The 527,239-nt window shown below is 41.7% G+C and overlaps 5 protein-coding genes, 2 long non-coding RNA genes, 2 other non-coding genes and 1 pseudogene across 29 annotated transcripts in view; 5 read left to right on the top strand and 5 right to left on the bottom strand.

Moving 5' to 3' along the window:
* Positions 1-2,421: 2,421 nt before the first annotated feature.
* LOC109571631 (serine/arginine-rich splicing factor 9 pseudogene) lies at positions 2,422-3,384 on the bottom strand (annotated as a pseudogene).
* Positions 3,385-9,961: 6,577 nt separating this feature from the next.
* On the top strand, positions 9,962-21,676 carry LOC139177583 (uncharacterized). The gene is made up of 3 exons (XR_011562087.1): positions 9,962-10,235; positions 10,805-11,125; positions 21,539-21,676. It is a non-coding gene; the product is annotated as an uncharacterized lncRNA (long non-coding RNA).
* On the bottom strand, positions 16,798-39,205 carry GPR148 (G protein-coupled receptor 148). 2 transcript variants are annotated; one of them, XM_019978159.2, is made up of 4 exons: positions 38,889-39,205; positions 34,855-35,006; positions 31,116-31,193; positions 16,798-24,810 (listed from the first exon to the last, which is right to left on the bottom strand). In XM_019978159.2, exon 4 carries the CDS (start codon positions 24,786-24,788, stop codon positions 23,871-23,873), a length of 918 nt encoding a protein of 305 aa, XP_019833718.2. In that variant the 5' UTR covers positions 24,789-24,810; positions 31,116-31,193; positions 34,855-35,006; positions 38,889-39,205; the 3' UTR covers positions 16,798-23,870. The 2 variants fall into 2 exon arrangements, with proteins under 2 accessions (XP_019833718.2, XP_070629570.1); XM_070773469.1 differs by having other exon boundaries at positions 31,131-31,193.
* Positions 39,206-74,517: 35,312 nt separating this feature from the next.
* Positions 74,518-113,836, top strand: SLC16A14 (solute carrier family 16 member 14). Of its 4 annotated transcripts, none has more exons than XM_070773436.1 (6): positions 75,588-75,709; positions 82,852-83,123; positions 88,642-88,785; positions 94,444-95,427; positions 105,514-105,578; positions 113,485-113,836. In XM_070773436.1, exons 1-6 carry the CDS (start codon positions 75,699-75,701, stop codon positions 113,536-113,538), a joined length of 1,530 nt encoding a protein of 509 aa, XP_070629537.1. In that variant the 5' UTR covers positions 75,588-75,698; the 3' UTR covers positions 113,539-113,836. The 4 variants fall into 4 exon arrangements, with proteins under 4 accessions (XP_019833688.2, XP_070629537.1, XP_070629542.1 ...); XM_070773441.1 differs by having other exon boundaries at positions 75,589-75,709; positions 113,517-113,836; XM_019978129.2 differs by lacking the exons at positions 75,588-75,709; positions 113,485-113,836 and adding an exon at positions 74,518-75,115 and having other exon boundaries at positions 105,514-108,763.
* Positions 102,566-219,304, bottom strand: FBXO36 (F-box protein 36). Of its 2 annotated transcripts, XR_002182689.2 has the most exons (6): positions 219,003-219,304; positions 158,381-158,489; positions 135,665-135,837; positions 119,650-120,026; positions 106,218-117,380; positions 102,566-104,285 (listed from the first exon to the last, which is right to left on the bottom strand). XR_002182689.2 is itself a non-coding variant. In XM_019978142.2 (4 exons), the coding sequence occupies exons 1-4, from the start codon at positions 219,096-219,098 to the stop codon at positions 119,838-119,840; spliced, it is 567 nt and encodes a 188-aa protein (XP_019833701.1). In that variant the 5' UTR covers positions 219,099-219,304; the 3' UTR covers positions 119,515-119,837. The 2 variants fall into 2 exon arrangements, 1 of the variants encoding a protein (XP_019833701.1); XM_019978142.2 differs by lacking the exons at positions 102,566-104,285; positions 106,218-117,380 and having other exon boundaries at positions 119,515-120,026.
* On the top strand, positions 145,449-145,555 carry LOC139179313 (U6 spliceosomal RNA). The gene has a single exon (XR_011563668.1). It is a non-coding gene; the product is annotated as a U6 spliceosomal RNA (small nuclear RNA).
* On the bottom strand, positions 188,304-218,996 carry LOC139177582 (uncharacterized). Its single transcript, XR_011562086.1, has 2 exons — positions 211,912-218,996; positions 188,304-210,327 (listed from the first exon to the last, which is right to left on the bottom strand). It is a non-coding gene; the product is annotated as an uncharacterized lncRNA (long non-coding RNA).
* Positions 215,113-215,216, bottom strand: LOC139179371 (U6 spliceosomal RNA). Its single transcript, XR_011563746.1, has one exon. It is a non-coding gene; the product is annotated as a U6 spliceosomal RNA (small nuclear RNA).
* On the top strand, positions 218,767-369,931 carry TRIP12 (thyroid hormone receptor interactor 12). 16 transcript variants are annotated; one of them, XM_070773406.1, is made up of 43 exons: positions 219,657-219,815; positions 262,858-263,004; positions 277,784-277,909; positions 278,761-279,416; positions 279,504-279,563; positions 294,705-294,810; positions 297,428-297,564; positions 302,596-302,679; positions 303,962-304,057; positions 319,297-319,445; positions 322,843-322,878; positions 322,962-323,057; positions 324,149-324,241; positions 324,435-324,596; positions 325,685-325,753; positions 325,850-326,015; positions 328,754-328,871; positions 328,987-329,143; positions 330,946-331,099; positions 333,140-333,368; positions 333,697-333,815; positions 336,284-336,491; positions 338,680-338,780; positions 338,999-339,173; positions 340,525-340,666; positions 341,714-341,905; positions 343,572-343,723; positions 345,183-345,340; positions 345,812-345,885; positions 345,968-346,167; positions 346,795-346,922; positions 348,150-348,301; positions 348,981-349,123; positions 350,464-350,620; positions 354,652-354,750; positions 360,118-360,232; positions 360,524-360,678; positions 361,718-361,882; positions 365,183-365,347; positions 366,352-366,465; positions 367,837-367,931; positions 368,382-368,485; positions 369,395-369,931. In XM_070773406.1, the coding sequence occupies exons 2-43, from the start codon at positions 262,907-262,909 to the stop codon at positions 369,589-369,591; spliced, it is 6,102 nt and encodes a 2,033-aa protein (XP_070629507.1). In that variant the 5' UTR covers positions 219,657-219,815; positions 262,858-262,906; the 3' UTR covers positions 369,592-369,931. The 16 variants fall into 16 exon arrangements, with proteins under 16 accessions (XP_070629477.1, XP_070629507.1, XP_070629502.1 ...); XM_070773401.1 differs by having other exon boundaries at positions 328,987-329,146; positions 345,168-345,340; XM_070773376.1 differs by lacking the exon at positions 219,657-219,815 and adding an exon at positions 218,767-218,786 and having other exon boundaries at positions 278,761-279,563; positions 328,987-329,146; positions 345,168-345,340.
* A 36,704-nt stretch (positions 369,932-406,635) lies between these two features.
* Positions 406,636-527,239, top strand: part of DNER (delta/notch like EGF repeat containing) — a 393,179-nt gene continuing 272,575 nt past the window's right edge. The window contains exon 1 of the mRNA XM_070773355.1: positions 406,636-407,782. Within this exon, the coding sequence (XP_070629456.1) occupies positions 407,528-407,782 (255 nt within the window). The 5' untranslated portion in view covers positions 406,636-407,527. The remainder of the gene's footprint in view (positions 407,783-527,239) is intronic.

Raw genomic sequence — 527,239 nt, 5'->3', positions numbered from 1 at the left:
TTCTTGCCTGGAGAATCCCAGGGACGGGGAAGCCTGGTGGGCTGCCGTCTATGGGGTCGCACAGAGTCGGACATGACTGAAGCGACTTAGCAATGGTAATTAAGATCTTACAGCAGGTTCAGGTGTTATCAACTTGACCCATCTGTTACACATCATCCTTTCCCCTAATGATTTTAGCAGCCACTGATGCTTATTGCCTAAACCTATTTCAATAGGGTTTGCAAAATGATGATATTTAGATTCTGTTACTCCTTCTATGTGGGTTTGATCCCTGGGTCAGGAAGATCCCCAGGAGGAAGAAATGGCAACCCACTCCAGTATTCTTGCTGAAAAATCCAATGGACAATGGCAGGCTATACTCCAAAGGGTTGCAAAGAGCTGGGCATGACTGAGCACATGAGTACTCTATTCTTTCTACATTTATTAGTTAGAATTCTTCTGCAAAGAACTCGCTTCAATATTTGGCTGCCTTGAAGTACAGTTTGTATAGGAAATAAAGGATAAATTCTGGATTCTTTATTTAAAATGTTCAAGTTAGTTGTTTCCCTAATAGCCTCTAAAGATAGACATGGAGGTTTCTTTCTTTTTTTTTTTTTTCTATAAAGTATCTTGAGCTCATGGATTTAAATATTTAATGTGCTCCCAACCATTGCAGTTAATATCTTTATTGCTGCTCAGATTGCTTAGCAGTGAGTGAGAGTCTTCACGTTGGCTCCTGAGTTGTTTTGAAATGACCCCAGGACCTTTGATAGCATATTAGCTACCTACTGCTGTGTAACAAATGATCCCAAAGTTTAGTGGCTTCAAGGAGTAGTCATCTTATTGTTCACTTGTCTGTGAGCCAGAAATTTAGGAAGAGCTCCATGTGGATGCCTTATCTTTGTTCCACATGGTATTGACCAAGCCCTTTCATGCTTGTAGAGTATTACTTCTTCCACATACTGTCAGTCCAAGCAAATCACCAGACCAAATTCAAAAGGAGGGGAAATGGGCTGTACCTCTCAATAGGATGAGTGGCAAAGCCATGTTTCAAAGGGAATGTTATTTGGCAAGAAATGTTGCCACTGTCTTCAGAAACACCCTACCATAGTCTACCCTCTGACCACAGCAATTGACATCCTTCCCACATGCAAAGGACACTCACCCCCCACCCCATCCCAATAAGTCTCACTCATTGTAGGACTGGAACAAAGTCCAGGACCTCATCATCCATATCAGGTTCAATTCAGATAAGTTCCTTAGGTGTGGTTCACTGGATGCAGGCCTAGGTACAACTTCTGTGGAACCAAAGACCTGTGAACTAAAGGACAAGTTAGTCTCCCCCACTTTCCAAATATAATAATGACACAGACTGTAGACACTTGCATTCAAACAGGGGGAAATGGATAGTATATAGCAACCACTGCTACTGCTAAGTCACTTCAGTCATGTCCGACTCTGTGTGACCCCAGAGACGGCAGCCCACCAGGCTCCCCCGGTCCATAGTAATTCAGAAATCCAATCAGGTGCATGTTGGCAGGACAGAGAACGTTCCTTGATAATCCCATGACTTATAAATATTATATGCCTCTAATTCCCATCCAACACCACAGGCTTCTCCCATGTCTTCCTACAGGCAATATTTGTGCCTGTCTTCTCCCACAGTATGTTTCCTCATTTTCTCAAATCTAAACTACAACAACATTTTCAGAATTTCTACACTCATAACACTATGAAAAAAAACTAAGTGGAATTCTAAATTAGTGTGGAATTTTTGTTCCTGTTGTGTATTTAATATACCATTGCACAGGGTGTTTTTTAGGATTTTGCATTTGTATTTATAAATGAGATAGGTCTGCATGTTTTTGTATATTGCCACAGTCAGATTTATTTATTTATTTTGGGGGGGGGTTGTCTTTTTTTATAGCTCAGATACCAAGGACAAATATGAGACAAATTTAGGAGCAAAAGTGACAGAACCAAAACTTAAATGAGTTTTTTCCCCTGACCAACTTGCTAAAGTTGGTTTTGGTTAAGAATTTCCCAGTGATCTTTATGCTGGCACCCACTTTTAAAAGCCTGTTTTTAGCCTTCTCATTCCCTTCCCCTATCTGCAATGCTCCCCTTTTCATTAAAGCAGCTTAGTTTATATGGTTGGCCTTGAATTATAAGAAAACCCTGAAACTTCCCTCGGATGTGATGTTCTCAGACCATCGTCAGAGCAACTAACTTTATCCCCAAATAAGTAATCCACTCCTGCTCCTTACCAATTGGGCACAAGTTGCCACTGCAACTCAATGTTTTTTTTTTTTTTTTAAACATATGAGTGTGCCTCTTGGTGAAATCTATGAACACAATCAAAGACAACTACACCTGTCAGTTATTAAACGTTTAAAATACATTTCTAAACAGAATGGGCCGACTCAGTCACAGTAACTGCTGATCTCCATAGAAGAGCAACCCACAAGGATACAGCACTGATTTTTTTCACATCATCGGGGTGAAAAATATACAACTCGTTTCTGAACCAAAACCACAATTTCTGCAGTTAAAAATGTTTCACTGCTAATATGGCCCTGGTAGAAATTATGTAGTTTTATCTCCTTAAAAAAAAAAATTTAAAAAATCTCCTAAGCCACTAAATCATCAATCTGGAATGTAGATTCTGAGCACAAAGCAGCTCAGTTCACCTAAAAAATAAAGAAAAAATTCCCACCACCTGTCTCAGTAGGGTCTGAAAGGAGAGAAGTCGTGTGGGGAACCCCTGCTTTGGTATGGAGAGTCACGGCCCCTCGACCCAGACCGAGACCGTGAATAGCCATAGCTGGTGCTTCTCTCTGGATAAACTCGGATGTAGGATGTTTCACCCTCATGAGAGCGGAATTTGGTTTCATCCAGTTTACGCAGGGCATATTCCATGTCTTCTTTTCTGAGATACTCAACCATCCCCATTCCATCTTTCTGCACATCTGCGTAACAGACGTCCCCAGCTTCTCGCATGTGATCCTTCAGGTCCTGCCAGCTGCCTGATGGAGGAAGTCCTGAAACAAGAACTCGGAAATCAGATCTTCTTGTAGGAGGCCCACTCCTCCCACCGCGGGGCCACCCACCCCGACCTCCGTAAGTCCTGGGGAACTCCACACGAAGCCGACACTGGCCATAATCATAACCGTTCCTTCCATAAACTGCATCCTCAGCATCTCGGGGGTCCTCGAAGCGCACGAAGGCGAAGGGCACGAGGCCGTGCCGATTCTTGAGCTCGATCTCGCTGATGTGGCCGTACTTGTAGAACAGGTCCTCCAGATCCTTCTCGCGCACGTCGTTCGGAAGGTTCCCCACGTAGATGCGCCCGTCGCCCTCGCCGCCGCGCTCGTCCTCCCAGCCCGACATCCGCACCGCCCGACGCCGCGGGCCCGCCGCCGCCTCAGGCGGTGATCCCCCCACAGTGTCCCCGCGGGCTCGGAGGCGCTCAGCCGCACAGCATTGTGGGAACGAGAGCGGAAGCGGAGGGCGCCACAGTCAGGTTTAGAGTTACCCTGTTGTTCAGTCACTGAGTCGTGCCCAACTCTTTTCAACCCCATAGACCGCAGCACACCAGGCTTCCCTGTCCTTCATTGTCTCCCAGAGTTTGCTCAAACTCATGTCCATTGAGCCGGTGATTGTATCCAACCATCTCATCCTCTGTCACCCCATTCTTCCCCTGCCCTCAATCTTTCCCAGCATCAGGGTCTTTTCCAATGAGTCATCTCTTCACATCAGGTGGCCAAAGTATTGGAGCTTCAGCTTCAGCATCAGTCCTTTCAACGAATATTCAGGCTTGATTTCCTTTAGAATTAACTAATTTGATCTCCTTTCTGTCCAAAGGACTTTTAAGAGTCTTCTCCAGCATCACAATTTGAAAGCTTCAATTCTTCAGCACTCAGCCTTCTTTACGGTCCAACTCTCACATCCATACATGACTACTGGAAAAACCATAGCTTTGAGTCTATGAACCTTTGTCAGCAAAATGATGTCTCTGTATTTTAATACACTGTCTAGGTTTGCCATATTTTTTCTTCCAAGGAGCAAGTGTCTTTTAATTTCATAGCTGCAGTCACCATCTGCAGTGATTTTTGAGAACAATAGCAATGTTTTCTGTTCTTACTGTTTAAGTTTCCTATCTGGTCTTATCTTGCCATGGCATCTCCATACTTCTTTTTTGATACATCTTTCTGTTGGCTGAAGTATGTTTTTAAGTAATTTTAAAAGAAGAGCACGTGGCTGTTATGTTTTCTGTCTTGGCATATCTCAGAATGTCTTCTGTTGTTTTCATTAACTAACAACATATTGTGCTACAATACATATTTTATCACAATTTCTCACCTTCAAAATTGATTTAGACTTTGTTCCACTGTCTTTGAGCATTTTGTTCTGCAACTCTACTGTCTGATTTCAGTCAGAATTATATTTCTAGTGTATGAACACGTATGATATTCCCCCTTTATCTCTGTAATTATATGTTTAGCTATTTTTGACAGGATGGGATTCAGTGTGATATTCTTATCATTGGTCTTGCCTGGCACACTGAGCCTTTTCAGTATACACATGTGGTTCTATTTTCAGCTCCATTACATCTTTCTGATCCATTAGTTCTGGGCTTACTGTCAAGAACATCTTTTATCCTTGCTTGGTCCTCCCTATTTATCATTAAAAAAGAATTTCAAAAAACATTCTTCTTCTTAGGCGCTTAGTATGAGACTTAAATATACTAACTTAATTGCAATTCTATGGTCAATATTTTAAACTTAATGATCTTTTAGCACTTTCATTTTGCTAATTGCTATCTATTAACAAAGCCTCAAAGGATTAAAACTTTTATCACAGTGGTTTTCTTCACTCAAGACAAAAATAGGAAGTCAGTGCAAATTACTAGATTGCTCTGATCTGCTCTGCCCAAATTCTCCAGAACTGTGAGAAATGAATATCTGCAGTTTCAGCTCGGAGAAGGCAATGGCACCCCACTCCAGTGCTCTTGCCTGGAAAATCCCATGGATGGAGGAGCCTGGTAGGCTGCAGTCCATGGGGTCGCGAAGAGTCGGACACGACTGAAGCGACTTAGCAGCAACAGCAGCAGAAGTTTCAGCTACTCAGTCTGTGAGATTTTGTTAGGCAGCACAAGCTGACAAATAAAAATCAAGTAACACCATCATCAGAGTCCCCATCCCTGCTCCCATAGCAAGTTGAAAACTCTTCAACAGGATCTTGCAACTTCCCATTTAGGTACCTAGTGTCACAGACGAATAAACAGGAAATGCATAGAGATCCCTTGGTTCTGATTTCCCACTGTTTCCACAGTAGTGTGAACTGTGAAATGGACTGACTTCACCTGTCATCCAGAAAGGGGTGTAAGCAGTTTGGGCACCTAAAGAAAAGCATGTAATGAAACAGAGCTCCTTTTATAGTTGGAAAGGAAGATGACAAATACGGCCATAAGGACTTCTGGTGCCCTTCCTGGAGAGCATGATGGATTCTAGAGATAATGATGGCTTTGGATTTCCAACTCCTTCTGAGTGGAGTACTAAAGGTTTCTCTTTGCAACACAGTCTCCATGCGTTATGGTAAAAGACCCTTCTCCCCACTGGTTTGCCAGTAGGCAGGATTGCTGTGCTGTAAATTACCTTGAATCCATTTGTGACCTTCTCTTTCATTCTGGCACTGATAAACTGAATCAGGTCTCTCTCACTCTGTTCTGTCATGGCTCTGGATTGCTCTGTTATTGGGGAAAAAAAGAAAACCACTCAAGAGTCATTTCTTTCAGGTTGAAAGTTTCAGCCACTATCAGTTCAGTTGCTATGACAACCAAGACCCTTAGCCCTGGGACCATCCTTTAACTTCCTTTTGTTGCTGTTCTCTTTCCTACTTGCAAGAGTGGGGTTTGATTTATTCTGCTAGGCTTAGTGGTCCATATCTTTCCCCAGTCCTTCTGAGCTGGAGACTCAGATCCATCCTCCTTTTGTTCTGTCACTGCCCAGGCCCACCAAGTTTTGGCCCCCATCTCCTTAAACGATAAAAACTCTTAGTGTGGGGCTTCTGTGGTGGTCCAGTGGTTAAGACTGTGCTTCTACTGCAGGGGCCACAGGTTCGATTTGTCGTGCACAGGCAAATACATAAAAACTCCTAATGAAATCAGTGTCAGTGACATCCCTGCAGACAGTGTGACTTGTGTCTCCCTGGAGACCTCTTCTAGTCCTGTACCCAGGCTGTTTCTCTCTTCCTGGTCCAACATGGTCCCATTCCCTACTGGCCGGAGCTGCTGAGAATCCAGGTCACCTCAGGACTGCCCCCTCCCAAGTTGTGACATAGGAGGTGACTGTTGTTGTTGCTGCCGTTCAGTCCCTCAGTCATGTCCAACTCTTTCTGACCCCATGGACTGCAGCACACCAGGCTTTCCTGCCCTTCACTGAGTGAAAAAGTGAAAAGTGAAGTCGCTCAGTCGTGTCCGACTCTTCGTGACCCCATGAACTGTAGCCTACCAGGTTCCTCAGTCCATGGAATTTTCCAGGCAAGAGTACTGGAGTGGGTTGCCATTTCCTTCTCCAGGGGATCTTCCAGACCCAGGGATCGAACCTGGGTCTCCCACATTGCACGCAGATGCTTTACCATCTAAGCCACCAGGGAAGCCTTCACTATCTCTCGGAATTTGCTTAAACTCATGTCCATTGATTTAATGATGCCATCCAACAGCCTCATCCTCTGTCACACCCTTCTCCTCTTGTCCTCAATCTTTCCCAGCCTCAGAGTCTTTTCCAATGAGTCTTTGTATCAGGTGGCCAAAGTATTGGAGCTTCAGCATTAATCCTTCTAATGAATATTCAGGGTTGATTTCCTTTAGGATTGACTGGTTTGATCTTGCTGTTCACGGGACTCTCAAGAGTCTTCTCCAGAACCACAGTTGGAAAGCATTAATTCTTTGGTGCTCAGCCTTCTTTATGGTCCACCTTTCACATCTGTATGTGACTACTGGAAAAACCATAGCTTTGACTATATGAACCTTTGTCAACAAAGTGATGTCTCTGTATTTTAATACACTGTCTAGGTTTGTCATAGCTTTTCTACCAAAGAGCAAGCATCTTTTAATTTCACGGCTGCAGGAGGTAATAAATGACTCTTAAATGATCCTCTGAAGCTGGGAAGAGCTACAGCTTCAAAAATTGAATAAAGAAAACTTTACAGAGTGACTGGAGGAATTATATATAAAAATATAGTGTCCCCTCTAGCTGATTCCAGAAATTCAACCTTGGAAAAGTCATTCTTAGGAGCTGGGCAGGCGTGGTTTCCTGGTCAAGAATACCTGCTCTTGAGAGAGCAGACTGGGCTGAGTGCCTTTCTTAGATGCTTTCCAAACTTCTGCTGAGCCAGACCTGGCTGAGCAAGCTCACATCTCACGTGTAGCTGTGGGGCCTGCTTCCGGCTGGCCTGGTCAGTCCTGCTGGGTGCCATGGCCCCTCTTCTTCACTCCCCCAAGCCGTGAGGACCCTGACTGTTTCTCTTTCCTCCTAAAGATGCTCCCACTCCATTCCCTAGAAACTTTCTGCCTGCAATTGAGCGTGAGGGCTACAGGAATCTCAGCTCTCCCTTCTGTTATCATCCCTGGGGAAAAAAAAAATCAAAGCACACATACTATCACTTTAGCACCGTGGGGTGACACAAGATCATGAAATCCAGGAAGCCATGGTCTTACACGCTTCTGCTCTGGTCTCAAGGGGCCATTGCATTTCAAAAACCATCCAGAAAAGGGAGTACCATTCAGTGAAGCCCTGCCAGCCTGGACTCCTCAGGCTGAGTGCCAACAGGCATGCCAACTGGATAAAGCCAAAGCTAGGACACGGTTGGCACTGGAGGTACTTCTCCCCATGAGCAGCCACTGGCACCTGATTATGTACAGAGAGGTTGGGCAGACCCTGCAGGAGCTCCCTCTTCCATCATCCGGATGTTACACGGAGGCCAGTTTTCCAAAAGACTGCACGAGGCCTCAAGCAGGAACTCAGCAATGAGGACAGTGACCCAGACCTGGACACAAGACCTGAGGAGCAGCAAAAAGGGGCGGCGGCATGTCCAGAGTCTCAGCTGATACCAGAACTCATCTGCCAGGCCGCCCTAGGCAGGATCTGTTTAATGTGGAGTGACAGTTTGACAGAATAAACTCTGTAGGGGATGAATGGAGGCAGAAACATCCTTCCTTCACAAGGGCAGCATCAAGGTTTCTAGTTTCAGGCACAACAATGGTTCTCTAGGCTCCATAGCCCCAGGCAGAGCATCCAGGCTCCGCGGTTGCAACATTCAGATCCAAGGCTGTAACTGTGCCTGGCGGTCAAGATGTGGAAGGAGGGGGTGAATCAGCTGACCCTGTGACTAGGTTCTGAACTGATTCATGGGCCCACGAAAGTGCCCTGGGGAGCATGGGAGCCTGGTCTCTCTGCCCACAAGCAGGTGGGTTCTGGCGGCCAGTGAAAGGGGCTTCAAGTTCACAGGCACATGTTAGTACTTGGTTGTTGTTTTGATCCTAAGTTGTGTCTGACTCTTGTGACCCAAAGGACTGTAGCCCGCCAGGCTCCTCTGTCCATGGAATTTTCCAGGCAAGAATACCGGAGTGGGTTGCCATTTCCTTCTCCTGGGGATCTTCCTGACCCAGGGATCGAACCTGAATCTCCAGTATTGCAGCGGATTCTTTACCGCTGAGCCACCTGGGAAGCGCCACATTAGTACTTACTTGCAGGAAAAGCCAGAGGTGTTCCAGCACATCCTCACATCCTGGGGGTAGGAATATCTCAGCGTGAGAGGCCAACCCCTCAGAAGTACAACAGAGGACTGGTCTCAACACAGGGAAGTGCGACACCTACAAGTGCTGATGCCAACCTAAATTTTCCCAGCCGGAGCCTAAGGGCAGGCCTGGCTATTTCTGCATCTAGACCATGACCCTGTTTATTTGGGCAGCTGTGCCTTATATCAACACCATCTCAATTTCTAGTTCCTCAAAGAAGTTTTCCCTGGACTCCTGTAGCCCTGGTTTTGAGCTCTTGGGAGAATCCGGGCAAAGCAGAACATGTAGAGGAGGTTTTCCTATTCTCTCAGAATAGACTCAACCCAGCAGGCACTCTGGACTTCTGCAGGCGATGGTACAGTGCTGCCCCACCACCAGAGGGCAGTGTGAACCCCTTCCAGAGGTGCTAGGCAGGAACATGGTGGCGGTGGTGGTTTAGTCTCTAGGTCGTGTCCGACTCTTGCGACCCCATGGACTGTATCCCGCCAGGCTCTTCTGTCCATGGAATTTTCCAGACAAGAATACCGGAGTGGGTTGCCATTTCCTTCTCCAGGGGATCTTCCTGACCCAGAAATCGAAGCCGGGTCTCCTGCATTGCTGGTGGATTTTTTTACCGACTGAGCTACGAGGGAAGAACCCTGTAGGAACTGGGAACTAGGAGAAGTAGCGAGGGTTTTTCAGGGTCAAAGGAACTCTCAAAGGCTCTGTAGTTGAGCATCCAGGAACAGGAGAGCCAACCAAGGGCGTCCACAGATTAAGTGAATTAATTACAGATGCAGATGCAGAGAATAGACTTGTGGGCACAGCAGGGGAAGGCAAGCGCGGGACAAACTGAGAGTAGCGTTGACATTATGCGCTGGTGCTGGTGCTGCGGTGCTCAGTGGTGTCCGACTCTGACCCCACGGACTGGAGCCCACCAGGCTCCTCTGTCCATGGGATGTCCCAGGCAAGAGTACAGGAGTGGGTTGCCGTTGCCTTCTCCAGGGGATCTTCCCAACCCAGGAATAGAACCCAAGTCCCCTGCATTGGCTAGTAGGATTCTTTACCACTGAGCCACCAGGGAAGCCCATATATACAGGGGAAGCTGCTGTATAGCACAGGGAACTCCGCTCAGGGCTCCGTGATGACCTGGAGGGGTAGGATGGGGGTGGGGTGGGAGGGAAGTCCAAGAGAGAGGGGATATATGTCTACTGGTTCAGTTGTACAGCAGAAACTAACACAACATAGTAAAACAATTATCTTCCAATTAAAAAAAAAAAAGAACCCTTGACCCCTAAGTCACTTCCCATTTCCCTCTGCGACCCCAGCTCCTAGCCACCACTCAATCTATCTTCTGTCTTTATAGCTTGTAGCCGACTCTGGACAGTTCATATGAACAGAATCATATGTGGTTTTGAAAAATAAAGAATAACCAGCTGGACAGTCACGGTTAGGCACATGTTTGTGCCTCTGACATGTGAGTAAGAATTTCCTTACTGTGCTAGGAGGTCCCTTCTGTTCTTTACCACAAACTTCCAACCTCACAGCTAGCACAATGTAACAGCAGAGCTGTGATGAGAACGTGGGTGGAGAGAGGGCCGGGGGATCTTGTTTTCTCATTTGAACAAGTTGGAGTCTGGAGATAGGCCCATTCCAAAGATGGCTGGCTGAATCCTCAGGCCTGGATTCTAGACTCTTCTATTTTCAAGAACGCCTCATGAGGTCTGCTCTTCCAGGAGGCTGAAGGGTGGGGATCTGCTGAAGAAACTGCACCAGTAAAGGAGTCTTCAGTCCCAGTAAAGTGAATTTGGCCAGACGCTGTTTAAAGAGGGTCCCCTTGAGACAGTCTGACCATTTCCCATGGAGAGGGTCCATGGACCATCACTTCAGAATCACCGGGGAGCTTGTGAAGATGCAGATTGGGAGGTCCCTGGCCCTGGAGGAGAATTTCTATGATCAAGGCCTAGGAAGTGGTGTTTCTAACACCATAAATTTTCTAAGGGATCCTCATCGCCCTAAGTAAGACTGGTCTCTGTCTTTCAACAGGGGAACAGATCTGACGAATGTATCGGTGGTGCAGGCAGTAGCTGGGCAGTCCGCAATGTAATATCCAGAGTTGTGTCAGCCCTCTGTGTGTGCTTTGGTTGATTTTGTGGTTATTTTAACTTTACTGTGATGCTGGGAAGGATTGAAGGCTAAAGGAGAAGAGGGCGACAGAGGATGAGACGGCTGGATTGCATCACCAACTCAATGGACATAAATTTGAGCAAATTTCGGGAGATGGTGAAGGACGGGGAGCCTGGCATGCTGCAGTCCAAGGGGTCACAAACAGTGGGACATGACTTAGAGACTGAACTTAACTTTAATGTAAGTATAATTGATTTTCAGAAACAGTGATAAAAATGAAGCCATTTGCAGGAGGAAAAAACTGAACCAGGAAGAGAAGGCAGCTGAGAGTAAGAGGGAAGAGATGGCTAGGCGAAAATGCAGGCCAGTGGGCCAGCCTGGAGAAGGCGAGGGGCAGAAACACATGAGAGATGGGCAAGAAGGGTCATTCCTGAGCAGCTGTCAACAGGACTTCAGAGAGACGGGTCTTTAAGATGTTTTGCTGTGGGTCAGTCGCAAAAGAGTTGAAATATTTACATTCCTTATGAAGTTTTCTTTGGATGTTGGTGTCATCCTTGAATGTGAAATTACCCTGAAGTGGCTGCCAGGTACCCACATTGTACTGGGGCTATAGGCAACACAATTCTGTGTTGTGAAAAACACAGAATTCAGAATATTGACAGGTCTGGGATAGAGATGCTTCGCTGCAGTGTCTGCACAGGGAAGCAAGAAGAAAAGGCAGGAGGGGCCCAGAGACAAGGCACAGGGGCCCCAGGGAGATGCTAAAAACACCCACCGTCTAGGGACCAGGTGAGGAGCGGAGACAGGAGATGAGGGGGGGCGCTGGGGTTGCCCCTGGTATAACCACCTCTTAGTGCTGCAAAGAATCAACTTCCCACTGGTTGGGCTTTTTTGGGGGGTGAAGTGGGGTGGGGGAGAAGGAATACTGTTCCAGGAAAGGTGAGGGGGGGATGATGTACTGGGGGGAATGGGTCTACCATAGGTTGCATTTTCTATCCTAAAACACCTACACCTATAATCAAGGCACACCTTTTACCCAGAAGAGTTCATTTCTTTTTGACCCCCATTCTTGATCCCCAGGTAAAGATTCCTAGTTCTATCAGCTGGCAGAGTACGTCTACTCAGCCTTCTTCTCTGCGTGTATGCACGTTTAGTCGCTCAGTTGTGTCTGACTGCAATCCCATGGACTGTAGCCCACCCAGCTCTTCTGTGCATGAGATTTCCCCGGAAAGAATACTGGAGTGAGCTGCCATTTCCTCCTCCAGGGGATCATTTGTTGAGAACTGCTATGCCTGGCTTAAGCTATGTTCTGCTGAAAGAACACGGCCTTCAGCATGGGGTATGTCAAGTTTTCCTTCGATGACACATAATAGAGGCTGCCCAGCCCCAAATTAATCATCCCTCCTGTTTTCTCAGGAGGAAAGAAGTGTCTTTCGATTCAACCACATATGCAAAGTGCCTGGCGCACACTGGCATCTCAATAAAGCCAAGTCATTGCATCGGGAGACAGCCAGAGCTCCTTGCCCTTGACCTGTGTGGCCAGGGTGTCGCCCACCACCACTGCCCCCCATTAGTGGCCTGTGGGGCTGAAGTCCCATCATGCTCCGTGCTTCCGCCCAGGCGGAGCACAAGTGACCAGCTTCTATCATGGTAGCCGGGCTCCATGACTCCCACTGAGGTCAGACAGGGGGACCCCCAAAGAGAACAGGGACCCCCAGCCCCCGCCCAGGGGACTGGGGACTGAGGGAAGCTGTAAGACTGGAATTCTTGAGGTTGGCTGCCTCTTGTGCTTTGTTTTCCTGGATGTAGTTTATATTGTGGAAAACCTTTTTTTTTTTAAAGGATAGGATGTTTTTCTCAGAGGCATTCATGGCCTGGCGTCATCCCTGCCTCCTTCCGACCCCATTCCTCCCCCAAGTCCCCAGGGTGGAAATTCCTGATCTGTTCGAGGTCCAGCTCCATGGACATTCCAGACCAGCATCTGGAAGACGGCCGACAGCCGCAGCCCCAAAGAGCTGGCCCCTGATCTTCTGGCTCTGCCTCTAAGTGAGAGCTGCCCACAGTCCCCACCCCTCCGGACTCCACCTCTGCCTGGGTCTGCAGAGGCCTCCCTAGTCTCCCCACTTCTACCCTGCCCAACCCCCACCCTAAAGCCTGTTTTCAGCTCAGCAGCCAGATTGGGCCATCTGCTCTTCCCTACTCCCTGCCCGCCACCACCACCCAGGGTGAAATCCCAGGGTCCTCAACGGGGTTGGGGGCCTCCTCTCGTCTGCTCCCCTTGGTGGGTTTTCCTCTGGCCTCCTCACTGTGCCTGGAGTACCAGGTCACCCCTGCTCAAGGCCTTTCTGCCAGCCCGTCCCTGTGTCTGGAAGGTTCCTCCCCCTAGAAATGCTCAGGGTTCATTCTCCTGTCCTTGAGGTTTTCACTCAAATGTCACCACCTCTGGGGGAGGCCAATCCAGCAACCCTCATCTCTCTCCCACTCTCTTGTCTTGCCTGCTGGCTTGCTTTCCCTAGAGCCTCACTGAGCATGTTCTAACACTTCATGTGGTCTGTGTATTGTTTGCAGTGTCTGTCTCTCACCACTATTAAGTTCCTGGGGGACAAAATTCTCTATTTTGTTTGCCAGAATACCCCTCTAAAGCTCTTCGGCGCTTCATAAATATTTGTGGGCTGAATGCCCCATTAGTCTGGGCCAGCTGGCCTAGGGGGTCCACAGCATCTCTGAGCAAGCCTCTTGCTTCCCATGGTTCCACACCATTCGTTAGGAGGGGGTCTCACTCCCGGGCCTCCATGTGGTAAGCCAGGCTTCGGGGTTGGTCAACTGCCCCAAGACCCACTTCTGCCCATGCCTGTCTTGTCTGGGCCCAGTTCCCTCCCTGCCCAGAGCCTTGCTTCACTTGGATGGATGCATCTAACCCTCACCCTCGCCCACCTTGGGGTCCAGCTGGCCTCTGGGGGCTGTGGGAGCCTGCTACTTTACCTGTCCGTGCTGCTCACCTGAGCTCTGGCGGAGAGGTGCTCCCGCTCAGAAAAAAAAAACAAACAAACAGAGGATGGCAGTCATTAATGAAGGAAAAACAGAATTTATTCAGAAACTATTGCGACAGGGAGTTTTCCTGATGGCTCAGTGGTAAAGAACCCGCCTGCCAAGCAGAAGCTGCAGGAATCAAGCTGAGGGTGTGATCCCTGGGTCAGAAAGATCCCCTGGAGAAGGAAATGGCAACCCACTCCAGTATTCTTGCCTGGGAAATCCCATGGACAGAGGAGCCTGGTGGGCTGCAGTCCGTGGGGGTCGTGAAAGAGTCGAACATGACTTAGTGACTAAATGACCACAGCATTGCAATAGGCAGGAAGACACCTCAGTATGGAACCGAGTTCAAATCCGAATCTAACAAGAACAAGAGGGGATCTATAGCCAAGGAGTAGGTGGGGGTTCTGTGGGAGGAAAATTAATAACAAGAAATATCGAGGGTCAGGGGGTAGAGGGTGGATTCTGGTTAAAGAGCACAGGATTCTTGCTGAAGGCAAGCAGATACCAAAATGGGGGGTGGGTGTGAAGAATTTGGCCAGCTGTTGAGGATGATCACACAGCAAGGGTAATTAGGTAACAAGGATGAGGGATTCTCTCCAAGCTAACTTAGCAGGATTCTTGCTGAAACTGGGCAATACAGGCCCAACAAGGAGGGATACTAAAGTCCAAGGTCAAAGAAGGCTTAGAGGATCCTGAGTAAGGTTTAGTCAAGGCGAAAGCCTCCATCCTTACCTTGGCAAGCAGAGTCCTTTGCTGGCACCACTGGCACCTACCTCACTTGATCTCGCTCCAGGGCTGGATCCACCCTTACCACCCTGCCCTGATGAACAGACCAGTCCAGTCAAGTCAGGGCAAGAACGTCCCACGGGGGTGAAGAACTGGCTCCCACCCAGTCCTAGCTGCCCACCACCCACAGCCTCCAGATAACGCAGTGGGTGATGGGTGGGGCAATGCAGAACCCGGCTTCTGGGGATCCAGAATGCCCCCCACAGCTTCCCAAAGATCACTGAATAGCTTCTCAGAGGTCCCACAGTCCAGTGGTTAGGACTCTGCACTTCCACTGCAGGGGACACAGGTTCGATGCCTGGTAGGGGAACTAAGACCCTGAATACCACGCAGCACAGCCAGAAAGAAGACAAGCAAAAAATCACTGAAATACTTGTCAGTCCCTCATGCTTGCAGCTGAAATCTCAGGAGTCATCTCAAGTACCCCTGTGGTCACCTCCAGTTCTGACCTCGACTTGGAGACAGTTGCCTCAGGCTGTTTCGCCCAAGGATTTTGAGGAAGGAACAAGAGGCTTTAGACTCAGTAAGCTTAGCTGCTGCAACTCTCATTTTTACTCAGGAAAGAAATAGATAAAGAATTCACAACTCTTGGGACTTCCCTGGTGGTCCTGGTGGCTGAGAATCTACCTGCCAATGCCAGGGGCATGGGTTCGATCCCTGGTCTGGGAGGATGCCACACGCTGCAGGGAACTAAGCCATGTGCCACAACTACTGAGTCCTCTCTCCCTAGAGCCTGTGCTCTGCAACAAGAGAAGCCACCACAATGAGACTGCCCACTGCAATGGAGACCCAGTGCAACCAAAAATAACTAAATAATTTTAAAAATAAGAAGAAGAATTCAAGACTCTGCACCTCATCTATTGATCTGTCTCTGCCCTTTGACTTATTCTGAAGACCGGGCTGGTCTATGAGCCCAGCTGTGTATTTTCACATTAGGAGGCAGGCTCTTTAATGGGTCTCTTCTGATACCAGCACCACTGAGCGAGCCAAGTCGGGGGCATGGCCTACAAAGAGGCAACTTCCTGTTTTAAGTGGCACATGTTGTGATCTGCCTGTTTCCAAAGGTTTTTGGTTTCTGTTTGGGGTGTGCTGGGTCTTCGTTGCGGTGTGGGCTTTTCTCTAGTTGCAGTGAGTGGGAGCCACTCTCTATTTGCAGTGCTCAGGTTTCTCATTGCGGTGGTTTCTCGTGTTGCTGAGCACAGGCTCTAGGGGCCACAGGCTTCAGTAGTTGTGGCTCCCTGGCTCTAGAACACCGATTCAGTAGTTGAGGCACACAGGCTTAGTTGCTCCGCGGCATGTGGAATCTTCCCAGATCAGGGATGGAACCCATCGCCCCTGAATTAGCAGGCAGAGTTTTGACCACTGAGCCACCAGAGAAGTCCGAGCCCCCATCGTTTTAGCTGATTCCTTTTCTGTCTACCACTCAGACCCCAATCCCGTCTGGGCCTCACCCTCGCGTCCTCTACCTTTGCATAGCATCCGTCTAGAATTGACCCACTCTGACCAATCCTGCCTTGAGTTTCTGACCTGTATCCCATCAGCCCAAAGATTGCTGTCCCTCTTCAATATGCCTTCTTCTTAAATGTTCCCAAGGAAGTGCCTACCCCACCCCAAAGAAGCAAGACGGAGGAGCCAGGGGATCTTTTCATAGCTTCCTTCGACTTTAGAGCCTACCAAGCCAAGAATTCCACTGGCACAGGGAATGAGTGTGTGTGTAGAGGAGAGAAATGGTGTTCCATATGCCCCCACTCCTAAGATTCCCAGAGAAAAACATTTTTATAAGTGCCAAAAATATGGTCAGACTGCCCATGAAATCAGCTCTGATAGTTACACGACGTAAGTCATGGCTTAGTTTGTTCTGGATCTTCTTGTCCAGATCCTCACATGGAGGATGGGGCACAGATCTCACTGCAGCCTCTTTTATAAGGCTGGAGGATCCACTCACATGGCCAGCAGGTTGGTGCTGGTGCATTGGTTCCTGTCCACCTGGCCATGTGTGGGCCTCTCAAAAGGATGCCTATGTGTCCTCATGACTTAGTGGCTGGCCTTCACCAGAGTGAGCTATCTGAGAGAGAAAGAGAAAGCGTACCAGGTGAAGGTATCATTTTTATGAGCTAGTGCTATCGTCTAATTCATACCAGGTTCACATCATATCAGTTCAGTTCAGTCACTCAGCCATGTCCGACTTTTTGTGACCCCCACGGACTACAGCACGCCAGGCTTCCCTGTCCGTCACCAACTCCCGGAGCCTACTCAAACTCATGTCCATCTTGTTGGTGATTCCATCCAAGCATTTGTCATCCCCTCTCCTCCCACCTTCAATTTTTCCCAGCATCAGGGTCCTTTCAAATGAGATGGTTCTTCGTATCAGGTGGCCAAAGGATTGGAGTTTCAGCTTCAGCATCAGTCCTTCCAATGAATATTCAGGACTGATTTCCTTTAGGATGGAATGGTTGGATCTCCTTGCAGTTGAAGGGACTCTCAAGAGTCTTCTGCAACACCACAATTCAAAATCATCAATTTTTCAGTGCTCAGCTTTCTTCATAGTCCAACTCTCACATCCATACATGACTACTGGAAAAACCAAAACTTTGACTAGACAGACCTTTGTTGGCAAAGTAATGTCTCTGCTTTTTAATATGCTGTCTAGGTTGGTCATAGCTTTTCTTCCAAGGAGCAAGCATCTTTTAATTTCATGGCTGCAATTACCATCTGCAGTGACTTTGGAGCCCAGAAAAATAAACTCTGTTTCTGTTTCCATTGTTTCTCCATCTATTTGCCATGAAATGATGGGACCAGATGCCATGATCTTAGTTTTCTGAAGGTTGAGTTTTAAGCCAACTTTTTCACTCTCTTCTTTCACTTTCATCAAGAGGCTCTTTAGTTCCTCTTCACTTTCTACCATAAGGGTGGTGTCATCTGTGTATCTAAGGTTATTTGATATTTCTCCCAGCAATTTTGATTCCAGCTTGTGCTTCATCCAGCCCAGCATTTCTCATGATGTACTCTGCATAGAAGTTAAATAAGTACAGTGACAATATACAGCCTTGACATGCTCCTTTCCCAATTTGGAACCAGTCTGTTGTTCTATGTCAGGTTCTAACTGTTGCTTCTTGACCTGCATACAGATTTCTCAGAAGACTGGTCAGGTGGTCTGCTATTCCTATCTCTTTAAGAATTTTCCACAGTTTGTTGTGATGCACACGGTCAAAGGCTTTGGTGTAGTCGTTAAAGCAGAAGTAGATGTTTTTCTGGAACTCTCTTGCTTTTTCAATGATCCAGTGGATGCTGGCAATTTGATCTCTGGTTCCTCTGCCTTTTCTAAATCCATCTTGAACATCTGGAAATTCATGGTTCACATACTGTCTCCAAGCCTGGCTTGGAGAATTTTGAGTATTTGCTAGCTTGTGAAATGAGTGCAATTGTTCAGTATCATATGATATCAAACCAGTCAAACCTAGAGGAAATCAACCCTGAACATTCATTGGAAGGATTGATGCTGAAGCTTAAGCTCCTATACTTTGGCCACCTGATGTGAAGAGCCAACTTACCAGAAAAGACCCTGCCGATGGGAAAGATTAAAGGTAAAAGGAGAAGGTGGCAACAGAGGATGAGATGGTTAGATAGAATCATTGACTTAATGGACATAAATCTGAGCAAACTCCAGGAGATAGTGAAGGACAGGGAAGCCTGGTGTGCTGCAGTCCATGGGGTTGCAAAGAGTCAGACACGACTCAGCAACTGAACAGCAATTCATATGCTGAAACACTAACTTCTGATGTGATGATATTAGTAGGGGAGAGTTTGGGAGGAGCTTAAGCCATGGAATTAGGGCCTTATAAAAGAGGGACCCATTCATACCCCATCCGAAGATTCAACCTTTACCCCTCCACCTTAGATGAAAACTTGGGTGAGATCTTGGCTGTCACTCTTTTGCCTATCATTCTTTTTTATTATATGTTTATTAAAAATATAACAAAATTTACTGTCATAACCATGTTTAAGCGTACAGTTCAGTAGTGTTAAGTATATTCATGTTGTTGTGAAAGATCTCCAGAACTTTTTCATCTGAAAAAAAAGTTCATCTGAAACTCTACCCATTAAATAGTTCCCATTTCCCCCTCCTCTCAGCCCCTGGGAATCACCATTCTACTTTCTGTTCCTATGAATGTGACTACTTTGTGTATCTCCTATAAGTGGGATCAGACAACATTTGTCTCTTTGTGGTGAGGGTTTAGTAGCTAAGTCGTGTCTGACTCTTTATGACCCCATGGACTGTAGTCTGCCAGGCTCCTCTCTCCATGGGATTTTCCAGGCAAGAATATTGGAGTGGGTTGTCATTCCCTCCTCCAGAGGATCTTCCCAACCCAGGGATCTAATGTGGGTCTTCTGCGTTGCAGGCAGTTTCTTTACTGACTGAGCCACCAGGGAAGCCCACTTAGCTTAATATCCTCAAGGTTCATTCATACTGGAACATGTGACAGAATTTCCCTCCTCGTCAAAGCTGAACGATATTCCATTGTTTGGATATACCACATTTTGTTTACTTATCCATTTATGGACTTTTGGTTTGCTTCTACTTCTTGGCTTATTGTGAAGAGCATTACCATAAACATGGATGTGGAAATATTTTTTTTAGACTCTACTTTCAATTCTTTTGGATTTATACCCAATAGTGGGATTTCTGGATCATGGAATAGTCCTATTTTTAATTTTTTGGAACTCATTTTCTGTAGTGGCTGTACAGTTCCCATTTGGGAAATGGGAACATCCCACCAAGGGTGCACAAGGGTTCCAATGTTTCCATATCTTTACCAATACTTATTTTGTGCTATTTTTATAGTAGTCATCCAAATGAGAATGAGGTATTATTTTGTTGCTATTTTGATATCCACTTTGGCTAGTCATTCTTAAGTAATTCTTACGTCCTTTGGTCATTTTCAGCTACAAGGAACAATCTCATTTTATAAGTGTGATAGGCAGAGTAACATCCTTTACCCCAGCAAAGATACCCTAACCACTGGAACCCATGGATGTTTTGCTACCTTACAAGGACGAGTGAAGGTTGCAGATGAAATTAAGGTTTCTACAGCCACCCCCTCAAACCCCCAGATTGCCTATGACTTTTCCTGACCTAGAAGAGATGGGAGCTGGGAGGACATGTATGAGACAGCAAAGATTATCCTTGTCTAAGGCAGATATAGTATGACCTTTGCATCTTCTGGGTGGGATAGATTTCCAGTGACAATTCTTTCTCTTCTGTAGTACTATGTGGGGTCCTCAAAGTTATCCCCTCGGAGCCCTTGGACAATCCTTGTCTCTGGCTGACTGCTTCTCACCCCATCTTCATCTTCTGCAGCCAGTGGTAACGTTCATTCTCTTACTGATGAAAGTCCCTCCCCTTAGGCATGAAGCGTTTTAGAACAAGCCTTTCCAACAGTTTCAAGGCCAGATGCTTCCCACAGTCCTCTTGGTTCACTGGAACGTTCTGGCATGCTTTCCCCACTCCCCCTAGGGACAGATGTGCCATTTTCTCTCCACTGCAGAGATAATGTCTTCACTTGGCCACCAGGAAGGCAATTCTAGCCACAGTCTTTGACCTTTCTAGAAATAAAAAATGCTTAAAATACATTAATGCAGCTGATCTTACCTTCTTGAACTTCTTCTAAACAACGGACTGGATTCATTCTACATTTTCTTATGATGGATATTATAAACTACTTTTCTGTTCTTACTTTTTAAGATGTTGCCCAAGTTCATTTTTAGAATAAGTGTTTATAGAGCATATCTACATATAAGTCAATGTGTTTATGCAGCATATCTATAGTTAAGCCAGAAATGGTTTCATGCAGTGATAATATGGTAACAGTTGCAATAAATGAAATGTTTCCAAGAACTCGGGAATTTTGAGATAATTCACATTTTTGTTTCAGTAATTTGTTTTTTTTAGAGCTCTTTGAACATTTCCCCTAAACTCCTATCCTCCCTGACTTTAAATTCAATATAATGGCACCACGTCTATAGGGGAAAGGAGAGTTTACAGGAACTCTCAAATAATTGCAAGTAACGTCAGCCTCTCCCCTTTCCTCTGTATCTTGCCCAAGCTTAAGTTTCTCAAAGTATTTTCACATTATGGGAAGCATGATTACTGATGTCATTCATGACATAAACTATCATTCTTAATATCAGTTTAAACAACTTTCAAATGCAAGTCCAGGAAATTAAAACCCATATTATCTTACAAATGAGAAATTCTCAATAATTTCCCCTTCGTTGATCATCTTTTGAGGAAAGCTCAGAAGTGGATCAGCTGTTGACTCTTGGAAGAGAGGGAAGATATCGAAAAATAGGGAGGAGGAAGACGTGTGCTTGTGGGCTAAGTTGCATTAGTTGTGTCTGACTCCGTGTGACCCTATGGACTGTAGCTTTCCAGGCTCCTCTGTCTATTGGATTCTCCAGGCAAGAATACTGGAGTGGGTTGCCATACCCTCCTCCCGGGTCCATCTCCTGCATTTGCAGGTGGGTTCTTAACCACTATCACCACCTGGGAAGCCCAGAGAAGACTTAATTTTCACTAAATACCATTTTGAGCCTTTTGAATCTTTTACTATACCTTCCCAATTCAAAATATTTAATTTTAAAAAGCAATGATTTCCATTTGAAAGTATAAAACAACCATTGTAATGATCAGTGGTACAAGTAGAAGTTACCTTTTGATATTAGAAAACAGAGTTTTAAAAGTTCTGAGGTTAAATTAAATTGTGAGTATTACATTTAAGTCTTACAATTAAGCCTGGACAATTTTTTAGTTTTTCTTCCTCTTTCTGCTCTCAGATTGCTTAATATTTCAACAAAAACGAAGAAACAACTTGGTTTTTGTGGGGAGAGAGTTTGTACAAAGGCATGTCTTACTGACTGACAAGTCTAGCTTATCATTTGTCGAGATCTGCCCTCTGTCAGGCTCTGTACTGGATGCCGAGAGACAAGGTAAGAGACTCGCGCCTGCCCTGGAGAGAGAACTGCGCGAACAGAAGAGAAGGTGGTGCTTTGAAGTCTCAGAGCTATTCTCAGAGGAAGAAGGAAAACTTAGAATGAATACCCAGAGAGGACATAAGAAGAACTGGAAGCCAAGATGGAGTCCAGACACATGATTCAGAAACTGCTAGGACCTGAAACCAAGGGCAGCTTAAGGATGTAGAGTGTGGTCAAAGCAATCAGTAAAAAGGAGCTTTTTCCCACAAGCCAGCAGTCCACACCCAAAGCAAAGTGGAGAACCAAGGCCCCAATTTCCCAAGCAACAGGTCCAGCTCTCAACAGTGATGAAATGATCACCCTGAGTCAAGTCACGTGTATGGAAATTTAAAGGGATGGTCCAACCTCCTAAGCTCCTGTCAGACCTTTATAAGCCTCAGTTTTTCTTATTTGTAAATCAGGTATAATAATCTCTACATTATAAAATTGTTGGGAGGACTTGACATCGTGTATATAAAAGAGCTTACATAATAATATCAAGAGCATAAGAATTGCTCAATACATGGCATCTGTTGTCCTTGTTGTTGTTTTGTTACCTGAAAATATAAATATCATAATGGTGGATCCCATGATTTAGATCATTCAATCCTCATTTGTACACCTTTCAGGGTGCCTTTCTGCACTGCCAATATAAACTAGGAACTACATTTCCCAGACTCCTTTGTTCTTAGAGTCTGGGTGCCAGTTAAGTTCTACCAGTTAGAGGCAATCACATGAGATTTGGAAGATGGAAGAGGTGGAGGCCATCTTCCTGTTGCTGTTTCTCCCCCAAACAAAGTCTCACAGTCACGAGGAACATGAGGAGACAGGCCGAGGTGGGGCAGGCGGTGGAAGAAGTGCCTGCCTGACCTCCAGGTTACAGCTCATTGGTTTGCTCTTGACATCCACAAATGCTGTCCCCTGATGTCCACTCCCAAGCCCTTTCAATGACTTGTATGCATCCAATTCCTGTATTAAATCTTTATGGGGCAATATACTTATGGTAACAATTCCTGTTTCTAGGACTGAATCCTGACTGATTCAGAAATGGGTGTTTTATCTAAAGAAATATCATATGGAGACTTCTGTGAAAGAAGTTATTTCATACTATGGCCCCAAACTTACTTAGACTTAAATTATGAGTTCCCATGTTTAAACCAGTTCAGTGATCTCTTTATTGATGCCATTCTCTTTGACATAATACAATTAAAGTTTTCTGGGATCCAGAACAGATAACTCTGTATCTACGTATCATTTTAAAAGGTAGAGTATATTTTTATGATGATCATAATCTATCCATTGTCTTTATATTCTGTTTGGTCAAGAGAAAAATGGTCCCTGAAATAATTTTGTTATCCAATATCTACTCTTACTTATTTTCTTAGTATTAAGAAACCCAACTTTTAACAAAACACTGCTACACTGCTACTCTCCCTTAAAGCTAGGTCATAGTCAAATGACTAAAATTTAGCCAGTTAGATGTAAGAAAAAGTGTTTTGTAACTTCTGAAAAGTGTCTTTAGAAGGAAGGTACAGAGACTTCTTTGCCCCTTCCTCCTTCCTGTTGGCTGGAGTGTGAATGTGATGACTGGAGCACTAACAGCCATCCTGGGTCATGAGGTAGTACACTAATCATGGCAGAGTAGAAGGGGATCATCTCTGTGGCCTACAGAGTTACCACATAGGCCTGGATTGTGTAGCTCCAGATTTCTTTTACATAAGAAAAAAATCAACCTCAACTTTTTAAAGTCACTCATTTTGTTGCTGACTTGTTATCACATGTAGCCAAACCTGCCCCTACTTAATATAAGTGGAACAGCCAAACTTCTCTCCCTATCAACCATGGTCTGTTTCTTAGTTTCTAAAAACAAGTGCATTCACAAAAAAACTGCTCAACTCCTGAAACACAATGAGGCATGCTACTCAAAATGCTAATCTGGGTGTAGAACTAAAGACATAAAATGATTTCTCTGAGTCCAATTCAGTGGACACAGTAGTCAAAGTTTGTAAGTCAGATGGATAACTTTGATTTACTCATATTACTCTCAAAATCAAATCAAGGCATCAATTTTAGGTTGAGAGAACAGCAAATGCTCAACCCTAGCTCGTGGTCCATTAGGACTAGCGTTACTGATTCAAAACGGCTGAATTTTTATTTAAACTGACACTCTGCTGGTCACACCACAGTGACCACACCACAGTTGACAGCACATCCAGTGGTATAATCTGCTTTGCAACTCTCTATTCCAGAGCCCATAGATCAGGGGGTTAAAACACTGGGCAAAGGCAAAGACTCCAAAAAGCACCAGATTTAAAGCAAAGAAAAACACTCCACACATCTTTCCCAAACCAATGAATAACAGAGTTGGTATTACATGCAAGCCCAGCTGCACTAAATGAATAAGGACTGTTTTCCTTGCTTTGATATTTGACCTGTTAAAATGACCAGCCCGTTTCCCTTCTTTGTATATCAGGGAGTAACTTACAAGAATGATGGACAGAAGAAGGAAAAGGAAAACCATGCCAATGGCTCTGGCAGGAATGCCATTCAAGACCACTGGGCAAAGGGGTTCAGATTTTAAAAGAGCAATCTGAGTAGGGCCAGTGCCCTCTATGAGGAAGAGGCAAGCATTCTTCAGTATAATAATGAGCCAAGTCCCAGCCAGAATCTTATACTTGACAGAATCTACAAAGGACACAGAGGTCAGGGGCCAGCAGATCACCAGGTACGTGTGGGCAGCCATCAAGGCCAGAGTGAAGAGGATCCCTTCTCCAACACTCAGCTGTGCCCCAAATACCACCCAGCACACCAGGACGGGGCTGTTGGCCAGGAAGGCTCTCATCCCTTGGAAAACCACCCCCAGGCCACAGTAGGAGGAGATGCACAGCAGGTGGTGACAGAGGAGGATGTATCGAACCTCTTTCCTCAGTTTTGAATTCTGTAATACGATGGTGATAATGATGACCGTGATGAGCGTGGCGAAGGAGAAAGCCACCACGTACACGGAGGCCTTTACAGTTGCTTCCAGCCTCAGCCAATCTGACATGTTGCAGTGCTCAGAAGACACGTTCATGGTCTTCAGGGCAACCTGGCTCCTGCAGGAGAAAAGAATAAGAAAGAATGAACCTGTGTTAAAGTTTCTCACATGGTTTTCTGACTCTCTGACCTTGCATACAGTCCCAAGGAACAGGCTGCCCATTTTTCACTAGAGGCGATGACAACTTTCAAGAGTATTGACATGGACCAAAGAAAGGAGAGAAGTCATCTGCTGTCTCACTTCCTCCAGACCTCCCTCTCCTCCATCAAAGTTGATTGGACCAGGAGTGAGGGAGTATCTGTCTCGGGGAAAGTTGTTCTGCAGACCCTGCTGAGTCTATCAGAGTCTGTCTCTTAAAAATCCAACCCAAGGATTCTCAGAGAACGTAGTCCGAGTGTGATGTCATGTAATTGACCTGTCACTCATGTTGGAGTGTAGACAAGAGGAAGAGAGAGACAGAGAGAGGTTGGAGAGGAGCAAAGTGGAACCACAAAAGCCCTTGCAAGACAGAAAGCAACCTGGGTTTCTGAGTCCACTAAGATGCCTTGCATTTTCTGCCTTGGGTTCTAAAAATATCACACCCCCCTGGATTATTTGAGCTATCTTAAATAGGTTTCTGTTCCTTTACTTTGGCTCCTAGAGAGTAAAATATATAAAATGGACCCTGACAAGGCACAGTAAATGCTAGAGGTTTCCTAAAGGGCAAGTCACAACAGAGATAATGGCAAGTCACAGCTAGGCGAGTTCCTGAGAATTGCCAATGCCGAAGCACCTCATGAAATCCCTTACTGAAGGCATAAGTTTGTTCGTACATACTATGTTGTCATCGTTTGTGGAAAATTTGCCCTGTTCTGATGGATTTTTGTGCCATTGTCACACTGTTGAACTCCAGGCTTTTATTCTCTGGATTCTCCAGTTCTTCAGAGAGGACTAGAAATTGTAATGGTCATTGTCAGGCTTTATTTTAGCTGCAGATTTTTCCATCAAAATCTTACCCTAGAACCTGTCAATTATAAACTGGAAAATGCACACCTGCCTGCATTAAATGCCTCCTCCTTAATCCCTCGCTCCCAGAGTATACAGAGCACCACCAGAGAAATGGATAGCCCCCATAGTGACTGTGTGAAGACCCCGGAGAGGGAACACTACCCCTAGCCTGGGGGAATCACATGAACTGAGCTCAAGCCTAGATTTGCTGCCAGTGAGGAATATGACTTTGGATGCTGAACTCACGTTACTTCTCTGGTCCTGGGTTCCTTAAATCACAGCCAGGCAGCATCACCAAGCTCTGCATCCTTTCTCTCTACAGACACAGAGTCAACCTCACACACATCCTCAAGGGCCCTGGAGTATCTGGGCTTGTACCTTATTCTTGAGAACAAGACTGCCCCACCTCTACCCCTAGAACGTTCTCATCTTATTCCCCATCTCATTAACCTGAATAGAAACCCTGGCTCTCTAGGACAGGCCTGCCTTGCCTTGCCAGGCCCCCTCCCAAGACCTGAGACCCAACCTCTGATCCCTTTAGGGAGAGTGAAGGCTTGCTGAGAGGACTATGGACAGACTAAAGCCAGGACTAGATTTGAAGGGCCTTGATACCATTCTAAGAGTTCAGATTCATTTTGTAGGCAATAAGGAGGCTTGCGTGATTAAAATTAAGAGCAGCACTTTCTCCAAGTTGGAAGCTAATAAGATATGCCCACTTCTGCTTACAGAGAGGTATTTGATAGGAACTCTAAAGAGCCTCTTGATGAAAGTGAAAGAGGAGAGTGAAAAAGTTGGCTTAAAGCTCAACATTCAGAAAACGAAGATCATGGCATCTGGTCCCATCACTTCATGGAAAATAGATGGGGAAACAGTGGAAACAGTGGCTGACTTTATTTTGGGGGGCTCCAAAATCACTGCAGATGGTAACTGCAGCCATGAAATTAAAAGACGCTTACTCCTTGGAAGGAAAGTTATGACCAACCTAGATAGCATATTCAAAAGCAGAGACATTACTTTACCAACAAAGGTCCGTGTAGTCAAGGCTATGGTTTTTCCAGTAGTCATGTATGGATGTGAGAGTTGAACTATAAAGAAGGCTGAGCACAGAAGAATTGATGCTTTTGAACTGTGGTGTTGGAGAAGACTCTTGAGAGTCCCTTGGACTGCAAGGAGATCCAACCAGTCCATCCTAAAGGAGATCAGTCCTTGGGGGTTCACTGGAGGGATTGATGTTGAAGCTGAAACTCAAATACTTTGGCCACCTGATGCAAAGAAATGACTTATTTGAAAAGACCCTATCGCTGGGAAAGATTGAGGGCAGGAGAAGAAGGGGACGACAAAGGATGAGATGGTTGGATGGCATCACTGATTCAATAGACATGAGTTTGGGTAAACTCCAAGAATTGATGGACAGGGAGGCCTGGCGTGCTGCAGTTCATGGGGTCGCAAAGAGTCGGACCTGACTGAGTGACTGAAATGAACTGAACTGCTGAGCAGGGGGCTTCCCTGGTGGTTCAGACAGCAAAGAATCAGTCTGCAATGAATGAGACCTGGGTTCTATCCCTGGGTTAGGAAGATCCCCTGGAGAAGGAAATAGCAACCCACTCCAGTTCCTGCCTGGAGAATTCCCACGAACTTGGCAGTCTACAGTCCATGGAGTTGCAAAGAGTTGGGTATGACTGAGCAACTAACTCTCACTAACGCTCACTCACTCTGCAGAGCAGGCAGCTTGCAAGGCAGAAATGTGCTCAATGAAGACAGTACAACCATAGCAAAGAGCTTCAAATACTCTTTTAAACACATAAAATCTCCAGGAAAGGAATTTGTGGTGACAAAAATGGAAAAATAAATATCTTTTTTTGAGCGGGAAAAAAAAAAAATCTCTAGGAAAGCTGCAACTCTGCAAAATCAGCTAGGGCAATAATATTAGCTTTAATTTATTTATTAGACTTCAAGAAGATCAACAATTTATTCAGGATCATGCAGCCAGAAAGAATCTCCCAGTCTCCAGATTCATATTTCCTTCTCGAAGGTATATTTGCATATCAAGAACCCACAACTACAAAACCCATATAATCAGCCCTCATCTCTACATACAACCTCCACTTAATGACAGTTCTTAAAGTCTTTTCCTTTTGGAGTTTTAAAATGGGAATAACTGTTTCCTTCTAGCCCAAAATGCTACTTTGGCTTCAGTTTTGAAATAAGAGAGTTCAGCAAAGAATTATGTTATGTCCACAACAGTCCTGAAAAAAAAAAAATCAGAATCAGCTGTCACCCCTCCCTACCCAAATCCTGTAGGAAACAGATGTGTGCAAGGGCTGGAGTGGGTCCATACAGGCCCAGAGAAGCACCTGGGTCTTGTCCTAAGAGCCCTGCTTAGGACCAACCCCTGAGGGCAACATGCCACCCTCAGCAAGAGACTGAATCCACAAATGGATATAGCCAGATCATATAAAAACACAGCTCTCACCTACCACCTGCAGCACCCTGCCCAACCCAGAACCTGCACCTGGGAATTTCTGAAGGAGGAAAAGTCTCCGCTCTCTGAGAGGGAGACAGGCTTTCCTTCCTGGGTGCCCACTGTCAGTCGGGCAGCGTCTGTCAAGACTAGGGCCAGTGTCAGACTTATTGCTGGGAGATAGGCCACAAGAAGAAGGCCTCATTTAGCTGAAAACAAACTTCAGAAAAGATCTCAGCAGCTAATGGCTGCTGACAGGCCAATGAGAAAAAGTGAATGCTTCCAGAATGGCCCCCAAAACCTTCCCAAATGATGAGACCTCCTTTCCCACAATAAACCTACAACCTTCTCTTTAAACATGTCTTCCCCTTTGCTCTAATTGCAGCCTTACTTCTTTGGTGCTTTAAAAATCACTTCAGTCTGTGAAGCTTGTGTGATCGCCTCTGTTTTTCTTCTCCAAGTGGGCAGGAAGGAAGGGAGGGAGCCTGTATTTACTGAACACCGGGCACTTGACATCAAGAATAAGCACTTAGTACTAGCTGTGAGTGTTCACCATCTGGTAATGGCTCCCAGAGGTGACATGGGGAACTGCGTGAAATCACAAAGCCATGAAGGTATATCTTGTGACTTCTAAAGACAGGAGAATCACATATTTTTCTAGTGAGTGCTTTCCCACGCAGTTAACTTTTGTTAACCTGCCCCCCCCTCCCCAACTTTTTTTTTTTTTATAAAAAAGGAAATCCTCTAGCTTCCTTCCCCAATTTTTTTCTGATTAAAACTTTGATCTACAGACATTCTTCTAAGCACTGCTAAGATTCCTTAATCTAGCGACCTTGTTTTAATAGAAACATGACCTTTCCTTAATGCTCAAAAACACTTCCTAAAAAATGACATGCACCACACACCTACTGACAATTAATCTTTGACAAAGGAGGCAAGAGAAAAGACAGTTTCTTGGGCAAGTGACTTTGGGAAAGCTGAACAGCTGCATGTAAATCAATGAAAGTAGAAAACTCCTTCACACCATACATAAGGTGGCTTGCAGACTTAAATATAAGTAATGACACCATAAAACCTCTAGAAGAGTCATAGCGATACTTTCTTAGGCTGCTCTCCCAAAGCAAAAGAAATAAAAGCAAAAATAAACGAGGGAATTTCATGGGGGTCCAATGCTTAGGACTCCAAACTTCCACAGCAGAGGGCATGAGATGATCCCTGGTAAGGGAACTAAGATCCTACAAACTGCACTGCACAGCCTACCCTCCAAATTTTTTTAAAAATAATAAACTAATGACACAATCAAACTTCTATGCATTTGCCAGCAGAGAAAACCGTAAATAAAATAAAAAGACAACCTATGAACTGGGAGAAAATATTTGCAAACCATGTGACAGATAAGGGCTTAATTTCTAAAATATATAAACAGATCATACAGCTCAGTATAAAATAAACAAACAAGCCAATCAAAAATAAGCAGAAGAACTAAACAGACATTTTTTTCAAAGACGCACAGATGGTCAACAGGTATGTGAAAAGATGCTCAGTATCACTAATTATTAAAGAAATGCAAATCAAAACCATAATTATTTGCCTCACACAGGTCAGAACAGCCATCATCAAAAAGTCTACACATAACAAATGCTGGAAAGGATGTGAAGAAAAGGGCTGCAAACTGGTGCAGGCACTATGGAGAACAGTATGGTGCTGGTTTAGTCGCTAAGTCCTGTCTGACTCTTGCGATCCCCTGGACTGTAGCCCGCCAGGCTCCTCTGTCCATGGGATTCTCCAGGCAAGAATACTGGAGTGGATTGCCATTTCCTTCTCCAGGGACTCTTCCCGACCCAGTAATCAAACCTGGGTCTCCTGCGTTGCAGGCGGATTCTTTACCAACTGAGCTATGAGGGAAGCCTGGAGAACACTATGCTGTTTCTGCTGCTGCTGCTAAGTCGCTTCAGTCATGTCTGACTCTGTGCGACCCTATAGATGGCAGCCCACCAGGGTCCTCTGTCCCTGGGATTCTCCAGGCAAGAATACCGGAGTGGGTTGCCATTTCCTTCTCCAATGCATGCATGCATGCATGCTAAGTCACTTCAGTCGTGTCCGACTCTGTGCGACCCCATGGACAGCAGCTCATCAGGCTCCTCTGTCCACGGGTCTCTAGGCAAGAGTACTGGAGTGGGTTGCCATTTCCTTCTCCAGGGAGAACACTATGGAGGTCCCTTAAAAATCTAGAGTTGCCATATGATCCAGAAATCCCACTCCTGAACATATATCTGGAAAATACTTACTATAATTCAAAATAATATTAATCCATGCATCCAGTTTTCACTGAAGCACTATTTACAATAGCCTAGACATGGATGCAACCTAATGTCCAGTGACAGATGAATGGATAAAGAAGATGTGGTATATATCTACAAGGGAATATTACTCATCCATAAAAAAATAATGAAATACTGCCATTTATGGCAACATGGGTGGACCTGGAGATTATCATATTAAGTGAAGTGAGGCAGAGAAAAACAAATATCATGTGATACTCCTTCTACATAGACTCTAAAAAGAAATGATACGAACAAACTTATTTATAAAACATAAACAGATTCACAGACACAGGAAACAAACTTGTGGTTACCCAAGGGGAGAGCAAAGGAAGGAGATAAATTAGGAGTTTGGGATTAACAGATACACACTGCTATATATAAAATAGATAAGGCACAAGGACCTAGTGTATAGCACAGGGAACTATATTCAACCTCTTATAATAGACTATAATGGGAAAAAAACTTGAAAAGGTATACACACACAAACACATACACATAGACATACATGAATCACTTTGCTGGGCACCTGGAACTAACGCATCATTGTAAATCTACTGTACTTTAATAATAATAAAAAAAGTTTGCACTCACGTCTTTATTGAATACCTTGAGATTTTTGAAACACCAGGCAGCCCATTCACAAGGGCAGGTTGAAACAAATCTCCAGACCTGGAATATAGATAAATATTCAAGAAGTATTGGAAAGAAGGTTGCCATAAAAATGGTGATGAAGCTCTTTCATTTGATAACTGAGACATTGATAGATGTGTGTGATCCCACTTATTACAGTAATGATGATATCTGTTTGAAAAAAGAGGACACAAATTAATGACAGATCTCATTGTACTATGTACATCTGTGTACTAGGAAAACAGAAATAAAGCATGGGGGTCATTCCAGAATTTCAGAAAAAGATTATGCAATGCTAACTATAATGGTAGCATATGAAAATAGCATTTTCATAAATCATAGTAATGAATGTAATTATTGTATATTCATTACTTAAGTAATGAATGTATATGAAATTAAGGTACACTGGTTAAAATAAAACAGGCATTCAATTCTACTTGGATGGAGCTCTCTGCATTGACATGGGACTAGCCAAGGAACAAAACTGGTAAAGATGAACAGTTACTCAATCAGATCAGATCAGATCAGTTGCTCAGTCGTGTCCAACTCTTTGCGACCCCATGGATCACAGCACGCCAGGCCTCCCTGTCCATCACCAACTCCTGGAGTTCACTCAGACTCACGTCCATCAAGTCAGTGATGCCATCCAGCCATCTCATCCTCTGTTGTCTCCTTCTCCTCCTGCCCTCAATCCCTCCCAGCATCAAAGTCTTTTCCAATGAGTCAACTCTTCATATGAAGTGGCCAAAGTACTGGAGTTTCAGCTTCAGCATCATTCCTTCCAAAGAAATCCCAGGGCTGATCTCCTTCAGAATGGACTGGTTGGATCTCCTTGCAGTCCAAGGGACTCTCAAGAGTCTTCTCCAACACCACAGTTCAAAAGCATCAATTCTTCAGCACTCAGCCTTCTTCACAGTCCAACTCTCACATCCATACATGACCACAGGAAAAACCATAGCCTTGACTAGACGGACATTTGTTGGCAAAGTAATGTCTCTGCTTTTGAATATGCTATCTAGGTTGGTCATAACTTTCCTTCCAAGGAGTAAGCGTCTTTTAATTTCATGGCTGCAGTCACAATCTGCAGTGATTTTGGAGCCCAGAAAAATAAAGTCTGACACTGTTTCCACTGTTTCCCCATCTATTTCCCATGAAGTGGTAGGACCGGATGCCATGATCTTCGTTTTCTGAATGTTGAGTTTTAAGCCAACTTTTTCACTCTCCACTTTCACTTTCATCAAGAGGCTTTTGAGTTCCTCTTCACTTTCTGCCATAAGGGTGGTGTCATCTGCATATCTGAGGTTATTGGTATTTCTCCCGGCAATCTTGATTCCAGTTTGTGTTTCTTCCAGCCCAGCGTTTCTCATGATGTACTCTGCATAGAAGTTAAATAAGCAGGGTGACAATATACAGCCTTGACATACTCCTTTTGCTATTTGGAACCAGTCTGTTGTTTCATGTCCTGTTCTAACTGTTGCTTCCTGACCTGCATACAACTTTCTCAAGAGGCAGATCAGGTGGTCTGGCATGCCCATCTCTTTCAGAATTTTCCACAGTTTGTTGTGATCCACATAGTCAAAGGCTTTGGCATAGTCAATAAAGCAGAAATAGATGTTTTTCTGGAACTCTCTTGCTTTTTCCATGATCCAGCGGATGTTGGCAATTTGATCTCTGGTTCCTCTGCCTTTTCTAAAACCAGCTTGAACAACTGGAAGTTCACGGTTCACATATTGCTGAAGCCTGGCTTGGAGAATTTTGAGAATTACTTTACTAGCGTGTGAGATGAGTGCAATTGTGTGGTAGTTTGAACATTCTTTGGCATTGCCTTTCTTTGGGATTGGAATGAAAACTGACCTTTTCCAGTCCTGTGGCCACTGCTGAGTTTTCCAAATTTGCTGGCATATTGAGTGCAGCACTTTCACAGCATCATCTTTCAGGATTTGGAATAGCTCAACTGGAATTCCATCACTCCACTAGCTTTGTTCGTAGTGATGCTTTCTAAGGCCCACTTGACTTCACATTCCAGGATGTCTGGCTCTAGGTCAGTGATCACACCATCGTGATTATCTGGCCCTTACAAATAGCTGTGAAAAGAAGAGAAGCGAAAAGCAAAGGAGAAAAGGAAAGATATAAACATCTGAATGCAGAGTTCCAAAGAATAGCAAGAAGAGATAAGAAAGCCTTCTTCAGCGATCAATGCAAAGAAATAGAGGAAAACAACAGAATGGGAAAGACTAGGGATCTCTTCGAGAAAATCAGATACCAAAGGAACATTTCATGCAAAGATGAGCTCGATAAAGGACAGAAATGGTATGGACCTAACAGAAGCAGAAGATAATAAGAAGAGATGGCAAGAATACACAGAAGAACTGTACAAAAAAAAAAAAAAAGTTACTCAATTGGTTGGTGAATTCCAGTTGCCTATGCGCATAGATCAAGAGCTGCAGATATTCAGAAACCAACACAGGCCACGGCTCTGGGATTAGGGGGTTTACACAATCCTGAATCTTCTGGCAGGTAGTAAATAATTGGCCTTTCTCCTTTCCTGCCTGTTTCTCCGGATGCCAAAGGTCAATACGATGTCTATAAACCACAAAAAGCAAGCAGCAATCTAAATACTGCTGAGAAAATGATTCTCAATACTACTTCTCAGCATCTGAAAGGATTTTTGTCCTTGGTCTATCAGTTTCTATTAATAACAAGAGTTCACCTTGCGGCATTTACTTTTGAAATATGCTAAAGCTATCTTTTTAATTTTTTAAACTAATTTATTTACTTTAATTGGAGGCTAATTACTTTACAATATTGTGGTGATTTTATTGTTACATTGTTGCAATTATTAAGCTAGTTGCAAGTTAACTTACCTGTATATGACTTTAACATTATTAAAGCTTATAAAATAACATACAACAGCCACAATGGTGAATTTTGTGTTTGCTAGCAGGCAGTCCTCCACTCCATAGTCCATGGTTTCCTTTCTTTGCACAGTTACGATAATTGCCCCATCCTAAGCAATAAACATACTCCTTGTGTCTCAGACGACCACGCCTGGCTTTAGCAGTGAGCTGGATGTTTTATCAGTACAATCTTGGCAAAGTTGCAATCAGCAGCTTTCATGAAATGCTTTGGTTTTCTCTCTCTGATTTGGCCTTGGGGATGATCGTAAACTTTCTGTCAGATTGGATTTCATTACCCCAAATTAAAGTACAATTGAATTTTAACTAGTCTTACTAAGTTTTTTTTGTATGGTGTGATGGGTTTTATGGAAAAAGAACTCCTTAGGCTTTGAAATCTACATATAATAAACAGTGCTGTGTTAAAATAGTTCTTATTTAAAAAAAAAAAATATTTAAGGCATGTGAGATCTTACTTCCCTGATCAGGGACTGAACCCGTGCCCCCTGCAGTGGAAGCTTGGAGCCTTAACTACTGGACCAGGAGGGAAGTCCCAGTATTCTTATCTTTACCAGATATCTTTGCACCATTCATATTATACATGTCACTCAAAATCAACTCTCTAGACCTGAAAAATGTATTAACTATAAGATTTTAAACAAATCTAATAATTGAAAGTGAAAATTCATGGAATGTCTTAACTGTTTCCCTGTTCTGAGAACTTGGAATCATTTATGAGAAAGGTGGGCAAAACATGGACAAGTTTCAAATATTTTACTTTGAAGAATATATATGAAACCACAAACCTTTAAAATAAAGACAGGTGAGTTCCTTTCTCTTTTTCCCAAAAGGAGGTTCTAGAGAAGGTATTCTTTCTTCTCTTGCATGAAAAATCAGGGTGGGAGATGTTGAGATGAATCCCCGGCAGTACAGACATGAGGCTAGCAGGGAAAACCTCCTAGAAAAAGTAAGGGCATCAAACCTTTAACAACCCTGTTTGAGGAAAACAGAAACTTGTAAAGAATCCTTCAATCTGTGCATGCATGCTAAGTCGCTTCAGTCATGTCCAACTCTTTGCAAGTCTATGGATCGTACCCTGCCAGGCTCCTCTGTCCATGGAATTCTCCAGGCAACGATATTGGAGTGTGTTGCCATGCCATGCTCTCCTTCAGGGGATCTTCCCAACCCAGGGATCAAACCTCCTGCATCTCCTGCATTGGCAGGTGGGTCTTTATCACTAGCGCCACCCGGGAAGCCCAAAGAAGGCCTCTAGGAAACTACAACTGCTCAAAAAAAAAAAAAAAAAAAACAGGCTGGCACTGTGGACAGGAGGTGAGGGCAAACCTGATAAAGACAAACTTACAGATGATACAGAGGAAGAATCAGTCAGGAAAGTGCCTGGTTTAGGAAACACATGAAGGGCACAGTTAGCTAGATCTAGATACTGGCCAGCTTTAACTAAGAGGGTTTCCAAACCTTCAGGATGCAGACATGGAGAAGCTACCTCCTCAAGGAACAAGGAGCAGTCATCACAGGGATTCTCCATGTGCAACACACCTGGATGAATACAAGTGCAGGATGCAAGGCCTTCTGGCAGGTGAGATGAAAGTGTAAGTCACTCAGTTGTGTCCGACTCTTTGCAACCCCATAGATTCTATATGGGATTCTCCAGGCCAGAACACTGGAGTGGGAAGCCATTCCCTTCTCCAGGGGATCTTCCCAACCCAGGGATCAAACCCAGGTCTCCCACATTGCAGGTGGATTCTTTACCAGCTGAGCTACCAGGGAAGCCCTGGCAGGTGAGGCGGGGCGGCGGGGGTGGGGATGCCTTAAATAAGAATACAGTGGCTGAGGTGAATACATACAACTGGTTCTTCCCAATAAATGCACAGCTGTGTCACTCTGGTCTAGTCAGCCTTGCACCAGCACTCAAAGAACCTTCCAAGATAACTCTAAATTTCCAACCTTCCCTTTCCCCACCTCCTCAACCACTTAAACTATCCATATCCATGGGCTCCAGGAACCTATCCATTGGGTCCTTGTGCACGTGTGCTGCTGTAGCAAACTCTGCCAGAACATCAGGCTCCATCACCATTTCCTGGTTATTGCCAGTTTTACCCTACTTGAGTATTTACCTTGTTTCAGACTGTCAGCCTGCCCCACTCACAAATGTGTGTCTGCCACTCTGTTTAGGTCTTGACTTTCTAGATTCTTGGTCTCAGAACAATGAATATTATTTCTGGACGAAGACTGATGCCCACATGTGACCACTTGCTTTTTTTAGAGTTACCAGTGATGCCATATAAATCCCCACCTGGTCCCCAGGGAAATGTGACCTGGTCAGAAGGCAAATGTACCTACCAGAGGAAGTGCAGTCTCCAGATCAGAGGATCATAGGTGATAATAGAGATGAGCCAAAATGACTTACAAATAGATGAGAAAAGAAGAGAAGCTAAAGGCAAAGGAGAAAAGCAAAGATATACCCATTTGAATGCAGAGTTCCAAAGAATAGCAAGGAGATATAAGAAAGCCTTCCTCAGGGATCAATGCAAAGAAATAGAGGAAACCAATAGAATGGGAAAGACTAGAGATTTCTTCAAGAAAATTAGAGATACCAAGGGAAAATTTCATGCAAAGATGGGCTCAATAAAGGACAGAAATGGTAGGGACCTAACAGAAGTAGAAGATATTAAGAAGAGGTGGCAAGAATACACAGAACAACTTTACAAAAAAGATCTTCATGACCCAGATAATAACGATGGTGTGATCACTCACCTAGAACGAGACATTCTGGAATGCTAAGTCAAGTGGACCTTAGGAAGCATCACTACAAACAAAGCTAGTGGAGGTGATGGAATTCCAGTTGAGCTATTTCAAATCCTAAAAGATGATGCTGTGAAAGTGCTGTACTCAATATGCCAGCAAATTTGGAAAACTCAGCAGTGGCCACAGGACTGGAAAAGGTCAGTTTTCATTCCAATCCCAAAGAAAGGCAATGCCAAAGAATGTTCAAACTACCACACAATTGCACTCATCTCACATGCTAGCAAAGTAATGCTCAAAATTCTCCAAGCCAGGCTTCAACAGTATGTGAACTGTGAACTTCCATATGTTCAAGCTGGATTTAGAAAAGGCATGGGAACCAGAGATCAAATAGCCAACACCCATTGGATCATCAAAAAAGTGAGAGGGTTCCGGAAAAACATCTACTTCTGCTTTATTGACTATGCCAAAGCCTTTGACTGTGTGGATCACAACAAACTGAAAACTCTAAGAGACAGAGATGGCTTGCTGATAAGATTAAAGTGTCTCTTTGCATAACATTAGGAGGTGACTAATTTGATCCTGGCAACGTAAACCATGGAAACCATTCAGCGTATTTGTGGGTTCAGCAGAGGATATTGTAATAACAGCTGAAAACAGATAACGTAAACCATGGAAACCCTTCAGTGTATTACAGTATCCTCAGCAGAGCTGTAATAACAGCTGAAAATAAAAGGATTCCTGGGGCTTCCCTGGTGATCTAGTAGCTAAGACTCTGGGCTCCCAATGCAGGGTGACCAGGTTTGATTCCCAGTTGAGGAACTAGATTCCATACACCACAACTAAGAGTTGCATGCCACAGCTAAGACCTGGAATAACCAAATGAATAAAAATAAATATTTTTGAAAAAGAAGAAGAAGAAGGATATTTGTTCCCTGGGAAGCAGAAAAAAGCAAAGGCCAACACCAAAGAAGCAAAGGGGCCTTGATTACTGTAATATCCTGATCCACTCAACAAGTACGTACCACAAGCTGAGATATTCACAAGGCTGCCACAGTATTATCACTGTATTCAATGAATGTCTACCATGTGCCAGAGTACTATGTAAAATGTTTATACTTAGCTACCTGGAAAAATAAGACAAAATTGCAGGGCAATTAGGCCTTTGAGCCACAACTTCTGAGACTGTACTCTAGGGCCTGTGAGCCTCAACTACTGAAGCCCATGTGCCTAGAGCCTATGCTCTGCAAAAAAAGAAGCCACTGCAATGAGAAGTCTGTGTACCACAAGGAAAAGTAGCCCCTGCTCAGCACAACTAGAGAAAGCCCGAGTGCAGCCATAAAGACCCATTGCAACTAAAAATAGTAAATAAGTAAATAAAATTAATTTTAAAATAAAACAACATCCCACTTAAGAAAAAAGAAAAATAAGACAGAATCCCTATGTTTGTGAAGCTCACAGTCTTTTAAGGAAAACAGATATGTAAGCAAATAGTTTTAATACTATGAGTTAAGAGGTTTAATTCAAAGTGTCATGGAAATCCAGAGGACGGAGTCTAATCTTCCCAGAAGCATCAGGGAAAATTCTCATAGGCAGCGCCCCTAGAAATTAATAAGGATTCATCCATTCAACTAGCTGGACTTCCATTCATTCATCATGGATGTGTGGAGCACTTCTGATCTTTCTACTGAACAAGACAAGGTTCCTCCCTGAGTGGTACTTATTTAATCCATTCCTGTGGGAGGGAGTGGATGACATTACCAGGAGAAACACAGAATGTTCCCTTCAGACCACCCAATATCCACCCTCTGGCCTCATTTCCTCTCCCACATATATTTTCTGACTGAGACCAGAGTGCCTTGACCTCTCAAACGGGAGCATTTTAATCCTTTTGGTAAGTACAGCTCTCACCATGACACAGAATTGCCAGTTCGTTTCTTCCCATCTCAGTGAGAATAATTCTGGAAGTGCAGGATCAGATAAAATCAAGTTTCTGAAAATGCAGAGCTGAGAATCAATTTCAAGCAGAAATAGAAGTGAGTCATGGGACACCCAGGCTGCCATGAGCTTTCCTTACCTTCTTTCACCAGTGGAAGTCTTTTCTGCCAGTGGAACAAGTTCTCTTTTCTAGGATAAAGTACATGGAAGAGCAGCAGGAGTTTCTTCATGAATTGTAGGAAGAACTCCCGATACCCAGCATCTAACAGAAGTGAAGCCAGACATTTACTCCACTTTGATTTCTCCCTACACCCTGAGTCTTCAGACCTGGGGCCCCTTCTGTGGTGCCTACAGCCAGTATCGCACTGTGATTCAGGGTGCCGAGAATGCTGGGGACTCTCTAGGGTGGCCACTTCCTGAAGGAACACTCAGCACCCTCTGTCCAAGAAGGAAGTGGGGGAACAGGGCCAGCTCCTCCCCTTATGTGCACAGAGGCTCCTCTACAAAGAGACACACGTGCTCTGCACCCCATATGGTATTGGGACCCCCCTTCATAGTGCCTAAAGGTGACAAGTGAAAATGTCTCTAGAGAAAGCTAAAATATTTCTCACCCTAACATTAGGGAAAAATTCTAACCACTGGAACCAGTGGTTTCAAACCAGACTAACCTTCAAAGATCTCAGATTACGCCTTTCGAAATGACCACAATTTCATAACAGAGGCAAGAGAAAGACAGTTAGAAACTTCTGCAAAGCACAGTTGGTACCACTGTGAAAACTCATAGTTCCTGTTTGCCAACACGTCTGCTTTAAATCTCTCAAGCAATTAATTGCATTGCAAGTGTTATGTGTCAACTTTTCCTTATGTTTAGAGTTTTCATTTTTAAAATTTATTCAAATCATGCATGCATGCAGTCAAAACTGAAAAATGCAGACAGACCTAAAAAGCAAGATTTTTAATTCCTTATATTCCTGCCACTTGAAGATAACCTCTGTTGGCACTTCAGTGTATAGACATTTTTCTGTGTTTAGGTGGATCTTGGTGTAAGCCTCTCAACACACATTCCATGCCGCACCATTGTGGAACATTCACACAGTTTTGTTGGGATTTGCCCACTCTCAGCCCCCACGTAGATCCTAATTTGACTAAACGAAAGTACGATCACCTCATGCTCTTGCCACAGTGTTTTAAGGACCAGCATCTAACCCAGACCTAAGTCATCAATACAAAGCTCTTCCCTGACCACAAGGAAAGTCACGTGATCAAGATGATCCAATTAGAGGGAAGCCTAGGACTTTTGCTAAAGGGTGGGGCAGAGGTAGGGGAGACACTCACTCACTCCTCTGGGTTTGGACTCAGAGACCTGGGAGCTATTGGCAGCTCTCTTGCCTCCACCAGACAAACCAGCTCTCAGGGGAAGTAGATGCTTCAGAGGTTAAAAAAGAGAGAGAAAAAGAAATTAGGTTTTCAAAGAGCTTTCAGAGCTGCTAAGTTAAGATAACACCCAAATCTGTCTTACTTCTGGAGTCACTAGGTAGATGAACCAATAAATTTGCTTGTTGAAATCAGTTTAAATTGAATTTTCTGTGACTTGTAACTGAGTGTATCCATCTCGATATTTTTATAAAAGCGAGGCCATATTGAACATACTGCTTATAACTTCCTATTTAAAAATATGTCATAATCATCATTCATTTTCAAGATAAATATGCTTTTACAAAATTATTAATTGCTTCAGAGTAAACTGTTGTATGGGCAAATATTAAATTAAATATCTAATCCCTTATTGTGAGGTATTTATGTCATTTCTAGGTTTTTCCATGTTATATAAACAATTCTGTGTTGAGTCTCCTAAATATTAGAAAACACAGTTATTTCCCCAGGACACGTTTCTAATGTAGGATTTCTGAATCTGTCCTTTTTGACAGATTTTTGATTCATATTGCCAGATGGCTCTCCCAAAAGGTTATTTTATTTATATTTCAACCAACAGAGCATGAGAATGCCAAAAAAGCTCCCTCGCTTCTCCCAGCCCAGAACACTCAACATACATAAAGTTTCAACACAAAGACTCTGTGTGATAAATAGTAATCCATTGCTGTTTTAATTTGCATTTTTAAAAACCATATACAGAGCTTGGAGGATTTTTCCCATATATTTATTTGCTTACAGTATTTCTCCTTTTCTGAGTTGTCACTGATATCCTTTGCCCATTTCAACTAGAGCATTTCTTTAGTTCTTCCATATGTGTAGGAGCTATTAATATACTGAGATTACTAAGCATTGACCTATTATATATGTTGCAAATAGTTTTCACGGCACACCACGTGCCTTTTCACTCGCATATGGTATTTTTGATGGTTCTGAAGTTTTGAATTTTCGATTATCAATCCTTCCCTTTGCTGTTTCTGCCCTTTCTGTGTCATTCTTTAATCAGAGAACTTGCAGTCCTCCAGCCTCAGCCTCTGCTCATAAAAATGATCTGGCATGATCACGCTGATGCTCAGGGTGCCCGAGATTCTGTCCCGTTGGGAGGCAGTCGGGAAGCTGTCTGCATCCCTCCATCCCTGACTGCTTCTTCCTGCCTCCCTCGAAGACGTGGTTTGTGATTAAAGTACGGCCAACAGCGTGAGAGCTGATGAGATGCGTGCAGCTTCAAGGTTGTTCTCTTTAGAAAGGGAAATGTGTTCTCCTTAGATTTTTGCTTCTTGCTTAGGTTGGAGTGAATTACTGACAGTAATCCTACAAATGAGTACAATACCTAGGAAGTTCAGAACTACAAGCCAGGAGGCTCCAGGGTCCCCGACACTGGGGAATGTCTGTATCTCCTAGACTATTAACACTTAAAACTGGACTGTTTTGTAAATGAGAAATGAACTTTTGTTAGGTGTGAGCCACTGTATTGGGTCTTTATTAGTCAAACCCATATTCTAAATTAAATGGTAATGCGTGACCCCATTTTACACACATACATACACAGACTCAATGCACATGAATTTGAGTTAACTCCGGGAGATGGTGAAGGACAAGGAAGCCTGCAGTGCTGCAGTACATGGGGTCACAGACTCGACACAACCGAGCAACTCAACAACAATACACAATCACTCACACCAGCATAAGAGAAGATAAAGAAAATGACATATCAAACTGTTAACAGTAGTTCAGGGAATGAGACTGTTGGAATTTGCCGGTGGAGGGGGGGATTATGAATTTTTAATCCAGGTTGTTTTGACTCAATAACTTACATTACCCAAGGTGGTTAAACACTTTCTTTTAACAGCTCCTTTTCATGTAAAGTCACAGCCCTAGACAGAATGGGTGGAAGAAAAGTGTAACTGAGGAAAGGGTACAAGAATATGACAGGTGGAATAGTCTAATTCTAACAGAATTGGTTGAGTCTGGAACTATATCTTTAATAATGAATGGAGAAGGCAATGGCACCCCACTCCAGTACTCTTGCCTGGAAAATCCCATGGACGGAGGAGCCTGGTAGGCTGCGGTCCATGGGGTTGTTAAGAGTCGGACACGACTGAGCGACTTCACTTTCAGTTTTCACTTTCATGCGTTGGAGAAGGAAATGGCAACCCACTCCAGTATTCTTGCCTGGAGAATCCCAGGGACGGGGGAGCCTGGTGGGCTGCCGTCTATGGGGTTGCACAGAGTTGGACATGACTGAAGCGACTTAGCAGTAGCAGCAGTGTATTTTATAACTACTATGGACCAATATTCAATGATATCATCATGTTTCTTTTTAGATTTCCATTTTTATCTTTTTTAAAGGTTACCAGGACTTTCTACTGGATTCTAAGATATAACATATAATATGTATCTCAGCAGGGCTTCTCTGGTGACTCAGATGGTAAAGAATCTGCCTTCAGTGTAGGAGATCTGGGTTCAATCCCTGAGGTGGGAAGATCCCCTGAAGGAGGAAATGGCAACCCATTCCAGTATTTTTGCCTGGGAAATCCCATGGACAGAGGAGCCTGGCAACTTACAGTCCATGCGGTCACAAGCAGTCAGACATGACTGTGTGACTAACACTTTCACTTTCACACATGTATCTCAATGCATAATGTTCTCCTTGTAAAAGGAAAAACATTCCAAATCCTTTCAATATACATGTGACAAAAGTTCTTGTATTTTAAAAAAATTCCTTGTAAATTTTATTCATTCACCTGCACCTATAAATATTTAAATAAGCTATGTTTTTAAAATACGTATATTTGTCAATCTCTCACCCAAAGAACAGGGAAGCCTGGCGTGCTGCAATTCACGGGGTCGAAAAGAGTCTGACACGACTGAGCGACTGAACGGAACTGAACTGAACTGAACACCCATAGAAAAAAATCCAGAAGGATACACAGCAAATTGATAATAATGGTTATTCTCCAGTAAGGGTATCAGGTTACCTTTGGAGAAGGGAGAGCTAGAGGAAACTGACTTTTTTTTACTGAAGAGTAGTTGATTTACAATATTGTCTTAGTTTCTGGTATACAGCAAAGTGATTCAGTTTTGTATATATATTCTTTTTCAGATTCTTTCCTATTATAGGCTATTACAAGATATTGAATAAAGTTCCCTGTGCTACATTGTAGGATCATTGTTATCTATTTTACATATAGTAGTGCATTTCTGTCAACTCCAAACTTCTAATATATCCCTCCTCTTGCCCCTTCAGTAGCCATACATTTGTTTCCTGTGTCTATCAGCCTGTTTTGAAAATAAGTTCATTTGTATCATCGTATAATTTTTTTTAGGTTCTACACATAGTAACCTCATATGATATTTGTCTCTGTCTGACTTACTTATGATAATCTCTAAGTTCATCCATGTTGCTGCAAATAGCATCATTTCACCCTTTTTACAGATGAGTAATATTCCATTGTGTACATACACCATATCTTCTTTACCCATTTATCTGTCTGTGGACACTTATGGCGCTTCCATGTCTTGGCTATTGTAAATGGGGCTGCTATGAACATTGGGATGCATGTATCTTTTAGAATTAAAGTATTCATTTTTTCTAGATTTATACCCAGGGGTGGAATTTCTGGATTCTATAGTAGTTCTATTTTTAGTTTTTTTAAAGGAATTTCCATACTGTTTTCCACAGGGGTTGCACAAATATACATTTCCACCAACATCTGACTTTTTGTTGGTTTATATTGCTTATATTGTTTGTACTTTTATAATGAGGCTGAATTCATATTTTGAGTGCATAATGGAAAACAGTACAAAAGTTTTAAACAAAGATTAAGAAAAATAAACCAACAAATTCTTTAAATGAAGAATCTATAGCTTATAGATTTTCCAGGACTGTGTTTTAGCAGTTTGATAAGATATTAGATGATTTCCACTGCATATAACAGAAAACTCCAATGCAAACAGACTTGACTGTCCTCAAGATCTTTTTCTCACCTAACAAGGAAGCATCCTTGTTGGCTCCAAGGTTGGTTGGAGCCTGGCTCAGCGTGGTTGTCAGGATCCAGGGTCTTTCTGTCTTTGCTTCGTCATCTTCTTCGTGTTGGCAGTTTGGCCTCATTCTGGTTCCCCTCATAAGATGACCGCAGCGATTCCTGGCATCATATCTAGACATCACAACATCCGGAGAAAGAAAGGGGCCTCTCTTCCTGTGTCTTCTTAGGACAGAGATACTGTTCCCAGAACTCTCAGACCCAATTTCCCTCCAGCCTCACGGCCAGAATGGAGTCACAAACCCTTTCCTGAACCCATCTTTGCAAGAAGAGGGGAATTACCCTTTGACTGATCATCAATCATGAGAGATAAACATACCAGAACTGAAACTAGCAATGAGCCTTCCAAAGACATCTGTTCATTCCTGCAAGTCACGTGGCGTGGCCAAGCGAAAATAAAAAACGAACTATCTGTTCATGGGTATGTTCATAGATCAGAAAAGTTAATATTGTTAATTTCTCCCCAAATTTATCTATGTGGTCAATGCAATTCTGAACAAAACTTAGCAGGCTTTTTAAAAACAGAAATTCTAAAATTCTTTTTATTTTTACTTTAAATTTTTAAAAATTCTTTTTAAAAACAGGAAGTTGATTCTAAAATTTATGTGGAAAATCCAAGGACCTAGAGTACACAAAACAACTTTGGAAAAGCAAAACAAAGTTGAAGAAATAACACTACTGAATTTTTTTTAACATCATGTTATTTATACTGACTTCAGTTAGGTTGTTAGGATTTTTGTTCTAAGATTTTTTAGATGTGGATCATTTTTAGTCTTTATTGCTTGTTTTATGTTTTGGTGTTTTGGTCTCAAGGCCTCTGGGGTCTTAGTTCCCCGAACCAGGGATTGAAACTACATCCCCTGCATTCGAAGGCAAAGTCCTAACCACTGGACCACCAGGGAAGTCCCAACACTGTTGAATTTTAAGACTTACTATAGGAGCTACAATAATTAAGATAATGTGAGATGAGTGTGCCAGTAGACCTAGACATCAGTGGAACAGAGTAGAGTCCAGAAAAAGACTCATACATATGTGGCCATTGATTATTGACACAGATGTCAACATAAATCAAAAGTAAATGGAAAGTATCTTCAATAGTGCTGCAGTATTTATTTATTCATTTATAAAAATAATGAACTTTGACTTGTACCCAGAATCATAAACAAAATTCAACTTGAATGGATCATAAACCTGAATATAAAACCAACAACATTACAACTTACAGGGGGAAAAAAAGGAGACAAATCCTTGCCACCTTAGGTCAGGCAATTATTGCTTATATAGAACATGAGATGCTCAAACCATAAAATAAAAATTGCATAATTTTTTCCAGTATCTAAAACTTCTGCTCTCTGAACTCTTACAACTTAACAATAAAAAGACAAGTGTTTTTTGTTTTTTTTTTTAAGGGCACAGTACACCACCCTGATGGCAGAAAGCAAAGAGGAACTGAAGAGCCTCTTGATGAAAGTAAAAGAGGAGAGTGAAAAGCTGGCTTAAAACTCAAGATTCAAAATACTAAGATCATGGCATTGGGCCATCTCTTCATGACAAGTAGATGGGAAACAAGTTCTAACTGTTCCTTCTTGACCTGCATACAGATTTCTTGGGAGGCAGGTAAGGTGGTCTAATAGTCCCAACTCTTGAATAATTTTCCAGAGTTTGCTGTGATCCACACAGTCAAAGGCTTTGGCGTAGTCAGTAAAACAGAAGTAGATGTTTTCCTGGAACTATCTTGCTTTTTCCATGATCCAAAAGATGTTGGCAATTTGATCTCTGGTTCCTCTGCCTTTTGTAAATCCAGTTTGAACATCTGGAAGTTCAAGGTTCACATACTGTTGGAGCCTCGCTTGGAGAATTTTCAGCATTACTTTGCTAGTGTGTCAGATGAGTGCAATTGTGCAGTAGTTGAACATTCTTTGACGTTGCCTTCCTTTGAGATTGGAATGAAAACTGACCTTTCCAGTCCTGTGGCCACTACTGAGTTTTCCAAATTTGCTGGCATATTGAGTGCAGCACTTTCATAGCATCATCTTTTAGGATTTGAAATAGCTCAACAGGAATTCCATCACCTCCACTAGCTTTGTTCGTAGTGATGCTTCCTAAGACTCACTTGACTTCGCATTCCTGTTGTCTGGCTCTAGCTGAGTGATCACACCACTGTGGTTATCTGGGTCATTAAGATCTTTTTTGTATAGTTCTTCTGTGTATTCTTGCCACCTGTTCTTAATATCTTCTGCTTCTGTTTCATTCACTTCAGAATGAAAACCATAATCAAAGAAAACTAACCAAACTGATCACATGAATCACAGCCTTGTCTAACTCAATGAAACTATGAGCCATGCCATGTAGGCCACCCAAGATGGACATATCATGGTGGAGTGTTCTGATAAAACATGGTCCACTGGAGAAGGGAATGGCAAACCACTTCAGTATTCTTACCTTAAGAACCCCATGAACAATATGAAAAGGCAAAAATATATGACGCTGAAACATGAACTCCTTAAGTCGGTAGGTGCCCAATATGATACTGGAGAAGAGTGGAGAAATGACTCCAGAAAGAATGAAGAGATGGAGCCAAAACAAAACAATGCCCAGTTGTGGATGTGACTAGTGATTAGAAGTAAAGTTTGATGCTGTAAAGAACAATATTGCATAGGAATCTGGCATTTTAGGCCCATGAATCAAGGTAAATTGGAAGTGGTCAAACAGGAGATGGCAAGAGTGAACATCAACATTTTAGGAATCAGTGAAGTAAAATAGACCAGAAAGGGAGAATTAATTCAGATGACCATTGTATCTACTACTGTGGGCAAGAATCCCTTAGAAGAAATAGAGTAGCCATCGTAGTCAACAAAAGAATCCATAATGCAGTACTTGGGTGCAATCTCAAAAATGACAGAATGATCTGTTTGTTTCCAAGGCAAACAATTCAATATCACAGTAATCCAAGTCTATGCCCCAACCACTAATGCCAAAGAAGTTGAAGTTGAATGGTTCTGTGATGATCTACAAGACCTTCTAGAACTAACACACAAAAAAGATGTTCTTTTCATCATAGGGGACTGGAATGCAAAAGTAGGAAGTCAAGCCTGTTATTTATACCTGAAATGACAGGCAAATTTGGCCTTGGAGTGCAAAATGAAGCACGGCAAAGGCTACAGAGTTTTGCCAAGAGAATGCACTGGTCATAGCAAGCACCCTCTTCCAACAACACAAGAGATGACTCTACACATGGACAGCACCAGATGGTTAATATCGAAACCAGATTGATTATATTCTTTGTGGCCGAAGATGGAGAAGCTCTATACGGTCAGCAAAAACAAGACTGGGAGCTGACTGTGGCTCAGATCATGATCTCCTTATTGTCAAATTCAGACTGAAATTGAAGAAAGTAGGGAAAACCACTAGAACATTCAGGTATGACCTAAATCAAATCCCTTGCAATTATACAGTGGAAGTGACAAATAGATTCAAGGGATTAGATTTGATAGAGTACCTGAAGAACTTTAGATGGAGGTTTGTGACATTGTACAGGAGGTGGTGATCAAGACCATCTCTAAGAAAAAGAAATGCAAAAAGGCAAAATGGTTGTCTGAGGAGTCCTTACAAATAGCTGTGAAAAGAAGAGAAGCAAAAGGCAAAGGAGAAAAGCAAATATATACCCATCTGAATGCAGAGTTTCAAAGAATAGCAAGGAGAGATAAAGCCTTCCTCAACGATCAGTGCAAAGAAATAGAAGAAAACAATAGAATGGGAAAGACTTGAGATCTCTTCAAGGAAATTAGAGATACCAAGGGAACATTTCATGCAAAGATGGGCACCATAAAGGACAGAATTACCATATGATCCAGCAATTTCATTCCAAGGTATATACCCAGAAAGCATATGTCCCCCCACATAAACTTGTGCACCAATGTTCATAGCAACTTTATGTATAATAGCCAAAAAGGGAAACAACTCAAGTGTCCATCAACTGATAAACAAATGAAGTAGGTTATAACTCTACAGTGAAATGCTATTCAGCTTGTAAAAGGAATGATGCATGCTACAACATGTGTGAATCTTGAACACATTATGCGAAGTAATAGAAGCCAGAAAACAAAGGCCACATATTGTGATTCCATTTATATAAAATATCCCAAATAAGCAAATCTAAGGAGATAAAGTAGATTAGCAGTTGCCAGGATCCAGGTGGAGGAGGGGACAAGGAGTGACCGCCAGTGGGTCTGAGGTTTCTTTTTGGATTAAAATGTCCTGTAGATAGTGATGGTGGTTGTAAGATTTTGTGTATATACTAAAAACAACTGAATTGTATACTTTAAAACAGAATTTTAGCTCCATTATTAAAAAAGAAACAGATTAAAGAGAAAAAAAAAAACTTCTAAGAACAGCTGAGTCCCTTTGCTGTCCACCTAAAACTATCCAAGCGATGTTGTTAGTTGGCTAAGCTCTGATACAAAATTAAAAGTTTTAGAGAAAAACAAAACCAAAAAACTTCGGCTCTTTGAAAGACATTAAGAAAATGGTAGGACAGAGACTGAGAGAAAATATTTTCAAAGCATGCATCTGATAAAAGAAAGGTAACCAGAATATAAAAGATCTATCACAATTCAGAATTTAATAAGAGAACAATTCCATTTTTAAAATTCATTTGAATACTTTACAGAAAAGAGGAAAGGCCAATGAGGATATGAGAAGATGCTCAACACCAGTAGTCATGAAGAAAACGTAAGTTAAACTACAGTGAGACCTATTACACACCTGTTAGAATATCTAAAATTACAGAGGGGAGACTGACAGTACCAAGCACTATCAAATATGTGAAGCCACTGAAACTCTCATCCTCTGCTGGTGACCATGTGATATAGTACAATCAGCTTGTGAAACAGCTTGGTAGTTTCTTTAAAAGTTTATACAGTTACGGACTTCCCTGGTGGTGCAGTGGATAAGAACCTGCCTGCCAACGCAGGGGACATGGGTTCGATCGCTGGTCCGGGAAGATTCCACATGCCATGGGGCAAATAAGCCCATGCACCAGAGCTACTGAGCCAATGCTCTAGAGCCTACCAGCCACAGCTTCGGAGCTCAGGAGCCACAGTTACTGAAGCCTGTGTGCCTAGAGCCTGTGCTCTGCAACAAGAGAGGCCACCGCAACAAGAAACCTGAGTACCACAATGAAGAGTAGCCCCTGCTCGCCACTAGAGAAAGTCCTCCCAAAGCAAGGAAGACCAAGTACAGCCATAAATAAATTAATTATTTTTTTTTTTACAAAATCCATACAGCTACCATATGATCCAGCCATTTTACTCTAGATGGTTATCCAAGAAAAATGAAAACACGTGTTTACACAAAAAACTATACACAAATGTTCATAGCCGAATTTGCCTAATAGCTAAAAGTGGAAACAATACAAACGTCCGTTGATTGGTGAATGGATGAACAAATCTTGGTACAGAGTATAAGTCAGCATAAGAAGAAATAGTTAAGCTATATACATACCTACGCACACAATGTGAGTAAATCTCAGAAGCATTATGTCAAGTGAAAGAAACAAAACACAAAAAGCTACCAAATGCTTAATTCCATTTTTATGATATTCTGCAAAACAATACCATATGGAGATACTCCAAGACTGTAGAGACAGAAATCAGATTAGCAGTAGCCAAGAATTAGAAAAGAAAAAGGGGTAAAGAAAAAGATGCCTACAAAGGGGCAGAAGGAAAGTTTTTTATTCGGATAAAACTGTACTATTGTTTCATTGTTCTGGTGATTATACAACTGTCAACATTTGTTAAAATTCAGAGAACTGTATGTTTTAAAGGGTGACTTTTTTACTGAATGTAAATTATACTTCAATAAATCCATTTTTTAAAAAAACTAACCATATTATCTTAATCTACCTCCTCTCTCTAAAAAAACTAATGCAACTTATTATTTTTAACGTGAGGAGATTACCATAAAGAAAGAATGCCAGGTAGCTTTATTTCCTCAAAAACTTACAGTCTTCATTTTCTTTTTTTGTTAATTTTATTGGAAATCAACCCTGAGTATTCATTGGAAGAATTGTTGCTATAGCTGAAGTTCCAATACTTTGGCTACCTGATGCAAAGAATCAACTCATTGGAAAAGATCCTGATGCTGGTAAAGACTGAGGGCAGGAGGAGAAGGGGCCAACAAAGGATGAGATAGGTTAGATAGCATCACCAACTCAATGGACGTGAATTTGAGCAAACTCTGGGAGACAGTGGAAGACAGAATAGCCTTGCAATCTGCAGTCCATGCGGTCCAAAGAGTCAAATATGACTTAGTGACTAAACAACAGTTGGAGTATAGTTGTTTAGTCATGTGTATACAGCCATACGTATACATATATTTCTTCTTTTCTTGGATTTCCTTCCCATTTAGGTCACCACAGAGCACTGAGTAGAGTTCCCTGTGCTATACAGTAAATTCTCATTAGTTATCTCTTTTATACGTATTAGTGTATATATATGTCAATCCCAATCTCCCAATTCATCCCCCCTTGGTGTCCACACATTTATTCTCTTCATCTGTGTCTCTATTTTGGCTTTGCAAATAGGCTCATCTGTACCCTTTTTTTTAGATTTCACATATACAGATTAATATATCTGTTTTTTCTCTTTCTGACTTAAATCATTGTGTCTCTAGATCCATCCACATCTCTGCAAATGAACAAGATGAAAAGACAACCCTCAAAATGAGAGAAAATATTTCCAAATGAAGCAACAGACAAGGGCTTAATTTTCAAAACATACAAACGACACCTGCAGCTCAATATAAAAAAACAACAACTACCCAATCAAAAAATGAGTGGAAGATCTAAATAGACATTTCTCGAAAGAAGACGTACAGATGGCCAAGAGGCACATGAAAAGATGTTCAACATCACTAATTATTAGAGAAATGCAAATCAAAACTACAGTGAGGTATCGTCTCACACCAGTGTGTTCATCATAAAAAAATCTACAAAAAATAAATCCTGGAGAGGGTGTGGAGAAAAGGAAACCCTTTTCAGTTTCTGTATGTTAGTCACTCAGTCGTGTCTGACTGTTTGCATGGGCTGTAGCCCACCAGGCTCCTCTGTCCATGCAATTCTCCAGGCAAGAATACTGGAGTAGGTTGCCATTTCCTGCTCCAGATCTTCAGTTTCTAAGACACAGTTAAGCACCTATGAACATTCACACAACACCAACATTGTAGACATTTTTAGCAACAGACTACTTACTTTTTTTGAGAAAGAAATTAGCTTTGCTAGGACTGTCTCTCTCTCTTCCTCCAACCTGGACACACTTGTTTTAAGGCTGGCAGCCTGGCTGCTAGTTGAGAGGATGTTTTGTTTCAAGCATTTTCACTTCCTCTCAGAGGAGGTTACTGTGGGCAGTAATGGATAAAGTCAGGAGAGATGAGATTGGATCCAAGCTGTTCCTATGAGAGGTGTGGCAAGCAGAATCCATGCTCTGCCCACACTCTCTTCGATTCCTTTTTTATTTTCCCTAGTTATATGCCTTCCCTCCCAGCACCCAGCTTCTGTTTCTTTGTTGGAAGACTACCCTCAGGTTGCCCAAGTTCACCTGCCTACTGCACTTGGTAAACCAGATGCCCCCCGGGAAGAATTCACTCCTCCTGGGAGCAGTCCTGTATTGGCACTGGCAGATACAGGAACTCCTTTGTGCCTGATGAAGACAGCTCCAAGGTATATTTAATACAACTGCTTCTTACACTTTCGGGCTTGGATGAATTGGTTGGAGATTGAATCAAATGCAGATTCTAATGTAGGAAGTCTTGGGTCTTCAATTCTAATAAGCTCCCAGGTGATGCCGGGGCTGCCATTCATTCATGGATCCCACGCAGCATTGGGTCTTTTCAGAGCTCCCTACAGGATTTAGCCAAAGACGACAGGTGTCTACACTTGATCTATTTGAGCACGACAAAATACCCCAGGGACAAAATGTGGATAAGAGGGATAAGATGAGGTTCCATAGGCAGAATATAGGAGGACTCATCTCCAGAGACTTCCAAAGCACCCCAGGATTTAGGAATTCAGTGGGATTCTTTAGACAAAAGTATATTTCTGGGTTGAAAAGCATAAGCAATTTCTGCCCCCTTCCACTACTGAAAGACAAAGATCTGCTAGCTGTCTCTGAGCTGTGGGGGAGGGGCAAAGGGTGAGGGCAGTTGGAGGCTACAGACACACGTGAGATTGTGAAGGGTGCAGCTGTGTCTGACAGCAGGGAGCCAGGTGCACTTTGGACCATTTCAAAAATTTAAAAAAGGATTCTGGTGGCAACTAGCAACAGATAATTGTTAGCAGGAAGACTGGTGTGTCTTTAGGCTTTGTCAGGAGTTTACTTTGTTAGACCACGTCACAGAGCACACAGGCTGGCTATTCATCAATCTAGTCCTTATGACAGCTCCAGGAAGCAATTACCTGATAAAGCGTCTAGGCTATGAGGCTAGAAAAGCCCTCTCTCTTCTGTGCTCCCATGACACTCTTTAAAGATCCTGCTATTGCACTTATTTCTCCCCTTCATTTTCATTCCACAAATATTCCATGAGTGCCGGTATGTGCCTTCCCAGGTGGCACAGTGGCGAAGAATCCACCTGCGATGAAGATGCAAGAGACAAGGGTTCAATTCCTGGGTCAGGAAGATGCCCTGGAGTAGAAAATAGCTACCCACTCCAGTTTTCTTGTCTGGAAAATTCCATGGACAGAGGAGCCTAGTGGGCTATAGTTCATGGGATTGCAAAGAGTCGGACATGACTGAGTACGCACGCACGCAGGCACCCACGCCAGTATGTGCCCCGTGATATTTGAGGCATTGGGGATTCAAAGATAGTCAACACAGAAAAGTTTTCACAAACTTTATAGGATAAGAGGAAAAGATAAGTAATAAATGCACCAACAAATACACAAGAAACATATTAATTAACTGCTATGTAAGGAATTTAAAAAGAGTGGAGTCATAGCAAAGGACTCGGTTGCTATTTTAGAAAGAATAGTGAGAGAGAATGTCTAAGTCCATTTGAGCTGCTAAAACAAAATAACACAGTTTATAAACAGCAGAATGTGTATTTTTCACAGCTCTGGAAGCTGGGATGTCCAAGATCCAGGTTCTGGCAGATTCAGTGTGTGGGGAGAACTGGCTTCCTGGTTCACAGATGGCCATCTTCTTTCTGTGTCCTCACATGGCAGGAGATGCCTCTTCCAGCTTCTGGTGACTGCTGGCACTCCTTGGCTTGTGGCTTCATCACTACAGCCTCTGCTTCTGCCATCCCATTGCCTTCTCTTCTCCATGTGTCAAAGCTCCCTTTGCCTCCCTCTTATAAGGACACTTGTGATTGCATTTAGCTCCTACCCTGATGGTGGCTCAGATGATAAAGAATCTGCCTGCAACACAGGAGAGCAGGGTTCAGTCCTTGGGTTGAGAAGATCCCCTGGAGAAGGGAATGGCTACCCATTCCAGTATTCTTGCCTGGAGAATTCCATGGGCCAAAGAGTCTGGCAGGCTACAATCTATGGAGTCGTGAAGAGTTGGACAGGACTGAGCCACTAACACACACACACACACACACACAGTCCTACCCTGATAATTCATGATAATCTCTCAGTCTCAAGGTTGTTAACCTAATAACACCTGTGAAGACCCTTTCTCAAAAAAAGCAACATGTGAAAGACCTGATGTCTTTGGGGGACACTATTCAACTTACTACAGGGCCCCAGAGCTGAACTGGGGAGACCATTGGCAGCCATCATCCATATCCAGACAAGAAATGTCTATGTCTTGGACCTGGATGATGGTGGTGAAGAGAGAGCAGTGGACAGATTCAGGGTAAGTTTTTGAGCTCCAGCTGTTAATAGAACTGATGGGAGCAGGTATGGGAGGAGTTAAGGAAAGCAAAGAATCCCCTGGGGCCAGACCCCCTGGTACCAAGCTAACCTCTACAAACTGGGTTGTCACCTCCTTGAGGTTCCAGCACCTTTCATTATCTCATCACTTTTGGTACCCAGCCTGGGGCTTGTCCCATATGGCATCGCAGGTGGATTCTTTATGGTCTGAGCCACTAGGGAAGCCCCATTAGATCTACAAGGTTGTTTAACTACATTGGAATACGGGGTTCAAAGCATCAGTGAGCATCTTTGCCAGAGTGTAGGAATGTGCAGAAATGTCAGAAAAGCTCTGTTTGGGTTGTTCATCTTTGAATACCAGTGACTCAGTCTCTCAACAGAAACTTGTTCTCAAATTAGAGCTCCCAAATCTGCCTTCCTTCTGACTTGTATGGCTACAGTAAGGAATCCAGAGAAATCTCTGAAAAGATATTTTATAAACAAGCAAAAGCAATTTGTGTATTTTTTAAAAGCAATCTTCAGTACTGTTACCATGTTCAAATTTATCGCTCTTACTGCTTAAGACCAACATCTAATAGGCTATGAAAATCATTGATAAGCACATCATTTCCTGATGACTTTCTCTGTAGTATAAATGTGACTATGGGCCTCATTGACTTTTATACCCTGAACAAAGGAGTCTAAGACCAGAATAAAAAAAAAAATCTTTAGAGCCAGGAAAAATAGTGCTCAGTCATATTATGTGCAAGTACAAATGTCAAACATGTTTCACGCACTTTATCCTAACAGCAATGAATCAATTTATTGATAAAGAACCACAAGCTGCTCTATTAAATTTGAATTTGGGTAAAGAATGAGTAATCGTTTCATATAAGTTTGTCCCACGCAATACCTGAGGCATACTTACAGTTATTCACTCTTTATGTGAAAAACTAATTTAACTAGGAATCCCATGTTTTATTTGCTAAATCTGGCATCTTTGCACCTGGGAGAAGGGTCCTGGGATGAGCAGTGCCCTCAGCCCACCTCCCCATGCCTCACCGTGAGCCCTACAAATGAAGCTGGTAGGAAGCCCTCCTTGGAAGTCAACCCTCTCGTTTCCCCAGACTGTTTTCCTCACTTCATCCTGTTTCTCTGCGTGCTGGCTGGGTCCTCCGACATTCCTTACCTGCCCTCAATTCAGAGATCTCAGTCCTGAAACTCATTTAATTACCCACCTACTCTGGTTGGCCAGTCCTCTCAGGTCAGGGCCTCCCAGGGCCTCCCCGGGCAGACTCGGTGCACTCTTCCATGAGACCCTTGTCGGAGTTCACCTCCTAACCATTCACAGTGGGGTCTGAGGCCCAGCAGCACTGGATTGGTCCCGGGACTCGTGAGAAACGCAGAAGCACCAGCCCACCGCGGCTTCCCAGGTCGTGCTAGGGGTAAAGAACCTGCCTGCCAATGCAAGTGACCCAAGAGGCCTGGGTTTGATCCCTGGGTTGGGAAGATCCCCCGGAGGAGGGCACGGGCAACCCACTCCAGTGTTCTTGCCTGGAGAATTCCATGGACAGAGGAGCCTACAGTTCGATGGGGTGGCAAAGAGTTGGACTGACTGAAGCAACTAAGCAGGCACTCACACACCACTCCCATCCAGACCCCGTGAATCGGACTCTGCAGTTTGCCATGATCCCAGGTGATTCGCAGGCACCTGAAAGTTTCAGAGGTCACAGAGATTTTGGTGAGAATGAGCCTGATTCCCCGCTGTGAGCTCAGAAAGACAGAAGAAACTTCTCGCTCTCAGGCTGGGGAAAAAGAGCTGTACTTCCTCCCACTTCTCTAGACGTGACCTGAAATGGCTGCTTGGCTGCCCAATCATTCCAGAGGTGGCACGAGACCCTCTCAGCCAGAGAGTGGAGAGAGGAGGAAGAGAAGGGCTCCTCTGACAAACTGCTTATTTTAGCTGAATTCCACCCCTAGTCAGAGGCCCTGCAGGCTAAACAGTCAGGTTTATGCTCAGTTCAGTTCAGTTCAGTCGCTCAGTCGTGTCCAACTCTTTGAGACCCCATGGACTGCAGCACACCATGCCTCCCTGTCCATCACCAACTCCCAGAGTTTACTTAAACTCATGTCCATTGAGTCGGTGATGCCATCCAACCATCTCATCCTCCTTCATCCCCTTCTCTTCCCACCTTCAATCTTTCCCAGCACCAGGGTCTTTTCAAATGAGTCAGTTTTTCACATCAGGTGGCCAAAGTATTGGAGTTTCACCTTCAACATCAGTCCTTCAAATGAATATTCAGGACTCTCAACTACATGGCAAATAAATGGGGAAAAAATGGAAACAATGACAGACTTTATTTTCTTGGTCTCCAAAATTATTGCGGACAGAGGCCGCAGCCACGAAATTAAAAGACACTTTATCCTTGGAAGAAAAGCTATGACAAACCTAGACAGTGTATTCAGAAACAGAGACATCACTTTTCTGACAAAGGTCCGTATAGTTAAAACTATGGTTTTTCCAGTAGTCATGTATGGATGTGAGAGTTGGACCATAAAGAAGACTGAGTGCTGAAGAACTGATATTTTCAAATTATGGTGCTGGAAAAGAGAGAGTCCCTTAGACAGCAAGGAGATCAAACCAGTCAATCCTAAAAGAACTGAACCCTGAATACCCATTGGAAGGACCGATGCTGAAACTGAAGCTCCAATGCTTTGGTCACCTGTTGTGAAGAGCTGACTCACTGGAAAAGACTCCAGTGTTGACAAGACTGAAGGCAAAAGGAGACAGGGGCAGCAGAGGATGAGATGGTTAGCATCACCAATTCAATGAACATGAGTTTGAGCAAACTCCAGGAGACGGTGAAGGACAGGGAAGCCTGGCATGCTATAGTCCAAGGGACTGCAAAAAGTCGGACATGACTGAGCAAATGAACAGCAACAGCAGCATGAAGGCAGAGGATTTATATCTTTGCCCCTTGGGTCTTTCTATCATTATCTATTTATCTGTCTTTAAAACACTCAGGACATAGTTCAGCAGAAAGTAGCACCTCACCTGAGGGTCAGTGCAGCAAAAGGTACAGAAGCTGAGATGGGCAAAATCCTTAGCAAAGTGCAGTTTGCAGGTGATGGCAAACGATTCCTTGCCCCACCCAAGACCTACAACATAGGTCCTCTTCAGGGATGGAGCTCAGGAAGCTGTGTTTTCACAAACACCTGCAGTGATTTTAATGCAAATAAAGTTAGGTGCCTTGGTAGTGTAAGAAAATGTCTCCAACTCCAGGAATGGAAAAATGAGATCTTGGGCATGACAGGTCCCTAGCTACATCTTCCACCTACTGCCCAGATTTTCTGAAGGACAGGGACTGGCCGGGATTGGCCAGGACTAGCACACAGCTGCGATGGAATGTGCACCAGTGGGTAAAAACCAAATAGAGGCGGGCTCGGTGACATCACAGCATCAGTGATAACTCACAGTGGGTTCCCCACAGCGAGGGGAGTAGAAACTATTCAGTTTACAAATTATATAAACAGGGTGGAAGAGTGAGGAGGCATGTTCAAGAGGGAGGGGATACATGTATATATATGGCTGATTCACTTTGTTGTGTGGCAGAAATGCAACATTGTAAAGGAATTATACTCCAAAACAAATAAATAATACATATTAAAAAAAGAAAAATAGAAAAAATTTAAAAATAAACTATACACACATATTTGCCTAATATCTTTGTTAAAGACCACAAGTTTTATTTCTTTCTGATAAGCTCTACTTTTGATGTATGCTTAGTTGCTCAGTCATGTCTGACTCTTGTGACCCCATAGACTGTAGCCTGCCAGGCTCCTCTGTTCATGAGATTCTCCAGACAAGAATACTGGAGTGGGTTGCCATTTCCTTCTCCTCCCTTTGATATAGACTCGAATTATATCAAGTTACAAAATGGCTCAGTCATACACAAATGATAAATAAGACAGTTAACAGTAAATAACACACTTTTTCTCCTACAAGCTCTTTCCTTCTTCTCCTATACCTAGCGCTCAAACTGCTGGTACTGGTTAGGAATATTTTAAAGTGTTGATTCCAATGTTCATATAATAAGTTTTCTTCCCAAAGCAACTATTCAAAAACTCTCAGAAACAGTAGGATAATTGTTGGCCAGGGAAAAGTGAGAGAGAGGAGGAAAGACAGATGTGGGTCTCGTAACCCGTCATCAGGGGCCCTGCAGAGCAAGAGGCCATGGCCGAACTCCCCAGATTCCCAGGGTCAGATGGCCTTCCTGAAGCAGACAGACAATTTCCTCCAGAAGGTAGTGGGGAAAGAGGTGGAAAATGAATCCTCTCACCCTGCTGGAAATTTTCCAAAAGACCTTCCTGAAAATGATCAAATGGCCTCTCTTGTGTTCTAACCCCGCTCTAAAATCAAGAAGGCAAAGCTGTTAAGCATCATGCAATAGAGAAAATGATTGTGCAAAGCCATAAATTTAGGGTTTTGTTGTTGTTCTTTTAATGGATAAATGATGCATGTTTGCATGCTAAGTTTTGCTTCAGTGCTATCGGACTCATTGTGACCTTATGGACTGTAGCCTAGATAGCATATTAAAATGCAGAGACATTACTTTATGGACCAAGGTCCATATAGTCAAAGCTATGGTTTCTCCAGTAGTCATGTATGGATGTGAGAGTTGAACCATAAAGAAAACTGAGTGCCAAAGAATTGATGCTTTTGAATTGTAGTGTTGGAGAAGACTCTTGAGAGTCCCTTGGACTGCAAGGAGATCCAACCAGTCCATCCTAGAGGAAACCAGTCCTGAAAATTCACTGGAAGAACTGATGCTGAAGCTGCAATACTTTGGCCATCTGAAGAGAAGAACTGACTCGTTGGAAAAGGCCCTGATGCTGGGAAAGATTGAAGGCAGGAGGAGAAGGGGATGACAGAGGATGAGATGGTTGGATGGCATCACCTACTCAATGGACATGGGTTTGGGTGGACTCTGGGAGTTGGTGATGGACAGGGAATTCTGGCGTGCTGCAGTCCATGGGGTCACAAAGAGTTGGACACGACTGAACAACTGAACGGAACTGGACTGTAGCCCACTGGACTCCTCTATGGGATTCTCTATACAAGAATACTGAAGTGAGTTGCCATTCCCTTCTCCAGGGGATCTTTCCAACCCAGGGATAGAACCCACGTCTCTTAGGTCTCCTTCTCCTGTATTGGAAGAAGGGTTCTTTACCACTAGCGCCACCTGTGCAAAACCATATATTGACTATCAAAGCACAGAGAAACCAAATGACACAGCCGCCGAAGTCCAAACTGAAACCAGTCTAGGGTTTGCCAGGTAGTTCATGGGACCATTGCTGTGCAGAGGCCAGAAAGCAACTGAGAGGGGGCAGGGCTAAGGACAGTGGAGAAAATCTCCTTTTTTCTTTTAAATTTATTTATTTTTAATTGAGGAAAATTGCTTTACAGAATTTTTTGGGTTTCTGCCAAATGTCAGCATCTTAAAACTCCTCTCCTAGCTGGGTCATCTTTTGGAGGTGGTTCTGAAAAAGCAGGGGATAGAATTTAGGACAATACCCCTGGCAGATGACATTTTTTCAGAGATGATTACAGCAAAATCTTCCACTCTTCCTGCTCCTCCACAATGTGACATTGCCACCCCTGCCCTTGAGAGGTGGGTGACCCTGCCCCGGAATCAGGGTGGGCTGTGACTGCTTCAACTGCTAGAGAACTTTCTGAGCGTTCTGGAGCACTCATCCTCGGAGCTGGAGCTGCCATATACATCATCCAGTTAAGGCGAGGCTGCCATGCTGGAGTGGCCACGTAGCATCCCATGCTCTTGAAACTTTCGACCTATATAAAAACCCTACCTTGTGTCTCATCCCATCAGTTCTCTGCTCTCCTAAGAAACTGAGGAATCATCTGTGTTTAACTGCTCCCAGTCAGAAGAGTGCGCTCTCCCAGTGAAATCTATGAGTAAGAACTGCCGTGAATGGCTCTCTAAAGGTAAGTTTACAAGGGTCTATGTGTGTTCTCTGCGCGCTCAGTCTCTCAGTCATGTCTGACACTTTGTGACACCATGGACTGTAGCCCACCAGGCTCCTCTGTCCAGGGAATTTTCCAGACAAGCATACTGGGGCAGGTTGCCATTTCCTATTCGAGGGGATCTTCCTGACCCAGCCATTGAACCTGTATCTCTGGCCTCTCCTGCACCAGCAGGCAGATTCTTTACCTAGAATCAGTGAGAATAATAGAGCCCTCAGGGAGTTACAATATATCTCATTGTTTATTCCTCTATTCATCTTCCCCAAATGCTTTTGAGCTTGGGAATATGCAAGATATCTGTAATGTGTATCATATAAGAACGATCAAGAAAACATTTCATAGCCTTCAAGTTCCTCTCCCTATCTTCCATTTATCACTTCTCTGCCTTTATCTCTATCTGGTTAAGTCATCTATTTGTTTACTTATCTACTCGTGAACATGAGTTTAGGCAAACTCAGGGAGATAGTGAAGGACAGGGAAGCCTGGTGTGCAGCAGTCCATGTGATCGCAAAGAGACGGACATGACTGAGCAATTGAACAACAGGCCAAGGAAGGAAAAAGCACATGGAAACAGAGGCATAAACTCAGGAAAATCCACTTTGCCTGGATCACCTATGTCAGAGATATAGAGGAGATGACATCAGAAAATGAGCTGCGCTCGGATGGAGATCTTTAAGCAGTTGGTTAGGGAAACTGGTATGCCTGTTGTTCAAGGCAACTGTAACCTGCAGAAACCAGGGAGTGCGCTCCTGCCTTTTTTGTGGGATTTTTTTTTTTTTTTTTTGTCTAGAAATACTTACTCAGCAGGAGAACATGGGATGCAGTGGTGGGATGAAGTGCAGGGACTCTGAAGCCAAACTGCCCTGATTCAAATCTCAGCTGTGTGGACCTGGCAAGTTCCTTAACCTGTCTGTGCGCCTGCTTACTCACCTGTATTTGGGGGAATAAGAGCGTCTCCCTCGCGGAGGAGTTGTGAGGATTGCGTCACACAGCGCATAGCGCTGTGAGCGCTCTTCTGAGCGAGCACACACCAGGGGCCCGCCAGCTGAGTGGCATCACCTACCGGCCACACCCCCGTGTGACCTACTTTATTCCTGACAGGGCCAGCCCTCTGGTTCCACTGCTGTAACCAGCTTCTTCAAACTCAATTAATTTAGCATGTGTCCATCTGGACTTCCTTCCCATATCCCTTTGTTGGAAAGCTGCCTAGAAGCTCTGTGTTCAAGGGCTGAAAGCTGTGCTTTACTGGTTATGATTGGGAAGAAAGTCAACTTCTTCACCAAGTACCCCCAAAACATCATTATTTGCAAATTATTCTTCCTGGGCCCATTCAATTACAACAAAAGGGAGATTCATCCTGTCTCAAGTTGGAAATATGATCCAGACCTCTGGCATCTGGGGAGCAGGGCAGGTGAAAGATGCTGGGGAAAGGTGGAGGGATCCCACTGTTCAGGAAGCAGACTGTACTGCACCCCCTTCTCCAGCTCTCTGCCTGAAATTGAAATTCAGTTTCTTCAGAAGACAACCCCACTGCGGGTTGGGAGATGGGCATTGCTTGGCTAATCGTCTGAAATGATTAGTCTGGAGTGTGGATTGACCATCTGGAAGTTTTTTAAAACTCACCTCGGGATTTTTAACAGTCAGCCAATGCTTCAGAACATTACCTTAAAGTAAACATACCAAATGTCAGTTATTTGACTACCATCTTGCTGAACTGCTATCTACTTACAAATCTCTTTGAAGCTGGCTTTTAACTTACGTTTTATATTAAAAGGAAGTGTCGTATCATTAGTGTAAATAGAAGACATGCCTACTCTTTGCCAAACCTACCTAAACACATAAAAGAACAAAGAGAACCCTCTCCTTGTTCCCCTCAGCCTCCTTTGTTTTACTTTTCTGAAAGATTTGTTTTGACGTGTACCATTTTTAAAGTCTTTATAGAATGTGTTGGGAGAAGGCAATGGCACCCCACTCCAGTACTGTTGCCTGGAAAATCCCATGGATGGAGAAACCTGGTAGGCTGCAGTCCATGGGGTCGCTAAGAGTCAGACATGACTGAGCAACTTCACTTTCACTTTCCACTTTCATGCATTGGAGAAGGAAATGGCAACCCATTCCAGTGTTCTTGCCTGGAGAATACCATGGACGGAGAAGCCTGGTAGGCTGCAGTCCATGGGGTCGCACAGAGCCGGACACGACTGAAGCGACTTAGCAGCAGCAGCATAGAATGTGTTACAATATCGTTTCTGATTTATGTTTTGGTTTTTTGACCCCAAAGCATGTGGGATCTTAGCTCCCCAATCAGGGATCGAACCTGAACCCTCTGCATTGGGAGGCGAAGTCTTAACCACTGGATCACCAGGGAAGTCCTTGTTTTACTCTACAGCACTTAACACACCTGGTTCAAATGGTAAAGAATCTGCCTGCAGTGCAGGAGCCTCAGGAGATGCGGGTTTGACCCCTAGGTCTGGAAGATCCCCTGGAGAAGAGAATGGCTACCCACTCCAGTATTCTTGCGTGGAGAATTCCATGGACAGAGGAGCCTGGCAGGCTATAGTCCATGGGGTCTCAAAGAGTTGGACACAACTGAGCAGCTGACACTCACACACATCACCTGAAATATTGCACATTTTATTCTCCCCTAGAATACAGGCTCCATGAGTGCAGAGGCTCGGGCCATCTTTGCCCAGGGTAGCATTCTACATCATGGAAACTAACGTGGCACATGATAAGCTCTTAATAACTAATACCTATTGTTAAATAAGTGAATAATTAACACAAAGGTAGGAAGGTACTTGTGCTCAGTTGTGTCCAACTATTTGCAACCCTTTAGACTATATAGCCTCCAGGCTCCTCTGTCCATGGGATTTTTCAGGCAATACTACTGAAGTGGGCTGCCATTTCCTTCTCCAGGAGATCTTCCCACCCCAGGGATGGAACTCACATCTCCTGTGGCTCCTGCATTGCAGGCAGATTCTTTACTCACTGAGCCATCAGGGAAGCTGAATAAATGTGAAAGTGAAAGTCATTCAGTTGTGTCCAACTCTTTGTGACCCCAAGAACTATACATTCCATGGAATTCTCCAGGCCAGAATATTGGAGTGGGTAGCCTTTCCCTTCTCCAGGGGATCTTGCCAACCCAGGGATTGAATCCAGGTCTCCCGCATTGCAGGCAGATTCTTTACCAGCTGAACCACAAGGGAAGCCCTGAATAAATAAAGGAAGCCATAAATAAATAAATTAAAACAAACAAGTTGGTTAAATTTCAGCTAATAGGGCTACTGTGAGATGACTATTAAGCCTGAAGCCTGTTCTTGCCCTTAACCAGAGAGAAGTGTTAAAGCCTTTCAATTCCTGAGACTTTCTTCTTCTCTATTCAAAGGACTAAAAAGGAATTGGACATGCATGTGTTTATTACTGACTTGTCAGCATCTAGAAACAGTGTCCAGTACCTCATAGGAGCTCAATAATATTTTGCAATGCATGAGAGAGACTCAGTGTTAGCCATTGCTAGGCATTGCACAATTGAAAATCACCAGTGTTCCCATCTCCCTCTCCGGAAGATATTGTCTCAAGTCATTCTGACAGCAGTCCTGATGCCCAAGAAGCACCTCCTCCTGATGTTGCAACGCAACCTCAAGGAACAACGTCACCCTCACTCCTCTTAGGTATACCCAAATTGAAGTGGGCCAGACCATGTTTCTCATCCTTCCCATTGACACACTTCTCTCCATGGAGGTTTAAAGCCACATGAAGCACATTTGATTATCAGTAGGTTTCTGGTTTTTTTTTTTAACCCCATGTATCCTAAAGACCCCACTGTGGTTCAAGTAGGTGAGATCTCAGGCTAGTTACCCATCTGTGCACAATGCTCACTTCCACTACACTGAAGCCCAGTCAACCATGCTTTGTGTAGGAGCAGCTAAGTAGCCAAAGGAATCCCCATCATTAGTCTATTCACCCCGAGGTAAAAGTCACTGAGGGCTGGGTTCAAGATTGAAACATCCATTCATGACAAAAGTTTTGAAAGACAACTCCCATGTCTGGCCACCTTGGTCCCTGTGGAGCTATTCACACCATCAGTTGGGAACCAGCACATGACTTAGAGGTCAACATCTTTATTTAAACATCCTCCCCCATCTTCCACCTGATTATCTCATCCCACAAAGAATCTGCCTGCAAAGCAACTCCATGGACAGAGGAACCTGGCTGTCTACAGTCCACGGAGTCACAAAGAGCTGGACGTGGTTGAGTGACTAACGCACTTTCATCTCATCCCACAAGGGGAGAGGGGACCACAGTAAAGTACTTAGAGAACATTTCTCTAAGTACTTAAGGGGGACACTCTTTCCTGCAAACCTTCACTCTTCAGCTGAGCAGCCCTCTCAGTGCCCAGCAGCAAATTGCTCCACCGGGGTCGACATGTCTGATTCACTCTATCTCGCTCCAGGGGTCACAGGTGGGCTCAGCTTCCACAATCTGAATGCACAAGGAGCCTCACAAAAGAGTCATGAGAGCGGTGGAGGGCACAGGAGGAACCCAGAGGAACTAAGAGATACTACTTGTCTGAGCAAAGGAAACTCCTTGTAACTTTCTGATATATTTCCCAGGTCTGCAGAAGATCTGAAACCAAAGGCTGGGAAACAGGAAAAGCAAAAGCAGTGCAACATTGTTAACAAAGGTCATATGAACACTCTTTGATACTATATGGAATTCAGCATTGAAAAATTCAGTTAGAAAGGAACAGAGAACACTCCTGTCCCGCTACCTGCCAGGCATTGTTCTAAGGACTTTACATACTTTCTAAGTTCTTCTTTGCTCCTAAATACTTTAGGGAGCATTTCCTAAAAATAAGGACACTCTTCTTACATAACTACAGTAAAGTTTTCAAAATAAAAAATTTAGTGAAGTTATAATACAGTTACCTAATCTCTGTCCCTGAGTCGGACTTGGGCCGCTGTCCCCCTCTGACTGGTAAAAGCAATCTAAGCATCGTGTGCTGTGCTAGGTTGTCATGTCTCTCTTGTCTCCTTTACCCTGGACCATTCCAGAATCTTCATTCATCTTTCATGAGGCTGACCTTGAAGAGTACAGGCCGGTTGTTTTTCAGAATGTCCCTTAATTCAGGTTTATCTGATGCATCCTCACAATTAGATGGAGGTTATGTATCCTTTTTGTCAAGAGTCTCACAGAAAAGACATTGTGTGCTTAGTGTATCATGCTCTGGGGGGACGGGGGGCACATTGATTGACTTCATACAGTTTAAGTCATTTACACCCCACCAGAGTCCAAAGGGTAAACCTTCTCCTCCTCTTCTTCCTCCCCCTTCTTCTTCTTCTACCTCCTCCTCCTCAATCCCCTTCCCTGCTTCTTCCCATTTTACAGAAGATCAGACTGAGATTTACAAATGGTAACTAACCTCATTAAAAGGTGAAAAAAGTAATGAAAGTTGGGGTCTGAATCCAGGTAAGCAGGCTTCCCAGGTGGCTCTAGTGGTAAAGAATCCTCCTGCCAATGCAGGAGACACATCTTTGGCTGAGGGTTCGATCCATGGGTCAGGAAGATTCCCCTGGAGGAGGAAATGGCAACCCACTCCAGTCTTCTTGCCTGGAGAAACCCATGGACAGAGGAGCCTGGCAGGCTACAGTTCATGCGGTTGCAAAGAATCATGATGCAAAGACACGATGGAGCACGTGTGCACATACATGCGTGCGTACACACACACACACACACACACACACACACACACACACGAATGAAGCTCCAGGGTGTATGCTCTGAACCACTCATTGTTGCTGCCTCTCCAAAGTCCTCTGCTGGAAGGCAGTTTTCTCTGAGAGGTTATAGGTTTCAGTGACACTGTTACCACAACGTTAGAAACAAGTCTCAATTACATGCCAACCATTGTGCCAACACAGCACTTTACACGTGCTATCTTCTTATTGAATACTTTCAATATCCCTTCGAAGTAGTTCTGTCATCATACTCACTCTTGGGTGAATGCCCAAGCTCCGAAGAACAGAGGGGAGGTACGGGGCTCTCCTCTTGGGTCTGACCTCACCACGTGGACCTCCAAGCACTACCTTCTCTTGGCTTCTGTGCTCATGCTCTGCTGCTTCGCAACCAGGAGAAGGACAGCTCCTAGGTTTTCATAATCACCGGTTACACATTCTTGAGAGTTTCCTCATGCCAGCCTTCGGCCTTCACAAGACACTGAAATCATCCGATCCTCCCTTGCAGGAGAGCCAGGGCAGGCCCAGCTAGGGAACTGGCCGGGGGCTGGAAGGTCCACTGGTATATCAGAGCACCGGCAGCTCAACTTGTTCTCAAGGTGAAGAGAAATCTGGGGACTTGAGACCCAAGGCCAGATCAACACAAGCAAGAGGCAGGAGGAAAGTCCAAGGTCAAGGGCAGGACAGAGCAAAGAGGTCCAAGATCATTGCTACAACAGGGCTGGACAGCTGCAACCCATTCTGATTAATCTCTGGCTAATAGATTTCCTAGATTTGTCTTTCCAGCTTACAGGTACAGAGTAGAAGTATACGAAATCCATCCCCCCCCCCCAAAAAAAATGATCATAGAAAAGAGAACCATCTTCCTCCTATGTAAGATAAAAGAACCTGTCTACTGATTCTCCCTTAAACCATCTGTACATTATTCTTCAATAGCTTATACTACTTTTACCAGATAACACATTTATCCCACAAACATGGTGCAAGTGCTTCTCCCAAACTCCTTTCCTCTTAAAGTTAGGGCATTCACATCTCATATCTTCAACTGCTTTCATCAGAACCATTTGCTTCTGCAAGTAAAGGCACACTGAAGTCATGGTTGACAGGAAAAAGCACTAGATCTTTCTCACCCAGACTTAGTCCTATTTATTGATGACCTTCTCAAAGAATATGTTCTGGAGCTGACTTTTGAATGTTAAACATGATTGTTTAATGCCAATGACCCATTTTTGAACCCACAAAATATTTTAAAAATAGTATAAGTTACGAGTGTGCCCTGTTTCATGGGGAATAAAATTTAAGCGTATACCTATTAAACATATCAGTATATGAGGATTCTTCTAGCCTCAGAAGGATTCCCTGAAATTCCATTAACGAATACCCTGACAGCAGTTAAAATATTAGTAAGATTTGATCTATGTGACAATTGTCAGGGAAATGGGTATTAAAGAAAAGAACAAAAATCTACAGCTGCAAGAAAAAGCCATAATCATTTGCTAGTATCACTGATTTCATAAAAAAAATCTGAAAACAATTTATAATGTTAGCCAACAAAACTATTATACAACCCCCTGAACCAAGCATTACTTTTTAAAGACATATGTGTGAGAAAATGTTTGATTTCCAAATTAATGGCAGAACTGGTGTTTTAGACCTTGTACATTTATGAAAGCATATGCTACTACATGAGGATATTGGTTATTTTTATCAGAAAGAAAAATGTAACAAACTTGGAAGAGGAATGTAAAGACAGGAACACGTCGCTAATCTGGCTACGCATCTCTTCACCCTTAATCTGTTCTTTGAATTTGAAGCCAAGCTAAATGTAAGCTTGTAACTATCACCAGAGGCAGGGAAAGTTTTGAAGGTGTTTTGGAATAAAGACTGGGGCAGTCCTAGACCAGGAAGAAAATCTTGAAGCACTTAGGATGTCTCTTCCATCCTGCTTGCTATAAATATCCCTTGGGAAAAGCAAATGGGCTTCTCACACGGTCTCGTGAACTGGACTTGCAGGAAACATGAGGGCTGTGTTGTAGCATGTCCATCAGATATGTATGTGCCGGCAGCGAGACAAATGGCGAGGCTGCAGGAACCAGGGAGCAGGACAGAGGTTGATGAACTTAAAAATAATTAAGCTTTGGGCTTCCCTGGAGATCAGTTCTGGGTGTTCATTGGAAGGACTGATGTTGAAGCTGAAACTCCAGTACTTTGGCCACCTGATGCGAAGAGCTGACTCATTTGAAAGGACCCTGATGCTGGGAAAGGTTGAGGGCAGGAGGAGAAAGGGACAACAGAGGATGAGATGGTTGGATGGCATCACCGACTCAGTGGACCTGGGTTTGGGTGGACTCCAGGAGTTGGTGATGGATAGGGAGGCCTGGCGTGCTGCAGTTCATGGGGTCGCAAAGAGTCGGACATGACTGAGCGACTGAACTGAATTGAACTGAACTGAGTGGCTCAGTGGTAAACAATCTGCCTGCCAACGCAGGAGACGTAAGAGATGTGGCTTCGATCCCTGGTCCAGGAAATTTTTAGATTTATGTATAAGTGATAACGTACAGCATTTGTCTTTTTCTGTCTGACTTTTTTCACTAAGGATAATACTCTCCAGCTTCACCCATGTTGTTACAAATGCAAATGAAAAACTCTAATTTATTTTTATGCCTAAGTAGTATTCCACTCTGTGTGTGTGTATGTGTGTGTGTATGTATATATATACACACCCCACATCTTCTTTATCCATTCACCTGTTGATAGACACTTAGGTTGCTTCAGTATCTTGGTTTTTTAAAGGCTGCTATGAACATTGGGGTGCATGTATCTTTTCGAATTGGTGTTTTCATTTTCTTCAGATATATACCTAGCAGTGGAATTGCTGCATCGCTTGGTAGTTCTACTTGTAATTTTTTGAGGGGCCTCCATGCTGTTTTCCACAATGGCTACACCAATTTACATCCCCACCAATAGCGTTCAAGGATTCCCGTTTCTCCACATCCTTGCCAACATCTATTATTTGTAGTCTTTATGATGACGGCCATTCGGACAGGTGTGAAGTGATAAGTCACTGTGGTTTTGATTTGAATTTCTCTAATGATTAATGACGCTGAGCATCTTTTCACATGCCTGTTGGCCATCCATTATATCTTCTTCGGAAACATGTCTGTTCATGTCTTCTGCCCATGTTTTGAGTTGCTAAGTTTTTTGATATTAAGTTGTATGAGCTGTTTATGTATTTTGGATATTAACCCCTTATCAGTCATATCATTTGCAAATATTTTCTCCATTCCGTAAGTTGTCTTTTCACTTTGTCCATGGTTTACTTTGCTGTGAAAAGGTTTTAAGTTTAATTAGGTAGAAGTTACTTACATTCCTTTCATAGACTTGCACAGCCATCACCAAAATCACTTCTGGAGCGTTTTATCGTCCTAAACAAGCCCTGTACACATTAGCAGACATTCTATTTCCTCCCCAACATTCCCAGCCTAGGTGCCCCTCATCTACTTTCTGTCTCTCTGTACCTATTCTGGACATTTTATGTAATTGAATCACACAGTACATGCTATTTTGTGACTGACCAGTTTTACTTAGCATAATGCATTCAAGACTCATCCATGTTGTAGCGTGTGTCAATACTTCATTTATTTTTATTGCTGAATAAAGTTCTAGTATATAGATATATCACATTTTATTTATCCGTGCATTAGTTGCTCGACATTTAGGTTGTTTCCATTTTTGGCTTTTATGCAGAACGCTGCTATGAACATTCATGTATAAGATTTTGAGTGGACATATGTTTTCATTAATCTTGGGCATATACCTTGGAGTGGAAATGCTGTGCCATATGGTAATTCTATGTTTAAACTTTTGAGGAATTGCCAACCTCTTTTCCAAAGCAAAGTATATGAGGGTTCCAATTTCCCCATATCCTCACCAACACATTTTGGTCAGGTTGACACATAAAATCAACCATCATAGTCTATTGCATTAAGCCTGGAAGGGTGTGGGTGGACTGCCTTCTATACTGACAGATGGGCAGAATGACGGTCTGGGATAACTATGTAGTTTCTAGGTCACCTTCATATCTGGACTGGCTATAAAAACAGTTTTGTCAAGCTGACACTTTAGGGCAGGGGTCCCCAACCTCCAGACTGCAGATAGGTACCTCATGTCAGATCAGCAGCATTAGATTAGAAATAAAGTGTGCAATTGGCACATTAATGCTAGCCTTAGGAAGATGACACCACCCTTATGGCAGAAAGTGAAAAAGAACTAAAGAGCCTCTTGATGAAAGTAAAAGAGGAGAGTGAAAAAGTTGGCTTAAAGCTCAACATTCAGTAAACAAAGATCATGGCATCTGGTCCCATCACTTCATGGCAAATAGATGGGGAAACAGTGGAAACAGTGGCAGACTATTTTTGGGGGCTCCAAAATCACTGCAGATGGTAACTGCAGCCATGAAATAAAAAGACACTCCTTGGAAGAAAAGTTATGACCAACCTAGACAGCATATTAAAAAGCAGAGGCATTACTTTGCCAACAAAGGTTCATGTAGTCAAGGCTATGGTTTTTCCACTAGTCATGCATGGATGTGAGAGTTGGACTCTAAAGAAGGCTGAGTGCAGAAGAATTGATGCTTTTGAACTGTGGTGTTGGAGAAGACTCTTGAGAGTCCCTTGGACTGCAAGGAGATCCAACCAGTCCATCCTAAAGGAGATCAGTCCTGAATATTCATTGGAAGGACTGATGTTGAAATTGAAACTCCAATACTTTGGCCAGCTGATGCAAAGAGCTGACTCATTTGAAAAGACCCTGATGCTGGGAAACATTGAAGGCAGGAGGAGAAGGGGTCCACAGAGGATGAGATGGTTGGATGGCATCACCGAACTGAAATAATTCTATGTGTATATGTGTATAAAAATTAAAAAAAATTTTTTTACACACTTTGCCCAACAGTTTTACCTTGCTAGTAATGCTTAAGTATATAAGTTTATAAATAAATAGAACATATGAATAATTTGGTAATTACAAGTTCATTCAAAATTGTTTCGAAATGGTAATTGTGTATGTTCCAGAAGAAACTACTTAATAAAGTATAGCAAAAACAAAAAACAAAAAGGAAGTGCACAATAAAAATACTGCACTTGAATTATCCCAAAACCATCCCTCCCCCTCTCTGGTCTGTAGAAAAATCGTCTTCCAGGAAACCAGTCCCTGGTGCCAAGAAAGGTTGGGAAGCACTGGTTTACGCTAAAACCTTCAATGTTCTGTGCTAGAACTTCCTCAAAAGTTGATTTGCTCCTACTTTCTGTCTAATCCATACCATCAAGGCCCCAAAATAGAAGCACAGATTGTCCACAGCCTTAGTTCCACCCCAATTTCAACAATGAGTTCTGAAAGCAGCTGAATAAATATATAATAAAAACTAAGAGGAAAGGCTTTTAGAAGCAGCACTTGAATCATTTTATCTCCTTAAAGGACAAGGTTATTACTTGATACAATGAAGTTTAAAGTAAGATTACTATTGTGAAACGATATGTGATTTGCCTAGAACTCAAGAGATAATGTCAGGGTCTTCTACCTCAGACACATGAAAAGAGTTCAGCGCTTGCCTTTAATGTTCTGATTTAGAATGGCTTTTTATTCATTTAACCCAAACACACCAATCTGTGACGCACAGATAGTAAGTGCCTTTGCTCCGGGCCTGCTCTCAACCTAGCTGTGTCAACAAAAGACTGCCAGACAGTTAAGAGCAATGACACTTGTGAAAATAAAATGATTTCTTGGAAAAGCCTTCTATGGGGAATGAAATCAGTGTCCTGAAGAGACAGCTGTAGTCTCATGCTCATTGCAGCATTATTTACAGTAGCCAAAATAGGGAGACAATCTAAGTAAGTGTCCATTGATGGAAAATGTGATATATACATGATGGAATATTATTCAGCTATTAAAAAAGAAGGAAATCCTGCCACTTGTGACAGGGTGAATCTGGAAGACACTGTGGCAAGTGTAATAAACCAGGCAGAGAAAGACAAATACTGTAGGATCTCACTCATGTGTAGAATCCAAAAAAAAAGAGTCGAACTCATGGAAGCAGAGAGCAGAACGGTGGTTGCCAGGGTCTAGTGGGTGAGAGAAATGTGGAAATGTTGGTCAAAAATCTATGGTGCAGCATGGTGACTATAGTTAACAATATGGTAATGTATGCTTAGGGCTTCCCTGGTGGCTCAGATGGTAAAGAATCTGCCTGCAATGAGGGAGACCTGGGTTCCATCTCTGGGTCAGGAAGATCCCTGGAGGAGGGAATGGAAACCCACTCCAGTATTCTTGCCTGGAGAAATTCATGGACAGAGAAGCTTGGTGGGCTACAATCCATAGGGATGTAAAGGGTCAGACATGACTGAGCAACTAACACTTTCACTAAATGTATGCATGAAATCTGCTGAGAGAGTAGACAAAGCATTCTCACCACCACCAAAAAAAAAACAACCCAGTGACACATGAAGTGATAGTTGTTTTCATTGACTTGATTATGATGTGATAGTCATTTCACAATATATATGTGTATCAAATCATCACATTGTACACTTTAAGTGTGTATAATTTATTTGTCAATTATACCTCAATAAAGCTGGAAGGGGAAAAGAGAAAAGCCTTTTGTGGGTATTCTGGATGCAAAGTACCCATGGTCCAGAGGAGAAGTTTCGCAGAGAGCAGATGAGAGTTTGCCTGGGGTTGTGGGGGGTGAGGTGGCTGGCTTTCAAAGGGCACAGAAAAATTCTGGAGTTATTTGATTGAGCTGATGGTTCCAAAGACTTATGCTAAAACTCATCAAGTTGTATATTTAAATATATACAGTTCACACTACATGAATTATACCTCAATAAATCTAAAATATTTCAGAGGGATAAAGAAAAGACTTAGTCTTACAGAGAAAAAAACTTACAGAGCTCTTTCCAAATAAGATGCATCATCTACACTTGAGGTATTTGCCAGAAACTCTATCTTGACTTACTATCAAAAGCCAGGTTGAAATGAATGGTATCTGAGAAGGTCACCCCACAAGAATACTAACCATCCATTTGCTCATGTTCTGATCAGCAAAAGGAAAACATATGAACCACATAAGCCTGGTACCTCATCAAAATGTTCTCACTTAACCACAGTTTCTTGTAATGTTCTCAATTATTTTTAATCAAGGCTTGATATAAGGAGCAATGTGAATATTTTTGTTTTGCAAAAAAAAAAAAAAAGGAACTAGGAATAAAGATGGAAATTTATGATAAGTTGAATTATAGTCCCTCAAAGATGTCCACTGGCTTACCTGGTGGCTCAGATGGTAAAAAAAAAAAAAAAAAATCCACCTGTGACACAAGAGATGTGGGTTTGATCCCTAAATTGGGAAAGTCCCCTAGAGAAGGGAATGGCAACCCACTCCAGTATTCTTGGGTGGAGAATCCCATGGACAGAGGGGCCTGGCAGGTTGCAGTTCCATAGGGTCGCAAAGGGTCAGACAAAATTGAGCGACTAACAGTTTCACTTTCAAAGATATCCACATCATAAACTCTGGACCCTGTAAATATGTTACCTTACAGAGCAAAGGGGAATTGAGGTTGCAGGTGTCATTAAGAATGTTAATCAGCTGACCTTAAAATGGGGAGATTGTTTGGATTATCCAATAACCCAGTTACCCCGGGTAGGCCCAATGTAATCCCAAGAGCCCTTAAATGTGGAAGACAGGCAGAACAGAAGAGCCTGCCGGAGCTGTGACTGTGTAGAAAGGTACAGAATGATGCAGCCATTTCTGGCTTTGAAGACAGAAGAAGTGGCCGGGATCCAGGGAATGTGGGCTGACTCCAGAAGTCTGAGTTCTCCCCTAGGCCTGCCAGGAGGAACACAAACCTGAAAACCCCTTGATTTTAGCCAAGATCCCTTTCAGACTTATGACCCCCAGCATTATGAAATAGTAAGCATCACTGACTCGATGGACATGAGTCTGAGTGAACTCCAGGAGTTGGTGATGGACAGGGAGGCCTGGTGTGCTGCGATTCATGGGGTCACGAAGAGTCGTACACGACTGAGCGACTGAACTGAGCTGAACTGAAGCTACTGCTTTCAGTCACGAAGATGGTGATACTCTATCAGAATAGCAATAGAGAACAGAGTGTGTCCAGTGAAGTAAAATAGCGCTGGTTTCATTTATTCACACATTCACTTAAATACTGAAAACTCTCCCTGGGCAAAGCATTGAGTTGGGTACCCTGTTGGGAACAAAGCAGGTACAGGTGGAAATGAAATCTATGGTGCCCATCAATGTAGGAACCAGACAATGGTCAGATACTGGAAAGAGAAAAGGAGAGGTACCACGCAGGATGAAGTGATGTGAGTGAAAGTCGCTCAGTCGCGTCCGACTCTTTGTGATCCCATGGAATGTAGCCTGCCAGGCTCCTCTGTCTATGGAATTCTCCAAGCCAGAATACTGGAATGGGTAGCCTTTTCCTTCTTCAGGGGATCTTCCCAACCCAGGGATCAAACCCAGGTTTCCCTCATTGCAGGCGGATTCTTAACCAGCTGAGCCACAAGGGAACCCACCACGCAGGCTTTGGTCGCGAACGCTGCAGGGCCTGCCCGACTCTTCCACCTACAAACTGCTATATCATGTGGCCCAGCCTTCAGTTAGGTTTGTTTTTTTTTCTTCCCCCATCACTTCTCTCCTATCTCAGAGAAATAGAAGGTCCTTCTACTCCCACCTGCATCTTAGGTTTCAGGCCCTTTCCTCCAGTTATAAACGTGCCGAGAGCATTTGAAAACCTCAGTCAAAGCTGGAAACTACAACCCGCCACAAGAGTGTGCACGCGAGGTGACTGCATTTTTTTTTTTTTTCCCTGCCAAACCAGAATTAGCCGGTATGGGAATGAACAAGCGTGGAGATTTGAAATTGCACGGATTGGAAGGAAGCTCAGGTTAGGTTCGGGCACCTCCAAACGCACCCCACCCCCCTTTTTTTAAAAGCCACATGGACTGAGGTCTCGATCTCCAAGCTCCCCAGGACGGAGCTGGCCGGGCAGCGAGAAGCAGAGGCGCCGGGAGCCCGCACCGCGCGCGGAGCCGGGCGGAGCGCCGAGCCGCGGGCTCAGGCAGCTTCGGGATGATCCGCGACATCGCCACAAATCTCTCCGCCCAACCGCTCCGGGGGCTCAGAGAAAGGCAGCGATTTCGGAGATCCGGGCCGGGAGCCGAGTGAGGCCGCCGCCCGGCGGGCTGTGGGCGGTGAGTATTCCGGGCCGCGCTGCGCCGCGGGCCCGAGGATGGAGAGACGCCGGGGGCATCTTGGACTGCGGTGGCCGCTGCTCCCCGAGACGCCCGGGAAGCGGCGGCGCGGGCCCCCGGGCCGGATCGGGGAAGGGGCTTCGGGGCGATCGAGGGCAGGGCTGCGCGGAGGCGCGGTGGTCCAGCCCAGGCCGCCCGCCTGGGGGCTCGGGAGCCGCGGGTGAGGTCACCTCGGGGCGGGCGGGCTAGCGCCGGGCTGGGGCGGAGCGTGGGGACGCGCGTCTCTCCCACCGTGTCTAGGGCCCCGCGCGCGTCGTCCAGGGCGCAGGGCTCCCCTCCTCACTCCCGCCCGGCCCCGGAGGCGCCCTTGGCCCCGCGCCCAGCCTCGCCCCCCGCATCCTCTCTCCACCCCTGTTAGGGACTCGAACTACAAATGATGGGGCGCGAGGAAGAGGGGGCGGGGAGACCCGGGTCAGAGGACTTTCGGGGTTGCTGGAGGACTCCTGGCGCAGGCTGCAGGGACTGCGATCGGCCCCGCTTCCCCGCGGAGCTGGCGGGCTCCCAGCGTGTGGGGAGACACGGGATGGAGCGGGGGTGAGGCAGTCTCGAGGTGCTGGGGAGGGGGGAGCACGGAGGGTCCCTCTCGAAGAGGGCGGCGATCGGGGGAGGCAGGCGGCGGGAAGGCCAGACCGCGGGGGTCCAGCCCCCGGCTTGAGATTCGGGTCCCTCAGTTGGCGGTTCTGATCGAGGCCCCTCATTAAGGGAAGGGGAGGCAAAAATGAGGCGAGGGGCCGGGGCCGGGGGCGGCTTTGTCGGGACCGGACGCCGCTGAGGCCTCGGACTGCGTTTTAGGAGCTCAACTCTGCTTAACAATTAAGCCGTTTTCTTTCCACGGAAAAGCTGATCTAGGCTCATTAGCAAGGATGAGTGAGGGTTATTATTGGACATTGGAAAGGTTCCTTTTCGCTTTGCCTGTGATGTGTGTATGTGTATGAGACAGTCAGTCAGTCAGTCAGTTATTCACCATTCACTAGTGATGGTGGATAAAATAGGCTTTGGAATCCCTCAGACCCGGGTCCAAATTTGGCTTACCACGCAGGTGGCGCCAGTTGTAAAGAACCCACCTGCCAATGCAGGTAGACTTAAGAGAGGTGGGTTCGATCCCTGTGTTGGGAAGATCCCCGGGAGGAGGGCATGGCAACCCATTCCAGTTTCCTTGCCTGGAGAATCCTATGGACAGAGGAATCTGGTGGGCTACCGTCCATAGGGTCGCAGAGTTGGACATGACTGAAGCAACTTAGCACGCGTGCACCTGGTAGTTTAGCCTCTCTAAGCTGCATGGCCCCCATTCTACAAGTAGCCTCGATTTCCTTATCTGTGAAATGGAACATTAGTATCAACTGGACAGAATCGTGGTGGAGAAGCCACCAAGCACAATCCCTGGCCATAGGAGGCACTCAGGTGTTCATTTCCCTCTAATTCAGCGTGAACCTGGCTAGGGTACCTGACAGTCTTTTCTACTGCGCTGTGGTCTCCGCACTAACTCAGCTGTTCCAGGCTCTTCAGCCTGTTGACCTCAAGTGCACCCTCTAAAGGCTGGATATTTCCAGTGCACACCAGGTCTAGAGTGCAAATATTGATAAAGCCAAATTACAGAGAGGCCCCTACACACCTACATCTAATGACGAACCTGCTACCAGCATAGCTGTCCACCTCTGGGGAAGACTGTATTTTATATTTTATTTTGGAGCTTTCCCTTTCACTTCTCACTTATAATGAACTCCTTATATGCTAACATAATCGACCCTGATGCTGGGAAAGATTGAGGGCAGGAGTAGAAGGGGACAACAGAGGATGAGATGGTTAGATGGCATCACTGATTCAAGGGACATGAGTTTGAGCAAACTCTGGGAGATAGTGAAAGACAGGGAAGCCTGGCATGCTGCAGTCCATGGGATCACAGAGAGTTGGACCAAACAACAGCATCACAATAGTCAAATTAAAAATCGATGACTTGCTTATAAAACTTACTGCCCTAACAGCGGTGTGGAAAGTTTAATTTCCTTTTAATCTCTGAAACACTCCCGCAGGCTCTGAATTATTTTCATTTCTGCCTGTTACCAGGTAAATATGTAGCTGATTTCCATGTCATAGCCTGCATGTGTTACTTCATTTACCCCATGAATAGTTTCTCTTTCACTGGTAATGAGCTCACTTTAGGGAAGGATGGGAAGTTGACTATTGGTCCCTAATCTTCCCATCTTCCTTCCTTCAGCTTTTTCAGTGCAAGGCCCTAATGTGACTGGCAGAGCTTCTATTGCAGGTGAGCCTAGAATGGGTTACATCTTATACTTCCCTTTCTATCATTAGGCAGACTGTCCTCTCATGGTGGGAGAAGAGAGTGTTGGGGAAGCACACACACAAGTCTACAGCCCAATGCAGACTAGTCTTCCCAAGGGAAACGGCTCTGAATTGCCACCAGTCTACTGGAGGCAAGAAGCTGAACCAGGAGATATTTAAAAGATAGAGGGAACTTTACTTTCTTATAATAAAGTTTGTTATTCAGTCACTAAGTTGTGCCCGACTTTGCCACCCCATGGACTGCAGCACACCAGACTTCCCTGTCCTTCACCATCTCCTAGAACTTGCTCAAACTCATGTCCATTGAGTCAGTGATGCCATCTAACCATCTCATCCTCTGTCGCCCCCTTCTCCTCCTGCCCTCAGTCTTTCCCAGCATCAAGGTCTTTGCTTCAGATGGCCAAAGTATTGGAGCTTCAGCATGAGTTCTTCCAATGAATATTCAAGGTTGATTTCCTTTAGGATTGACTGGTTGGATCTCCTTGATATATATTTAGAACTTTCCCCAAAAATTTAAGTAAAGAGAGAAATTACTTGAAAGACCATCATTCAAAGAATAATCTCCATCAACAGGTTTGTTTCACTCCAGTCTGTTTTTCCCCCACTATGGATAACATATTTTTAAAAACAACCAAAAAGGAGTTATTTCATGCACCCCATTTTGTGACCCCCCCAAGTATAATTCACACCTTAGTGTGACCTTTATATGTCTTCAAAGAGCCTGTGTAGTTTCATTTTTGATGGTGCACTGGCATTGCATAGCTATGGCATGAGTGACTGATTTAACACTTACTGTAATGTTGGATATTAGAGATATTTGTAAGGTCGTTTTTTTTTTTTTTTTTTTCTCTCATTCTTTCAAAATTTCACTATTAGAATTCAGTTAAACCTTGAAGGATGAGCAGAAGAGGAGCAGGAGATTTGAAGGAGAGAAGAGTGTTCCCAAAAGAAGAAAACATCATGCACAAAAACTTGCAAGGCTGTGCCAGGTTCAGGGAGCTGCAGGTGCTTTCACCAGCCTGGAAAGTAGAGGGCAAAGGTGAAGAGCAGGAGGAGGGAGCTGGCAGAGCGGCAGATAACGCTAGAGGAGAACCTGGGGGCAGACAGGGCAGTTTGAACTTGATCCTCAAGATAACCTGACAGGGTGGGGAAGTTACATGGTAAGATAGCATTTTATCGCTCCCAGCAGCCCGGGTAAACAAGAGGTGACAGGAAGAACCCAGCAGAGAGCAGCATTGTGGGCAGGAAGTGTAGTGGCTGAGAACTGCCCAGCTGTTTAAGAGATAGAATCATCTAAAAGATAAAAACAATGAGTACAAAAGAAAGAGTCAAGATGTGTTAATTGCTCGGTGGTGTCCGACTCTCGCAACACCATGGACTGTAGCCTGCCAGGCTCTCTGTCTGTGGAATTTCCCAGGCAAGAGTACTGTAGTGGGTTGCCATTTCCTTCTCCAGGGCATCGAACCCGGGTCTCCTGCTTTGCAGGTAGACGCTTTACTGTCTCAGCCACCAGGGAAGCCCAATAGATAAAAATAATGATTAGGAGAGAAGGGAAGAGTCATGATGAGCCCCAGGATAGATCCTTTAAATTGCTCCTTGATCTTTTAGTGCCTGTTTCTTCCCAACAAACTCTTAGTCTGGGGATTAGTGAACTTTACCTATAAAGGGTCAGAGAGTAAGCATTTTAAGTTCTGCAGGTCACATAGCCTTCAAAAAAGTTAAAACAATTCTTTGCTCAGGAGTGTACAGAGAGAGGCTGTGCAAACGGCACAGGGTGCCTCCCTAAAGGAGGTTGGGCTCTGGGTGCTTTACCACAGTCTGCTTCTGTCCTCTCGTCCATGTGCCAGTACTGCACAGAAAAGCCCCCCAGTTGGAGGTGTTCCTAGTGTATTTGGGACCGTTTTTTACATCACCTTCCTCCACTGCAACTAAAGGATTTTCAGTAATAATCACATGTCACGGTCAGTAATAATTGTTTTCTGATTTGCTCTTCTGTTTTAAAATAATTACCTGAAACAAAGAATGCATTTGCGTTTTAAAGACATTATTCAAACTGAGTAAAACATTTCTTGCATTGACTGCTTTCCAAACCCAAGTTTTTCACCCTGCGCTCTGGCACTCTGTTTCGCTCTTTTAAATTTTAAACAAAAATGAAGACTGCAGGTGGGCATGTGGAGGGCAAAAGTCAAGTAGCTGGCATCCTGCTCCTCATCCCCACCATCATGTGATGTCGGGGTCCATCTCGAAGGTCCTGCTAAAGGCAGTGATGTGCAACACTGCAGGCACTGCAGACTCAAACTGAGCTGAGCTGAGTGTCAGCAGTTCTAAATTCTTAGAAACTCTTACTGTCAAAACAGATATGTGCATACAGATGGTCAAAAGACACAGGAAAAGATGTTCAATGCAAATTAAAATTTCAGTGGTCAGAATAGCCACCGTCAAGAAGTCTACAAATAATAAATTCTGGGGAGGATGTGGAGAAAAAGGGAACCCTCCTACACTGTTGGTAGAAATGTAAATTTGTGCAGCCACTATAGAAAACAGTGTGGAGAGTCCTTTAAAATAGAGTTGCCATACGATCTAGCGGTTCCACTCATGGGCATGTATCTGGAGAAAACCATAATTCAAAAAGATACATGCACCCAAATTTTCACTGCAGCACTGTTGACCATCGCCAAAACACGGAAGTAGCCAAATGTCCATCAACAGAGGAATGGATAGAGAAGATGTGGTACATATATACAATAGAATAATATTCAGCCATTTAAAAAAAAAATGAAATAATGCCATTTGCAGTAACATGGGTGGATCTAGAGATCGTCATACTGAGTGAATTATGTCAGATAGGAAAACAAATATCATATGTATCACTCATGTGGAATCTCTAAAAAATGAAACAAATGAACTTATTCACAAAACAGAAACAGATTCACACCTAGAAAACAAACTTCCAGTTACCGAAGAGGAAAGGTCAGAGGGAGGGATAAATCAGGAGTTTGGGATTAACATATACACACTACTGTATATAAAATAGATAATCAATAAGGACCTATTGTATAACACAGGAAACTACATTCAATATTATATAATAACCTATAAAGGAAACTGAATTGCTGTGCTGTACTCCTGACATGCTATTGTAAATCAACTATACTTCAATAAAAAGATTTTTTAAAAAGAAAAAGACAGTAAGGAAAAAAAGCCAGATGTGTGCAGCTGGGGCCCTATATGTGTCAGTTCAGTTCAGTCGCTCAGTCCTGTCCGACTCTTTGTGACCCGATGGACTGCAGCATGCCAGGATTCCCTGTCCATCACCAACTCCCGGAGCTTGCTCAAACTCATGTCCATTGAGTCAGTCATGCCGTCCAACATCTCATCCTCTGTCATCCCCTTCTCTTCCTGCCCTCAATCCTTCCCAGCATCTGGGTCTTTTCCTGTGAGCCAGTTCTTCTCATCAGGTGGCCAAAGCCAAAATATCACCATTAGTTCTCTGAAATAACTTCCATGTAGAACACAGTGTTTAGAAAATGATGCTGATGCGATGCTTACAGACATAATATGAAAACATCACTGTTTGAAACCTTGACCAACAACAGATTTTTTCAGGGAAGAGTGTTCTGTCTGTGACATCCAGAATTACTGGCACAACAGTGATGACAAAAAAGCAGACCAACTTCTAGTCGTTGGTTCTTGCTTTTTTTGTCCTCGTTGGTGGCTTCTGGGGCCGAATGCCCCCTCCTCTCTGTCCGTGGGGCTTCACTGCCCCGCAGGGCTCAGCTGCCCAACAATCACTTTCACTTGTTGTAGACAGTAGTTTGTTTCATTATCCTGAACACTGAGGCCCCAACATAGCCACCATCCTCCTCATTCTCAACCAGTGAGCTAGCTTCCCTGGACTTCACCAAAGAAATTACACTAACAAGCATAACTTTCCATCCCATGCTTACTGTCTTATCTCTATCTGCTGCTTCCTCCAGTCTTAGAGGATTGGTCACCCTTCTTGATCAAGACTAACCCTGTCCCATGACCTCTGGGGTTAATCATTCTCTGTCTCTCTGGGCTTCCCAAGTGGCTCAGTGGATAAAGAATTTGCTTGCAGTGTAGAAGTCACAAAAGACTTGGGTTTGATTCTTGGGTTGGGAAGATCCCCTCGGGGAAGGGCATGGCAGTCCACCCCAGTATTCTTTCCTGGAGAATCCATGGACAGAGGAGCCTGGCAGACTACAGTCCATGGGGTCACAGAGAGTCAGACACGACTGAAGTGATTTAGCACGCATGCATCTATGTCTGTCTCTGTCTTTATCTCTATCTCTATTTTTTTTTCTTTATTCTCAGTTCCTATGCACATACTTCAATCTCATCCTACAAGATAAAACCAGAGACCTTCCCTGACCTGGTATCATCTCCCCTCTAGCTCCATCCAACCTCCATCCTCTTGATCGAACAACTTGAGAGATGGGTGTATACAAAGCACATATGCCATCTTATCTCATCCTTGTGCAAATGCAGCTGCCAACTGTTCATTTTGTAAAGATAAACTCTAAGATCCTTTTTTGACACATAAAGGCCTTCAAGATCTAGCCCCTGGCTTTCTGGTAACCTGAACATCACTGTAGTATCCAAATTTCTTTAGTCCGATTTCCTGTTGTCTTAGCAGTTTTCTAGCTTCCCAGGTAAATGCTCAGAATGGGGGTGGACAGAAGGGATAAAAGTAAGTCTTGTATGTCACATATAGCATCATCATTATTAGAAAACTCTATCTCCCATTGTCAGATAACAAATTAGCTTCTTCTTTACCAGTCTCCCGAGTTGGGTTCGTATGAGTCAGTCCCCCTGAGGCCAACCCCCTGTAGCTGTACTGAACAAATTGAACACTTGGACCCACAAAACTATGAACAGTAACCTCTGCCAGGAGCCTGCACAGGACCGAGCTACCCTGCCTAAGGCCAGGAGCCTTCCTTCTCTGACATCTGTGTTATCTGTCAGTTTCCATCTCAGTAAGGGACACAAGGCTTGGGCTTTGGCATCAGGAATAGCTGGGTTCAATTCCCAGGTTCCTGTCTAGCCATACTAGCTACTGGCGTTGAGAACTTAGGAAAGGTGCTTAACTTCTCTGAGTCGATTTTCATTTCTTTGAAATAACCATCATAGTATTTATATACAGGATGACTGCAAAGATGAAACAGGTTTCATAAAAGCACTTGGTCTTGTGAAAAGCAAGACGTGTTCCCAAATCTACATAATGACGAAGACTAAAGATCCAGTGTGACAGTGGGCTGACTTTGGTTTTGATGGGGAGGTAGTGCTGTCCAAAGAAGAAGGAGATATTTTTTGTTCTAATGTTCCATGAAATTATTTGTCCTTATGTATTTCAGAACATCTTGGAAAATGTATACAAGTCATGAAGACATTGGGTATGATTTCGAAGATGACCCCAAAGATAAGAAGACACTTAAACCCCACCCAGACATTGATGGCGGCTGGGCCTGGGTGATGGTCTTGTCCTCTTTCTTTGTGCACATCCTCATCATGGGCTCCCAGATGGCCCTGGGCGTCCTCAACGTGGAGTGGCTTGAAGAATTCCATCAGAGCCGAGGCCTGACGGCATGGGTCAGCTCCCTCAGCATGGGTGTCACTTTGATTGTGGGTATGTTCACGTGTGACCTGTTGTCAATTATAACTATAATATGACAGTCCCTCGATGTAAGTCATGCTTTATCTCGTTGAAGTACCAGAGATGAGATGTTGGTGGATGTTACTCTTGTTTTTATTGTGGTCAGATATACCTAACATGAAATTTAACCTTTTAACCATTTTTAGGTATACAGTTCAATACCATTGAGTACATTCATCACCACCGTCCATCTCCAGAACTGTTCTCATCTTCCTAAACTGAAATCCTACCGATTAAGCCATAACTCCCCATTGCCACCTCTCCTCTCAGCCCCCTGTCTCTGGCCACTACCATTCTGTTTAAAGTCTCTATGAATTTGTTTACTCTAAGTACCTTGAATAAGTAGAATCAGACAATATTTGTTCTTTTGTGTGATACTCCTATTTGAGTACTGTAAACATTTTGAGCATTTTAAAAAATGATCATTAAAAATGTTTGCCCATGTTTTCTTAACTATTGTAAACCATTACCTACCATTACAAATCTGTTTTTAAACACTTATCAATATTTTTAAAAGATAAAAAAAACTTAGAGAAAACACAGTAAAAGTAAATAGCCATCCTATTTCAGAGCCCTAGTGTTTTAAATTTGAAATATTGATCCCATGTGGTTGAAAAATCTATTAAGCTGTTTTTAGAAAGGTTATTGATACCGCAAACAGGAAGGAATAATAATATATTCTTGCATTTTGTTGTTTAAGCTAACCACCCAGAAATCTATGAAAGCAATTCTTATCTAATTGGAGACAGTAAACCAGAAAGCTGAAAAAAAGTGTAAGTGGTTAGTCACTCAGTCGTGTCTGACTCTTTGCAAGCTCATGGATTGTAGCCCGCCAGGCTCCTCTGGCCATGGGATTCTCCAGGCAAGAATACTGGAGAATACTGCCCTGCCCTCCTCCAGGGAAAACATAAATGGCCTCAGATATCTTCCTGGTTTTGTAAAAGGATGTGTATGTCAGGCATATTTGTGTTTGACGAGAGTCTGTGCCTTGTCAGTGTTTTCCACACTGGTAATTAATTGCTTGAATTCAATTCAGAGATTTGTGGATCTTGGCTGGTATTCAGCCAGTTTCTTTTTGGATAATACCAGTGACATTAGTAACAGTGGCAGTGCTAATGACAGAAAACAAGGACAGAGTGTTACTTCCCAAGATGTGTGCAGGGGGTATGTGTTTATCACAGGGACTGGTTACTGATCTAGTTTTAAAATTAAATAAGGGCACCATTACGTGTGTGAGTGAATTGCTGATAAATCATTTTTGCCTGTAACTGTAATGAACTGACTCCTTCAACCCTGCCGTGGCCTTGTTCATATCAGGACTGTTGTATCATATGAGAAGTGCAAGGAGGTTAATCTTAGTGCAGGGAATTTGCTAGTTTTATGTTGGATATGGGCTTCCCTAGTGGCTCAGATGGCAAAGAATCTGCCTGCAATGAAGGAGACCCTGGTGTGATCCCTGGGTTGGGAAGATCCCCTGGAAGAGGGCATGGCAACCCACTCCAGTATTCTTGCCTGGAGAATTCCATGGACAGAGGAGACTGGTGAACTACAGTCCAGGGGATTGCAAAGAGTCAGACATGACTGAGCGAATAACACTTTCATATTGGATATAATTTTACCTTTTCAATGAGTAAGTAAAGGAAAACTAGTCTTCTGAAATACTTAAATCCATTTTCTTACCTTTTTTAAAATAAATATTTAGAGGGTAGAACAAAATACTTTCAGATTTAAACTAGGAAGTGTGTGTGTACAACAAAAAAGAAAATTCAGCCAAAGGCCAGGATATTTGTCCCAATATTTTCCAAGCCATCCAGTAAGATTGTCTTTGGTATTATTTCATGTTTCACAAGTTCTATAGGCATAAACAATGGAAATCAGTCCTAAAGTTACTGGATGTGGTTCTTGGGCTTCCCTCACAGCTCAGTTGGTAAAGAATCTGCCTGTAATGAGGAGACCCTGGTTCAATTCCTGGGTCAGAAGATCCCCTGGAGAAGGGATACGCTATCTACTCCAGTATTCTTGGGCTTCCCTTGTGGCTCAGCTCATAAAGAATCTGTCCGCAATGCTGGAGATCCGGGTCCGATCCCTGGGTTGGAAAGATCCCCTGGAGAAGGGATACGCTACCCACTTCAGTATTCTGGCCTGGAGAGTTCCATGGACTGTGTAGCCCGTGGGGTCACAAAGAGTCGGACACAACTAAGCTACTTGCACTTTCACTTTCCTGAAGATGATCCCCCAAATCAGAACACCTAACTCAACAGTGGTGATGAAATGTGATTGTCACCTTTAATTGGGAGGTAACTGTGGATTCTGAATTCTGAGAGTCTCTGAATTCCAGACAGTGGAGCTTCCGACAGTAGAATAACCTTTCTTCAGGAAAGGTACCTGCCAGATAAACATCTTTTATCTTGTGCTCAGAAATTATAGCACAGCAACACTCATAGTTATATAAATGAAAGGTCTTTTATTCTGTCTATCATGACCCTAAATTGCTATTCATTATCTAAGGTGCCTGATACAGGTGGCAGCAGATATGTTGGGTGCTTTTCCAAGGCAGAAGCCAGCAAAAACAGCTCTCCTTTATTTAGCACTTATTACACACCAAGTGTGGGCTCCCCAGGTGGTGCTAGTGGTAAAGAACATGCCTGTCGATGCAGGAGATGTAAGAGAGGTGGGTTCAATCCCTGGATTGGCAAGCTCCCCTGGAGAAGGGTATGGCAACCCACTCCAGTATACTTGCCTGGAAAATTCCATGGACAGAGGAGTCTGGTGGGCCCACAGTGTTGTAAAGAGTAGGACACGACTGAAGCTACTTAGCATACATGAACTCATGCACATGCCAAGTGCATATGATGTACATGATCTCATTTGATTCTCTGGCAAGCCTGGGGGCCAGACCATCATCTTCATCTCACAGAGGAGATCATGCAACACTCAGAGACGTTACGTTACTGAAGTTAACTTGTAACCGGTAAGTGAGGGACAGGCTTCAAATGTGGTCCACTGGACTCCAAAATGGTGCCCACTCTACCACCCTGCCTGCCATGACATTGAATGAGAACCAAAAATATATTTGAAGTGAATAAGTATAAATTGTTTTCTCTTTCTCATTCTTGTAAGGACGTTGAGTTACCGCTTTTAAATTTAAAAATTCCATGAACTACGCACAGAGTTGAAAGCACTCTCTCGGGCAGTGACTCGCCCGTGGGAAACTAAATTCATTCTTTTTTTGTTCGGCTTCGTCGAGTATTAGTTGCAGCACTTGAGGCCTTCCTTGTGTCATGTGAGGTCTTTCATCTCAGCGCACAGACTCTCTAGTTGTAGCACACAAGCTCAGTATTTGCATGGGCTTCATTGCCCCACGGCATGTGAGATCTTAGTTCCCTGACCAGGGACTGAAACCACGTCCCCTGCATTGCAAGGCTAATTCTTTAACTGCTGGATCACCAGGAAGTCCCAGCTTAGTAAGTGTTTAGCCTGAGATAGTCCCACCTGAACATAGGGTTTCATAACTGCATAAAGTAATCATGATCAAAAAATGTGACATCTTTTTTATTTTTTTTTGGCGACACTGCACAACTTGAGGGATCTTACTGCAATGAGAGTGCTGAGTCCTAACCACTGACTGCCAAGGAATTCCCTAAGATGATGTTTAAAATGCATGATCTTGGACTTCCCTGGTAGACCTGTGGTAAAAACTACACCCTTCCAATGCAAGGGACTTGGGTTCCACCCCTGGTTGGGGAATTAAGATCCCACATACCACACAGCACAGTCAAAAAAAATAAATAAAATGGATGATCTTACTGAATGCTCCAATGCTTTGACCACCTGTTGTGAAGAGCCAGCTCATTGGAAAAGACCCTGATGCTGGAAAAAACGGAGGGCAAAAAGAGAAGAGGGAGCCAGAGGATGAGGTGGTTAAATAGCATCACTGACTGAGTAGATACAAATTTGAGCAAACTCCAGGAGATAGTGAAGGACAGAGGAGCCTGGTGTGCTGCAGTCCATGAGGTCGCAAAGTCAGACTCGACTTAGCGGCTGAACAACAACACTGAATGTTGAGTACAGCCTCAAATGTTTGAAGAAGGAATCACTTATCCCAAGACAAGTTGCCACAAAGGCAGGAAGAAAAGAGGGTTGATGAAAATTAAAAAAAAAAAAAAAATAGAGCAAAGTGTATTCCTGAATCTCCACACAGTGTCCTAAATGCATAGCCTGATGGGTCTCATTGGAACTGAGAGTCAGCAGAGCCTGAAGTATGTGTGAAGTCATGAGAAGTTCTTTCCGGCTTGGTTTGCATCTAGATGTCCTCATGAAAACAGGCTACAGGTGCCTCGCCTGAAGCATGGACGTCCCGAGAACCCCCTCCATACTCCCTTAAAGTCTGGAGAAAAAACTCAAATGTGTACAGAAGCCAAACAAGCCACGTACATGAAACCAGGAGGCCAAATAAGAGACTGACATGTGGGTGGGGACTTCGGCAAACCGGAGAGGGTGTGACACAGGTAAACAGGATCACCTACCGTGCACAGCCAGCTGCTTTGGGCTGTATGGGAAGATCTGTTGCCCCTGGATTTTTTTATGAATAATCCTAATTTTTAAATGTTGGCAACTGACTCAAAACATTTAAAACTTTGTTCTCGATAAACAAAATGTATATACAGGCTGTGTGGAGCCCCTAGACCTCTAGTGTAGGATCTGTTGTAGACCAGAAAATGAATCAACATGTCTATTTATTTCAGGCCTGTCTTCCCTGAAAATCTAGAACCTTGTGTTCTTCGGGGACATTTTTGAAACCTGTCTTTGCGTGCCAAAAGCTCTCTGCACATAAGGCCACGGCAGGGGGTTTGGTTTGTTTTAGTTAACAGCTCTAGTAATGTTTTGTCTTCATATAAAGATTCCCTAAGAAAATAAAATGAAAATAAAATGCCACTCAGTTCAGTTCAGTTCAGTCGCTCAATCATGTCTGACTCTTTGCGACCCCATGGACTGCAGCACGCCAGGCTTCCCTGGCCATCACCAACTCCCGAAGTTTACTCAAACTCATGTCCATTGAGTCGGTCATGCCATCCAACCATCTCATCCTCTGTCATTCCCTTCTCCTCCCACCTTCAATCTTTCCCAGCATCAGGGTCTTTTCAAATGAGTCACTTCTTCGCATCAGGTGGCCAAAGTACTGGAGTTTCAGCTTCAGCATCAGTCCTTCTAATGAACACCCAGGACTGATCTCCATTAGGATGGACTGGTTGGATCTCCTTGCAGTCCAAGAGACCCTCAAGAGTCTTCTCCAACACCACAGTTCCAAAGCATCAATTCTTTGGCGCTCAGCTTTCTTCACAGTCCAACTCTCACATCCATACATGACCACTGGAAAAACCATAGCCTTGACTAGATGGACCTTTGTTGGCAATGTCTCTGCTTTTTAACATGCTGTCTAGGTTGGTCATAACTTTCCGCTAGTCAGTTCCTTTCTCAATGTCTGTGACAGGGCCTTTCATCGGCTTGTTCATTAACACCTGTGGGTGCCGCCGGACAGCCATCATCGGAGGGCTCCTGAACTCGCTGGGCTGGGTGTTGAGTGCCTACGCCGTGAACGTGTATTATCTCTTTATTACCTTTGGACTGGCAGCTGGTAAGCATTGTGGATTTCCTTTTTTTTTTTTTGGCCACGCCACACACCGTATGGAATCTTAGTTTCCCAGCCAGGGGTGGAACCCAGACCCCTTGCTTTGGACGCACAGTCTTGACCACTGGGCCTCCAGGGAAGTCCCCATAAGTTTTCCTAAACTTGACTTTATGTGTTTCTGTTGAGCATTTGGGCAATGAGTTTCGTCGTGGAGAAAAGAGATCCATTAAATATTTAGTCCCTTTGTCTCCATCCTACCCTACCCATATCCTATCCTCCAGGTAATACTTTTAATATAAGATATTAAATATGCCTGAAGTGTGAGGAAACAACCGAACAGCTGTACTTGGCCTCCCTAATAGAATTTAATTAAATTTTCTATATCTGGTTCTAAGTGCTAGTCCTTTACTTGTAACAAAACCCACGTACTAACAACATTCTCTCATTTAAGAACTGCAGAATCCAGCGTGAATCAGAGAAAAATCACGTTCTCCTTTGGCTCTGCTCAAAATAATGAAATAGCAGCAAAACCCACACAGATTTAGAGACTGTAAGAATCAAATCCAGAGCAGAGTGGCAGTCCCCAGGAGATATATAACAATTGGCTCAGGCAGCACAGTTTGCATATCCATTTTGCAAAATGATTCCCAGCCATAATTTCTTCTATCAACAGATAGCAGAATGCACACGGATAAGTAGTGTCTTTCTCATACTATTGTATTTCAGTCAGCTGGATCCAGCCTGACCTTTTAGAATACAGAGCTATAATCGTCATAAATGGCACCTTGATGGCGGTGTTTTCATAAGAGTTCAAAGTTAGAATTGGAACCCTTGGGTTTTTTTTCCCACGTGTATGTGTGACTTTGGGAAAATTACTTAACTTGCTTATGCCTCAGTCTCTTTATCTGCAAATGGAATAATTGACTGCTTGGCCTACAGGATTATTGAAAAGGTTACATGAAATGATCTGTATGAAGCACTTAGCACAATGCTTGGCACATAATAAAGTCTTAAGCAAATGTTAGCTAATATATAATTGCTATTATATATAATACAATGTTTTTATTGTAAGCTTAAGTTTATGCTTTAAGGTAGCAGGAGAAGGTGAACATAAAAACCAATTGTCCACATAACCTGACAAGTTGGTTCTCTAGGATGTATCCACATATACATCTTTAGGTGGAAAAAGCACTTCTGTATGCTATGAAGCCTAGTTTGGAAACCATTGATCTGAAGTGAAGGACTTGACAACAGTTCTTAAAGAACAATTCAAAATGTTTTTCCTGAGGCAATTTAGAAACTTCCCCATAACAGTCCAATGAATAGAGCTGGCACAGGGATTTTACTTCTGCTAAAACTGAGGGAGTCACTCCAGGGTCTCTGGGCAGACACATGGGCGCCCCTAGGAACTTGATCCATGCTGTCTGGACATATGTACTATGAATTGATCCCCAAAACTGGTACTTGAGGGAGTTGCCTGGTGGTCCAGTGGGTTTACCAGTGTTAGAATTTTGCCCTTCACTGCCATGGCTCAGGTTCAATCCCTGGTCAGAGAACTAAGATCACACAAGCATGGTCAAAAGAAAAAACTAGGACTTGAAATTTATTCCCATCATTTAGACATGCCTGTGGGCAGACTCTTTGTTTAAATGGAATTTTATGTCTTGCAATTAGTTGCTTTGGATCCTCAAATAATGTGATCTCCATATTCATTCATTTACTTATTTATTCAACAAGTATTTATGGATCTAAGGAAGTAGGAAAAAGATCAGGAGACCAGTGAAAGGAAAGTGTTTCTTGAAACACTTTATTGTACCCACTTTTTATACAGGAAACACCTGAAGAAAGTCTCTGAAAATAAATGTATCCACTTTCTCCCCAAATATAATTATATTTAAGTGGAAAATCCAGCTAAGTCAGCTAGCTTGTATACTGTTGGGCTGTCATTAGTGAGACATTTTGAAACTGATTGACCTTATTTTATAGAAAAGAAAAAAAGTTAGATGCAAAGATCTGCAAAAAGTTAGTGACTGAAACAACAAAAACAAAACTAAATTAATTTAAAAAATTTTAAAGGCAAGTTATTGAGATACATATGTGGGTATGCATGTTTATCACAGTACAGTGATAAACATATTTGTATATCTGTATGTACATATCTCTTTATGTTTGAAAGAGACTTTGGTGACATCCTTCATTATAAGAAGCATTTGAGGCAGATTTTTTTGTATTTGTTTTTTTAACATCTAGGCAATTAAAATTGCATGGATGTCCTCCTAATGAGCAGAAAATTAACATCTGTTTGAGTGATCTTACTTACCCAGGAGAGTCTGGACAAATTTCTTCAGCTCTGCCATTTAAGGGCTCCATTTTCTTACTCGGCTCCTGGAAGAACCTTTCCCTCCAATCCGAGCTTTTTACTCAAAACCACAAGATTGATTCTCCCCTGCTCTTCTTCTTCCTGGCTTATCCGGGTACAAAGTTGAAAGTGTTAGTCGCTCAGTCTGACTCTTTGCAAAGAATCTGACTCTTTGCAACCCCATGGACTACAGCCCTCCAGGCTCCTCTGACCATGAATTCTCCAGGCAAGAATAGTGGAGTGGGTTACCATTCCCTTCTCCAGGAGAGCTTCCCCACCCAGGGATTGAACATGGGTCTCCTGAATTCCAGGCGGATTCTTTACTGGCTGAGCCACCAGGGAATCGACCTGATGTGGTGAAGAATTGTTCCAGGGCCCTGCTTGACCACTGGGCTTGGGTCTCAGTATCTCCAAGGCCTGTCCTACACACTCATAGAATAATTGTGCCAATTATGAATCACAAAGTCACATGAGGAAGGGGGATGCTGTTCAGGACAAGGAGAGGTAATAGATGCTTATAGCATCAGGCACGGATTTTTTTTTCTCCCACGTCATGGGAGTATTTATTATTTAAATGACGTTATAATTGGTGCTACTCTTATGCTTTGGTCTCTCAATTCGGTTCCTTATTAGTCATTTCATTCTGCTGCTGTTTAGTGATCCGTAACCACATTTAATTTGGGATGTTGGTTATTGTCAGTGACAAATCAGATTTTGAAAAGTAAACTTTTGTGCCTCCAGAAAAATGAAGAATGGCAAATTTCAAAGGACAAATGATCCAGTTTCCTCAACAAGTAAATTGTGAGGAAAATAGAGAACTTAAGAGACTTAAAAAAATATATATATATATATAGAGAGAGAGAGAGAGACCAACAAATAGCAATGTGTGGGCCTTACTTGATTTAAACAAATCTTTTAAAAATATGGTCATTTTTGAGACAGGGTCTTCCCCAGTGGCTCAGCAGTAAAAAAAAAAAATCCAGCTGCAAATTCAGGGGACATGGGTTCGATCCCTGGGTCGGGAAGATCCCCTGCAGAAAGAAATGGCAACCCACTCCAGTATTCTTGCCTGGAGAATCCCATGGACAGAGGAGCCTGGCAGGCTACAGTCCATAGGGTTGCAAAGAGTAGGAAATGACTGAAGCAACTGAGCAGCAGCTTAAGACAATTAGAAATTTAAATACCTTCTGGATATTTTATGATATCAAGGAATGATTCATTTTTAAGATAAGATAATGATGAGATTATCCAGTTTAAAGAATTCATCTATTTTAAAAGCTGGAGCAAAATGCTTCTGCAGCTCCATCCTGGCAGCCAGGGGATGAGCAGTTAAGGATGAGACAGAGCACGGACGATGGAAAGGGACCCAGCCCTGCAGTTGGGTCTGCCTTCCAATCCAGATTCTCCAGCTACCTGTTGCAGGGAAAGTTTCTTAATCTCCATGAGGTTCAATGCTCCCTTTAATAATTTGGGTATAACCAACAGGTAGCTTTCAGGTTATTATGAAAATTAAACCAGATAAAACCTGAAAGGCAACTGGAACATCATCGCCACTCAATTAGCGGTAACTGTTATTATTATATTTGTGTGTATGACTGCTCTGGTCTCCTTCCAAATTCAAGTAATTTTGAAACTGTTAAATGATGCTGAACTAGGGAAGCTTCTCAGCTTTGGGGCATGCTGTTGGTCACAGTCTCTTCTCTGCTATTAAGCTGCTATCCTAATATCAGGAGGTTGTAAGCATTAGAACAGAATGGGAACCCCTTGAACAACTGAAGCGGGGTTTTATGGTTTCCCTCCATCTGTACCTAGAAGTTGAGAACACAACCCTTAACCTCTTGGCCAGTGCTCTATTTGATTTCATATTTATTTTATTTTTTAATAAACTTCATTTTTAGAGCCATTTTAGGGCTTCCGAGGTGCACTGCAGTGGTAAAGAACCCACTTGCCACTACAGGAGACATAAGAGGTGTGGATTCAATCCCTGGGTCATAAAGATCTCCTGGAGAAGGAAATGGCAATCTATTCCAGTATTCTTGCCTGGAAAATTCCCATGGACAAAGGAGCCTGGTGGACTTCAGTCCATGGGGTCACAAAGAGTCAGACACAACTGAGCACAGCACCACAACTGTTAGGTTCAGCAAAACTGTGCGAAAGCACGGTGTTCCCAGTACCCCTGCCCCCAACACACACCACCTTCCCCAGCAGCATTAATTTTGCCCATGTAAACCACCAGCTGTTCCTGTTTTCTAAGAGAAATACAATTGAAAAAATCAGAGCTACAAATAAGTATTAGGTGGTTTTGATGTCTAGTAGCTATGTATACTCATGGGTACATTTTAATTCCTTTTATTCTTCTGATGAATTTGGAAACACATTGGCCCATTCCTAAGGCTTCTGCAAATTGCCTGGAATCACTTCCTCCCCTTGTCCATGAGTACTTCCTGTGTTTTAAGTGCAATTAGCACTGACAGCAGAGGGCTCAGAATGCATGCTATCTTTCAACAAATCATTAAGCACATGCTATGTATTCTGGGCAAAGCCCAGCATACCAGGGGCTAAAATACACACAGTCCTGCCCTAGTGGAGCTTATATTCTCATGTGAGAATGCAGACTTTACTTTAGTTGTTTATTTAGTATATATAATTTATCTAATATAATTTTTTATTATTATTGGTGTAACCTATGCTGAAAAGCCTGTTGGGAGAAATGATGGACTAGAAACAGGCTTCTGTGGGTGATGGTCTTGGTACTTACCTCCCAAGCTCCTTTTTTTTTAAACAAACATGATTATATCTTTGTTTAAAAGTTATACAAAAGAAGAGAAAACTCGGGGTGGGTGTAGGCCACAGCAGGAAAAGCCCACATTTTGGACGCCAAAAACACACCTGGGTTCAGAGTCTTTCTGAGTGTCAGCTTCTCCAAGTACAAAATGGGAATAATGGCATCTATTGTGTAAGATGTTACAATTTTATAGAGGGGATTACCTGTGGTAATGTCTGTAAAGCACATGGACCCCGGTGAGTGGTCAATAAGTACTGGCTATCGTTATCTGGAGAAGGAAATGGCAACCCACTCCAGTATTTGGCCTGGAACATCCCATGGACAGAGGAGCCTGGCAGGCTATATCTAGTCCGTGGGGTTGCAAGAGTGGGAGGCGACTTAGCAGCTAAACCATTGTTGTTATTCAAAAACAGTTACCGAGATGAAGATAATGAGATGCAGATGATCTCGAAGGCTGCCAGCTGGGGCTGTGGCCATTTACGTTGTGCTGTCTGCCTTTTCTCCCCTCTCGGGGCCGCAGGCTTCGGCAGCGGGATGGCCTACCTGCCGGCCGTGGTCATGGTGGGCAGGTACTTTCAGAAGAGGCGCGCGCTCGCCCAGGGTCTCAGCACCACCGGGACCGGCTTCGGCACGTTCCTCATGACGGTGTTGCTCAAGTACCTGTGCGCGGAGTACGGCTGGCGGAACGCCATGTTCATCCAGGGCGCCGTGTCCCTGAACCTGTGTGTGTGCGGGGCGCTCATGAGGCCCCTCTCGCCTGGGATGGACGGCGATGGTCCGGAAGGGAAGGCGCCGCACCACGTCCTGCCGGCTCACTCCACCGAATCCATCAGGTCCAGCGGACAACTGAGGGACGCCGAGGAGAAGCGGGGAGGCCCTGGCACCGAGGACAGCTCCCTCGGGGACGCGCCCGCCCAGGCGTGCCAGGAGAAAGCCGCGCACAGAAAGGACATGTGCGCCTTCCGGCTTCTGAAGACGGTGAGCCAGCTGACCATGAGGGTCAGGAAGGGCTTTTGGGACTGGTACTCGGGCTATTTTGGGACAGCCTCGCTCTTTACTAATCGGATGTTTGTCGCCTTTATTTTCTGGGCTCTGTTTGCCTACAGCAGCTTCGTCATCCCTTTCATTCACCTCCCAGAAATAGTCAACTTGTACAATTTATCAGAGCAAAATGATGTGTTCCCCCTGACTTCGATCATAGCCATAGTTCACATCTTCGGGAAAGTGGTCCTGGGCATTGTGGCCGACCTACCCTGCATCAGCGTGTGGAATGTCTTCCTGATGGCCAACTTCACCCTGGTCCTCAGTATTTTTATTCTGCCCTTGATGCACACCTATGCCGGCCTGGCAGTCATCTGTGCCCTGATAGGCTTTTCCAGCGGTTATTTCTCCCTGATGCCCGTGGTGACGGAAGACTTGGTAGGGATTGAGCACCTGGCCAATGCCTACGGAATCATCATCTGTGCTAACGGCATCTCTGCGTTGCTGGGACCGCCTTTTGCAGGTAAACCCTTCAAGGCATTAAGAGCTTAGAGTGCATGTAGAAAGGTCGGGTTCTCATTTAAATTAAAAATCCAGGATGAATATGAAGTAAGTTTCCATGTGTGCACACACTCCTTTCTCCCTGCCCCCATTCCTGCCCCCAATTTCTTGTGTATAAATTTTAGCAACTTGAAGGTTATTCTTTCACATAGAATGTAGATGAACTTTTGGTCCTTAACCTGTGAGATAAACAACCAGGCTGGTAAAACAGAGAGTGCCATAGTGCAGAGCCTGCACCCCATTAGAAGGAAGCAGTCTCTGCCAGTTCAAGCTGATTTCACCAAGAAATAACAGAAAATCATGACTAGCTCTCCTGTTGTTAGCACTCCCCCCACCCCCAACCAACAACCCACGAGAAGCTAGGACTCTGCACTCTCAGGTGACTTTTCCAGATTTTCAAAACACATCTGTAGATTCAACAGATCTGTGGGCTGGAGCTAGCCCTGTAGGAGTTTCTGTGTGTATGCTAAGTTGCTTCAGTCATGTCCGACTCTTTTCGATCCCATGGACTGTAGCCCACTAGGCTCCTCTGTCCATGGGATGGGATTCTCCAGGCAAGAATGCTGGAGTGGGTTGCCATGCCCTCCTCCAGGGGATCTTCCTGACCCAGGGATCGAACCCGTATCTTTTACATCTCCCGCATTGGCAGGCAGGTTCTTTACCACTAGTGCCACTTGAGAAGCCCAGGAGTTTTCTACTGGTGCTGTAATAAATCTCCACAAACTTACTGGCTTAAAACAATACAAATGTATAATCTTACAGTTCTAGAGGTCAGAAGGCTAAACTGGATCAGTTCGGTTCAGTTCAGTTGCTCAGTCATGTCCAACTCTTTGCAACCCCATGAACTGTAGCATGCCACCAACTCCTGGAGTCCACTCAAACCCATGTCCATTGAGTCAGTGATGCCATCCAACCATCTCATCCTCTGTCGTCCCCTTCTCCTCCTGCCCTCAATCTTTCCCAGCATCAGGGTCTTTTCAGATAAGTCAGCTCTTTGCATCAGGTGGCCAAAGTATTGGAGTTTGAGCTTCAGCATCAGTCCTTCCAATGAACACCCAGGGCTGATCTCCTTTAGGATGGACTGGTTGGATCTCCTTGCGGTCCAAGGGATTCTCAAGAGTCTTCTCTAACACCACAGTTCAAAAGCATCAATTCTTCAGCGCTCAGCTTTCTTTATAGTCTAACTCTCACATCCATACGTGACCACTGGAAAAACCATAGCCTTGACTAGACGGATCTTTGTTGGCAAAGTAGTGTCTCGCTGCTTTTTAATATGCTTTCTAGGTTGGTCATAACTTTCCTTCCAAGGACTGGATCACAGTGGGCCAAAACCAAGGTGTTGGTGGAACCGTATTCTTTCTGGAAGCTCTCTGGGGCAATATGTTTGCTTGCCTTTTGCAGCTTCTGGGGACCACCTGCTTTTTTGTCCCCTGACCCCTTCCTCCATCATCTATGCCAGCAGCAGAGCATCTTCTTGTTTCTCCGTGGTTCTGACTCTGACTCTGACTCTGGCTGCCTCCTCTCATTTTTAAAGATGCCTGTGGCATTGGGTCCACTGGATAATCCAGAAAAAAACCCATCTCAAGATCCTAAACTTAATTCCATCTGCAGAGTCCCTTTTGCCGCCTAAGGTAACTTCACAGGTTCCAGAGATTAACATGTGGGCATTTGGGGAGAGGTGGGACATTCTGCTTACCCAAGGCCCAGAGGCCTCCAGTTGCCAACATCTAGGGTGAGATCTCTCACATACGTTCACCTCAGTTCAGTGGAGAATTTACTACTTGCATAAGGCATGCCAGAAGCCATAGGCACCCAGGAGGAGTCCCATGCCTGGGCAGGTACATCTCTGAACCTGTCATTCTGGGCAAGTTTTAAGCTTTGTGGCAGATTGACCCAGTCCCCAAGAAGTCAGGTGCTGGGCAAAGTCACAGAGTCTCCCCACAGTCCTGAGATTGAAGGCAGGAGCCTGCAAGGCATGACAGAGGCTGGGGTCAAATGTTAACACCCAGGTGGTCTCAGGAGGTGGCTGTTGGGGGCATCCAGGCCGGGGTTGGGCAGCAGTTGTGAGAGCTACCAGAAGTTCTGGGCAGGTTTTCACCGGAGGAGCCTCACCTATTCAAATGTCCCACCCTCTCCTTTCTGGCTGCTCCTGGCCCTTTATTCTCATATCCTGTGCAGAAATACTTCTTCCCGGTAGCTGGGGAAACTCATGGATTCAGGCTGAAACCCTCCCACCTCTCTTCCCAGTCTCCCTACAGACCCACAGTCATCTCCTATCCTAGGGCCCTACTGGCAGAGGGCTTGTGCTAACTAACACACCCATCTTTATGTCCCACCCAACACGATTTGAAGCTCCAGAAATTATATATATATATATATATATTTTTTTTTTTTTTTTTATTCAACTGATGCTCAGAAAGATTGAGGGCAGGAGGAGAAGGGGGTGACAGAGAATGAGGTGGTTGGGTGGCATCACCGAATCAGTGGACATGTGTTTGAGCAAACTCCCGGAGATACTGAAGGACAGAGGAGCCTGGCAGGCTACAGTCCATGGGGTCGTAAAGAGTTGGACACAACTTAGCAACTGAACAATAACAGTTCAGCTGACAACGCTGGCAGCTGGCTATCTAAAGGTTTAAAACGCAAGACTTGTTTTAGGAAACCCAGAGGCTACATATGGGGCCCCTTCTGAGTCAGGCTGCTCCTATTTTCTGCTCATACACAGAAGTGCAAGCCAGCATTTCTAGGTGACAGTGAATATCTATAGCAATGCAGTAGACTGTTGGCAGCTGAAAAGTCAGAACTGCTCGGTGATCTCATTGTATAGAATTCTCTATCAGTTAGGGATGCATTTGGTTGTAAAATCACACCCCAACAACAATAGCTTAAATAGAGATTTAATTGCATCACATAACCAGAAATCTGGAGTTCAGAAACTAGATGATATTGAGACAATGTCTCAAGATCCTTTTGGCCTTTTACTCATGCTGGTTGCTCACAGTCACATACTGGCTCCAGTGGCTCCAGTCACTACAAACTTACTTATAACAAGAAAGAGGAAGGGATGAAAGTCCAAGCAGACTTCCACTTATATCTAATTGGCCAGAACCATGTCTCACAGTGAGTCTAAGCTTCAAGGGAAAATGAAAATTGGAGAACTTTGTGTTCTAGCCTCAGGACTAGAGGAAGGAAAGGAGAAAAGATTTGGAATGGGAATTGGATTAATCAACCAGTGGTAACTTCCAAAGAAGTTAAATATCCATTAAGGGGATGGGGACTTAATCAGTGACTCATCCACCCTCTTGTTGTAAGTCCTTCAGATATATTGTATGTGGAAATAGAATCTGCCATTGATGTTTCTTTGCATGATCAGGGGGTACTTTCTGCTTCTAATGGTCAGTCTGAAATTATTTTATACTGATCCATTAGATTGCAATGGGCTTCCCTGATAGCTCAGTTGGTAAAGAATCCACCTGCAATGTGGGAGACCCCAGTTCGATTCCTGGGTCTCGAAGATCCCTTGAAGGGCTAGGCTACCCACTCCAGTATTCTTGGACTTCCCTTGTGGCTCAGCTGGTAAAGAATCCGCCTGCAATGCAGGAGACGTGGGTTTGATCCCTGGGTTGGGAAGATCCCCTGGAGAAGGGAAAGGCTTCCCACTCCAGTATTCTGGCCTGGAGAATTCCATGGACTCTATAGTCCATGGGGTCGCAAAGAGTAGTGAAAAGAAAGTGAGCGACTTTCACTTTTACTTTTTCATTAGATTGCAGTAGCAATCTATCTATCACAAAGCAGCTATGAGGTACTGCGTAAGTAATTCATGATCAGTGTTAATTAAAGCACCAAGGTCTGACAGCATGGTTTTCTTATCCCATCCCTACGGTCATTTCCTTTTCACACATTTGAATTCTAGTGCCCTTTCTTGAGTGGAAGGGAAAGGAATTACAACTAGAAGATAGGGAGTTATACCCACCTCTCAGTCCTCAGGTCTGATCTCTGCTTCAAGGTTCCTCCCTAGAAGTGGAGTCTGTAGCTGAATTTGAGCCATGATGGATGGTAGAAAGCACTGTATTAATGGTGGATGTGTGTTAAATGCTGCCATAGTGTAGCCCCCCAGTCTCCTCTGTCCATGGGATTCTCCAGGCAGGAGTGCTGGAGTGGGTAGCCATTCCCTTCTCTAGTGGATCTTCCCAACCTAGGGATCAAACCTGGGTCTCCCACATTGCAGGCAGATTCTGTACCATCCGAGCCACCAGGGAATCCTCAAAATGCTGCCATGGAAATGTTAAAATCAATGTTCTGATGTACATCTCCAGGCCAGCAACCTAAAGGGGCCTTTCCTTCTTTTTGTTTCTTTCTTCTTCCACTGAACCTATGCGCTGAGAAATGCTGAGCATCATGATTGGCTAACTGCATTGTGTTTAATTCATTGATTTTCCAGGCCAAGGAGCCAATATTGCAATGAGACACAAGGCCAGCCTTTATGCATTATAGCAGTGGCTGGCAATATGAGTGACTAAATAACCACATTAAATTCTTGCTAGAAATTCCAGGTGGGCTAGAAATTATTACTTAGCTTGAAGTGCTATAAGGAAAATTACTGTTCACATTAGCTTTTTCTTTTTTAATGGGTTTAAAAATGAATGTGTTTTCCATTTTTCAAAGTGATTTCTACTGGCATTAAAAAAAATCTGGTACAATTTAGTAGCATGTTAGATAATCACACATATCCATTTAGCAGAAGAATATGCAATCAGAGATATTGAACAGTCACTTCAACCGTGTCATTTAGCAACACTAACTTCTTGATGTAATTCATTGTATAATGTTCTGGGCATTCAGTTTGTCTCTTTTAAAAGACGTAGTAATAGTAGATCCTTTTTTAGATGTTTCCAGGGTAAAGTATAGCAAAACTCAGCCACCAGATTTGACTGACCAAGCATCCACAATTATCTCCAGTATTCACACAAAATGTAACAGGCTAACAATAATTTGTAATTTTTTTCACCAAGATCTTGGAACACTTATTTATTAAGTAAGAAAAACAGCCATCACTCCTCATTTGATAGACTCAAATGAAAAAGGAATGCAAATTAATAAGGAACCAGGTTTTTACTTTGAAGCTGTTGATTTCAGTTGATGGTTGGATCAGGACTGCCAAGAATTCCGAGCTCCAAAACAAAGGACTGAGATCAGACCTATAGGGAGAGATGGGTGAAGGACGGGAGAGATGGGTGATGGATGAATGAGGTGGGCGTCTCCTCTGAAATGTGTCGTTGCTAACGAGTTCTGTCCCTATGTGCTGGACTGAAGCATGTGATAGAAGTGCTGTCTCCCGACCTGCTTTGCATCAGACTCAGGACTAGGTTGAGTTCAAACTAGCAGAGATGGCAGGATCTGGAATCATTTCAGAATAAATCCTAAAGGTAGATTGGAGAAAACCATGGAATTCATTTAATGTAACAGTTAGGGCCACTCCTAACAATTTGCACTGTCAAATTGTTTGGTAAAGTTGGTTGCACTTTTTGAAAAATTGAGTTACTTTTAAAGACTGGGACGTGTGAAGGTGTTTTTACAGAAGTTTATACTTGTAGAGGAAAGGTGAAAGAGTTTAAAATATAACTAATTCAGTGTGAGGCTATAACAATACCAAGTGCTGTTTTCTATAGTCTGCAGGCAACAGGGATGATGGAGTGGTGGAAGGCGATGGTAGGATGTTCTCTAAGGGTGATGGGTTTATTACTGTCCCCCCAGAAGGAGTAATAGTACATGTACAGTCAGGGTGCCAAGACAAATGTGCTTGAAACTCCAAAAAATTCAGAATGGCTTGTGCCTCTATTTGGGTTCGGGGCAGCAAGAGAGGTGCATAGGGCCATGTCCCAGAGCCCTGGAGCCTGTACTCAACCACTTCTAACAAAACAGTAAGTAAGTAAATAGTCTGAACTGAAATTTTTATTGAAAAAAATCACTGAAGTGAAGTGAAGTCGCTCAGTCATGTCCGACTCTTTGCGACCCCATGGACTGTAGCCCACCAGGCTCCTCCATCCATGAGATTCTCCAGGCAAGAATACTGGAGTGGGTTGCCATTTCCCTCTCCAGGGGATCTTCCTGACCCAGGGATTGAACCTGGGTCTCCCGCATTGGGGGCAGACGCTTTAACCTCTGAGTCACCAGGGAAGCCCAAGTACATATTAATTTTCTAATGAGGATTTTGTCCTGTCTCTGAGTTCATGTTAAGCAGTGGTGGAAAATCAACCTGTTTGAGCTGTTGGTTGTTTAGAGGCACCACTTTCTAACTCCCAATGACTTGATCATAGAAAAGTGAGGAATGAACTGTTAAACCGACAAGATCAGTGTTCATCTGGAATGAGTGGACTGTTAAAAGAACCTTGTTTATATGTATTGATTTTTTACAAATTATAACTTAAGATAGTGCTGTCTTGTACTCTGCTTGTGAAGACATACCACTCAGCATTATCTGCCAGTGAATTCTTCACTTCATCATAATTCACAGTGCTCCACAGCTGACAAATGGAGGCACTAGCAAAGCTGGGTGTATTTTAGTTCACGTGTCAGTGAACTTTTGATTCAGTGCTGAAGCTGAATCACTGTTTCTGGATTATATGCGTAATCTTATCTGTCCCTCTTGTCTCAAATTGGAGAGTAAAAAAAAGATGATAGAACATTTGCTGCTGCTGCTGCTGCTAAGTCGCTTCAGTCGTGTCCGACTCTGTGCGACCCCATAGACGGCAGCTATACCAGGCTCCTCCGTCCATGGGATTTTCCAGGCAAGAGTACTGAGTGGGGTGCCATTGCCTTCTCTGGATAGAACATTTACTAAGCCACATTTAAAGATTCTGATTTTCTCTTCTTTTATGTATCAAATAACAGACTCAAAAGCTTGGTTTCCTTTTAAAGTATATCCAGAATTCATAGCTGTTGAGGGATTTTTGAAAAGTATACATTTTTGATGCTATTAAGTGTTTGTTTTTCTTTATGATGGCCTTGACTCATTCAGGAACATTAAGCACTGGCTACAATAAGCAAGAGATACAGATATCACGCAGGAAGTCAGAGGAACTAGTTTACACATTTAGCAGTTGATTTTGTGTAGCTGTTTATTGGTGGGAGAGGGTTGTAAGTTACATTTATGCATTCATTTGCAGTATCATTAGATACTTTTTAAAAGTGGCCATGGAATACTATGTTTGGTCATTAAATCATTTATATTTTTCTTCAGTTCAGTTCAGTTCAGTCGCTCAGTCGTGTCCAACTCTTTGCGATCCCATGAATCACAGCACGCCAGGCCTCCCTGTCCATCACCAACTCCCGGAGTTCACTCAGACTCACGTCCATCGAGTCGGTGATGCCATCCAGCCATCTCGTCCTCTGTCGTCCCCTTCTCCTCCTGCTCCCAATCCCTCCCAGCATCAGAGTCTTTTCCAATGAGTAAACTCTTCGCATGAGGTGGCCAAAGTACTGGAGTTTCAGCTTTAGCAGCATTCTTTCCAAAGAAATCCCAGGGCTGATCTCCTTCAGAATGGACTGGTTGGATCTCCTTGCAGTCCAAGGGACTCTCAAGAATCTTCTCCATCACCACAGTTCAAAAGCATCAATTCTTTGGCGCTCAGCTTTCTTCACAGTCCAACTCTCACATCCATACATGACCACTGGAAAAACCATAGCCTTGACTAGATGGACCTTTGTTGGCAAAGTAATGTCTCTGCTCTTCAATATGCTGTCTAGGTTGGTCATAACTTTCCTTCCAAGGAGTAAGCGTCTTTTAATTTCATGGGTGCAATCACCATCTGCAGTGATTTTGGAGCCCCCAAAAATAAAGTCTGACACTGATCCACTGTTTCCCCATCTATTTCCCATGAAGTGATGGGACTGGATGCCATGATCTTCGTTTTCTGAATGTTGAGCCAACTTCTTCACTCTCCTCTTTCACTTTCATCAAGAGACTTTTTAGTTCCTCTTCACTTTCTGCCATAAGGGTGGTGTCATCTGCATATCTGAGGTTATTGATATTTCTCCCAGCAATTTTGACTCCAGCTTGTGCTTCTTCCAGCCCAGCGTTTCTTGTGATGTACTCTGCATATAAGTTAAATAAGTAGGGTGACAATATACAGCCTTGACGTACTCCTTTTCCTATTTGGAACCAGTCTGTTGTTCCATATCCATTCAAACTGTTGCTTCCTGACTTGCATGTAGGTTTCTCAAGAGGCAGGTGAGGTGGTCTGGTATTTCCATCTCTTTCAGAATTTTCCACAGTTTATTGTGATCCACACTGTCAAAGGCTTTGGCATAGTCAATAAAGCAGAAATAAATGTTTTTCTGGAAATCTCTTGCTTTTTCCATGATCCAACGGATGTTGGCAATTTGATCTCTGGTTCCTCTGCCTTTTCTAAAACTAGCTTGAACATCTGGAAGTTCACGGTTCACGTATTGCTGAAGCCTGGCTTGGAGAATTTTGAGCATTACTTTACTAGTGTGTGAGATGAATGCAATTGTACAGTAGTTTGAGCATTCTTTGGCATTGCCTTTCTTTGGGATTGGAATGAAAACTCACCTTTTCCAGTTCTGTGGCCACTGCTGAGTTTTCCAAATTTGCTGGCATATTGAGTGCAGCACTTTCACAGAGTCATCTTTCAGGATTTGAAATAGCTCAACTGGAATTCCATCACCTCCACTAGCTTTGTTCCTAGTGATACTTCCTAAGGCCCACTTGACTTCACATTCCAGGATGTCTGGCTCTAGGTGAGTGATCACACCATCGTGATTATCTTGGTCGTGTGCCTCTGCTAATTAATGTACTTGCTGAAATGGAAAAAGTGAATATTTACATTTTTACCATAAATAAAATTCTGCATCTAGCTTAATCCTCTCAGTTTGCATAACTGGCAATGTGGGCACCATGACATGTGACTGATCCTTAGAATTAATCACTGAAGTGAATGAAACATCATGCCTCATAGTTTCTGAAACTTTTTTTCCACATTTTAACATCTCTGAAGTCAGAATGCCTTTTACATAGTTCTAAGAAAACATCAAGTCATATTTTAATTGACAATTATTCCTTTTTTATTGATATATAAGATAATGATGCATCATGTAATTCATGGTATCTTAGAATCCATGAAGTACGGTAGAATTTTATGAAGTCCCTAGTAAGATCATTATATGAAAGTATCAGACTAATATTGTTGTTGTTTAGTTGCTAAGTCTTTCCAACTCTTTTTGTGACCCCAAGTACTATAGCCCACCAGGCTCCTCTGTCCCTGGGATTTCCCAGGCAAGAATACTAGAGTGGGTTGCCATTTCCTTCTCCAGTGAATCTTCCCAACCCAGGGATCAAACACGTGTCGACAGGTGTATTCTTTACCCCTGAGCCACTAGGGAAGCCCATCAGACTCTAACGTTAAGAGTAAAGTATTTTTTAAAAGAAGTGATAACTTACCATTTAAGGCTATGTCTTTGGCAATTTAAACTTTCATAAGTTTAAATATATATTAAGGTTTATAGTTATAAATGTGAATTTCATAAAACCTAGAAATTTTGATTCCTTCTTGAACAGATGTTTACCCTCATATACTTCAGAATGAATCAAAGTTCAAGTATCTTCTGCTCAGCCTCTTTGGATACACACTAGAAACTTCTTCAGAAATATTTTGAGGTTTTAGAAAAGATTTGTGTAAAAAAGACAATCGTTAGAGTCACTTTTCACTGTTGGCTTTGTGCCTGCTTAAAAGTTACCCCCAAGGGCTATGAGCCACATTTTCCCCGTAAGTCTGCCAGCTACTGTTTCAGTGCCTTTAAAAGCACCCCAGTGGCTTTAAAGGTAAATGTAGTCATTCCCAGGCACTGAGAATTCAGGTTCCAACAGTGCCCAGACTCAAAAATGGCTACAAGAAATGTCTGGGGCATTAAATGACATATAATACATTCTTAGAAAATTACTTATAGTAGCAATAAATGTTTGCTTTGTGTTCTTGACTTTGTTTATGTCAACTTCATTATGCTGAATATATTCTTTTCTGTTTTGTAGGGTGGATCTACGACATCACCCAAAAATATGACTTTTCCTTCTATATAAGCGGTTTACTCTACATGGTAGGAATCCTCTTTTTACTCATTCAACCGTGTATTCAAATTATAGAACAATCCAGAAAAAAATACATGGATGGTGCAAATGTGTAGTGTCCTGTGATGTTCCGTGTAAGATTCCCTTGTCATCCTCATGCATTCCTCACATGGTTCCTGTGAGGAGCCTGTGACATGTCGTGGGAAAGCGTGTTGTCCCGTAACTGGCACTGTTGTTTTAAATGCCGTTGCCATGGCTTCATGTGAGAGCAGCGCTGCCTGTCCGTGTGGGGAGAGGTGCTATGGACCACGTGCACCTTAGAGATGACAGTGTCCTGCAAAGACAGCCTGTTGAGTCACTGGTAGAAATGCCCTTCTAAAAACTATCTCATCATCCATACTCCGACTAGGGTTTTAGATATAGCTTTTAACACAGAGAATGAAAGCTTCTCAACCTAGTTACTTCTTTGTAAGGTGAAAATAAGGTGTCTAAGTGCTTCTGGAAAACTTAACAGTTACAGGTTTCCCCTGCTTTTTGAAAGTGCTTTTCACTACTTTGCTTTTACGAAAGACCTGCATTAGTTTTTGCTCACAGGAAAAAACTAGAGGAGGATTTTTGCTTTTACAAAAAAAAGGGGAACCTTGTTCAGCGTTTGTTTTGCTGCGAACCTTTGCAGAGGCAGTGCCAAGCTCCCTCCCAGGAACCACACAGGCATCTCAGCATCAAGTCACCAGGACTTTGGATGGTGTCTCTGAGCATCCATACTTGATCTCAGTTTATTTGTGCATCCATTAGCAAGATGTGTCTGGAGGTCACGGCTTCTTTGCTTTATGCCATTTCAATTAAGGTTTCATAGAATGCTCTCTGCTTTCAGATGGTGGAGGAAACCTGTAAATGAATTTTAAGCACAAGAAAATGCTAGACTTCAGCAAGTGTTACAGGGAGCAATCACGATACCAGTGTAAAACAAAGGCAGACCCTAATTTCAAAGGCAATGCATTTAGTACAATTAAAGAAACACAGTTTATATTTTTATTAAAGAATTCTGCAGCTAAGGCATACAATTTCTAAATCTTTCTCTAAAAATAGCATTTGCCATTACTCCTAATGCAGTATTATATAGTTATAAACTGAATCTGAGACAAATCTTAACAAATAAATAATATAAATAATATCCTTAGTGAAAGTCATATTTGTGCATATAACCATTGAGTCAAGGGCTAAAATTCAAGCATTTTTATTCGTTTTATTGGCCTCTTAGTTTATCAGCATGCTCTGGGGCCTATAGACATTTTTTTCTGGGTTTCTCTTACCCAGTAAATAAAGTAGAAAACTAATTGCTGATTGACATGTAAAGCTGGTTGTTTAAATCATTTGTAAAGCATGTTACTAATCCCAAATATAAGACTATCATGTTGTGAGGATAATAAGCAAAAGGCCCTTGGTCCAAACGTCTGTGCACTTGACATTGGAGTGGTGGTAACAAACAGCCCCTCTCCAGTGCCTCTTGGTGTGCTATGGACAATTCATTTGCCTGAGCTCAGCACAGTTTTTAAAATAGCTCTCTTGATTGATTTCATACAGAAGATAACTATGATTCATGACATTGAATAATGCTCTTCCTTTATCGGAGATCTCTATTTTTCTAAGCCAAACATTTTTCAGACTGCAAAATGTTCTTCCGAGAATCATTTTGAAATTTCTGGCTGCCTTACTTGTTTACACATATTTTAGAACTATTTAAATTTTCACTCACGATTTGCTTATCACACACACACAAATATTTTAATATCATTGCCGGTGTCTCAGGTCAAATTTATCTAAAGTGAGTACAGACCATTCTCAATTATCCTTGATGATTAGACAGGAATGGTACTAGTAACTGGAGTCACAGAATGTTACCCCAGTCTAATTTTAGCCAGCTGTTTCAGTCTTTTACTCCACCAAACCCTTCAGAGCTGTTAACAAGTGATTACATGCACACATTTCCTTTTTGTTTCATCGTCATTATTTCCTGCTCTAATGTCTAGTGGGAGGGGTTGTGTAATGAAAAAGACCACCAAAATAACAATAATGATAAAAGGCAGCTAATGGAAAGGAGGAACAGAAGCATGGCTAATATACCCACACAATATTACCTCCACTGATTCTAGAATTGCCTGTAAATTGTGATAGATAACAAATTGCATGTCATACTCCATTCGGTCCAACACGACCTGTTTGTAATCGTGACAGCTTCGGTTGCTATGAAAGGATCCTGCTCTCTGTTTTTGATAAAGGTAATCTTCAATGCGGACACAGTGTTTTTTCTCTCTCAATATATATTTACCATTAACTTAGGATGATTAGATTGAAAATCATGTTGTGGGTTTTAAAACTGATGACATTGCTTCCTTACTTTCATTTACTGACACGATCAAATTAACAAGTTGTTGTTAGTCGCTCAGTCATGTCTGACTCCTTGTGATCCCATGGACTGCAGCACACCAGGTTTCCCTGTCCTTCACTATCTCCCTGAGTCTGCTCAAATTCATGTCCATTGTGTCGATGATGCCATCCAACCATCTCATCCTCTGTCATCCCTTCTCCTCCTGCCCTCAGTCTTTCCCAGCATCAGGATTTTTTCCAGTGAATTGGCTCTTCACATCAGGTGGCCAAAGTATTGGAGCTTCAGCTTCAGCATCGGCCCTTCCAATAAATGTTCAGGGTTGATTTCCTTTAGGAATGACTGGTTTGATCTCCTTGCAGTCCAGGCGACTCTCAAGAGTCTTCTCCAGGCAGAGTTAAATATCTGGAATGGTGCTATACAGCCAGTGTTAATGTGTGCACTGTTAGTTGTGGATCACAAAATACAAACTTTTTATCCAATGGTCCAGCTTTAAATATCCAAGTTAGACCTGCTCATGTTCAGTCCATCCGGTTGTTTGTTGATTTACTGTATTTATGGAAGTGATGATTTCTTCCAAATCAAATCCTCATTTTACAAAAACAAAGTAAGTCTTACTTGCAATATTCATGTTGCCAACAGAAAAAAAGAGAATGCTTGTAAAGAATTACAGCGAGTACATTAATATATCCTGTTTAAAATATTATTTACAGTTCTTTGAAGATATTATAAACAGTTGATTGTAATGTTATATGCTTTATAGGTTTTCCCTCATGTATCCAAATAATTTTATTTACATATAACTAAATAAATTTTGTCCACTTTAAAGTTGGTCAGTGAGTTTCTGTACAAAATCTTTATTTTCTTGGTTTTAAGAGGAAAATTCCGAAGGGATGATTATCAGTTCGGTTCTTTCCCTGGAAAAGAGTTTTTCTCTAGGTGTGGTTACCAAACCTGCTTCCCAGGTGGCACAGTGGTAAAGAACCCACTGCCAATGCAGGAGACACAGGAGACGTGGCTTTGATCTCTGGGTGAGGAAGATCCCCTGGGGTAGGAAATGGCAACTCACTTCAGTATTCTTGCCTGAAAAATCCCATGGACAGAGGAGCCTAGTGGGGGCTACATGGAGCCACAGAGTCAGACATGACTGAGTGACTGAGCATGCATGCATGCATGCATGGTTACCAAACCACCTGGAGAAAATTACCTAACATTAACTGTTAGAAGGCCAAGTTTAGCTACAAAATTTAAAAGGTTAAAAACCTTTTAACTGAGCAACTACATTTCTAAAATTTTTTGTACATGAACAAAGACAAATGAATAAGGGTTGTTTGATTTATTGTTGGCTATATAAAAGACTGGATATAATTTAAATGTCCATCAGTGGGAACTGTTTAATAAAGTATGGTATTTATGAAAATATTACAAAAAAGAAATAGATCTATCTATAAAATTAGAAAATGGTATTCAACAAGATATATTGCTAAGAGAAAAAAATCAAGATGTGTAATGCACTCCCAATTACATTTTTACTAACTACAAAAAAGGTGATTCATGGCCTGTGTGTATGCATATATATATATATATACACACACACACATATGTATATATATATATGGAACATTTCTGGAAGGAAACACAAAAAAACATTAACAATGTTCAGCTCTGGGGAGGAAGTTTGGGTTCTGGGGTGGGACTGACATTTTCCCTTATACACAGGATGTTTTTCCAATTCAAAACTTGTGTCCAGATTTTTTTTTCGTGTTTCATCTATTTATTTATTTTTAGGCCACAAGGCATGTGGGATCTTTAGTTTCCCAACCAGGGGTCAAACCCATACTCCCTGCATTGGAAGCATGGAGTCTTAACAACTGAACGGCCAGGGAAGTCCCCCAAATTGTTTTAAATGCAGGTTCCTGGAGCTACATAAAAACCTAGTGGATTGGAATCTTGGGGGATGGGGCCAATAAATCTTCCTTGTAGATAAGCTTATCAGTTGATTCTTGTTATTGTTGACAGTTGCTTAGTTGTGTCTGACTCGTTGTGACCCCATGGACTGCAGCACTCTAAGCTTTCCTGTCCTTCACCATCTCCCAGAGCTTGTTCAAACTCATGTCCATTGAGTTGGTGATATCATCCAACCATCTCGTCCCCTGTCATCACCTTCTCCTCCTACCTTCAATCTTTCCCAGCATCAGGGTCTTTTCAAATGAGTCAGCTCTTTGCATCAGGTGACCAAAGTACTGGAGCTTCAGCTTCAGCATCAGTCCTTCCAATGAATATTCATGATTGATTTCCTTTTATAGCTTTGACTACACAGACCTTTGTGAGCAATGTAATGTCCCTGCTTTTTGATATGTTGTCGAGGTTTCTCATAGCTTTTCTTCCAAGAATCAAGAGTCTTTTCATTTCATGGCTATAGTCACCATCTACACTGATTAAGGAGCTCAAGAAAATAAAGTCTGTCACTGTTTCCATTGTTTCTCCATCTATTTGCCATGAAGTGATGGGACCAGATGCCATGGTCTTAGTTTTCTGAATGTTGAATTTTAAGCCAGCTTTTTCACTCTCTTTCACTTTCATCAAGAGGCTCTTTAGTTCCTCTTCACTTTCTGCCATTAGGGTAGAATCATCTGCATTTCTGAGGTTATTGATATTTCTCCTGGCAATCTTGATTCCAGCTTCTGCTTCATCCAGACCAGCACTTCACATGATGTACTCTGCATAGAAGTTAAATAAGCAGGGTGACAGTATACAGCCTTGACATACTCCTTTCCCAGTTTGGAACCAGTCCGTTGTTTCATGTCCTGTTCTAACTGTTGCCTCTTGACCTGCATACAGGTTTCTCAGGAGGCAGGTAACGTGTTTCCGTCTCTTTAAGAATCTTCCACAGTGTGTTGTGACCCACACAGTCAAAGGCTTTAGCATAATCAATGAAGAATAAATTGATGTTTTTCTGGAATTCTCTTGTTTTCTGTGATCCAACAAATGTTAACTATTTGATCTCTGGTTCCTTTGCTGTTTCTAAATCCAGCTTGAACATTTGGAAGTTCTTGGTTCACATACTGTTGAAGCCTAGCTGGAGAATTTTGAGCATTACTTTGCTAACATGTGAAATGAATGCGATTGTGCAATCATTTGAACATTCTTTGGCATTGCTTTTCTTTGGGATGGGAATGAAAACTGACCTTTTCCAGTCCTGTGGCCACTGCTGAGTTTTCCAGATTTTCTGGCATATTGAGTGCAGCACTTGCACAGCATCATCTTTTAGGATTTGAAATAGCTCAGTTGGAATTCCATCAGCTCCACTAGCTTTGTTTGTAATGATGCTTTTAAGGCCCACTTGACTTCGCACTCTAGGATGTCTGGCTCTAGGTGAGTGATCACACCATTGTGGTTATCTGGGTCATTCAAATCCTTTTTGTATGGTTCTGTGTATTCTTGCCACCTCTTCTTAATATCTTCTGCTTCTGTTAGGTCCATACCACTTCTGTCCTTTATTGTGCCATCTTTGAATGAAACGTTCCCTTGGTATTTCTGATTTTCTTGAAGAGATCTCTAGTCTTTCCCATTCTATTGTTTTCCTCTATTTCTTTGCACTGATCACTGAGGAAGGCTTTCTTATCTCTCCTTGCTGTTCTTTGGAATTCTGCATTCAGGTGGGTATATCTTTCATTTTCTCCTTTGCCTTTAGCTTCTCTGGGCTTCCCTCGTGGCTCAGACGGTAAAGCGTCTGCCTGCAATGCGGGAGAACTGGGTTCAATCCCTGGTCAGGAAGACCCCCTAGAGAAGGAAATGGCAACCCACTCCAGTACTCTAGCCCGAAAAATTTCATGGATTGAGGAGCCTGGTTTCAAAGAGTCCACATGGTTTCAAAGAGTTGGGCACGACTGAACAACTTCACTTTCTTTCTTTCTCTTCTTTTCTCAGCTATTTTTAAGGTCTCTTCAGACAACCATTTTGCCTTTTTGCGTTTCTTTTTCTTGATGATGGTCTTGATCACCGCTTCCTGTACAGTGTTACAAACCTCTGTCCATAGTTCTTCAGGCACTCTATCAGATCTAATCCCTTGAATCTATTTGTCACTTCCACTGTGTAATCATAGGGGATTTGATTTTGGTCATACTTGAATGGTCTAGTGGTTTTCCCTACTTTCTCCAATTTAAGTCTGAATTTTGCAGTAAGGAGTTCATGATCTGAGCCAGTCAGCTCCCAGACTTATTTTTGCTGAGTGTATAGAGCTTCTCCATCTTCAGTTGCAAAGAATATAATCAATTTGATTATGGTATTGGCCATCTGGTAATATCCATATGTAGAGTCATCTCTTGTTTTGTTGGAAGAGGGCATTTGCTATGACCAGTGGGTTCTCTTGGCAAAACTCTGTTAGCCTTTGTCCTGCTTCATTTTGTACTAAAAGGCCAAGTGAAAGAAAGTGAAAGTTGCTCAGTCGTGTCTGACTCTGTGAACCCATGGACTATAGTGTCCATGGAATTCTCCAGGCCAGAATACTGGAGTGGATAGCTGTTCCCTTCTCCAGGGGATCTTCCCAACCCAGGGATCAAACTCAGGTGTCCCACATTGCAGGTAGATTCTTTAGCAGTTGAGCCAAACTGCTCAACTTTCCTGTTGAGAAGGCCAAACGTTCCTGTTACTCCAGATATCTCTTGACTTCCTACTTTTGCATTCCAGTTCCTTTATGGTCACTGAAATTGGAGACCAGCTTTCAGTGTATTTAAGAATAACACATTCCAGGGACTTCCCTGCTGGTCCAGTGGTTAAGACTCCATGCTTTCACTTCAGGGGCTGTGGGTTTGATCCCTGGTCAGGAAACTTAAGATCCTGCATGCCCTTCAGCATGACCAAAAAATAAACCATTCTAGCCAATTTGAAAAAGCAACAGTGAGTTTATTAGCATGGTTTTTTCCTTTTGCTAAATCGCTACCAGTGTAACACTTTAATAAAGAGAAACTTGTGAGTTATTATTGTATTTTAACAAATTAAAAATAATTTTGTTTTCCTGTTAGAAAAGTATTGTTATATGTTCATTGATATACTGAATTTGATAAGCACATAAGTATGTATTAGTATACTGAAAATAGAATAAAAATAAGCAACAAGAAAAAAAATTTAAATGTAATTCCAATACTCTGATATAGACATTGCAATATCTTTTATATCTTCTTACTTTGTGTGTGTTTCACAAAAATCACTTTTATACTTTAAATTATAATGTATAATTAAATGTTATTATAAAGCAAATTATAATGTGTTCTTTGCATGAACACTGTGTCAGTGACATCTCTCTGTATCAGTTGATACGCATCTTCAGTCCAGTGGTCTCAACCAGCTTTTTCACTCCAGCACAACTGAGGGATTAACATAGTTTTGATAATGGTATTCTATTTCAACTCTTTTTTAAGGGGCAAGGAGAGGGAGAAAAAATGGTCAATTTATGTCCAAAAAAATTCCATGTGACAAATACCTATCTGCAATATCACTTTTAATGACTGTATAAATTATAATGTTTTAAAAACAAACTTCCCTGGCAGCTCAGTGGTGAAGAATCCACCTGTCAATGCAGGAGACACAGATTTGATCCCTGATCCAGGAGGATCCCACATGCCACGGAGCAAATAAGCCCATGTGCCACAACTACTGAGCTTGCACTGTAGAGCCCACGAGCACAGCTACTGAAGCCCATGCTAGAGGCTATACTCTGCCCAAGAGAAGCCGCTACACTGAGAAGCCTGTGCACTGCAGCTAGGGAGGAAGCCCCTGCTCACCACAACTCGGGAAAAATCCAAGCAAAGCAACGAAGTCCCAGCCAATGAAGAATAACCAAAAATAAATAAATCTTTTTAAAAAAAAAATAAAAACAAACTCCTGATTGTTGGCCACTTAGGTTGTTTCTGATTTTTAACCATAATGTGTAATGTTGTGATAAATACTTCTCTCAACCTCCAATTGGTTTCAAGTGCTCACCCTGACTCCCTTGCTTTGATTATTTCCTTTTTTCAGGATGAAATTCTGGTCGATCACTACCTATAGAGCATTCCTAGTACACAGTATTTTTATTCCACTGTGTCCCTCCATAGTTTCTTTCCACTCAACAGATGTAAACTGGGCTCCTAATAGAACAAGGCCAGCTCATGCAAAGCGCTTGCCTGCATGCAAAGGAAGCTACTGTTGCTAAAAGTGACAATTTGATTAGGAAGCTAAGGGAAATTAGACCTGTGACCTGCTTAAATGAAATTGTAATTAATAATGTAAAATACATAGAGGCTCAAGAAGACAATTGAAGAACCATCCCTAGGTACGTCTGCTTGTCAAATGAAAGACACCGACTACAAATCCTAGACTTAGAGTTCTCAGACTCTTGGGTCTCAGGTCCCCAATGAAGTCCCAAAGATCTTCTGTTTTTATAGGCTATATCTTGTTGCTATTTACCATATTAGGAAACAAATCTAAGAAAATTAAAAACATATTTATGTTATTACTTCATTCTAAAATAACAATGAACTCACACTCGTATAAAACATTTTTTGAAAAGTAACCACATTTCCCCCAAAAAATTTTAGTAAGAGTAGTGACATTGTTTTACATTTTTGCAAGTTTCTTTAATATTTGGATTAACAGAAGACAGTTGGGGTTCTCATGTTTGAGAACAGATAGGGTTCTCATGTTTGTTTCTGCATGCAATCTGTTACCTCACACTTTTTTTAAAAACCTCCCCAGAAGGCTAGAAGAATTTGGGTCTTTTAAGCATGAGCTGCCTGTATTCCTTGCACCCTGCAATAAATACTGTATTTTCCTTCACCACAACCAGGTATCAGTAGATTGGCTTTGCTGCTCTATCAGACTCAAATTTGATTTGGTAACAATTTTGTCACACAGGATATTCAAAAAGATGTGAAATCAAGAGTAAAGATTTCATAAAAGTGATCATTTTTACTGTTTCATCAAGGATGTCCTTAAGTGAATCTGGCCCTTATTTGACTACAAGCATGCCAATGAAAAATACAGTGACTTCTGGTACATTTGAGTGGCCCTGCTCTGACTGGTGCCAAGGCACTAACAGCAGCCACCATTGCCCTGCATCATCAGTACAAACCTCAACACAGTGACCCCAGGATCAACCATGAGACTGAATGAAGTTATTCAGTATTTTGAACATCTCAGCACCCCTTGTGTTTGCTTCTAAGCATTCACATAAAAGATCTTTGTCTAGTTGGTGTAACACTGGATGAACACAAGCAAGATGGCGAGTCTGGACACATCCGTTGATTTGCCTGTTTGTGAGACAGAAGTACCATTCTGCAGAGAAGGTATTGACTTAGCCTTCCTGTTTGCAGCTTAGTCTTTGCTTTCACCAGCTCCTGTATGATTATAAAGTGGTGCCACTGTGACGTCTTCTTCTGACTCTCTGGCCAGCCAGCAGTCGGCAGTGTCAACTCGAAGGCTCACATGCCTTTCTGCCAGAGGAACTTTCTGTGATGGCACACACTGCACAAGTTGCCTACCTGCAGGGACTCCAGTGGCTTTGCCTTCCTGGGTTGAAAAGCTATAATGAACAATTTTTGGCATTTAATGAATTCATCACATCTGCATTTGAAATATTCAATTCCTTTTTCTTTAGACTCTGAATGATTTCTCTTAACATGATGCCACAACTTATGAGGTAACACAAGGTAAAATTTTAACATTGTAAAGCCAAGGAATAGGTAGCTTTTAAGTCATATTTTGTTTCAAATCTATACTTTTTTTCAGTAGATTTTAGATTCATCTTTTTCAGCATCTTTGCAATTAGATGGTACAGCTGTGAACCAAGGAAACAAGATTTCTAATCTCCCTGAAAGTTAATGATCCATGCTTAAATATAACAATAAATGGAGTGTGACTTAAACGTAACACTGAATGGAGGGTTGTAAAGCCAAAATGTTGGGGGAACAGTGGTGGGGGAGAAAAGGCTGATGTTGAATTGCAAAGATGGAAGCAGCAGCATTTGGCATCAGGAAAGGAAAACTGAGTCAGGGCAGAGAGCAGATCACTGGCAATACATTAAAGATGCCATAAATGAATTGTGTGGACCTCCAGCAGTCAAAGCAGGATTGGGCTGAGGGTCTCAAACTGGCACTGGGGAGCCTCTTTCAATGTCAGGTAAAGTGGGAAGAGGTGCGAGTTCTTGGGAAGGCCTGGTCTTTGGTGGAGGAAAGTAGCAGGAAGAAGAGAGGACTGAATTTGGGAAGGTGCCAGTGAGACATGGTCCACTCCGTAACTCAATCCTTTACCTGGCTTGCTCTTAGAGCATGTGAGGGCCTTGAAGAAGAATATGCTTATTATTATTTATTAAATGTATAGTAGTATGCTTGCTTCCCAGGTGGCGCAGTGGTAAAGAATCTGCCTGCCAATACAGGAGACACAGGAGACATGGGTTTAATCCCTGGGTTGGGAAGATCCCTTGGAGGGGAAAATGGCAAGCCACTCCAGTATTCTTGCCTGGGAAATCCCATGGACAGAGGAGCCTGGTGGGGTACAGTCTGTGGACACGACTGAGCGACTGAGCACGCACACATGCACATATAATAGTATGCTTATGGAAAAGTGGGCAATAATCCAGTTCGTCAAAGGCTTGGAACAGGGACTTCCCTGGTGGCACAGTGGATAAGAAATGCATCTGCCAGTGCAGGGGACATGGGTTCCATCCCTGGTCCAGGAAGATTCCACATGCTACGGAGCAGCTAAGCCTGTCCGCCACAATTACTGGAGCCTGCTCACTCTAGGGCCCGCGAACCAAAGTCCTGAGCCTGTGTGCCTAGAGCCTGTGCGCCCCAACAACAGAAGCCCTTGAACAGAAGCTCCACAATGAGAAGCCCGTGCACTGCAATTAGACAGTAGCACCCGCTCACCTGGAGAAAAGCCTGTGCAGTAACCAAGATCCAGCAAAGCCAAAAATAAATAAAATTATTTTTTTTTAAATTGCAGATTCCATATAATCAAAGTTTAATGCTTGTAATATACTAACCTCTTCAAGAATAAAAAGCAGTAATAGAAGTTGACATGGAGTAAAATATACATATTTCTTTAGTTTATAAATTAAATATTCACATATGCGACTGTTAATAAATTATTTTTATAACACTAAACATATGAGTCATTGGAGAATATCAGCATTTTACTTTTACAGTTACAATGGTGAGTGATAGCCGGGTAGAAGCACTTTTGAGTGAAAAGACAAAAAGAGACAAAAGTATAAACTGCTGTGGCATTTCACTCTGAAACGATGTGTCATGAACGAAGCAGATTTATCTGTCCACATAAAAACTGTCAGCAGAGGCGGAGAGGCAAAACCACCATCGCCTCCCCATGGAGGCGGGAGAGAGAGGCAGAATGATCGACCACTGAGGTTGCTGATGTCTTACAGCATTTTAGGTTGATGATACTGCTCCTATTTTGGTAAAAATAATTTCAATTAGGTAATAAGGCAGTGAAATTATGAGGGCAAATAATTATTAAAATCAGCTAATAACCTATGTTGTTTAACTATTAATAATAGCCAACATACAGTAATTCATTTTTAATTATTTCATTTTTAGCATCTTTTTATCTTATAACCTTTGATATAGATAGCAAGTTTTTAAACAGCCATATTTGTGTTCTTATTAATGCAGGTTGAATCTAGCTTATTATGCATGCCCATAAGCTTTCAGAACTCAGTTGATAAAACATTACACATGAAATTTTTAAGCTGTTGACATTTTGCATCAAGGTCACAAATGGGTTGTAATTTGATATTTACACAGTTATGTTGACTTGCCACAGTGTACATGCACACAGTTGCTGTCCACACGTGGTATTAACCTGTCACTGAAAACCTGGCCGGGAGTGAAGTCTGGAACTTCCAAGTGAAGCAAAGCAGCAGGAGCCACACAGAGGCATGAGCCCTCTGCCTGCGTGCCAGCCACCCTGCCTCGTTCCTGGGCAGGACCGGAGGCCTGGGTCTCTCGCCAGTGAAATCTTTGCTCTGTGCTTGGACTAAATCCAGACGCCACTTTGACAGACACTTCATCTGCCAGGAAGCAGACTGCATTTGATTTCACAGACATCCCTGGAAACCCAAGACTGAGTGTTAAGGGCGCGGGGATGAGGGTTAAAATCTGATCTGGTAGGAATCCAGGTTTAGTAAAACAGGAAACAAGAATCTGTCACTAAGCCATGGCTAGAGAGCTGTTCCTGAGGAGTGAGGTGTCGAGAAAAGCCAGAGCCCACCTCTGGCTCCCATTTAGGATGTCCCGGGGCATCACAGGAAGGTCCTCTGGCCTGGGGAGGGGGCTGTATTTTTTCTAGGTAGCAAAGTGGAGATTGCAGGCAAGAAGCGCTGATAAGGTTGATAAGGTGATGGGAGGCTGAGAACTACTTTGTTCTGTACCCTGAAAGGAGTCATGAGACTATTCACTGTATGGGTACTTAATTGGTATGAGCTCTCAGGAAGAAAACAATTGTTAAAGTAACTCATCTCAGGGAGGTAGAATTTTCCTCCCTGCAAACTGTACTGCTTTTGCCCCTCTGCCAACTTAACAGAATACAAACTGTGCTGGGGTTTTCAACCTCCATTACCACAGCCTGTGTGTGTGTGTGTGTTTTCTTTAAATACTTATTTCTTCACGTCTCCGTTGTGTCCTAAGGGATCTTTCTTTGTGGCTAACTCGCTGGCATGTGGGATCTTAGTTCCCCAACCAGGGATCAAACTCATGTCCTCTGCACTGTGGGATGGATTCTTAACCACCGGACCACCAGGGAAGTCCCAACCTGTGTTCCTAAAATTCCCTGTTATACTCACATGTGGAATCTAAAAAACACAACTGGTGAATATTACCAAAAGAAGCAGCAGACTCACAGGTCTAGAGAAGAAACTAGTGGTCACCAGTGGGAGGCAGGAAGGGGAGGGGCAATGTAGCTGTGGGAGAGTGGACAGTGCTAACTGCTGGGAAAAGATAAGCTCAAGGATGTATTGTACAACATGGGGAATACAGCCAATACTTGGCAATAACTATAAGTGGAAAGTAACCTTTAAAAATCTGTATAAAATGTTTTAATAAAAATAAAGATCAAATACCCTCCCCGCAAAAAAAAAAAAAATATCCCTGTTATGAAAGTGATGATACTCCAGATTCCTTGCGGGGAGCAGCATCTCTCTAAGAAATGTTTACAGGTTTATTTGACAACATAAAGTCCTGAGACGTTAAACTCTGCACCCAGTCTACAAGCAGAATGTCTAGGCTTCTCTCCAGCCACGTCCCAGGGGGCCAGGTCAGAGGCTGTCCACCTGGGGGACACACGCCTGGCATCCCTGGTCCACAGGGTGGGGGCCCTTAATACCAGCTTCGAGGAGCAGAGTTGGGGAGGCAGCTGCCCTCACGGGAGCACTCCCCCCAACTCTGTGGCCCCTGTCCCCTCACAGCTCCCTGTGGGCACACTGAACCACCTACTCGTGGGTGGACTCAGATGACACAACACCAGGAAAAACTCCAGAAGCCCACTTCCCCCTTTCCAATGCCTAGATAAAATACATCTGGAATAAAAACCTGCCAATAATCATTTATTATTTCCATACAGCAGAAGCCTCTTTTCTAATGGGGTGGCAGGACATGGGGGCCTCCTTCCTGCAGCCCCCCACCCCTCAGTGGTGCTGGGGTCACGATCTGACCCTCCCTGACCTGTAGCCGAGACTGTGGTTCAGGCAAAAGACCTGGCAGAGGCAGGCAGGGTGCTGCGTGCGTGTGCAAGTACTCTATGACACCTTGAATCGGCAGCGGTTCCCTTAAGGGAAGGCAGCGGAAGAGGTCTGACACAGAAGGAAAACACAGCCGTGCCTCCTACTCCCCGGCGGCGGGAACTTGTGCATCTAGAGCTGACTGCTTCGCTGGCTTCCCTGCCGCTGCTTCCTCTTGCGGAGGTGCCGCTGGAGCTGCAGCTTGTTGGTGAAGTACATCTGTCTCCAACCCATGTCCTGGGCCAAGGCTCGCATGTCGGGGGTGATGTGGTCACAGGAGCTCCGGACGATCTGCTCCCACAGTTCGTCCGACATGCACAACTGTGGGTGGAAGAAGTCAGAGGGTGGTGACATCACACACGGGTTAAGGGAAAGTCATTCACTCACTCACTCAGCATCGCTGTCCAACTCCTGCTGCCCATGAGACCTGGGAGGAAACACCGCGGGTTAATGGAGAGATGCAAGCCATGGTTCCAGTTCCTGAAATTTCCTCTGTGGGGAGAGAGGCAAGCACCCAAGTATCTAAAGGACTGAGCAATACTCGATTAAGAGAGTGAACCGAGTCCTGATCTCATTTGAGGTGCAAAATGCCAGCTAGTTATAAATAGTGCCCATACAACATAACATAGTTAGTTTATGCAGATAGGCTGGTAGGGTGAATTTTTTTTAGCCACATAGCAGAGGCTGACAATGTGTGGTTGACCCATCTTCACCCAGGGCTGCAGAAGCATTGCTAACTGCTGCTCAGGTGCCTTCATGTTAAACCCTGGCTTAAGTCACCTCTGGCTTCCCAGGTGGCTCAGCGGTCAAGAATCTGCCTGCCATACAGGAGACGTGGGTTCGATCCCTGGGTCGGGAAGATCCCCTGGAGTAGGAAATGGCAACCCACTCCAGTATTCTTTCCTGGGAAATCCCATGGATGGAAAAGCCTGGAGGGTTACAGTCCATAGGGTCACAAAAGAGGTGCACAGGACTTAGTGACTAAACAACAACAGATAACAACTCTCCCCTGGGGTTGTTCAGTGGACACCTTAGCTCACTGCGGGCTGCTCAGTAGTGAACCACATCGAAACAGACAAGCAGCCCTTGGAGACTGCCAATCGGCACACTAAAATTTACACACTCCTGGGCCCAGCGTCCTGTCCACAAGTTTCTCTCCAAGTCCTTTGCATGCTTGACATCACACCGTGCAGCAGAGTGGCCTGGAAAATTTGGTCTGCTCCCTGAGCCTGTAGGCACAGGGCAAAGAGAGCTGTTCTATGGAATACCGTCCCCTGGATATCCCTCTGCTCTCTGGTCCTTTACCTGAGGGCCAGGAGGTTAAGGACAGACAAGACCCCTCCAGCCCAGTATCTTCACAAGACCATTTTGCCCTCCCGCAAGCTTAAAGCTGCTACAGTTCAGCTTCCACTAACCAAAGATTTCCCACCAGGACTTTTCCAATTGCTACCATCATTTATGACAATGCTGTTCATCAGCCTCCTGCTACTAAACATTCTTACCATGGAGATTTCCTGATCCCTTGCTACCATTCCCCCAAATCCTTCTTAAAGCTTCCGTTACATTTATTATCTCTGACCTTAGCGATGGCCATGGTTTGTTTTTTGGTGTGTGTATGCAAGACCAGGAGCATTGAAAGATGCTTGGATTTTTGACGTAGCACAGTGATAACCCCAGCAACTCAAAATGTGCTTGAAGAAGGGTCCCATGTGGGCCCCAGGACACTTCCTGGTTCCACTATTCCTGTGCCAACTGGGCACTCAGGGGAGTTTGTCGCCAACCTGATTCCCCCTTTCATGGGTTCCATCCAGTGGTCATCACATGTGAAAATCTAGCAGTGGAAAGAAGAGCAGGAGTTCCCTAGTCATCCAGTACTTAACAATGTGTTTTCCAATGCTGGGGACTTGGGTTTGATACCTGGTTGGGGACCTAAGATCCCACATGCCGAGGGGCAACTGAGCCCATGCACCATGACCACTGACCCTGTACGTGCTCCTCAGTCTGACCTCTAGGCTCTTCTCCACACACACCCTTCTTCTCACATTTAAACGTCCAAACAACAGTGGCAGCACACCACACTCCACCTCGTCCTCCCACAGCTGAAAATGTGTCTAGTCTTTGCTTTCCACTCTTGCCACCCCACTCCTGCCAAATCCCAACAGTCACTGCAGACCTCTGGATGAGGCTTGTTCCTTCTAGTTAATCCCAGTTCATCTTTGTATCCTAGAATTATAGTCAATGGGTACCAACTTGCCCTACTTAAAATACTAGGCAAAAGGGAAAGAGGAAATATTGGTTTACATACAAATGCATATATCACTGGGTGAGGAAGAAAATACAGGGAGCTGCTACAGTCCTGGATTCTGAAACTGGTCGCCAGCAGGAGCTGTGTTTGTGATTTTCTCATTATACTCCCTGTTCCATCTTCCTTTTGTCCTCAGCCAGCACCTGAACTGGTCAAGATTCTATACCTACTGATGTGATCCAACCCTTCTCCAATTCCTGCCAGGTGCAAGCACTTCTTGATCTTATCGGTAGAGGATATTTTAGTTTTCTTAATTAGGTTTTGCCATTGAATGTGCCAGTATTAGAAGGCATTTGCCAGAGGAAATCCCTGGTGGTCCAGTGGTTAGGACTCTGTACTTTCACTGCAGGGGCCACGGGTTCAATCCCTGGTGGAGGAACTAAGATCCTCGAAAACCATGTGGTGCAGCCCAATTAAAAAAACAAAAAACAGAAACAAAAAAACTCAGCTCATGTGCATAGATGGTCTGAGTCCTAGAAATACTTCTCTGTAATTCTCTTGAGAACCAGCAAGTCTATTTTTCTCTGGTAAATAGGATTAATCACCTGAGTCAATATAGTAATGCTCATTTGGGTAGTTTTTTCTTTTTCTTTTTTCTTTTTGCCTGTTTGTCCAGTGGCATTAGGAGCCCCAGATAGACTGGGAACACTTTTAATTTCTAGTTTGGTGGAATCATTCTTGTTCTTTACGTGAATGTATTGCTTCTTTGACGATCAACATTTCTAGCCTAGTAGCAGCCAAAGCTGTGAAGAAGAAAGCAACATTTTTTTTCACATTGGTGATTAGGTGTGACTCCAGGAGAGGGTTCTCCCACGTCCATCCTTCGGTTGTAGCTACAGAAGAAAGAGGACCACATTCCACTCAGTGACTGGGAGCGTGTATTACATCCTGTCAGACTGCACTCCGACCTTCCAAAGTGTTGTCTGTTAGCTGATGAGATGAGGGAGTAAGTGCTTCTAAAAAGCCATTCCCTCATTCGCTGAAAACAACTATTTCTAGATAGTGGAGTATATGCTAAGAGTGGGAAATTTTGTACTCATTATCTTATGTATTTATGTCTATTTATTTAATAAGTGAATTTATTTATTTCAGAAAAAAATCATCTAAAGCAATCTTGTGTGGGCTACCATAATGGAAAAATAAGGCATTGGGTCAGTTTATACACAATGTTGCTGAAGGAGCATGGTGTGCCAGGAAAGCAGACCCGGACCCAGATTAGGAACCTCAGCCTGGAAAGACACGTCGCTGCTTCCTCCAGGTGGAGAGGGTCCAGTGTAACTGACCTGGTGGTGGTGTTTAGTCGTCAAGTCACATCCAACTCTTATGTGACCCTGTGGATTATAGCCCACCAGCCTCCTCTGTCCATGGGATTTCCCAGGCAAGAATACTGGAATGGGTTTTCATTTGCTTCTCCAGGGGATATTCCTGATCCAGGGATTGAACCTGCATTCCTTGCTTCTCTTGCATTGGCAGGCAGATTCTTTACCACTGGTGCCACCTGGAAGCCTGTGTAACCCACCAAGCACTTTGTTAATGACAGGACCCCACCTTAGAGTACCTTCCTGGGGGCTCAGCATTGCCCCTCCTGTGATGGTGGCCAGATTAATCTTGAAAAAAGGAGACTCATGTGGTTGAGTCTATGTACAACTTCCATCCTTGCCACCTGGGCACTTGGTTTATGAACCCAGCTGGGGATAGGAGCTAACTAACGTCCACAGAACAGACCACCTCATCCATCTCATTACTGAAGATGTCCTCGGCACTGAGTGCTCTTTGGTGAACAGTCCATGGGACACAAATATCCTGATTCTTTGGATTATTCTGAAAAGTCAATCCAAATACCTCTTTCCCCAAATTCCACATTAATCTCCAAATCTGGTTCAAGACCATCTATGCAAAACATCAGCCTTTGCCCCACAGGAATTCAAGAGCTGTTTCTCAGTAGCAGAACAGTTATCTGCAAAAGCATCCATGCCTTTGCTCTAAAACCTGAGAGATATGAGCTGTAATTTTCCTGATGATGCAAGGATCAAGATAGACCATAGCCATACAGGCCACAGACACTCTAAGTACCAATCTGCAAGATCGTAAGGAACAAGTGATTCATCTGTTTACCCTGCATTCTGGCCCAGCTGCTGGGTCCCACTTAAATCTGGCAGCTTTATGGGCTACTTGGTAAATGAATCAGAGAAGCAAACTCAAATGTGTTGTATGTTACCTTGAAAACTAAAAAGATCCTCAAAGAGCTGTGTTGCTTTCTTAGGACGCGTCAATTCAGTCATTTCTGATTCTTTGTGACCCTATTGACTGTAGCCCACCAGGCTCCTCTGTCCATGGAATTCTCCAGGCAAGAATCAACTGGAGTGGGTTGCCATTCCCTTCTCCAGGGGATCTTCCCAATGCAGGGATAAAACCCAGGTCTCCTTCACTTCACGCAGATTCTTTACCATCTGAGTCCAGGGAAGGCCTTTTTGAGTAGCAAGTTACAATAAGGCAATGGATTCTAGATAACACATGGAGATGGCAGGTCTCTCAATTTTTGAGTTCATCTCCAACTCTTTCACATAGACATATCTTACACCAAGGCACCTAAGCTACCTGCTACCCTTGCTCAGCAGCATGATGTCATCAGTGTGGACTAGCATGTAAGACGGTATGCTGCTGCTGCTGCTACTAAGTCGCTTCAGTCGTGTCCGACTCTTTGCGACCCCATAGACGGCAGCCCACCAGGCTACCCTGTCCCTGGGATTCTCCAGGCAAGAATACTGGAGTGGGTTGCCATTTCCTTCTCCAATGCATGAAAGTGAAAAGTCAAAGTGAAGTCACTCAGTCGTGTCCGACTCTTAGTGACCGCATGGACTGCAGCCCACCAGGCTTCTCCATCCATGGGATTTTCCAGGCAAGAGTACCGGAGTGGGGTGCCATTGCCTTCTCCGGTAAGAAGGTATAGGAGTCAATATTTCTGTGATGTAAGTATGACTCACAGCTGGAGAGCTGACATAGTACTCAGGCAAAACGATGAAGTGCGCTGCTATCCTCCCCAGGTGAAAGCAAATCTACTGTGTCATTCCTTCTGGAAAATCCAGGAAGATATAAGGAGGGTGCGTAACAGGTAGTGGCAAGGTAGGAGGTGAGAAATGATTGAGAAATGATCAGACTGTAGATATATTTTGAAGGCAGGGTTCATGTGACTTGCTAGTGAATTAAATGAGAAGCAGGAGGAAAAGGAAGAATTAAAGATGAGCTCTTTGACTTGAACAGCTATGTAAAAGATGTTCAGTTACAAGACAGTGATGCCTTTTATAACCTGAATCCCTGAGGGACTTTGTGGAGCAGGGCCTCCTGTCAGCCTCCAGTGGGTATGAATCATGAGAGAAATGAACATCTATTATTGTCTCAAGCCACTGGAGTTTTAGGGTGGTTTGTGCCCCAAGTTACAATCTCTAACCTGGTCTATCCTAATATGATGAGTAGTGAAAACTTTTGAACTTTTCTAGTGTTTGATATGTAACTGCAATTTAAGGATGACTACAAGCTTTGACTCCTTCACAAGATAATGACGGGGGTCCTTCTTGTAGTGAAACTCATTGAGGATGGATCACCTTTGTGGAATCCCATCAATGAAATGAGAAACTGCTATAGACTCAAGCCATCTTCTGATTTTATCCATTCTGTCAGTACAAATGCCTGGAAAATCCCATGGACAGAGAAGCCTGGCAGGCTACAGTCCGTGGGGTAACAAGAGTTGGACACAACTTAGCAACTAAACCACCAACCAGTACAAATTCCAAGGTTGCAGACTTGGTTCAGCAGAAATGCTGTTGTTGTTGCTTAGTCACTCAGTCATGTTCAACTCTTTGTGACGCTATGGACTGTAGCCCACCAGGCTCTTCCGTCCAGGGGATTTTCCAGGCAAGAATACTAGAGTGGGTTACCATTTCCTTCTCCAGAGGATATTCCCCATGCAGGGAATGAACCCAGGGACCTCCTGAGGCTCCTGCATTGTTGGCATATTCTTTACCACTGAGCCACTGGGGAAGCCCTGTCATTAGAAATGCCTCAGAGGTAAATATTCTAAAGATGTATTAAAAAGGAATCTGAGCTATCACAAGTATACAGTAACATAGCAGGAAGGATGGGGCTTCCCTGGTAGCTCAGATAGTAAAGAATCCGCCTGCAATGCAGGAGACCCAGGTTTGATCCCTGGGTTGGGAAGACCCTTTGGAGAAGGAAATGGCAGTCCACTCCAGTATTGTTGTCTGGGAAACCCCATGGACAGAGGAGCCTTGTGGGCTACAGTCCATTGAGTCTCAAAGGGTGGGACACAACGGAGTGACGAAGCACCACACACACAGCAGTAAGGACAGTGGTACGCCCTGAGGTGTGAGGACCTTTTTTGCCTTACTGCTCATGGGTGCTCCCATGTGACCCGAGGAAAAGTCTTTCAAGGCCACGGCCTGTCACTGTGGGACCTACCTGCTGCAGCTCTTGTCCAAATGAGTGAAAAAACACATTTGCATGCTTAACTCCATCTTCTAAGAGACAGAACTTTTTCCTACATTCTTCGGGTACCAAGGTAGATAAGGTAACCAGCAAACACAGTTGATTTGAGCACTGGCCCTGACACTTAATAATTAAGTCCTCCTGGACATCCTACTTATTGCTCTAAGCCTGTCTCCACATCTGATCTTGCATTTGGTCATCTAAGGAGCAGAATAAAGTGATTTAAGCACACTGGCCACTGAGTAAGGCTGCCTGGGCACAGCACCTGACTCCATTGCTCATTACTTGTGTGCTTTATCTGAGTCTCTATTTCCTCCTTGATAATCAAGACTGGGTGGTCTCTACCCATCCATCCCACAGCTCTGCTTGAGGACTGCACTGGATTATGTACATCCAATGCTTAGCATATAGTAGATATTCAGTAAGTGGTACTTACCGTGACTACATGGAAATGATGTTAAACTTTTAGTGCTGTGAAAGTTACTGGGGGTAACACAGGTAAAGTACCTGGAAAGATGTAATTGATGGGGAGGAAGGGGAGACGGAACAGATGCTACCTCAGTCATTTCTGAGAAGACACCGGAAAGAAAGGTCCCATGGGCACCTAGCTACTGGGGGGCCAGTTCAGTCACCATGGTTGGGAGTCTGGGGAGGTCCAGCACCAGGATTGAGAGCTCCCGCCACCATGTGACAGCTGTCTGAAGGTGAACTGACTATGCACCTGACTGATGTCCCCCACCACGGACCCACCTGGTGTGTGGACCCAACTGGTCGTACCAGCTGCCACTACCCACCCATAACTTCAGGAGGCCAAGCAGTCCACTCTCACCACCCTTGGCCTGGCCTTGGTGGGGTCCTGCTTTGCTCCCATGCATTCTGCTTTCTTTCTGGAGAAGGGGAAAAGCATGTAAGCATTATCTCTGTTCATGATACTATTATACTCACTTTGGAGCAGAAAGCAGGCTATAGTCTTTACTTTCATATTTCATGCTGGTCTCAACGTATTGCAATAAAGGAAAAGAGTGAATTACAAACAGAAAGGAACAGAATAATAGGCCATCATCATTTAAGACCCTTTCTGCATAAATATTAAAGGCAAAAACTATTATATTCACATCATGAACGTTACTGTTAAACAGCAATACTGAATCTTATGATACTGACAACGTTCCAGACACTTTGATGTTAGGCAGGTCATTCATTGTTTTATCCCACCTTCAACAGTCGTTCAAGGTCCAGTTTCTTTACTCAGATTACAAAGTATTCTAAATATAAACAATAAAGGAAAACTCTTAAAAGATTTCTTAGTATTAAAAAAAAACAAACAGATCTGAACCTCCTTTTAAAAATATGAACTCTAGATGATTATATCTTTCCCAGCACAATACATTTCAGGGTGTCAGTGTATCTTATATAACAGAGATTATGGGAGAAAATGATGAGGTTTAGGGGGAAAGGAAGGAATTCTTAGAGCTGAAATTTCCACCAGTGTAACTTCATTTATGGCTCATCATATTTCATAAGGAAAATATTTAGTTTTGTTTTGCATTATAAGTTGGTGCACAAAATACCCCCAGCCAGGACTCCAAACCCTGGGGCTCTTTGGCTTGATGCATGTCAGGGTGCAAAACACAAAAGACCCATCTTGACTCTGATTCCAGCCACTTGGATCCAAAACATAGCTGATCGTGGATTTAGCTCCCCCTGGTGGTGGTGCATGAACTTAACATACATAAACTGTGCAGAAGTTGTAAGGGATGGATCCTTCAGTTCAGTCGCTCAGTCATGTCTGATTCTTTGTGACCCCATGGACTGCAGCACGCCAGACTTCCCTGTCCATCACCAACTCCCAGAGTTTATTCAAACTCATGTCCACTGAGTCAGTGATGCCATCCAACCATCTCATCCTCTGTCGTCCCCTTCTCCTCCTGCCCTCAATCTTTCCCAGCATCAGGGTCTTTTCAAATGAGTCAGTTCTTCACATCAGGGATCCTAGGACGTACCTATTAATAGCTGAAATCTTTCCTTTTACAATGTGAAAGTTAAGGCTGAGAGAGGATACGGGTGTGGCTGCCCAGGGTTCATGGTGGGGAGTCACTGAGTGAAGAATAGAACCCAGCTCTCTTGGCCTCAAGCTGATTTAAACACCCACACTCTGTGCACAGTGGAGATGTCAAAACAACCCTGTCACCCCCACCCCAGGCTTCCAGCCTTTCAGAGTCTCATGAGATATTTTATCTGTAGAGTTTTAATAGCAAGTGGTCAGATTCTTGTCCCAGATGCTTAGAATTTTGGGGTTGTAAATAAATGCACTTGCTGGGTCCACCAAGAACTACCCAATCCAACGCTTGGAGCCTGGCCTGGCTGTATCCACTGGCTCCCCAGGTGGCTTGCCTACTTGGCCAGACCTGGGACTCACAGGTCATAGAGAATTTGGGACCATGAGGAAATATCTGCTCTCCATAGGCCAAAACGTGACAGAGGAGGGACTTTCTTCCTCAGTGGGTTTCACGGGGGCCTGTCCCTGAGTTCCGGACGAGACAAATATGTCCATTTGCTAGTCACAACCGTACCTACCTCCTCCTATCTGGACCTCAGCAGCCCCCAGGAAGGTCTCACGTGGCAGCCTCACCTCAGTGCTGCTAAGTCGCTTCAGTCGTGTCTGACTCTGTGTGACCCCATAGACGGCAGCCCACCAGGCTCCCCCATCCCTGGGATTCTCCAGGCAAGAACACTAGAGTGGGTTGCCATTTCCTTCTCCAATGTAGGAAAGTGCAAAGTGAATGTGAAGTCGCTCAGTCGTGTCCGACTCTTAGCGACCCCATGGACTGCAGCCTACCAGGCTCCTCCATCCATGGGATTTTCCAGGCAAGAGTACTGGAGTGGGGTGCCATTGTGAGCCCACCACAACCCCAGGGCTGGCCCTCAGTGTGATGTTCTGGTGTCCCGTGACACAGGACCCACCTTTCAAGGGTGTGCTCATCTGAGCCAAGTTCCAGTAAAGAAGAGGGGCTTCCCTGGTGGCTCAGATGGTTAAGAATCTACCTGCTAATGCAGGAGATGCAGACTCCATTCCTGGGTCAGGAAGATCCCCTGGAGGAGGAAATGGCAACCCACTCCAGTATTCTTATCTGGAGAATCCCATGGACAGAGGAGCCTGGCAGGCTGCAGTCCACAGGGTCACAAAGAGTCGGACACGACTGAAGCGACTTAGCACACAGCACACAGAATGACTAAACAGCACCGATAGGGAGGATGCCTCTGTGTTGGTGTACCCAGAGAAATACAACCTTCCAGCTCACCAGACCTTTGGATGCTCATCCCTGGAGGCTCCATGGCTTGGTCAACGTGAAATCAGAGCAAGGCCAGGCAGCCAGATGGCCCTGATCACTGGTGGCATTAAGTGTGATAAGTGGAAACTTACAGACTTGGCTGTGGGCTAGCACCACGGGCTCTCCCAGGCTCAGACTCCCGCCCACCCAGAGTCCCCACACCCTCTGTGTCTCTCATGTGTCTTTATGCTTCCAAGGCAAACTCAGTTCTGCAGAGTCTGGTCTGGCCATAGTCTGGGGCGTTATTTATAAATAGCAGAGGGAAAACAACCTGAATGTCTATCATTAGGGATCTAGTTTTAAAAATTACAATTTGTCCACATGACAATAACTTAAATCACTTTTCTAAATTGAAGATTTATATGTAGACATGAAAGAGTATCTAAAATATGTTTTAGATAAAAACACTGACAGAGAACAATATATAAAGTGCTACCATATGCTTTTATGCTTTTTAAAAAGAATGTGTATATGTATATATGTTTATATGCTCACACATCACACACACACACACACACACACACACACACACACACTTACATGTGCATAGACTCTCTCTGGAAGGACATACAAGACACTGGTAACATGACTGTTGCTGGAGATGAGAATTAGAGGAATGAGGATCAAGAATGGGAGGGAAAATCACTTTTTACTACACATTAAAAGACATAATTTTTTTTCAATTGTCAACCTGGTTATTGTAATGTAAATCAATTTTCTTTTTCAAAAATAAAACAAAATTGACATAGCACAAAACCCAAACAAGGGAGGGGGCATTCAGGAGTTAAGAGTGGTGTGTCAGAAGGGAGGACATTCCTCCAAAAGAAAGTGTTAGTTGCTCAGTCATGGACTCTGTGACTCGTATGGACTGTAGCCCACCAGGCTCCCCTGTCCATGGGATTATCCAGGCAAGAATACTGGAGTGAGTTGGCATTCCCTTCTCCAGGGGATCTTCCCGACCCAGGGATTGAACTCTGGTCTCCTGCTTTGCAGGCAGGTTCTTTACCGTCTGAGCTGAAGGGAACAACATAAGAAAGGCCTGGGGACACAGAAAGCTGAGCACATAGGACAGCGCACCGTCTACCTTGCTGGGGCTGTGGGCGGGAACCAGGGGCTGGGACGCAGCGGCTTGAAGTGCCAGCCAAGACTTTGGATCTCATTCTGAAAAAGATGGCACATCACTAAGGGTCACTGAGCAGGGCCATGACATGACCAGCGTGTATTTTAGAAAGCCCCCTTCAGCCCGCATGAAAGGTTTAGCCAATGAATCAGCAAGCAAGCCACCAGGAAGAAACCCGCCAGAGAATCCTGGAAGCAGAGACGGGTCAGGGAGTGGGAGGCCTCATCCTTTGGATGTGACAACCGAGAGGTTACTGTGAATGAGGCCAGAGATATTAGGAGGCGTGGACAGAGGGGAGATGAGAGAGGAGGGGTGGGCAGACAGAAGAGCAGGGATTCCCAGAATTCTGGATGTTATAAGACCAGTGAAATTTTTAGAAATCAAACAAAACAACAATTAAGAACCAAAAGAAGATTGCTCACTTTGTAATTCTCCAAGTAAGGGTAATTTGCTAAAATTATCATGTTTTAATACCATTGTTTTATAAAAGAAGGGATATTTTAAATCTCCCCCCAGTAGGAAGGGCTGACCTCTGTTAAAGAATAGTCATTTATATGAAACAAATTTATATTGTTACCACCTGTGTATGTGTGTGTGCGTGCAGTCACTCAGTCATGTCTGACTCTTTGCAATGCTATGGACTGTAGCCCCTCCAGACTCCCCTGTTCATGGTATTTCCCAGACAAGAATACTGCAGTGGGTTGTCATTTCTTCTTCCAGGGGATCTTCCCGATCCAGGGATCAAATTCACATCCCTTGCATCTTCTGCACTGGAGGGCAGATTCTTTACACTGTGTCACCTGGACACACCCTTACTGTTCCCTTTTTCTCAGGGATTATAAAATCTCAGTCGGATGAATGATGCTGGTTTGCTGAGTGTGAACCGACATGTAAATCCTTTTTTTTTCCCCAAACAGGGAAGAAAAGAGATTGAATAAGAATAGAGCCAAGAGGACTTCCTTCCCATGTGGTCTAGTGGTTGGTGACTGAGAATCTGCACTTCCACTTCATGCGTGCTGAGTTGCTTCAGTTGTGTCCGACTCTGTGACCCTAAGGACTGTAGCACACCAGGCTTCTCTGTCCATGCGATTCTCCAGGCAAGAATACTGGAGTGGGTTGCCATTTCCTCCTCCAGGCGATCTTACCAACCCAGGGATCAAGGCATAAATTCAATCCATGGTTGGGGAAGTTCCATATGCTGTGCAGTGTTGGAAGCCAAAAATTTTTTTAATAAGAATATAGTCAAGAGTTTTTGTTTTGTGAAGGATGAGACTGACTTGAGAAAAATCAATATACTGAGAGGAAAAAACAATTGAAAGATTTAGAAATAAGAACTAAATGTAGGGTAGTATCCCAGATTGGATTGTGAAACACTGAAAGGACTTTGGTGGAAAAAGTGATGAAATACAAATCAAGTTTGTGGTTTCGTTAATAGATTGGAGCAACATTAACTGCCGAGTTCTGATAAATGTCCCAGGTTAGGGGAAGCTGGTTGAAGGGCATATTCAAACCTTTTGCATTATCTTTACGACACTTTTATAAATCTAAAATTTTTATAAATAAAAAGCAAAAATATACATAACAACAAGTACACAGAGGAAAAAGGGCTTCCCTGGTGGCTCAGTAGTCAAGAATCTGCCTGCCGATGCAGGAGACACGGGTTCCATCCCTGATTTGGGAAGATCTACCTGCTGCAGAGCAACTCAGCCCCTGGGCCACAACTACTAAGCCTGTGCCCTCGAGTCTGGGAGCCGCAACTACTGAGTCCACGCTCCACAACTACTGAAGCCCGTGCACCCTAGAGCCCTCACTCCGCAATGAGAGAAGCCCTCCCAGCCCAGCTAGAGAGTGGTCCCCGCTCACTGCAGCAAGAGAAAAAGGTCCAAGTGCAGAACGAAGACCCAGCATGGTCAAAAGAAATAAATAAAATCTTTTTTTTCTTTTCAAAAAAAAAAGAAAAAGCAGATAAGTGACAACCTAAAATCCCTCCAGCTAGACCTTGGCACCAGGCGGCAGATGGCACTGACCTGGAACAGGAAGGAGACATCCCTCCCTGGGACCACAGGGAAGGGCGGGACAGGGACATGAATAATTTGCCAGTAAACCTGCCCCCAGTTCAGGATGACGAGCTCCTCGGGGTCAGGGACTGATGGCTGCCCGCATATGGCTGCCCGCGACGTATAGAAGGTTTTTTCCTATGTCGTCAGTGCTCAGGAAATGTTCATTGATAATAAATCAATTCCATGACTGAAAAATGCCCCCAAAGTTTGAAATAGAAGACTTCTTAATAAAATAATGTAATAACTGATGGGACAAAAACAAAAATGAAAATAGTTTATAAATGAAGGGGAAAATAGGCAAATGACCACAATATTCAGACTAAAGACAGAAATGAAAGGTTAATATTACACAGAAAGAAAAAAAAAAAGCAGCCTTGGATCATGTTCCATCTTGGAATAATTCTGCTCCGCAAGGATTCTGAGGGCTGAAATCAGCAACCTAGAAAAGCCTTACTTTAGAGCTCTGGGTAAATTATGGAGGCTATTATCAAGATTGCGCTAAAATAATGGCAGGACACTGAGAGGGAGAGGACTAGCAAATGGAAATGAGCAAAACCCGGAGGAAAGACAGCTGCTCCACGTGAGGAATCGATTCCTCGAGCTCCTGCAGCTGCTGTTACTTTCTATCAAATCCTTCCACTGACTTTCAGGACAGACCCAGGCCCCGGCAGAAGCTTTTCATACATTCCCACTCCTATATTTTATTCACTTAAAACTCTCCTTCAGTGGTGATCATCTTGTGATATATAGAAACAGCAAGTCACCACGCTATGCACCTGGAGCTAACAGAGTGAGTCAATTGCATATCAATTAAAAAACAAAAAAACCAAACAGCAAACAAACAAGAATCCTCCTTTCTTTAAAAATATGAATAATCAGCTTCCTAGCAGCAACAAGTACAAAACTCTTAACTTTAATGCCTTTTTTTTAAGTGGAAAAAAAACATATGGTATGATGATTATTCATAATACCTGTTTCTGGTCCTCCATTTTAGGTGGGGGTGAAATCAAGTATATATGTTTTTGTACTAAAAAGGGGTATACTAAGTAATACATACTGTATAACTTAATATACAAAAATGAAGAAATTTTATTGTATAACTATGGAAAAAATGTTGACTTTTTCGATAATAAGATTATGATTTGAATCACCTTGGGAGATATTGCACACTCTCTTGTGAAAGGACGTTGCTCTGGTACATTACAGCTAAATACTGAGTTAGGGTTCTTCAGTTGCAAACAACAGACTCCAACTCTGATTAACTTAAGCCCATGATGATGATGATGAAAATCTCTCAGTTGTATCTGACTCTTTGAGACCCCATGGACTATATAGTCCATAGAATTCTCCAGGCCAGAATACTGGAGTGGGTAGCCTTTCCCTTCTCCAGGGGATCTTCCCAACCCAGAGATTGAACCCAGGTCTCTCACATTGCAGGCGGATTCTTTACCAGCTGAGCCACAAGGGAGACCCAAGAGTACTGGAGTGGGTAGCCTATCCCTTCTCTAGAGGATCTTCCCAACCAAGGAATCGAACCCGGGTCTGCTGCATTGCAGGTGGATTCTTTACCAACTGAGCTGTGATGGAAGTCCAACTTAAGCCCAAAAGCATAATAAATCATTTCAGTCATGTCTGACTCTTGGTGGCCCCATGTACTGTTGTCTGCCAGGCTCCTCTGTCCACAGGACTCTCCAGGCAAGAATACTAGAGGTGGGTTTCCATGCCTTCCTCCAGGGGATCTTCCCAACCCAGGAACTTAACCTACGTTTCCTGCAGCTCCTGCATTGTAGGCAGATTCTTTACCACTGAGCCACCAGGGAAGCCCCATAATGGAAGGATAGTATGTGTGTGTGTTTAGTACACAGCAGCACTCTAGAATGAATGGCTGAAAGGGCAGGAACCAGGATCTAGGGAGAGGAACTAATAATAGTTGCATCAAGGTCCTAATGTTGGTTGAAATCAACACTGTGTTTTCCATTCCTGTGTCCTGCTGAGGATCCAGAGTTAGTAAGAGAGCTTTGACGAGCTTGGGGCATGGGGCAAAAAACAGGCACTACAATGAGCAGTGCCTGAGAATCATCCATAGTGGGAGGACAGGTAATTCAGAAAAGGGCTCTTACTGGAAGAAATGGAAGTGGATGGGGAGTAATGACTGCTTGCCTTCTCTTATGCCACCATGCCTCTGCCCAGTTCCTGCCTGGACTTGGAATGCCCCTCTGACCTGGAATATCCCTAGCTGGCCAGACCACACGACAAACCCCTATTTTCCCCTCAAAACCCAGATAAAGTAACCCATTTCTGTGAAACCAGGCAGAGGAAATCACTTTGTACTCTTCGTGCCTTTTCACATTTCCCTTGTTGACTTGCTAACACTACACTGTAATGATTTGTACTTGTATGGCTCTCTATTAGACTGTAAGTTTCTCAAGTGCAAGAATAATGTCTTTTCAACTCTGTTGCTTCTGTGCCTAGGACAGCATCTGTCATAAATAAGAATTCAACAAATGCTAAATGCTTGCTGAAATAAATGTAAATGACAAACCACTTCTATATTTAACAATAAGAAAACCTGAAATGAAATTAAACAATTTTGAGGAAGCACAAGGACAATTCTACAGAGACACAAAATAATTTGTTACCTTTGCAAATCTGCGTGATGTTTGAGAAAGCCTGGCAATGTCTTCAAGATCCAGGTAAGAAATGATATTCAGCAGCAAACTGTCTGAGAGCCGTTCAAGGAAGTCAAATTTACCTTCACATAAATTGAAGACATAGTCTAATATTCTTGAACCAAATATTAAGGCAATTTGAACTGTAATTCAAAAAAGCCAACAAAACAACATGGTTATCATGTGCAGTCACATAAAAACTATGATCATTATCAGTAAGACAAGCTTTGAGGCATTTTGCCCCTGAGAGCAATGTTAGATTTGCTGAGTCATTCCTACTTTCACCAAGCTGTCTCTGGGACCAGTGGTATGTATTTACGAAGTATTTGTTTCCAACAGCTGCCTTTGCCCTGAGATCAAAATCTTTTAGGTCTACTCAGTGTTGAACACAGTGATGGAATGAACCAAATTCCAGTCCAGACAACTGACTTAACTACTCTTCATGTCATCCCCATCTTCATCCTCCCAGTCGCCGAGACTAGGCAGAATGCTGCTCCATGTCATTTTTTCCTACCCTTCCGCCCCCAAATTGGTGTGAAACACTTTAATAGCCCTTAATTTTGATCGATTTTTGTTCTCTTCTTGTCATACATTGTTTCTCTACCAAACTTCCTTCTTCATGTTTTTTCATTCCCTTGAAATTGTGAATTATGAGTGGTTAAATCCAGGGGGTGATTTTTTTCTCTTCCTTTTGCTTATCTGTATTTTGCAATCTTTTTTTTATCATAAACTCTGTATCACTGATGTAATTTTTTTCATAATCTAGAACGAATGGATGGGAGGAAGAAAGAAGGGAAGAAGGCTACCGCCCTTTTATGAGAAAGAAAAATGGGGTTACAACAGAGGATTTTATGCATGTGGATCACGGCGGTTCCAGCACTGGAGACTTTGTTTCTTGAAGCTCATTTTTCACTTCTGCCTCCAAAAGCACCACCATGTCTGGCCTTTTTAGAGAACTTCTCGCAGAATAGACAGAATGGATTCTGTACAGGGGACTAAGTGTCCAAGATTTGGGGACACTTCCTTCCCAACATGGAACATTCCTTCCAGGGTAAGTGGGATGAAGCTGTCAAGAATACCAGGCTCCTTGCATAAGCAGGCAGACGGGTGATCCTAGAGGTTGTTGACTCTCCAATTTCAAAATGGATGTAAGGTGAGGGCTATATTTATGTAAAAGCTCTGATTGTGCTAACCTGAAGAACCAGCCATATAAGATTTCTCTCCAAAACTGGTCAGTCCAGCTTTCTAGAGGCATTAAGGGTTTTAGTTGCTTCTAAATCGCAAGTGCTTCTAATTCAAAGCCCTTCTAAAGTCCAAGGTTTTTCTTGGGAGGAAAATAACCCCTCAAAAACTCATCCTCACAGGGAACCCCTGGCTCACCAGCAGAATAAGAAGGAAAAAGAGGCACTTACTTATTGGTAAAACAAAACCTTGAGTATAATAAATTTCTTTAAAATAACTGGAGATATTTGAACATTTTAAAATGCCAGGAAAGAACGCTCAAAGCACATGTTCAGATGTATGTTACAAAGTCTCTACCAGGACTTCCCTGGTTATCCAGTGGTTAGGAATCCTCCCTCCAATGCAAGGTCTGAGGGTTCGATCCCTGGTCAGGGAACTAAGATCCCACCCACGTGCTGTCGGACAACTAGGCCCACAAGCGTCAACTCACGAGGAGACTGCACACTGCAACAAAGACCCTGTGTGCCTCCACTGAGACCCAACACAGTCAAAATAATAAATAAGCACTTTTTAAAAACAGAAGGTCTCTAACAATAAGGTCTTTTAAGTTAAAGTTATAAAAGCTGTCAGATATAAAGTTATGACAGTTAAAAGTTAAGATAAAGTTATAAAAGGACATATAGCCCCTAAGTATGTAACGGGGTAGTTTCAAAGTATACAGGTATGGGGGCACTTAGAAAAAATTTTTTTGCATGTTTATGTTTTTTGTTTTTATAGCCAACAGGTCACCAACCTTTTAAAATAAGGAAAACAAGATTAGAACAAACTCCATTGTGAAGAGTAAAATTCCTTTGTGTAGGAGTGTGTGACAGGCAGCCTTCCAGAGAGACCCTGTGTCTCTCCTCCTGGATTCACACCCCTGTGTGTTCCCAGCCACCGTGAATGAGGGCTGGCCTGGGTAACCAAGAGGAATTGCAAAAATACACCAAGGCTGGTTCACCAAAGACATCGGGGCTTCTGTCTTGCTGTCCTGGATCACTCACTCTCGGAGAAGTCGAGGGTCATGACCTGACACTACAGCACCGTGGAGAGGTCTGTGGGGAAGGAACCTGAAAGAGCCGTGTGTGTGTGTGTGTGTCCCCATGTCAGCCATGGTGGAACTGGATCCTCCGGCGCCAACCAAGCCTTCTGATGACTGGGGTTCAGACGACATCATGCAAGATCCTGGAGCAGAATGGCTGAGCTATGCTGCTCCCAAATTCCTGACCCAACTCTCTGAGTTAATGAACGTTTATTATTTTTTAGGGCTTCCCAGGTGGTACAGTGGTAAAGAATCCAGTTGCCAGTGCAGGAGACATAAGAGGAGAGGGTTTGATCCCTAGGTGAGGAAGATCCCCTGGAGAAGGAAATGGCAATCCACTCCTGTATTCTTGCCTGGGAAATCCCATGGACGGAGGAGCCTGGTGGGCTACCATCCATGGGGTCATAAAGAGTCAACACAACTGAATGTGTGCACATACACACACACACACACACACACACATTTTTTTAAGCCATTGTGTTTGGGGGTAATTTATTACACAACCGTAGACAATAAGGTACTTGCAACTGTTGTGGAAACCTAGAATGTGGGAATGGCTTTGAAACTGGCAAGTAGCGGAAATTTGAATGAGCTTGAGGACAGTATGCTGTGAAAGTGCTGCCCTCAATATGCCAGCAAATTTGGAAAACTCAGCAGCAGCCACAGGACTGGAAAAGGTCAGTTTTCATTCCAATCCCAAAGAAAGGCAATGCCAAAGAATGCTCAAACTACCGCACAATTGCACTCATCTCACACGCTAGTAAAGTAATGCTCAAAATTCTCCAAGCCCGGCCTCAGCAGTATGTGAACCATGAACTTACAGATATTCAAGCTGGTTTTAGAAAAGGCAGAGGAACCAGAGATCAAATTGTCAACATTTGATGGATCATCGAAAAAGCAAGAGAGTTCCAGAAAACCATCTATTTCTACTTTATTGACTATGCCAAAGCCTTCGATTGTGTGGATCACAATAAACTGTGGAAAATTCTAAAAGAGATGGGAATACCAGACCCCCTGGCCTGCCTCTTGAGAAACTTGTATGCAGGTCAGGAAGCAACAGTTAGAACTGGACATGGAACAACAGACTGGTTCCAAATAGGAAAAGGAGTTCATCAAGGCTGTATATTGTCACCCTGCTTATTTAACTTATATGCAGAGTACATTATGAGAAATGCTGGGCTGGATGAAGCACAAGTGAAAGAGGAGAGTGAAAAAGTTGGCTTAAAACTCAACATTCAGAAAACTAAGATCATGGTATCCAGTTCCATTGCTTCATAGCAAATAGATGGGGAAACAGTGGAAACAATGGCTGACTTTATTTTTGGGGGCCTCCAAAATCACTGCAGATGGTGACTGCAGCCATGAAATTAAAAGATGATTGCTCCTTGGAAGAAAAGCTGTGACCAACCTAGACAGTATATTAAAAAGCAGAGACATTACTTTGCCAACAAAGGTCTGACTAGTCAAAGATATGGTTTTTCCAGTAGTCATGTATGGATGTGAGAGTTGGACTGTAGAGAAAGCTGAGCACTGAAGAATTGATGCTTTTGAACTGTGGTGTTGGAGAAGACTCTTGAGAGTCCCTTGGACTTCAAGGAGATCCAACCAGTCCATCCTAAAGGAGATCAGTAGTGAATGTTCATTGGAAGGACTGATGTTGAAGCTGAAACTCCAATACTTTGGCCAGCTGATGTGAAGAGCTGACTCATTGGAAAAGACCCTGATGATGGGAAAGATTGAGGGCAGGAGGAGAAGGGGATGACAGAGGATGAGATGGTTGGATGGCATCACCGACTCAACAGATGTGAATTTGGGTAAACTCCAGGAGCAGGTGATGGACAGGGAGGCCTGGTGTGCTGCGGTCCATTGGGTCGCAAAGAGTCGGACACGACTGAGCGACTGAACTGAACTGAACTGAGGAGAGTGTTAGTTAAAGTGTGAAAAACCTTCAGTAAATATTGTACTGTGCTCAGTCACTCAGTCGTGTCTGACTCTTTGCAACCCCATGGGCTGTAGCCTGCCAGGCTCCCCTGTCCACGGGGATTCTCCAGGCAAGAATACTGGAATGGGTCGCCACGCCCTCCTCCAGGGGATCTTCCCAACTGAGGGATCAAATCTAGGTCTCCCACATAGCAGGCGGATTCTTTACTGTCTGAGCCACCAGGGAAGCCCAAATACTATACTAAGTAAACAGAAGTCTGACAGACTCTGAGGAGGCTTTACAGGGTAGGTTTAAAGAAAAGTGAGGAAAATATTATTTAAAAAAAAAAAAGAAAACTGGAGAAAAGGAAGGAAAAAGCTGGAGGAAAGGGAATCCTTGCTATGTAGTGGCAGAAAGTTTTGCAAACTTCTGAATGTACATTTTTCTACAATTTTGACTTTGAAAGCACATGTGTGTTTTCTATAGTCAAAACTCAAAACAGAATTTCTTAAACTTTTTTTAAAGATTCTATTCTTAACTATAAAAAATTGTAAGGTGATTGGGGAGAATTTGAACAAAAGGTATATAAGACCATAATGAAGAAAATATTAAATCTAAATAAATGGAGAGAAATACCATGCTCATGTTAGGAAGAGCAAAGGATCACAGTTCTGTCAAAAACCTAAAAAGTGAATCCAAATCCAATTAGAATTTAAGCAGGGAGCTCTGCATAGATTTACCAGCCGATCTTAAAGCTCAGAGGCAGAATAAAATGTCAAGAACAGCCCATGTAAAGAATAGAATGAGGGGTTTCCCTGCTGGCTCAGTGGTAAAAGATCTGCCTGACAATGCGGGAGACATTGGTTTGAGCCCTGGTCCAGGAAGATCCAGGAAGCCCATGCACCACAACTACTGAGCTTTTGCTCTAGAGTCCCAGAGCTGCAACTACTGAGCCCACGCACTGCAACTGCTGCAGACCACGTGCCCTAGAGCCCGTGCTCCACAACAAGAGAAGCCAACACAGTGAGAAGCCCATGCATTGTAACTAGAGAGCAGCCCCTCCTCGCTGCAACTAGAGAAAGCCTGCACAATAAAGAAGACCCAGCACAGCCAAAAATAAATAATTAATTTTAAAAAGACTGGACATCTCTGAAGGCTCAGTGGATGGGAGTCTGCCTGCCAACGCAGGGGACACGGGTTTCATTCCTGATCCAGGAAGATCCCATATGTCTCAGGGCAACTAAGCCTGTGCCACAACTTCTGAGCCCGTGCTTTAGAGCCCTTGAGCCACAACTACTGAGCTGACATGCTCCAACTACTGAAGCCCATGCACCTAGAGCCTGTGCTCCACAACAAGAGAAGCCACCTCAATGAAAAGCCCATGAATGGCAATGAAGCGAAGCCTCTACTTGCCACAACTAGAGAAAGCCCACTTGCAATGATAAAGGCTCAGTACAACCAAAAAATTAAAAATAAATACACTAATTAATTTTTTAAAAAAAGAATAGAAGGAGGAAGCAGATGAATTCATCTCCACAGGTAAGAGAACTTACTGTAAAAATTGCAATGAGAGCAGTGTAGTTGGTGTAAGATGAATAATCGACCAACAGAATTAAATATCCCTGTAAATGGCAGATGTACATTGGAACTTGCAAAATGTAAGGATGGGATTATTATGTGGGATAATAAGCTATCCTTTAAATGGTGCTGGCCATATTGACAGGCCATACAGAAAAATAATAATATTTCATATCATCATAACCAAAAGCAAACTTGAAATATCTTAAAGACCAAATATGAGAAACAAGTCACAAAATATTTAGAATTAAACATAGGAGTATATCCTTATGAAATCAAGGTAGGAAAAGATTTCTTAAACAAAACACAAAAGTACAAGTCATATATGAAAAGATTGACAAATTTGAACTCCATTAAAACCATAAACTTCTTTATGAGTAAAACTCATAAACAAGGTGAAAAGATAAACCAAAGAGTTGGTGAAATATCTGTAGCACATATAGCCAAACCAAAGAATTGGTATTCAAAATATACATGAAAAAGTTTCTACAATGAATACAAAGAAGGTAAACAACCAGTCATAAAAAATAGACAAAGGAGATGAATTAGCAGCTCTCAGAAGGAAATTGGTCAATAAATATAAGAAGGGATATTCAACATCATAACTAATCAGGGAATGTGCACGCCCAGCTTGGCACAATTAACATGTATCTCTGATTACACTAAACATTGGTGAGAATGTGTGGAAATAGCATCTCTCTCATAAAATGCCAATGGAAATATATTTAAATCCTTTAAAATGATTTAACTTATTTGGAGAGCAGACTATCAATACCTAATAAAGTTGAAGAGGCACATATTTTACAACTCAACAAACACACCACGATGTGCTAGATTTAGAGAAATGTTTACACACTGCACCAGGATAAATGAAGATTTATTGTTGCAAAAAAGTGGAAACCACCTAACTATCCTCAGTAGGGGAGATGACTGAGTGAACTGTGGGTTTACAATATAAAATACCATAAGCCATTGAAATGAATGAACTTGAGAGAGAGAGAGAGAGATATTTGTCAACATGGATAAATCTCAAAAAGTGTTCAATGATAAAACAAAGTTGAAAATATAGTATATCACTTATGTAAAAATTTAAACTTACAAAGGTAGTATGTATTATTTATGTATTTGTGACTACATATAATAAAATATGCTTGGAAATGATACCAATTTCAGAACAGTTAGTAGAAGGGAATAGAGCAAAAATGGGTGAGGAGCAGAAATTTGACTGTTTGTGTAAAATTTTAAACGTTTTTGAGAGACATTAAGTAAATATGGGTGTCACTTCAATAGCATTTGTATTAAAACTGGGATAATAAAGAGAAGATTCTTAGGGCCCTAAGAAAGGATAACACAAAATTAAAACAGTTCAAAAAAATTAAAGCCACTCAGAGTAGATTTTTGGAACACATGCAATTAAGCTAGAAATCAAGAAAAAATGTAATCAAAAAATTCCTAACCATCTAGAACTTAAATAAGATGTTTCTAAATAATCTATGGATCAAAGAAGAAATCAAAATGAAATTTAGAAAATATTTTACAATGAATGAGAATAAAGATGCAACATATCAAAACTTTTCTAATACAGATACAGCAGCACTTAAGGAAAATTTAGAGGAGAAATGGCTGAAAACAATAATTTAAGCTTTCATCTCAAGCAACTAGGAAGAGAATAACAAATCAGACCTAAGAAAGGTAGCAGGAAGGAAATAATAAAAGAAAGAACAGATCAGATCAGACCAGATCAGTCGCTCAGTCGTGTCCGACTCTTCGCGACCCCATGAATCGCAGCACGCCAGGCCTCCCTCTCCATCACCAACTCCCGGAGTTCACTGAGACTCACGTCCATTGAGTCAGTGATGCCATCCAGCCATCTCATCCTCTGTCATCCCCTTCTCCTCCTGCCCCCAATCCCTCCCAGCATCAGGGTCTTTTCCAATGAGTCAACTCTTCGCATGAGGTGGCCAAAGTACTGGAGTTTCAGCTTTAGCATCATTCCTTCCAAAGAAATCCCAGGGCCGATCTCCTTCAGAATGGACTGGTTGGACCTCCTTGCAGTCCAAGGGACTCTCAAGAGTCTTCTCCAACACCACAGTTCAAAAGCATCAATTCTTTGGCGCTCAGCCTTCTTCACAGTCCAACTCTCACATCCATACATGACCACAGGAAAAACCATAGCCTTGACTAGACGGACCTTTGTTGGCAAAGTAATGTCTCTGCTTTTGAATATGCTATCTAGGTTGGTCATAACTTTCCTTCCAAGGAGTAAGCGTCTTTTAATTTCATGGCTACAGTCACCATCTGCAGTGATTTTGGAGCCCAGAAAAATAAAGTCTGACACTGTTTCCACTGTTTCCCCATCTATTTCCCATGAAGTGGTGGGACCAGATGCCATGATCTTCGTTTTCTGAATGTTGAGCTTTAAGCCAACTTTTTCACTCTCCGCTTTCACTTTGATCAAGAGGCTTTTGAGTTCCTCTTCACTTTCTGCCATAAGGGTGGTGTCATCTGCATATCTGAGGTTATTGATATTTCTCCCAGCAATCTTGATTCCAGCTTTTGCTTCTTCCAGTCCAGTGTTTCTCATGATGTACCTGCATATAAGTTAAATAAGCAGGGTGACAATGTACAACCTTGACGTACTCCTTCTCCTTTTGGAACCAGTCTGTTGTTCCATGTCCAGTTCTAACTGTTGCTTTCTGACCTGCATATAGGTTTCTCAAGAGGCAAGTCAGGTGGTCTGGTATTCCCATCTCTTTCAGAATTTTCCACAGTTTATTGTGATCCACACAGTCAAAGGCTTTGGCATAGTCAATAAAGCAGAAACAGATGCTTTTCTGGAACTCTCTTGCTTTTTCCATGATCCAGCGGATATTGGCAATTTGATCTCTGGTTCCTCTGCGTTTTCTAAAACCAGCTTGAACATCAAGAAGTTCACGGAATCAACAGTAAAAGTAAACCACAATAGAGAATATCAACGGAGATAAAAGTTAGGTCTTTGAAAAAATAAAATGAATAAACTGCTGACAAGGTTGATCAAGAAAAAAGAGAGAAAGTACAAATTACTATTATCAAGAAATGAAAAAAAGAACAGCACTACAGATGCTATAGACACTGGAAAGAACAGGATGTATGAGTAACTTTGTCACTGTTGTTCACTTGATAAGTCGTGTCCAACTCTTTGTAATCCCATGAACTGCAGCACACTATCTCCCAGAGTTTTCTCAAACTCATCTCCATTGAGTTGGTAATGCCATCCAACCAACTTATCCTCTGTCGCCCTTTTCTCCTTCTGCCCTCCATCTTTCCCAGCAGCAGGGCCTTTTCCAGTGAGTCGACTCTTACACCAACATATTTGATAAATTGAATAAAAAGAGGTAAATGTGACAAATTTGAAAATCTTTTGTTAGTAGTGTTGGGTATCTAAAATATTATCTTCTGTTCTTTTTTGTAGCTTTAAGATATTTCTGAATTTTAAAACTTTTAAAGGGAAAGGTATAGAACATAATGTACAAGATTCTTCTTTCTGTGTTAACATATTTTGTATATATGGATAGACCATTTCTTGAAGGGTATATATGAAACTGTTAGTGATGGTTGTCATGGGAACTGAGAACTTGGGGCCAGAAGAGAACTTATTTTTATCCTATACCTTTTAAAACTGATTTATCTTTTGTTTTACTACATGCATTTTATTTGTGTTTTTTTAAATATCTCGAAAGTTAGGTAATATAAAGTGGTAAAATAAGACAGCTTTACTTAGATCTGTCTCCCCTGCTCTGTAGCCCAGAGCCAGGCTCCCACGCTTCTATCTCTTGCTCCCTTCTGCCTCCCTCTTCACCCAAAGAACCCAATCCCAGTTCTGCAGAAACTCTACGGATTCAGACTGAAGACAAGGAGCAGCTGGTTAGGGAAGACAGAGAGAAGAAGAATGGACTAAGAGAATCAAATCCCAGGTCAGTGGTGGAGACATGGGCCTCAAGAAAGGACCTAAAGTGCTCGCTTCGGCAGCACATATACTAAAATTGGAACGATACAGAGAAGATTAGCATGGCCCCTGCGCAAGGATGACATGCAAATTCGTGAAGTGTTCCATATTTTTTAGATCAGTCTTACGGACTCTGTGGGAGAGGGAGAGGGTGGGGAGATTTGGGAGAATGGCATTGAAACATGTATAATATCATGTATGAAACGAGTCGCCAGTCCAGGTTCGACACATGATACTGGATGCTTGGGGCTGGTGCACTGGGACGACCCAGAGGGAGGGTATGGGGAGGGAGGAGGGAGGAGGGTTCAGGATGGGGAACACAGGTATACCTGTGGTGGATTCATTTCGATATTTGGCAAAACTAATACAATATTGTAAAGTTTAAAAATAAAATAAAATTAAAAAAAAAAGAAAGGACCTAGAGATAAGGGATCAGGGACCCATGGAATGGGGCTGGCCCAGCTTTGAGAAGAAGGTAAAGACTATGTTCTTTTCCACCTTGAGATTCAAGGGAAACCAAAATTCCTAGGATCTAGAACTCAGGCCAATATTTTAGGATATTAGTTTTTATTAGTGTTATCATTTTCCTTTATAGTTCCATTTCAGTCATTGTCCCACTCTCCCCATAAATCATCTAAATATCTAAAGAATTTCAACACTTTGACATCTAAACCCTGTCTCCCACATTTCCTTTCACATGCAATAGCAGAAAGAAAAAAAAAAAACCCTTGCCATTTGGTTCAGAAAATATGGTTATTGAGGTCATTTGGTTTTATCACAGGGATTTCTGTGGATTGGCCTAAATGCCTAACCACAACTTATAATTCACTAAAGATCTAAGCAACCAACTTAAAACTGGAGATAAGTTGGAAAACAATTTATTTTTAGGTGGGATTCAACCTCAACCCATGCATGAATCAGCACTTTCAACTGAGGTTATGTGGGCACACCTTTGCCCTAAACTAAATTTTAAAAGTATTTCTGATAGCTAATTTTCTGGTTGCTTCTATCTATTTAGCTTAGCGAGAAAAAAAAAAAAATCTATAGCTATTTCCTCAGATTTTTAGAGTCCTCAGAGGTGGGGAAAAAATCCAACTTCATAGACAATAGGCAAAAAGTACAAACAGGCAAATTACAGAAAGAATGTTGCTGCTGCTAAGTCGCTTCAGTCGTATCCGACTCCGTGCAACCCCATAGACGGCAGCCCACCAGGCTCTCCGTCCCTGGGATTCTCCAGGCAAGAACACTGGAGTGGGTTGCCATTTCCTTCTCCAATGCATGAAAGTGAAAAGTGAAAGTGAAGTCGCTCAGTCGTGTCCGACTCCTAGCAACCCCATGGACTGCAGCCTACCAGGCCCCTCTGTCCATGGGATTTTCCAGGCAAGAGTACTGGAGTGGGTTGCCATTGAAAGAATGTAAATGGCAATTAAATATGATGGGATTTTTACTAGTTATCAGGAAAATGCTAATTAAACATGCTATTTTTACCATCAGACTGGAACAGATTAAAAAGAGTAACAAATATTTAATTAGTGATGGCAAAACTATAAGAAAATTCCTATATCCTGTTGGATGGACATATTAATATTCAGTACTTTAATATTTAATACACACTTTTTGGGAAAGCAATTTGTGAGTGTAGCTGAGACTGGCATCTTATGTAAGGTGTTAATTACTGAAAATTGAAATATCATGATATCAAAATATTAATGCTGTCTCATTTCACGAATAAATTTTGAAATAACGTAAATTACTCAACTTAAAATTCTTTCAAAAATTGCATAATTGTAAAGTTGGCATAATTATAGAGGTCAAATGAGTTGCAGATGGCATTTGCGCTACCTCCTTCACACTGCTACTCAAGCTGGTTAACAGAAATATCATCTTTGTCAAGTTAACTTTGATTCACACAAGGTTTTCAAAAGTTCACCCCTGAAATAAATTATTCCATACCTATCAATGTAAATGTCTTTGGACTGAGTAATTCCATGACTAAGAATCTAGGTTAATGACATTCTCATACAACTGAGGAAAGATACATATGTCCCAGAATGTACCTAAAGGCTTTTGAAAATGCCCACTAATTGAAGATTGTGTATTTGTACACTGGAACACCATATAGTCTTAGAAAAGACCAAGGTACATCTTTATGTATGCTAACAGAAAAATGTTCACAATATATTAAGTGCAAAAACAAATTTATGAAGTACAAATTCTATTTTTGTAAACAAATACACACAAAATCCAGAGCAGAAAGAATTCAAATGTAAATAAAGCTATTATAGTAGTTATCCCTGGGAAATGGAACTTGGAGGAAGAGAGGAATTTTCACTTTTAAAATTTTAGAAACCTGTAACAGCTAGAATTTACTGAGTCTCTTCTCAGATCAGATCAGTCGCTCAGTCGTGTCCGACTCTTTGCGACCCCATGAATCGCAGCACACCAGGCCTCCCTGTCCATTACCAACTTCCAGAGTTCACTCAGACTCACGTCCATCAAGTCAGTGATGCCATCCAGCCATCTCATCCTCTGTCGTCCCCTTCTTCTCTTGCCCCCAATCCCTCCCAGCATCAGAGTCTTTTCCAATGAGTCAACTCTTCACATGAGGTGGCCAAAGTACTGGAGTTTCAGCTTTAGCATCACTCCTTCCAAAGAAATCCCAGGGCTGATCTCCTTCAGAATGGACTGGTTGGATCTCCTTGCAGTCCAAGGGACTCTCAAGAGTCTTATCCAACACCACAGTTCAAAAGCATCAATTCTTCGGTGCTCAGCCTTCTTCAGAGTCCAACTCTCACATCCATACATGACCACAGGAAAAACCATAGCCTTGACTAGACGGACCTTTGTTGGCAAAGTAATGTCTCTGCTTTTGAATATGCTATCTAGGTTGGTCATAACTTTCCTTCCAAGGAGTAAGCGTCTTTTAATTTCATGACTGCAGTCACCATCTGCAGTGATTTTGGAGCCCAGAAAAATAAAGTCTGACACTGTTTCCCCATCTATTTCCCATGAAGTGATGGGACCGGATGCCATAATCTTTGTTTTCTGAATGTTGAGCTTTAAGCCAACTTTTTCACTCTCCACTTTCACTTTGATCAAGAGGCTTTTGAGTTCCTCTTCACTTTCTGCCATAAGGGTGGTGTCATCTGCATATCTGAGGTTATTGATATTTCTCCCGGCAATCTTGATTCCAGCTTGTGTTTCTTCCAGTCCAGCGTTTCTCATGATGTACTCTGCATATAAGTTAAATAAACAGGGTGACAATATACAGCCTTGATGTACTCCTTTTCCTATTTGGAACCAGTCTGTTGTTCCATGTTCAGTTCTAACTGTTGCTTCCTGACCTGCATATAGGTTTCTCAAGAGGCAGGTCAGGTGGTCTGGTATTCCCATCTCTTTCAGAATTTTCCACAGTTTATTGTGAGAGTTCTTCTCATGTGCTAGGCAAATTCTAAGCACTTCACTCAACTAAACTTCATAAGGACCCTCTGAGGTAGATGCTATTATATTTCTGGAAACAGATACAAAGAGATTTGCCCAGGGTTATATATCTAGTGAATTTGGAGCCAGAATTTGAACAGAGGTAGTCCATGTTGGAGAAGGCAATGACACCCCACTCCAGTACTCTCGCCTGGAAAATCCCATGGACAGAGGAGCCGGGTAGGCTGCAGTCCATGGGGTCGCTAAGAGTTAGACATGACTGAGCGACTTCACTTTCACTTTTCACTTTTCACTTTCATGCATTGGAGAAGGAAATGGCAACCCACTCCAGTGTTCTTGCCTGGAGAATCCTAGGTATGGGCGAGCCTGGTGGGCTGCCGTCTATGGGGTTGCATAGAGTCGGACACAACTGAAGCGACTTAGCATAGCATAGTCCATGTTAAGCAACACTCTTAATTGCCATGCTAACAGTTTTCTATACTTTGTAGTGTATGGATGACTTTTAAAATAAAAAATATATAATTTTTGTCTTTTAAATATACAAATCTAGGGACTTCCCTGGTGTTCCAGTGGTAAAGAATCTGCCTTCCAATGCAGGGGACATGACTTCAATCCCTGGAACAGGAACTAAGAACCCACATATCACTGGACAGCTAAGCCTTTGTGTGGCAACTTCTGAGCCCAAACACAACAGGGACCCAGTAAGGCCAGAAAATAAAATTTAATTTAATTAAACATTAAAAAATTTAAATAATGATAATAATAAAGGCAACAGCACCTAGCATATGTGCGTAATAAAAGGATACTTCAAAAAAAAAATACAAATCTGGGGGAAAAAATCAGCCACGTTTTTGATTTTACAATTTAGGTTGCTGTGACACATATCATTATGGTAGGCAGAATAACAGGCTTCCCAGGTGGTGCTAGCGGTAAAGAACCCACCTGCCAATGCAGGAGACAGAAGAGACCAGGGTTCAGGCCCTGGATCAGGAAGATCCCCTGGAGGAGGGCATGGCAACCCATTCCAGTATTTTTGCCTGGAGAATCCCAAGGACAGAAGAGCTCGACGAGCTACAGTCCATGGGGTTGAAAGAGTCAGACACGATGAGTGACTTGGCAGGCACACAGGCAGAATCATGTTACCACCCTTCCCCTCCTTCAGATGTCCTATATCCTAATCTCCAGAACTTGTGGCTTTACATGGCAAAAGGAATTTCAGAGATGAGATTAAGATCTTGATAAAGGAAGATAGCCATGAAATTTAAAAATGCTTGCTTCTTGGAAGAAAAGCTATGACAAACCTAGATAGCATATTAAAAAGCAGAGACATCCTTTTGCTGGCAAGCATCCATATGGTCAAAGCTATGGTTTTTCCAGTAGTCATGTATGGATGTGAGAGTTGGACCGTAAAGAAGGCTGAATGCCAGAGAATTGATGCTTTTGGACTGTGGTGTTGGAGAAGACTCTTGAGAGTCCCTTGGACTGCAAGGAGATCCAACCAGTCCATCCTAAAGGAGATCAGTCCTGAATATTCATTGGAAGGACTGATGCTGAAGTTGAAGCTCCAGTACTTTGCCCACCTGATGTGAAGAGCTGACTCATTGGAAAAGACCCTGATGCTGGGAAAGGTTGAGGAAACTCTGGGAGATACTGAAGGAAAGGGAAGCCTGGTGTGCTGCAGTCCATGGGGCTGCAAAGAGTCAGACATGACTTAGTACCTGAACAACAAAGGGAGATAACCCTGGATGAACCAGGAGGGCCCAGTGTAATCACAGGCATTCTTAGAAGGAAACAAGGGAGGCAGGAAGTGCAGGGTCAGAGGAGGAGATGTGAACCCGGAAGCAGTGTCAGGTTAATAAAGACTGGACCAGCCACTGCTGACTTTGAAGATGAAGGAAGAGACCTTGAGCTAAGGAATGGGCAGCTCGAAAACCTGGAAATGGCAAGGAAACGAATTCTCCCTCAGACCCTCCTGCAAAAACAGTCCTATCAACACACTGATTTTAGCCCAGTGACACTTCAGCAGTCCAGAAACCTAAGAAAATACATTTTTATCATTTAAGCCACTAAATTTGTGGTAATTTGTCACACCAGAAATAGGAGACCAATATAACCATTAATTATTAACTTAATAATGATACAATCTGTAATAAAGATTACAGGACATTCTCTTCATGGAAAGTACAATCTTGAATGGGCTGAATTGTGCCCTCCTAAACTCCCCCAGTAGTGGTTTTCCCCTAGTAGGGGCAACCACTAGACCATTCAGGTATGATCTAAATCAAATCCCTTATGATTATACAGTGGAAGTGAGAAATAGATTTAAGGGCCTAGATCTGATAGATAGAGTGCCTGATGAACTATGGAATGAGGTTCATGACATTGTACAGGAGACAGGGATCAAGAACATCCCCATGGAAAAGAAATGCAAAGAAGCAAAATGGCTGTCTGGGGAGGCCTTACAAATAGCTGTGAAAAGAAGAGAAGTTAAAAGCAAAGGAGAAAAGGAAAGATATAAGCATCTGAATGCAGAGTTCCAAAGAATAGCAAGAAGAGATAAGAAAGCGTTCCTTAGCGATCACTGCAAAGAAATAGAGGAAAACAACAGAATGGGAAAGACTAGAGATCTCTTCAAGAAAATCAGAGATACCAAGGGAACATTTCATGCAAAGATGGGCTCGATAAACGACAGAAATGGTATGGACCTAACAGAAGCAGAAGATATTAAGAATGGTGGCAAGAATACACAGAAGATCTGTACAAAAAAGATCTTCATGACCAAGATAATCACGATGATGTGATCACTGACCTAGAGCCAGACATCCTGGACTGTGAAGTCAAGTGGGCCTTAGAAAGCATCACTACGAACAAAGCTAGTGGAGGTGATGGAATTCCAGTTGAGCTATTTCAAATCCTGAAATATGATTTCACTGTGAAAGTGCTGCACTCTATATGCCAGCAAATTTGGAAAACAGCAGTGGCCACAGGACTGGAAAAGGTCAGTTTTTATTCCAATCCCAAAGAAAGGCAATGCCAAAGAATGCTCAAACTACCACACAATTGCATTTATCTCACATGCTAGTAAAGTAATGCTCAAAATTCTCCAAGACAGGCTTCAGCAATACGTGAACCGTGAACTTCCTGATGTTCAAGCAGGTTTTAGAAAAGGCAGAGGAACCAGAGATCAAATTGCCAACATCCGGTGGATCATCAAAAAAGCAAGAGAGTCCCAGAAAAGCATCTGTTTCTGCTTTATTGACTATGCCAAAGCCTTTGACTGTGTGGATCACAATAAACTGTGGAAAATTCTGAAAGAGATGGGAATACCAGACCACCTGACTTGCCTCTTGAGAAACCTATATGCAGGTCAGAAAGCAACAGTTAGAACTGGACATGGAACAACAGACTGGTTCCAAAAGGAAAAGGAGTACGTCAAGGTTGTACATTGTCACCCTGCTTATTTAACTTATATGCAGGGTACATCATGAGAAACACTGGACTGGAAGAAGCAAAAGCTGGAATCAAGATTGCTGGGAGAAATATCAATAACCTCAGATATGCAGATGACACCACCCTTATGGCAGAAAGTAAAGAGGAACTCAAAAGCCTCTTGATCAAAGTGAAAGTGGAGAGTGAAAAAGTTGGCTTAAAGCTCAACATTCAGAAAACGAAGATCATGGCATCCAGTCCCATCACTTCATGGGAAATAGATGGGGAAACAGTGGAAACAGTGTCAGACTTTATTTTTCTGGGCTCCAAAATCACTGCAGATGGTGACTGCAGTCATGAAATTAAAAGACGCTTACTCCTTGGAAGGAAAGTTATGACCAACCTAGATAGCATATTCAAAAGCAGAGACATTACTTTGCCAACAAAGGTCCGTCTAGTCAAGGCTATGGTTTTTCCTGTGGTCATGTATGGATGTGAGAGTTGGACTGTGAAGAAGGCTGAGTGCTGAAGAATTGATGCTTTTGAACTGTGGTGCTGGAGAAGACTCTTGAGAGTCCCTTGGACTGCAAGGAGATCCAACCAGTCCATTCTGAAGGAGATCAGCCCTGGGATTTCTTTGGAAGGAATGATGCTAAAGCTGAAACTCCAGTACTTTGGCCACCTCATGCGAAGAGTTGACTCACTGGAAATGACTCTGATGCTGGGAGGGATTGGGGGCAGGAGTAGAAGGGGATGACAGAGGATGAGATGGCTGGATGGCATCACTGACTTGATGGACGTGAGTCTGAGTGAACTCCGGGAGTTGGTGATGGAGAGGGAGGCCTGGCGTGCTGCGATTCATGGGGTCGCAAAGAGTCAGACACAACTAAGCAACTGAACTGAAGTGAACTGAAACTCCCCCAGATCCATGTATTTAAATCCTAAACCCCAGTACCTCGAGTATGACTGTAGTGGAAGATGAACCTTTAAACAGGTGTGTGCGTGTGTGCTCAGTCATGTCCGCCTCTTTCCAACATCATGGACTACAGCCCATCAGGTTCCTCTCTCCATGGAATTTTCCAGGCAAGAATACTGGAGTGGGTTGCCATGCCCTACTCCAGGGGATCTTCCAGACCCAGGGACTGAAATGTCTCCTGCATTGGCAGGTGGATTCTTTATCAACTGCACCACTGGGAAGCCCAGTAGGTCACATGGGTGGGCTCTAATTTGATCTGACTAGGATTCTTATAAGAAGAGGAAATCTGGACACACAGAGAGGCCCCAGGGAGAGGGTATCCACACAGAGGAACAGAGTTCGGATTCTGGTTTTGTTGATGGATTAGATCAAATACGAAAGAGAAAGAAAGGAACCAAGGATAACTTTAGGACTGGGGCCACATTTTGGCAGGGGGAGGATCAGGAGGTATTTTTGGACATGTTACCTTTGAGCGCCTACTAGATAACCTTGGTAGAGATAGCAAGGGGGCACCTACATAAATATCTGAGTGTGGAGTTATGGGGAGAAGTGCAGACTTGAGGCACGAATTTGGAACTTTCCGCTTATGGGCTGCATTTAAAGCTGGAGCCACAGGAATTCTCTGGTGGTCCAGTAGTTAAGAATCCACCCTGAAATGCAGGTGACGCAGGTTTGATCCCTGATGGGAGAACTAAGATCCCACCTGGCACGGAGCAACTAAGCCAACAACTAGAGATCCCAAGGGCTGCAACTAAGACCTGATATAGTTAAATAAATAAAAATTAAAAACAGAAAACTGAGCCGATCCTCCCAGGGAATAAGTGCAGACTGACAAGCTGACAAGAGAAGAGGCTCATAAGCTGAACCCAGGGCCCCATATTTAGATTTGGAAAGATGAGAAGGACCCAGCAAGGAGACCAGGAAGATGCCAATGAAGATAGAGGAGGACCAAGACCAAGGTACTCCAGGAAGCCAGAGAAGAAAACGTCACCCAAAGCAAGAGAACACGGTTCTGGTCCTCTGTCGGGGCTGACACCAACATTGACCGCAATTTGTAGAAACTTCCCACTGGTCTTTAGGATGTTAGCAGGAGAAGACCTTTGGAAGACAAAACTTTGAGGGGATCTTGGGAATGTGATGAAGAGCTGGTGGGTAAAATAAATCCAAACATCTTGTACTTACTAAGAACAGCAAACAAAGATTAAAGAGCTGATTCTGTACCATTCTAAAAACCTTTCATATGTCAGGTCATCAAATGCTCACAGCGAACACACAGAGCAAGCATTTGACCCCCTAATATGAGGAGGAGAGTGCTTCCCAGGTGGCACTAGTGGTAAGAACCCACCTGCCACTGCAGGAGACACGAGAGACTCATGTTCGATCCCTAGGTCAGGAAGATCCCCTGGAGTAGGAAATGGCAACCCTCTCCAGTATTTTTGCCTGGAGAATCCCCATGGACCAAGGAACCCGGAGGACTACAGTCCATGGGGTTGCAAAGTGTCGGACATGACTGAAGCGACTTAGCACGCATTGAGAAGGACATGGGCTCACAGAGGGGGTTACACATCTGGGCAGAGACAGCAGAGATTCAAACCTGGCTCTGACCCCTGACCCCACTCTGTGCCACAGCATACCCCTCTTCTGCTGCCGAGGGCTTTCTGAGGGGTTCTGAGGGATTCCCTAAGAACCAAGGGGAAGGAAGAGGGGAAACAGCAGTGCTGCTCAGAGTTTTCCCCTCTGTCAAGATTCCAGTGCTATAGGAAGTTTACAAAGTGAGACATAGACGTCTTTGAACTTGCCAGGCCAATTTAATTTGCTATCTCCGTGCTGTTCCTGGCATGAGACTGCAGCTCACAAGGCTGCAATTTTAAAAGCCTGTTTGGGTGTATTCCTCAACTGAACTCCTCAACTCACCTCTCTCCAGGAGGGAGTGGAGCCAGCAGGAGGCCTCAGTCAGACTCATAAATTCCCCCTTTATTGCTTACTCTTCCAGGACCAGGAAATCCACAAGTGGTCATCCTGAAGCTGATGTTGCCCCCACTCTGGTGTTTTATGAGGGGGCAAGGGTGTTGGAGACGCCTGGGGCTGCAAGAAACAGGTAATGGTTTGGCCCTCACACCTCTACTCAAAAGACAGTCACCTCCCAGACTCTGCTGTTGGTCCAGTGGATAAGAATCCGCCAGCCAGTACAGGGTTCGATCCATGCTCTGGGTGGATTTAGAGTCCACAAGCCATGGAGCAACTGAACCCATGTGTCACAACTATTGAGTCTGTGCTCCAGAGCCTGTGCAGCTTCACTGCAACTAGAGAAGCCCAAAAGCACCCTATAGTCCGTGCTCCGAAACAAGAGAAGCCACTGCAATAAGAAGCCCGTGTATCAAAACTAGAGAAAGCCTGTGCCCAGCAACAAAAACACAGTGCAGCCATAAATAATATAAAAATAAAATAAAACAGCTAAGTTCTTAAAAAAAAAAAAAAAAGACAATCACCTCCCATCTCTCTGGCCCAAATCCCCATCTTCAGGTTTTTGTCGAGAGCTGTCAGAAAATCCCATGTCAATGGATGCTCAGCACTCCCTAGTCATATAGCTCCAGATTAGGTACTATTGTGCTTAGAAAATAAAATGGAACCTGACTCGGAAACAAAATGTGTTTTATAGACGTTTACTTTATAACTATCTTTGCAGAAACCTGTCTATTCCACAATTAAATAAGTAAGGCATGCATGGACTTATTTTTGTTCAGTGAAAAGTAGACAGTCTTCAGCATGGTTCTTTGCAGGCCTGTAATGAATTTCATAACCAAAAACTGAGGACAATCAATCCAAATGTTTAACTGTTTGAGGAAGCAAAACCCAACTAAACCTATTCACATGTTATAATGTTAAAAGAGAGAAAATCTTTCAGAATTTTGATTATCAAAGATCCACCTAGAATGTGCCTTTTTTTAATTTGCATTTTTTATTTGATAGTTCCTTTCAATCAAAGTTATGGAATAAAATCTCTTTTAAAGCTGCATGTATGAGCACAAAATAGTCATGGAGATGGTATATAAAAAGCCATGACTTTGATCATATGTCATTAATTTATTTTTTTGTTAGAATCGCTGAGAAAACAATAAAAAGCAGTCTTCCATCATTATTAAAATTGTCTATGGAAATAATAAAAGTTATTTAAAGTAAAATAATTGATGATATGCTTTAATTGGTGGTAATAATTTCTCCTAAGTAAATTACTAGACCAGAGTGTGCCTTTTAAAAATCAGATTTGGGGAGACTTCCCGGGTGGTCCAGTAGCTAAGACTTCGCACTCCAAATATGGGGGGCCTGGGTTTGATTCCTGGTGGAGGAACGAGATCCCACATGCCACAACTTAAAAAAGATCCCGCATGCTGCAACCAAAGCTACCACGTGCCACAACTAAGACCAGGCTCAGCCAAATAAATAAATAAAAATAAACAAATAATAAAACAAAGATTTTTTTTCCTACTCTCAATGCTTAGGCCTGGCAATGTCAGTAGTTAGCTATGGGATCTGGGAAAGTCACACCCATTCTGAATCTCATTTGAGAAACAGGGATAAGACTATTTCACAAGAATATTATAACAATTAAATGAGAATATGCATATAAAAGTGCTTGATGTTAATATTATTAAAATTGTTTGCTGCTGCTGCTGCTGCTAAGTCGCTTCAGTCGTGTCTGACTCTGTGCAACCCCCTAGACGGCAGCCCACCAGGCTCCCCTGTCCCTGGAATTCTCCAGGCAAGAACACTGGAGTGGGTTGCCATTTCCTTCTCCACTGCATGAAAATGAAAAGTGAAAGTGAAGTCGCTCAGTCATGTCCGACTCTTAGCGACCCCATGGACTGCAGCCTACCAGGCTCCTCCATCCATGGGATTTTCCAGGCAAGAGTACTGGAGTGGCTTGCCATTGCCTTCTCTGAACATTGCTTGCTACCTACTCCTAATAAAATGAGAATCTCTAAAATGCCTTCTAGATTTAAGATTTTATTATTAAGAACTAATTATTAAAGAGAGTCCTTTCTGAGACATATACTGAAGTAGTTTAGGATGAAATGATGTAACATCTGAGGTTTACTTCAAAGTAATCCAATGGGAACAGAAGGTTTGTGTTTTGAGTATTGTTGAATTGGGTTACGGGTGCATCTGACCTTTTTTTTTTAAACATTCTGTCTACATTTATGTCTGAAATTTTCACATTGAGAAGAAAAAAAGCAAAGGAGAAATTGAAGGGCAATTTCTATTATTTAGTCCAAGTGCTACTTAAGACTGATTTTGGGGAATTCCCTGGAGGTCCAGGATTTAGGACTCCATGCTTCCACTGCCTAGGGCCTGAGTTACATCCCTGGTCATGGAACTAATGATCCTTCAAGCCATGTGACATGGCCAAAAAAAAAAAAAGACTGCTTCTCATGAAAACCTGGCTATTAAAAGAAATGGTAGGGATTTTAAATGAATGCCAAAATGCATAAGAATTTAAGGACTTGATAATTTGATTGTTTTGGAATAATCTTTTAACTTATTTTTAACTAAAGGAAAACCATTTTAATTAAATATTAGGGAAAAAATCATATTTACTACATGATTTAAGATTATTAATGATGGGAATTCCCTGGCAGTCCAGTGGCTAGGACTCAGCATTTTCATCCATATGGCTTGCAGGCACAGGATGGATTCCTGGTCAGGGAACTAAGACACCACAAGCTGAACGGCCAAATAAAAAAAGATTATTAACGATTTTTTTGTCGGGGCCACATTTCTTGGCATGTGGAATCTTAGTTCCCCAACCAGAAATCAAATCCACACCCCTTGCAGTGGAAGTGTGGAGTCCTAATCACTGGACAGTCAGGGAAGTCCCTCAGAGATTTTTTTTTCCAAAAGAAATTTCAGGATACGTTAACCATTTTCTGTTTTTTAAGAACCCAATATTCTATCATATCTGTTATAGCCAATTAAGCACATAGCTACATATCAATATTTCAAATGGTGAGATGTTTGCTACTTCACTGACAAACTCTGTCACTAATTAAAGAGAACTTCACAGTAGCAAGTACATAATACACTCCCTTCCTTACCCTGAAGATGTGACTTCTCTAGGAAGTCTTCATGAGTTTCTTTTGTTTCTCCAGGTTTTGTTGATCGATACTCACTCCTCAGAGAGATCTTCCACCATCTAAAAATTACCTGCGATTGAACAGACTGAAGGTGAGATGAGTTAAAACCAATTGCAATGCCAACAGCCGAGTTTAGGTCTGGGGTCTTTAAAAAAAAATCACTATCTTGGAAGGCACATAAGGCTGTGTGTCCAACATCAGCCATAACTTCTAAACTGGTGTCACATCAAATTAAAAGTGAGGTCTGTGCATCAGGGAACATTTTCCTTAGAGATTAGGGGCACAAAACCAAAATGCTGGAAGGAATCTTAAAAAAATCTATCAAGTAAATTGATGCTTAAATCACCCAGAACTGAAAGGATAGGTGTTTCTGAGAACACAGATTCTTTACGTACAGGAGCCAATTCCAAAGTAAAAATTGCTTGGTTATCCTCCTCCTCCCTGTCCTGTCTACCAGGCAGACACAAGGAATGGACGTCTTTCTCATGGAGAATGACAGGTACTTGGACAGAGCCAGGGAAAACACCATCATGCCTTGACTGATGCATCAAAGTGTCGTTACCCAGGACACTTCTCGGTAATGGATCTGATAATGGTAATCTGATAATGCGTTTGACTGTTGCATTATCATGTTAATGATAATCTGATAATGCATGAGCATTTTGGTTTATCAGAAGCAACCTCTTTTCCACAGTTATGGACTGCAGTTACATTCAGTGTTGATTTCATGACAGTGAACTCTTTCTGCACCAGGGCTCCCAGGAACAGATGGGTAAGGAGATAGACAGTCCTGAGAAACTGGCTGGCTTCACAGTCCTGGGTTCTTCCCTCACTGGCATTACCATGTCAGGTTAAAAATGAGCTCAAGTTTCTACTCAAGGAGAAATAGTTAAGCAAGTGAAACTCACTAAGAGGCCTCCCTTTGTTTAGTTTCCTCTCGTCCAGCCTGTCCATTCAGCACTCCTGGTGGTCCTCACAGATCCCGGTGCACCTCCTTGGGCCACTGCCCTGGTCTCTATCCATTCTCCTCTCTTTTCTGGAGGCCCTTCCTGGTGCTGGTCTGGGAAGCCCATCCCTGTAGCCTATGAACTGCACAACTTCCGTTCTTCCTCACTCCTTTCCCCTTGCCTGTGGGTCTGGTCATCAGCCAGCTTTCCTCCCCTTCAAGAGTTGCCTCCAAATGGCCTAACATCTCCTGAGGTCCCCTCCCTCCAATCTCCCCAACCACTCTCCATTTCTGATTTCTGAAAGATGGCGCAACTCTCTCTCAGGAGCAAAGAGACCCTTCATGCCATCTTACCTAGCTCCCTGCCCAACAGAAAGTAGGTCCTCAGAAAATACTCATGGGATGAACTAGTGAAGTTGCTCAGTTGTGTCCCAACTCTTTGCGATCCCATGGACTGTAGCCTACCAGGCTCCTCCAATCATGGAATTTTCCAGGCAAGAGTACTGGAGTAGGTTGCCATTTCCTTCTCCAGGGGATCTTCCCGACCCAGGGATAAAACCCAGGTCTCCCGCATTGCAGGCAAATGCTTTACCGTCTGAGCTACCAGGGAAGCCCCATGGGATGGGATGAACTAACGAGTGCTTTTCACTTAGATTTTATTGCTAATCTCTACGGGAGCTTCCCTGGGAGTAGCCCAGTTGGTAAAGAATCTGCCTACAATGCAGGAGACCTGAGTTCCATTCCTGGGTCAGGAAGATCCCCTGGAGAAGGAAATGGCAACCCACTCCAGTGTTCTTGCCTGGAGAATCCCATGGACAAAGAGCCTGGCAAGCTAAAGTCCATGGGGTTATAAGAGTTGGACATGTCTTAGCAACTAAACCACCACCACAGGAGCTGAGGGGAAAATATGTACTTAAGTTACAGAGCTCCGTAATCTCACAAAACTGAGGTAGCTGATTCCTTTCAGAAAATCCCTTAGCCTTCCTCTTTTGTTTTTTTCCTGGCATGAGGCTCGCCAAAATCATTCTCTTAAGCATCTTTCTGCCCCATCTGCATAAAGTTAAGGGTTAATCAGTCTCCTAGGGCTACCATAGAAAAATACCACAGACTGGGTGGCATGAACAATAGAAATGTATTCCCTCACAGTTCTGGAGGCAGCAAGTCCAGGACCGAGGTGTTGGCAAGCTTGGTGTCTCCTGAGGCCACTCTCCTTGGCTTGCAGGTGACACCTCTCACTGTGTCCTCACACGGCCTTTCCTCTGAGCATGTGCAACCCTGGTATCTCTTCCTCTTTCTTTAAGGACACTGGTCCTGTAGGACTAGGGCCCCATCCTTATGACCTTATTTAACTTTATTTAGTTCCTGAAAAGTCCTATCTACAAATACAGTTTTCAACATAAGAATTTAAAAAGTGTGTTAGTCACTCAGTCACATCCAACTCTTCATGAACCCATAGACTATAGCCCTCCAGGCTCCTCTGTCCAGGGATTTCCCAGACAAGAATACTGGAGTGGGTAACCATTCCCTTCTCTAGGAGATCTTCCTGACTCAGGGTTCAAAACTGGGACTCCAGGATTGCAAGCATATTTTTACCATCTGAGCCACCAGGGACACAATTCAATCTATTAAAAAAGGATATCAGGAGTTACAGTAGAAGAGCATGAATCTTGGAGCAAAGCTAGACCTAGCCCATTCATTTAATCTCTCTGTACTTCTACTTTAATTTCCATTTCCTTCTATTAAGTATCTTTAAAATTAATGTTAAATATTATGACAAATATTTCCTTTCTATTGGATATGCAAGGTCATTTGAATCTAACGCTGGGTTCTTTATGCACATAATCTAGAACTTGTAGGACTAGCTGTGAACTCAGAAATAATTTAGTCCATTTCCTGCCACTCATCTGAATGAGGAAAACACTTCAAAGAGGTTACGTGAGAAATGATAGGTATCCCTCCTTACATTCCCAGTGAATTTACAGCTTTTGCCTGGACATGAAGGAACTCAGAGATGAAATGATAGGTGAAAACTGACTTTATTTAGAGAAAAACACACTTCACAGACAGTGTGGGCCATCTCAGAAGCTGAGGGGCCTCACAATATGGCATGGTTAGTTTTTATGGGCTGGGTAATTTTCTAATGAATGGGAGGGTTATTCCAACTATTTTGGGTGGAGGGGACAGAGATTTCCAGGAATTGGGCCACTTTTGACCTCTTATGTTTGGCCTCAGAACTGTCCCGGTACTGGTGGGTGTCATTTAGCATGCTAACGTATTACAGTGATCCTACAATGAAGCTCAAGGTCCACTGGAAGTCTACTCATCTGCCACCTTGGATCTAGCTGGTTCTAACCAGTTTGTCAAGTCCCATTCCTTTAAAGGTTGTGCTCTGACCGCTTCCCTCCTGTTTCACCTGCAGCCTATACCTACCAGATGTTATCTTACAATTGAATTCTAACAGAAGAAAGACAGACACCGCAGGAGTCCAAATCATGTTTCTGGAAGCTCAGTGGAGTGCCCCGCAGCCCCAACCCACTTTAACATTCTACAGGAAACTTCACAGCAAAGTTTCTCTCTGGGGCAAGTGCTCCTGTTATAATGATCTAATCAGCTACCCCTCTAGCCAGATCAAGCAACTATATTGTAGGTAAAATGGAAAATTTTGGAACACATGGAGTTCTAGACAGGATGCGACCCCAGAAACATTTGATTACTGAGCCTACTTATGTTGTTCAAAAAAATGCGGAAAGACACCTTACAGCCTTACTTGTAGCTTCATATCTTGCACATCAATCATTTCATCAATTAAAAATTATTTCTGACATTCCTTCTGCTAATTAATTAAACCCTCGGGGACTGATTTAGAAGGCAATATTTGAAGTGCTTGTTGTAACAGCCTCAGAAGGGAGGTTCCTCAGGGCACAGACTCAAGTTACCTTGCAACACAGACAAGCATCCTACTGGCTCCTCTGAGGTATTTAAAGTAAATGCCTGAGAATAGAACACTCGCCTAAGGAAACACAGCTGACTAGAACCAGAAGCCAGCCTCCTCACTCCTCACTCGCAAACACAGGGCTTGTTGTGAGTCACAAAGCTCTCTTTACATAAAATCTACACTGCTCTGCGTATCAGAGCAGTTCACAGAAATCTGACCCTCAGAACCATAACTTAGCCTGGTCAAGACTCTATTATGTGAGATATTAAAACTTGTTAAAAGGACTACCTGGTGGTCTAGGGATTAAGAATCCACCTTGCAATGCAGGAGACATACGTTCGATCCCTGATCAGGGAACTAAGATCCTACGTGCCACAGAGCAACTAAGCCCGTGTGTCGCAACTACTGAAGGCTATGTGCTCCAAGCCCGTTGTCGTTTGGTCTCTAAGTCATGTCTGACTCTTTGCGATCCCATGGACTGCAGCATGCCAGGCTTCTCTGTCCATCACCATCTCCCTGAGTTTGCTCAAACTCATGTCCATTGAGTCAGTGATGCCATCCAACTGTCTCATCCTCTGTCACCCCCTTCTCCTCTTGCCCTCAGTTTTTCCCAGCATCAGGGTCTTTCCCAATGAGTCAGCTCTTCGCATTAGGTGACCGAAGTACTGGATCATCAGAGCCATGCACCAAAACAAAAGATCCCTCGTGATGCAAGAAGATCCCCCATGCTGTAACTAAGACCCGATGCAGCCAAACAAATATTCTTTAAAAAACATATTAAAACAGAAAAAGATACTAAACATTGTCTCTCAAATTAGTTAAGCTTTTCTTAAATGACAAAACTCAATACTTGTGAAGACAAGGAAAAATGGGAGCCCTCAACACTCATTGAGAGGAATGTAAATTGACTTGATAATGTCTCCCCCAAACCTTGAAATCATCCATCTCCTTTGACCCAGACATTCTACTCTTAAAGAATTTATCAGAGATGTATACGACATTTTTTATATAAGAAAGTTTGTTGTAGTCTAATTATGTGTGTGTGTGTTAGTCACTCAGCTGTGACCCCATGGACTGTAGCCTGCCAGGCTCCTCTGTCCCTGGAATTCTCCAGGCAAGAATACTGGAATGGGTTGCCATTCCCTTCTCCAGGGTATCTTTCTGACCCAGGGATTGAATCTGGGTCTCTTGCATTATAGGCAGATTCTTTACCATCTGAGCCATCAGGGAAGCCCATAGGCTAATTATAATAATGAAAAATCAGTGCTGACCTAAGGGTCCAATAGTTGGGAGTAATTAAATAATCATGGCACATTTAGATGATGGAATACTCTGTCGCCAATAAAATAATTTGTGAAGAAATGACTAATAACATAGACCAGTGTTAACGATCACTGGTCAAAAGGCTTGAAAGTATATACACCACAGCTCCAAATATTTAAAGGAAAATATATGTGCAGGGAGAAGGGGCATTAGCTTGGCAGTAAATGCAACAATTTCACATGACAGATCAGCTTGAAGGAAGCCAAAGAGGATCCCCTAAGTAGTTATGAATTGGGTACCAGCTCTCATGGTATTAGCTGAAGTCAGAACACATAGAAAGTTATTCTTATATATTTATCTCTATTTTGAAAACCTTAAAATCTGTAAATACTCTTTTGAACATATTCTTATCAAATGTGAATGTTTTGGTAATGAAGAATCCTGCCTGCAAGAAAAGCCACAGAGGCGCTTCCCAGGGGTTTTGTGACTGTTTAGACCTGGCTAGCTACTCCAGTATTCTTGCTTGGAGAATTACAAGGACAGAGGAGCCTGGCAGGCTACAGTCCACGGGGTCACAAAGAGTCAGACACGACTGAATAACTAACACAACAGACCTGGCTAGAATGAAAGTTTCACCAATCTCCCAGCCACCTGTGAGCAGTGTGTGACTGTCTATTATGAAGAAGTGGATCTCAGATGAGTAAAATAACTTGCCCCGGCATCTCTTACCAGGCAGAGGCTGACCTAGAAAAAGTCTAGTTCTTTTTCACTGCCGAATACCCTCTCCAGGAGGGGCGAGCAGTCAGCCTCGTTATCATTTTGTATCTTAATAGAAATCCTGTGATCTGTGAGAATTCTTTAAAATTGTTGGTTAAATTTAGCATATATTTAGATTTCTCATGTATTTCCAGGGAATCATTTCAATAAATTTGAAAACTGAACTTACTTCCAAAAGAGAAGTCTAAGATTCCTCACTAATCCCCCAACATCTTTTCTGCACAAATTATCCAGACAATGAGGTATCTGTCATTCACCCAGTGAAGGTCCCTAGAGCTTAAGTCTTTTTCCAACAGGAGAGGGACTCACAGGCAGCCCTCCAGGGGGCATTGGGAAATGTTGTACACCACAGGCATCTCAGCATTTGGATATATTTGGACAACACACACCCCAATCCCAGTCCCCCAGATCAGAGACCATCCTACTCCCATCACGATACCTGGCTGAAAACTCCTGCTACTGGGATAACAGAAGAGACTCTGGTATTAGGAATGGTGGTGGTGGTTTAGTCGCTAAGTCGTGTCCGACTCCTGTGACCCCATGGACAGAGGAGCCTGGCAGGCTACAGTCCATGGGATTCTCCAGGCAAGAATACTGGAGTGGGTTGCCATTTCCTTCTCCTGGGTTTAAAGCCTGGTCTCTGTCATGTTTATTAGGCAAAAGTCTTAATCTCTTGGGACCTCAGCTTCTTCTTCTCCAAGATAACCCCCTATGCTCACCTCACTGAACTTCTGAGGGATGACCTGGGATAAGTGCAAAGTGCCCAGCAGGAAGCCAGGCACATGATGCCAGCACGTGAGCACTGTGGAGGGGGGTCCTTGCCTCTTTCTTTCTCCCTTTTCCTTCCTGTTCCCTTGTTGGTCAGTTCTTCGTATTTATAACACACTCAATTCCAAATACCCACAGACCAGAACCTTATCTTTGTTCTCATCAACTATCTAACAATATTCAATCATATGTCATTAAGTTCTGCTCTCTTAAAGATCTTTAGGGAATTCCCTGGCTGTCCAGTGGTTAGGACTCTGAGCTTCTACTTCGGGGGGAACGGGTTATCCCTTGTTGGGAAACTAAGATCCCAAAAGTTGCATGGCATGGACCAAAAAAAACAAAAAATCTTTATTTCATTCTGACTTGGTATTTGACTTTTCTGATCATCAATAATCATTAAGAATTGTATATCCTTTGCTCTAAGTATTTTCCCCATGGCACAATTATCTGTCTGTGAAGGATTAGGGTGACTTGCCAGATACCACAGACTAAATGAGGCATTCTGAATCTTTCGAAGCATCTGCCCAGGAAATACGATTGTAATTTAGCACACGACTATTTCTGCTTTCTCCTGCAGACTAGTGTTACTCCATGAGATCAAATTTTCCCCTGTTTTGGGAATCATATATGATTAGGGGGGTTTACAGAATGGGGTTGAGATACTGTGTCAGGGAGAGTTTATGAAATTAGATCTTCTATTTAGTAAAGAAGGATTTTGTTATCTGAACAGTCTACTGAGAAATGGAGAAGCAAAAAAATTGCAAAGGGGACACTGCGAGTAATTTTACCTTTTGATATTACTCAAAAGCTCACAAAGTACTGGCATTCCAAAACATAGAAAGACATTATTTTTAAAAATGAAGGTATTTTATTTCAATGCATATTTAAATTATAAACAATTAAGATGTGCTTTGATCCAAATTTACAACGTCAACTATGCATTCCTCTGTTTGGCTCGATTTGTTTAGACACCGCAAAACTTAAGATTTTCAGCTATTGAAATTGGAATAGTAGGAATTTTTCTATACTGGGAATAAAAGCATCATTACCAATTATGGGAAAGATGAGTCTGAGGCTGAAATGAGAATGGAATAAACTGAAATCTTTAATAAAGGAGAACTGACTGCATTGAAATTCTTTCTTCCTTTAGGAACTCAGAAATGAAGTTGTCTTTGGAAAACTAACTCCTCAACACAGCGGATGTGATTAGGAACCAGTGGCAGACATTGTCTGTCGGTTGCTACCTGGCATTCTTTTGCCCACCTGCTCTTCCTACAGGAATCCTGATTTATCCTGTGGCCTCTCTGCACTGCTAGTGCTCAGGGCACAGGCCTCACCTCTAGATCCAGCGGGTAGGATATGATTGGTCTAAGCAATTCTTTTTTTTCTTCCTTTATTTTTTCTTAGGATCTTAGTTCCCCAACCAGCTATCGAACCCAGGCTCCCTGCAGTGGGAGCATGGAGTCTTACAACTGGACCACCAGGGAAGTCCTGGTGTAAGCCATTCTTGGTAGGTTTTTCCCCCTGCCAGTGATCAGTGTGAGCGCAGGCATGTGAGACACCAGGAGAAATCTCCAGGAAGTTCTGGGATAGATTTTATCACTTATAAGGAGTGTCAACTGAAAAAAAAAATTTCACAAAATTGGAGAATTATGTTTTATTTGCAGACTTTCTGAGGACTTCAAGTCTGGGAGGCAACCTCTCAGATAGCTCTGAAGAGGTAAGGAGACAGGATATATAGTTTTGTGACAAAGATAAGGTAGTCAGAACATTAAAAGATTACCAATAATTAAAGAAAACCAGACATCTCAAGTTAATGACTAGTGCTTTTCTATGTATGGAAAGATGCAAGAATCTGGGCTTACTGTAATCATTCCTTTGATATGCACCCTAGCTATCCAGGGTTGGTATCATGTTTTTTCCCATCCTGAGTCCCCTCATGGTACACTGCTGGGGGTGGCTATAGTCACTAAGGGCTTGACAGCAGGCAATCCATTTGTCTCCATCCTGAGTTCCCAACATCCTATATATGGCAGCTGACATTTTTTATTCATGAGAAACACAGCCTCTTTGGGGACACTGGCTACTGGGCTTTGATGTGATCACTGGAGTAGCAGCAACCATTTTGTCACTATGAGGTTGAATGTCACCAGCCTGAGGTGACAACAGTGTCACCAAGAGACAGAACCAATAGATTGTTGACAGGAGATGCCAGAGCACCATCACTGTGTTGGGAATCTCTTTTCCTTTAAATGTGTTTTTATGTGAAATAATGCCATATTCCACCAGATCTAGTATACCATATACTGAATGCCACAGCATAATATATTATGTATAAAGAAAAAAGTGAAGGAAACTAAAACCAAATTGATTTTTATCACTTATTTTACATTGAAAGAGCTCTTTTATTCTTTACTAGACATGCATTTTATTATGTTATTTTCAGCAGTTATATTACAGTGGACCCTTGATCAACATGGTTTGAACTATACAAGTTCATACACAGGCAAATTTTTTTCACTAAATATTTACTGCAGTACCACATGACCGGTGGTTGATTGAATCCACAAGTATAAAATGTTCAATGAGGAGGGTGGACAGGGAAATTATAAAAGAATTTACATAGGTGACTGGTTCCCAGGAGGAAGGAGTAAAAAAAAAAAAAAAAAAAAAGAATTTACAACTGCAGGGAGGGTTGATGCCCCACCCCCCACATTGTTCAAGGGTCAACTGTACTTCATTAATTTTATGAACTACATTAATACAATATGTATATTCTATTAATTTTACTATAATAAATTTATATTACTCTCATATATACCTAAGAGTCTTCCCAGGTGGCACTAGTGGTAAAGAACCTGCCTGCCAATGCAGGATCCATAAGAGACTCGGGTTCAATCCTTGGGTCAGGAATATCCCCATATTCTTGCCTGGGAAATCCCATGGACAGAGGAGCCTGGCAGACTACAGTCCATGGGGTTGCAAAGAGTCAGACACAACTGAAGCAACTTAGCGTGCGTGCGTGCACACACACACACACACACACACACACACAATGTCAACAGATGAAGGTATTCCTAACATTTTCCCATAGTTAACATCTGAGTCTTTAACGTTTTACTCAGAATGTTATCTCTGTGACATCAAGAGCTTGGGAATCACAGCAATAAGGTGCTGGCTCTTAGGCTGGCTCTGCAGTCACTTCGACTAGCCTCCTTTTGACTTCCGCTTGGGAATGCTGTGAACACCTCAGATTCACCCCCACTCCCTCCCGTCTCAAACTGTGCTCTCCCACAGTGTCTGCATTTTCTTCCAAACTTTGCTTTTGCTTAGGTTGCTGAGTTGTTTTCAGTTTCTAGCTATTACGAATCAAAGTTCTATAAACATCTGTGTACAAGTTTTTGCCCACTTTTATCCTCTTTATGTAGTTAACCGTCTTCTGTTACTTAGCAATTCTTAATAATAAATTGTCTCTGATAAAGTAAGGATGATTTCTGCCTCCTCAATGGATCTTGTTTGAGACAGCTGTTATGAATCCTTTTTCATTCATTTTGCAGGGTACTTGGTAAGAGCTTAGTACCTGGGAATACTTCACATCTAGAAGACTTTCTTGTACACTTTCTTCTGGAATTTCTTATTTCCAGATCTGGACATCCTGGTCCAATTCTTTTATTATTTTGTTTTCCTTTCCTATTGTCTATTTCTTACTTTTGGTTCTGTTTTTCTAGGAGATTTTTTTCTATTTTATCTTCCAACTCTTCCATGGAGTTTTTCATTTTTCCTATCATATTTTTTTCTAAAATTTCTTCTTAGTTTTCCGAATGTTTCTTTTTTATTGTGTGATGCTCTTGTTTTGTGGCTATAATAACTTTCTTACCCTTCCAAGGATATCACTGAGGAGTATTTTATCTTTTCTTTGTTTACTGTAGTCATTTTTTCCAAAATTACATTTCCTGTATGTTTTTGTTGTTGACTTGTTCTGGCTTTCCTCAAAATACTGATAGGAGCTTCCCAGATGGCTCAGTGGCTCCACCAGCCAATGCTGGGGCTTCAGGAGACTTGGGTTCAATCCCTGGGTCAGGAAGATCCCCTGGAGAAGGAAATGGCAACTCACTCCAGAATTCCTGCCTGGAAAATCCCACTAGTGGGCTATACAGTCCATGGGGTCACAAAGAGTCAGACTCTACTGAGCCACTGAGCACAAACACAAAAGCCTGATAACTCTTCACTGTTCACATCTATTTAAGAGTAGAGTGCTAGGAAGCTGCGTGGAGGTTCTGGGCCTTTGAGCAGGAATTATCCAGTGAAGATCTCTGTTGGGTGATCTGCTGAAGCTCTTTGGTTGGAGGATCCTATTAACATCTTAAGATTCCTTGGCTGGTGAAACATCTTCCAGCTTTCTCCCTGGAGGGTATAAACCTCACTGCCTGAAGCTTTCCATGAGCCACTGGGAAGTCAGAATGAGTCGCGCAGTTCAGTATTTGGATTTTGATTTACTTCCTTGCCATCTTTAGCTCTGAGTTCCTTTGTCCCCAGTGACCTGGGGTCCGGAGTCCATTGAATCCTTAGTCTGCCCCTCCAGAGACCAAACTTCCAGTCCTCTCCTGAGGGGTGAGGGAAAGCTGTTGCTGGTTGTGCAGAGGAAAGGAGGTTGTGAGTAGAGGATGAAGAAGGGGGTTCTAACCACATCTTAAACGGGATATCAACCATCACTCCTGTTGACAGGTCCTTTCTCACTTTCTTCAAAGTACCTGTTTCTCCCTGTTCCTGAATTGCCCCTGCTTTGAGGTTCTGGGGTACAAATCTGATTACTTCCTGACTTCTCTACCACTAGCTTAAAATTCAGCTTTTTCAGGACTGTTAAGCCAGCTGCCGCTAAGTCATCTTTGTAGCATGCAAAATTGTTGCCTTCATCGCCATTCCCTGTCTCTCTGTCTTTGTGGGTTTATGCTTTAGAAAAACCCTGTAATTGTTATTTTAGCAGCGTTGCCAGAGGGAGGAAAGATATATGATAGGACTTTAACTAGAAGCTGTGCTTTGTGTATCCTTAAGATGTTTAAAATGCTGTCCAGAACCTGACATATTATATATATCATTTTAATTTAAATACATAGGCTAATGCAAATGATTAAGTTTGCACTAGCAAACTTAGTCAATGTTTAAACTCAGGAATATGTATTAAGTGTATAATGATTTTAAGATGTTTAAATGTTTAAAAGAGTTTGACTATCTACATTTTTAAGTTTACTTCATTATAAACATGTGGCTTCAGTTCAGTTCAGTTCAGTTCAGTCGCTCAGTCATGTTGGATTCTTTGTGACCCCATGAATCGCGGCACGCCAGGCCTCCCTGTCCATCACCAACTCCCGGAGTTCGCTCAGACTCACGTCCATCAAGTCAGTGATGCCATCCAGCCATCTCATCCTCTGTCGTCCCCTTCTCCTCCTGCCCCCAATCCCTCCCAGCATCAGAGTCTTTTCCAATGACTCAACTCTTCGCATGAGGTGGCCAAAGTGTGGCCAAACATGTGGCTTAATTTTGTTAAATTTGTAACTATCTCTTTAGATTTCAGAAGTGCTTGAGAAAACCATACTTGATATAGATTGACATTCTTAAGAGGATTTAATCAAGTTTGTCAGTGTTAGAGTAAGTCCCCTACATATGAAAGCGTTCCCTTCCAAGAGCACATTCGTAAGTCCAGTTTGTTTGTAAGTTTAGCAAAGTAAGCCTAGGTACCACCTAACACAATCAAATGTATAATACTTGTACTGTAACAGGTTTATAGTACTTTTCACACAAATAATACATAGAAAACAAACAAACACAAACAGTAAACAAAACGATTTTAATTTTACAGTACAATACTTTGAGAAGTACCGTAGGACAGTACAACAGCCAGCATACATTACCACTCTGTTATGCTTGCTTCTGGACACCCTGGACTTAAAGATACAGCACTACTGTACTCTATACAGTACTGTATTAAAGTACAAAAGACAACCACGTGTAGAGGATGAGTGCCCATGACAGTGCATATCCCAGACACATGACCTAACTTACGTGATTAGACGTAGGAAGTCCACAAATGAACTTGAAGGTTCATATGTAGGGGGCACACTGTATTTAAATTTAAGAGAATTTAACGTGTTAGATTTATAAGTTTTGTGACTTTAATTTATCATCTCTAGGTAATTTGATTAAGTTTGTAAACAGCGCTTAAATGTTTAAGGGATTCAGTCAGTTCCGTTCAGTTGCTCAGTTGTGTCGGATTCTTTGCGACCCCATGAATCGCAGCACGCCAGGCCTCCCTGTCCATCACCAACTCCCAGAGTTCACTTAGACTCATGTCCATCGAGTCAGTGATGCCATCCAGCCATCTTATCCTCTGCATCCCCTTCTCCTCCTGCCCCCAATCCCTCCCAGCATCAGGGTCTTTTCCAATGAGTCATCTCTTCCCATGAAGTGTCCAAAGTACTGGACTTTCAGCTTTAGTATCAGTCCTTCCAATGAACACCCAGGACTGATCTCCTTTAGAATGGACTGGTTGGATCTCCTTGCAGTCCAAGGGACTCTCAAGAGTCTTCTCCAACACCACAGTTCAAAAGCATCAATTCTTCGGTGCTCAGCTTTCTTCACAGTCCAACTCTCACATCCATACATGACTACTGGAAAAACCATAGCCTTGACTAGACGGACCTTTGTTGGCAAAGTAATGTCTCTGCTTTTGAATATGCTATCTAGGTTGGTCATAACTTTCCTTCCAAGGAGTAAGCGTCTTTTAATTTCATGGTGCAGGATTACAACTTGTTAAATGTATAAGCAAATTAAACATTACTCAAAGTACAATGAAAATGAGTGTTTTTAATTTTTACACAAAAGTACTTGGTTTATAACTGAATTTACTAGGTTGCAAGTGGTATTTGAGGGTTTAAAGAAAAATAGTTTTTTAACTGCTAAGTTTAATTGAATATTTGCGATAATTGAATATTGTGATAAATACATAATTATAATAAATTTAAAATGTTTTAAGTAAATTATAAATAATTACAAATAATTCTAAAATAATGTTTCTTAAATCAGATTTAAATGATTGATTTAGGAGTTTGGGAACTTTTGGGTGGCCACTTGAAAAAAGAAAATTGATTTATACGTTTGAATACATAAATACAAAAAACTTGTGCATGGCAAAGTCTCCAAAGACCTGTATGGAAATGTTTAAAGCAGCTTTGTTCATAATGCCTTCAAATTGGGAAAAACAAAATATCTATCAACTGGTAAATAGATAAATACATCAATATGATAAAAAATGTTAATCAGCAATAAACAGAACTGCTCTTACATGCAAAAATATGGTTGAATCTCAAAAGCATTATGCTAAGAGGAAGGAGCAAGATTTAAAAAAGAACTATATATATTGTATGATTCTATTTAGAGCATGTTGAAAAAGGTAAAACAGAAATCAGGTCAGTGGTACCAGGGGATGAGGGAGGGAAAGGGGACTGACTGCAAAGCGACATGGGTAAACTTTTGGGGTTGGTGAAAATATTTTATATCTTTATTATGGTGTTGGTTATACATTTATCAAATGTATGAAATCGAAAAAGGATAAATTTTATTTTACTAAAAGAATAGCAAGAAGCCTGATTCAGGGTTTCCCTGGTGGCTCAGTGGTGAGGAATCTGCCTCCCAATGAAGGAGACGTGGGTTCAGTCCCTGGTCCAGGAAGATCCCACATGCTGAGAAGCAACTAAGCCTGTGCGCCACAATCATTGAGCCTTTGCTCTAGAGCCCGGGAACCACAACTACTGAGCAGCAACTGCAGAGTAGCTGCCACCAGCCACAACTAGAGAAAAGCCTGCACAGCAAGGAAGACCTAGCACAGCCAAAAATAAGTAAAATTATTTTTTAAAAACAAACCTGATTAAAAAAAAGGGCAAACAAAGACAAAAGAAAAGTGATAAACTGGGGAAAACATTCATAATGAACATTACAACAAAGGGTTAATCTCCCTAAAGAGGTTGTAGAAATAGAGAAATGACCAACAATGACCAAAAATAATAATTTTTAAAATGAGCCAAAAAAAAAAAAGAAGGAAAACAAAGTTCACAGGAAAAAAATTCACAAGGCTTATAAACATGAAAAGATGCTCAATTTCACATAGAAGAATAGAAAAGGACACTAAAATCATGCCAAGCTATGTATTTTCTGTTCCTTATCTATCCAGACTGACAAAATCCTAAGGACTGAAAGCGCACTCTGTTAGCAAGGCTGTGTAGAAACAGGTAATCTCATAATTATGGTACAAAAGCTAGGAAGGGAAATTTGGGACCCCAGGGACTATAACCCACCAGGTTCCTTTATTGATGGGATGGATGTCCCAGGCAAGAATACTGTAATGGATTGCCATTTCCTCCTCCAGGGGATCTTCCTGACCAAAGGATTGAACCCACATCTCCTGCATTGACAGGTGGATTCAAAAATTAGAAGCAACCTGCGTTGGGCAAAAGGAGACTGGTTGTGAAAAAAGTTTTGACACAATCACACAAAAGAGTAGGTGAGGTAACACTAGTGACTCCCCACTAGAATACTAGGTCCATGAGGCTGGGAGTCTTTGTCTGTTTGGCTCATTGCTATTATCTTAAGATCTAGATGTGCGTCAGTAATACAGTAGGAAGTAAAAATGAAATTGCTGAATTAATGAATTGCCTGATCATATTGTGTTTTTACTTTCCCTCATGGCTTATCTTTTTCTTATCAATTCATAAAAGGTCTTTTTATATTCATGGTTATAATTTTTTATTTGACGAGGGTGTCAGCTGACATTGTTTATGCTGTATATACCATTTCAGAAATGTAACATTTTTTTTCTTTTTCCCCACTGTACTGTGTGGCAAGTAGGATCTTCTCTCCCCAAACAAGTATCGAACTTGTGCCCCCTGCAATGGAAGCACAAAGTCTTAACTGCTGAAACTGCCAGGAAAGCCCCCAACAATTTTGTCTAAAACTTATATCTTGAAATCTTTTCCCTTTTGGCTTTTCTGAGCTTCCCTGGTAGCTCAACTGGTAAAGAATCCGCCTGCAATACAGGAGACCCCAGTTCAATTCCTGGGTCGGGAAGATCTGCTTGAGAAGGGAGAGGTTACCCACTCCAGTATTCTTGGGCTTCCCTGGTGGCTCAGACAGTAAAGAATCTGTCTGCGATATGAGAGACCTGGGTTCGATGCCTGAGTTGGGAAGATCCCCTGGAGAAGGGAAAGGCTACTCATTCCAGTATTCTTGCCTGGACAATCCCCATGGACATCAGAGCCTGAAGGGCTACAGTCCATGGGGTCACAAAGAGTTGGACATGACTGAGCAACTAAGCACAGCACAGCTTAGTATGAAAGCCTAAGGATACTCATATATTTTCATAAACTACCATTCTAATATTTAATATCAATATAATTCATTGCAATAATAAAGAGAAAACATCCTAGGGTTAGCATAATCAATGCCCCAAATTGCTGACAAGATTCAGTGAATATAAATCCTAAGTAAAATACTGATAGAATGAAACTACCTAAATATGATAAAATTTATTTATACACACACACTTACATATACACAAACCCATAAACCTGGTCAACCTCATGGTGGTTGTTTAGTCGCTAAGTCATGTCCGACTCTTGCAACTCCATGGACTATAGCCTGCCAGGCTCTTCTGCCCCTGGGAGTCTCCAGGCAAAAATACCAGAGTGGGTTACCATTTCCTTCTCAAGGTAAACATCATATTGAATGGTAAAACATTGAAGCCCTGACATTTTTAAAATTAATGAATTTATTTATTTTTGGCTGCACAGGGTCCTTGTTGGTACACAGGGGCTTTCTCTAGAGTTGCAGCAAACGGGGGCTACCCTTCATTGAGGTCATGGGCTTCTCATTGTGGTGGCTTCTCTTGTCGTGGAGCATGGGCTGTAGCGCACACAGGCTTCAGTATTTGTGCCGAATGGATTTAACTGCTCCCTTCCATGTGGAATCTTCCTGGACCAGGGATCAAACCCATGTTCCCAGGACAGGTAGGTGGATTCTTATCCACTGTACCAACCAGGGAAATCCACTGAAGTCTTGACATTTAAATCAGGAAAAGGCCACTTTTATTCAACAATATTTTTGGTTTTCAGGACTTCCTGGTGGCACAGGGGATAAGAATCTTGCCTGCCAATGCAGGGGACACAGGCTCAATCCCTGGTCCGGGAAGATTCCCCATGCTCTGCAGTAGCGGCCAGTGTCAATTACCAAGCCTGAGAGCCTAGAGCCTGTACTCCATAACAAGAGAAGCCACGGGAATGAGAAGCCCACACACCAAAACAAAGAGTAGCCCCCGCTCACCTTAACTAGAGAAAGCCCACACAAAGCAACAAAACCCCAGCACAGCCAGGAAGACCTAGCGCAGAAAAAAAAAAACCCAAAAAACAGTACTTTTGGTTTTCTAGCTGTGCTATTCTCAGTTGCTTCAGTCGTGTCCGACTCTTTGCGACCCTATGGACTCTAGCCTGCTAGGCTCAATGTCCATGGAATTCTCCAGGCAAGAACACTGGAGTGGGTTGCCATTTCCTCCTCCAAAGGATCTTCCCGAACCAGGGATCAAACCACATCTCCTGTGTCTCCTACACTGTAGGTGGATTCTTTACAACTGAGCCACTGGGGTACAATAAAGTAAGAAAATAACTGGAAGGAAGAGAAGTTATTTTAATAGATATGAGAGCTCCTACTCTACTAGAATTCATAAGAAATATCCATATTTATTTAAAATAAATAATTGATATAACATTTATAATATAAGCTAGTTAGAAATGGATATGGAAAAAATGCACCCCACACGCAATAATTTACAACAGGAAAATACCTAAAATAACCAGCATAAAGGTTATAGAACCTAATAAAAAATGTTATTCAATTTTATTGATGGTCCTAATGCCATCATCTGAACAAACTGAAAGACATTTCATATTCTAAGATTAAAAATTTCAATATCATTAAAAAAAAAAACACACCCTTTCCAAATAAATATATAAACCCAATGCAACACAAATCAGAAATTTACTTTCCTATTTGAGTAAGATGACAAAATTTTGTAAAATTCATATTGTAAAGTAAACGTGTGAAAAAATTGCCAAGAAGATCTTGGGAAAAAAAGAATAATATCTTGCAATATGTGAGAATATATGTGTGTCTGCTCAGAGACTAAGTTGTGTCTAACTCTCTGTGACCCATGGACTGTACCCTGCCAGACTCCTCTCTTCATGGGATTCTCCACACAATACTGGAGTGGGTTGCCATTTCCTTCTCCAGGGATCGAACCTGGGTCTCCTGCATTGCGGGAAGATTCTTTACCACTGAGTCAGCTGGGAAGCCTGCTACTGCTAAGTCACTTCAGTCGTGTCCGACTCTGTGCGACCCCATAGACGGCAGCCCACCAGGCTCCCCTGTCCCTGGAATTCTCCAGGTAAGAACACTGGAGTGGGTTGCCATTTCCTTCTCCAGTGCATGAAAATGAAAAGTGAAAGTGAAGTCGCTCAGTCATGTCCGACTCTTAGCGACCCCATGGACTGCAGCCTACCAGGTTCCTCGATCCATGGGATTTTCTAGGCAAGAGTACTGGAGTGGGTTGCCATTGCCTTTTCCCGGGAAGCCTATTAGAATGTAATATTTATTTATGTGTGTGTGTGTGTGTGTGTTAGTCACTCAGTCATGTCCAACTCTTTGTGATTCCATGGAATGTAGCCTGCCAGGCTCCTCTGTCCATGGAATTCTCCAGGCAAAAACACTAGAGTGGGTTGCCATTTCCTCCTTCAGGGGATATTCCTGACCCAGGGATTGAACCCTGGTCTCCGGCATTGCAGGCAGATTCTTTATTGTCTGAGCCACCAGGGAAGCCCAGTATTTATTTATAATTGCCAGAGTATAATATAAGGCAATTATAAATAAATAGTATAGTATTTCTATGTAATAAATAAATTTACTGGTAGAATAGGATAAAGTTCAGAAGTATCATCAGATGTAAATGGGAAACTAATATATGGTGAAGGTATTATTTCAACTTGGGAAGGAAAGGCTGCTTTAGTTAATAGTGTTGATATTTTAGGGCTTCACAGTTGGCTCCGTGGTAAAGAATCCACCTGCCAAGGCAGGAAACAGGGGACACAGGTTCTATTGCTAAGTTGGGAAGATCCCATGGAGGTGGGCATGGCAACCCACTCCAGTATTCTGCCCTGAAGAATCCCACGGACAGAGGGCAACAGTCCATAGGGTCACAAAGTGTCAGACATGACTCAGCAACCGAGTACACATGCATGTTGATATGATAAGGCGTCCACCTAAAAAAAAAGTTTAAACTCCTACCTCCAAATACATTCCAAAATAAAATCTAGATGGACTATTATGATAAGTGCATTACTTTAAAAATAATAATATTATTTTTACTTTATAAAATGGCACAGGAATGAGGGATAGCACGATACTAAGAATGGAAAAAAAAAAAAAAAGAATGCTTAGACCTGCTTTAGTATCATCCTAATTCTCTGGCTGAAATCTTAGAATCAGAATTCTAGAGATGACTGACTAGAAACTATTATTTTGACTTAAAAATTCACTACAAAGGTGGTAGCTATTAGATTTGCTTCCTCTCTAGGTTCTTGAGATCGAGAAATGTAACCTGAAGCTCTTGTTGCATTGCCTGTGTGCTCAGTCATGTCCGACTCTTTGCAAACTTCTTTTTTTTTTTTTTTTCTTTGCAAACTTCTGGACTGCCTCCAGCCAGGTTCCTCTGTCCATGGGAATACTGGAGTGGGTTGCCATCTCCTTCTTCAGGGGATTTTCCCAACCCAGGGATCAAACCCACAGGTCCTGTGTCTCCGGAATTGGCAGGTGAATTCTTTACCACTGTGCACCTGAGAAGCCCGATTTAAGCAATAGTCTTTATTAAAAAACATTATACTACAATAAATCATATTGGAGGTCCTACAGAATTCATAATTACATCGTTTTCTCCTTACCATGTATCTTGACTTAGCCATTTACACCTCAGACACAATGTCATACCAGGCAGGTTTTTTCTTTTTTTATACATTTATGTATTTTTTTATTTGCTGTGTTGGGTCTTAGTTGTGGCACGTGAATCTTTTGTTGTGGCTTGAGGCGGCTTCTCTAGCTGTGGAGCACGGATTCCAGAGCACGTGGGCACAGTAGTTGCAGAACCCAGTCTTAGTTGCCCCACTCGTATGGGATCTTAGTTCCCTGACTAGGGATCGAACCCAGGTTCCCTGCATTGGAAGGCGGATTCTTAACCACTGGACCACCAGGGAAGTCCCTCAGCCGATTCCCTGAAAGCAAAACTTCTACAATATTTTGCAAAAGGAAAGAAAATAAGTAAGAAAACTACATATACTGATGATAAATTTTTTTTCCAATAGAAATCCAACATGAGTACTTATGATTCAGGGAGAGAAATAGTCATATAAGTAGTGAGAGGATAAAATATGGACATTATACCAAAGGAGATGGATGTCACTGAGTTCTTAAAGGTGAAGGCACAGATGGGGCTTCAAGCATATTGGATCAGGTGTCCTGGACTCAGGGACATTCCAGCTGAAAACTTACTAGCGGATGGCCCTGGGTGGAGCTCATAATCTCTGTTTACCTGCTCTTGTTGTTATGCCTCTGGGAAGCTTAACATGAACTGATATGCATACGTGCGCTTAGCAAAGTACCAGACACATTTTTATTTTCTTTACCTTTTGAATTATTACTGGAATCTGTTAACATGACAGGCTAAGAATACAGATGTAGTTTCCTAGGTTTAGAAAACGCATAGATCCACTCTTACAGCTCCAGTTAAAGAACTGGATGAAACCCACAATTTTCTAAGTCTGGAGATGGTGAGACCGTTCCCAAGTGTAGGAAGGCTGTGTGAGTCAAGGACACGCCAGTCAATTCTAACACACACTTTGCAGAGGCCTGACCCCAAAATACTAAGTGCGTCTGCCAGATGGGTGTGCTAGAAATCTCAAAGAACTCAAAGTGCTCTATGAACAGTAAGTTCAAACCAAGGAAAAAAAATAAAAGCTCTGAACTCAGATGCAAGTGAAGCCTTTTCTTTTCTATTTTTCCCTTTTGCATTAGTGCAATATAATCTTCTGGAACAATGCCTGGAAAAAATAATACAATCTGGAACCCCCTCGCCAAAACCTTCCTGAATACCCTGAATACGGGCAGGAAAAGTGACTAAGCAGGTAGGAAGGTCCAAGTGTCCATGGCTGTACTCACTGAGCAAATTTCAGCATGTATCTGCCCCTAAGCCTGTAAGCTGCTTCTTTATAAAATTACTATTTACAGTTGGAAGACGCCTATGGTTTCACTTTGAGTACAAAATAGTAACTACTGGTAAAAAAAAAAAAAAAGTTTTAAAAAAAGTCTTCCCCAAGTTGTTCAGGGTCTAGTTAGAAGTAGGTGTGCTCTGCACGTGCCTAATTCCCTGGCTGGGAAGGAGAGGACATCAGACTCAACTGGCCAAGAAGCTGACTGTGTATCTCTTAACTAGACAAACATTTGCCATTGGAAATGCAATTTCTCTCTCTCACACACACATTCACCATCAGAAATACAGTTTCTTGGACTTCCCTGGTGATCCAGTGGTTAAGACTCTGCACTTATGCCACACTCTGCAGGTGGCATAGGTTTGATCCCTGGTTGGGAAAGATCTCACATATCCTGTGGTGTGGCACCACCGCCCCCCGCCAAAAAAAAAAAAGAGAGAAAACAGTTTCTCAATCTCTCTCTCCCCTCTTTCTCTCCAGTGGGAGCCACTTCTTGTATTTCCTCGTTTCCTATTGCTGTTCTCTTCAAATGCATCCTTGGGTAGAGCCCTACCACTCAGTAAGAGGCCCACCTCATAGATTTATTTCTGTGTCTTCTTTTTGGTTCTCTCCATATAATATTTTCCTCTTCCTTTGGCTTCCCTTCTTCTCGTTTGTAAAATGAACACCAGCTACTGAATATACTTGTATCTATGCCCTTCTCGGTGCCTATCTACTAGTAAAATAAAACAAAAAACACTTTTGTTTCTGTGAATTAAATATTTCCTAAAGAGAAAATATTAAAAAATAAAACAAATATCAAAATTGGAAATATTTTGTTGAAAGTTCCTCACCATCTGTTATGGGTTGAAATGTGTTTCCCCCCACACCCGCCCCCCACCCCAATTTCCTATGTTGAAACCCTTAAACTCTCATTCTGACTATACTGGGGATAGGTTCCTCGAAGAGGTAAGGCTCAATGAGGTCATGAGGGTGGGGCCCTAATCCAGTAAGACTTATGTTCTCCTCAGGAGAGGAAGAGACACCAGGGAGGCACAGGTTCAGAGGAAGGGCCGTGTGAGGACACAATGGAGGGTGGCTGTCTGCAAGCCAAGGAGAGAAGCCTCAGAAGACGCCAGACTTGCCAACACCTGGATCTTGGACTTCTAGCTTCCAAAACTATGTGAAAACAAATTTCTGCTGTCAAAACCACCCAGTTTGTGGTATTTTATTATGGGCAGCGCTAGCAGACTAACACAGCTCCCAAAATGATCATGAGAAAATAGTAACAGGTCTCACTGAGGATACACTCTGCAGCACATGTAGGGTGCTGCAGGCTTTACTCCAGCCAGTCTTTACAACAACCCTAGAAGGTTAGTATCACTGTACATTTTATAGATGAATAAACTAAGACTCAAGGAAGTTTAGGAAAAACTTGCCCTAGCTCATTCAGTGGAATTTGAATCCAGGTCTATCTGACCCCAAAGCCTCTAAATCTGGTCAACCTGTTACCTGATTGAAATGATAAAAAGCCTCAACTCTTCAATGTCCATAATCACTGAGAGAAGCAGTGATATTTATAACCCTAACAGTGCTGATCCACAAATTAATATTTGCCATTAGATGGGTTGTTTTCATTTTGTTAAAATTAAAAAAATATATATTTTTATCAGAGTATAGTTGCTTTACAAAGTTATGCTTTCTGCCGTACAGCAAAGTGAATCTCCCCTCTTTCTCAGGTTTTCTTCCCGTTTGGGTCAACACAGAGCATTGGGTAGAGTTCCCTGTGTACACAGTATGTCCTCATTAGATATCTATTTTATACACAGTAGTGTATACATGTCAATCCCAGTCTCCCAGTTCATCTCACCTCCACCTTTCCTCACCTTGGGTCGATATATTTTCCTCCTATGTCTGTGTCTCTATTTCTTTGCAAACTGGTTCATGTGTACGATTTTTCTAGATTCCACATATATGCGTTAATATATGATATTTGTTTTTCTCTTACTTCATTGTGACAGTTTCTAGGTCCATCCACATCTTTACAAATGGCACAATTTCATTCCATTTTATGGTTGAGTAATATTCCATCTACTTCTGCTTGATGACTACGCTAAAGCCTTTATGTGGATCACAACACACTGTGGAAGATTCTGAAAGAGATGGGAGTACCAGACCACCTTACCTGCCTCCTGAGAAACCTGTATGCAGGTCAAGAAGCAACAGCTAGAACCAGACCTGGAACAATGGACTGGTTCCAAACTGGGGAAGGGGTAAGTCAAGGCTGTGTATTGTCACCCTGCTTATTTAACTTCTATGCATAGTACATCATGTGAAATGCCAGGCTGGATGAAGCACAAGCTGGAATCAAGATTGCCAGGAGAAATATCAATAACATCAGATGTGCAGATGACACCACCCTTATGGTAGAAAGTGAAGAGGAACTAGAGAGTGTCTTGATGAAGGTGAAAGAGAAGAGTAAAAAAGCTGGCTTAAAACTAAACATTCACAAAACAAGGATCATGGCATCTGGTCTCATCACTTCATGGCAAATAGATGGGGGAAAAGTGGAAACAGTGACAGATTTTATTTTCTTGGGCTCCAAAATCACTGTGGATGGTGACTGCAGCCATGAAATTAAAAGACGCTTGCTCCTTGAAAGAAAAGCAATGACAAACCTAGACAGTGTATATAAAAGCAGAAACATCACTTTGCTGCAAAGGTCTGTACAGTCAAACCTATGATTTTCCCAGTAGCCATGTACAGAGATGAAAGTTTGACCATAAAGAAGGTTGAGCGCTGAAGAATTAATGCTTTTGAACTGTGGTGCTGGAGAAGACTTTTGAGAGTCCCTTGGATAGCAAGATCAAACCAGTTAATCCTGAAGGAAATCAACCCTGAATACACATTGGAAGGACTGATGCTGAAGCTGAAGCTCCAATATTTTGGCCATCTGATGCGAAGAGCTGACTCCTTGGAAAAGACCCTGATACTCAGAAAGATTAAGGGCAGGAGGAGCAGGGGATGACAGAGGATGAGATGGTTGGATGGCATCACCGACTCAATGGACATGAGTTTGAGCAAAGTCTGGGAGATAGTGAAGGACAGGGAAACCTGGTGTGCTATAGTCCATGGGTTCACAAAGAGTCAGAAACGACTGATCAGCTGAACAACTTTTATCATATCGTGATAATCAGTAAAAGATCTTCTTTGTTCTCCACTCACATGACTTGCTGGATTAATCAATGTTCTCTGCTCTCTGCAAAACACTTAGCCCTTGATATATGATTAAACTTCCAGAGTGATTTGAATCAAATCTTCAAAGGGTTTGTAATGATGGTCACATATTCATTAGGTCAATATATTTATCAATCAAATAAATATTTACTGTGTCTCTGCTATTTGCAAAGCAGTGAACCAGGCAACTGTCTTATGCCTGGGAGGAGGGTAGTGTAAAAAATGAAGACAGTCTTGTTCAAGATTATAATTGTAAGGGCCAGAATATGAACACAAAGTAATATAAAACTATTATCTGTGTTGCCTTGTCAAAGATGAATATACAGCTTTCGTTACTTAGACTCAATATTTTGTTATACTAATGTAGTAAATAGGACTCTCATTTCCTTAACATTCATGGGTGAGAAATAAAACTTTTTCTGTAAGTGAACATTATTTCATATTAGAGTAGATAATAAATGCACATGGCAAAATGAACAAGGTAAACAAAGAAAGCATCTTTCCCTGTCCCAGGGCCAAGAGAATGTGTTTCCTAAACCTAATCTCTTGTCTCTGCTTGAGGCTGAGTTCAAGTTTCAGAGGAGAAGTGAGTCCTCCATGCGGCTGATTATTTACAAGCCAGCAACAGGGGAGCTATCCCCATCCCATCTATTCTTGGGTTACCATGGCAACAGGTAAGGGTAGCTTCGGTCTTCTTCCAGTCCCCTTTTGGCAACACACCCTTCCCTCATTGGTAGACGCAGAAGGAGGTGACCTCTGATCCCTGCACAGGGGCCAGGAAGCTCTGAGGTATGTCCACCATCACCTTCTCTTGCAGCAAGCTGGCAGTGGGAGACACCTGGACCTCTGAGCAGATTCTCTTATGCCTCACCTGGCAGGGCAGGGGAGGAGGAGGGTGGAGGTCAGCTCCTGGAGCCTCAATATACCTGGAGAGTCTGCTGGGTTTTTGACCTTCACCCCCAAGCCAGCTTGGAAGGAACTAGGCAAGGACTCTTCGTGTGGATCAGCAGCATCTGACTCCTCATCCCTCCTCTCTGCATCTCTACTCCCACCTACAATCTGGGAGGTTTCCTGGACTGGAGAATAGGGAGGCAGTTGCTCTGCGCATTCTAACCGATCTATTGTCTGCGCCAAAAACTTGTCTCCATTCCCCACCCAAAGTATGGGTTTTTGGAATAAACAATCTTGAATCTCAAAGCCTGGTCTTGGGGAACTCCCCGAAGGCTAGGAATGAAGCTGATTTAAGGGAGGAAAGTAGTTATTAAAGGAAAAGAAGATAAAATAATTCAAGGAAAAGTCCTCAATTAAACCTTAGGTTTTATCTGGCTTGCCTGCTGTCTGGTATGATAGCATCAACTTCCAAATATACAATTTAAAAGAAAGCAATGCCTAAATATATTTATGTGAGGTACAGAAATTAAAATAATTTATAACAAATGTTCTCTTGGGGAGAGAAAACATTTTCTCTTGAAGGGAAAAAAAAAAAAGAAACATATCGTATTCAAAGAGTTCTTTTCCCAAGTTACATCCATGACCACAATGCAAGCCTGGGCGAGAGTTTGCACGTCAAAAATGGCACCCCACTCTAGTACTCTTGCCTGGAAAATCCCATGGATGGAGGAGCCTGGTAGGCTGCAGTCCATGGGGTCGCTAAGAGTCAGACATGACTGAGCGACTTCACTTTGACTTTTCACTTTCATGCATTGGAGAAGGAAATGGCAACCCACTCCAGTGTTCTTACCTGGAGAATCCCAGGGACAGGGGAGCCTGATGGGCTGCCGTCTATGGGGTCACACAGAGTTGGACACGACTGAAGCGACTTAGCATTCTTGAGCTCAAGTTTAACAGCTGGCCAAAGCATCCCAGACTCTTTCTGTTTAAACTAAATTGGAATCAAGCAAAATCAGCTGGGGCTTCCCTGGTGGCTCAGTGGTAAAGAACCCACCTGCCAATGCAGGAGATGTGGGTTCGATCCCTAACTCAGGAAGATTCCCTGGAGAAGAAAAAGGCAACCAACTCTAGCATTCTTGCCTGGGAAATCCCATGGACAGAGGAGCCTGGTGGACTACACTCCACGGGGTCGAAAAAGAACCTGACTCTGAGCTGACCAAACAATGACAACAAAATCATCTGACAAGCTATACAATCTAGATCTTTCCTGGTTTCCAGGCTCTGACTTCTGACCTCCGGTGGAACTCACTTTACCTCCACACCCCCTATCTGTCCTTCACACGCCTGCAGACTCAACTCTACATTTTTCACTTAGGCTGTGATTTTAATACAAGACTTTGTCCAAAAGCTCCCCAGTCCTAGGGCTCACAGTGGTTCCTGGAAGCCATGTGCCAAGAGTCACTTTTCCTTAGACAAAGTAACGTAAAACTTCCTCCTGTTGGCTGCCATCCATTGTGTCACCTGTTTTTCAGAGATTTTCAAACTGTTCTCTGTGTACTGTCTCAAACTCCGCATCCCGTCTCTTTTTAACCTACAACACCTTAGCTCTGTAAGCAGATAGGGTGGCAGGGGCGTAGGGGCGTGGGGGGACAGCAGTGGGGATGGGGGGTCCCGGAGAAAGAGAACCAGGCACATTCTTTCCTTTTTCATCAGAACAAAAGCCACTGGGGCCTAAGCCATTTTGTGATCTAAGCCTGGCCAAAATGCTTGTCCTTGAACAGGGTCTTAGCAATGAATGATCTTAATCGAACAAAACAATGCAGAAACAAAGTGTTATCAGGCAAGAAAAGTAACAACAGCAAAGATAACATCTCAGTGGTAAAGACTCCCCGTTCTGTGTCAACCGTAAAGATTAGCCTGAGGCACTCAACAACCAGATCTACTGAGATGATGACGTTGACCTTTTCCAGCCCTGGTGACTTCAGTGAACTAAAGCTTAGACTCTGTCCACCGACCACCCAAGCCCCTTCATGAGTGTGCATGTACCCTTAGCTTAAAACTTAGCTTGCTTTGCTGTTCAAGGAGATGGTGCTTTGGGAAAAGTCCCCCATGTTCTCCTTACTCATTGCAAGTAATAATAAATCCTTCATTCTCCTGACCTTTGGCTTGGTTGTATATTTTGGCTCAACACCTACCAAGTGACAAACCCAGTTTTTCAGATAACAACTCCACAGTGCTTCACGGGCACAGCTACTTCTTAAGTCAACAGTGATCCCTGCAGTGGTTTAATTGGGAAATATTTATTCATTCATTCTTTCATTCAAAAAAATTTATTAAGGGAATTCTGTGGCCATCCAGGTGTTAGAAGTCCATCTGTGCTTTCACTGCTGAGGGCCCAGGTTCAATCCCTGGACAAGGAACTAAGATCTCAGAAGCCTGTGGTGTGGTCAAAAAAGAAAATTAAAACAAACAACAACAAACTTCTCCCCCACCCCAAAACTGTGTGTCAACCATGGGCCATCCCATACTTACTGTTGTAGGTGCTAGGGACACAGCAGTGTAGGAATTAATTAAAAATCCCTATATTCATGGAGTTGACACTCCAGTAGGGGCAGAGAGACTATGTAGATTTACTTATTTTTTTATTGTCCTTATTTCAGTGATATCCCCATCTCAATCCCACAAAAGCTTGGGAAAGTCTATACTTCTTCACACCAATTTGATCAGTCACTAAATATCAATTCAACTTCTCTCTCTAATCCACCTCCTCTTTGTATTCCCACTATGTGCCTTAGTGTGGTCATGATGGAAACATTTATACCACAGAAACTGGCAACTGCTACACATCAGGGCTTTCTCCCTTGGAGAACCAGTTGAAAATCATTTACCAGACTATGGCAGATGAAGGAACCCTAAGTATTTTCCTCTTGGACAGGTCCAGGTGTTTTCTATACCCACCAACCCCTATTTCACCCTCCTGGAAGTCATCCTTCATACACCTGCTGCCAGGGTGCTCCTTCTGAAACATCAATGGGATTGTGTCAACTCTCCACCTAAAAGTCTTCCAGGGTTCCCCATCCCTTTCAAGGTACTGGCATTCTTGATCTGGTCCTACTTATCCGTCCCAGCCTATGCCTTGCTGCTGCTGCTGCTGCTGCTAAGTCGCTTCAGTCGTGTCCGACTCTGTGCGACCCCATAGACGGCCTCCTACCAGGCTCCTCTGTCCCTGGGATTCTCCAGGCAAGAACACTGGAGTGGGTTGCCATTTCCTTCTCCAATGCATGAAAGTGAAAAGTCAAAGTGAAGTCGCTCAGTCGTGTCCGACTCTTAGCGACCCCATGGACTGCAGCCTACCGGGCTCCTCCGTCCATGGGATCCTCCAGGCAAGAGCACTGGAGTGGGGTGCCATTGCTCTCTCCAGCCTATGCCTTATGTATGCCTTAATCTGTCTACAAACCAGCACCTGTATTTCTCTCTTTCTCCTCTCTGCTCTGGCTATTCCTTCTGCCTGGAATACTTAGCTAATTCCTGGGCATCTCATAAGACTGTTAAGGTGTCATATTTTGAGCTCCTGTTTCAAGGCCAGGCTGGTTAGATGCCTTTCCCACGTGCCTTCCCAGGGGACCCTATGCATAACTTGTGACAGCATGTAAGCCACTGCACTGAAACTGGTTCACCTCTTGTGGGGTGTCTGGTTAACCTGCTTGGGGCTGTGACCTTGGCTCCGATCCTAGAGAAGGCTCCCTGTAGTCCTATCTGTGGCCCTTTCCTCCTCTTCGTGGGTAGACTCTACACAGTCTTCCTGGGTGATCTCTTCCATCTCGAAGATTCTTTCCTTGGCTTCTTACCATCTATGTGTCAATGATTCACACTATCTCTCCAGCCCTGACCTTGTGGCCTAAGGATCTCTACCTGGATATGCCACCAGTGCCTTCTCCTCCTGTCCCCTCTTCCTGATTCTTGCGTGGGAAATGGCATTACTAGGACTCGGCACACTCCAGCCAGCAGGCCAAATATGCCCACAGCTTGAGCTAAGAATGGTTTCTACATTTCAAAAAAGGAAAGAACAAAAAAGCATAAACACAAAGAAGAATATACAACAGGGACTGTATATGGCCAACAAAGCCTAAATATTTCCTATCTGGTACACTTTAGAGAAAAATTTTGCTGACCTTCAGGCATCACTGTTTGCCAAATGGGAATCAATATTAATAATACTACTAGCATTATTAATACTATGACTAGTATTAATAATTATGGTTAGCAAAATTGACTTAGCCCTGTTGAGACACTAAGTGCTCTACACATTTCACTTTATTCTCTCAACTATGGAAAAGGAGGAATTCCTGCCCATGTTTCTCATCTAATTAGGACACATGCCCACACCACTGTCTACTGTACAAATTTCTCTCTTACTCCAAACAATAAGCAAACTCCAAAAATCAAAATCCAAACAATAACCGGGTCTTCAAAAACTTTTTATCCTCCTAAACATCTCCCTTACATTTGCTGGTTTCTATTCTTTACAACTACATCTTCCAGTCTGTAAGATCCCAGAAAGCAAGGACAAGTGTTTTCTCTTTACTGCATGTTCAGCACCTGCCATTAAAGATAATTATATGAATGAGTGAAGAAACTTCATTCGTATGCCGGGTTTTCATGTTATAGTTGAGAAAAGTGAGATTCATGGGGTGGTTTTATTGGCTGAGGTTGCACAACAAGTTTTTTTAAAAAAAAAAAACAAGATTCTAATTCAATTCTGACACCAAAGTTCATGTTATTTTAATTATACCATTTTGTCATCTTCTCCCCTTCCATCGGCTCTTTCCTCTTAGCCTTCACATGCTCAAACCTTTCCTTTCCAATAACTACAACAATCCTTTGATCATGCTTTCCCTACCTTTATAAATAAATTTCTTGGAAAAAGCAACCATCTTCCTTGTCATTATTTCCTCATTTTTCATTCTTATGCATCATGTTACTGAATCCATCTTGCAAATACTCGAATCCTGTCAACCTCCATATCTAAGGGCACACCAATCTTCATTTTACAGCTACTCCACCCCTCCCGCCAATCTGGAAGTACCGAGTTCCTATGCAATCTTTCCTAAACTGGAATGGCATAATGTGAAGAAGCAGCAATGACTTCGGGACACACTTTGTTAATGGATGCACAAAATAAATCGAGATCAAGCACAGATGCTCACAGACACAGTTCAAAGCTATGGTGACCGCTGCTGAGATGCTGAGTGTGGTTCCAGGGGAAGGAGCTTGGCAGCACGACTCTGGCTGCTCGGGGTGTGAGCTGCATCTATAAAGGGCCACTGGAAAATGATGCCCTGCTTTATTTTTGCTTTTCGCTTTTTTTCATAAAAGTGAAAAACTTTGGATTTGTTTCAGTTAGTGAAAGCAGGTACTGATGTCTATCTTCCCGAAAAGCAAACTTTTGAAAAGCGGGGATACCTGTCCTTGCCTGGTTTCCTCCTCCTCCCAGAATAGTCCCCCTTTATCTGCTGGAGAGTTTTATTCAGGGGGCATGGAGTCCACTGAACCCTGTTTATCTTTTGTTACTACCACTAGACTACAAAGCCATCTCCAAGTCTTAGTTGTTATTATAATTTTTTTAACCTGCCAAGTGCCCGTGGTGAAAGGCACAAAGTTGAAGTTGGTCAGTGCTTATTGAATAAATTATTGAATAAATTAAAACATCAACTTATCAAGAAAGGTGAGAGATGGGACTCCTCTGGTGGTCCAGTAGCTAAAACTCTGAGCTTCACTGGTCAGGGAACTAGATCTCACATGCCACAGCTAAGACACGGTGCAGCCAAATACATAAATAAATAAAAATAAATATTAAAAAATTAAAAAAAGAAAGGTGAGAGATTTTTCCAATAGACTATATTGTTGAAAGCGACACGAAGTTTTCTAGGTATCAGAACTCATCAAATGTGTGATATAAACTACGTAAAACTATACTTTGAAAGATACAAACTTTTATTTATGTAAATAATATTGATATTTTAACTTCTATTTACAGAGTTGGATTAGTAAACATTTTAGATTTACTTTACATTAATTTACTTGTATTTAAACATATCTTTATACATATACTCATTATGCATTTATGCATTTCTTTTAAACATCAAAGAGAATGAACTAAAGATACCAAGCAATTTAATAGCTCAGAAATCCTTAGTATTATGGAATTATCACAAAAGCACTTTTCTGTGAATGAGCAGGCTATTTTCTGATAAGTAAAGCTTAGTATTTTAATCATATTTAATCACGTTGAATACATTTAAAAATTAAGACTATAATTCAGCCACATTTGATTTTACAGCAGGGCTTAAAAAGGGGCTAAATCATTGCTGCCTGCTGCTTTTCTTCTTTTTTGAAATGCTAAGTAAGGGCAGGTGCTGGGGAAATTGTGATAAAAGGGAGGGAGGAATTCTCATGCAGTGTTATTTAATAAATGGCCACAAAAGAGAAAAAGATATTAAACTTCACAAAAGGGCTGAACACTTTGCTGGCTGGGCTTCGGACTATTTCCAATCAAACTGGCAGGCAATCTCTTAAATTAAAGAAAGGAGGGTGACTTATTGCTGTAGAATTTTAGAACTGGGAAGTGCTGCCTTAAACAGGTCTACCAGGAAATAGATTACAAGTAGCCTTACTTCTTCAAAGTGCCCTACAATTTTATTTCCTTTTAACTGCTGTGAAGTGTATTAATGCATCTCATTTCTTTGTAAATACAGTAAGCTTTCTGTAAATAAAATAGGACTTCCCTGGTGGTACAGTGGATAAGAATCTGCGTGCCAATGCAGGGGACTCGGATCTGATCCCTGGTCTGGAAGGATCCCACATCCCGTGGAGCAACTAAGCCTGTGCGCCACAACTGCTGAGCCTGTGTGCTGCAGTTACTGAAGCCCGAGCGCCCTGGAGACCACGCTCTGCAAGGAGAGAAGCCACTGCAATGAGAAGCCCTCGCACCGCAACGAAGAATAGCACCCCGGCGCGCTGCAACTAGAGAAGAGCTTGCACAGCAACAAAAACCCAGCACAACCAAAATTAAATCCTAAAGGAAATCAGTCCTGAATATTCATTGGAAGGACTGATGCTGAAGCTGAAACTCCAATACTTTGGCCACCTGACGTGAAGAACTGACTCATTGGAAAAGACCCTGATACTGGGAAAGACTGAAAGCAGGAGGGGAAGGGGATGACAGAGGGTGAGATGGTTGGACGGCATCACTGACTCGATGGTCATGAGTTTGAGCAAGCTCTGGGAGTGGTGATGGACAGGGAAGCCTGGCGTGCTGCAGTCCATGGGGTCGCAGAGTCGGACACGACTGAGTGACGGAACTGAACTGAATAGAATTACTTTCTTAAAAAAAGAAATGAAATAAAACATAAAAAGCAATAAATGCCCTGAGGTTGGAATGGGGAGGAAAGCTACACAGGATTACTGTAGCGGAGGAAGCCATTTATAAAAACCCAAAGTTTCAATGACAATAAGAAGTTCTTACATTGTGATGATTCAAGTTTACTCTGACATCATCTATATACTTCCTTTCCCCATCTCAACTCCTCACATCTACAAAAGTAAAATTAAAGAATGGAAATATATGCAACATTAAGGAGATCATCTACATTCCAGTTGTTTTTTCAGTAGAAAGTTGAAAAGCCTGCCAATTAGGATGTCTCCACCTACCATGGACTACCTAAAAAAGCTGAGTCAGTTTTCCTGGAGTGTGTTCTCATTTGTTTAGCTTTGAGCAACAGTGGCCACGCCTCTTCCTGAACAGTCAGCTGGCAAAACTCCTCACACTACTTTCTTAATGGTATTTTTTAAAGAGAACATTTGAAAACACTAAAAAGGCTTTACGGTTTTTGTAAGAATGATAAAGCTCATAGTATACAGTTCAAATATTTTAAAACATGGTGAGAAAGATAAAAAAAAATTTTAATCTCATTTCCAGGCATTAAAGAGTATTCTTGAGGGCTTTTCAGATGGCATTAGTGGTAAAGAATATTCTTACAGACATTCTTCAAACATTTCTCAGACTCTATATACATCTCTAGATTGATTGTGTGTGTTGAAAAACTTCTGGTTTGCACCACCCCACCCCCATACCACCAACCAGTTTTTGCTTATTATAAAAAACATTCTGATGAATCTTCATTTTATGGATCATTTCAAATTTGTGTGATTATCTCCCGAGATTCCCTGAGGTGGGATGCCAGAGAAAAGGACATACATACAATATCTGACTAAATATTGCTAGACTGCTTTGGGGAAGCATATAGGTCAGGATTAGGTTTAGCTGAATGTGACAGAACACCCAAAGGTGGCTTACAGACAGTTTATATAAGGGAGGCGGCAGTGCATGACCCAAGGGACCAGGTATCTTCCATTTGGGGTATTCCATCACCTTACTTTGCCAACAAAGGTCCATCTAGTCAAGGCTATGGTTTTTCCAGTGGTCATGTATGGATGTGAGAGCTGGACTGTGAAGAAAGTTGAGTGCTGAAGAATTGATGCTTTTGAACTGTGATGTTGGAGAAGACTCTTGAGAGTCCCTTGGACTGCAAGGAGATCCAACCAGTCCATCCTAAAGGAGATCAGTCCAGGGTGTTCTTTGGAAGGAGTGATGCTAAAGCTGAAACTCCAATACTTTGGCCACCTCATGCGAAGAGTTGACTCATTGGAAAAGACTCTGATGCTGGGAGGGATTGGGGGCAGGAGGAGAAGGGGACAACAGAGGATGAGATGGCTGGATGGCATCACCGACTCGATGGACATGAGTTTGGGTAAACTCCGGGAGTTGGTGATGGACAGGAAGGGCTGGCATGCTGCGATTCATGGGGTCACAAAGAGTCGGACACGACTGAGTGACTGATCATCTTTAGAACCTGACTTTTCTACATGGCACAGGATGGCTGCTCAGGTCCCAGTCATTGCATCTGTATTTCAGGTAGCAGGAAGGAGGAAGGGACACAAAAGGATACAACTTCTAAGGACACTTGTGAAGTCACACCCACCACTTCTCCCAACATCCCACCAGCCAGAATTTGGTCACGTGGCTACATCTAGCTGCAGAGAAGACTGGGAAATGTAGTCTTTTTTTCTCCCTATGTTCATATGTTCAGCTAAAAATCAAGTAATTTTTTTTACTAAGAACAGGGGAAAATAGATACTGCTGCTAAGTCGCTTCAGTATGACTCTGTGCAACCCCATAGACGGCAGCCCGCCAGGCTCTGCCATCCTTGGGATTCTCCAGGCAAGAACACTGGAGTAGGTTGCCATTTCCTTCTCCAATGCATGAAAGTGAAAAGTGAAAGTGAAATCGCTCAGTCGTGTCAGACTCTTCGAGACCCCATGGACTTCAGCCCACCAGGCTCCTCCGTCCATGGGATTTTCCAGGCAAGAGAACTGGAGTGGGTTGCCATTGCCTTCTCTGGAAAATAGATACTAGGGACAATAAATGGTTTCTGCCATAGGAAGGATATACTAATTTACACTCTTGTCAACATCACCCAAGAGGAGCCATTTCCCCCGCCTTTATCAACATTGTTCTATCAGACCATTTCCACTGCAAAGGCATTTCATTACTTAAAAGGAAAATGGTTTAACCCATCCTCAAATGAACTGTGTAGTTTATGCCACTAGTATCGGTGATGTACACTTCTCCTCCCCAAAGTAAGAAGATGCAAATGTGGGGACAGGGGCATTCTTCTGCCTTGAATTGTGCTTCAGGGTTAAATCTCTGCTCTTAGCTGACTTCGCCCTTCCCTCCCTCCTAGTAATCTCATCCACAGCTGTAAATGTCCCTGACTCAAAAATTTGTATCTGCACTTCTAATCTCCAAAGTCCTTCTAAATTCACCAGTTGCTTACTGGGTAATCCAACAGCATCTTGCAATCAACTACAAAAAATTTGAATCTCATCACCTTCTCTTACAAACCTACCTATTCCCCCACTCTTATTTTGGTGGCACTAGTTGGGTCATTCTAGGCTCTTACCTCTCTGCCATCACAGAACACTGCCTCCAGGATCAAATTCTATTAATTTCAACTTCCTGAACAACCCTTGACATTCCCTTCAGCTCCACTGTGCTCTTGAGGATCAAGACAAAGTCTCTTGAGGCCTCTCTAGCTCTACCCTTAAATCAGGCTACATCCAACATGGCAGCCAAAGGCCTCTCATTGTGGTGGTTGTTGAGTTGCTAAGTGTCCGACTCTTTTGCAATGCCATGGACTATACCCCACAGGCTCCTCTATCCAGGGATTATCCAGGCAAGAATACTGCAGTGGGTGGCCATTTCCTTCTCCAGGGAAATCTTCCCAACCCAGGGATCGAACTCAAGTCTCCCACATTGGCAGACGGATTCTTAAACACTGAGCTCTCAGGGAAGCCCCCTGATCTGATTTGGCTGATCTGGCGTGGGGTCCCCTTCCTCCCTCACTGCTCCATGTGCTCGGTTGAAGAGGATGAGCATCCCTGGATCAGTCTTCAGTCATGGGTATACGAAGAATGCCAATATGCATGCGACTTTTAAATTGTGACTGAAGTCCTTGGTGTGGCATACAAGGGCTCTGAGATAGTGACCTTCAGCATCATTTCATGCTAAACCCCTGACTACACTTCACATTTCAACACATCACTTGCAGTTTCAAACTGTAGTATCACAATTCGGTGACTTTGCTAAAATGCAATCCTCCTGCCTAGAATTCTTTCCCTCGAAAAGATCTGTTCCCCTTTTTAAAAATCCAAATCCCAGAGTCACATCTTGAAGAAACCCTTCCTATGATGTGACTTCCTACCATAAGGGCCAATTCCTTTCTTTGTGCCATTTATGTGTTCTGTGCTTGTTCCTAAAATTTCTAGCAAATAGGATTAATATCTCTTAATCCAATAAATATTTACTGAATCCCCACCATGTACTCAGCATTGTGCTAAGAGCTAGATTCATGGCCATGTGTGAGCTGAATGTAGACTTAGGTTCTCACAGCCTAGAATCAATACAGCTTACGTTCATAAAGGCTAATTCCCACTTGCTGTCTCTTGTTTGTTAGAAATTTTCTTTCCACCATCAATCTCAATGAGATGCTAAGAAATGGATGTTGCCTTTTTGGTGACCAGGTCAAGAGATAGTTTCTTCAGTGTTTTATTGCTTATTCAAATGTTTATTTTTGCTTTGATGACTCCATGCTGCTCACTGCCACTATCCAGGGTCACATGGATGTTTAAAATGGAAAATTTGGGGGTAACCTATATTTGATCCATTATTTCTCAAGCTCTGTCCTCAAACTTACCCCCTGAAAAAGGCCAGGTTAAGGGGATTCTGGGCAGAGATGAAGGTAGATCTGAGAACAGGATGGATAACTAAGCAAACGTGGGGGAAAGGGTGTTCCAGGTGGAGGCGTATTATAAGCAAAGACTGAAAGACAGAGGTGACACTGGGTGAGTTAAAGAGATGTTTACCTGAGGATTTGCTGTTGCTGTTGTTCAGTTGCTAAGTCATGTCTGATTCTTTGCGACCACATGGACTGTAGCATGCCAGGCTCCTTCTATCTATGGGATTTCCCAGGCAAGTATACTGGATTGGGGTGCCATTTCCAAATCCAGGCGATCTTCCCAACCCAGGCTTCAAACCCATGTCTCCTGTTTTAGCAGGCAGATTTTTTTTTTTTTTTTTTTAACCACTGAGCCACCAGGGAAGCCCTTACCTGAGGATCAGTTCAGTTCAGTCGCTCAGTCAGGTCCGACTCTTTGCGACCCCATGGACTGCAGCATGCTAGGCTTCCCTGTCCATCACCAACTCCCAGAGCTTGTTCAAACTCATGGCCATCGAGTTTGTGATGCCATCCAACCATCTCATCCTCTGTCATCCACTTCTCCTCCTGCCTTCCATCTTTTCCAGCATCTGGGTCTTTTCCAATGAGTCAGTTCTTCGCATCAGGTGGCCAAAGTATTGGAGTTTCAGCCTCAGCATCAATCCCTTACAATGAATATTCAGGACTGATTTCCTTTAGAATTTACTGGTTGGATCTCCTTGCAGTCCAGGGGACTCTCAAGAGTCTTTTCCAACACCACAGTTCAAAAGCATTGATTCTTCGGCATTCAGCTTTCCTTACAGTTCAACTCTCACATCCATACATGACTACTGGAAAAACCATAGCTTTGACTAGACGGACCTAGGACCCCCATAAAGGTTGCAGGGGCTTAGCTCACAGACACCTTAGACAGAACAGAATGCTGACACATGACTGCACCCACCTGGCTCAGTTAAGTTCTAAGGTCCTGGTTACCTGCCTCTGCTTCTCTACTTTCCCTTAGGGGTGTGCTGCAATATTTCTATTCCTGTTTTATTTCCTTTTCATCTTCTCAATTCCCAGTTTTCTCTTTTACTGTCTATCCCAAACAACAAAAGCCTAAAAAATTTTTTTATAATTTTAAAAATTTATCTTATATTGGAGTATAGCTGATTAACAGTGTTATGATAGCTTCAGGTAAACAGCAAAGGGACTCAGCCATACATATACATGTATCCATTCTTCCTCAAACACCCCTCCCTTCCAGGCTGCCACATAGCATTGAATAGAGTTCCCTGTGCTATACAGTAGGTCTTTCCAGACAACAACAGTCTCGAGAAGATACACAGAAGGAAATCCAGGTATACTAACTTTTGCAAATAAATAAATCCAAGTTAGGGAGAAATAAATCCAAGTTAGACAGAAATGTGTGGCTTTGAGCAATGCCATTCCAAGTAGATTAGAAAGGTCTGGGTGTATTATTCACGACTGCTGGTCTTAAGAGACAGAAATTCAATCCTGAGTAGTTGAAGTAAGAAGGCAATTGCGCTGGCTTGTGTAACCTGGAAAGACAGTGGTGTTCAAAATGACAGCATCAGATCAGTGGCTCGCTCTCTCCTGTTTTCTGCTCCTCTCTGCTATTGGCTTCGTGAGTTTCCACCACAGGTGCATTTCCCTCATGCAGAGGGGAGCCTGGCAGCTAGGAAGTCCAAGCCTATGTCACCCAGTTTGAGGATTTTCAAAGCTTCCCTTGTAGCTCAGTTGGTAAAGAATCTGCCTGCCCTGCAGGAGACCCAGGTTCAATTCCTGGGTCAGGAAGATCCCCTGGAGAAGGAAATGGCAACCCACTCTAGTATTCTTGCTTGGAGAATTCCATGGATGGAGAAGACCAGCAGGCTATAGTCCACGGAGTCACAAAAGTTGGACATGACTTAGTGACTAAATTACCAAAGCAAAATAACTCTGAGGATGAAAAATCCCAGGGGATGATTGTATTTGTCTGGTTGGTGTCACTCCCCACACCCATCCTGGAGGCAGGTGGGTTAATGGTTGGCCTGGGCTAGGTCATGTGCCTGTCCTTGTGACCGAACCCCAGTAGATCCCCTCAAAGGAGATGAGGTAGAAAGAGTGGGGAGGGGCAGTGGCTGAAATGAGTTCGGAGCAGAAAAATATCTGCCAATTTTGTTGGAACAGAGACCTTGTGGCAAAGAGTATTAGGAGCCAAATTAAGAGATGGGGCCAGGGACTCCCCTGGTAGTCCAGTGGCTAAGACTCCATGGTCCCAAAGCAGGGGGCCCAGGTTTGATCCCTGGTCAGGGAACTAGATCCCACATGCCACAACTAAAAAAAGAAAGAAAAAGAAATGGGGCCAGATTGTGTAGATCAATATCTTGTAGGTGAAATGTAGGCACCACATATTCTGAAAAGCTCAGGTGTGTGTGTGTACGTGTATGCTCAGCTGGTTCTTGTCACTCAGTTATTTAGGTTCCATCAGTTCAGTTCAGTCGCTCAGTTGTGTCCGACTCTTTGTGACCCCATGAACCGCAGCACACCAGGTCTTCCTGTCCATCACCAACTCCTAGAGTTTACCCAAACTCATGTCCATTGAGTCAGTGATGCCATCCAGCCATCTCATCCTCTGTCATCCCCTTCTCCTCCTGCCCTCAATCTTTCCCAACATCAGGGTCTTTTCAAATGAGTCAGCTCTTCACATCAGGTGGCCAAAATATTGGAGTTTCAGCTTCAGTATCAGTCCTTCCAATGAACACCATTAAGTCACCTGCAACTCTGAGTGAGGGGATCCCGAATCTCTGTCCTAGAGGAATCACAGAGGCCGGCACTTAGAGCCTCTGGTTCCCTTTTTCCCTGATCAATACATAACTTTGTTTCGTGTGTGTTTTTCTTAAAGACACTTTATTTAATATATGGTGTTGGTTCATTAACCCTGGGGTTACAGCCAACTCAGGCCTGAATGGAGTTTATCTGACTCATACTTTCTCTGTGAGGCACGCCACAGTCTTCTCGTGCTTAGGAAAACCGAACAGCTCTCCAGCACTATATTTGGCCATTTTAAAGAGCAAAATCACCAAGAAGCACACAAAAGAGGAAAATATGGCACTAAATAGGCCGTGAGAAGGATGCTTGTTGACAGAATGAGCTGAAACAAGGAGGCAGAGCATCACCTTGACTAGTGTCAGCTGGGAACCCGCCAGCGGACTCGATCCAGGTGGACCTCGATATGGATCCTTGCTCTGTGTGAGCCCTGGGGGTGACTGGGAAAGTATCCGGAACATACTGACGGTGGGGGGCGGTGGTGATGGTTATTTTCCAAGGGAGCAGACACATCCACAGATGTGGAGTCTGTGAATAATGAGGATCAACGGCCTTTTCCCCTCAATATTTGAAAAATTAAGGGCAAAGTAGTCGCACCATGTGGAGGGTCTGAAAGAGCGATGGCGGGGGTGGAGAGGGAGACAGGGATGAACACCAGAGTGCAAAGGGAGGAAGGACAGGATTCCACTTCCAACTGTCCAGCTGGACATAAAGGAAGGAAGAGGGTAAATTCAAGGAGGGAGAAGCCAGACTTGAGCCTAGAAAAATGCTAAACCGTCTGGAAGGGAACCTGATTTTGAGGCACAAGGTGATGAATTCTGAAAGGAGGCTTTAGCCCTTCAGATGCCATGTGTTCCTCACTGAGATTTTTTTTTTTAAGTATACATTTAACTGACTTAAAAAGTAATGAGTGAAATCATTAAAAAAAATTGTTTGTACATAGGACTAACCTATGGTTAGTTCTTATTGATGTATCACAGAAATCAAACCAATATTGTACAGCAATCATCAGTCAAAAATAAATATTAAAAAAATTGTTTGAAAATATACTTTTTGTTGTAGACCCCCCACTGCACACACAACTATAAACACAATTTTTGTAAATCCTTTTCTAAAGCTCCTACAGCTACAGATTCTCACTGTGAACCCCCTGCTTGCTTATGCATAGTGCGTGTGCAATAGCAAACGCACAGGTTTAGTATTTTTGCCTTGGTTTCACATGTGTAATTTTCTTCTTTAAACATTGATTTATTTGGCTATGTCGGGTCTTCCTTGAGGCATGAGAGATCTTCGTTGCATTGTGCAGGGTCTTTTGTTGAGGTGCACAGATTCTTTATTTGTGGTGCGTGGGCTCAGTAGCTCTGTCGCACATGGGATCTTAGTTCCCTAATCAGGGATTGAACCTGAGTACCCTGCATTGTAAGGTGGGTTCTCAACCACTGGACCTCCAGGGAAGTCCCTGAAAGTGTAACATTTTAGTTGAGATGTTAGATGGGGGATGAGTACTGTGGATATGAATGAGGGAAGTAATTTTAATCATGTGTAATTGGTCACAGAGTCTAAGTTGCAGTAACTATTGTTGTTTTATTTAACAATGCCTCCTTGCTTTGTATGCATTAACGTTTGGGTGTATAGACTGTGCGTCTATCCAACAGGGAATCACGGTATTTAAATTGACCAACCTAAGGTTACAACTACTTATGAGCCAAATGCAAACTAAAAGCCTTAACTGAAGTGGTGCAATACTGTATAACTGAGCATCAGTAGCTCAATAAATTTAGAATTCCATGCAAGGCTTGCATTATTTATTTATTTAAAGGAATGAGTACTGTTCTACTACTAAATTTCTCCATTTCCAATCAAAAACCTCATTACTGGGACTTCCCTGGTGGTCCAGGGGTTAAGAGTCTAGATTGCCATGCAGGGGATGCAGGTTCAATCCCTGGTCAGGGAACTAAGATCCCACATGCCAAGGAGCAACTAAGCCCACGAGCCCCAACTACTGAGTCCGTGCACAGAACAAAAGATCGCATCTGACACACATAACTAAGATACAACACAGTCAAAAAAATAAATATTAAAAAAAAAACAAAACAAAAAAACCCACTGGTTACTACTACTGCTAAATACAGGCTTCCCAGGTGGTGCTAGTGGTAAAGAATCCACCCGCCAATGCAGGAGACTTGGGTTTGATCCCTGGGTTGGAAAGATCCCTTGAGTAGGAAGTGGCAACCCAGTCCATTATTCTTGCCTAGAGAATCCCCATGGACAGAGGAGCCTGGCAGGTAACAGTCCATGGGGCCTCAGAGTCAGACACAACTGAATGATTGAGCACTACTAAATATATAGCACACTTAAAATGTGCCAGGCCTTGTCCCGGGCTCTTGCAGTTGACAAGAGCTTGTTTTCTTGTTTCTTGCAGAGCTTGTTTCTCATAGCCTCTGCGATATCATTAATAGACCCATTTTTCAGTTGAACAAACTGAGGCAAAGGGTAGTAACTTGCCTGTAGCCCAATCACTAGAGAATGGTGGAGCCGGCTTACAGAATCCATATGTTTAACTACTACGTCAGACTACTAAAACTGGTTACTGTTTACAGACTCTCCTTGACCACACTGCTGTTTCCTGCCTCCCCTGGGCCCCATCTCAATAATTCCCACCATTCCCCTCCACTGGATTTACGGCTTTGCCAAAACTGTTTCTAAAAAAAACAATGATCTTTAGCTGTCTAGACCTAGTTCAAACTAGCTCATAAATCCCTAAACCTTCATAAAGTTTCTCTTCTGAATCAGTCTAACTAAGCTCGTCATTTTCTAACACTTAGATGAGTTTTGTGAGCTTTCATCAGAAATTAAGTTTTTCTTTTATATTTAAAATGGTAACAAAATCTAGGATTTTTAGGTACTAATAAAAGAATTCTATTTGTTTGCTTTAAGCAAGTCAATCGTGTTTTAAGGAGTGATTTTTCTAGTTTTTCTAGTTGGAATACTATAATAATATTTATAAAACAGCTGGAATGGAACTGTTAAATAAATGCAAGTGTTTTAATGTGAAATGTAAACTTGCCTAGAACATCTACACAATTATCTCCTTTGTTTGCTTGCTTTAATTTCAATTGAACTATGATTTCTCAAACATAGCTGATCTCTAGTGGGGAGTATCTGGGAGAGGTAGTTTTTGAGAGAGAAGGGTGGGAGGAACTTAATTCAGCAAACACACACTACTCAGCATCGGGCCCCTCTATTCAACTCATAAACTCAGGCAGTTTTTATGACCAGATCTTGGGAGCCGTCCACTAGACAGCTGGTCTAGGTTCGCGTACAGAGCCACAGTGTGCCAGCTAAGTTACCAATGGGCCAGGGCTCCTGAAGGCTTCACGTATCTGCTCACCTGCTTTTCACAGCTACTTTTTTTTTTTTTAATTTAACTTTTGTCTCACAACAATAGCCACCTGATCTTGCCTTGCAGGCTCTTATTCACACTGGAGATGCTGAACTTCAAAATGCCCATCTCACCCAGCCTCCTGTCTCCGAGGCTGTCCTTCCCCTAGGACACTTTGCTATACAGATGACGCCTGGCTGGCCATCCCAGCCACTCCCAACTGGACTGAAGGGGCCATCTGACCTGGACCAGTCAGAACGTTTTCAGTTTGAGGTGATGGAAAATCCTCTCAAACTGGTTTGAGGGAAAAAGAGAACCTCACTGGCTTATACAGCAGTGGGACCAGCAGGCTCCAGGAGCTGCAAATCCTACCACAAATACCTGCTCTGCCTTTTACCTCCTGGCTGCTTCTTCCCCCGTTGCCCTGGCTGACATCATTACAGCTCCCAGCAGAGGTGAAGGGAATGCTCCTTTCTCAACAGTCTAAGCATCTAATTGGCTGGGACTGGGTTCTCCATATCACCTGGCCATTGACAATGTGGCATCCAGCTATTCAAATCACGTGCAGTGAGGGGGAGGGAAGCGTGGTTCGGAGGAAAATCTGGGTACCGTTACTACAAGAAGGAAGACAGATGCTGGTGGCAAAAGGGTCAACTCAACACCTGACCCAAGGATGAGCAATACACAGGATTGTCTGGCCAGTGGGGAGGTCTAATGGAAAAAAGCTCCCCAACAGGGACCAGCGGCTGAAAGAAAACATGAGGTCCTCCCTCTGGAGGAAGCAAACTTGAGGCCCAGCACTGGTCACCTGGCAGGGGCAGCATCAAGCAGGACACGGAGGCCCAGGGACAGGGAGGAATTAGCAGCAGCCAAGGCCCCGTGGAGAGGAGCAGGGGAGACCAGACTGACTGCTGCTGCGGAGGGAGGCCAGCCTAGAGCTGCACACCCTCCCCTCCTGGCCTCTTGTGGGTCCTCAAGGCTCTGAAGACTGAACTGCCAAGAAGCCTGTCATTATCTCCTGAGGCTTCCTCATGATGAAGACTGAGGGCCTTCTGTGAGAGGAGGACTCCAAAGGACCTGACTGACACTTGCATGCAGAGAAGAGACACAAGAAGGAAGAGACACAAAGGGACACCATGTGGCAACGGTGGAGTGGCAGAGAGCGCTATTTCCTGTGCTCTGGGAAGCCTGGCTGCTGTGCCAGGTGAGACAGGGGCTGAGCTGACTTCCCTGTCCACCTATCCCTGGCCCTGGCTTTCATTCTCAGCAGCCATATGGAAAGGCCATGCCCTCTTCCTGCCCGACACTAAGTCCTGAATACTTAGTTTCAAGGTCATACCTAGACTCTTGAGAGTCCCTTGGACTGCAAGATCAGACCAGTCAATCCTAAAGGAAACCAACCTTGAATATTCATTGGAAGGACTGATGCTGAAGCTGAAGCTCCAATACTTTTGCCAACTGATGTGAAGAGCTGACTCACTGGAAAAGACCCTGATGGTGGGAAAGACTGACGGCGGGAAGAGAAGGGGACGACAGAAGACAAGATGGTTGGACGGCATCACCGACTCAATGGATGTGAGTTTGAGCAAGCTCTGGGAGGTGGTGAAGGATAGGGAAGCCTGGCGTGCTGCAGTCTGTGGGGTCACAAAGAGTTGGATGTGACTGAGTGACTGAACAACAACAACTCAATTTCCAGGATGGTGGGTCATGTACTCTACTGGACAGGCAACTTTAAGCCCAACTAAAAGTTTTTTTTTTTTTTTTCCTGGATTGAACCCTGGCTACGGGAGTGAAAGCCTGGAATCCTAACCACTAGGCCATCAGAGAACTCCCAAAGTTGAGCTCTTCATTAAAAAGTGAGGATGAGTGTAGAGAGGCAAGTTGCCAACTCACCAAAGCTGAGCTCCATGCCCCCTACTTTGTGCCACCCCCCCACCCCCACGGTCCTTTCTCTTCTGCTCTGGGTGTCTTTTTTTCCGCTCCTCTCTTGGCCAGTAGCTTACAGTTAAGAGTGGCCTTTTCGAGCTTCCTCTTTACCTTTCTATTTCACTTCCCTACAGCTAACTGATCATATCCCCTTGAGCCTCTTAGTTCAAATCTTTTCCACACCAGGCCACACACAAGTCATATGGCTGCTGGTTAGCCAAGGGAGCCACGGGCCCAAAGACAGGTTCCATCTTGGTCCAATTAACTGTGGCAAAGGGAGGGATGGGGGACCGCACGCGGCAGATGGCAACTTAAGATGAGGCATGCAATGCCTGATGGATCCATACAACTATATTTTTCCACTGCCCTATTTCAGGTGAGTTGAGTAAGTGGCCATGAATATCCTCATATACTATGTTGGTTTCTGAGGACTGCTGTTAACAAATTGCTACAAGCTGGCTGGCTTAAAATAACAGAAATGTATTGTCTCACAGTTCTGGAGGTTAGAAGTCTGAAACCAGAGCATTGGCAGGGCCATGCTCCCTTATGCAGCCTATAGAGGAAACCTCTTCCTGGCTTCTGTGGTTTGCTGACAACCTTCAGCATTCCTTGAGGCATGACTCCAGTTCTGCCCTGGTTATGACACTGCCTTCTTTTTATAAAGGCAGTGGTCACACTGCTTTGGGGTCTGCCCTACTTAACTAGTAACATCTGCAATCTCTACATAAGGTCACCATTTGAGATAATAGGGTTAAGACCTCAAAGTATCTTTTTTGGGGAAAACATACTTCAATCCATAACCAATAGCTACATGGGCTTTATGGCCAATTTCTCCACAAATCAGACACACACCTAACTATTTTGGGAGAATTACTCAAATGCACAATCCTCATGTGAAAGGCATATGACACTGCAGTGGGTACTATGATGAGGATGTGTTTGCTGTGTCTTTAATAGAGGGAGCTTGGTGTTACTAACCTCCCTCCAAGAAACAACCAACAAAACAAAGTAATCCAGTATTCAAAGGTAATGTTGAGGAGTAATTTATATTTCACTTAAGATCCTTTAGTCACTGCTTAAAGTCTACCAACTGGGAAAAATAAATCTGAAAGAGTAAGCAAAATACTAAAGCACTAAAAATGTATCCAACTGTCTCTTCGGTTCTTCAGAGTGTCTTACTTGGAGCACCAGTCACTGAGGGGCTGGGGGCGGCCGCTGAAACAGAGGGCAGTGTGAAAGGGTCTGAATGTGTATACAGTTTTTTACTTTTGAATGCTAATCTCTTCCTTAAAAAAAAAAAAAAAAACAACAACAAAGAGACAAAATGGTTTTACAGAAGAGAAAAGACTTATCTTGGAACTAAAGGAGCTTACTAGGATAAAGGAAGGGAAGGGAATCATGTCAATCATTTGTATATCTTACTTCACAAAGTCCTATAGATGGTTATAAAAGTTTTATCTCCATTTTCCTTCTTCTTCTAGAAAATGGGAGTTTCAAGAGTTTTAAGAGTTTGATCACCCACTTCCCTCCTTTCATTCCCATGAGGTTTCCTCCCTCTCCCTCAGGACTTCTTTTTGCTGTAGCCAGAGTTAAGAGTTTTGTTGGCAGTTTTGATTTCTTCTCTGCAAAAATCCTCAAGGGATCCCTATTACCTAGAACAGTATAGTTACCATAGTTTTCCATAGCAGAACTCCCCTTCCCTGTCCTTTATCTTTTGGCTGTGGGGGCAAGTGGGATTTTAGTTTCCTGACCAGGGATCGAACCCATGCCCTCTGCATTGGAAGTGCAGGGTCTTAACCACTGCACCACCAGGGAAGCCCCCAAAACCCTTTTATTAAGGGACATTGTGTACAGATTTTTATGTTTGTCAATTTAAATTTATCTATTGAATAAAAGGAGTTTTTTTTATGTAGATCTATGATTTCAGATTAATAATGAGAACAAACTCTTCTGATAAAAGGAGAACTTTGAAATTAGACAGTGAGGTATAGGTGAAAGTGAAATTACCGTTACTCAGCAGCAGGAGCAGGTTTCTGCATTTTACTGTAATATAAAGAAAACCCTAATCCATGCAGATAATCTTATCTGTTCTCCACATTACATCCAGGGTAATCTCTTAAAAATGCAAAACCTGATCACCATACTTCATCAACTCTAGTTGTATGTATCATTATTTTATGTCTAGCTCAGAAAGAAAAAACTGCTAATTACACTTTGATTCTGGAGATATGAAGATGCAAAAAAAAAGGTGTGCCCTGCAATCACTAGGATAGGGTATGCCACTGCATCCTCTTCAAAATCAAGGGCTCTGGTTCTCTCCGTATCAGGACAAAGCTGGAAGCTGGCATGGCCCAGCCACCTGCTCCCTGCCCTCCTCTTTCCATTCACCCATCTTCATGACCAAAGCTCAAGCTTTACTTCCTCCGGAGCACCTCCCATGACCTCCCTGACCAGGCCACATCCTCAGGCACGTGGGTATCTCCCCTTGACAGCACTTACCAGGGCTGACATCTTGTTTGGTTGACATCTTAATTTGGCTTGAAGGTTTATTTCATTAGCATCTAGCTCCATGAGGACCGAGAACATGAACTTTTGCACTCTATTGTATACTTTGTGCTTGGCACGGTGCCCAGTAGCACCTGGTGGACAGGAGGCACTCAAATATTTGTTGAATGAATTGAAATCACATTAAAAAAAAAATTCACATGGCTGATTTTAGAATAAGTGCTCTTCAATTCAAAGGATCCAGGAAATCCAGAAATGTGGGAATAGTTAAGACTTCTGTTTCAGGGACCTCCCCGGTGGTCCAGTGGTTAAGACTTCCCCTTCCAATGCAGGTGATGTGACTTTAAGTCCTGCTGGGAGAGCTAAGATCCTACATGCCTCATGGTCAAAACACCAGCACATAAAAAAATAACAGAAGCAATACGGTAACAAATTCAATAAAGACTTTAAAAATGGTCCACGTCAAAAAAATTTTTTAAAAGTCTTCTGTTTCAGAGTTGAATGGGATTAACAACTATCTACTAAATTCTTGCCTCATCACAAATGCCAAATTCAGACAAAAAGCACTGAAAACCACTTACTGTGTGTTGAAACTCTACAATAAGTTGGCTCGTGCGTTTTTATGAACTCTCAGTGTCTGACGATTCTGTGCAGAGCTGGTGCTCCTTAGCCTCTCCTGATTTTCAGGCTAACTTTGCTCTGATTATACCTGCTTTGTATGGGCAGGACTCCAGAGAGTTGGTCAGAGCTCCACCTTCCCAAACAATGACACATTTGTAAGAGTCTCTACTGTATTTACAGCAGTGACAGATGCTTTCCTCTGTGGTCTGCACCAAAACATGTTCATCTAGCTTTTGGAAGCACAGTTAAGGTGATAAAACTTGGTATACAAAATATTTGAGGGTGTAAGTATTTCTTTGGTTTTACAAGCTTTAAACTAGCAAAAAATATTCCTAAAGAGGAGACTGGAATAAATAAAATGCTTGTGGAGCCTCCCAAGTGCATTTATTTGCAAAACCAAAAGGTAATGTGAAAACCACTGACTAGCTGAATCAAGTCTTATTTCAAGATTTACCAGGCACTTCCTGATCTGTTCCCTGGCTGCTTCGCGGTGGTCCCAGCCAGCTTTACAGCCTACAAGAGGGCATGACCACCACCCATCCTGGGGACAGGCTCTGTGCTCTTGCATCCTGGGCCCACAGGACTGTCCCCACCTCGTCTTGGTCTCAGCTCACATCTGTGCTCAGTCACTCAGTTGTGTTCAACTCTTTGAGGCACATGGACTGTAGCCCGTCAGGCTCCTCTGTCTATGGGATTCTCCAGGCAAGAATACTGGAGTGGGTTGCCATTTCCTACTCCAGGGGATCTTCCCGGGGATCCAAGCCAAGTCTCCTGTATCTCCTGCATTGACAGGCAGATTCTTTACTACTAGTGCCACATGTCTAGTTCTCCTGAAGTCTTCCCTGATCACTGCCAACTACTCGGGATTCCCTGCAAGGCTCTCCTCACTAGAGAGATCACCTCTGTGCTGTACAGATCACATTCTGTAGTTGGTCTGCCTCCCTGTAGATGGCAAGATTCTGGGGGGGAAGGTGCTCCATTCTGGTACTGTTGGCCCGGTCCTGGAGCTGATGGCACTCAGTAAAGCCACCTCTTACAGCCTTGACAACCTGATGGTTTGTTTTTGCCAGTGGAAAAATCTGAATCTGCTGGTTTTCAAACTTCTTGATCACTCAGTAAGGTTACTAGTAAGCATCTTTTCATATGCTTATTAGTCATGTGGTATTTCTTCAGGTGACTGTCCATAGCCCCCATTTCTCCATAAGGCTGTTTTTCTTATTAATTTGTCGGGTTGAAAATCTTTGGACACAGGATATACTAATCCTTTGCCTGGTAAATATGTGGCCAACACTTTCCATAGGCAATTTGAAGTATCATTTCCATAGGCATTAATTTGAAGTATCATTCATGAAGAAAAAATTTTATTTCACACGTACTTGATTTGCCATTCTTTTCCATTATGGCTTTCAGGTTCAGAATGCTGTTCAGAATGTTCAGACTCTACCTCCAAATGAAAACGCTATCCAGTCTTATTTTTGTATGGAACTTTCATAGTGTATGTTTGTGTGCATAGCACTAAGTTTTAAAATCCATATAAAAATTTTAAATATATAGTGCAGGAGTACAGATTTTTTAATGGGTGATAGGGATTTAGTTAACCGTTTCTATTCTGTGACAAATTTGATAGCCAATTGTCATGATAATTATAGAATGGTTCTCCATTTCCCCACTGATTTGAAATGTCAAGTGGACATTTCAGATGAGACTTAAAGAAGAGAACAGGATTTGGATGTGGGGTGACCAACAGAAGTCCCCTGGGTGACTGGGGCCAAGTACACAGCAAAAGACACTTGCTCCTTGGAAGAAAAGCTATGACAAACCTAGACAGCATATTAAAAAGCAGAGACATCACTTTGCTGACAAAGATCAACAAAGCTATGGCTTTTCCAGTAGTCATGTATGGATGTGAGAACTGGACCATAAGGAAGGGTGAGCCCCGAAGAGTTGATGCTTTTGAACTGTGGTGCCGAAGGACTCTTGAGAGTCCCTTGGACTGCAAGGAGATCAAACCAGTCAATCCAAAAGGATTGAATATTCATTGGAAGGACTATGCTGAAGCTGAAGCACCAATGCTTTGGCCACCTGATGTGAAGAACTGACTCACTGGAAAAGATACTGATGCTAGAAAAGACTGAAGGCAGGAGAAGAGGGCCGCAGAGGATGAAATGGCTGGATAGCATCACCGACCCAAGGGACATTAATTTGTGCAAACTCCTGGAGATAGCAAAGGACAGAGGAGCCTGGCATGCTGCAGTCAATGGGTTTGCAAAGAGTAGGACACCACTCAGCTACTGAACAAGAACAATGGGGCAGCTGCATGGGAAAGCAATAGGTGTTACTTAGGAATGTTGAGCACAGGAGCCTTGGCCAGGAAGCAAACAACTGATAATGATCTGAAGACAGATTTGGAGAAAAACAGCAAATTTTAGTTATACAGCTAAAAGATTTTTTAAAAATAAAATTCACTATCCATTCAAAACAGAAACTTTTGGCAAACTTGAAATAAAAGGAAACATAGTTTATCTGAGTTTTAAAAAACTTACAGCAAACAACATACTTTATGGTGAAATATTGAAAGTCTTCCTCCAAAGTCAGAACAAGACCAGAATGCCTGGTATTATCTCTCTTCAGCGTTTTAGTGGAAGTCTTAGCCAATGCAATAAGGAAAGGATAAAGAAGACATGACAATCAGAAAGGAAGAAATGCATGTCATTATTCACAGATGACATGAATGTGTCAGAAAGTGGAAAAGAATTATAGATTCTTTCAGGCAGCACATTCTTTGATATGAGTCTTGGTAATTATTTTTTGGATCTATCTTCTCAGGCAAGGGAAACAAAACCAAAAATAAACAAATAGGATTATGTCAAACAGATTTGCATAGGAATCTATCAACAAAACTAAAAGGCTGCCTACTGAATGGGAGAAGATATTTGCAAACTACATCTGATCAGAGGTCAATATCCAAAATATACAAAGAACTCATACAACTCAACAACAGTAAAAACAAGTAACCTGATTTAAAAAATGGGCAGAGGGTCTAAACAGACAATTTCTCAAAGACATGTAGATGGTCAGTAGACATACTCAACATCACTGATCATCATGAAAATGCACATCAAAACTACAGTGGGATATCACCTCACACTTGTCAGAATGGTTATCAAAAACACAACAAATAACAAGTGTTGGTGAGGATGTGGAGAAAAGGGAACCCTTGTACACTGTTGAAGGGAATGTAAATGATTGCAGCCACTATGGAAAACAGATGAAAGTACCTCAAAAATTAAAAACAGAACTACCATTTGTTGTTCAATTGCTAAGTCCAACTCTTTGCGACCTCATGGACTGTAGCACGACAGGTTCTTCTGTCTTCTACCACCTCCTGGAATTTGTGAAGATTTATCTAGAGTCGGTGATACCATCCAACCATCTTATCCTCTGCCACTCCCTTCTTCTTTTGCCTTTAATCTTTCCCAGCATCAGGGCCTTTTCCCAGTGAGCTGACTGTTTGCATCGGGTGGCCAAAGTACTGGAGTTTCAGCTTCAGCAACAGGCCTTCCAATGAATATTCAGGGTTGGTTTTCTTATGGACTGAACTACCATCAGTTCAGTTTACTTGGTCAGTCATGTCCGACTCTTTGTGACCTCACGGACTGCAGCACACCAGGCCTCCCTGTCCATCACCAACTCCGGAGCTTGCTCAAATTCATGTCCATCGAGTCAGTGATGCCACCCCACCACCTCATCCTCTGTTATCCCCTTCTCCTCCGGACTTCAATCTTTCCTAACATCAGGGTCTTTTCCAATGGTCAGTTCTTCGCATCAGGTAGCCAAAGGATTGGAGCTTCAGTGTCAACATCAGTCCTTCCAAAGAATATTCAGGACTGATTTCCTTTAGGATGGACTGGTTGGATCTCCTTACTGTCCAAGGAGACTCTCAAGAGTCTTTTCCAACACCACAGTTCAAAAGCATCAGTTCTTCAGCGCTCAGCTTTCTTTATGGTCCAACTCTCACATTCACTTATGACTATAGGAAAAACCATAGCTTTGACTATATGCATCTTTGTAGGCAAAGTAATGTCTCTGCTTTTTAATATTCTGTCTAGGTTTGGCATAGCTTTTCTTCCAAGGAGCAAGTGTCTTTGATCTAGCAATTCCACTCCCGAGTATTTTTCTAAAGAAAACAAGAACACTAATTTGAAAAGATATATGCACTTCTTTGTTCACTGCAGCATTATTCACAATAGCCAGAATATGGAAGCAACCTAAGTGTCCATCATCAGATGAACTAGATAAAGAAGATGTGGTCTATATGTCTAATGGAGTATTACTCAGCCATGTAAGAATGAAATATTGCATCTGTGACACGAATGGACCTAGACAGTAGTATGCTAAGTGGAAAAAGTTAGAAAAAGACAAATACTGTATGGTTTCACTTATATGTGGAATCTGAAAAATAATTAAATATAACAAAACAGAGTCATAGAGAGCAAGGAGGTATTAAGAGTTGACAGAGAGGAAGGAGGTGGGAGTATGAATGGAATACATAAGAGAAATTAAGAGGTCCAAATTTCCAGTTGTGAAATAAATGAGCTACAGGCATGAAATGTACAGAGTGGGGAAGACAGTTAATAATCATGTATATCATTGTATGGTGACAGATGGTAACTAGATTTATCATGATCAGCTTGTAATGTATAGAAATATGGAATCACTATTTCGTGCATCAGGAATTAACAGAGTATTATAGGTCAATTAAACTTCAACAAACAAACAAACTTAATAGGAAAAGAGATCAGACTTGTGGTTACCAGAAGTGGGAACTGGAGGAAGGAGGAACTGGATGAAGGTGGTCAAAAGGAAGAAATTTCCAGTTTGAGATAAGTACTGATTTATCTTGATTAACATGATTAATCTGTTAAAAACTGTTATATGTTATATATATAAGTTTTAAAAGAGTAAATACTAAGAGTTATCCTAAGAAACCTTTTCTTTTTTATTTTGTATCAATATGAAAGTGAAAGTGAAGTCGCTCAGTCGTGTCCGACTCTTTTCGACCCTGTGGACTGTAGTCTACCAGGCTCCTCTGTCCATGGGATTTTCCAGGCAATAGTATTGGAGTGGATTGCCATTTCCTTCTCCAGGGGATCTTCCCGAACCAGGGATTGAATCCAGGTCTTCTGCATTGTAGACAGACGCTTTACCATCTGAGCCACCAGGGAAGTTGTATCAATATGAGAAGATGGATATTCTCTAAACTCGCTGTGGGAGTCATTTTGTAACGTATGTCAGTTAAATCATTATGTTGTACACCTTAAACTTATACAGTGCTGTATGTCAAATATATCTCAATAAAACTGGAAAAAAAAAGAATCACAAATTACCAGAATTAGTAAGTGAGTTAGCAAGGTTACTAGATGAAAGGAAATTTACTAGGAGCAAAAAACAACAGAAAATCCAATTGTAAAAAGGAGTTTAACTCAAAAAAAGTCAAACACCTAGAATGTTAACAAGATATATGTAACATTTCTACACTGTAAGAAATCTTTGAGCAAACTTCAGTATATCTAAAAAATTCTAAAAGGAAGGAAATACTATGTTTTCAGATTGAAAATCTGGCATTGCAAAGATGTTTGTTCAGCACAAATGGAACCTACGCAGGCATTACAACCCCAATCAAGACATCAGTAGCTATTTCTGTGGAAACATAAGATGATGGGAAGAATAAATAAAGTAACACAGTCCTGAGATGACTAACCAGTTACAACAATCGTTTTCACGGAAAAGTGAAGGTTGGCTTGGCGCTGGAAGAAGGTAAGGCGACACAAATGCCCAACAGACATTTCTTCAGTCTTTGGTGTTGTACAGCAGGCCTACCACTGGGCATTTTCCAAAGAGCAACCACAGAACCTCAGATCCTGCGACGCTCAGAGGAAAAGGGGTTCGGGAGTCACGTGCTTGTAGGAAAAGCTCGCCCTGCTGTTTCCTCTCGGAGAAATCCTATTGCACAGCAGGATTTGAAAGCCTCTGAGAAATTCTGGAGAAGAAAAGCAAATAGATTTGTGCTGAACCCAGGATTTTCCAGTCTTATTTGATCATGACCTCTCTTTGAGAAACCCTGGCCCGGAGTGCTTTTGACATTTTTTGGTTCTCACCATGATGTGTGAAGCAGCCCAGGGATGAACTGCTCGTTTTTACAGATAAAGACATGAAACCTCAGGCAGGTGAAACTTACAACAGGTCATAAAGCCACTAATACAAGATCTGCAAAGCACGCTTAATTTAAAGAAAAAAAACTTTTTTTTTAGTGCTTTTTTCCTAGGGTCAAACACTACTTTCACACGGAACAGCATTTCAGAGATGGAATAAACCTTACTGATCTCTTAGACTAGTAACCTTATTATGTTGATGAGGCAACTGGGGCCAAGATAAATTAAGTGTCATGCCCCAGGTCGAGGGCTTGCAGACTACCAGAAGGAATAAAAGGATCCATGACTCAGTGACTCCCAATTAAGTGCTCTACTGCCCCATATAATTAGGAGACAAACCTGGTCAATGGAGGGTGAGACCAAATTAACTGCCCAGGTTGAGGAGGCACTCAGAGATGCTGAATGAACGATTTACCTGGGAGAAGCCGATCCTGAAGCTCCGGCTAGTTCTTGTGTAATTTTGAAGTGAGGATTTAGGAGCCCATTTGAAGACTAGGTTATAAAAGTACTGAATATTGTTATTTTAAAAACTCTAACCACCTTGTTGGTATTATATTATCCCTCTCCTCTGACAAGTGCCATAGGCCACTTAAAAAAATTAAAAGGAATTTACATTTCTGATTAAAAGTAATTTCACGACTCGAGTGGGGCCCATTCTGAAGTGTCCTGGGCTGGGGATCATTTCTCTGGTGTTTCAGATATGAGGAAGAGAAGAGGCATCATGTGGGAGGTACGAACACCTGGCTGAACCTGCAGGGCAGGGAAGGGTATGTTCACCTCAGGTGCTACTGTCAGGAGGAGTGGGAGGGAAAACCCAAACATTCCTGGATGAGGGCCCTGTGCAGGGATGGGTGGAAAGTCCTAAAAGGCAGCGGAGAAGGGAAAAGTTCATCTTTGCAGGCAGAGGAAGAGGGCCTTTGACAGGTACCTGAAGAAGAGCAGTGTGAGTCTGGTCTTCAGCAATTGAGGGGAGGAAAACATGTGAATGCAAGCACTCCGCTGTACTTGGACTTGAAAAGGAGCAGCAGCTCTTTCTGTGTAGAAACGTTTTGGTGGTGGCTGGTGGGCACTGGGTAGAGGAGGCACCATGGCTGTGAAGTTCTATCAGTGGCAAGTTCCACTAAGGCCAAGGAAGGGGTAAGTTTACTTGCTTCTGCTTTATCTTCTCCACTCATGTGACTCTTATGTGGAGGGGGGCATGGCTATAGCAGAGCATGATTTAGGGGTGCCTGAGTCCCCTGGGAAAATACCAACATAATATCAAGCTGAGTGCATCCCATTCAAGTTCCCAAAAATGTGTAATCTGGATGTCTATTTGATATGATTTCAATTTACTTATGAAATTTCGTTCTTTAAGCTTTAAAGTGTGAATAACTCAGTTATGTCCGACTCTTTGTGGACTCCACGGACTGGAGCCCAGCAGGCTCCTCTGTCCATGGGATTCTCCAGGCAGGAATACTGGAGTGGGTTGCCATTCCCTTCTCCAGGAGAGCTTCCCAATCCAGGGATCGAACTCGGGTCTCCCACATTACAGGCAGATTCTTTACAGTCTGAGCTACCAGGGAAGCCCTCTTTAAGCTTTACTGGAGGGCAAATAAATCTCTTCAGTAAACCATCTTTGCCTTATTCTCCACATCTCTCTCTCGTTTTTTTTTTTAGGCTTCGATGCTCGCAGCCAGGGCATCGAAGGTTAGTTTAGTTGGTCAGGTTACTTCTCTGACCAGGGATGGAATCCAGACACAGCAGTGAAAGCACCGAGTCCTAACCAGTGGACCGAGAGGGAATTCCCTCCACGTCTCTTTATAGCTCGTTAGTACAATCACACACCCAACAAGACATGGGTGGGCTGTCCCTTAGTTTTTCAAAAGTAATTATTGCTTACCCTGAAAGCAAAAACATAAGACCAGGAGTTTCAGTTAGATCTCCTTAAAATTTTACAAGCAACCATTAACCCAACTTGCACCTCCTCTGAATTTCTGGAATAAACATTACTTCTGCACTGTGTGAAGCCCCACCCCAAGTACAACACAGCAGGATCTTGGTGACAGAGTTGTTGATGTGGCCCATGGTTTACTGTGGGAGGTGGCTCAAAGGCAGCACTGGTGAAACAGGAGGAAGACGATACACGGAAGAGGGCAACTTCTCAGAGTAAGGGTTCTTTGTGTCTTCATTTTGAACCTTTATTGTTTTTCTCTGATTATAAAAATATTTCTGTAGGAAAACTGCAGATCTGTCAGAAATATGTAATGGAGAAAGCAAAAGCAACCCATAATTCTATCCATGAGAGAGAATCTCTCTAGCTTTTCCCTCTAGCACTTACTCAAAACAAAATAAAAACTATTGGTGCTCTTTTTAAAAATGGGATCGTACGATGTTTAACCCTGCTTTCCTTGCTTAAGATTTTATTTGGTCAACTGAAAAAATAAGAGATTTAGCACATCTTTTTCAAAAGACTGCATAATATTTTTCATCTTTTTAGTTTTGCGGGTGCCTTGTGCCATATGGGATCTTAGTTCCCAGACCAAGGATTGAACCCCTGCCCCTTGAGTAGAAGGGTGGAGTCTTAACCACTGGACCGTCTGGGAAGGCCCAAGATTGCATAGTAGTTTATGGAAAGATATTTTTACAAGTATTTACTTTGGTGTACATTCTTTGTTTTTTTTTTTTTTGGGGGGGGTGTGATTTATTTTTTATTGAAGGATAATTGCTTTACAAAATTTTATTGCTTTCTGTCAAAAAAAAAAAAAAAAAAAAAAACGGAACGCTTCATGAATTTGCGTGTCATCCTTGTGCAGGGGCCATGCTAATCTCTGTATTCTTCCAATTATAGTATATATGCTGCTGAAGCGAGCACTGGTGGGTATCCTTGCTCACATATCCTTGTACACATGTGAACACATTTTTGGATATAAAATCCTAGATATGGATATGCCTGGTCAAAGGGTGTTTGGATTGACAGTTTTATTAGACTGTACTAAATTTTAAATCTCTCAAATTGGTCAGTGGATTGAAGCGTCAGCAGCACAATTCTTTGTTGTGAAGTCTCTTTCAAACAACTGCCACCAAGTCTAGTTTTAATTCCTTTTTCAGAAGTCACTAAAATGACAGCTTCCTATCACAGACTGGCATGGGACCTCAGGAGTTCTCAGTTTATCAGTGCTATAGCTCTAAAGCATGTCAAAAATATTTGCCACTTTGGGGGAGTAAGTTTTCAGATTTTTTTTTTTCCAGATGACATTAGCTTCAGGTATCTTTTTGGGAGTTCTCAGATTTAATGAGATAGATAAAATAAGACTAATCTATTTTATAATTCTTCAGCCTTCTTTCATCTGCTGGAGTGACTATAATATACTTGTGCTCTTCGGGCAACCACCTGTGTTTTTAGGAGCAACAGGCCATATCTGCCAACTCTTACCTACTTAGCACATGGTTAGTGTTTCTAGCAGTTTTCCAGTATTTGTCACATTAAATCCAAGTCACTAGTTCTGACCACCTGAAGCAACACTTCTATTTCAAGGGAACAAATAAGATAGAATTTCAAGACAAAAAACTTGTCATAGTGCTCTCCTGCACCTCATAGTCTAAAGTGATTTTTGCTTCCTCTGGACTCATTGATTTTAAAATGTTTGAGCTATTCATTAACTTGGCAATTCCTCAAGAATCTCCTTTGTACTTAAAACAAAAGTTAAAGCATTAGAGTGTTTATAGAAAACAAGTCACTTACCTATATTCTTTCCACTAGACTATACGCTTCAGGAGAAGAGGGACTTTTTTTGGTTCACTGATGATTCTCTGAATCAAAAAAGGTACCTGGCATATAAAAGGTGCTCAATTTTTGTTGAAGGAAATGATAAACTCTTTGAAGGCAGGAATCCTCTTATATTTTGCATCCCCACAATAAATTACAAGTTACTGATTTAAAATAAAGGAAGGATCTTCATTCAGAAACACAACATAAGACTTTCTTAGAAACTAGGTGAAATATCCCTGGTCTGAACTATATTCAAGATTCCTTCTGGCCCTAACTATAAATCTGCTAGTTTTCAAAGGATTAGAACCCGATATAATATATATTACTAAAACTAGAGTAGGAATACTTGGGTAAATCTTGGATTTAGATAGCAGGACACTGATTTTTCTATGCCTTTGGATCATCACTAAAAAGATCAGATTTGAGAATTAAGCTATATTAACCTCAAGCTATATTCTCTAAGTTCCTTTTTTGAAAGAAAAAAAAAAAATCATGGCATCAAGCTGTTAACTGGGAATGTCTCTACAAGCATGTACTTGATGTCACTGTATAAGCAAGAAGACAAAGGAAATACTAATGTATAATATTTATATATTTTGGACTATGACAATGGTATGATGCTCTAATGAGAGATCTATCTGTCTTTAAATCCATGTCAAATGCGCAGCTATTTGGATTTAAAGCAAACAAAAATAAAAGCAATGAAAAAGAATAAAAAAGGGAATCACAGAAAAAGAAGTATCCATCTAAATCTGGAGCATATTTTGGATAATATACATCATTTTGGGGAACAAAGGCAGAAAGAAAGTGAGAGAAGAAATGCACAGGAATCAATTTTAAAAAGTTACTCCAGAAAAAAGTCCATTTTACAAAACACATTGTAATTCTAGTCTTTTAGTACTTATTTATGTCAGATCATCTCTCACTGGATGTTTAGTTTCCTGGATTGAGACTTAGAAAAATTATATGTGGTTAGAAAATAACATATTCTCAAGACATTTGACTGAAAAGACTATTTTTGGGGTTTACTATTTTTAACAAGTTTTAACAAGAGAGTGAATTAATCAGATTTGAGATTAATTCTCACTGGCAGAACTTGAATATACTCAGTCTGCTTTAAAAAAATAAAGGGATCAGAACTTGAAAAGAATTTAATACACAAGCAACAGACAGAAAAAATATAGGGCCTGAAACAGACAAGAGTTTTTGATGTGTTAAAAAAATAAAAAGAAAAAGAAAGAAAGAAAGAAAAAAAAAGAATAATACTGGGGGGTGGGCCAAGAAAAATTTCACGAGAGAAGTTGGAGGAAGGCATGTGCCCAAGTTAGACCAGGGAGTAAAGTGTGAAGAACACCAACAACAGAACCATTCTTGGGGAAAAGTAATACCATGAGGACTCCTATGGTAATTTCCTAAAAAAAAAAAAAAAAAAAAAAGGTAAACAGTATTTAGTCTGTTGAGGCTTACAACACTGAGTATAACAGGAAAAGAAATATTCAAAAACAAGTTTTAAAGACAAGTTACGGAAATGACTGCAAAATGAAAATCAGAACATTCTATCTTACTTGAAGTAGATAAAATAGGAAATGAAGTCAGAATACATATGATACTGTTCAATCATTCATGCTAAATGTGAAGAACTGTTAGGTTCATACATTTTAAAGCAAATGGAAAATAGTCAATCCTAAAATAAATGCACAAAACAAGTAAATTTCAGCCTTTAGGAAATCCCAGTTCAATGTGCAAACATTTCTTATGAAGTGTTTAACGAAAAATTTAAGTTCGACAAGCTATCACGTTTGTAATATTGACATTACGCATGTAATATTTAGAAATCTTAGATACAAAAAATACACATTATTCCTTTTTTAAAAGATGCTCTTGAAGCTACAAAAGTCAGTTTATTGAAGTGCTCTTGGAAAAACTGATGAAACCGTCAATACATGCACCAAAATAAGTACGCTATACAGAATTCTAAATTTCATTTTACAGAAATACCATCTAGGAAAAGTGCAAGGTGCACGAATATCTCGGTGACAGATGTTAAGTAAACTCGGCGAGAAAATCAGAAACGAGTTCCGAGTGGAGACCCAGTTGAACTTCTAAGTTTCGTGGGCACAATAAATCATTCATAAAAGCCCACCTTAAACAGCTCAAGTAGTCAGAAAAATAGGCCGATGGTTACTCGAGCGATAACATAATCCGCGGTCTTATTGTTGTAGAGCAGATGTCATTTATGGGTGGGGCTGACGCGCAGAGCAGCTGAAACATTTTTTACCAACCCCCGCCCCGCTCTTTCCAATGGGATAGAAGGGGCTCCAAAAAGGTAAGGGGAAAGCTTCCAACGCTCAATTCCTCCCAGAAACAAGGAAGTTTTTTTTGATGTGGCCTTGGCCTTGGTATATACGTAAAAGCCCGCGATAAGATGTACAAAATCTCCCGTAATTAAACCCTACCCTGGAAAAGAAATCCTCCCTTTCTCCCCTCCCCGGCCGGCTCCTCCTCGGGACACTTGGCTGAGTCTTTTCTTTCCCTCCTTCCCACGCTGACAGAGAGGCTGCACGCAAGCCGCGGACGACTGTTTTTTTTTTCGCGCGGAGGGAACTCGACGGGTAGGAACGCCGAGTGGCGGGAAAGGAGCGGGAGGCGTTGTGAGGAGGCCAAGCTTGCCGGGTACGAGCGGGGCTGGGGGTTGGGGGCAAGGGACGACGCGGGCCACCAGGCCCGCACGGGAGGCCGAGGTGACGAGGGGAAATCTCCCGGCTCGGAGCTGGGACCCGGCGCTTCCGGCTAACGACCGGTCGCTCTCGGGCCTAGCGTGGCTCGCCTTCCGGCTCCGCCGGGGCTGGCGGAAAGTTGGTAGGAAGGGAAACCGCGGCTCGCACTTGCCTGGAACCGGGTGACCAATAACTGGTAATAGTCTTTGCTCGGCGCTGGGCCTTGTCCTACAATTTCGAACAGAGTCTCCGGCAGCCACGACGCCATCTTGGGACGCCACCGCCGTCGCTAAGACAACCAGGAAGGGGCGGGGCCTGCCTGGGGTCACGGGGGCCACAGCCGTGGTTTAAAAAAACCGAACCCTACTTTCGAGCTGGCGGGGTGTTTCTAGCTTTGGGGATGATTATCCCCTTCATCCAAGGGTTAGCAGGAACTCTTGCGCCGTGAAATATCCACCTTGAGGTCCCGTGTGACCTGGAGGGGAATTAGTTCCTGTTACCACAGAGGGGGAGTGGGGAAGGCGGGGTGGGGGGGGCGGTGACCCCGGCGGAGGGATACCAAGCGAAGTCTCACATTCCCCTTCCTGGTCCCTCGAAGGGATCGGGAGGAGGTCGCAGGCCGCTGGGGGAAGTCGAGCCCGGCAGTGGCGAGGCGGCGAGGGGGGCGGGGTGGGAGGGGAGGGGAGGGGAGGGGAGGGGCTATGTGAGGAGCCGCGAGTAGGCAGCGGGGGGCCTGTCCCGCGGACGAGCACCGTCAGCCCGAGCCGCGGCGGGCAAAGTAGTTCCCGGAGGGTGTTGGAACGGGCGGGGAGGGAAGAAGGCGGCGCGGGCGGAGGCGCACGCCGGGAGCGGTGCTGCGGCTCAGCTGATAATTGAAGGGACCCGAGGAGCCGCCGCCGCCGCCGCTTGGGGGGGGTGGGGGGAGCGAGGAGGAAGTTACTGCCGCGCCACCGAGTCCGGACCGGAGACTTTGGGGCCCAACTAGGTAATTGGGGCGCAGTTCCGAGCGGCGGCGGGGCCAGGCCTGGGTGGGGGGGAGGGGGCTGCGTTGAGGGGTTGAATGTGGGGGGGTGGTGGTGGTGGTTGGTGGTGGTTGGTGGTGGTGGCGGCGGGGAGGAGCTGGAACAGAAAGTCCCAGGAAGCCCGGTTGTGTCATCGCCGCGATTCGGGCCCCCCTCCCGCCCCCCACGCTCGGCCTATTCCCGGCGGCAGCGGCGGCGTCGGCGGGTCCGCGGAAGGACCGGGACAGGGGTTGACGGGTTAGGCGCTCGAGGGAGAGAGACCGCGGCTGGAGGGGACCTGGGGCTGGGCGGGAGCCGGGGGTGGGGGGTGAGGGGGGCGGGGCTCTGGGTGCCCCCCCCCCCCCGCGCCAACCATGAGGAGGGCTCCTTCACGGAACCCGGGGGGTAAAGGCGTGCGGGGTCTGGGGGAACCCGGCGGGTGTCGTGTGTGTGGGGGGGGGCCGGAAGTGGGCTTTGGAGCTTGGAGGGCGTCTAGGAAGACAGAAAGTGGGGGGCCGGAAGTGCAGGTGGGGGGGTGTGAAAGACGGCCAGGGTTCCCCGGAAATGGGATGGGGGGCCCGGAAACTGGGAGAGGGGAGGCTCCGGGGCCAGGGAACGGCCCGGAAATGGAAACTAGGGAGCAGCTCGAGTGACAACAGTTGTGGGAAGCGAGGGTCAGAGGAGGGAGCGGCCGGAGTGACTTTTAGACCGCAGTAAGAGGTTTCTTGCCGCCGGTGGGGGGAGACGGTTGAGGGCGGCCGAGGCTGCAGACGAGGGGTCTGCGCTGGGCAGTTGTTTTCTCTGCCTGTGGGAAGTTGAGGCTTGACGGAGGGGGGACGCCGAGAGAGGACGCGGGGAGGGCGCGGGGAGGGGGGCGGCGTGAAACAGGCCGGGAAACTTGGCTGAGAGGAGCGGAGCATCCTCCTCCATTGATCGGCGTGGAAATTGGGGGTGGGGGTGGGGTTAGGACCTGTGAGGAGGGAGGTGGACCGGTTGTCACTCCTGTCGTATTAGTATTCAGAGCGAGTCAGGCGATTAATTTATTTATATGTGGATTACATAAAACCTATTATAACGTCTGTCCGTTCAGTTCACCCTCTCTCCATCCTCCTCCACAGTGAGTGGGTTTCCAGTTGTGGAACAAGTTAGAGGGGAGTGCAAATAACGGAGGTGATAGCGTCCCCCATCCTGTCCTTTCTCCGTGTCGGTCCCATCCTCAAAAATAAACGAAATCTTTTCATTTGATGGAGAAGGGGAAAAAAAGAAAGATTTAAACACACAGGCAAATCGTGGCGGGAGGTCGAGGGGTAGCTTAGACATTTGAACTCCTGCGGGGGGACAAGGGAACGAGAGGGAATTGGGTGCCCCGTGTGGCGAGGAGAGGACGGAAGGGGCTGCTTCTGAACCCTTAAGACAGATTTGTTTGTTTTTGATAATGCCGTTTTTTTTTGTTTGTTTTTTAACTTTGTGGGGAGGTTTAGCTTAAGCCTGGTAACTGGTGGTGGGTATGGTTTAATTGCTTCGTCGGGTAATTGGGGGGGACAGAATGTGTCAGGGGGAACGTTGGTGTGTGTGGAATGGGGCGCGGGGGGGGTGGGCGTTTAGTGGCGCAGTGGGCCTGTTCCGAGTGGACGTCTAACTGCTCCCCTGCTGTCTCCCTTCCTCGTCGGCCTTCCCCGGTCTTGCCTGGCCTGCCAGATCACCCGATCCCCGGATTTTCCTTGGTTTTGTAGGCCCTTCTGTGGTGTGTTGTTGAACTTTATATTCCTCACCAGTATCTAGCTATTTTTGGCGTTTCATTTGTTAAAAAGACCCGGCAAGTTGAGGCTCAGAATCTCCTCTCAAAAAAGCAAAACAAAACAAAAAAAATACGGGATAGAAACTTGAAAGAGCTATTGAGTGGGGTAAAAAACCGACGTTCGGAACAAAGGTCCTAGTTGTTAGAGAAAAAGGCAAGAGGCCTATATATGAATCCTGAGTGTGTGTCGCATTTACTGGCGAGTTGGGGTAAGGGGGACAGCAGTTAGGGTTATGGAGTGGAATTATCAGAGGTTTAGAAACAGTACGTGGCAGAGGGTTTTATTGAGGCTTATTTATTTTTTTAGCACAGAGAGCATGGAAAGAACTCAGTATTAAGTGTGGATTTTAGAGTAAACACATTTCTAGCGCATTTCTAATTGTTTTAGAAACTTCTGCTCTACGTTCAGCCTCAGAAGTACTGAACTCGTGTGGCTTTTATATCATCTTTGTGAAATTGTTTGGGGATAAAAAATGAATTTTTATTTCATTTATTTGAAGTTGAGACAGAGCACATTAAAATGGCTGAGGGTTGTGGGCTTTGTCCACATCACCCTTTCTATGAATGTGCCGTAATTAAGATTACGCCTGCATTGCCGGAGACTTGGGTTCAATCCGTGGGTGGAGAAGATCCCCTGAAGAAAGAAATGGCAACCCACTCGGGTATTCTTGCCTGGGGAATCCCATGGACAGAGGAGCCTGGCAGGCTACGGTGGTCTATGGGGTCACAAGAGTACTTAGCGACTAAACAAGAACAACAATTAAGATTATCACTGCTTCCATTCGATTCCCAGTTTTTCAGGAGTTTGAGTGGTTTTTAAGTCTGCTTCAGCTGACATTTACTGTTTTGTGTCTGTAAACAGGCATTTTACTTTTCATTTACTTTCTTAAAGTTAGAACATGTTGGTAGAATTTCTGAAGGTGCTAAACAAAATTATTTTTTACAGTGAAGAACAGGATGCTTGGTCAGGATAAAAGCAATGCTTTCATCTAGCAAAGTAAATTTGAAGTAATGTTTACTTTTCCATTCTAACTTTTGAGATTAGTGCATTTTTATCTGGATATGCTTGTTTGATCCTGTCTGAGGTCATCATCCTAGCAAAGAAGACACACGCTGGCCTACGAATTCATAACACTGCCACTTAGTAGCTGTGTAACCTTGAGTTATTATTCTCTGACCCTGTCTGATCTCCATTTGTTTTAATCTGTAAAATGGGAATGGATAGTCCATCTCTTTCCTACTGGCTGATTGTGAGATCCAGTGGATATAATGGCTGAGAAGAAATACAAACTGCTAAATAAGTGTAAGACAATTGTCATTAGCTTTAGAAAATTATCTATTTTGAGGTAATTACAAAAAATTTTCATCAGTTGGAGTGGTGGAAAGTTGTCAGTGTAAGGTAGGTTGGAGATAGGAAGTTATAGCACTTTATAATATGAAATTGCTTCTTAATTGGTAGTGGAACTTGGACCCCAATTGTTATGTTACTTTTTTTTGCAGCGATATGCTTGTTCACCATACCTTGTTAATTCTGCTGAGAGAAAGTTCAGACAATTGCTTCGTGTTTTTATTGTGGAAAAAATTTGTTGCTGTTCTGGTTCATGGCTTTTATGAAATTGATTTTCTAATATCAGAGACTACAATTAAGGATGGAGAAGGAAATGGCAACCCACTCCAGTATTCTTGGCTGGAAAATCCCATGGGGTCTCAAGAGTCGGACACGACTTAGCAGCTAAGCGACCACCACAATTAAGGAAAAGTATTTCAGGATCTTGGTCTGGTTTCTTTTACAGAATCTGAGGGAGTTTTTGTTTTTAATTCTTTCAAGGGAATGTGGGTGGGAATCTTTTCGAACAAACTGATACCAATTGCCCATTTATTTTTTGCATGTTTGCTGAGGTAATTGGATGTACTCAAATTGAAAAAGTAACCTGCTTGTTGCTTTTCATCTTCAGGTTCTTGATCTGCCAGCCTGACATGCTTTTTTCCTTCTTTTGAGTCATTTTAGGTTCACCTCAACTCACAAGTATTTACTCAAAAATTTCTACCCCATGATCTTTCCTTTTTATTTCTTTGTTATCTATCTATGCTTCATTTGGGGATTATAGTGCTAGGTTTGTTGACAAGCATTGCTTTTGTTTCCTTGACTGGATTATGGGCTTCCTGAGGGCAAGGATTATCTCAGTGTCCTTGTGTTTTGCCTGAAGGTGTACTCATAAACCTGATTGAAAATAACACCCATTTTCCTTCCCACTCCAAAGCGATAATGGTAGCCTGGCCATGCCAGCTATGCAGCCAGTCTTCCTGCTTGGAAAATTTCTTGGCTTCAACAAGTCTCTCAGGGTGCTGTCTGGTTTAGTGCTCAGCGTCTCACATCTTCCTGACTGCTGTGCCATCAGAGTGCCTGGATAGGGTAGAAGGGTAAGAATTTGGTGAATATTATATAAAACATATAATTTGTAGGTTGTTATATAATCTTGGTGCTTTTAGCTCTTAACATGTAATGTTAGCTTACATTTGTGTGTGTGTGTGTGTGTGTGTGTGTTTAATTTTTTAGTGTCTGGGTGTAGTTTAGCTGTGCTATATAGATTTCTTAAAGGCATAAACCCCTAGCAAATTGTTCTTCACTTTCTACCCAGTCTGCTAGATTTCTCTGTACACAGTGGGTGCTTGCTGTTATTTATGGTAAATAGATCTGTATACTGATATCAAGCCAGTCTTTTGTATTTAAGTGGACTTGGCTAATGTCCTGGATTTTCACAAATGCAGTTCTTTAATAAAATCTTATCAGTACTACCCCAATTTATTGCTAGTTTCAGGGTATGGGCAAAAGAAGTTGTTTTCTAGACTGAAATGAGTCTGCTAGATAGTTTTTCTCCTAGGACTTGTAGATCTTTTTTATAATTCTTGTAGTTTCAGTAAACTGGATTGGCCAGAAGAAAAAGCTACTCGAGTAGACCATTATTTAGACTAAACTCATTTTGTCTTGAGTGTGCCGAGAAGCTGTTAATAGTCAGTTTTGGAGTTATGCTTGATTTAAACAGTCATTCTAGACGCCTAGAGTTAAAAAGCTGCCTGTTGCTCCGATCTTTCATTAAGGAACAGCACTGTTCAAGTGAGTATCCGATTTGAAGGTAGAAGACTTGGGTTCCAGTTCTGGTAATGCATTTTCTGTGTTTGTGACCTTGGACAAATAATACAACCTTTGTGAACTTCAAGTGCTTAATCTGAAAAATGTGATCATGGCCACCATATCAGTGCTAGGCACTGTATTCAGGAGATCAGGCTACAAAGATGGATTGGAACACAGCCCTTATTCCCCTGGTTCATCCCTGCATTGATCACTACTGCCTGATTTGTTTACATTGTTCTACCTAGAACATTCTTTTATAATGTATGTAGGTGTTCTGCTTGAAGATATTTGAGTATAGAATAGTATTCCTTAGTAGATTATGAATTTCTTGAAGTTAGTCTTTGCTCTTTTATCCATAGAAGCAAGCGCAGGGCCTGTCCCATAGTAAAGATTCTTTTAACGTTTACTGAAGGAATAAGTTGTGAAAATAAGATTCTGAAAGTGAAAATATTTTGTAATGGTTTAATGTAGTGTCCTATTTGATTTGTTTTGATAAGCATTTTGGATCACCGTTATGTTAACAAGGTTTTGGGGGTTTTCTTTAATCTCTTGATACATGTTTTAGAGACTGCAAGTTACGTTGAATCATATTAAAAAAAATTAAGGCAAGCCATTTCACATTATTTAATTATCCATTATTTGCATGAAATAGTTGATCATTTAAATGCTTCATTGAGGACTTATGTTTTGAGACAGTGCATATTTAAGTACAGAACTGAATTTTACACATAATTTTAGTTTATTCTGTTTCTTTTTAGAAAGGATATATTTATTTCTATAAATGTTATTACCCATACATGGATTTTTGAGTTATTTATTATTTATAAGCTGAAGTGTCTATCAACAAGTCTTCAAGACTTGAAATTATAGCCTTTTAATGTGTGTTTTAATCGCTTGTTGGCTGTCACAAGCAGTGAATGAGTTCCACCCTGACTTTACAATTCTGAATAAATAGATGGACCTTGTGCTATCGTCTTAAGGTCATATTAACTCATCTTCAAGTCCTCATACTGTTAAGCATGTGTGATGCCCTGAAAACCCAAAGTGAGTTTGTATGGATAACCTGTTTGAAAGTCACTGTTGAGTTGTAATATAAGCTGCTTTGTGTCCTCAGAGAGCAGGTTCATGGAGATCATATGAAGGGGCCTTCCCCAATCTCCCTTTAAAAAAAAAATTCTTAAAACGTCAGTGCTTGTAGTTGCCTTATAAATAGCAAATGTGTGAAAATGCTATAATTTCTGCTATGGCCCCAGTATTTTATAATCCCGTTTTGCAGTCTTGGCTGCGGGCAGTCAGAGGAGCTGCCTCTTCTGCTCTGAAAACACCCAGGAGCTTCATTCGTGCTCTGGCTTTCATTGTCTCTTCACTTGGATTAGTACCTTTCCCCAACCTTGTATCTCTGTAGCTACATACACTCTTAACTTTCTTTCAGTAGCTCCTGTGAAGATTTTCAGTCTTCACTCTTCTGCTCCCTTCTGCAGCATTTCTTTCACTGATGGCTTTTACGGTCTTTCTAGTTGTTTACATCTTCTTTATGAGATCTTTGGCTTCTTGAGAGTAGAGGTCTCATTCTTCTCTCCTCACAGAGGCTGGCACAAGTCTCCATATAATGTGTCGTACATGGTAGATGGCAGTGGTAGAGTTCATTCTGGTGAGACATTAAAGAACTATATTGTGAAATAATAGTATTGACATAGTCTACTGTCAGCTTGGGCTTCCCAGGTGACACAGCAGTAAAGAATCCACCTGCCAATGCAGGAGATAAAGGTTCGATCCCTGAGTTGAGAAGATCCCCTGGAGTAGGAAATGGCAACTGTCTCCAGTATTGTTGCCTGGAAAATTCCATGGACCGAAGAGCTTGGTGGGCTACAGTACAGGGGTTTGCAAAGAGTCTGACAGGACTGAGTGCCTGATCATGCATGCACATGCTGTCAGCTTGCTTATTTTATTGGCGGCTTGCAGAGTCTTAGTTCCCCAATCTGGGATTGAACCGGGGCTCTCAGCAGTGAGAGTGCAAAGTCCTGACCACTGAACTGCCAAGGAATTCCCTCAACTTGCTTATTTTTAGTTTTTCAGGGTTTGGTACCTGAAGGTAGGATCCTAGAATATAAATTTTTCAGAATCAGGCTCATTAAAATCAGCTTCTTAAGGGATTGCTAAATAGTACTAGACTGTTTTAGTGACTTGGATACCCCAGGTTTAGCATTTGGGGATTATGGTTATTAGTAGATAAGTTTGTCAGTTCGTGTTTTATCAGGTGTTTACTGTGCACCACAGGACTGTGCTGGGGGAAATACAAAAGGGACTTAAGACGTAGTTTTTGTCTTCCGAGTTTTGTTACGTTTCTTTAGTTGATAATCAAACTGACTTGATAACTATGTATAATTAGCACAGAGAGGTATTCTGTAGATATTCTAAATGCAGGTGTTCTGCATTTAGAAAACTTGATACGAGAATCTAAATTAAGAAACAGATGAATTAGGGCATGCTTTTTTGGCCTTGCTGAATAAATTGTTGGAAGTGCCTCCATTGCACAAATATTTCATCAACAACCAACGCGTGTGCATTTCTGGTTCCATATAAGGTCTGCCCTCTTGTAGAGTGCTGAGGAGAAATAAGATTTATAAAGTGAGATCTTTTATTTCAAAATGTACTAATATTGCAGATGAGTTCAGACTATGTCAAAAGAACACAACATATAACATCGTACATATTTGGTTTTAAGTGCAAATTTGAGTTTTATATAGTGAGTATTCAAGTTTAGAGAGAGATTGAAGTTATTGAGGAAGACTTTATGAACAGAGGAAGGGCTTGAGCTGACCCTGATACTTGGATAGGTGTAGGAGGGTAGGGAGCTTAAAAGTGGAGTTGACAAGGATCTAATGGTAAGGTAAACTGGCCCTCTGAAGGAGAGGGTCCACATTTATGAAATTTGGGCTGAGATTATTGAGGTTCTGAAATGGGAGATTAAGAAATTCAATATAACAAATAGACATATTGAAGTTATGGTTGATAGATGAATAGGCAGTGATAATATGAAAAAAATGTACAAAAATATTTAATATGTAAGTGAAAAGAAAACTAAAAGTGCTTCCAGATCTTACTTATCTTTTTATGAAATTGCTTCCTTTTCAGGACTGCATATAAGGGTCTTTGTGGTAAGTTTTGAGGCAGTAGAAGCAGTGGAGGTAAAACTTACTTCTTGTTCCATTTCCCTACTTGATAGATTAAGTAGATCTTTGATAGATTAACAAAACTTGAAGTTTTGTTCAGTAGGCAGGAGCTGGTATCTAAATGATTCCCACTGCCCCTCTGTTCAGTCACAGAATTCTTCCTTTACTGGAAGCTGGCAGTCATCTCCTAACACATTCACTCAACTATTGTTTGTTCAGAGATTAAAAAAAAAAATCAGTACTGTTTAAGAATACATATTTCTTCTGAGTTATTTCTGAGTTATTTAAATCAGTCTTATTTATGGGGAACCTTTTGTTTAGTGTCTACTGCTCTAGAAAACTGTTTAAAACAAAAGCAAATTGTGGTTTTAGTACATATATATAAAATCCCTGATAGCTCAGTTGGGAAAGAATCCACCTACAATGCAGGAGACCCTGGTCCGATTCCTGGGTTGGGAAGGTATGCTGGAGAAGGGATAGGCTATCCAATCCAGTATTCTCTGGCTTCCTTTGTGGCTCAGCTGGTAAAGAATCCACCTGCAATGCAGGAGACCTGGGTTTGATCTCTGGGGTGGGAACATCCCCTGGAGAAGGGAAAGGCTACTCCAATATTCTGGCCTGGAGAATTCCACGGACTGTATAGTCCATGGGGTCACAAAGAGTCTGACGGGACTGAGTGACTTTCACTTTATTTTTTCAAAGGTGGAAATTAATATTACCCAGTTTAATCAAGTGAGATATTTTAGTCAGATATTTCCCTTGCTCTCTGGTTGATGTCACAGTAGATTATTTGTTACCCATTTTATTAATACTTTTACAAAAGTATGTACAACAGGATTTCAAAAATGGGAAATGAGCTTAGATGTGGCTGAAGGGAAACTAAAGCAAAAGAGAATATTTGGGGGTGTGGTAGCCATAATATTTAGCTTTCTTTAGCATCTTTTGTTTCTAGCATGTTCTTGTAGACTTTGATGACTGTAGTTGAATTAATTTGATCTTTTCCCTAATGTGGGGACAGCAGAGATGCTAGCTGTTATTGCAAGTTTATGACTTAAAATAGTATCTGTTAAGGCTGTATAGGCCAAAATTTGTGGGGTTTTGTGGACTCCAGTTGAAGCATTTGTGAAGTGTCAGTATTTTATTGCTGCAACAGGCAGTAGTACCTATTTTTCTGCAAGACAGTCCTGCAGCTTCCCAGTTTTTTCCTTTATCAAGCACATATTTCCATTTGTTCTAATCACCGAGGGAAAGCAACTTAGTTTCCAAAGGAGATTAGACCTGGTCTCTACCAACAGCATTTGGGCCCTTCTCCCAGTAGATGGCAACAAAAATTAGGCTCATTTCTGAGAAGATTGAGTAATTCTTAACTTTGTGATCAGACCTGTTTGCTAGTTATTTCTCAACTCTCATTAGGTATATTAGTGTTGATTTTTACCTTTTGACCTCAAAATACTTTTGTTATAAAGCTAGACTTAATTGCAGAGTTCATCTTTTCACCCTGCCTTTTGACAAGCTTTGCCCTTCCAGTTGCTGCTGTGAGGTAAGACTTGGGGAATTTCAGCCTTCGGTGTGGCACTGTAAGGTAATCTGCTGCCTCTTCTGACCAGCTAGGATTACTTTCAGCTGCCTGGATGTTAGGCCATGCCATTTTTTTTTCCAGGTGTCTTCTCATTACACAAACTAAGTCCAACTGAGACGAATTACTGGAGATAATAGCCCATCATATGGGATTTTCCTTGTAACACCTCTTTAAGGTGATACTCAGTTTATATTTCTTGCATCAGGTGAGGATTTGGTGAAACTTAATGTTTGCTGGAATAGCTGCTTTTCTTTCTGTTCTATGGAATGGGCCTTCTGCTTCAGTCATGTGTTTACTTATAATCAGTATATTAATTTGTTACTAAAAGAAAATTAAGATGATTCATAATTATGCAGTTAACTTGCTGCTGCTAAGTCGCTTCAGTCGTGTCCGACTCTGTGTGACCCCATAGATGGCAGCCCAGTAGGCTCCTCTGTCCCTGGGATTCTCCAGGCAAGAATACTGGACTGGGTTGCCATTTCCTTCTCCAGTGCATGAAGATGAAAAGTGAAAGTGAAGTCGCTCAGTTGTGCCCGACTCTTAGTGACCCGGTGGACTGCAGCCTACCAGGCTCCGCCATCCATGGGATTTTCCAGGCAAAAGTACTGGAGTGGGGTGCCATTGCCTTCTCCACAGTTAACTTGAGTTTACTGTATTTAGAGAAACTCACAACTTCAGGATACCTGCTGAATTTACTTAAACATTTAATGCTATAATAAAGAATTTGGGTTAGTAGGTTCAGAGGAAGAAATTATCTTGGTTTCAGCAACCACTGCATTGAGTGTGTGTGTGTATTGATCTTTTAAAGGTATTTCTTGGGCTTCCCTGATAGCTCAGTTGGTAAAGAATCTGCCTGCAAATGCAGGAGACCCTGGTTTGATTCCTGGGTCAGGAAGATCCCATGGAGAAGGGGATAGGCTACCCATTCCAGTATTCTTGAGCTTCCCTTGTGGCTCAGCTGGTAAAGAATCCACCTGCAATTCGAGAGACGTGGGTTCTATCCCTGGGTTGGGAAGATCCCCTGGAGAAGGGAAAGGCTACCCATTCCAGTATTCTGGCCTGGAGAATTCCATGGACTGTATATATAGTCCATGGAGTCGCAAAGAGTCAGACATTACTGAGCGACTTTCACACACACAAAGGATTTGGGAAGTTTCCACATTACTTAAAAGAATTTTAAAGTTAGGAGTGGATTAATCCATAGTTCTTTTAACAAATGTGAAATACAGGACTTAGTAAAACCATTTTTCTAAAAATTTCTGCGATTATTTCTGTTTAAGGGCCATATTAGCATCATGATACAAGGGAAGAAATTATCTTGGTTTCAGCAACGACTACATTGATCTTTTTTGTGTGTGTGTGCATTGATCTTTTAAAGTTATTTCTTGAATTCTATTAGTAATATTCTTAAACCTAGAAAGCAATCGTTTAAAACATCTCTGTTCTCAGTGAAGTTAGTCTGAAGTTAGCAGTGGAGATACAATTAATGTATGTGAATAATAAGCAAATGATATGTATTTATAAGCAGCTTTGGTCACTATTTCAAGCCTTAGGTTAAGGTTTGGGATTATGAGGATAGACAGATGTGGTCCTTGACCTTGAGTTTATAGTTTTATTAGGAGGGGGGTGGTAAATTCAGAGACAGAATTAATCATAGAAACTCTTAAGCCGAATTCTGAGACATTACTCAGATGCCTCATCAGGTGACTAGCTGTTTGGAAAGGAGAATATAGTAAAAATATTACCAAGGTATTTCTCAGAATAGTTGTTTTAGCTGCATCCGTGCATACTTGCCCACACTGAGTTCTGAATTCAGTTCCTTATTATCTTTGTGATATGGCTTTCACTGTAAATATATATAATATAGTCTGATAGCTAAATCAGTCCAGTAGTGTGGGAGATTAACAGCATAATAATAAAAAAGACTTCATGAATCAATGTACCAGAAGCTCCCTTCGATTGAATTCTTTCCTTGGTACACTGATATTTTACATAGGTTAATGTTAACGGAGTCTCTCGGGATAGGGTAGGGAGCTGGGTGGGGTGGGGATGGAGAGAAGAGTGGATGAGCCAAAGAGCTGGGCATTTTAGACAAGGGCTGTGTGAGGGTGGACAAGGCTGTAGCAGAAGAGGGTGTCAGTTTTCAGAAGTGGCAGAGGAGAGTTAAATGTACTAAATAAATATATTTTGCTTTCTGTGTTTATTTTAATGAGTTCTTTGCCCCATATTTTTACATAAGAAAGATAGCTATATTCTTATTATGCTTTGAGTATCCCTGGGTTATAACTCCAATTGGAATAATATCAAAAATATAAATATAGTAGAAAATAAGATTCATACCTGTGCATACATTTACATGAACATCTTATTTCTTCTTAAAGTTGGCATTTTTTGTAACTTTTTATTTTGTACTGGAGTATAGCCGATTAACAAATAACGTCATGATAGTTTCAGGTGGACAGCAAAGGGACTCAGCCATACCTATACATATATCCATTCACCCCCAAACTCCCCTCCCATCCAGGCTGAAAGTTGACATTTTTATCCTGTAATTTTAATCAGTTTTTACAGAAAATGTTGTTTTTCCATGGCTATGCACATTTATGTTTTGAGGGAAGTGTCATATAGAAAGATTATGGACTTCAAGGCTCAGTTCAGTTCAGTCGCTCAGTGGTGTCTGACTCTTTGCGACCCCATGAATTGCAGCACGCCAGCCCTCCCTGTCCATCACCAACTCACAGAGTTCACTCAAACTCACGTCCATCGAGTCTGTGATGCCATCCAGCCATCTCATCCTCTGTCGTCCCCTTCTCCTCCTGCCCCCAATCCCTCCCAGCATCAGAGTCTTTTCCGATGAGTCAACTCTTCCCATGAGGTGGCCAAAGTACTGGAGTTTCAGCTTTAGCATCATTCCTTCCAAAGAACACCCAGGGCTGATCTCCTTCAGAATGGACTGGTTGGATCCCCTTGCAGTCCAAGGGACTCTCAAGAGTCTTCTCCAACACCACAGTTCAAAAGCATCAATTCTTTGGCGCTCAGCCTTCTTCACAGTCCAATCTCACATCCATACATGACCACAGGAAAAACCATAGCCTTGACTAGACGGACCTTTGTTGGCAAAGTAATGTCTCTGCTTTTCAATATGCTATCTAGGTTGGTCATAACTTTCCTTCCAAGGAGTAAGCGTCTTTTAATTTCATGGCTTCAGTCACCATCTTCAGTGATTTTGGAGCCCCCCAAAATAAAGTCTGACACTATTTCCACTGTTTCCCCATCTATTTCCCATGAAGGGGTGGGACCGGATGCCATGATCTTCGTTTTCTGAATGTTGAGCTTTAAGCCAACTTTTTCACTCTCTTTCACTTTGATCAAGAGGCTTTTGAGTTCCTCTTCACTTTCTGCCATAAGGGTGGTGTCATCTGCATATCTGAGGTTATTGATATTTCTCCCAGCAATCTTGATTCCAGCTTGTGCTTCTTCCAGCCCAGCGTTTCTCATGATGTACTCTGCATATAAGTTAAACAAGCAGGGTGACAATATACAGCCTTGACGTACTCCTTTTCCTATTTGGAACCAGTCTGTTGGTCCATGTCCAGTTCTAACTTGCTTCCTGACCTGCATATAGGTTTCTCAAGAGGCAGGTCAGGTGGTCTGGTATTCTCATCTCTTTCAGAATTTTCCACAGTTTTTTGTGATCCGCACAGTCAAAGGCTTTGGCATAGTCAATAAAGCAGGCTAGACGCTGTTTAAACAGGGTCCTCATATTCTAGCTGTGTGATCTTCGGCAAGTCATTTAAACTCTCTGAGGTGTAGTTTACTTGGTTATAAATGGGTGCTGTTAGGATGGTTCATAAATAGTATACACTTGATAAATAGGAGCTGCTGCTATTTTTATTTATAATGATAAAAAATATATGTTAATTTCACTATTTAGAGGAAGGTTTACATAGTGTCATCTTGCAGAGCCGGGGTCAGCAAACTTTTTTCGCAAGGTGCCAGATGGTGTTAATATTTTCGGTTTTGCAGGCCAGATCTTAAAGGGTTAAAAAAAAAGCAGCCAAATCAGCATTTTGAAACTTTACAAAATGAGGTGGTTGGCCAGATTTGGCCTGTGGGCTATAATTTGCCAACCTCTGCTCCAGAATATTACTAGCTGCTTTTTTACGTTGTTGATAGGAATTTGAAATGCTCTCTGTATGTTTTCAAAGATAACATGATAATGTCTCAAAGATAAAGGAGTTTAGGATAAGTGGCTAAGAGCAGACATTGGGATTCAATTTAAATTTTGGGTCTAATACTATTACCAGTGTGACTTTTGTTTTGTCACCTTATTTTGGCTTCAATGTCCCACCTGTAGAATGGGAATAATAATAATGGTCCTTATCGTAGGCTTTTTTTAGAATTAAATTAGTTAATATGTAGAAGTTTTAGAACAACGCCTGGTACAGCATAAGTGCTCAGTGTGTTAACTGTTGTTAGTAATCATTCTTTTTTTGAGAGGAAGCATTTTTATTTTCTTATATTGATAAAACAACAGGTTTGAGAAAGAAGATGGATATCTTTGATATATTGGAATTACTTGAGTGACAAGAGTTTTAGGTTTTGAAGCAGGAGGATCGTTTGAAGCAGAAGTATTGGTAGACTCTGCAATGAGATGGTTTCTGGTTGGGTTCCAGTTTCCTAGTTGTTTGATCCTGGGCAAGTTGATTAACATGCAAATTATAGAAAATACGGAATTGGCCAAAGAGTTTGTTTGGATTTTTCTATAAGATGTTATGAACTTTTTGGCCAACTCAATACAAAATTTATAGAATTCCTTTGAGTTTTTAATGAGAGTGAAGTATTAAGCACAGGGCCTGGTTCATAGTTAAGCAGTTGCTGTATTACATTTTTTTTTGACTAAGATAACTGACTTCTAGAAGAAATTTAATAGTAGCTTTTATTCTAGTAGTTTTTCTAAATGACGACTTACTTTCACATTGTTTTAGTATATGAAGTTACACTTGACTATGTAAACTTTTTATTTTTAACATGTTATAATTTTGGTGTTGAGTAAATTTAATGGTTAAAATGAAACTTTAAAGATTGAAAGGAAAAATATCCCTGACTTGGTATTACGTACATTAAGTGTTTTGAAAAGCTTTTTGAGGAGTGATTTCTCCGTTTGATATAGGTTCATAGGTTTATTAAAATGTTGTAAAAGTAGAGTAAGGAGGTCAAGGTTTTGTTGTTGTTAATCAGTAAAAATTTAAAGAAATGGATGTAGAATCTACTGCAAAGTACGGTGAACATGTTGTTTTTCAGTGTGGCTTTTTACCAGTGTTTACGTGCTTCTCAGAGTGCTGTGAGTGCACCAGAATGTCTCATTCCTGACTCTTGGCTGTCATTGGTGAACATTATTACCCTGAGTCTTAAGGCTCTCGTTGGCAGTTGGACATTACTAAATTCCCTGCTTTTTAAGAGACTTAGTTGCTTTTGCTTTGTTTAGTAAGTGCCTTCCCTGTCCTCTCTAGTGGATGGGCTTGGCTATGTTTAGACCTACTCCCTCTAGCTTTTATTATGCTTTGAGTTACAAAACTACTTGCTAGAATTGTGTATTAAGTGGGTAAGTTGAGAGTGAAGACTTGCACCGCCCCCCCACCCTTTAAAAAATATTTATTTGGCTGCACCAGGTCTTAGTTGAGGCACGCAAACCCTTAGTTGCAGCATATGGGATCTAGTTCCCCAATCAGGGATCAAACCCCAGGCCTCCTGCATTGGGAACTAGGAGCCTTAGTCAGTCATTGGACCACTAGGGAAGTCCTCCTGCGGTTTTAAGAGTGAAAATTCTTAAAACTCAAAGGTATTGTAAAAAGTATATTAGTTCTCAGCACTGCCTTTTTTTTTAAGTTGAAGGGATCAATAAGGCCTTTTCAAAACAGATTAAACCTCTGGTTTCTGAAAATTGTAAAGAAAAAAATAAGTATTGTATTATCTGCAGTAAGTAAGGGCCTGTTGTATACCAGGCAGACATATGCAGAACTTGTCCTTAACTTTCATCTCTCCCTAAATGCCTGAAATTCCTAATTTCATTCCTAGATGTCTTTCCCTTTGCCTACCATTCTTTAGTAATGGCTCCCACTGTCTGTACTTGCCGCTTGAAGAGTCTTATTAGGTAAGAGGACTTAAACATTTTAAAAAAGAAACTTCTAAGTTTATAGTAGTTTCAGATTTACAGAAAAGTTGTGAAGATAGTTACCCTATACTCCTCCCCAGTTTTTTTTTTTTTTGTAAGATCTTGTATGATAAGTTTGACTCAGCTAGTGAACCAGTACCGATGCATCACTACTGCTCATACTTGAGGTGGGCTTGCTTAGTCTTCACCTGATGTCTCTGTTCCAGGACGCACACAGGGTGCCACGTTACATTTGGTGAGCAGCTTTTAAAAACTCTTCAATTTTGGAGGCATGTATTTCTGATCATAAAGTACAGAGTGATAGTTAAAATCTAAATGAAGAAAAAGGAAAATTAAGAAACACATAATCTTATCACCTGATTTAAACATTTTTATATTTTCTTCTAGCTTTTGTTTTAATAAAAATGGGTCCATATTATGTTTTCCCCCACCCATGCTAGTGTGATGAACATTTACCCAATTTATTATTAGTTCTTTATTACTTTGTATTTATGTGACAACATAATTTATCCAGTCTCTAGTCCTTTGTTCAGAGAAGGCAATGGCACCCCACTCCAGTACTCATGCCTGGAAAATCCCATGGGCGGAGGAGCCTGGTAGGCTGCAGTCCATGGGGTCTCTAAGAGTCAGACACGACTGAGCGACTTCACTTTGACTTTTCACTTTCATGCATTGGAGAAGGAAATGGCAACCCACTCCAGTGTTCTTGCCTGGAGAATCCCAGGGACAGGGGAGCCTGGTGGGCTGCCGTCCCCGGGGTCGCATGGAGTTGGACACGACTGAAGGGACTTAGCAGCAGCAGCAGCAGCAGTCCTTTGTTCGATTTTTTAAAGAACTATTACTATGTTTCAAGGAATAGTTCTATACCTCAAGCCAGTTTTTAAACTGGCTTGGAGGTGTCTCCCTCCCTTGTGTTTTGTATTAACTTGGGAAATGTACTGTGTGTGTGAGGTGTGTGTGTGTGTTGTAGCACTCCATGGAAGAGGTGGAAGGCAAGGGTCTTGTGCGGGCTGGCTCTTGCCCACTTCTTTGACATCATCTCCTGTGTCTTTCGCCTTTGACTGGTTCTGCTTGTTCCAGCATTCTGCCTGGAGTGCTCTTCTAGATCTTACCTGGCTCTTGTCTCATGCATGAGGTCTTGGCTCAGATGTTAGCACTCACAGCAGCTTTACTTGTCACCCTATCCGTAGTCATTCATTTATCGGATAGAAACATTTCACCTGCAAGTAATAGAAAACTTGACTAACGGGGTCTTAAACAGCTCAGGGTTTAATTTTATTCATGCAGCATGGTTTAGCTGTACAGTGGTTCAGACCAGGCTCTGTCCGAACCTGCTTTGCCTTTCACAGCACATGGTTCTCTTGGACACCAGATAACGATCATGGCTTGAAGTATGTCATGGCTTGTCTATTTCACATTCAAGGCAGGAAGAAGAGGAGGGCTTTTTTTTATACTTAAGAAAGCAGAACTCTTCCTAGCATACCTCCTCATACCTCTTACTGGGGAGAATTGAATCATACCTCTGACGAAAACAAAATACTAATGTATTTTTAATTTTTTACTTCTAAGTATTTTTGTGCAGAGGTAGTTTTAGGCCACCTGGCTTTTAAATTCTTTGAACTGCAGTACATGATAAGATACATGTGTGTAACTGAAATAAACTTCACAAATGATTCTTAACTGTTACACATGCTGCTATTGATATTTTCTGTTTTCTATTTTGAGGAGAATTTTTGGTTATGACCTTTTATGATGAAGGATTCTTAGCCTTTATTGTGATAAGGGCTTTAACAGTCTGAAGCTGTGGGCTCCTCAAAGTAATATTTTTAAACTCATAAAGTCAACACATAAGAGAAAACCCAAGTATGTTACAGTTTAGCTTGTGATTGTGTGCTCAGTTGTGTCTGACTCTTTTGTGACCCATGGCCTGTAGCTCTCCAGGCCCCTCTGTCCTGGGATTTCCTAGGCAGGAATACTGGAGTGGGCTGCCATTTCCTCCTCCAGGGAATCTTCCCAACTCAGGGGTCAAACCCGTGTCACTTGCATCTCCTTCGCTGGCAGGCAGATTCTTTACCACTAGCGCCATCTGTAAAGCTGAAACTCTAGCTCTCAAACTGTTAAATTAGTTTGTTGTTGTAATGTTTCTTTATTAGCACTTTCAATAACATAATCTAGCAGCTGTTCAAAGTAGTGATGAGTGTAAATGATATTTTGAAGTATCTTCAACAATTGTAATGTGATATGATAATATCTGATTTCTGTTGGTGCAAAATCAAGGTACTGCCAATAATATTGTGGTTTGTTGCCTGTTCATGATAGAAATGTTAAATTTCAGTGAGAGGTTAGTGAAATTAAGTTTTTCAGTCCAAATTTGTGAACCTCTTTGATTATAAACCCCTGGTGTAAATTGCTTTCAAGGCACTAATCTTACAGTTTGAGGAACACACTGGCTCTGGCCCAACCATGACTCATCTCCTACAGCCAGGGGAGTGGCTTACTTCTTGGAGGTGAGAAAGTTTGTACTCCTTGTAAAGCAGGATTCTTCCAGCAGGAAGGAGAAATGAGGTTTCGGTAGGGAATACTGTCTTCTACCTTCTCCTGACTGTAGTTTCCTTAATTTTCTCACAGTATTACCTTATTTGCTGTTTGTCTGCCTTCCCTAGGGTCTTACCATGTGGCTCAGTGGTAAAGAATCCACCTGCCAAGCAGGAGACATGGAGTTCAGTCCCTGAATTGGGAAGATCCCCTGGAGGAGGGCATGGCAACTCACTCCAGTATTCTTGCCTGGAAAATCCCAAGAACAGAGAAGCCTGGTGGGCTAGATAGAGTCCATGGAGTCATAGAGTCGGACATAACTTAGGGACTAAACAATAGCAGCTGCCTTCCCTAGTAGAATATAAATTCTGAAAGAGGAGAGACTGTCTTATTACCCTTTTCCCCCAATGCCTAAAACCTTTGAAGTAGGGTAATCAATAAATACTTGTTAAGTAGCTGAGTAAGACCTGGCAGTCCTGCTTAACAGTTAACCAGATGAGGCCTGGATGTCCTCTCATTGCCACCCTCCCCCAAAACAGGTGCAACTGATGTAAAGGCTTAAAAGTGAGAGCATTTATGTAAAGTCACTGCTATGAAGTGCTGTACAAATGAGATGTTTTTCCTTAATGGAAGATTGTAAACTGACTTGTGTTCATATGATTCCTTGCATTTTTAGAAGTGTAGGATATATCTCAGATAGTTTGTTAACTTCAGGAGCAGACATGTTTTTGAAAAATGGTATAGAGGAATAAAAAGAAAATTACTCTTGGTAATGAATTGTCATCTCAGGACATTAAATATCCCTGGAGTTAACCTTTTTATCCCCCGTCCCCCAACCCCCTTTAACCTTAAAATTATCTGCTTTCTCTCTAGCAGGCATTCTTTCCTTTTTAAAGTAGGTTGACTTAAAATGCAGCAAACCTGTTAAATGAAAGTGCCGAAAGAATTGGTTGCTAGCATTCATTTTAAGTTGGTGGTTACATCTTATTTTAAGGTTTTCTTCAAGCAGTATTCCTGAACTATAAGACACATCAGTACTCTGTGAAGTTAGAACATGAACATATGTTGATAAACTTTTTTCAGTCCCCATAACTGTCTTGAATATCTCCTCCTCAATCTTCAGGTTTAGTTAAAAAGCTTAGTTAAAAGGTAAACCAGTACTTTGTTTTGGATTACAGGGCTTTGTGAATCCTAGAACTTCTTGGGGGACAAGTAAATGAAGCTCTAGTACTTTGACCACCTGGTGTGAAGAGCCAGCTCGATTCATTAGCAAAGACCCTAATGCTGGGAAAGATTGAGGACAGGAGAAGGGGGCGGTAGAAGATGAGATAGTTGGATAGCATCACTGACTCATCAGACATGAGTTTGAGCAAACTCCTGGAGATAGTGAAGGACAGGGAAGCCTGGCCCACTGCATTTCAAGGGGTCACGAAGAGTCAGATATGACATCGACTGAACAACAGCAAGAGATGTTATATCCATGTTGCATTTATTGTTGTTTGCTTTAGAAAAAAATCATATTGCTTAAATTCATTCAACATTAAGTACTGTGGAATTTAACATTAAAATTTTTGTTAATTCTTATGTTAAATACTTCTGGTTTTCATCTTATTTTTATGTTTAATGGACTGTGAAGTAGTTCATTTCAGTCACTCAGTTGTGTCCAACTCTTTACAAACCCATGGACTGCAGCACGCCAGGTCTCTCTGTCCATCACCAACTCCTGGAGTAGAGAAAATGTCATTAGTTTAGAGAATAGGAAGATGTGGTGTAAGTCATAAGGAAATCAGGTTTTCAGTGAGGTTTTAGTACCTGCCTTAGAAATGCAGTCCGCTATATTTAGGAGTCATTTCATTCTTAACAGATGATGATTATCTTTAAAAAGTCAGTTGGTTTATAGTACTTCCCAATACTTGCAGGGAAAGAGTCTGGCATATCATACTTGGTTGGCATATTTGAAGGTTTAAAAGCAACAGATTGAAGGGTTTCCTTTCTATACAATACTTTGGAAGGCAGGATATTTTCAGAGCAAAGTGGGTTTTTAAAAATAGCTTTATTGAGATAAAATTCATATGCCAGGCAGTTCACTCATTTAAAGTGCAAAACGTGTTGACTATTCGGAGTTGTACAATTATCACCAACTATCTAACTGAAGAAACTTTCATCACTCCAAAAGAAACCCTCTTATTTGTTGGATTCTACAGACTTGTAGGTTATGTTTTAGAATTGACCATTCCATTGTGATGTGCTGTCTTCCTATTATTTAAAAAAAAAATCTTAGTCTCTTGCTCTGCTGTGTGGTACTGTAGGCCTACCAATGGGAACTATTTGTTATTTGGCTTTCTCCTCGGAGGAGGGCTCACTCATCCCTTTTGGCCATTTTGACTTACTGTTTCTGCTTAAAATTGTTATTATTTTTTTAAAGTTTTTTGTTGTTGTTGTTGTGGATCATAGTTTTAAAGCCTTTATTTAATTTGTTACAATAGTGCTTCTGTTTTTTGAAATTTTTTTTGTCTTGTTTATGTTGGTGGTCCATTTTTCTGAGCCTCTCAGAGCCTCTTTAAATCTTGCATGCATCCTAGCAAAGTCTCCAATCTGCTCACCTCTGAGTCGACTTTATAAAGAAGGCCAGGGCAGGTTGAGGTCTCAGCACAGGGTAAAATCTTCAGGACACCTTTGGCACATCTGGTTTACTGTTGGTGTTTGTGATTTTTTTTTCCCAGAAGAAACTTAAGGCTCCTGTTTTACATTCTGGAGGTGTGGCAACACTTGATATTTCTCCCTCTGGATTATTTTGGTTATTTTTCTGTCATTTGTGAGTAAGACATGACTGAGCATAGAAATTTGGTGGCTATGGTTTTGTTCAGCTCCTTCTTTTGTCTAATACAAGTTTTGTCTTCATATTTTTCTTTAAAGTTTAATAAAGGATGGAGAAAGAAGTTACTGAATTTTATGAGTGATTTTAATGTATTCAGTTATGCTGTTTGGTACAGATTTTAGAATGGAACCTTATTTTAAGGATATTGTATATGTTGTCACTTAATGTTGATTTTTAAACATTTATATAACATACTTCAAATGGAAAGTTATAAACTGGGTTTGGTGGGTATGATTTATCCTTTTAAAGGACATTGTAAGTCAGGAGATTGCTAATCTGATTTTAGACTTAGATTCTTGAGCTTAGATGAATTTTGTTTGAGCCTCTCTTCTGTTAAATATGAATACATTTTTTCTTTCTGTAATTCTGGGGTGGTTAGAATTAGACACATGTCAGAAGAAAACAAAGGATTTGTAAGGAACAGCAGTGTACAAAGACTTAATAGTTTTGCCTTCGTTATTGAAGTTTTGCCTTTGTTACTGAATCTTCACAAATGAGTCCGGTTTTAAAGAGCAGCAGTGCCACGGATTTTGAAGCATAAAAAGGTAAAGTAGGATGTAAAAAACAAATGCAGACTTCCGTCACGTTTGAGATCAATTAGCTGTGCGTGTCTAATGAAATCTTTAAGGATAAAATCAGGTAGCTGAGTCTTAGGAACAAAGAACTGAAACCAACAATTCAGATACCTGTTGTCTTTACTGTGGTTTGTCTACTTATCTCTCTCTCAAGACAGTTTCTCAGTGTGACTGTGTTAAACAGCCATTATGATGCCAGACTTTATCCTTAACAATCTAGGTACCCAAAGAGTCTTGGGGGATGACTTTCATTGGTCCGTCATAGGTCATTTGCAGAGGACTGAACCCTAGTTCACCTGTGTTGTGGGCTGTGGGAACTTGTTACCATGTGCCAGCTTCCATAGGCTCTATGGGATACAGTAGATAGAAAGAGGCAGATGGTTATATGCAGCATATTACAAATGGTTGTCTATACAAGTAGTTTGTTTTCATGCTAAATTTTCATTTCAGTATGATGCAACTGCTTAAGTATAAATACTTGTTCAGTATAACCGTTGTTTGATCCACAGGAAATTTCATAGCGAAAACAAGACTGCAAACACTTAATTGTACCTGTTCAGTCCGACTCTTTGCGACCCCATGAATTGCAGCATGCCAGGCCTCCCTGTCCATCACCAACTCCCAGAGTTCATTCAAACTCATGTCCATTGAGTCAGTGCTGCCAGCTAGCCACCTCATCCTCTGTCGTCCCCTTCTCCTCCTGCCCCCAATCCCTCCCAGCATCAGACAGAGTCTTTTCCAATGAGTCAGCTCGTCTCATGAGGTGACCAAAGTATTGGAGTTTCAGCTTTAGCATCAGTCCTTCCAATGAACACCCAGGACTGATCTCCTTTAGGATGGACTGGTTGGATCTCCTTGCAGTCCAAGGGACTCTCAGGAGTCTTTCCCAACACCACAGTTCAAAAGCATCTTCTTCAGCGCTCAGCTTTTTTCACAGTTCAACTCTCACATCCATACATGACCACTGGAAAAACCATAGCCTTGACTAGACGGACCTTTGTTGGCAAAATAATGTCTCTGCTTTTTAATATGCTGTCTAGGTTGGCCATAAGTTTCCTTCCAAATTGTACTTGTAGTAGCATTTATTGAAATGTCTTAGTTTTGCAAAGTGCCATGGAACTCTTCGGAGTTGTAGTGTGCACTTTGAGAAATTTAAGGCAAGCATATTTCATAAAACTTGAATAGACAAGATTTCAGATGAATTTTGTAGGGGCAGGTACAGATAATGAATTAGGGGACAATAAATCACAACCTTGCTGGTGGATAGTGAACTCTTGAGTTTAATTGCTATTTGTCTGTTAAAAGTATTTACAGTAGTCACTGTAGAAGTGTGCTTAGTTTCCAGCAGTGGGATTTTTATGGTTACCTTTTTTGTTTCTGATTTTTTTTTTTGGCATGACAACCTCTTTATCTTGATTTGATTTTTTATTTCTAAAATACATTTGAATATTAATTCTATTTATTTTGATTCCCGATTATTTATAGTCTGCCTTTGTGCATCATTCTTTTTTTAACTTTTATTGAAATGTAGTTGATTTGCTGATTTCTATTCATTGTGGTGAAAGAATATGCTGTATATGATTTCATTGCTTTTGAATTTGTTGATTTGCTTTAATGAGGCCCAGAATATGAATAGTTTTTGTCAGTATTCTAAGTATGTTTGAAAAGAATATGTATTTGCAGTTGTCTGTTAATTCTGTTGATAACAGTGTTCAGGTTATCTGTGTCCTTACTGATTTGTTTTTTGGTTGTCTTGTTGATGTTAGCTACAGAGAGAGGTGCTTTAAAATTCACCCTGGATTAGTATATTTTAAAATTTTTTGTTTTAAAGTTTAAAAAAAAACTAAATTGGTATCTTCATGAATTGAACCTTTTATCATTATGAAGGTATCCCTTTTACCTCCAAGTAATGTCTTTTAAAAAAATTAGTAAAGTCACATTTTTTGATACTAAAATAGCTACAGCAGCATTCTTGTATCTAATTTTGTATGATTTTTTTCTATCTTCTTTTATATCCTTGTGTTTAATTCTGTCTCTTGTAGTTGAAATGTTTTAAAAATCCACTTTGATAATCTTAACTAGAGATTGCATTTTTACCATTTTTAAAAATTTGTTGCTTTCATTTGTATTTATTATTTTTAATAGAGGTATGATTCTAGACTTTGGATAGTTTAGAAACTAACAGTATATCTTAATAAAGTCTGTAATTAATTAGTACCTTTACTTCTTGGGCTTCCCTGGTGGTTCAGGTGGTAAAGAATCGACCTTCAATGTGGGAGACCTGGATTTAATCCTTGGGTTGGAACGATCCCCGGGAGAAGGGAATGGCAACCCACTCCAGTATTCTTGCCTGGAGAATCCCATGAACAGAGGAGCCTGACACAGGCTGCACAGTCCATGAGGTCGCCAAGAGTTGGACACGACTGAGTAACTAATCCTACAGTATTAAGTGTAGATGTTTTTTCTTGTGCTGTAATGGAGTGGTGTAATACTTGTTTAGCACTACTACAAAGAGTTAGGCGAAGTGTTGAATTGATTCTGCCTCCTCTAAGTTCACTGTTAAGTGGCTGCATCCCACCTGATTGGAAGACTTCTTGTATGAGGAAGGAATTCTACACTCAAGAGCTCTGAAAATAGAACCATTGGAAGATGTATAGGGTCACTGTGGCCTCTTCTCCAGTGGGTGGGTGATAGGGTTTTTCTTTTATATCTTCACCTCTGAAAGGAACAATGTTTTCTTTGATAATCTTATACAGTGTTAGAATTGGGAGACAAGGAATTCAAAGGATGAATTAATGAAATTTAGGTTGGTGCATTTAGATCAAGGATGATTTGCTCCATATTCAGAAACTTAATTTTTCTCATTTCTGATAAAGGTGAAATCTCTGTGAGCATATTTTTTAAAAAAGCAAGTGGTGATGACTCTTTGAAAGCAAACAAAAGCAACAGTTTCCTCTTTCCAAAGATAATCACAACAGAGAATTGAGTGCTTATTCTTTTTATAAAAGGCTTTTATTATGGGATATTCCAAACATACACAAAAATAGAATTGTATAAAGAACCTCAGTGTACCCAGGATCCAGCTACAACATCATCAACTCGTGGCCACTCTTTTTCACTCATACTTTTATCCCTACCCCAGTTATTTTGAAGCAAATTCTAGTTTTTATTTGATCTGTAAATATTTCATACTGCTTCTCTAAAAGTTGACTTTTTAAAAAGATATACACTAATACCATGGTAGTATAATAAAAAAAGATAGGTCCTTAATATTTGTAAATATCCAAAAATGTCCATATTTTCCATTCTTGTGTTTTGTTGATATTTTTCTTAAAACTTAATATGTAGATCCTCTCTTCCTTTTTTCCCCTTGTAATGCGTTTACTATATTTTCCGTGTTCCAGTTGATTTTCATAACTTAATCTAGTTAACCTTTTACAGTTGAGGAAACTAAGGCTTTGCTAGGGTAAGAGATTTCTCCAAGTCACAGGTTTCTGGTGGAGCCAGGTTTTGAACGGACTGAAGACCTAGGCAGTTAACACAAGTTCCTCTTTCTCTCCTGTAGACATTTAGGTATATTTTTTCAGGACATTTTTTTCCTATTCATATTCAGACAAATACATAAAATTTTCCCCCTTCCTTCAGGTCTCAGCTTAAAATATCTCTTCAGAGAGGTATTAGCTGATGAAAAAGCTCAAGTAGCTTTTTTCTTTCCCCTTCCTTATTCTCTGTACTTCCTGTATTTCTCCTATTCCATTTTTCATATCACTTACCACAGTGTGCAAAAAGCTTTATTATTTTGTGTCTTCCCAGATGAGTGCAGGCTTCTTCAAGGCAAAGATGATGTCTGTTGATGCCTGCTGGATAGGCTTCTAAATATCTGTTGAAGCAGTTAAGTGTTCTCTCCATATATCAGTGTAATGTTTACAAATCTGTGTCTGTTCTTAAAGACATGTAGCGTACCACAGAACTGCTACAACATGCTTATTTAACCATTTCTCTACTAAGAATATTTCAGTCTTCAGTTTTTTCCCTCTGTGACATACTGCAGCGGGCATTTTGGTTACATATATTCTTTTCCTTTTTTAATTACTTATTTTTTTGCTTGCACTTGGTCTTCGTTGGTGCGCGTAGGCATTCTCTAGTTGTGGTGAGCGAGGGCTGCTGTTTGTTGTGGTGCATGGGCTTCTCATGGGGTGACTTGTCTTGTTGCAGAGCGTGGGCTCTGGGCCACACGAGCTTCGGTAGTTGTGGTGCACGGGCTCCGTTGCCCTGTGGCATGCGGAATCTTCCGGGATCAGGGACCAAACCCCTGTCCCTGCACTAGCAGGTGGATTCTGAACCATTGTACCACGAGGAGAGTTTGATTACGTATACTTTTGCAGACTTGTGCAAGTGTCTCTTTAGGCTGGCTTCCTGGAATATTCATGGGAGTGGAATTGTGAATTCTAAGGACATGAGTGGTAGTTTTCAATTATGGGCTATGGGAGTCACGTAAAGATTGCGTAGGGTTAGGTGATACGTAATGATAGCAAAACAAGTGTAACTGCCTGCTCTTAAACCTAGCAGGTAATTAGAAGAGTGTAGGGGCTTTTGAATAATAGTTAATCTGATAGGGCCCTGCAGTCTGTATTAAAAACTAAATCTTAGGAATAACAACTTTTGTATTTGTCCTGGCTATAGGTTTGTATATATTCTGGCTCAATATAGAAACAGTCATTAGCACATATTTATTTTTGGTGAAAGTGCTACTATTTGTAGAAATGTGAGACACTGGTCATTAGAGTATGACATTCTGGGCAATACTACAACCCTGCACTAGCTGAGCTATTGAAGGGAGTACTCGAGTATGTCATTCTAAATGTGGTGTTTTGTTTTTTTTAATAAACCTTTGAAAAATATTCTCTTGAGACTGTTTCTGAATTTAGGTGCAATCTGTATGACATACATGATCTTAAGCACACATTTGGCACTGTACATTGTTCACCTGTGTTAAAGTAGTGGTCTGTGTATTTTCTCCCTGACTTTGAATTACATGTCATTGCCTTCTTTCTCCTGAGCCTTAACCACAAACTTAGTAATATTTGTTCCTGAAAATTCTCCAGATTTAATACTATTTATGACAGGGTACATATCTGTTGTTTTCAAGAGTTTGTACTAATCTGTGATTATCACAGTGTTGAAATAATATTTGTTGCAAGGCAGGCAAACTTCCTCATACAAGCTATGTTAAAGAAATGAACCTCTGTGATTTCATTATTATGGTGGAGTACACAGCACTAACAAGAATATGTATTAAAGTAAGTACTCTGAAAGTATTGCCTTATTATGTATGTCCCTATGCTCTAAAGGTCATCTGCCAAACATAAAATTGTTTCTGTCCATAGGGAGCACCTTGGTGTAATGTGTAGGCTACCCTGAATTTTATTTCCAGTAACTGATTCTTACCCAGCAGGCATCTCTCTGTCCCTTGGTGGAGAGGCATTTATAAATAATTCTCTCCTCCCTCCCTCAGTAGTTCTTCCGTTTTGATAATCACACTACCTAAGAGTAGTGTCCCTAAGTCTTTATAAGGAGCAATTTGAGAAGTGTTCCATTTAGGAAAAGTGAGAATAAATATTAGGTCCAGTTTGGTTAGTTCAGTCGCTCAGTCGTGTCTGACTCTTTGCGACCCCATGAATTGCAGCACTTAGAGCTGAATCAGATTTTAGAAACTACCAGCTCAATAACTTTTCCCTTTTGTCTGTTCATTCCTGGCTAGTAGAGAGGAACATCTTTAAGAGGATGTACTAAAAATGCTAGTGTAAGCTGACCTTCAGCCTCCACTGACTGGCTAATTATGGTAGCCAACAGAACTGGGACTTGCTGAAACTGGACCTATGAGCCATCTTTGGCGTATGGGCTAGAAGTTGCTGACTCTAATCTTGAGACTTTTACAAAGAAGAAAAAAATAGTCTATTAAATGTAATTAGTAGTCTGAAAGGTTATACAAGCTATATGCATTAAGATAGGATTTATATTAGGGACTGAGTTGTTCTGTGTCTTAGAAGTAGCTGGGCTGGGCTGCACTGTGATCAGTTGATTGGTGATTGTATTATGATGTTGAACAAAAAGAAACTTCTGGTGCCAGGGATAGATACAAGCTCTCTGGCAGTATGTCACTCTCTGTAGTCTGTGTTTTAGGCAGTTAAAAATTCCATTGTCTTGAAAACAGGATTTATATTACAAAATTACTATTTTTTTTTTGAAGATGAACATGTGCCTGGGATATAGAAACCTGTGAAATAAGCAGAGTGTTTCTCCAGTTTTTAATAATGAGATCACATAATTTAAAAAGAAAATTAAGCTGAGAAAAGAATGCTCTAAAAATGTTTAATTTTTTGAGGTATTATTTCTGGTTACTTTTACCGGCTAACACCCACTATAGAGCTAAAATTTGCAACATACATAGATTTTTAAATATTTTTTTGTATAGGGAAATAGCACATGATTCAAAATGCAAAAGGCTTTAAAGGGTCCTATTCTAAAAAGTATCTGATTTAAATAATTTTTTTAATGTATTCTGTATTGATAATTTTAAGCCAATGATTATTACATATATAGTAATACATATGTTGATATATTCTGTGCCCAGTATTCTGTATCTGCTTTTTTGCTTAACAATAGAGTTAATACTCTTTGACAATAGAGTTCCATTTTTAGTGTATACAGTATTTTCCTTCTAACTGTGGCGGAGTTAAAACTCTTTAAAATTGTCTTCTTCCTATTATAATTTTTTTTACAATTGTGCAATAGTTTTTTTTTTTTTTTTTTTTCTGTTTCTTCTGTTAACCATGTTCTCCCTTTTTGTGTCCTTCAGATTTTTTCAGAATACCTTTTCACCATTTTGAATTGCTTCCTCTGCCTGTTAGTTAATTCTCAGATTTGCTTTTGGTTATTTTCTACCTTTGAGCAGAGCATATCATCTTGGTAGAAAGTCATTGTGTTACCTTTTTCTTGGTGACTTAGTGATTGTTTGCCCAGCTGATCTTCCTTTTAATCTTTTTCTTACCTGCTTCTCTCCTCCAGTTCTAGGCTGTTTTTTGTCTTGGTTAATCAGGGCCCTTTTAAATACAAATGCCTGCCTGCCTCCTTTTTTAGTTGCCTCACCTGGATTCTCACCTGCCACAGAATTTTCAAACTGCCTTACAATTGTGCTCATTTTGCATACTAGAAGGTAATGTTCAAAATCCTTCAAGCTGGGCTTCAGCAGTACGTGAACTGAGAACTTCCTGATGTACAAGCTGGATTTAGAAAAGGTAAAGGAACCAGAGATAAAATTGCCAACATTCATTGGAGTATAGGAAAAGCAAGGGGATTCCAGAAAAACATGTACTTCTGCTTCATTGACTATGCTATAAGACTATGTGGATCACAACAAACAGTAGAAAGTTCTTTAAGAGACGGGAGTACCAGACCACCTTACTTTTCTCCCAGTAAACCTGTTTGCAGGTCAAGAAGCAACAGTTAGAACTGGACATGGAACAATGGACTGGTTCCAAATTGGGAAAGGAGTACGTCAGGACTGTATATTGTCACCGTGCTTATTTAACTTCTGCACAGAGTACATCATGCTAAATACTGGGCTGGATGAAGCACAGTCTGAAATCAAGATTGCCCGGAGAAGTACCAATTAGCTCAGATATACAGATGATATCGCTCAAATGGCAGAAAGGGAAGAGGAACTAAAGAGCCTCTTGATGAGGGTGAAAGAGAATGAAAAAGCTGACTTGAAACTCAACATTGAAAAAACTAAGATGATGGTATCCGGTCCCATCACTTCATGGCAAATAGATGGAGAAACAGTGGAAACAGTGACAAATTTTATTTTCTTGGGCTCCAAAATCATTGCAGACAGTGACTGCAGCCATGAAAGTAAAAGATGCTTGCTTGCTCCTTGGGAAAAGAAAGCTATGACAAATCTAGACAGTATTCAAAAGCAGAGACATCCCTTTTGCCGGCCAAGGTCCATATAGTCACAGCTATGATTTTTCCAGTAGTCATGTACAGAGATGAGAGTTGGACCATAAGGAACGCTGAGTGTTGAAGAATTGATGCTTTCAAACTGTGTTGCTGGAGACGACTCTTGAGAGTCTCTTGGACTGCAAGGAGATCAAACCAGTCAATTCTAAAGGAAATCAACCCTGATTATTCATTGGAAGGACTGACGCTGGAGCTGAAGCTCCAGTATTTTGGCCACTTGATGTGAAGAGCCGACTCATTGGTAAAGATCCTGTTACTGGGAAAGATTGAGGGCAGGAGGAGAAGGAGATGGCAGAGGATGAGATGGTTGTATGGCATCACCATCTGAATGGACATGTGTTTGAGCAAACACCAGGAGATAGTGAAGGACAGGGAAGCCTGGCATGCTGAAAGCTATGGGATCGCAAATTGTTGGATACAACTTAGCTACTGAACAACACCTCCCTTGCCAATCTGGCATGGGAAGCTGGCCCCTAGGAGGAGGTATTTTGATCTTTTGTTGCCCTTGGTTCACAGTTTATAGTTTTTTTCAAAGAAAGGGTCATTGACAGGAACTTTTAAGATTATTTTCTTACCTTTTTTTTTTTTTAATACTCCATAGTCTTTATCTCTTCCCTCTTTTTGGTACAGATTTTATTGTATCTGGCAAGTTTTCTTCTCTGATTTAGGGTGTAACCAACTTTTCTCTAGTTCCATTATAAGTGAAGATTTCTCCTTAATTTTTTAAACAGTTGCTCATTTTTCTTGATTTCAGGGAGGAAGTAAAGAAAGGAGCCATTTCGCTGCTATCTCCTATTTCTATTCTTGCGATAATATCATGGTTAAATTAAAAAAAAATCTTTTGAATCAAGGGTGCTTAGGCTCGAGTATTTGTAGCTATTGTGTAATTAATATGTTAATTTTCTCTGTTGAAAAACAGAGACATTACTCTGCTGACAAAGGTCCATATAGTCAAGGCTATGGTCTTCCTTCCCAGTGGTCACATATGGTTGTGAGAGGTGGGCCGTAAAGAAGGCAGAATGCAGAAGAATTGATGGCCTTCGAACTATGGTGCTGGAGAAGACTCCTCAAAGTCCCTTGGACAGCAAGGAGATCAAACCAGTCAATCTTAAGGGAGATCAACCCTGAATATTCACTGGAAGGACTGATGCTGAAGCTGAAGTGCCAGTATTTTGGTCACCTGATGATGCAAACAGATGACTCATTGGAAAAGTCCCTGATGCGGGGAAAGATGGAGGGCTGAAGAAGAGGGCATCAGAGGATGAGATGGCTGGACGGCATCACTGATGCAGTCAACATGAACTTGGGCAACTCTGGGAGATGGTGAGGGACAGGGAGGCCTGGTGTGCTGCAGTACATGCATTGACACGACTGGGTGACTGAACAGCAGCAGTGTGTTTATAGAGATAGTTGTGAATCTTAATTTCCACTGAACAAGAAACAGGACCTTTCTAAGAGAGCTACAGTATGAAGTGTGTGGCTTAATACTAAAAAAAACAGTATTCTTTGTGAAAATGATGCCAAAATTAATCTCATTGACTTTTGCCAGATGGCAATAAGGTAGAGTCTCAAGGCCTATTGCAGTCATAAAATGTGGGTGCTGGCATCAATATGCATGCCCAGTGTTGAATTCCGTTGTTCAGTGTTGGGCAATGCTTAGAAGATCAAGTGTTGGCTGCAAGCTCTTCAGTTTGTGATTTGTTTGTAAATGAAGGCATAGTATAGAAATTACTCAGTTTGGACTCTGGAGGGTCAGTTGTGACCTCTTTCCATCTCTGTTTAACTGTCAACAGATCAATACATACAGAGTGGTTAAATTCATGTTTAGGAGTAGAATGGCATCATGGAAAGTGTACCCGTTATTCTGGAGAGCTGGATTCATCTGTTCTGGTCCATCTCTGAGTAGATGTTGCTCTGGAGCAGTTCACTCTGGATGAGAGTTTCCTCCTACAAAAATTTCCACACCTACAAAAGGTGTGGACTGGCACTTAGGTTTGGATTTCCAATCTCGGTAGGTTCTTCATGCCGCTGGGCAGTCCTCTGTTCCCATAGTCAGCTCCTTTCCCTGTTTGTGTTAGGGAACTCTTTGAAATCTCCGTTCTCCCTTCCTGGTCTCATACTTTAAAATCCAGGTTTTGTTAAGCTAGGCATGTACATCCTTGCTGCCATTTGTCATTTCTTGTCTTGGAGATTGATGTGCTTTTCTTCTAAGACCTGTGCTCTTAATTCTTCTTTTCCTCCTGTATGATCTTGTTAGTAAACTGTACCTTTTTCCTGGTCCTTTTCTTTCATTCGTTTTCTTTACATATATAGATATGGTCCAAACTTTTTATTTATTTGTTTGGCTGTGTCAGGTCTTAATTGTGGCACGCAGGGTCCTCCTTGCATCATGTGGGATCTTTGTTGCAGCACACGTACCCTCTAGTTGTGGACTTAGTTGCGTGTTGGATCTTGGTTTCCCAGCCAGGTTTGGAACCTGCGCCCCCTGCATTGGAACCACAGTCTTAACCACTGGACCGTCGGGAGTTTCAACATACAAATTTATTGTCTGAAACCCTAATTAATAGGAAATAGCAAAATTAATGTTCTTTTAGAAAAATTTAGTAATTCCTAAGTGAGCCTGTTTGTTTCTGTCATATGGCATTGAAAAGATAAACAGTTACCAAAATTTTTTGTGTTTTAAAAAACTTTTCTTAACCCTTAGCACCAGAAACTAGAGTGACATTTTAATGCAAAGTCTGCTGAAGTTTGATAAACAGAATTCTAGACTTTTTTCTTCATTGCATAGATTTTATTGTCTAAATGTTTCTTGATTCCCATCTCTTCATTTCAGCCTCCATTGTTATTGGACCCTCATCCATCCTTCGAGCTTCCCTGGCGGCTCAGTTGGACAGAGGGCCTGGTGGGCTCCGGTCCATGGGGTTGCAGAAGAGTCAGACATGACTTAGTGACTAAACAACAACATCCATCCTTAAGTCTGTTTGGTGACTTAATAGTTGATCTGCTTATCTGTAGGTCTTAAATCCCAAGTTTTTATCTTTAGGCTCTTCATGATACAGTTTAGACTTATTTCTAGGTCCATGTTCTTCCTGTACTTCATGTTTCAGCCTCAGGGATGAACTTACCTAGCATCCCTTACATTGTATCTTAATCTCTTATTCCTCAGTGCCTTTCCTCACAGTTCCACCTTTTTTTTTTTTTCTCTTTAACCATTTTTAAAATTGAAGTATAGTTAATTTGCAGTGTTGTGTTAGTTTCAGGTGTACAGTAAAGTGATTCTATGGTTTTTCCAGTGGTCATGTATGGATGTGAGGAAAGCTGAGCGCTGAAGCATTGATGCTTTTGAACTGTGGTGCTGGAGAAGACTCTTGAGAGTCCCTTGGACTGCAAGGGGATCCAACCAGTCCATCCTAAAGGAGACCAGTCCTGGGTGTTCATTGGAAGGACTAATGTTGAAACTGAAACTCCAGTACTTTGGCCACCTCATGCAAAGAGTTGACTCATTGGAAAAGACCTTGATGCTGGGAAGGATTGGGGGCAGGAGGAGAAGGGGACGACAGAGGATGAGATGGCTGGATGGCAGCACCGACTTGATGGACATGAGTTTGGGTAAACTCCGGGAGTTGGTGATGGACAGGGAGGCCTGGCGTGCTGTGATTCATGGGGTCGCAAAGAGTCGGACACGACTGCGAGACTGAATTGAACGTGATTCCATTGTACACACGTATATTTTTTCAGATTCTTTTCCATTATAGGTTATTACAAGATAGTGAATATAGTTCCTTGTGCTATAGAATAGGTTCTTGTTGTTAATCTATTTTATGTATTGTAGTGTATATCTCGGAGAAGGCAATGGCAACCCACTCCAGTACTCTTGCCTTGAAAATCCCATGGACGGAGAAGCCTGGTAGGCTGCAGTCCATGGGGTCGCACAGAGTTGGACACAACTGAAGTGACTTAGCAGCAGCAGTGTATATCTGATAATCCCAGATTGCAAATCTGTCCTCCCCGGCCACTCTCCTGCTGTTGCCATTAGGAACTTTAAGTTTTTTTCTATGTCTGTGAGTTTATTTCTGTTTTGCAAATAGGTTCATTTGTATCATTTTTTAGATCCCATATATGAGTTATATTAGATGATGCTTATCTTTTTCAGTCTGATTTACTTAATCTCATAATCTCTATACCCATTCATGGTGCTATGAGTAGTATCACTTCATTCTTTTTTCTGGCTGAGTAATACTCCATGTTATAGATAAGTGCTACCTCTTTTTTTTTTTGGTCACACCTTCCTTATCCATGGACATTTAAATTGCTTCCATGTCTTAGATATTGTAAATAGTGCTGCTATAACTATTGGAATATGTATCCTTTTGAATTACAATTTTCTCTGGATAGATGTCCAGGAGTGGGATTGCAAGATCATATGGTAATGCTTGTTTTTAATTTAAGGAACTTCCATACTGTTCTCCATAGTGACTGTGCCATTTTGCATTCCCACCAGCAGGGTAGGAGGATTCGTTTTTCTCCACACCCTCCCTCTCTAGCATTTATTATCTGTAGACTTGTCAGTGATGGCCATTCTGACTGGTCTGAGGTCATACTTCAGTGTAGTTGTGATTTGCAGTTCTCTGAGTTGCAGTATTGAACATCTTTTCACGTGCCTGTTGGCCACTTGCATGTCTTTGAAGAAATGTCTGTATAGGTCTTCTGCCTATTTATTTATTTTTATATTAAACCACATGAGCTATTTGCATATTTGGGAATTAATTCCTTGTCGATCTCATTGTTTGCAAATATTTTCTCCTAGTCTGTAGGTTTTCTTTTTGTTTATGGTTACCTTTGCTGTGCAAAAACTTCTTTAAGTTTAACTAGGTCCTGTTAATTATTTTTGCTTTTGTTCCCATTACTCTAGGTAGTGGTGGTTGTTCAATCACTCAGTCATGTCAGACTCTTCGCAACTCAATTACTCTAGGAAATGGATCCAAAAGAGTTTTGCTACAATTTATGTCATAGAATATTCTACCTATATTTTCCTCTAGGAGTATTATAGTATCTGGTCTCAGGTTCTGGTCTTTAATCCATTTTGAGTCTATTTTTGTATATGGTGTTAAGAGAATGCTCTTAATTTCAGTCTTTTACATGTGGCCATCGTGTTTGCAGCATCCCTTATTGAAGCGGTTATCTTTTCTCCATTGTATATTCTTACCTCCTCTGTCATTGCTTAATTGATCATGGGTGCATGGATTTATTTCTGGCCTTTCTGTCCTGTCTCATTGATCTGTATGTCTGTTTTTGTGCCAATACCAGACTGTTTTGATGACTAGCTTTGTAGTGTAGTCTTAAGTCAAGGAGCCTGGCGCTGCCAGCTCTCTTTCCCAAGATTGCTTTGGCTCTTTGGGATCTTTAGTGATTCCATACAAACTTAAAACAAATTTTTTTTGGTTCTAGTTCTGTGAAAAGTGCCCTTCATAATTTGATAGGGATTGCATTGAATATGTGGATTGCCTTGGGTAGTATGGTCATTTTAAAAAAATCAATTTCTTCCAATCCAAGAAGATAATATATCTTTCCATCTGTTGGTGTTGTCTTTCTTTCTTTCATCAGCGTCTTAAGAGTTTTCAGAATACAGGTCTTCTACCTCCTGTTGTTGTTGGTTAGTTACTAAGTTGTGTCTGACTCTTTGAGACCCCATGGACTGTAGTCTACTAGGCTCCTCTGTGCATGGGATTTTCCTGGCAAGACTACTGGACTGGGTTGGCTTTTCCTTTTCCAGGGGATCTTCCCGACCCAGGGATCGAACCTGTCTCCTGCATGGGCAGGTGGATTCTTTACCACTGAGCCATGGGAGAAGCCCTCTTTTGTCTCCTTGCAGTGCCATGCTGTGCTAAATTGCTTCAGTCATGTCCAGCTTTGTGCGACCCCATGAACTGTAGCCTACCAGGCTCCTCTGTCCATGGGATTCTCCAGGCAAGAATACTGGAGTGGATTGCCATTCCCTTCTCCAGGGAATCTTCCCGACCCAGGGATCGAACTGGCGAGTCTTAGGTCTAACCTGCATTGGCAGGCAGGTTCTTTACCACTAGCACCACCTGGGGAAGTCTCCTTAGGTAGAGTTTATTCTTGGTACTTGATTCTTTTTGATATGATGGCAAGTGGAATTGTTTCCTTAATTTCTCTTTCTCATATTTCATTGTTAAGCTCTAACCTTTTAAATTGGACCTTTACAACCTGCTGAGGGCAAATTTAAGTTACCCTTTTTGTTTGCAATATTACCTTTATACTGCTTCTCATACCATTTAGCATGTTTCATGATAATTATTCATTTAAGGTTTGTTCCATTAAACTGGTTATCTCATAGAAATACAAGGATTAGTAGTCTCTAGGTATTCCCCTAGCTTGGAATGTCATGTTCTCTTAATATTTCGAATTTTTAGAAAAGGTATAAATGTAGAATGTTTTTCTGCTTTTGTTCAGGCACAGAGTATAGTCATAGGAGCCTGGAGTTTAGATCAAACCCATGTTTGCTGGCCTTGTTACCTGTTAGCTTTGTAGCCTTATGTTGATTACAGTGTACTGTGTGCCACAGTTTCTCTGAAAGAAATTTATTTCCAGTCTGTACCAATTTTGTAGGGTTGTGAAAATTAACTGGAGAGGTACTTTGCCTGAGACATGGTAAACACAAAATAAACATTACCCATAATCATTTATATTTCTGTGTTCACTTTCAAATCTGTATTTTTATCAGTAAATGTTACTTTCTAGAGTTAGAAAAAATATAATTTGGAAATACTATTTTTACGTGTTGCACAGTATTTCAACATGACATTAGAATGGTTTCAAATGCCCCTAAATTGAATTAAATGCCTAACAGACCCCATATGCAGATAACCTACTCTTTTCCCTGTAGTCAGTGGCTCTTATTTCTTAACAGAACTTTTCTGATTAACTGGAAGAAAGAAAATACATTTCTGTCTTCCTTAATGGAAACCAGTGTTTAGCTTGCTAAACAAATGTTTAGTTCATTAAAGATTCATAAGCCACATTGCACTGTTCTCAGATAAAACTACTAAGAGTTTAACATTTGACTTGTAACTATACTATGCTATATGTATTAATTTTTTTTTATTACCTCCTTCCTGAATCAGAGTGAAATATAAACAGTTCTAAATGGTTTTATAGAATTTCAGGGGTTATTTTTCCTTCTCTACTTCTTTTTTCCTAATTCTTTTCTTTTTTTCTTTTTAATTCTTTTCTTATTCAAGATATTGGACTTCATGAATCCCCTCCTTTTCCCCCAGATTCACCAGTCATTTATTGTACTTTTAGGCACCCATTAAATGGCTGCTGTACGTGTCAGCCGCTGTTCCAAGAGCCTTATAATTGTTTTTTTCCTAAACCCTAAGCTAATAGTATTATCTCTATAGTTTAATGGTGAAGGAAACAGAGATGAAGGTCAGGTATTGTATGTCTTATTAAGTCGCAGAGCTAGGATTTGAGCCTCGGCCTTTCTGTAGGATAGTTGAGTAGGGGGATATAGAGCAGTAATAAGCTCTTTGTGAGCACAGATTGTTTTATTTGCCTCTGTATCTCAGCACCTCTGAATCCATTGCTTTTAGGGAAGCTTAAAGGATATTCATTCCCATTTTAAAGATAGTCGTGTTTGACGCTGTTGTTCCTGCTTAAGCCAGAGTGACTTCTGTTAAAAGCTAGGGTGGCTTCCATTCCATTTTACTGTAGAGTTGTTTAATACTGCCCTTGGTACGTTTAACTTACTGTCCTTTCTCCTAAGATAGTAGTGAGTCATATCCTTTTTGATCTGGTGTTTGCAGTTGTTTACCTCCACAATTCTGGATGTTGTTCCTTGCGGCCTGCATGTCCAGATGCTAATACTTGTTGAATGCAGGCAACTTAATTTTGTAATGCTGCAGTTTCCTTATTTGTAAAGTAGGAATAATAAGCAACACGGTTAATAAGACTTATTGGCACATTTAAATCTTGTTTATTAAGATAAACAAATGAATAAAGTGCTGTGGAAATTGTGTTAATTACTGTTGCTATTAAACCCCAGTTTTATAATCTGAAGCCAAATGTCTCTTTGGAGGACAATATCTAAATGAAAGCATAAGAAATTGAGGATTGGGGAGGGGAAACACGTTGGATAAATAAAAAATTCCCTTTAAGTGTCAATTCTGAAATCTGCTAACTTTCTACAAATGCTCTGTGGGATATTAGATTTTTAGAAAAGTGTTATCTTTACTGTGAAAATAATAGAAGTTTTCTTCAGTGTTTAAGAGTTGCCTGTCAATAGATGATAGTGGTTACATAGGTAAACGTATTAGCTTGGTTTGGGGCTGTACATGACTGCTCTTGGTCACTAAATTGGAGATATATTCCCCAGTCTTTCCAGCTTCCTTCATGTGATAAAAATTTTGCACAAATGCTAACTTTTATTTTCCTTCATACTTTTGGCCATTTGACTAGGAAGAAGTACCATATCTTCCATATACCAAGTTAACTATAACTTTAATTAATTTTTTCCCCTAGCCTTAACCTATCTTCTGTGATTTTGAATTGTGAAATTAAAGGAAAACAATTTCCAGAATGTTTACAGTTGAAGGTTTATTGAAAGAATGTCCTTATGAAACTTTGAGAATGAATTTTAAAATATAGATTAATAATACAGTTCTTTTTTTCCTGAAGAAATTCTGTTTGCCTGAAGAGGTAAATACATTTTCACATAAAATTCATATGCCATTTAATCTATACAGTGGGTAAATTTGTTGATGCTTAGAGCTGTGAACAAAGTTATGAGTTTGTTTGCAGGGCAAGTTTTTTTTTTTTTTAATTGAGGTATAATTAGCATCCATCATCATATTAGTTTCCGATACACAGCATAATGATTTGATATTTTTATATATTGCAGAATGATTACAAAGTATAGTTAACATCCATCACCATATATACAGAATTTTTTCCAAAATCTACTTTCTTAGCAACTTTCAAATATGCAGTACAGTAGTAATAACTTAATTATCATGCTGTAGATTAAATTCCTATAATAATAAAACTTCCTTGACAGCTGAAGTTTGTGTCTTTTGACTCCTTTACCCATTTGGCCCACCCACTATACCCTGCTTCTGGTAACCATCTACTGTTCTATGAGTTTGCTTTCAATCTTGAACATATCAGTGTTTTTACGCTTTTTCTATTAAAATCAAAGTCATATATGCCATCTCTTTGATTTCAGTGCTTTAGGAATTAATGTCAAAGGTTTCATGTGGAAAATGTTGGTGATTATTTCTACTGAAATGAAGGCATATAATCCATGGTTAGAAGACTCACGTATTTCAGTACTTGAAAGAGTTATTAGTAGACTGGACTTAAACCTTCTAGCTTCTGCATTATGAGATGCCTATTAAGATGGAATCTTTGAGTTTGTTTTCATTTCAGTTTGTCAAAACAATTTTCAGCAATGTTTTTATTAGTGTAACTCTAACTTTGTTTTTAAAAATTTAATTAATAAAATATGGTAGGTATACTAATTGGTGAAGACAGCACAGAATACTCACATAGCAAGAAGGAAAGTATTGCATGCTGATTTTTGGGCTCATGTCTGGAGCCAAAGAGTTGAGAATTTCAGGTGAACTCTATAGAGGGGATAGGTTGCCTGCATATCAGGGTTCAGAGGACTAGTTCCTCATCAGATGACTTGAACGTTCTTCATTTGGAATTGTCTATAATGTAAAGCTTTGAACTTGATGACCCCCAAGGGTCCCTTCTGTCTCTGAATTTGTTGATAGCTGGCAGAGGGGGAGATCCTATGTGTATTATATGTTACTCTTATATTTACTTTTGGGCAATTCAAACTCCAAAGTTTTACAGAGCCTGGCCTCCTTACTTAAAGAGCAGTTTATGCTTTAAAAGCAGGTAGCACTTTGATAAATGTCTTCTTGCCACTTTTCCTCTCTTAAATTTCAAGAAGTATCAGTGAATCGCCTGGTGCTGATTGACAAACTCTGAAGGTTTTGGGAGCATCATTAAGGTTACTTTACTACCTATAGGTTAAATTAACCAGTATGACTTCTATATTCATTTGAATCACTTAACGCCCCATAACATACAGTAGGCATTTAATAGCCAAAAGTGGGCAGGTAAGATATCCTAAACCTCTTGAGTAATAGTTTTCTTTGCTTTTCAAAGTGAAAGAAACAGTATCATGCTGTTCTCTTGTGTCCACACTGTTGGGGGTCCAGGCGAGATGGCCTTTGAAGTGGTAAAACTTCCTGGATGAATTCTGAAATAGGATGGGTCTTTTATTTAGTTTGTGATGATGGTGGTTTAGTTGCTAATTTGTGTCCGACTCTTGTGACCCCCCATGGACTGCATGCAGCCTGCCAGGCTCCTCTGTCCATCGGATTGTCCCAGCAAAAATACTGAAATGGGTTGCCATTTTCTTCTCTAAGGGATCTTCTGGACTCAGGGATCAAACCTAGGTCTTCTGCATTGCAGGCAGTCTCCTGCATTGCAGCAGATTCTTTACTATTTGAGCCACCAGGGAAACCATACAAGGTCATACATTTTGTTGATACTGGAGTTAAGATCTGAACTCAGTCAGAGGCAGTTTGACACAAGAGCCCAACGTTTGTAATCAAATGACCTACCTTATTGCTTTCAAAGAATAGATAACAATTACTCCTTTCATCTCAGACCCAGTCCTCTTTCTCACAGTCAGTCAGTACCATCTTCAGGGGGATACGTTTCAAGATCTTCAGTAGATTCCTGAAGCCATAGATAGTAGAGTTCTGTATATCCTGTGTGTTTTTCTTATACTAATGGCTGGGGAGCATATATATAATGGACGCAGTAGATAGAGGGATGATTCACGTTCTGAGTGGGACAGACACGGATGGCATGTGGTTTCACCAGCTATTTGGAATTGAAAACTTTACTTTGAAAATTGTAACTGAAAAGTTTAATTAGCCTATTTCTATTGTATTCTTCAAGGTTTTAGACATATTTCATATCTAAATGCCATGTCTTAGTATAGTGTTTATTGATCCTACAGCAAACAGGATTATAGGATACACTTTTGGTTAAAAATTATTGGGTTCTATTTTTACTTAAAAGGAGCCTTTAAACAATAGTGTGTCACTGAAACGTAATGACATGATTTTCATGATAGAAACAGTGAAAGACAAGCTTTTAAAAGCAGTTTTGATTTTATATCATCAGATATGTGATGAACATGCTTTAATATTTGCAACATGAACTCTGTACTCAATGATACAACTGTTTGTATTGTATTTATAATATACAGACTTCTCCTTAAAAATAAAGGATGAAACTCCCCCCGCCAAAAAAAAAAAAGAAAATTGAAAACTAATTTTTAATTCAATATTTTTGTACCATGGCTGATCAGGTAGGTAACTGAAACCATGGAAAGTGAAACTGGTGATAAGGCCGGAGGGGAGGGGTTAAATTAACAATGTCTGTTTTATGAATTTATTTCTACCAATTTTTAATGTGTAAATAATACATAAACTTACATATGCAAACCTTCTAAATTTATGTGTACACATAGATGGAAATTATACTGTTTTTCCTGTAGCATATCTGGGAGAGACCTTTCCATCAGTTCATGTAAATTGAACTTTCCTCTTTCTTTTTTAATGTTTGCATAGTATTTTCTCTTTTTTTCTTGATAAAATTGAGAGTAATTCTATTAGTAATTTGAACCTTCTGACTAAAGTTTATTTAGTATATTAATTGGTGGTGTAATGTGTGATAGAGATAGCCGTTTTCTACTGAATTGGGTCAGTATGTGACTCAAAAGAAAACCCACTTTGCTGTTGCAGTGGATGGAAATCTCTTAAAATCCAGCAATAGATTGAGTTATGATTAATTTATTTTCCTTTTGGCACAATGCTTGTAATGTCATATGATTAGTCCTTCTGTTCCCGCCCCAATAAATAGAAGTTAACTAAAGAACTGTACTTGGAATTTGACTGGAGACTTAAAAATAGTGTCAGATTTGACTTATAAAAATTGCAGTTTTTTCTGTCTCTGTAGTAACTTTGACCTATTTTATCAGCTAAACTTATTTTCTTTGAGTATCAGCCTTTTCCCCTGTGTATTAGTTTCTTATAGAAAGATAAAAAGTTGAAACAAATTAAGAACTCTGTTTTGAACTAAATTGTTATTACACTTACTATGTTCACAAATTTCTTATTGCTAACATCTCCATGAGGTAGATGATAACTGATTTTGCAGAAGAGGTAAACAAATTTAGAGAGCAAGTTTCTTGACTGGAGTCAGAGCCAGCACAGCTGATGCTGAAATCCAGGTGATCTGGGGCCATTTCTCAGTTTACTGTACTTTAAGCTGCTTTTTCCTGGTTTCTCCATTAAGATATTACAACTTTGCCATTTCCTTTGTATTCGTGGTTTCATTTGGCCACAGCAGTACTGTGAAGTACCCATGGCATATATTGTTTCTATTCTGTGGCTGGGGAATCTGAGGCTAGAGGTTGTGGATTGTACAAAGGCAGACTCCTTTAAAACCTGTTCTGTGACACGACTTCAGCCAAGGTGTTATGACTTTAGATGCAATGCCCCTTTCTTTTACTAGAAATGTGGAAACAAAGATTTCTACTTGTGCTCTGTTTTTTTGTTTTTTTTTGAATTGGGAATTTCTTGGTCATTCCATGAGAAATACAAGTAGATTTTATCTGCTGGGTTCTGGACCTAATGCCTTGAATTTGATACAATCCTGACAGTTTATGGGGCTTCCCTGGTGGCTCAGATGGTAAAGACTCTGCAATGTGGAGAGACCTGGATTCGATCCCTGGGTTGGAAAGATCCCCTGGGGACCCACTCCAGTATTGTCAACCTACTCCAGTATTCTTGCCTGGAAAATCCCCATGGGCAGAGGAGCCTGGTGGGCTACAGTTCATGGGGTCACAAAGAATCGGACATGACTGAGCAACACTTTATGACACATTAATCGGGCAGACTTCAGAGGTTAAGATAGTGCAGCGTTGGTGAAGGCTGTCTGATCAAACTGTATTATATAGAGTTTCCTCTTTTATGGTTCCTTCATTTTTGATGTTGTATCATATATAGTTGACGTTTTTTTTTTTCTCTCTTTTTTCCCTTTTAGTGAATGGTAGTGTCTAGAAAGGGTATGTCCCTTCAAGAGAGAGGTGCCAATGTCCAACCGGCCTAATAACAATCCAGGGGGGTCACTGCGACGTTCACAGAGGAACACTGCCGGGGCCCAACCACAAGACGACTCGATAGGAGGAAGGTATGTATTTAATGGTAATTTGAAAAGAAACTGAGATTGAAGAAAGTTTTTTTAAAACCTCACTATATGGACCAGAGCTTAAATGGTTCACTGTAAATGGGAATTTCTTTTCTAATTTTTGAGCTAGGTAGCAGAAACCTGGAATTCAGAGCGATTATTTAATCATCCCTACACCCACCCCCAGGCTCAAAAAATAGTTCTCAGTCATTATCAAAACTTGAATCTCTGGGTTGTTAACATGTGGCACATCATGTTTTGTTGGCCCCTTTTCTTTCTCCTCACTGTCTTATACACAGGCTACAACATACCTTTCAGCCATTTGTGATCCCTTCCTTCATGTGTGTAGTGACTTGGTTTATTTACCTTATTTGAAAGGAACCTTCGTTTGTTTTAAGATCTTGAGTTTTGTTACCTAGCTTTTGAGTTTTTTCCCCATCTTATTTTTTGACAACACATGGATGCTGACAGGCTGGTGAGGTTGTCTGTTAGCACATCCATTCTTAGTGTTTGATGTTGAGTTGGTCTTTTTTAGCTGGAGTCGTTGTATAGGAGGTAATATGAAGAATCAGATACATTCTGCTGAATGTTGAATTCCATGTCTCATTTAGCTAAGTACTCTCATTTTATGCATAACATACTCAGATTTGCTTGGGCCTACTTTTCCAGTGCATGGACTCATCATAGATTAAAGTAGATTGTGGCTAAACTCTAATAAGATTACCTTATGCAACATTTTGAGGCATTATCATGTATATATTGTCTTGTTTAGTCACTAAGTCATGTCCAACTCTTAGTGACCCCGTGGACAGTAGCCCATCAGAATCCATGGAATTTCCCAGGCAATAGTGCTGGAGTGAGTTGCTATTTCCTTCTCCAGTATATTGCCTAGTAAAATATATATAAAATTTATATATAATTTATAAATATTTTATATATTTATAAAAGGTAAATGTCAAATGTAAAGAAGAAATTGAAGTATATCTTGCTCATGTCAGGCCATTTTAGTGGTTGAACATTTGGACATTGGGCTAGGACAGTTTGTGTGTAATTTTTGTCTCTTGTGAAATAGCTGTGTGTCCTTTGTTATATATCCTTCAGAAAACCTCAATTTTTTTTTTGTTTGTTTTAGTCCGTACAGTGAGGATACTTATTTTACAGGGTTACTAGTTAATTTCAGTATTATAGTATGTTAAACTTTTAGAACAGTGCTTAGTACAGAGTTTTGTTCTAAATTTTTTGCTTTTTTTACATTTAAAGCAGCATACTTTATTTATGCTGCTGATTAGAAAATAACACCCCCCATTACAAAAATGTTACATATTTTAGAGAACTTGGAAAATACAGGGAAGTATAAAGAAAAACATCATATTTTCACAGTCCACTTAGAATCACTGCTAACATTGACCCATTCCTCCATGTGCGTGCACGTGCATGGGCGTGTGCTAGGTGGTTCATTTGTGTCCAGCTTTTTTGAGCCCCTGGACCATAGCTCACCAGGCTCCTCTGTTTGTAATATTTCCCAGGCAAGAATACTGGAGTGGTTGCCATTTACTTCTCCAGGGGGATCTTCCCCACCCTAGGGATTGAAGCTACATCTCCTGTGTCTCCTGCATCGCAGACGGATTCTTTACCCGCTGAGCCATACTAGATGTGCATGCATACATATTAATTCTCAGGTTATGCTTAGGCTCTTGATATGATTGACAAACATTTTGCACTGTCACACAGTATATTACTTGTAAATCCAGTGATGTTTCAGCACCATTATCTTTTCTGCACGTCAGTAATAGGGAAAATTATTTAAATATCTCTTGTATTATGTATTTAAAAATGTGAGTGGAAAACAAATAGACACAGTTAATTCTAGTTGATTAAGATGCATTGGCTTTAATAGCTAAGTTGTGCTCAAGATTGAATTCAATTAGATGTGTAGAATGGATCTTTCCCTAAAGTTTATGTACTTTAAGCCAATGATGCATGCTCAATTGATGGAAAATAATGAAATTTAAGTTTCTTTGGTAAGGCAGAAACATGCCAAAATACGTAAAGCAAGGTGTAATTAAGAGTTTTTGTAAGACTTGAATCCTTCCTCCCTTTCAGTAATGCAGCCTCATTTCATCTCTCACGATTTCAACTTTTATGTCTTCAAGAAACATGTCCTGGCAAAAAATAGTCACAAAAGAGGGCATATTCACTTTTTTGAAGTCTAGTATCATATGTGTTGTTTTCCTGTCTTTAAAAATTTTTTAAAAACATGACTTTTAAAGTCTTCATGTCTAGTTGTGTGGTTAATACCATAATTTAGTAATATTGATTGTTCAGGTGTTTCCTGTTTTTATGGGGAGAAGTATAATTATGATCAGTACGTAGGAATTTGGAACTTCCGCCAAAAAGTCTTATCATTTTGGTTAATAATGCAAATGAGAATATATTTGCACATTGGAATCTCATTTTGCCATTTTAGCAAGGTTGATACTTTTGTTTGTGATAGATTGTCTGGACTGGAAGGGACCTCAAACCCCAGACTGACTTGTGAAGCCCCAATGGAGTGTGCTGTAGTACCCAATTATGTAACTTCTGAGAAACCTCTCCAGGGATGTTGGGGAGTGAGAGGATTGGCATTAATTGGGAGAGAGCAGTTGTAACTGTATTTCCATTCTTTTAACCTGATTCCTGTTGCCTACCTTTCCTAAGTAAAATACTACTACTATTGTGACTTTTGTTTCCAAAACACAGTGGCTTTGGTCTTGTGGATGTATTCACAGTGGTCCAGTGATTGAAATAGTGGCAATAATAAGAGCATCTACTCCAACAGATGTACATATTCTTTCACTTTGAGACTCACAGAAGCTGTGTGCTAGTAAATATGTAGTCCCTGTTTTATAAATGCTTGCTCAGCTTTACACAGCTGCTGTGTAGAGACAAGGCTTGATTCCTGACTGCTTCACTCTCCAGTCCGATTCTTTCTTTATGCCAGCTGTTCTTACTGCACAAACCACTTGATGCAGATGATGAAAGACTTAGAGGAGGGCATGAAGTACTTACAATTGAAGATTATTTAACTCTTTCAGTTTAGAATTTAAGTTTTTTCCCTCCTAGAATTTCTTAATTCATTCATTTTTTGATTTGCTCTGTTTCCTTCCCAACTTGGGTGAACGTGTCCTTTTTTGTGTAGCTTCATTTCTGTGACCACTTTGTCTTTTTCCCAAATCAGGTCACTTACCTTTTTTTTGCCTTAAGAAGAAAAGGTCTAGTTCATCCATAAGGTAAAATAAACTTGGATCTTTGGGATATATTTATTTTCTCTTGATTATTCCCTCTGTTGTTTTTCACCCATTCTTCATCTCTGTTCCTAATGAAACTAGATATCTTTCCCCTCTTCTGTTGTTTTTCTCTTCTCCCTTCTTCCATAATTTGTTGGGCTACCATTGATCTGTTCCTCTCTGTGTGTTCTCTTCCTTCTTCAGGAAATCCTTCACCTCTTCTGCTTGTGTGTGGGCTTGCTCTGAGAGATATTACCTAGCCTTCCCACTGCTAGCAGGCTCTCCCTCTCTCTTGGCCATTCATTAACATTTTCTTTAGCAATTTTTTTGTTTTTCTCAAATGTCAGTGGTAGGATTGAATTCAGTTTTATAGCAAGCTCAGTTAAGGTTGCTGTAGTGAAGGTTTGTTTGACTTTGTTATAAAAACACAGAATGATGAGAACAGAAAATTGGATGCTTCGGGAGAATTAAAGAATTAAGATAAATTTAATCCTTCTACCCAGAGATAATGGTGGTTCATATTTCTACTCTGTTTCTACTCCATGATTTGAATTATCCCTCATTTTTTGTCTGTAAAATACATTACTCCCATGCCTATCACATTTGAGTATGATTCTGATTTTATTGAGTCAGATTCCTACAATAGGTTCATAGGACCCAAGGATATGAATTAATTTGAAGACTTTTTTTTTTTTGGTGCTGCATGGCATGTGGGATCTTAGTTCCCCTACCAGGGATTGAGCCCATGTTCCCTGCATTGAAAGCACAGAGTCTTAACCACTGGACCACCAGGGAAGTCCCTGAAGACTTTTTTAACAGAATACTAAATTGTCTTTCAGAAAGATCGAATCACTTTGGTTTTTTTTTTTTCTTGTTTTGATTAAACCAGTTTATACTCCTAACACTTCGTGAGAATGCCTAGTTCTTCAAATCCTGGTCAAACAGCACAGCATTTTTAGTATAAGTTTGTGGGGAAAAGGGATTCCTTTGGTTAAAGTTACTGTTCTTTGGTTACCATAGAGTTGAAGGTCTTCCCCACATATTGGGCATTTTTATATATTTTGTGAGTTGTCTTAGTGTCCCTTTTCTCTCTTAATTTTGAGGATGTTTGTTCTTTTATTAGAACCCTTTATGAAAAGGGAATCAATCTACAGAGATGGGCTAGTATTTTTTATTACTTGTTCTAGTACTAATTTATGGTAGATTTTAAATTTAGGTAGTCAGGTATATCAGCTGTTTGTTTCTTTTCTTCCTTTGCTTTCTCCCAGAATAAAATTTTCTTCTCCGTTCTCAGTGTTTTTTTTTTTTAATGGTGTGAAAAAATGCCTGAATCCAATCCACTCCACCTTCACACTCCCATTACAAAATTTGTCTGCAGGGTTTTACTAGTTATTTATTACTGAGTAATATATTATGAGATCTAGAGGTTATTGTTTTCTGTTAACATTGCAAAGCAGGGAGTTTTTAAAGCCAGGGTTAATTTTATAGAAAGATATAGATTTGTATTAATATTTTGCTTAAAAAAATTATTTCAAAGGGTTGGGATACAGAAAAACACAAAAAAGAAAATAAATATCATCCAGAGATTAAGTCTGTTTTGATTTTTATCTGTCTTTATTTTGGTGGGGGGAATCTTAGTTCCCTGATCAGTTATTGAACCTGTGCCCCCTGCAATAGAAGCGAGGAGTCTTAACCACTGGACCTCTAGGGAATTCCCTGTCTTTAAAGCGCCATTTAGCATGTAGCTGATTACATTGTAAATACTTTTAGATCCTACTATTGTTTCCACTCAATATCCCAACATGAACATTTCCTCTTATCATTATGATTTTTGGCATTTGTTTACAAATGGTCACATGATTTGCTGACTCAATGTGCAGTATTTTCCACTATTAATTTTCCTTTTTTGGATAGTTAGATAATTGCAGTGGGAAAAGTTTTTGCTTGTGCTTCAGTTCAGTTCAGTTCAGTCACTCAGTGGTGTCTGACTCTTTGCCACCCCGTGAATTGCAGCACGCCAGCCCTCCCTGTCCATCACCAACTCCGGGAGTTCACCCACACTCACGTCCATCGAGTCAGTGATGCCATCCAGCCATCTCATCCTCTGTGGTCCCCTTCTCCTCCTGCCCCCAATCCCTCCCAGCATCAGAGTCTTTTCCAATGAGTCAACTCTTCACATGAGGTGGCCAAAGTACTGGAGTTTCAGCTTTAGCATCATTCCTTCCAAAGAAAACCCAGGGCTGATCTCCTTCAGAATGGACTGGTTGGATCTCCTTGCAGTCCAAGGGACTCTCAAGAGTCTTCTCCAACACCACAGTTCAAAAGCATCAATTCTTCGGCACTCAGCCTTCTTCACAGTCCAACTCTCACATTCATACATGACCACAGGAAAAACCATAGCCTTGACTAGACAGACCTTTGTTGGCAAAGTAATGTCTCTGCTTTTGAATATGCTATCTAGGTTGGTCATAACTTTCCTTCCAAGGAGTAAGCGTCTTTTAATTTCATGGCTACAGTCACCATCTTCAGTGATTTTGGAGCCCAGAAAAATAAAGTCAGCCACTGTTTCCCCATCTATTTCCCATGAAGTGATGGGACCGGATGCCATGATCTTCTTCTGACTGTTGAGCTTTAAGCCTACTTTTTCACTCTCCTCTTTCACTTTCATCAAGAGGCTTTTTAGTTCCCCTTCACTTTCTGCCATAAGGGTGGTGTCATCTGCATATCTGAGGTTATTGATATTTCTCCCAGCAATCTTGATTCCAGCTTGTGCCTCTTCCAGTCCAGAGTTTCTCATGATGTACTCTGCATATAAGTTAAACAAGTAGGGTGACAATATACAGCCTTGACGTACTCCTTTTCCTATTTGGAACCAGTCTGTTGTTCCATGTCCAGTTCTAACTGTTGCTTCCTGGCCTGCATACAGATTTCTCAAGAGGCAGGTCAGGTGGTCTGGTATTCCCATCTCTTTCGGAATTTTCCACAGTTTATTGTGATCCACACAGTCAAAGGCTTTGGCATAGTCAATAGCGCAGAAATAGATGTTTTTCTGGAACTCTCTTGCTTTTTAGATGTTTGCAATTTTGGTATCTCTCAAGGAATAGGTTCCAAGGAATGAAATTGCTTGGTCAAAGTGAGTTTTTTATAGTCAACTTATTTCACATAAATCTTTTGCCCTCCAATTTACTTACCACCATCAGGAAAAAAAGTGCATTTTCTCATCATTCTGTCAAGTGTTTGCCTTCTGGTTGCAAAGAACAGGTGTGAATTTAAAGTTGCCAGCTGCACGTCTCCTGCCTTATTTATGGAAGAAGATGGGCAGAGAAAAGCAAATGTATTAGAGTATGTGTGGTTCAAGTTCTGACTAGTTTCCATTCCTTAGTTTTTCAGATCTATGTTGAATCTTTTCTCTAGGCTTGATTCTTTAACTGTTTTGATTGTGGAGGTATGCATGCCTTATTTTAATAAAGCCTCTTTTTCTTTTTTGGCTTTAGAGTTTTAACAAGTCCTGCCTTAGTTATAAAAATGAGAGTAGAATAGCCTTTGTCACAAGCAGTTTCCAGCTCAGTAAGGGATATTGGCACGTAGGTGATTATTGAAGTCAGAGAAATATTTCTAGTAATGGCCTTATGGATGTGGGCTTTGAAGGCTGAGGAAGCACTTGTAAAACATAGGGTACACGTCAGCCACGTTTGTCTGTATTTCAAAAGTAGAGTCATTAGTTACTTCCAGAGTAGATTTTAGTTCTTTTCTGTTCTTCTTGGTACTTTGTTCATAAGTAGTAGGTGTTCAACAAAGACTAGTGTTGAAATAAGGAGATTTACTTCCTTGGCATTTGTAGGTGCAGAAGTGTCACTTTCTTTTATGGACATGGTCATCAAAAGGTGATTGCCTGGAGTGAAGGCAGAGTTAAAATAGGGCCCAGTTTAAATGGGTATGCTACAGGGATTATGCTGTGGTAACAAACAGCTCCTAAACATTAGGTTATCATCTAGCTGTTAGATTTGTTCATCCTGGGTTGCTTGCAGGCTCTGCTCCATGTGCACACTTTCAGGTATTTGGGTATCACTGCTCTGGTGGCAAGAGAAAGTGCTGAATTGCTTTCTGACTGTCCAAGGCTTCCCTAAAGTGATCCATTTCCACCCATGTTCCCTTGACCAGAGCAAGTTACATGGCAGCATGTAATTTCCAGGTGGTTTGGCAGGTATTATCCTACCGTCTGCCTGGAAAGAAAGTGGAATATTTGTAAACAGCACCTGTTAGCTATCAGAGCTGTTAAACATCTATACCAGACCGTTTATTTCCCTTAGTTCTGCTCAGTGCAGCATGCCCGTATAGTTGTGTGTTCTCTTCATTCTTCTCCCTGATTAACCAGTATGGATGCCTTTTTAAATATTCGTTTTTTGATGTTCCTTCCATCTTTTTTGGTCCTGACCTTTGCTCAGTCAGATGGAAGCTTCTTCATCTTTGGGAGGAGGGAGACATGTTAAAGGGAGACATGGTGTGATGTGAAAACGACTTTATTGTTTCTTATGATTAAATTGAAAACACTTCAAACAGTTTATACTAGAGTTGTCCAGGTAACTTGTCATGTACTCCTCTCAGTAAGGGCAAATCTTACAGCGTAATTATTCACTTTGAGTTTCACCAGCAGAAGTGCATGTGCACACACTCTTCCACTTCTTGGGCTGCTTTGGTAATGCTGAGAAGGCTGGTGTATCCCCTCAGGCCTTGGGCTGGGAGGCAAGACTGACAGTGTTGCGTTTAGCGTGGTTGTTATGGCCTCAAGAGGAACAGAGGCTACTTTTTTCTAGGTAGAGGTTATACACATTGGATTCTTTATTTCTTGGACCAATAGAGAAATATTTTATATATTGTGCAATTTTCCTTGCATTATAGATTATTTGCCTTTAACCATCAGGTGTGAAATTTTTTCCAGCTGTCACTTCTTTAAGTATACTGGAAGCCTATAAGCCATCAGCTGCCGTGGATTATTTCATATCTTCACTGACGGTTTACTCTGATTCTCCTGTCCCTCAGTATTGAAGGAATCTGATGTCCCTCACCACTTTTGGCAAATACTTTCTCAGTCTCAGAATGCTTTCCTAGAAGAGAAGAATGCTTTTCCTAGAAGAGTTATCAGTGCGACTAAACATATATATATACAAATGTTTCTTCAATAATTGAACAGCAAGTTATAATGTCATATGTGAAAGACTAGAGCAGGGCGTGGCAAACCCTCTGCAGTATTCTTGCCTGGAAAATCCCAGGGACAGAGGAGCCTGGCGGACTACAGTCCATGGGGTCGCAAAGAGTCAGACATGCAGCAACTTAGCACATGCAGTTGTGTCCAACACTTTGCAACCCCATAAACTGCAACACTGCAGGCCTCCCTGTCCATCACCAACTCCCGGAGTGTACCTAATTCATGTCCATTGAGTCAGTGATGCCATCCAACCGTCTCATCCTCTGTTGTCGCCTTCTCCTCCTGCAATCTTTCCCAACGTCAGGGTCTTTTCTAATGAGTCGGCTCTTCACATAAGGTGGCCAAAGTACTGGAGCATCAGCATCAGCCCTTCCAGTGAATATCAGGGTTGATTTCCTTTAGGATTGACTGGTTTGGTTGTTTTGGAGAAGCTCTTGAGAATCCCTTGGACTGCAAGGAGATCAAACCAGTCAATCCCACGGTATAGTGTGTATCATATAATGTAAAATATCTTTTCTTTGATGCCCCTCTAGTATCTTGAATTAGGAAGTATATAAAATGCTTGCCTACACAGTCTAGAAACATTGATACAATGTACGAGCATTTTACAAAGGTAAAAATAAACAAGTAGAAGGAAAACGGTTGATAACAAAGTACTTATTATCTCAGTAAGTAAATGCTTGGGTACTTGATGCAAGATGACACTATATTCAGATGCTTGCATCTGTATTTTTGTTGAATTTGACAACTGCTAACAACAGACTTCAATTCTGTAAGCAGCATTTTTATTATAAACTTTTCCAAACTGATGCATGGCTCTTGATAAAGCTGCCAAAAAAAAGAAAATACAATCTTGTTGATTGCCATTCATTCCTGGAAAGCTTCAAGTATGTAGTAAGTAAAGTCACTCAGTCGTGTCAGACTCTTTGCGACCCCATGGACTGTAGGCTACCAGGCTTCTCCATCCATGAGATTTTCCAGGCAAGAATACTGGAGTGGGTTGCCATTTCCTCCTCCAGGAGATCTTCCTGACCCAGGGATTGAACCCGGGTCTCCCACATTGTAGGCAGACGCTTTACCATCTAAGCCACCAGGGCATTACTAAGTATGTAGAGGACCATGCAAAACAAATCTAAGCTGAGAAATTAATTATAAGCCCATTTTTCCCTTAGGTCATGATATCTTCTACCTCTGGTGCTTAACTGCTAAAAATGCCAATAGCACCACTGTTCCTCAGATGTTTTGAAAATACTCCCTAGAAGAGGAACCACTGGTTTTTTTTCCCCTCTTTTTTAAAGACACTGTTTTGTTAAAATAAATAAGGAGTTCTATATTAGAGAATTTTTGGAGCTAGCATTTTGCCATAACTCAACATAGGAACATTGGTCAGACTACTTCTGTTTTGTGACTGAAATAGAAACTAGTACATTTTACAGGAGACATTAGTGAGTTTTTTGTTTAAAGTGTTTTGAATGAACTTTCCATCTTGATGATTGAAAATCAGAGGCTTATTTATAACATGCGTTTTATAGCATTATAAGCAAGCATTTAATTTATAGAAGATAAAACTAAATGTTATAATTGTGCATGTAAAACGTAAAGGCATAAAAATGTCTGTGTGTCTCTATGGACATACACACATTTGGAGGTGTAATTATATACCAAATCATTTCTGTTTGGTAACATATATGCTAGCACAGATAATAATTTCAAACAGAATCTGAGACCTGTAATACAAGGAATTAACTGCTGCTACTGCTGCTAAGTCGCTTCAGTCGTGTCTGACTCTGTGTGACCCCATAGACGGCAGCCCCCCAGGCTCCTCCGTCCGTGGGATTCTCCAGGCAGGAGTACTGGAGTGGGTGCCATTGCCAGCTGCTTGTAATGAGCCGCTTTGCTCGTTTTGCCTACGATTAGATTAGGAATGTGCTCTTTGCTCCCAGGTTTTGGCCCCTTTTAGACTGAACCAGAGTTGGTTTCTAATCTTCCAGGATACCAAAGATTTTACTCTAAAGCATAGAAAAGTAAAGTCTCTAGAAAACAATCACTAGAGTTTGCCGGAAAGTCACCATGAGGCATTTGAAACTTGGTTTCAAGTTAATCTTGAAAGCACACAACCAAGAGTTGATAATAGCATGCCCTTTTGCAGCATAGATTTCTTTAACCTGAATTTGCCCACATCCACTTGGAAATGATGTCAGTATGCTGTGGAAATCGTGTTGGTTCATAGGCAGTTTTTTCTGTAGTGTTAATATATGCACTTCAGTTGGGACAGACATTTCAATTAAGAGAGTAAGATTTGGACATATATGTCGCTCTTAAAAAATACATGGAAGTCGTGCAGAAATGAGTTAAAGAAATCATTTAGTGCAAGAAATAGCTGGTTCAGTGGTTTCCAGAACCACCACACTTTGCACTGCTTAACACTCTCAGGAAGCTCAAAACCATTTATTTACTCTCCTATATTTATAAAGAAGGAAAATGAGAAAAAGGAAGTCTTCCCCAGAATTATATTTTTAATTTTGTCAAAGCTGGTCCTAAAAGAAAATACCTTAAAAGAGAAAGTACAAAAATAAGACTCTAATGAGTGGACCATCTGTGATTATTGGTGCAAATGTTAGTAGAGGTTTAATCTTTATTAAAATTGATGATGGTTTTGTTAGGACTCTAACTGCAAAATAATAACATAGGTTTGAATGCTGTGTTTCTAATCATATTTTCACTATTAGTTTTAGTAGGTGATACTGCAGAGCATGAGGATTTTTTTTCCCCCCAGTAACATCCATAGGTTGAGAAGCTTCAGTCCCCACACCCATCCACCCACCCAACTATCTTGGATTCTAATTCACTAAAGGGCTCATTCTAGTGCTACTTAACAGTTTGTCCTGAATTTTACTGTCTTGCAAATTTGATTTATAGTAGGTATAAATTTTACAGATCTTAAAGAGATCATGCTTTTCAATAAAAATTAATATTAATCATAAACTTTGATAAATGAGGGAGTTGATAAAATGAGCTAACAGGCATCAAGACTCCGTTAGCACTGAATGCTGTTATATTCTCATTGGCTGTTCTAATTGGGCATTATTATTTTATGGAGATTTCTTTACAGTGTCTGAGCATTAACAATTTATAAATGGGCGTAATAAAATAGAGTCCCACTTTGGGAGGGCACACATTGTTACTTATGGTAACCATCTGGTTGCCTACTCCTCTTGTGGTAAGCCATGGACCAGATCCAGCCTGCTGCCTGCTTTTGTAAATAAAAATTTGGTTAGAACATAGCCATGCCCATTTGTTTATATGTTATTTATACCTGCTTCTGTGACACGTAGTACCACCACAAAACTGGAAGTATTTACTACCTTTTACAGAAAATGTATTGAGACCATGCTGAACAATAGTCAGAGGGTCGTCCCTGGTGGCTCAGCAGTAAAGAATCTGCCTGCAGTGCAGGAGATGAGGGTTTGATTCCTGAGGCTGTGGAGAATCCTTGGAGAAGGGAATGGCAGCCCTCTCCAGTATTCTTGCCTGGGAAATCTCATGGACAGAGGAATCTGGCAGGCTGCAGTTCATGGGGTCACAAGAATCGGGACACAACCAAGCAGCTGAACCATCACCACCAAAGAATGGTCAGAAAGACATAAAGATCACTATTTTGTAATATTTAAAAAAATTTTTTTCACCAGGCCTCAGTGAGAATATCACACCTAAAATAATTTTAGGAAAGTTATTAATCCAATAAGATCAGTATGGGATTGAAGCCAGTTTTGTGAGCCTCACTTTCTTGAATGATTGGACACATTTTCTTTCTTTTTCTCCTCCTCTCCCTTCTTTCCCCTTCCTCTTTCATACACATTGAGACTGCCTGCTATATTCTTTAGTTCCTTGATGATGAATAAGGACGTGAAAACTGCAGGAGTGGGTTTGGGTGGCTATAAGTTTCAATATGTTTTAAAACCAGAGAATGATTTATTTGGGTGGAGGAAAGGAAGACTGCTACCTCTACTGTGTGATCAGCGTAGGTTAATGTTGGTCAGTTTCTGTTGACAAAGAGAGTTACTGATACTTAGGAATATATTGTGTCTTTTTTTTTTCTTTCTGGGATTGACATTTAAATACTTAACTACTTGAACATTGTCACAAAGTTGTCTAGCTTTGAACTGATAAGATTTTCTTTTAATATGATCTTAAAATTTTCAAGGGATATTTAAATTTTACTGTGACATGAATTAGAAATTGTGATTCATTTAAAAGATACAGCAAACTTTAAAAAAAATAAGAATGTAGAGAACCTGAATGACATAATTTATAAATATTATTCCATGGATAGTAAATTGTATTCCATGGATAGTAAATTGTATACCTGAAAACAATATTTTACTTTCCTTTTTAAAAAGTAACTATGAAGTGATTTGAGAATTTGCTCAATCTTAACTCCTTTAAAAAAGAGTTGTTGTTCAGTTGCTAAGTTGTAACTGTTTGTTTGGGACCCCGTAAACTGAGCAAGCCAGGCTTCCCTGTCTTTCACTATTTCCTGGGGTTTGCTCAGACTGGTGTCCATTGAGTCGGTGATGCCATCCAATCATCTCATTCTCTGTTGTCCCCTTCTCCTCCTTCCCTCAATCTTTGCCAGCATCAGGGTCTTTTCCAGTGAGTTGATTCTTCACATCAGGTGGCTAAACTATTAGAACTCTCATATCTGAAACTAGAAATGAAACAAAAACAAAAGCAACTTTTGGAAACTAAATCTCTTGGTAAGAAACTCATGGGATAAAGCAAAATATCAGTCTGCCAGTGTAAGAATATCTAGGAAAAATAAAGACTAAATTACAATATATAAAATTCTACACGGTTCAGCTTGGATACACTCAGAAAATACAACAAATACCCTGGAAGGAAAAATCATCAAAGACTAAGATACATGAAAGCCTATAGATTACTGTAGTTATTCAGTAGTTGATCCAGTTAAATGTTTAGAGAATACTATTGTGTTACGGATTAGAACCTTAAAAATGAAAATAATAGTATGAACCTGAGAAATATTCACTGAGAAGCTAATGTCATATCTTCTTTCAAGAATCCAGTATTGAGTTCTTCTTCAAAAATGAAAGAAAACAAAGACACTGAGACTAGAAACCTTAGATCAACTTTTTGAAGAGATGATGGAACATATATGATACATTGAGAACTGTATGGCATCCTGGTACATTTAGATGGAGTTGTCATATGAGGTGTTGAGTGACTTATTTCTAATTCCTTTGAGATCATGTTCAAAATGAGACTTGAAAAAAATTTTTTAAACAAAATAAACAGCTTTAGTATTAATGAAACTTTGTTGCCCTCATTAGAATATGCTCTTTTATGTTATTTACATGAAGGATGGATCTTGGCCATGAATTACATAAGTTGAATCTATTAACCTTAATATTTCTCCTCTGAAACACCAGCTTTTCAAGGGTGTATATTCATGCATGCTTCTTTTGCTTGTGTAAATCTCATGTGACCTTTGCCAGAGGTTAAGAAATCTTAACAACTGAAAAGTTTCTTCATATCCCTCAAACTTGCTCTTAAAATAGTGCAGCATCAGGATTTGAATTATTATAAATATAACCTAACCATGTATCAGTGGTACAATTGTTATGAATGTGTTTGGAATATTTTGTGGCAAATTCTGTATCTCTAGGACTTGGTTTTGGTGTACTTTATACTAGTTAGTGCTTTAAATTCATAGTAAATATCACCATTGATTTCATGTAAGCTTGTTAACTGTTTTTAGTGCTTTTAATGATTTTATGTATAAAATCAGTTTGAGAATTGACTCTTATCTGCTTCTGCATTTATTGTGCGAACCTGAATTACAGTGTACAAATTGGTGATCAGTATAATTGTAGGGATCACAAATTGCATTTTCTGTAAACCCTTTAAGCTATTATAGTTACATTGTCTATTAAAGGAGTGTTTAGATCTAAAGCCTAGGTTTGTGTTTTGCAAAAATTGGACATATTTGAATATCTTAATTGCTGAAAATTCATTATTACTTAAGCAACTGTAATATTGCTATATGATATTAAGCAACTGGTTATAAAAAAATCTTAACTCTTGAGTATTGAGGGGATTGGTTCTAAGAGGTAATTTCTTTGGCCAGATTATTTGATAGAATAATTGATTATAGAAATATTTGGGAAAAGGATAGGATCAATAATGAATTGGGAGGCTTTTTTTGTTTTTATGAAAAAATATTTCACTTTCAGTGTGTATTTGCATCTCCTTTTCCTGATAGATTTCTGTTTTGGTTTTCTGCTGACAGGTCACATTTAGGGCAGGCAAAACATAAGGGATATAGCCCTCCTGAGAGTAGAAAATCTAATTCTAAGGCACCCAAAGTGCAGTCTAATACTACTTCTGAACTGTCAAGGGGACACCTTTCTAAAAGGTAAAACTTCACATTGCTTATCCATTTTTCAAGGCAGAGTTATTTGCATTTGAATCATTGCCTAATATTAAAACATACCAGGGTATGCCAAAATGTTGTGATATGTGTTTTCGTCATTCTGTGGGTATAACTTTTAGGAGGAACGGTGTATATCACCTCTGCAGTGATGTCAATGCAACATCCCTTAGGCAGTGCTTTTATTCTCCTTGATCAGAGACCTGCAGGTTTCTCCCTTTGCCTGAGTTTCTCCTTTTGCTTGACACACCATTACAGGCATCTGCAGTGCCATTTTAAAATCCATTTTTCTTGGGTTTTTTTATTGTCAGAGCCATAGGTCAGTGATTTAAGATCTAATTGATAGGAGTCTTTAGAAAAGAATATAGCTGTAAATATTTGATACCACAGTAAAAAACTTTTTAACCTTCATTTTATAAATGTGTATGTTAATGCTTATTTACTTTAAGCTGTCACAAGTTGCGCTTGTAAACAGTATCAAGATTTTAGTTTAAACTGGTTCTGAACTACTAAAAAAGCATCATTTTTTTGGTAATCCTAATTTTTGTGTTGTGATTAGGAGTATTGGTGTCAGTCATCTTTGGGCTAAAGAATGAACCTGATTTTTTGATATTTTACCCTCTAAAGTTTCTCCCTGTCTGCCCCCCGCCCTTTATTTTTTTGCAGTGTTGAACCATTTGTAAGCCTGTGTTTGTTTAGTTACTGGACTTACCAGGAATACGTTAGCACTTAAAAAAAATCTTATTTCCATCGACTTGAGAAATTAATGTAAGTGTATTAGGACAGGTTTTATGATGATGGGCTGATACTAACTCTTTTCTTATCTAACCTCTTAGAAGCTGCAGTTCGTCATCTGTTGTCATAGTCCCACAACCAGAGGATCCAGACAGAGCCAATACTTCAGAAAAGCAGAAAACGGGGCAGGTGCCTAAGAAAGACAATTCTCGAGGAGTGAAACGCAGTGCTAGTCCAGACTACAACAGGACCAATTCTCCTAGCTCTGCCAAAAAACCCAAAGCACTTCAGCATACTGAATCTCCCTCGGAAACGAGTAAGCCACATAGTAAGTCAAAGAAGAGACACTTAGACCAGGAGCCACAACTGAAATCTGCACCGTCTCCATCCACGAGCAAGGCTCATACCAGAAAGAGTGGGGCCGCTGCTGGTTCGCGGAGTCAGAAAAGAAAGAGGACAGAGAGTTCTTGTATAAAGAGTGCTTCTGTGTCTGAAGCCACTGGTGCCGAAGAGAGATCTGCAAAACCTACCAAGCTGGCTTCAAAATCGGCCGCCTCAGCCAAAGCTGGGTGTAGCACCATCACCGACTCGTCATCCGCTGCCTCGACCTCCTCCTCGTCCTCTGCCGTCGCCTCGGCCTCCTCTGCTGTTCCACCAGGTGCCAGGGTGAAACAAGGAAAAGACCAGAACAAGGCCAGGCGTTCCCGCTCAGCATCCAGTCCCAGCCCCAGAAGAAGCAGCAGGGAAAAGGAACAGAGTAAAACTGGTGGCTCTTCAAAATTCGATTGGGCTGCTCGCTTCAGCCCTAAAGTTAGCCTTCCTAAAACAAAACTGTCTCTTCCAGGGTCTTCTAAGTCAGAAACATCCAAACCTGGACCTTCTGGATTACAGGCCAAATTAGCAAGTAAGTTTACTGGAAAGGTTTTTTTATTAAAGAAAATTTCCTTTGGTTTGTCAGGTTTTCAAGTTGGGCAGTCCGAGGCAGTTTTAGATTTATTACTGTACTTGTGTCTGTACATAACAGTGTCTAATAATTGATTTACCCCATTTGGTTTTATGGAGATGGATAAGGAATGCTACCACCTTATTAGTAAATTGTCATATTTTAGTGTTTGTATCTTTATCTTTGCAGTGTTTGCTGCTTATTTTCTAATGTCAGAGTAGGACAGCAAGTTGGTTTTTCTCCTTTAACCAGAAACATAACTGCTAGTTACGAGGTGGTTATGACCACAGTTGGAGATCAAACATTCCGTTTTGGTATTGTACATTCTTGATGTGTGGAAACTCTGAGCTACTTTATTAGAATATAAATGTACCTTAGTTTTAAACCTCATTCATAGGTAATATTTTATGGCCTTTAAGGAGCTTAGTTTAAAAATGAATACCTCAAAAAAAAACAAAGCACTGGGCTATGGCTCCTAGGTAAATGGGGGAGAATTTTGCCTTCTTGAAGCGTATAGTGGAGTAGAAAAAACTAATAATGTTTGACAATAATACATCCAAGCAAAGAAACTACATAAGAGAAAGGTATCTTGAGACACTTCTTTCTCTCTTTTTTTTTTTTTAAAAAGAAAAGATAAACTTCAGGAAGCCAGATGTTCATTTCATTAGAACTGATTAGAAATGATAGGGACCCTCTTCAATTACAATTACTATAATGCTGAAGTGCCTTTTTTTTTTCCCCCCCCTATTTTGAGAAATCTAAAAGGCACAAATACAGAGAATAATACGACACTTATCTATGGTTTTTAAAGCATTTAGTTTTTGTAATATTGAACCTGGAAGCTTGTTTTGACCATCTTTTTTCCTTTTGAGCCCTCTTGGAAAATTTCAGATCCATGTTTTGATATGCATAGACCATTTTTTGGTTTTTGGAAGATTTTATACCGTGTCTACTGTTGTTGTCAAAGTATCAGTCATATTGAATCCGCCTAACCTAGTGTTGAGTCCACACTGTTAGCTCTGTATAGTTGAATCCTGCAGTCAATAAACTGTTAATTCAGTTGATTCAGTATTAGTGAAACTTTGGCCAGAATACTAGTAGACACTATTTTAAAATTTTATGTTTAATCTGTATCATAGGGTTATTTGAAGGTAACCTCTTTCACTCCTAGGTCGTAAAAACTGTTCTATGTGGTATTTTAAATATGCAGTGTGTGCGTGCATGCTTAGTAGCTCAAATTGTGTCCCACTCTGCAACCGCATGGACTGTAACCAGCCAGGCTCCTCTATCTTTGGGATTCTCCAGGCAAGAATACTGCACTGGGTTTCCTCCTCCAGGGAATCTTCCTGAACTAGGGATTGAACCCTTGTCTCCTGCATTTGCAGGCAGATTCTTTACCACTGAACTATTTGAATTTGAATTTAAATATTGGTTGAAGATTAGGATCTGTATCTTAAAGTCAGAAGGAAATGAAAGGTTCAATAAAAAGGGACAGCTGTTTGTCCACTGGTTCTGACAAGGCTTTCTTGAGAATTGAAGTTATTTATCTCCACCTTTATACCTATTCTTGTGTCTGCTTTTTTTTTATTATTTTTTATTTATTTTTATCTGCAGTGGATCCTCGTTGCCGTGCATGGGTTTACTCTAGTTGCAACAGGTTGGGGGGCTACTCTTCAGTTGCCGTGTGTGGTCTTGTCACTGCAGTGGCTCTTTTGTTGCAGGGCACAGGCTCTAGGCCATGTGGGCTCAGTATGGTGCAGGGGCTTAGTTGCTCTCGGCAGCGTGTGGGATCCTCCTGGACCAAGGATCCAGCCCACGTCTTCTGCATTGGCAGGCAGATTCTCAGTCACTGGACCACAAGGGAAGTCCCTTCTGTCAGTGGCTGACCAGCCAGATTCCCTTGGTTGTGAGGTTGCTCTCAAACAGAAAGCCCCGATGTGTTGATGTTGCCACTGCCATAATGAAACCAAGCCCAGATATGCTGCTGTACTCACTGCACATGATCACATCTGACGGAGTAGTTTTTAAAACTCACTTCATAATTGTTTTTCTTATATTCAGAAAATCTGTGTGTGTTCTGTGGTCACTAATATCACTTTCCCATTTTTATTGCCACTATCCTACTTCTAAGCTCTAATTATAGCCTAAGCTGTTGAAACAAGAGACGGGAACCAGCATTTGTTTCGCATTAAAAGTGCCAAGGATTTTACAAATGCAGTCTCATTTAATTTTCAGAAAAATTGGTGCTTGTTAATAGTTACTAAGGAAATTTATTCCAGGGAGGTGAAATAACTTGCCATAGTAACATATCTCCTAAGTGACAAGAGTTAGGATTTGAAGATAGGGGTATGTATGCCTATGAAACCTTTGTTTCCTTTGCTGTGTCACTTATTTTTTACCCATCGTTCTTTGTGTTTTGCTCTTGCAACCTGTTTGGATCATTAAGAGATGTTAATAATCCAAATAGGCTCTCCCAGAGGAGATGAACTTTTATTTGATCCTTCTTTACTAGTATCGATTCATCTTTGGGAATGAATAATACTGGTTGACCCAGAGATTCACATTATAGCATTAACTGCATGTTGGCTTCTTTACAAGTATTAAGTGAAAAATATTTCAAGATGAAATAATACCAAATATTTAAAGTGCTTCGTAGTGCCTGACAACTTTATAGTACTTATGTACTATAAACGCTGTGCTATGTCTCTTCACATATATATTCGTTTGTCAAATAACTGTTGTGCCTATTTTACAATGAAAAGGTTACCAACTTTCTCAGACACCAGTTTATGTGTATAGTACGTAAACAACGTGGATCATCTCATTTACCTGTGCTGTGTGTCAGGTAGTAATAGTCCCATCTTACAGACAAAGAGATTCAGGGTCAGTTCGATCAAGTTACCTGTCCAGGGTCACAGAACTACGAAGTGATAGAGCTAAGAGTCAAACCCAGGTCATGTGATTCCACAAAGTAGTTTAGGGTGAGATTAGGGTGCGGAGAACTGATAGATTGGATGAGCTCAATATAGACAGGCTTCCTGGAGTCATCGGGGCAGGGGGAGTTTTAACATGATTAAATGGGTCACTTCAGGAGAGTACTGCAAGAGGATTGGCAGTATTTGATAATTTTATTTAAGAATACAGAGGCAAGATGAGGTATCTTAGAGGAATCCTTGGATTTCAAGTACTGTTATTTTGAGGAGAGAGAGCTCTTACTGTGGAGCTAAAAATCCTAGATTTGAATCCTAGTTCTGCCATTTTATCATCTGGTATCTGAGAAAGTTGGTAACCTTTTCATTGTTAAAATAGGCACAATAGTTACTTGACAAATGAATATATATGTGAAGAGACATAGCACAACGCTTATAGTACGTAAGAATGCGTCACTAAATTTAGGGTGTATAACTGAAATTGAGTGACTTAAAGCATTCAAGTACATTGTTCTGAGAATGTAGGATTGATACACATCCTAACTATTGATTAATTGAAGGTATGGCTACTTTTAGATTTGGAAGACCAAAAAATAGTTTTGTGGCATTGGCAAATCATTGAATTGTGTTTATGATAGCTACCTAATCCCTAGTCTTTGCAGAATGATAATATTCATTCTGATGAAGCAGAAAGGAAAGAATGTAGGCGGAAACATTTGTGAAATTAAAATGCCATATAAATATGCAGTGGTGAATTTTGAATTGTTGTGATAGATTTGAAGGGCATTTGTGTGCATCAGGAATTAGTTTGATTTTTTTTTTAATTTAATATTAATCTGGAGGCAGAATCAGCTCCAATGGTTACAGTCATTCAGTGGATGAGCAACTCTGGTGAAAAATTTCTGTAAGTTATCTAAAAAATGGAGTGGATATTTTGTGAGTTAGAAAGCATTCCAGATTTGGTACATTATTGATTTTCTTCAACTTTTAAGAATCCGTGAACCTGTTAATTTGAAGGTGATATGTTTCCTCAGATATAGGATTATTCTAAGATTTGGTTGGCTTCAGTAAAGCTTCCTGGTAAAGCAAATTGTTTCCAAATTGTAGGAATAGCAGTACTTACATGATGCTTTTGTGTAAAACCATTTGCCATGGCCAAATATTACTCAAGGAGATTCAGGATATGCTTTCATATCTTGAAAGCTGGAAGAATTCTTAAGGTAACTTCTCCCTAACCCATTATTTTATAAATATTTGATCACCTGTTACTTTTGGGAGACAACAGTGGGCCATGGAACTCACTTTGGAAATGATGTGTTTAGTCAGATCACTTAACGCAGGAAGAGCTTTTCTGTTGTGCTGCTTCGGCAACTGTTGAACAAGTTTTGGGGGAGGAACTAGGGCGGGCAGGAAGACTAGAGAAGCAGCTACTTTGTGATGGGCTTCTGGAAGCCTGTGGCTTGTCAGCTACAGCTGATCAGAATGGCCCTGGGACAGAGGTCACCTTGTGTTAACTGATAGAAGTCTTGAGAATACCCCAAGGAGGGATAGTGTTATATGACAGTTTTAATCTGCATGAGGAAACTTTTCTTGCTGTGACTTGTTTAACCTTAGCAGTCTTACATACTTTGTAGCATAAATGTGAAACCAGTGGGGCAGTGTAATGATACATACACTTTTAAAAAATATTCTTATAATATGCTGCTTAATCTGCTTACCTTTTCTTTAGGCTAATTTTTCAGTAATTTGACTATTTCAAAGTATATACTTACTGTCTTAATAGTAGAAGGTGATGGATGGCATAGACGTTCCTATAAGGAACAGTTTGTGATCAAATCTGGAGTTAATTATGGAATGTATTTATAGAAAATTTTAAGTTATTATACTTTGAGTGCCATATCTGTTTGTAGCTCATTCCTTAAAGTGACCATCATGTGCACATTATTAATAACATAGCCATAGTTACTAGCTTATTTTCAGCTTGAGTTTCATATTCTTCTGCGACTTGCATGCAGCCTGTAGCCATTATTAGAACTAGACAAGAACCAGGCAGATGTCAAATTCTGGGAAGGTAATTCTGCTAAGATTAGGACTCTTTCCATCAGTCTGAAACAGGGTACTTTGAGTCTCTAGCATGGAGAGAAGAAAGAAGAATGAGTTGAGTGGGACAGAAGAATTTATTGATAAAAATAAACTCTTGGTTTTATCTAGTTAGGTCTTATAGGGACATACCTGCTGAGTTTGAAGAAAAATGAATTATCTTTTAGCCTGATGAGGTAATGAATGAGAAGCTTAAAGGGAAAAGAATTGAGTATTAAAAGAGTTTTATATATTATAAGGCAAGTGTTGAAGTAATTTAGTAGTTCTCATAGTTCTATAATGTAACCAACCACATATTACCAATAGTGTTTTCTTAACATTTTTAAGGCTATAAAAAATAAATTTAAAAAATTAGTTGCCAGATATTAAAAAAAGGACTTTTAAATGGAAGCAAACATTATTGGCCTCTTTTAGGCTTGCATTCTTTTATACTCTGAATTTTAAACAACCTTGGTATGTATTTTTATGTACCAAGTCGGAATGAGGGTTAATTCAGCCAAATTGCTCTTTACTGAACTTACATATAAATCAAATGAAAGATGCTCTTTTGTATTCATGCCTCTGTATTCTGTAATACTTTGATACTTATGATTATGAAGTGTTTGTTACTAAAAATGAAAAATCCAGAAAAATACCAAAACATAACAAAGAAGAAAAAAAAATCACTTAATCCCGTCCCTAGGAACTCTCTCTTCCTGTGTGTATCTTGCTAACATTTTTTTCCTTCATATTAATCAGTACTTATTTTCAGTTTAAAGTCAAGTGATATAAAATTATTAAAAGTAGTATTCTTTCTGTTACATTGCCCTTCCACGCAGCTGATCATTTTGTGTTTATTTGTGTATGTATTAATTATGTGCTCATTGGTCTTTATCTGTTGGGATTTTTTCACTTTGAGCGCTAGTGTGTGCCTTTTTTGGGGAATTTACCCTGCCACTTTACCCACCAAACGCGTGCGGTACATGCTTTCCATTTCCCCACTCACGATCGTTGCTCAGCTAACACTTGAGTCTGTAGGAACTTTTCTTTCTTACTCAGGTTTGTTTTTACTGAATTTAATAATTATTTTGTTCTTTACCCTTTCTTGACCCCATCACTCAACTCCAGACTGATAACTGATTGTCTACAAATGTTCTCAAGCTGTCTGTATGATTTTGTTTCATTTTCCTGAAGTAATGAGACCTCTGGATGGCTGCCCTTTTTATTTTATTGCATTATTGGTTATTACAAGATATTGGATATTATTTCCTATGCTATATAGTAAACCTCTGTTGCTTATCTGCTTTACATTTAGTAGTTTATAGCTGCTAGTCCCCTGCAGTCTGTACTTTGCCGCCCACACACACCCTGCCCTGCCTTTAGGCTTCCCAGGTGGTGCGGTGCTAAAGAATCCAGCTGCCAGTGCAGGAGTTGCGGGTTCAATTCCTGGTTCGGGAAGGTGCCCTGGAGAAGGAAATGGCAACGCACTCCAGTATTCTTGTCTGGAAAATGCCGTGGACAGAGGAGCCTGGCAGGCTATAGTCCATGGGTCACAAAGAGTCAGACACAACTGAGTATCTGAGCACATACACACTTTTGGTAACCACAAGTTTGTTTTCTGTTTCTGTGAGTCTGTTTCTTTTTTGTATATACATTCATTTTTGTTATTTTTTTACATCCTGCATATATGTGATAGCATATTATATTTGTCCTTCTCTGTCTGACTTATGTCACTAAGCATCATATTCTCTAGGTTCATCTGTATACCTTCAGATGACATTATGTCATTCTTTTTTATGGCTGAGTAACAGTAGTGTGTGTGTACACATCACATTTCCCTACTCTTGTCATTTATTGACAGGCATTTTGGTTGCTTCTGTGTCTTGGCTGTTGAAAACAGTCCTGCTGTTTGTTTTTTTTTTTTCAATAGATACATGTCTTTCTGTCTGTGTCTCTGTCTCCCATTCAGAGTAAGTTTTCTTTTCTTGCAGAAACCTCTTATGTACTTTTTTGTGAGGTAGGTTTACTTTGCTTTTGACTTCATAGTAGGAACTTTATTAAAATTCTGGTAATTGCTGGCTGTCTCCTCATTAACAAGAGTAGGGAAACCAAGTACGTAACCTGTAAGCTCTGAGCACATAGATGAGATTTGACTGAGATTCACTATCTAATGAACTAATTGGGCGATCATCATTTTTAGATCTTTTTTCTTTGGTAAAATTCCACAGGGAAGATTCTTTCAGACTCCTGCTTGGAGGTGAAAACCTTACTGCCAGAATTCTGGAGCTTAGTGGGAGAAGATGCCTAGGAAAGAGGCCATATGTCATCCAGTTGATCTATATATTCTTGATCACCTCCCCTCTCTCATTTTTGGTTTGGTGCACCTGTTTGCAACTGTGTACTTTAACCTAGAATTTCTGTATTTTGCACTTTCTGAAGAATAAAGATCTTAGGCATACCTGCCTTGGGAGAGTGACATTTACACAGCTGTACAAGTAGGGGAGGGGATCTAGACTCCGACAGCTCATAAACAGCCTGTGAACCAGTCCTTGGTTTAAACTCTGCAGTTGTTCCAGAGGTATTTGGTACCATCAACTCCTGGACCTTTGTGGGATTCTGAGTGTCAGTCTGATTGGTAGTTTATCTCCATTTTCTGCCTTCAGTCTTCTTGTCTTTCCCATGTATTTAGCACTGGAATTACTACTTTTTCATCTTCTGAAATTGTGTTGTGTTGTGATAGTTGTCTCTGCCATTCTTCCCACCCTTGTGAATTTATGCCTCAGATCCTTTTAAAGCTATTTTAGTAGAGTTTCACTAGAGGACAGAAGCGAATGCATGTGTGGTCAGGTCTTTGTCTTTACCTAGAAGGCAGACAGTTTTCTATGTATATACATGTATTTTTATCAAGAGTAGAAGCTCACTCCACATGACAGTGGGTATTGCTTTTTGAGTGCCTGTTACAAGACCGGCTTCATACTAGAGAGTTGACATACATTAAATTTCATTATCATGATGACACATGATAGTTATCCTTAGTGTTAGACACTTAGATGGTGTCGTAGTTATCCATGTTTTAGGAATGAAGAAACCAGAGTGTTTTATCTGCCTAACTGATTTTAACTGACATTTTTCCTTTTAAAAAATAACCTATAAGTTATATCATTTTAGTAGCATATGGATATACCTCTTAGCCCATTCCCATTTACATTGTTGTTGTAAACTTAAAAATTGATTCTAGCTCAGTAATTCATTATTTTCTTGTTAGGTCACTGGTTATTTTTCATTTAAATATTAATATATACTTTGAACTCCTCCCAGAAATATGAGTTTATATTCTCACTGTGTGCTGTGCTTAATAGCTCAGTCGTGTCTGATTCTTTGCAACCCCATGGACTGTAGCCCTCCAGGCTCCTCTGTCCTTGGGGATTCTCCAGGCAAGAATACTGGAGTTGGTTGCCATGCCCTCCTTCAGGGGATTTTCCCAATCCAGGGATTGAACCCAGGTCTCCCACATTGCAGGCAGATTCTTTACCATCTAAGCTACCAGGGAACCCCCTATATTCTCACTGGCAGTGTAAAAATGCCAATTTGTTCACATCCTCATTAGCTAACATTGTGTTGCTGCAGTTTTTATTACTGTACTGATGTTTATTTAACCATTCCCTATTATTTAACATTTAGCGCTTTTCCAGTGTCTCATTATTACAGTGGTTAGACAAGTATCCTTGCACATTTCTAAGTTTTAATTCATGGCGTCAAATCAGTGCCTGCAATTGCTATGCATTGACTAGGAAATAAAAATTTGGCTTAGAAAATTCCACTTGGATTTTAGCTCACTGTCATTCATCTGCACAACTTATCTTTTATTGTTTCTGAGTGATTTTTAAATAAACATCTACGATCCCTTATTATGTGGTCAATTTTTGTGAATTTCTTTTAGAAAAGTAGCCATTGATAGCAATGTATGTACTTGAACATCAGTTCAGTTCAGTCAGTCAGTCATGTCCAACTCTTTGCGACCCCATGGACTGCAGCATGCCAGGCTTCCTGTTCATCACAACCCCTGGAGTCAGTCAAACTCGTGTCCGTTGCATTGGTGATGCCATCCAACCATCTCATCCTCTGTCGTCCCCTTCTCCTCCCACCTTCAATCTTTCCCAGCATCAGGGTCTTTTCCAGTGAGTCGGTTCTTCGCATCAGGTGGCCAGAGTACTGGAGTTTCAGCTTCAGCCTCAGTCCTTCCGGTGAATATTCAGGACTGATCTCCTTTAGAATGGACTGGTTGGATCTCCTTGCAGTCCAAGGGACTCTCAAGAGTCTTCTCCAACACCACAGTTCAAAAGCATCAATTCTTTAGCGTGCAGCTTTCCTTATAATCCAACTCTCACATCCATACATGACTACTGGAAAAACCATCGAATGTCACACTTTCAAAATGTCACACTTCAGAAAAAAAGACTATTTTGAAGTCCTGGACTTTTTATAAATTAGTTTTGGTTAGGAATACTTCTTTGAAAAAGGGGGGAAAAAAAAAGTAAGACATATCTGTCTTTTAGAAAACAAATCAATTAGTTTTAAAAAAATACTGCTAGCTTCACCTTTATTCAGAGGAATAAAGATGATAGGAATATATTTAGGAACAAGTGCAGGTTTCCTTATACCAATACGTAGTTGATCCTTGAACAATAAGGAGGTTAGTCTGCATGTAACTCATAGTTGGCTATTCTTACCCACAGTTCTTCCACATCCTTGGATTCAACTAACTACAAAGTGTTTTGTCCTATAGTTATTTACTATTTATTGAACAGTATCTGAGTATAAGTGGACCGTGAATGGTTCAAAGGTCAAGAGCTTTGATACAAGATTTACACCTAACTTTATTATCAAAGACTTTGTGGATAAGAATATATTAATCTGACCCATGATAATTCTGGTTGCTGCTTAAAGTGGCATTGTAAAAATAAATGATAAGGTGCAGTTTTGCTGCATTACAGAGCCTGGGACAGAGAGGTATATGTATGTGTTGTACACACACAACGGTAGGTTGTTGGCTTACACCTTTCCATGTTTCCTCCTTTATGAAAATCCTCCATATTTGACCAGTAGAATGATTGGAAACACTTGGGTTCTACAAACATACTTTTTTTTTTTAATTGAAGGATAATTGCTTTACAGAATTTTGTGGTTTTCTGTCATACATCAAGAATCAGCCATAGGTACACCCATGTCCCCTCCCTCCTGGACCTCTCTCCATACCCTTCAGCCTATTGCAGAGCCCCTGTTTGAATTCCCGAGTCATACAGCAAATTCCCATTGTCTATCTGTTTTACCCATGGTATTGTAAATTTCTATGTACTCTCTCCTTGTATCTCCCCTTCTCCCTCCTCCTCCCACCATGTCCACAGGTTTGTCTCTGTAACTGTTTCTCCATTGCTGCCCTGAAAATAAATTCATCAGTGCCATCTCTTCAGATTCCATATATATGTGTCAGAATACAATGTTTATATTTCTTTTTCTGACTTAACTGACTCTGTAGTATGGGTTCAAGTTTTCGTCCACCTCATTAGAACAGATCCAAATGTGTTCCTTTTTATGGCTGAGTAGTATTCCATTGTATGTATGTACCACAGCTTCATCTGTTGATGGACATCTAGGTTGCTTCCATGTTCTAGCTATTGTAAGTAGTGCTGCAGTGAACATTGGGGTACATGTGTCTTTTTCACTTTTGATTTCCTCAGGGTATATGTCTAGGAGTGGGATTGCTGGGTCATATGCTGGTTTTATTCCTAGCTTTTTAGGGAGTCTCCATACCGTCTTCCATAGTGGCTGTGTCAGTTTACATTCCCACCGGCAGTGCAAGACTGTTCCTTTTCTCCACACCCTCTCCAGCACTTACTGCTTGCAGACTTCATGATGATGGCCATTCTGACTGGTGTGAGGTGGTATCTCACTATGGTTTTGATTTGCATTTCTCTCATGATGAATGATGTTGAGCATCTTTTCATGTGCTTGTTAGCCATCTGTATGTCTTCTTTGGAGAAATGTCACTTCCAGTCCCTTTCCCACTTTTTGATCGGGTTGTTTGCTTTCCTGGTATTGAGTTGTATAAGATTCTTGTGTATTTTGGAAATTAATTCTTTATCATTTGTTGCCTTTGCTATTATTTTCTCCCATTCTGAGGGTTGTCGTTTCACCTTGTTTTCTACAAACATACTCTTTATACCGAGAGTTTTCGAGTTTTGTAAGTGAACTAGTAAAGCAAAATTTTAACACCTTGTCACAAGTATTTGAAGATGTAGTACTCAGTTCTGCTTCAGAACTAAGCTTAGAATGGTGTTGAATTATGCACTTTTAAGCAAGTCAGTTAATATTTTTGTGTATGAAAAACAATTATTATAACAACTTTGTATCTGAAAGTGCTTTTGCAAATCTCCATAGCTTAACATTGTCAGTTTGCTGAATGGCCAAAAGAAGTTTAAGCTGTCCCTGAGGTTTCAGCTTCCTTTTCTCCAGAATTTATGACCTTTCTATGTTCTAAACACATTTTAGACTTTTGGAGGAATTTATATAGTTCTGTAACAAAGTTTAGAGAGCAAAATATTTGAGGTTCTCTCTCTTAGTTTATCAGGCTGGATGGAGTCATGTCAATTAGCCTGAGAGTCATTTTACATTATGATATTATGACATCAATTATAAATATTTTTCTGTTCACTCTTGTTTTGACTTTTCTTTGCCCTACTTGTCTGTAACTTAGTACAGTTCTTTTAAAGTTTAACAACAAGAATGGATAGACCTTGTGACACAGCCATAGAAAAGGAATACCTATTTGCTGTAAAAAGGAATGGACCAATATGCGCAACAGCATGAGGTCATCCAAAACACTATGATTCCATTTGTGAGAAACTCCCAAGTAGGCAATAGCAACAGAAAAGAAGACCAGTGATTGCCAGAGATCTGAAGTGTGTGTGTGGGAGGGGGCATGGCGGATGTATTGCAGGGACCATAAAGGAACTTTTTAAAGTGATGGAAACGTTCGATATCTCAATTGCAGTGTTGGTTACACCAGTGAATATATTCGTCAAACTCATCGAACCCCATTTAAAATGAGTACATTTTATCATATGGAAATTACCTTTGAATGAAGTTTAAAAGAGAGTTTAAACACAGAAGTCTAAAATAGGGCATGAGTAGTGAAAGTGTCCAAAAGTATGCTGTCACCATGAATTAGTAGTAAAGCAGTAGGCCATAACGTTAAATATTGAATGTCACAGAATAGTTGTGAAAATTTATGCTAGTGTCCATTACTATATATCATAGTATATTCAAAGACACTTCGGTATTACATGAATTGAGTCATATTCAGTTCAGTTCAGTGGCTCAGTCGTGTCCGACTCTTTGCGACCCCATGAACCGCAGCACACCAGGCCTCCGTGTCCATCACCAACTCCCGGAGTCCACCCAAACCCATGTCCATTGAATCGGTGATGCCATCCAACCATCTCCTCCTCTGTCGTCCCCTTCTCCTGCCCTCAGTCTTTCCCAGCGTCAGAGTCTTTTCCAATGAGTCAGCTCTTCGCATCAGGTGGCCAAAGTATTGGAGTTTCAGCTTCAACATCAGTCCTTCCAATGAACACCCAGGACTGATCTCCTTTAGGATGGCCTGGTTGGATCTCCTTGCAGTCCAAGGGACTCTCAAGAGTCTTCCCCAACACCATAGTTCAAAAGCATCAATTCTTTGGTGCTCAGCTTTCTTTATAGTCCAACTCTCACATCCATATATGACTACTGGAAAAACCAGAGCCTTGACTAGACGGACCTTTGTTGGCAAAGTAACGTCTCTGCTCTTTAATATGCTCTCTAGCTTGGTCATAACTTTCCTTCCAAGGAGCAAGCATCTTTTAATTTAATGGCTGCAATCACCATCTGCAGTGACAATAATTTACAGGTTTTTAAAGTGCTTTATAAGTGAAAGTGGCAAAAAGTGGAAAATGGAAGATAGATGGGGAAACAATGGAAACAGTGACAGAGTTTATTTTCTTGGGCTTCAGAATCACTGCAGATTATGATTGCAGCCATGAAATAAAAAGACGCTTGCTCCTTGGAAAAAAAGCTATGACAAACCCAGACAGCATATTAAAAAGCTGAGACGTTACTTTGCCTACAAAGGTCCATCTAGTCAAGGCTATGGTTTTTCCAGTAGTCATGTTATGAATGTTCGAGTTGGACTATAAAGAAAGCTGAGTGCAGAAGAATTGATGCTTTTGAACCGTGGTGTTGGTGAAGACTCTTGAGAGTCCCTTGGACAGCAGGGAGATTAAGCCAGTTAATCCTAAAGGAAATCAGCCCTAAATATTCATTGGAAAGATTGATGCTGAAGCTCCAGTACTTTGGCCACCTAATGCAAAGAACTGACTCATTGGAAAAGACCCTGATGTTGGGAAAGATTGAAGGCAGGAGGAGAAGGGAATGATAGAGGGTGAGATGGTTGGATGGCATCACTGACTCAATGGACATGTGTTTGAGCAAGCTCTGGGAGTTGGTGAAGGGCAGGGAAGCCTGGCGTGCTACAGTCCATGGGCTCGCAGAGAGTCAGACGTGACTGAGCGGCTGAGCTAAACTGATAAGTCAAAGTACCTTACTTGTTTTTTTAATTGCAGTTTTAATGTAATGTGCACTGATGATTTTTTCCCTCTAAATTGAACATTTTTTGTCTGTTCCAGCTTCATTGCCTATTTTGGATAGAGATATAAGTAATATTTTCTGAAATACTTAATTTCTTAATTTTTTAAATGTTAAAAAATAGTGATATTATTAGCTGAACATATGAAGCTTACTCCATTAGCTGTCTGGGACTTCACAGGTGGCTCAGTGGTGAAGAATCTGCCTACCAAGGCAAGAGCCACAGGAAAGTCGAGTTCAGTCCCTAGGTCAGGAAGCTACCCTGGAGGAGGAAGTGGCAACCAACTCCAGTATTCTTGCGGGGATACTCATCTCATGGACAGAGGAGCCTGGCGAGCTACAATCCATGGGGCGGCAAAAAGTCAGACATGACTGAGCAACTGAGGAATCATTTCGCTCATAATCTGTCTATAGACCATGTCCATCTTTCAGATTTCAATGGAAAAAAAAATTAAAACTTGAGAAGAAACAGGTGATCTGGAGAATTGTTATTGTACATTTGGTCTCTGAGAACGTTAACGTCTGTTCAAGATGACCCCGAAGTTCTAATGAGATCTGGTCTGTTGACTTTGGAGATCTTCCACTGCTGGGGTTCTGTGTTTAGATAGAGCACACCACCCAGGGTGTTGTCATGTCATGTACGGCGTAGGGTAACAACATGGTTTGGGGAGGCGGCAGTTGAAAATGCTCTGGTGGCTTCCCCGTTGTTCATAAGATAACAAATAACTTTACATAGTTGCTATACCTTTTTAGAATCTGTTATCCTATAAAGATGTTAGATTGCAGATTATCATGTGAAGTGTTGTGCTTGTTTAACTTTCTCCCTCTAATTGTATAGTATTGTCTAAATTGGACATTCTAATAGGCTTCAGTTCAAATGTGTATTCCTTGCAGACGGGGTGGTGAAAGAAAACATTTTGTTCTTTTGTGGCCTTATTGATGAGCATTATAGAAACTAGGTGCCATGGGGTACTGCAAAGATAATGTAGCAATAAAGTGCTAAATGAAATACTGAAAGTCTTGAAATATATAGTATATATAAAAATTTAAAAAAAACCTCTTCGCTTTAGTTAGTAGAGAAAAGCAGTGGAGGAGTAGAGATGTGATGGGAACTTTTTAAAGCGGAGGATTTGACGGATGAGGGACCATCACTCATGGTGTCGGAAAGCTTGAGTCAAGGTTAGGCCAGAGTGAGAAGACGTCTCCTTGGACAGTCATGCCAGGCACCGTAGGAACTTCCCCAGTGTGAGCTGGTGCAGTGAAGGCTGACCATGCAAGTAGACCTAGAGGCTGCTAGGGAGCCCATGAGAAGAGTCCGTGGAGTTTTGACCAGGATGGCGGCCTGAAGAATTTTGTCATTTTTAATTTAAGATGACTCCTTTAAACATGTCCCTCTTGCGTTTCACGTTTGTAGGTTTAAGAAAATCTACCAAGAAGCGCAGCGAATCCCCGCCTGCCGAGCTCCCCAGTTTGAGGCGGAGCACACGCCAAAAGACCACGGGCTCCTGCGCTAGTGCCAGGTAATAATTTGGGCCTGTCAGTGTGATATTAGTTCATTTCCTGGGTCCAGCTTTCCCCAAAGGCCTTCATTTTATGAGTTTTAAAAAAAATTTCATGAAAGTTTTCTTTTTGAAAATCGAGCAAAGAAATTCATTCTAAATAGAACTATTATTTCTGTGAATTCTTCCCCAATATTTAACTTAACTTTTTTTCCTTTTTTGCTAAGCTTTAATCATGCCTTTTTGGGGACAACACCTTTGTCTTCTGCCTTTTCCTCTGTTGTTTTACATTATTTGCACAGAGTTCCTGCCAGCAGTTGGACATTTGGTGGTTTTTGGAGTTCCTATCTGCCAAAGAGCTCTCTAATAAGCATCTTTATGCAGATTCGGGTTATTTTTAAAGGTAGCTAAATTTCCCAGTTGTGTGATGAGTGGATCAAAAGGGATGCCTGTTGTAATGGCTGTAATATTGCCTAATTAGTTTCTAAAAGTGTTGGCATGAGTTATTGAGTTTAATGGGTGAGGGCGAGAGATGTACTTCATTTTTATTTTGCCTTACAACACCCATCCTCAGGGGAAAATGTGGGTTTTGTTTGTGTTCTTTCATGTCTCCATTTTTCCCACTTTGAGCCCATTTTCAGAAAATCATCTACCTTTGACATACGACATAGTATGTTATTTCCCATATTTTCATTAACTGATTGAGAATCTTAGGTTGAAGTTAAAAAACCTTGTTACTCCAGTTTCACGTCAGATTTTCAGGATTGGTCAGTTCTGGTGTTGTGCTGCTAATTATCACAACCATATGGGACTTCTCCCTCCTTTATGTGTAATTTGCTCCTTTTCTAAATGTGCCAAAAACCAGTGATGGCGTGGGTGATTTTTAGTTTGCTTTTCCCATCTCAGGTCAGTTGAAAGGTTTAGTGCTTCTTTGGTTCTTCTCTAAGGTAATCAACTTCATACCTTTGACTGCTGGTACAGTAATAACATAAGGAAACAGAATGACTTGTTGCCTAATAATAAGTCATAAGGAAAGGACTCTAGGCCCTTTAAGCTCTGCTTTTCCACTTGTTTTCTGGTTCTATTAGGATTGTTTAAAATATTGTTTAAATATCTGGAGTTAGTACACCTGTTTGCCTTTGAATTTTGTTGGCAGTACTTTTATGAGGACCTCTGAGATGATTTCTTGGTTTTTCAGGGCTTTTGCCCTATTTTGGACCAAACTTTGAATCCAGGTTACCCAAGGTTTATTGTCTTAGATATAACCTGAATTCACTGTGGTTAAAAATTAAGTTTGAACTGTTCATGGAGTCAGGTAGTCTAGTGTCCTGTCTTTCTTGGCAGCCTTCTTTACTTCTCCTCTGGAGCACTGTCTTAATGTACTAGGAGTTATTTACTTATGTGCTGCACACAAGCTGTCTACCCGCCTGTCTGCAGCGTTCTTCATCTCAGGCTTTTCTGAATTTGCTGAAATTCTCTTAAATTTAGTATTTTCATAGCCTCTCACAGCTGCAGTTTCATTGCTCTGTAGACTGACACACTTGAGGGCAGCAACCAAATGTTCAGCACAGAGCGTGTCACATGATTGATGCAAATTAAATGTTAAATAAGTGACTTAATTTGAATCGCAGTAATTTGTAGCTTGGTAATTTGGGTTTGGAATGAGGTTTTTTTTTTCCCTAAAGGAAAGACTGGCTGAGTAAATCCCTGTTTAGGGGCATACTTTTTTTTTTTTTTTTTTTTAACTAATTGGAAGAATAAACTCTTCTACAACTCTGGTAATTCAGCCTTCATTTGCAGGGCACTTAAGCCTGCTTCCTCCTTGTTCTTTACCAAGCAGCATTATTCATTGTAGCTTGACTTTAGTCTAAAACATTTCTTTAGTAGTAGGTTTTTGCACTTCCAAGGTCATTCGGGGGAGCTGCGGTTTAAAGTTGTAATAATTTGGAAGTCTTTTGTCTATGCATGATTTGCTTACTGATTTCACTTATTAAAATAGAAAAAGTGTCAATGAAATGTAGTTTGCTTCATGATAAATGACTAATAATTCTTTTTTCCACATCTTATAGTAATGCCTCAGTGTGAAGCAGGTGTGTTCCCAGATTTAATCTGTACCTATCTGTAAATATTGAATATTTAGTTCTTTATTTTAAAGGAGAAGCTATTGTCCATGATGAGGATAGTAACTTTTTTGATGATGTAAGTCATCTGGGACTTAAGGGATGGGGATTTTGCCTATTGTCGTCTCTCTTCTTACCCGTCGCCCATTTTCAACTATCAATCTGAAACTCCATGTATTGATCCACTATTTACCCAAGAATTAGAGATCTATTTTGAATGAATTGTTTCTGCTAAAGGAATCACTTTTCCATTTAGTTGAAGTGTTTAAAGATCACTTCTGTCTGAAAGGATGACAACAGCTCATAGTCTCACAAAAGCTTGTATTGTCAACGTGATATAGCTTGGAAGAGTTTTAAATATACAAAGTCTTGGTTGTTACCCATAGTGATTTTCTGCAACAATTTTTATGTAAAAAGAAGAAACTCGCTTTGTGTTCCATGCATTGGAGCTTTGTGCTGTGTGGACATTGCTCCTGGTCACTGGGAGCGCTGCCTATGATGGCATTTTTCTGTCGTAGTCGGCGAGGCTCTGGCCTGGGCAAAAGAGGAGCAGCTGAAGCTCGTCGACAGGAGAAGATGGCCGACCCTGAAGGCAACCAGGAGACGGTGAACTCTTCAGCTGCACGGACAGACGAGACTCCCCAAGGAGCAGCAGGTAGATTGGCACTTCTTAGGCCTAAAATGTGTTTATGTATCTTCCAGCTTTATTTGGAGATAAATTACTATTTAGGTATACGAGGTATAATGGAAAAGAGGTGACAGCTACATCTTAAGGTGTTAATAACCATCAAACTTGTTGTTTTCTTTCGTTTTATAGATTTGGTTTTTGATTAGTTGTATTCATTTGTTTTTTGTATAATTTTTTTTTCCAAATCCAAATTGGTATTAACTAAGTTCAAAGGGCTTTTAAGAAGCAGAAACTCTTTCTGTGTAAGCTTCTTAAACATCGATCAGTACATATAATAGTTGCCTGCTGATTTGCTTGAAAAAATTAAATTCATAATAAAAATGTATCGATATAGTTTAAATTGCTTCATAAATGTGCAGGTTTTAATTTAGAGTGTTATAGTCTGTTAAAAATAAGTATTTGGTTTGAACCTAACAGCTTTAAGAATAATATTATTCCTATTTTTATGGGTTTTTTATTCTTGATATCTTAGCACAGCAAAAATTAAGTCACCCCACTCCAAGTATGTATCCATTACCAATACATAAAGCAGGCTAAGACTTCAGTGTTTGATTGTGGCTAACAAGTTTAAGAAGTAGTTTGTTATAAGCATTTGTCACTACTATTAAAACAGATACAAAAATATTAGAATTCAGCATTATGAACATATGGTTATAAGTCCCTTAAATCTAGATAATATGTGTAACTTTAGGTGTAGGCATATATATTCTTTCTTTTGAATGAAGTTCTTTCATGTATTATTATTTAATATCAGAATATGTGCCAGTTTCCTTTATTGCCTACAGTCGCTCATATGTTCTGGTTTGACAGGAAGGTTCTGGTTTGCCCACTACTGTCCATGTTTTTTGCCTTTTTCTGTCCAGCTTAACATCTTTACCAACCAGTCTTTCCTGGTTTTGTATAGTAAACTACATGGTGAACTGAACAGCATCTCATCTGGTAGTGCCTTTTTCCTAGAATAGTTTTTCTGAAGGGTTAAGTGGTAGAGTTTTGGGAAAATAAAGTACATTGCACGTGCAGCTCGTTGAAGCTCTGCATAACACAGCTGATGCTTCAAGTCTGAATATGAAAGTGGAGCAATTCCTATGTGGATGACTCTTCGAGATGGAGCTGCTGAGTGTGTTGTTAAAGTGGACTCATTATGATAATTATAATAGCTAACATTTACACAGGGTACACCCCATTGCATACACACTATTAAGCATTTTGCATGTATTCTCATTTAATATTTGGAGCAACCTGCTGAGGTGTGAGCACTGTTATCCTCATTTATAAATGAGGAAAATTGAAATGCACAATGGTTAAGCTTGCTAGGATTACAGGCCTGGATGTGTGACTCTTGAAGTGCACAGTTGTAACAACAGCTGTGTTGTTCTGCTTCCCTATGGTTACTAGTTGGTTTAATTCATATGAGTGTAATTGGAGGCCAGAATGAGGGGGCGGTGAGTAAAATTGTGTTCCCTGGTATATTCACCTAAGAAGACGAAGGCTTTAAGGGATTTCATAAGATTGCCCTCCTTAAAGGCCTGCCTCCATATTTGAAATCAGAGTGTAATCTCGGTATTGTCCAAGTTTATGTCAAAGATACATGTGGCCTGTTTGCTGATGTTAGAAAGCACTAACTTGATTACGTTTTGGAGGCTGCATTGTATACCATAGGGCTTTCTCTGCCAGTTCACTCAGGTAGTTCTAGAGGAAGAGGCAAACTTCTTATAAGCTCTAAATTAAGTTCTTCAGTGTAATGTGCTTTAGTTTTTCAGTATATAAAATTGAAATTTAAAGAAAATTATAACACTCTTAAGTTTGTGTTGAATATTAATTGATGGTGTTAGTTTAGAGCATCTTTTAGCATGCACCCGTATAATGTGTAATTATATTCTGAACAACCATTCTTTTGGCCTTGCTCAAAAGTTTTTATGACACTAAGAATGTATTCTTGTTGCCTCCTGTACTTGGGTATCTGGCAAACCCTTAGCCATTCCCGTGAAGTAAAAGTGAATTCTGTCAGCTTTAACTGTATATTGGAAACTGCCTTACATGGTACTGTGATGATATGCAGAGACTCTATGGGCAAGATACCAATTTAAAAGAACAGATTGATGTCTCTTAAAATCTGAGATTGGATTTTTTTTTTTTCTGCTTGATAACCTTGTTTTTATTAATACATTGTGTCTGGGGATGGATTTTGTGTGTATTGCCCAACATTTGATGTGTTCATTGAAGAGCTGTGTCACTGACTCCTAGGAATGGAATACGTTTCCTTACCTGCATGACTACAAACAGCACTCATAGGCTAAGCTAGTTTGGCTTATCTAATTTTGTAAAACTTAAAAAAGGGAGCTACAGTAGGCAAATGCTTATTAATATTTGCTTTCAAAGATATGGCTAGCTCAGCTGGTAAAGAATCTGCCTGCAATGCAGGAGACCCTGGTTCTATTCTTGGGTTGGAAAGATCCCCAGGAGAAAAGGGATAGGCTGCCCAGACCACTATTCTCCCTGAGGGCTCAGGTGGTTAAAAAATCCACCTGCAAAGTGGGTGACCTGGGTTTGATCCCTGGGTTGGGAAGATCCCCTGGAGGAGGGCATGGCAATCCACTCCAGTATTCTTGCCTGGAGAATCCCCATGGTCAGAGGAACCTGGCGGACTCTAGTCTGTGGGGTCGCAAAGAGTTGGACACGACTGAGTAACTAAGCACAACACATACATCAAAGGTATGGCAGCTTGAAAGGATCTTTCGCTTTGGGTTCAATGATTTGTGTCCAAATAGGCACTCATCTCAATTAAAAGTGAGAATATCCCTGCTCCTTCTTGTAGAGGATCTGTGGCTCCCTGAAGCTTGGGACCTCACTATAATAATCTTAAAAGCTCTTTTAATTCTCTGCTTTTACAAGTTTTATGTCTTGGTTAAGGTCTTTGTAGCAGGGCAGTTTGAGGTATTTATTAATTCATTATGTAAATTCTTAGAATACTCTTTTAAGAAGTAACTTAAACCTTTAAAATCATAAGTTGTAAATCTGTAGAATGGTTTAAAGTAAAACCAGCAGACCCTCTTATAAAACCCTCCAACATTACCTTACTGAACTTTTATGTTTTTTCTTAAAAAATATGTGGTTCCAGAGTATGCTTTTTGAGGGGAAGAGAATACATAACAGCAATTTTGTCTGTCACAACTTTGATTTCCACAGTTTGTAAAAGTTTCAGGGCAAGTTTAAGAGCCACTTTGCTAAGTTTAGTAATAATTGGAAACCAATAGCAGAATTTGTTAACATGGTTTTTGTATCATGTGAAAGAGCCAGTGTACATAAATTAAAAATTAGTACTGAAAAATATATTGAAGGTGCTGATAGTGTATAGTTAATAAGAGTACAGCTTGTAAAGTCAGACTTCCTGGGTTCAGATCTCATATCCGTTGTTAGTTGTCTGATCTTGAGCAAGTACACACAAAGCCTAGGTTTCCTCTTGTAATACCTCTTTGTTTGGTTGGGAGGAAACATATGGACACATTCTCCATGGAGTTAGCATTTAGTTAGTACCTTTGAGCAGCATTACAAAGTATAGTGATGGTTATTTCCTTTTTTGTTTTTTTTATTTTTTTTGTTTTCAACAGGTATGAAGTTTACTAAACTCTGATACTCTTTAATATTACCATTTCTTCTTAGCCTGTAACTCTGATCCAGGGGGTTGCCAGCATTTTCTGTAAAGGCCAGATAATTGATGTTTTAAGCTTTATATAAGCTCTGTTGGAACCACTGTGTGGTTGTAGCACAAAAGTAGCCACAGTTAATAGGTAAATTAATGAGTTTGGGTATATTTTAACAAAATTTTATTGACATAGTGATGTGCTAGACTGGATTTGGCCTGTGGACCACAGTGTGCTGATTCCTGTTCTAAACCATACTTTTTTTCTTTTATTTTTTTTACAAGCTTAAAAAAAATTCTAGTGAAATGATAGGATACTTAAATGAGGAGTGAAAAAAAATATCATGAAAACATGGAGTTGATGGCTGGTATATTAGCATCTCTTTCTTCAGAAAAATTTGGTATATTCACATAGGTGATCCATGTGCCTCTTTTAATAATGACAAAATTATTCATCTTGGCTTGTGTTCTTCTGTCAATAATCTGTCACATGGACATAGTAAAGTATTGTGGATGATGTGGTCATACATAGATGAATTGTTTGTACAAAAAGTGCTTTGGGACTCAACAGACACTGAGAGGAAGGGGCAGTAAAACTGCTAGTTTTACAGGAATATATTTTCATCTCTTGGTCAGATTTGTAATATAATCAACCACTGTTTACTTAGACTGAAGTATTGATCAGGTTAGCATTTTGGGTAGTAGAAGCCTTCTGAATCTGACTTCTTCTTCCCTTTGTTTTGACATATTGGTTGCTTTCTCTTTTGTACTTAAATTTAATTAAGTGTTTTGTGGTCTTCTGTTAGTTGTAATGTATATCTTCAGTGTTTTGCCCTGAAAATAAGAAAGCATAATCTTTGCATACTCTTGAAGTGGAAGAAAACATGGCAAATGATTGTTTCAAGACTAGTCCAGAAATAGAGCAGACTGAAGAAGGCACACATCCCTGTGGAACATTTTCCCTATGTTATGTTTGTGATTATTTGCCTGTTTATTAAATATCACAGTGGCTTTAGCCGTGTTACATTTATGGACTTTTCGTAGAGTTCAGAATAACACTGAATTGAGGAGCAGTTTCAAAGACAGGAGGAAACAGTGACAATCATATATGAGTGAAACGCAAGGCTTGTATGTTAGGTTTGTTTCTGTTGTCGTCAAGCCATCTTTTTTCCATAAAAGCTACATGATGAAATCTAGAAGAACAGCTGGTGTGCAGTGTACATGTTTGCCTTTAATGTAGTATTGTCGGTAAAACTCTGCTTTTTCTTTTTAAAGATAAACCAGACATAATGAGTTTTAAATATTCCTCTCCTAACCCTCACCTTCTCCACCCACCCCCACCCCACCCCACCCCCCAGCCTCTAGTTCTGTTGCAGGGGCTGTGGGCATGACCACCTCTGGGGAGAGCGAATCTGATGACTCCGAGATGGGACGGTTACAAGGTAAAGACCGTTATCAAGCTTATACAAAGCCATGGTCATGGGCTGCCTGTCACTGTGCTCTTTGTTGAAATTAATTTGAATAAGCTCATATAACTATAATCTAGCAGTGCCCACCCATATCTCCAAAAAAAGCTCTTGATTTACTGATTTGGAATTGGAAGATGACCCATTTGTTTCTTCATCTTTGCTATTTAGATAGATAAAATCTTACATAGTATATTTTTTGTTGTTAATTTTTTTCTCCATTATGGTTACATATGCAGCTAGTAATCAGTTAAGGATCATACTGAAAAGGGGTTGCTTCATATATTGTTCTCTGGTACCTAATAACAGCACATCTGGTAGGATGCTTTTTTGCTGTATTCTTTTGTGTTCTTGATCAGCTGTTTCAAAATAATGTACAGTGTATACATAAATTCCAGGCATTATAATGTTGTAAGCGCTTTTTTAAAAGCAGCTTCATTTTATGTATACATTGTTTATAAGTACATGAGTATGTATTTTTATTGTCTTCAGTTGTTTATCCAGTCGGTCCCCAATGTGAGGCTTACAAGAAACATTAATGAATGAGTTTCAGATAGTCTTTTTGACTGAAACTCTCATGAACAGTTTTTCTCATTTTTGGAAACTGATAAAAATTATTTTTCCTATGTTTTTAGAGAATCTCGTCATATCTGATTAGGTAATGGAATAAAAACAGAGCAAATGTGCTTAACATATAATTCTTCAAAATAAATGTTTACTTTAGGTTTTTCTTGGACTATTTACGTGGTCCCTGGTGGCACTAATGTTTAATATCTCCATAAAACTTTAAGATGCCCTGGAGTTGATACATATGGGTGTTGTAATTTATAGTAATTGCATTAGTATATATAAGTGTGGTTTTGAAAAGTTTCTTGTACCTTCTCTTTTTTTTTAATTTTATTTTTATTGGAGGTTAATTACTTTACAATATTGTAGTGGTTTTTGCCATACATTGACATGAATCAGCCATGGGTGTACATGTGTTCCCCATCCTGAACCCCCTTCCTACCTCCCTCCCCATCCAGTCCCTCAGGGTCATCCCAGTGCACCAGCCCTGAGCACCCTGTCTCATGCATTGAACCTGGACTGGTGATCTGTTTCACATATGATAATATATCATGTAGCTTCTCTTAAAGTTTAAAATTTAAACTAGAATTGTTTAAACGAATTACATGATGAATCAGTTGTTGGAAGCTTCTAGATGAGGTAAGTTATATTAACAACTCAACTGTTTCTCCTGCTCTGCTCTTTTCCTTAGCTCTGTTAGAGGCCAGGGGTCTTCCCCCTCACCTGTTTGGTCCTCTTGGTCCTCGGATGTCACAGCTTTTCCATAGAACAATTGGAAGCGGAGCTAGTAAGTGAATACTTTTAAATTTGTCCTCTCCTCAAAACTCTTTATTAGTTGATTGCTGTTCTTAAACTGTTTATCTATTCATATAGGAGAGTTTTCACATAGGGACTTTACATGAACTTTAACCTATTTTTAAAAATAGAGCTTGTGCATATTCTTACCTTAAATAATACCAACTCTTCCAGATTTTCTTCTATCCTTTTATGTTTGATTACTAAATTGGAGCCACTGAAAAACCCTCCAAAGTTAACAGCAAGACCCTTTTTTTGAGCTGTAGAGGAGTAAAGACTCTCAGGTGATGACTTCGGTTATTGTAACATCTGATTGCATGATTTGCATAGATTCATGTCTTGTGTTTTTTATGGTATAATAAAATTTAACCCAATAGGCAGTTGATTATACAGTGAGCCCAAGAGGAAAGATTTCTCAGCAGAATAACCAGTAACTAAACCCAGAAATCTTACCATATATGGTAGACATAAGAGTGACTCTTTAAGTCTTAGTTTGTAACTAAGAGTATGATTTTACATAATTACAAATTCCATTAAATTCTGTTTGGTATAGAATACTACCTTTAGCTTCCTTAAGCAGTAAAAAAATTTACATTTAAGCATTTTTTAAAATTGAAATATAATTGATTTATAGTATTGTATTAATTTCTGATGTACATCAAATTGACTCAGTTATACATACATTCTTTTTTACATACATATATACATTCTGTTTTACTTATCTATAATGTTTCCATAGAGTCAGTAGGCTATTGGCAGATTTCAGTCTTAATTTCAAAAACTTCTAAAGTGTACCAAAGCTTATTAGCTCTGAACTTAAAAATACATATTCATACAATTTTCAATAAAATATTCTTTTTTTAAAAATAATGCCGTGTGTGTATATGTGTTCATATATGTGTGCTTGAATCTTTTTTTTTTTCATTATTTATATATGTTATTGAAGTATAGTTGACTTATGTTTCAGGTACATAGCAAAGGTGATTCAGTTATACATATACACATTTATTTTCAGATTATTTTCTATTGGTTACTATAAGATATTGGCTGTAGTGAGCTTCCCTGGTGGCTCAGACTGGTTAGAAATCCGCATGCAATATGAGAGACCTGGGTTCGATCCTTGGGTTGGGCAGATCCCCTGAAGGAGGGCATGACAACCCACTCCAGTATTCTTGCCTGGAGAATCCCCATGGACTGAGAAGCCTGGCGGCCTACAGTCCCTGGGGTCACAAAGAGTCAGACATGACTGAGTGACTAAGCATATACTCACACAGTGTATACTGTAAATCTTTGTTGATTGTTGCACATCTCTTTTTTTAAGTTGTTGACTTAATATGAATAGAAGGCTAGATTTCTAATGTACTTGCATCTTAACTTGATCTTACGGAAAAACTTGAACTTTTTGACCAACCAAATACCTGAGGGTTTCAAGAAGCAGTTGGTATTATTGTTTTTATTTTCTTTTGCTTTTATTGCCCTGTTACTCGTCTCTCAAATAACACTCTCCTGCAGAGTTCTCGAGGACCCTGGAAAATTGATTTTTTTATTCAGTGTCATTTATGAGGCACTGGGATTGTTCAGAGTCATGAATAGGATGATAAGCAGAGTTGTTTCCCACATGGAAGCTTCCCTGTTAGAGTGTGACCCTTGTAGTAAAGAAGACAGTCATTACATTGTAAAATTTCGGGTAGTGTCATTACAGTGAAGGAAAGCAATGCAGAGAATGGAAGAAGATTGCTGGTGTGGTGATAGGCTGGTTAGAGAAACCTTCTCAGGTGTGGAGATTTTGTGCTGAATAAAACGAAGAGAGAAAACCAGATTTGCAGAGGATCTGAAGGAAGAAGGAAGTGCACAGCCAGAGATGGAAATAAGTCTGGCCTGCTCATTAGACTGCGGGAGGGGCATAGGAAGGTGAAAGAAAAGTGGTAGAAGATGAAATCTCAGAGGTAAAGGTACTTGGCAGGTCATGTTAGACCTTTGCAGGCCAGCAGCAAATGTGGGGTTTATCCTAAGGATAATCAGGATTTATCTTTATTATGAAAAAGATCAAACAGATGAAAGTTGAAAGTATTAGTAGTATAATAACTTCCATAAGCTCATCAACAATTATCAGTCCACACAGCCATTGTTTCATTTATACCCTTAATTCTTCTCCCCGCTCCCAAGACTTTTTTTTTAACTTATTCACCTGGATATATTTGAATTTCTAACTATAAAAGTAAGGATATTAACATTTTTAGACAGTGTTCTGGTTATATTAAGATCTATACTTTGCCATAAGTTAATGTGTGTGTGTGTGTGTGTGTTTTAATAGAAATTTGATTTCATTTATTTTGCCACTTCATTTATTTTGGGGGAAATTTTTTTCTGGAGAGAAAAATTGTTGCAGGGCTACCTAAGCATATTATCATTAAACATCAGAACTCCATATTAAGGCTTGACTATTGCACGTGGGGGAGAAGGCAATGGCACCCCACTCCAGTACTGTTGCCCGGAAGATCCCATGGATGGAGGAGCCTGGTAGGCTGCAGTCCATGGGGTCGCTAAGAGTCAGACATGACTGAGTGACTTCACTTTCCACTTTCATGCATTGGAGAAGGAAATGGCAACCCACTCCAGTGTTCTTGCCTGGAGAATCCCATGGATGGAGAAGCCTAGTAGGCTGCAGTCCATGGGGTCGCACAGAGTCGGACACGACTGAAGTCGGACACGACTTGGCAGCAGCAGCATTGCACGTGGAAGCAATGGCACCCCACTCCAGTATTCTTTCCTGGAAAATCCCATGGACGGAGGAGCCTGGTGGGCTGCAGTCCATGGGGTCGCTAAGAGTCTGGCACAACTGAGCGACTTCACTTTCACTTTTCATTTTCACGCATTGGAGAAGGAAATGGCAACCCATTCCAATGTTCTTGCCTGGAGAATCCCAGGGATGGAGGAGCTTGGTGGGCTGCCGTCTATGGGGTCACACAGAGTCGGGCACGACTGAAGCGACGTAGCAGCAGTAGCAGCAGCATACACTAGAACCAGAGTAGAAAACAGTCACACACACCCGTGCCCACGACTCAGCTTCAGCAGTGCCTGCTTCGTGGCCAATCTGTCTTTACACTCGCCAACATCTCTCTTCTTGCATTAATTTGAAATGAATCCTAGACATTCTATAATTTTATCTGTAAACATTTCATCATATAGCTCAAGATCAGTTCAGTTCAGTCGCTCAGTGGTGACCAACACTTTGTGACCCCATGAATTGCAGCACGCCAGTCCTCCCTCTCCATCTCCAACTCCCGGAGTTCACTCAAAACTCATGTCCATCGAGTCGGTGATGCCATCCAGCCATCTCATCCTCTGTTCTCCTCCTGCCCTCAGTCTTTCCCAGCATCAGGGTCTTTTCCAGTGAGTCAGCTCTTCGCATCAGGTGGCCAAAGTATTTGGAGTTTCAGCCTCAGCATCAGTCCTTCCAAAGAACACCCAGGACTGATCTCCTTTAGGATGGACTGGTTGGATCTCCTTGCAGTCCAAGGGACTCGCAAGAGTCTTCTCCAACACCACAGTTCAAAAGCATCAATTCTTCGGCACTCAGCTTTCTTCACAGTCCAACTCTCACATCCATACATGACCACTGGAAAAACCATAGCCTTGACTAGACAGACCTTTGTTGGCAAAGTAATATCTCTGCTTTTGAATATGCTATCTAGGTTGGTCATAACTTTCCTTCCAAGGAGTTAGCGTCTTTTGATTTCATGGCTGCAGTCACCATCTGTAGTGATTTTGGAGCCCAGAAAAATAAAGTCTGACACTGTTTCCACTGTTTCCCCATCTATTTCCCATGAAGTGATGGGACCAGATGCCATGATCTTCGTTTTCTGAATGTTGAAATTTAAGCCAACTTTTTCACTCTGCTCTTTCACTTTCCTCAAGAGGCTTTTGAGTTCCTCTTCACTTTCTGCCATGAGGGTGGTGTCGTCTGCATATCTGAGGTTATTGATATTTCTCCCAGCAGTCTTGATTCCAGCTTGTGCTTCTTCCAGCCCAGCGTTTCTCATGATGTACTCTGCATATAAGCCAAGATAATGCCCCTTAAAACACACATACACATAGGCACGTACATCCAGATTACTATTGTTATATCTGAAAAAGAAACCAGTAATTCCTTCTTAATAGATGCCAGTCAGTGAGCTTTCCATTGTCTGAAATGGAAAAGCAAAAGTAAATGAATAAATAAGTAAATTTCTTGTGAACTGGTAGTTGGGTCTAGAGACTTTTTCAGGTTCAAGTTTGATTCTTATTTTCCTCTGATGGGGAGAGCTGAAGTGGTAGTGTTTTCTCATATTTAGGAAGCATATAAAGTTAGATCACCTCCTAAGCCGTCAAAACTCGGTTCTTAGATAACAGGGATTACAAATGAAAGTATTTTATATCTAATGATCAGTCTCCATTTATTAGGAGTAAAAGAAGTAATTTTGTTGAAATATATACTGAGTCGTGTCCCTATTCTTTGCAGCCCTGTGGACTTTAGCCCGCCAGGCTCCTCTGTCCAAGGACTTTTCCAGGCAAGACTGCTGGAGTAGGTAGCCATTTCCTTTTCCAGGGGATCTTCCCGACCCAGGGATCTAACTCAAGTCTTCCACATTGTAGGCAGATTCTTTACTATCAAAGACACCTGGGAAGCCCACAGAAAGAATATCTCTCCCTTCTATTTGGTTACCCAGGGGAATAGTTGGCATAGGAAAAATATCTCCTACCCTTTATTAACCAGTTTTCCATTCAAAGTGCTGCTGTTATTAATTATCATTGTCAAGCAGGTTGAAATGTGTTTTAGACATTTCACTGATTTTCATTGATGATTAAATTTTCCACTCTTTGATCTTTTTTGGTGTGATCTCAGTAGTTTTTGAAGCCCTCTTTGCTTTCTGGTGAGTCAAGCTCAATAACTCCAACCCCACACCTGAAATCAGGTATTGCCTCAGAGAGCCCTGGTTTTCTTTATAGGAAATGGTATTTAGATCCCACAGTCTCGGCTGTAGGTGTATTTGCTACTGGATTGATCATTGTTATTAGACTTGTTTAATGGACAAACTTGATTATACTTAATATTTTAAGATAAAAATAATGAGTTCATACTGATAATGCCAATTCAAATTCAGGCCTTCAGGGATTTTATTTATCGGGTATTTCATACCAAAAATTTCAGTTCCCAGGAATAGTTATTTATTTATTAGGACTTCCCTGGTGGCTCAGATGGTAAAGGATGTACCTGCCACGTTGGAGACCTGCCTTCGGTCCCTGGAGAAGGGAATGGCTAGCCACTCTAGTATTCTTGCCTGGAGAATTCCATGGACAGAGGAGCCCAGCAGGCTATAGTCCCTGGGGGCAAAGAGAGTTGAACACGGCTGAGCGAATGTCACTTTCATTTATTTACTTTATCCTACAGTACAAAATTCAGCTTTACACCAAAAATAGTCACATTGAGAAAGTTTTAATTTTGCAATAGTTCTTTTTTTTGTTCTTGGGTTGTATCTCACTTTATGGTCAGCTTTTGTATTTTAGAGTCATTTGAAATAATTATGTTCATGTTGCCAGGTTGGTTTGGCTCCTTTGCTTTATTTTGCTTATAATTTTTAGGTATTGACTTTAAAATGTTATCTGGCTTTTATAATTCATGTTATTTACAAAGTTCCTGAAGTCAGATCAATAAATTTTTAAAAGTCTTAACATCTTTTACTATGCCTGTAGCCTGTTTCCGCCTCCCACACAAATAACCTTTGTAATTTTATGGCCTGTCCTTTTGCTGTTTACTTAAGAAAACAAAAACAAATCCATATTGTCTACTTCATACACACTGCCTTTGTTAGATAAGAGTAGTAAACTTTGCCTTCCTTTTAACAGTAAATCTTGGTGTTCACTCTTCATAGATGCTGTCCTTATCATGCACACAGAGAAGGGAGTGGGGAGAGAGGGAGGGGAGGGTCTCCCATGCCTTTTGTGAAGTTGTCATAATGCTGCAGTGTGTGGATGTACAGTTTCTTAGCCAGTCCCGTGTTGCACATTTGGGTGACTTCCAGTCTTGGTTGTGTTACAGTGAAATACAGCTTTCCTATTTTTAACTTTTATCTTTAGGCTAGATTTTTAGAAAGAGGATTGTGGTATAAAGGGTCTAGGCATACAACATTTTGGCAGATGTAAATAAATCAGCCTCTGTTGGAGATTATAATGCATATCCTTGGGCTATTATACATCGCCTACTTTATAGTAATAATGTTACCATATCCCAAACAGTGTAAGCACTTTGCAGCAGTTTAACTTTTTCTCTTGCCATCCTTTATGTTGTTGTTTTGTTTTGCTTACACATGTGTTAGAAAGACAGTGGGGCAGTTTTTGTTTTAAAACATCCATCTTCTTTTATTTTTGCCCACATATATGTACCATTTCCAGTACTCTTACTTCTTTCCTGCAGTTCCTTTCTCCTATCTGGATTGTTTCCCTTCAGCCTAAAGAACTTTTCTTACATCGGAATAAATGCTAGTAGTGATTTCTCTCTGCTTTTGTTTGAAATCCTTGATTTGCCTTAAGTTTCAAAAAATCATTTCCCCAGGTGTAAAAATCTCATGTTAGCCCTTTGTAATGTCTCTTCTGGTTTCCATAGTTTCTGTTTAAAAATCTTACTATAAACTTTTCAAGGCAATTCTTTTCTCCCCTGGCTTCTTACTTTGTATTAATTTTTAATAGTTTGACTATATTAGGCCCATGTGACATTTTCTTTCATTTTCAATTTGCTTGAGTTTCACTGAACCTTTGAATCTGTGAGTTCATACCTTTCATCAGTTTTGGAAAATTGTTGGCCATTATCTCTTCATACATTGTTTCTTTTATCTCATTGTCTATTCAGGTGTTCTCCTTCATTTTCTCTGGGAGTATCAGGATTGTAGACGTTCAGACTTTGCACTCCATCCACTGGGTCTCTCTAGCTCTGTTTTTGTTTTTCCCAGAATTTTTTTTTTTTCCTTATGCCTAGTTTGAAAACTTTCTGTTGACCACATTTCAGATTCACTAATTCTTTTTTCTGTTTTCTTCTTCCATCTTTGGTTAAATTCATCAATGAATTTTAGATTTCAGGTGTGTTTTCCAGTTCTAGGCAGTTATTTGATTTTTAAAAATAGATTCCGGTTCTCTTTGAAATTCATTACATTCCATTTTGTCCATCTTTGTTTATCCTTGCAATTTGTTTTATTTATTTTGTATTCAAGTATAGCCAATTAACTATGTTGTGATAGTTTCAGGTGGACACCAAAGCAACTCAGCCATCCATATATATACATGTATCTGTTCTCTCCTAAGCTCCCCTCCTGTCCAGGCTGCCACATGTCATTAAGCAGAGTTCCCTGTGCTGTATATGTATAGTAGGACTTTTTTGGTTATCTATTTTAAACATAGCAGTGCATACGTGTTGATCCCAAGCTCTTCAACTATCACTTCCTCCGTGACTTAAATTTGCAATTTATTAATTACAGTTATGGAGCCTTTCCTGGTGGCTCAGACAGTAAAGAATCTGCCTGCAACGCGGGAGACCCAGGTTTGATCCCTGGGTTGGGAGGATCCCCTGGAGAAGAGAATGACAACCCACTCCAGTATTGCCTCTAAAATTCCATGGACAGAGGAGCCTGGTGGGCTACAGTCCATGGGGTTGCAAAGACTCAGACATGACTGAGTGTCTAACACAATCGCAGTTACAGAATACCTAGTTTATAGTTTCTATTGGTTTTCAGTTCATTTCAGTTCAGTCGCTCAGTCGTGTCCCACACTTTATGACGCCATGAATCGCAGCACGCCAGGCCTCCCTGTCCATCACCAACTCCCGGAGTTCACTCAGACTCACGTCCATCAAGTCAGTGATGCCATCCAGCCATCTCATCCTCTGTCGTCCCCTTCTCCTCCTGCCCTCAATCCCTCCCAGCATCAGAGTCTTTTCCAATGAGTCAACTCTTCGCATGAGGTGGCCAAAGTACTGGAGTTTCAGCTTTAGCTTCATTACTTCCAAAGAACACCCAGGGCTGATCTCCTTGAGAATGGACTGGTTGGATTGAATGGACTGGTTAGATCTCCTTGCAGTCCAAGGGACTCTCAGGAATCTTTTCCTACACCACAGTTCAAAAGCATCAATTCTTCGGTGCTCACCTTTTTCACAGGCCAACTCTCAAATCATACTATTGGTGTTAGTCTGCTTCTATTGTCTTTTGCCCCCTTTTGATTGTTAGTCACATACTCCTCAGTCATATCTGGTAATTGATTATGTGAACTGAAGAGACCCCAAGTGGTATTTTCTGTTAGTGTTTCCTCTTCTTCAGTGTTAAACACTGTCATAAGCTGACCACTTTGCTCCAGTCAGGGCTGTAGCTTGTTTCATATATGGCTCATTTCACCTCTGGCTTATCCCTGTTTGTCATGAGCCTCGTAGGGTTTTTGCGGAGGTGTGGCGGTGGGGGGGGGGGGGGGGGTGGGAGTTCCTGTTTTCTTTTTTGAATTTTTCATACCATGGACCTTGTGGGATCTTAGTTTCCTGACCAGGGATTGAACCCACACCTTCGGCACTGAAAGCTGAGTCCTGTCCACTGAACCTCCAGGAAATTCCCTCTCCCAGGGTTTGTGGGGTTGAGAACCATGCACATCTCCATCTACTTAGACTTTATATTCATTATGCAGTCTGAAAATGTTGCAGATGTCTTGAGGATGGGGGCACTGGCCATGTGTGTTTGAGTCAGGCCTCCTCCCTCTGTGGGGATTTTGTCCTCTGAGTACCCTGAGACTGCAGGTGTTTGCATTGTCTTAGCAGAACCTCTGACTCAATCCATGGTCCTCTTCACGGCCGCAGAACTTAGCAGATGTCCAGTGGGGCCAATTCACACTTGAACATACCAGCCTCCTGTGACTCTCGAAAATGCTGGGACTTATCTTTTCTTCAGTATCAGCAGTCAGTAAACTCCTGCCCATGGGCCACGTCAGCCTCCTGCTTGTTTTGATATAGCCTATGAACTAAAAATGACTTTTAAATGGCTGAAAAAGTTTTAAAGAAGTATATTTTGTTACATGAAAATTAAATTCAAATTTCAGTGTGTATAAATAAAATTTGGTTGGAATATAGCCATGTTTGGCTTATTGCCTGTGTCTGTTTTCATGCCACAATGCCAGGATCGAGTAATGGCAACAGCGACCCTGTGGCTTATAAAGCCCAAAACATTTACTGTCTTGGCTCTTTATAAAAAAATGTTTGCCTTCTGACCCATAATCTTTGATCAGTTCAGTTCAGTAGCCCAGTCCTGTCCAACTCTTTGCGACCCCATGAACTGCAGCACGCCAGGCCTCCCTATCCATCACCAGCTCCTGGAGTTCACTCAAACTCACGTCCATCGAGTTGGCGATGCATCCAGCCATCTCATCCTCTGTCGTCCCCTTCTCCTCCTGCCCCCAATCCCTCCCAGCATCAGAGTCTTTTTCAATGAGTCAGCTCTTCGCATGAGGTGGCCAAGGTATTGCAGTTTCAGCTTTAGCATCAATCCTTCCAGAGAACACCCAGGACTGATCTCCTTTAGAATGGACAAGTTGGATCTTCTTGCAGTCCAAGGGACTCTCAAGAGTCTTCTCCAACACCATAGTTCAGAAGCATCAATTCTTTGGTGCCCAGCTTTCTTCACAGTCCAACTCTCACATCCGTACATCATCACTGGAAAAACCATAGCCTTGACTAGATGGACCTTTGTTGGCAAAGTAATGTCTCTGTTTGTGAATACGCTATCTAGGTTGGTCATAACTTTCCTTCCAAGGAGTAAGTGTCTTTTAATTTCATGGCTGCAGTCACCATCTGCAGTGATTTTGGAGCCCCCCAAAATAAAGTCTGCCGTTGTTTCCCCATCTATTTCTTATGAAGCGATGGGAAATGATCAGATGCCATGATCTTTGTTTTCTGAATGTTGAGCTTTAAGCCAACTTTTTCACTCTCCTCTTTCACTCTCATCAAAAGGCTTTTTAGTTCCTCTTCACTTTCTGCCATAAAGGTGGTGTCATTTGCATATCTGATGTTATTGATATTTCTCCTGGCAATCTTGATTCCAGCTTGTGCTTCTTCCAGCCCAGCATTTCTCATGATATACTCTGCATATAAGTTAAATAATCAGGGTGACAATATACAGCCTTGACGTACTCCTTTTCCTATTTGGAACCAGTCTGTTGTTCCATGTCCAGTTTCTAACTGTTGCTTCCTGACCTGCATATAGGTTTCTCAAGAGGCAGGTCTGGTATTCCCACCTCTTTCAGAATTTTCCACAGTTTATTGTGATCCACACAGTCAAAGGCTTTGGCATAGTCAATAAAGCAGAAATAGATGTTTTTCTGGAACTCTCTTGCTTTTTTGATGATCCAGCAGATGTTGGCAATTTGATCTCTGTTTCCTCTGCCTTTCTGAAACCAGCTTGAACATCTGGAAGTTCATGGTTCATGTATTGCTGAAGCCTGGCTTGGAGAATTTGAAGCATTACTTTACCAGTGTGTGAGATGAGTGAAATTTTGTGGTAGTTTGAGCATTCTTTGGCATTGCCTTTCTTTGGGATTGGAATGAAAACTGACCTTTTCCAGTCCTGTGGCCACTGCTGAGCTTTCCAAATTTACTGGCATGTTGAGTGCAGCACTTGCATAGCATCATCTTTCAGGATTTGAAAGAGCTCAACTGGAATTCCATCATCTCCACTAGCTTTGTTCGTAGTGATGCTTTCTAAGGCCCTCTTGACTTCATATTCCAGGATGTTTGGTTCTAGGTCAGTGATCACAGCATTGTGATTATCTGGGTCGTGAAGATCTTTTTTGTACAGTTCTGTGTATTCTTGCCACCTCTTCTTAGTATCTTCTGCTTCTGTTAGGTTCATACCATTTCTGTCCTTTGTCGAGCCCATCTTTGCATGAAATGTTCCCTTGGTATCTCTACTTTTCTTGAAGAGATCTCTAGTCTTTCCCGTTCTGTTGTTTTCCTCTATTTCTTTGCATTTATTGCTGAGGAAGGCTTTCTTATCTCTTCTTGCTATTCTTTGGAACTCTACATTCAGATGCTTATATCTGTCCTTTTCTCCTTTGATTTTTGCTTCTCTTCTTTTCTCAGCTATTTGCAAGGCCTCCCCAGACAACCATTTTGCTTTTTTACATCTCTTTTCCATGGGGATGGTCTTGATCTCTGTCTCCTGTACAATGTCATGAACCTCTGTCCATAGTTCATCAGGCACTCTTATCGATCAGATCTAGTCCCTTAAATCTATTTCTCACTTCCGCTGTATAGTCATAAGGGATTTGATTTAGGTCATACCTGAATGGTCTAGTGGTTTTCCCTACTTTCTTCAATTTAAGTCTGAATTTGGCAATAAGGAGTTCCTGATCTGAGCCACAGTCAGCTCCTGGTCTTGTTTTTGCTGGCTGTATAGAGCTTCTCCATCTTTGGCTGCAAAGAATATAATCAATCTGATTTTGGTGTTGACCATCTGCTGATGTCCATGTGTAGAGTCTTCTCTTGTGTTGTTGGAAGAGGGTGTTTGCTACGACCAGTGCGTTCTTTTGGCAAAACTCTATTAGTCTTTGCCCTGCTTCATTCCGTATTCCAAGGCCAAATTTTCCTGTTACACCAGGTGTTTCTTGACTTCCTACTTTTGCATTGCAGTCCCCTATAATGAAAAGGACATCTTTTTTGGATGTTAGTTCTAAAAGGTCTTGTAGGTCTTCATAGAACCGTTCAGCTTCAGCTTCTTCAGCATTAACTGGTTGGGGCATAGACTTGGATTACTGTGATATTGAATGGTTTGCCTTGGAAACTAACAGAGATCATTCTGTTGTTTTTGAGATTGCATCCAAGTACTGCATTTCGGACTCTTGTGTTGACCATGATGGCTACTCCATTTCTTCTGAGGGATTCCTGCCCGTAGTAGTAGATATAATGGTCATCTGAGTTAACTTCACCCATTCCAGTCCATTTTAGTTTGCTGATTCCTAGAATGTCGACGTTCACTCTTGCCATCTCCTGTTTGACCACTTCCAATTTGCCTTGGTTCATGGACCTAACATTCCAGGTTCCTATGCAATATTGTTCTTTACAGCATTGGACCTTGCTTCTATCACCAGGCACATCCACACCTGGGTATTGTTTTTGCTTTGGCTCCATCCCTTCATTCTTTCTGGAGTTATTTCTCCACTGATCTCCAGTAGCATATCGGGCCCCTACTGACCTGGGGAGTTTCTCTTTCAGTATCCTATCATTTTGCCTTTTCATACTGTTCATGGGGTTCCCAAGGCAAGAATACTGAAGTGGTTTGCCGTTCCCTTCTCCAGTGGACCACATTCTGTCAGACCTCTCCACCATGACCCACCCGTCTTGGGTGGCTCCACACAGCATGGCTTAGTTTCATTGAGTTAGACAAGGCTGTGGTCCTAGTGTGATTAGATAGTTTTCTGTGATTATAGTTTCAGTGTGTCTGCCCTCTGATGCCCTCTCAGAACACCTACTGTCTTACTTGGATTTCTCTTACCTTGGACGTGGGGTATCTGTTTACGGCTGCTCCAGCAAAGTGCAGCCACTGCTCCTTACCTTGAACGAGGGGTATCTCCTCACTGGCCGCCGCTCCTGACCTTGAACGTGGCGTAGCTCCTCTTGGCCCTCCTGCACCCGTGCAGCCAGTGCTCCTTCGACGTGGGGTTGCTCCTCTCAGCAACCTTTGATACTGTGGTTTTTTTCAAAGTGTAGTTTGTGAGTTCCTCGGTTGTGCCTGAGATCCTTACATTGAATTCATAAGGCCAAGGCTGATGGTAATTAGTAAGATTTTTCCTTTTCTCTCGTTTGAACTAAAAGTGTAGAAGCTGTGGTGGGTGTAAAACTGCTGGTACCTTAATAAGAATCAAGGCAGAGATACCAAATGACTGGCAGTCATGTTATTCTGCAATGTTAAATAGGTACATGTCTTTTAAATAATCTTCGTGACAAAGTAGGGTCCTTTTTTTTTTTCTTCCACTTCATCTCAGATAACCTTGTATCATAGGTTGAGAGTGGAAGTGAAAGTGACTGTACAGCTGTTTTATTAAGCTTGACATTTAAATGATTTGCAGCGACAGCAAAATAGTGCTACTACATTTTTTTTGTTTTGGAAAAATATGGTCTTTTCCACAAAAAGTTTGTTTATATTAATATGTAATGAATTAATCAAGTACTTAAAATTTTTTCTCTTTTAATTCCTGACACATTTTATAAATAACAGTAGATATAAACCATGTACGCAAGAGTGCTTTGGGGACTGGGGAGGGATTCTCAGTAATTTTGTATAAAATAATCCTTAGAACCAAAATTCACTGATCTGTTTGAGGTTATTTCTCTTCATATAGCAAAGGAAAATAATGGCATTGACTTTCTGTTGTTGCTTTCAGTTTGAGATAAGGTCTTTTTACGACCATCCCAAAAGACCAGTGGCATTATGACAATTTTTTTTTTTAATGATTACTTTGATCATGCTGAAATGATCCATATGCTTAGAACTGCCAGCCTCAATATTTATAAGACATACCATTGCTTGTGTTAATTTTTCCTATTTTAGATTGTGGTTTTTAGGGTATACTTTGAATGATTTCATTCTTTAAAAACAAATCCAGAAGCAGCTAAGGATTCTTTTGTTTTCACAGTTATTTTCCCTTAATTTTTTTTTCTCTCACATTATTTCAACACAAAAATGATAAGCCTGCCCTAAGTGGAACTGATTTTATTTAGTTTGAAGAATTTTAAAGAGGCTGTTCCTTTGAACTGCAATTTCTTGTAGTATATTTATGGGTGGACTCTTAATTATGATGAAAAGAGTTAGTGATATTCTGCAGTTCGATAGCCACAGCCTTAAATAATAGAGAAAACAGACTTTGTGCGGATTATTGTGCATCCCTTTGAAAGGTGTTTGCCCTCCAAGAAGATCATTCCTGTTTAATTGGTGGGGGGGGGGAATTGCTGTTCATGTGAATTCTACATTCATTGACAGTTTCCAAATGTGTATCATTTCTAAGCATTTCAGTAGTAAGTGGATTTTTTCATTTCAGTAGTAAGTGGGAAAAATCCAATACACAAGGAGCAATTGGAAAAGGTCTTGAGAATGAAAGGGTTTGAATAACATCAGGTTTACATTTGTAAGTTTTAATGGAGTTAATAATGGTTACAAGAAGGAGGGTGTCCAGGAAAATTTGAAACACATTTGTAGACTTTATTTTTGACTTAGTTTATTGATAACTTATTTATTGTGGTAGTTGAGTCTTAGCATTTTTCAAATGTTTTGAGGATGGAATTAAACCTTTAAGGTAGAAGTTCTCTAAAGCACTGTGGTAGCAGCATATGCACATGAAGTGAGAGGAGGTGAAAAGGCTCATCTTTTGATGTTTTGGGAAATCATTCTTGGCATTCCCTTTGGTTAAATGCATTATTGTTCTTTTTGTCTTTATTTCTGTGCTTTCACTGTTACTTGCATTCCATTTATTCTGATGGAGGTGTTTAGAGGTATATAACATTTCCTTTGATGCCTGGGCATCATTGTTTACCAGGTTTTTATTACGGCAGAAGAGACTTTTGGCTCATTAGATAATACATATTTTTAAAAAGCAGGTAGCTCAGCTGATAAAGACTCTGCCTGCAATACAAGAGACCCCGGTTCAATTCCTGGGTTAGGAAGATCCCCTGGAGAAGGGATAGGCTACCCACTCCAGTATTCTTAGGCTTCCCTGGTGGCTCAGTTGGTAAAGAGTCTGCCTGCAATGTGGGAGACCTGGGTTTGATCCCTGGGTTGGAAAGATCCCCTGGAAGAGGGCATGGCAACCCACTCCAGTATTCTTGCCTGGAGAATCCCCATGGAGAGAAGACCCTGGCAGACTGCAGTCCATGGGGTTGCAGAAAGTTGGATACAACTGAGCAACTCAGTATACACATGCTAAGTGTAGTCAGTCCATGTTAGTCTTAGGGATATTACTTTTTGTTGCATCTGTTAAAATCAATCAACATCTCTCATTTAACAAGATTAAAAGAGGAGAGTATAAATAACTGTGACATTGCTTTAAGGCCGAGTAAAATCCCTCTTTAGTTGGGATCCAAAGAAGAAAAGTAGCCAGCTGACTGTGTAAAGTTACACTTAACACCTAGTAATAATTTTCTTAAAGGTTTAAAAGTAGTGATTTTATTTCTGTGTGCAGGTTCTAAGGCCCAGCAGCTTCTGCAAGGACTACAAGCAAGCGACGAAAGCCAGCAGCTCCAAGCCGTTATTGAGATGTGTCAGTTACTGGTTATGGGGAATGAGGAGACGCTGGGAGGGTTTCCTGTCAAGAGTGTAGTTCCAGCTTTGGTAAGAGAATTTTCCCCTCATTTTATCCCACTCATGCCCTGAGTGCTGCTCTTATTTTTATAAAAGCATGATCATTGTCATTAGGAACTTTAGAATATAATAGAACTAAGAGTAGAGTGTAGCTTATCCTTTTATTTCAGGCCTATAGAGATTGTGCATGACTTAATGATGAATGACTAAAATTTCTAAACCATCTCTTGGTGAATAGTTACCTTATCTTTGATACCTAAATGATCCATGTAGTTTTCCATTTTAAGTGGTTATCCCCTTTAGGTGGTAACTTGACTTACTATGCCAAAATTCACATGCTTTTTTTCTTTTAAACTCATGATTCATGGGACAGTAACAAAACAGCTCACTTGTGGGTTGTCTTTGTAGGCAGTCAATACTTCCTGCTTGATAGTTGTGTGCATGGCCATGCAGTCCAGCCAGAAGAAGACCAAATGGATTCTCCAGCTTAAAAAAGGGGGTTATGTTAAATAGAAATAGGAGAAACAAAACAACAGTACTCAGCAATAGAAAAACGAGTTAAAAAAATGATTTTCAACACAGTTATGAGTTGATGTTTAGAATTTTTTAACATCTTAATCCCTTATGCTTTTTAATGTGAAAACAAAAAGAGAAATTGCCATTAGTAAGTGTGTAGGCCCTTAAACATGATAAGTCTTTTAAGTAGTGGCTTGGTAATATTCACAATGCAAGATTAAAGAAATTGATTATAATTTAAGATTAAAATTAAATCTGAATAAAATCAAGACAAGATTAACATAGACATGAATATATTCATAGCATATATTACATTGCAAGTTAAAATAAATATCATTTAAGTCTTTGTTTGCACATCTAGTAAAGTTGAGAAAAATGGAACCAGGATTGGAGTATCAGATTGTCTCGTGGAGAGCCAGTCAAATACAGGATGATACAGTCTTGGTTCTGCTTGTTGGCTGGCTCTGCTCTAGCAGAGAGTAGTGAAGGATAGAGCAGTCTCTCTTCCTGTGCAGACCTCCTGCTAACAGAAGCTGGCTCTCAAGCCTACCTGTGCCATCCCACAGGCTTGCATATTAATATTTTTTAACATTTCATGAAAGTGATATTATCCTTTGTATTCTGACATTCACCTATGTTTATATGCATGCTCAAGTTATTGATTTCTTCAACAGCTGTCTTTTAGGACCTGAATTAACTTCCTTGTTTGTTTTTGTTCATTTAAAAATAAACAGTAATAAAGAACTAGGTTACCATGTAGCAATACTGTCTCTTTTAAACTGCAGCTTTTAGTTAAATAAAGAAGCTGTTAAATCTGGACCAAAACATTAACAAAATCTAGTTCTTCTTAATTTGCTGCTTATTGATTGGATTCAAGTACTTAGTGGACCTGTGCAAGTCAGCTCATGCTATTAGTAGTGAGTTGTCCAGATTTGTCCTTCATAACAGTTGAATGTTACAAAAATATATCCATCAATCACCATACACTTGTATGATCATAAACAGTCATTTTGGTGAAGAATCTATTTCCAGCAGTTCTCAAATGTGGTCTTTAAAGGGTCAATTCAGTCGCTCAGTCGTGTCCGACTCTTTGCAACCCTATGAATTTGCAGCAGGCCAGGCCTCCCTGTCCATCACCATCTCCCAGAGTTCACTGAAACTCACATCCATAGAGTCGGTGATGCCATCCAGCCATCTCATCCTCTATCGTCCCCTTCTCCTCCTGCCCCCAATCCCTCCCAGCATCAGAGTCTTTTCCAATGAGTCAACTCTTCGCATGAGGTGGCCAAAGTATTGGAGTTTCAGCTTTAGCATCATTCCTTCCAAAGAACACCCAGGGCTGATCTCCTTTAGAATGGACTGGTTGGATCTCCTTGCAGTCCAAGGGACTCTCAAGAGTCTTCTCCAACACCACAGTTCAAAAGCACCAATTCTTCGGCACTCAGCTTTCTTCACAGTCCAACTCTCACATCCATACATGACCACTGGAAAAACCATAGCCTTGACTAGATAGACCTTTGTTGGCAAAGTAGTCTCTGCTTTTGAATACGCTATCTAGGTTGGTCATAACTTTCCTTCCAAGGAGTAAGCGTCTGTTAATTTCATGGCTGCAGTCACCATCTGCAGTGATTTTGGAGCCCAGAAAAATAAAGTCTGACACTGTTTCCACTGTTTTCCCATCTATTTCCAATGAAGTGATGGGACCAGATGCCATGATCTTTGTTTTCTGCATGTTGAGCTTTAAGCCAACTTTTTCACTCTCCTCTTTCACTTTCCTCAAGAGGCTTTTTAGTTCCTCTTCACTTTCTTCTATAAGGGTGGTGTCATCTACAAGGTTCATTCCCCCTTAAAGAATTGGAGAACTTACTGTTCTATCTGTTAACATAAGAATTCCTTTCAATTTAGAGTAGATGTTTTTTGTGAGTGATTTATAGGTGATATGAGACAGAGTGTCCATGCTCGCATGTGTTTGTGGGTTTATGTGGTATATTTAATAGAAATAGTTATCAAGACCTCTTATATATAGATATAATTACCCAGCATAATTCAGAGCTGAGAAGAATTCATATTAAATGAATATTATGTTAGAATATCTGATGTCTGTTATTATAATCATGTATTTAATTGGTACTTTACAGCTTAAATTTGACACATTTAAACTTTTCCATTGAACTGCAATGATGGCTTCCCCAAGTAGGAAGTTTCTTTGGTAGCTTTTACTACTTAAAGAAGATGGAGTGTGTGTATCTGTAGCAGTTTTGCTTGCCCTTTTTTGAAAAACACAGTTGGAAACTGCTTAAGGTCTTTTCCACAAGAAAAACTAAAATTAGATCTGATGTTTGGACTAATTCGTGTGTTTTTGAAATAATTACATTGAATTTTAATTAGTGCCTAATTCGTTTTTCATGTGATCAATATTGTGTTCAAATTCTATACTGTTGTGTATTTTACAGCTGAATTAAGTGGTGCTTAGCTCAACTTTTAGAGAAGCTGATCTATAAGAGTTTAAGCTATGATACTGAATCTGTACTGATAGTTAATTTAACACATTTCTGTAGGCTTCTGGTCCATTTATTTGTGTACTAAGTACTTGCTGACAGATAAGTCCTCAGTGATGTTTTCATGGGCTTCTGAATCGGGAGACAGTGTTACTAGGAGGGCTGGTTGTAAGCAACCTGAATGCTGACCCCAATCATGAGGTGATGATTATCCCTTGTCAGAGCTTCAGTGTACGAGTCATGCCATCCTAAGCATAAGCATTTCTTGTGTATGCATGCTAGGTTTTAACTTGAGGTTATTTTTTTTATGGTAAAGTTCATGAGTCATACTGTTCTATTTCAGTTGAAATAGAAGAAATACTTCTAGGATTTTAAGAATATAGCTTCTAATACTTTGAAATCTTTTTAAACAGATAACATTGCTGCAGATGGAACATAATTTTGATATTGTAAGTATGTGCTATGTTTTAAAAGACTCACTCCAAACTTATTTTTTTTTGTTTTTATTGAGTGAACATGGCTTCTTTTGTAGATGAACCATGCTTGTCGAGCCTTAACATACATGATGGAAGCACTTCCTCGATCATCGGCTGTGGTAGTTGATGCAATTCCTGTCTTTTTAGAAAAGGTAATCCTACTTTTGCCTAACTGTTTGAAAGCAGGCATAGAGGAGTCAATGGACCTCCTGACTACTGAATTCTAAAGTTGTATATCAGATTGTAAGGCCACATTAAAAGACACATTTTAGCATCCATTATCTACCTAAAGTATATTTTTTAGCCAAGATTCCAGAAAAATGTTTTGTGTTTAGCAGATCGTAGTTTAAAGCTGATGCTAATAAGCATTTGTGTTATATCATCCCAGTGTTAAAATTTTTAATAATGGCAGTTATTGCACTAGTGTAAAAATCTTTCAGAGAAGAACTTAAAGCACTTGATTAAAAATGATTTCATTGTTTCTAGAAAACATCCCAGTGAGGTTGATAGCTATTTATACCCTCATTTTACAGCTGAGGAGGCTGAGCCAGACAAAATGCCTTGCTCAAGGTCATAAAGTGAGGCAGTGGAGAAAGGAAATTTTTTCATATGGTCTGTGGTAGGTTGTTTTTGGTCTGTTTTAAGGACCTTTTTCTTTTTAATGCACAATAAAATTTGCATTATCTGAAAACCTTGAAATATGCTAAAAACTGTAAAACTTGATTTTTTAAAATTTGTTCCATAAACCAACCCGTTTATTTTAAATCTGAAGATTTAAAGTTATATAATTGAATTTAGTTTATTCTTTAAAACATATTTTTCAACATCTTATAAAGTGGTTGGAAGGAAGCTATATTGCCAATATGCTATAGCTTACATGCATAAGTCACTGGTTTCCTGTGGTGGGTTTCAGGTTAGAAACAGTATTTATTGTTTAGTCGCTAGATCATGTCCAACTCTTTGCGACCCCATAAACTGTAGCCTGCCAGGCTCCTCTGTCCATGAGATTCCCCAGGTAAGAATACTGGAGTGGGTTGCCATTCCCTTCTCCAGGAATCTTCCCGACCTAGGGATCATACCTGTTATCTCTTGCATTGGCAGACAGATTCTTTACCACTGTGCCACCAGGGAAGCATAGAGGCAGTATAGATTGATGAAAATTAAAGATGTTTATTCCCATAGAAGATGAGTAGCAAGTAGAGCACTTGAATGATAACCTTGTTCCTTATTTGTATGTTTCCAGCTGCAAGTTATTCAGTGTATTGATGTGGCCGAGCAGGCCTTGACGGCCTTGGAGATGTTATCACGTAGACACAGTAAAGCCATTCTCCAGGCGGTAAGTGTTGTTACCAAAGGACTATTTCCTTTAATGTTGAATTTTAGATCCATGTTTGTATTAGCTCCTAGATTGCAGCCTCTGTAAGGTTCCCATGCTGTTTCCAAAGTGATGTGCTAGACTTTTTTCTTTCTTTTCATAATTGCTGATAAAAGAGTACTTCTTCGCTTTTAACAGTTTTCCTATATTTTAGGGTGGTTTGGCAGACTGCTTGCTGTATCTAGAGTTCTTCAGCATAAATGCCCAAAGAAACGCGCTAGCAATTGCAGCCAATTGCTGCCAGAGTATCACGCCAGATGAATTTCATTTTGTGGCGGATTCCCTCCCATTGCTTACCCAAAGGCTAACCCACCAGGTAAAATGCAAACCTATCTTATGCGGCATAAAACATGTTTATTAAATTTTTTTAAAATGCCATTTTCACCTGGAGTCTTAAATCTTCCAACTGGGTATGTAAATTGGAAATGTTCTGATCTTTGTCTTTTCCTGTTAACTAGTCATAGACCATATTAGGTTATTTTATGAAATTTCAATGGATTTACCCAAATGACAAGGTATCAACTATTTTGACTTTAGGGGTAAATTTATTATTTCAGCAGACACTTGAGTGTTTCCTATGTAATATGATGAGAATTTGCTTTTATAAAGATCACCCTTTCCTGAAAGCTGTTGAGTTAGGCAGAGAGGACCAGAGAGGGTATGGATTAAGATCAGAGAAGAAATGAGACTATGTATGTTCCACATAAAAATGAAATAAGAAATGTAGATTGCAGCTGTCTGGGACTGGCAAAGAACAGGAGCAGCTCTAGAGGAGAAGGCATCAGTGGGCCTGGTGTACTATATGATAAGCAGAGCTTATGTAGCCTCTCTTGCAGGACAGATGAGCCAAGTTTGAAGGTTGTAGAGAAATATAATTTTCTTGTAATGTTTCAAAGTGTTGTTATTGCTAAAGAGATTTTAAGAGATTTGGCTTTTAAGTCATCTTTATAAAATATGCTTAAAAGCATCTCAGGGAAAATTAGATACATAAAACATACAGACATACCTCAGAGATAGTGTGGATTTGGTTCCAACCACTGCAATAAAGCAAAAGATCACAATAAAGGGCATCACAAGAATGTTTTAAAAGTTTCTACTTATAAGGCTGTTTAAAATGATAGGATGTTATTTTTATTATAGTTTTTGTTTAGGTATTGAAATTGTAGAAGCACAAAAGTTGGTTTTTTTTTGATATAACTTGCTTTTTATTTGTTGAGGTCTTATAGGAAGTACAGATTTTATCAGTATGATTTCCCTTTGTATTAAAATCATGACTTTACTGATTGCTTGCTTAGGTTCACAGCATTTTCAAAACTCACATCTTTGAAGAATTTGGGGTTAGGATAGTGAAAATGTTTTATATTAACAAACTTTATTTTCCTTTATTTAAAAAAAAACAAACAGGACAAAAAGTCAGTAGAAAGCACTTGCCTTTGTTTTGCACGTCTAGTGGACAACTTCCAACATGAGGAGGTAAGCATTTAGTCTGTTGATATTCTCATGAAGTTGTTAAACTGCTAACTCAGAATGTAACAGTTTTTTTTTTTTTTTTTCCTTGTGTTTCTGCAGAATTTACTCCAGCAGGTTGCTTCCAAAGATCTGCTAACAAATGTTCAACAACTGTTGGTAGTAACTCCACCAATTTTAAGTTCTGGGATGTTTATAATGGTGGTTCGCATGTTTTCTCTGATGTGTTCCAATTGTCCAACTTTAGCAGTTCAACTTATGAAGCAAAGTAAGTGCTATTTTATTATTCTGTTTTAAACAAGAAAAATTGTGTGTGTTTAACCTCTGTTGATAAGTAGAATCAACATAAGCAAGTAGAAATCACTAATATGTAGGCACTGGATAGTAAAGGAAGAAAAATGTTACTGTGTAACAAATCTGGGTGTGACAATATAGTAATGCTTTCTCCATCCAGTTTTCAAAGTATATAGTGTATTAAAACTTTACTATTGGAGGGCTAAGGTCATTGCTTTCTATACAATCAGTTAAGTAATGATGCTTCCTGGGGTCACAAGAGTCAGACACGACTTAGTGACTCAACAGCAGTGATGCTTCATTAGGAGAATTCTGAGTTTATGTTACCAATAACTGCTTCTCTTCTGCTTACAGGTAGTCCTTTTGCCTACGTTAGATTTTCCAGCATTTTATGATTCCAGAATGCCTTCTCCCTCAAAATATTTACATAGATGAATGGCTTTGATCTTTGCTGGTTTAACATTTCTAAGCCCTTCTCAACCTTACCCTGTGCAGAATATTAACATTTTATCACCACTGCTATTACAGTCTCTAGTGGGCTTCCCAGGTGGCTCAGTGGTAAAGAATCTGCTTTCCATTGCAGATGTGGTTCTATTCCTAGGTCAGGAAGATCCCCTGGAGTAAGAAATGGTAACCCACTCCAGTATTCTTGTCTATGAAATCCCATGAACAGAGGAACCTGGTGGGCTGTACAGTCCATGGTGTCACAAAGAGTCAGACACAACTGAGTGAGTGCACACATGTGTACACACACACACCCCTGAACACACACACACACTGCTGTTGCAGTTGCCCGTTACTATCTTTACTTTAGATTTCACAAGTTAATGTCAGAAGACTGTGGGTTTCAGAGAACATCTGTATATTTTGATTATTGCTAGTAGAGCATTGATCACTTCTGTATGAAACACTCATAATTGTGTGTAGTTGTATATCCATAATTTTGCTTTCTGAGAATATTATCTTGGGAGTCAGTGATGACATTCACTGACGAACAGTCTTTGTACCTCTGCCTCAGGTAGATTATTAAGCGGTATGATAGTACTTTTCTTGCTGGGGAGGGAGGATGGGAAACTCAGGTTTAAATTTAGTCACATTAGTTGTGAATTTTAGCACATGGCACAGTTCTTCATAGAAAAATAGTGTTGCTGAGGTGATTTATTGAAGACATAAAGCATTTTGTCATTCCTAAACTTAGTATTCCAGAGAACACTGTTTTGCTTATGCCCTGAACAAAGTCCTCTCTGCCAAGATAAGTTTGGGGAAGATCTTTTTTTTTTTTTTGAGTAGTCATAATGTACTTTCCTAATTAAAATTCCTAGAAGTCCCTTGAATTTTGGTTTCCCGAAGTTTGCACATAGATTATCTCTTGTTACCATATGGCACAGCATTTTTCCTATATCCTGGTTTGGGAAATTGCTATCTAAGTTTTGTTTTTGTTTTTAATGTTCTGGAATTACCTCGTTTGCATATTTTAGGAAGTTTGCCACATATTCATCATATAGAAGCCACTAGACTTACATTGTCTTTCTCCCTCAGTAACACAAAGGAAACATGAACCTATCTTGTTCTATTTTTTTTCAATCTCTGATCTTTTTTTTCTTTTTAAGTTACTATTACACCATTGCCATATATTACTGTTTCTTAAGAAAGTTGGCAAAATGAATTTTTCAAAAATTTTTAAAGATTTAATCACTACTTGTGAAATTTCTATGAGGCAGAGATTTAACTATTCATAACTCCTCTAACCAAATTGAGGCTTCCCTGGTGGCTCAGAAGGTAAAGCATCTGCCTGCAATGTGGGAGATCCAGGTTCAATCCCTGGGTTGGGAAGATCCCCTGGAGAAAGAAATGGCAACCCACTTTAGTACTCTTGCCTGGAAAATACCATGGATGGAGGAGCCTGTTAGGCTATAGTCCATGGAGTCACAAAGATTCGGACACAACTGAGCAACTTCACTTTCTTTCTGCCCGAATTAATGATGAGTACTTTCTTAACAGTAGAATACTGATTACTGGCAGGACATTTCAGTGAAATATTTATACATGTTTTGTATGTGCATATAGAACCATATGCCACAACCAACAGAGACACAGCCTTGTCTTTAGGTCCTGGTTGTTAGAATGATCAAAACCTTGGCAACTGGGAACATGTTCCACTCACTGTGTCAATGCATTAGACAAGTTTTCACCCCAGTTCTTCTATAAACTGAGATCTTCTGGGAATGGAAGTTTGTGGTAGAGGATATTTTCTTGATTTTTAAAGGTAGTTGGCATGCTTACTGTCATTTAAGTAAAGGTTTTCCTTATGACAAAATGGCAAGATTCAGATGCTTTTAATCGCTGTGTTTTATTCTATTGGCCACACGATTTCAGTATATTATATTTGAATTGAAGAAAATACACAGATATATGTGAATCAAGGATAAAATGTTTAGTGCACTTGTTCTGCAAACTCTGTGCTCCTTAAGGAAAGTAATACAAGATTCTTAAAGTCTCTGCAGTGAACTTACGACTTAAGTCCTCAAAAGGAAATTGTTTAAATCTTCATAGTTTTTTTTAAGGTTTTAATTCCAAGTTATTTTCACCTATCTTGAATGGTATGGCCAAACAGGAAAATACTTTTGTTTTTCCCCTTGGGAATGATTGCCTTTTAAATATGGCAATACAAGTAGTTTCATAGGCTTTGGCTTTTCATTGTTGGCTTTACAGACATTGCAGAAACGCTTCACTTTCTCCTGTGTGGTGCCTCCAATGGAAGTTGTCAGGAGCAGATTGATCTTGTTCCACGAAGTCCTCAAGAACTGTATGAACTGACATCTCTGATTTGGTAAAGATTGGGCCAATAGTTAATAATAACTGGAGGGCATTTTGCTTTAGAGACCTGGTATTTACTGACAGCTTAGAAAGCTACTTATTAAAATAATTGCACCTTTCATTTTCAGTGAACTTATGCCATGTTTACCAAAGGAAGGCATTTTTGCAGTTGATACCATGCTGAAGAAAGGCAATGCACAGAACACGGATGGGGCCATATGGCAGTGGCGGGATGACCGGGGCCTCTGGCACCCCTATAACAGGATAGACAGCCGGATCATTGAGGTAGTAGTTTCCTCGTACCGTTTAAATATGTCTTCTTTGGATGGAGTGTGGGTGTAGGGCTGGAGTCGGGAGGGGGCATGTGGACGTAAATGTGCTTAGCGTGGAATTAACTCACGATTCTCTCATTTTGTCTCCTGAGAACAAGGTCCTCATTTCTGTTGAGGTCAGAAAACATGATGTTCTAGTCCTGCTTCTGCTACTCACTACCTGATTGACTTGGAGCAAGTAATTTAAGTTCTTTGTTCCATGGTTTCCTCGTTTCTAAAAGGAAACGCGGGAGGAGTTAGGCTACATGTCTCAAAAAGTTCCTTCAGTCTCCTATCCAGAAGAAATCTCTCAAAAGCAAAGATTACATACAAGTGGCTGCTTTTCAGTATTTTTTAAAAGAGCAAAAATATAGAAAGAATTTAAATATCTAGCTCTAGGTGAATAAGTAAATTGTGGTATACACCTAAGCTTCTATGTAGTACAGACCTTACTGGGATAAAGTTTAATTACTTACAGTGTGATATGCTATAAATGAAAACAAAATTATGTGATCCATGGAAACTCAGCAAAAGAAAAGAATAATAGCAAAGGAAAGAAATATACCACAATATTTATAGTGATTTTTCTGTGGAGGTTTTATGTGTGATTTTATTCTTATTTCCATACTTCAATATTAAATTTGCATTGAAATACTTCAGAACTTTCTCAGGAAAATTTTTGCCCTTATTTAGGAAGCGTTGGTCACTGCTTTATTTGAGATGCCATGCATCATTTACTAATGTTTTCATCTATAAGATACTCAAGTATTAATATATTTTCTAATTTCAGCCTGTGTAATTAGAATGTTTTAGGACATTTACACATAGACTTTTTTTCTTTAAGTTATCTTCCACTAGTTTCTAAAAATGAATGTTTGGAAAACTTTGGAACCACTAATTTATGTTATGAAATCAAATTCTTATGACAGTATCTAAACTCAGGACCAGTTGTTCTGAGAAAGTCAGAGGTGACTAGTCTTTTGTAATTGTTAGCCTTACTTTATGAGCTGGTTGTGGTCTCTAATACTGAGCATTCTTCTTTTTAGCATTTTCCCAGTAATTGGATTTTCCCTGTTAGGTTACTCTCTGGTATTTTCTGAGAATCCTGACTTCCATTCAACCAAGGAATTCCATAAAAATGTATATTTTGTCACTTCTTTAGGCTGTCTAAAATCCACCAGTGTTAACTACATTGTCTCATTTGAGATACATACTGTGTAATGCTTGCCACCTCTTGGGATTACTTTTTCTACTTCCAGTTGTGTCCCTTTCAATCTTAGGGCATCATTGCAATGTAAAAGTCTTTTTTTTTTTGATGACCTAAGGATAATTTTGTAGGATCATTTTGTTTAAAGGAGGATCTTGATTGGCTCCTAGGAATCCATGATGTAAATAATATTTTAACCTAAGAATAAGGTACCAAAAGTTATACCAAAGGATAACTGATTTTTTTCTGTCAGCAGTGTCTTCAAGGCCTTTTTAACACAAATAGTATCTTCTCCGTGTCAGCGATCCTGCATGACTGGATTTTACCTGTATTTGTCTCAGGGGACCTAATGGTCCTGGGGGTGTATATATATATTTAATTAAAAATGGTTTGTTGATTGAGTAAGTTTTGTCATATCCACACTATTAAAACTTCCACATTCTGTTACTTACTGTCTGAAACCTGATGCAACAAATATGTAAGTTAGCATTTATGGAGGTCCCCACTGTGTCTTGAGTTAATAAGTTTCTCCATGTTTATATTCAAGGTTTCTCTCTCTTTGCTCTCAGGCAGCCCATCAGGTCGGTGAGGATGAGATAAGCTTGTCCACTCTGGGACGAGTTTATACTATTGATTTTAATTCTATGCAGCAAATCAATGAGGACACGGGAACAGCACGTGCCATTCAGAGAAAACCTAACCCCTTAGCCAATACTAACACTAGTAAGTACCTTTTGAAGTCAAAAGTAGTACCATGTTGTCTAGTGAATAGTGTTTGCAATAACATTTAATTGTTTTATTGAGTGTTTTTTATTATATTGAGGTAGTTGCATGGTAGGAAATAGTTCTTTTTGTTGTTGTTTTATCATGTGCTTTAATCGGTAAATCAGCCAACATAGCTTGACTGGTATCTTCCCCCAAGATTTTCCTACTTTTGTCATTTGCAGTGTCCTGGACTCTAGTCAGAATTGTCCTGTGCGTTTTTCTCCGCTTTCAGTTTTATTGAGATATAATTGACACAGCAATGTGTGAATTTAAGATGTACCACATAATAGTTTGACTCACGTAGATCCTGAAATGATTACCACATTAGTTGGTTAGAGTAAACATCCATCTTCTCATATAGATACAAATTAAAGAAAGAGAAAAAAAGATAATTTGGGTGGTAAGAAATTCTTAGCTTTCTCATATAATATCAGCAGTGTTAATTATTTTTGTCATGTTGTACATTACATCCCTAGTATTTATTTATCTTGTAACTTTCTGACTGCCTTCATCCAGTCCCCCACCCCTTCCCCCAGTAATACTATGTTGAGTTTGGTATAGTGGATTTACAACACTGTGTTAGTTCCTGTTACACAACATAGTGAATTCAGTACCTCATACATTTCAAAATAATCACCACGATCAGTCTACTTATGATGTCACCAAAAGTATTACATAGTTATTGACTGTATTCCCCATGTTGTACATTTCATACTTGTGACTCATTTATTCTTCAACTGGAAGTTTGTATCCCTTAATCTTCCTCACTTGTTTCTTTTTTCCCTCCAACCCATTCCCCACCCTCCACCCCACCCCCCCCCCTGCCCAGCAGTCACTAATTAGTTCTCTTCAGCCCAGGCAGTTTTTAAAATCTGATCTTTTTATTCCTGTTTTACATTTAGATCCAGTCACACCCCATCAGATCAGTTCTTTCTAATCTTTTGTTTTATACTTTCGCATCAAAATTCTCTTTAATTCATGAGAATTTTTTTACCCTCAAGTTTCTGTCATTTGTTCCTTTCTGGAGGGCTTTTAGTTCAGTGCTTTTGTAGTTCTAGCCCAGAGTATAAAGGTCAGCATACTTTTAAGCTTTGCAGGCCACGCAGTCTGTATTCAGCGCTGCTCTTGTAGCCCCTACACAGCCATGCACAGTATGTAAACAAATGTAAGTGGTTGTGTTTCAGTAAAATTTATTTACAAAAATCAGTGGTGAGGTAGGTTAGGCCTTCGAACCATACGTTGCCAACCCCTGTTCTAGAGCTTTTCATCTGTTACCTTTCTCCTACACTTTACTCCCTTTAAGCCCAGTGACCGGTCATCTTTTTCCAATTTCTTGCTGTATGTCTACTGTGCTTAGTCACTTAGTCATGTCTGACTCTTTGCGAGTCCATGGACTATGTATAGCCTGCCAGACTCCTTTGTCCATGGGGATTCTCCAGGCAAGAACACTAGAGTGGGTTGCTGTGCCCTCTTCCAGGGATCGAACCCAGGTTTCCCACATTGCAGGTGGAATTTTTACTGCCTGAACACCTGAGAAGTCCGAGAATACTGGAGTGGGTAACCTATCCCTTCTCCAGGGAATCTTCCCAATGCAGGAATTGAACCTGGGTCTCCTGCATTGCAGGTGGATTCTTTACCAGCTGAGCTACTCCTGCATACTCAATATTCATTTCTTCAACTGCGTTTATTTCTTACCAGTAGTTTTAACTGGTTAGTACTCAAATGTCCCCAATATTTTGTGGAACAGGTATTAGTAAAAATAAGAGGTACAGTGTAGTGCTACCTTGTGTTTTGCAGCTAGCTGGAATAGTCAGTGGTTTTTAAAATTTTTTAATTTTAAAATTTGTCTTAATGTTGTTTGGGGCATCTTTATAGACCCCAGTTGATTGCATTATATAAGTTAATTTCCTTTATAGCATTGTACATCCACTTGAATTTTATGTTAGCTCGCTTTATTGTGTTTCTGAAGCCTTTCAGATTTTACATTTTTTATTGCAGGTGGATATTCAGAGTTAAAGAAGGATGATGCTCGAGCACAGCTTATGAAAGAGGATCCGGAACTGGCTAAGTCTTTTATTAAGACATTATTTGGTGTTCTTTATGAAGTGTATAGTTCCTCAGCAGGACCTGCGGTCAGACATAAGTGCCTTAGAGCAATTCTTAGGATAATTTATTTCGCGGATGCCGAACTTCTAAAGGATGTCCTGAAAAACCATGCTGTTTCAAGGTGTGTTCATGAAAGTGGTAAAAAGAAACATTTTAGAAACCCAAGTCTCTGCAGTTAACTTCAGAAAATTTTAAAGCCATATTATAGTATAAAATGCACAAAACAGTTAATCTGGAGTATCTTGAGCCCTTCATTGTCTTTCTGTATTCACAGACACCTTCAATAAAAAATAGATTAAATGGAAAAGTTGAGCATTTAAGAAAAATTCTTATTTTAGTCAACAGGTTTCAAAACTGAAATATTTCACTCTCAAATTTAAAGTTGTGTGGCCATCAATAATTATCAAATCCAGGCAGATGTTTTATATACAAATGCTTTCTTTTTTTAGTCATATTGCTTCCATGCTATCAAGCCAAGACCTGAAGATAGTAGTTGGAGCCCTTCAAATGGCAGAGATCTTAATGCAGAAGTTACCTGATATTTTTAGTGTTTACTTCAGAAGAGAAGGTAATTCCGTTCATGATAATTGATGGTTAATCTTTTAGTCTGAATATTATTTTAGTAGAATTATAATCTGTGGAACAAAAATTGTTACTTTTATATAATTTACATGCTTTCAGCTTAAGTATGTAACATGCATCTTTTTAAAACCTTTTATTACAGATTGTATGAGATTGACTTGTTAATTGATGAACACTTACTAAGTTTCAGTGATTTGAGTGTTTATGGCCTAGAAGCAATTGCTGACTTTTCTTTTTATGCTGGTAGCATACAGTTGCCCTAAAGATTCTTTGAAAAAGTCAGAGGTCACTTTCTCTCCCAAGGAATCCTGTTAATAGATCAGTACAGCTGTATAAGGGATTATTTTTTACTTCATTGTGTAAATAATGAAATATTTTAAGACTTGGAATAATCTTCAGAATGCAATTTGTCTGGTCCTCTAATTTGAGGAATTTCAGTTTCGAAATCAGCCTTGGGGACATGGTATTTTAGCATTCTCTTCTTGAAAACCTGGAAGATGAAACTGTCACTCATTCAGGGTGTTTATCCTTTTTTAAACCTGCAAAGATAATAAAAGAAGTTCTTTCTCAACAGAAATCTCTTTATGGGTCTTGTGGTCTATCAGGTTACTTGGGTCTTGTGAGGATGCAAAAAATAATGGTATTCTCCTGGCATGTAATACTTTGTCTTCAATCCCGGTTCTTTATGCTCATAATCACTTTTTCTTATGCGGGATTCATTTCTCTTTACATCTTGAGAATGTAATAGACACACTAGTGTAATAATATTGAGTCAAATGGGAAGAAATTCTCACTGTTTATTGTTAGCTCTGTTCAAGTAATAATGGAAAAAATCCAACACTACATGTTTGTATGAAATAGAAGGCAAACTCTCTTCGTATCCCAGAGGCAATAACTATGGTTAACAAACTAGATTTATGTACCTTTTCTGTGCTTACATAAACACTTGGTGTATATTCTTATTTTTAGCCTTAGAGTTGGTGATGGACAGGGAGGCCTGGCGTGCTGTGATTCATGGGGTCGCAAAGAGTCGGACACGACTGAGCGACTGATCTGATCTGATCTGATCTTGCATTTTTATTTTGTTTTAAGTATTCTATATTTGTTGTCATTTACTTTTAGTTGCTTTATGATTTGAGAATTGGTATATGAATATATATATGAGAATATGAGAATCAGTCTTTTTTTTCAGTGATTTTTTAAAAAACTTTTGATCCTATCAATCAACTATGCCATCAGATTGAATTTCCCACCCCCAAGTATTTGTATAGCGTATACATGGTGAGGTATATGGAGATATCTAGATTGGTTCTCCCCCTTTGCATGTGGCTTGTCTCGCTGTTCTCTGAGGTTCCACTTAAAGATCACTTATTCCTAAATACCTATCCTGCCTCCTGAATTGTTAGATCTCCCTATGGTATGCTCCAGCAGCACTGTATTTTATTTCTCATAAGCAGTTCATTCTGTATTTTTAAGTTCTTGTTAAATATATCTTTCTCATTAGTTAGTAAGTGCCCTGAATACATTTTTCTTAGCCATGGCCATATTCTTAGTGCCTCGCTCACAGTCTGGGTATGTGACGGTTGCAAATAGTACTTGTGGAATGAATGCCTGAAGTTTGAATTCACTCAAAAATCTTTTTTTTTTTTTAATATAAATAATCTGATGGAAAGTTGTGGACTCTTCCCCAGAAAAATGTGAATGCTGTGAACATGTGAGCACACACCTTTGTATTCTGTCTCCCCCCCCCCCCCCGCCGCCCACCACCCCATGTGCTTCCTCCCACAATCGAACCCCAAATACAAATCTCTGCCTTAATGGGTTATTATTCCGTCTCCTTGTACACGTGGAGGGATGTGAAAATCTCCACCCTTCAATAGCTGGTGTTCTCTTTATTGACAGTAGTGTTATTGTGATCTTGTCTCCTTGTAGCATTTGAAGTTAATAATTATAGGTCCTTTTCTTATCTTTTGGCTATCCAGCCACAGGTGCACTGATTTTTGTAATTGTTTTTGATTCTTACAGTGGGTACTTTAAATTTCTGGTAGGACTTTATATGTGACCCCGTTTAACATTTTGAGCATATTGGAAGGCCTCAGAAGAGACGTGTGTTCAGTCGCTAAGTCGCATTTGACTCTGCGACCCCATGGACTAGAACATACCAGGTTCCAATGAGTTTCCTTCACCGTCTCCCAGAGTTTGCTCAGATTCATGTTCATTGAGTTGATGATGCTATCTAACCATCTTACCCTCAATATAAATATGTTTATTTAAATTTGAATTTACTTCCTTCTGTTTTTTGGAGTCAGGTTGAAGACTCTGGCACCTCAATTATTGTCCTGTTTTTTCGTACTTTTTATTCATTCCTTGTGAACCACCATTAGCGTTTAGGGATCTTGTAATGGTGGGGAGGTAGTCCTGATTAACACACACTCTAACCTCTGTTCTATAAAGGTGTAATGCATCAAGTAAAACACTTAGCAGAATCTGAGTCATTGTTGACAAGTCCACCAAAGGCATGTACAAATGGGTCCGGATCCTTGGGGTCCACGCCATCGGTCAACAGTGGAACAGCCACGGCCGCCACCAATGCCTCGGCTGACCTGGGGTCCCCCAGCTTGCAGCACAGCAGAGACGATTCTCTAGACCTGAGCCCTCAAGGGTAAGTCAGAGTCCTGCAGTGACTCTTGTGCTCTTTGCTTGGAACTCTGCCCTGGTCTCTGAGTCGCACCCATGGAAGTGAAAGGTGTAGGGCACTACAGAGAGTGTACATTTTCCATTTTTTCACGTATGTTTTGTTAGGTATATAATGAGAATGGGGAAAAAATTGAACACTTACTGAAAACCTGCTGTACAGAGCCATGTTTAGAAACCACAGTAGAGACATAATATTTACATTGACCTACAAGGGCACTAAGGCTCAGAGAAGCTAAGTGACTGACATAATGTCTTGAACTTACTATTAACGATGAAGGATTTGAGCCTCATTTCTGATACCATAATCTTAATGATTATTTATTATGTTGCAGCATATATTACCAACTTTGAGACATCTAGATATTGATATAGTGAAAAATATTAAAAATTGGAATTTTTAGAATATAAGAAAAGAACCTGATTTCCCATCTGTCTTTTACTGGCATATCGGAACTTTTGCTCTTAATAAAGGCTAATGAGAATTCTAAGAAAATTCTCTGCTTGCACCTCTTTTTTCATTCCTTTGTTGTACTCTGCTGCTGAGAACGTTACCAGCCCTCATGTCGGTTATCATTTTGTACTGAAACAAATCACACTATTAAAAGTGTTTTTGTTCCTTTGATGGAAGCTAAAAAGTCGATCTTGGTAAAGTGTATATTTAATAAGTGGGGTCCAAAAATTTAATCTTACCAGCTGTAAAGCTCAGAATCCTAGCTGCTCTTGGTGCCCCCTGGTGACAGTTGTCCACCCTGATGTATGTATGAGTTTTGAGAGTTCTGTGACTCCTGGTCCAGTGTTATCTTAGGAAGCTGCTGGGTTTAAGTGGTACTATGTAATGGGCACAGTCCGGGGTTTTGGGACCTAGCAGTATTACCAAGGACCCTCCACCTTCCCTGTTCTCTAGTTGAATTGTCTTGCCATTTTCTCTCCCAGCCTTGCCCACCTCTCTCTTTCCTTGCTAGCCCAGTTCCCTCCCCTAGCTGCTGTGGCAACCTGAGGTCATTGCGGGGTTTTACTCTATAGCATAGGCATGGTGCCTGAGCTCTAGCATAAGTGGTTGGTAAAATATGATGCAGCTTACAGAGATGCAGTGCTCCTGAGCTACTTTAAATTAAAGAACTAGAGTTGATTATACGTTCTGACAGTCAATGCTTCTAAGGAAAGAGAAATACTTTCAGAGAGAGACTTTCAGCGCTCTAAGTGATTCATTTCTCTTCTAATATGGTTTTAAATGAGAAGTTCATAAAAATGTATAAATGGAATTAAGTTTATTCTTTGAAAGTTCACTTGTCCTGATTGTCAAGTATATTGATCATGCTATTAAGTGTTTTCAATGGACATATCAGATGTTGGAAAACTTTAAATTTTTTGTCAAAATTTTTCTTACTTGAATTATAATTTAACTGAACCATAACTTTTTTTTATCTTTTCCATCTTACGTAGTTTTGTTATTCTACGAATGATAGTATAAACTATTTCTAAAGTTGTTAAATATAGTAAAAAATAGTGCACAAGGCCATATGTGTTGTCTTTCATATATTCTAATTCAAATAGGTTGTTTACACTATCACTCTGCTACATTTGTTTACAGATAACTGAATTCTTTATAAAAGTATTTATAAATTCATTCATTTTGGATATTATTATCATTGCACACCATGAAATTACTTTGGGTAATATCGGAAAGTATTTTGATAATGTTAACTTTAGTGTGCTGTGATTATTATTTTACTTACTGTCATTTAGATTAGAAAAGAAAAAAGGTACTCAGATTTAACATATTCTTTTTCTGATTTATGATTGCATGGTTCTTTCTTTGTATTGTATATTTGTTTTATATACTTTATGTACTGCATTTAACAATGGAGTTTAACAAGGATTAATGAGATATTCTGTCTATTTGGTTTTCTTTTAGTAATTCAGTAGTCAGGGTATCTGTATAGCTAGGTATTTTCTGAAGTAATCAATTTCTGTGTCTGTGCACTTGTAGAACATTGGTGCAGAGTTGGCATTAAATAATCACTAAATGGAAAATACTGTTACGACAGTATTTTATAACACATTGTTTCTGCCATTTTGGCCTGCTTTAAAGTGAGTGATGGTATTAGATCATGATAATTGCTAAACTTACCCCATGTTTTCCCGTGTGATAGTCGATTAAGTGATGTTCTAAAGAGAAAACGACTGCCAAAACGAGGATCAAGAAGGCCAAAGTATTCACCTCCGAGAGATGATGACAAAGTAGACAATCAAGGTAATTTGTGATGAAACCATGGGGAGGTGAATGGAAAGGAACTAGTGGCTAAAGACACATACTTTATTTTTGCTGCCAGCTTTGAATCATGCCTGAGTTTGCTGAATTCCCAGTGTTCTTAGTTCTTGTAGCTAATTAATCTGTTGAGTGGAAGTCTTAAAATTCTGTTGGTTTTCATCATTTGCACTAAAATGATTTAATTATTGTTCTCTCCATAGCTAAAAGCCCCACTACTACTCAGTCACCTAAGTCTTCTTTCTTGGCAAGCTTGAATCCAAAAACGTGGGGAAGGTTAAGCGCACAGTCTAACAGCAACAACATTGAACCAGCACGAACTGCGGGAGTTAGTGGTCTTGCCAGGGCCGCCTCAAAGGACACCATCTCCAATAATAGGTGAGGTGGGGGGATTCTGTGTTACTTCTGTTCCTAGATTAGGAAAAGCTTCATGGTATTCTAGTCAGTGTCCGTATTACATAGAGATGGAAACATGGACACAGGCCTTTAATTTTTGCTCAGAGGTCGCATAGGTCCAGGATGGAGCAGATTCTCAGTTCTTGAGCCCCATGTCTGACTTTTTCTCATATTTTAAAATTTGAACATGTCTAGTTGGGAGTTTTCTATGTTCAAAACCAAGCAAATAGATTTCCCTTTGAATTTGTTCCTTAGTTTTGTTCTGGAAAAGGGAAAACTGATGTATTTTCCGAACACACACATGCTCTTTTATAATAGCCCTCTTCTGCATTAGAGCAGAGCCCTTTTTTGGAAATGTAAAACTGTCGGTTAAACCATTTCACACCAATTTATGGCTTTAAAAAAATCAGTCCTTTAAAATCCTCAAGGATTGTTTTGTTTTGTTTGACTCTGGATGTAAATACCAACAGGGATTAGTTCCTCTGCAAATAAGAAATTTTTAAAAAGCAAATTCCATTGGGAAAACAAGCTCTTTTTTGGTTTATTGCCTTGATTGGTGGGTGGTTCTGAATTTCAGGTAGTAGAAATAAGCAGATATATTTCTGAAGTTATTAGAATTTGTTATTTGAACAGTGAGGTCTCAGTTGTCATAGCTTATTATGTGCCTAATAGGTACATGTTTCTGGTCTATAGAACATAAGGGACAGTGCAGATATGTCTATACCTTAGAAAACAGTCTTGGAAAATTGCTTTCAGGTTAACAGGAAACTGTTAGGTTGTAGAGTCCATAGACATTAGAACTGGTTTTTTTTCTTTTTTTGGTCTTCATGTAGTGACATGAAATGTATTTTAAGTATTAACCGTGCATTTCTCTAGGTATATCTTAGCCCATTTTCAAACTGAAACTTAAGTGGTTTAATGTGGAATCTGGATTTACTAGTCTATAAACATAGGCCAACCCACTCCAGTACTCTTGCCTGGAAAATCCCGTGGACGGAGGAGCCTGGTAGGCTGCAGTCCATGGGGTCGCTAGAGTCAGACACGACTGAGCGACTTCACTTTGACTTTTCACTTTCATGCATTGGAGAAGGAAATGGCAACCCACTCCAGTGTTCTTGCCTGGAGAATCCCAGGGACGGGGGAGCCTGGTGGGCTGCCATCTATGGGGTCGCACAGAGTCGGACACGACTGAAGCGACTTAGCAGCAGCAGCAGCAGCTAACATAGGCCAAAAAAGGATTTTAAATGTAGCAGCTATCTGCTTTTGACCAGAAGTTATAATTGAAAACTTTTCTATGTACACTGAGTTTTTAATATCTTTTTCCTTCTTGCAGAGAAAAAATTAAAGGTTGGATTAAAGAGCAGGCACATAAATTTGTAGAGCGTTACTTCAGTTCTGAGAACATGGATGGAAGCAACCCTGCATTGAATGTCCTTCAGAGACTTTGTGCTGCTACTGAACAACTCAACCTCCAGGTACCGCAGCCAGTGCACCTAGCTGCTTCTCTGGGCTCTTCCATCCGGCTCCTCCTTGCCTTGGTGACTCTAGATTTCCGTGGATTTATTTGTCTTAGAGCAACTTTTCTAACCAGACCTGTACCTTTGGCGCTGACGTTTCTTTAACTTGTCTCTTGACTCCTTACTTCCTCATTTTATCATTAAGTGTGCTAGACATCTGATTTTTGACTTTGCTTTCCCTCGCCTCCCTTGTCTCTTAAGAAATGGAGAGATTTCAAAAGTGTCCCTCAGGCACATCTCTCCTCTCAGTTGTCTTCAGCTACAGGTACTAGCTTATGTTTATAGACTAGTAAATCCAGATTCCCCATTAAACCACTTAAGTTTCAGTTTGAAAACGGGCCAAGATATACCTAGAGAAATGTACAGTTAATACTTAAAATACATTTCATGTCACTACATGAAGGGGGAAAAAAAAAAGGCAGTTTTAATGTCTATGGACTCTACAGCCTAACGGTTTCCTAAGTGAAGGAGAAGCCCCTCCTTCACCGCTCTTTACCTGTGCCCTAAGAGTGCTCAGAGAGGGTAGAGGTGTCATAAACCTTTTGTGTTTCATCTGATTCTTTTTCCATTTTTGATGTACTTTGAACTGTGTGAATAGCACATGTTTTCTAAGAAATTGTCTTATTTCATTCAGACTTCAAATGCACTATAAAGCCACACCTTAAACTCTTTTCATTTTGGTATTATAGCTCTGTTCCTCCAATTTGCTTTCTCATCTTTTGTCTTTTTTTTTTCTTTAATACAACTACATTGGTTAAATGCTAAGTTTTTTTTTTTTTTTTTTAATGTCAGAATGGACACTGGTTTTCTGTCATGAAATAATAACATTTTGTGAATGTGTGTGTTTGTAAAGTATTGTTTTTCAAGGATATACCAAGTATGTACCACCTGCCCCTGATTTCTTTTTTAAAAGTGTTCAAGTATCGGGTAGCTTTGGTGGAAATATGAATTGTGTATTTATTACGGACTCTTTAAATCAGTGAATACTGTTTTCATCTCTTTCAGGTGGATGGTGGAGCTGAGTGCCTTGTAGAAATCCGTAGCATAGTCTCAGAGTCTGATGTTTCATCGTTTGAAATCCAACACAGTGGATTTGTGAAGCAACTGTTGCTTTATTTGACATCTAAAAGTGAAAAAGACGCTGTGAGCAGAGAGATCAGATTAAAGAGATTCCTTCATGTATTTTTTTCTTCTCCAGTAAGTTACCTAATAATCATACCTGTGTGTCTTATTTTGAGAGTCATTTTTTACTCATGCAGATATTTTCATCCCAGGAGTAATTTGTAATAGTTTTTGGTCAAGATACTGAGGTAAAGTTTTTAACTTGGATATTATACACATTTGGATTCCTTGGTCTTTTATGCATTAGGTAAACAGTAACACAAGAAAATGGTGAAGCAAGTGCCTGTGCTGTGATTGATGTATCTTGATTCTGTGTTTTTGTGTAAGACAGACCATTAATTGTTTGGGCCTCCCTGATAGCTTGGGCTTCCCTGGTGGCTCAGACGGTAAAGAATCCACCTGCAATGTGGGAGACCTGAGTTCAATCCCTGGGTTGGGAAGATCCGCTGGAGAAGGAAAGGACAATCCACTCATTCTGGCCTGGAGAATTCCATGGACTGTGTAGTCCATGGGGTCTCAAAGAGTCAGACACGACTGAGCAACTTTCACTTTCACTTCCTGATATCTCAGATGGTAGAGTCTGCCTGCAATGTGGAAGGACCCAGGTTTGATCCCTGGGTCAGGAAGATCCCCTGGAGAAGGATATGCCAACCCACTCCAGTATTCTTGTCCTGAAAAATCCCATGGATGGATGAGCCTGGTGGGCTACAGTCCATAGGGTCACAAAGCATAGGACACGTCTGAGCAACTAACACAACTAACAGTTGTGAGTGTATTTGATTCTGAATATCTGTTTTTAAGCATATTGCAGTTTTCAGTATATTTTTTAATAGAAATATGGTAGACATCATGTATCTATAGGCATAAGATAGAGTATATGTAAACATTTCTGTTTTGTATATAAGACACAGAACTAACAATTTCATTGAGGAATGGTTGATCACCATTTATAATGTGGATCATAAGACCAGAAGGTACAGAGCAGCTTTACTTTCTTCATTCTCAGTGAGTGAAAGCGAAAGAGTAACCTGGACACTGGTGACTTAACACCATTCTACTTGTTCATAATGGCTTAACAGAAGGTGATTCTCTGGATCAACTGTGTAATAGGGCTAAGGACAGCTCGCTTGTGTGTCAGTCAAACTCACCGTCTCTGGTCATTGTTTGCAGACATTGCTTGCGTTATTTTAATTTGTTCTACTACCTAAAGCAGAATTGGTAATTATTTGTGACTCATTAGCTGTATAGTTAATATTGGATATAGTTTTATACCATGCTAGAATTATGTACAGTCTGTAATCACTTACTGAAAATTCCTTGGGGCTGGATGGGTTTCATGAGTTTTGCCATACAGTACGTACAGCACTTATTATCTGATAATCCCCAGTGGATTCTGAATAGTACTCCATACACATTAAGTATTTTTGCAACAAAACATATGAATATTCCTACAAAATGTAAATAAAGACTTCAAACAGCCACGTATCTGTCTGGGTCAGATTTTGCCACCAAATGAGTAGTGTTTTCAAGCCTTTTGGACTTAGGAATTGTGAATACGGGATTGTGTGCCTATACAAAAAGTGTGTTTATTGAAATTATTTGGAAGCCATTGTTCCAGCTAAATCCATCATAAAAAAATACAATAGAGTAAGTCTTTTGTAAAACTGCCTATTAAATATTCTTATTGAGTGTTCTATTTCATGAGGCCTTGCTTAACCTGTTGGTTTATTTATAACTTTAGCTTCCTGGAGAAGAGCCCATTGAACGAGTAGAACCAGTGGGTAATGCACCTTTGTTGGCATTAGTTCACAAAATGAACAACTGCCTCAGCCAGATGGAACAATTTCCAGTCAAAGTGCATGACTTTCCCAGTGGAAATGGGACAGGAGGCAGGTAAGGATCCTTGCCTAGGTGGGCCCTTGCCACTGGATTTTATATTTTTGTTGAGGTAAAGTGGCAAGAGGTCTGGTGACATCTTGGTGCTCAAAGAACGCTCATTATAAGGACTGAGGAGATTAAATATTCTAGTGCGTGAATCAAATAACTTTTATTCCTAAAACATACCCTGTATCTTAAATATGATGTTTTGAAAATATGAAACCAACTTGTGTTGGCAAGTCTCAATAGGCTTAGTTTTCCTTAAATTTAGGCTTAGTTTTCCTTAAATTGATGTACTTTAATGTATAAAGCTTTTCTCCAAGAAGTTTGTAGTGACAGATGACAAAATGATTACATTCTGTGTAATAATGTGATTTCATATGTGACCCAAGTGGTTATAATTTTGCGTTTTAATGGGTTTTAACAAATGTTTATTTTTTCCCATAATGTAGTAGCTTTACTGGACTCAACTATAGAAAGAATACATTAAATTCCTTGATGTGTTTTTACAGAATGTTACAAGTTTCCTGGAATATTATGGCTAGCAGCATGGAAAACTTAAAAAATTAGTTTGGTTTTAAAAAACATAGTCTGGTGTGTCTTAAAGATATTTAAAGTTTTGACTGAGTTAAAACGGTATGCAATATTGAATAATGAAGTGATCAGTGTTGTCTAGGTTTTTTCCTGCTTTGAAACTTAATGTATAGAGTGGTATTTAATTTTGATTATTAAACTGTCCTGGAAGATTTTTATGAGCTAAAGGGGTACTTTCTAATACATACAAGAGAAAACCATAACATTTTTTCATTTTTATCTGAATTTGCATATGTATGTATCAATATAATGGAATATTCTTTCTTATACCCCTATTTGCATGCCTTATCAAACCTCATAGCTGCATTTCAAACTCCTCTGTATCTTACTCTTGCCAGACCTTTTCAGAAATGAGTAATTAAATATCATTACCAGGTGTAGACTGATGTAGCTGTCAAACTGCTTCACTCAAAAGACTGTAGCAAAGTAAAATGTAAAGGTTAGTTTTTAAAGTAATTTTGTAGCTGAAATCTTTGAAAGCAAAAAATGAGGGTTTATTGTTTGTTTTTAAATAAATAGGACTTAGTAGGTAATGGCAAAATATTGCAGAAACGAGCACGCTCAAATGGTTCAGGAATTTTTATCCTGAGGAAATAATTCATTCTCAGTGGTGAGGTATTTCTGCTCACATAGGTTCATGGTGGGACAGAGGTGAAATGTTGATTGAATGTTCTCATATGCATGTGTGCACATCCTGTTTTATGATAAGTCTTTTCCAGTAACTTGGAATTGCTGGCTGTACTATTTACATAGTTACTTTGTGCCCCAGGAAGATGCAGAGTTTGTATTATCATGCTTTTATTTTAATTAATGTATGCTGATTTTGAAAATAATAGAATAACTTTTTTTCACAAATTATCTTGAGCTTCTCTCTCAACAGAGGATCACAGGCTTTAAAATTTTTCAACACACATCAGTTAAAATGCCAGTTACAAAGACATCCAGACTGTGCAAATGTGAAGCAGTGGAAGGGTGGACCTGTCAAGATTGACCCCCTGGCTTTGGTGCAGGCTATTGAGAGATACCTTGTAGTTAGAGGTACTTTCTATATATGTATATTGTGTGTTTATGTGTACATTTGGGATGAAATTAACATTAAGGGATATATAAATTATCTCCCTGTTCATTGCTGTGTTTGTCAAAACCTAGCATCAGGAACTTGTGTGCTCATTACTTACTTTATATGTAGTATATAGAAATGTTAAGTTTTTTTAGGGGTTGACTGCTTGCTTGGATGACTGGGTGGGTGATGGCTTAATTTATGCTGGTGTAATAGAAATGACATTTTGTAATGTAATGTAATAGATGTGACATTTTGTACCTGACAGTTTCCTTAGATCTTTCTGCTTTGTAGATCAAAGGGTAATATATATGTTTTTCCAGGAATGATTAGATCAAAATGTAATATACATATTTTTCTAGGAGTATGTTAGTTTAACAAGCGTATATATAGGTTTTTCTTTGCCACCCAAAATTGCCAGGAATTTAACAGACTTCTTGGGTCCTTAGGGTATGGAAGAGTAAGAGAAGATGACGAAGACAGTGACGACGATGGTTCTGATGAGGAAATAGACGAATCTCTGGTAGGGTGCTATTCCCACCCTGTTTTAATGTGTAAAGTTCGAGGCCGATAGCTTAAAAGGATTTTGTTTTTGCTCTGTTTAGGCTGCTCAGTTCTTAAATTCCGGAAATGTGAGACACAGGCTACAGTTTTACATCGGGGAGCATTTGCTACCGTATAACATGACTGTGTATCAGGCAGTACGGCAGTTCAGTATACAGGCTGAAGATGAACGGGAGTCCACGGATGACGAGAGCAATCCTCTAGGAAGAGCTGGTATTTGGACGAAAACTCATACGATATGGCAAGTCTGAAAATGTCTTTGGTTTTTCATCAGCAGTGTTCGTGTGTTTTGGAATTCCTATTACTGGCTGGCTTGCATAACGAGAGAATGGACTCTGAATTCTGTAGTTTGTTATTGAAAGCCACTTTCAGCGTTCCATCTTTGTGTGTGTGTGTGTGTGTGTGTGTGTGTGTGTGTGTGAGCTTCCTCATTAAATCTACATGAAAATGTGTTTGGGCAATAAATAATCATAACTTGTCTCTACTTTTCTAGTAGCTTCAATTCTTTAAATAAGTCAGAAAAGAACATAAGATGATGTTCCTGTAGGTAGTAGGAAGTTTGGCACCTTTTATCCCTTAGAGGCATTTGGGTGCAGTTTCCTACGTTGCTGATGAATGTCTGCATACTTACTGAAAGAGAGTGATTCTTCCCAGAACCAGCCCTTGGAGTTGGCCTCTCCTAGGATGGTAGTCTCGGGGGGTCTTTGTAGTCCCACTGACATTTCTCCAAATCCACAACTAGGGAGAGAGTGGCTAGATCTCAGAGAGTTGTTCTGGTAACTGTGGTATCTGTGGCTTGCACTTTGGCCTTAAAGAATAACTTGCAGTTTTAAAATCTACTTTTGGTTTTCACACTCTATTACTTTAGGTACAAACCTGTGCGAGAGGACGAAGAAAGTAATAAAGATTGTGTTGGTGGTAAAAGAGGAAGAGCCCAGACAGCTCCAACAAAAACTTCCCCTAGAAATGCAAAAAAGCATGATGAGCTGTGGAATGGTGAGCGATGCCGACGGGGCAGTGGATTGCCACTGCTGTGGGGCAGTAGACTTCCTGCCCTCAAGGTTTTAACAGTGTTTTATATCTAGTAGTAAAAGCTTTATGTATAATTTATAAAGATGTAAATTACTACAAACACTTGGTTGCTTTAAATTGAACCGTGTGAAACCTTATTTTCAGAGAATATTGGGAAAAACTTTTTCATGAAATCAAAAGCAAATTTCATTAGTAGAACATATTCACTAAAGAAGAGACTGGTCATTGGCAGGGTGTCCCTTAGCTTTTATTGTTACTTGTTATAATAGTATGATCTAACAGTTATAAAAGCAATAGAAAGTTTTGCCAGGATATAAAATGACTACCGAAAGTAGTTGACACCTCCCAGTTGACTTACCTTTCTTTGTAGTATTTCCTTCCAGTCTGATTTTGCTCATTTCCCACCCTTTTTTAATATGATGGTAACCATGCCTTACTGATAGGCTGCTTTCCTGGGGGACCACTCCCTATCAGGGGTTTCCAGTCACTGGTGATGTTGAAATTTCCCGGGTCTACAGAAATAAGTGATCATAGCAATTTAGTTTTTCATAGAACTAAGTTTTTTTTCAACATAAGATGGTCTTTATTTTGAGATATTTGTCTCTGTGTTTTCAATATTAAAAAATTGCCCTTTTATGCAGTGATCATGTTGTACTTTTTAATTTCTTTGCTTGGTAAAAGTAAATGATAACAGCTCAGTCTTTTTTTTAAATTGCTATTTGTGAGATCTAACAGCAAAGGAATCTCAGCTCCTACTTGAAACTGTCACATTCTGTCATGTCCTTAAAACTTGCTAGTGTTTGTTTTATATGGTCATTTTAAACTGGATATTAAAAAATCCAGGAAATATCTATAACTGTGAATGTAAATATTTTGTCTTTACTCCTCTATGGCCATTTTCTTGTTAACTGTTTTTCTAGTGTAAAGAGGAAATACAAAGGAGTCAGTTTTTCTCTATAGTGTATTGGTATGGGAGGAAAAGTGAAATTTTCCTAAGCCTGGATGATTTATTTATAAGATAAGGAGAAAGAAATGTTTAAGCTATCAGTACTTACTATACTAATAAGATACTGAGCGTTAAACCTTAATCACTTGTGGTCACTGTTTTAGGCACAAAGAGATGATGCTGGCTCCATTAGCTATAACTTTCTAACTTTGATCAGCACTTAACTTTGAACTTTTGCCCTCTAGATGGAGTGTGCCCATCCGTATCAAATCCTTTAGAAGTTTACCTCATACCCACAGCACCCGAAAATATAACTTTTGAAGACCCGTCATTAGATGTAATTCTTCTTTTAAGAGTTTTACACGCCGTCAGTAGATACTGGTATTACTTGTATGATGTGAGTAATGCTGCCTACTTTTGAAGTTTTCCTGTTGTATTGTCATAACATGTTATCTCATAGTTTCTGTCTAGTGGTTGATCAATTTCCTGTTGTACTAGAAAGAAAAACAGTGATTCAGCCAAATAGCGGGAATCCCAGCCCAGTAACTTGCAGTGTACTTGTCAGCGGAGCTTCTCCCTCCCTGCCCCCACCCCATGTTCTTGGATTAGTTCTCTTGGCAGACTCATAAATTATTCTCTAGGTATAATTTGTGAAATCAAGCAACAAAGTAAGAATTGAACATTAATTTATTGTAATTAAATCTTTAGGTACGTTTAGCTTAAAGTCCATTTATTCAAGATGTATATGAGGTCAGGCAAAAGTTGAATGCTGTCTTCAATACATAAAAATAATGGAGGGAAGAATGAAGGGGAGTTGGCCTTGCTTGAAACATCAGCTAGTGTGTCCATGGCTGAGCTAGTGCCAGCGGCCTGTGGGGTTTGGGATGTTTCAGCTATGCATTGTAAAAATTGTTGTTTGGGTTGGGACATACCAACGGGAAGCTGTATGTTAGAAGCCAGCAGGGGATATCTAAGCACTCTGTGTACGTATTTGGGGATAAAGGAGATGAACAGAAACATAATCCTCATGTTTTACTACATAACAGACTTTCTTTCTTTTTTTTTTTTTTTTACAGAATGCAATGTGCAAGGAGATTATCCCAACTAGTGAATTTATTAACAGTAAGTTGACAGCAAAAGCAAATAGGCAGCTTCAAGATCCTTTGGTAATCATGACAGGAAACATCCCTACATGGCTCACTGAACTAGGAAAAACCTGGTAAGACAATCACTTCTGTCCTGGTGGGCTTGAGAGTGTTACCATTTATGTCAGTAACACAACATAATTTGTTACAAAAGCATAGTCGTTAGTTGAGCGTAATGATGTCACTTTAGTGGCCAGACAGGGTTAACTGGGGCCAGTCCTGGGTCTACTTGATAGTGTCTTTATATGTGAAATAGGAAAGAAAAAAAGGATATTTGACCAAAGAGATTCGACTGTTGTCCATCATAAAATTGGAAACCAAAGGTGGAGTTGGTTGATTTGCCAAGCCTCTTTGGGTCCAGACCTACATTCTCAGAGACAATAGGACTACACTGGTGAATGCAGTAACCATAGCCAAATGTGGCTGTATTTACATTTAGATGAATTAAAATGAAAGAAAATTGAGTTTTCTAGTCACATTCTTCACATCCTTGCCTGAATTTCCATATTGGACAGGATGGATACTGAATGTTTAAGTGAAGTCACTCAGTCGTGTCCAACTCTTTGCGATTCCATGGACTGTAGTCTGCCAGGCTTCTCTGTCCATGGGATTTTCCAGGCAAGAATACTGAAGTGGGTTGCCATTTCCTTCTCCAGGGGATCTTCCTGACCCAGGGATCAAACCCAGGTCTCCTGAATTGCAGGCAGTCACTTTACCCTCTGAGCCACCAGGGAAGCCCTAAGAAATGCTCTTGGCAGCTCTGTGTCAAGATCTTCCAAAATCGTGTATCAGGAGGTAGCAAGGCCTATGTTACTGCAGCATTCATTTTTTTAAAAACCACCAGCTGCCTTGGCAGTTTTGAGTGACTTGACAAATGCCAAAACTAAGAGGAAAATCGTAAGTTTAGTAAAACCATTATTTGTGTGTATATGGTGAAATGGGGTGGGCTGGTGAAGTGATGATTATATTTTAAAATTTAACCTTCCCTAATCATGAAATGTCAACCCACTCCAGTATGCTTGCCTGGAAAATCCCATGGATGGAGGAGCCTGGTAGGCTACAGTCCATGGGGTCGCAAAGAGTCAGACACGACTGAGCAACTGAGCAAATCATGTTATACATATTTACTAAGAGATTGTTGGGTAGATTTAAGATGATCTTGGATGGACTTGATCTTAGTGGTTGAATTTCAGATTTCATAGTGAATGGCTGCTTAATATATTATTACTAAATCACTTAGAAAGTTCATGCAAGAATTATGAAGATTATTCAAAATTAGTTTGAGTAGACCATTTTTATTGATTACATTGTAATTATTAATCTGTATCATATCAAAAGTTGTTTCTAAGATAGGATTTTTAAGTGGGTTCTGATTCTAATTCTGTTAATAAATTTATATCACATCTTTTTACAGCCCATTTTTCTTCCCTTTTGATACCCGGCAAATGCTTTTCTATGTAACTGCATTTGATCGGGACCGAGCAATGCAAAGATTACTTGATACCAACCCAGAGATCAACCAGTCTGATTCTCAAGATAGCAGAGTTGCACCTAGATTGGACAGAAAAAAAGTAAGTTTCTCCCATAAGTATTTAAAGTTAAGTCATACTGAGCTTTTAAAATAGTGGGAAAACTACACGTGTGATGCATCTAATTCTCCCTGTTGGTTTACAGACGAGTTCAGTCGTTCAGTCATGTTCAACTATTTGTGACACTATGGACTACAGCATGCCAGGCCTCCCTGTCATGTCACCAGTTCCCAGAGCTTACTCAAACTCATGTCCATTGAGTCAGTGATGCCATCCAACCATCTCATCCTCTGTTGTCCCCTTCCTCTCCTGCCTTCAATCTTTCCCAGCATCAGGGTCTTTTCCAGTGAGTCAGTTCTTCGCTTAAGGTGGCCAAAGTATTGGAGTTTCAGCTTTATCGTCAGTCCTTCCAATGAATATTCAGGACTGATTTCCTTTAGGATGGACTGGTTGGATCTCCTTGCAGTCCACGGGACTCTCAAGAGTCTTCTTTAACACCACAGTTCAAAAGCATCAAGTCTTCAGTACTCAGCTTTCTGTATAGCTCTCACATGACTACTGGAAAAACCATAGCTTTGACTAGTCACACCTTTGTTGGCAAAGTAATGTCTCTCTCTGCTTTTTAATATGCTGTCTAGGTTGGTCATAACTTTTCTTTCAAGGAGCAAGTGTCTTTTAATTTCATAGCTGCAGTTACCACCTGCAGTGATTTTGGAGCCCCCCAAAATAGTTTGTCACTGTTTCCATATCTATTTGCCATGAAGTGATGGGACCGGATGCCATCATCTTAGTCCTGTGAATGTTGAGCTTTAAGCCAGCTATTTCACTCTCCTCTTTCACTTTCATCAAGAGGCTCTTTCTGCCATAAGGGTGGTATCATCTGCATATCTGAGGTTATTGATATTTCTCCCAGAAGTCTTGATTCCAGCTTGTGCTTCATCCAGCCCAGCATGTCTCATGATGTACTCTGCCTACAGTTTAATAAGCAGGGTAACAATATACAGCTTTGATGTACTCTTTTCTTGATTTGGAAGCAGTCTGTTGTTCCATGTCCAGTTCTAACTGTTGCTTCTTGACCGGCATACAGATTTCTCAGGAGGCACGTCAGGTGGTTGGGTATTCCCATCGCTTGAAGCATTTTCTACAGTTTGTTGTGATCCACACAGTCCAAGGCTTTGGCGTAGTCAATAAAGCAGAAGTAGATGTTTTTCTGGAACTCTCTTGTTTTGTCAGTGATCCAACAGATGTTGTCAATTTGATCTCTGGTTCCTCTGCCTTTTCTAAATCCAGCTTGAACATCTGGAAGTTCATGGTTCACGTACTGCTGAAGCCTGTTGGAGAATTTTGAGCATTACTTTGCTAGCATGTGAGAAGAGTGCAACTGTGCAGTAGTTTGAACATTCTTTGGCATTGCCTTTCTTTGGGATTGGAATGAAAACTGACTTTTTCCAGTCCCATGGCCACTGCTGAGTTTTCCAGATTTGCTGGCATATTGAGTGCAGCACTTTCACATCATCGTCTTTTAGGATTTGAAATAGCTCAACTGGAATTCCATTGCCTCCACTAGCTTTGTTTGTAGTGATGCTTCCTAAGGCCCACTTGACTTCGTATTCCAGGATGTCTGGCTCTAGGTGACTGATCACACCATTGTGGTTATCTGGATCATGAAGATCTTTTTTGCATAGTTCTTCTGTGTATTCTTGCCACCTCTTCTTAATATCTTCTGTTTCTGTTAGGTCCATACCATTTCTGTCCTTTATTGTGCCCATCTTTGCATGAACTGTTCCCTTGGTATCTCTAATTTTCTTGAAGAGATTTCAAGTCTTTCCCATTCTATTGTTTTCCTCTATTTTTTTGCATTGATCACTGAGGAAGGCTTTCTTATCTCTCCCTGCTATTCTTTGGAACTCTCCATTCAAATGGGTATGTCTTTCCTTTTCTCCTTTGCCTTTTACCTCTTTTCTTTTCTCAGCTGTTTGTAAGGCCTCCTCAGACAGCCATTTTGCCTTTTTGGCATTTCGTTTGCTTGTGGATGATCTTGATCGCTGCCTCCTATACAACGCCATGAACCTCTGACCATAGTTCTTTAGGCACTCTGTCTATCAGATCTAATCCCTTGAATCTATTTGTCACGTCCGCTGTATAATCGTAAGGGATTTGATTTAGGTCATACCTGAATAGTCTAGTGGTTTTCCCTACCTTCTTCAATTTAAGTCTAGATTTGGTAATAAGGAGTTCATGATCTTAGCCACAGTCAGTTCCCAGTCTTGTTTTTGCTGACTGTATAGAGCTTCTCTGTCTTTGGCTGCAAAGAATGTAGTCAGTCTGATTTCCATATTGACCATCTGGTGATGTACATATGTAGAGTCTTCTATGTTGCTGGAAGAGGGTGTTTGTTATGACCAGTGTGTTCTCTTGGGAAAACACTGTTAGCCTTTTCCCTGCTTCGTACTCCAGGTATCTCTTGACTTCCTACTTTTGCATTCCAGTCCCCTATAATGAAAAGGACATCTTTTTGGGGTGTTAGTTCTAGAAGGTCTTGTAGATCTTCATAGAACCATTCAACTTCAGCTTCTTCGGCATTACTGGTTGAGGCATAGACTTGGATTACTGTGATATTGAATGGTGTGCCTTGGAAACGAACAGAGATCATTCTCTTGTTTTTGAGATTACATCCAAGTACTGCATTTCGGACTCTTTTGTTGACCATGATGGCTACTCCATTTCTTCTAAGGGATTCTTGCCCACAGTCATAGATGTAATGGTCTTCTGAGTTAAATTTAGTCATTCCAGTCCATTTTAGTTTGCCAGTTCCAAAATGTTGATGTTCACTCTTGACATATCCTGTTTGACCACTTCCAGTTTGCCTTGATTCATAGATCTAACATGGAGCTTGATTCATGGACCTACCTTAGTCATAGTCTTTGGTTTTCTTCTTATCCAAATGTGTTCTCCATATTTTCCTGTCAATGTCTTAGAATCTCTTGAGATTCTTCTTTACTCCAGTAAGAGTCCTCTCCCATCCTCAGTTTCTATAATGATTTTTATGATTGTTTTTCTCTTTTAGTCTCCAAACAGAAAAACATCATCTGTGTTCTTTAATTGAGACTTTCTTTTCTTTCTAAATTATGAACTCTGTCTCCCTTTTATAACTGATGCCTTTATGCTGTAGGTAGAATTAATCAAATCCACATCATTCCCTTGGTGAATCAGTTCAATCAGAAGAGATACATCACATCCCTGATGTGTTCATGTGTCTAAGCCAGTCAGCCCTTGTGTTGCTGACTTCATTTTTTTGTGCTTCTAATCCTGGCCTCACATTGATAGCTCTAAACCACATAGCCCTGGGCTGTTTCCATCCAAGACCTGTCCTGCACTTCCCACACTGCACTGCCTTTTCCTCAGGACTTGTGTGTTCATCTGTTTCTTTCTTGCTGAGGAGTCCTATTCAAGTCTGTCTTTGTAATAAGAAGGTCTGTCTCCAGAATGGCTCCATGAAAGCCATTAGTGATGGCCTTAAAGAGGGGGGATTGGGAGGAATGAGAAGTGAAACAGAAAAACATTTTTTAAATCCTGTCTTTGTTTGTATCATTTATCATTCTGAAACACAAAGCAATGGTAGAATTTGGGAGTCTGTCAGTACCTTTCTTGGCGCCATGAATCCTCAGTAGATGTTTGCAGTAGTGCTTGTAGGATCTCTGCAGGTCAGAGCCAGGCGGTCTGCTGCTCAGCTATCACCTGCATGTTACTTCTCCATCATCAGCAAATGTACCCAGCGAGACTTTGTGGAGCCACAGCTCTGAATTCCATTGATGTTTGAGAAGGTTACAGAGATCCTTCCTTTACCATCTTGAATTTTCTGAATATCCCATGTGCTCAAGATAGTAATTACACTCAGCATTTCTTCACGATAGCAGGATGTTGTTTATGTTTGTAGCACTGCAGCTGTATCTTAAACATTTTGAGGTGTGCTTTTTTAAGAAATAATTTTTAACAATTGATTCCTTCCCCCCCACCGAGAGAAATGCCATGTGTTTATTAAAATCTCCTCACATTTGTACTTGCTTTTGCAGCGTACTGTGAACAGAGAGGAGCTGCTGAAACAAGCGGAGTCTGTGATGCAGGATCTTGGCAGCTCACGGGCCATGTTAGAAATCCAGTATGAAAATGAGGTGAGCTTAGGAGGCTGTTGACTTGTGCTTGTGACAAGATGGCACTGGAGTTTCTTGGTCCTGTGAAGTTCTAAAAGATGATTGGGAAATTTATCTCAGAACCTGAGATTTAGTCTGTTTTCCCTTCAGTGATTTGTTCCAAGTTCTCCATTTTTTTGAGGTTACATCGTATAATGAAAGACTGGGGTTTTTTCCCCTGGCAAAAAAGCAAGTGTTTGTTTAGGTTGATAAAGTGAAAGATTTTAAATATAACTTTCAAAATCTTCCAACTACTGTTTACTGAGCTACAACTCATATAAATTCACTCTTTTATCATTAAGTTACACAGTTCTGAAAATTGATAGATGTATGCGGTCTATAACCACTACCACATCAAGATAAAGAATAAAATCCCATCACCACAAAAAGGTCTTTTCGACCATTTTACAGTCAGTCCCCAGCCTTTATTCACCTTGACTTTGTTTCCTGTGACCTTGATAAACTTATTGGTTCTAGAAATTTCTAAATCATTTGGGAGGATTGTAGATACAGGGCTTGGGCAACTTCTCTATAAAGAGCAAGAAAATAAATATTTCAGACTTGTGGGCCCTTGGATCTTCATCAGAATACCTCAGCTCTGCCTTGGTAGGTGAACATGGCCCTGCACAATGCAGACATGAAACAAGCGTGGCCTTGTGTCAGTGAAACTTTATTTGTGGTCACTGAAATTTGAAGTCATGTAATTTTTACACATGATGAGATATTGTTCAAGAATTTTTATTATTGTAAACTCGTTCTTAGTTTACAGACTGTACAAAGCAGGCAGTAGGTGTGAGCTGTGATCCATGTTGGAGACCGTCATGTCATCAATGAAAAAAGACAACTTTTCTTTCTAATCTTTGTCTTTTGTTTCTTTTGAGATGTTTTTAAACAGCCAGGCCAGTGCACCAGAGGCTCACTGATTTTGACAGAAATAATCAGATTTTGACAGAAATAATGATTTTCTGTCTACTTTGACCCAGAAGTATTGAGTCTCCTGAGGATGCTTTCCTTTCTCTTTCCCTTAATTTTTTTTTCTTTAGGACAAAACTTAAGTCTTTAGATTTCTAAAACTCATGAACATAACATATAATGTTCCATTATACTGATTGCTAGCTTACTCAGTCACTCAGTTGTGTCCAACTCTCTGCAACCCCACAAACTGTAATCTGCCAGACTGAAGAGATACAGTACTTAATTGTTTACAAACCCAGATTTCTTATTTATAAAACTGTAAGATCTTTGCCCTAGTCAGCTTGGTCTGCTTGGTTATTTAAACATGCCTTGTCTATGTTTTTTAACTCCGTATTTTCCTCTCACCAGGCATGAGTGTCCTTTCTCTCTCATCCTTAATGCCTCTCTTCAGGTTGCATCTTACATGAGTCCTAAACAGGTTCAGAATAGCATCACACTGATTATTCCAGGGGACAGGATTGAATTACTGATAGAGAAATCATAATTTTATGATTTTCATTAATGAGTCTCACCTGATGATTCTGGAAGCAAAGAGTCTGTGAGCTGGCTTCGTTGGGAAAGAGGAGTTGGGAGAGGTGCTGGCTTCATATGTGCCCAGGGCCTCAGGTTATAAGTCATATTCAACCGTTTAAGTCAGCTGGTGGCTGTTAGGAAGTCTTTCTCACTAGCTCTAGAAGAAACTTGATCTAAAATGTCAAAACGAAATGGGCTCCATTATCAAATAGAGATGACTGGTAAGCCAGGGAGGAACTAAGCCAGTCTCTGGGCTCAGCAAACCACCCAAGCCCAGGATTTGAAGCTACAGGTGACCCAGCCGCCCCAACAGTGAAAGGTTAGGAGCCTAGACTGGCAAGTCTGGTGCTGCCACTTACTGACTATATGAAGTTGGGCAAGTTATGTAAACTCCCCAGTGATAACCCAGCAAAGGGCACAATAAATGTACCTACCCCATTATGTTGTTAAAATGATTAAATGAGCTAAAATATAAAAAGCACATTATCTGTCACATGGTAGTAATATATGTTAGTATATAAGCTGGAGAAGGCAATGGCACCCCACTCCAGTACTCTTGCCTGGAAAATCCCATGGACGGAGGAGCCTGGTGGGCTGCAGTCCATGGGGTCGCTAAGAGTCGGACACGACTGAGCGACTTCACTTTCACTTTTCACTTGCATGCACTGGAGAAGGAAATGGCAACCCACTCCAGTGTTCTTGCCTGGAGAATCCCAGGGATGGGGGAGCCTGGTGGGCTGCCGTCTGTGGGGTCGCACAGAGTCTGACACGACTGAAGTGACTTAGCAGCAGTATATAAGCTTTAATTTTGGAAAGAAAAAGACTTTGAAAATTTCAAATAAGAGAGTTGTCAAACTGTTTTTGTTTTTCAGTGTTTGTTTTTAGACCTTTATGTTTTTCCTGCCTGTTGGAGAGGAAGACATTTTCCTCTACCCTTCTAGATTCTTCTGGTTGGTCTACAAAATTGGCATGGGACAGATTACAGGAAAAAATGAAACAGACTCTTAACTCATCAAAATGGTCAAAGTTCTCATCTTAAATACCACCTTTAGCCCAAAGACAAAAGAGGATGTGGGGGTAGTGGTTTCAGACTTCAAAGGAGAGGAAGGCAATTCACATGGAGCAGATGTTTCGTAAATAAATATTTGCTGGGCCAGGCAGCGACAATGGGACCCAAGAGTGGACTCTGCTCTCAAAGCTCTGTCCCCCGCCGCCCCACCCCCCAAACTGTCCCTGGCCGTCTCTGGCCTGTATTCTTTGCAGATGCCACTGGTGATAGCTCTATTCTGGGGACAGGCCCTTTGTCTAATTCTTCTAGGCAGTTAGCGAGTGAGTCAAAGTTTCTTCTCCGTCTTTTGGGCCTTGATTGTTCTCCGCTGTAAGTGATCCACATGCCAAAGAAACATTTTGAGATTGGCAAGTTTTGTTACCTCCACATTCATTTAAAAACTGATTATGCAAAACCAGAATATCTGCTTTTTTTTTTTTTTTTTAAGAAGCGGCTGGGCAGGATGAAAATCCCTGAAAAGGTTCGGTTGGTCTGGAGGGTTGTTGGTCACCCAGTGGAGGGTGACTTGTCAGAGCAGCTGTGCCCTGGTCCTTCCTCTCTCGCAGAGACTTGCTAGAATGAAGGTGGATGCAGTGATTCCCATGTCATTTAATATTTTAAGTTGAGTCTGTTTTCCTGTTAGAAATAACAATATTGGGATGAAGAAAATAGGCTGCTTTGATCTATGATTTCTGTTTAGCCTGGGGTAATTATGCTGAAAGGAGATAGGGATAATTGCTTTAAAGCACCATCTGGTGGACGCCAGGTGTTAATGCAGTTTTTTTCTTTGCTGCCTTTTCCCACCTTTCTCCAGAGCTGACAAAAGAGACAAAGTCCTTACTGTCACAGAGCTTTTAGTTTGGGAAGGCCAATACACACTCACTCACTCAGGTGCACATATATATGTTAGGATGTGTGCTGAAGAAAACTAAAGCAAAATAAGAGCATGATGGGGGCGGGGGTAGGATGGTGTAAGTTGACACTTGAGCAACAGCCAGTACTGTTACTTCCCTGGTGGCTTAGAGGTATGAAGAATTCACATGCAGTGCAGGAGATAAGGGTTTGATCCCTGCTTTGGCAAGATTCCCTGGAGAAGGAAATGGCAACCCACTCCAATAGTCTTGTCTGGAAAATCCCATGGACAGAAGAACCTTGTGGGCTACAGTCCTTGGGGTCAGAAGAGTCAGACACAAGTTAGAAACTAAACCACCACAAGCATTACTATCTAGGGGAAAGACTATCTCTTAGCAAAAGAAAAGTGAAGCAAAAAGCCCTGAGGCAGAATTCTTGTCCTGCTGAAGGATGACGCTAGCTAGAAGGTGTCAAGGGGTCACACAGGACGTGCAGGCCGAGCTCAGAATCTGAGCTTCTGCTTGAATGAGATATGGGGAGCCTTTGGAGGGCATGGAGGAATGACGTGAACTTGGGCTGTATGAGGATCACTCTCGAGCTGTTCGAGTAGGATGTGAGGTGTAGAGACGCAAGAGACCACTTAGCAGGCTCCAGCACTGGGCTAGATGAGAGATCCTTTGGTTACCAGTTTAGCACAGATTTTAAAGATGGGGTTTCCAGTGTTTAATGGAGGGTTGTTACATGGGATGCAAGAAGGGAAAGAGCCATGGATGGCTCCAAGGCTTTGGTTGCAACAGGAGGTAAATGCTGATAGCAGTTAAAACTATGTACTGACTGATGTGAGCTGGGGCAGGAAGCATTGCCAGGTCCAAGCAGGTAGCTGTTTAGAAAGTTACACTTACTCAGTGGACTAGATCTAAGCTAGTGGGGGTGCCTTTAAAAAAGTAACCATGTTAATGGTACGATAATGCCCATTATTTACTAGTAATCAGTAAGTGAAATAGAACCTTCCTAACAGGACTGTGGTTAGAATAAGCTTATAAACAGAATAAGCTTATAAATTATGGTATTAACTTATCATTAGTTGTATATCTGATTTATGGTGTAAGCACATAGGACATGAAAGTTAATGATGACTGCCAGGATCATGTGTCGCATGGAGCAGGGGTTTTTACTCAGTGCTCCCCCTTTGGAGCTTGTTTAAAAATATCAGTGCCCAGGCTGTAAATCAGACCTCCCAAATCAGACTCTCCAAGGCCTGCCACTCCCATGTATGTATCCCGGCTCTTGGGAGACTCCAGGGCACCCCGGATCTGAAGCAGCACCAACACACTCTGAGTTAGCCCTGTGGGTGCTGATGTGGGTTCAGACCTTCATGTTTTTATGTGTATTTTATTCAGCAACCTCTGTTAAATGGCTAATATGTTCCCAGGCACTATAAAGGATACAAGGTGAACTAAAGTTAACCCAGGTGAGGTACGCCATTAGCATAGAGTGAAATCATGGCAGTGTAAGGTGATGAGTCCTTTTGCAGCCAGAATGTAAGTTCTGAAAAAGGAGCAGGGTAACTGGAAAGCTACAGAGGCTTCTGCTGCAGAGTGGACATGGAAACTGTTCTTGGACCAGGGGAACAGTTCACAAAGAGAGAAGGGAAGGGGATCCCTTCGAGACACTGCCATCTATCCCTGAGGCCAGGGCATGAGGCTACAAGACTAATCTTGTCAGTGTACGAACTTAAACCATACAATTTAAATGTTGGGGCCACAAGGAGTGGGAAGTGATAAAGGGCTCTCCATCTAGGTGACCAGGACTGAGGGAAGACAACAGTTTGGGGGGTAGGCTTGAATATATCCTGATAAACAATTGCTATTAGTATCGACTTTGCCAAAAGGTCAGCAGGTTAAAAAAGGGGACAGCACAGATTGTAAACTTTCCCTTGTCCTGCTTTTTTTCCTCTGTAGGTTGGCACAGGTCTTGGGCCTACACTGGAGTTTTATGCACTTGTATCTCAGGAACTGCAGAGAGCTGACTTGGGTCTCTGGAGAGGGGAAGAAGTAACTCTTAGCAATCCAAAAGGTAAATAACTCATTTGTGAGTGTGTCGGTTTGTCATTATCAGGGAAAGGGCCCATAACAATTCATTATATATGTTTAGCTTACAGTGGCGGGCCAGGACCTCTGACATTTCTTTTCACCTTTGTTTTCTCATTTATCCAACAAGAGAGGCCCTTCCATCTCCAGAGGACTTCATTCTGTGATCTACTGACTGATCCTGAGAATACTGAATTTCTTAAATGTTCTTAATTACCGGGTTTTGCCTTATTTTGTGAAATGACACCTAAAGTTTGATGATTTACTCGTTTTATAGGAAGCCAAGAAGGGACCAAGTATATTCAAAACCTCCAAGGCCTGTTTGCACTTCCCTTTGGTAGGACAGCTAAGCCAGCTCATATCGCAAAGGTTAAAATGAAGTTTCGCTTCTTAGGAAAACTAATGGCCAAGGCTATCATGGATTTCAGATTGGTAAGTTTAGAGTTGTTTTTCTTCAGTTCTGTTATACTTCTGTTTTACACCAGTCCCTTAATCCCCTACACTTAATGCTGTATTTTAAGAGAGCGCTTTCACAAATGTTAATGTGCACATGAATTGCTTGGAGAATTTCTTTGAAAATCCAGTTTTGGTTCAGCAGCTCATGGGTCAGGCCTAGGTTTCCACATTTCCTTACCAGCATCCAGGTGATACCCAGATGCCAGTCTGTGGACCACTTCTGTGGTAGCAGAGGTTCAGAGAATCAAGGGTGGCTTGATCTCTGGGGGATCCTGGTTGAAAAAAATGAGCTGTTAATTATTTTTGAAGTTTCATTTTAATTACAACTAATTGTTTCTTTAAAATTCTTGTTTCTGAATGTGCGGTAATACAGGCTAAAGTAGAATTATGTTCACTTGGTCCAAAATAGAGTAAGCTGCCTCTGAACATCTCTTGGTGTTGAGGTCCTTATGGAGAATATACGTCCATCGTTGAACGCTTCCTTTTTAGGGTCAGTGTTTAAATAGAAATCTTTAGTATTCAGTTTTTTTTTTCACTGTCAGGGCCCCAGATTGAGTTTAAATGGGGACAGTTTTATGTAATAAGAGAAACAGCTTTTAAATTTGTCGTCTTCACCCCCGCCCCCCGGGGATTACTTCACCTTTTAAAATGACTTCTTGGAGTGTCATTTAAAGAATGGAGGCGCTGCTGCTGCTGCTAAGTTGCTTCAGTCGTGTCCGACTCTGTGCGACCCCATAGACGGCAGCCCACCAGGCTCCCCCATCCCTGGGATTCTCCAGGCAAGAACACTGGAGTGGGTTGCCATTTCCTTCTCCAATGCATGAAAGTGAAAAGTCAAAGTGAAGTTGCTCAGTCGTGTCCAACTCTTAGAGACCTCATGGAGTGCAGCCTACCAGGCTCCTCCATCCATGGGATTTTCCAGGCAAGAGTACTGAAGTGGGGTGCCATCGCCTTCTCCCATGGAGGCACTGTTAGAAGCTTAATGTGACTACAGCATTTGCATCTTCTCTTTTAGGTGGACCTTCCCCTGGGCTTACCTTTTTATAAATGGATGCTCCGGCAAGAAACTTCGCTGACGTCACACGATTTGTTTGACATTGACCCAGTTGTAGCCAGGTCAGTGTATCACCTCGAAGACATCGTCAGACAGAAGAAAAGACTTGAACAAGATAAATCCCAGGTAGGTTTAGAAGATGGGGTCTGTGTTAAGTGATTTCTGTTTGACCTGGTTATTATTTTATATTGGAAGAGTTTAATTGTTATTATAACAGCTGAAACATGATTTTACAGTGGGTAAGATGGCCTGTAATAACACCAGATGATGAGTAAGCAACTTGACCAGCAAATAAAATACACCCTAACTAAAACCATAGGGCTTGTTTATTACATTTTAGGTGGACATTATGTATCCGGGCCCAGGGCTTCCCTGGTGGCTCAGAGGGTAAAGCGTCTGCCTACAATGCGGGAGACCCAGGTTTGATTCCTGGGTCGGGAAGATCCCCTGGAGAAGGAAATAGCAACCCACTCCAGTACTCTTGCCTGGAAAATCCCATGGACTGAGAAGCCTGGTAGGCTACAGTCCATGGGGTCTCAAAGAGTCGTACATGACTGAACGACTTCACTGTGTATCCAGGCAGATACTCTGTCATATTGAATTCTTTCAGTAAGCATTTAAATCAATAAAGCTATTCTCAGGACAGCAGATTGATTTTCTGAAAAGATGGCTTAATTTAGGAACAACCCATTTGTTTCTAGAGAAATCTCAGGAAGGTATTTTTAAAGGTCATGGTGGTGTTACTATTTCTGTTGAGATTTCTCTGTTAGATCTCATGAATAATCTTGATCTTTATATCATTAATGTATATTCTTCATATAAAAACAAAATTAAATAATTTGATTCAGTCTGAGAGTAGGGTTCTGTATCTGACATCGGAAGAAGACAAAATTTTATTTTTTGAGAAGCAGCATAGAGTCAGATGTCTTTATATTGGGGCAAGTAACATGGACCAGTGATAAATCAACTCATATATTTTGTAAACTGCATAAAATAAAAATAAAGAATTAAGATTCTATAGCTAGGTAAAACATTATGTTTCAGGAGCTTATTGGAGATGGGGCTTTTAGAGTACCTTTTTGTCAAGAAAGAAGATGATTTGTAAGAATTTTCTCTCCCATATTTATTGATAATTATTAATGGTAATTTTTGGATAAACATTTATTAAGAGAAATTCATTTTTAAAGAAGCCAGATCCATCTTTTCTATATAAAATCTGTTGTTTTAGGATTTTTAGCACCAGTTAGGCTTATGCTTACCAACTTTGTAAAATTTAAACTACTATAATCTTATTCAAGATCATCTCTTAGGTAAATAATGCAGTACCACCACAAACCACCCCTCCTCAAACCTCTCCACCCACCAGTAAAGTACAATTCATGACCCTCTTCCAAGAGCCTTACATGTATTAATTCATTTAATCCCCTGTGAAATACACATGTTTTTGTTATCCCTACTTTACACATTTACACACTTACAATGATAAACCCAAGGCAGATGGTTTGAGTTGCCTACCCAAGGTCACTTAGCTGAAATACCTGAGAGCTGGACTTCAAACCCAGGCTCTCTGCTCTGGAGGCCATGGTCTTAGAGCTTTTACAAGCTCTCTTATGTATCCTTGTCTCCTGTGTAGTCTGCTGCATTCTCTTCCTCAGATCTTTTGAGATTTGTTCTTCTAATGTTTATTATTCTGATGTTACCAATTTAAAAGTGTAAGACGCATAGCAAAAGAACCACATTCCAGAAAACTTCAACCAGAACTTGAAGACTGGTGGTATTCTTAAATGTATTACCTCCTTATTTATAAAGCATACAGATGGAACAAGGTGTCCAAGCTGAGCGTCCACTTGGTAATTTAAATTCTAGAAAAATACGTGGAAAATGGGCTAAAGCGTAACTCTTAATTTAATATGTAATATGTAAAATGGCTAATCCCTTTTAAACATCTAAAGGACATTCTGTATATTCTAGATTCCTATCAATAATAGCGTTGTTGAGAGCTTTCCAGTGGGAGAACATTAAAATGAAGAGTTTTTATTAAGTCCTTTTGCTGACAAGCATTTCAAATGATAAATGGAAAACCTTCCTTGTGTGTCATGAAATGATGTACCCAAACTGAGAGAGACTTAAGCATGTGTTTTTGCAGAGAAGCAAACATTCTCAACAAAGTATTTTACCTTAATGTTAAATAACTCTGCCCCGCCCCAGCTCTGTGTTTTGAATTATCTGGAATCCTAAGCGGCTTTCCGTTTCCTCTTTTAAAAAGTGACTGTTAACCAGAACTTGCTAGTCTTTTTTATTGTTGTTAAATGATTACTTTTCTGTATCTTGACTGTCTAACCGCTATGAATTTCATACCCAGGGGCATCTTTAATTCAGAAAGTCATTTACCTTCTTTGTCTTGTACTTCTTTTTCTTTCTCCTGACATCTTATTTTCAAAGAGAATTTGCAGTTGTGTGTGTATGTTGGTCTTTGATTCAGAAATAATATTTTATATAAGGCCTTCAAAATCTTAAGCATTTTTAAAAAGTGAGTAATACAAACTGCTGTTAACATGCATCTCTCTTTAGAGTGGGACTTGACTTTTCTTAGGAATTCATTGGAACCGTTTTCATCGCAGTGTTGCTGTATGAATACAGAGTTGTTAATGCTGGGCCTGCAGTAATCGAATGAAGGATCTCTGAATGTTCTTTAGATTTGAGCTTGCAGGGAAAACAAGTTAACTACTTTGACTAGAAAGTACATTATTTGTATTTGCAATTTCCTAGCTGTGTTGTATTACTTATTATTTGCTACGTACATATATTGGAATTAGCACTCCAGTATTCTTGCCTGGAGAATTCCATAGACAGAGGAGCCTGGCAGGCAACAAACAGTACATGGGGTCCCAGAAAATCGAATACGACTGAGTGACTTTTTTTTTTCCCCCTTGAATTCATTAAGATTAGCTGAAAATTTGTGAAAAGTTTGTCTGGCTTTAGAGCCTGCACTCTTAAATCAACCATTATGCAGACAATTCAGTTCAGTTCAGTCGCTCAGTCGTGTCCAACTCCTTGCGACCCCATGGACTGCAGCATGCCAGGCCTCCCTGTCCATTGCCAGCTCCCGGAGTTGACTCAAACTCATGTCATTGAGCCAGTGGTGCTATCTGTTATGACCTGTGAAATCTGAGTATGGTCAAACTGAGTAGCAAACATCTCATTTTGAAGGAACACTCGGTCTTGTTTTCTTATATAAAAATAGTTGGATTTTGAAGTGTTTATGTTTATTTCCTATGTGATCTCAGTGACTTTGTGTAAATTATAACAAAGAACAGCCTAAGAGCTAAAGAAACGTATGAAGTTTATTAGCCTTTTATTTTATAAACACAAACATAAATGAGTGAATTATTATTTGTGACAAACACCCTCCCCTACTTTTTTTAGACCAAAGAGAGTCTCCAGTATGCATTAGAAACCCTGACTATGAATGGCTGCTCCGTGGAGGATCTGGGATTGGATTTCACTCTGCCAGGGTTTCCTAACATTGAACTAAAGAAAGGAGGAAAGGATATACCGGTCACCATCCACAATTTGGAGGAGTATCTAAGAGTGCGTACTGGCCACATCCCCTGGAGAGAAGGCCAGCGGTGGTCACGTGGGGTGGGGCCGACTGCTATGAGGGGGAGGGTGGGTGATCCAGGGAGCACAGGTGCGTGTCTGGGAGCTGCTGCAAGGACTGGTTTGAGACCTTCAATGCCTGGGGTGACTACATGAAGTCCCTTTTTTCAGGCCTTAACTTTGGTTTGCACTTGAGACATTGTCAGGTATTTCACAGTGCCTCATGTATAGCTGTGAACTCTCTGCCTTCAAGCTTGAATGCCATATAATAACATCATATTTTCTTAGTTTAAGAAAAACATGAGTGAAAAGGAACATCCCTTGTGTTGTCTCTCCTCAAGCCACTTAACTTGACCTCATTGCCTTTGATGTTCTCCATACCTGTGTAGAGACGTTTATGTTTGTTTGCCCTCTCACCATCCTTGACCCTATTTATTAAGGAAAAACAACTTTGTACTGATCCAAATTATATTTTGGATTGCAGTCTATATGTCTTTATCATCACTACTTTTGGAAAAGTTTCTTTTGTTTTAATCCTGACATTGAATGGAAAGAGCATTGGATTCTAGAAAGCCACCTACAGATCTGAGACCAGACTTTTCCAAAATTAATTGTGACTCTTGAAATGTTATCTTTAATTCTCAATAACATTTCGTCCTCCTGGGAAGTTTCATCTGTTTTTCATCTGATAAGGTAATTTGTAACTCACAGGGATATTATATAAATAAAAATGTAAAACACACTAAATATAAATGCATGTGGCATTTTTTACATTTTCTTAATGGCCAGACCCTGAATCAGAAGTTGACCTCACCTATCTGTTACGCAGTTTTCTGGAACATATTCTAAAGACCTTGGAAATTTTTTTTTTTTTTTTTAAGTAATCAGGAAGGATATTTCACTGTACTTTGCCAAATATTAAATAGGAAAGAAACTTGAACTCTGGTCACAGATTTTTAAAGAGACCTTTTTTCTTTTTTCTTTTTTTTTTGCAGCTGGTTATATTTTGGGCACTAAATGAAGGTGTTTCCAGACAATTTGATTCATTTAGAGATGGATTTGAATCAGTCTTCCCACTCAGTCATCTCCAGTACTTCTACCCAGAAGAAGTGAGTAGCTTGTGTGCAAAAGAAATGGTCATCTCTAGTTCCATACCTGTAATTATCTTCGTGAGGTATCTCTGTGCTTTTTAGTCAGATACCCTGTTGTTATGAGCAAATAAAATTGTGGCGTGTTGTGCTTTAAGAGGGTAGTTTGGGAAAAATAAGATCATTTCCTGAGTGAGGAAGAATATTCATTATGATGTGAGTATTTTTTCTATAATATATTTTCTGGCTGAATCTGCAAATCTTTGAACGACTTAGCATTTTAATCTCAATTATTTTTATGTCCACTCTGATTTGCTACTTATTGAAAACGTGTGTACCTGGCACCTTTAGGCACTAAGTGTCACCTGGAACAGCAAGGGTTGCTTTTGGAATTGGATCCTGGTCCTCACTACTTGGGGCTTCCCAGGTGGCTCAGCAATAAAGAATTTGCCTGCCAGTGCAGGAGATGCAGGTTCAACCCTGAGTCACGAAGATCCCCTGGGGAAGGAAATGGCAGCCTATTCCAGTATTCTTGCCTAGGAAATCCCATGAACAGAGGAGCCTGGCAGGCTACAGTCCATGGCGTTGCAAAGAGTCGGATACGACTTAGTAACTAATCAACAACCTCACTGCTTAGCTATGTGACCTTATCCAGGTTTTCGTATATAACCTGACTGACTCGTTCATAAAATTGAGGTAAACTCTGTCTCACTGAACAAGATACATAAAGTACTTGACAGTGAGTGACATGTAGTAGATAGCAAATTTCACATGTGCGGAATAGATTTTCTCAAAGTAGACAAGTCATCCTGCAAATGGGCCGTCAACCAGGTGAGAGATGGTTTAATTGGATACTGATGTTAGGTTTTTATCCTAAGGACATGAGCATTTCTTTCTTTCCAACATCTGTCCTATATTGACTGTCTTAGTCCTAGACAACCATCTGGCATAGAAGTGCCTTTGCAAAGCGGGAAAACCTCCCTATTTGCTGTGGGTTCAGCTTTCTTCTCCTACTTCTCTCTCCTGCTCAGTATTCTCTCTGTTAGCTTCTGTTATTGTGTGCCCTTGTGTTTCTAGAAGTCAGGATTTATACAATCTCTCTGGTCAGAGGTAGATTATGAAGTTAAAGCCTCTAAAGAAATGAGAAGAATTAGGTAGGTTTTGGTTCAGTTAAAGGCTTCTCTAGAACCTAGTCCCTGCAGATGGTCAGGGCACCTGTTACTGTCAGCTACAGAGAAGAGTGAATCTGTGATTAATAGTGGAAGAGCACGTTGTATAAAGAGCACCAGGCAGAAGCTTGTGGACTTCGTATCAGCACACCACAAAACAGAACGTGTGCCACTTTGCTCAGTTGTGTCCTTAGTAATCTGTTGCCCTTGTTTAAACACACAGCTGGATCAGCTTCTGTGTGGTAGTAAAGCAGACACTTGGGATGCAAAGACACTGATGGAATGCTGCAGGCCAGATCACGGTTACACTCATGACAGGTAAGGCCTGGGCTCTGCCAGGTTTCAGATACACACATAGGTCTAGATTTTAAAGTTTGTTTATCTATTAAAGGAGGCTTTCCAATATTTTGGCTTCATTTCTCTCAAGACTGGGACTTGAGGACTGAAAGGGGTTTTGGGCTTTTTTGCCCCAAGTGTTTCTGTGAAAATGGGCAGGATAGGCAAAGATGGGGATGCCATTGTCACCCCATTACCCATTTTATGTACAGTAGAGTGGAAATACCTGTAACAGTCCCAGACAAGTCTCATTTATCACCAGAGTAACTATTCCATTTGAATTCCAGCTGTAACAACAGAACAAATTTGTGTGCATTTATAAAGTGAATTCATATGTAGTCATATTTACATTTAACAGTCTCTAGCTCATTGTAAGTCAGAAGTATATTTTAATATGATGAGATAACTTTGATGTATTTATTTCTGTTGTAGTCGGGCTGTGAAGTTCTTGTTTGAGATTCTCAGTAGTTTTGACAATGAACAGCAGAGGTTATTTCTCCAGTTTGTGACAGGTAGCCCACGATTGCCTGTTGGAGGTGGGTACAACTATTGATTTATTGTAGCTGTGTGGAGGGGGGTGGTGAGAGAGAGAGTGTGTGTGCATGCAAAACTTCAGTGCCAACAGCAGGATATTTTTTGACTTACAAGTGCCTCTTAGGTCCCTGGTGACTCAAATGGTAAAGAATCTGCCTGCGATGTGGGAGACCTGGGTTCAGTCCCTGGGTTGGGAAGATCCCCTGGATAAGGGAATGGCAACTCACTCTAGTATTCTTGCCTGGAGAATTCCATGGACAGAGGAGCCTGGTGGGCTACAGTCCATGGGGTTGCAAAGAGTCAGACATAACTGAGCAGCTAACACTTTCTTCTTCTTTCTAGTTGTATAATATTGCAATGTTAAGTTTTCAGTGTACTAAGAGATAAGAGAGATCACTAGCAAGGCAGTTCATAGAGACTCTTACACTGAAGTAGGATTGCTCATGTACATGTAATGCTGCTTCCCTCTATTCAGACTCTCAGGCATTTGTACATTTTATAAACCCTTAGATGAGAAGTGGTTCTAAAGTCTGTTTTTTCAGAAATGAATCCTAATATGGGTTGAATTGACACTCTTTAAAACATAAGGAAAGCATAAAGCACTGTTTGCCGCCATGTTACAGTGGCTTTGAATGTAATTAAAGCAGGCACCAGAGTCCTTTCACTCCGTGTAGCTTGAATGGGTAGAGTTCATTACCCAGGAAGAAAAAGTGCCTTCTCTCTGTGGTCATTTTGTGCAGCAGAGCAGTGTGGGACGTTTTCTGATGGAAGTAGATAAGAAAGGGTGCCTATGCTTGTGATTCCAGACCGATTCTCCTCAAGGTTGAGACACGAGTTTTCCCTGTGCTGTCTGGCGGGCGTCCTGTAAACTTACCACATTCCTTTGTCCTTCTTCCTTCCCTCTTCATCAGGCTTCCGGAGCTTGAATCCACCTTTGACCATTGTCCGGAAGACCTTCGAATCAACAGAGAACCCAGATGACTTCCTACCCTCTGTCATGACCTGTGTGAACTATCTTAAGTTGCCGGACTATTCAAGCCTCGAGATAATGCGGGAAAAGCTGTTGATGGCTGCGAGAGAAGGGCAGCAGTCGTTCCATCTTTCCTGATCACATCAGGAAGCGTGGTGTCTGCCTGTTACAGCAAAAGACAGCAATCATGATTTCTTTTCTAAGTGTGTCACCTGAGTCAAGGAAACATGTTACGCCTTCCCGTTGTAGGAAAATGGCTTGCAGAATATAAGAGACACTTGGTTCCTCTTCATTAATGGCCCCATGGACTTAAAGTGATCAGGCCCTAAAACGTTGTTGTGATGAGGTTTCTTTAGCAAGTTCTTGTTTAAATTATCATTTATTTGACGAGTGAAGTTTTTAACTTGCTTTGCTGTGTGAAATTTAAAAAAGGGATGTTTTTCCAGGCTGAAACAATAAATGTCGCTGTGCAGTTTAATTCTGGGCTGTGTGTATCCATCTAGCTAAGTCTGCAGTTTTGCTTCCTCCAAAGACAACTCTTGTACAGAAATTCAGGCTCACGTGTGTTTGACAGAAACAGTTGAGCAGGCGAGCTCTGTACTTTCCGCTCCGTGCCCTCCCACCCCTCTCGAGTTTGCCCACCCCGACCCGTGTACTGTCTGTGCCGCTCACACAGGTTTTTTGTGTACAAAATCCACAGTTGGTACATCTTCGTCAGCCATGGGCTTTTGTTCCATGTTCTCAAATTAAGATACAATTTAAAATTCATGGAATTAAAGTATATTGTCAGTATAATTCAGCCCTTATAACTAGGTAGCTTTGTCTAAGAGTTTAGATGTAACAGAGCCGTGGGGTATCACTGGCCTTACACCAGGGACACACTAGGACTGTTTATTACACGGTGATTCCTGCAGCCACCCCCTCCGTAGTGGACGCAGGGAGAGCTTGTTTGTTTTCTTTTGTGTCGGTTAAAAAGTTCTGCAACTTGGCCTGGCCAATGTTTATTATTCTATGGCCAGAGCATTTTGAATTGATATATATGGTTTTAAGCAAAATTAGCAGTTTTCATTCCCTGTTGGAGTAAAAAAACAAATTTTTTTTCTTTTCCCCCTTGTTCTCATTTTTAAGTTTTTTCCCCACCGTCTTTGGTTGCTCCAGTCTCCTCTTATCCTCCTCCCAGTGCTCACCTGGGACAAACATCCCGGCCTTTGTCTCGACACAGACAGAACACCTGTAAGCAGTGCTCTGTCCTGTTGTTTGATGTGCTGATTTCTCAAATCTGCAACAATTCATCAGGTTCCTGTTTTTACCTGAAAATAAAGTTTGCTTCACCTTTTGGTTTATATTCTGTGCTGTATGCATAACTCTCAATTGTATAGATGCATCTCAACTCAAGCAGATCATCACAGCTCTGATTTGCGTCATGGCTGATTGCGCTATTCAAAGAATTAAGAATAGCAACTTGAACATAAAAAGTGGGAGGAGATTCCTTCCTTCCTTCCTAAGGTTCAAAATTAAGCCAGTTGCATAAAATTTGAGAGAATTTCAATAGTTCATCTTTCTGAAAATGAGGGATGAACTAATTTTTTTTATTGGACTTTGAGAAATCAATTTTGTTTGTTCTAAAGTCTTACTTCATTGATGTAGAAACTCCTTTGTTCCCTATTCCACCACCTTAAAGAAATTCAGTGGCTTGTTTTATTTAGATTACTTTGTCGTTTTACACTCAAATGGCCTTATACGAGCATCTTCTTAATGAACCTGGGCAGTGACCCCGGTTGGGTGAGTTAGGTGTTAGGTGGGATGGAGCAGTGAGTGGAGATTGAGGCACCTCCTGGGTCCTTTCAGAGGCTCTAGGAAGCAAAGGGCTTCACCTTGGCATCACCTTGAGGGAGCTGTGTCTCTGCAGTTCTAATATCAACACCAGGACCTGTGCAGTTTAATCAAGCAAAACTAGTTTTAATGAATGAACTGATTTGTTTTTAAACTGTTCTGAAACCTACCTTTTTACAAACTTTAAGCACAAAAGATTTTTGCCTGAACATAACATTTTTGTTCCTCGTTTTTTAAAGGATTCTGTTGTTAAAATTTCCACATATGTATAAACAATGTTTCCTATTTGGATATCTGTATTTACCATTTCAGTCATTTCATGGCCCTGGCAAATTTGGCCTCATTGATGTCAGCATCTAATGAGTACGTTAGATGGTTTTTGAATCACACTCCGGAGCTTGATTGTTTCAAAGTCAGTAGTTAGTTAACCTGTTTAAAAGCTTTCAGTCCAGCTTAAGTCCTTAACTTAGGGGTGGGGGGCGGGGGTTGGTCCTTGGTTAATTAGGGGCAGGAAGACCCTTCCTATTTTCAAGCAGTCTGCCTTGGCAGAGGCCTTAATACTGCATCATAGGGAAAAATACCCTTCTTTTGCTGTTACTCCAGTTATGCCTTAAATTTATTTGCTGAGTAACCCTGTCACCACTCACTGCTCTCTAAGGATGCTTTACACACATAGACAGTTGGATAGTGACTAAGATCTTGTTGTCCTTTATAGTTCTCTCTGAGGTGGAGTCAGTCAGATGTTAGTCATAGCTAATATCGACTGTGGGGTTGACATTCAGATAGTGACTGATTTGCTCTGCTTTGTAGATGAAAACATTTTTGACTATTTAAGAAGAAAGAGTTAGTGAAATGTATTCCCGTCCCCCCAGCCTCTCCCCAACCCCACCCCCAAAGTGGATTGTGAGTGTCCGGTAGTCTCATTAGGAACAGACGTGGAGAGAATTCTAGATGCTTTAGCCAAACCCTTCTACAGAGTCCACGGGACACTTTCTGCTCTTCCTGTGCTTCAGCTCTGCTTCCCTGTGTTGGCGGTGATGGGGAACTGCCCTTCAACTTAGCATTCTCTGAAGAAGGTAGTATCCTAAAGCCCTTGTGTCCCACGTTTGGCTGTTCTTGTGAGTTTGGTACATAACATGGAAAGGAGAGGTGCAGCTGGCTGGCCGACGTCACTTCCTGTCCTCCTCTGGGGCATCCTGTGCATAAAGGCCGTTAAGGCCGGGCGGCAGCCCCAACTTCTGCATCTAAGACGTGAGATTCAGCTCTTGTTTTTTCCACAGTGAGGATTATTGCCAGCAAACTGAGTGTGTCTTCCTGTTAGTCCAACAGGTGTTGAGACTGTGCTCCTGATTCCTGTCAGTGAGTAGACTGAGGAAATGGGAATGTTGCTGATATTCCACGGGGGAAAAAAATGTGATGAAAAAGGAGACTTGGTGGGGAAAGACCTAACTGCATTCAGAAACCAAATCCTTCTGGGAGAGGTTCTGGATGCTGAGGTTCATTTTTCATCAGCAAAGATGATCAAGCCTTTAATTCAGTTATCTTGGGCTTTGGTTGTTTTGACCCACTTTATTTTCCCTACTGTAATGAGAACATTGTTTGAAAATGTCGTATTCTGTATTTCTAACTCTGAGAAATGCTTTTGTATGGGTCGTAGGTTTGACGTTGCAGTAGTTGACATACCTGGTAAGGGATAACCTAGTGACAAATCACTGAAAATGCTTCCTTTGTTACCTCAAAAGAAAAAAAATCCAGACAAAATAAAGCATTTATATTTATAGAAAATGGAGAATTGGCTGTTTTCAAGAACTTCAAGTTAATTCTTATGCAAGAAAAAGTTCTTAACTCTAAAGACTTGTTCAGCATCAAGGAGACACTCTTTAATATTGGAAGAGGTGGTTTTATTTTTACAACAAGCCTACTCATACTACCAAACCTATAACCAATTGCTGATCTCCTGTGTAAAGCATTTTTTTTCTCTTATCTGAAACAGTGATTTATATGAACTGTTGGAATAATGGAACCTCAAAATACAGATGTGTATGTAAAATTGCATAAATGCACTGACTTCCTTCTCCCTGAATATATTTTTAATAAACAGCATTATCCTACATGGTCAGTTTTATTAAATTATGCACAACTGGAAGGTTCTTCTGAGAAGGGGTATGCTTGTGTGGGCGGCTTTTGGAAAGCTTCCTAGTGAGGTAAGTAACATGGTAATCTTAGCCTTTTGGGGAACAGATTACAGCCAGTTACAGGAGCTGGATGTATTCAGGGAGATGACCAGAGTACTGGTTGGTAGAGAGAGATGGCACTTGAGAACTGCAGTGGTGAAGCGGGTCCTGGGGTTGGGAGGAACTTGACAGGGCACAGACATTAAAGCCTCCTGCCTAAAACCCCTTGAAGTCACTGCTCTGGCTTTCATGACTGGGTACTCTGCCCTTGACCAAGGTCTGGATCATCAGCCTATTTCACTGAAATAGAAAAAGAAATGTCAAATTGATACAGGAAAGCAAAGGAAATGGGGGTTTTGTTTGAGTGCTTTTTTTTTTTTTGTACTGGGGTGTAGCTGATGAACAATTTCGTGGTAGTCTCAGGTGGACAGTGAAGGGATTCAGCCACGCCTGCACATGTATCTATTCTCCCCCAGATCCACCTCGCATCTAGGCTACCACATAACTTGAATAGAGTTCCATGTACTTTACAATAAGTTCTTGCTGTCTTTGTTTTTTAAGAGTGATGACTGAGTTTAGGGAGGATTTTGTTGCTATTTTTAAGAGGACAAATGAAATATATATATGTATCAGTTCAGTCGCTTAGTCATGTCAGACTGCAACCCCGAGAACTGCAGCACACCAGGTTTCCCTGTCCATCACCAACTCCCAGAACTTGCTCAAACTCGCGTCCATCGAGTCAGTGATGCCATCCAACTATCTCATTCCCTGGTGTCCCCTTCTCCTCCTGCCTTCAATCTTTCCCAGCATCAGGGTCTTTTCCAATATACACACACACATAGATATACACAGCACAGCACACATGTACATACACACAACATATATTCTGTATTGTCTTTGTATAACTACCAAAGGGTAAAACCACATTTTTCCCTTGGTGAGTCCCTTGGTCCATAATATGACTTTAAATCACAGATGAAGGCTGCAAAAGTACAAGCTCCCCCATGCTGGCCTGTATGTGAAGTCTGTGCAGAGTGTCTGCATCACTCACTCCAGGGTGGGGGTGGGCCTCAGAGGATCACATTTTTGGTTGATGCAATTCTGTGGAGTTAACAGCATGCTGAGTTAATACAGAAGGTTTAAATCTCAATGACAGTTGTTTGCAATAGAAAACAGACCCTCATGAGACCAACACATGGGGAGGGGTGCATTTCATGACAATTTTTGCATGCTCACTGAAAGCCTATGCCATCCCTTCTTCTTCTCAGCCAGGCTAGCAACCTCAAGCTTATCTGTTTCCGGCCCTCCCACTCTACGTGGGGAGGTCTGGGAGAGTGGTGCCCCTGGTCCCTGAAATGATGCCACCCTGCCTTTGCAAGGAGCTGCAAGGGAGCAGGCCCCAGAACCCCCAAGAGTCTGCCTGGGGACTCCAGGCAACCTTGACGGACACCAGAGGTGTTGGTACCTCAAATACCCCAATGTGGCTTCAAGGCCCAGGCACACTGTACTCTCCCTAGGAATTCAGGCTTCAGGAATAGATGTTAATATCCTCTCTGTGACTAAGATACATTGAAACATTCGTTAGGGATGCAATACTAAGAGTTTATTAAGAAAGTTGTGCTGAGGAGTATGAGGGCAGAGAACTTGAGATGGCTAAAGGGACAGGCCCGTGTTTATACTGTTTAATGCTACGTGCACCATTGATGTGAAGATGTGGTTATTTGAAATGATCGTAGAAAATTAACAGGAAACGCCCGACGTGCTGCATCTGGCCTTCACTTAGGGAATCTGGGCCTTGGTTAAGACCCATTCATCCAGTCAGGCCTCTCTGATCCCAGAGAGTATCCTGATGTCACGTGGTGGACCAAGACTTGACAGCTCTTAAAATCCAGGAGTCCAAGTAATGTGCCAGGAGCTATGTGAAGGCTTTGTGGAAGAACATGCGTTGGAGCAGGAAGAGCTCTGGACAGTCAGGCCTGCCCTGGCCCTGGCCCTGGCCCCTCTTCCTGGGTAGGGTCATGACCCCTAACCTCGCTGGTCTTTGTCCTCTGCATTTGTCAAGCCAGTTCAGTCCTCTCTCAGGTATCATTTTAATGGTAATATTCATACAGTCCTCAGTATGAGTCATTGCACTGCCTCCTGGTGTTTCTCCACGAAGTCACCCTAGCATCTTGGTTGGCAAGTTCTTCCTGGTGGAGCATTTGGCTTCCCTGGCTCCTGGTTCCAAATGTCAGCAGCGCTCACACTCTAGTCATTGGGGCAACTGGAAATACCCTCTAATGCTTTAAAGCATCCCAGATATCAGGGTGCTACTCTGGCTGAGAAACAGTGATTGTGTGTGGCAGCTTTTGGAAAGCATTCAAGTTTTATTTTCAGCCAATAATTGTGGTTAATAACAAATCAAAACTTTGCAGCACTTAGGAGCAGGCACAACTTAGGGATAAGGTGGTATGGTGGCTAAGAATCTGCCTGCCAGTGCAGGGGACCCAGGTTCAAAGCTCTTGTCCAGGAAGATTCTACATGCTGTAGAGCAACTAAGCCCGTGTGCCACAACAATTGACCCCACAACTGCTATTGAGCCACAACTACTGAAGCCTGCCCACCTAGAGCCTGTGCTCCACAAGAGAAGCCACCGCCGTGAGAAGCCCACACACCACAGCTAGAGATAGGCCCCGCTCGCTGCAACTAAGAAAAGCCTGTGCAGCAATGAAGACCTAGGGCAGCCAGAAAGAATTTAAAAAGTATTTAGGCAGAAAAAGCCACAATTTTATCTTCCCCCTCTACACACACACACACACACACACACACACACACACTAAACCTCTCCCTCCCATAAGGAGGAATTCATCTTTCTTACGCTCTGACATCCAGTTGCAGTGAGACCTACCATCTTGGGAAGAAGATAACCTCAGTCTAGTATCCAATACAACTAACTTTGAGAGAACTTTAAATTCAGGAAATATCGTTACCATTGTCCCTTTTCCAAATTAAAAACAGTCTTAACTAAATTCATTGAGAAAAGTTCAGCAGTTCTAGCTAATGTTAGAGGACATTATTAGGTAAATAGTCAAGCCATTGTTTACAACACTTGAGAATTACTTTACAAAGAAGTGGGTCTTTCAGCACTGAGTTATGGGCTAACAGAGTAAGCCAAATAAGCTTGCTTTTCTCCACGGACAGTGAAGCACTGTCTTAGATGTGTTTGCTCCCAGTGTTCTGTTCTGACACATGACATTCCAGGTGGATTGACAGCATACAGAATCCATTTCTTCCCAAAGCACTAAATAGCGTTTGGACAAACAGAAGTAAGAAGCTGAGAATTTTGTGCTCTTTCTCTCCAACATACCATGTTGCCTGTCTCACAGCACCCCTGGGGATGGGCAGGGGTGAGACGGAATTTCTTCAAACACCAACCTCACATTCAACACAAAGTGGGTGTATGTAGGGGAAAGAGTAGTTTTTTTTTTTTTTTTAAGTTTTTTTTTTTTTTCGTTAACATGGAGATTTTCATTAAGATTGCATGGTCAAAGGAGCATAGTACAAATGTTTTTGTTTTCTTATTTTTTTATTGGAGTAGAGTTGATTTACAATGTGGTGTTAGTTTCAGATGTATAGCAAAGTGGACCAGTTATATATATATATATATATATATATATTCACTCTTGACTTTTTTTTCAGATCCTTTTCCCATATAGGCCATTATAGAGTACTGAGTGGTTCCCTGTGCTATACAACAGTTTCTTATAAGTTAACTATTTTATATATACTAGTGTGCATATCAGTCCCAATTGCCCGACTTACCTCATTCACACACACAGATGTTTTACTATGCTCTGTTCAGTCCTCCTATTTTACCATCTTCAGTTCAGTTCAGTCATTCAGTCATGTTTGACTCTCTGCTACTCCATGGACTGCAGCACGTCAGGCCTCCCTATCCATCACCAACTCCTGGGGCTTACTCAAACTCATGTCCATCGAGTTGGTGATGCCATCCAACCATCTCATCCTCTGTCGTCCCCTTCTCCTGCCTTCTATCTTTCCCAGCATCAGGGTCTCTTCCAATGAGTCGGCTCTTCGCATCAGGCGGCCAAAGTATTGGAGCCAGGCTAGATATGATACAAGGGGAAGAAAAAGTCCATTTTGAAAACAAACCAATTTTTAAAAGTCAGTTTAAAAATTACAAGCAGAGAATGTGATATATTTCTTTCAATATACAGTCAGTGCAGACAACCCAGGAGAGAGAGAATGTCAAAAAACAGTTTTTTTCTGGTTGCCAACACATTTAAAGGGTCTGGTTCTATCAATTATGTTTTTTGTTTTGTTTTTTTTTTTTGATGACAAAAAATTTTAAACTCAAAGATGCAATTTGTTTCAATTCAGAGTTTGTAACTATTGATAAAATACTGTGAAATTGCCATATTAAACCTTTTTCTGATGTTCATAAAGCTTGTTATGAAGATTTCTTTTTATTTGCTGCAGTATTTTAGCTTATTAAAATTTTATTTATTTTTTGGCCAGGCTTTGTGACACGTGAGATCTAGTTTCCCGACCACAGTGGAACCTGCGTCCCCTCTGTCAGAAGCATAGACTTAACAACTAGACCACCAAGGAAGTACCTGCCTTGGTATTTAGAAAGATGCCTGGTCGATAAATGTGGAGAACTGGGGTTCTTTTTTGAATCTGACTTTAGAGAAGTCATGTAACTTTCACTGTTTCCTTATCTGTGAAATTATGGGAGTAGATGAGATTAACATCCTGCTCTCAAACTTTAAGCTTCGAACACCTGTCATAGTTCTTGCATCAACTTTTCAGACCAACTTAACTGGTTTAAGAGGGTACATAGGTCCTTTTCTAGTTAAGCTGAACAAAATAATGTAACTGTTTCCTACATAGGTTGAATTTACCAAAAGTACCAGTCTTTTTGAAAATACTCTGAAGCTGCTTTTGGTCACCTATTAACACCAGCAGGTATTACAATGGCTCAGGAAATATTTCGATTCCATGCCTGGGTCTTTAAAATCCTTCTTAGTGTTTAGTTCCAGTGGATTTTCTGTTGGTTTGTTTAGCTACCAGGTGGCAGGTTAGGAAGTGGGGTTGGCTAGGACTGAGATGCTAATAACCGATACTGTTGGCTAGATCTTTCATCAAAACTCAGAGATGTACAGCTTCTCAGACCTGGGAGTATCGTTAGAAAGGTAAACCAAACTTCTATTTTAAAAAATGAGAACAGACGTGCGGACACAGGATGAGAAGGGAAGGGTGAGATGAATCAGATTACATTGGACATAAATGCAATACCAGGTATAAAACAGCTAACTAGTGGGAACCTGCTATACAGCACAGGGAGCTCAGCTCAGTGGTCTATGATGACCTAGGTGGGTGGGATAGGGGTGGAGTGGGAGGGAGGTCCAAGAGGGAGGGAATATATGTATCAGTTCAATTCAGTTCAGTCGCTCAGTCATGTTTGACTCTTTGCCACCCCATGAATCGCAGCACGCCAGGCCTCCCTGTCTATCACCAACGCCCGGAGTTCACTCAGACTCACGTCCATTGAGTCAGTGATGCCATCCATCCAGCCATCTCATCCTCTGTATACATATAGCTGATTCATAGCTCAGTTGGTAAAGAATCTGCCTGCAGTGCAGGAGATCCTGGTTTGATCCCTGGGTCAGGAAGATCCACTGGAGAAGGGATAGGCCACCCACTCCAGTATTACTGGGCTTCCCTTATGGCTCAGCTGGTAAAGAATCTGCCTACAATGCAGTAGACCTGGGTTGGGAAGATCCCCTGGAGAAGGGAAAGGCCATCCACTCCAGTATTCTGGCCTGGAGAATTCCATGGACTGTATAGTCCTGGGGGTCTCAAAGAGTTGGACATGACTAAGCGACTTTCACTTCACTTTATAGCTGATTCACTTCATTGTACAGAAGAAACTAACACAACATTATAAAGCAATTATACTCCAATAAAAACTGTCGGGAAATCAACCCTGAATATTCATTGGAAAGACTGATGCTGAAGCTCCAATACTTTGGCCACCTGATGTGAAGAGCCAACTCATTAGAAAAGACCTGATGCTGGGGAAGATAGAAGATAGGAGGAGAAGGGGACGCCAGAGGATGAGATGGTTGGATGGCATCATCAACTCAATGGACATGAGTTTGAGCAAACTCTGGGAGATAGTGAAGGACAGGGAAGCCTGGCATGCTGCAATCCATGGGGCCTCAAAGAGTCAGACACAACTGAGCGACTGAAGAGCAACAACAACAACAACAAAAAAAAACGTTAAAAAAGTGATTGACTTGGCATACCTTCCTCAAGATCACATACTTATTTTCCAGATGGGCAAAACAGTGGAGATTAAGACCCCTCCCATGGGAAGGGGTGTAAGGCTCTCTCTGTGCCCAAAGGGACAGATACCATTCTAAGATATTAAACCAGGGTTTTGCCTTCCCGTGCTGCCTCTGTCCCTGCTTTCTGGCTCGCCTTCCTTCCCCAGACACTCTGCACGAGCAAGAGCTTGCTGTGTGTGCTCAGTCCCAGATAGAAAGGCCATGGAGAAAATAAAGAGAATTTCTGACTCCTGGATTTCTGAATAGAACATCTATCATGGGTAACAGTATTATAATTACAGCTTCTCATTGCAAATCCCTTCCCTCCCCACCCCAAACAAAGCATCAGGCTTTTTGGCAGGGGAAATCTGTGTGTGTGTGTGTGTGTGTGTGTTTAAATTTTCTTTTAGCTTTTGAATACCCGAGGCTTGGCCTTTGCCTTCATGTGGGCTAAGTTGCTTCAGTTGTGTCCGACTCTTTGCAACCCTATGTACTGTACCCTGCCAGGATCCTGTGTCCATGTAATTCTCCAGGCAAGAATACTGGAGTGGGTTGCCGTGCCCTTCTCAGGGATCAAACCTGCATCTCTTACATCTCCTGCTTTGGCAGGTGGATTCTTTACCACTAGAGACATTAGTAGCTAAAGCCCCAATGATTCAGAGCAAACGTTCCGTGTGACTGTAGGAGCAGTTTTACTGCCACAACAACAGGAGATTAAAAAAAAAAAATGAGCAGCTGGCAGACTAGGGAGAAAGAGCAGGACATGATGAAGATTAAATTATGATGGGTCCGCGAGAAGTCGCACAGCATCCACACCCCAGGCTGAGTCCCCGACAGGACCGGGGACAGTGGCTTGTCAGTCTTGCTGGATTTGCTGACAGAGTCACCTTCCTCTAGTCCCTGGCTCTCAGCTTTCCATGGAAACCACAGAAAAGCCCTTTGCATGTTCATTGTTTTCATTTGACTGAACAAAGAAGCAACTTAATAATTCAGCTTATTTGGGACTCCACGTGGTAGATGAGCTTGCTTTTCTTGTTGGCACATATCACGGACGTGCAGAATAGGATGAGGGCTGCCAAGATGAGCTTTTACTTTTAGGAATCACATGCTCTGCACTGGGGGCTTCTCTGGTGACTCAGATGGTAAAGAATCTGCCCTCACTGTGGGAGATCCGAGTTCAATCCCTGGGTCTGGAAGATCCCCTGGAGAAGGACCTGGCAACCCACTCAGTATTCTTGCCTGAAGAATCCCATGGACAGAGGAGCCTGGCGGGCTACAGAGTTGGACACAGCTGAGCAACTAACACACACACACACACACATACCCTGCATTGAACATAACCTGCTTGTCGTTTTGTAGATTGTTTGCCACAAAACTTTGGTTCTTAATCTACTCTTTCCTGCTCCACAGACTTATAATTGACTTTCTCCCAGTTTCTCAAAAGAGAGAAAACAAATCTCACTTCCTTCTCTTTTCTCTCCAAGATATGATATATGAGTGGGAGCTGAAGACTTTTTTTTTTTTTTTTCTTTTTTTTGGCTGCACCACCCAGCTTATGAGATCTTAGTTACCAGACCAGGGATTGAACCTGTACCCTCAGCAGTAAAAGCATGGAGTCCTAACTACTGGACTGCCAGGGAATTCCCAAAGGTGTTTATTTTAGATTCCAGTATACCATGCACCCTGTAGGGAGAAATTAGAAAAGCAACTGAGGGCTCAGCCTCGTTTTTCTCCTCTTTGGTCAGTATTGTTTGAGTCCCAGTTCTACTTGAAAGAAAATAATAAGGTAGTTGTTTGTGTCTTTCTGTGTGTGTGTGTGTAAAATAAATCAACTCACAGCCACAGAAAACAGTGACAGGCTCTTCTAGCTGAATGGTACTGAAGTATTACAAAGGTTACCCTCAGAACCAATAATTCGACTTAAAAAAAAATTTGGCATCATCTAAGTTTGAAAATGAATACATTCTCTCTGTCATACCAGAAAAAAAAGAAATACCCTCTCTTAGAAACTCCAGTACTTTGGCCATCTCATGCAAAGAGTTGACTCATTGGAAAAGACTCTGATGCTGGGAGGGTTTGGGGGCAGGAGGAGAAGGGGACAACAGAGGATGAGATGGCTGGATGGCATCACTGACTCGATGCATGTGAGTCTGAGTCAACTCCGGGAGTTGGTGACGGACAGGGAGGCCTGGCGTCTGCGATTCATGGGGTCGCAAAGAGTCGGACACGACTGAGCAACTGAACTGAACTGAACTGAGGGACTTACTGAAAATTGAGAAAAGGAAAATAAAAATGTTTCTAGCTTAGGTAGAAAAACTAGGGCAGTGGCCCTTCCTCAACCCCTTTGTTCAGGTCCCTGTAGCATCGGGGCAGTAGGTCTCAGGCCTGGTCAAGTCAACTCCTAACCAACTACTGCGTCTGTCCACAGGACCCCAGCAGCCACTTAGGTGAATGAGATGCCCCTAGGTGGGTGGGACCCTCCGTTTGTTAAAGGGACATTCAATGCATGTTTTCAGGTCGTGAGTAGGTGCAGGTGATCCCCAGAGAGAGACTGACATCAGATAAACGTACCCACATATCACTTACACCACCTGGAGGAGGTGCTTAATATTTTAAAAGCATGTTTAAATATTCAGAGGCATTTCTTTTTTCCATGTGCAGGTGACTAAATATGTTGTGAATCACTTATAGCTTTAAAAAGGAGTTATTTGGTCAAAGGGTTTGGTTACCTTTGTAGCTACAAGTGGACGTCATTCACTGGCCTACAGGGTCATAGTCCTTTCCAAGGTGACGTCAGTTTTGAACAAGTGTATAAGCATGTTCATGTAGAATTTCATTTCATCCTGGTTTAGCTGTTCTCTTAAAACAGTCCCTTGATTGTAATATGGCAACGATCTCAGCAGCTGTCCGGTTTAATTGTGAAATGGATGTGTGTAGAGCAGACTTCTCTCTGGCAACTCTGAGTCCCATCATTTAGAGCTAGCAAAGTTCTTAGCAATCATCTGGTCCAGCTTTCTCATGTTTCAGATGACAAAAGAAGTCAGGAAAAGTGCAGGGACTTGATCATGTTGCTGGTAAGCGGCAGAGCCATAGATAGAGGCTAAGACTTCAAGCCCTGGGCTCCCTTTGCCAGCCCTGGCCTTCTGAAAAGATTGCAACGTAGCATCAGAGTTACCCCCTCCTCCCCTTAAACGTGAAATCTGTATCCCAGTGTTGTTAACCAGGATCCTCTTCTTCACCCACTGACCTCTCCTGCTTTTCAATCCATTCTGCTGTGTTTTCTTCTGTACCTAGTCTCTTTCCAAGTGTTTTAACAACAGTACTGCTGACAGTCCAACACGTCGACATTTTCTATAATGATGTATCTTGTTGGATTGAATCTAGTAATTTATGGAAAAAAATGATATGCCACAAACAGGTGGGGATTTATTCCAGATATGTGCTAAAATAAAACAGTTAATGTAATCCATCCATCACAAATGGCAGCCCACCCCAGTATTCTTGCCTGGAGAATCCCTATGGACAGAGGAACCTGGCGGCCACAGTCCGTGGGGTTGCTGCAGTCCACGGCCATGACTGAAGTGACTCAGTACACATGACTAAACCACCATCCATCACATCAGCAAGCCAAATAAGAAAAATCAGTCTTACAGTCATTCCAATTAATGCAGAAAAAGCATTTGATAAAATCCAAGACCCATTCATGATACAAACACTTAAAAAACTAAGAGTAAAGTTTCCTCAACTCGATAAAAAAAAGAAAAAATATAAAAAATGTACACGTAGCATTCATAATGGTGAGAATCTAGATGCTTTCTGCTTAAGATGCTCTATTACTCCTATTCAACATAATACTGGAATCTGAGCTAGTGCCATAAGGCAAGAAAAAGATACAAGGTTTACAGATTGGAAAGAAATAAAAACACTCTTCTTTGCTTTTTTGCCTATTTATTGCTCTCAGCTTGTTCTGCATTTTAATGCTCATTTGACGTTGATTTTATTAGAAGGTTATGGCTAACTTCATACATTCACTCTTGATTATGAGAGCTTTTTTTCCCTCTTGGGAGAATATACTTTTTATAATAGGGCTCCCTAGAAAGAGTTAAGTATGGTTTTAGGGCTACAGGAATGGGAGGCTGGTTAGATGAGAAAATGATAAATTTTGAGGTGAATTATTCCTTAATTCTCATCCCAGCCTGCTTCTCACTTCCTGTTATGGAAACTTTCTGACCCCTCGGCATCTTAAGTCAGAAGACAAGAGTCATAATATCTGCCTTGTAATTTTGTTACAAGGATTAAATGTGATAAGATAATATAAATCACCTTTACTAAAAACACATCCAGGACATATGATTATTGTAGTGATGAAACCTCAGTGAAGAAAAACTGATGGGAGCTAAGACCTGGGGGAAATAAGAAGAAGGGTTCAAGGACAAAGAAGTATCAGTAGTTAATGTTGGTCTTGATGGGTGAATAAGAGAGCAATAATAAAGCTAATCAGTGTTGCTACAGAGGGAATGTTCTAGAGCCTGCCTAGGTGGCCAGTGGGTTGGGTGGTCTGCAGCATAGCAGTGATTCATACAAACACTCATTTACCCTTGCTTCAGAGATATTTGGGGTTATGCTCCCTAGGACTCAGTGTGGATAATGGAGTGTTTGAGCCTGGGGCTCCTCACTGTGCAGAACTAAAGACATTTCCAGCTGCTTGCCTATCCCTGCTTCCCATCCAGATTCTATACTTTTGTCTATAATGTGTTCCTTATTTCCTCCAAAACTTCTGCCGTTGCCCCTGTAGGAATGGAGTTCCTCTGTCAAGGGCCTCCCATCATCCCGTCTCTGCTGATTCAGCCATTTGCTTAATGGTTTTGCAGAGAATGGGAAAAGGTCTCCTACAATGGCCCAAAGTGAGAGTAGGTAGAGATGGTAGTTGAGGAGAACACAGGCAGGACAATCTGAGGTATGACCCCCTTAGAGCTATCAAAGCGTGGAGTCTGAACCTTGCCCCTAGAAAGAGGAAGTGCACAGTGTAACTCTTTATCTGTATTTTATCCTTACTCAAGTGCCTTTGTATCAGTTATACTCTCTGGAAATATAATACCCCAAACCCTCAGTTCAGAAATAAGCTACCCATACCCTGACACATTGCCTGTGTTGGTTGTCTCCTCTCACTTACTTGCTTTCTCAGAGATAACACGCGGTGACTATTATTTCATTCTAAGCTTTCTATGTCCTTCCTTCTTGCTTTGCATTTATCTATTAAAAATATATATTTATTTATTTTTGGCCGCCTCGGATCATAGTTGTGGTATTGGGGCTCAGTAGTTGCCCTGCAGCACGTGGGATGGTGATTCCCCAGCCACAGATCGAACCCACATCCCGTGCATTGGAAGGCAGATTCTTAACAACTGGACCACCAGGGAAGTCCCTTGCTTTGCCTGTAGACTGTTCTTGAAAGTTTCTCTTTCATTTCTGATCCTCTGCTTAGTCGTCCATTCAATATTAAAGTGAAGTATGAAATCTCTAATATTATTTCATTCTCCCTTTCATTCCATCAGTTTTGCCTCATGGTTTGGGGGCTCTGTTTTTAGCTACATGTATATTTATAACTTGTTGTGTCTTCCTGATGGATTTACCCACTAGTGAATTTTCCATTTCAGTTACTGTACTTTTCAACTCCAGAATTTCTTTTTTTAGCATAATTTATATCATGTAATTGATAATCTCTATTTTAGAAACATTTTATTCAGCCCTTCCTTTAATTTTTGATACATTTAAAAAATTCTTTGAATATGTTTTTATAGCTCTTTAAAAATCTTTAATGAGTCAAATGTCTAGGTTTCTACTGATGAATCCCCCTCCTTCTACTGTGTATAAATCATGCTTTTCTGTTTCTTTGCATGGCAATTCTGGAAATCATATTCACCCCTTCTATAGGGTTTGATATTGTTACCATTAGTTGTTTTTTCTTTAGTGGCTTTTCTGGGCTAATTCTGCATAATCTGTATTTTTGGTCATATATGGTCACTGTAGTCTCTGCTTGGTTAGTTTGATGGACAGCTAATGATTGGACACAGGTTTTTTTTTTTTAATTTACTTTTTTGACACGTACTATATATGTACTGCAGAAGGCAATGGCACCCTACTCCAGTATTCTTGCCTGGAAAATCCCATGGACAGAGGACCCTGGTGGGCTGCAGTCCATGGTGTCGCTAAGAGTCGGACATGACTGAGCGACTTTACTTTTTTTTTTTTTTTGCGACTTCACTTTCATGTTTCACTTTTATGCATTGGAGAAGGAAATGGCAACCCACTCCAGTGTTCATGCCTGGAGAATCCCAGGGACGGGGGCCTGGTGGGCGGCAGTCTATGGGGTCACACAGAGTCAGACACGACCGAAGTGACTTAGCAGTATACATGTACACTGCCATATTTATTTATTTATTTTTTGGCTGCACTGGGTCCTTGTTGCTGCACATGGGTTTTCTCTAGTTGCGAGAGCAGGGGTGGTGGTGGTGGCTGCTCTCTAGTTGCATTGCCCAGGCTTCTTATTGCAGTGGCTTCTCTTATCATGGAGCAGAGGCTCTAGGTATAGAGGCTTCAATAATTGCACATAGAGGCTCTTTAGCTGTGGCATGCAAGCTCAGTTGTTGTGGCTTGCAGGCTCTGGAGCATGGCCTCAATCACTGGTGACACACAGGCTTAGTTACTTCAGGGCATGGGGGATCTTCCCAGACCAGGAATCAAACCCATGTCTCCTGCATTGGCAGGAGTGAATTCCAATCCACTGCACCATCAGGAAAGTCCCACAGGTTTCTTTAAATGCATGAAAGAGTAAGTCTATCAGTCTTTTTTTTCCCTCTGTGGGGATGTATATATATTGGGACATGCCTTTAATCCTCAGGCAGTTCAGTTCAGTTCAGTCACTCAGTCGTGTCTCTTTGTGACACTGTGGACTGGAGCACGCCAGGCTTCCCTGTCCATCACCATCTCCCAGAGCTTGCTCAAACTCATGGCCATCGAGTTGGTGATGCCATCCAACCATCTCATCCTCTGTCATCCCCTTCTCCTGCCTTCAATCTTTCCCAGCATCCAGGTCTTTTCCAATGAGTCAGCTCTTTGCATCAGGTGGCCAAAGTATTGGAGTTTCAGCTTCAACATCAGTCCTTCCAATGAATGTTCAGGACTTATTTCCTTTAGGATTAACTGGTTTGATCTTCTTGCAGTCCAAGGGGCTCTCAAGAGTCTTCTCCAACACCACAGTTCAAAAGCATCAATTCTTCAGCACTCAGCTTTCTTGATGGTCCAACTCTCACATCCATACATGACTACTGGAAAAACCACAGCTTTGACTGTGTTTTTTCAGTACTGACCTTTGTTGGCAAAGTAATGTCTTTCCTTTTAAATAGCCTGTGTAGGTTGATCATAGGTTTTCTTCCAAGGAGCAAGCGTCTTTTAATTTCATGGCTACAGTCACCACCTGCAGTGATTTTGAAGCCCAAGAAAATAAAATCTGTCACTGTTTCTGGTGGTTCCCCATCTATTGCCATGAAGTGATGGGACAGGATGCCATGATCTTTGTTTTTTGAATGTTGAGTTTTAAGCCAACTTTTTCATTCTCCTCTTTCACTTTCATAAAGAGGTTCTTTAGTTTTTGCAGTTTACAATTCTACCTTAGACTTCCTCTCTGGCTTCCACAGAGACTCAAAGTCAGACAGAAAGGAGAGATTAGGGTCTTTTCAGGGCTTTCCTAGGCATGCGCATAGGTCTGAAAATGCACACAGTCTACTAGATTCCCAGGAATATGTCAGAGCTTTTCCAAGCCCCCGGTGGACACCTTGGAGAAGGAAATGGCAACCCACTGCACTATTCTTGCCTAGAGAATCCTGTGGGCAGAGGAGCCTGGGAGGCTATAGTCCATAGGATTGCAGAGTCAGACCCGACTGAAATGACTAAACACATGGGCATCTCATTTCCCAGCTTTTAAAAAAGTTTTTCAGTCAGTCCCAAGTGGTATTTATACCTCAGGCATCTGCAGTGTTAAACAACTGACATATATTGTCTTCTGTTTGTTTGCAAATGCCCTGGGAGTAGGGTTGTTTGAACAGAGTGAGTTTTGAGTAAGGTCACACAGTGATAACCTTGAGAAGAGTACTTTTCAGGATGCTTCTAGGCAGGTCAAATGGTGACAGTTCTCTGGGGTTAGGCTTAGAGGAGCTCCAGACCCTTTTCTCTCCCTCCAGTGGTTGCAAGGCTGATCATTTTCACAGTGATCATAGTTGTGGGATTGTTAGTTTTCAAGGCTACAAGGGAGCTGGGGAAATGGGGATAGGACTAGGACAAGGAAAAGGACAAGGCTCATTGTTCTTACAGAGATTCAGCAGGTTTTCTTGAATAAGTATATCTTGATGATTGCACATCTTTGATTAATTTCCAGAGTTCTGAAAAAGTTGTTTTTGACAATTTTCCCAGTGTTCTCATTGCTTTTATGGAGGCGTGGATTGATGTCCTTTTTCCACCATTTCACAAATGTTTCTACAGTGATTAGGTAATAGATGTGTGTGTGTGAAGAAGTGGGGAGAGATCACAGTGGGGGGGGTGTGAATATAGTTGAATTTGTAGACCAAGTCCACCATGGTAGGAGCAGTTTGTAGAAATGAAGGAGGAAACAGAACAGGCTCTATCTGGAAAGCAGGACTCCATCTTGGGCCGGACTGTGGACTTTGAGCTAATGCCCAGCATCTATGGAAAACACATCAGTTCAGTTCAGTTCAGTGGCTCAGCCGTGTCTGACTCTTTGAGACCCCATGAATCGCAGCACGCCAGGCCTCCCTGTCCATCACCAACTCCCGGAGTTCACTCAGACTCACGTCCATCAAGTCGGTGATGCCATCCAGCCATCTCATCCTCTGTTGTCCCCTTCTCCTCCTGCCCCCAATCCATCCCAATTGAAAAACCAGACCTCTGGAAGGAAGAGCCCCAGGGCTCTCCATTGCCTAAAAGAATACCCTAATTATCTGTGTAACCAAATAGAATCATATATCTATTATGCTTATTGGGGTATGACCACAGGCCTATTGATAATTGTCCACTGTTAACTACCTAGGCTTAAGGCATATGATCACGGGTTAACTTTGTATCTTTCTTTTTCCTTTGTTCATACTCGTTTCAGGGAACCTTATACACTTAGGGTATATAAGGTTTTCACAAAAACTGGTCAGGGTCCTTGGCCAAGAGGAGACTTCCTTGAGCCCACCGATGTAATAAACTGCACTCCACTATCTGCATTGTCCTTCTGAGTGAGTTTGTTTCCTGGGATGCGTGGCTACAACAGAAAGTTCCCCCCACCTCACTATAAAAGTGCAGTTATCCTTTGATACACACTGGGAGTTGGTTCCAGGACCCCTCCCCACCTAGGGGCACCCCAATCTGCAAATGCTCGTCCCTTACATAAGATATTTTATTTAGTAAAGTTGCCTCTCCATGTATAACCCACACATATGGAGGTTGGATTGTAATAACTTCCTTGCTTATATCTAAAATTCCACGCTTTGGGAGCAGTTCTTATGGTGAGAATGGTGTGGGTATGTGTGTACTACCTAACTTCTTTTTTTTAATGCACATAACATAACCATCAGAAAGATAGGTAGAGTTCACTCAATTGTTTCTTTGCTTAGCCAGAAGGAAATTCTCTAAATGAGAATTTGACCTGATTAGAGGTGGGGGTTGTTGAGAAGTCAGGAGGAGAGGGTAGGGGCCACAGAAGACAGGTGCTAAAGACAGAGATCTTCTGTTTTCCAGATTTCCTGAAAACTCCCTCCGTGTAGATTGGGAGGTGGTGTGTGTGTGTGTGTGTGTGTGCATGACCATGAACACACATGTGTTCATAGAAGAGGCGGTATAGAGGCTCCTGGACTGTGGTCAACAGAAAAAAACGCCTAACCTAAAAGCTGAGAATTACATTTTGACAGACTTTCTGAGGACTTCCCCTGGGAGGCAGCCTCTCAGATAGCTCTGAGGGAGATTTTTGAAGTGGTAAGGGAGGAGCCCAGATATATAGAAGGTTTTTCAACAGAAACCAGGTGGTCGGCATCAAAGGATGACTGTTAATTAAAGAAAAACTAGACATCTCAAGTTAATGAATTTAGTGTTTTTCTCTGTATGGGAATATGCAAGACTTTGAGCTCATTGAAATCATTCCTCTGATATGCACTTTAGCTATCTAAGGCAAGTATCCTGTTTTTTTCCATCCTGAATCCCCTCAGGGTACACAGTGGTGGGGTGCTGAGGAGGCAAGGGTGTTGGGAGGTGTTGACTGCAGTGATTGATGAATTGGTGGACACCACATCCGTTGTTTACTGATTCAGCAAGCAACTGCAAGGAGATCAAACCAGTCCATCCTAAAGGAAATCAACACTGAATATTCATTGGAAGGATTGATACTGAAGTTGAAACTCCAATACTTTGGCCACCTGATGCGACGAACTGACTCATTTGAAAAGACCCTGATGTTGGGAAAGGTTGAAGGCTGGAGAAGGGGAGGACAGAGGATGAGATGGTTGGATGACATCACCGACTCAATGGACATGAGTTTGAGCAAGCTCTGGGAGATGGTAAAGGACAGGGAAGCCTGGTGTGCTGCAGTCCATAGGGTCTCAAAGAGTTAATTGAGTGAAGACACAATTGAATGACTGAACTACTACAACAACAATGGCAGGCAACTTTCTTCATCCCCACTTCGTTCCTGAAGTCAGGAGACCTCCCCAACCACACATGAGCAGAAAAGGCTCCTTGGAGGCCAAAGGGGAGTCATGTCAAGAGATGTTCTACCCATAGGCCTTTGCAGTAGAATCAATCTTGACTAAGAGATGCACAAGCACAATGGGAGGATCCTGAGATACTCCAAATATAGACTGAACCAGGCAAATCATGATGATTGGCCAAAGGAATGCCCTGTAAGCCCAGAAGTAATACTCCATAAAAGTAATTCAAACTACCTCGAGGGTTAGACTTAGCAACTTAGGGACTCTCCCTCTGAGTCTGCCCGTGTGTCTATCTACAAGTACTGTACTCTTTTCCTCCTAATAAACACTTTACTTGCTTCATTATTTTCTGTCTTTGTGGAAATTCTCTTCTGCAAAGCTGAAGAGCCAGGGCTCTTGTCACTGACCGCTGGTCTAGTGGCTAGGATCTGGTGCTTTCACAGCCACGACCCAGCCTCAGTCTCTGGTCTGAAGCCCTGCTCCAAGCCATTGCAGGCCAAGGCCACCTGATATTATATCCTCTTACTTGAGAACTGATCAGGTGTTCTGCTGGCATCAGGAGTTGGGTTTTTAACACCATAGAGTATTTGCACATAATTGGAACTGAAATTCACACTGATGACCTCAGACTCTCTCAGTTGCCCCTAATTTCCAGGAGGACTAATTTATCAGCCTACGTTTTATTGCCAAGGCTAATTCTACTTAAGGCAATATAGTAGGTTAAATAAATTTCTTGCAGGGCTTTAGCCACCTTGCAGCACCCCCTGAAAGCTCCTGACCTGTGTTGAGTGCCTGCTTTCTGCTCTGCTCTTTGGTCCACATTTACTCTCAAATTCTCCATTCATGGTCAGAGACAAATGACCAATCTTCCCAACAATATTTTCAAATGAAGAGGGACAAAGTAACAAAGTATCAAGAACAGCAGAGAAATGACATCCCATGGGCTGATCATCATTGTTCTCTCATGATTGTCAAGGGAGCTGTGATGGGAGGACAGGGAGACCACATCACAGCCTGGGAGTGAAGAGTATCATGATTGATTATTGATGTGTGCTATGGGTTAGCAGGAGTTACCACAGTAAACATGACACATAGCTGAGCCTGGTGTACAAGGCAGATATCTGCTCTGCAGATTGTCTGAACTGAGTTTGAGTATGAGCTCTGCCACTGACTTACAAACTTCACTATTGAGAGAACAAAAAAGAAGATGTGGATTACATGAGAAGATGTGTGTAAAATGTTCAGAAGAGTGTGGGATGAGAAAGCAGTTCTGCCTCCTTAGGTTGTGAATTCTTAAACCAATCGTATACATCTTTGTATTCTGGCAATTCTCAATTTGTTGAATTCATGTATGTTGCATAGAGAAACAGTTTAAAGGAAAGAATCTAGTGGTCAAGTCAGAAGGCTCAGTTCAACAAATAGGGAAAAATCTGTGTGGTCATTGGGGCTTTCCTACAGGACCCTGAAACTGCCCTTTATAGATTTTCCCTCCAATTTTTTAAACTTAAAAAATTGTTATCGAAGTAAAATGAGCACACAGAGAAGTACACAAATCATAAGGGGACATAGCTCCATGAATTCTCACATATATAACCACGACCCACATAAAAATGGAAGCTACAGGGACTTCCTTGGTGGTCCAGTGGATAAGACATTGAGCTCCCAATGCAGGGGACCTGGGTTCGATCCCTGGTCAGGGGACTAGATCCCACATGCCACAGAGAAAACCCGTTGCAACTAAATAACTAAAAATAAATAATTTTTTTTTTAATGGAAGCAACACCAGCTCCCCAGAATGCTGATATTCCTTCCTCCCATTGTCAGCTATTCCCTCCCTGCAAAGACACCCAGACATGCTTAACCTGACATTTTTTTTAAGGTTTATTTATTTACTTATTTTTGGCTGCACTGGGTCTTCTTTGGGGCACTCAGGCTACTCTGTAGTTGCAGCGTGTGGGCTTCCCATTGCGATGGCTTCTCTTGTTGTGGAGCACGGGCTCTAGGCACTGGGGCTCAGTAGTTGTGGTTCATCGGCTTAGTTGCTCTGTAGTGTGTGGAATCCTCCCTGACCGGGGACTGAACCCCTGTCCCCTGCATTGGAAGGCAGATTCTTAACCACTAGGCCGCCAGGGAAACCCCTGACTTTTAACATTATGTATTAATTTTGTTCTACATTTTCTGAGATTCAACTATGTTGTTTCATGGAGTTATAATTTGTTCATTTTTATTTCAGGAAATGAATATACCATAATTTGGTCATGTATTTACCAGATGGACACTTCAGTTTTTTCCAGTTTGGGGCTATTACAAATAGAGTTGCAATGAACATGGTTTTTGGAGCCTTTGATCTGTATTTCTGTGGGATGTGAGTAAAATCATGGAGTGAAATTGCCAAGTCACAGGGAATGTCTGTGTTTGATGTTAGCAAGTACCATTAAAAAGTTGTCCAAAGTGGTCGTACCAATTTACATCCCCCCAGCAGTGTCTGCAAGTCCTCACTGCCCTGCATCCTTGTCAACACTTGTCATTGTCAGTCTTTTTAATTTTAGCCATTCCATGGGCAGAGGAGCCTGCAGAAGGCTGCAGTCCATGGGGTTGCTAAGAGTCGGACACAACTGAGCAACTTCACTTTCACTTTTCACTTTCATGCATTGGAGAAGGAAATGGCAACCCACTCCAGTGTTCATGCCTGGAGAATCCCAGGGACAGGGGAGCCTGGTGGGCTGCTGTCTATGGGGTTGCATAGAGTCGGACATGCTGAAGCGACTTAGCAGCAGCAGTGGAATGTGTAATATTTTTTATTTTAATTTACATTTCCCTGATGACTAATGCTGATGAACCGCTTTTCACATATTTATTGGCCTTTGGAATATTCCCCTTTTCTGAATTCTCTTATTTTTTAAGACTATGCTTTACAGTTGGAATTTTAATTTTTAATGTGTGCATGCTAAGTCACTTCAGGCCTGTCCAACTCTTTGCGACCCTATAGGCTGTAGCCCACTAGGCTCCTCTGTTCATGAAATTCTCCAGGCAAAAATACTGGAGTGGGTTGCCATTCCCTTCTTCAGAGGATCTTCCCGACCCAGGGATTGAACCTGGGTCTCCTGCACTGCAAGCAGTTTCTTTACCATATGATCTACAGGGAAGTTCCTAAATAATAATAAAGTAGCTATTAAACACAGTCAAGGACATTTAGTTCTTTCTCAAGGGCTATGGACAACATTCTGAGCCATATACTGTGAGCTGTCTTATAGATACCAGAACACCAGGTGGAGAAGTTAACTACATCATGACCAGACTGTACCCAGGATATGAGCTTCCATAATTCTGAAAATTGGAAGTAAAGAAATGGGAACAAATGGACCCTGGAACATGAAGATTAACTGTACCTAAAACAGCCAAGCTGATGCTGATCAGACTCAGTTCAGTTCAGTTCAGCTGCTCAGTCGTGTCCGACTCTTTGATCCCATGGACTGCAGCACGCCAGGCTTCCCTTTCCATCACCAATTCCCGGAGCTTGCTCAAACTCATGTCCATTGAGTCGGTGATGCCATCCAACCATCTGATCCTCTCTCATCCCCTTCTCCTTCTGCCTTCAATCTTTCCCAGCATCAGGGTCTTTTCCAGTGAGTCAGTTCTTCGAATCAGGTGGCCAAAGTATTGGAGTTCCAGCTTTAGCATTGGTCCTCCAATGAATATTCAGGACTGATTTCCTTGAGGATTGACTGGTTGGATCTCCTTGCCATCCAAGGGACTCTCAAGAGTCTTCTGTAACACCACAGTTCAAAAGGATCAATTTTTCAGTGCTGATGAGACTGCTGGTGACCAATTTGAAGATGACTCTTAGAGATGACTGTGGTGTTTCTGCATGTACCACCACCCACCCGCCGATTCTGTCTATAAAAGCTCTCACCCCGCTGCTTGTTGGTGAGCGGGGCACTGGGGAATAGTGGCCTTTGGACAAACATCTGCCACCCTCCCCCTGCTTCAGTTGCCAGCATCTGAAATAAAGCAAACTTTTCTTTCCACCAACCTGGCCTGTTTATTGGCTTTTGAGCAGCAAGCAGCCAGAACCCACACATTCTTTCAGTAACAATACAACAACACGAATCAGCCATAAGTATATATATGTCCCCTGCCTCTTGAACCTCCCTCCGCCCCACATCCCATAATCACCACTCTAGGTTGTCACAGAGCACTGAGTTGAGCTCCCTGTGTTATACATGAGCTGACCTTTTGGTTGGACTCTTTATCTCCTGGATGCCTCACCTTTAGCTCACGGATCTGCACCTTGTAACCAGTAAGATGCCCCCAGCCACCATTCCTGAGCCCTGCTCAGACCCCACAGTTTGAAAGCATTTAGTTCCATCCATGGTCCTTTGGGATTTATTCCCAGAATGTAAGCATGAGTCAGCACCAAGAAAAAAAATGTGGTTTTCTTTTTTCCTGGAATTAAAAAATATCCCATGGACCCTGGTGAGCATTCCTAAACACTGGATTTCTAAAAATTCATCATAATTGATAACCAGGACAATGATACAAAATCCTGAGCATTTCATAAGGCAGTGTAGTAAAAGCTGAAATTATGAGCATGCATTTAAGCAGTTTTCCATAGAAGAGTGGGCAGGCTCACCTTGGGCTAATTTGTACATTCAGAAAAATGACTGAGCGTGTACTGTGTGCCTCTGACAAGCTGTCATGCACATATAAATGTTGTCTGGCCTGTGCCTATTAATTGCCATCTCGGCAGCAAGTAGAATCTTTGCTACTGAGTAGTTTTTAATCGGTCTGTGACATCTGTATCTAAACAAATTGGTTTAATCTTGAGAAAAATATCACAGTTGGTATGGCTCACAGTTACACTAATGTCCTTTAATATTCACAACTTTGACGGATGCTCGGGATACGTTCTATCCCCTGACACAGAGAAGGTCACATGATGCTGTGATGACATTGATGGTGACGCGGACCTACTGCTTCAGCTGATGACCAGGCAGTGACAGCCAGCCCAGGAAAGCTGGAGCGCTCAGGACTCACAGAGAAAAACTCCTGCCGTTTACCCACCCCTTAGCTTTTCTTTGTAACTTAATTAGATTCCATATAAAATAAATCTGCCTTCTCTTTTGCATTGTCAGCAAACACAGAATGTGCACAAGCCATCTTCTGAGTTGCTGATTTTACCTGGAGAGCAGTTAAACCTAAGATTTTCTAGATTCCTTTTTTTTTCCCCCCAAATCAACCTCCTCTTATTTCATTAGTGTCTTTGAAAAGATTTCTAACAGATACGCAAAGGGACACACTGTCCTTTTGATAAGAGCACAAGGCTTGCTGGGTAAGGACAGGAGTCCGAACCCTGGCACTATTTTTGGAAATTCGTGATAGGAAAGTACTACGTGGGCCTCATAAAATGATTTTGGGGGTTTAAAATAGTAATTCAAGGGTCAAATTTATCTTTACTGATAAAATAATCAGAAGTAGATAAACACTTTATGTACGGGACATGAGATAGAAATTAACCTTTAGCTATGCCCTTATTTAGCTCAACCCCATCACTTGCCTGGAGAAGGCAATGGCACCCCACTGCATTACTCTTGTCTGGAAAATCCCATGGATGGAGGAGCCTGGTAGGCTGCAGTCCATGGGGTCGATAAGAGTTGGACATGACTGAGCAGCTTCACTTTCACTTTTCACTTTCATGCATTGGAGAAAGAAATGGCAACCCACTCCAGTGTTCTTGCCTGGAGAATCCCAGGGATGGGTGAGCCTGGTGGACTGCTGTCTATGGGGTCACACAGAGTTGGACACGACTGAAGCAGCTTAGCAGCAGCAGCAGCAGCATCACTTGTCACTCAACACTGCTGGTAAAGGTGGCCCAACCACCCCCTAGTGAAGTATCTACTTCTCTACCTCCATCACAACACCCCTACCCCCCAATTGCCCCGCCCATTGCTTCCCCTAACTGCTCACCATCTCAGGAAATGGCAACTCCATTTATCCAGCTTTCCTTGTGGCTCAGCTGGTAAAGAATCCACCTGTAATGTGGGAGACCTGGGTTCAGTCCCTGGGTTGGGAAGATCCCCTGGAGAAGGGAAAGGCTATCCACTCCAGTATTCTGGCCTGGAGAATTCCATGGACTGTACAGTCCATGGGGTTGCAAAGAGTCGGACACGACTGAGCACCTTTCACTTCACTCAGGACCCACATCTGGAGGTCATCTTTGACTCCTCTTTCTCAATCACAACCCCCGGCCAGTGCATCCACAGTGTATCCATGCTGCAAATACATCCCAAATCTGACCATTCTCTCTGTCTCCACTGCTTTGCTCCTAGTTTAAGCTGCCCTCTTCTGCTTCCCCTTGGGCTTTCCTGGTCGCCCAGTGGTAAAGAATCTGCCTACCAATGCAGGAGACGCAGGTTCGATCCCTGGGTCAAGAAGACTTCCTGGAGAAGAAAATGGCAATCCATTCCAGTATTTCTGACTGAGAAATCTTATGGGCAGAGGAGCCTGGCAGGCCACAGTCCATAGGGTTGCAAGAGAGCTGGACATGGCTAAGTGACTAAATAACAACAATCAAACAACAAGCCCTTCCCCTGTCTACTCCTCTTGGCAGGTAGTCTCTCCATCCACACTGATCTTCTTAAGATGTTAATTCAGTTGTATCATTCCTTGGCTTCCACTCTGGAAGAAAAAAAAAAAAAAATTCAAGCTCCAAATTGTGGTCCACAATCCTGGTTCTCTCTAGCTCCCTCTTGTTTGTGTTCCCGCTGCCAAGTTGGGTTTCTTTTGGCTTCATGATCTAGCTCCTACAAATAAATACAAAGAAGCTAATAACACAACAGGCAGTGGCTCAGAGACTGAGTTTACTGCGCTGCAGAGTGTTGGCAATGGTCTTGGAGGGGGAGAGGAAGAGCTGGATTCTTCAGCAAACTTAAAGTTTGGTTTAAGGCAAATCTTTCAATGAGGGGCTTAGTGGGGATTGAGTAAGACTTGTGATACACCAGGATTTGGGTAGGTGGAAGCAGCAAGACGAGTATTTTGAGGCCAAGGGTTTTAGAGCTTGAAGTGTTGATGGGTTTTATTAAAGAATTGATGGATTTTTCAGGAAGTTTCTGTAATAGATAATCAAGTTATTTGCCTGGAAAGGCATGTCCTGGAATAGTAAAGCAGTGCATGGGAAGACAAGGAAATAGTGAAGTCTGTGGAGTCTACACTGCGATTGTAGGGTGTGTATATGTGTGTGGGGCTTGTTTCATGTCAGGTTCAAGCTGTGTATGAAGGTGGATGGTTTTGGTTCTCAGAATAACCAGCTCACAGAAAAGAAAATACACTTGTCTCTGAAGTATACAAAAAGATGTTAAGTTTGATTCATGATGATAAATACACGAAAAGTACACTGAGATTTCTTTTTTCACTTATTAGATTTTCAGATCAAAATGTTTGATAGAGTCTTATGATGGAGAGGAAAAGAGGGAATCCTACACATTTTCTCCTAATTTGTTTAAGTCATTAAGAAAAAAATCTTCCATATGGAACTGAAAATATGAAGTGTTTTTTTATGTCAGCAAAGCCAATGCGGGCATTGCCATGGGGCAGTGCATTAGAGCTATATCATGGTGTTCTATTTCATGGTCCTGGAGTGAATTTAGGAGCAAAGGGGAGGTTTGGAATTGAACCTCCTGATTTTCAAGCCCGTAGATGTGGATTCCTTCTTGAAAACAGTCCTGTCTTCCAGTATAGTACATTTGTCATAATAACAGCAAGTTGAAACTAAAAACAATTATTGAGTTTAACATAATTCTCATGTTCTCAGGGGTCTTTGTGAAAAGATCTGACTTCCATTTGGTGGTAGTTGAAGTGCTTTATGAAATATTTATAGAGGAAAGATATGCTTCCTTGCTGTGTTTTTACTCAAGACTTCTCATTTAAACTTGCCCTAGATCAAATCAATATTAGAGTAATAATGTAAAAGAAATTAAAACTGTTTTAAACAGCTGCTAGAATAGTAGTTTAATTCAAATCAGGACACGTCTAGTGGGAAGAAAGTAAATGTGAGCATATCTTAAACATGGCATTTAGGAATTGTTCAATCATAATTCACAGTGAAATAACCTGGATATATATGCTAAAATGGGCTTCTCTGGTGGCTCAGATGGTAAAGAATCTGCCTGTAATATGGAAGACCTGGGTTCGATCTCTGGGTTGGGAAGATCCACTGGAGAAGGGCATGGCAACCCACTCCCGTATTCTTGCCTGGAGAATCCCCATGGACAGAGGAGCCTGGTGGGCTACTGTCCATGGGGTAACAAAGAGTTGGACACGACTGAGGGACTGAGCACACAGCACATATGCTAAAACACTTCAATGACTAATTACAAAAAGGGTACTACTAATTAAAAGAGTAAGAAGTAGTTCTGGTACTTATGACTGGGATGTATGCAAATCATATTTATCCTTTGTGAAGACTCTTCAAAGGCACTTAAAACTCCCATGTAGTTAGTAGTACATTTTTACATTGCCTTTTGATTTGTTTGCCTCTTAAATGGGCTTCCCTGGTGGCTCAAAAGGTAAAGAGTCGGCCCACAATGTGGGAGACCCAGGCTCGATCCCTGGATCAGGAAGATCCCCAAGAGAAAGAAATGGCAACCCACTCCAGTATTCTTGTCTGGGAAATCCCAAGGACAGCGGAGCCTGGCAGGCTACAGTCCACGGGGTCACAAAAGAGTCAGACATGACCAAGTGACTTTTGCTTTCACACATTTAAGCAGGAAATACTGAGAGTGGAGGAAAGGCAGAAGGAGCCTTACTGCAAGAACATATGCTGTGGAACTCAGAGGACTGGGGTCTCACTTGGGCTCTGCGCTGCCCAGTGTGGAGCAGTGGTTCATTTCCTCAGTGTCTCCTCTTACTCCTCAGAAAAAATGGTCAAAATCCCATCCCATTTTCACATCCCATGACTCCTGCAAGGCAGGAGCAGCAGTGCATCTTACAAGGAAAGCAAGTGAGCAACAAAACTAATCCTTTCAGAGCCTCCGCCAACAATAATCAAAGCCCAGCAGTCACTGTGCACACACTACATGTTCACTCATACATATACATGATACATACATATAGTACATACATCATAGACACATGACATTGCATACATAATACACATCGAATATCCATACATGAGCGCTTTCCAGGTGGTGATAGCGGTAAAGAACTCACCTGCCAATGAAGGAGACTTAAAAGACGTGGGTTTTAATAGAACTGCCTTATGATCCTAGAGAAGGAAATGGAAACCTACTCCAGTGTTCTTGCCTGGAGAATCCCAGGGACGGGGGAGCCTGGTGGGCTGCCATCTATGGGGTTGCACAGAGTCGGACATGCTGAGTGACTTAGCAGCAGCAGCAGCAGTCTTATGATCTAGCAATCCCACTGCTGGGCATACACACTGAGGAAAGCAGAATTGAAAGAGACACGTGTACCCCAGTGTTCATCGCAGCACTGTTTATAATAGCCAGGACATGGAAGCAACCTAGATGTCCATCAGCAGATGAATGGATAAGAAAGCTATGGTACATATACACAATGGAGTATTACTCAGCCATTAAAAAGAATACAGTTGAATCAGTTCTAATGAGGTGGATGAAACTGGAGCCTATTATACAGAGTGAAGTAAGCCAGAAAGAAAAACACCAATACAGTATACTAATGCATATATATGGAATTTAGAAAGATGGTAACAATAACCCTGTATACGAGACAGCAAAAGAGACACTGATGTATAGAACAGTCTTTTGGACTCTGTGGGAGAGGGAGAGGGTGGGATGATTTGGGAGAATGGCATTGAAATATGTATAATATCATATATGAAACGAGTCGCCAGTCCAGGTTCGATGCACGATACTGGATGCTTGGGGCTGGTGCGCTGGGACGACCCAGAGGGATGGTATGGGGAGGGAGGAGGGAGGAGGGTTCAGGATGGGGAACACATGTAAACCTGTGGTGGATTCATTTCAATATATGGCAAAACCAATACAATATTGTAAAGTTAAAAAAAAAAAAAGACGTGGGTTTGATCCCTGGGTTGGGAAGATCCCCTGGAAGAGGCAATGGAAACCCACACCAGTGTTCTTGCCTAGAGAATCCCATGGATGGAGGAACCCGCTGGGCTACAGTCCATGGGGCCACAGAGTCAGACACTACTGAAGTGACTTAGCATGCATGCACATCCATATAGGAAACATGCATGATATAGAGACGTGATGCACACACATCACAGATGCACACATATATACATGTGTACATACATATATACCATATATGTTTGTGTGTGTGCTCAGTCACTCAGTCGTGTCTGACTGTTTGCAACCCCATGGACTGTGGCCCATCAGGCTCCTCTGTCCAGAGGATTTCTCAGTCAGGAATACTGGAATGGGTTGCCATTTCTTCCTCCAGGGGATCTTCCTGACCCAGGGATCGAGCCCGCATCTCTTGAATCTCCTGCATTGGAAGGTGTATTCTTTACCACTGCACCACCTGGGAAGCCCATATACCGTGTGTGTGTGTGTGTGTGCGTGTGTGCGTGTGTGTGCGTGTGTGCGTGTGTGTGTGTGTGTGTGTGTGTGTGTGTGTGGGCTTCCCAGGTGGCTCAGACAGTAAAGAATCTGCCTGCAATGCGGGGGACCTGGGTTTGATCCCTGGGTTGGAAAGATCCCTTGGAGAAGGGAACAGCTACCCACTCCAGTATTCTGACCTGGAGAACTCCATAGACAGAGGAGCCTGGCAGGCTATAGTCCATGGGGTCACAAAGAGTCGGACACGACTGAGTGACTTGCACAGCACAGCACACGCACACACACACACACACATGCACATATATATTTATATGGCAGTATCTACCCTATATCAGACCTGCATTGCAGGAGATTCATATAGCAGATGCAGAGTGCAGTTTCAAAGCACAGGCTCTTCAGCCAGAATCCTCTCTGTGAGTCCTGGCCATTCTACTTGTTGTATGACTTTAGATCTTTTTCTAAATTTTCTGGTCCTAGTGCAGTGAGCCTTTCTCATCAGGTTTTCTGAAAGGCTTGCACTGGTCAGTGAAGAAGCTGAGCTTGTCCACCTGGACACGACCATGAGGAAGAGTTGGCCCCAATCAGCACCCAACTCATGTGCTGCACCCCTCAGCAGAAGTCTTTAGATCTTTTACTTAATCTCATTGCCCCTCAATTTTGTCCTTTTAAAATTGGGCACAAATCCTGGTTTGTACCTCATTGTGCTAGCATTAGGATTCAAAGAGATAATATGTGAAATATACTCATATTAATGCTCATTACCATATTAATGGTACCATATTAACAGAAGTTAGTGATGGACAGGGAAGTCTGGCATGCTGCAGTCCACAGGGTCACAAAGAATTGGACACGATTGAGTCACTGAACCTAACTGACCACATTAATGGCTCTTATCATCCCATTTAATTCTCCCAACATCTTTATAAAGTATAATATTGGTTCAAAATATCAGAGACTCCTTGGGTGAGATGTGGAACTGGCCCTATAACCCAGAGGGCAAGGCAAAGCAGAGAAAGGAGTGGAGGCGGATCACTCTGGATTGGCCAATGGCAACATTAATAAGCAAGAGGAGGTACATATGAGGCCTGTCTTGAGCTCTGCAAGACCAAGTAGGTCCGTGCACCCACCACTAGAATCTTCCAAGTTGACACAGAGGCCTTAACTCAGTTCAATTTCGTATTTGGTCCAGATGATCTCAACAGCACTTTCCTCTCTCAAGTCTCTGTCTTTGAGATTTTGTGGCTTCTTGTGGGCATGTGGGGAAATATACTTCAAGGATAGGAGGGAGTAAGGAGCCATTGCCCTGTTCTGCTCAATCAGCGTCACATCCTCTTACTGACCTCCTCCAGCAAAGGTATTTCTGTCTCCATATCACGTGGCATCTGAAGGTCAAAGAGCCTAATTTGCTCAGCATCACTGTGGGTCCTGATACTACTGTTCTGGTTGGAGTAGGCAGTTTGGTGCTGTTCGCTATGGCAGAACATTGACACCAGGCAATGTGTCCCCTGTCTGGGTTGTGGGGCTGACTTTTTCTTTCAAGCTGACTCCAGGTTCAATCCAGCATCCAGGCCCATCCTCTGCAGGAGGCAAGAAGGTACTGTGTAACCTTAGTGGGTAACTGAAAGTGGAAAGAGGCAGCAGTAATGACATCACCATCTACAGGCCACTCTGGTGCAGAGAGAGGCATAGGGTCCAACTTGCTGATGACTGCGGAAAACTTAGGTTCCTTGAATGTGGCGGTTAAATGCTTAATCATTAACAGATGCATGTGGGCACACCTTGGAGCTACTGAGGGTCCATTTCAGAGTACCACAATAAAGTGAATATCACAATAAAGTAAGTCACAGGAATTTTTTGGTTTCCCAGTGCATATAAAGGTTATGGTTGCACTATACTGTAGTCTGTTGTGTATAATAGCATAATGACTAAGAAAAACCTCTATACATTAATTAAAAATACTTTGTTGCTGCTGCTGCTGCTAAGTCACTTCAGTTGCTTCACAGCGACTCTGTACGACCCCATAGATGGCAGCCCACCAGGCTCCGCTGTCCCTGGGATTCTCCAGGCAAGAACACTGGAGTGGGTTGCCATTTCCTTCTCCAATGCATGAAAGTGAAAAGTGAAGTCGCTCAGCCGTGTCCAACTCTTAGCGATCCCATGGACTGCAGCCTACCAGGCTCCTCCATCCATGGGATTTTCCAGGCAAGAGTACTGGAGTGGGGTGCCATTGCCTTCTCCGACTTTGTTGCTAGAAAATTCTAAATATCATTTGAGCTTTCTGTGAGTCATAGTAATAGCATCAAAGATCACTGATCACAGATCGCCATAACAAGCACAGTGATGAAAAAGTTTGAAATATTGCAAGAATTACCAAAGTGTGACAAGGACAGGAAGTGAGCAAATGTGTTAGAAAAATGATGATGCTAATTGACTTTTTTGAAGCAGAGTTGCAACAAACCTTCAATTTGTTAAAAAATGCAGTATCTGTGAGGCACAGTAAAGCAAAGGGCTTTACTTACTCATGAAATGAGCTCTGCCTGTATGTTAGTGCCTGTGGAGCTCCAGGTGAGCTGAAGGTGCTATACCACCCCACATAAGTGTTCCTGCTTGGACCTTAGTTCAAACCCTGGGAGGTCATACCAGGTAACCTTTGCAGATTGTTCTAAATACAAGAGTCTGAGTCTATGGACCATCACACCATATGTCAGGTCAGCATTCCCACAGGATGCTCTGGAGTTCAGAACCTGGGAACCTCACTATTACAATGAGAGTTGTTCTCATTGAGGCAAGTGATCCACAAATGGCTGCCTAGGAACCTGGGCTGGCCTGGGAAGATGTGTTTCTCCTGTTATGACAAAAGGCAAAAAATAAAAAGAATCATGTGTGCATTGGTTTGTAACATTTTTGTAGCATCTAAAGTATATTGAGTTGAGCTATCACTCTGGAGTAGATCCACGAAAAGAAATGAGCCAAATTGTTTCTCAAAAATGTCTCTGTTCCATCAAATTCAGAGACTTTGGAATCCATAACTGGATCCAGCCTTTTATCTTGCAAAAGATCACACTGAAGATAGTTGGTTGAGCTGCATGGCCCGACTTGTCCTGCCTTGACATTTTCTTGTGTGTGGTCTGGAGTTATTTAACATCACTGGGACGTAGGGGCTTAACACTACAATGGCATATGTCTTACACCATGATGTCTATTGCAGGTTCCCATTGCTTTACCATGTTTGCCCCTGCTAAGGGACACAGTCTCCAACTTTCAGAATCTTAAGGGTCACCATGGTCACGAGTCATGCACTGGATTTTATTTTAGTTTTGGCCACATGGCAGTTTGTAGGATCTTAGTTCCCTTATCAGAGATTGAACCTGGATCCCCTGAAGGAGAAGCACCAAGTCTCAACCACGGGACGCCAGGGAATTTCCACTGGATTTTAAAGGCTTCCGCCTGGAAGTGGTGTGTGCTATTTCCCCTCACATTTCATTGGCCAAGACAAGTCATGTGATTACACCTAACTGCAAGAGGTCTGAAAAGTACAACCCTACAAAGAAGTTCTTGGAAGGAATAGAGGTAAAAGTATTGGCAAATAGCAGTTAAGGCCAAACACACAGTCATTCATTAATATTCCTTTTTCTTTATTTTAGCTCAGTATTTTAACTGGTTGAAATATTTTTACATCTTGATTCTGATATGAATTGTATTCGTTGCCAAATTTTGAGAGTCTATGGCATTTCCCTAAAAACTTCCTCTAGCCTGGTAGTGATTTGCTGACTAGTATGTTCAGACTACAGTTGTTCAGTGGTTTCAAATCCACATTCTCCATGAGGGGATCTTGAGAAATTCTATCACATGGTTTGCTGAAATCTAGACATGTTATTTGGATATTTTGCCTTTGACTTATTAAAGTAGGATCTCTATCAAAAAAGGAAATAAGGTGACTTAGTGAGAAGATTAGATGTTTTTAAGTTTGGAATAATATGAACCAAAGGTCTGGATAATTGAACTTTGAGTTTTTGTTTAAACATAGAACCAGCATTGTTTTAATAACTATGTTAATAAGACATAGTAATATATTAGTTGGGCTCTTTGGTTAGGTATTTGGAGGTCTTGCAGATGGTTGGAAACTGTCAGCCAAACACTAAATCAACCTTCAGAACCAAAGAAAAGACCCATTTCTCCACGAGTGACAACAGCAGTAATAACAGTGAGAACACTGGCATGGTATTTAGTGTGTGGATGTTTTGCAGCCAGGGCACATAATACCATATTCTACTGTCCAGAAATAATTACATAGTTCCTCTTACAATTAAGAGGGCTGGATTTAGTCTTTTTTAACTTGGATAAAAATGGTCTTGTACTGTCTCTTTCATAATATGCATTTTAAAGATAAAGACAGAGAGAATATATTTTTATAAAAGTTCACTGTTAGCTTGAAAACTCAGAAATCAGCATCCAGAAAATAAAACCAGTTACTTCTTTCATAGTTCAAAGTGATATGAAATTCACCCCCAAGAGAGTTGGTTAAGCAAAAATATAGCAAACTAAAGTGTGATTTTAATTAGCTCACAACCTTACACCTCACTGTGTGTGTGTGTGTGTGTGTGTGTGTTGATGGAAAGGAATGAGCAGCACTAGTTCATTATTCCAGAATTTAAGGTAAGAGTTTCAGCAAAGAATGCGACACTCCACCGGCACAGAAACACCTGAATGATGAGAGGAGTACCAGCAGAGGGTGCTGGTGCGGCACAAAATTAAGATTTTTTTTTTTTTTTAAACAGGAGGTCTGGGCTAAAAGACAGCAGGTGTGAGGGAAATGTAATAACTGTTTGGGTCCACTTGGAGGTGTGAATTCTCCAGCTGCAGGCAGATTAGTCTGGGTTTCAGTGACTTGGTTTGTAATGGCCACATGGATTTTAGACATCTTCTAAAGCACAACCGCCTGACACTTGCTCCGGTGTCTGAGCGAGGTGGGGAGAGGCCGGGCAGTTTGGCTCCTGTGTTCACTGAAGACTTTTATCAGCCCCTGGCTGCTCATCTGTGGAACCTTCATGCTGGGTTCACGCGTCATCTCCACTTTCTTACTGGCTCAGCTTTTGCAAAACTTTATTTGTGTGGTCTAGAAAATTTGCCCGAACTGTTAATTCAGTTCGGGCAATCCTGTTAATCCCAGAGGGTCCCATTTTCTTTTCTCACACGGCCACCTTAAAGACAAGGTGACTAGCTCCTGGGAGCCCATCCGTAACAGAGGTTGTGAAAGGTCAGATGGGGAGACAAGGTGGGCTTCATCTCCTCGGCGGATCCTGACCGCCCAGCGGTAAAAGCACGAGTCAGCCTAACTTGGATGTTTAGAGGAGCCTCCCCTTCCCCTCTCCGTACCCCCTACCCAAGTAGGTCGGGAGGAACATTCCCTTTAACTCAGGGCTCTATAGTAAACCCTAGCAGGGCCTTCGTGAACATGCACTTCTGAACTGCTCTTTCAGAAAACCGACCGCGTCCTGGGCTGGGAGTCAAGTGACCCACTAGGGTCTAGTCCAGCCCGTCTGGGCCTCAGTTTCCTCCTCGGTTCAACGGCTGGATTGGACACCCTGATCCCGAGGCCTCTTTCAGCTCTCCCATGCCACAGTCAGACATTTCCGAGCGGCGCGGCCGGCTCCGCCCTCGGCAAAGGGCAGGCTCTCGGTCAGCACCAAGGACAGGGGCCCTGGGGCGCGCTGCGCAGAACTCAAGGTCACTCACTTCCTAGCCGGCCCCACCGATCTGCGGTTGTCCGGGCGCCGGGGTTGGGAGGCGGCGCGGGGAGGGCTGTGTGTGTCGGGAGGAGTGTTGTGGCGGGCGGTGGGGTTGGGAAGGAGCCCCGAGAACGAGATAAGGCCGGTCTCCGCTACGGCCTCGCAGATTCCGCGCCGAGGGGCCGCGGGCGGCTGCGGCCAGTCGGGCAGCTGCTCGTCCCGCGGCGGGCGCGCGCTGCTCGGCACCTGGAAGCCCGTAAAGTCCTCCCCGCGTTGGCATTGACCCCGTCCACCCCTCTTTTCTTCCCGAGCCCCTCGGAGCTCCCCGCCAGTCCCGCATCACCACCGCTGTCTCCTAAAGCCGCTTTTGGACACACCTCCGACTCTGACCGCACCCCTCGTGGCTGGGGGCCCCCTGTCGGCCTCTCTGCTCCGCCTGCCCCAACTCCTGGTTTGGGGGGAAGGGTACCCACCTCCCTCCCTCCCCTGCCCGCCCGGAGCCCCGCCCCCGCTGGCCCCGCCCACAAGCCCCGCCCGCCGTTGCCCCGGGAACCTCTCATCCCGCATCTGCAGGAGGCGCCCGGCCCCACCGAGCTGTGTTCTCGCCGCCAGCACCACCACTCCCGCCGCCAGCGCCGCCGCCGCGCCCCAGCTCCAGCTCCCGCTCCCGCGCCCTCTCCGTCGGCCATGCAGCCCCGCCGCGCCCCGGCACCCGCCCTGCTGCTGCTGCTGCTACTCGGCGCGGGGCCCCGCAGCGGCTGCCTGGCCAGCCCGGTGCCCGCCGCGCCCCTGCCCGTGCCGGGGCCATGCAGCGCGCAGCCCTGCCAGAATGGGGGTGTGTGCTCCCAGCTCCCTGCGCCCGACCCTCAGTCCCCGGCCGCCGCCGGCGAGCCCGGCTACAGCTGCACCTGCCCCGCCGGGGTCTCTGGCACCAACTGCCAGGTGAGTGGACGCGGAGGGCGCGGCGCTGGCCACTGCGCGCTGTCCAGTGCGGGGCTCCAGGGGCCTGACCCAAGCTTCTCCCTTTTCGGGGTGGGCGATGGAAGTGGCCTCTTGGCTCGCGTGAACGCGGACCCCTGGCCGACCTTGCAAGCGTCTCTTCTCTGCCTACCCTGGTTCTCCGGCCGTGCCAGCTCGGGGCTCTCGGGGCGCGCCGTTCCAGGGCCTGGTGGCTACCTTGGCTCTCATACTTCTGGTACGACCGTGAGCCGCCAACTGGTGCGCCCCTCTCGACCCGGGCCGAGCCACCGTCCGCTAGAGCCGGGTCTTGGTGCCCGCCCTAGCTGCAAAGAAGGGCCAGCCTGCGAGCGTCCCTGGCGGGATGTTCGTGTCCAGGTGACCCCTGCTCTTTGTCCCGCTGGACCCGAGGGTGAGCTGTAAGAGCGGCAGGGAGTCGCGGGCTCCGTGCCCGGTGGTCGGGCATTTCCTTTCCTTTCCAATTCCCTTGAGGGCTCTGACAAGGCAGCTGGAGACAGAGAGGTCAGCTGCCTCCCCGTGGCCAGACCTTTCTGAGCTTAGGAGGAAGTGCTGGAGCCCTAGGAAACACTCGAGGGGACGTGGCGAGTGGGGCTTGGTGCGTAGCCTTCCCGGCCGACGCTCCTGGAGGCGCACGTTTGGGGCAGGCAGCCAGGCTTAGTGAAGCTTCGAGGAACCGTGGGGCCAGGGGAGGGATGAGAGATGGCCAGCTACTGCCTGTGGATTTGGGATTTCGAGAAGAATCTGGCAGATAATAAACGAGGCTGGTTTAAAGAATGTTAAAAGCTCGGTGAAACCTACTGACCTATTCACACCAACGTTTTCAGTAGGTGACTTGGCAGCCCTGGGTGTGCAGGTAGAAAAACCCCAAGCCTTGGTTCCAAGGCAGGGGCAAAGAGTGGATTTATCTGAAATGATGAAATTAAACCAAGTGAAGGTGGAACACTGTTGAGATCAAATGCTTTCTTCCCTCCATTTGGAGGGGAGGAGTTTATTTCATGTAAATCTAAGAGAATGCCCCAAGAGTTACTTGGAGAATGCTTAGCTGCACTTTTATTCCTGTGGTGAAGAGGCCACATGTGGTTTGATGTGATTTGATAGGGTAGGGTGGGTTAGGCTTTAATATTTTTTGGATAGAGGTAAATAGGACTGAGAAGCTTGACCCTGACAGACAATTTTTGCTATTTTCTAGAATTTTTTTTTTTTTTCTGGGTAGTAGCAAATAGGGTCAAGCTGACCCTATCTTTTCAGTTTTGTGCTCCTCTTCATTAGCTGGTTCCAGTGAGCTGATGAGATGAGGATAAGGATGAAGAGGGGATAATGATGAATGTGTGAATGAACCTGGGAGTAAATTTGGGGAATGAGGACTCTCTGGGGAGATGCCAGCTGGAGCCATATGAGCCATTAGGACGAAATCCTGCTCACTGATCTCCCCTGTTGATTGATGATGTGCATGGTGTTTACTGGAGAAATGAGTTGCCTAATTGCTTCCATCAAACCACTCTCACATTTCCATGTCTGAAATCTGTCCTTGAAAGAAATAGTTGATTTGGACTCAGAGTGTAGTAGCGATGCACAGGAGAAGGTAGGTTAGAGTGCACATCAGTTTAAGTATATGGGAGGAAAGACTGAACATAGGGAATTTAACCCAACTCTGGGACTTATTCTTTTGGTAACTCTAAAAATATAAGAAATCTTCAAAAGAGAGAAAAACCTCTTTAGTTCTTCCTAAAGATGATTCACAGAGAAGCATAAATATTTTTTGTCCTAAAGTGGGGGTTTGACAGAAGACTGCGTTTATTCAGAGACGAGTCATGAACTGATGCACAAATATTGCAGAACAACTGGTCAAAACAGTCAGATCTCTAGCTCTGATCTGAGAAGTTCTTAACTGTGTGAATGTGAGGAGAAGATGTACTGGGTGTCCAGAGTTCTGAGTTGAAGAGAGCTGGAGTTACTGTAATTCTAACAGGAAAGCTTAGCAAATTTGGAACCTGATCTGACTTGGTTACCCAGAAGAACTTAACTGAGATGATTCGGAGTCTTATAAACCCATAACAAATTGATTCCTGTTAATGCTAACTTAATCTTTCATTATCTTGCAGTAACACTCGAGACTCGTTTTCTGTTGAGGGGGAAAAAGGCAATCTGAATAGAGAAGTTAAACAGAGGAAAAAGCCCCTTACGCATACTCAATTACAGATAAGGGAAATGGATGTTAGCCATTGCAGACCGAATGGTTGCTGAAACAGAACGGCATGCTTGCTGGATAAATTGAATATGGAATTCTACCTGTACGTGAAGAGAATTCTTTAGACAGCAAGTGTCACCCCTCCCCCAGCTACAGAGACAATAATGTCAGCAATGGAAACACCGAACCTAACTCTGAGGTTCCCTTCCTCCCTGCCTCCTCCCTCCCTCCCTCCCTTCCTTCCTTCCTTCCTTCCTTCCTTTCTTTCTCTTGTCCTCTCCCTCCTCCCCCTCCTTCTATTTTGGGTATGTGTTGCAAGGTTAAGAAAGCCATGAACCACTAATTGGGCTTAAAATGGAGTAAGGCTGTCTTCAGCTTCTGTGTGGTCACTTGGCTGATGTTCGGGCAAGGCCATGGCTCCAGGCAGTGCTTCTGGTATCAGCTGGTGATGGAAGTACCCAGGCTCTGGGAAGTAGTGTGAATAATGTGAAGGAGGATCTGTGGGTTTGAAGCTGAGCTGCCCCCATTGAACCTGCTGTTACAGGCGATCTAAGCCACGTCTCAGGTTCCTCATCTTTGAGGATGGGATCTGCCTCACAGGGTTGGTGATGAACGGTCTGATTCTGTTTTTTGATATTTGATTGCTGACACCTGTCTAGTGTCATCTGTCTCTCTTCCCCTTCTGCCCACGTGGAGGCAAGCTGATAAGATGGCCTAGGTGCTCTTTCCATTGGTACTGGCTAGAGGTTCAAGCCATGCAAGCCCCTGTCCAGACTTGTGATACATCTTAAGATACATCTATTTTAAAGTGTTAGAACAGACTGAAAAGTATGAAATCCTAAGGATTCAATGGATTCTGAGGATGTATATGGAAATCTAACCTACAGAGACGTGGTGACGATGATGACGATTACTAACTCTTTTCTCAAGTACTTGCTATGTGCCAGTGCTATTCCAGGGGCTTTACAAATATAGCTCCCGAGTTCTCCTAGTGTCCTGTGAGCTAGGTGCTGGAACCATCCCCGTTATTTAAATGAAGTGCAGAAAAGTTTAATGACTGCCCCAAGGTCACCCTGCTAGTCAGTGTGGGATTTGAACCAGGTGGCTGGCTTGATGTTATTAATAGATCTGTAGAGTCTGAAGGATGCTAAGATGAAAGTCTGGTCCTGTCCCTGTTATTTTTAGCTATGTGACCTTAAATTAGCACCATAACCTCTTTGAGTCTTTTCAGTGAAGAGGGGATGGAGTGATTTCTGAGTCCGGCTTTACTCTAAAACACCCTGTTTTGCTCTGAAACACAGTTCAGATGGCTGTGCCCAGCTGGAATGAAAAGCTTCAGGACTGATAAAGACACAGAAAATTCTCCTTGTGCTGCCTACCAAGCAGGACCTTCCTGCAGAGTTAGAATCATAGGTCCTGCCTGGCTGAAGTTATTTTTTGCTATCGTGAAAGCATATGGATACCACATAAAAGACACCTAAGTATTTCTGATGGATTTGAAAAAAACTTCAGACTTCAAATTAAAAAAAAATTATTGAAGCTGCTGTTTTTGCCTTCCTGGTTCATTTGGGGAAGCAGGCAGGTATCAGAGGTGGCAGCTGCTGGGCCAAATTTTCTTTTCGGTGAGTGGTACAGGAATGCCTCCCTTCCATTGAGCCTTCCATCACATGTAAGGATTAAAGTTGTGTTATTTTGTTTGGAAAGCTTTTTTATTTTAATGAAATGATTCTTTGTCAAATATTCAAACAGGCAGACACCTGTTTGTTTTTTCTTGTCATGTTCTCTGGGAATCTTACCCTTTGGGATTAAAATGAAAATGTGTCAATTTCTCCCCTTGGAGGAAAAAGGGGTTTTTGGAGCTGCTTTTTATGGAGTTTTACCCACTAAGCTGATTCTATAATCCTCTCTTTGATTAAACACCCTAACTTGAAACAATGGTTCTGCTTCTGATGAATTTTTGATTGAAGTTTGCTAACAAACAACAACAAGGGATTCTAGCACTTTGCACAGCATCAGCCTTCGCTGCTGAACTTTTTGCACACATTCACACACATGCATGCACACGCACCAGTTCACATTGTGATTGTACAAAATGTTCTGTGTTAGCTGTCAAGAGACATCGCTCCTTCCTCTGGCTTTTCTACAGGTATTCATGTTTTGTGAACTTGTGAGAGAAATTAAACATTTCTGAAGTTCACTGTTCGTATCTCCAAAATGGGCTAGCAATGCTTATCTTATTTTCTTTTTTAGAAAAGGTGCAGTTAATAAATGGGAAATTGTGAATTTTTTTCAATAAATATAAAGATGTATGGGAGAATTATTTCAAAATTTTTTGAGAAAAAAAGTAAAATGTTGCATAAATACAAGGTATACTGCTAGGAGAAAGCTTATCTGTTTCTCATATATAATATGATTACACTAGTCTGTTTGGTGTCTGTGATTGTTTCCCTTCAAGCAACAGACAACTTTTTCTCCCTAATAGGATGAGTTATACTACAACCTCAGTTTTTAAAATGAAAAAATTCATTGTGCTGAAATTTTGATAAATGTTTGGTTCTTTTTATTATGAAAGAGACAATTTCTCAGAAAAGTCTCAGTGACTTCAAGTTTTCTTTTGAAACAAACAGATAAAGCTCATCTAAATCCTTTGAGCGATTTTAAGAAAGGAAAGAAACAGTTGTTTTTCTTGGCATTATGAAAATGGAATGATTTCTTATTTGGTCTATCTGGTGCATTCTTAGGAAACATCATTTTTCCCAGCTTGGCCACCTGACAAAGACGCATTTCTGTCTTTAGCTTCTTTGCTTAAGCGTCTCATGTGACACAGTATCATCCAAAGTGCTTTTGTTTATGCCCTCATTTCAGGCATCAAACAGGAAAGAAAACCTATCTGAAGCTGAAGGGTATTTGAGTCAGAAAACGGAATGGCTGAGTTATATTTTTAGATCTTCTTACTGATTCAGGAGACGGCTGTGGTCAGTGCTGCCTAACCCAGAGGCAGGAACGTCCGAAATTTGCCCCCCAGACAGAAAGTCCAACAGCACAGTAAAGTTTGTGGATAGAATTTTTTTTTAAGCTTTTTTTAAAGAGAAATTTTATCTGTTTTTTCGATGTGAGCCATTTTTATAGTGTTTACTGAATTTGTTACAATATTGTTTCTGTTTTTTATTTTGACTTTTTTGGCCACAAGAAATGTGGGATCTTAGTTCCCCAACCAGGGATCAAACCTGCACCCCCTGCATTGGAAGGCGAAGTCCTAACCACTGGACTGCCAGGGAAGTCCCGAGAATTTCTTTATATTTCCTCCTTCCTTCTTTATTTACACTGGTGTTCAACCCTGGCTGCATGTTAGAGTTACCTGGGAGCTTTAACATCAATGAGCGCCTGGGTCCCTCTACTCCCACCCCCAGGTTCTGATTTAATTGGTGGGCTCTGGGCACCTGGGATTTTAAAATGTCTTCCAAGTAATTCTACTGTAGGACCAGGGTTGAGAAGCCCCCTCTGGACTCTGGACATCTCCCCCACAGCCTGCCCTGCATGTGGCATGTGGCAGAGAAAAAGAGTACAAATCCCAACCTGCTCTTGGACCTTCTCATCCAAAAGCACCCAGCTTCAAATGGCCTGGAATTTCTGGCTTATGCTTTCCTCCAATGGCAAAGATTTTGCATCTTAAAGTGGACTTGAAGTCTCCATGAAGCTGGCATGCGCTGGATTGTTAAAAGTCCAGGTGAGGGAATCAGACCTAGGGTGGACTCTGAAGGTCCTCGGATAAGTAGTTCATTTTTCTGCAGCTTGATTTTCTCTTCTGTGAAAATGGGATCCCAATGCCAACCTTGAAATTTGTTGTGGATTAGAAAAGTATCCAGCCCAGTGACTGGCCCAGAGGAGACACCTACTAAGAGCTAGTAGCCATTGTGTATATCTGTAAGAGGAATCTTGTTTATTTCATGCTTTTCCTTTGGATATATATATACCTGATTTCCAAAAAGACTAAAATTCCACCAGTAGAGATTCTTTTCTTTGGTTGTGATATATCAGATACTAGAAAGCTCCGATTTTGGTGCTGACTCCCCACTGCACTGACTTTTGTTAGTTTCTCCTCTGTAGCCCCCTTACCAGGTAGGTGCCAAACGACAGAGAACGATGTGGCCTGAGCATGTGCAGGCCGCCTAGCCTTTTATGGAATCATTCATTGCTTCATCTGAACACTGACCTATCTTTGGTCAACAATCACAGTGTGAGTCGGAGTGCAGTTGTCTTTAAGAAGAGGGGCTTCTCTAAGTCGGCCACTGATGCTCCCCAGGGTGAGTGAGGGCAGAGCAGGACCCCAGATAGGACTGCCGGCTTCAGGACTCCAGGAGCACCAGGCATCATACAGCAGACAGGCCCCCTGCCAAGAATGGTTTTAACATTTTCAAATGATTGGAAACAAAAATAAGAATAAGGTTTGGGGATGCATGAAAATGATATAAAATTCAATTTTCAGTATCCGTCAGACTTTGTGGAACACAGCCACGCCCATTCGTTTAAGTACTGTCCATTCGTTTAAGTACAGTGGAGTGGAGTAGTTGCAACGAACAAGATGGATTACAAGGCTGAAAATATTTATCTGGTCCATGCCAAAGGGAGAGGTTGACTGACTATTTTCGTAAATGTTGGTGAAAAGAATTTACTTTTCCATATTTATTTGACTGAGCTAAAGACTGGTCCTGGTCCCCCTTGCCAAGTCCTTCCACAGTCTTTCTTCTCAAGGGATGTTTGTAGCCAGGCTCTAGGGTCCAACCCTAAGGCTGTATCAGTGTCTCTCCCACAGCATCCTTAATTTTTAAGCAAAGTGAAGTGTATTAATATAGGAAACTGTTAAGTATATCTTCCATATACTACCCAAGAAAGGGAAGATATAGAAAATATGAAAAGAAAATCAAACTCTCTAACTTTAAACTGACCTTCCTGATTATTCCTTACACGCAGGGTTTTCAGACTTTATAAAAAAAATTAAGGTATAATTTGCATACAGTAAAATTCACCCTTTTAAGCATTCAGTTTTATGATTTTTGAAGTATAGTTGTGTAGCTGTCTCCATAATCAGGATATAGACTAGCTCATTACCTTCATAAATTTCAGCTTGCCCCTTTGTGGTGAACCCTCTCCCCTGCCCCAGCCTCCACTGATCTGATGTCTGTTCTTAGAGTTCTGCGGCTTCCAGAACATTATATAAATTAAAGAAGGCGTGCTGCTTCTACTTGGTGTAAGACTTCTGAGGTTCCACGCGTCAATGGTTTTTCTTTTTATTGCTAAGCAGTATCCCACCGTATGGATACACCACTGTTTGCTTTATCCTTTCACTCGTTGATGACTTTCCGGTTGTTGCCAGTTTTTGGTGATTATGACTAAAGCTGCTGTAAACATTCATCTACATTTAAGTGGGCATGTTTTCATTTCTCTTTGGTAAGTACCTAGGAGTGGGATTGCTGGGTCACATGGTAAGGACATATTAAACTTTATAAGAAGTTGTCAAGCTGGTTCCCAGCATGTTACTTTGCATTAAGTGAGAGCTCCAGTTGCTTGCATCCTTATCAGTTCTTGGTATCATTGGTGCTTTAGGTTTTAGCTGTTCTAATACCTGTCTGTAGCAGCATCACACTGCTGTGTTAATTTGCATTTTCATAGCAACGGATGATATTGAGTATTTTTTAATGTGCTGTTTGCTATCCATACCTTTTCCTGGATGAAATATTTGTTCACATGAGTTGTGAGAATTCCTTCTATATTTTGGTTACAAATCCTTTATTCAGTATGTGACTTGCAAATATTTTCTCCTAATCTGTGGCTTGTCTTCTTATTTTCTTGACAGTGTCTTTTGAAGGGCAGGTTTTTAGAACTCATGGAATCTAATGTATAATTTTTTCCTTTTTTGATTTGTGCTTCTTTTTCTGTTCTATGTAAGAAATCTTTGCTTAACCTAAGGTCACAAAATTTTTCTCCTGTATTTTCTTCTAGACTTGTATTGTTCTAGGTGTTACATTTAAGTCTTTGACCTATTTAGAGATAATAGTTGTATTTGTGTGTGGTTCAGTGTACGAGTAGCTTTTATTTATTTTTGGCATAGGAATATCCAGTTGTTCCAGAAATAATTGTTGACAAGATGCTCTACTGAATTATCTTGGCACCTTTGTTGAAAATCATTCGAATATACATATGTGGGTATACTTTATTCCATTCCATTGACTCTATATATCTGTCCTTCTGCCAGTTTTATACGACCTTGATTACTGTAGTTTTAGAGTAAGCCTTGAGGTCAGGTTGTGTGAGTCCTTTAAATTTGTTGAGATGACATGAAGTTCAAGACTCAGGATAGCATGTCACATCTAGATAGAAATTAAAGTTCTTAACCTGGAACCTACAGATGGTTTCAAGAGTATGTCGATGTCTTGAGATTCCAACTTTTGTATGTATTTGTTCTCCTAGAGAATGGCCCACAAGTTTCATGAGACTCTTGAAGAAGTCTTCCACCAATAAAATAACCACTGGAACCGAGGAAAACGAAACTAGTTAAATGTACAAGGAACTTCTGGGCATGGACTAAGGCATGTGCCAAGAACCACCCTGGGACCATGAAGCAGCTCCCAAATAGGGGTGCCGGATAAATGACAGGCTGTTCAGTTAAATGTGAATCTCACATAAAAATGGGTTTTGTTTCCTTTGTGTCCCAGTATTGCACATTGTTCTTCTGAAATTCAAATTTAACTGGGAGTTCTGTAGTTTTAATTTGCTTAGTCTGACAACCCTACCTGAAAATCCTAACTAATCCCTACTCTGATTCCCAGCTTTGCTCTGAAGAGTTCCTCAATGACAATTTAAATTCTTGCCAAATAGTTACACAAGGCCAATTTTATTAGCTTGCATTTAAAAGAATAACTTAGCTCATAGTTTTACATCTTCATAGTCCCTTTCAAGGGCAACTGTCAAACTGTGTTACGGCATTAAAAATGTGTAAAAATATAGGAAATAAGGCCACTGGTAACCTTATCTTACCCCTTTCCCATCTCTTCTGCTAGTCTCATGCCTCTGCAGTAATCATTATTCACGTTTTGGTGTGTAGTTTTACATTGTCCTCTCTGTACATAGAAGCATATGTGAAGCATATATAAATTCTCATATATCCATGCAGCTATTTTATATAAAGAAGAAATAATCTTATGCATACTATTCTGCAGATTTTTTTCTTAATCTATTGCGAAAATTTTACCATGTCTTAAAACAGAAAGCAAGCTCGGTCTTTTTGATGGATGAATAGTATTCCATTATGTGAATATTTATGTACTCATTTTTTACTGAAATGCACTACTTCCATTTTTCCATTATAAATGATGTTGCAATGACTATATATGTATACATAATTATATGCAATGACATATGTGTGTGTGTGTGTATATATATATATATATATATGCATGTCAAAAGTTATATATATTAAGCATTTTAATAAGTATTGCTAAATTGCCATCCAGAAAGATTGAACAGTTTTGCTCATTTGCTCACAGCATTTGAGAATGCCTGTTCATGCATATTTTTGTTAATCCTGGTATCCCAGATTTTGATTTATTTTTATGTGTTAACCGATAGATAAAACATGGTATCTTCCTGGTTTTCTTTGCATTTTAAAAATTGTGAATGAAAGAACACTTTTTTTTTTTTTAATGAATTGACTATTTTTATTTCTGCCTGATTTTCTTTTGGGTTGTTGATTTTTAAAACTGATCTATCATGGGACTTCCCTGGTGGTCCAGTGGTTAAGACTCCATGCTCCCAATGCAGGGGGCATCGGCTCAACCTCTTATCAGGGAAGTAAGGTCCCGCTTACTGCCTGGTGTGCCAAAAAAAAAAAGTTGATCTGCAGTAGCTCATGGTTAATAAGAAAGTCAGCCCTTTGTCCTTTGTGTTATTAATATTTTCCCCTACTTATCTTTTCTCTTTTGATTCTGCTTATGCTCATTGTTTTGCCCTTTAGAATTTTATCATTTTTTGTTCTTATTTATAAATCCAAGTTCATCATGGTCAATAGGTTTTAATTAGAATTCTAATGTTTGATACCAGTACTATATTGTACAATATTTTGAGAACTGCCTAATTTAAACCAGGAGTTTGCTTTTAAAGAATTCTGTTTTGGCTAAGATTTATATTGACAGGACTGATCCTATTGTCTTTTTAGAATGTATAATTAAACATAACTAGCCCTAGTTTATGGCTATTTTAGGAAGGACTGGCATGGATCTTCTAAATCATATTTAAATACTTGTAATTTGTCTTGATTTTTTTTGAAGCTGAAACACTGCAACAATTTTATTAAGATGCTTCATTCGTTTTTAAAAAAGAACTATTCAGCAAAGTTCCCTTTTAATAATTGGCATGGGTTTCTTAGTATTTTGTTAAGATCACCAAGTTAATTTTAATGGCATTATTGGATACCAGAGTATTTCTTAGAAGTTCTTGATGGTGTAATGGTCTGATTTCAAAAAGTGTTCTCTATCCAGGCTTGGGCAGAAAAAGACTCATCTTAATATTCAGCAAAATGCAAATTTCCCTTATGCTTTAATTTCATGTTATATATTTAGCACATTTTCCCTTGAGAACAACCCCTTTTTTTCCTGACCAGGAATTTTTGTGGTCCTCTATCTTCATTTTCACTCTTTAAAACTGGCCATTGGTTTTTTTTTTTTTTGATTGTGCAAAAGGGAATTCTTTTATTTCTGTAGAAAAGCTTCATAATGAGAGAAATAATAAGTGAGACAGAGAAATGAGAACTCATATTAGCATTTCTATGAGGCTTAAAATAAACTCTCAGCTGGAGAGAAGTAAATTTAATATTATGTTTTCTTTTATAAAGAAGGGGTTGGATGGGTGTAGGATGGAGATTTGGGGGCTATACTGACTGAAAGAAAAATCACTCTTGTTTTTGTTTTCTAAAGAAAAAAACCATTATGTTCAGCCTTAAGAGGGCTAAAAACTATGCTCAGTGTGCTGACTCCTTTAAAAAAATCTCTTACATGAGGTTTTCCTCGCTTCCCTCACCTTCAGTGGACCCTTGAGATGTTTTGTATGTTCGGAAGAAAAATTAAAAATTTTTTTTATTGGTGTACAGTTGATTTATAATGTAGTGTTGATTTCACCTGTACAGCAAAGTGAATCAGTTATCTGTATCCGTATCCATATATCCATATATCCACACTTTAGATTCTTTTCCCATACAGGCCATTACAGAATATTGAGTAGAGTTCCCTGTGCTGCACTTCAGTGCATGTGAAGTCGTTTCAATTGTGTCTGACTCTTTGCAACCCTATGGACTGTAGCCTGCTAGGCTTCTCTGTCCATGGGATTGTCCAGGCAAGAATACTGGAGTGAGCTGCCATGCCCTCCTCCAGGGGGATCTTATTTGCCAGGGTTGATGTCTTCTTGCTTCTGTCCTTGCCCGGCACACAGCATCCCAGGTAGTCCATTCCTGGCCTGGTCTGTTGCCCCAGTTCTCATAACATTCTGCTTGTCCACTCCATTGTCTCTTCCGGAAAGAGCTCAGTGTCTGGGGCTCCCTCCCAGGAAGACATGTGCACTGGGGAGCTGTGTCTTCTGACTCAGCCTGGGCCTCGAGCCCTGCTCGTCCACCCCAGCAATCAAGCCGCATTCTAGTACTTGTGTCTGCTGATCTCCTTTGGGAGAAGGAGGGAGCTGGACAGGGGTACTGGAACCACTGTGAATAAGTGGCTCTAGGTGTCATTGGTCTGCTTGCTTCACTTCACTGAGAAGAAAATCAAGGCCAGAAAGTGCAAAAAAAAAAAAAAAAAAAATGCAGGGCCATCCAGATCCTAAGTAGCCACATACAGCTTGAGGACGGTCTTGGTCTGGTTGGCAGACCTTCACATGCCTGGTGCAATCCCCTTCTCTAGGCCTTGGCACCCATGGGGCACATGCAGTGTGCCCGGTGTGGTCTCTCTGGTCATCGTGATAGGTTGCTGTACCATCTGAGCATGCTTGTTTGTTAAAGAGCTAGCTCCTGTGGGTTTATGTAGAGCACTGACATAGCTAGTTTTTTAATGAGCTCAGTATAAATGAGAAATTCGAGTGGTCAGGGAGGTGGGACCCCTTGCCCTTGGTGATGGGCCTGCGGGGCTGCAGGCTGGAGATCACTTGTTTCTTAGCAACCACTGCCAGGCTTTTTGTTTCTTCCAGCCTGAACCTAGGTAATATCCTCAGGGATTGGGATTTGGGCAGCCTGGTTTAGAAAGGAGTGGGAATTGGGTGTTTCATAAGCTCAGTATGGGGGCTTCCCTGGTGGCTCAGTGGTAAAGAATCTGCCTGCCAATGAGGGAGATGTGGGTTCGATTCCTGGGTTGGGAATATCTCCTGGAGAAGTAAATGGCAACCCATCCAGGATTCTTGCCTGGAGAATCCTATGGACAGAGGAGCCTGATGGGCTACCGTCCATAGGGTTGCAAAGAGTCAGACACGACTTCATGATTAAACAATAACAACAAAGCTTAACATGGCCCCTAGGGCACAGCCTTCTACCCTAAACAAAGAAACAGACAAACAAATACCTTCAGGGAGCTGGCAGTTCTGGCAACTCTGGATAGTTTGTGGCCCAGAGAAGCTCATAAAACAAACTGAATCCTCAGGTCAAGGGCTCAGCCTAAACGTCTGCTTCCCATTCGTCCCTCCATTTCCATGACTTGGAATCTTCCAGGCCTGACCCACTCACAGTCTGACACTGAAACACGTTTTTTGTAGAATGCTGGGGGAGGGGAGGAGATGATGCTCTTTGTCTTTCAAAGCAAGGTTAGTAATCTAAGGAACTCATCCTTTCACTAGCAGTTTCTGAGAGTGAAAGTTAAGTCACTCCTGTCTGACTCTTTGCGACTCCATGGACTGTAGCCTACCAGGCTCCTCTGTCCCTGGGATTTTCCAGGCAAGGGTACTGGAGTGGGTTGCCATTGCCTTTTCCAGGGGATCTTCCCAACCCAGGGATCGAACCCAGGTCTCTCGCATTGCAGGCAGATGCTTTACCATCTGAGCCACCAGGAAAGCCAGTTTCTGGGCACTGATTAAAATGGTGTTGGAGGAAGTCATTGAGAAGACTTGACTGCTAGCTGATTTTCCAGCTTACTCTGAGCAATTGGTAGCTCCTCACCCATCCCCGTCTCATCCTTGGAATGTGCATTCTGCCCGCCATTACCATGAGAGCCATCTTCAAGGACATGACCTTGAGAGCAATGTGTTGTTGAGACCATCTGGACTGGAGACATGGCTGAACCTCTACATAAATTTTAAGATTCTGGAGGGCAGGGACAGAAATCTGTCTTGTGATGCCCAAGATATACCTCAAAAGTAAGTTCCTTTGCTTATTAAATCTGCCACCTGCCATTCCACAGGGGGCTAGTTTCAGATTTCACCCTGGAAGTTCACGAGTTTTCACACTGACAGATGGCAACACATTTTGTAGACTTTTAGAGCTTGGAACCATCCTAGAATTCATCTTGGTCATTTCTCTAATTTTGCAGAAGAAAGTGAAGACCACAGAGACAAATGTCAGAGTCAGAAGTTGAATATTGCTTACTTCCCATCTTTGGACTCTCTTCACCAAAGAATTTAAGCTTAGACATTTGGAATCACAAGGACAGTCCTCTGGGCAAGTATGGTGGGAACTGCCCATAAAAGCATATTTAGGTTCTTACGGGCACTCAGATTCACATTCAGTATTCAGTTACTTATGTGCCTGGCTGTGTGTGAGGCTCCTTTCTCTGTATTATGTGTTTTTAATCTTCATATTTCTTTGGAGGAGGCATTTCCTTTGCTTGATAGGTGAGACTGGAGTGGATTGAGTATCTTGGTGATTTACCCAAGGTCAAACAGTGGCTGGGTTGATACTGGAGTCCCCTGTCTACATATGTAGTGTTTTCTTCATGTTATCACAGCTGTCTACTGCTCATCCTTCAATGTATAGAAAAATTCACTATACATGATGTTGAGCTCAGTACTGAAATTTATCCCATTCGGTTGAAGACTTAAAGCGGTGAAATACTGTAATCATTGCATCATTTTATTTTTTGGCAATTAAGATACATCTTAGACAAGCAGGCCATTGTTTTAAGATGGCCTCAACATAAAACCATTTTCATCTGGATCAGAAACAATTTTCCTGCATGGCTTAATGCTTTTGCCTAACACCTTCGGAAATCACTGTTAAAAGTGTGATTTTGTATTTTAACTGATAGAAAACCTCTAAAAATAAAATGAGTTTTATTAGAGTAATAATTAACTTGCAGTAATCACTTGTAATTCACAAAATTCAGTAATTTGAATAACCATAGCTAAAAGCCAGTAAAATTACTAATTTTAAGATGATTGTGAATTTTGTATGTTTCCATGAGTATGAGTAGACCAGAAGTACAATTAAGTGTTTCACTAAGTAGACATAATTGTGGGTGTGCATGCTCGATTGTCCAGTCTTGTCCGATTCTTTGGACCCCATGGACTGTGGCCCTCCAGGCTCCTCTGTTCATGGAATTTTTCAGGCAAGAATACTGGAATGGGGTGCCATTTCCTCGTCCAGGGGAAGGAGGAAATTCAACCCAGGGATGGAACCTGAGTCTTCTGCATTGGCAGGTGGATTCTTTACCACTGAGCCACTGGGAAGCTCGTAGTCTTAAATAGGAATGTATTAAGCCCTCTTATAAGGACTTCGGTGATTATGTATGAGGTTCTTATCTTATAGATGAGAAAAATGAAGATGAGAGAGGTTTGAAAACCAGGCCAGATCAAGATTCTTTCACACTTGTAGCGGGTGTTAATTAGAACTCCTTGGGTTGCAAGCAACAGAAAGCTCAGCTAGCTCAAGCAAGAAAGGAATCTCTAGTTTCATGGGACTGAAAAGTGTAGACACTATGGTATCAGGGGCTCAAATAATGTCATCTGGGCCATGAGTCTCTCTAGCTCTCTGCCCCACTTTCCTCCGTGTTGGCTTTATTCTCAGATTCCAGCTGGTGACCTCCGGCAGCTCCAGGCTCACACCATCCTTAAGTGACCCTAAGGGGACAAAAGAGCCTCTTTTTCCAGTTGCTTGGGAAAGTCCTGAAATTAGCTTTGGTTGATTGACATGGGTCAAATGTGTGTCTCTGAACCAATCATTGTGGCTCAGAGATTAGATGCTGAGCATTGACTAGCCCTGGGTCGTGTGTCCAGCACAGGACTAACCCTAGTCAGACTTTGGGGACCAAGATTGGAAGGAAGGCTTCTCTTAAGGAAATCATATACTGTTCTCAGAACAAGGGGTAATAGCTGTTGAGAATAAAGTCAATGGATTCCCAATATGCCTGCTGCCTTTCTCTTTATGATGATTCTTCATACTTGAATGGTGTTTCTCCAAAAATGAATTCCTCCTGTCTGCCTCTTTGCATTCTGTCTCCTTGGGACTTCCTGGAAGGGTACTTTTTACGATGCTTGTGTGTAAATTTTGTTGCCATGTTGATCTCCATTTTTTTTTAGGTGATTTTAATATCTTACATTAGAGAGCATATGTGGATCAGGTAGTTTCAAAATATTGTACTATATGTTTTAGGAGGACTCTCAATATCTATTTTTACACCCACCTTTACACACGCGCACACATACACACACACACACAGAATGTTAGAAAATGTCCATGTGTTTCGATATCTGGTGTTCTAGAGCTGTTCAGAATTGTTTAGCTGATATACATTTATTTCATCTTGATGACACAGATATTTAAATTGATACAAGGATACAAGGATACAAGGATCACAGGCAATAATGAAGTCCCCCCATCAGTTAATGGACTCTGAAGCAAGAGTAATTATTCCAGGGACTGGAACAGTTCAGTGGTTGATGTGGTAGGAGGCTTGAGACTTGGAATCAGAAGACTCAGGTTCTGGCTTGGCCACTTCTTAGGATAGAGAGAGAGCTTGTTGTTTTGTGGGAGAGATGTTAACATAACTGGCTATAAAAGAGGACCACAAAGCAATCCATCAATCAGTGGAGGAGAACAGACAACTCTCCCTTGTGGAAGAATTGCAGGTAGTTTATGGATATACTGTTCCTCAAAGAGGGAACCTAATTCCCCCTCCTCAACTGTGGACTGTACCGAGTGACTTCCTCCCAAAGAATGCACTGTGCAAATCGGGATGAGTGATCTTAAGAGCAACCAGATGCTCTGCCAGGCAATCAAGATCATCAGCAGTGATAAGTCATGGTAACAGCATGCACCCTTGACATTCTGGCTTGTGATTCATCCAACCTCAGATATGCAGATGAAACCACTGTCATGGCAGAAACTGAAGACCCTCTTGATAAGGGTGAAAATGGAGAGTGAAAAAGCTGGCTTAAAACTCAACATTCAGAAAACTAAGATCATGGCATCCAGTTACATCACTTCATGGCAAATAGCTGGGGAAAAATTGAAAACAGCGGAAGATTTTATTTTTGTGGGCTCCAGAAACACTGTGAACAGTGACTGCAGCCACAAAATTAAAAGACACTTATTCCTTGGAAGAAAAGCCATGAAAAACCTAGACAGCATGTTAGAAAACAGAGACATCACTTTGCCGTCAAATGTCCATATAATCAAAGCTATGGTTTTTCCAGTAGTCACGTACAGTTCAATTCAGTTGCTCAGTCTTGTCCAACTCTTTGTGACCCCATGGACTGCAGCATGCCAGGCCTCCCTGTCCATCACCAACTCCCAGAGTTTACTCAAACTCATGTCCATTGAGTCGGTGATACCATCCAGCCATCTTATCTTCTGTCGCCCCCTACTCCTCCCACCTTCAGTCTGTAGTCATGTACAGATGTGAAAATTGGACCATAAAGAAAGCTGAGTGCTGAAGAATTGATGCTTTCAAACTGTGGTGCTGGAGAAGACTCTTGAGAGTCCCTTGGCCTGCAAGGAGATCAAACCAATCAATCCTAAAGGAAATCAACCCTGAATATTTATTGGAAGGACTGATTCTGAAGCTAAAACTCCAATACCTTGGCCACATAATGTGAAGAGCCGATTCATTGGAAAAGACCTGATGCTGGGAAGGATTGAAGGCAGGAAGAGAAGGGGGTGGCAGAGGAACAGATGGTTGGATAGCATCACTAACTCAATGGATATGAATTTGAGCAAACTCCTGGGGATAGTGAAGGACAGGGAAGCTTGGCATGCTGCAGTCCATGGGGTCACAAAAAGTAGGGCATGACTTAGAGACTGAACAACAACCCTTGATATGATGTAATGAAAATGACACTTTACTTCTGTGGTTTTCCTCTCCCATAATCCCAGTTCAATTATGATAAAAATGGCAGTTAAGTCCTTGATAGACACATTTGTGTGTGTGCTCAGTTGCTTAGTCATATCTGACTCTTGTGACCCCATGGACTGTAGCCCACCAGGCTCCTCGGTCCATGGAATTCTCCAGGCAAGAATACTGGAGTGGGTTGTCATTTCTTCTTGCAGGGGGTCTTCCTGACCCAAGGATAAAACTCGCAACTCCTGTGGCTCTGACATCAGCAGGCAGATAAGTCCTAATGTCCCTAATTGAGGGACATTCTACAAAATACCTGATCATTACTCCTCAAAATTATCAAAGTCATCAAGACAAGGAAAGTCTGGGAAAGAACCTGTCACATCCAAGAAGAGCCTGTGAATCCATAAAGGCCACCTGTAATATGGGATCTTGTAATAGGAGAAGGACGTTAGGAAAAAGCTAAGGAAACCTGAATAAAGAGTAGACTTTAGTTGGTAATAATGTGTCAATATTGGCTCATTTATTGTGACAAAGGTACCAAACTAATGCCAGGTATCAGTGATAAAAGAACCAAGTTATGGAGTGTATGCTAATTCTCTGTGCTCTCTTCACAACTTTCCTGTGAATCTGAAAGTATTCTAAAATAAAAAAAGTTTACTTAAAGAAAATGAGCTTCCCTCACTTCAGCCAAAAGTATTTTATCAAACTCTGTTTCCATCCAGGCCCTGGCACTGGGAGATCCGAGATGAATTAGATGTGTTCTCTGCCCCTGGTTGTTATTGGGCAGATGTTAAAGCAGGTTCAGGGAGGTTGAATGATTTTTCCAAAGAAGAGCAAAAGTCTGTCATTCCTTGAGACTCAGGGATATACATAAGGCATATTTTGTTTGGTAGGCAAAGGGGGAAAAGGCATCTTGCCTCCTCCATCAGTGGTCCTCAACCCTGGCTACATATTGGATGAGGCTTCCCTAGTGGCTCAGATGGTAAAGGTCTGTCTGCAATGCAGGAGATTCGGGTTTGATCCCTTGGTGGGGAAGATCCTCTGGAGGAGGGCATGGCAACCCACTCCAGTATTCTTGCCTGGGAAACTCCATGGATAGAGGAGCATGGCAGGTTACAGTCTGTGGAGTCAGAAGAGTCGGAAGCGACTGAACCACCACCACCAGGGGATCTTTAAAAATGCAAATATCTGTGTACTAAATGCTCAAAAAATGTTATTTGCTCTTAAAAAAGTACAGATGCCTGGGTCTTACTCCAGACCTATTACATCAGAATCGGGGTGGGGGTGGTGTCTGGGTGGCCTTTTGACGAAGGACCCCCTAGGTGATCCTGATGGGCAGCTATGGTCCAGGACCACTGGCCTGCTTATTTGTGTAGGTCACATAGCACATTTTCGAGTCATTCCTCTCCCTTCTGGAATACAACCTTTCTTCTGCTTTATTGCTTGAGAGCTTGGTTTGGTTTCTTCACTTGTGTTGATCTGCTCCAAGACAAAGTAAGCCTTCCCTGAAAATTGTGGTAGCTCAGGTCTGCCATGATCAAATTAAACTGGTGATTCTATGTTCTTGTCCTCTCCTCTTATGCATCCAGCTGTGGGATTCCACGTTACGTATTCAGTCCCTTCACTCTTTGGATCCGGGGATTTTCATCCCGGTTCTGTGACCTTGAACAAGTTGCATCCTGTCTCCGAGCCTCATTTCCCTCAGCCCTAAATTAGACCCCATCAAGTGTATCTCTTCTGGTTGTTATGAAGGTGACAGTGATTCAGGTCCCAACTGAACACATGGCTTTGATCCATCATCTGCCAGCCCAGGAACTTTCCTTCTCTATAGGAAAATTTCCTAAATTGTTTCTTTCTTTTCTTTTTCAAAAATAAGTTTCCATGTGCGTTTTGCTCTAATGCCTGTAGGAAGTGGACTCAAATATTGGCAGAATCATCCGATATAGTTTCTAAAAAGAATCAAAGGATATACTTTTCCTGGTTCCTTTCTTCGGGACCCCTCTAGAAGCAACTAGAAAAGAAGTTTGTTTTTGTTTATTTTGTTCTGCAAGGGTGATTGGAGTGGATTGTTGAAGATGACTTTTCTTTGTCTCTGTCACCCTCGTGTTGACTTTAAATGAGAATCATTGTGGTGGAAAGTCAGTTGTCTTCAAACTGAATCTTGAATATGTGCTTTATGGTTCAATATTTCCACTGATAAGAACAGCTCTGGCCTGTCAAAAGGGCCAATATTATAGCACAAACGAAGCATTTTGCTAGGGCCTACATGATTTGTAATGACCTCTCTCAAGGCTTCACACTGACTCCATTGCTTTATCGTGTTCCAAATTTCAATTTCTGTTGCTCGAGAGCAAGTAAGATATCTGTTATACTGTTGTCTGAATCAGATCAGTTGGGCTTTGTCTGGTAATTCCCTTTATGCATTATTTTCTATAGAACTTGACAAATGATTAATCAACATGACACATTCTCATCTTGCATATGTTTCTTTGGGGAAATTACTGGAGTTAGTTGGCTGCATTGTTGAGTACTTAGTTGCTATCTGAGCGTGGGAAGAGAAACTTTAACATGGGGCTTAACATGCTTTGGAAGGTTTACTTGTAAACATCCTAAGACTACAATGACCCACTGATGCAAAATAATTGCAGCCTTCAAATTTAATTACTCTAGTTATGCTTGCCAAAGGTTGTTCCATTAGGAATCCTGCATTTGAACAGAAGAACAAATTTTTTTGTCTTGGTACCAGGGTAGTAAGCTAGGAAGAATTCTTGATGGGGAGTAAGGAGGCTGTGTGTGTGTGTACTCAGTCATTCATGTCTGACTCTTTGTGACCCCATGGACTGTAACCTGCCAGGTCCCTCTGTCCATGGAATTTTCCAGGCAGGAATACTGAAGTGGGTTGCCGTTTCTTTCTCCAGGGGATCTTCCTGACCCAGGGATCGAACCTGTGTCCCTTGAGTGTCTGCATTGCAAGTGGATTCTTTACCATTAACGCCACCTGGAAAACCCATAAGGAGGCTAGATTCCATCCTTAGCTTGCAGTGGGAAACCACCTAACCTTTCTGGGCCTTAGTTACATCATCTCAGTGCTTTCAGCTTCTCCAAGATTCCACTGAAGGCTGTGATCATTTTGGTGGTAGGAGCTCTTACATTTGTCCAATGGGGCCAGAGAGGGCCTTTGATGGTGTCTGCCCCCTCTATTGGCCCAGCCTTTCCAATTAATGAAAGTATGCCTGTCTGTGAATGCACTTTCAGCAGGCAGGGAGTGCCAAGGGAGTTTCACACTGGTAGGTGGTGGCATTTCCTCTTCATCCAATTTGAATTAAATGGGACCAACATATATTTTTTTCTGGCTTGTTTTTTTGCCAGGTTACATCTCCAGCGTTTGGTGGTATGCTGATGTGAACACTGTCATCTTGCTTCTTTTCTTCCAGGATATTTTAAGGCTAAGATAAATTGTGTGAAGAAACACATTTTAAAATGGTTTTAAACTTTGCATATGTTTAAATGGGTTTTCACAGGAGAAATATGTCTAAACTTTTGCATCGTTAGAAAGTTATGGCTCTGCCAAAGCCACCTGCTAGAAGCAAGATAGGAATCAACTAACTCCCTCCGAGGTAAAAGAAGATAGCTCTAAACTAAGGCCAAGGTGGGGAGGGTGAAGCAGGGGGAAGAGGGAGGAACACAGGGGCCTTCAGCTTCCAGTGTATATATTCAGCTTGGATTCTTGAATCTGTTTAAAATATGTGTTCAGCTAACACATGTTTTATGATCTCTCCCAGGAACCAGTCTTATAGATGAAATTCTCATATGTGCTAAAGGTCAGTCTTCAAGACATGATGTTTCATTCAGGATTCATGCTGCTGCCTCAGGGGTCAAGCTCCTAGAGACGACTGAGTCCACCATTTAGAGGCATCTGCCACAAATGACAGCCCTAGGATCCCAGGACCCCAAAGCCAGTCCTGACAGGGTGGGAGTGGCTGCAGCAGCAACTCACACTTTGCTGCGTCCCAGTCTTCAAGTCAACACGGGGGAAATGTCCATCTTCTTCACTCATTTCCATGATTCAAGGGGAGCAAAGTGGCCTGTTCAATGAAGCTGAAGCTACAAAAGTTCAAAGCTGCATGAATGTCATGATGCACCTGATGTTTGCTTCAGAGAATCCAGGGTGGGAGGGGTTACCTGCTAGTGTAGATAAGTTTGGGCTTCAGGATGACTCAACGGGACCCAGCTTATATAGGGACAGGACTAGACTTTTCCAGGAATGTCCTTTCGGTGTCTCTAGTCATAGGAGGGGCTCACAATCCCCAGACTGTGCTGTTCTGGTCAAATACATTAGGGAAGACTATTACTTATGTAAATTTGATGAAAGATGAGAAGTTTCTGGGCCACGTGTTTGCTGATGTGAGTTTACTACGGTGGAAGATTGGCGTAGATTCTACATCACGACTAAAAGTTGTCAAACTCTTGCTGGCCAATTTTAATTACCAGCCAGACTAAGAGGACAGAAAAGGAGGAAAGAAATGATGACAGTTAAGATAAAGTTGACTGAGAATCCATCTGGAGATCATTTTGGCCCAAAGCAGTGCCAGATATACAAATATTATGGGAAATTATTCTATTAGCCTTATGATTAAATTTGGCAGCCACTTATATTAAAATATTGTGACAGATTAAAATAATTTCAAGTTGCATTAAAAATACATCCCTAGAAGTGAAATGAGCACTTCTTTGGATGTTGGGTTGTAAAAATTGGTTTAGTTTTCTGGAAAGCAATTAGACTATATGGATCAGAAATCTTAAAGTCTGTTGACTCTGTAATACTACTCTTTTAGGAGTTTGTTCTTAGAAAGTTGTTGGAAATTTGAACAAAATTTTATAAACAGAGATAGTCCTCATAGCATTATTTACAATAACCCCAAATTAGAAAATGGCTATATGTCAAGTTAGAAAAAAATATTTATATGTATTTGGCTGTTCCAGGTCTTAGTTGTGGCACACGGAGTCTTTCAACTGAGGCATGTGGGTTCTAGTTCCCTGACCAGAGACTGAACTTGGGTCCCTTGCATTGGGAGCTCGAAGTCTTAGCCGCTGGACCACCAGGGAAGTTCCAAAGTATCAGGGTAATAGGAGACTGTTTCAGTAATGGTGTAGCTCTGTGATGGAGATTTATATAGGCAATGCAAATGCGTGCTCAGTTGCGACCCATAGACTGTAGCCTATCAGGCTCCTCTGTCCATAGAATTCTTAGGCAAGAATACTGGAGTGGGTTGCCATTTCCTACTGCAGGGGATCTTCCCCGACCCAGGGATCAAACCCATGTCTCCTGTGTCTCCTGCATTGACAGGCAGATTCTTTACTACTGAGCCACCTGGGAAGCCCCAGAGATTGCAAAAGGTATTTTTAAAGATAACTTGTACTTATGATGTTAAATGGAAAAGAAAAAAAAAGAAAAGTTGTATCAGTGCGATCGTCACAATTAGTTTAAGGTGCATAATATAACACTGGAACGAAACACACGCTGTCTTTTGACAGAGTGACTGTAAAACCGATTGAACTCCGTGCCTCTCAATTATTTAGAAATGTTGGCATTTTGCAGTGTGTCTGTTGATACTTCATTGTGATTTGAAGGGAGCTGATGACAAAGTCCACGAAAGTCATTCCTCCCTAATATATTGGTGTGACTGAGATTTCCAGGATTAGAGTCACTTGTTTGGATTAGGTAGTAAGGACTTCCAGAAGGTCCTTGTCTAGGCTGTTAGGGAGTTGGGGGAAGGGGTGATATTAAGCCATCAACTCACTCCACTCACAGGGCTTTGTTTTCTAGTTGAGTGGGAGCCTGCAGCTGGGTTTCTTGGTCGGTGGTTAGAAGGGGTCTGCTGGTCTCTGAACAAACACGGAGGGTGGGCCGAGTGAGGCTCAGGATGTGGTACCAGAGCAGAAATGCAGGGGTTTGCTTCTGTTGGTTTATTAGAATTTCTGGAGCTTCTGCCTGCCCCCTCCTCCCAGCTTGAGCTGGCCCAGACTTATATCTTTGGGGGGCTGTTCCTAGACTCTGCCTCTCTGTACCCAAGGCTGGTGAAAGCTGGCTTGGAACCTGGGTGCTGGGCCCCAGCTGACTGGGTGGGTGGGGGGTTGAGTGGGGATGGAGGGCAGGCAACAGCCATGCCACATGCATAGCAACCTCCCACCTGTAGGTTCCATTTCAGATGGAGTGAAAGTGGGATGGTTTTTTGCTGGTAAAATGGGACTTTTGGAATTTCATGAAGACACAGGCCCATCTCCGTCTCCTGCCTCCCTCCAATCCCTGCCTACCATGTGCATCCATCCCATCTTGGGAGAGGCTCACAACACACTTTTCTGCCCCAGCGCTTTGTATGTGACATTCCTCCAGAAAACTCCTCTTTCCTTGACTCTAGCAAGGAGAGGGCTGGCTCTCCTTCAGGTACCTATTAAATAGCACCTCCTGAAAGACTCTTCCTCTGACTACTTTATAGAGATCTTCCGTGTGTGCTCAATTGTTTCAGTCATGTCCAACTCTTTGTGACCCCATGGACTGTAGCCCGTCAGGTTCCTCTGTCCGTGGAATTCTCCAGGTAAGAATACTAGAGTGGGTTGCCATGCCCTCCTCCAGGGGATCTTCCCGACCCAGGGATCGAACCTGCATCTCCTGGGGCTCCTGCATTGCAGACGGATTCTTTACCTCTGAGCCTCCCATATCCCAGTTCTCATCATAACTGAGAGACTGTTGGTTTACCTGTTTCTCATCTCCCTTGAGGCTGGTCTCCATGTCTCCTGGAGTGATTGCTCTGTGCCTGGCACTTGAAGTTGCTGTGTGACTGTTTGCTGAATGAATAAATCATAAATGAGTGAATGAAGAGCATGTAAACTGAGTCTTAGATTTACAATCACCAGAATGAATGGACAAGTGCTCATGGTGGAATATATGTTATTTGCTAAGTTCTCTGTACAGGACTGTGAAGAAAGCTGAGCACCGAAGAACTGATGCTTTTGAACTGTGGTGTTGGAGAAGTGAGAGTCCCTTGGACTGCAAGGAGATCCAACCAGTCCATTCTAAAGGAGATCAATCCTGGGTGTTCATTGGAAGGACTGATGCTAAAGCTGAAACTCCAATACTTTGGCCACCTCATGCGAAGGGTTGACTCATTGGAAAAGACTCTGTTGCTGGGAGGGATTGGGGGCAGGAGGAGAAGGGGACGACAGAAGATGAGATGGCTGGATGGCATCACCGACTCGATGGACATGAGTTTGAATGAACTCCCGGAGTTGGTGATGGACAGGGAGTCCTGGCATCCTGCAATTCATGGGGTCGCAAAGAGTCGGACATGACTGAGCGACTGAACTGAACTGAACTGAACTGTACAGGCCAGTTGATCTGTTCTTCTTTGCCGAGAATAAAAATGATGGTGATTGGGGTTTACCTGGTGGTCCAATGGTTAAGAATCCTCCTTGCAATGCAGGGGACCTGGGTTGGATCCTTAGTTGCGGATCTAAGATTCCTCATGATGCAGGGCAGCTAAGCCCGTGTACTGGAACTACTAAGCTCGCATGCCCTGGCGCCCGTGAGCCACAACTAGAGAAACTGGCACTGTGCAACGAAGATCCTGTGAGCCACAACTGTGTGCCAATGCAGCCAAATAAATAAATATATATTTTTTATAAAGAATGTTGGTGGTGACAACAGTTAACCTGATTGGGCGAGCTTGACAGGCATTGCCTTTGTCACTGACATACATCTTTTCCTTTAATTTTTCCAACAATGTTGAGAGCTCTGCTAGGAAAGGAACAATGACATTCAGCATTTGAAACAGCCATGTTCAACACTGTTCTCATCATATTTTTGTTCAAATTAGTAAAATTGCATCATCCATTCAGTGATTAACTCCAAATTCAGGGTAGGACGGAAATAAAAATGACGATGGATCTTGTGGAATAGTCATTTACATACTTTATTTAGACAGAATAGTTTTAATAATTCTAAAACTTTTAAATAACTGTTGAATTGAAAACAGCATTATTTTACCAATGAACCCTTTATTCTTCAGTCTCTTCAGAGCTATGGGTTGCTAGGCAACTGAAGACCAGAGTCCTCTAAACTTGTTGAGTTATTGCCCAATCACAGCCCTGGTGGATAGGAACAAATCAACAAGGATAAAAACATGCCCCAGAATGATTATAATAATTCAGTGATTATCCCAATTGCATTCTAGAGAATCACATTTATTCCAAACCATATGCTCATTCTCTTTATTTTTTTACTAGGTCACAGGAACAGCTTTTATCTAAATTATCTTTAACTGTGGATTCTCATTATAATTCTCAAAAAGTAAATTATTTTAAATTAGTTTCAGTTGGAAAATAGCCCACAATGCTTTGATTTGTGATGAACCATAGGCTCTAAGTAGGTCACAATCATCAAGACCAGATTTGGTAGGAGATTTTTTGGTTTGTTTGTTTTTTTCCCCTGCAGATTGTGACCCACGAAAATTGGGTCTGGGGGCAGTATGCCAGGAGTCAGACAGGTCCCAGGGCAGCTCTGTCACTCTCTGGGCAGCTTTGGACAGGTTTCTTAAACTCGGTCAGCCTCAGTTTTTTCATCTGTAAAATGGAAAAACAACAGCATCTCCCTTAAACAGGAAGCTTCTGTAATGGATGGGATCCAAGAAGTGCCTTGTGGTCAGATGATGGAAACTTTGTAAATTTTTTATGTCATCCTAAAGACACTGGGGAGCTTTTGGAGAGTTTATAGAGACCCCTTCTCTTTCCTGCCATCTTTCACCACCCCCACTGATAACCAGAGGCTTATTTGGGTCTGGGGGCTCAGCAATCATTGTTTTGATCATCTATTGTGGAGAAACAAATGATCCCCCAAATGTAGTAGCTTAACTCAACAGCCATTTTATTGATTTGCTCATGAACGTGTAATTCAGGGAGGGTGTCCGCTGGGCCTGACTGGGCTGGAGGAACCATTGCAGGGCCATGTGACTGCATGAAAGGCAGGTTGGTGCTGGCTTTTGGCTGGATGCTCTGCGGGCTGTAGCCGAGACCTCTGTCTTCCTTCAGGTGACTTCTCTGTTGGGTGGAGTGGGCTTCTCACAGCATGGCAGGCCCAGGTGAGTGGGACTTTTAGCGGGCTTCCCCCAGGGCAGAAATGCTGAAGCCTCCGGGGCTTCTTAAAGTGGAAGCCCAGGCCTGGCACAGTGTCACTTCCCCTGTAGGCTGTGGGTCGAGGCAGATCAGAGCTCCAGTCCAGACTAAAGAGGAGGGGTCTACATAAGGCCTCGGTGGTGGGAAGGTGGCTGGCTCATTGACTGCCTTCACAGTAATAGTCCACTGGAACCATCCTGCTTGCTTTCCGAGTTCGGCCTCCAAGTCTCTGGGCAATAAATGCCTTCTTCCCTCTCCTGATATGTTCACATTGTGAGAATTAAACATCATACCTACACATTGCAAAGTGCCTCTGGTTGAGAACCACTGGTCATATATATGTTCAAGGGCTGGTGAATAGGCAGTGTGGTTGTAAAGGGTACTTAGCAGAGTGCCTGGCACAGGGTGAGTGACAGACATGCTTGTGTCATCACCACCATCACCATCACCATCACTATTATCATCATGGCTCTAATCCATCACCGTCATCACCAAATCATCATCATGGTACCATCACTATTACCATCGTCACCATCACTATTACCGTCACCACCCCACATCATCACAATCACCACCATCACCATCACCATCACTATTATCATCATGGCTCTAATCCATCACCGTCATCACCAAATCATCATCACGGTACCATCACTATTACCATCGTCACCATCACTATTACCGTCACCACCCCACATCATCACAATCACCATCATCACCATCACCATCATCGCCACCCCTGTAATCATCATTATCATTACAAATTTAACTTTCCTGGACTAATCTGATAACCCAATTATTTCTTTTCCCTTTCCTCTTTAGGAAAACGTGCTTTGATTTCTAAACAACCAACTTAAAATTTTATGCGCAATGGATTTTCAAGTTGAGGAAATCATAGACGTCTTTACACTGCACTCTCTTTGACATTTATAATTTATGGATTCTGTGATTTCTTGGCCAATACTGGATAACTATTAAAAGTAAGAGCTCTAATTATAGGGGAGATAGCAAAGTGTCAGAATACCCACTTTGGAATTCAGACTTTAAAATTACTTACCACTGACAGATGACCAAAGACTTCCAAGCCTCATTTTCCACATCCATAAAATGGGAGTAACTCTGTGTCTAGGAAGGTGGTGTAAGACTTAAATAAATTATGTGTAAAAACCACCAACTGAATCACTAATACTTAGTAGGAATTCAGTTGATGAAACTTTGTCATCGGTCTGGATTTTTTTTTTTTTTGTACTTGTTTAGCTATGATATGAGTCATACTTCATGCTATTATATCCTGCAATTAAGATGTTAAATAATTAGCTACCTTGCAAAATAGATTTGTTTCCTTCGTCTGTCTGGAAATTGTTGCCCATGTTTGCATTTTCATAGTTCAGTCTAATGAAAAGCAGTTATATTTACAACCAATCTCCTGTCCTTGTTGATTATCGGGTCTCGACCTTTCCTTGTGGCTGGTTTTCTTGTCATTACTCATTCATTTCTTCACTGTCTTCTCTGTCCTACTTGATGGTTTTGAGATGAAGTGACTGGTATAACTTTTCAAATGCTACTTGCTTAGAGAAGGAAATGGCAACCCACTCCAGTACTCTTGTCTGGAAAATCCCATGGAGGGAGAAGCCTGGTGCAGGCTACAGTCCATGGGGCTGCAAAAAGTCGGACATGACTGAGTGATTTCACTTTCACTTTCTTTAGCTGATTATATCAGTAAGAATAAAAAATAAGATCAGTAACATCTTCCTGAATATTTTAATGACCTCCATGAAATATTTGGCTACAGTTCAATAAGCAAACTTAGGCAATGAAAATTGCCCTTGGTTACTGAGATCAGTCCTGAGTGTTCATTGGAAGGACTGATGTTGAAGCTGAAACTCCAGTACTTTGACCACCTAATGTGAAGAGCTGACTCATTTGAAAAGACCCTGATGCTGGGAAAGATTGAAGGCCAGAGGAGAAGGGGACATCAGAGGAGGAGATGGTTGGATGGCGTCAGCGACTCAATGGACATGAGTTTGAGTAAACTCCTGGAGTTGGTGATGGATAGGGAGGCCTGGCGTGCTGTGGTCGGGGTTGTGAAGAGTCAGACATGACTGAGTGACTGAACTGAACTGAACTATAATTAGAAAATATTGAGTTTTATGCTGAGGTTTTGGAGAGCTAAATAAATACTGCTGCTGCTGCTGCTGCTAAGCTGCTTCAGTTGTGTCCAACTCTGTGTGACCCCATAGATGGCAGCCCACCAGGCTCTGCCATCCCTGGGATTCTCCAGGCAAGAACACTGGAGTGGGTTGTCATTTCCTTCTTCAATGCATGAAAATGAAAAGTGAGACTGAAGTCGCTCAGTCATGTCCGACTCTGTGCGACCCCATGGACTGCAGCCTACCAGGCTCTTCCATCCTTGAGATTTTCCAGGCAAGAGTACTGGAGTGGGTTGCCATTGACTAACCAAGTCTTAATTTAAAAATTCTATGCGTAAGGTTTCTTAGGAAATTTCAGTCTAGAGTCTGCTGAATTTTACACTGAGGTTGGGGGGAAGAGTGCAGGATAAATTTATAAACTAGTCTTGAAATATGTTCTCACCTGTTCAAATGTCACTTTCATTCTAAACACAGTGTAGCCTTTAGCCGTGGCCTTTAGATTTGTGATTCTTGGAACTGTCTCTTCTCATGAGCCAGCTCCCCACCCCTCATCTTGCTTACATTTTGAATGATTTCTGTTCCCCTCTAACATGATTTTCTCTGGAATGTGTGCATAGCATCTGGCAATCTGTCGTGCCTGTTTCCAATTTCTTGAGATGACATTTGCTAAACTAAAAAATATATATATATATAATTGTGTTTTTATAATTATAAACGTATTATGTGATGCGTGGGTTTTAGTGGAGGGTGTAATATTCCATAACCTGCTTAATGAACTCCACTGAATTTGAATGAGGAAATGGGATAAGGATTCCCAAAGTTTGAAAGAATAATGCTCCTGAGAGAAACTTGCTGAGTCTCTTTCCTCTCGGATGGTGTTCCATGGCTTCCCCAGGACTCAGGAACTGAGTTAGGTAACTATGTGAAAGATATAGGATTTACTTAATAAATGACCGAGATGGGTTTTGGTCATCCACAGATGACTAGGGAGGAATTTACTATAAATCATGTAGTCTATAGGATACCTGGTTGTTTGAGTTTGGATGCTCTTCTCTACGAGGGACCAAACTCCTTCTCTTAGAACATCACTGACGTAGAGGAGTAATACCAGGTGGAGAAAGCATGGCCTTGACCTCTCACTTTATCTCTCACCGTGATCTGAGAGTCAGTGGTTCTTCTGTGGGCATTAATATTCTCAGGTGCAGCCAGTGAACTATTACACTCTTATGGTACCAAGGATGGGATGTTTAGGATCTATGACTTTGTGTTAGAATCTGGGCATGGTCTATTGTTTCTCCACCCTTTTGCTTACTTGTTCAGGTCAGTTGCCTCATAATTTTATCCGTGGTTTTTTGGAGGTGGAGTGTGCCAGTCTTTGAGAGCTGACTGCTAGGTTTTCCAGTCACTTGATGTCATGCTGGTAATTTGAAATTGGCCATGGTGGGACTGTTGGCACCATAGAAATTAGCAGAGGTTTCAGATCAGGGCTCCTTCCCCCCAGAGAGCTGGTTGTTAAGCTTTTATTGGCACACGACTATGTATACCTCTCCTTTGGAGATTCTATCAGGTTGTGGATTAATAGTTTCTTCAATTCCTTGATACCTGCCCATCCTCCCCACTTTTACCCCTCCTGCCCAAGCTAACCTCTTCACGAAGGCAGTCTTCATCAAGGTATCCTCAGCTACTCACACAGCGCCCTAGCACATAGTAGGTTTAATTGGATATTCATTGGCTGAATATCCACTGGTCTTTTGGAACTGTTCTCTGTTCTTCTCACATTCTCCAATTTGTACACTTGTTGGAAAAGGAATTTGTTTGACCATTATGTTCAAGAGAAATGATATTGCTGAGAAAGATAAGCTATATGAAAAGTTAGTTTTGTCAAAAAGTTAAATAAGCCCCTTGACTGATTTTGTAGCCACTGGTACACAGCATTGCTTGAAAGGGCACATAGACATTGCCTGTTTACCTCTGGTGGGGAAGATGCAGCCTTTAGCCTGCCTAGTGTTCCAGTGTTGGACAAAGTTACCAGCCCATCAGATTCAGCACTTGTGTGATGCCTATGCTTCCAATGAAGGATGAAATTAGCAATGACATGGGCATCTGGGGGTCAGTGGTTCTTCTCCAGTCATTGCTGATTACCAGTTGCATCCAGTTTGCTATGTAGGACACAGGAGTCACTAGCAAGAGTGAGATCCATGGACCATTTAACACAAGAGTTGGCCAACAGGATCCCCAAGGATGTACCATGGGAAGATGCTCTCTTCTCTGATACGGCTTTACAGATGAGGTCTTTCTGAATAGCCACCCATGTTAATTACTATTAACAATGGTGCCAAATGTCTAGACTCTTTCTTAGCCCTTTTTCTTACATACCTGGGACCATGTCTTGAGATGAAGGAGTTTCATACTGTTATTACTCTATGTGAACATTGAATTTCCCTTTATTTGTCCTATTCTTGAAGTTGTACAGGGTGCCTGCCCCCGTAGTCTAGTATTTTAGGATTTGGTGAACGAATCCAGAATCATTTATGATCATGTGCTTCATGATTATGAAGGTTTGAATCAGATGTCTTCCAATTCTTTGCAGTTGGAGGAGACCTAACGAAAAAATTTTGTTTAAGTTTTATCTGTGCTAGGTCCTCATTGCTGTGCTCAGGCTTTCTCTAGTTGCAGTACATGGGCTTCTCATTGCCATGGCTTCTCCTGTTGGGGAGCTTGGGTTCTAGGCACACGGGCTTCAGTAGTTGCAGCAGGAGGGCTCAACAGTTGCGGCTGGTGGGCTTTAGAGTGTGAGGTCAGTAGTTGTGGCGCAGGGGCTTAGTTGCCCTATGGCACATGGAATCTTCCTGGACCAGGGATTGAACCCGTGTCCCCTGCATTGGCAGGAAGATTCTTTACCACTGGACCACCAGGGAAATCTGAGACCTAACTTTTACAGCCTTTTTTTCTAGTGAGTCAGATTGCTTTCATTGCACAGCAGGACCCTCTAGAGTAAAAGTGAATCACCCCATTTTTTTAATGTGAGAGGGTTTGGGCCAGCTGTGCTCCTGAGGAATGAAGGAATCTGCCTCAGGTTCGATGTGAGAGATATTGGGACAGGTGATCAGTGCACTAATTTGCCACATAATGAAGCTCAGTTTTGAGTGAGTGGCAGATGGGCAAGCAAATGCAGAAGAGTCAAAGGAAACATGAAGACAGTTGCCGAATGTGATCTAAGACCAGATGAACCATTAGGCAAGTGGAACAAGGCATTAGTGGGTTTTGAGACTCTTTCTGCCTAGACGTATGTCTGGACAATAAGGTTCTGTGGATGAAGTACCCATTATGCCTGAGATAACTATTTCTGTCAGACTCTGTGTTGGTACTCAGGTATGGATGGTTTTCCAGTAGTCATGTATGGATGTGAGAGTTGGAGCTTTAACAAATGGTTATAATTGTGTTTTCAATCTTCAAAAAACATGGACTAGGCTAGGATTAGTAGAGAGAGATGTTCCCATGAGAAACTTTGCACAAGTGAAATTAAAGATCGATGAAATTCTTTTATAATAATATTTTCATATTAAAGATGTTTAAAAATATAATTTAGTGTCTTTTATAAAAGGTTTTCTTTTTGATGTGGACCATTTTAAAAGTCTTTGTTGAATTTGATACAGTATTGTTTGTTTTGTGTTTTTGGTTTTTTGTCTGTGAGGCATGTGGGTTCTTAGCTGCTCGCCCATGGATGGAGCCCTCACCCCCTGCATTGGAAGGTAAAGTCTCAATCACTGGATCACCAGGGAGGTCTCATTTAGTACCTTTTATAACTACTCATTCCTTCTCCCCTTATGTACCTTACTGTTTAAGGAAGAATGTGAAGATGAATTCTTGGACTATCTTAGGGTGAAATTACAGTGAAAGATGATTTGCACCCTAAATATCAGAGTAATTTCCCCCTCCTTTCTCCTCTGATAGTCTTGCTTGGGAATAGACTCCAGGCCGGCACTTTGTTCCTGGTGGGCAGAGAAGTGGTGCTATCAGGAATATTCAGGAAGGAGGATTCTCACATACGGTGAATCTTTCACGCTGTGTGTGGTGTGAGACTGAAATCCTCATAGGCTATGGAGGGAACCTTAGGGAGCCTGGAAAGTTCTCACTCTGCCTGAGAACAGTGTGCACTCTGTCCGCCTGCTCCTTGGATCCATTTGAAAGAGCTCTCAATGCCTTTCTGCATCATTTCCCAGCAATCACTTTGTATATCCTTCTAACTGTGACTGTTGGTATCTTTCTGTCAATCACTTCCCCCCCTAGTCTCTGTACAGGGCACCTGTGTGATGTATGGCCTGTGGCTGCTGAAATATACTCATATTGCTTTTTTTCTGAGGCCTTAAGTTCCAGAGACGATTCGGGATTAGCAGAACTGAGGTGGTTGGCAGAATTTGATGCCTTCTGGTTGAACAATGCTGGTCTAGGTTTTTCAAAACCACTTCGCCCATTAGTGCCTCTTGGGTGACCTGATTTCCTTAGCCTCGTCTGCCCAGTCTTTTCAGTTGCCACTACCTGAATTCTCCAAACATCCTTAAGTCTCAGAACAGCCCCTCCCAATGCAATGCATTTGTTTCTGTTCAGAAAATGTTATAGGTTTTACCTTAGCTTGTTTTATCTAAGTTCAGTTCAGTTGCTCAGTCATGTCTGACACTTTGCAACCCCCCATGGACTTAGCACGCCAGGCTTCCCTGTCCATCACCAACTCCCGGAGCTTGCTCAAACTCATGTCTGTCGAGTTGGTGATGCCATGCAACCATCTCATCCTCTGTCGTCCACCACAGTTCAAAAGCATCAGTTATTCAGCACTCAGCCTTCATTATGGTCCAACTCTCACATCCATACATGACTACTGGAAAAACCGTAACTTTGACTAGATGGACCTTTGTCGGCAAAGTAGTGTCTCTTCTTTTTAATATGCTGTCTAGGTTGGTCATAGCTTTTCTTACAAGGACAAGCATCTTTTAGTTTCATTGCTGCAGTTACCATCTGCAGTGATTTTGGAGCCCAAGAAAAATAAAGTCTGTCACTGTTTCCATTGGTTCTCCATCTATTTGCCATGAAGTGATGGGACTGGATGCTATCATCAAGAGGCTCTTCAGTTCCTCTTCACTTTCTGCTATAAAGGTGGTGTCATCTGCATATCTGAGGTTATTGATATTTCTCTTGGCAATCTTGATTCCAGCTTGGGCTTCATTCAGCCCAGCATTTCTCATGATGTATTCTGCATAGGAGTTAAATAAGCAGGGTGACAATATACAGCCTTGACATACTCCTTTCCCAGTTTGGAACCAGTCTGTTGTTCCATGTCTTGTTCTAACTGTTGCTTCTTGACCTGCATACAGATTTCTCAGGAGGCAGATAAGGTGGTCTGGTATTTCCATCTCTTGAAGAATTTTGCAGTGTACTGTGATCCACACAGTCAAAGGCTTTAGCATAGTCAATAAAGCAGAAGTAGATGTTTTTCTGGAATCCAAAGTAGTTTTTAAAAATATATATATATATATACAAATGGGGCTTCCCTGGTGGCTCAGTGGTAAAGAACCCATCTGCCAATGCAGGAGACACGGGTTTGATCCCCGGTCGGGAATATCCCTTGGAGAAGGAAATGGCAACCCAACTAGAGAAAGTTTGTGCAGCAACAAAGACCCAGTGTAGCCAAAAATAAAAATTAAAAAAAAAAAAGAGAGAGAGAGTAAAGAGGAGACACAGGTGGAGCAGTTGCCAGAACAGGAGCCCATCAGTCATTTCCTTCCTGATGGGTGAACCGAGATGGCTGAGGTGAGACTTGAGTGCCGTCCCTTTGGTGAGATAACAAGATTGCTTCCTGATGATTATGGAGGGAGACAGCAAGCAAGGAGAAGTCAGGAGAGCCTGTGTCTTTTGTCTCCTCTGGCCCATCCTCTGTGCTTTCTGCCACCTTGAAGTCTAGCTAACTTCTGGACAGTAATGAGGCAGAAACTTGACAGCACAGATAAGCTCCCTGTCTACAGGTTCTCTGAACTGAACCACAGTGAATGCAGGCCCAGGATCAGAGCTGACAGTGGCTGGCAGATTGTGGGTGTGGAAGGGGCAGGGAGTGGGACTTGTGGGGTTAAAAAAGGCAGACAGTGGAGCTGGGTCTATCAGGCTGATCTATCAGCTACAGCAGCTCAGAAGCTCCTCCTCTGACCGGCCCAGTGAAAACAATAAAGCTTCCTCTGTAAGACTGATTTGTCTTCATGGGAGGAAGGTGTCTTTGGTGACTTCTGTTGTGAAGCATAGTGTGTACTGACCCTCCAGTGTACTTTCAAATTAGATTCGTTTTCATATATCCCTGGCTGGCCCCACCCCAACCAACATGAAGACTCACAAATGTCACCCTCTGTGTCAACCATCCCCTGATTGCCACCTGGGGTTAAACAGTGTAACAGGATCAACACCTTCCAGGATGGTGTGATTTTTATATAAAAGATGAGCTTTATGGGCAGATAATGATACCAATGGCTGTGAGTGTCCTTCACTTCTTAGCTTCCCTTCTAGTGGCATGTCACTCTGAAGGCGACAAGTAAAGGCAGAGGTCACCATCGTTCGGTTGTGTCCAACTCTTTGTGACCCCATGAACTGCAGCATGCCAGGCTTCCCTTCCTTCACTATCTCCCAGACCTCACTCAAACTTATATCCATGGAGTCAGTGACATCATCCAACCATCTCATCCTCTGTCTCTCCCTTCTCCTCCTGTCTTCAGTCTTTTCCAGCATCAGGGTCTTTCCAAATAAGTCAGCTCTTCTCATCTTGACCAAAGTACTGGAGCTTCAGCATCAGTCCTTCCAACGAATAGCCAGGGTTGATTTCCTTTAGGATTGACTGGTTTGATCTGCTTGCAGTCCAAGGGACTCTCAAGAGTCTTCTCCAGCACCACAGTTTGAAAGCATCAATTCTTCGGCACTCAACCTTCTTTAGGGTCCAACTCCCACATCTATACATGACTACTGGAAAAGCCATAGCTTGACTAGATGGACCTTTGTCGGCAAAGTAATGTCTCTGATTTTTAATATGCTATCTAGTTGGTCACAGCTTTTCTTTCAAGAAGCAAGCATCTTTTATTTTCATGGCTGCAGTTGCCATCTGTAGTGATTTTGGAGCTCAGAAAAAAAAAAAGTCTGTCACGATACCTTAGATCTCAGTGCTTTGGAAACTAGACACTTCTTCTGGCTGCTTGACATATATTGGCCAAATAAAACCCAATGGCAGGTGGATGGTAAGCTCCATGAAAGTAGGCATCCACAAGGTTTCCCCTCACCCCCAAATCTAGCTGTTGCCATCACTGTTAGTGCTCACGGTTATTCGTGGATAAATGAGCAGGTGTGACCTGATTAAGGCATAAGCCTGGTGAACACCCCTCCAAAGAGTGGAGCACAGAGGAGGAAGAGGGATTTGGACCACTTACTAGTTCAGAGGAGAAGGGTCTGGGCAAGGCCGGGGCACATCTAGAAACAGATGACCTCGAGTTTGTGCACTTTGAGAAGAATTTAATAAGGTAGCCATTTGCATGGAAGTGGGCAGGATGTAGAACAAGCCACAGGGGCTGCTGCAGTGACCCAGGGCTAACGATGGCTGCTGTATTGTCACAGGTCTGAGGGGTGAGGGAGGGAGGAGCAGATCTTGAACCTGGAGACCAAAGTGATGGAGTGAGAGCCCTTCATGGATGGAGGCGGCCAGCCTGGGGAGAGTTGCTTGGGGGAGCTGGCCCTATAGACACTCTTCCCTCAGCCTCCTCCCTCCTTCGCTGTGGGCTCAGCCAGTGCCCCTGCGGTCAGAGGCAAGGGAGCCTGGGCACCAGCCCGCAGGTAGCTGCCCCTGCCCACCTCAGCACTGGGGCAGGATGTTCCCGCTTGGTCTGTCACTTTTTGCACAACTCTCTGTGGTTCATGACGGACTTGAACAACAGGCATTGGCGTCTCCATCTCCTTGGGCGTCGTGTGCCTGAGATCAGCTTAGGAGGGGTCAGTGGTGGGTTTTCCCAAAAGATTCTTTTGCAAAGACGTGGCCACTGGGTGAAGGAATATTTAGCAAATAGTTGACAGTCTTGGGAAATGGTCTTTTCCAAAAATGGCTGCAACAATATTTCTGGTCCCATAGATATTTCTAGAAATGTGCCACTCTTCCATTGAGGTGTTGAGTCCATATCTCTTCCCCTTAAACACGTGCAAGCCTTGTGACTGCTTCTGTGAAGAGAGTGTGACTTCTGGGTTAGAAGAGGTCTCACAGCTCTCCACCTCTTCTCTGTTCCTCTGTCTCTCTCTCTGTACCTTTAGAGCCCTCAGCTGCCATCTTAGAAGTCTGGCTTCTTTGAGCCTGCCATGCTGGGGAGACTACACTGAGACCGAGAGAGATGTCCCAGGTCATGAGACTGAGCGAGTCTGCATGCAAGCCCAGCCTAGCTTTGACTTCTGATGCCAAGTAGAGCAGAGATGGGCTGTTCCTGCTGAGCCTGACTCAAATCATATGTTTGTGGTCAAAGTCAATGTTATCATTTTTTTTAAGCCTCGATTTTGGCCTGGTTCATTTCGTGCCAATAAATAACAATCAGAAGGAGTCACCTTCGAAGCTGCTGGTTGAAGTTTTGATTCCTTTCCTCTTACCAATGATTTCTGCAAATTCGTCTTGCTTTCCTCCCACAAAGCAGAGAGTTTTGAAGTCTAGTAACAGCTGATGTTGTTCATGTCTGTGTCAGACACTGGGCTCAGGGCTTTACCTTTGTTATTTCATGTGAATTCTCACAGCTCGGTAAGGTCTCTTATTACTGTCCCTTGAGCAGCAAACAAAGAAACGGATATGGAGACGAGGTAGTGATTATCTTCCCAGACTGAACCTGGCACCTGGACCCCAGGACCCATGCATTTCTCACATGTAAAGTCTTAAAAAGCAGAGTTCTCCGTGAAGTCTGGAGACTGTAGCCATTCATTCAGTGAGTATTGATTGAGCACCAGTAAGTGGCAGACAGTGTGCTTGGTGGTGGGCAGAGGGCAGTGAGCAAAACAGACAAGACTCCTGCTTTCTTGGAGTTTATCTTCTAGTTCAGGGAAGACAGTAAACAGGTAAATAAACTAGAAAATAGCAGACGGTGCAGTGCAGAGGATGAAGTGAGGTGGCCATGTGGTAGGGGAATGGCTGACTCCACTGGCAGGAAATGGCTTTTAACCTGAAAAGTGAATTTTAAGGAGCCAGAGAGGAGACTTGGAAATGTTGCTTACAGCAGGAGAAAGCTTTGCTGGCTTACATAAGACAAGCCTGGCACGTTGAAGTGCTCAAAGGAAATCCAGTGTGTCTGGAGCACCATGGACTCCAGGTGGGTCTGAACCTGCCTCTCAGTGAGTGATGGTTACGTGGACAGCAGCAGTTTCATCATCCATTGGCAGTCTTAAAAATTTGTTTATGATTTATTTACTTATTTTTGGTTTTTTGGTTTCCTTTGCTGTGTAGGAGCTTTTAATTAGGTGCCGTTTGTTTATTTTTATTTCCATTACTCTAGGAGATGGATCTTCCAAAATATTACTAATTTATGATTTATGTGAAAGAGAGTTCTGCCTGTGTTTTCCTCTAGGAGTTCTGTAGTATCTGGTTTTTCATTTAGGTCTTCAATCTGTTTTGAGTCAGCGGTAAAGAATCTGCTTGCAATGCAGGAGATGCAAAAGATGTAGATTCTATCCCTGGGTTGTGAAGATCCTTTGGAAAAGGAAATGACAACCCACTCCAGTGTTCTTGTCTGGGAAATCCCACGGACAGAAGGAGCCTGGCGGACTACAGTCCATGGGATCACAAAGGGTCAGACGTGACTTTGCAACTGAGCAATGGTGTTAGACTGTGTTCTAAAAAAAAAAATCTTAAAAAATGAGACAAACAAACTTATTTACAAAACAAAAATAGACTCACAGACAGAAAACAGACTTATGGTTACCAAAGGGGAGAGGGGAAGGGAGGGACAAATTAGGAATTAGGATTAACAGACACATGCTACTATATATAAAATAGATAAGCAAGATGCTGTTGAATATAGTTTCTTGTGCTGTACAGCAGTATAACACAGGGAACTATATTCAGTATCTTGTAATAACATATAATGGAAAAGAATCTGAAACAGAACACACGCACACCACACACACATATATAAAACTGAATCACTTTCTATACACCTGAAACTAACACAGCATTGTAAATCAACTACACTCCAATAAGAAAAAAACTAGAAATATGGAAAAGGTATAAAAAGGAAGAAAAAAATGAGCCCCCAGGTAACTACTATTATCATTTCACACATTTTGCCAGTCTTTTTCACTGTGCCTTTTTTTCATAGTTGAGATCAGATGTGGCCTGTCCAGTACAGTAGACAGTAGCCATGTGTGTATGGTTATTTAAGATTAAACTAATTGTAAAAAATAATGGTGTGATCACTCACCTAGAGCCAGACATCCTGGAATGCGAAGTCAAGTGGGCCTTAGGAAGCATCACTACGAACAAAGTTAGTGGAGGTGATGGAATTCCAGTTGAGCTATTTCAAATCCTGAAAGATGATGCTGTGAAAGTGCTGCACTCAATATGCCAGCAAATTTGGAAAACTCAGCAGTGGCCACAGGACTGGAAAAGGTCAGTTTTCATTCCAATCCCAAAGAGAGGCAATGCCGAAGAATGTTTAAACTCCTGCACAATTGCACTCATCTCACATGCTAGCAAAGTAATACTCAAAATTCTCCAAGCCAGGCTTCAACAGTACATGAACTGAGAATGTCCAGATGTTCAAGCTGGATTTAGAAAAGGCAGAGGAACCAGAGATCAAATTGCCGACATTCATTGGATCATTGAAAAGTCAAAGGAGTTCCAGAAAAGCATCTATTTCTGCTTTATTGGCTACACCAAGGCCTTTGACTGTGGAAGATTCTTAAAGAGATGGGAATACTAGACCACCTCACCTGCCTCTTGAGAAATCTGTATGCAGGTCATGAAGTAACAGTTAGCACTGTACATGGAACAACAGACTTGTTCCAAATTGGGAAAGGAGTATGTTAAGGCTATATATTGTCACCCTGCTTACTTAACTTATATGCAGAGTACATCATGTGAAATGCTGAGCTAGATGCAGCACAAGCTGGAATCAAGATTGCCGGGAGAAATATCAATAACCTCAGATATGCAGATAACACCACATTTGTGGCAGAAAACAAAGAAGAACTGAAGAGCCTCTTGATGAAAGTGAAAGAGGAAAGTTAAATAATTGGCTAAAACTCAACATTCAAAACACTAAGATCATGGCGTCTGGTCTCATCACTTCATGACAAATAGATGGGGAAACAATGATAGACTTTATTTTCTTGGGCTCCAAAATCATTGCAGATGGTGACTGCAGCCTTGGAATTAAAAGATGCTTGCTCCTTGGATGAAAAGCTATGAGCAACTTAGATAGTATATTAAAATGCAGAGACATTACTTTGCCAACAAAAGTCCGTCTAGTCAAAGCTGTGGTTTTTCCAGTAGTCATGTATGGATGTGAGAGTTGGACTATAAAGAAAGCCAAGTGCTGAAGAATTGATGCTTTTAAACTGTGGTATTGGAGAAGACTCTTGAGAGTCCCTTGGACTGCAAGGAGATCCAACCAGTCCATTCTAAAGAAAATCAGTCCTGAATATTCATTGGAAGGACTGATGTTGAAGCTGAAACTCCAATACTTTGGCCACCTGATGTGAATAACTGACTCATTGGAAAAGATCCTGATGCTGGGAAGGATTGAAGGCAGGAGGGGAAGGGGACGACAGAGGATGAGATGGCATCAACGACTAGATGGACATGAGTTTGAGTCAACTCTGGGAGTTGGTGATGGACAGGGAAGCCTGGCATGCTGCAGTCCATGGGGTCGCAAAGAGTTGGACTTGACTGAGCGACTGAACCGAGCTGGAAAAAAAGAAAAGAAAAGAAAATTCAGTCCTTCAGTCCCAGTAGCCACACTTCAAGTCCAATAGCCATTGTGGCTGGTGGCTACCATATGGACAGTGCAGAATAGAATCTTTCTATCACAGAAAGTTCTAGTGGACAGTGCAGTGCTAAACACAAGCCTGCTTCTGGACTTTCAAGTGTAAGAATTTTTTTTCTTAGTGCATTTGTGGTTTCTATAAAATTTTACTGCAGAATCGATGGTGCCTACTGTTTATTTAGTGCCTACTGTTTATTTAGATATGCGTGGCTCAGGCAATAACATCAACTTCTCTTTACTTGGGAAGCCCCATGGAATATCTGTTTCATTCCCACAGTCGAGCTTATCTGATGTTTTGAATGCTGCAGGTGTATTTTCCCAGGGGTGCACACCAGCTCTTTCTCTAGAGTCTTGGTGGCATTCTCCATGAGATGAATGAGCCTAGCCGGAATTGTTGTTGTGTAATTGTTAAGTTGTGTCTGACTCTTGGCCACTCCATGGTCTGTACCCAGCAGGCTCCTGTGCCCCTGAGATTTCCCAGGCAAGAATATTGGAGTGGTTGCCATTTCCTTCTCCAGGGGATCTTCCCAACCCAGAGGTCGAACCCAGGTCTCCTGCATTTCCTACACAGAAAGCGGATTTTTTATTGCTGAGCTATTAGGGAAGCCAACTATTAATAACAAGGACCTATTGTTTTAGCACGGGGAACTCTACTCAATACTCTGTAATGACCAATAAAAATTAATAAAAAATGTTGTGATCTTTTCCCCATTTCTTCCTTTTCATGCCTCAGTTGCTTCTCAGGTCTGTTCTTGTTTGGTATGGAGACCGTGTACCCTTTCCCAATCGAGGTGTTAGAAGCTTCTTCTTCACCTTCTGTGCAAACAAAGTCATGCACAGTCTGCCTGGACACTGTTTCCTTGGACGAGTATGAAAGCAGATTGGATTAAGGCTGTGTGAAAGCATCCTGGGTCTGTACCCTGCCCCTGGGGCAGCCTCTCAAGGAGGCGTCTCATTCGAGGCCGAACCCACTGAAGCAGCAGCGCCTCTCACAGCTGCCTCCTCTGGTTGGAAAGCCTGTGTCTGAAGGGGGCTGGACACCATCTCGAGAGCATGGCCTCAAATCCTCTCTATTCTGTAAAATACACTAAGTCTGGCTAAAGTGACGGACACCGTTTGGCATAGTTTGGGCTTCAGAAACTCTCAGTGCTCCAGCGCATGTCTTTTGTTGGCTACAGGATGGCATCAGTGCTCTGCGTTCAGGGTCCCCAGATGACATGTCATCTCCTGTGGACCCCTCCGTGGCCACATTTGCAGACTGCTCTGTTCACATTCCAGTGTGGGGGCTGGAGCTTGTAGTGACCTCGACTGAGAGACACTGACCCATCTCTCCTTTTTCCAGACCCACCTGCCTACCTACCCCCTCCTTCCTTCTTCTCCCTCTTTTCTTTCTTCCTTTCCTCCCCCCTCCTTCCTTATTACATTAACATTTTACTCTCTCTCTTTTGTTACACACTTAGTATAATTGTGTTGCTGAAAACGTTTAAGACATATGGAAGTATCTCAGCTGTCACTTTAATACACAACACCCTTGTCAGAAAAGGCAGAAGACAAGCCTGGGGGACACAGAACTCTGACATGGCTGTCATTTATTGGGGCATGTATGATGGTGTAACTGTGCCCTAAATTGTGAAAGCATAATACCAAAGAAGCAATTAAGAAAAATGCTAGTGTTAAACATGGGCACCCCCATGTACATGACCCTGAACAATTTCTGTAATAGTCATTAAAGGTATCTGTTTGTTCCCATGAACTTTTTAATTAAAACCTTTATGCTCAGGGACTTCCTTAGTGGTCCAGTGGCTGAAACTCTGGGCTCCCAATGCAACGGGACCAGGTTGGATGCCTGGTTGGGGAACTAGATCCCACATGCCACTACTAAGAGTTCGCATGCTGTAACTAAAGATTCTAACGTCACAACAAAGATGGAAGATTCCACATGCTGCAGCTAAGACCTGGCACAACCGAATATGTAAAATAAATAAATAAATAAATATTAAAAAACCCAAACAAAACCCCACTATACTCAGCGTTACCAAAGACATAGGTTTGTCAGAAGCTGTCTGCTGGCTCATCTGTTGCTTCCTTTCCCCAGGTTGTTATGTGTCACTTCATGGAGTGGTCAGACCACAGTGCTCTTTTGGGCAGGTTTCTCTGCATCTTGATGGACAGTGCTGGGTGGTCACTTCCAGTTGGCAGTGACTCCAGTGGGCATTTTGTTGCTGATGACTCCTGGTTGCTATAGTCCTGCTGAAAGGAAATGTTGGAGAGGAGTCATTTTCTGGGCCGTTTGTGACAGAACAGAGTTTGGGTCATCCTGCCCCCTGAAGCTTTTCTGTGTTTGATGTAGAGGACAAGTGAAGGGCAGCTGAGTGCTTGTTTGAGCATCAGACACAACATGGAGATGTTTTGGAGATAGTCTTAGATTAATCACCAGGCTTCTCTGGTGACACGTTTCCCTGAGGATATCAGGTGGCCTCCGTCAAGGTGACTCTTACATGTTCCTGCCCAAATGAAACATTTGTTGGCTTTGTCCTCAGACGACTAGCATTTGGTCAGTTCCTTTCAGGTGTCTGCTGTCTCACTCTAGGCAGATGCTAGAAGGAGTTGTTCCTGTACCAAGTCTCAGAGCTATAAAGTGATGCACCTGGTATTTTTCTAGCTCCCAATAGAATTGTATTAATAGAATCAGGTTACCATTATGCCCTCGGGTTTTAACATTTTATTTAAAATTTTTAAATTGAAGTATAGTTGACTTACAGTGTTGTGTTAATTTCAGGTGTGCAGCAAAGTGATTCAGTTATGTGTGAGTGCTCAGTTGCTCAGTCCTGTCTGACTCTTTGCGATCCCATAGACAGTAACCCGTCAGGCTCCTCTGTCCATGGGATTTTCCAGGCATGAATACTGGAGTGGGTTGCCATTTCCTCCTTCAGGAGATCTTCCCAACCCAGGGATGGAACCCGCTTCTCCTGAATTGCAGACTGATTTTTTATCACTGTGACACCTGGGAAGCCCGATTCAGTTAAACACACATATTATATATGTTTTTTCAGATTCTTTTCCCTTATAGGTTATTACAAAATACTGAGGATAGTTTCCTATGCTGTACAGTAGGTCCCTTGTTGGTTATCTATTTTATATATAGTAGTCTGTATATGTTAATCCCAAACTTCTAATTTATTCCCCCCCCCCCTTTTCCCCTTTTGGTAGCCATAAATTTGTTTTCTATATGTGTGGGCCTATTTCTGTTTTCTGTATGAGTTCATTTGTACCATTTTTTAGAGATTCCATATATAAGCAATATCGTATGATATTTGTCTTTGTCTGGTCTACTTCACTTAGTATGATAATCTCTAGGTCCATCCTGTTGCTGCAAATATGCCCTCAGTTTTTATTGAAGGTCATGGGAAGAAATAGCCTTATGGGTTTTTGCTTTCTATAAAACAACTTTTGTGGATGTTGTCTATCATGTTAAATTTATTTAATATAATGATTACACGTGGAAATTTCTTCTGAGTTCAGAGTTGAGGAAATTGTATCTCTCCTGGTGAATTTGTTTGATTCATTTCAGTTCAGTCACTCAGTCCTGTCCGACTCTTTGTGACCCCATGAATCGCAGCACGCCAGGCTTCCCTGTCCATCACCAGCTCCCGGAGTTCACCCAAACTCATGTCCACTGAGTCGGTGATGCCATCCAGCCATCTCATCCTCTGTCATCCCCTTCTCCTCCTGCCCCCAATCCCTCCCAGCATCAGGGTCTTTTCCAATGAGTCAACTCTTCACATGAGGTGGCCAAAGTACTGGAGTTTCAATCAGATAAAAACTACTCAGTGTACCATGTGTCATCTTTACCTTGATATAGATAGTCTGCTAAGGAAAGGCAGAGCTGGATTTGAAGTCAGAAGAGAGCCTATATCTAGTGCTGAGTAGGGTGAAAAGACTAAGCACTGACATTTTGGCATTCTTTAACATTGCATTATAACTATTTTGAGGTCAACATTTATTTACATATTCAAATTTTTTATTACATTGTTAATTACATATTGTCCCCATATATTATTTATTTTCTAATTTCGGGCTTCCCTGGTGGCTCAGTTGGTAAAGAATCTGTGTGCAGAGCAGGAGACCTGGGTTTGGTCCCTTGTTTGGGAAGATCCCCTGGAGAAAGGAACGGCGATCCACTGCAGTTTTCTGTTCTTTTTCTTTTTCCACTCCAGTATTCTTGCCTGGAGAATTCCATGACTGGTGGGCTACAGTCCATGGGGTCTCAAGGAGTTGGACACGACTTAGCGACTAGCATTCAACAGATGCTTTAGAGAATCACTTAAAAAATCATGGCGCTGTTGGCTGTTTTAAGTTTCTGTTTTTGATGACTTGTCCGTTTCCTCTGCTCTTTGTGGTGCTCTGCAGCTATGCTGGCCAGCTCTGTCCCCTGCCTGCCCTGACTACTCGTGGAGTTGGTGATCAACACTTAAAACAGTGACTGGCTTTCCTAGCGTCTTCTGGCACTATGACTTTCTTTCTTTTTGATCCTTCTTTAATGAATGTCTTAAATCTGGCAAGACTTGTCTTGAATTCATTTTCTTACCTTGATGACTTTTCTTAGGATCTCCACTTGGGTCATCTTAGGAGAGCTTCTTAGCTCACAGGCTTTCAAAACCTGGTCTAGATGGACAGTAGCATCAATTCTCATACAAGAGGAAATCCACTCTAGTGAGAGATTCATGGTCCCCAAGAAAACGTGACCTGAGAAGCTGGTTAGGGAACCAGTCCACAAATTAAAGAACCTGACTTGAAGTTGCTTGAGTTATTTGACAGAAGGAGGGGAGTGTTGTTTTACTATTTTTCCTGATAAAGAATTTTCAAGTTTGCTCAGAGGACTAGTGTAGCTTTCTTTTTTGCCCCAGAGTTCAATTTCATTTTCTTTTTCATTTCTTTAGAAGTTAAAAATTATATATTCTTAAAGCTTAAAGGGAATTGCCAAGAAACTGGGAAGACAGAGTAAGACACCAGGTGTCCTGACCCAGGCCCCGAGCTTTTTCATTGCATGACTTCGTGGCCTCAGGCCAGAGTGATGTGACCCTTTCTTCTACCCGGTAAAGGACTCCACTGATCTTTGCAGAATGCTTTGTTTTCACTTTGGGTGCCAGTTTTTTTTTTTTTTTTTTTTTAAAGGAAGACAGTGTGAAATAGACTTATCATGGACATTGGGATCAATTTCTAGATCCTTTATTTGTCATTTTAAAGTCAAATTACTGAGCTCCTTTGTGCTTCTACGTGCCTCTCTGGGGACAAGCATAATGAGCTGGTCTTTTTTTTTTTTTTTTGGTGGGGGGAGGTATAATTGCTTTACAATGTTGGGTTAGTTTCTGCTGCACAGTGAAGTGAATCAGCTACGTGTAAACATATATCCTCTCCCCACCCCGCCACTGGCCCGACTGCCCTAGCCTTGGACCTCCCTACATTCATCCTTCTCAACTCTTGCAAAAAAAATTGCAGAGGAATAGCTAGCCTCTTTGGTCAGTTTTTTTTAAAAAAAATTTCATATTTTTCTTTAATATTTATTTAGTTACTTGGCTGTGCTAGGTCTTACTTGCAGCATGGGGATCTTTAGCTGTGGCATGTGGGATCTAGTTCCCTAACCAGGGACTGAACCCAGGCCCCCTGCATTGGAATTGTGGAGTCTTAGCCACTGGACCACCAGGGAAGTCCCTTTTTGGTCAATTTTTTATTGCTGCTTCTAGAGTGGGGCTCTTCGCAGAGGATGTGTCTGCTGGCTCAGTTGTTGGCCATACCATTCTTGATGCTCCGGACAGTACTTATATCCCATCAGTGTATGTAAAATGGCTCTTAGTGAAAGCTGTATTTATTTTAGCAATTTTTCTTTGGCTGCTGACACTGGGCAAATTGCTTACTCAAAGTATACTTCGGGAGGACATTCCTATTCAATTTGGAATAATTCAGCATTGAATAGAAATCTTTGTAGCTGAAAAAAAAAGACAGATGCATATGGTTTTATGAATCCCCCTCAGCATCAATGCAAGCAAGAACCGAAATATGAGCAGGGATAATGAAGCAATTACTGGTACAATGCCAGTTAAAGGATTTTTTTCAATGTCAGATGCATTTTGAATATGGAGGTCAGAAATGGAGATATCTTTATGGAGTCCCAGAGCTCTGATGGAATCTCTTGGTAATTTATTCTTGGAAATTACCTTCTACTTGAAGCTGTGTTGCAAATAGGCAGCAATTACCAACCCCCTGTCCCCACTTGGGCTGCATGTGCAAAAAGGATAGGATCCACTGTAGAGACCAGTGGCTATGAACGGAAGCTGACCATCACATATTGCTAAAGATATATCGCAGACCTATTTTTTTAACTTCCTGTAACTCACAATGAAAAATTAAAAAACCAACCATATCTCCTGGTCTCAACACTCTCCTTAAATCTTCAGTCAGTTCAGTTCAGTCACTCAGTCATGTCCATCTCTTTGCAACCCCATGAATCACAGCACACCAGGCCTCCCTGTCCATCACCAACTCCCGGAGTTCACTCAAACTCATGTCCATCGAGTTGGTGATGCCATCCAGCCATCTCATCCTCTGTCGTCCCCTTCTCCTCCTGCCCCCAATCCCTCCCAGCATCAGGGTCTTTTCCAATGAGTCAACTCTTCACTTAAGGTGGCCAAAGTATTGGAGTTTCAGCTTTAGCCTCAGTCCTTCCAATTAACACCCAGGGCTGATCTCCTTTAGGACGGACTGGTTGGATCTCCTTGCAGTCCAAGGGACTCTCAAGAGTCTTCTCCAACACCACAGTTCAGAAGCATCAATTCTTCAGTGCTCAGCTTTCTTCACAGTCCAACTCTCACATCCATACATGACCACTGGAAAAACCATAGCCTTGACTAGACGGACCTTTGTTGGCTAAGTAATATCTCTGCTTTTTAATATGCTATCTAGGTTGGTCATAACTTTCCTTCCAAGGAGTAAGTGTCTTTTAATTTCATTGCTGCAATCTTAACTCTTCTCTAAGAGGAATGTTCTATGATACATTGTCACTTAATCTCCTGCACTGCATTAGTGAAGATGCTAGACAACAATGGGAGATGTAAACAGATGGCACTTCTGCTTTGCACAATACAAGAGAGATTTCATCTTATTGGTATTACTTTTAAAAATTTTATAGAAAAATGAATATGGAAAGTGAAATCTTCTCGAGACATGGAGGCTTCATTTTGCACACATTTAGGTTGTCTGTGCAGGGTCCAAGTATGTCAAATTGTGATTCCCCTGAGAAAGCAACATACAAACCAGTTTGTTTAGGTAAGTGATGACGGGTTTGGTGGTGTACTCAGGAAGTGAATACCATGATCAGTCCTGGGGCTGAATCAGGTAATAGGTAAAAAATTGACTTTGGAATGATAACGAGTGTGTTTGCTTTTAACATTATGTGAAAACTCCTTTTGATTGACTTGCAGCATAAAATAGTGCTTTAATTGGGGGGAAGCTTGTACTTATAAAGTCACAAATCAATTACACTCTTCATTGCATTTCCTTTTTTGGTAGATCAAAGAAAGAGCTAAGAATTAAACTGTGGTGGCATTTTCCTTTTGCGTTTGATCAAAGCTGACTATCCTGATAGGGAAAGAGCAACTGAAGGTTGCTTTCAATCCGGTTCAATGGATCCAGCATCTCCTTGAGGCAAAGCCCTGGGGAGGTGCTGTGGAGTCTTAGCTTTGGAGGGCATATTAGTGACTATCTGGTTCCACCCTCTCACACTATAGGCTAATAAGACAGTGTCCAGAATAGGAAGAACAGACCAAGATTGTAGCTGGAGGCAGCTGCAGAGATAGCCCAAGTTTCTTACTTTAGTTCAATCCAGTGTCAGTGCATTGGTCTATGTTAGTGGTCTCCCACTTTGAAAAGTCTACCTTATTTCACAGGTGAATTTGCTTTTGCATTTTACTTAACAGGTTTTGAAGCTTAATTACCTGAAGCCTGGTTTGGTTCAGCTCTGTTAACTTGATGAGTCTGGTGTGACTGTTGTGGTCAGCAGAGGTGACGGAGAGCTGTACTGTCCTTGGTTTTTTAGGAGGCTGAGCCAATCCTAGATTATGAGGCAACCTTAGATTGGAGGCCCTGAGGTGGAGAGGAGATGAAATGAGTGTTTACTTCCTCCCTCAGAGTCGTTCCTGTAGTGTAAGAGCAACGGTCTCTGAACCCAGACTGCCTGGTTCTGTGTCTTGTCTCTGCCACTTACTAGTCGGGTGAACTTGGGTATGTTATTTGGCCTCTTTATGTTTTCATTTCCTCATCTAGAAATGGGAGCAACATAATTAGTAATTAATTACATACAAACCTCTCAGAACAGTGCTTGGCAGATAATGACACTCCATTGAAGTTACTTATTCTCCTTGGGTCTGCCTTTGTTTGTCAAATGTGTGCCCTCTTGGATAGCGCTGTTCCAGGTCTCAGCCTCAGTGAACTAACTATAGCTTGCATCTCTACCAGGAGAAGTAGCCTTGGACGTCTTCTCTGTGCTGACTCGGAAAGTCCTGCCCTAGTTCCTCTGATGACATTGTGCTCTTCTTTATCCAGTGAGATTATTGATTTTCTTTGTCAACCTAGCACTTTGGGGAATAGTACACTCTTACAAAATTGACACAAATAGGACCAAATTTAGTGCGACTGATTATTGCAAGTTTTTGGCTGTAGCTATATGATGCTAAACCAAATATTAATTGGATTAAAAATCAGTCTAACAAATTATTTGATGTCATGGACAAAAAATGCCAGAATTTTCCCATGTCTAGATCTTGGCATGGCACCATGAGGATGTAGATATGGAGTTTCATTTCTCTCAATTGTTGCTGCTGTTGTTCAGTTGCCAAGTCATGTCCAACTCTTTGCAACCTCACAGACTGCAACCAAGCCTTCTTGTCCCTCACCATCACCCAGAGTTTGCCCAAGTTCATGTCTATTGAACTGGTGATGCCATCCAACCATCTCATCTTCTGTCTTCCTCTTCTCCTTTCTGCCTTCAGTCTTTCTTAGCATCAGGGTCTTTGTTGGCTCTTCGAGTTAGGTGGCCAAAGGACTGGAACTTCAGCTTCAGTATCAGTCCTTCCAATGAATATTCAGGGTTGATTTCCTTTAGGATTAACTGGTTTGATCTTCTTGCAGTCCAAGGGACTCTCAAGAGTCTTCTCCAGCACCACAGTTTGAAATCATCAATGCTTCAGTGCTCTGCCTTCTTTATGGTCCAACTCTCACATGGTCCAACTCATACATGACTACTGGAAAGACCATAGCCTTGACTATATGGACCTCTGTTGGCAAAGTGATGTTTTTTCTTTTTAATACACTTTCTAGGTTTGTCATAGCTTTCCTGCCAAGAAACAGTTGTCTTCTAATTTCATGGCTTTAGTCACCATCCTCAGTGATTTTAGAGTCCAAGAAGAGGAATCTGTCACTGCTTCCATCTTTTCCTCTTCTATTTGCCAGGAAGTGATGGGACCAGATGCCACGATCTTAGTTTTTTAATAATGAGTTTTACACTGGCTTTTTCACTCTCATCTTTCACCCTCAACAAAAGGAGCTTTAGTTCCTCTTCTCTTTCTGCCATTAGAGTGGCATCATCTGCATATCTGAGGTTGTTGATGTTTCTCCTGGCCATCTTGATTCCAGCTTGTAGCTCATCCAGCCTGGCATTTCACATGATGTTCTCTGCATGTAAATGAAATAAACAGGGTGACAATAAACAGCCTTATCATACTCCTTTCTCAGTTTTGAAGCAGTCAGTTGTTCCATATAAGGCTCTAACTGTTGCTTCTTGACCCGCGTAGAGGTTTCTCAGGAGACAGCTAAGATGGTCTGGTATTCCCACCTCTTTAAGAGTTTTCCACAGTTTGCTATGATCCACACAGTTAAAAGCTTTCACGTAGTCAATGAAATAGAAGTAGATTTTTTTCTGCTTCTATTCCCTTGCTTCCTCTATGATCCAATGAATATTGGCAATTTGAATTCTGGTTCCTTTGTCTTTTCTAAACCCAGCTTGATCATGTGGAAGTTCTTGGTTCACATACTGCTGAAGCCTAGTTTGGAGGATTTTGAGCATCACATTTCTCTCGATTATGAATCATGAATCCTAACACCAATAGATCACACATTTCCTCCCCTTTTCTCAAAGTGTGTGTGGGGGGGTCATTATGGAGTTATGGCATCTGAATGTTCCACATAAACATTTAATTAAAAAATAGGTTTGCACTCCCACGGTCTTATGTTAGTTGCTCTGATTTTAAGGTTAATTTTGGTAGGTTTGACTTTATGCTGCATTAGAAATCAAATATTTGCTTGTTTTCTTAACATTTGGTTTCTTTTCATGAATGTCTTTCTTATAAAGTCTTTTCTTTAGTCTCTTTGATATTTTATGTTTCACTGAGGACCGTGGTCCAGCTCATCTTTCTTTGGGTCGTCCTTAAAGAGCTTAATTCTCAACAGTCAGTTAAAATCAGATCTCCTTTTCTGCTTTTGAGAATTCTTGATCTTGGAACTTTAGGGTCAATATATAATGGCTCTTGGGTTCCATGGAAAGCTTTAGCATGTACTATTCTGCTGCAGTGAACCTTGTACAGCTTGACTAGGTTTTTTTCCCCAGGCTGATATACCAAAAATTTGGAGAAGCAGTTTTCCATTTTGTGCCTGGTTATAAAACCTAGGTCCAAGTCTCATATCTGTACATGACTACAGGAAAAACCATAGCTTTGACTATATAGACCTTTGTTAGCAAAGAGATGTCTCTGCTTTTAAATAGTCTATCTAGGTTTGTCATAGCTTTCCAATTGGATGGTAAAGAAGGCTGCGCACTGAAGAACTGGTGCTTTCAAACTGTGGTGCTTCAGAAGACTCTTGAGAGTCCCTTGGACTGCAAGGAGATCAAACCAGTCATTCCTAAAGGAAATCAACCCTGAATATTCATTAGAATGACTGTTGCTGAAGCTGAAGTTCCAATCCTTTGGCCACGATGCGAAGAGCCAACTCATTGGAAAAGATTCAGGTGGTGGGAAAGACTGAAAGCAAAGGAGAAGGGGGTGGCAGAGGATGAGATAGATAACATGACCGACTAAATGCACATGAAGTTGAGCAAACTCCGGGAGATAATGGAGGACAGTGGAGCCTGGCTTGCTGCAGTCTGTGGGATTGCAAAGAGTGGGACATGACTGAACAACAAACGTTAACATGTATTCTGCTATGTGGTATATAATATATAACATACACAATAACTTATACAATAGGTTGCCCTCCTGAATAATAGTAACACTTCAGCTCCGTGGGGATCATAGAGATTGTTTAGATAACGTTGTTTTTCATCTGTGGCTCCTTTTGAATATCGCAGAATTGATGGTAAACTTTAATGTCTGTGTGGAGATGATCTATAACTCATATCAATCTCTCAAAGTGACTGTTTAAGAAATGCTCATTGAGATCAGATCATAGCAGATCTGAGTGGTAAAAATACTGACTCGTTCAATGTCACATGGTTTTGGGCTCAAAGTCCAGGACTCAGAGTTCAGATCTTGTGACCAAACTACAAATTAGAAGTATTTATATCACTGTGAGGTTAAATTAGGTCAAATGTTTCTGTCCTACATAAATAGCAAATGCTTACAAGTGTCAGGAGTTCGGACTTGCCACTGAGTCGGATATGAAGCTATCCTTTGTACAAATATAAGCTTTTCAGAATCTTCTTGAGGTTTTTAGTAATTTTTACATGTGTGTCTATAGTGAGTATGTAAAGAAATAAATTTACTGTTTCAGAAAAAAGGTTAATGGCTTAAAAATTAGATCTTCATGTGGTCCTCATTTCCAGTGATTAGGGTTCAGTCACTCAGTCGTTTCCAACTCTTTGCGACCTTGTGGACTGCAGTACACCAGGCTTCCCTGTCCTTTACCATATCCCGGAGTTTGCTCAAACTCATGTCCACTGAGTCAGTGATGCCTTCCAACCATCTTGTTCTCTATAGCCCCCTTCCGTTGTTTACTGAATTCTAGTTTCAGAGACCTTGAAAGGACACTCCATCCTTGTCTCAGGACAAAAAACACAACCTTGTTTAGCTTTGCAACTCCAGGATGTCTCTCTGTTCTTCATCAATGACGGCCAGTGCTGGGTGCTGCAGAGTTCTGATAATGAGAGTGTCAGTTCTATGTAGGTCACTGCATCCTTCAGGACAGAATTCAGATGTAGCGAAGTGATGTTAAAAAAAAAAGTAGCACATTTCTTTCAGTAGGAAGCTGGCTAATTTTGTGGCCTCTATTTTTTTTTAAGGTCTACTTTTTAAAACTTCCATTACTATTTCATTTTCAATGACATGTTGTGCAATTTGAACTACAGAAGTTATGCCTTTTTTTCCCCCCAAACTAAGATAGTCTTAGAAATTGACCAGAATGTTTCTAATGGTACCTAAAACTAGAAAGATAGGGGATCAAAGCAAGATGTTTTCTGATTAGATTTTTGGTGTCTGGGTACTGATTCTTTGAATTGGTTGTCTTTTAGATTAGGGGGTTGCTGTTGTTGTTCAGTCAATAAGTTGGGTTTATCGAAGGTCTTTCTGATGGGCAGTTGGAAAATAAAACCCCTCCTCCTTTCTGAAATACCCTTTAATAACTGGCACATTGTTAGTGCTTAATAAAGTCTTATGAATGAGTGAATTCATGTTGAATGACGTGTGTTCATTTTTAGCTTGTATGAATCGCTGGAAGCATCATTCCAAGATTCAGTCAGGCTGTTACCGTGGAGAGGTCCTACTTGGGCTTGCAGAGCTGTAGAAGAATGCTGCTAAGGGCTCTTCAGAAGGAAGCACATGTTCATTAACACCCAACTCCAAGATACCTGGGCAGCTTGCATCCTCAGTCAGAGTGTGTGCTCAATTGCTCAGTTGTGTCCAACTCTTTTTTTGTGACCTTGTGGACTATAGCCCACCAGGCTTCTCTGTCCATGGAATTTTCCAGCCAAGAATACTGGAGTGGGTTGCCATTTCCTATTCCAGGGGATCTTCCCGATCCAGGGATTGAACCAGCGTCTCTTGCATCTCCTACATTGGCAGGTGGATTCTTTACCTCTCTGCCACCTGGTCAGAGCATATGAACCAGATCAAATGAGACCAATGGTGTCAGTTGGGTGTCCTGGCTTCTCTGACATCTTCAGGCAAAATGAAATCTGCTTCAGAAGACACCTGGATAAAATTTGCTTCTGTTAAGGTGATGCATTCAGGAGGGAGAGTGAGAGGGCAGTCAAATCAGACTCCTTCATATCTGTAGCTGATATGTTTGTGAAGGCTGGGCTTACCAGACAGCTAAGGTAACTAGAACATTCTTCTCCCACCAGAAAGAATGAGGTCTTCCTAGAACTTCACCTGGTTGTGTTTGATTCAGCAGCATTCTGTTTCATTCCAATTTAATTCAGTGTTTTCTTTTTTTCACTTCTTGTCCCCAATCATTGGCTTGTTGAGTCACTAAGTCTTGTCTGACTCCTTGCGATCCATAGACTGCAGCACACCAGGCTTTCCTGTCCTTCACTATCTCCCAGAGTTTGCTCAAACATTGGCTTGGGAAATTTTAAATGTCTCTAAGGCTGTTAGGAAGAACTGTATTTTATTAATTACCATGAAGTTTATTTGAAATGCAGGTGTGATGGTTAGTTTTATGTGTCAACTTGACACATAAAGGGATGCTCAGATAGCTGGGAAAAAAATAAAGATATTTCTGGATATGTCTGTGAGGGTGTTTTCAGAAGAGATTAGCATTAGAATCAGTAGACTTTGAGTACAAACATATCATTTAGGGAGGCAGTGTGGGTGGGCGTTGTCCAATCTGTTGAAGGCCCACATAGAACAGAAAGGTAGAGGAACAGAAAATTCGCTTTCAGCTTGAGGTAGGAAGTCCAGCTTCTCCTGTCTTTGGACATCCATGCTTCTGGTTCTTGGGCCTTTGGACTCAGACCCGGACTTACACCATAGTTCCCCTACTCCATTTTGGGACCTTTGGGCTTGGATTTATGCTGTTGGTTCTGCTGATTCTCAGGCCTTTGAACTTTGACTGAATTAAACCTCTGCTTTCCTGAGTCTCCAGTTTATGGATGGTAGGTCAGAGGACCTCTCAGCCTGTGTAAACACGTAAGCCAATTCCTATAATAAATCTCCTCTTACATCTATCTGTCTCTCTATCTAACACATATTTGTCTACCTACTTATCACATGTTTATCTACCTATTATCTATCTGTATCACATACCTACCTATCTATTATCTAGCCATCTATCTATATCACATATGGTGGCACAGTGGTAAAGAATTCCCCTGCCAATACAGGATACACAGGAGATTCAGGTTCAATCTCTGGGTTGGGAAGATCCCCCAGAGGAGGAAGTGGCAACCCACTCCAGTATTATTGCCTGAAAAACTCCATGAACAGAAGAGCCTGGCAGGTACCGGGGTCCATGGGGCCTATCTATGTATCTATCTATATCACATATATATCCTACCTATTTATCTGTCACCTGTCTATCTACCTGTTATCTATTTATATCACGTATCTCTCTAGCAATCTATTATCTGTCTCTTCTATTGGTTCTGTTTCTCTGGAGAACTGACTAACACAGCAGGCATGCCTCAAAATTAGGGAGTAGCAAGCCCAACTCCAATTTTTAAATGAATTTCTCCCTTCCCCTGAGTTTAGCAGAGGGGCTGACTAGCCTATGTATAACTGCTTGTCACACCAGGCAAGTATTTTAACTCTGAGATGGAGAAGCTCCTTTGAGAGTCTGTACACAAAAGCTTAGTTGAAGGAAGTATGTTTCCAAAAATAATATTCCCAAAATCATGATCTTGTGTACTGTGGTCTTGTCACACAGTGGGTACTAAGCAAATAGTTGAATGAATGGTGACTGTTACTTAGCTAACCATGATCAAATACCATGGGGCAAATATCTTTAGGATCATAATGACTTTTGTTACTTCAACAAAGTAAAGTTGAAACTGAAAAATTGTTGCCTTCATGTTTTTCGGAAAGGAAATAAATCGCATTATAGTTTCATAACTCCAGGACACTGAAACATCTCAAAAACATGTTTCCTGAAATTAAACTCCTCCTGCGAGAATTAATGAATAAGTGCTTAGGTGTGATGGTGAGAATGAAGCTGATAATTTTAAGTATTATAAATAGAAGTGTGGATATCAAGATTGTGGAATTGTTTTAATTATTGACAAGAAGTTTGCTGAGAAGAACAGATTCAAAGAGATAGATGTCATTAACAGTGAGCTTTCGTTTTATTTATGAATCCCCAGCACTCACATCCATGAGTATGGCACTGAATCTGTCGTGGGGACTATATTTCACCAATCATCTGCCCCTGCACCATGCACTTTTGCAGTGATGATTTCGTTTATTCTCAACAACACTGTGAGATAGGGGCTGTTTATACTACTCATCATTTTGGAGGTGACACTGATGCACAGAGAGTTTAAGAAACAAGTCCAGGGTCACACAGCGAGTGATGGGCAGAATCTGGATTCAGTCTTGGTCTCCTTAATCTGAAAGCTTTTGCTTCCAGCCACTAGGATATCTGCTTCCCACTAGATCATAGATGGTAACGACAGGCACAGGATGGCTTTTCGGTGCGTAATTAATAGCTAAGGTGCTTGTGTTAGTTTCCTGTTGTTTAGTCGTTAAGTTGTATCCGGCTCTTTTGCAACCCTGTGGATTGTAGTCCACCAGGCTCCTCTGTCCATGGACTTCTCCAGGCAAGAATACTGGAGTGCGTCACTGTTTCCTTCTCCAGGGGACCTTCCTGACCCAGGAACTAAACCCATGTCTCTTGCTTTGGCAGGCAGATTCTTTACCACTGAGTCACCAGGGAAGGCCTGTTGGTTTCTTAGGGCTGCAGTCACAAACCACCACAGAAGTGTGGTGGCTCAAAACAATGTAGATTGATTCTCTTACAGTTCTGGAGGCCAGAAGCTAGATATAAATGGGGCAGGGTCACTCTCCTTCCACACACTCTAAGGGAGGATCCTTCTCTGTCTTTTCCAGGGCCTGGTGGTTCTTGGAGTCCCTTGGCTTCTGGTAGCATAACTTAATCGGAAGCTTCATCTTTGCATAGGTCTTCACATCTTCACATGGCCTTTCCTGTTCTCTGCGCCTGTCTCCCCTCCCCTGCCCTCCCCTCCCCTCCCTTCATCTCGTCTCATCTTTTCTTAGCTTGTCACTGGATTCAGGACACACCTTATTTCCAGATCTTTGATTACCTTTGAAATACCCTTTTCCCAAATAAGGTCACAATTTGTAGGTTTTGGGAGTCAGGAGATGGACATAGCATTTTGGGGGCCACCATTCAATGCACTCCAGTATACCTTTTCATGTACCCCAAATGAAACCAAATTACTTTTTTTTTGAAAGAGCAAAAGTACCCCTGTGCTGTGAATACCTTGTGTGCCATGATAACATATTCCTTGTCTCACTCATTTAGACCTTCTGAACTGCCTCTTTTTTGTCTCCGTGATCCTAGATCTTAGGATTGTGAAGACCTTGTGAAATTTCTTTTCCTGGATCTGATTGTGTTTAAATGACTATTTCTTCCTTCCCCTGAGAAGTTCTTTAAGATGCTTTTCTGGTTTTAGTTATTAACATTTTATTTCCTGCTTTTAATAGTCCCTCCTTTGATTTCATTTCTTTTACATCTTTTTTTTATTTATTCATTTTTAAACTTAAGAATTCTTTTTGCTGTTTTTTATATATTTGATTCCATTCTTTTTGATTATTCTTGATTGTGCATGGCTTTATTATACTAAAGACATTTTGCAGCTTTGAGGGTTGTTGCTTATAGTGATAAGGTTCCACTATAGTTTTCAGTGAGTGCCGCTCAATTATGGGGAAATGTCCTGGGGTTTGGCAGTGTTTTAGAACTAGGTCAGGAAATTCTTCATTCTCTTAAATCTGTCTCAGTACCAAATTTGAAAGATCTTCTACAAGTTGCCAGATGCTATTTCTTTATGTAGATTTTTTTTTCCTTATAGAATTTGAGACTATAAAATTCAACACTCCAGTTGGGTTCAAACTAAATTTTTTACTTTGTGAATGACACGCTGGTGTTTTGGTTAATCTGATCTCAGTAATATATTTAGGCTGAGTTTCAGGTGGTTTCCTAGGACATACTGATTTAATCTCAAAGCTATGAAGTGTGTTAATTTGATAGCAAGTTTCTGTAACTAAGAATTCTTTGGTCTTGTTGTAGGGATTGGAGCCTTCTATTCCAATCCATTGAATTGATTATGCTATCCAACCATCTTATCCTCTGTCATCCCCTTCTCCTCCTGCCTTCAATCTTTCCCAGCATCAGGGTCTTTTCCAGTGAGTTGGCTCTTTGCATCAGGTGGCCAAAGTATTGGAGCTTCAGCTTCAGCATCAGTCCTTCCAGTGAGTATTCAGGGTTGATTTCCTTTAGGATTGACTGGTTTGATCTCCTTGCAGTCCAAGGGACTCCCAAGAGTCTTCACTGATTCAATGGATACAAACTTGGGCAAACTCCAGGAGATAGTGAGGGAAAGGGGGGCCTGGCATGCTGTAGTCCATGGGGTTGCAAAGAGTCAGACATGACTGAGTGACTGAACAACAACAACATTCCAATCCCAAACCTGGTGGCCCAGTGGTTAAGAATCTGCCTTCTAATGCAGGGGTTGCAGGTTTGATCCCTGGTCCAGGAACTAAGAGCCCAGATGCCAAGGGGCAACTAAGCCTGCAACCTGTAACTGAAGAGCCTGTGCACCAGAGCAAGAGAAGCTCACATGCTGCAGGGATAAGCCCGAGTGCCAAAACAAGAGAAGACTGCAGGCTGCAAGGAAGACCCAGTGCAGCCGAAATAAAAACCAAAAACCAAAATCTAAGGCTCATCCAGCCCATAAGCTTAATAGTACTCAAGGGTCAGATGGTTGGGATTCAGGGCCATCTTGGGAAAGGGATCAACTTCCACAGCCACTGGTAGTTGTCAACAAACCAGACAAAAATTACTCTCGGCATGGGATTTCCGAAACGACTCATTGTCTCCTTAGCCATTATTATTGTCTGTGTAATAAACACATATCAAGGTAAGACCCAACCCCTGCCATATTCTTTCCCTAAAACTCCCTCTAAATATGGATTTAAGGCAACCTTGCAACGGTTCCTCATGACTTTCGTTCATGTTTTTCTTTGGCGTTCTGCAGCATGGCTAATTGTACAGCAGGGATTTTCAACCATTAGCCAGTCCTAATGCCTCATATTTTTTCCTCTGCTGTTTACTTCCTCTTAGACTAACCAGATGGTGTGAGGCTTATGAAGCACGTGTGTGGCTGTGAATGTTAAGAAACGGCAGGAAAAGGAAAGAAGTCAGTCTCAGGAGGTGGATTTCTGGAAGCTTAACAGGAGCTGGCCTTGCTCCTTTGTTTCCTGCTTGGTGATGGGGAGGGTGTTTGTTTTGCTAGCTAATTTAGTGTAAAATAAGCCTCAGTTAATATTCTTTCTCATCAATTTGAACTGCTCGGGAAAGGAGCGGAAAACACTTGGGTTCGGCAGGGAGCTATTGACAGTGGGGTGATAATCACAATTTGTGATCAAGCGTGGCTTGGTCCATATATTTATGAAAAGAGCACATGGAAGATACTGGCCCTCCACAGAGAAAGTTAGATGGAACATTTGTTTACTTTTTTATTTTCGTGGCAAGTGGCTCCGGGGAAGCCACGAGCTCTTGATGGGCTTGGTGCCAACCATTCTCAACACCACTGAAACAGAAACCTCAATACTTTCATGGCTGACTCCGGGGCTGCAAAGAGCAAACACCGTTCCCACTGCTGTCCCCGCAAAGATGCTTCTGCCTCGGGTACCGGCTCCATCCAGAATGGGTGGCAGCTGTCAACAGCAGGGGCACTGCCACCCAGAGCCAGAAATGACAAATGATTTTTCTCCCCAGACCTCTGACTCTCGGGCTCTTAAGAGCTTCTGAGTTACTCTGTGACACATGAAAAGAAACCTTGGGTTTTCCGAGTGCGATTCGGAAGACCGCAAAAGCTAATGGACATGCTCGCGGCGTGCCCACTGAGACGCAGGTCCAAATTAGCATGCTGATGCTTAAGCTCTAACAGATTCCGGGAGAAGAAAGATCCTGTGTTCGCGATGGCGCTAATCGTCCCCGACCCCATTCATTAGCATACTCCCCGGGCCCCTGCCTCTGTGCGCTCCCTTCTGCACCCTGTCAACAGCTTTTCACAGCTTCTCTTCCATCTGCTGAAATAAACAATAGCCTTTGTAACCCATGGAAAAAGCAGCAGCAGGTGAAGAACTATTTTTAGACACGCTGCAAGCTCAACGTTGATGACTGCATTTTCACACCTAAAACACACAAGATACGAGGCTGAGAAAAATGGATTTTTGCCCCTTCAGCTGAGCTCATGCTCTCTGCTGTCTTTCACATGCTGCTTTCTGCCTGGAGCTTCCTTCTGTCACCAGAGATGCTGCAGGGTCAGGTCACCTCCTTTTCATGGCTCCTTTTCCATCCCCACTTGATGGCTCTTTATAACAATGACCACTCTTCTTTTCTCCCATCTCGCTCTTTAACATAATGCTGAGGAGACTGGTTTACTGATGTGCAGGTATCCTTGGTTCATCCCCCTCTGTGGTGTCCTGAGGAAGGCACCTGGTGCCCTCACCGGATCACATGGAGAACTTCGTATGAAAATTGGCTTTACCTGTTATTTCCTGTATCCTGCAGAGTAAATCTGCAAAGTGCTGGTCTTATTCATTTCACAGATGAGGAATGTGGGAGAGGGGACTTGGAGAGGTTGAGAAACCAGCTCAGCCTACCTGCCTTGTCGAGGCCAAACTTGAGACTGAACTTAGGTTTTTTCTGATCTAAGACCTCATGTTTCCTGCTGCCTTTCTCACTGACTTAATTTCAAATCGTTCTTGACTGCAGGGGACAGGGCTCCATTTTTCTTTTGATGTTTCTTCTAGCTCTTTGATTCTATCATGAAGTAAATCTCTTTTGAGTACAGTTTTCCTTTTTATGAAGTGCTGCAGTAATGACCAGTAATAGCTCAGATGTCAAAGGCCTGTCATTTGCCTTTTCTAATTGAGACAAATCCATGATACTCCCCGCCGATTTTCTCTCTGCCATCAGGGTGCCTGATTTAATTGTCCCTACCGCTGCTTTATGGCTATAACGCTGAATCTTAAGAGCATCATGGCTGTTGGCACTTGGACACTAGAACTGTCCCCATGGATCATGCTAACCTGTATGTTGCCCCATGTCAAGTCTCCATTTGACTACTCTTTGCTTCCTCATAATCCCCTTTGAAACTCAGAGACTTACTCTGAGGTGTCACCTACAGAAGGTCCTTGAAGTCCCCTTGGTTGATACTGTGCTTATTCATGGTTTGGGAATAAAAGACTCCTCGATCGCTATTCTTGTGAAATGTGCTTTCATTCTCTTGTTTTGCCCCGTGCTGAGTTAACCTGAGACAGACCGCAATAGGCAGCCAAGGGAGGGGCTCACAGCTTAACACATCTGAATGGGTCCTTCTCCACCTCTGCTTCCCAAAAGGGGTTTCCTCCTGCAGTTCTGCTTTCTCTGAGACCCAGATAGTGTCTTGAGATTCTACAGAGCCAAAAAAAAAAAAAAGAGAGAGAGAGAGAGAGAGAGAGATTCCAGGGCTTGCTCATGGCCAGAGCTGGGACAAAGACACACAGGGGTCCTCTGAGAACTGTAAGAAAACATGGAAGATTAGGACTTCACTCCCATTTACCCCATCTGTCAAGGACTCATTCATAAATGAGTTTATGCCAATAGGAGTCTTTTGGTTACAAGCAGTGAAAATGCACTGCTGTTAATTTAAGGAAAAAAAGAATCTGTTAATTTAAGAAAAGAAAATTTAAGGCCCTGGACTGAAGGGCAACTCTCAGAGTTGAAAATGAAGCTGAGCGATTGACCTTGGCAGGAAGGGGAGCTAGGGTGGGTGGGGATGCAGGAAGTGTCCTTTCCTGAAGCTGCCCTTGGGACAATTCAGCTCTGTCTTGGAGTCCCTTGACTCACGACTAGAATTAGGGAAAGACTTAATGGGCCCGCCGTGTCACAGCCCAGACTTAGGGCCAGACTAACCATCCACTGAGCCTCCCCAAAGGAAATCTTGGTGCTCAATGCAGATGGACAAATGGAGGAGAGGCAAGCAAGACCATTACATGTCCCTTACACCCTGCATTTATCCCCAGCTCTGGAGATTAGAAGGGATAAGCTACCCACTCCAGTATTCTTGGGCTTCCCTGGTGGCTCAGCTGGTAAAGAATCTGCCTGCAATGCTGGAGACCTGGGTTCGATCCCTGGGTTGGGAAGATCCCCTGGAGAAGGGAAAGGCTACCCACTCCAGTATTCTGGCCTGGAGAATTCCATGGACTGTATAGTCTACGGGGTCGCAAAGAGTTGGACACGACTGAGCAACTTTCACTGGAGATTCTACAGAAAGCATTTCACAGCTGTCCATGGTGACCAGTCCTAGGGCCTTTCCGTACAAGCAGGGAAGAAAGGAAGGGACTCAGCGATCATACACTGTCGGATGAGGCGAGCACCAAGTGGAAGTCACAGTGGACCATGGTGGGTATCTCCAGGCAGGCAGGTAGAGTGCATTCTGGCAGGAGAGTGGTACCAGGTAAAGCAAATGGCACAGAAAGAAGTGTTCAAGTGGTGGGTTCATGGAGGGCTGTGAAACAGAGCAGGACCTTGCCTGCCCCTGTCTCCCCCTCTCCATGTCTTCTGCCTGCCTTTTGTCTGTGGAAAACTTTAGTCAAAGAATAAGTTTGAGCAGAGAAGTGAGAACATGCAAAAACAAAGGAAAACAGTCTGTGCTTAGTTACTCAGTCGTGTACAACTCTCTACAACCCCATGGACTGTAGCCTGCCATGTTCCTCTGTCCATGGGCATTCTCCAGGCCAAAATACTGGAGGGTGTTGCCATGCCCTCCTCCAGGGGATCTTCCCAACCCAGGGATCGAACCCAGGTCTCCCACATTGCAGGTGTATTCTTTACCATCTGAGCCACCAGGAAAACAGTCAAAGGAGACCAAATAATAATAATGTAGTTATTAAGCATAGCCTAGGACCTTTAGTTCCTTCATGAAAGTGAAGTGAAGTCCACTCAGTCATGTCCGACTCTTTGCAACCCCATGAACTGTAGCCCACCAGGCTCCTCCTCCATCCATGGAATTTTCCAAGCAAGAATACTGGAATGGGTTGCCATTTCCTTATCCAAGGAATCTTCCCAACCCAGGGATCAAACCCAGGTCTCCTGCATTGCAGGCAGACATTTTACCATCTGAGCCACTTGGACCCATACTTCCCTCATGGGCTATAGATAATATTTTGAGCCATATCCTGTGAACTGTCTTATAGATACTGAAACCCCAGGTGAAGAAGTTAACCACTTGATGGCCAGACTGTAGCCATGACATAAGATGTCACAATTCTGAGAACCAGCCTCAGAAAATGGAAACAAACTGACCCTGGACCTGAAGATTAACTGTAACTAGAACAGTCAAGATGTTGCTAGTCAGACCACTGATGACCAGTTTCACGGTGACTGTGACAGCCAACTGTGCTGTTTCTGCATGTAGCCCCCTCCTTCTGCCTATAAAGAAAGGCTCTTGCCCACTGATTTGTCAGTGGCAGGGGGTGGGGGGTCGGCCTTTGGACAGATGTCCACCCTGCCCCCACCCCTGTAGGGCATCTGAAATAAAGTCAAGTTTCCTTCCCACCACCCTGGCCTGTTTATTGGCGTTTGAGTGGTGAGCAGCCAGACCCCTACCTTTCAGTAATAGTAGCAGGAGGGAAGGGCTGGAATTTAGCATCACGATGTCCCTCTTTTCCAGAGAGATCTGGCATTGCAAGCCTGATCTCTACCCAAGAAGCTCTATTTTGACAGGGTCTGGGTGAAGGCTGCTTTTCAAGACTGAAAGTGAAAGTATTTTCAAATGCTCAGACGTTTCCGACTCTTTGTGACCCCATGGACTGTAGCCCATCAGCCTCCTCTATCCGTGGAATTCTCCAGGCAAGAATACTGGAGGGGGTTGCCATGCCCTCCTCCAGGGGATCTTCCCAACCCAGGGATTGAACCTGGGTCTCCTGCATTGCAGGCAGATTCTTTACCATCTGAGCCACCAGGGGGAAGCTACTTTTCAGGAGTAGCCCTGGGCAAGATTACCAAATAGGGAAATATGTTTTCATTTCTAAAATTTTCCCTTTCTTTGGTGATGATGGTCTCCATTAAAGCAGATAGTAGAAGATACTCTTTTGTTATGTCCCCTCTAAACTGCCTTCAAAACCCCTTCTCAGATGCTTCATTCACACCATGGTATGAGTGTCGGAGAATAACTTAATGGGGATATTTGCATTCTTCACCAGAAGTGGGGAAGTTATAAGAGTTGAATCTGTAGCTAATGGAACCTTTTTAGTTACCATACGTGGGACAGAAGGTAACCAGTGACTTTGTTTGTGGGTATGGAGATCATCTGGAGGTTGATCTATTGATTGTGATGCTTTTCATTAAGGTCTGAAAAGGGAGAACAGAAAGGAAAGAGTTAAGGACAATTCTCCTTTACTGCATATAAAGTGTAGTGACCTTCAGGTATTAGACATTTCCTATCATCACATCGAAGGGTATAAATATTCCCTCCTTTTGATGATCTCAGTTGCTGTAGTCCTGGTGTAGTTCCACAATGTTGTTCAGTCACCAAGTCATGTCCAACCCTACATGACCCCATGGACTGCTGTCCATGCAGGCCTCCCTGTCCCTCACCATCTCCTGGAGTTTGTCCAAGTTCATGTCCATTGAATTGGTGATGCCATCCAACCATCTCATCTTCTGTTGCCCTCTTCTCCTTCTGCCTTCAGTCTTTCCCAGCATCAGTGTCTTTTCCAGTGAGTCAGCTCTTTGTATCAGGTGGCCAAAGTATTGGAGTTCAGCTTCAGCATCAGTCCTTCCAATAAGTATTCAGGGTTAATTTCCTTTAGGATGGACTGGTTGAATCCCCTTGCGGTCCAATGGACTCTCAAGAGTTCTCCAACACCACAATTCAAAAGCATCAATTCTTTGGTGCTCTGCCTTTTTTATGGTTCAACTCTCACATCCATATGAGAGATACTCTTAGCAAAAGCCAATGGTGTGTTGGAGCCGGCTCCTGCTGGCTTGCAAGGATGATCTCGGACATCTCCTTACAAGCTGGAGTTCAGTGACATCACATTGGTAGCTGAAAATTAGACACGGTGTGAATATTTACACCATGGAAATTGGAAATCCTTTAAAGCGGGAATTTTTTTTTAGAAAGTTGACTGTTAAACATTTATCTGCATATAACCAGATAGAATTCATTTTGAAGTATTGTTTTTACATACGTAATGCTCTCCCTCCTGTGGAGGATAACATTTTAATAAGTGATACTGATAAGTGTATAAACGTACAGTTAAGCTTACAAAGCATCTTTGTACTCAGTCTTTGCTGTTAGCTTTTTTTAACCTTAAAATAAGAAGCTGCTTCTGATTGCAATAGAAATACATCTTGAAATGACTGTGGATTAGATGAGTCGAGAGTATTAACCAAGACCCTTTTAACCTGCAGTTGTGGTCTAGCCTTTTCTCACCTCCTCCTCTCTTCTGGTCTCTGTTACTGGAAAGAATTCCAAGTGTCAGCCATCTGTTCAGTTTAATGAGTTCAGGACAGTGTATGCTTCATTCATGGATTTTGGCCTCTTGACACAGGTCAGCAGGGACACATTATCTCTGGGAGGGAAGAAGCCTACTGTAATTGCAAGCATGTTTTCAACAGAGGAAGATTTTGCACATTAATGGAAAAAAGTGTTTGGAACAGTGAGTATATAGGAGACGAGTTATTATGGGGCAAAATGCACTTTTCAAATAAAGGTCTGTTAGCTTTTATATTTGAATCAGAAAGAAATAATGTCCCAGATAATCACAGCATATATATGGAGTGATGTTTACCATTGAACCCAGGTCTCCCACATTGTAGGCAGATTCTTTACCAGCTGAGCCATGAAGGAAGCCTGTTTACCATTTAGTAGTTGTTATAACTTCTTTTCATTATCATAATGACTATTATGCATACCCTTACCATTCCCAACGCAAGACTCAAGACTGAAAAAAGAGAATTCTTTAGAAAAATGAGATATTCTAAAACAGCTAAGTCGTTTGATATCTCTGAGGTGAAGAAATGAAGATGCGAAGAAATGGACTAACTACAGTGCCTTTGGACAGACTCAGTACAGAACCTACTCGTAACACAAGAAAGCTTGCAGTTATTTCAGGCACTCAAAGATGTTGCAAAGAGAAAGCCCTAAATGCTGAATCTGATGCAAAACAACTTAAGTGTTACTCTAAGAATAGTATATGCTTTGACTTAAATGCAAAACAATGATCTCCATTTAGACAGTGGATAAAAGGTTCTAAATAGTAGGACTGATTACCTCCAACTTGCAACTTTACATGATTCAGTTGGCATTTATTGAGCATTTACTACGAACCACATGCAGTGAGTGACCTCAGGATGCCCACAGGACTGTGATGGGAAAGCAACAGCATCAGTAAATGAGAGAGAAAAATCCAAACTCAAGGATGGAGGTGAAGAACTCAGTTCCTCCCCAATGCACTAAAATTACACTCTAGGTTTTCCTGAGGACATTTTAGTATTTTCCTAGTACATTTCTAACTGTGAGCCCCTCTTTTTATCTAAAAAATCTAAAGCTATAACACTATATTTTTATTTCTTTGGCTTTTTCCTTATAAATATCAATCATTTGAACAAAGAGAATGTTTAGGGAACTCTAAAGAAAATGAATCACTTGTAATCTCCTAAAGTCAGAGGTAATCACCTTTTAGCACGTTTTCCCCAGAATATTATATATATATATATATATATATATATATATATATATTTAAGTATATCATTGATTTCAAGTTGGAATCATTTGTATGATTTTATATTCTGCCTTTCCCCTCAACTTCTCGTGAGCATTTCTGAATCTCATTAAATTTTGTACAAAAACCTGCTTTTTAATTATTGGCTATTTCATTACACATTGTTGTTCACACACTGTTGTAACCATTTAACATTTTTTCTGTTGTTAAACCTTGAGGTCATTTCTGATTTTTTTGCTATTATAAGTTATAGATAGCTTTGATGTAGATTGTCATAGATACCCTTGTATAAAAATCTTCATGCACATTTCTGAATGCATTTCTACCGTATCTTAGGAACAGAATTACTGAATCCTACAATTATGATAATTGTAATAGCTTTTAATACATATTTCCAGACTGCATTTTCCAAGTGTTTCCTAGTTTATATACTCATCTGCAATGATGTGGATATTCTGAAATGTATGTTTTAGTATTAATGTAGCAGATACAAGTGGGGAAGTTGGAGAAGAATTGCTTTACAATGTTGTGTTGTTCCTGCTGTACAGTACGGTAAATCAGCCATGAATATGCACGCGTCCCCTCCCTCTTGAACCATCCCACCCCTCCCGGTTGTCACGGCACCATTTTGAGCTCCCTGTGTTATACAGCAACTTTCTACTAGCTACCTATTTTATATATGGTAAAGTATGGCTTTCAGTGCGACTCTCTCAGTTCATCCCACCCTACTTTTCTCCTGCTGTGTTCACAAGTCTTTTCTCTACGTCTGTGTCTATATAGCCTGCCCTGGAAATAGATTCATCAGTACCATTTTTCTAGATTCCACGTGAATGAATGTGAATAATATGAATGTGGAAGTTGCTCAGTCGTGTCCAACTCTTTGCTACCCCATGGCCTATATAGTCCATGGAACTCTCCAGGCCAAAATACTGGAGTGGGTAGCTGTTCCCTTCTCCACGGGATCTTCCCAACCCAGGAATCAACCCAGGGTCTCCTGCATTGCAGGCGGATTCTTTACCAACTGAGCTATCAGGGAAGGTCATGTATATGTGTTAATATACAATATTTGATTGTTTCTTTCTGACTGACTTCACTCTGTATAACAGGCTCTAGGTTCATCCACCTCACTAGAACTGACTCAAATACAGTCCTTTTTATGGCTGAGTAATATTCTATTATATATATCTACCACAGCTTCTTTATCCATTCCTTTGTTGATGGACATCTAGGTTGCTTTCATGTCCTGGCTATTGTAAATAGTGCTACAATGAACACTGGGGTACATGTGTCTTTTTCAATTATGGTTGAAATCAAACATTTCGCAATGATTAAGTTTTATAGCAGTGAGACATATATCACTCTTGCTGTTCCCACTGCCTGAATTGCTCATTTCCAAATCACTGTTACATCCAGCTCTCTCTACACACCAACCCCTACGAGAGACAGTTCTGGAACCCTCCGACCAGTTCTCCCCACTGTTTTATTTTCTTCTTATTACCACTATGTGCTCATGCTCAGTCACTTCAGTGTGTCCAACTCTTTGAGACCCTATAGACTATAGCCTGCCACGCTCCTCTGTCCATTGGATTCTCCAGGCCAGAGTACTGGAGTGGGTTGCCATGCCCTCCTCAGGGGATCTTCCTGACCCAGGGATCAAACCTGTGTCTCTTATGTCTCCTGTATTGTCAGGTGGGTTCTTTACCACTAGCACCACCTGGAAAGTCCTCTAATTGGCATTGCTTGGTACTAAATATTTATGACTTATCTATTGCCTCTGGGCTACTGCACGAGGGTGGGGAGCTTGTCTGGTTCCCCAGCACATAGAGTGTTCAGTCAGCAGGTGTTAAATGGATGCACAAAAATACTTGATGAATGTGATTGCTTTTATGTTTTTAATTCTTTTTTTATTCCTTCAGAAAACTCGAGTGTAATGTTACATAACAAGCAACTGTCAGATGTTTCGTCCATCCCATTAGTAACTCAGAGATGGCTGGCTCAGGCCTTTCTCCTGTAAATTATGTCAACTGCACAATTGCAGATAGAAGCATAATGCACTTGCTTGGCATCAGCAAAACACAGATAGAAGTGGATGGTTATCTGACTTCCCAGTTTTGATGTTTGGGATTCTGAATTAAACCAGGATCTCGTTATTTATCGTACATGGTGAGCCATCTGTGTTTACAGTGCTTTTCCACATCAGGTTTTTTTTTTTTTTTTTTTTTTTTACTATTTTATTATTTATTATAGACTTTTCTTGGTAGTCCAAGCCGGGTACTAGCCTGCACTTGGTGGGACATTTTTAGTCACCTTCTTGTTGTAATGTCTTAAAATTAGCAGGTGGAAATAATCCAGTCACGGTGGGATTATTGGGCACATGAGCCAGGGTTGTCATCTGCTCACTGTGGCTTTTGTAAAGGCGTGGAAAGTGGAAGTGGAGATTCAGATTCAGGTGCCAACAGGTGTTGACCAAAAATATAGTCAGAGGATGAGATGGTTGGATGGCATCACTGACTCAGTGAGCTTGAGTTTGAGCAAGCTCGGGGAGTTGATGATGGACAGGGAAGCCTGGCATGCTGCTGTCCATGGGGTTGCAAACAGTTGGACATGACTGACTGACTGACTGACTGAACTGAACAAATATAGTCACAACCTGAAAGTAGATAGTCATTTGGGGGGAATGTTTAGGACTCCGAGCCTGGGAGACATCATATTAGTAGCTCTGAGAAAAATACTCTAAGGAGGCAGGGGGGAAGTCAGGCTACATACATGTTTGCAATAAAGGGAACAAGCAGTTTGAACATCAAAGATCAGATATCCAGTTAAGGAATTTAGCATTCTATGTATGGGAAGATTATACTTTGCAGCTGAAGATGGAGAAGCTCTATACAATCAGCAAAAACAAGACTGGGAGCTGACTATGGCTCAGATCATAAAGTCATTATGGCCAATTTCAGACTTAAATTGTAGAAAGTAGGAAAAACCACCAGGCCATTCAGGTATGACCTAAATCAAATCCCTCACAATTATATACTAAAAGTGACAAATATATTCAAGAAATTAGATCTGATAGACAGAGTGCCTGAAGAACTATGGATGGAGATTCATAACACAGTATAAGAGGTGGTGATCAAAACCATCCCCAAGTAGAAGAAATGCAAAAGGGCAAAATAGATGTCTGAGGAGGTCTTAACAAATAGCCGAGAAAAGAAGAGAAGTGAAAGGCAAAAGAGAAAAGGAAAGACATACACATCTGAATGCAGAGTTCTGAAGAATAGCAGGAGAAAGAGATAAGAAAGGCTTCCTAAGTGATCAATGCAAAGAGACAGAGGAAAACAATAGAATGGGAAAGACTAGAGATCTCTTCAAGAAAATTAGAGATACCACAGGAACATTTCACACAAAGATGGGCACAATAAAGGACAGAAACGGTATGGACCTAACAGAAGCAGAAGATATTAAGAAGAGGTGGCAAGAATACACAGAAGAACTATACACAAAAGATCTTCATGACCCAGATAACCACGATGGTGTGATCCCTCACCTAGAGCCAGACATCCTGGAATGTGAAGTCAAGTGGGCCTTAGAAAGCATCACTACAAATAAAGCTAGTGGAGGTGACGGAATCCAGCTGAGCTTTTTCAAATCCTAAAAGATGATGCTGTGAAAGTGCTGCACTCAATATGCCAGCAAATTAGGAAAACTCAGCAGTGGTCACAAGACTGGAAAAGGTCAGTTTTCATTCCAAACCCAAAGAAAGGCCATGCCGAAGAATGTTTGAACTACTGCACAATTGCATTCATCTCACATGCTAGCAGAGTAATGCTCAAAATTCTCCAAGCCAGGCTTCAACAGTATGTGAATCAAAAACTTTCAGACGTTCAAACTGGGTTTAGAAAAGGCAGGAACCAGAGATCAAATTGCCAACATCTATTGGATCATAGAAAAAGCAAGAGAATTCCAGATAAACATCTACTTCTGTTTCATTGACTACACTAAAGCCTTTGTGTAGATCACAACAAACTGTGGAAAATGCTTCAAGAGATGGGAACACCAGACCACCTCACCTGCCTCCTGAGAAACCTGTATGCAGGTCAAGAAACAACAATTAGAAATGGACATGGAACAGTGGACTGGTTCCAAATTGGCAAAGGAGTATGTCAAGGCTTTTTATTGTCACCCTGCTTTTTTAACTTATATGCAGAGTACATCATGCAAAATGCCAGCCTGGATGAAGCCCAAGCTGCACTCAAGTTTGCCGGGAGAAATATCAATAACCTCAGATATGCAGATGACACAACTCTTATGGAAGAAAGTGAAGAGCAACTAAAGAGCCTCTTGATAAAGTGAAAGAGGAGAGTGAAAAAACTGGCTAAAAACTCAGCACTCAGAAAACAAAGACCATGGCATCTGGTCCCATCACTTCATGACAAATAGATGGGCAAACAATGGCAACAGTGACAGACTTTATTTTCTTGGGTTCCAAAATCATTGCAGATGGTAAATGCAGCCATGAAATTAAAAGATGCTTTTAACTTTCCTTGGAAGAAAAGTTATGACCAACCTAGATAACAAATTAAAAAGCAGACACATTGCTTTGCCGACAAAGGTCTATACAGTCAAAGCTGTGGTTTGTCTAGTAGTCATGTATGAATGTGAGAGTTAGACTATAAAGAAGGCTGAGCACTGAAAAACTGATGCTTCTGAGCTGTGGAGTTGGAGAAGAGTCTTGAGAGTCCCTTGGACTGCAAGGAGATCAAACCAGTCAATCCTAAAGGAAATCAGTCCTGAATATTCATTGGAAAGACTGATGCTGAAGCTGAAATTCCAACACTTTGGCCACCTTATGGGAAGAACTGACTCATTTGAAAAGACCCTGATGTTCGGAAAGATTGAAGGCGGGAGGAGAAGGGGACGACAGAGGATGAGATGGTTGGATAGAATCACCAACTCAATGAACATGAGTTTGAGCAAGCTCTGGGAGATGATGAAGGACAGGAAGCCTGGTGTGCTGCGGTTCATGGGGTCGCAAAGAGTCAGACACTTCTGAATGACTGAAGAACAACAAGTATGGGAAGATGCAAGCCTCTAGGCTCGCTGAATTCATTCCTTTCATATGCACCTCAGCTATTTATGACCAATCCTGTCCTTGTTCACCTTGCTTCTTGCATTCCCCAGTTCCTCAGAAGTCACTGTGGCGGGAAGCAACATTAGCTGGATCACAGTTTTGGGAGCCCTCATTCATATTTGGAGGCCAGAAATTGCTGGCTGTGACATTTCTTAGTGATTAATATGGCGGGAGATGCTTTCATTTCATACATGAAAAGGATTAAAAGCTGTGTGGCCAAGGGTTTGGTTTAGCCCTTGCTCTCCTGGAAAGTGGCGAAAGGACTAGATTTCCTCGGGATAGTTTGCTTCTGGTTGATTACCTGGGGGAGGACTAGCCCTCTTTCCCAACCTTGTCCTTCAGGCCCATGTGTCTGTGGTTTGTGCCCTCTCCCATTGCACATGGCACGTGGTGTCTTAGATGCTAAGAGAAGCCTGCAGCGTGAGGGGCAGAGGCTCCAGCAACCCTGTTCTGGATGCAGAACAGGCCTGGTGAAGGCCAGCACCTAGAAGGTATTTGATTGAATGAACATGAAAGAAACTTACACATCCCAAGGGGCTGGGCTGGGGTTTTTCTGATGGCACAGTGGTAAAGAATCTGCCTACAATGCGAGAGACCTGGAAGGAGAGAGATCCTTCCAGGGCCTTCAAGTCTTCATTTTCTCCTGCCCAGTCCCTCCCAGACACCCTAGAGAACTCTTTCCTATCTTCCCTTCCCACCCGCCAGCTAGAATCCCATGAGCCATCACTTGACCCAACCTCCTGCCAATGCTCTCAGCATCCTTACTCCTTTGGACATTCTGCTGCACCAGCTCAGCAAAATCACAACCCATATCTGTCTAGATGTTAACCTTTGCTCCAAACCCAGGCTGATGAGCTTTGCCAGGAGAAGTCACCCCGTCTGGAGATAGGTGCTGCTGGGTATTCCTGGTCTCCAACCTCTCCTGGGTCCTCAGCACTGCCCAGTGAGCCATCCATAATCCCAGTGACCTGTCTGTGACATCCAGTTCCTGGTGTGGCCTCATTCCATCATGCATATGTTGTTCTGACACAGTTAGTGCCTCAGATGCTGAGAGCATGTTGTGATATTTCTTCTCTCTCTGTGTTGACCATGGTGGAGAAGCACAGTAAAAATAAATTGATTTGGAATTGTCTTTGGATTCCAGAAATTATCATAGATATTTGAAATTGCCCTGAACCTCATTGTAGAGCAGAAGCAGAGAAAAAAGTGTTTCTTCTGAAGGTTTTTTTTTCCCCCCATGGGATGTGCTGAGCTACTTTCTCTTCGTGTATCAGTTAATGATAATATTTTGCTCCCTGTTCACTTATCTTTAAATAATTTGGCACAATTCTATATTAATCCTTTCAACAAAGCTATGAGTCTGTGAGTGGGAAGTATGGCATTGTAGTGCAATCTTGAAACATGCAGATCAGAGCTTAGAGCTGAGAAGACAAAGATCTGCCACAATAGAAGACAAAGAGAAGAGCAAAGTGAAGTTAACCTTGTTTTGTGAAAGCATTAGCCTTTTATAGTTCTTTTTTTTAGTCTTGTAAGCTTTTAAAATAGCCACTGCAGAGGTGATGGGGTGTGAAAGGGATAATTTAGGAGTTTGAGGTTAAAATATACACACTGCTATATATAAAATGGGCTTCCTAGGTGGTGCTAATGGTGAAGAACCCATTTGCCAAAGCAGGAGACATAAGAGACATGGGTTTGATCCCTGGGTTGGAAAAATCCCCTGGGGAAGGGCATGGTAGCTCTCTACAGTATTCTTGTCTGGAGAATCCCATGGACAGAGGGCCTTGGCAGGCTACACTCAATGGGTCACAAAGAGTCAGACTGAAATCATACATAAAATAGATAACCAACAAAGACCTACTGTATAGCGCCGGGGATTCTACTCAATATCTTGCAATAACCTTTAATGGAAAGGAACCTATATATTTATATATGTGTGTGTGTGCGCGTGTGTGTGCGTGTGCGTGTGTGTGTGTGTGTGAATCAGTTTGCTGTACATCTGAAACTAACACATCATTGGAAATCAACTATATTTCAGTAAAATAGAAAATAAAATAGCTTCTGCATGGTGCTCATGGTGCTATAGTGTAGGTGGTACGTTGGAAGAGGGCACAGGCTGTGAAAAGAAATAGAAGCTGGTGTGGGGGCATGGGGGCATCTGCTGATGTAATTTCTCTTCAAGGCCTCTTTCATAAATACCTATTGGTAATTAAGATCCAGGTTCAAATTGAAGCTGTGCCTTGGAGGAGGAAGCCAGAACTTGTGGTTTCTGTTACTTAACTGGTGAAAAGTTGCAAGTTCTGGGAACTCCGGAACCCAACACCAGGCTGCTGTCAGAGCCCTGCTCCCAAGTCCTGGGGGTCCGAGGCCTTGTCTTCACTTCCTGGCTCCATCCGCATCCTTTGGCCAGCTGTTCAGGTTTTGTGTGGATGAAGCCTGAGGTCCCAGCCTCATAAGAGCTTTGCTCTTAACCACTTTCAGGATGGCAAGATAAAGCCTCAAAAGCTTATTTTTAGTTTTATAATACCTTTAGAAATTACCTTCAGTGTTCTTTTTTTTTTTTTTTTTTTCAGTGTTCTTATTCTTTGCTGAATGTCCTTGGGTCTCCTGAGAAGACATTTCAACATGTAAAAAATTGTCAGAAAAAAGTCTAGGATAATTTGTATTTAATAAGAAATACTGTTTTCTCATTTCCGAAAGTTGCTTTCCCATAGCTTTGTCTTGTTTTTATGTGCTTTTCTTGGAGCTTTCATGGTATGATCATTTTGTCGTTCAATAAGTCAATAAGTTTAATAGTCAATAAGTTGTGTCCGACTTTTTGCAACCCCATGGATTGCAGCATGCCAGGCTCCTCTGTCCTTCACTCTCTCCCAGAGTTTGCTCAAATTCATGTCCCTTGAGTCAGTGGTGCTACCTAACTATCTCATCCTCTACTGCCCCTTCTCCTTTTGCCTTCAGTCTTTTCTAGCATCAGAGTCTTTTCCAGTGACTTGGCTCTTCCCATCAGGTGGCCAAAGTAAGTATTGGAGCTTCAGCTTCAGCATCAGCCCTTAAAATGAATATTCAGGGTTGATTTCCTTTAAGACTGATTGGTTTGATCTCCTTGCAGTCCAAGGGACTCTCAAAAGTCTTCAACACCACAATTCAAAAGCATCAATTTTTTGGTGCTCAGCTTTCTTTATGGTCCAACTCTCACATCCGTACATGACTACTAGAAAAACCATATTGGACACCTTCCAGACTAGGGGGCTTATCTTCCCATGTCATATCTATTTTGGCTTTTCATAGTGTTCATGGGGTTCTCGCAGCAAGAATACTGGAGTGGTTTGCCATTCCCTCCTCCAGGGGACCACGTTTCATCAGAGCTCTTCACTATAACCCGTCTGTCTTGGGTGGCTCTGCACAGCATCGCTCACAGATTCATTGAGTTATACAAACTCCTTCACCATGACAAGGCTGTGATCCATGAAGGAGGGTATGATCACAGAGGTACTAAATTCCATGTGTATTAGTCCTCCTTGGAGAGTGCGGTTGTCAGTAAAGCTGGACCCACTTCCACTGACTGTCATTCAGGGGCCTGGGATGGGGCCTAGGTGTCCACCTGTCACAGGGGTTCCCTGGGTGGCTCTGATGCAGGTGGAGCATGTGGTGGCAGACACTCTGAGAAACTCCATGGGTCTCACCCTGGAGCAGGAGCCTGGACACCTGGCCCTGAGGCTTTGCCTTTATTACTTCAGAAATAATTTTTTCAAATCTGTGAATGGGTTAAATGAGATTATTTCTCCAACACTGTTTTCTACATAATCTCTGAGAGTTTGTTCTAAAGAAATGACTCTCTGACTTGGTTGTTGCCATGCAGTTGCTCAGTTGTGTCCAACTCTTTGAAACCCCTTGGACAGCAGCACGCCAGGCTTCCCTGTCCTTCACCATCTCCTGGAGCTCGCTCAAACTCATGTCCCTTGAGTAAGTGATGCCATCCAATCGTCTGGTCCTCTGTCATTCCCTTCTCTTCCTGCCCTCAATCTTTCCCAGCATCAGGGTCTTATCTATTGAGTTGGCCCCATGCATCAGGTGGCCAAAGAATCGGAGCTTCAGCTTCAGCATCAGTCCTTCTAAGGAATATTCAGGACTGATTTCTTTAAGGATTGACTGGTTTGATCTCCTTGCACCCCAAGGGACTCTCAAGAGTCTTCTCCAACACCACAGCTCAAAAGCATCGATTCTTTGTCATTCAGCCTTCCTTATGGTCCAATTCTCACATCCATACATGACTACTGGAAAAACTACAGCTTTGACTGTACGGACCTTTGTTAGCAAAATAACGTCTCTGCTTTTTAATATGCTGTCTAGGTTGGTCATAGCTTTTCTTCCAAGGGGCAAGCATCTTTTAATTTCATGGAACCACTGACCATGTGCAGTGATTTTGGAACCCAAGAAAATAAAGTCTGTCACTGTTTCCATTGTTTCCCCATCTATTTGCCATGAAGTGATGGGGCCGGATGCCATAATCTTAGTTTTCTTTGAATGTTGAGTTTTAAGCCAAGTTTTTCCCTCTCCTCTTTCAGCTTCATCTAGAGGCTTTTTAGTTCCTCTTTGCTTTCTGCCATAAGGGTGGTGTCATCTGCAAATCTGAGATTATTGATATTTCTCCCAGCCATCTTGATTCCAGCTTGTGCTTCATCCAGCCTGGCATTTTGCATGATGTACTCTGCATAGAAGTTAAATAAGCAGGGTGACAATATATAGCCTTGACGTACTCCTTACCCAATTTGGAACCAGTCTATTGTTTTATGTCCAGTTCTAACTGTTGCTTCTTGACCCGCACACAGATTTCTCAGAAGGCAGATGAGGTGGTCTGGTATTCCCATCTCTTTAAGAGTTTTCTACAGTTTGTTGTAATCCACACAATCAAAGGCTTTAGCATAGTCAATGAAGCAGAAGTAGATGTTTTTCTGGAACTCTCTTGCTTTTTCTATAATCCAATGGATATTGGCAATTTGATCTCTGGTTCCTCTGCCTTTTCTAAATCCAGCTTGAACATCTGGAAGTTCTCGGTTCACATACTGTTGAAGTATGGATTGGAGAATTTTGAGCTTTACTTTGCTAGCGTGTGAAATGAGTGCTATTGTGTGGTAATTTTAACATTTTTTGGCATTGCCTTCCTTTGGGTTTAGAATGAAAACTGACCTTTTCCAGTCCTGTGGCCACTGCTGAGTTTTCCTAATTTGCTGGCATATTGAGTGCAGCACTTTTACAGCATCATCTTTTAGGATTTGAAATAGCTCAGCTGGAATTTCATCATCTCCACTAGCTTGGTTCATAGTGATGCTTCCTAAGGCCCACTTGACTTCACATTCCAGGATGTTTGGCTCTAGGTGAATGATCACACCATTGTGGTTATCTGGGTCAGTAAAATCTTTTTTGTATAGTTCTTCTGTGTATTCTTGCTGCCTATTCTTAATATCTTCTGCTTCTATTACATCCATACCATTTCTTTCCTTTACTGTGCCCATCTTTGCTTGAAATGTTCCCTTTGTATCTCTAATTTTTTTGAAGAGATCTCTAGTCTTTCCCATTCTATTGTTTCCTCTGTTTCTTTGCATTGGTCACTGAGGGAGGCTTTTTATCTGTCCTTGCTCTTCTTTGAAACTCTGCATTCATATGGTATGTCTTTCCTTTTCTCTATTGCCTTTCACGTCTCTTCTTTTCTCAGCTATTTGTAAGACCTCTTCAGACATCCATTTTGCCTTTTAGCATTTCTTTTTCTTGGGGATGATTTTGATCACCCCCTCCTGTACAGTGTCATGGACCCCCATCCGTAGTTCTTCAGGCACTCTATCAGATCTAGTCCCTTGAATCTATTTGTCACTTCCACTGTATAATCTAGATTTTATTTAGGTCATATCTGAATGGCCTATTGGTTTTCCCTACTTTCTTTAAGTTTGAATTCTGCAGTAGGCAGTTCGTGATCTGAGCCACAGTTAGCCCACAGTCTTGTTTATACTAACTGTATGGAGCTTCTCCATCTTCTATTGCAAAGAATATAATCAATCTGATTTCGGTATTGACCATCTGGTGATGTACATGTGTAGAGTCGTCTCTTGTGTTGTTGGAAGAGGGTGTTGGCTGTGAGCAGTACATTCTGTTGGCAAAACTCCATTAGCCTTTGCTCTGCTTCATTTTGCACTCCAAGGCCAAAGTTGCCCATTACTCCAGGTGTCTCTTGACTTCCTACTTTTGTATTCCAGTCCCTATGATGAAAAGAATGCTTTTTTTTTTTTTTTTTGGTATTAATTCTAGGTCTTGTAGGTCTTTATAGAACTGTTCAGCTTCTTTGGCATTAGTGATTAGGACATAGACTTGGATTACTGTGATATTGAGTGTTTTGCCTTGGAAATGAACAGACATCATTCTGTCATTTTTGAGATTGTACCCAAGTACTGCATTTTGGACTCTTATTGACTATGAGGGCTACTCCATTTCTTCTAAGGGATTCTTGCCCACAGTAGTAGATATAATGGTCACTTGAATTAAATTCTCCTTTTCTGGTCCATTTAAATTCACTGATTCCTAAAATGTCGATGTTCACTCTTGCCATCTCCTGTTTGACCACTTCCAATTTACCTTGATTCATGGACCTAACATTCCAGGTTCCCATGCAATATTGTTCTTTACAGCATCAGACTTTACTTCCATCACCAGTCACATCCACAACTGGGCCTTATTTTTGCTTTGGCTCCATCTCTTCATTGTTTCTGGAGTTATTTCTCACTGATCTCCAGTAGCGTATTGGGCATTACTGACCTGGGGAGTTCATCTTTCAGTGTCAATCTTTTTGCCTTTTCATACTGTTCATGGGGTTCTCAAGGCAAGAATACTGAAGTGGTTTGCCATTTCCTTCTCCAGTGGACCGTGTTTTGTCAAAACTCTCCACCATGACCCATCCATCTTGGGTGGCCCTACACAGGATGGCTCATAGTTTCATTGAGTTAGAAAAGGTGACCCATGTGATCAGTTTGGTTAGTTGTCTGTGTTTACGGTTTTCATTCTGTCTTCCCTCTGTTGGATAAGGATAAGAGGCTTGTGGAAGCTTCCTGATGGGAGGGACTGGCTGTGGGGAAAACTGGATCTTGCTCTGGTGGGCAGCGCCATCTGACTTAGTAGTGAAAAGATATAATTCTTATTAGGATTTTTGTTTTATTTTAGACTTTTGGCTACAGGTTTAACAGGTTCTGATAGATAAGTCCTGCATTTGATCAATTTGTTTCAATAATTAGAAAATATCTGTGAGTGTTTTGATTGAAGTTAAATTCATATCACCTGGGAAGATACATTTTTAAGCCTCTCTTGCTGTCCTTCCACTTACGCAGATGGCATATTTCAAGGTGTAGATTGAAAAAGAGAGTTGAAATGTTTTCCATATGGATAACCAACTGTCCCACAATGTTTTGTTGAAGAGTGTTTTTTTTTTTTCCATTAAATTACCTTGATACCTTTGCCAAAAATCAGTAACCGTTTTTGTCTGTTTCTGAACTCTGTTCCATTGATCTGTTTGTCTGTCTTTAGGCCAATACTTCACTGTGTTGCTTACTGTAGATAGTATGTACTATATGGCAGTTTTGAGATCAGATATTGTTAGTCCTCTAAATTCATTCTTTTTAAAAAATCAATAGATTCTTTTAGTCCTCTATATATTTCCATATAAATTTTAAAATCAGTTTTTTTCAATAGCTGTAAAATGCTTCACAGTTGTAACTAGAATTGCTTGGAATCTATAGATCAATTGAAAAGAATTGATATCCTATAAACCACTACAGTTCCCCACCCTCCCCCATCATGTTAGTTTTTAAGGGATTACTCATAATTTAAGGAAGAGAAATTCTGATTAGCAAGTGTATACTCTGAATAGAAAGTAGATGATGAGTTCAGATTTTCACTAATAGACTCCATGTGGCATCTATCTGAGTTATTGACATGGTAATAAGAATGTCAAATAATTTTCTTAAAGCAACTTAGTAATTTTTGAAATAAACTTAATGAAGTAAATGTACAAATTAAAAATGATAGTATTTTCACGTTAACCCAAAGACCTAATGTCTTTATGTTCATTTAAAATAATTAAGAAGATCATGTTAAAGCTTCACTTTTTCTCAACAGCAGTGGTAAGTATTAACAACTGACTCTCCAGGAAAAAAAAAAAGAGCCCTGATTTGTAGCATTTGCCAATTTCTGTGTTATAAATACTCCCACTACAGCTCATTTCATGCTACGAAGTTGATGTCTCTCAGTGCATAGATGCTCACTAGCATGCCATTGTATAGAATCCCCATCATACAGATACGATAGATGTAACTTCAAGAGCATAGATGAAAATGAAAAAAAAGTGAAAGTGTTAGTTGCTTAGTCATGTCTGACTCTTTGCAACTCCATGGACTGTAGCCCACCAGGCTCCTCTGTCTGTGGAACTCTCCAGGAAAGAATACTGGAGTGGGTAGTCATTCCCTTCTCCAGGGGATTGAACCTGGGTCTCCTGCATTGCAGGCAGATTCTTTACCATCTGAGCCACCAGGGAAGCCTGATGATAATAAAATGTAAGATAATTAAACAGAGAGGTTTGATGGTTGATTTTGTTTTGCTATTTTTCCACTCAGTCATTCAGGGACCAGGTTAAGAATAATTCTACAGCCTTATCCAAGGTCACACTTTGAAAGGAGACTGAGCCTGGTGGAGCAGTAGGTGAGATGGGTTTTATGTCCAGGTCTGGAAGTGGTTCTAGTATCTTCTTCCCTTCTGACTTATACTTCAGTCACATGACTGCACTCAGTTGCAAGGGAGGCTGGGAAATGTAGTCCATTGGTGTGTCCAGGAGAGGAGCAAAGCCCAGTTTAGGGGACCAGTTAATAGTTTCTGTCATGTCATTGCTTTGTACTTTTTAACCTGTCCTCATGTGTCATGACTTGGGGAGGGAGACATGAATTTAGATAAGTGTAATCAATAACTGTTCCTGGGCAAGCCCCGTCGTCTCTCTGAGTCCCAGTTTTCTCTGTAAAACTCAGAGCTTAAACTAGGTCCTTCCTAGTTCTGTAACTGCTAATTCATCTTCCCTACTCAGCATTCCCTGTTCTTTTCTTTCTGGTCTTCTGGGGGTAGCTTTTCTTCATATGTCAGTCCTGATGTGAACCCCTTTCTGCAGTGGAAACTGGTCTTTCCTGTGACTTGGCAGCTTTGTCTACCTGCCTGACTTGGGACCAGGGCCTTGGAGCCCAGGGCACTCCTGAGTCAGGGGTTCTGAGTGCACCTGTTCTGTCTGGGGAGAGCCATGCCTGGTGCAGGGCAGGGCAGGGGTTTCTCAAGAAGCTGTTCTCATTTTGCTTCACTCAGGAAAATGCCAAATTTAATATGTAGGAGCAGACATTTTGCTCCAGCAAACATCTTGTAGAAATTATAGTTTCCATGGAAGATTGCAGGCTCTGGCGTCAAAGTGCCTGGGTTCAAATCCCTGCTCTTTCTGAGTTGTGTTCAGTTCAATTCAGTCGCTCAGTTGTGTCCTACTCTTTGCGACCCCATTAACTGCAGCATGTCAGGCCTCCCTGTCCATCACCAACTCCTGGAGTCCACCCAAACCCACGTCCATTGTGTTGATGATGCCATCCAACCATCTCATCCTCTATCATCCCCTTCGCCTCCTGCCCTCAATCTTTCCCAGCATCAGGGTCTTTTCAGATGAGTCAGCTCTCCACATCAGGTGGCCAAAGTATTGGAGTTTCAGCTTCAACATCAGTCCTTCCAATGAACACCCAGGACTGATCTCCTTTAGGATGGACTGGTTGGATCTCCTTGCAGTACAAGGGACTCTCAAGAGTCTTCTCTGACACCACAGTTACTGAGTTGTGTTACTGAGGCCAAATTACTTAACATTTCTGTGCCTCAGTTTCCTTCTCTGTAAATAAAATAAAATAAAAAATAAAATTGAGATAAAAAGTTAGATAATGTATAATTTAAAATATTTGTATTAAAATAACCCTCAGTGTGTTTTTTGAGGAATAAATAAGTTAATACATGTAAATTCTATAAAAGTATTGTTTTTAGTGGTGTCATTATTAATATAATTGTTATTGCACAGAGGAGTTAAGGAAATGGTGTTCTTATGGGCATTGCAAACAGGAAACAAAAAAGGATCAGGATCTGGTGATTTTAAAATTGGCAGTTACTTCAATAGGTTGTGCACTGCAGTCTGTTCACCAAGAATAGAAAACTACCCCAATTATGCCATGGATGCTCTTCCCTTCTCTTCCTTCCTGCCTTTACACTCTTCCTCCTGCCCTCCTTCAATCCCTTTTCCTCATGAGAAGCAAAAAGAGTGGGACTTAGGATGGTATTAAAGTGCCAGGCTGAGAGCTGCAGACATTTTAATCAGATCAGCATCTTTCAGCATGTTGACCTCTCTTCCTACTTCTATACTCTTGGCAGGCATGGCTAATCAATGTGAGAGTTTTTTCCTACTGAACCTCAGGACCTCCAAAGGAAGAGGTTGTAAGTCAAGCACTTAACATCTGGTACTGTTTGACCAATCAGAGCCAACCCTTGCCAGAAGGCTGGAGTTTCCCTGTGGCACCAGGCATTAACCCCTTAGTTGCTGGACTTGTTAAGAAATCAAGGGATTTACGGGGAAAAAGCTGGAGTGTCCAAGGGAGTAGTAAAGAGGGAGAAGGGAGGATACAAGGGTTCTCAGAGCAGCATGAAAGAATGAAAGTATTTTACTATGTTAATAATTAGCATAGCTGTTCTTATACAGAGTATTAACCTTGCACAGAATCATTTTCAACACCTCCATTGCCATGAATCACAATGGAGCTTGAGATGAAACTCAGCTGACAGGCAAGCATTAGAAGATGTGGTTCAAAGAAGTAGATCACTGCTCTTCTCCTAAGTTATGGAGGAGACTCTGGAAAAGATGGATATGGGCTGGATCCTGAAGGGTTTCCACTGGTAGAAGGGGAAATGGGAAGAGGATGAACAGACAGGCCAGTGCGAACCTGACTACGGAGGCAGGTCCCTCTTCTCGGCTCCCTGGAAGATGCTGGACCAGGTTGCCGTGGTGATGACAACAGACTCCTTTGGTCCAGCAGCCTTGTGAAGCCATCAGAGAAGAAAAGACGGGCAATTCCCCAGTTCCCATTTCTACCCAGACTGTGAAATGGCAGTAAATGCCAATCTGTTTTCCTCTAGAAAAAGTGATTTCACTTTGAATTTTACATCATCAGTTCCAAAGAGAAAATAATTCACCAAAACAAATGTAAACATATCATTATAAAATGTCCTGCTTTTCTATTTTTCTTTTCTTTGGGTAGATGTTTTCAGTATTCACAAGTAAAATCATACTACTTTCAAAATTAGCCTGCAGACAAGTTAACTGCTTGAGAAAAATCATTTCTCCAGATTTGTTAAGGAAGAAATACTATAGGAGTGGAGTGAGAGTGGAATGAATTTTATACTGGGAGTGAGAAGAGCCGAGTGCTGTCCTTTGTTCTGTCTCCCAGTGTGTAATGGGAGATTTTACCTCCTGCCAATTCACTTTCCTTACAAAGTGAATTAACATCTTCATTTCAGAGAAAGTTTGGCAAAAAAAAGAGACAGGAATAAAGAAAGAAAAGAAGAATCTATAGCTCAAACACAGCTATTAAAATTTTTGGCTTATTCTCTCTTCATATTTGTTCAAAAATGTATACAAGGTTCTAATCAGGGAACCTTGGCTTTCCCTGATGTCTCAGACGGTAGGGAATCCACCTGCAATGCGGGAGACCTGGGTTTGATCTCTGGGTTGGGAAAATCCTTTGGAGAAGGGAACGGTTACCCTCTCCAGTATTCTGGCCTGGAGAGTTCCAGGGACAGAGCAGCGTGGTGGGCTACAGTCCATGGGTCGCAGAGTCAGACACAACTCAGCGACTTTCACTTCCTTTCTTTCTAATCACTAAAAGTGAAAGTATTGCTCAGTCATGTCTGACTCTTTGAAACCCCTTGGACTGTATGTAGCCTGCCAAGCTCTTTTGCCCATTGAATTCTCCAGGCAAGAATACTGGAGTGCGTAGTCATTCCTTTCTCCACGGGATCTTCCTGACCCAGGGATCGAACCCAAGTTTCTTGCATTGCAGGCAGATTCTTTACCATCTGAGCCATCAGGGAAGCCCATAAGTCATAGTCTACATTTAATTTATGTCCTGCCTCCTCACTTAACCTGAAGTTTATATTTTTCCTAGGCTGTGTATGTGTGGCCATTGTCTCTTCACTGAGGACAAAAATCATAGGATGCTGAGGGTTGGAGTTTATAATTTACTCCTTAAACTCAAGGGTCTTCATAGCATTTCCAAGTGGATAGATATTCTGGTGTCTTGTGTTTTAAGGCAATTGCTCATTTGTTTAGCTTCAGGCTGTCTTTGCTTTAGGTTCTCTGCATGAATGAGATATTGTCCAGAGAGGGTGCTGTACTAATAGATGGAGCTGACCTCTTTTGGATGTGGATTCTTTGACTCAGTGGGGACAGAAACTAGAGTGGCTTGAGGGGAGACAGCTACAGAAGGGGGCTGCTGGGAAGGCGCTCCCCAGGTTGGAGTGAGCCTTGCTATTTTTGTGCCAGTTTGCAAACCTCAGATTTCACCTTTATTTGGGGTTTATTTTCAGTGTCCTAAATTTTCAAATCATCATTTTGATTATTTTAGCTTCACTTTGGCTTTTCTGCATGTGCGCTGCATGCTTAGTCGTGTCCAACACTTGGCAACCCCCTGGACTGTAGCCCACCAGACTCCTCTGGCCATGGGATTCTCCAGGTGAGGATACTGGAGTGGGCTGCCATTCCCTCCTCCAGGACATCTTTCTGACCCAGGGATCGAACCCAGGACTCCTGCATCTCCTGCATCAATGCAGAAGGATTCTTTACCACTTTGACTTTTCTAAAGGAGTTTTATTCTTGTAATTGTTTAGTTCTTAAGATAGTCTTTTAGTTTTATATTACAGCAGTGGGATTGTACCATTACAAGAAGTTTAGCAAAAAAGAGAAAAATACCTATAACCTTAACACAATTTATAATTTTTGCTTATTTCCTATTAATTAATATTCAGCATATTTAACAAGTCATAAACATGGTATATGAATAGTTTTATATCCTGCTTCTTCACTTAAGCTGCATTAAAATGCATTGTTTGCATTTTCTATTTTGTTTTCCATATTGTTTGCTTTAATGGTTGCAATGTTCTGTGTGGTGATTGTGTACCACCATTGGTTGAACCAATTCTCTTATGTCACACATTTGGTTTTCTTCAAATTTGCAGCATGTGAGATCCAAGTTCCCTGACCAGGGATGGAACCTGTACCCCCTGCACTGCAAGCATGGAGTCTAAACCCCTGGACTGCCAAGGAAGTCCCAAACTAAAGCTATTTTATGTCCCTTGTTTACTTAAGGCCTCATAGACTTCCCAAATTCTTTTTCAATACTGAGAACAGCTGTTTCATTGAACACTTGCTGACATTTGATATACTACTGCTCATTATTAATGTATTTACTTTTGCTAATTAAGTAGGGGAAGAGGATATCTTGTTTTAATTTGCATTTTTAATTATTGGTAGGCTAGAACTTTCTCCCATGGTAGTTGGTTTTTTTGAGTTTTTACTTTGTGAATTATCTTTTTAGATGCTGTGTGTGTGTGTGTGTGTGTGTGTGTGTGTGTGTTTAGTCACTCAGTCATGTCCGACATTTTGTGACCCTGTGAACTATAACCCGCCAGGCTCCTTTGTCCATGGCGATTCTCCAGGCAAGAATACTGGAAAGGATTGCCATTTCCTCCTCCAGGGGATCTTCCTGACCCAAGGATCAAACCTGTGTCTCCCTCATCTCCTGCATTGCTGGTTGATTCTTTACCACTGAGCCACTGGGGAAGCTCTAATGATGGGCCTAATGATGTTCTTATTGTTTTAGATAAGCATATTAGCCCTTGGCTGTGTTTGCTGGGTTGTTTCTTATTTAGCATCCTTTCTGGACTGATATTTCTATGATCTGGATTTTCTGTATTGATACCACAATTTCAATGGTGCTGCTTTGTAATTCTTTTAGAAATTTCTTCTTTAAAAAAATTTATTTATTTTTAATTGAAGGAAAATTGCTTTACAGTATTGTGTTGGTGTCTACCAAACATCAACATGATAGAACTTTCTTTATATTCTTTTATTCCTCACTTTTAAATGAAAATTGTAATTGTTCAGTTACTTTCCCCTACTACACATCTCCCAAACTTCTGCTTGAGTTTTGATTGTGTGTGAGTGAAATATGCATATTAATTTTGGAAGAGCAGACATATATTAGTCCTTTATCGAGGAGGTGAGTCTTGGTAAATGTTTCGGGAATAGAGTTCTTCAGCTGCTTCACTCTGGTCTCAGTTCCAGATTCGCTTTGTGAGCTGCTGGATATTTAGTATGCAAGTGCTATATTATAGTTAGTGTTTATTTAGCTTTAGAATGCATGTGTTAGAATCTCCTACTCATTGTTTTGTAAAATGTTGATAGAAAACATGAGTAAGTTTGAATTTTCACAGCCTTGTGTAGGAGCTCTTTTTCCAGAATCTTTGGAGGTTGGAATGCTTTCTTTAATACTGCATTGGTGTGGAAATGATGCTGTGTTTGACTTTTCATCCTTACCAGCTAAAATCACTATTTTGTGTCCAATGTGGCCTTGCCTTTGGTGCTAACATTTTAATCAGAGAGATATACTTAATCATAGCTGTGTATTTTGACAGAATAATTTATATTAGCTCAAAATATCCTACAGTGCTTATGTTAGTAAGGTTAGGGAAAATACTGGCAGAAAAATGTTATTGCTTGATATAGAAATGATAATTACAACAATAATAAAAATAATCGTAGCTGACATCTGAATCTATCTTTTGCCAGTTATTTTTCTTAGCTAATGTAATTCTTACAACAACCCGTAAGGTAGATGCTGTTATTATTCCCATTTTGCAGATGAGGAAACTGAGTCACTGAGACAGATTAAGCAACTTTCTATTGATTTTCTACTTTGCCCTTTCACTAAGATGGGCAAATGGAAGTCCTAGTAAATGGCTGTGTGGGGAGCATTTTTGATACCACAGGATTTAAGAGCTGGAAGCAATGTCTTCATATCATTTAGTGATGGTCCATTCAAGGTGAGAAAAATCAGAGTCCAAAAAGCTTCAATTATTATTTAATTTTTTTAAGTTATGAAAACAGAAATATTCAATATGCAGAAGTACACAAAGAATTCCCCCATTTTCCTTTCTTATCTATTTTATTCACCAAGGAAGTCCCATTAGTAGCTTGAAGTGTCTTCTTCCGAGTTACAAAGTAGAAAAAGAGATGCAGATGTAGAAAACAAATGTATGGACACCAAGAGGGAAAGGAGGGAGGTGGGTTGAACTGGGAGACCGGGATTGACATGTATGCACTATTGACGCTGTGCATGAAACAGGTAACTAATGAGAACTTACTGCACAGCACAGGGAGCTCTACTCAGTGCCTCTGTGGCGACCTAAATGGGAAGGAAATCCAAAAAGGAGGAAATATATGTATATGTATAGCTGATTCACTTGGCTGTACAGCAGAAACTAACACAACATTGTAAAGCAACTATAGTCCAATATTTTTTTTTTTTAAGTGGGGGAAAAAAGAAGTGTCTTTTTCCGGACATTCTTGTTCTGTATTTAAAAAGCACTTGTAAACTTCAGAGCAAGTTGGAGGCACAAAGTTGAGTAGAAGGCAGAGCTTCTGTCTTTCGAGGGCAGTGACTTGTTGAGGGCACATGGAGATGCCTTTGTTGCCTCCTGCTCCAGGGAGGTGCTGGGGGCAAGGAGATGGCCAGGATGCTCCTGTCATCACCAGATGCAGTCACTGGGGGTAGGTCAAGGTGAAAGTTACTCAGTCGTGTCTGACTCTTTGCAACCCATCAACTATACAGTCCATGGAGTTCTCCAGGCCAGAATACTGGAGTGGGTAGCTTTTCCCTTCTCCAAGATCTTCCCAACCCAGGGATTGAACCCAGGTCTCCCGCATTGCAGGAGAATTCCTTACCGGCTGAACCACCAGGGAAGCCCCATTAGGGGTAAACCCTGGTCATAAATTAGTTGGTCCTTTCCAGGCAAGCCAATGGCTTTTAATAGATGGTTTTCTTCTGAAGATAATGAAAGGAAGGTGCTGTCAATAAAAAATGTTTGTTCTGTTATATATTAGCTTGCAATCTGTGTGCCACAAGTAAAGGAGACTATTTTAAACATCTGGTCAGGAAAGTTTATTTTCACTGAGTCTAAAAGGCTTCTAGGGCCCACTGGTATAAACGGTGTTGATGATGAATAAATTCTGTTGAAGTTCAGTGTGTTTTTTGAGTGGTCACCTGTTAAAACAAGGTGCACAAGCCTTACCCAAATAAGCATTGGAAAATTATTAGATTGTGTTTAATAGAAAATTAATATATTGTGCATACAAATGTGGCTTAAAACAGGCACAAATTCTGTAGTCTGTAATTTCAGACATTTTCTACAATGATGATAATTTTATAATGTCATGTTTGATAATTTTTGGTCACCTTCTCTAAAAATGCCCAGGTTTATCAAGATACAATAATAGTAATTGTTGCTATGACAATGGATGTATCAGAGGTCAGGGCACCCCTAGGTGTGGTCCTAGAGACCACTCAGAGGCCATCTGGCTGCATTCCTGGGTGCTGTCCCAGAATGTCCAACTCAGAGTCTTCAAACAGTAGCTTCTTTTTCTCAGTTTTGCTGTGACACAGGAAAATGAGTTAACACTGGGTCATTGCACTGACATTTGGCTTTGTTTGCTCTAGTCCAAATCTTCTTATCTAGGAAGACTTTCAGTTTGGGAGGAAAGGAAGCTCTCTGTCTTTGCTACACTAGACTCCATGTATTGCCTGCGGGTCCTTTAAAAGCTGACATTCAGTCCCATGCCCTGGAGTTGCTAACTTGACTAACTCAGGTGGAGGCAACCATTTTGAAAGCTCTGCTTAGTATTTCTGCCCAGTGAGGCCTCCGTGTGGTGCCCACACAGCAGTTGAGTCACCTTAGTAAGTCCTCCTCAGTAAAATGTAAAGAAAGTCTTTGAGAGGCTAACTGTAATGTGTAAAGAGTCTTGTACTTTATTTAAAAAAAAATTTTTTTTTTGGCCATGTTTGGGCATGTGGGATCTTAGCTTCCCAACCAGGAATTGAACTTGTTACCCCTGCGTTAGGAGCACAGAGTCTTAACCACTGGACCACCAGGGAAGTCCCAAGAGTCTTATACTTTAAATGAACTTAAGCATAACTATCTATGGTACATCTCAGGTGTTACCTACAAAGTCTTCCTTACTAAAATATTGGAGAGCTGTCAGCTTCAGCTAGGATGATAGTCAAGACCTAACATTTACTGAGCCCTGACTATCACATATTGCTCATTTAAGTATTGATCAGCTCTATGAGCAGGGTTCTATTACTATCACATGAATTTTACAGCTTAGAAATGGAGGCCCAGCGGCCCAGCGAGTGGTTGGCAAAACTAGGACTAGGGAATCTAGGGTTTGGTTGGAGTCAGAGTCTCCAATCAACCAAACATCTTCCATGCTGAACAATTTTCCATTTCTTTTTCTCCCTTTTCTCACTGAGAGCAATGCAGAGTAAGGGGAAGGTTGAGGAGAGAGGAAGGAGCAGTCTGTAGAATTGCTGGTGTCTCTAAAAGGCTGTTAAGATTATTTGAAAATAAGTTAGAGGAATCGTGCAGAATGGGAACTGGATGAGTCAGTGCCAGGCCCCTTGACGGGGGAAGCAGCTAGTCTAAGGGCAGTATCTCTTTCATGTCCTGGGTTCTGGCTCCCACCTACTGTTAGAACCAGGCTCCCTCTGGCTGTCGAGGCCAAGATCAAGAGCTCTCTGCCTGCATCTGGATGCTGCCTGGCGAGGTGGTTCATAGTCAGGGCCTCTTGGGTGAGTGTCGTGGGTCCCCTCTCTGGAGCTGACAGGTTCAGAACTAATTAGCTCCAGGATCGTGCTGAACTACAGAGCAGAGCTCCTGGGGCCGCTGCCACCTTGTTCCAAATTGGAGCACCTCTTTTTCTTTTCTGTCTTATATTTTTGGGTTCCGAATAAGATATCTTTTGGACAAAACGTTCAGGAGTCCAAAATCTGTCAAAATATGCTTTTCTGTCAGACTTGAATTGTTACTGTGGTGCTCTCAGTTATTTGGTATCTATTTCTATGTAACAAATTGCTACAAAATTTATTTGCTTAAAACTGCTATTTTATTTTGCTCAGGGTTTTGTGGGCTGGGAATTTGGAAAGGGCTCTGCTGAGGGATTTGTCTCAGATCCGAGAGGTGTCACCTGGAGTCCCTGTGGCTGAGGAATCTGCTGCAGAGACGGCTTCTTTCCCCATAAGTCTGGCACGTCACTGCTCTCAGTTTCTTTCTCCTTAACTCTCCATCTCCAGTCTTAGGGTTTTGTGCTTTATGGTGTCTCCATGTGGTCGATACTTTGACTACCTGATGTGAAGAGCCGGCTCACTGAAAAAGACTCTGATTCTGGGAAAGACTGAGGGCAGGAGGAGAAGGGATGATAGAGGATGAGATGGCTGGATGGCATCACCAACTCAATGGACATGAATCTGAGCAAACTCTGGGAGATGGTGAAGGACAGGGAAGCCTAGTGTGCTGCAGTTCATGGGGCTACAAAGAGTCTGTCACAACTGAATGACTGAACAACAGTATGTGGTTTAGGCTTCTTATGGTATGGTGGTTTCTGGGTAGTCTCCCTTTGAACATGGTGGTTACCTTCCAAGAGGCACGAAGCAGTAGCTACCTGGCCAAGTAAGAGCCTTTCCAGAACTGGTGAAATATTACTTCCACCTTGCTCTGTGAACAAGAGCAGCCATGGAATCTCCCACATTCAAGAACATAGAGAAAGTCCATTTCTGTTTTGTAAATAAGCTCATTGTACTATTTTTTTTTTTTTGATTCCACATATATGTGCTGTCATACAATATTTGTCCTTCTCTGTCTGACTTTGGAGAAGGCAATGGCACCTCAATCCAGTACTCTTGCCTGGAAAATCCCATGGATGGAGGAGCCTTGTAGGCTGCAGTCCATGGGGTCGCTAAGAGTCGGATATGACTGAGTGACTTCACTTTCACTTTTCACTTTCACGCATTGGAGAAGGAAATGGCAACCCACTCCAGTGTTCTTGCCTGGAGAATCCCAGGGACGGGGGAGCCTGGTGGGCTGCCATCTATGGGGTCGCACAGAGTTGGACACGACTGAAGTGACTTAGTAGTAGTAGTAGTATTAGTAGTCTGACTTAGCTCACTCAGTATGACACTCTCTATCTATGTGTTGCAAATGGCATTATTTCATTCCTTCTTATGGCTGAGTAATCCCTGTTGTGTATATGCACCACATCCTCTTTATCCATTCTTCTGTCAGTGCGCATTTAGGTTGTTTCCATGTTTTGGCTTTTGTGAACAGTGCTGCAATGAACATTGAAGTGCATGTATCTTTTTGAAATAGAGTAACAGATGTAGAAAACAATTTCATGGTTACTGGGGGGAAGGGAGGGAGGGATAAATTAGGAGATTGAGATTGACATACACACACTACAGTATATAAAATATATAACTAATAAAGACCTACTGTGGGCTTCCCTGGTAGCTCAGCTGGTAAAGAATCCTCCTGCAATGCAGGAGACCCAGGTTTGATTCCTGCTTCAGGAAGTTCCCCTGGAGAAGGGATGGGCTACCCACTCCAGTATTCTTGAGCTTACGTGGTAGCTGAGACGATAAAGAATCTGCTTGCAATTCAGGAGACCTGGATTCAATTCCTGGGTGGGGAAGATCCTCTGGAGGAGGGCATGGCAACCCACTCCAGTATTCTGGCCTGGAGAAACCCCATGGACAGAGGAGCCTGGTGGACTATAGTCCATGGGGTTGCAAACAGTTGGACAGGACTAAGTGACTGAGCATAGAACAGCAAAGGCCTACTGTATAGCACAGGGAACTCTACTCATTACTCTGTAATGACCTTATATGGGAAAAGAATCTAAAAAAGTGTAGGCATATATATATATGTGGGCTTCTCTGATAGCTCATATGGTAAAGAATCTGCCTGCAATGCAGGAGACCTGGGTTCAATCCCTGAGTTGGGAAGATCCCCTGGAGAAGGGGAAAGGCTACCCACTCCAGTATTCTGGCCTGGAGAATTCCATGGACTGTATAGTCCATGGGTCGCCAAGAGTTGGACACGACTGAGGGACTTTCACTTCACTTCGCTTCATGTGTATCTGTATAACTGATTCACTGTGCTGTACACCTGAAGCTAATACAATGTTGTAAATCCACTACACCCGGATAACATTTTTTTAAAGAAAGAATGTAGACAAAGACTCCAGCTCCTGATGGTAAAGAGGAGAGGTCACATTGCAGAAGAGGATGCTGGCTGCGAGTCAGTGTTGTGCCATCTTGGAAAATACAGTCTGTCTTATCTCACCACCACCATGTGCAATTTCAGCCTCTCACCCCTCCCAGATGCTGGTGTTTCTCCCTGCCACCTGCTTCTCTCCATTTCCCTTTGTTCTTCTCTCACTTCCTTTTCTGTGAGATTCCCTCTCCCTCCCTTGTTACACTGCTCCCAGCTTGCTGCTCATGTCAGCACATTAATGGCTTCTGGAATGGTTCTTCTCTTTTCCTTCTCACCACCTGCCTTTCTGTTTGCAGCTTCTTTTCTCCATGTCTTTCAGCAAACAAGTGCCATTTACAAGGTATCACCTGTTCATCAGACCTCTTTCTTCCACAGGGGATTCTAATCAGTCATGGCTTCACGTCATCTTGAGTCTTTCCTTCTGTGATGTTGTTCATTGTTAATAGGTGGTAAATACCTGTTAGTGTGTGTGTGCACACACATGCTAAGTTGCTTAAGTCATGTTCGACTCTTTGCAACCCTATGTACTGTAGCCCTCCAGGCTCCTCTGTCCCTGGGGATTCTTCAGGCCAGAATACTGGAGTGGGTTGCCATACCCTCCTCCAGGGGATCTTCCTGACCCAGGGATCGAACCCGTGTCTCTTATATTTCTTGCATTGGCAGGTGGGTTCTTTACCACTAGCGCCACCTGGGAAGCCCAAATATCTGTTTATTTTCTTTAAATATTTAAAAGTTATTTTCCTCAAGAACTAGATAGAAGCCTAGAAGTTTGGGTACCAAGTGGGTGAGCTTTTATTAACGTCAGGAAAAGCCATCATTAGCCAAAACCTTTATCTCTAAAGTTGTGAAATAAATGAAACCATTGATTTTAGGTGACCTGTTGTGGTATCTATATCCGTGTATTTGCAATCAGCATTCTCTAGGCACTTGTGCAGAAAATAATTGAAAAAACATGTATGTCACCAGTTTCCTGTCAAACAATGCCTTGGGACCAAACATTGTTTCTGGAGGCTAATTTGAAGAGGCAAATAAGTCCAAGTTGAGGTACCTAAAAGATTTACTCTGCACACAAAAAGACATTCTGGTAAATTCATTGGGACAGTGCGTTTTAGTGAAAAGGAGAAGTGCATTTCCCGTGCTGGGATTTGGGGTGAGTTATTTAAACTCTCATGACCTGGTTTTTAACCTGATTGATAATGGGGTCATCTTGATAATCTCTGTGGTTCCCATCAGCTCTGAAATGCTCTCATATTCTTAAAAGGTGACTTGAGTTGGGTAGGCTTTCTCTTAAAATACACATTTCTACATGATCTCTTCTTTATGAATGTGGAGAAAATATATGTACTGTATTCAAAGACAGTTTCAATACTCAAACTGCTCAGTATTTACTTGGAGTGAAAAGATTAGCTTGATACAAGTCCAGATTTTATGATGAATCAATTAAAATATCTAATAACAAGTGGCTTTTTGTGGAATATATGGATTTATTGATCTGCCTTCAGCGCTGGTATTGTTTCCCAAAAAGGCAAATGTGGGAAAGGAAAATACTGCCTCTTTTTTAGCTTTAATATGATCCTTCCATATCATTAGGCTTTTACGATAAAAGTAACATTGATTCTCTGTAATTGCTTGATTCTCTCTTACTGCTTTTGGTAACCCGTGTTTGAATTTTTTAAAAGGGCTAGAGCAAAGGCCTTAAATAATGGTTGTATAAGCAAATAGGAGAAGATATTAAAATTGTGCTTTGTCTAGCTCTCCTGTCTATAAAATTTAGAAAACCAGTCTATACATATTTTGCTTAGCTCACAAACTATATATTATCCTCCAATCAGTTCTATGGAGTTGAATATAATGGTTTGAATGATGTATCTCTGTATCACTCAATATTTTCCTTTTAGCCCTTGGAGTAAACAGAAACTTCTGGTCCAACTATTGTCGTGAAAATCACTTAGTGCAGGCTCTTCCAGCCTGCACTGGTGAGCTTTTTCTTTCCAACAATGTTGCACCTCTCTTTCCAGTCTAACCTGCTGGAATTCTTTGGGTGGTCTTCAGTGGTGCTTTATGGATTCTCATTTCTAAATCTTACTTGTTTTACACACTGGGGAAATGTTTCTGGCATCTCCATAGGCTGTCCTCTCGATTCAAACTCAGATTCATTTCCACAATAATCTGTGTTTCCTGCTGATAACATATTTGATTTATAACACGTAAACTTTCTGAGAAGAGTCTCCATGTTGGTTCTAGGGTTTGAATTCTACCTATGCAGAAAGTGGACTTTTCCTCTGGTTCTTGAGTCCTTCCTTTCCCTCCATCTCTTCTGCCCTCCAGCCTTGGACAGTGACTGTGGTCTATTCTTTATTTTTTGGGCTCCAAAATCATTGCAGGTGGTGACTACAGCCATGAAATTAAAAGACACTTGCTCCTTGGAAGAAGAGCTATGACCAACCTAACAGTATATTAAAAAGCAGAGACATTACTTTGCTGACAAAGGTCTGTCTAGTCAAGGCTATGGTTTTTCCAGTAGTCATGTATGAATGTGAGAGTTGGACTGTGAAGAATGCTGAGCACCGAAGAATTGATGCTTTTGAACTGTGGTGTTGGAGAAGACTCTTGAGAGTCCCTTGGACTACCGGGAGATCAAACCAGTCTATCCTAAAGGAAATCAGTCCTGAATATTCATTGGAAGGACTGATGCTGAAGCTGAAGCTCCAATATTTTGGCCACCTGACACTGACCCTGGTGCTGGGAAATATTGAAGGCAGGAGGAGAAGGGGATGACAGAGAATGAGATGGTTGGGTGGCATCACTAACTTGATGGACATGAGTTTGAGTAAGCTTCAGGAGTTGGTGATGGACAGGGAAGCCTGGCGTGCTGCAGTCCTTGGGGTTGCAAAGAATCAGACATGAATGAGCGACTGAACTGTGGTCCATTCTGGCTGAGACACTTCAATTTTATCTGAGCTGTGAAGGAGGCTGGGTTGATAAGTTTTGATGTCCCTGAGGATGGAGGAGGTGGCTATAAGGGAAGAAGTGGGGGAAAGTGTGGGATTAGATGGAGGAAACAAGGACCTTTGGGAGGAAGAAGAGCTGATCTCAGCCTACATTCAATTATTCATACTCCCCTCCCTTACTGCTCCCTCCCAGTCCTTACTGATTCTCCATGAAAATAAAAGAGAACTACTTTTGGGAAGCAGATTTTGTTTGGTTTGGTTGCAGTTTCTATTTAGCCTAGGGTTCAGAGGTCTATTTGAAAGAAATGCCCTCATCCTAGAGAATTCTCATATAGGCTTGTTTATCCTCAATATAATAAAATGAAATAATAGTGGATGCCTTACCCTTACATAGCAAGACTTTAGGAGACTTGCTTACATATTGGAAATCTGAGGGAAAAGTCGACTGAAAAAAGAAGTAATAGAGGTTGGAGTCCCAGAGTACATTGGGCTAACCTCAGCAGGAATGAAATTAAGGGGCATGATTTGAAATGATAATTTTGTATAGCCTCCAGAAATGTACACAAGCACAAAAGTGTGATGCAACTCAACTCTGGCTCTGTCAAGATTGCCTGGAAGTGAGGGCTAAATGTCACAGCCTAAAAAATGCAGAGAGAAAAGTGATTTTAAGTTATTTCAGTGCTGGTGGAAACTGCTGATTTTTGTGTGCAGCAAACATACCTGATCTTGTTGAAATCAGGACATAACTGCTATATTTAAGATGCAGACTATTTTATGCTCTGTTAATTTGCTAGAGGTGTGAAGAGAGTTTTTATTTTTGGTTATGAAGAGAAGTTTTGAAAGTCTCTTGAAGCTATTATTATTATTTTTTAATTGAAGTGTATTTGACTTACCAATGTTCTGTTTCTGGTGTACAGCAAAGTCATTCAGTTTTATATATATATATATATATATATATATATATATATATTAGATTCTTTTCTATTATAGTTTATTACAAGATATTGAATACAGTTTCTGTGCTCTATAGTTGATTCTTTTTTTTAATCTTTTATATATATAATAGTGTGTGGGCTTCCCTGATAGTGCAGTTGGTAAAGAATCCGCCTGCAATGCAGGAGACCTGGGTTCGATTCCTGGGTTGGGAAGATCCCCTGGAGAAGGGATAGGCTACCCACTCCAGTGTTCTTGGGCTTCCTTTGTGGCTCAGCTGATAAAGAATCTGCCTGCAATGCAGGAGACCTGGGTTCGATCCCTGGGTTGGGAAGATCCCCTTGAAAATGAAAAGGCTACCCACTCCAGTATTCTGGCCTGGAGAATTTCATGGACTGTATCGTCCATGGGGTCACAAAGCGTCAGACATGACTGAATGACTTTCACTTCACTTAGTGTGTATCTTGGAGAAGGAAGTCACAACCCACTCCAATACTCTTGCCTGGAAAATTCCATGGACGGAGGCACCTGGTAGGCTGCAGTCCGTGAGGTCACTAAGAGTCTGACACGACTGAGCGACTTCACTTTCACTTTTCACTTTCATGCATTGGAGAAGGAAATGGCAACCCTCTCCAGTGTTCTTGCCTGAAGAATCCCAGGGACGGGGGAGCCTAGTAGGCTTTCCTTCTATGGGGTTGCACAGAGTCGGACACAAATGAAGCGACTTAGCAGCAGCAGCAGAAGTGTGTATCTGTTAATTCCAAACTCCTAGTTTATTCCCCTCTCTCCTTTCCTTTTTGGTTTAACTGTAAATTTGTTTTCTGTGTCTGTGAGTCTATTTCTATTTTGTAGACAAGTTCGTTTGTGTCATATTTGAGTTCCCATGTATAAGTGATGTCATGTGGTATTTGCCTTCCTCTGACTTACTTCACTTAGTATGAGAATCTCTAGGTCCAACCAGGTTGTTGTAAATGGCATTATTTCATTTTCTTTTTATATCCTAAAGCCATAACTTAACTTTTTCTTTTAAGGTTTCTTGCTCCAGAAACTCTTGTCTATTTTTTAGTGCAAAGAGAAAAAATTATAAGGTGCTGTTGAAGAGAGAAATAACTTCTGGATCCCTGTAATATTTTTCTAGGATAGGACACTCTAGTCAAGAAATTCCCTTGTTGTGGAATTTTTATTTTCCATCAGTGAAAGATCAGAGCTGCTACCTAGAATTTAGAGATCTGTAAAGAGACTTTTCCCAGGTGGCTCAGTGTTAAAGAATCTGCCTGCCAGGGCAGGGGATGCAGGTTTGATCCCTGGGTTGGGAAGATCTTCTGGAGAAGGAAATGGCAACCCATTCCAGTATTATTGCCTGGGAAATCCCATGGACAAGAAGGAGCTTGGTGGATTGTGGTCCATGTGGTCCCAAAGAGTTGGACGTGACTGAGCACACTCACTCCCAAGGTCTCTCATGGTTTACACCATTTTTCTGCTTTCTTTCTCTTCCTTAACTTCACTTCTAACTTAGGTTTTTGTTTTCCTTTTGGTTATATTTTTGCCTTACTTCTCTGCTATATCATTTTTTGGACACACCTCTTTACCAGGTGCTTAGGAAGAATAAACCAGGTGAGTACCAGCTTTCTGCTGTCTCTCCAAGAGTTTTTTTTTTCCTTTTTTAGAATATTTATTTATTTGGCTGTGTTGGGCCTTTTTTTAAATTTATTTTTTTAATTGAAAGATAATTGCTTTACAGAATTTTGTTGTTTTCTGTCAAACCTCAACATGAATCAGCCATAAGTGAGAAACAGACATAGAGAATAGACTTATGGACATGAGGGGAGGGGAGGAGAGGGTGAGATGCATGGAAAGAGTAACATGGAAACTTACATCTCCTGGAGTTTTTAATGCACTGTCTGAAGAACGTTTGTGAAGAAGCTTGGATGGCTGGGGAGTTGGATTTTAATGACTTCTAAAGTCTTTTCTAATCTAGAAGCTCTGTGAATCTATGAAGACCTGTCTTAGGTGTTAGGTATTCATATGAAACCTGATTGCCCAGGTTAACTGATGGTAACGCTCAGTACTGGACAATATTGAACGTTTTGTTGTTGTTTTAGTCCCTAAATTGTGTCCGACTCATTTGCAACCCCATACCCTGTAGCCTGCCAGGCTCCTCTGTCTGTGGGATTCTCCAGGCAAGAACATTACCTCTAGTCTGGGACATGGGTTGCCATGTCCTCCTCCAGGGAATTTTTCCCAATGCACGGGTTGAACATGCATCTCTTGCATGGCAGGCAGATTCTTTACTACTGAGCCACCAGGGAAGCCCATTGAACATTTAGGATTTGCCTTTTAGCAGCAGAATCTCTGATTCCTAGAGGTAAATGCGTGAAGCAGTGAGGAGCAGGGTGAGAAGGAAGCCTACAGATTTTCTGTCTTTCCTTTGGCCTGTCAAGGTGGATTTTCAAGTGTTTGTCTTGTCCCCATGGGTAATGGTGAGATGGATGGAAAGAAAATAATCTTTTTTTACAGTAAATTAAGAACAAATTCTACTTTAGAAAAGAATTTGGAGCTAGGCTAGAAAAGGTGAAGGTATATTCTTGGCAAATTCTGCCATCAGTGCAATGTCCACGTGAATGGGAAGCTCTTATAGCTAAAGATGGAGGGACCCAGAGTTGGATCCCCACAGAGGACAATAGGAAACCCAGAAGCCCTGGTGTTGGTATTGGGTGGGGGAGGATACCCATGGGGACTTAGAGTACCACTATTAGAGATTCTGATGTGGTAATTCGAAGTGGGACTCAGGAACCTGCATCTTAGGTACACATTCCAAGTGATTCTGATTCAAGCAACCCTCCGAACGAGGCCTCAACAGAGCTTGAGACAGGCCCTGAGTTATATGTGTGTCTAGGCTACTATCCGGAGAAGGCGATGGCACCCCACTCCAGTGTTCTTGCCTGGAGAATCCCAGGGATGGGGGAGCCTGGTGGGCTGTCATCTATGGGGTCGCACCGAGTCGGACACGACTGAAGGGACTTAGCAGCAGCAGCAGCAGCAGGCTACTATCCTCACCATTGACTGTGTACTGCAATCACTTGGGATGCCTTGAATATGCTGAGTCTGGGCTCCACCCTGAAGATTCTGGTATGCTGGGCCCAGGGTGGGACCCGTGTCAGCTCCCAGGGTTGGGGGCGTGGTTGGGGTGGTGAAGGGTGGGCAGAGGGTGGTGGTGGTGATGGATCAGATGTCAGAGGAGGCTGAGAAGCACCGCTTCTTTGGAGCCAAACCACAGACTGATGAGATGAATATATGGTTAACTTGGACTTCATTATAGTGATCCAAATCCAGATGAAGTTGAAGTTTATATTTGTATAATTTATAAGAAAATGGTATGCTAAGAGTAATAGTGTTTCAAATGTCATAAAGGGATTATAGAGGCCATTTACAAAAATAAATTCAAGCATTCTTGAAAGGCCTTAGCATTCGTATGCATCCATGTGTATGCAACTGGTTGCAGCACTGTGCTTGTTCCAGGTGTTTTCAATTTATTGAAAAATGTCAGGATTTCTGTGAACTCCTGTGTTGTTTGCTGCTGCTGCTAAGTCGCTTCAGTCGTGTCCGACTCTGTGCGACCCCAGAGACGGCAGCCCACCAGGCTTCCCCATCCCTGGGATTCTCCAAGCTAGAACACTGGAGTGGGTTGCCATTTCCTTCTCCAATGCATGAAAGTGAAAAGTGAAAGTGAAGTCACTCAGTCGTGTCTGACTCTTAGTGACCCCATGGACTGCAGCCTACCAGGCTCCTCTGTCCATGGGATTTTCCAGGCAAGAGTACTGGAGTGGGGTGCTATTGCCTTCTCCGGTGTTGTTTGCTATTTATGTTATTGTTATATAATTGAAAATTAAGAAAACTGTGTTTCTCAAGCACTCTAAAATGAATATCCACCCCCCTCCACCATTTAGAAGAGGTTATTCCTATTCCTTTGTGAGGGTGTCCACATTGTGAGATGTGTGATACTGCTGAGAATTTCAATTTGGATTTGTTTTTGCCAAACTACTAGGGGGAGAACATTGGCTCCTTTTATCAACTAGTTTTCTCTTAATTAGTTTCAGAGGTGAGATATTTACAAACATCAAAAGAGTCAGCCACCAGTATAACAAATAACACCTTGGGATCCCCAGCTTTTATGATTTTCTCCAATTATTTTCTGTTACTGATATAATCAACTAAATCATCAGATATTAATAACATTAAAGCTATTAACTGTATAGTAGTCCTTCTTGGTCGCTGTTTCTTAACTGGGCACAAAACTGCAAGTGTGCATTTGAGAGTAGGATTTGCAAAACACAGGTGAGTTGCACTGAGTAGAGTCATCCTTGGTTTTGGCAGAGTTTTAGCACTGGTGTGTGAATGTACTTGCTTTACTCTGACACTAGGCTGGTGAAACTAGGTGGTGGCCAGGAGGGTCTGATTTGACCTTTTTGGTAATAAAGTGTGTGTTAGTGGCTCAGTTGTGTCCAACTCTACGACCCCATGGACTGTAGCCTGCCAGGCTCCTCTGTCCATGGGCTCCTCCAGGCAAGAATACTGGAGTGGGTTTCCATTTCCTTCCCCATTTGGTTGTAAAACGTTGCAGTAATTGAAATGAACATAGGATTGTTTCCCCACTGTTAGGTTAAGCTATTACCAAAAAATTGCAAAGATGAATTTCCACGGGGTAAGTGTACCAGAACCCAAGTCAGATGGAGAAGTGGTTTGGGAGTGTTCCAGCTTTGGGATCATATGGGGGTGTATGTGTATATGAATGTATATGTGAGTTGTGTGAGGGAGTGTATGTAAGTGTGTTTTAGAGAGTGAGAGTGTGTGAGTATGTGAATGTGTGTGTGAGTGTGAGTGTGCATGTGTGAGTGTGTGAGAGTATGTGAGTGTGTGAGAGTATGTGAATGTGTGTGTAAGAGTGTGTGTGTGTGAGAGTGTGCATGTGTGAGTGTATGTGAATATGTGAGTGTGTGTGAGAGTGTGTGAGTGTGTGTTAGGTTTCCTGCTGGTTTCCTTCAATCTTGCCTTGTCCAGGAGTCATCTTTCCTTATGATGCCTCCACCCGCCACCCTGCACTGTCAGGGTTTCTCTTTCCATCTGTCCGATGGGGGATGGGTGTCATGAGGGCTCTGGTTCATTGGAAGGGGATTGACCCCATGGGACCGATAAGATGGAGACTGAATACACTCATGGTCACTTCTGCTGGATCGAGGAGCTGGCTGCAGCCCACGGGAGGTCCTTGGCTTGGGGAAAGGTGAGCTGTACTAAGGCTGCACTCCCTGCATTGGGGCAGGATGTCCTCAGGTTCTGGCTAGACCTCTGACATTGGTGACCATCTGTGCTCTCAAATGAAAGCAACTCTGCACCCATCTCCTGTTCTGGCTCACAGAGTCTCTTCATCATCTGCAATAGAGAGAATGAGCAAGACCTGTCCAGCATTTTCTGCCTTCTTCCTTATTGTGACTTTTTTTTTTTTTTTTAATATTTCCTTTACTTATTTTCGCTTGTGCTGAGTCTTTGTTTCTTTGTGCCGGCTTTCTCTAGTTACAGTGAGTGGAGGCTACTCTTTGTTGTGGTGTTAGGAGTTCTCGTTGCAGTGGCTTCTCTTGTTGCGGAGTATGGGCTGTAGGGTATGCAGTCTTCAGTAGTTGCAACACGTGCTCAGTAGCTGGGGTGCACGGGCTTAGTTACTCCTCAGCATGTGGGATCTTCTTGGACCAGGGATCAAACTCGTGCCCCTGCTTTGGCAGGCAAATTCTTAACCACTGGGCCAGTAGGGAATTCCCATATTATGACTTTTGAAACCCAAATGCCACAATTTAACACTTCCTTTCTGTAGCCCAAGTAGTGGCCCTCCTCTAAGGGCAAGTAGCTCAGGCCTAGGGGCAGGGATCTTGAAATACAAGGTGGTTTTGGGGGTAGAGAACCTGTTAATTGGGCTGCCCTGGTGGCTCAGCTGGTAAAGAATCTTCCTGCAATGTGGGAGATCTGGGTTCAATCCCTGGGTTGGAAAGATCCCCTGGAGAAAGGAATGGCAACCCACTCCAGTATTCTGGCCTGGAGAATTCCATGGACTGTGTAGTCCATGGGGTTGCAAAGAGTTGGAAATGACTAAGTGACTTTCACTTTCACTTTCAATCCACTGGTTAATACTTCAACATTACTCCTCCTCTCCTTTTTGCTGGTGAGAGAGGAGGCAGACTGGATGTGTGGAAATGGCCTTGCAGGATGGCTGGAGCTCAGGCAAGTTGCAGGGAGGTAGGATGGGCATTCAGCCACAAAGAGCACTGGTTCTTAACCACTTAGGGACCATAGAGCTTGTCAGGAAGAAAACAATCCTGGGCTTTAGGGAAGGGGAGACTTCACTGGAAAGGGCTATTGCAGCTGAGAAGGTGAGTGACTGTTTAAGAGGAGGGGTGTGTGTGTGTGTGTGTGTGTGTGTGTGTGTGCGTGCTCAGTTGTGTCTTACCCTCTGCAACCCCATGGGGTATAGCCCGCCAGCCTCCTCTGTCCATGGGATTCTCCAGACAAGAATACTGGAGTGGGTTGCCATTTCCTTCTCCAGGGGATCTTCCTGACTCAGGGATCAAACCCTAGTCTCCTACACTGTCAGGTGGATTCTTTACCACTGCACCACGAGGGAGATTTTGTAATAGGGAGAATGTTGTGACTGTAAGCTTGGCAAACATCTCAAAGGGCAAGCCGAAAGGATTTTATAGGGAGGAGCAAATAAGGCTAGAAAGACTGTAGGTTCAAGGGTAGCATCCACAGGTAGTGTGACCTGGAAGTTGAACAGCTGTTTCTTTTTTTTTTGGCTGTATTAATTTGCAGGAGCTGCTGTAATAAAGTGCCACAAATCTGTTACTTTAAAACAGTAGAAATTTATTCACTCATAGTTCAGGAGGCTGGAAGTCCCAAATCAAGGTGTTGGCAAGGTGGGTTCCTCCTGGAGGCCCCGAGGGAGAGTCTGATCCCTGCCCCTCTCCTGGCTCTTAGAGGTGGCTGGCAGTCCTGGACATTCCTTGGCTTGTAGATGCATCACTCTGTCTTGACATGATGTTTTCCCTGGGTGTCTATGTGTCTCCTCTTCTTAAAAGTTTGCTGGTCATATTGGATCAGGGCCCACATTAATTAGGGTGACCTCATTTTCTCTAATTACATCCACGAAGACCCGATTTCCAAATAAGATCACACTCTGAGGAACTGGGGATTTGGATTTCAACAAACAGGGGAACACAGTTCAGCTCATCACCTTGCACCAGGGGCCCTTAAAGAGGTTGTGTTGTACTCGGATGCCACTTGGGCTGAGGATGGATCAAAGTTCATAGGTCTGCAGGGAAGGGAGCCTGGCTAGTGTTTGGTTAAATCAGGTTAGCAGATTTTGTCCAGAAGAGTCTATGGGGACAGTTAAGCTAATTGTTTTGAGACAAGAAATAGGAGTATGGAGAGTCTGTGACTTGCCTTGTCACTGGTGTATGTTAGATTTAGGTCATATGTGAAAAATGGTTCTTCATAGTAAATAGTTTCTACACTGAAGATTGAGCTTCTCTGGTAGCTCAGAGGTGAAGAATCTGCTTGCAATGCAGGAGACACAAGAGATGCAGGTTCGATTCTTGGGTTGGGAAGATCCCTTAGGGGAGGGCATGGCAACCCACTCCAGTATTCTTTCCAGGAGAATCCCAGGGACAGAGAAGCCTGGTGGGCTACAATCCATGGAATTGCAGAGTCGAACACTACTGAAGGGACTGAGCACACATGCAAACTAAAGGTTGGGGTTTCTCAGCCAAAATAGTCTTCTAGGATTACAGGCCTCAGGTAAAATTCAAGCTCCTCGAAAATCTGATGAGAATGATAAGCACTCTTTCTGGAAAAAAATGCTCATATGTAAAGATATGTGAATATTTGCATATAATTTCAGTGGATTCTTAGACTCTTTGGAGCCTTCTGAACTATAGAGGTCCATAGGTTTTAGGTTAAGAAAACAATAAAGAAAGGCAGGACTTTCCTGGTGGTCTAGTGGTTGAGAATTCACCTTGCAATGCAGGGGACACTGGTTTGATCCCTTGTCTGGGAAGCTCCCATATGCCTCGAGGCCACTGAGTCCATGTGCCACAGCTGTCGAGCCCTTGTGCCCTAGAACCTGTGCTACGCTACAAGAGAAGCCATTGCAATGAGAAGCCCACTCACTCGCTGTAACTAGAGAAAACCTGCACAACAGCAGTGAAGACCCAGCACAGCCAAAAATAAAGAAAGAAAGGCAAGGAGTAAGGGACAGTGCAGGGGTGACCAGGTGGCCACAGGCAGTCCTGTTGGAGGATGGGGTACGTGTAGGGAGCATCGTAGTAGGTGTGGCTGGAAGGGTCGTGTTGGGGCGGAATCTCCAGAGCCTTGCATGGGAGTTTCATTTATTTCATTAATGAGAAGCCTGAGAAAATTTCCAAGCAGAAATTTTCAAGGCTGTGCTTTGGGAAGATTTTATTTCCACAGAGGTAGACTGAAGTGGCAAAAAGATGGACTGTGAGGAAGCGTGTTAGAAAGTTATTGTGATAAAGTCCCATGCCACAGATATTCATGTAGTTATTGTTTATCGTTTTTGTTTTAATACCTGTAATACTAAAACAGTAAAAGCACTTGGTCTTGAGGTCGTCAAGGAGTTTGCTTATTGTTGGAAGCTGGCAGAGCTTTCGTGTAGGGGTCTGCTAGTGCTGCCATAACAAAATAGCACAGGCCGGGTAGCTTACATGTCAGAGACTTGTTTCTTACAGCTTGGAGGCTGGGAGAGCAAGAGTAAGGTCCTGGCAGGTTTGCTTTCTGCTGAGACCTGTCTTCTCGGCTCACAGAGGGCCGCTTTCTGGATGTGTCCTCTGGCCTTTCCTGTCTGCACCACGTCCTTTGGTGTCTTCATTTTCTTATAAGGCCGCCAATCCTACTGGATAGGGGCCCCATCCCAACAATCTCATTTTTACCTTCATCCTTTCTTTAAAGGCCTTATCTCCAAATAACCAAGCAGGACCCCCTTGGGGCCTTCCCAGGACAGGCCTTCCCCTAAGAGGAAGATAAGTCCTCTGTTTTAGCTCCCCTCTGAAGTACCTAAATAATGGTATTTGATGCACATTTCCTGAGTTGTTTTGCAGATGTAAAACACCTCCCCCTATCCAACAAAAGGAAAATGTTAAGTACTTGAGGACCCTGAGCACATAGCCCCAGGCCTCCTCAATCCAGTTCAGTTACTCAGTTGTGTCTGATTCTTTGTGACCCCATGGACTGCAGCATGCCAGACTTCCTTGTCTATCATCAACTCCCAGAACTTACTCAAACTCATGTCCATCAAGTCAGTGATGCCATGCAACCATCTCATCCTTTGTCATCCCCTTCTCCTCCTGCCTTCAATCTTTCCCAGCATTGTGGTCTTTTCCAGTGAATCAGTTCTTTGCATCAGGTGGCCAAAATATTGGAGCTTCAGCTTTAGAATCAGTCCTTCCAATGAATATTCAGGACTTATTTCTTTTAAGATAGACTTATTTGATCTCCCTGCACTCCAGGGGACTCTCAAGAGTCTTCTCCAACACCTCAGTTCAAAAGCGTCAGTTCTTTGGTGCTCAGCTTTCTTTATAGTCCAACTCTCACATTCATACATGACTACTGGAAAAACCATAGCTTTGAGTAGATGGACCTCTGTCATCAAAGTAATGTCTCTGCTTTTTTAATATGCTGTTTAGGTTGGTCATAGCTCTTCTTCCAAGGAGCAAATGTCTTTTAATTTCATGGCTGCAGTCACCATCTGCAGTGATTCTGGAACCCCCAAAAATAAAGTCTTTCACTGCTTCCATTGTTTCCCCATCTATTTGCCATGAGGTGATTGGACTGGATGCCATGATCTTCGTTTTTTGAATGTTGAGTTTTAAGCTGACTTTTTCACTCTCCTCTTTTACTTTCATCAAGAGGCTCTTTAGTTCTTCTTCGCTTTCTGCCATAAGGGTGGTATCATCTGCATATCTGAGGTTATTGATACTTCTCCCAGCAATCTTGATTCTAGCTTGTGCTTCATACACCCTGGCATTTCTCATGATGTACTCTGCATATAAGTTAAATAAGCAGGGTGACAATATGCAGCCTTGATGTACTCCTTTCCCAATTTGGAACCTGTCTATTGTTCCATGTCCAGTTCTAACTGTTGCTTCTTGACCTGCACACAGATTTCTCAAGAGGCAGGTCAGGTGGTCTCGTATTCCTATCTCTTGAAGAATTTTCCAGTTTGTTGTGATCCACACAGTCAAAGTTCTCCTAAGGACTGATAAAGTTAACCCTTGTGACACCACCCTGCTACCTCACCATCAGCTAATGAGAGCACAAGGTGATCACAGACCTTGCAACCCCCTCCCTCACCTGGCTTTTCAAAGTGTTTTGTTGAAACCTTTTGGGGAGCTCAGGGCTTTTTAGGGCATGAGCCACCGTCTCCTTCTTGGCCCTGCAATAAACCTTTCTCTGCTCTAAATGCTGATGTTTCAGCATTGGCACAGGGACTTTTGTCAATAGTACTGGGGGTTGGGGCTTCAACGCATGAATTTTGTGGGAACACAGTTCATCCCATAGCACTTCTAAAGGGTCTTGTGCCCCATCAGAGTACAAGGTGGGTGTTTTTCCCAGGACTACACTGGGATCTCTGTCAGGAAAGCTAAAGAGAACAGTACCTGTCTCCAGAAGACACGAACACCCAAAACCATCAAGAGATGCTTCTGTCTCGAGTCTGTTCCTCATTTCATCACACCCAGTAAGGTGATGGACAAGAACCCTTACTGAAAGAGATGCTGACGGCTGAAACTGGATGGATGACATTTAGTTGGTCAGAGTGAGGAGACTGTCAACGGTGAGGTCAATGTGTGGATTGTACTGATGTTCATAATTACAATTCTGATATGAAAGTCATTTGAGCCAAAAAGATACACACAAAAAATGAGCTAGTAATGATAATGTCTGGTTTTGCTCAGTCCTTCCTGTTGGCAGTTCCTTAATTGCTTCTGAATTCTTCCTTTTCCATTATTTTCTCATTGTTGCATGTCTTGGGAGCTATTCAGTCCCAGGAGGGGCTGGCAAACCTGTGCTTCATCTGAGTCACCTTAGTTCAGAACAAAGTTTCAACATGTTCCTTATTAGCCCCATGAATCTGCTTTCTCACGTGTGAAGAAACTCCCCCCTGGTGATTTTTCTGTACTTCTCAGTTTCCTAATAATACAAGTATCCACAGTTACCTAATATCTCAAGGTTTTTCCTTTTTCAAAAACAATGGCAAGGATGGAACAGCAAAGCAGGCTGAAAATGACCCATGGGACGAGACTAGAAAAAAAGTTGCATTACTTATCCATAAACTCATTGCCATTTAATCCTTGCGTCCTTAGGATTCAAAATAGTGCCAATGTTGGCTAACATATTTACTTTTACTCTGTATCTGGCACTCTGCTAAAGGCCTTTTATGCTTTCTCTTATGCAATGCCAAACAACCTTCTGAGTTAAATTCTGATATTAGATACATTTTAAGGGTTAAAGACAGGAAAGTTGCCTTGCATTATATAGCTAGAAAAGTACAGGGGCTGACTTGAAGCCACGATGCGTAGATTTCAAAATCAGGGCCACTTTTATTGTTTGAAACCTGATTCCTGGGACTTCCCTGGCTGTCTAGTGGTTAAGAGTCTGTGCCTGCACTGCAGGGGGCATGAGTTTGATCCCTGATCAGGGAACCAAGATCCCACATGCCAGGAGGCATAGCCAAAAATAAAAATAAACATTGATGCAAAAAAAAAAATCCATGATGAACAAAAAATCAAAAATTAAACAAATCAAGCCAAAAACCTGATTCTCTTCTTTCATACCAGGTTAATCTGTCAAATTCAGAATAAGCAAACACAGTATGTCTAGCAGTGTTGCTGTCATTTCTAATAATCCCACATGAAAGACCACCTACCTAGTGATTAGACTTCTGAGAAGTAACATTATTAATTGCTAATAACCAGTGTAAAATTATGATCGGTAATTCCTATTTTCATATTATATTTTCTTCTAAAACCTGAAGGAGAGGGTCAAGTGTTATAGAGTCCCGCAGTTTGAAGCCATCAGCGGCACTGAGTCCCCTTTCATTCCATAAGATACATGCAGCTGTTCACAAACATCTATTCCTGTTCAGGTGCAATTCTTAGCAGGCTGTTCGTGTCTACCTCTCCTCCAGCAGTGACCTTCAAGCCTTTGAAGACCTGGGGTGGTTTTCTTTCAACAATGCCTTGGGGCATTGTTGGTGTCCTGGTGGAGCTGTCCTTTGAGTGAGCACGAATTAGACTTTGTCCTTTGTGAGTGAAGCTGAAAAGTAAATCACTGAAACCATAGGAACCTCCGAAGGTCACATGGACAGGTCTGGAAATGATCAGATCACTCATTTCTGAGTAACATTACTGCAATTCAAGGCATAGAAAGTTTGTCCTTTTTTTTTTTTTTTAACCTAATTAAAATTTTAGCTAATCTCAAAGTCACTTGGATATTTATTTTGATTAAAATTTAGGGAAAGACTTAAATATATTTGTGTGTGTATATGAAATACCAGTTAGGTAAAGAATCTGAGTTTGATTCAGTTTTAATATTAGAATATTGTGACTAAGGATTGCTGTCATCATTGATGTTTTAATTATGAAAACTCACAGTTGTTTGGTATATTATGAAGCTGATAAAATGTGCATGTCTTGCCCTGGCTATAATTAAAGAGTTACATATGGTACCAGTCACCCTCAGAGGTCAGAGACTTTTCTTAAATAGTTAATAGATATTTAAAACTCCTCCTTCCCTTTTTAAAAAAAAAATTAAAAAAACTTTTTGATTCTATTTACTTTTCTTAAAAAGTATGTTTTAAATCTTCAAGATGAAAACATTTGGGAATGTCAGAATAGTAGGAAAAAGGAGTTTGAGACTTAAACTGTAAAAATGTGAGCTAGCAATGTTATGAAGTGAGTGTTTCTAAATACTAAAGTGAAATTTCCAGGTAAATGAAGCTTTCCTCCTCAACTGTCAAAGCATTCTTTGTTAGTCTCAATTTCTAAATCATGTTCCACATTTCCTGTGCTCAGTCCCTTCGGTCGTGTCCGACTCTTTGCAACCCTATGGACCGTAGCCTGCCGGGCTACTCTGTCCATGGGGCTTCTCCAGGCAAGAATACTGGAGTGGGTTGCCATGCTCTCTTCCAGGGGATCTTGCCAACCCAAGGATTGAACCTGTGTCTCTTATGTCTCCTGCACTGGCAGGCGGGTTCTTTACCCCTAGTGCCAGCTGGGAAGCCACATTTCCTAGCCATTTTATAAATAGTGGATAATGTAAGGACTGTGTCAGTGTGGCAGAGTTAAAATCTCAGGTTCTGGAGACTTCCTGGGTTCTGGTTTTGTTTTACCACTTGTAGCTGTGTTTGCTTGGCAAGTTGGCAAACCACTTGACCTCAGTTTCCTGGTCTGTAAAATGGGGATAATGACAGTGTCTCCCTCGTAGGTACACTGGGAAGGTTAAATAAGTTAATATATGCCAGGTGTCTGGTATGCAGTAAGCACACACTAAATGTCAGCTGCTGTTGTGTAAGGTTTTTGATTTCTATTATGAACATGACTTAGATACTGAACGATGCTCTGATGTAGCAGCGATCTCCGTGGTTCTCCTGAGTTTTCTTCATTCCTTTGATTGCTTTGGATGACTTTTCTCTGAAACCTGTCACCTGCGCTTTTGTTTCTCCTGGGTCATGGATTTGTTTCACGGTGATTAGGAGGACGGGGTTAGAGAATGAGAGACTTGTGTTCTGCTTCTGGCTTCATCACTCCCCAACTCTGAGACCAGGAGGAACTTATTTCACCTCTCCGGGTCTTAGTGCCCTTGTGTGTCGCCTGGGCGAGTTGTACCATTCTCTTCAGAGGAAAAGTACGTGGGTTTCTTGACATGGTGATGGGCAAAGGGTAATAATATCTGCCTTAATACCCTTAATGATTGTTTGTGCATAGTTGCCTAGAAAAGATCCCGAAGACAATTTTGTGATTTTCCAGCAGAATAAAGTTTGTATATGTATATATATACACATATACATATATATTTAATTTTTTCCTTTACTTCTTCTGTTTAGATGCTGAGACAGTTTAGATGTTTTGTTGTAATTGTTGTTCAGTCACTAAGTTGTGTCCGACTCTTTGCAGCCCCACAGACTGTAGCACTCCAAGCTTCTCTGTCCTCCAGAATCTCCTGGAGTTTGCTCAGATTTATGTCCATTGAGTCAGGGATGCTGTTTATCCAGTTTATCCTCTGCTGTCCCCTTTTCCTTTTGCTTTCAATATTTCTCAGCATCAGGGGCTTTTCTAATGAGTTGGCTCTTTGTATCAGGTGGCCAAAGTATTGGAGCTTCAGCTTCAGCATCAGTCCTTCCAATGAATATTCAGGGTTGATTTCCTTTCAGATCGAGTGGTTTGATTTCCTTGCAGTCCAAGAGACTCTTGAGTCTTCTCCAGCACCACAATTTGAAAGCATCAATTCTTCGGTGCTTAACCATCTTTATGGTCCAACTCTCACATCTGTACATGACTACTGGAAAAACCATAGTTATATTTTCAGTTATATTTAATAGCATGTGCTAAGTAGGTGATTAATATACAAAATTATGATTACACTATGAGACCACTGCTACTGCTACTACTAAGTCACTTCAGTCGTGTGCGACCCCATAGACGGCAGCCCACCAGGCTCCCCTGTCCCTGGGATTCTCCAGGCAAGAACACTGGAGTGGGTTGCCATTTCCTTCTCCAGTGCATGAAAGTGAAAAGTGAAAGTGAAGTCGCTCAGTCATATCTGACTCTTATCGACCCTATGGATTGCAGCCTACCAGGCTCCTCCATCCATGGGATTTTCCAGGCAAGAGTGCTGGAGTGGGGTGCCATTGCCTTCTCCTCTATGAGACCACATTAAAATGTTAAAAGAAAAACACAAAAGAATTTAGAAAGAGAAATATCATTTCATTTGGCTTATATGACAGTTCCTTAATTGACATGCCTCCAAATTACTAAATTAAGCAAATTTACTAAATTTTTTAACCGTAGGCTACAAATAGAGTCACAAGTAGAATATGAAATCTGCAACATAAGAATTTGAAAGGCCACTGGAGCATGTTGCTGGGTGGAAGAACTGAACCTGCTGGAGTCAGAATTCAAGGAGGTGGCCTGCATGTCCTGTTTTCACTCAGGCATCAGCTTTGTGATGCTGATACGTGGTGAGCTACATTTTCACATTATGTGAGGGTCCTGGAAAAAGGGTCTTCGTGAAGCCAGCAGAAGTTGTGTTGAGAATTACTGAGCTGCTGATATTCTGGCATCACATATAAAACACATGTTTAACACATGTTAAAACATATTTGGTGTGTTCTCTGTTTTAGTCCTGTATTTTCCTCAGGGAGGAATTGGTGAGAGCTCTTGCCCAAATGAATTGCTTTGAATTCACGTTATCTTTTCTCTAGACTGGAAATGTTAACTTCTTTGGGGGACTTTACACCATGTAGCTCTTTGTATAAGAATACTAAATATTTCCATTTACCTCTGGAAACTATGGAATTTTGGATCGACTATTTCCAGGCTGGTTGCATAAGTAGTTTAAAAAAAAGGAGTTGTAATGATTATCATACATGAAATATTTGCCTATTAGAATATGGAGCTGGTGGGCTCTGAAGGCCACTGGGAGCAGCCTTTATGCAGGAAAAGGGTGGTTATCTTCATCTGATAGATGCAGAAACCAAAGCTTAGGGATCAGGTGACTCGTCCAGGCTCAGAGAACTGGGGACGGCTTTCTGATCTGGACCCCTTTTCATGCTTACCACACACTCTTGTTTTCTGGCTTCTTTATGAGGTACAGAAATAAATTACTTACAATTTTAGAAAACAAATTCAATTTTTTTTTCTGGTAAAAATTTGAAGTATGAAGGAATACAACTAATATGTTTGATAGGTCTGTTTTTAGTATCAGTTTTCAGAGCACTAAGTTGCCAAGAACAGTTGTATCTAAGCAAAACTAATTTGAAAAGTAATTAATTTTTCATTAGCTAAATTATGAGAACATATTTGGAATAATTGTCACAGGTGACAAAGCTTTAATGCAAATGAGAGGCAAATCAGTATTTTAAATAGTTCTATATAATTAGGTTGCAATTATTTGAATAAATTGGATCTAAATCCTGGAAACTGTGTCATAATATCTATCCAAATGCAGGTTTATTGTTATAGAATCAAGAAAGGGTGCATTTTTTTTTTCTTTTCAAGTTAACGTGCTCTCTAGCCTGATTTTTTTCATCAAGCTAATGGTGAACTTTGATAAATAAGATCAAGTAGGATCAAGGATCAAGGATTTCCTATTTATGGAATTTAATTTGCATATTTTGAAACTAATGTGAGGTTGAAATGCCTGGTTTTCTTTTTTTTTTTTTGAAATTCATATAAAATTAACTATTTGAAAGTAAAAAATTCAGTGGAAAACAATACATTCATAATGTTGTACAACCATCACATCAATCTAATTCCATAACATTTTATCACCCCAAAATAAAACCCCTTATATATTAAACAGTTATTTTCATTCTCTTTTTCTTCTTGTCACTGGTAGGTACCAATCTGCTTTTTTCTATTGAAATTCACCAAAGCATGTTCAGTCTATATTTTCCTGAAAACTCGGATAGTATTTAATGCTATCATTTTGATCTTTACACTATTTGGAGTTTATTTTTGTGTATGGTGTTCAGTTCAGTTGTTCAGTCATGTCCGACTCTTTGCAACCCCATGGGCTGTAGCACACCAGGCCTCCCTGTCCATCACCAACTCCTGGAGCTTACTCAAACTCATGTCCATTGAGTTGGTGATGCCATCCAACCAGCTCATCCTCTTTCATCCCCTTCTCCTGCCTTCAATCTTTCCTAGCTTTTCCAAGGTCTTTTCCAGTGAGTTTCTTCGCATCAGTTGGCCAAAGTATTGAAGTTTCAGCTTCAGCATCAGTCCTTCCGATGAATATCCAGGACTAATTTCCTTTAGGATGGATTGGTTGGATCCATCTTGCAGTCCAAGGGACTCTCAAGAGTCTTCTCCAACACCACAGTTCAGAAGCATCAATTCTTTTGGTGTCACCCCAGGGTATTAGGGATTAATTGCATTGTAGATGTCAGACCTCCCAAGGGCCTAGCCTTTACACAACTCTCTCCTTTTACCCTGAGACGGACATGACTCTACAGTGGATGGAGTTCACCATGGCAGTGTCCTGTCTTCTACAGTGGTGTTTATAGGCACAGGGACGGGAAGGAGGGTCACACACTGTCTATGAGTGTATTTTGGGGGAGGTGTGTGCAATTGACTGCAATGGTATGTAATGTGTGCTTTCCTTTTGACATCAGCACCCTGGATCAAAGATGACCACTTTATAATGAATATCACTCTAAGAAGCAGGGCTTGTTTGTGTTTTCTATGTGTGTGCTAAGTTGCTTCAGTTGTATCCAACTCTTTGCAACCCTGTGGGCTGTAGCCCACCAGGCTCCTCTGTCTGTGTGATTTCCCAAGCAAGAATACTGGAGTGGGTTGCCATTTCCTTCTCCAGGAGATCTTCCCGACCCAGGGATCAAACCCATGTCTCCTGAGACTCCTGCACTGGCAGGCTGACTCTTTACCACTGAGCCACCAGGGAAGCCCCAAATCTATTACTCAGTACATTCGATTTTCCTGATCAGCCATGAGGAATGTGGGGACTGTCCCCTTGATTTTATATATGATGAAACTGCAATTTGGCATCTCTGTTCAGTCAGCACAGGAGGTGGGGCTGGAACCCAAGCCCCAGAGTGCAGGCTGTTAGCACTGTTCTTTACTGGTCCTTTAGCTTAGTGATAACCCTGGCCTAGTCCCAGCAGAACTGCAAGAAAGTCTTTTTGGTCCATGGGCCTTCCTCTTGCTCCAAGAAATTGTGACTTTGCCAATAAACTGTCCCATAGGAGGGTCTGGCAAGAGGTTAGGAAGCAGGCAGAGATGAAGCTGAGGGTAGAATGAGCATCAGACTGACCCCATTTGCTCTCAGGGGTAGTGGGTGTTGGAGAGGCTGGGCAGGTTAGGGAAAAGGCGAACATTCCATCTAGTTGGGAAAACGTGAACGTTCCATCTAGTTGTGTTTCATATTTTTTTTCTGACATATATTTAATTCCCAGACACTCATCTTCAAGTATAAATCACAAATTTTGGGGGGTGGCCAAACGTAAAATTATTTTTGCTTTACTCCTTACTTGCTTTGTCTATGCCCTGAAGGCCTTCCTCAGCATGTGTAATTAGGAATTTAAGGCTCAGCAGTTCTGAGGGGCAGCTAAAATGAAGATTAATGATTTTGGGCCTTAATAGGCGTAGTCATTTGTATCCAAAGATGTGCTTGGATTCACCTGACTCTAGCTGTCCTTCCTGAAAGGTGAAGGATTAATAGGAAAAAAAAAAAATCGTCTGAAAGACTTAGCAGCTCATCATTTTTTTTTTTTTTTTTTGAAAGGTAAAATATAGTAAAAGCAACCTGGGTTTGATTCTTCACTGTGCTGTATGTTTGTGATACGTTCATGGCTCCTGAGTCTCAGATTTCTCACCTATAAAATAGAGTTGATAACACTTGCCTGAAGGGTCATTTCAACGTTCAGAAACAATGTTTGTAATGATTATAGCACCGCTGCAGAACATTCACTCAGTATATGAGAATTTCTATCATCAGTTTTATTTTCGATGCAGTGTACTGATGGGTCACGTCTCATAAGTTGAGGGTGATGTGACTATAATTTAGATAATCTGACTCTTTTGCACTCATATATTGGAATGCTTGATTATGTTTTCTTACAGTAGTATCCATCGATCATCAAACTACTAAAAATGCTACTGTAGTCATTGAAAATGCTGTTTGGATTTCATTTCTTCCCTTTACCAGCAAAACTTCTATTTTTGGAAGCAATATTTATAGAGTTGCTGCTAAGTCACTTCAGTCGTGTCCGACTCTGTGTGACCCCATAGACAGCAGCCCACCAGGCTCCCCCGTCCCTGGAATTCTCCAGGCAAGAAAACTGGAGTGTGTTGCCATTTCCTTCTCCAATGCATGAAAGTGAAAAGTGAAAGTGAAGTCGCTCAGTCGTGTCTGACCCTCAGCGATCCCATGGACTTCAGCCTTCCAGGCTCCTCCGTCCATGGGATTTTCCAGGCAAGAGTGCTGGAGTGGGGTGCCATTGCCTCCTCTGAATATTTATAGAGTTAGATGGCTATTAATCTATATTATAGTCAGCAAAATTATATCTTTTAATAACTTTGTTGTCAAAAATCTTCCCTGCAGAATTAGAGACCATAAAAATACTGATAAGTGGAGTTCATCTCAGATATTTTGCAATGTAAACCTTGTCATGAGGACACAAATGTGATAGAATTTTAAATAGAGCCGAGTCATTGTTTTGTTTTACAGTGGGTCACTTGTACTTTGTCTTAAATATGCAAACAGATGTTGTAGTAAAAATAATTTTGTATATTGGACTAGGTTCTTGCTTTATAACACACAGTGATGTAGCAGGTGGGGCTGTCACTTTCAGATTTCATATTAGTTCATCCTGTTCTCCCTATATATGTGAATAGATGTGATAATGTAATAAATTCATAGAACTGTTCACAGGATCTAGAGGTGAGCATGTATGTTCAGTCGCTCAGTCATGCCCAGCTCTTTGAGACCCCATGTACTGCAGCATGCCAGACTTCCCTGTCCATCACCATCTCCTGGAGCTTGCTCAAAATCATGTCCGTCGAGTCAGTGATGCCATCCAACCATCGCATCCTCTGTCATCCCCTTCTCCTCCTGCCCTCAATCTTTCCCAGCATCAGGGTCTTTTCCAGTGAGTCAGTTCTTTGCATCAGGTGACCAAAATATTGGAGTTGCAGCTTCAGCATCAGTCCTTCCAATGAACATTCAGGATTGATTTCCTTTAGGATTGACTGGTTTGATCTCCTTACAGTCAAGGGACTCTCAAGAGTCTTCTCCAACACCACAGTTCAAAAGCATCAATTCTTTGGCACTCAGCTTTCTTTATAGTCCAACTCTCACATCTATACATGACCACTGGAAAAATCATAGCCTTGACTAGACGAACTTTTGTCGGCCAAGTAATGTCTCTGCTTTTTAACTTGTTGTCTAGGTTGATCATAGCTTTTCTTCCAAGAAGCAATTGTCTTTTAATTTCATGGCTGCAGTCACCATCTGCAGTGATTTTGGAACCTATGAATATAAAGTCTGTCACTATTTCCATTGTTTCCCCATCTATTTGCCATGAAGTGATGGGACCAGACACCATGATCTTCATTTTTTTGAATGTTGAGTTTTAAGCCGACTTTTTTACTCTCCTCTTTCACTTTCATCAAGAGGTACTTTAGTTCCTCTTCACTTTCTGCCACGAGGGTGGTGCATCTGCCTATCTGAGGTTATTGATATTTCTCCTGGCAATCTTAATTCCAGTTTGTGCTTCATTCAGCCCAGCATTTTACATGATATAGTCTGCATAGAGGTTAAATAAGCAGGGTGACAATATACAGCTTTGACATACTCCTTCCCAATTTTGAACCAGTCTCTTCAGTTGTTTCCAACTCTTTATGACCTCATAGGCTGTAGCCTGGCCGGCTCCTCTGTTCATGGGATTCTCCAGGCAAGAATACTGGAGTGGATAGTCATTCCCTTCTCCAGGGGATCTTCCTGACCTAGGGATGGAACCTGGGTCTCCTGCATTGGCAGGCAGATCTTTTTAACCAAAGAGCCACCAGGAAGTTCAGAGGTAAGCACAAATGATCAAACATAAGTGGTTTGGAACTCATTGAGCCCATTGTTGGTCAGAACAGAAGCTGAGCTGAGTGCTTGGGTGCTGCCAACTCCCATCTCTAGGTCATTCTTGCAAGGTGCAAAGGAGTGTGATCCTAGCATATTCCAGTCTGTGCTGGGCCCAAAGCTAGGTTGCTGGAGCTGCAGCTTTGTCAGTGAACACCTGCGGTGGACAGCTGGCATATCCTTACTCCAGAATCTGCTGAAATTTTTCACTCATAACCTTCCTCTCCCTGACCTGAGGTACCCTTGCTGGCCATAGCTGGCCCTACCAGACACCTCTGCCTTTAGAGTGTATTGCTCTCTGGGACATTAAAAAATTAATTTGTTTTACTGAAGTATAATTGACCTATCAGTTTGAGGTATATGGGTTTCCCTGTTGGCTCAGATGATAAAGAATCCACCTGCAATGCAAGAGATGTGGATTTGTTCCCTGGGTTAGTAAGATCCCCTGGAGAAGGGAATGGCTACCCACTCCAGTATTCTTACCTGGAGAATTCCATGGACAGAGGAATCTGGCAGGCTATAGTCCGTGAGGTCACAACGAGTTGGACAGGAGTGAGCAACTAACACTTTTATTTTTGAGGTATAACACATGTAGATTTTAATATTTGAATACATTTCAAGATATTCTCCACAGTGTATAGTCTAGTGGATATCTGTCACCATATGTGACAGATAGAAAAATGCTTTTTCTTATGGAAACTTTAAAAATTTACTCGCTTAACAACTTTCTCACGTGAAGTATAGTCATCATCCCCAGGACTTACTTATTTTGTAACTGGAATTTTGTACTTTTAGATCCTCTTCACCCATTTTGTCCCCCACCCCCATTTTTGGCAACCTATTTTCTGTATCTATGAGCTTTCTTTAAAAAATATTCTCCATGTAGGTGAGATTGTATGGTATTTGTCGTATTTCATTTAGCATAATGTTCTCAAGGTCCATCCATATCATTGCAAAAGGCAAGATTTTATTCTTGTTTATGGCTGAATAATATTCCATCACACTCTGTCACTGAGGGACCCTGTGAACTCAGGTGATCTCCTAGGACCTTGGTTTTTTCTCCCTAAAGTGGAGATGAAATCTTTTTGCCTGCCTGCTTCTCACAGTGGTATGGAATCGCTCAGAGCTGGGTCAGTCTCATGCATCGTCAGCCCATTGATTTCAGTCATTGATCAGTAACTTTGTTCTTGTTTGCCCTGTATACAATTTTCTTGAAATGTCAGCTATTTGGCTTTCTTAGGAGATGAAGAGAAGTAGACAGCTGAGCCTCCAGATTGTTGTACTTTCTATAATTTGAAGTGGCAGAAATTTACTTTTTATGGAAGTCATTTATAGTGACACACACGATGCAAAACTTTTACGGATTACCTCGCAGCAACCTCTTGGATATAAGCCAGAGGTTCTCAAACTGCCTTGGTTTATGGTGGTCTTAGCATCACAGTAAATTTTTCACAGAATGTTAGGCCAAAAATAAATATCTAGTGCTTCCATTTACAAAATAACATTAAAGAAAAAATGAGAGCTGGACAGTAGGTAAAGAGCGAAAAACAGATTTTATTCAAGACAATTGCATTAGGGAAAAGGGACCTTAGTACAGAACTGTGCTTAGTTATGAATACAGCCTGGGCAAATGGGAGTTTATAACAGAGGGCAGGTGGGTATCAATGGATGGAAAATTACTCATAGGAAACATTGAGGGTAAGGGGAGATTTTGGTTAAACTAATCTAATAGGATTCTTGCTAAAACTGTGCAGTGTAGATACAAACACAGAAGTTCAAAAATTGAGACCTAGTTGAAAAATTCAATGGGCTTCCTCTGTGGTTCAGCTGGTAAAGAATCTGCCTGCAATGCGGAAGACCTGGGTTCGATCCTTGGGTTGGGAAGATCCCCTGGAGAAGGGAAAGGTTAAATTCTCCAGTATTCTGGCCTGGAGAATTCTATGGACTACAGTCCATGGGGTTGCACAGAGTCGGACATGACTGAGTGATTTCACTTTCACTGAAAAATTCATTAGAGCTTAAGGAGAGTTTGGTCAAGGAGAGAATCTTTGTCAGTAGAGTTAGGACTCAGCAACTTTGGCCCAAACAACTTTGTAACTGTTTGAAAAAATGCATATGCATTGAAAGAAAAAGATAATAACTGTTGTCTCATTCTTAAATAACCTCTAAGGGGGGATGTGGTGCCTA

The sequence above is a fragment of the Bos indicus genome, chromosome 2 (genome assembly GCF_029378745.1).
Source record: "Bos indicus isolate NIAB-ARS_2022 breed Sahiwal x Tharparkar chromosome 2, NIAB-ARS_B.indTharparkar_mat_pri_1.0, whole genome shotgun sequence".
In the NCBI taxonomy this organism is placed as follows: Eukaryota; Metazoa; Chordata; class Mammalia; order Artiodactyla; family Bovidae; genus Bos; species Bos indicus.
This window is presented reverse-complemented; position numbering and strand designations above follow the sequence as displayed.

What these genes read in the sequence shown, in the direction of transcription:
- GPR148 (XM_019978159.2), bottom strand. Translation starts at nt 24,788, where the DNA reads ATGAACGTGTCTTCTGAGCACTGCAACATGTCAGATTGGCTGAGGCTG.
- SLC16A14 (XM_070773434.1), top strand. An exon ending in GGGTGTCACTTTGATTGTGG is followed by an intron (nt 83,124 to 88,641) that starts GTATGTTCACGT and finishes TGTCTGTGACAG; the next exon opens with GGCCTTTCATCGGCTTGTTC. An exon ending in GCTGGGACCGCCTTTTGCAG is followed by an intron (nt 95,428 to 105,513) that starts GTAAACCCTTCA and finishes TCTGTTTTGTAG; the next exon opens with GGTGGATCTACGACATCACC.
- FBXO36 (XM_019978142.2), bottom strand. Translation starts at nt 219,098, where the DNA reads ATGGCGTCGTGGCTGCCGGAGACTCTGTTCGAAATTGTAGGACAAGGC. An exon ending in TATTGGTCACCCGGTTCCAG is followed by an intron (nt 158,490 to 219,002) that starts GCAAGTGCGAGC and finishes GTTCAATCGCAG; the next exon opens with GTAATTTTTAGATGGTGGAA. An exon ending in CATCACGCAGATTTGCAAAG is followed by an intron (nt 120,027 to 135,664) that starts GTAACAAATTAT and finishes TTCCACCCACAG; the next exon opens with TTGTGCATGTCGGACGAACT.
- TRIP12 (XM_070773376.1), top strand. Translation starts at nt 262,907, where the DNA reads ATGTCCAACCGGCCTAATAACAATCCAGGGGGGTCACTGCGACGTTCA. An exon ending in TGACAAAGTAGACAATCAAG is followed by an intron (nt 338,781 to 338,998) that starts GTAATTTGTGAT and finishes TTCTCTCCATAG; the next exon opens with CTAAAAGCCCCACTACTACT. An exon ending in GACACCATCTCCAATAATAG is followed by an intron (nt 339,174 to 340,524) that starts GTGAGGTGGGGG and finishes TCCTTCTTGCAG; the next exon opens with AGAAAAAATTAAAGGTTGGA.